At 36.9% G+C, this 454243-nt stretch overlaps 4 protein-coding genes and 2 pseudogenes across 17 annotated transcripts in view; 1 reads left to right on the top strand and 5 right to left on the bottom strand.

Annotated features, from left to right (window-relative positions):
• Positions 1-17316, bottom strand: part of LHX9 (LIM homeobox 9) — a 22874-nt gene extending 5558 nt beyond the window's left edge. The window contains exons 1-6 of one of the 5 annotated variants that reach the window (XM_003944141.4): positions 17221-17316; positions 11767-11885; positions 9579-9781; positions 8105-8460; positions 2065-2267; positions 1-903 (exon numbers count right to left, since the gene is read on the bottom strand). The exon at positions 1-903 is cut by the window's left edge and continues 5558 nt beyond it. In XM_003944141.4, coding sequence (XP_003944190.1) covers positions 646-903; positions 2065-2267; positions 8105-8460; positions 9579-9781; positions 11767-11885; positions 17221-17248 — 1167 coding nt within the window. In that variant the 5' untranslated portion in view covers positions 17249-17316 and the 3' untranslated portion in view covers positions 1-645. Of the gene's footprint in view, positions 904-2064; positions 2268-6866; positions 6871-8102; positions 8461-9578; positions 9782-11766; positions 12403-13008; positions 13678-17220 lie in introns of those variants that run through there. The other 4 variants (XM_074385746.1, XM_010332010.3, XM_039466400.2 and 1 more) reach the window with 4 other exon arrangements.
• Positions 17317-22395: 5079 nt separating this feature from the next.
• Positions 22396-27320, bottom strand: C14H1orf53 (chromosome 14 C1orf53 homolog). Its single transcript, XM_039466507.2, has 3 exons — positions 27002-27320; positions 23955-24056; positions 22396-22672 (listed from the first exon to the last, which is right to left on the bottom strand). The coding sequence occupies exons 1-3, from the start codon at positions 27263-27265 to the stop codon at positions 22601-22603; spliced, it is 438 nt and encodes a 145-aa protein (XP_039322441.1). The 5' UTR covers positions 27266-27320; the 3' UTR covers positions 22396-22600.
• Positions 27321-134966: 107646 nt separating this feature from the next.
• LOC141581163 (keratin, type II cytoskeletal 8 pseudogene) lies at positions 134967-137182 on the bottom strand (annotated as a pseudogene).
• A 42715-nt stretch (positions 137183-179897) lies between these two features.
• On the top strand, positions 179898-441462 carry DENND1B (DENN domain containing 1B). Of its 9 annotated transcripts, none has more exons than XM_074385082.1 (23): positions 179931-180043; positions 183065-183129; positions 235192-235235; positions 272822-272871; positions 275165-275284; positions 289510-289579; positions 295928-296008; positions 301097-301156; positions 302431-302484; positions 305328-305438; positions 324814-324914; positions 330614-330659; positions 335694-335795; positions 347819-347944; positions 368600-368701; positions 394210-394300; positions 400642-400730; positions 401434-401502; positions 405966-406022; positions 406897-407004; positions 432862-432941; positions 433866-434082; positions 434842-441462. In XM_074385082.1, the coding sequence occupies exons 1-23, from the start codon at positions 180003-180005 to the stop codon at positions 435352-435354; spliced, it is 2397 nt and encodes a 798-aa protein (XP_074241183.1). In that variant the 5' UTR covers positions 179931-180002; the 3' UTR covers positions 435355-441462. The 9 variants fall into 9 exon arrangements, with proteins under 9 accessions (XP_074241190.1, XP_074241183.1, XP_074241186.1 ...); XM_074385084.1 differs by having other exon boundaries at positions 179935-180043; positions 400690-400730; XM_074385083.1 differs by lacking the exon at positions 179931-180043 and adding an exon at positions 180571-180679.
• Positions 214835-215335, bottom strand: LOC120362728 (large ribosomal subunit protein eL24-like; annotated as a pseudogene).
• LOC120360080 (tropomyosin alpha-3 chain-like) lies at positions 356203-357282 on the bottom strand. 2 transcript variants are annotated; one of them, XM_074385091.1, is made up of 2 exons: positions 357111-357259; positions 356203-356976 (listed from the first exon to the last, which is right to left on the bottom strand). In XM_074385091.1, exons 1-2 carry the CDS (start codon positions 357176-357178, stop codon positions 356496-356498), a joined length of 549 nt encoding a protein of 182 aa, XP_074241192.1. In that variant the 5' UTR covers positions 357179-357259; the 3' UTR covers positions 356203-356495. The 2 variants fall into 2 exon arrangements, with proteins under 2 accessions (XP_074241192.1, XP_039322177.1); XM_039466243.2 differs by having other exon boundaries at positions 356203-357282.
• Positions 441463-454243: the final 12781 nt, after the last annotated feature.

Consider the following 454243-nt stretch of genomic DNA (forward strand, 5'->3'; position numbering starts at 1 on the left):
AACAACCAAGTAAAAAGTTTTTTGAGTTCCACATCCCGAAGAGAAGGAAAGGTCACATTCCTGTAATAGATCTCCCACCTAATTTATCATTACTATTTAAAACGTCTGTATTCCTCACTTAAATTAACAGTTTTGGTAAGAAATAAAAATACCCAAAACAAGTTTTCAGTTTTAAAATTTTAAAAATATAATGTTTTCAAAATTCCATAATCACAGGTACAATTGCAAGATTTAAAAATTAACTATTTAATTATCTGGTTCTTTATTAACCTAATCATTTAACTGGGAATATGATTATTTGCCCATAATAATACCACTCTTTTTTTTTTCTTCGAGATTCTGGAAATAAGTAACATATAATTTTAAGAGGCACTTATTAGAATTATCCAAAAACTCTCCTTACCAACTGAAAGACCTAATTAATTTTTTAAAAAATCCAAATACACTTCATAGACAAAATATATTCACTTAAAGGAGACGATACTGTAAACTCATTTGCCAAGTGGCTGCAGATGCTACACACCAAGCTGCTATTTTTATTCCCCAAATATCTTGTGGGTTAGAAGAAAAAAAAAAGTCTCGTAAATAATAAAATAATAATAATAATAAAAAGAAGAGGAAGAATTAAAAAAAAAAAAACCAATGTTAGAAAAGGTTCGTTAAGGTAGTTTGTGAGGGGCTTCCGGATTCGTGGCTGTCCATGTTAGAGGTCACGGCTGTCACTACAGTGATAGTGGGATTGGTCAGGTCTGTTAAAGTGGTCGCAGTGCCGGGTGGGGTGAGAGCTCCGCTGTCTGCTGAGGGGGGGGCCGGAAGCGACGTGCCATCAGCCTTATCAGCACCCCCATTCTCCTGCCGCAAAAGGTTCCTTCTGAATTTGGCTCGTGCGTTTTGGAACCAAACCTGCAAACCAATCCCAATGGATTTCTTTACCGATGTTCATTTTTATATTCCTTTTCTTTCTCTCTCACTTTTCCTTTTTTTTTTTCTTTTCTTTTTTTTTTTTTTTTTTTTTTTTTTTGTGATATATGTCTCTCCTTTTAAATATAATTGTGATTTTTTCGGGGAGGAGAGGGGCTTTTTTTTTTTTTTCCTTTCTTTTAAAACAGAGGTATTCAAGTAACACTACGGATTTATTCTCTCTCAACTGCACTTATTCCGCCCTCTGGCATTAACAGGTGCCACTTGGAACAACTGATGCTTACGTGGGTATACCATGGAAATGAACACATGGTGATCGAGCGGGGGAAATGCAGCGTGATTCCTCAAGTGTTCTATTTGAGAAGGGGAGGAAGCTGGGCCATTGAAACTATGGCAAAGTAAGAATCACTCATATGAAATGAACACCCCAGAAACAGACTTCAAGCCACTCGTGAGCCTAACACATGGTGAATATTCTTCACATAGGAAGGGCCACAGACCTCAAACAGCCTGAAACTATTTAGCAGAATTTCATATGCCTGCTATTTGTCACCAAGAAGTGAGAGAAGATCACAGGTACAGCGACCTATTATAATTTCATTAGTTATATGTTCTTACCCTGATAAGTTTAGGAAATCAATCGGACAGCAGAACTAACCCCCAGTATTTTGTTTTTAATTATGCTTGCTCCAATTGGTTGCTGAAACACTAACCATATTTTTGGCTTTTCAGAAGTGGAAAAAAGGATCCACCTGAAGCTGGAAGGTGAGTGAGGCTGCCAAAAATTCGCTGAGTTAAGACAGCACCAACAGGTCTCTCTCAAGTCTGTGCACTGAGCATAATATTAATGGAAATCCATAGAGCCACAGCCCGTGCAAATAACATCACTTGCATTTGCACAGCAGTGAGACAAGCCGGTCTGCCTTTGGAGGGCCCACGTCCACATATGCAGAGAGAATGTGGCTGTATTTAAAAAGACCCTGGGTCGCTGGGCACCCTCCAAGAAGCCCTTGCAAAAATCTCAGTACATCCTCTAGGGAGATAGGTAAGATCAACTGGTAAGAAGCAATATAGGGAAGAGCACTATTTTCACTGGCAAGGGAAAGGGAAATGTATGCACAGTCAATGATGGACGTGTCTTACCTGCAAAACTCTTTTGGTCAGGCCTGTTTTCTGGGCAAGCTGCTTGAGGTCCTTGGCATCTGGGTTGTGGTTGATGGCAAAGTAGGATTTCATGGTCCGGAGCTGGTGGTGCTTGAAGGAGGTTCGCATGCGCTTGGTCTTCTGCGAGGGTGGATAAGGCTGCTGGTCCCGGTCCAAGTGGTCTGCCTCATTCTCATTACAACCTGTTGCAGTAACAGTGAACAAAACAACTGCTCAATGGAAATTCTTGCCTTCGCTGACATGATGGCAGGCTGTACGACAGTGCTGTGGTAATAAAGGAGCAGTGTAAAAGGCTGTCAACCCAATTATGAATCGTATCTAAACAAAAAGAAAGAAGATAATTGCTAAAGTAAGCCAAACTCATCTGTTAATGTAGATCCAACCAAAGTTCATGGAATAGAAAAATATTAATGCAATCTTCTCTTTGGCTTAATGGTGGCTAGAAGAATTTGAGAATATGAACAAACCCTAAGCAGTAAAGTGGGAGTGAGAGAGACCTACGAGAGAGGAAGAAACCCTTTCCTGACACAGTCATGAGAAACAGCTCCCCACTGCCCACACTCACAGTGCTTTAAGACTCTACCTTTTTTCTGTATTTCTGGAATGAGACACGCTGTCCGAAGGTATTGTATTTTTGTCATGAGGAGTAAAGAAAAAAGTATTTGTACTTTCTCAAGTCTGAAAGTTTCTGAGAGCCCAACAACTAGGGAAGCATCTAGGTCAGTTCTAGCGGTCAGCCTTTTCTCGTATTGCTGGAGCTCTCTCAGTCGGGAAAAATGGGGAGAGAAGCTAGAACTTTAAAACTTGTGAATTTCTTATGTAAACATAAGAATATTATTTGTTCCACCTTTTAGCTATGACTGGTTAACACAGGGCTATACCAGAAAGAAAATATTTTTCCCCTGGAGTGATTTTAATAAATATTTCTGAAAGAAAATGAGCCCAGACTTCTCTGCACATGGTTCATGCCTGAAGCGCTCCCCACAGCTCACAGTTGAGAGACACTGGAGGTGCTTATTTCTAGGCTCAGATCTCAGTCCCTTTTCCTCCAGATGTATGTGAGTAGGCTGTGAGCTGTGCCCCTGGCTGGCCTGGCAGAGAGAGGGCGGCATTTTCTCTCCTCTTACAAAGACTTGCTCAGCACCCAGGGCAAAACAAGCCAGTCTTTGAAACCAGCCAAAAAGTCATTATCCCCAGGATGGAAAGCTACATATTTAAAGGGTCATTGCCAAGAATCTACTGGCTCTGCATAGGAAACACAATTGCAAAATGAAAACGTTTTTGTGAAATATTTACTGATTCAGCCACTTCACAAATTAAAGAGCATGGCAGTTTTTTTTTTTCCTTTAAACCCTTCCTTCAGATAGTTATCTGATATAAATTTAGATCTGATCATCCTGTCTTGTACTACTTTATAATAAAAAATGCAAAACCATCCTAATCAGGTCATTCCAGGGAGAAAGAAACCTGAATCTTAAAAATGGGAGGCATCCCTTAATATGAGCTCTTCCAATCGGCTTAACAAAGTGTTGTCTGACTGCTAGATAGAGTTAGAATTACTTTTTAAAAAATATTCAGCAAATCAGCATATTTACAGAAATACGTAAGTTTTATAATCATCAACCAAGAGGTCAGCCACATATAAAACTCACTTAACAAGATATTCTTAATGTAAAAAGACTAGGCACAAACAAATGTGTCCTTTGTATTTCCATAAGACGAATAAGCAGGAGGACACACTTGGCAAAAGAACAGGTGAGTTCATTGAGGGAAATGACTATACCATGTTCACCTTTGGATTGATACCCTGAGTCAAACACAGGGGCAGGAGCTCAAGAAGCATTCAATCAAGATGGTGGGTGCTCTGTTCATCAGTAAAATTACAGGTGAGTATTAATGCAAAATTAAATCAACTTGAAGTGGAATCCAAGTCAGATACACACATTCGAATGTGAAACACAGGCTCCTTAAACTCCACCAGTAAGAGTACCATATATCGAGGGACAACAGAAAGAGTATGCATTACATTTTATCCGATTTTGGCCCAGTGGGGATATGTCAAGTTCAAATATTCCACAGAATTGCACTTTCAATACCCTCAAATGGATGAAACAGCATCTCTATGACCTACTATAAAACTATACTTGTCTCCAGTAAACTGAGCTATATTTCATAACCAGATTATAAATATACCCACAAAAAATAGTCAAAGAGACACACATTAGTCATTGGAGGGTTCTTCAAGTAAGATTTCTTTTCTATCATATAATCTTCCCTGAACAACATGTAATCTTCCCTGAACAACACATCAAATTGAATTTTACACTTGGGACAGAAGCCTTGGTGTTTAAATAATCCCCTTAGCCATCTTTCCCCCCACTCCATACCAGGGTAATATATAAAAATAAATATGATTCCCAACTGCCTTTATAATCATTAATTCTTAAAATGAAGTTTACGAAAAATAGTTGTAGTAAGATTTGATGAAATTGCTTCCCTGAATACGCATTCTATATCCCTTATTGCTGATTAAAACTCAGCAGAGAACTTTAGTGTGTTAAATACAGTTGTAGCCTCTGATTCCACATAAAATACACAATCCAATGTGTGAGGAGATAGTTCGTTGGGTCTTTATTAAACAGATATTACTGTATGTGATTTTCCTGTGACTTATCTCATCTTACGCAACTTAATAGAGAACCGTACTTCTTCTACAGAGTAACAGTGCATTATCTGATATCATTTATGTTTAACTACACATGTATTATGTAAACTTACAAATGACCATGTGTCTCCAAGGCCTGTTTCTAAAGCCATAGTGAGCTCCCCGAATTATGAGATGAAATGATAACTCTTAAAACTGTCTTAAATATCTGCCTGTAAGTTCACATCTAGTATTGTAAAGTTAACGAGAAGGTCTAAGTATGTTATCTCCAGTCACTTATGCAGTGGTCAGCCACCCTCAAGTTAGCGTCCGCTGTGACGGCATGTAACCTTCTGAGAATTAACTGATTCCTGGAAGACCACTAGGGGTCAGTGCCAGGCTAATTTAACCACCGGGAGCCTTCAAAGTTTGGATAGGAAGAAAGGACCTAAGGAAAGGATATTTTAAGAAGCGGCAAAAGTTTAATCTCTCAATTAATGTTTAAATTACACACATAAGAGCTTCCTATCCTAAACTAAATCTTCTTCTCATCCCTGGAGGGCTTTATTTCAAGCTAGTGTTTCAGGTAAACTTCCCTCGTCTCTTTCCAAAATATCTGCCTGATTAACTTGCACAGAGAGATAAATGGAACTAGGGATATTCTCATTAAAAGGCATCTGCCCTACGTCAAGCGTTAGCTGGTCTTTGCCAAGTTTCACAACTTCTCTGAGATTCTTTGAATCACAAACATGTTTTCTGCACATTTTTAAAACATATCATTGTGTAAATTATACTTGGTTTAGTATCAACCATACCCTTTATGAGACTTGTTTACATTTAATGAGAGATGGCAGATAAAATCCAAAGAAGGCTAAAATAATGAGTTAAAACCCGATTAATTTTATTTTTTGCATTTTAGCATATGTTTAATTTGCCGAAGGATTTCTTTCCTTAGTTCTGTAGCAAAGTGGCATTAGATTCACAAGCACTGTTTTAAATGATGGGCTGATTTCTGGTCAGGCATCTTCAAACTAATTCCCATTGATAATTTTAACCTGATCTTTAAAATATATATACTATTTACTAGTATCTCTGGGAAAAGTACAGAAAGGATGGAGTAGCTGTTAACTAAGAGGCATCCAGTTTGTAGTGGTGGGAGGTACAAAGTTGGATTAAGGGAGCCTCAGCAATGTTTCCCTCCTTTGGGAGCAAGACAAAAGCAACCTTCTCTTCAACTTGTAGCAGCATTAATTTGCAAACTGAAGACCTAAGTGGCTCAGAAGGAGACTTGTATTCTTCTTAAAAATACATTTGTACTCTCTAGTTATTTTCAGAGAAGTAAAAGAATCTAAATTCTACTGTTCTTAAAGCTCCTTGGATCTAACATGAAGTAAGATCCAAGGTGAAATCAAATTTAGCTAATTAGATTAAATAAACAATCAATAAGTCAGGCTTGCACACTGTTGGGCTAGAAATCCTCACCCTTCTGGATTTTATCTGGGCTGAGAGAGCCCTTCTTTCACAAAACTCCATCCATAGTTGTACATGAGTGGCTCTCTCTCTCTCTCTCTGTCTCTCTCTCTCATTAGGGCCTTGGTGAGTGGCTTGAGATTCCAATGTCATCTTCTATTAATAAAGAACAATTAGTGCCCTGCCTGCCCTGCCCTGGGGACCACGCATCAAAGAAGATGAAGTAAGCCTACTGGGCAAAGTGGCCCCTAACCAAATCTCCTGTCCCAGCACAGCAGGGGCCAGTGTGAGGGCACGGCCACTACCAAGGGTTGGCAAAACCCAAGGCTTTGCCTGCTGCCCTTGCACAGACTGACCGATCCCATGAGATTTGCAGTGAGTCGGCAGGTCCTTTTCCTTCCGTCCAGCGACCCTGGCTTGCACCCCCTAGGGACAAGGGCTGCTGCACAGCGTTCCCCATTGCTCCCCGCAAGGCCACCCGCTGTGCTTGCCCGCGAAGAATTCTCCTCTTCAGTTAGATCAGGCAGTAGAGAACCCCAGGAGAGAACCTAAGGGAGGTCTGAGGAAGCGGCCGCTCATCCTGTGTGGGTTCCCCTGAAAACTCCAAACTCAGAGCAGGACTCCTAGCTCCAAACCCACACTGGCTGTGTGATCTTGGGCCAATCACTTAACTGGCTGGGCACTGTGCTTTACCACCGCCTAGCAACGTCAGGCATCATACCAGGCCCTGGGAACTGAAGAAAAAAACAGGCAGGATCCCGTGCTCTGGGGTGCCCATGTTTGGTATCCGGAGCGTTTGCGGTAATCGAGTGGGGTTGCCGTAATAGTCCTCAAGGTCCCTTCCAACACAATGGGTTCCCCCGTCCTGAGTTTCAGGCTGCTGAGATTCTCAGCCAGGTCTGGACCAGGGCACTGAAAGTCCTTAGGGCTCCCGAAAAGTTAGCCAGGGCTTTCTGAAACCTCTTTTCCAGTGACTGGGACTCAAGAAGAGCTTCTCTTCTGCTCAGAGTTAGATTACCATCTGTAGGGCCGATCACCATCCTCACCTAGAGAATGGGAAGTGGGGACAGGCCACCAAGAGTGGGAAACTGGTGCATGTGAGAGATTGACACATGATACGTGTTTTCCCCAAAGCAAGGAAGAATGTGTTCTTGACTTGTTTTTAACGAAGAGAGAGGTGGTTGAGTATAGATGAATGGCCTGAGATACCATTAAGCCTCCTCAGGGGGCCTGACCCGAAGGTTCTTTCAGTTTGCCAGGGATCTGGATGTCTGGATGGTCTATCGCACTGGGAATAAGACGGCTGGATGAATATCCTGACTTAGGAAAGAGACAGACCAGCTCAGCTGTGGAGAGTGATTCCCACCCCTACAGCGGCCTTTTGCCAAGATCAGGGATTACGTTTTTCAACACTCTTGCCAACTGTGTTCCTGATTAACTTTGGGCTGGTGACCACAGCCTCTGACCCTTCTAGACAGACTGGGGTTGGGCTCTGAGGATATTTTTTTCCTTCAGTATTTAGGAAACCTCCTCCAGGATCTATAATTTGGCCTCCACAAAGGAATTGCCCTGGGGCTGTTTTGCTCCAACTGGGAGCCAGAAACTAATGGGCTCATTAACTAATGGGCAACAAGGATTTGGCTCTGTCTGTCTGGGGGAAGTCACTACAGCCCCGTGGTTATGAATGTGTTTTTTTGCCACCACCTAAATAAAGTGCTGCCTCTCCTTCCCTTCCCCCTCCTTCTCCCTCTCTCCCTTCAGCCTGAGAGCAAGCTGTAGTGAGAACAGAGGCGTTGGGCAGAGCACCCTCTTGCAGCAAGCCCTTGGACGGGGAAGGAACTCTACGAGTTTTCCTCAGGGAAACTGAGGCCGGGACTGAGCTAGGGGTGAGGGTAGGGGGCACACCTGAGTTGTAATTAACGATGTCCACTCCCAGCGCTGGGCTCTTCCGCTTCCGGGGCCGCCCCTTCTGCACGGTGCCCGTGCCGTTGAAGTAAGGCAGGGCCAGGCCGCCGCTCTTGGCCGCCAGCTCCGTGTAGCTCAGCTGCGGTGGGTACTCTCCTTGCAAGAGGGTCTCGAAGTGGGCGCGGCAGTACACGAGGCTGTCCTTCATGCCGAAATGGTCGCCCGTGGTCAGAGTCTTGTTGCAGGTGGAGCAGGTGAAGCAGCTCAGGTGGTACACAGAGTCTCGCGCGCGCATGACCATCTCCGAGGCGGAAATGCCAAGGTGGCAGCGGGCACATCTCTGCACAGAGAACCTTCTGGAAGGAAACAGTTGAGTCAGGGCGCCAGTTGAAGCAAGGCAGAGCCATCTCCCACCCGCGACGCCTGGGCTTTGTCTGCAGTGGCCTGAGACTGAGACCTGAGAGGGTTCCAGGAGGGCAGGACAGTGGGCATTAATTTCATTTGCTCATCGACATTTTCCAATGAACCAAGACAAAGGATCCTGACATGAAAGTCAGAAGAATCGGGCAACTAAGCTTTAGTTTTCTTCTCTATAAAGTGAAAATTTAAAAATTAAAAATTAAAAGCAAACCAGCACTGGCTAACTCATAGCACTAGAACAGTAAATTGCCATGCCAAATGAAAACAGTTACTCAATTACAAAATATTCTGTGAATGAAGGAAGATATAATTATTCCTGGATGTGCGAGTGTGCGGGAAAACATGCGGACACAGTTCCGGAAAATGACAATTTTGTAGAGTTAAGGTTATTATTTTTTAACCACTTCTCTTGCTTGGGCTGAGAGCGGAGCTAAGTCACCTGCACGTAGTTCTGTCTTTCTCAATCCAGAAACATAACTGAGAAGAATCAATAAAGACGCCTGCCGCTGAGTTTTCTCTGCAATCTGGCGGACATGGTTGTAACTCGCGATAAAAGGAACTCGGAACTGAGTGGCTTGGGTTTTGCCAATGGCATGTAATCCTTGTCATAGTCATTTACAAAGTCTCCTGCCACCTGCAAAAAGCTAATTCTCTGTTGCTGCTTCCCGGGCCACTAGTTCAGTTTCAAGGCGCAGAACTTGCCCAATTCGTAGCAAGCGGAAAACAAAAACCCCTTCAAGTCTCGGTGGACGGAGACCATGTCAATTTACTCTTCCCCAGATTTCCCCAAGTTCTGCCAGCCAAGCTGAGAAGTGATGGGAGAGCGTGGTATTCACTGATAACGCGCTGGACCTTGAATGTCCCTCCCACCCGTCCTTACCGCCGGTCAGGGAGAGTGCAGCTTGAAGGCATGTGCAGTGGGTTTCCCTGGTCTCCGAAATGATAACCGCCCCGGAATGGGGCAAAAGGTGGGGGACGGAGAGGGGATTTCAGGCTCAGACAGATGGACCCGCCAGGTGTACTCGGGCATAAGAAGCGGGGTTTAGGGGAATACCTGTAGTAATCCTCCTTGCAGTAAATGCTACCGTCCTTGGCAAAGCAGGTCAGCTCGGACTCAAGGGCCAGCTTACATTCACAGCACTTCAGGCATCTCAGATGCCACTGTTTGTCCACAGCCAGCAGGTAGTACCTGTCCGAGATCTTGCCCCCGCAGCCGGCGCACAGAGCGGGCTTCTCCGGGCTGAGCGGGGGCATGCCCTGCAAAGCAAGCACACCGCAAGGCTGAGAAGGGCCGGCGGTGTCGCCGCAGGACGCGGGGTTCTCCCCCAGGCAGAGCGATCCCAGGGCGTGCACTGAGCGCGGCAGGGGCCAGGGGCCACTGCACAAAGGCAGACGTCGGGAGGGGGGAAACATTTGTCATTTCTCCCTTTGCGGCTTGCTCGCTTTCTTCCGAGTCTGCCTGAACCGGTGTTCGCGTCCTCCCGGGACTATTAACCTCAAGACATCTCGGCCATCCCGAGCCTCGCTTAAAACGGACTGGGAGAATTTTTACTGGTGATAGTTTCCTAATTCAAATAATTACTCGGGCGTAAGAAGTGGGGTTTAGGGGAGTACCTGTAGTAATCCTCCTTGCAGTAAATGCTAAAAACTGTGGCTTTCGACGCACACAAAATAAACAACCGAAATGATTGCGCAGGGAAAGGAAATCTGAACCAGCACAGGTTATTTTTAAACAAACAATATTATAATTCGATTTCTCTAAATTCTTACAAGCAGCATTGAAATCAAAAGCAAAAGGAAGATTATTGGACCTGTGCTCATAACTTGGTCGAGATTGTTTTGATTGAGATATATTTGTCAGACTCTGATGCTCCCTAATTTTCAGGGCTATTGGCCCCGTTCCCAATAAGGGTGTGAAGTGGCTGTTCCCAAAGAGGGTCCGTTGTCCAGTCCCCTCTGTACAGCCCCCTCCTTCCCTAGCAGCAGCAGCGTCCTGAGACCTTTGTCTTGAAAATCTGTTTAGTGCCCAAGTTAAGCTTCCCTCCTGGGTCCCCACTGACCCGACCGAGGACTGTAAGCCCCACCCTGAGGACCCCAGAGCCCCTGCAAAATTTGGGTTTGGGTTTATTTGTTTTTAAACGTGATGACCAGAAAAAGGGGAAAGAAGTTAACCTCCGGACACTTCCCTCAAGACCAGCAGAAATGGGTTGAACTTCCCCCACGAAATTTCAGAGGGCCTGCAAAAGTAAAGTTTAGCCCCTTACTCCGACCAGGGGCGCCGGCACTGAATGAGGGTCACAAATATAGACACCTTCACCAGTTGGGCTACCTGGCCGGACCCAAAGTCCCGCTGAGAGGCTAGAGCAGTCTCCTGATTAGTTTCGGCTACAAGTCTTGGTGTGGCACCAAAGGACCTACACAGCTATGTTTTACTGAAATCATTTCCGGAGACTTCTGTAGTTTCCCCCGCTCCCGTTAGTAACCTGGTAAGGGAAGCAGTTCGATAAGTAATCGGTTTTCTTTATTAAAAGGACATGACTTAATCATTACGGATAGTAGAAACAGTGGTAGTTGAGTAGCCTGAGTTTCTACTGGGCGGGCTCCTCCGTAAGTTTTATTTGATTTCCCCCTAGACATGACACCCGCCCGGCCCCGGCGCTAAACGTACTGCTGTCTCCATAGAGGGACTGAGTCTGGATGCCAGAACCCATGAAAATCTCTCGGTTAGGGTCGCCAGCCCCGAGCTTCTGGAGAACTAGGAGCGACTCAGTGGCGTCTGAACCTACTCCAAAGGTCCGGTCATCGGGCCCAGAGGCTAAGGCCACCTGGGCTTCTGCTTGGCTCGAACGCCGCGGCAGCGCGCAGTCGTCCTACCGCTTGCGCCCGGCTTGCCCTCGGAGCTGCGGATCCTCGCCGGGGAGACGCCCGCCCCGGAATCGAGGAACCTCGAGGTCTGTAGAAGAGAACGCCCCCACCGCCCACTCCTCCTCCCAGCTCCTCTCCCTGCTCTTTCGGAATCGGCTGCGACAGAGGATAGCCAGCTAGTACAGACATTTCAATTCGGAAACAGGGACCGCTTCTTGGCCCTGCAGACTTAAGTGGACGGGAGAAAATCCACCCGCCAACCTCAAGCAGATGTCTCTGCGACCCGCCGCCCCGACCTCCACCGGCCAGGCAGTCGGCTTGGCTTAACCGAGGGCGCAGGGGTGCCGGGCTCCCGCCGCGGCGGAGCCCTTCCTTACCGCGTCGCGGCCGTTGAGCTGGGCGCCTTTGGCCAGACGGGCCTCAGTCTTGGATCTGCGCTCCATCTCCTCCATGATGCCTTGGATGTGGCCTCCGGAGATCCCGTGGAAGAGCATGGCTGGGGGGCGAAAAGGACACGAGTTGTCTTCTGCTCGGCACCCCACTATTTCCATATACACACGCCTGGGGCTCTCAGCTCATCCGAGTGAAGGAGGCTAGGGACCCGAGAGGGCTGCGCTGTGGGAGCGCAGAGACGCTCGGGGACGGAGGGAAAGAGGGAGAGAGAGGAGGAGAAAGACCGAGTGGAAATCCGTCTGCTCGGGGGGCCGGGGAAGAAGCAAAAAGAAGTGGAAATTGGGGGAGGGGGGAAGTTCAGCAGCTCCCTGAAGGAGAGATGTGCAGAAAACAAACAAACACGGGCGGAGGGGAAAAGGCGTAGAAGGCAAATCTTACTGCTCTGAGAGATCGAGTTACTAATGGGAAACAACTGCAGCGGGTGGGGGGGGGGGGGGAGAAAACAAAATCTGGTGAAGAAAGAAAATAGTTTTGAACACAAAGAAAGAAAAAGAAGTGCTGTTTTCAGTGTTCCCTGGATGCTTGCAAGTTCCCAGTGCCTGTAGGTTGGGTTGGGGACTGCTCCTGCCTGAGCTGCGTCCAATTTGTTAAGAGACTAAAGCCAGCCCATTTTTGATAATTTAGTAGGAGGAGTTCTCTCCCCGGAGCTGCCACGGATTTTTATTCAGACAACAAAGACCTGTCATACTCCTCTCAACCCCCTGGTGATGGGCAAGCAGGACAAACATTACAAAGGGGTGGGGGGATGGAGAGAGAGCAGGGAGGCAGGAGGAGGGGGCATTTACCTACACACACACACACACACACACACACGCACACACACACATCCTTCCAAGAGTTCCCAGAAGTCATGTTTTAAAGGGGAAAAGGAGCTCTTCTTGTCCCCACCCTGGTGCGGGAGGCCTAGAACCCGCCTATTTGATCCGAGTTCAAGATCAGACCTTGGCTCGGGACACGCAGAATATCAACTCCACACTTTGGGTTTCCTCCTTGTGGACTTTTTCATCCCCAGCCTACAGGAGTGTCACCCGAAATACGTAAATACTGAGCTGAAATGTAAGCACTTTACTAAAGTGGAAATAATGCTGGTTCCTCTCCTCCCCATCCCATCTTCCTCGACCCACTTTTTAAAAGCAGCTGTCTGGCAATTCATCCCTTTGGCTCACCTTCTTGAGGGCCCGAGACCCTACTAGGTGCTGGCTTCTTCCAAAGTGAAAAGGTCGTTTGGAGCATCTCCATTTCTCAGGGTTACTTTTGGCAAAACAATTTTCTTCGAGAAAATCAGAGTATCAGAATGTCGAGGGCAGAGCACGGACCTGTACACATAGGTATGCAGCTGCGTCTTGGGGTAGGGCGGCTTATTCTCTTCCCTGGTTCAGGTTGGAAGGAAAGCTGCCGGAGACTAATGTCTCATTTGAAACTTGCCAATGTGGGCAGCGGCTTGGGGACTCCCGGGAGCTTGGCGCCTGCCCTCGCGGGACTGGGCGCTGGCCCCATCGCATGCTGCTCCCACTGCCCTGGCAGGACAGGGGACCTGTAAAACTGGGCGTACCCGCACACTCTGAAGGGTGTGAAAGGGGCTCTTTGCCGTGGAGGAGGGGAAGGTGAGAAGTGACAAGCAGAATGGCAGACCTGCTCCTCACAAGAGGTGGGATTGTTCTGTCGCCCTCTGTTCCCGGGAGCGGCGGCCCCTCCCCGGCCCCATTAAAAAGTGTCCACAATACTCTGATATTGTCGATTCATTCAAACGGCCGGAGGCCCCCTGGGGGTCCGAAGCGCAGCGCGGCGGCAGGAACGACGCGGCTTCACCCGGAGAGGAGGACGCGCGGGCCGCTGCCGGCTCCCTTCGTGCCCGCCGTCCGCCTGCGTTCGCCGCTGCCCCCCGCCGCCTTTCCCGGGACTGCGGTGCCTGCGTCCTGGCACATCCTAGAAACCTCAGAGGGGCCGCCGGGCCGCACACCCGCTTCCCTCTGCCCGGGGGAGCCCGACAGGGAACTGTGGCCAAAGCTAGAAAGACGACGGGAGAGAAGCCAGGGAGAGAGGGAGAGAGGGAGGGAGGGAAGAAAAAAGGAAGGGAGAAGATGAGGAAAAGGGGAAGGAAGGAAGGCAGGGGTAAAGCGAGGGAGGGAACGACCCCAGTGCGGCAGCCTGACTTCCTGTCCCAAAGCGCTGCCTTCTGAGCTGCTGGAGTGGCCTCTTCCGTGAAACTCAAGACTCCACTGCTTCCCCTCCTTTTTTCTCAGGGTCAAAAATAATGTTATTTGCAGACTGGACGCAGTTTAGGTCCTCCGGGTGCCAGAATGCAGCTCATAAAGCACAATTTCACACAAAAATGAAGCCAATCAAGTGAACTAAGCTGGAGACATCCCCCTCCTCCTTACTTTGGCAGCTATACCTGACAGCAGGGCTGCTATTTACTGTAAGTAATGTAATTAGCCCCTTTGGATGGGAATCAATGAGCTTTTCAAACCCACGTGCACACAAGAAGGGCCCCGAGGAGGGGCTGGGGGCAGCAGTCCTTTCAGAGACAGCAGGTCCTCTCACAAAGGGGCAGATTGCCTTCACTCAAGTCAGAGGCTAAACTGACTCAGAGCTGGAGGAGGAGAGGGAGAAAGAGGAGGAGGAGGAGGAGGAGGAGGAGGAGGAGGAGGAGGAGGAGGAGGAAGAGGAGGAGGAGTCTCTGAGAAGTCCCCTCAGTCAATTCACCCAAGGAAGCTTCAGTCAAAAAGTTAAATACAGGACCTCAACCTGCTTTGTCTAACTGCTTCGTGCTAAACCCTCTCCCAATCCCAAAATGGGGGTGTTTGAAATTAGGTTTGGTTCTTGTTGCATGTTGGCCTGCTCAGCAAAATCAGCAACAAAGAACGCAAGAATACCACTGCTTCCTTGCAAGAGATAAAACTTTGGAGACGGCATGCAGGGAAAGTTAAACACCACCAGGAAAAAGCCAGAACTTAACAGTCTCCAGGGAAGCCAAACACGGAAGTCCTGTAAGCCCTCCAGTCACCCATTCATTCTTCTATTCCACACATATTCGTTAATCATCTAGGTACAGGAAAGGCAGAACACCTTCTGCAATCAGTCTCCAAGTTGAAGCCTGCTCTTATAAAACCCAAGTTATAAGTTCCTGTATCCAGTGGCATTTGCTGCTTCCCGTAAAGAAGCAGACTGCCAGGATTCTTCCTTCTCAGTGAATGCAGGAAATCTGGAGAAAGCTGGGGGTGGGGCGGGGGCCCGCTGGAGTTTGGGAGGTCCTTGTTAGCTCTGCGGAAATAGGTCCCGGTGGCTCCAGCCCTGCCTCCTCCCATAGCTCCAAAGGAGGAAGTCCATGAAGATTGGGAAGGAATGCCCTCAAATTGGGTGTGCGACCCAGGGTGTTCTGTTCTTTTTGTTTTCGAGCCCCCAAGAGAGACTGCCTAAGAGCTCCCTCCACTCCTCATTCTCAAAGGACTTTAAATAAGCGCTTTAAATAAGGAGAGCATCTTTGTAGCTCTACCTCCTTTCACCTCTCCAGCAGAGGGGCTGAGGCTGGCGGCTGGGGACAAAACAAACGTGTTCCTCCTTCTCCCAATTCTAGGCTGAATGGTCCGCAAGTGTTCTATAATAATTTGGGAGTTCACTTTTTCAGTTCCTAGGGCTGAGCCCCTGGCTCACTCGATGGGACAGGTGCATGTGGCTCGCGCCTGCCTGCCTCGGGGATAGGATCTCAAGTCTCCTCTGAATTCAAAGCTCTACCAGGAATCCCGCCACCAGCACTGCCTTCCCTCACAACCGAGCACAGGCAGTCCACTAAGCTTTCTTTCCTTTCTATTCCGACATCGTCCATCCCGCTACTGTTGCCGCTTTTAGGAAAGTGGAGAGCGGGACTCTAGCGGAGCATAGTAGTTGGAACTGGGAGTTCGGAATCCTAGAAGCTCTATGAAGGTCAAGAAGACCGCAGCGTCCTTGACCCGGGCTCAAGCCAGTCCACATGGGCAAAGAACCCGAGCCCAGTAGAACTCCTCAGCGGAGAGGAAAGGGAAGGTAAACCCGCGGGACAGTTAGGGTTGAGAAAGGAAGCGACCCAACAAATGTGCATCTTTTGAGAGCAAAGGTGACTTAAGGTCTTTTTCTTCCTGAATTTTAGAGGCCATGATTCTGTGCCTGTAGTTTGCCCTGTAAAGAAGCTGGCATCACTTTTCCTCCAGACCCGGTTAAGCTAGTTAAGGAGCCCCTTTGGTCTGAAAGGTGCAGCTCTTAAAACAGTATCCAGCTTCTGGCACTGTCCTGAGCACCCCAAGGCCCAGTGAAAAGCCAGTGTCATCCTGAGGCTGGGAACCACGCGTTCAGCGCCCTGTCAGCTGGCCCTGGATGCCCGAGCTGCGCTGGATGGAAGGTGAGCGGATGACCAGGACGCGCTGGGGCCTTTCTCTTGGCAGTGGAGACCGCGATTCTCTATGTGCAAAACTTCCCCCTACACTGAGGTTGGCAGGTTCATACCGGGGCTGCTACACGGGTGTACTTCTGATCCAGTACTACTCCAGGGAGTCTCCCGCAAGACAAATGGGAGTGAACCAAGCAGAGCTGGGACAGGGGAGCTCGGCTGCCTGGAAAGGGGGACCCAAGGTCACGCTCCAGTTGCGAATCCTTGCCAGCCTTTCGCTGGGCGCTACTCCCCGACCAAGGCCCTGCTCTTTTGCGCGTTTCTCTGCCTACCCTCACCCTTTGCTACTAAAGAGCCTCTCTCCAGCTTTTGCTTCCTTCGAACCTCTGTCCTCTGTAGCCCCTGGGTTCTTCTCCAAAGGGGCCGCCGCCAAGTCTAGAATACCAGGCTTCTGAAATCTGATGCCCTTTTACCTGAGATGTGTTGCACCGCCTGCCCTTCTCTCCCCAGAAATGAAGGGAGAAGTCCCTCACGGTGCCCGCTGAGATCAGACGCAGAAACGGCTGCGCTGGGTCAGGACTGAACAACAACAACAACAAAATGTGGGTGAAGCCAGTTTCCAGTGAAGCCCTACACGGGCGAGAAACGGTGTCTTCTCGCCCCCCTGTTCCATTCCTTCCAAGAAAAAGACATGTCCCTTGCGCCACTGACTGCTGGAGGATCAGTGGAACCAGCATCTCCGCCTGGCGCCCAGACCCTGATCCTGAGGAAAGTCAAAGGCAGTCAAAGAGAAAGACAAAATGAGGGAGACGAAGGTTTGAGGAATCCCATCAGGAGACTCTGAAAGAGAATGGGTATTTTTAAGCCTACGAAGCGCGGTTTAATTTTTAGGACAAACGCACACTCCTTTTCCTTCCACCCAACGAAGGCGCGCACACACGCACACACACTCACATGATATACGCACAGGCCCAAGGGGCAGAGAACATCAGAAGGAACCTGCCGCGTAACTCACCTGCCTCTAGAGTGGTACCGTTCAGCATTCTTAGAGGAAAAGGACTGGATCACGCCGTAATGGTGGTTGCACTGGCAGAGAAAAGCCGAGCGTCAGCCCGGCGGTACGGCCAGGCTTTCCCAAGCACCTCCCAGCCGGTGGGGCGCGTCCAAACCGCTCCTCCCGCGGAGACCTCAGGTAGGGACGCGGCTTGGAGCCAAGCCGGCCCTTCCTCGGGTAGGCTCCCAAGACGTCCCTGGAACTCCCGGCCGTCCGAGCGCGCTCCGAGGGCAGAAAGCTGCTCGGACTAAAACATCTTCATCAGGGTCTTACCTTGAGGTCCGATGTCAGACGTTTCCTGCACAGGAACTCGGTTCTCGGCGAGGAAAGGCGGGAGGCGGCGGCCAGAGGTGCGGGCCAGTCCCCGCGTCTCGCTGAGTGTCCCTCTGTTAATCTAAATAAATAAATAAAGCGTTGGATGAAAATTAATTTCTCCCTCCTCTCTCCCCGCCACCCTGTTGGAATTGATCTGATTCCCTCACCTCTGACCCTCAGCTCTCTCCACCTGTCTTTTATTTTCTGTTTATGCTTCCAGATAGGGGGTGGGGGGGAGAGGAAAGGGTGGGCAGAGGGCACAGACGCGGGCCGGTGCCCAGAGAAACGCTCTGAGGCTGCGTTCAGCCCTTCCAGACTCTCAATAATCAGAGGAGGTGTTAATGGAGGACTCTGCGGTAACTGAACCTCGTAAAGCCCAGAGCGTCCAGCGGCTGGGGCGCAGCGGGGGGGGCTGGAGTCCAGCGGAGCGCCCTGGGCTCCCGGCCCCACAGCCGGCCTTTGCCTCCCTGCAGTTTGTACCTAAAAGATGCTGCCGCCAGCTGGTGCCTGCATAGACGGTGAATGGGCGGTAGCTCCTGCAGGGAAACTAGGCTAAGCCATTGATTGTTCACCCACCGCGTCCCCGCCTTCCCCTCCCGGTCCCTCCCTCACTCTCCGCGGTCCCGGGCTGGGTGTCAGGAACCCAGCACTCTGGGGAGTATTCTGCACTCAAGGTCGGCGTTTGCGACCGGGTCAAGAGAGCCTGGGCATCTCTTCCTCCCAGGCCCCGGCCAGGGGATGGGGGTGGTGATTAAGCTTCAGGGAGAAAACCCGCACTTGGACCCTGGCAGGCAAGGGATCGAGGGGAAGCAGCCAGACCTGGGACGGGGCGGAGGCCTCTTTACCTGGTCTCAGGTTCCCGAGGGGCTGCGTTGCCCCGGGCGCAGTCAGGCCGCGGGAAAGTGGTGGGAGAGCCGGGAAGCTGGGCCTCGGGCCAATTATTTACCCATTCCCCCACCCGGTGCGCCCCTCACTGTTGGAGATGGGGAGGCGGGGGATTACAGCAAGGCTCCCGCGCCGGTGGGGAGGAGAGTATGAGCAGTGAGATTGGCTGCTCCAGGATGCTGGTCCGGGTGATGGTGCCGCCCTCCCTACCCGCCCCTCCTCCACGTGCCACCATAGCTACTCCTTGGCGATGCGTGGAGTGGGTCCAGGGCGCAGTGGGCGGGGGTGGGGGACACCCGCTTGCCTCCCAGCCGCTTGAGAAAACTGCGTGGGATTGGGGCTGCACGTGGGGCACATGCGGGTGGACGCCGCCTCCACACCTGCCCCACAAGCTCCACCATACAGTTTAGGGTCTGTAAGGAACAGATTAGGTGCTGCGAACCCGAGCTCCCTGGCTTTCTCTTTTCATCCCAAATCCCGGAATGTAGCTCGGACTAGATCTCTCTTCCTACCTAAACACTTGGCTTCGCTAACTAGTTCCACCAGCCAGTCAGTCCCAACAGTTTACCTTTTAAGCTCCCCCGCCCTTGACTTTCCTCTTTCCGCCCCGTCCTCCTTAGCTCTTTCTTCTGGAATCTCCCCTATCTCGGTCAGGTTTCGCAGCCAAAAAGGGACAGTCCTCCCGGGTTCATCTTCTATGCTCATCAGCGAGGCCATCTGATGGATGGATGGCGATAGCCACCCGAAAACGCTTGGGTGCTTTCAACTCATCCCTGTCCAAACCAACCGGATTTAACCTCTTTGCGGTCACATACCGTTTTAGGTATTTGGTAACGACATGCATTCTACACACACACACACACACACACACACACACACACACGCACACACACGCAGACGCACACACACTGAAGTGCGCACTGAAGCTCCTGCTAGGAGGATGTGGTCGTTAAGGATCTCCCAATTCCTTCAGAGTTCATGATTCCTTGGTTAACACTCTCTTTTATGCCTGTGGTGCCAGGAAGGAGAGCTGTGAATCTGTGCATTTTGTGTCATGAGCCCAGCCTCGAAGCTGTTTGTGGGTACAGAGGCCAATCCAGTGCCCTGGGTACCCCAGCACACGTCAGAGCATTCAGAGGTCCAGGGTACACTGGACATTCCAGGGACATCTCAGTCTCTGGCTAAAGATAGCTGCGGGTTCTTCCATAACCTTTTTCTCAGAAATCAGTCTCTTCACAGAGGCTCACAAAAAGGATGTAGACTTTCTCTGCCCTCCATACCCCACTTAAATACCTGACTTTTTTAATAGAGAGGAGGGGGTCGTTTTGGCATCCAGGATTACTTCTTAATTTTGCAGAGTAGTGAAAAAATAGCACCGAGTTTTCACTTCTCCTCCATAGACATCCAATCCACAAACTCAAGGCATGACTTGAGTGTTAGAAAAGATGAAATGGCAGGTGTCAGCTAGGAGTGGGGGGTGATTTTCCTTTTGCACTAGCCAGGGGCTGTGTGATCTCAAAGTGCTCATAGGAAGACAACATGCCAATTGCCATTTGTCTGGTAGTGAGCTCTCTTCCCCAGCCTTGTCTGAAGATAAATCTAAGATCTGCAGATTTCTGACAGTGGAACCGTGTGTGCGGAACAGATTTTACCAATGTCTTTGGAGAACGGGTGCTGCGCTGGAACAAAGACCCACTCCAGGCCCAGAGAGCGCCTCCACTTCTCAGGGCACTGTTTCAAACACACCCTGTTTGGGAGCCTTAAGTTTTACTTGAAAAAGTAAAAGCCCTTCTCTTCCCTGCTCTCTATAAACAGTGGGGGCAGTGCTGCTTCTTGAAGAGAGATGAGTGTGCATCGTGACCCACCTGCCACGAGAACCACTGCTACAGAAATCCGTCTTCACACCTCGCCCTGGCACAAGATCCCCCCGTTTCTGTTGGATCGTTTCAAATAAGAAACAAACTAAAAGTCCATTTCAATTTTCCTTGATTTATTACACTCTGGGGCAGAAGAAGTCTCCAGAAACCTTGAAAGTCGAGCAGCACCAGAGTTGATTTAAACTCTAAAGTCTCTAAGCAAGTCTCTATTTCTTGGCATCCACATGTTTGTATACACACGCCTAGTAAGAAACCTGAATTTTACTTTACAACGTGCGAATACAATATAGCTTAAAGCTCTTGCAGCGAGACCCATTTATGTGGCCATATTGTATTTAATGTGGGAGTACCCGCCCCGCTGCCACCCCTAACGTGTTGTTCACATTCATCCCTCTAGAACTACAGCAACCTCAGCCCTCCTTCTGGCTCCAGGAGCAGGGAAGAATATGAGCATCTTTCTTCCCTAGTCCCTGCCGCAGCCTCCCAGCGGCTCCTTTGCTGTTGTTACCCTCAAGGCTTGAAGCTCTGCAAGGAAGAATTGCTGAGAAGAATTACAAACGTCCCACCTAAGGGTCCTTCGTGACGAACACCCTTTCTTTTTTGGCCAGTTTCCTGCTACAGGAAGTGCACTGGGAGGAGGAAAGAGCTGCCTGGAGGAAGGAGGCAGGAGACATCTTTCCACCTGCTAAGGGGCTTTCTCAGAACAATCTTTTCAAAATGAACTCAGACCCCTTTTCAAAATGAACTTCCTTTCTTTGTTCCCCTATTCTCCAGAAAAAATGGCATTTTAGAATCTTCTCTTCTGAGAGGCTGCTGAAGAAACACTATGACCCCACATCGAAAATGGCCTTGTTAATATTCAAATCGAGAAAGAAACGTGGACCTAGCTGGTTGCTTCTTGACCAAAAAATGGAAAGGAAGCCAGCTCCCGGGAATCCCTACACCTTTCTGGAAAACTGCTTCTATGATCACAATGCTGATCACCTCTCCTGCTCCTCTCAAAGCAATGTCCAGATAGGACAGCACCAGTCCGCAGACACCACTCTTTTACATCACGCTGTAACCCCGCAGGGCTCAGGAGCAGTGTTACTTAGGGCACCACAGGGAGACCACCAGCAAAAGTGGACTGAAGAAGCCAACAATTTGGGGAGACATTTTAATAGTTGACATTTTTAAAAAAAGACATAATCAAGAGGAAAATTAGAACCTTACTGGGCTTCTTTTCACTTGTTTCACCATTAAGAATGGCTTTTATTTTAAATTGAATGTGGGAGAAGGTACCAAAACCTTTGTTTGCTTAAGATTCCTAAAACTCTTATTTGGGCCACAGGCAGAACCTGAGGCAGACCCCTGAGATGTCCAAGGACTTTTCAGATCCCATTGAGGGAAGGCTGGGAGTCAGCTCTGAGCAAAGCCAGTCTTCCAAGTGGGTAGCAGCCTCTTTTTTCTGAGCAGCTGCATCTGGTTAGGAAAGGGCTTCCTGGGGGCTGCTGTCCTCATAGGAAGCAGAGAAGGTGTAGAAAGAAGCTCCTGTAAGCTCCTGGCTCAGGTTAGAGACTGATGCCCAGGGGGCATCACCGCAGTGAATGAAATAAGTGTACGGCTAATAAAATGTTCAAAGATAGATTTTCCTAGGAAGTGCCAAAAGAAATACAAGAGGAAAGGGTGGGGCGGGGGGGGGGAAGAAAAAATGGTCTAAGTGACACATCTTCGGCGGCCTGACCCTCAAGTCAAAATGATTTAAAGTTTTTATTGAAAGAACAGATGGAAGATGAGAGCATTTCTTGATGCAGGATGGCACTTCTTGAGCACTCATATGCTGCTCAATATATTATATCAATCTCAGTATAGCTCAAGATATAAATAAAATGAAGAATGTACTAAAACTGTTCTATTTGCCAGCAACCTCCTTGGATTGCTAACACTGATGAGAAAACAGTAGGAGAACTGAGGCTAAGAAAAACCAAGAGCTACTAATGTGACCCAGTTGCTACTATTTATTTAATAGAACAGTCATTATTTTCTTTCTTCAACATATGTGTCTGATAATGAAGCAAAAAGAAAAGAAAATAACTATCAACGTGGCATTTCAGAAACACACAAACATTTGTTAGCTTTTTCATTTTATTGATGTTCTTTTAATAAATGTAATCAGGAATATACCATTGTTCAAGTACTAATAACATAGCAATTCTGAACCAGGGCTTTATTTTTTTTTTATAACAAAATACAAGTACATTTAGAGAACAGAGATGAAATTGTTGTCAAATATAAAAATATGAATTGAACTGCTTCTTTTTAGATGGGTCTTTAACATTGACTTGACCATATGGACACTGCAGAAGAAATAAAACAAGTTATTATTAAATTATCTAATAATCATCTTGAAAAAGCACATTTCTCATGGTGACAGAAAGAGACTGTTAACAATTTTATATAGGCCATTTGATCTATCAGGTCCTGCAGACTAAGAGAAGAATATTGGCAACCATGGGCAAATGGTCCTAATTAGGGTCGAGGAAACATTTCCTAAATTCATCCTTCCAACTTTAAGAATTTTAGTATCAAAAATCCACTTTCAGAAAAACTTCAAGTCCTTGATTTACAAAAAAACTCTTATGTATTTGATTAGAAACAGTTAAGGTCACAGGAACATACATAAAATGGAAGGTTTAAGGTTTAATCCTGGCTATAGCTAATACATGCATTTAGTGTCTATTCTTTCATTGTAGAGTGAGCCAGTTAAAGGAAATTACACCTTTTGCACCAAAACATACAAAGTGTTCTGTAAACAGAGGTTGTTATCTATTTATAATCTTGATCCTATAACAATTTACCTCAGTACTATGCCTTTAAGAACTATAATGAAGAAGCAATTCCCACTTAAGCTTTGCTTGTACTAGGGAAAGAGAAATTAGTTTATCTTCATTAGTGAAATAGAGAGGTATCCATTGAAATAAACATTTTAGGAAACACACAGGCACTACATGTGGGATGATTGAGTTTCACAGTTATTTCAAACACAAACTGGAAAAGAACCACAGAAAGAACCAGAAAGAGAGAGGGAGAGAGAGAGAGAGAGAGAGAGAGAGAGAGAGAGAGAGAGAGAGAGAGAAGGAAGAGAGGAAAGAAGGAAGAAGGGAAGGAGGAGGAAGGGAAAGGGAAGGAGGGAAGGAAGGACAGAAGAAAAAAATCGTTATCTGAAGGAAACCTACCTCTTAATGCTGGGTGAGTTTCTATTTATTCAACTAATAAAGAAGAGGGATATAGTTTAAAACATTCTAGATTTCTTTTCCTGCCCTCTTTGTACTTGCCTAATGAAAACAACTTATTTGAAACCACATGAAAAGTTTTATTGTAATAAAGAGCTCCCATGAATTTCAAATCACAGCATTTCAAGGAACTGATGCTCACAGTGAAACACAGCAACATTCCATTAACTTTAAAGATCCTACACTGGGTACTAAGGACTTCATTGTCATTGGCTAAAGTAGCTTGTGAAAAGTGCACTCCAGGTCTATTTGGCTTTTTTATTTGACTTGTTGTTCAAATAATAAGTATTTATGAAGTTACAGAAGCACCGCAAACTGCTGCTGTAATGCGAGAATTGCTACTCACATGTCTGCAGGCAGAGCCACAACATTCACCTCTTTGCAAGTGGGCAATCTGTGTAAGCACCAAATAGCCAGTAGCTGGATCCACATAGTTTAGCTGGCCAGCCTGAAGTGCAATAAAATGAAACAATTCATTAATCTCAATATTCATCATATCTCCTCACCATAATGTCTACTCATAAAATACTGCAGAAAAATTTTAAACAATATTAAACTTCTTCCCAGCAGTTTTAGTGGCACTTGCAATTAAAGACCAAATGCACTCCAGCATTATACACAATCCAACTTTATGTGACATAAGGAGAAAATATACAGTTCGAGAAAAATGAGAAGTTGATGGAAAAACAAGAACTCCTCTGTACCTAATAACTATGTAGCCACTGCTCTGATATTTTTCATTTGGTTTCTAGGTAACAAGCTTAATAACAGGTGATTTAAATGATTTTAAGAGCTTAAGAGGCTGAAAATGAACTTTCACTCAGAAGTTGCAGTTGGAATTTCAGTACTTAAAATATGTGGATAATGATTTAAACTTACAGAAAAGGTGCTAATCAAAACCAACAGTCCTTATAGAAAAGTATTACCTTTGCCATTATTGAACACTTTCTTTACCTTCATGTGTTACTCCATTGCACATTTTATACTATTTTTCCTTGTGTTATTAGTTGTATTTTTAAGTGAAAAAAAGTATTGTTTTAACATATTAACACTCACTACTTTCATAAGTTTGATTAAAAGAAACTTATTGTACTATTTCAAACGTCAAGGAAGCATATTCTATCTACATTCAAACATGACTTTAAAAGGTGTCTCAAGTACTTTGTGGGAAGGGAAAAGTAAATAACATAACATTTTCTGTGGATTTGGGTCATTTGGGTTCTATTACTTAGCCTTGGGTTTTTGTAGAGGAACTTTCCCACGGACTTTTTACATAACCCTTTTACCATGCAGTAACTGAATGCATCAGTCTTGTACAGAGCCTTTTTCTTTAAAATACACATGAAACTTGCATGTCTTCTGACAAACGCATTTTTGTATGAACCACCAACAACTTCTTCAGTGTCTAACTTACTGGCTGAATATCTTATTCTGGTTGAGGTTTTAACCCAGTATGTTTCATGAATAAAGTGTGTAACGAAAGGGCAGGTGCAGTCGAAGTCTAGTCTCACTCTAAGGTATTCCAGCAAACCTAGAGCAGGGCAGGGCAACAGAAATCCAAGCAAGTCCCAAGGCTGGTCTGAGAGCGACTTCCCAAATCCAGGAGGACCACAGAAGCAGATTACATGAAATCGGGAGCTCTCAGCACTACCTTAGAATGACCGATTGTCAGGACCTCACTTCTTTATTTATTTACAAAGCTCGTGTTTGGAGACTTGAACGAAAAACAAGGAAACACTAGAAACTCCGTAGCAAGCTTCTTTTCACTTTTCATAGCGTCTGGGAGTCTTCTGAGGGCAATTACCTGGCAACCTGGAAGCCAAACGCATTGCCGCTGCGCATGCGCCTGGTCTGCAGCTCTCCATGTTGATGGAGCACCTCTGAGCCTGCTGGCAGCCCACACAGACTTAATCTGTCCTCAGTGAATGAGCCTCACGTGACGGTGGCCACGGACAAAGAGGAGGCAAGGGTGCTAACAGTTAGACTGGAGAGCAGGATGTTCAGCGAAGCGCGTTGGCACCGGGAGAAACCTAAGAGAGCTATCTGCCTCGAGGCTGGAAGAAGGACCATTGTGAGGGGGCTCTGATTTGTCAAAAGAGAGCAACAGCTTGTTATTTATTGGACTTAACTTATGGTCTCCTGGATAGTCATTTAACCTGTGATACTGACACTGATGAAACAAGTGTGGATTTTCCGAGTGAGAAAAAGGTCCTTTCCTTCCCTGGGCTGACTGAAAGTTTCTTCACATGCCACTGGTGTTTGCTCTAAAGAGAATAAAACTTTTCTTTAATATCCACCATATCTACGTGGTGCAGTGTGGGAACACATCACATACGTTATGTTTAAAAGGGGAGCATAAACAAGAACAATCCAAAGCTGCCAGTCGCTTCCTGATGAGTCTTTCTTTAGTTTCCACACTTGAATGGGTCAGACCGACAGTGGATTCTCGGGGCCTACTAACTGTCATTATTTAAGTAAGTCAGTTTTAGGCAGCCTCCGAGATTTTCTTCTCTACGCCTTTGGCTCAAGTCATACCATGTCATACCAGTCCCATCAAGGGCTGGGCGCACACACAGCTGATTAAATGGGTTCATTTCACACTGCTTTTCTGTCTTTATGAAGTCAGTTTCTCTTTTTCTCACGGTTTCTTTTGTAAAGGTAATAACATAAAATGTTGCCTTTAAACTCACGCAGACAGTGTTAGAAGGCATAAAGGGAGACCAGTTTAGATGCCGGCACTAACAAGCCATTGTCAAGTCCGCAAAACACGGGAGAACAGCCCAAGTGAGCAGGAAGAATGCGAACACCACATTGTAGTGTCCTCCGCTCCGACGAGAAGGCAGTGGAAACATTAAAACGAACGTGTCAGTGTGTTATTTTTTAATCATAAAAATCGCTGGATGGCTCGGTGTCCAGCTGACAACGCAGAAGAAAACAGGGCACACTTCTGCAGTGACTTTCCGGCCCCCACCTTGCCATGGGTTCCTCAACACCCCCCTCCGCAACACACACACACACACACACACACACAGTGGCGGCGGGTCCCACAGCTCGGACGCCGTTCGGAAAACAGATCGCTCATCCCGCAGAGAGACAGGGTCAATCACCCCTCGGTCTGGAACGCGAACCGCGGCAGCTTTTCCCGCGAAAAGGCCGGGAGTGGGAGCCTGCGTGCGCGCGCGCGTCGGAGGCCGAGGCGGGACCGCGCGAGCGCCCGGCAACCTCGCCCTGAGCCGCGCGGCCTGCCGGTCTGGAGAGGCCCGCGCTGCGCAGGCGCGGAGGGGCGGGGCGCGGCGGGGCGGGCAGGAGCGGCTTACCGCGAGGGGCGGGGCGGGCAGGAGGGGCTCACCGCGCAGGCGCGGCGGACGGGCGGGGCGGGCAGGAGGGGCTCACCGCGCAGGCGGCCGCGTGCAGCTCCGCGATTCGCCGCTCCGCCGCGGTTAACTCTTCGCTCCCCGAAGGCCTCGCCGCGGCGTCCGGCCTGCCCTGCCTGTCGGGCGCGGAGCCGCCGCCGTTCCCCTCGTGAGCCGGGCCGAGGGTTAAGCTGAGCTGCTGTCGGAACCCACCGGGGACCCGGGGAGGTGCTGGCGGCGGGGCGGCGGGAGGTCGCCCCCGGAGCGCGGGACCCGCCAGCGCCCGGATCTGCCTGCCCGCCATGGCGGCCGCCGGCCTTGGGAGGCGGAGCACCGGGCGCTGGGGCCCGGAGGGGCGACCGAGGCGGGCCGGGGCGCCGCGAGCCGATCTCGGGCCGCGCGTGGCCGGCGCTGCGTGGGCTCAGGTCGCGCTGCCGGGACCGCTGGTGGAGGCCCACGGACGGGCCTTCTGCCTCCGCCACCGGGCCCGCTGCGGAAATGAAACGGGCTTGTAAGGCGGACAACGAGGTTCTGCGGAGCTGCCGGGACGGGGAAGGGCCTGCTGTTCCCCGTCTTTGGACTTAAATTCTAATTCTGAGCTTTTTTTTTTTTTTTTAAATCCACCCCCAAGGGCTGAAAGGTGGACATTGTTTCTCATGTAAAACTGGACTTGGGATCATTCAGTATAGCCCCGAGGTTTGTTAATAACCACCTTGGGCCTATCCAGAAAAAGCTGAGTGTTTCCAGGTAGTACTCGACCGGAATAAAGGTGGAAGCGGAGCCTTCGTGGCTTCTTTGGCCCACCCTAGAATAAGGGCACACTGAGTAAGAAAACGTGTTGTGTTCATGTTCCTCAATATTTACAAAATCCAAACTAAAACTGTATTTCCTTTCTGATGGATGAAAGTTATCTTGATGTTGTCACAGAATTGAATTTGAGAAAATTATCGCAAGCCCAGGACGTAATCTCAAGTGTTAGGATTAAATTAACACCACCTCCTCTTCCTACCCCCAGTCTGGGTTTCAGGTAAAGGAGGGTACCAATTTTGTTAGTGCCCCTCAATATTGAAGAACTGAGGCAGGAATTGATCTTTGAGAACAAAAGTAGACTCTTCAGTTGTGCAGGAGAAAGATGCTAAGCCACTATAGGCCATCACTAGACGTTTTTTGGCTTCTGTGTTTATCATGTAACACTGTAATCAGATTTTCATTGTCTTAAATCTTAATAGGAGCTGATCGAAACAACCCTCTTGGTTCAGTACAAATCTCAGTGAGTTAATAAGTTGGAATTCCAAATTCTTTGTGTTGGAATAAAAAACTAGGATTTGGAGACTGGTCAGTAATCTGAGGAGAGTTTAAAATCTGGAAAGCGAAGGAGGGACTCTAGGGAAAGCTGTGGAAGAGTGGGACCAAACTCGAGATCACCAAAAATGAACAACTGATATTTCTCACATTCACCATAAGTCAGGTCCTCCTACCAAGAAAAACCAGAAATTGATTTATTGCATTGTCTTTAAAATTGAGGATCAGGATCCACTAATAGGCCATGATATGGATTCAAAGGGTAGGGACAGCATTTTACAAGAATGAAATAGACTAGACCAGATTTAAATAGAAAGTAAATATCTAGGAAGAGTACATATTGTTACATGAAACTTCTTTTAATGATGATAAGAGGGTGGAAGTGACTCTAAAGGGCTTGAACTACAGAGACCTTCTTGGTAACAGAGTAATTCTGTATCTTGACCATTATGGTTACACAAATATACGTGTGATACATTGTTTTATGTCAAAACAATGTCAAGCTATACATACATTGTTTAATGTCAGATTCCTGGTTTTTATGTCAAGCTATATACATTGTTTTAATGTCGAATTCCTGGTTTGCATATTATACTGTAATTATGTAAAGCGTAAGCACTGGGAGAAACTGGGTGAAGTAAAATATAGTACCATATCTGCAACTGCTTATGAATCTATAATTATGTCAAAATTTAAAAACAGTAATTTTATTTAATTTTTTTTTTGAAAGAGAGTCTTAGTCTGTCACCCACTGGAGTGCAGTGGTGCAGTCGTTGCTCACTGCAATCTCTTAACTCCTGATTTCAAGTCATCCTCCTACCCCCAGTCTCTTGAGTAGCTGGAACTACAGGTGTGTGCCACCACACTTTTCTAATTTTTTATTATTTGTAGACACAGGGTCTCCCAGTGTTGTGCAGGCTGCTCTTGAACTCCTAGGTTCAAGGGATCCTCCCACCTCAGCTTCCCAAAGTGCTGTGTTCACAGCTGTGAGCCACCATGACTGGCCTAAAAACAGCAATTTTAAAGAGATGTAAAAGTGAATTTCAGATTATTTGGTAAGGCAGACTACAGAATTAACCAAAACCTTTTTTTTTTTTTTTTAATATATCTTACATTCCCAGTATTGTTTAGATGTTGAATAGATTACCTGCCCCCTTCAATTTTCATTTGATCTTCATACTTTAGAGTCAGTGTCATTTCTCACCAAGTAACTTTCATTCATTATGTCTCTGTTTTAGAAACCCTCCTCAGGGCTTGACCCTTAGCTTATTGTATCATGTGTTCATTTCTCAGATTCTCTGCTCAAAGTAGACAAAATTATATGAAAGTGGAGGCACTAATTCCCACCTTAGAGTGGTGCATACAGTTTGAATTTTATTTGCAAAGTATTTACATTTAGATTTGCTCTAGAAAGAGTCATTTTTGTGCCACAATTCTGTTTGTAATATGTTATATTTGATATATTTTGTAACATTTATCATATCATTTGGGATATTTGTGTTAATATTAAACATGCTTGTTATGTCAGAGGTTGGGGAGATGAGAGAAATGCATTCCCTTATATTTCATTGATACTAATTTTTAAATGGGTATGTTAGGACTCTCTAGGTTGCATGATGTAGATTACACAACTCAGTCTGGTTATAATAAAAGGCATGTGTTTGCTCATATAACCATGAAGCATGACTTGATTCCGGAGTCACCAGGGCTTGGTTTTCATTTTTCTGCTTAGCCTCTTCAATGCTAATTCTCTTTTCAGGCAGGCATTTTTCTCATTGAGGAAATACAGCTGCAGACAGCTCCCATGTTTTCATCCTCTCTGGTCCTTTTCCAAATTAAAAAAAAAAAGTCATGAAGCTCCAGGATAAGAAAAGCCTTTTTTCCCTTCTGAAAGTCCTGTCAGCCATATCTGTATCATGCGCCCATTTTAGAACCAGTCTTTGAGTTTAGGTCATACTTAAGCCATTCAGGGCCTATCCCTGGATCTGCCTGTGGGCAACAAACCCAAACCTGTTGCTGAAAATGACCCCTGAATTAATGCTGGGAGGACAACACAAAAAAGGCCACTGCAGTGTGACTTTAAAAAGCAAAATGCTAGCAGCCCACCCAGTCCTTTTGAATACCTAGTATTTAAATGTTCATCTTTAAAATTTTTTATGTTCCTCTGTCCCCTCGAAAAGCCTTCCTTTGATTTCTCACAATTATTTGTGCTATTTTAACTTCTTATAATTTCTTTACATTGTTTTCCCAACAGATCAAAAATAATAGGGGGCATGTCATTTTCATCTTTTTATCTCCACAACCCATCATGTACTTCTGCAGAAAGTATTATGGCACATGGTGAATAATGAATAATGAATTTTTGAATGGATAAATGAGTCAGCAGTTATTTATTTCTCAAATACATATTCCTAATTACTGAACCAAAAAAAATCACGAAATTGTAATACTAAATTTCTAAACATAGTATTGCATATTTGAAAATGTGTATTATTGCAAATATTTTTTAAAACTAAGTGAAAAGAGATACTAATTCTGAAATCTTAATAATTTTATTATTAAAGTGAGCTATTTTACCGCTAAACAAGACAGATGCATATATTAACTGATCTGATCTAAGCCCTTGAAATGCTACCTTTAATTGACTTTAAGTGTTCCCCTTTTAATGAATTATGAATGTATTGAGCTGATTGTGGACAAATTACTGCTGGATCCACAGAGCTACCAACAGACTTCTTGTCCATGTACTTCTTGTTTTGCACATTTCCATCTGGACACTGATTATGTATTTAGTGTTTTCCAAATAGCCAAATGGTGTGTCAGGACATGTCATGCTCCATGTCGAGCGCATTTTCACTATCAACTCTTATGATTGAGAGCAAATGTTACATGCCCCTAAGGTTGCCTATAGGGAATCTTTGTTTCATTTAATCGGACATCCAATAGCAAACTTTGTTTCACAGAGCTGGTTGTAGAAAATTCTTTTGGGAATTATAACCATGTCTATTTGCAAGCCCAGCAAATCTCTGCTGACTTCACAGTGGATGCTACTCCATCAGTGTTGCATTGCCTAAAGCACTGCTGCATTTGACTCTCATCTTTCCATTTTGTTTTTGTTATCTTGGACAAGTGTAGATGAGCTATGTAATATGAAGTTTGTTTTTTTTTTTTTTTTTTTTTTTTTTGAGAAGGTGTCTCGCTGTTGCCCAGGTTGGAGTGCAATGACGTGATCTCAGCTCACTGCAACCTCCTCCTCCCAGGTTCAAGCGACTCTCCTGCCTCAGCCTCCTGAGTAGCTGAGATTACAGGCTACTGTGGCCTGCACCATGCCTGGCTAATTTTTGTATTTTTAGTAGAGATGGGGTTTTACCATGTTGGTCAGGCTGGTCTTGAACTCCTGACCTTGTGATCCGCCCATCTTGGCTTCCCAAAGTGTTGGGATTACAGGCATGAGGCGCCACGCCCAGCCAGTCATTCTTTAATGAATGGTAGTCTGGCTTCTACCTGCACTGCCAACTTAAAGTATTGCTAAATCCAGTGCACTTACACAGTACTTCCCTAACTAAACTCCATGTACTTTTAAGGTGGTCAGTTGTCTGACCCTCAAAGCTATGCTCTTGACTTCTTGGACCCCAAAGTCTTAAAATTTGCTTTTTTAAAATACTATTATTTGTCTGACTTTATTTAAAGAACCCTTCTTCCTCCTCTTCATCCTTAAATGTTGATTTTCTTCAGAGTTCTTCAGCAATCCTCAGCCCACTCGTCTTGCTGTATAACACTTCCCCAAGTGCTTTTTTCCGTGCTTGTTTTTTCATTCTATTATGCTGTAGTAATGATTCTTCATCAGGTTCAAAACTTGTGAGAGCAACATACCTATCTAGCCATCTGCCTGCTAGTCATAGATGTTTAAAATTACCCCAAACTTACCATGTCCAAAACAGACTTAATCATCATTACCTTTGAAATCTTACTTTCTCATTTATTTTCCATTTTAAAGGCATGGTTGTCCAATCATCTAATTCAGAGATCTTGGAGTAATTCTACACTTTTTTCACATCTCCCCATTCAGACCATCACTACTGCCAGTTTTGTCTGTAAAGTCTCAAATTGTCTCTAATTTGTCAAAAAGTCTCAAGTTGGGCCTTTCCTTTGCTTCTCTCATTGTTCATCATCTTTATCATTAGCATTTCTTTCCCCTGACTACAACTATAGCAGAATAGTTCGTTAACGTAAATAATATATCAGGAGGGCTTACTGTGTATCACATCACTCTGATAAGTGCTGGAGATTTATTATTCATACTTGCACATACTGTGTAGTCTGACAAAAAAGACCCCATCCTCATCTCTACCTCAGTCTTCATGCTCATGTCCTTGATGAAGTTATGCCTGTATTTAAAGCTTCAGCCTACGTATCACCTTCTCTAGTAAGCTTTTCCTGGCCTGCTCACTCTGTTCCTTGTCTCCTTCTTTCCCCAGTCTTCTCTGCAGGCTGGGCTAGGCTTGCCACCCCAAGGCTCCCATAATGTCCAAAGCATGACTCTACAACTCTACTTTGTACTTTCCTATTGTATAATTTTATGTTTGTGAGTTTTTACTCCCAGACTGAGGCTTTTAAGGATAAAGATTGTCTTAAAAATCTGTATCTCCAATAGCACAAGTATATAGAAAATGCTAAAAAAAAAAAAAAAAAAAAATTGCTTGTTTTAATGAATAGATGAATGAATAATGGCAGCAAAAACCTACACATGAATGGCATTGCAAAGAAATTATACAAATATATTTTTCCCTAATATTTTATGCTTATGAAGCAGTATTGGCTTTTGCCAATACATCAGTTCTCGGGCTATTGTTTATGAGACACAATATACTAAAATAACAACTGTGATTTTATTTGGCAATCCATTTAGTAAATTCCCCCCAAACAGTCATTGAATTAATGGTAAGTGCAGTGTATGAGCTGCATTCCAAATGAAGTAAGTATATGTTGACAGTGAAGTGTAGCCTTGTTAACCCTGAACAATCATTTCCATTATAAACTACATGCACACAATCACCGTCACATAAAATATCCAGACTAATTACTTCTAGCCCTTGTGTTACGCAAGTATTAGAAATGAAACCTACTCTTATGTATATTCAGTATAACAGTGAAATATCCAGGAACATTGTTAGGAAAAAAAAGAATGTTTACATTATTAAGATAAATGGATTAGTGTCTTGCTTTTAAAATTGCACAGGCAGCCACTGTTTCATAGGATTTCCCACATACCAACACATTTGTAACAGATCTTGGTTAAGGCTGTAAATACAACATACAAATCAGAGCGTTGTGTTCTGCACTCTTGTTGCTGCCTGAGGGAGAAAACCATGTCCACTGTTCCATGACTGGAATGAAAGGCACACTGAGTTTTAGGTCAAATATCTACGACATTGACATGTATGACTAGTCTACTGAGTATGATACATGTTAATATCTTCCCAGTGGTGGGCACGAGTGATATGCCTCAGTGATCAACACAGCACACACAACCCCTTTAGGTTTTCTACAGGTGTAAAACATTCATCTTTGAAATCCTGTGGAATGTGATTCTTCAACGTGCAGTTAAATGGTACTATTGCTGTGTGAGTTTTCTTCTTTGTGTAATTCTATAAGAATGTCATTAACATCAGTGGCTCCATCTGATGATATTTTTGATGACATACCAGACACCATTGTTATGAGCTAAACCTGTTTGTTTTACATTATTGGACCAATAAAAGCAGAAAAAGCAAAGTTTCATGGCTGACTGAGTGCTGCAAAATGTAAGTGCTATGCCCACATTGTGATTTCTGAAATGGTCAGTGATACACTTGTAACATAATTGTATAATTCATATAAAATCTAAGTTTTATGATAGGAGCATGTATATTCTGCCTGTCATCTTATTCCACTGTGAAGAACAGTGGCTGACCCATAATTCACTGAATAAGTTCTTGAGTAGTAGCATGACATGCTGAAAGAGCATTGTCTTTGAAGGCATGAAGACGTGAATTGAATCTTAACCTATTCACGTTCTAATTCTGTGACATTTAGATTATTTAAACTAAACCTGGGTTTCCTCCTCTGTAGAATGTGAATAATATCTCAAAGCTGAATTATTGTGAAGGTTAAATGACATGGTATATATAAAGCATCTGTCATGGTGCCTAGCACATAGTGGGAGCTCATAAATATTAGCTGTTGTTATTTCTGAAACCACTTTTGTGCTTTTAGCATTTTGGTATGTTAGCCTTCAGCTGTGTCATAGTTCAGTTGCCTGTTTTACCATCAGTCCTTAATGGGATGAGGCTTAGGTTGTTTGAATGATTACTATTTTTTTTATAAATGACAAAAGCTTGATATATATCTATATAGTCAAACAGATTTTTCCATTAAAAGCTTTGTACAGTGAGCTAAAATTATATTTTAAGATTCCAGAATTCATGTGTCCAAAGCATATTGACTGTAAGAATGTAAATAACTTACTCATTGAGTAGCCTTAAATAGTTATGGACAGTAAGTGATAAAGGTATGCAGAATAGGGAGATATCTTTGTTAAGTTTCTTGGTGAGAAAAATTTTATGACAGAAGAATTTGAAGTGAGTATTAAAGAATGTTTATAATTTTGTTAGGAGCTGTGACTGAGCACCTTATTTTAGGTAAGAAAAAGATTTGAAGAGAGCTTTTGTGGGTGATAATAGGATGTTTTTGGTTACACATGACAGCAAAAGGCAACTCTCTTTGCATAACATGAGAACATTGATCGTGTCACGAAACAAGAAATCCAGAGATGGTGCTACAGGGTAGCCTGGCTCAACAGCAAGGACCTAAGTTCTTTGTCTTTCAGCCTTGGCATTCTGAGTGAGTCCACTTGATACTCTGACTGCTTGCCTTAGAATGACAGCCTAGTTTGCTGCAGTTTCAGGCATCATATCCAGACATGGCAATGTCCAGTTGATATGGTTTGGATGTTTTGTCCCCTCCAAATCTCATGTTGAAATGTGACCTCCAGTGTTGGAGTTGGGCCTAATGGTAAGTGTTCGGGTTGTGGGGGCAGATTCCTCACAAATGACTTCAAGCTGTCCTCGAAGCAGTGAGTGAGTTCTTACTCTGTGAGTTCACACAAGATCTGGTTGTTTAAAAGAGCCTGGCACCTCTTCCCTTTCCCTCTTGTGTGTGCTCTTTCTCTCCTCTCCTCTCCGCTCTCTTGCTCTCAACATGTGATATGCTGGCTCTCCCTTTGCCCTCTACCGTGATTGGAAGCTTCCTGAAGCCTCACCGGGTTTCTTGTACACCCTGCAGAACTGTGAGCCAAAGTAAACCTCTTCTCGTTATGCATTACCCAGCCTCAGGTAGTCCTTTATAGACGGACTGTCACACCAGTGAAAGAGGAAGGATGAGTTTTCTTGTGCCTCTTACATTTTATTATGGATATGCAAACACACATACAAATATAAAGAGAATATAACCAATAGCCATATTCCTGTTACACAGTTGAAAACGTTAAAAACACAGTTGTAACTCCCTGTGCATGCATACAACTCCAAGCGTATTTCTCTTCTCCACATTCTGAATTTATCCTGGTGTGCTATGGCTTTAATATGTGTTCCTCCAAAATTTAAATGTTGAAATCTAATCAACGACACGATGGTATTAGAAGGTAGGGCCTCTGGGAGTTGACTAGGTCATGAGTGCTCCACCCTCATGAATGGGACTAATGTCCTTACAAAAAGACTGGAGGGAAGTAGCTAGGTTCCTTTACCTTTCCCTCTCTTCTTCCTTATGAAGACACTGTTCATTCCTTTTTTCCTGCTTTGCACCCATGTGAGGGTGCAGCAAGAGGCACCATCTTGGAAACAGCAGCCTTCACCAGATCCTGAATCTGCTGCCACATTGATCTTCGACTTACCAGTCTCGAGAACTGTGAAAAATACGTTTCTGTTATTTATAAATTACCCAGTATCAAATATTTTGTTGTAGCAGAAACAGACCAAGGTACCATACATGCCTTTCACTACATGTATATGTATTCCTCAGCAATATAATATTGCTTTTTATGTTGTTCAGTTTTATGTAAATGATTTCATACAGCTATATAACTTTATAAAACTTGATTTTTCAGTTAAATTTGCAAGATGCATCTGTTAATTCATGTAGCTTTTGCACATGTATAGGATGATATTTTGTAAATATAGCTAAAAGTGTTCAACAATAATAAGGAAATGTAAGTCAAAACTATAATGAGATATTACCTTATACCTTAATAAGTATGGTTATTATCCAAAAATAATAAAATGAAAATAATAAGTGTTGGCAAGGATGTGGAGGAAAGGAAACCCTAATATACACTGTCAATGAGAATGTGAATTGGTAAGACACTATGGGAAACCAATATGAAGACTTCTTAAAACATTAATAATAGGACCACAGTATGATCCAGCAATCCCACTTCCCATTATTTATCCAAAGGAATTGAGATCATGATCTTGAAGAGATATCCATATTTATTGCATCATTATTCAGAACAATCAAGACATAGAAGCAACTTCAATGTTCATCAGAAGATGAATGGGAAAGGAAAACGATGTGCTATTTACATACAGTGGAGTACTACTCAGCCATAAGAAAGAAGTCCTGCAATGTGGGACAACATGGATGAACCTGGGGGACATTATGCTAAGTGAAATAAGCCAACCACAGAAGGACAAATAATGTGATATATAACATTATATGAGAAATCCAAAGTAGTCAAATGCATAGAAGCGGAGATAGTAGTTGACAGAGATTTGGGGGAGGGAAAAACAGAGAGGTATTAGTCAAAGGGTACAATGTTCCAGTTACACAAAATGAGTAAGTCCTAGTGATATATTGTACAGCATAGTTAACAATAATGTGTACTGAAAAATTGCAAAAGATTATATCTTAATGTTCTCACCGCAAAAAAAAACTTGAGGTGATGGATATGCTAATTAGCATTGGGATGACGTCCCATTGTACACCATTAATATAAGCTTCTGTCATTTCTACCTTGATAAAGCTGCAAGGAGGAAAAAGTTTATTTTTTACTCATGCAAAATCCACTGTTGATGTTTCTCATCAGTCAGCTCCCCCGGACACTTCTCCATTAAGTAGTAATCCAAGAAATCAGGTGCCTTTTATTTTTTCTGCAATTTTTTTTTTTCTTTTTTGAAATGGAGTTTCACTCTTGTTGCCCAGGAGAGAGTGCAACGGGAGGATCTCGGCTCACCGCGACCTCTGCATCCTGGGTGCAAGTGATTCTCCTGTCTCAGGCCCCCTAGTAGTTGGGATTACAGACATGCGCCACCACATCCAGCTAATTTTGTATTTTTTAATAGAGTCGGGGTTTCTCCATGTTGGTCAGGCTGGTCTTGAACTCCTGATCTCAGGTGATCCGTCCACCTCAGCCTCCCAAAGTGCTGGGATTACAGATTTGAGCTACCGTGCCCAGCTGCTGCAATTATTTTTAAGATATATCCTTTAAGTTTGCTGAAAGATACATAATCTACTCAGCCTGGAAGTGAGTTTACTCCATTGACCATTCATATTCCCTCATTCCCTTATTCTCCAACTCTACTTTCCATTCCTGACTTATCACTATTATCCTTTGCTCTTTATACCTTTCCTTAACACAGGAAACCTTTTATGTCCCTTCTCCAATAACTCCTAACACAATGAGCTATAACAGCCTTAAGGAATAGAGACACATCTACCCGGCTCCTGTTGCAATATTTAGATTAAATCCTTATATATGGTTAAGATGCCCTAATAAACATTTAGATAGTCTTACATAATTTTTGAACTACATTCAGAAACTGTAATTTTCACATTCTTTTAAGATAAGAATTAAATATATAATCATCTCTTTGACAAATGAGAGAACTGGTCTTTATCATACTATCAAATGTATTTATTGAAGGGAACCAAATCCTTGCTTTTTTTCTCCCCTAACTTATCCTATATACAGCTGAATCACCAAATTCCATGTATTCATCTCCATAATTTGTCTCCCTTCCTTCGAGATCCTATAGCAATTTAACATGGTTTAGGTCATTATCATTTCATGCCTAAGTTACTGCAAAACTTCCTAAATTATAATTATTGCCTCTAGTCTCTTCCCTCTCTAATTCATTCTCAACACTATTTTCAAAATAGTACACACGTTTTTATTGTCATTTTCTGGTTCCAAAATCCTCAATATCACAACTGTTCATGTAGGATAAACTATTAACTAATTACCTAGGCATTCATGGTACTCCTGCACCTTGACACTTGAAATACCTTTTCAGTCTTATGTTCTGCTGCCTTCTAATTCGAACACATGGTTCTAGTCAGACTAATCTGCCCAGTCTCCCCTAAATTATCCATGTTGCAGACATGCTATTTTTGTCTCCCCTAAAGCTATTTCCCCCCCAATTCCCCAATTTTGTTTCATTGTCCATCACTTTCCCATATGTCCCTAAGGTAAATCCTGACTAGTCTTAATTAAATTTTGGAAACCACACTTTTCTTGCCATCGATTGATTTATGCAAGTAAGTGGCCAATGACACATGAGAGGAAATTCTGCAAGGAAACTACCAGGAAAGATTTTCTTATGGGAATTTTGGTTTCCAAGAATATGGCATAGTAGATATCCTTAAAATGGAAAAATAAAACTGTATTTTAAAAATGTATAGCTGAGCCTACATAAAGTAGAGAACATTTAGGCACTGAAAACTAAGCTGAACATCAGAGAAGTAATTTGTCTCTGGCACTACTGTTGCCCTGGAGAAATTTGTCAGTCTTGGCAACCATGATGATTGGATTTTTGGGACTGAATGGAGTAAGGAGTAAAAGCCTTGGCCTGTGCCAGGTGGGTAGTTTAAGCCAAGATCCCCTTGTAAAATTGGAACATTCAAAGAGCTATACCCTTAGTTAGGTCAGGACTAGGGTGAAGGCAGTAAGGAACTTACCTTAGTCACAGCCCTGCCCTTAGTGAGTGGATGGACTATCAACCGAAGCTACCTGCCAGTTGTGGGTCACGGCAGAATACTTGATCTCTGTCTAAGCTCCCCTGAAAATTTATGAAGAGGTCCACTCACACATGAGTTTGAGATTAGAGTTATATTTCCTAAGTAAAATTCACATCACTAACATCCTATCCAGTAAAATCCAATAACAAGAACTTGTCTTAGGTCGGTAAAATCCCTGGTTGCTTGAGAGAAGCAAAAAGAGAGAAATAAATTATCTCTAGAGAATTTACAAAAAATAAACCTCAATCCTTGATAAGGTTCCTGCAGAAAAAACCCTGCTGAACGTAATTCCACAGCCCAAAATTACAAAACACGTGAGGAATTCAGGCATCATGTAAACACAAATAACAACATAATTTGACAACCAAAACTTCCAAAAATGAAATTGCTGATGTTAAGAGAAAAACATTCAACAAATTAAACAGAGTTTCGATAAGCAAAGAACAATTTACGAATCAGGCAGACCACAGAACCAGAACAAGCTCGGATAAACTCCAAGGCTGCCACATGGTTGGATCACATTTATGGAGGGAAAAAAAAAAATTGCACACAGAAAAGAGAAGTAAGATATAGAAACAGCTGGATTGGTTACAGGTAAGTGTTTACCTTATATGAATCTTATATAAGTTTACGTTATATGATTTGAACAGTTGGCTCCCTATGGTTGACTAAATTTTAGCTACTGTGATTGGCCGATACTCCAGTACTTGAAGAGTAGGTTACGTTCTGCTTACACATCAAGTTTTGTTACAGTTTATTATATATGCAGAAACCTTTAGAGCAAACTCAAAATATGTAAAGAAGCAGCCTTAGGACAAACTTAACAGTGGATGTAAAATATAAAATAATGCTTTAAATTTGTAAGGAAATAAGAGTCAGAATTGAAACATGAGAAAGAAACAGAATAAAAGATTTTAAAAGCCAGATAGATTTAAACAACAACTAAATGAAAATTCATCAATTAAAACAAGGATAGCTAACATTAAAAACTCAGTGAGTGGGTTGGAGAGCAGGTTCAGCACAAGTGAAACAATTAGTTAATTAGGTTTAGAGAAACAGGGAGTGGTGGCTTGTGCCTATAATCTTAGCTACTCAGGAGGTTAAGGTGAGAAGATTGCTTGAGCCCAGGAATTTGAGACCAACCTGAGCAACATAGTGAGACATCATCTCTAAATTAATTAATTAATTAATTAATTAATTTGAATTAATCAAGAATTAGAAAAAATATTCATATAGAAAGAAATTCAGAATGAGGCACAGAGAGAGCAAGAAATATGAGGTTTTAAATGGAGTAAAGAGACACAGAAGATAAAATTAGGTCTATAATATGTCTAATTGGAATTCCAAAAGGCGATAAGAGAGAATAGGAAACAGCAGCAAGAATTTTGTTCTGTAATGGCCAGGCATTTTGTTCTGTAATGGCCAGTGCTCATGCCTATAATCCCAGCACTTTGGGAGGCCGAGGCCAGTGGATCACTTTAGGACAGGAGTTCAAGACCAGTCAACATGGTGAAACCCTGTCTCTAGTAAAAAAAAAAAAATAATAAAAAAACTAAAAAATTAGCCAGGCATGGTGGCACATACCTGTAATCCCAGCTACTAGGGAGGCTGAGGCACAATAATTGCTTAAACCCAGGAGGTGGAGGTTCCAGTGAGCCAAGATTGTGCCACTGCACTTCAGCCTGGGCAACAGAGTAAGACTCTGTCTCAAAAAAAAAAAAAAAAAAAAAGAATTTTAGTTTGTAACTGTACAGGCACTTATGAACAATGTAGTGAATGTTCAGAACATTAAAATAACGAGAAGATCCTTTTTAAAAAGCCAGAGAGAAAAGGCAAATTATGTGCTCAGGAATTACAATTAGACTAACGGCAGACTTGAAAGTAGCAACAACAGAAACCAGAAGGCAATAATGGCTACTGTTTTTTAAGCCCTGTGATAAAACCTGTCAACCTGGGATTCAATATCAAGGTAAACTACTGTTGGAGAATAGGGGCAAAAAATATATTTCAGACAATAGCTGAAAATATTGATAGCAAAGGAACTCTTCAACGATGTGCTGCAGAAAGGACTGATGTGTGAAGGGAAGGCATGCAGTGATCATTGTAAACTTGTGAGTAAAGCTAAACAAAGGCTGATTATTCGAAATTATGATCCTAATGTATAATTTATGGGATTTAAAAAGCACTATCAAATAAAGCTAAAATAATGGTCAACGTAGAATGTAGACAACATGGACTTGGAGAAATGGACAAATAGTCATTGGGACATAGCATACGCCTCACAAACAAGACACACAAATGTATGGAAACTTGATGTAATGCAGTGGTGCCATTGAAGATGAGTGGGAAATATGTAGACTCTTTAATCAACAACCCTAGCCTATTTAGATAAGTATGTTAAAAAAAAAATAAGATGTCTAGTTCACACTATATGTAAACCCAGCTTCTGCTGAATAAAATACTTCAAAGTGAAAAGTAAAACTTTAAATTTTCCAAGACAATGTATGAGATTACTTTATGACTTTTGAGCTAGGGGAAATTTTTTTCAAACAAGATATAAAAAGCACAACATATAAAGAAAATGGTAAATATATTTCACTAAATTAAAATTAAACTTCTGTTCTTCAAAATACACCCTAAAAGTAAAGAGGTAGGCCCCAAACTGGGAGAAAATATTTGTAGCATATATAACAGACAAAAGATTATTTTCCAGAAATATAATAAATTCATACACACCAGTAAGAACAACACAAATTAATAAAATGTCAAAAGACATGAACGCTATTTTAAGAAAACATAAATGTCTAATAAAAGTATGAAAACATGCTCAGACTAAATTCCTTAGGACAATTCAAATTAATACCACAGTTAGTTGTTTTATACCCAACGGACTGTAAAAAACAAAAAAAGTCTAAGACTATTGAATATTGTCTAAAGAATGGAACAAAGAAAACAGTTATACTCTATGGGTAGGAGTATAAGTTGGTACAAATATTTTGGAAAACAATTTGAAACTCTAATAAGTCGAAGAAGTGCATATCTTGAACTCCTAACCTAAGGTGATCTGCCCACCTTGACCTCCAAAGTGCTTGGATTACAGGCATGAGCCACCATGCCCAGCCTAGAAATACATATCTTATAACAAATAATTTCACTTTTGACAGTATATCTGCTGTGATCTGAATGTACATGTTTTCCCCAAATTCATATGTGATAGAATTAAACATACGGCATTTGGGAAGTGATTAGGTCATGAGGGCTCCACCTTCATGAATGATATTAGTGCTCCTATGTAAAAGGTTTGAGAACTGCCCTTCCACTATGTGAGGACATGTAGAATACACCATCTATGAACCAGAGTGCCCTCACCAGACACTGAATTTGCTGGTGCCTTGATCTTGGAACTTGCCAGCCTCCATAATTGTCATCAATACATTTCTGTTGTTTATACATTACCCAGTCAAAAGCATTTTGTTATAACACCTAGAGGAGCCTAAGACAGTATCATAAATGTGTCTCTGCAGACTTGTAAAAGATTGTTCTTAATAGTATAGTTTGTAAACAAAAAACTGTAGACCATGAAAATGTCATCCAGCAATGTGATTCTGGACAGCAATGAAAACAAATTAACTGCAACTATGCAAATCAACATAAAAGAATCTCACAGAGAGGGATCAAAGATGGCCGATTAGGAGCAGCTCAGGATTGCAGCTCCTAGTGAAAGGGCAGAGGGTGAGTGGATGCTGTATTTCCAGATGGATTTTTATTGCCCACAGACCAGGAGATTCCCAGGCCGAGGAGACCCACGGGTCACCAGCGCAGCTGGTTTGGTCGGTGTGGCTGGCACCCTGGTGCGGCAGTTCTCTGTACAAAATTCATGGGTCTGGGCGCCATTTTAGCTGGTGATTGGACCTCCGGGAAGGCAGAGTCACCCATTCATCTGATTTAAAAGGTGACTGAAACAGGGAGCCAGGCCAAGAAATTCCCAGGCAAAAAAGCACCACAAATCTCAGCGCCACTGTTTCAGCCGGCACAGTGGGTCACTGCATGGGAAATCACACAGATCCTGGTGCCTTTTCAACAGACGATTGGAATGCCTCGGAGACAGTCAACCATTCAACTGAAAAAAAAAAAGCTCTGAGGCAGGGAGCCAGGTGATCAGGCTCAGCTGGTCCCACCCCCACAAAAAAACAGCAATCAGAAATACTCTGGATTGGGAGTTTCACAGCAAACACAGCTGAACTCAGGACGGTCCAGCTCTGTGGGGGAAGGGCGTTCACCATTACCTAGGTACTCCACCACTATGGGGGTAGTTTGCCATTGCCGAGGCAGCCTGCCATTACAGATAGTCTGCCATTATAGAGGTGGGCCGCCATTGCCAAGGCAGTAGTAACCACACTTGTATAAACAGGCCTGCAGGGAAGTTCACACAGCAGCTGGGCAGAGCCCATAGCAGCTCAGTAAATCCTCTGCAGGCAGACAGTGACTAGGCTGCCTACCTGGGCAGGGCAGCCCTGCAAAAAGCCAGCAGAACAACAGAAACTCATAAATAAAGTCCTAACTCCCAGGGACAGAGCACCTGGGAAAAAAAGGGGGGGTGGTATATAAGTTCTGCTGCAGCAGACATAAATATACTTGCCCAACAGCTCTGAATGAACAGCAGAGCTCACAGCTCAGCACTTGAGCTCCTATAAAGGACAGACTGTCTCATCAAGCAACTCCCTGACCCCTGTATATCCAAAGAGTCACCTCATAAAGGAGAGCTTAGACTGACATCTGGCAGATATCCTTCTGGGACAAAGATAGCAGAAGAAGAAACTGGTAGCAACCCATACTGTTCTGCAACTGCTGCAGGTGATCCCCAGGCAAGCAGGGCCTGGAGTGGACCTCAGCAGTACTACAGTAGAGGGGCTAGACTGTTAGAAGGAAAACTAACAAACAGAAAGAAATAACTTCATCATCAACAAACTGGACATCCACTAAGAGACCCAATCTTAAAGTCAACGACTACAAAGATGACAAGTGGATAAATCCACAAAGATGGGAAGAAACCAGCACAAAAAGGATGAAAACACATGAAACCAGAATGCCTCTCCTCCTACAAGGGATCCCAACTCCTCACCAGCAAGGGAACAAAGCTGGATGGGGAATGAATGTGATGAATTGACAGAATCAGGCTTCAGAAGATGGGTAATAAGAAAATTCTGTGAGCTAAAAGAGCATGTTCTAACCCAATGCAAAGAAACTAAGAACATTGAGAGAAGATCCGACGAAATGCTAATGAGAATAAACAACTTAGAGAGGAATATAAGTGAATTGATGGAGCTGAAAAACACAACATGAGAACTTCACAAAGCATACACAAGTTTCAACAGCCAAATTGACCAAGCAGAAGGAAGGATATCAGAGGCTCAAGATCAACTCAATGAAATAAAATGAGAAGGCAAGATTAGAGAAAAAAAGGTAAAAAGGAATGAACAAAGTCTCCAAGAAGTATGGGACTATGTGAAAAGACCTAATCTACATTAGATAGGTGTACCTGAATGTGACGAAGAGAATGAATCCAAGCTGGAAAATACTCTTCAGGATATTACCCAGGAAAACTTCCCCAACCTAGCAAGACACACCAATATTCAAGTCCAGGAAATACAGAGAACACCACAAAGATATTCCTCAAGAAGAGCAACCCCAAGGCACATAATCATCAGATTCACCAGGGTTGAAATGAAGGAAAAAATGCAAAGGGCAGCCAGAGAGAAAGGTTGGGTTACCCACAAAGGGAAGCCCATTAGACTCACAGCAGATCTCTCAGCAGAAACCCTACAAGCCAGAAGAGAGTGGGGGCCAATATTCAACATCCTTAAAGAAAAGAACTTTTTTTTTTTAAATTTAACCCAGAACTTCATATCCAGCCAAACTAAGCTTCATGAGTGAAGGAAAAATAAGATCTTTTGCAAACAAGCAAGTACTCAGAGATTTCGTCACCGCCAAACCTGTTCTATAAGAACTCCTGAAAGAGGCTCTAAACATATAAAGGAACAACCAGTACCAGCCACTCCAAAACATACCAAATGGTAAAAAGCATCAACACAATGAATAAACTTCATTAACTAATGGGCAAAACAGCCAGCTAGCATCAAAATGGCAGGATCAAATTCACACATAACAATATTAACCCTAAATGTAAATGGGCTAATTGCCCCGATCAAAAGACACAGACTGGCAAATTGGATAAAAAGTCAAAACCCATTGGTGTGCTGTATCCAGGAAACCCATCCCACATGCAAGGATACACAAAGACACAAAATAAAGGGATGGAGGAATATTTACCAAGCAAATGGAGAGTTAAAAAAAAAAAAGCAGGAGTTGCAATTCTCGTCTCTGATAAAATAGACTTTAAAGCAACAAAGATCAAAAGAGGCAAAGAAGGACATTACATAATGGTAAAAGGATCAATGCAACAAGAAGAGCTAACTATCCTAAATATATATGCACCCAATACAGGAGCACCCAGATACATAAGGCAAGTTCTTAATGACTTAATTACAAGTTCTTAATTACAAAGAGACTTAGCTTCCCACACAATAATAGTGGGAGACTTTAACACCCCATTGTCAATATTAGACAGATCAACGAGACAGAAAATTAACAAGGATATCCAGGACTTGAAGTCAGATCTGGACCAAGAAAACCTAATAGACATTTGCAGAACTCTCTACCCCAAATCCTCAGAATATACATTCTTCTCAGCACCACATCACACCTACTCTAAAATTGACCATGTAATTATAAGTACATCATTCCTCAGCAAGGAAAATGTGGCACATATACACCATGGAATACTATGCAGCCATAAAAAACGATGAGTTTGTGTTCTTTGTAGGGACATGGATGAATCTGGAAACCATCATTCTCAGCAAACTGGCACAAAAACAGAAAATCAAACACCACATGTTCTCACTCATAGGCGGGTGCTGAACAATGAGAACACATGGACACAGGGAGGGGAGCATCACACACTGGGGTCTGTTGGGGGGAAATAGGGGAGGGACAGCTGGGGGGTGGGGAGTTTGGGGAGAGATAGTATGGGGAGAAATGCCAGATATAGGTGATGGGGAGGAAGGCAGCAAATCACACTGCCATGTGTATACCTAAGCAACAATCTTGCATATTCTTCACATGTACCCCAAAACCTAAAATGCAATAAACAAATAAAAATAATAATAAAAAAGAATCTCACAAACATAATATTGATGAAAAAGCTTTGAAGAATATTTACATGCAAAGCCATTTATATAAAATTCAAAAAACCTGCAAACATCAATATTATTTACCTATGAACATATGTTTCAAAAATTATAAAGAAAAACAGGCACATTCATGGTATGACAATCCTTGGTTAATAGTCTATATTCCTCAATCACTGGTGTTCAGAAAATTGGTAAGATACAACACAGCATGATTTTACAACTGTCTCTTTAAGCAATGATATGGTTTGGTTCTGTGTCCCCACCCAAATTTCATCTTGAATTGTAATCCCCAGTGTTGAGAGGGACCTGGTAGAAGGTGACTTAATCATGGGGGCAGATTTTCTCCTTCCTGTTCTCCTGATAGTGAATTCTCATGAGATCTGGTTGCTTGAAAGAGTGTAGTAGCACTTCCTGCTTTGTGCTCTCTCTCTCTGATTCTCTCTCTCTCTCTCTCTCTTGCTCGCTCGCTCTACCACCATGGTAAGATTTGCTTGTTTCCTCCTCACCTTCTGCCATGATTTTAAGTTTCCTGAGGCTTCCCAGCCATGCTTCCTTAATAGCTTGCTGAACTGTAGGTCAATTAAACCTCTTTCTTAATAAATTACCCAGTCTCAGGTAGTTCTTTATAGCAGTGTGAGAACAGATTAATACAAGCACTTTGAAAGCCAGTTTATCCAATTATTAAACGTTTTTTATCCTTAAAAAAATTCTGGTTTATTTGACTAATTATTTCTGTTCTGCTATTTTTATTACTCTGTTTTTCCAACAATTAGTGGGTTATTTAAATTATGACAAGTTTTAAAATACACATATATATAGGATAATCCAATTTTTAAATAAAGCACACACACATAGATATATACAAATATATATGCATGCATATATATGCATGCATATATATTCTTTTATGAAGAAGATTAGCTGAGTTTTCACAGGGTAAATGGGATTATACAAATTCATTATGTTATCCTTGTGATTATATTTTCTGATACTGCCTTTGTAATAAATATTAGTCAAAGAAATTAGAAGAGGATCTTACAACTGAGCATTAGGTTGTTCCAACTAAATATTGCTGGCCCATAGCACTTAACGATTAAATATGTTGAGTGAAGTTTTTTCAAATCAATCCCTCTTTGGTTACATGATTTTTTTCCCATTAAGGATACTTTGGTAACCACTTTGGTGGAATAATTTCAAAATCATTGTCTTATGACATGTTTTTGGACTGCTACATATAAATACAGAAATATATCTTTAGAATGTAATATGTATTAATTAAAAATTAGAATAAATTTTTATTTGGTCAGTAAGTACTCAGCCTCTTATTTAAACTGCTACCTAAATATTTATTCTGGTTGAGTTGTTTGAGGTACGTAAATATTTATTCTGGTTGAGTTGTTTGAGGTACATAGTATCTACTCACCCAATTTCTTGTTTCCCTAAAGAAAAGGGAAAATTTATGAGCTGTTCTTAGTTATGTAGACGTTTCACTAGTACTATTTTTTATAATTTTTTAATGTTTCAGTGCTCTCTTAAATGAAGTTTTATATTTGAGTCTCCAAAAACTCTTACAAAATTAGATTCATTAAATGCTAAGTTACCCCTCTTTGATGCCCCAGAGAATTGTTATTATAGAGAAATTAAATGAGTGATAATAATTATAGCTGTCATTTATTTTGATGTGTGTTAAATGTAAGAAGTCTTCCTAATTACTTAATGTAGGGCCATAAAATATGCTGCTCAAATCTCCAGCTGCAAAGAGCATAATTGACTGATGAACCCAGCTGCTGTCCCTTTTGATAAATATGGAGACTAAGACTCTCCTAGAAATGACAGCACCACTGGGGCAGTAAGGCAGGCCCATTTGGCCAAGATGTGGGACTTGTTTCAGGGCCTGCCTGAACCTTTCTTGGAAATGCACTGCAGTCTGATGCTTTTCTTACCCAAGCCTCCCTCCTTTTCTCTCTCCTTCCACAGGTGTCAGACCTACCTGTGGTCTTAAAGCTCTCCCTGCCTTCTCCTGCTGTCTCTTCCAAAAAGTATCTTGCATGCCCAGTGTTGTCTTAGCATCTGCTTCTTGGTAGGTCCAATCTAGCACAAGCAGTAATGAGCATGGTCTGAGAAAACAAAAAGTAAGATGGAGATTTTTGACTGGCCCACTCATTACCAGGAACAAAGAGAATGTCATCCTAGTTGGTAGGCGGGTGGCACAAGAGTAGACCTTGGCATAATATGGGGGCCTAATTTATTTATTTATTTATTTATTTATTTATTTATTTATTTATTTATTTTTTGAGAGGGAGTTTCGCTCTTGTTACCCAGGCTGGAGTGCAATGGTGCAATCTCGGCTCACCGCAACCTCCGCCTCCTGGGTTCAGGCAATTCTCCTGCCTCAGCCTCCTGAGTAGCTGGGATTACAGGCACGCGCCACCATGCCCAGCTAATTATTTGTATTTTTAGTAGAGACGGGCTTTCACCATTTTGACCAGGATGCTCTCGATCTCTTGACCTCGTGATCCACCCACCTTGGCTTCCCAAAGTGCTGGGATTACAGGCATGAGCCACTGCGCCCAGCCCGGGGCCCTAGGAAAACATCTAATAGATGGGAATATCTTTCAAGTGTCATGATTCAGGTATTTGAGATATGGTGGGGAAATGCCTACATATAGCAGAGTTGGCGGATTACAGCTAAACTGAATTAGTTCCCTGCAGAAAAAAAAGAGAGAGAGAGAGAGAGAGAGAGAGAGAGAGAGAGAGAGAGAGAAATTGAAGGCAATTAACAATTAATCAAGGGTTAGGTTTGAGGGCCTTAAGGACTCTAGGGTAGCTTTAAAAAGACCATTATCTTCTGCAGTGGAAGAGCAGACACAGCTGAGCAATGGACTATATAGATCTGATAGAAAGTGTTTGGATGCTCAGCCTAGACAGGTTTGGTATACTGAAGTCAGTACTCCAGTTGGGGAAACCTGGAACCTTGAAACATGGGAATGAAATGCCCAAATTTCAATACCTGGAGTACTCTGAAACTTCAAAGCTTGCAAGAGGTGACCCATCCTTTCCTGATAATAGCTGGCAATTCCCCTGTGCTGGAAATTGCCTTAGAAACCTCCCCTCCACAAGGCAACTAGTGTCTGTCAGGAGCTGCCCCTACCTCTTTTCCTGGCTTCCAGGCTGATATCTAGGGTTAAGTCCCAGCATAATCCAGCTGATGACAGCCTAATAAGAGAAGAAAGAGAAAACCCACCAAGGAAGTGCAAGAATTATTAATACTATGTACCTGGAGAAGTCAGATGAGAATCTCTGAGACTGAATATTCATGGCTAGAAAATAAAACTAGAATAATTTTTTGACTTAGAGAATTTTTCTTAGGATTTAATACCCTATCAAGGGTGACAGGATGTTATAAACTCATTGCTAGAGTGGCTTTTATTTATTTATTTATTGAAACAGAGCCTTGCTCTTTCACCCAGGCTGGAGAGCAGTGGTACAATCTCGGCTCACTGCAACCTCCCGCTCCCAGGTTCAAGCAATTCTCTTGCCTGAGCCTCCCGAGTAGCTGAGATTACAGGCATGCTCCACCACACTTGGCTAATTTTTGTATTTTTAGTAAGGATGGGGTTTTGCTATGTTGACCAGGCTGGTCCTGAACTCCTGACCACAAGTGATCTGCCTGCCTGGGGTTCCCAAAATGCTGAGATTACAGGCATGAGCCACTGTGCCCAGCCTAGAGTGGCTTTTAGAAAGCTGAAGAGGGTGAGGGACAACACTGATTGGAGTGGAAATGTGCAAGATGGCCTCAGAGAAGGTAGGGGAAGGAATAAAGATACTGAGAATGCATAGATTTTGTGAGGCCAGAAGACTCGTAAGAGAAATATGTTCTCTGGAATGGCCCAGAGAACGAACTATTTACTAAGGCCATTTTAGGAATGCAGTGGTTAAAGAGTTGCCAACATCGTCAGTAGTGGCTCTCTTCTAAAAGCCAGAGAGAAGGGACAGTAGTAAATTGAGCTTGCTGAAATCCAAGGGGATGATGGAGCTTTGATGTAACAGCTGATGGTGCTTAAGCACCAGGGACCAAGAAGCCAGAATTACCATAATGTCTGGCTAAGTTAAGGGAGCAGCCAAAAGCGTTTGAACCCCAGGAAGTTACAGAGATGATTAATGGAGCATAGCATTCCTAGGGGCAAGACAGGTGGCCGGCAAAGCTGCCACTTAACATCTACAAACAACCGAAAGTGTCAAGAGTGGGGGAATATGATGCTAAGGATGGCTACCCAATGAATATGCCCAATCTCTTGCTCAGTTACCTGAGCCAATTTTCAAATCCAGAACTCATTAACTGAAAAGATTGCCAGGTTCCTAAAAAGGGCCATGTGAAATCATGTCAAGAACATCCTGTAATGATTCCCTCAACTCCTTCTGTAGAAAGGAGTTGAGGGAATCGTTTTCATGAGTGAATGTATGTTAGGTAGAGATGAATCCCTAAGTATTTTGAGATCGACTAGATACAGAATCTGAGCTTATTTTGGTACTTAGAGAGCTGAGGCATCTATGAGAATGCATCTCTCAGGTCTCTGCCTGTTAGCCCTAGCTGCTGTGGTCTGAAATCCATCACCACATTCATGCTGAGGCTGCACTCCTTCCCTTATGATGAATGAGCATGGCTGGGATACACATGCAGGCTTACTCTTGGGAAGTGTGGGATTCCTCCGACCAGCAGCTTTGGGCTTGAATACCCTCGTACAGTCTTGCTGAATTTTACTTAGAATTGCAATGCTAAGTACTTTCACCCAACCTTCTTGTCCTCTGTCCTTCAATTGGTGTCAGAACTGCATCAAGGTTTGATAGCCCTCCCAGTCTCTTCTGGCTGACTCCCCACGGGATTTCCCCTCTGAAGACATTTCTTGCATGTTCAACCCTATCTTGCTTTCCGCTTCTTGAATGACTTGGACCAACACAGTGGTCCCTGTTTGAGTGGGAATTGCAGGAGCTAAGTAACAAATGAAGCTCTAGATAAGTCTGACTCGTAATAGGTCTTGTCCACTGTGGACACACAATGGGTCTGCATATCCATCCAGTGGTCACATGCCCAGGCCCTGAATGTCTTACCAGTATTGTTATATTTGGTGATTGTAGTAACCCAAGCATTGGGTCCTTATCCTATGGCAGGCGTCCCCAAACTACGGCCCGTGGGCCGCATGAGGCCCCCTGAGGCCATTTTTCCGGCACCCCCGCCACACTTCAGGAAGGGGCACCTCTTTCATTGGTGGTCAGTGAGAGGAGCACAGTATGTGGCAGCCCTCCAATGGTCTGAGGGACAGTGAACTGGCCCCCTGTGTAAAAAGTTTGGGGACGCCTGTCCTATGGTATAATAGCAATTACAGTGGTGGAGGCCAAGTGGAAACCTCAGCAACTACCCGCCTCTCTACCAAGATAATTGTCCAAAAACCTTGTTGCATCCTAAGGTTCATGATGGAGATTTTTGTCACAACTGAAGACCTAAAAGATGCAGGGCTGACTTTCCATGTCATATCAGCAGTCTGGCTCCTGTAGAAACTAAAGAATAGCTATAGACTACTGCAGACTTAACAGGACTCATTGTATTGCTATGCCAGATGTGTACCAAGGATTGAACAGATTAATGTGGTCTCAGGTACACAGTATGAGGCCATTGAAATGGAGAATTCATTGCCTTTCATTCTGGTTAGAAAAGAGCAGGGGTCAAAAAACTATAGCCTGTTAGCCAAATTCAGCCAGCTGTCTCTTTTTGTAAATAAAGTGCTAATGGAACACAGCCATGATCATTTGCTTACCTATTGTCTGTTTGCTTTCACACTACAATTTCAGAATTGAGTAGTTACAACAGAGACCATATGTGAAGCCATAAATATTTACTACCTGTCCCATTACAGAAAATTTTGCTGACTTTTGAAAAAGAGAACACAAAACAGTTTGAATTCACGTGGACTAGAAAACACTATTCACTACAGTTTGGGGCACAAAATGCTCTGTCAGCTCTTCTGCCCTGTGTCATAATATAGTCCAAAGAGATCAGGGCAGCCTAAACATCCTATAGAAAATCACTCTGGTCCATTACATTGGTTACATCATGCTGGTGGGACACAGTGAGCAGGGGTTGGGTAATACAATGGAGAATTTTGTAAGACGCAGGCATTCTAGTGGGCGGGATATAAATCCTATGAAGATCTGACAATCCAGTGAAGTTTTTAGGAAACTAAATGAAATTGTCGTATCTTGAATCTTTTACCACAAAGAGAGAATAGGCAATAATTGATCAGCTTCTCTGGGTTTTGGAGGCAACATACTCCACATGTAACATTACCTGTCCAGGTGACACGTTGATTTATGTGGAAGACTGCTATCTTTGAGTGGAGCCCAGAGCATAAAAAAATTCCACAGCAAATTTAAACTGCAATGCAAGCAACCTTACCATTTGGACCATGCAATCCAGCAAACTCTATGGTGTCAGTGGTGGGAAAAGATACCATATTGTGCTAATGGAAAGCCCCGGGGGGGAGAATCATAACAGAGGACTCTGGAACAAGAAAGCACCCACAGCAGAGTATGATCCATTTTTTTTTTCTTACTTTAAGTTCTGGGATAAATGTGCAGAATGTGCAGGTTTGTTATATAGGTGTACACGTGTCATGGTGGTTTGCTGCACCCATCAATCCGTCATGTACATTAGGTATTTCTCCCAATGCTATCCCTCCCCTAGCTCCCCACCTCTTGACAGGCCCTGGTGTGTGATGTTCCCCTCCCTATGTCCATGTGTTCTCATTGTTCAGCTCCCACTTATGAGTGAGAGCATGCAGTGTTTGGTTTTCTGTTCTCGTATTGATTTGCTGAGAATGATGGTTTCCAGCTTCATCCATGTCCCTGCAAGGACACGAATTCATCCTTTTTATGGTTGCATAGTATTCCATGGTGTATATGTGCTACATTTTCTTTATCCAGTCTATCACTGATGGGCATTTGGTTTGGTTCCAAGTCTTTGTTATTGTGAACAGTGCTGCAATGAACATATGTGTAAACATGTGTACATGTGTCTTTATAGTAGAATGATTTATAATCCTTTAGGTATATATCCAGTAATGGGACTGCTGGCTCAAAAGGATCTAGTTCTAGATCCTTGAGGAATTGCCACACTGTCTTCCACAATGGATGAACTAATTTACACTCCCACCAACCGTGTAAAAGCACTCCTGTTTCTCCATGTCCCCTCCAGCATTTGTTTGCTGACTTTTTAATGGTCACCATTCTAACTGGTAAGAGATAATATTTTAATGTGGTTTTGAATTACATTTCTCTAATGACCAGTTATAATGACCTTTTGTTCATGTTTGTTGGCCACATAAATGTCTTCTTTTGAGAAGTGTCTGTTCATATCCTTCACCCACTTTTTGATGGGGTTGTTTTTCTCTTGTAAATTTTTATAAGTTCTTTGTAGATTCTGGATATTAGCCCTTTGTCAGATAGATTGCAAAAATTTTCTCCCGTTCTGTAGGTTGCCTGTTCACTCTGATGATGGTTTCTTTTGCTACACAAAAGCTCTTTAGTTTAATTAGATCCAATTTGTCAGTTTGGCTTTTTTTTTTTTTTTTTTTTTTTTTTGCCATTGCTTTTTGGTGTTTTAGTCATAAAGTCTTTGTCCATGCCTATGTCCTGAATGGTATCGCCTAGGTTTTCTTCTAGAGTTTTTATGGTTTTAAGTCTATGTCTAAGTCTTTAATTCATCTTGAGTTAATTTTTTTATAAGGTGTAATGAAAGAATTCTGTTTCAGCTTTCTGCATATGGCAGCCAGTTTTCCCAACACCATTTATTAAGCAGGGAATCCTTTTCCCATTGCTTGTTTTTGTCAGGTTTGTCAGAGATCAGATGGTTGCAGACGTGTGGTGTTGCTTTTGAGGCCTCTGTTCTGTTTCATTGGTCTATATCTCTGTTTTGGTACCATGGCTGTGCTGTTTTGATTACTGTAGCCTTGTAGTATAGTTTGAAGTCAGGTAGCATGATGCCACCAGCATTGTTCTTTTTGCTTAGGATTGTCTTGGCTATGCAGGCTGTTTTCTGGTTCCGTATAAAATTTAAAGTAGTTTTTTCCAATTCTGTGAACAAAGTCAATGGTAGCTTGATGGGAATAGCATTGGATCCATAAATTACTTTGGGCAGTATGGCCATTTTCACAATATTGATCCTTACTAACCACGAGCAAAGGATGTTTTTCCATCTGTTTGTGTCCTCTCTTATTTCCTTGAGCAGTGGTTTATAGTTCTGCTTGAGCAGGTCCTTCATATCCCTTGTAAGTTGCATTCCCAGGTATTTTATTCTCTTTGTAACAATTGTGAATAGGAATTCACTCATGATTTGGCTCTCTGTTTGTCTGTTATTGATGTATAGGAATGCTTGTGACATTTGCACATTGATTTTGTATCCTAAGGGTTTGCTGAAGTTGCTTATCAGCTTAAGGAAATTCGTGGCTGAGACTATGGGGTTTTCTAAATATACAATATCATCTGCAAACAGAGATAATTTGACTTCCTCTTTTTCTATTTGAATATGCTTTATTTCTTTTTCTTGCCTGATTGCCATGGTCAGAATTTCCTATGCTATGTTGAATAGGAGTGGTGAGAGAGGGCATCCTTATCTTGTGCCAGTTTTCAAAGGTATTGCTTCCAGTTTTTGCCCATTCAGCATGATATTGGCTCTGGTTTTGTCATAAATAGCTCTCATTGAGATTTGTTCCACTATCTAGTTACTGATAGTTTTTAGCATGCAAGCTGTTGAATTTTATTGAAGGCCTTTTCTGTATCTATGGAGATTATCATATGGTTTTTATCATTCATTCTGTTTATGTGATGGATTACATTGACTGATTTGCATATATTGAGCCAGCCTTGCATCCCAGGGATGAAGCCATCTTCATGGTGGATAAGCTTTTAGATGTGCTTCTGGATTTGGTTTGCCAGTATTTTATTGACCATTTTTGCATCTATGTTCATCAAATATATTAGCCTAAAGTTCTTTTTTTGTTATGTCACTGCCAGGTTTTGGTATCAGGATGATGCTGGCCTCATAAAATGCGTTAGCGAAGATTTCCTCCTTTTCTGTTGTTTAGAATAGTTTCAGAAGAAGTGGTACCAGCTTTTCTTTGTAACTCTGCTAGAATTTAGCTGTGAATCCATCTGGACTTGGACTTTTTTTGTTGGTAGGCTATTAATTGCTCGATTTCAGAACTTATTGGTCTATTCAGGGGTTTAACTTCCTCCTGGGTCAGTCTTGGAAGGGTGTATGTGTCCAGGAATTTATCCATTTCTTCTAGATTTTCTAGTGTATTTGTGTAGAGGTGTTTATAGCATTCTCTGATGGTAGTTTGTATTTCTGTGACATTGGAGGTGATATCCCCTTTATCATTTTTTATTGGGTCTATTTTATTCTTCTCTCTTTCTTCTTAGTCTGGCTAGTGGTCTATCTATTGTGTTGATTTAAGAAAAAAAAAAACTGGCTCCTGGATTCATTTATTTTTTTGAAGGGTTTTTGATGTCTCTATCTCCTTCAGTTCTGCTCTGATCTTAATTATTTCTTGTCTTCTGCTAGCATTTGAATTTTTGCTTCTCTAGTTCTTTTATATATATATATACTTTAAGTTCTGGGGTACATGTGCAGATCTTGCAGAATTGTTACATAGGTATACAGGTGCCATGGTGGTTTGCTGCCTCCATCCCTCCATCACCTACATTAGGTATTTCTCCTGTTATTCCTCCCTAATCTCCTCACCCTCTGCTACCCCTCTCCTAGCCTGCCACCCCCAAAAGACCCCCATGTGTGATGTTCCCCTCCCTGTGTCCATGTATCCTCATTGTTCAACATCAACTTATGAGTGACAACATGCAGTGTTTGGTTTTCTATTCTTGTATTAGTTTGCTGAGAATGATGGTTTCCAGATTCATCCATGTCCCTGCAAAGGACATGGACTCATCCTTTTTATGGCTGCATGGTATTCCACGGTGTATATGTGCCACATTTCCTTTGTCCAGTCTATCCTTGATGGGTATTTGAGTTGGTTTGAATTCTTTGCTATTGTAAACAGTGCCACAGGGAACATATGAGTGCATTTGTCTTTATAATAGAACAGTTTATAATCCTTTGGGTATATATCCAGTAATATATACCCAAAGGATTGCTGGGCCAAATGCTATTTCTAGTTCTCGATCCTTGAGGAATTGCCACACTGTCTTCCACAATGGTTGCACTAATTTACACTCCCATCAACAGTTTAAAAGTGTTCCTATTTATCCACATCCTCTCCAGCATCTGTTGTCTCCAGATTTTTTTTTTTATTATCGCCATTCTAACTGGCATAAGATGGTATCTTAATGTGGTTTTGATTTGCATTTCTCTAATGACCAGTGACAATGAGCATTTTTTCATATGTTTGTTGACTGCTTAAATATCTTCTTTTGAAAAGTACCTGTTCATATCCTTCACCCACTTTTTGATGGAGTTTTTTTTTTTTTCTTGTAAATTTATTTTAGTTCTTTGTAGATTCTGGATATTAGCCCTTTGTCAGATGGGTACCTTGCAAAAATGTTTTCCCATTCTGTTGATTGTCATTTCACTCTAATGATTGTTTATTCTGCTATACAGAAGTTATTAAGTTTAATTAGAACCCATTTGTCTATTTTGGCTTCTGTTGCCATTGTTTTTGGTGTTTTAGTCATGAAGTCCTTGCCTATGCCTATGTCCTGAATGGTATTGCCTAGGTTTTCTTTTAGGTTTTTTATGGTGTTAGGTCTTATGTTTAAATCTGTAATTGACCTGGAGTTAATTTCTGTATAAAGTGTAAGAAAGGGGTCCAGTTTCGGCTTTCTGCACATGGTTAGCCAGTCTTCCCTACACTATTAAACAGGGAATCCTTTCCCCATTGCTTGTTTTTGTCAGATTTGTCAAAGATCAGATGGTTGTAGATGTGCAGTGCTGCCTCCAAGGCCTCTGTTCTGTTCCATTGGTCTATATCTCTGTTTTGATTACTGTAGACTTGTAGTATAGTTTGAAGTCAGGTAGCGTGATGCCTTCAGCTTTGTTCTTTTTGCTTAGGATTGTCTTGACTGTGTGGGCTCTTTTTTAGTTCCATGTGAAGTTTAAGGTGGTTGTTTTTCCAGTTCTGTGAAGAAGGTCAATGGTAGCTCGATGGGGATAGCATTGAATCTATAAATTACTTTGAGCAGTATGGCCATTTTGACAATATTGATTCTCCTAACTATGAGTCTGGAATGTTTTTCCATCTGTTTGTGGCTTCTCTTATTTCCTAGAGAAATAAGGTTTGTAGTTCTCCTTGAAGAGGTCCTTCACGTCCTTTGTTACTTGTATTCCTTGGTATTTTATTCTCTTTGTAGCAGTTATGAATGGGAATTCATTCATGATTTAGCTCTCTGCCTGTTATTTGTGTATAGGAATGCTTGTGATTTTTGCACGTTGATTTTGCATCCTGAGAGTTTGCTGAAGTTGCTTATCATCTTAAGGAGATTTTGGGCTGAGACGATGGGGTCTTCTAAATATACACTCATGTCATCTGCAAATAGAGAAAATGTGACTTCCTCTTTTCCTAATCGAATAGTCTTTATTTCTTTTTCTTGCCTGACTGCTGTGGCTAAAACATCTAATAGTATGTGAAATAGGAATGGTGAGAGAGGGTGCCCTTGTCTAGTGCCAGTTTTGAAAGGGAATGCTTTCTTTTTATTTCCATTCAGTTTGATATTGGTTGTGGGTTTGTCATAAGTAGCTTTTATTATTTTGAGACATGTTCCATCAATACCTAGTTTATTAAGGGTTTTTAGCAGAAAGAGCTGGTGAATTTTGTTGAAGGCCTTCTCTGCATCTATTGAGATAATCACGTGGTTTTTGTCTTTGGTTTTGTTTATGTGTTGGATTACATTGATAGATTTGCATGTGTGGAACCAGTCTTGAATCCCCGGGATCAAGCCTACTTGATTGTGGTGGATAAGCTTTTTGATGTACTGTTGCATTTAGTTTGCCAGTATTTTATTGAAGATTTTTGCATCAATGTTCATCACAGATATTGGCCTGAAATTTTCTTTTTTAGTTGTGTCTCTGCCAGGTTTTGGTATCAGGATTATGTTGGTCTCATAAAATGAGTTAGGGAGGAGTCCCTCTTTTTGTATTGTTTGGAATAGTTTCAGAAGGAATGGTACCAGCTCTTCTTTGCATGTCTGGTAGAATTCAACTGTGAACCCGTCTAGACCTGGACTTTTTTTGATTGATAGGCTATTAATTGCTACCTCAACTTCTGACCTTGTTATTGGTCTGTTCAGGGATTCAGCTTCTTCCTGCTTTAGTCTTAGGAGGATGTTAGTGTTCAGAAATTTATCCATTTCTTCTTTTCCAAATCTTCAGATTTACTGGTTTATGTGCATAGAGTTGTTTGCATTAATCTCTGATTAATGTGTTTCTGTGGAATCGGTGTTGATACCCGCTTTATCATTTTTTATTGCATCTATTTGATTCTTCTCTCTTTTTTTATTAGTCTGGATAGCAATGTATCTGTTTAGTTCTTTTCAAAACACCAGCTCCTGGATTTATTGATTTTTTGAAGGTTTCTTTGTGTCTCTATCTCTTTCAATTCTGCTCTAATGTTAGTTATTTCTTGTCTTCTGCTAGCTTTTGAATTTGTTTGATCTTGCTCCTCTAGTTATTTTAATTGTGATGATAGGGTGTTGATTTTAGATCTTTCCTCACTTCTCATGTGGGCATTTAGTGCTATAAATTTCCCTCTAGACACCACACTAAGTGTGTCCCACAGATTCTAGTATGTTGTGCCTTATTTCTCATTTGTTTCAAGGAACATCTTTATTTCTGCCTTCATTATTTGCCTAGTCATTCAGGAGCAGGTTGTTCAGTTTCCATATAGTTGTGTGGTTTTGAGTGTTTTGCATTTGCTGAGGAGTGGTTTACTTCCAATTATGTGATCAATTTTAGAGTAAGTGTGATGAGATGCTGAGAAGAATGTATATTCTGTGGGTTTGGGGTGGAGAATAATGTAGATATCTATTAGGTCCACTTGGTCCAGATCTGAGTTCAAATCCTGGATATCCTTGTTAATTTTCTGTCTTGTTGATCTAATATTGACAGTGAAGTGTAAAGTCTCCCACTATTATTATGTGGGAGTCTAAGTCTCTTTGTAAGTCATTAAGAACTTGCTTTATGTATCTGGGTGCTCCTGTATTGGGTACATATGTATTTCAGATCATTAGATCTTCTTTTTGCACTGAACACTTTACCATTATATAATGGTCCTGTCTCTTTTGATCTTTGTTGATTTAAAGTCTGTTTTATCAGAGACTAGGATTGCAACCCCTGCTTATTTTATTTTTATTTTTATTTTTTATTTTTGCTATTTGCTGGGTAAATATTCTTTCAACCATTTATTTTGAGCCTATGTGTGTCTTTAGGCCCATGAGACTGGTCTCCTGAATACAGCACACCAAATGGTCTTGACTCTATCTAGTTTGCATCAAAGAATTAAATCATTTATTTATTGCACATGATAATAGATAATACAGAAGCTTCATTCCCATGCATAATTTTTTTCTAGTACCATTATTAAATTTAGATATATTGCATAGGATGTGCCAACAATCATTTTTATGACCAATAATTCCATGACTTTGTTTGGGCAATCCTTTTTAATGGTGAACTTCAGGTCACAACAGTAACTATCAGTTCAACTACACCAAGGTTTCTGAAGACAATGGCTTCTCCACCCAAGCAGGTTGTATATAAGTTCCAAATAGAACGTGGCATCACCCTGAAGGAATTCTAACTTCACACTGTTGGGGAAATTTACCAAGATGGCTTCAGAGTAGACTAATGTTACACAGCACATTAAAAACGAAAAAGACATTTATTCAGCATCATGATCAGACTATTACATTTAGCAATCAACAGCATGGGTGCAAAAAAGAGAAATCTACATTAAAACCCTTCGTTGGAATGCTTTACACTTTCCACAGAACAGAAACTAAAATAACCGATTATACAATTAGCCACAAATACAGTCCTTGAGATATTTGCCCATGCACGAGTATTTGTCTAAATCATGTCTCCTCTGTAGCACTAGGCCCTGCCACCACTGTGCTTGGCTGAATTCACAAATATGTTGTAACCTGTAGCTTCCCTGTCACTTCTCTGGCTCTCCTTTTCTAAGCTTTGTTTCCTATTTAAAATCTCCGGCTACTGCCATAGCTACTACTGCTACTGGAACCACCACAGCCACGTTGGTTTCATGGTTTGGCAAAGTGTTGGCAGCCACCACCATAGGGACCAGAGCTTCTGCCTCCAAAGTTTCCTCCCTTCATATAGCCATCCCCATTGCCACCATATCCACCACAACCACAGCTGACGCCAAAGCTGTCATGACTTTGTTTCCTCCATGACCAAAGTTGTCATTCCCACCAAAACCACCTCCACAAACACCACCAAAGTTTCCAGAAACACTCTGACCTCTTTGGCTGGATGAAGCACTAGCCATCTCTTGCTTTGATAGGGCTTTCCTAACTTCACAGTTGTGGCCATTCACAGTATGGTATTTCTGAATGACAGTCTTATCCACGGAGTCATGGTCATCAAAGGTTACAAAAGCAAAGCCCCTTTTCTTGCCACTGCCTCAGCCAGTCATGATTTCAGTCACTTCAGTTTTTCCATACTGTTCAAAATAATCTTGTAGGTGATGTTCTTCGGTGTCTTCTTTAATGCTACCAATAAATATTTATTTCACAGTTAAATAGGCACCTGGTCTTTGAGAACCTTCTCTTGAGACAGCTCTCTTTGTTTCTAAAACTCTTTTATCCACTTTGTGTGGCCTTGCATCATGGCTGCATACACCTCCTCCACAGTGGCGTATGTGATGAACCCAAAGCCCCTGGAAGGCATAGTGTTTGGATCTCTCATTACTACACAGTCCGTAAGCAATCCTCATTGCTCAAAATGGCTCCTCAGGCTTTCATTGATTGTTTCAAAGCTCAGATCTCCAGTGAAGAGCTTCCTCAGCTGCTCAGGCTCTTTAGGAGCCTCTGACTTAGACATGATTGCAAGGAGAAGAGAGACTTTAATGATGCTTCTTCGGCAGCATCCACAGGCAGAAAGGAACCGTCTATGTCTTTTAATTGGGGCATTAACAATTCAACTACACCAAGGTTTCTGAAGACAACGGCTTCTCAACCCAAGCAGGTTGTATATAAATTCCAAATAGAAACTGGCATCACCCTGAAGGAATTCTAACTTCACATGTGTAATGTTATGGGTAAATTTAAGGTTAAGGTTGTGATGTGTAAACTGGATCCTGTCATTATGATGCTAGCTGCTTTTTTTGCCCATTAGTTGATGCAGTTTCTTTACAGTGTCAATGATCTTTACAATTTGGTGTTTTTGCAGTTGCTGGTACTGGTTGTTCCTTTCCATATCTACTGCTTTCTTCAAGAGCTTTTGTAAGGCAGGTCTGGTGGTGACAAAATCTCTCTGCATTTGCTTGTCTATAAAGGAGTTTATTTCTCCTTCGCTTATGAAGATTAGTTAGGCTGGATATGAATTTCTGGGTTGAAAATTTTTTCTTTAGGAATGTTGAATATTGGCCCCTACTCTTTTCTGGCTTGTAGGGCTTCTGCTGACGGATCTGCTGTTAATCTAATGGACTTCCCTTTGTGGGTAACCTGACCCTTCTCTCTGGCTGCCCTTTAACATTTTCTCTTTCATTTCAACCTTGGTAGATCTGATGATTATGTGTCTTGGGGTTGCTCTTCTTGAGGAATATCTTTGTGGTGTTCTCTGTATTTCCTGAATTTGTGTGTTGGCCTGTCTTGCTAGATTGCGGAAGTACTCCTGGATAATATTGTTTTCCAACTTGGTTCCATTCTCCCCTTCACTTTCAGGTGCACCAAATCAAATGTAGATTAGTTCTTTTCACATAGTCCCATATTTCTTGGAGGCTTTGTTCATTTCTTTTCACTCTTTTTTCTCTAATCTTGTCTTCTGACTTTACTTCATTGAGTTGACCTTCAATCTCTGATATCCTTTCTTCCGCTTGATTGATTTGACTATTGATACTTGTATATGCTTCATGAAGTTCTCATGCTGTGTTTTTCAGCTCATTTAGGTCATTTATATTCTTCTCTAAACTAGTTATTCTGGTTAGTATTTTGTCTAACCTTTTTTCAACCTTAGCTTCTTTGCAATGGGTTAGAACATGCTCCTTTAGCTTGGAGGAGTTTGTTATTACCCATCTTCTGAAGCCCACTTCTGTTAATTCGTCAAACTTATTCTCTGTCCAGTTTTGTTCCCTTGCTGCTGAGGAGTTGTGATCCTTTGGAGGAGAGGAGGCATTCTGACTTTTGGAGTTTTCAGCCTTTTTTGTGCTGGTTTCTCCCCATCTTTGTGGAGTTGTCTGCCTTTGGTCTTTGATGTTGGTGACCTTCAGATGGGATCTCTGAGTGGACGTCCATTTTGTTGATGGTGATATTATTACTTTCTGTTTGTTAGTTTTCCTTCTAACAGTCAGACCCCTCAGCTACAGGTTTGCTGGAATTTGCTGGGGGTCCTCTCCAGACCCTGTTTGCCTGAATATCACCAGCAGTGGCTGCAGAACAGCAAAAATTGCTGCCTCTTCCTTCCTCTGGAAGCCAGCCAGAGATCTCCTAATGAGGTGTCTGTAAGCCCCTATTGGGAAGTATCTCACAAACAGGATACAAGGGGGTCAGGGACCCACTTGAGGATACAGAGTTTCCCTTGTCAGAGCTTGAATGTTGTGCTGGGAGATCCACTGTTCCTTTCAGAGCTGTCAGACAGGGATGTTTAAGTCTCCTGAACCTGCGCCCATGGTCACCCCTTCCCCCGGGTGCTTTCCCCCAGGGAGATAGAGGTTTTATATATAAGTCCCTGACTGGGGCTGCTGCCTTTTATTCAGAGATGGCCTGCCCAGAGAAGAGGAATCTAGAGAGGCAGTCTGGCTACAGCGGTCTTGCTGAGCTGCAGTGGGCTCCACCCTGTTCACACTTCCCAGCTGCTTTGTTTACACTGTGATGGTAAAACCACCTACTCAACATTCAGCAATGGTGGATGTCCCTCTCCCACCAAACTTAAGTGTCCCAGGTCAACCTCAGCCTGCTATGCTGGGAACAAAAATTTCAAGCCAGTGTATCATAGCTTGATGGGCTCCATGGCGGTGGGACCCACCGAGCCAGACCACTTGGCTCCCTGGTTTCAGCCCCCTTTCCAGGGGAATAAATGCTTCTGTTTCACTGGTGTTCCAGGTGCCACTGGGGTTTGGAAAACAAAAATAATAACTCCTGCTGCTAGCTCAGCGTCTACCCAAATGGCCGCTCAGTTTTGTGCTTGAAACCCAGGGCCCCGGTGGCATAGGCACCAGAGGGAGTCTCCTGGCTGTTAAAACCATGGGAAAAATGCAGTTATCTGGGCCAGAATGCACTGTTCTTCTCTCACAGTTTCCCTTGGCTAGGGAAGGGAAATCCTCCAACTCCTTGTGCTTCCCAGGTGAGGCAATGCCCCAGCTTGCTTTGGCTCATCCTCTGTGGTCTACACCCACTGTCTAACCAGTCCCAGTGGGATAAACCAGGTGTAAGGCTGGTTGCCTCGCCAGGAGTTCAGACACACCCATCTCCCTCCCCGCTTGAAAATTTACATTATCAGAATATGTCAATCATCTAGCTCCGCCTTGGAAATCCCCTCTGTACTTGGCACCTAACCATACCCTTGGAAATCCCCTCTGCACTCAGCACTTAGCCCGCTCACCGGAAGTCCCACCTACCTACCAATAGCAGCTCACCCCATCCACATCCTGTTTCTCCAAATTCAATCGAATGCCTTCACTCCCTATGAACCCCCACTCCTGAGAGGAATCAGGCGCGACTTCCCTGGCCCCTCTCCCCGGGACCACAGAACGTCACCCGGGAGCAGAACAAATTGGCATCTAATTTTCTTGTGCTGGCCTCAGTTTCCTCGTTTTTAACTCGGCAATAAACCTACAGAGAATAAACTTTACACCAGGTACCTCAGTTCAAAATGCTGAAATCATCACCTGCCTTCTGTGTCGATCTCACTGGGAGCTTTAGATCGGAGCACTTCCTATTCAGCAGTTGTAAGTGATCTGCTTTTTGTAAAACAGATCTCAACTTGTTACTGGACTCACAGAGAAGAAATACTTGACCATGGAGCTCAAAAGTTCCATACATCTAGAATACCACATTATGATCTGGTCTAGACCCACCAAGTAATGGAGTCAGATAGAAATGATACATTGGGATCAAACTTGAACAGGACCTAGACACAAGTAAGCTGCATGAGCAGTGTTACAGTCTGAATATTTTTGTCCCTCCAAAATGTATATATTAAAGTTTACTACCAATGTGATGGTATTAGGAGCTGGGGCCTTTGGGAGGCAATTAAGTCATGAACGCAAAGCCCTCATGAATGGGATTAGTGCCCTTAGAAGTAGAGATACAAGAGCTTGCTCTCTCTTCTTTCCATCATGTGAAGACGAAAAGACAACTGCCACCTGCAAACCACAAAATGGGCCCTCACTAGATAATGATTCTGCTGGCAGCTGCATCTTGGACCTCTCAGCCTTCAGAACTGTAAGAAATAAAGGTTTGTTTAGGCCACTGGGTTTATGGTATGTTACAGCAGCCTGAACTAAGACAAAAGGTATCAGACCCCATGTTATCCACAACACCTGCACTAGTGTGTCCCTTCCTCAGCTTGTCTATGGTCATAGAGGGGGTTTCACAGGACCAGCTGAAAGAGGAGAAGAGGCATAAGCTTGGTTTACAGATAGGTCAGTTACTAAGTGAGTGTAAACTGAAAATGGATGCTAACTGCATCACAGATGTATCTCAGGGGTAACCTTGAAAGACAGTGAAGATGAAAAATCCTCCTAATGGGTGAAGCTGTAAGGACTGCACTTGATTATTGATTTTCCACGACAGAAGAAGTGGCCTCATCCATTGCCTATAAGATATATAAAGATTCATGGGCAATGGCCCTTGACCTGGGCATTTAGTCAGGAGTCAGAAAAAAAGAAAGGAAGGTTGAAGACAAGGAGATCTATGTTACAGGTGACGGACATATGAGAATAGGCAGAGTGCAGTGATTTTTGTTAACATCCACTATAGAGCACTCACTATAGAACAGACACCAAGCAACCTAGTAGACAAAATGACATAGTTGGTGAAATCGATATAGCGAATACACATATATGAAGTGATGATGTTGGCAAAGAAGGGGACTATGTATAGACCCAGCAGGATGGACTACCACTTACAAGACTGATCTAGTTACTGCTGCCTCTGAATGTTCAACCTGTCAGCAACTGAGACTAGCATGAGCTCCTGATATGGCAGTACCCCTCAAGGACACCAGCTGGTTCCTTGGTGGCATGTCAAATATACTGTGCTACTTTCATGTTTGTAGGATCAGTTGTGTGTCTTCACAGGGATGTATTACATCATTCTAACTTGCTTTGCTGCACTCAGACTCAGCCAGCACCATAATCCAGGGGCCTGCAGAATCCCTGATCCATAGGCCTGGAATCCCGTGCAACATAGCATCTGACTAAAGGACTCACTTCACAGTAAAAGAGGTGTGGGAAAGAGCAATGGTTAGGGCAGGCTGAGGACCTGCAGTCTGCCTGGTACAATTGCCACCAAATTTAGACTTCTGCTTGCCATTAAACATCATGGAAGATCTGCAGAGTGAACAGCAGTGGACGCTGCGATGCCACCAGTGCCAGAAGAAAGAGCCAAAGGCCCACATCTAGAGCATGAAGAACTTCGTCCTCAGGAGCGACAAGAAGAAAAGAAAGCAGTTGCTCCTAGATGTGGCCACGATGGAGCAGAAGCACCAGCAGGAGCTAGGGAAGTTCCAAGACAATAGCAACCTTGACTCTGTCACTGAAGATCTAGCCAAGATGGATCTGGAAAACCAGCCTCCCCGTCTCTTCGTCTCTTCCAGGGAGAATGTGAGAAAGAAGGGTGGTCCTGGAGAGGGAGCCCAGGAGAGGATCTTCCAGGTCGAGATGCAGCACTTGGCCAGCTTCATGTGTGAGGAGGAGAAGCTCGCTGTCTTCCTGGGTGCCAGGAATCGAGATGAAGGTATCCCAGCAACCGCCATGCATGACCAGCTGCTGTCCTCGGTATCCGCAGACAGCCTGCAGGGGCCGCACGGCTAACTACACGCAGAGGCACACTGACTGCTTGCAGCCCGACTTCAGTGACCCCAGAAACTTCGATGCCTATGGTCGCAATGACTTTGTGAGCTACTGTGAGGACACCCTGCTCAGCGTGGTGAGGAAGCGGCGGGGCTGAGGGCCCTGTCGCACGTCCTGCAGTCCGCCATGGAGGAGGTGGCTGGGCTGAGGGCCCTGTCGCACGTCCTGCAGTCCGCCATGGAGGAGGCGGTGGGGCTGAGGGCCCTGTCGCACGTCCTGCAGTCCGCCATGGAGGAGGCGGTGGGGCTGAGGGCCCTGTCACACGTCCTGCAGTCCGCCATGGAGGAGGAGTCAGGGGCTGAGGGCCCTGTCGAACGTCCTGCAGTCCGCCATGGAGGAGGAGTCAGGGGCTGAGGGCCCTGTCACACGTCCTGCAGTCCGCCATTGAGGATGAGTCAGGGGCTGAGGGCCTGGTCACACGTCCTGCAGTCCGCCATTGAGGATGAGTCAGGGGCTGAGGGCCCTGTCACACGTCCTGCAGTCCGCCATTGAGGATGAGTCAGGGGCTGAGGGCCCTGTCGCACGTCCTGCAGTCCGCCATTGAGGATGAGTCAGGGGCTGAGGGCCTGGTCACATGTCCTGCAGTCCGCCATTGAGGATGAGTCAGGGGTTGAGGGCCCTGTCACACGTCCTGCAGTCCGCCATTGAGGATGAGTCAGGGGCTGAGGGCCCTGTCGCACGTCCTGCAGTCTGCCATGGAGGAGGAATCAGGGGCTGAGGGCCCTGTCGAACGTCCTGCAGTCCACCATGGAGGAGGAGTCAGGGGCTGAGGGCTTGGTCGCACGTCCTGCAGTCCGCCATGGAGGAGGCAGCGGGGCTGAGGGCCCTGTCACACTTCTGGCAGTCTGCCATTGAGGCGATCCAGGTCGACTCGCTCGTCGTCGTTGTCATCAGGGAGGAGTCCGCCAAGAAGTCACTCACCCTGGTCCACCTGCCCCAAGCCTGCAACCCCAGGGAGTACCACAGCTCCGCGAAGTCGCTTGAGGCCGGGGGCGTCAGGGTGCGACTCCGTGCCTCTTCCAGGCCAGACAACGCCGAAAACCTCCCGCCTTGCTGTCGCGCCTGCTGTCGTCATCTCCTGTTGTCATCCCCGCTGCGGCTGCTGTCGTCATCTCCTGTCGTCATCTCTGCCGCAGTGTCTCCTCAGGAGGCCCCGTCTCCCCTCCCCCCCCACAACACCGCCTCTCCGGTCCATCCAACCTCCGCTCCGCAGACTCGCCCGTTGCTTTGCTCCGAGTTTTCCTTTTACTCAAAATGGCCTCCGCCCCGTGCTCCCCCACCCCCCACCTTCCTGCCTTGCCATTCTACCTACTCATTCCTTGGTGACATTTCCAGGGAAACACGTGCCTTGTACTACCTGAGGGACCGAAGTTGGGTAAGCTCTAACCTCTTGCTCTAACCTCCAAGGTCTTTACCTCCCTTACCGGCTGAGAATTGGCCATGTTGCGAATAACGCAGGGATACAAATAGAAATTTTAGGTTTCACGTATTTCGGGAAAAGTAAATTTCATAGACTAGCTCGGAGTCCTCGGATTTCCTATGAATATATTGGATTACTCATATAAAATTAGAGTTTATGTGATGGAAATGCTTTGTGAATGCCTTTTGTTGCGTTTTTGAAACATAATTGTCATGGTTTGCTTTTTACTTAAATGGGCTACTCAGGAGATGCCTCGAGTTGTGAACAAGGGCACCATTAGTACTTTGTTTTGTTCTTTTATCAAAACTTGTGTGGTTCCAAATTAATTTCTGTTGCTCAGATGTTTGCTAAATTCTAAATAACAGCATTTGTTAAACTTGTAGATGTGTTTATAGAGTAAATTGACGTAAACTGATAGGCTAGATAAGGCTTAACATGTGAAAGATCTGAACTTAATTTCCTATATTAAAGGTAGGAAGGGATATGACTTTATTCAAATAGTTGATTCATTTCATTATCTCTACAACTGGCATAAAGCAAAAAGAGAAACATGAATATGTAGTTTAAGTTACTTTAAGGGGTGAAGATCTGAATCCAGTAAGTTTCCGTTATTCTTAGATATATAAAAAGGCTATGACTTTATTCAAGTAGCTAACCTACCTTGTTATCAACTGGTATGGAGTGTGAAAGATATGAATGTAGTAACTTACCTTATTTCTTGGAGATAGAAAAGTATCTAAAAAGATTTTTAGAAATATTAAAGTATTATTCTATTTTGTTCTGTCAACAACTGACATGAGGCGAAAAAGTGAACAACATACTTTTGTCATTTGAGACTTGTTAATATCTTGAATTTTCCAAAAGAATTTAAAAGTGAAGTGATTTGCAGCAAACAATTTCTGAAAAATTTAATCTTTGCTTTCTGTAATTTGGTGAGGTTGCTTAATTTTGGAAATTCTTTTTACATTCCAAATGTTCTAAAGTAAAATATATACATTAAAAAGATTTTTAACATGCAGTTTCTTTAAAAAGGAAAAGCAGTTAAAAAAAGAAAAAGAGGGGTGAGAGTGGGACCATAACTAAAGGTCCCACTTGTTCTGTCACTCGTCTCATCCATTCCTCCTTCCTTCGCTCTCCTTTCACTCATGTTAAACCAGCTTTTCCTTTCTCCAGTGAATCTCTTACATGTCTCACTCCATCTTGGTAGCTGCTTCTAGGGGCAACTTGAAATAATGTACTTCCATACTTATAAAATACTTCAAGTTATACCTCAAAATCCACAGCATACTTTACAAAATACCTCAAGCTCATAGCACAGATGAAGAGATGATTGTTTATCTTTAAAAATTTTTACTCCCAAAGCCATGTATATATATATGCCATTTGTGTATATATATATATATATATATTACACATATTATATATTAGTACACACACACACACATACACACACACACACATACACACACACACACACACACACACACACCCCTGGGGATTAGATTTAAAGAGCTTCAGTGACTTGCCTGATGTCACCCAACTGGTAGTAGAAAGCCTTAATGAACCTCAGATCTTTTCCCAACATTCTTAATGAACATTTAAAAGGGCTTCTTAATAAGATTACTGCATGTTTGTCATCAGAAACTTAGAAGACCACAAGGCAGTGAGCCGATATATGTAAAATGGTAAAATAAAAAACCCTGTAAACCAATAATCCTGTTTGGCAAAAATTGTCCTTCAAAAGCAGTGGCTCATGCCTGTAATCCCCTCACTTTGGGAGGTCGAGTCTGGTGTATACTTGAGGTCCGGAGTTCAAGACCAGTCTGACCAACATGGTGAAACCCCATCTCTACTAAAATACAATAAAAAAAAAATATATATATATATATATATATATATATATAGTTGGGCATGTTGGCATGCGACTGTAATCTCAGCTGCTCAGGAGGCTAAGGCAAGAGAATCACTTGAACCCTGGAGGTGGAAGTTGCAGTGAGTCAAGATCATGGCACTGCACTCCAGCCTGGGCAACAGAGTGAGACTCTGTCTCAAAAACAAAAACTACAAACAAACAAACAAAAAAATCTCTGAGAACTGCCCTACAAGGAATGCTAAAGTGAGTCCTGCAAGTTGAAATAAAGGATACTAGACAGTAACTTGATGTCATAAGAAAAAATAAACATCTCAGTAAGGGTAAATATATGGACAATTATAAAAGCTATTATTATTATAACAATGGTGTGTAACTCTACTTTTTCACATAATTTAAAAGATAAATACCATTTTTACAATTTAATAATCTAAAACCTAGTATTGTAACTTTGGTTTGTAACTCTACTTTTTTTCCTACATAATTTAAGAGACTAATTCATTTGAAAAATTATTAGATTAAGGTTTTTTGACACACAGTGTAGAAAGATGTAATTTCATGATATCTGTCCCTGAAAAGAGTAGGGACAGAACTATTAAAGCAGCACAGTTTTTATAGTTATTGAAATTATGTTTGTATAAATTCAAATTAGAGTGTTACAGTGTTAGGCTATTAAATATATTCGTAGTAAACAAAAATAATTCATAGTAAAAAAGAAATATGAAAGAATGCACACAAAAAGAAATGAGAAGAAAACTTTAAAGCTGCACTGTAAAACATCAACTAAACAAAAAAGAGGACAGTAATGGAGGAATAATGAGGAATGCACAAATGAAGATAATAAAGCTATGAGGCATATAGAAAAGAAATAGCAAAATGTCAAAGGTAATCCCCTTCTTATCAGAAATTAAATGTAAACTGATTAAACTGTCCAGTCAAAAGACAGATATTGGAGAATGGATTTTAAAAAACATGAGCAAAGTATATGCTGACTATAAGAGACTCAGTTTAGATCCAAATGCACAAATAGGTAGAAATTGAAGTAATGGAAAAGGATATTTTCTTTTCATACGCCATGCCACTAGTAACTAAGAAAGATTAAGGATAACTATGCTAATATCAGACAAAATAGACTTTAAATCCAAAAAAAAAATTACAGAAACAAAGGACATCATTAATAAATGAAAGTTTCAATACAGCAAAAGATTTATTTGCAAACATTTTTGTACCTAATAACAGACCATCAAAATATGAAGAAAAAATTGACAAAATAGAAAGGAGAAATAGACCATTCTGCAATAATAGCTGGATATTTCAATACCCTATTTTCAGAATTGGTAGAACACCCTGACAGAAGGCCAGGCACAGTGGCTCATGCCTGTAATCCCAGCACTTTGGGAGGCTAAGGTGGGTGGATCACTTGAGGTCAGGAGTTTAAGACCAGCCTGGCCAACATGGAGAAACCCCATCTCCACTAAAACATATAAAAATCAGCCTGGCCTGGTTTAGGAGAAACCCCGTCTCTACTAAAAAATATAAACATTAGCCTGGCATTCCTGTAATCCCATCTACCTGGGAGGCTGAGGTAGAGAATCACTAGAACTGGGGAGGCAGAGGCTGCAGTGAGCCGAGATTGCACCACTGCACTCCAGGCGGGAGACGGAGTAAGACACCATTTCGGAAAAAAAAAAAAAAAAAAAAAAAAAAAAAAAAAAAAAAAAAAGAACACCTGACAGAACATAAGTAAAGAAACATAGGATTCAAACAACACAATAATCCAACTAGATCTAACACATGTATAGAACACTGTATTCACAGAATACATAGTCTGCTGAAGTGCATATGGGATATTTTTCAAGTTAGACCACATGAGACAAATTAAGTCTCAATAGATTTAAAAAGATATATATCATACAAAGTATCTTCTCTGACCTCAACAGCACAAAATTAGAAATCAATAATGAAAGATAAACCATAAAACTTATGAATTTGAATTTGTAGAAATTAAACAAAATGTTCTTAACTGCTGGATCAAAGAAGAAATTAAAAGAGAAATACAAAATATTAAGAGACAAATGAGAATAAAAATAACCTGCAAAAACTTATAAGACACAGTGAAAACAATGCTAAGGAGAAAAAATTATAGCTATAAATGCTTACATTAAAAAACAAGAAATATCTCAAATCAACAACCTAACTTTACAATTTAAGGAATGAGAAAAAGAACAAAGTAAACCCAAAGCCAGCAGAAGAAAGGAAATAATAAAGATTAGAGCAGAGTTAAATGAAATAGAGAATAGAAAAATTATAGAGAAATCAATGAAATCAAAAGTTTGTTCTTTGAAAAGATCAACCAAATTGACAAATCTTTAGCTAGTAATCAAGAGAGATTAAGGGTGACTATCTTAATATCAGACAAAATAGACTAAGAAAAAAGAAGACTGAAATTACTAAAATGAGAAATGAAAGTGGAACTGTTACTACCAACTCCACAGAAACCGAAAGAATTATAAGAAGAGAATACTATTAGCAATTATATGCCAACAAACTGAAAAGCCTGTAAAGTAGACATATTAGTAGAAATACAAACCTTATCACCACTAAGCCACAAAGAAGTAAAAAAAAATCTGAATAGACCTATAACTAGTTAGGAGATTATGTCAGTAATCAAATATTGCTCAACAAAGAAAAATCCTGAACCTGATGGCTTCAATGGTAAACTTTACCAAACATTTAAAGAAGGACTAATACCAATCATTCTCAAATGTTTCCCAAAAAAATGAAGAGAAAGAAACACTAACACATTTTGTGAGGCCAGCATTGGCCTGATACCAAAAGCAGAAAATTACATTACAATAAAACTATAGATCAATATTCCTTGTGAGTATTGATACAAAAATCTTCAATAAAATACTAGCAAACCAAATTCAGCAACATGTTAAGAGGATTATTTATCATGACCAAGTGAGATTTATTCCTGGAATGCAAGAATGGCTTAAAATATGAAAATTGATCAAAGTATTAGACCACATTAACAGAATGAAAGGAAACAAACCTGATCATCTCAATTGATGCAAAAAATTATTTGACAAAAATCAACTCTTTTGTGACAAAAGCACTCAAAAAACTAGAAATGTAAAAAAGCTACCTCAAAATGATAAAGTCACTTAGAAAACATCCACAGCAAATATCGCATTTAATGATAAAACAATGAAAGCTTTCCTCTAAAAGCAGGAAGTAGACAAGGATGCTTACTTTCACCACTTCTGTTCAACATGATATTGTGAAAGTCCTAGCCAGAGCAATTAGATAAGAAAAAAAGAAATAAAAGGCATCCAAATGGAAAAGAAGTAAAATGATCTCTGTTTGGAAATAATATGATCTTATATGTAGAAGACAAAAAAATCCACAAAAATATTAGAATTAATTAAGACATTCAGCAAAATAACAGGATACAAGGTAAACATACAACAGTTGCATTTCTGTACACTAACAATGAAAAATCTGAAAAAAAAAAAAAGGTAAGAAAACATTTCCAGTTACAATAGCACTTAAAAGAATAAAGACACTTAGGAATTAACTAAGGATAAGGAGGTTGTACACTGAAAACTATAAAAACTTTCTAAAATAAATTAAAGAAAGTATAAATAAGTGGAAAGCATAAATAAATTTGAAGATTTAATATTGTTCAGATGTCAATACTACCTAAAGTGATTTACAGATTTAATGCAATGTTTATCAATATCCTAATGACTTATTTTTTGCAGAAATAGAAAAACGCATTCTGAAATTCATATGGAATCTCAAGTGACCCCAAATAGCCAAAACAATCTTGCAAAAAAAGGATAAAGAATATATCCTGATTTACCAGTGGAATAGAATAGACAGTTCCAAAACATTCCTTGCGTATATGGTCAAATGCTTTTAGAAAAGGGTGTCAAGACCACTCAACAGAGAAAAGACAGTCTTTTTAAACGAGTGGTGCTGGGAAAACTGGATATATCCACATGCAAAAGAATGAAGCTGGATCCTTACGTAACATCATATATAAAAGTTAATTCAGAATGGATCCATGAACTAATAATGTAAGACCTAAGAGTTTTATACTCTTAGAAAACACAGGGAAAATTTTCACAACATTGGATTTGGCAATTATGTCTTGGATATGACACAAAGGCACAGGGAACAACAATAACAAAAAGACAAATTGCAAAGCCGAGGTGGGTGGATCACCTGAGGTCAGGATTTCAAGACCAGCCTGGCCAATATGGTGAAACCCCATCTCTACTAAAAATACAAAGAAAATTAGCAGGGCACAGTGGTGCACACCTGTAATCCCAGCTACTCAGGAGGCTGAGGCAGGAGAATCGCTTGAACTCAGGAGGCTGAGGTTGCAGTGAGCAGAGACTGTGTCACTGCATTCCAGCCTGGGCAACAGAATGAAACTCTGTCTCAAAAAGAAAAAAAAGAAAAATTGAACTTAATAGCCAGGTGTGGTGCTCATGCCTGTAATGCCAGCACTTTTGGAGGCCAAATTGCAAGGATCACTTAAGCCCAGGAATTCAAGACTAGCCTGGGCAACATGGCAACATGGCAGGCTCCCATCTTGGTATAAAAAAAAAACTGAACTTCATCAAAATGTAAAAATTTTGTGCATAGACAGTAGCAGCAGAGTAAAAAGACAACCAAAAGGAAAAATATGTACAAATCATCTATTTTATAAGAGATTAATATCCAGAATATATAGAGAACTCCTAAAACTCAACAACCAAAGAACCCAAGCAATTCATTTCCAAAACGAGCAAAGAACTTAAATAGACATTTCTACAAACTAGGTATATAAATGGCCAATAAGCCCATGAAGAGATGCTCAGCATCACAAATCATTAGAGAAATACATGCTAACATCGTAAGGAAATACCACCTCATACCTACTAGGATGGCTGATATAAAAACGAACAAAAAATAATAAGTGTTTGTGAGGATGTGAATAAATTGGAACTCTTACGCTTTATTGGTAGAAATGTAACATGGTACAGCTGCTTTGGAAAACAGTATGGTTGCTTCTCAAGAATTTAAAAATAGAATTATCATATGGTTTAGCAAATTTCACTTCTTGATTTATACTCAATTGAAAGCAGGAACTTGAAGAGATAATTGTATACTCATGTCGATAGCAGCATTATTCACAATAGCCAATGGTAAAAACAACCATCCATGGACTGATGAATAAACAAAATGTGGTATTAGCATGCAGTGGAATATTATTTAATCCTAAAGAAGAAATAAATTCTGACATGATACAATATGGATGAACCTTGAAGACATTATGCTAAGTGAAATAAGCCATTCACACGAGGACAAATATTGTGATTTCACTTACGTTAGCTACCTAGAGTAGTCAAATTTATACAGGCAGAAAGTAGCATGGTAGTTGGCAAGGCCTGGGTGGACAGGGAATGGGAAGTTATTGTTTAATGAGTATAGAATTTTGTAAAATGAAAAGTTCTGGAGATGGATGATGATGATATTTGCACAACAATGTGAATGTACTTAATGCCACTGAACCGTACACTTAAAAATGGTTATGAAAATTTTTACGTTATGAATATTTCCCACAAAAATAACTTTAAAAAAACCCTATTGTTCTAAAACAATGTTTTTTTCCTAGAGAAAGTACTTACTAGTTCAAAACAATGTATGTGTCAGTTCTCTGTTATCATATAACCTTTTATTTTCAGTGGAAGAAAATATGTTGGAAATATTTATTCCTCCTAGTTTCCTCCTCTCCCCAAATAATAAATGATAAGAGGGTGGTGTAATCTCATCTTTTCTACCTTGGTGATCTAATTTTGGTTTAAGCACATGTATTAGTAGGTGTACTTTTTGTCTGTTTTTAGATTCCATTTGAAAGAAACCATTTCTCTGCTTCACTAGTACACTCTGGCTACATTCTTTTGGCCTATTCTTTGTTGGGTGAGACTCTCCAAAATTAATGCCTACTCTTTATTGATTGCCTACCTGCGGCAGACATTTTGCAAACGTTATTTTTAACTTCTTGAATAACCTTCGAATTGACTATTATTACCCCATTTTTTCAGATTGTAAGTAGTAAGCACAGGATTTGAATGTGGGTCTAGCTCTAAAACCTTGAAAAGGTTTACCAAAAAGTTAAAACAAAAGCCAAAGTTAGATAGATACTCAGTCACCCCATCCATTCTCTTTCAGCTACAGGAAAGTGATCTCTATTTAATACATATGAGTTTCTGTTTGCAAAATGGGCATCAAATCTTAATAGTTTTATAAGTGCCTGAAGAAATGGTTTGTACCAGATGATCTTTAAGGATTTATGACATATATATCTTAAATAGGTTGTATAGATTATAAATAGATTGTGTGGATTGACAGATTTTCACAAACTGAACACACCTGTTTAACCAGTACCTAGATCAAGAAACAAAGCATGACCAATAGCTTCCAGACTCTTTTATGCCCCTCGCTGCTATATCTCCACTTTCAATAGCAATTGATTATTTACACCTAAATGTTATCTATTTACAATTATGGACATTTAGTTTCCAGTTTTGCTATTATGAATAATGTTGTTATAGACATTCTTGTTCATGTCTTTTGGTGACACACACACATTTCTGCTGAGTACAAAGCTATGAGTAGAAATAATTGCTGTATCACACTATATGCATATGTTCAGCTGGTATGGTTTGGCTCTGGGTCCCCACCCAAATCTCATCTTAAATTGTAGCTTCCATAATTCCCATCTATTATGGGTGGGAACCAGTGGGAGATCATTTAAATCATGGAGGTGGTTCCCCCATATTGTTCTCTTGGTAATGAATAAGTCTCATGAGATCTGATGGTTTTATCAGGGGTTTCCGCTTTTGCATCTTCGTCATTTTTCTCTTGCTGCCACCATGTCAAAGTGCCTTTTGCCTCCCACCATGATTCTGAGGCCTCCCCAGCCATGTGGAACTATAAACCCACTGAAACCTCTTTTTCTTCTCAGTCTTGGGTATGTCTTTATCAGCAGCATGAACACGAACTAATACAGTAAATTGGTACCAGTAGGGTGGGGCATTGCTGAAAAGATACCTGAAAATGTGGAAGTGACTTTGGAACTGGGTAATGGGCGGAGGTTGGAACAGTTTCAAGGACTCAGAAGAAGACAGGAAAATGTGGGAAAGTTTGAAACCTCCTAGAGATTTGTTGAATGGCTTTGACAAAAATGCTGATAATGATATAGACAATGAAATTCAGGCTGAGGTGCTCTCAGATGGAGAGGAGGAACTTCTTGGGAACTGGAGCAAAGGTGAGCCTTGTTATGTTCTAGCAGAGATTGGCAACGTTTTGCCCCTTCCCTGGAGATTTGTGGAACGTCAAACTTAAGAGAGATGATTTAAGGTATCTGGCAGAAGAAATTTCTAAGCAGCAAAGCATTCAAGATCTGACTTGAGTGCTGCTAAAGGCATTCAGTTTTAAAAGGGAAACAGAGCATGAAAGTTTGGGAATTTGCAGCTTGATGATATGATAGAAAAGAAAATCCCATTTTCTGAGAAGTAATTCAAACCTGCTGCAGAATTTGCATAAGTAACAAGAAGCCCAATGTTAATCCCCAAGGCAATGGGGAAAATGTCTTCAGAGTATGTCAGAAGTCATCATGGCAGCCCCTCCCATCACAGGCCTGGAGCCCTGGGAGGAAAAAGTGGTTTCATGGGCGAGGCCCAGTGTCCCTGAGCTGGGAACTTGGTGCCCTGTGTCCTAGCTGCTCCAGCCATGGCTAAAAGGGTTTATCATAGAGCTTGGGTCATGGCTTCAGAGGGTGGAAGCCCCAAGCCTTGGCAGCTTCAACATGGTGTTGAGCCTATGGGTACACAGAAATCAAGAATTGAGGTTTGGGAACCTCCACCTACATTTCAGAAGATGTATAGAAATGCCCGGATGCCCAGGCAGAAGTTTGCTGCAGGGCGGGGCTCTCATGGAGAACTTCTGCTAGGGCAGTGCAGAAGGAGAAGAGAAATGTGGGGTCAGAGCCCCCACATAGACTCCCTACAGGGACACTGCCTAGTAGAGCTGTGAGAAGAGGGCCATCATCCTCCAGACCCCAGAATGGTAGATCCACTGACAGCTTGCACTGTTTGCCTGGAGATTCAGCAGATACTCAATGCCAGCCTGTGAGAGCAGCCAAGAGGGAGGCTGTGCCCTGCAGTGCCACTGGGTCAGTGCTGCCCAAGACCATGGATACCTACCTCTTTCATTAGCATGACCTGGATAGAAGACATGGAGTCAAAGGAGATTCATTTTGGAGCTTTAAAATTTGCCCTGCAGGCTTTTGGACTTGCATGGGCCCTGTGAGCCCTTTGTTTTGGCCAATTTCTCCCATTTGGAATGGCTGTATTTACCCAATACCTGTACCTCCATTGTATCTAGGAAGGAACTAGCTTGCTTTTGATTTTACAGGCTCATAAGCAGAAGGAACTTGCCTTATCTCAGATGAGACTTTGGATTGTGGACTTTTGGGTTAATGCTAAAATGAGTTAAGACTTTGGGGGACTGTTGGGAAGTCATGATTGGTTTTGAGATGTGAGGACATGAAATTTAGGGGGGCCAAAGTTGGAATGATATGGTTTGGTTCTGTGTCTCTATCCAAATCTCATCTTGAATTGTACTCCCATAATTCCCACATATTGTGCGATGGACCCAGTGGGAGATAATTAGAATCATGGGGATGGTTTCCCCCATATTGTTCTCATGTTAGTAAGACTCATAAGATCTGATGGTTTTATCAGGGGGTTCTGCTTTTGCATCTTCCTCATTTTTGTCTTGCTGCCGCCATATAAGAAATGCCTTTTGCCTCCCGCCGTGATTCTTAGGTCTCTCCAGCCACATGGAACTGTAAGTCCAATTAAACATCTTTTTCTTCCCAGTTATCAGCAACATGAAAATGAACTAATACATCAGCTTTTGTAAATATGGCAAGTTTTCCAAAGTATACATTAAAATGTTTTATAAAGCCTCAGGTAAAATACTGTCAACCAATAGAAGAATAGGTAAAAGACTTGACAAAAAGGAAGCCAAGTAATAAGAATAGCACAACTTTTGAAAATGTTAAGTCATTTTAACCCTAACTTTGTTGCAGAGAGGAAAAAAAATTATTCTGTAAGTATATTTAAAATGTTTGTTTCAAACTGGCTAATTCTTTATTATATATTCTATCAAAAAATTATTTAAAATTTATGAAATAAATAGATACACCAATGGTTATGTTTTATCTGTAGTATAATGGTTCAGAAATTGAAAATACATATATTATATTTCATTAAAGTCCATATTTTAAAAAAGCTTATCTACTTCACTTAAATTTAGAAAACAGAATTATTTTAAAATCTCCAAAGTGATAGTATCCTAAATTGTCTTCAATTTATTCAACTAATAATTAATAATCAAGTTCAAAGCAAACCAATAAAAAGGATATTCAGATAGATTTAACAATTATCTTAACAGTCCACTACTTAGTAAAACCAAATTTTCATAAATATTATTAAATTTTTTTACAAATTACAGATAAATGGAATACACAAACAAAAACTTTTTTTTTTTTTTTTTTTAGTTTTTAGTTTTTTTTATTTTATTTTATTTTATTTTATTTTATTTTATTTTAGGTTTCGGGGTACATGTGATGAACATGCAAGATTGTTGCATAGGTACACACATGGCAGTGTGGTTTGCTGCTTTCTGTCCCCTCACCTGTATCTGTCATTTCTCCCCATGCTATCTCTTCCCACTTCCCCACCCCCCGCCCCTCCCCCATTTCCCCTCAGCGGACCCCAGTGTGTAGTGCTCCCCTCCCTGTGTCCTTGTGTTCTCATTGTTCAGCACCCGCCTATGAGTGAGAATATACGGTGTTTGATTTTCTGCTCTTGTGTCAGTTTGCTGAGAATGATGGTTTCCAGGTTCATCCATGTCCCTACAAAGGACGTGAACTCATCGTTTTTGATGGCTGCGTAATATTCCATGGTGTATATGTACCACATTTTCCCTATCCAGTCTATCATCGTTGGACATTTGGGTTGGTTCCAGGTCTTTGCTATTGTAAACAGTGCTGCAATGCACATTCGTGTGCACGTGTCCTTGTAGTAGAATGATTTATAATCCTTTGGATATATACCCAGTAATGGGATTGCTGGGTCAAATGGGATTTCTATTTTTAGGTCCTTGAGGAATCGCCACACTGTCTTCCACAATGGTTGAACTAATTTACATTCCCACCAACAGTGTAGAAGTGTTCCTATTTCTCCACATCCTCTCCAGCATCTGTTGTTTCCCGATTTTTTAATGATCGCCATTCTAACTGGTGTGAGATGGTATCTCAATGTGGTTTTGATTTGCATTTCTCTGATGACCAGTGATGATGAGCATTTTTTCATATGTTTGTTGGCCTCCTGTATGTCTTCTTTTGTAAAGTACCTGTTCATGTCCTTTGCCCATTTTTGAATGGGCTTGTTTGTTTTTTTCTTGTAGATCTGCTTTAGTTCTTTGTAAATTCTGGATATCAGCCCCTTGTCAGATGGGTAGGCTGCAAAAATTTTTTCCCATTCTGTTGGTTGCCGATTCACTCTACTGACTGTTTCTTTTGCCGTGCAGAAGCTGTGGAGTTTGATTAGTTCCCATTTGTCTATTTTGGCTTTTGTTGCCATTGCTTTTGGCATTTTGGTCATGAAGTCCTTGCCTACACCTATGTCCTGAATGGTTTTGCCTAGATTTTCCTCTAAGGTTTTTATGGTGTTAGGTCTGATGTTTAAGTCTTTAATCCATCTGGAGTTAATTTTGGTGTAAGGTGTCAGGAAGGGGTCCTGTTTCTGCTTTCTGCACATGGCTAGCCAGTTTTCCCAACACCATTTATTAAACAGGGAGTCCTTTCCCCATTGCTTGTTTTTGTCAGGTTTGTCGAAGATCAGATGGTTGTGGGTATGTTGTTTTTCCTGTGAGGCCTCTGTTCTGTTCCATTGGTCTATATCTCTGTTTCGGTACCAGTACCATGCTGTTTTGATTACTGTAGCCTTGTAGTATAGTTTGAAGTCCGGTAGTGTGATGCCTCCTGCTTTGTTCTTTTTGCTCAGAATTGACTTGGCTATGCGGGCTCTCTTTTGGTTCCATATGAAGTTTAAGGTGTTTTTTTCCAGTTCTGTGAAGAAGGTCATTGGTAGCTTGATGGGAATAGCGTTGAATCTGTAAATTACTTTGGGCAGTATGGCCATTTTCACAATGTTGATTCTTCCTAACCATGAACATGGAATGTTTATCCATCTGTTTGTATCCTCTCTTATTTCATTGAGCAATGGCTTGTAGTTCTCCTTGAAGAGGTCCTTTACGTTCCTTGTTAGTTGTATTCCTAGGTACTTTATTCTCTTTGTAGCAATTGTGAATGGCAGTTCGTTCTTGATTTGGCTCTCTTGAAGTCTATTACTGGTGTCTAGGAATGCTTGTGATTTTTGCACGTTGATTTTGTATCCTGAGACTTTGCTGAAGTTGTTTATCAGTTTCAGGAGATTTTGGGCTGAGATGATGGGGTCTTCCAGATATACAATCATGTCATCTGCAAATAGAGACAATTTGATTTCCTCCTTTCCAATTTGAATAGCCTTTATTTCTTTTTCTTGCCTGATTGCTCTGGCTAGAACTTCCAGTACTATATTGAATAGGAGTGGTGAGAGAGGGCATCCTTGTCTAGTGCCAGATTTCAAAGGGAATGCTTCCAGTTTTTGCCCATTCAGTATGATATTTGCTGTTGGTTTGTCGTAAATAGCTTTTATTGTTTTGAGATATGTTCCATCAATACCTAGTTTATTGAGGGTTTTTAGCATAAAGGGTTGTTGAATTTTGTCAAAAGCCTTCTCTGCGTCAATTGAGATAATCATGTGGTTTTTATCTTTGGTTCTGTTTATGTGGTGAATTACGTTTATGGACTTGCGTATGTTGAACCAGCCTTGCATCCCCGGGATGAATCCTACTTGATCATGGTGGATGAGCTTTTTGATATGCTGTTGCAATCGGTTTGCCAGTATTTTATTGAAGATTTTTGCATCTATGTTCATCATGGATATTGGCCTGAAATTTTCTTTTCTTGTTGAGTCTCTGCCGGGTTTTGGTATCAGGATGATGTTTGTCTCGTAAAATGATTTGGGAAGGATTCCCTCTTTTTGGATTGTCTGGAATAGTTTCAGAAGGAATGGTATCAGCTCCTCTTTGTATGTCTGGTAGAATTCCGCTGTGAACCCATCTGGACCTGGGCTTTTTTTGGGTGGTAGGCTCTTTATTGCTGCCTCGACTTCAGACCATGTTATTGGTCTATTCAGGGTTTCGGCTTCTTCCAGGTTTAGGCTTGGGAGGGTGCAGGTGTCCAGGAATTTATCCATTTCTTCCAGGTTTACTAATTTATGTGCATAGAGTTGTTTGTAATAATCTCTGATGATGGTTTGGATTTCTGTGGAATCTGTGGTGATATCCCCTTTATCGTTTTTTATTGCATCAATTTGGTTATTCTCTCTTTTCTTTTTTATTAATCTGGCTAGTGGTCTGTCTATTTTGTTGATCTTTTCAAAAAACCAGCTCCTGGATTTATTGATTTTTTGAAGAGTTTTTTGTGTCTCTATTTCCTTCAGTTCTGCTCTGATCTTAGATATTTCCTGTCTTCTGCTAGGTTTTGAGTTTTTTTGATCTTGCTCCTCTAGCTCTTTCAATTTTGATGATAGGGTGTCAATTTTCGACCTCTCCTTTCTTCTCATGTGGGCACTCATTGCTATATATTTTCCTCTAGAGACTGCTTTAAATGTGTCCCAGAGATTCTGGTATGTTGTGTCTTCGTTCTCATTGGTTTCGAAGAACATCTTTATTTCTGCCTTCATTTCATTGTTTATCCAGTCAACATTCAAGAGCAAGTTGTTCAGTTTCCATGAAGCTGTGTGATTCTGAGTTAGTTTCTGCATTCTGAGTTCTAACTCGATTGCACTGTGGTCTGAGAGACTGTTTGTTATGATTTCTGTTCTTTTGCATTTGCTCAGGAGTGATTTACTGCCAATTATGTGGTCAATTTTAGAGTAGGTGTGATGTGGTGCTGAGAAGAATGTATATTCTGTGGATTTGGGGTGGAGAGTTCTGTAAATGTCTATTAGGTTTGCTTGTTCCAGGTCTGAGTTCAGGTCCTGGATATCCTTGTTGATTTTCTGTCTGGATGATCTGTCTAATATTGACAGTGGGGTGTTAAAGTCTGCCACTATTATTGTGTGGGAGTCTAAGTCTCTTTGTAGGTCATTGAGAACTTGCCTTATTTATCTGGGTGCTCCTGTATTGGGTGCATATATATTTAGGATCGTTAGCTCTTCTTGTTGCAGTGATCCTTTTACCATTATGTAATGTCCTTCTTTGTCTCTTTTGATCTTTGTTGCTTTAAAGTCTATTTTATCAGAGATGAGAGTTGCAACTCCTGCCTTTTTTTGCTCTCCATTTGCTTGGTAGATATTCCTCCATCCCTTTATTTTGAGCCTTTGTGTATCCTTGCATGTAAGATGGGTTTCCTGGATACAGCACACTGATGGGTTTTGGCTTTTTATCCAGTTTGCCAGTCTGTGTCTTTTGATTGGGGCATTTAGTCCATTGACATTAAGGGATAGTATTGTTATGTGTGATTTTGATACTGTCATTTTGATGCTACCTGGCTGTTTTGTTGGTTAGTTGATGCAGATTCTTGATTGTGTCGATGCTCTTTTACCATTTGGTGTGTTTTTGGAGTGCCTGGTACTGGTTGTTCCTTTATAAGTGTAGAGCCTCTTTCAGGAGTTCTTGTAGAGCAGGTTTGGTGGTGATGAAATCTCTGAGCGCTTGCTTGTTCACAAAGGATTTTATTTTTCCTTCGCTTATGAAGCTTAGTTTGGCTGGATAGGAGATTCTGGGTTGAAAGTTCTTTTCTTTAAGGATGTTGAATATTGGCCCCCAATCTCTTCTGGCTTATAGGGTTTCTCCTGAGAGATCTGCAGTGAGTCTAATGGGCTTCCCTTTGTGGGTAACCCGACCTTTCTCTCTGGCTGCCCTTAGCATTTTCTCTTTCATTTCAACCTTGGTGAATCTGACGATTATGTGCCTTGGGGTTGCTCTTCTTGCGGAATATCTTTGTGGTGTTCTCTGTATTTCCTGGATTTGAATATTGGTCTGCCTTGCTAGGTTGGGGAAGTTTTCCCGGATAATATCCTGAAGAGTATTTTCCAGCTTGGATTCATTCTCTTCATCACATTCAGGTACACCTATCAGACGTAGATTAGGTCTTTTCACATAGTCCCACATTTCTTGAAGATTTTGTTCATTCCTTTTTGCGCTTTTTTCTCTGTTCTTGCCTTCTCTTTTTATTTCATTGAGTTGATCTTCGACCTCTGATATCCTTTCTTCTGCTTGGTCAATTCGGCTGTTGAAGCTTGTGCATGCTTCACGAAGTTCTCGCGTTGCATTTTTCAGCTCCATCAATTCACTTATACTCCTCTCTATGCTGTCCATTCTCGTCAGCAGTTCGTCCAATCTTTTTTCAAGGTTCCTATTTTCTTTGCGTGCGGTTAGAACATGTTCTTTTAGCTCGCTGTAGTTTCTTACTACCCACCTTCTGAAGTCTGATTCTGTCATTTCATCACTCTCCTTCTCCATCCAGTCTGGTTCCCTTGCTGGTGAGGAGTTGTGATCCCTTTTAGGGGGAGAGGTGTTCTGGTTTCGGGAGTTTTCATCCTTTTTACGCTGGTTTCTTCCCATTTTTGTGGGTTTATCCACCTGTTGTCTGTCTCTGTCCCAGGGAGTTGGAGCTTTATGAGTTTCCGTTGCACTACTGCCTTTTTTTGATTTTTCTTTCAGGTCTGACCCGCCCAGCTAGCAGCACGCCTAGCCACTGCCTGCCCGCAGGGGCTTTGCTGAGCTGCTGTGGGCTCTGCCCAGCTGCCCTGAGCTCTTCCCTGTAGTCCTTTTTATATGGGAGTAGTTAGAACTGTCTCGGCAACGGTGGCCCCGCCTCTGTTATGGCGGACTCTCTCTGTTGTGGGAGGTTGCCTCGGCAACGGCAGCCTGCCTCCGTAGCGGTGGAGAGTCTCAGTAATGGCGGAAGCCCCTCCCCCACCGAGCCGGGCCGTCCAGGTTCAGCTGTGCTTGGTTTGAAGGGCTCAACCCAGAGGGTTTCCAATTACTGTTTTTGTTTTCGTTGTTGTTGGGGGTGGAGGGGTGGGACCAACCGAGCCTGATCACCTGGCTCCCTGACTCCGAGTCTTTTCTTTTAAGTTGAACGACCCCGCGTTCCGGTCTCTTGTTGAAAAGGCGCCGGGATCTCCCGTACTGCGACTCACGGAGTCGGCTCGGCCTGCGGCGCCGGCTCCTAGCGGATTTTTTGCCTAGGAATCTCCTGGCCTGACTCGCTATTTCAGATGAATGGCCCACTCTGCCGTCTCAGGGCTCTGCTCGTCAGCTAAGAGGGCTCCCAGACCAGTGGTTTTTGTACGGAGAACCGCAGCAACAGGGAGTGGTCACAGCAGCCGCGCGGGCGGAATCAGCCCCACAGGGGCCAAAACAGCCACACCGGCTGGGACTGCGACACTGGCGACCCCTCTGCCTGGGTATCTCCTGGTCTGTGGGCAATAAGAGTTCGTCTGTAAATGCGGCGTTCACTCACCCTCTGCACCTTCACTGGGAGCTGAAGTCCTGAGCTGTTCTTAGGCGGCCATCTTCCACAAACAAAAACTTTTAATCACCTAACAAAGCTCCTCCTTCTTTTTAGTTTTTATTTAGTGTTTGGAGGGAGTATTTAGTGTTTAGTTCAAAATTATTGCAATGCAAGACTGCAATAAAAGTTAGGCTGTTATCTTGAATGTAAAGAAGCGATGATGAATGCACTGAAAAATAAGCAGTAAAAAAAAAAAATGCAAGGCAGTTGCAGGAATAAAGCTCCGTGAGCTCTTGACCTCACATATGTACAAATTAATTTACCCAAATAAAAGAGCTATAATGTTAATGTGGCTTGGAAAATTTTTCAGAAAAATGCCAATTTTATTCTCTTTTCTGAAAGTGCAAAGGATAGAGAAAAAAAGTGAGAAGAAAAATTCTGTGACGAAAGATATTATAAATGGAAAATACAATCTAAATCTCAGGTATTTTAACAGCAAAAAGCATGTGTTAGAGAGAGAGAAAGAGAGAGAGACAGAGAGAGAGAGAGAGAGACAGAGAAAGAGAGAGAGAGACTTTACGTTAGTAAGGTCAGCCTTACATTAGTATATTCTTGCTGAATCTTTGACTGACCTACCAGATGTTCATCACAGGCACACTTTACTTCTATTATGCCATCTGGTTTTGTTTGTTTTCTATTTGAATTTCTACTGAATCCATTCTCTTGTGATAAATGTGGAAATTTTGGTTGTTTTAATTTTATTATTGTGCCCTCCATTATCTTTGAATTCCTGTAACTGGAACATTATTAAACTTGTCTCTTAAAAACGCCGTACTCTCATTTGTCATTGCACTCCTAAAGGACCTTAACCTTTTGGTATTTGAGGTATTCTTGGAAGTCCTTTTAGGAACATGGATTTCGCTGATGGATTTGACTGGGACTTTGAAAATACAATGGTTTTATGTTAATCTTGCCTATTAATGTTTTATGTCTTAAGGCTGGAGACTTGGTTCCTCTTCCTGAAATTTTAAGCTCTGTTTCCTATAAAGACTCATAGCTAGCTTGACTTGGGATCTGCAATAAGTAAGAGATTTGGTCACTTAACCTTTTCTCTCTCTTGCCATTGGGTGGATTCTATGAACTGGTCTTTCTTAGGCTTCCATTAAACACACTCTTGATTCTAGAACTAAAGACAAATAGATAATCTCATAACTATTTGCAAATATTGGTAGTATTTTCATATGTAAAAGATTTAAAGAGAATTCTTGGAAACCAGCACAGTAGAAGTAAGAGCAATGAAACAAAGCTACAGGAAGAAATGTTCAGCTTTGTATAAAGCAAGTGTTAGCACTCTGCCTCTGGGAGGCAGTAGGGTGTAGGGTAGAGGTTGAGTATGGCTTCCCGTTGACTTCAAATCCAGTACACCACTCGGTATTTGTGTGATCTGTGCCTTGGTTTATTCTGTGAAATAGGTATAATAGTAAATCCTCCCCCATTGGGTTTTTGTGAGGATTAAATGAGATACTTCCTGCCGGGCACTTACAATTGTGTCTGGTACAGAATAAACGTTCAATAAAAGTTAGCTTTATTATTATGGAATAGGCTCTCTGCTTTTATGTGTTCTCCATCATTAGAGGAATTTAAGCAGAGGTGAAATAATAAATTGGTAGAGATTTTATAGTTAAGATTCAAGCATTGGATAGCTCCTTCAACCCCTCAGATTTGTGTTTCTATTTTTTTTTTTTTTTTTGTTTCCAGTGAATATCAAGGTATCTTTCATATTGACAATGGTGGTATTAACCTATATAACATGCTTTTTTCCTGGTAGTTCAATTTCAATGATACAGTCTCCTGTAGGCAATCTGGGACCTCAGAGGACGGCAAAGAAAACCACTGCTTAAGTCCAGTCTACACGCTGACCTCATGAAGCAAACCAACGATAGATGCCAGAGACCTAAACAGATAGACTGTGAATTCAGTTTGAGGAAGACACTGCAGAACAGGTCTTTTGATAATTTACAATCTTTCCTATCTGATGGCAAAAATTTAAAAGGGCTATAATAGTCATTGTTGGTAAGACATAAATGGAAAAATGGACTCTGTACTATATTGTTAGTGGGACCATACACCACAAACATTTTGGAAAGAAATCTGTCAATGTCTGTTATAATTTAAAATATATATTCTCTTTGACCTGCCAACTCCACTTTTAAATATATATATATGCATACATAGACACACAGACACGTGCGCGCGCGCACACACACACACACACACACACACACATATTTAAGGCCACATTAAGATACCTCTATTGTGGCATTAATTATGGTAGTAAAAATAAGGAAACAATATAATTGTCTATCAATAGTCCCAATATTTAAATGCAGTAAGCTCTTTTGGAATATTATTAAGTGACTTTTAAAAAATGGTTGATATTTCTATCTGTTGACATGAGAGGTCCATGATGTACTGTTAAGTGAGTAAAGCAAGTCCCAGCATAATATTTACAGTATATTTGATGTTTGAAACAGCGAACAAACAAAAACTTCAAACTGCCTTTGCATGCTTTGATATGTGGAGGAGAGGTGAGGGTGGTCACCAGGTCACTGAGCTTGGTTAGCTCAGTGTTGGGGCTAAGGGGGAATCAGTGTTTCCTATATATGTTTTTGCATTGTTTTACATGCAATAAATGAAACTTTTTGGAGTGAAAAACTAGAAGGAAATAATTTTAATTAAAGAACTTAATAATTACAAAAATGTACCTGCTACAATACATGCACAGTAGGAGCATGCATTTCGCTGATGGATTTGACTGGGACTTTGAAGCTGTAATGGTGTTATGTTCATCTTTGCTGTTAATGTTTTATGTCTTAAGGCTGGAGACTTGGTTCCTTCTGAAATTTCTGGCACAATACAAATTTCTTGAGAAAAATAATCCCACTCTCCCTTCTTCTCCTTATTATTTATCCCTTTTTCCTCTGTCTCCTCCATCACTTTCTTCCTTATTCTTTTTTATTCCCACTTCACGTCAAAAAAAAAAGTATTTTTGCAAAAATGGAAAGACATTACAAGTCAAAATGTTTAATAAGACTGAAACTGATAGAAAAAACAGTTCATTTTTTCCCTTTTTCACCTCAAACACTAAAAAATATTTTGTAAAAGAACTATTTTTAACCAGAGTACAGCTCCTCCGACTCATACAGGGTAAAGTTCTGCCATTTCTAGTGACATAGAGCTCCCTAGACCATGCTGTTCAGAAAGAACACAAAAACCAAATGCCTCCTTCCTTCCTTCCTTCTTTCCCTCCCTCCCTCCCTCCCTCCTTCCTTCCTTCCTTTTTGATAAATAGTAGGAGCAGCAGCAGTATTTCTTCTTATGATAAGCAATAATGACATGTGCTCTAAAAGAAAACTAGAATATTGACTCTGACTTTATGTGGACAAGTGCAAAAAAGAATAAAATATATTAATTAATTGAAACTCATTAAAAAGAGGCAAATATAACCAAGATTTTTTTCATGTAGTAGTAACAACTATTATTAAACATTTGTATAGATAAACTAATTGAAATTTATCTTCCTAAAATAGTATATCTTTAAAGTTTTAAAAAATTATGTAAATTCTGTAGTTGAACAAATTATGTCATTGCTGAAGTATTTGATTTGTGGGTGAACTCTTTCTATGGTTCCTATTGTCTTCCATTACTTTTCATTTCTTTTCTTTTTGCACTGGAGTCTCACTCTGTCACACAGGCTGGAGTGCAGTGGCAGGACCTCAGCTCACGGCAGCCTCTGCCTCCCAGGTTCAAATGATTCTCCTGCCTCAGCCTCATGAGTAGCTGGGACTCCAGGCACATGCCACCACACACTGCTAATTTTTGTATTTTTAGTAGAAATTGAGTTTTGCCGTGTTAACCAGGCTGATCTCAAACTCCTGACCTCAAGTGGTCCACCCACCTTGACCTCCCAAATTGCTGGGATTACAGGTGTGAGCCTCTGCTCCTGGCCATGTCTTCCATTACTTTTCTGAGTTCTATTTTTGTTCGTTTTTTAACTACCTTAAAATTTTTACTGTAGAAATGTAAAAGCATACAGAAAAAATGTAATGAATCCCCATGTATCCTTCACCCAGCTTCAACATTTATGTATTCATAGCAATTCTTGTTTCATCTTCAAGCCCACCTGTCCTCCAAACATATTTTGTAGCAGATACCAAACACCATAAATGTTTCAGTACTTATGCCTACAAGATATGAACTCTTTTAAAACATAATCACAATACTATAAGTGTAGCTAAACAAAGAAGGATATTTTCTTAATATCAACACGTAGATACTGTTAAAATTCCTAATTGTCTCTTAAATGGCATAATTTTTATAGTGTTTAATGTATAAATTTCTCCTTAGTACACTGTTTTCCCCTTTGAAATTTATTTGTTGAAGAAACTGAGTTGTGTTTACTTTTTGTAAATTGGAAATTGACTCTAGAGACTGACCAGATTTTGATTGTTTGTTTTTTCTTGCCAAGACACTTTATAGATACTGTATTTTATTAAAAGGCACAAAATATTTGACTGGCTCTCTTTTTGTGATGTTATTGACTGTTAATGCTTAGTATCCACTTCCATTAATTTATCACAAAATAATGATATTCTAATTGTAACCTTTGTTCTTTATTAGCTGAAATATCTCTCTAGAGAGAAAAATTCCACTTATCTATCATTTAGTTACTCAGTGTTACAGTTCATATAAAGAAAGCAGGATAAATGTTCGATTGTATCCCTTTATTTACCAGTTTTTTAATGAATTTGTTCCCTAGAATCATCCAACAGTGATTTATTAGGTTTTTAAGTTTTTTTTTTTTTAATCACTACACACTTAATGGGTGTAAACATATTTTTGTTATATTTCAAGCCATTGCAGCTATTATTCTTTTCTTTTTCTTTTCGGTTTTTTTTTTTTTTTTTTTTTTTTTTTGAGATGGAGTTTCACTCTTGTTGCCCAGGCTGGAGTACAATGGCACAATCTTGGCTCACTGCAACCTCCACCTCCCAAGTTCAAGCGATTCTCCTGCCTCAGCCTCCAGGGTAACTGGGATTACAGGCATCCGCCACAATGCTCAGCTAATTTTTTTGTATTTTTAGTATTGATGGGGTTTCACCATGTTGAACATGGTCTCAAACTCCTGACCTCAGGTGATCCACCCACCTTGGCCTCCCAAAGTGCTGGGATTACAGGCATGAGCCACCGCTCCCAGCCTGCAGGTATTATTCCTAATGATGCTGTTCTTGGTCAGTGTTCTAAATGGTATGAGTCCTGTTCACATGATCTTAGTAAGCTTTGATGGTTTCTTTGCTATTTGGTATGACAAGATGTCCCACACTCATTTTGTACTTTTTCTATCTTTGAACTAGCTGGATTAGTTCATTTTCACACTGCTGATAAAGACATATTCAAGACCGGGTAATTTATAAAGAAAATGACGTTTAATGGACTCTCAGTTTCGCATGGCTGGGGAGGCCACATGATCATTGTGGAAAGCAAAAGGCACATCTTACATGGCAGCAGACAAGAGAGAAATGAGAACCAAGTGAAAGGGGTTTGCCCTTATGAAACCATCAGATCTTGTGAGACTTATTCAGTACCATGAGGATAGTACGGGGAAAACCACTCCCATGATTCAATTATTTCCCGCCAGATCTCTCCGACAAAACTTGGGAATTATGGGAGCTACAATTCAAGATGAGGTTAGGGTGGGGACACAGCCAAACCATATCACTGGCCAAGGCTCTTTTTAGTGTCTTTTTTTTTTCTTTTTTTAAGTGGGTTTTTAGTTCTATTAGAGTGACAACTTTTAGGCCTTTTCAGTGAACACAGTAGGGATTATTTTTTCAAATGAAATATATTATGAGCTCATATATATATATATATATATATATATATATAAAATTTTTTTTAGATGGAGTGTTGCCCTGTCACCCAGGCTGGAGTGCAATGGCGTCATCTCAGCTCACTGAAACCTCCGCCTCCTGGTTTCAAGCCATTCTCCTGCCTCAGCCTCCCTGAGTACCTGGGATTACAGGTGCACGCCACCATGCCTGGCTAATTTTTTGTGTCTTTAGTAGAGGCAGGCTTTCACCATGTTGGCCAGGCTGATCTCGAACTCCTGACCTCATGATCCACCCTCCTTGACCTCCCAAAGTGCTGGGATTACAGGCGTAAGCCACTGTGCCCAGCTCATATTTATATTTTCAATTCAGAGTCTAGGCTGTCTTACATCTGTAGTGCTTCTATTTCACATCAATATATCATTTATACTGCTGATAATCCCAATTCTCAAGGCCATGAAGGACAATATAATTAGACTATGTCATACTTGCTTATTTGCCATGTTCTCAATGTACACACAGACATCTCGGAATAACAGTGCTAACCCCACTAGCAATGATAAAACTATTGAAAACAGTTAATTTTTCTGTTTTTTACAGTTTTACTTTTTGCCGTGCTAGTTGGTATGTAATGGTATCTCGGTTTTGTCACTCCATCTTTAGTCCTCTCTATGCAATTTAACTTTTTTTCTCTGGTTACTTTTAGGATTTTCCAATTATCACTAGGTTTTGGCCATTTAACTATGATTTCTTGATGTGGTTTTCCTCATATTTTTTTTTTCTGTTTGGGGTTCATTAAGCCTCTTGGATCTATAGATTTGTATTTTTCACCAAATTTGGGAATATTTTTGCCATATTTTTCTGTTTACCTGACTCCTCCTTCTTAGACTTCAATTACGTTCTGTTAGACTACTTGATGTTGATTCATAAGTTATTAACGTGCTACTGATTTTTTTCCATCATTTGTCTTTCTCTATGTCACTTAATTAATTAATTTACTTATTTATTTATTTATTATATTTGAGACGGAGCCTCACTCTCTGTCACCCAGGCTGGAGTCCAGTGGCACAATTTTAGTTTACTACAACTTCTGCCTCCCTGGTTCAAGCGATTTTCCTGCCTCAGCTTCTCAAGTAGCTGGGACTACAGGTGCCCATCACCACACCCAGATAATTTTTGTATTTTTGGTAGAGACAGGGTTTCACCATGTTGGCCAGGCTGGTGTCGAATTCCTGACCTCAGGTGTTACACCCACCTCGGCCTCCCAAAATGCTGGGATTACAGGCATGAGCCATGGCGCTGGGCCACTGTGGGTTATTTTAGATGTTCGATTGCTTTGTTTTCAAGTTCACTAATCTTTCCTTCTGCTATACCTAACCTGTTGTTAATCCCATTCAGTATATTTTTCATTTCAGATATTAACATATTTTTTAATCTCTAGAATTTCAAATTTAGGCTTTTTAATATTCAAATTTCTTTCCTTCAAAGATAATGTTTTATCTTCCTGGATATATGGAGTATATTTATAATAATTTTCTTAAAAAACATTTATTCTCTGATGATTCCATTATCTCTGTCATTCGGGATCTGTTTCTATTTGACAGTTTTTTTCCCCCTGTCCTGGTTAGGATTTACACTTTCCTGCTTCTATTGCAAATTTTTCATTGGATTCCACACATTGTAGTTGCTACTGTATTTTGCTGAATTTCCTTAGATATTTTTAAGTTTTGTTCTAGGATGCTGCTAAATTACTTAGAATCTGTTTCACCCTTTAAGTCTTGTTTCCAAACTTTGTTAGGGCAGGTCCAGAACAGCTGTTCCTCAGAGGACTTAATGCGATTCCGCCTCAGAGGTCATAACCTTCCAAGGAGTCTACTCAATTTCCTATTTAATCAGGGGAATTGGCAATCTCCCCTCAGATTGATGAGAGCATGAAAAATTCCTATCCCTTGGATCTTTAGGGAAGAGTCCACCTGTTCCCTTCCGTTGATCCTTTCTCAAGCTTTACATTGTTTCCTCCACAGTCTCCACGTGCAGATCAATTCTCCGTCATAGACTAAAGCAGACTCCTGGACCTGTACAGATCTCTGGAGCCCATTTTTGTGTGTGTGTGCAGTTTTCTTCCTGAAATTACACCTAAAAATCTAGCTGGTTTGCCTTTCTTAACTCTGAATTCTGTCTTTTCAATGCAGCACTACTGTCAGGGTCTGTTTGGGGGCCTCTTCTCACTGCTATAGCCTGAAAGCTCTCTTTTTAAACAATAAACTGGGGTAATTGTGAGGGGCTTTTTCCTTTTGCTTCTCTCTCTCTCTTTTTTTTTTTTTTTAAAGATTATTGTTCTATACTGCTTGTCATCTAATGTTTCATGTAATATTATCTAGTTTTCCAGTTGTTTAACTTTGAAGTCAAAATTAAAATGCCATGAATTTTTAACACTGAAAGTTGAAGAAGACCTTCTATGGTTTTCTCTGGCTTCTGTCTATACAGCTTCATATCACATTATCTCTAGCATTTCTTTCTCTTAATAACCAGGATTAATCATCCAAGCCAGTAATAAAGATCGGCTCACGTTTGTTCTATTTGCTTAAAGGCATGAAGAATCTGAAATATCTAAGTGCTAATCTTGGATTCCAGTGTAATAGTACCATTTTTGTGTACCTAGAGGAAGCATTTCTTCCCTCAGTGTTGAACTTTCAAAAAGGATAGATCCTAGATTAACTGTAACAGAAAGTATGTCACTTACAGACCTCTAGTTCTTCGCATGGAGGCTCCAACTAGGTTCCCAGCTTAGACCACCACTGCAGATGCTAGGACTGGACCCAGAGAAGTCCCAGGAGGAAAGGTGATTACTCAAGGAAAGAAAAGCATAGGTATTTGCCTAAGGCTATCTCTCCTTCAAGGCAAAGGGGACAAGATAAACCATTAAAAGGTTGTCTTCGTATTCTCCTACACATACTTTTTAAAGGGTCAACCCTGGATTGGGCTGTAAAGTGTCAGCTTTGAATTTCTGTCTGGTGCCAGTAAATTATGTAATAATACCTGTAAATAAGGCTTGAACTTTTCCCCTTCTGGTCAATTAATAATAAGAAACTCCCCATGAGTCATAAATAGAGATTGAAGGACGGTGGCAGAGCAAAATACATAGGCAAGTTGGGAATGAAAATGAGTTGTTAATGCAATTTACTTGTGTTTTCAGAGTCTTCTTTATCTGGACCCATATATCTCACTTCCAATAATGTAATGCCATTGAGTATGTCTAACTCTATGACAAGGAAGTCAAATAACCCGTTTTTTATAGCAATGGTGTCATGGTGCCGCCTGGTGTTCCAAAGTCAGACTTTCTTTTTTTTTGTTATTTTTATTTCTGAACCTAACATAAACATACCAAAGTCAGACTTCATTCTCTGCCAGAGACCAATCAAGTGAAGAGCTGTTTCTGAAAAGAGGACTGTTATCGCTAAAATACATGGCTTTGCTTTAAGACCTTGGGAGCCAACACTAGATTTTTCCCCTCCAGATTTGCCAAAAGTGCCACAACTGATCATAGACATTTGAGTATTATTAAAGCTTCATTGTAATTGCATTACATTTTTGTTCAGTTTACACTTGTGCTGGGATCCATTAAAAGTATTCACTCTTGGACGGGCATGGTGGCTCATACTTGTAATCCCAGCAGCCTGGTAGGGCAAAGCAGGCAGATCATTTGAGGCCAAAAGTTTGAGACCAGCCTGACCAACATGGCAAAACCCTGTCTCTACTAAAAATGTAAAACTTAGCTGGTGTGATAGCATGCACCTGTAATCCCAGCTACTCCAGAGGCTGAGGCAGGAGAATGGCTTGATTCGGAGTTGGAGGTTGCAATGAGCCAAGATTCTGCCACTGCACTCTAACCTGGGCAACAGAGCCAGACTCTGTTTCAAAAAAAGTATTCATTCTTTTGGCAAATCTGACAAATGGATATAAACGATATGTTTAAATATTATATTAGTTACCTCCAAAATCAAAAGATATTTACCAAGCCGTATGCCTTTTTTTTATAGTAGGCAGTAAGAAGGTATAAGAACTTTCCCTTTCCTTTGAAGAAGGTATCTTGGCATGCTCAATTTCGCTGGGTCTTCAGAAATTTTATGGAAGCGGCAGATCCTTGTATTTTAGTGGAATTGGTGTCCTACGCTCTGGTACATAAGAATTTTATCAAGGCATCATGCATATCTGCCACTACGTTGGCATCAGTGTAAGGGACCAGCATGAGCTCCTGTGAAATGATAATACAATGTTTCCATGAGCTCAATTGTGGCATAGAACCAGTGAGCCGTCACCACTCTGGAACAAGATGGAAAAGGTACACTGCTCTCCTTCGTGGCAAAAGAAACTTGCGTGTTTTTGATTAGCATAGAATAAAAGTCCTTACTGCATCAAGAGCTGCATGTCATGTGCCAGTGGTACCAGTTTTCTCCAGAAAAAAGGTATATCTGCAGTAGTTTCTATAACTGGAGCCACAAATTAATGAAAACAATTATTTATAAATCATAGAAAACATTTAATGTGATAGTATTTTTTAGACAATTGAATACTTAAATGTTTATTTCTTGACTGCTTTTTTTCTGGTACATATATTCAATAATTTGCAAATTTTAAGAGTAAATCACATGTGATACAAATTAATAATATTTGAATTTAATATGCAGAAAATAAATACAGTCTAGGATTGTTTTATCTGATTCATATTTCTGTGTGATTCTAGAAGGCCATTATGAATGGCAGCTTTTTAATATCTGCTTTGAAATAATAAGCGTGTGTTTAAAAATGTATCCCTAATAATATCAGTGTTTTTGCTCATATATTTGCTTTCTGATTTGTTATTTAACATTAATCAAAGATTTAAAGTTTTATCAAGCAGATAATGAACTTTATTCATTTTAAGAAACACTATGGTTTTAAGGAGGAGCCCATTTATTTATTCGTTCGGTAATAAACAAGTGTGGTTATTTATCTAGACTTTTAACATAATGTGATTACTTACAACAGAATGTGTTTCTCTGCTCTGAAAGATGAATATAATCATTTACTTGTGCTGTTTCTTGTGAAAATACATTTTAATCTGGTAATATTTTATGATCTAACACTGTGACTGCTTTTACTATATTAGAAGATTCCTAACTAGATACAATTTAATTATTAAACAGTAAATAATTCTCATTTTCTTGTGTGTCTAATTCTCTTGTTTTCAATTACAACTCCTGGTCATAAAAATGCAAATTTAATATGTAAATTAAATTCACTTCAGTAAATATATTCATAGCAGCTTTAGGTAAAAATAAAACTACCTTTCAGCTAATGCCAAAATGTAAATCATGCCACTTTATAAAATATGCATTTTTTTTTTCAGGAAAAAAACCCGAAACATAAAAACTGTAACTGTAATTTCTTTCAAGATTGTTACATTTATCAACAAAAAGGGCATGGATTGAAAATTTAGATGAATCACAATACATAGAAATTTATGGTTTCAATGATCTTTTTTTAATTTGTTTGTTTGTTTTTGAGACAGAGTCTCCTCTGTTGCCCAGGCTGGAGTGCAGTGGTGCTATCTCAGCTCACTGCAGCCTTTGCTCCGCTGGGTCCAAGTGATTTTGGTTCATCAACCTCTCAGATAGCTGGGATTACCCATGTGCCACCATGCCTAGCTAATTTTTTTTTTTTTTTAATTTTCAGTAGAGATGGGGTTTTGCCATGTTAGCCAGGTTGGTCTTGAACTCCTGGCCTCAAGTTATCTGCCTGCCTTGGCCTCCCAAAGTGCTGGGACTACAGGTATGAGCTACCATGACTAGCCTTCAGTGACTTTTCGGACACATAAAATATTGAGCTATTGCAAGGATGTAAGCCATGGCTAAATAAGCATTATTATATACCTAGCGTGCAAAAGTTCTGTAAAATGCTAAGTATGAAAGCTCTGAGGCTGCTGACAAGAATATCAAGATGAATTATTTAACAAACATTTAACAAACATTTAACAAACATTTATTGAATGCCTACTAAGTACCAAATTTGGGTTAGACACTAAGGATTAAAGGTAAAAAAGAAAGTCATAAACTCTATTCTTGAAGAGCTTACTTTCATACCTAGGGAGAAAGGCATATAACCAATATTTAGAATTCAGTGTGCAGTAGTAGAGATTTTTAAATGTTGAGGATAGACTCTCAGATTTGCATGGAGAAGTGGTAAAGGCTTCATAAAGAATGTGAATTTTGAGCACTGGGAGATATAAAATATGGTAAATGTACTGTATTTTGGTATTCAGAAAGTTGTTTATATAAGATATTAAGAACATAGCATAGTTAACTCTATCTATTATCTGTTGCTGCCTAACAAATCACCCCAAAGCCAGTGGCTTAAGACAAAAATACTTTATTATTGTAGGTAATGCATCTGTCAAGACTGTTTGAATTCCCACAGAAAGTTAATTAGTCAGTTCTCTATTCTTACCTTGCAGCCTTATGCTATAGTTACAAACCATTAAGTGTAGTTAGTGGTTTCCTTCTGTAGCTAGCAGCTGGGTAAACTATTGTTCACAAGACAAGCTGGACTGCCACCTAGTTTTGAAAATAAAGTTTTATTGGGCTATAACCATGTTCATTTATTTACTTCTTATATATGGCTGCTTTTGTGCCACAGCATTAGAGCTGAGTAGTTACAATACAGATTGATGGTTTGCAAAGCTGAAAACCACAGCCACCACCGCCTAACTGTGGACTAGAGTTGTCCAATAGAACTTTCTGTGATATTAATGTGGCTATAAAGCACTTGAAATGTGGTTACTGTGACTGAGAAACTGAATTTTAAAGTTTACTTAATTTTAGTTAATTTAAGTTTAGATTGCTACATGAGACAAATGGCTACATATTGGACAGCCTCGTTCTAGACAGTAAGTTCCCTGAAGCCAGTAACCAACTTTTGATTATCTTTTTTAGCCCATGATATTCCATCATGCCCAGTATATAGCTTTATACTTAGCAGACTCAGTTGTTGTCTCAACAGATACTTACTGAATTAAATTTATCATGGTTGTTTTTACTTATTTTGGTCAAACTTTGTGAAATACTAAAGTATTTTTCTTGAGATGATTAGTGTTTGACTCAGTTCAAATGCCCAGTGACTTCCTGAAAATGTCTCCAAATGTTCTAGCCTATAGGAATTTTTCTCTGAAGGAGCAGCCATCTTCAAGGGTGTAATCTGCAGCATAAAGAATTCAACTTAGGGTAATGGCCTCCAGCTGCATCCATGTTGCTGCAATGGACGTGATTTTTTCTTTTTCATGGCTGTGTAGTAGTCCATGGTGTATATGGAATTATACACTATTACCTTGTGTTAGACACTAAGGATTAAATTAAATAGACACAATTATACACTATTACCTACCACATTTTCTTTATGCAGTCAATTATCCTAAGCAAATTAACACAGGGACAGAAAAACAATCCCACATGTTCTCGCTTATAAATGGTCACTAAACATTGGGTATTCATGGACATAAAGATGGGACCAGTAGACACTGGGGACTACTAGAGGGAGAAGGGAAGAAAGGGGGCAAGGGCTAGAACACTGTTGGGTACTATGCTCTCTTACCTGGGTGACTGGATCATTCATACACCAAACCTAAGCATCACACATGTAACCAACATCCTTGTAACAAACCTGCTATTGTACCCCCTGAATCTACCATAAAAGTTGATATTTTTTAAAAAAGAATTTAAGTGCCCAGCTTTGGCCATTATCTCAAATGCTGGGCAAAGCCCTGCCACTGCAGAGCAGCCCTGGGAGGGAAAGTGATTCCTCAGGGAAAGAGAAGCTCACCTGGGATCACAAGGCCTATAGCTCTTGATGACTCGTCCTGACTTTCCACACAGTCACTTAGCCCAATGCTGAAGTCAGCCTCAGGAGGGCTGAAGGAACACTTCAAGAACTATAGTTCCCTTTTCTCAAAGACTTAGTTGGGGGCCTGGCTTATCCATGCTATTTCTCTGTTACCTCAAGGTAAATTTATGTCTAGGATTTTACCACCCTGCTCTACCACTGTGTCTTGGAAGGAGCCTGTCTGTTTTTTTCACAAGTCTTGTTGACTTTGAATATCAGAGAATAAAAATTGGCATACAGATCACTCCTTCTCCGTGGTATCTAATGGAAGTTGGTTCTTTTTTTTTTTTTTTTTTTTTTTTTTTTTTTTTTTTGAGACGGAGTTTCGCTCCTTACCCAGGCTGGAGTGCAATGGCGATCTCGGCTCACCGCAACCTCCGCCTCCTGGGTTCAGGCAACTCTCCTGCCTCCACCTCCCGAGAAGCTGGGACTACAGGCATGCGCCACCATGCCCAGCTAATTTTTGTATTTTTAGTAGAGACGGAGTTTCACCGTGTTGACCAGGATGGTCTCGATCTCTCGATCTCGTGATCCACCCGTCTCGGCCTCCCAGAGTGCTGGGATTACAGGCTTGAGCCACCGCACCCGGCCGGAAGTTGGTTCTTTATGTGCCAGGAAGAAGGGCAACCTTGTTAAATAAAAGGTCCTGTTATATTTTCCCAAAGCAGGTGCCTTCTTGTCTTACATTTGCATAACTAAATAGTACGACTTGAAGACTAGCAGAAAAGTGAAGTCAGCTTGGAGGCAACACTTTTTTGTTGTTATTTTGTAAGACAGATGCTTTAATGAGCAAAATTTATGTGCTTCCACTTATAGACTGATAGAAGGGAGGAAAGAAGAAAGAATGAAGGAAAGAAGAAAGGAAAAAAGAAAAAATTTAAAATGCTTTGATAGATATGTTTATGTAGTTTTTTCATTTTGTAGTATATCCAATGTTTCCTCAGTCCTTTATTGGTGACCCTTTAACTTTTCCACCACTTTCACTAATATAAATAACTGCAATTTCACATATATCCTTGTGTAGCTGATAGAGTTTTTCTAAAGGATACATTGAGAGAATGTACAATTTATAATTTGATAGGTTGACAAATTGCCTTCCAAAAATGTTTGCCACATAAAAATCTGTATTTCTGTTTTCTCTTGGAAAATTGAAAGTTTGGCCATTCTGGGCCTAAACTGCTACTAGGTAACAATGTGCAACAGTTGAACATGAGTTTCAGGCTTTTGACTGGTCTAATTCACTATTGCACCAAGTTCACTGTTGAGCCCACCGTCCATACTGCCTGTTTCTTTCATTTAAGATACCTCCCTAGTTCATGAGCTCTTGAGTTTGCAACTCCTGCCTTACCACATAGCACACAAACAGTGAGTTCCCAATAAGTGGTTGTTTCCGGAATAACCAGAAAAAAAAAAAAAAAAAAAAAAAAAAAAAGATTGCTCAACTCCTTTGTAGTTTTAAAAGCTAGCGAAATAAATGGGTAAAATCTAAAGAGGATTTTGAAAGCCGGACTGTTTATTAGTAGTAGGGCGGGAGCTATGATTCAGGCATCATAAGATAATTTACTCTGCCACCAACTTGCTACTGCATAAATGTTGACGTGAGGTTTCTTCTCTGATATGATCTGAGGAATCAAGAGAGCTGAGTATAATAGACTCATTTGCATAAGAAGTAAACCACTATGGTTATTAGTTCAAAGTCAAAGCTCTTATTTTTCAAATATTATTTTATTTATTTATTCACTTTAAGTTCAGAGGTTCAGGTGCAGGTTTGTTACATAGGTAAACTTGTAACATGGGGGTCTGCCTTACAGATTATTTCAATACTCAGGTATTAAGCCTAGTACCCATCAGTTACTTCTCCTGATCCTCTCCTTCCTCCCACCCTCCAGCCTCTGAAAGGGCCCATTGTGTGTTGTTCCCCTCTAAGTGTCATCTTTTAGCTCCTAAGTGAGAACATGTAGTATTCAGTTTTCTGTTTCAGTGTTTGTTAAGGATAATAGCCTCCAGGCTCCATCTGTGTCCCTGCAAAGGAAATGATCCTATTCTTTTTATGGCTGCATAATATTCCATGGTGTACATGTACCTCATTTTCCTTATCCAGTTCTACCATTGATGAGCATTTAGGTTGATTTCATGTCTTTGCTATCATGAATAGTGTTGAAATGAACATACACATGTGTGTGTCTTTATAATAGAATGATTTATATTCCTTTGGGTATACACCCAGGAATGGGATTGCAGGGTCAGATGGTATTTCTGTATTCAGGTCTTTGAGGAATTGCCACACTGCTTTCCACAATGGTTGAACTAATTTACACTTCCACCAACAGTATATAAGTGTTCCATTTTCTCCGCAACCTCACCAACATCTGTTTTTTTTTACTTTTTAGTAATAGCCATTCTGACTGTTGTGAGATGGTATCTTATTGTGGTTTTTATTTGCATTTCTCTAATAATCTGTGATGTTGCAGAGCCTTTTTTTAAAAAAAAAAAGAAAATTAATTCAATTTATTTGAAAATATAGTTATTTTAGTGATGATGTAAATAGATCTATGTCAAACAAATAAATGAGATAGGAAGTAAGAAGTTCTTTTTCTCTCTAACTTACCTACAAGTGGGCCAGGTATGAAATTATTTGTTACTTGTTAAAATATTGAACTACATCTTTACCTAAAGTGCAATGCTAGGCCATCTGGCAAAAGCCTTTTTAGCCCATAAATAGTTAGCTGTAATACAACTTCCAATTTTTGAGAGCCTGTCTGGTCTTCAGTCGTTCTCAACATGTGTATGAATGAGAGTGGAGGTAAGGAGAGGTTTGGAGTGTCTGAAAAGTGGGTTCTTTCTAATAGACAATGCTAATGGTAACATTTTATAGAGGACTGAGAAGAATGAGAACATTAGGGGTAGGCCTATAAAGGGGATGCAGAACAGGGTGTGGGATCAAGTCTCTAGTGGTGTAGGTGGGAGAGCTGCAAGGTTTTCTATGTGTAGCAGCCAGGCTTTACTGAGCTCTACCTTCAAGTATAAATTTAGCTAAAAGGAGTACAGCTAGCTCCTAACCTCCAGTTGCAGTGCCGTCAGGACACATCTTAGCTTTGGGGCTGAGGAAATGCTCTTCCTGGGCAGCTTCCAACCAGTAACTGAGCGCTAAAGAGATAATGAGAACTTGCCGTTTTCTCCAAGGCAATATTTTCTCCAAGCTCTCCATTGGGTTGCTGGAGACTTAACCAGACCTGCCTTCTGGTTTGAGCCAAATTCTTCCTTCTCCCTTTCCTTTTACATGAGCATCATGCTCTGAAGGCTTTCCCTGCCCAATTCTTCAGCCTCCTCTTTTTAATCTTTCACTGGTGTTATTTCCCAATGAATTACAGGCTCTCCTAACCCTATGCCAGTATCTGCTTCCTAGAGGACCCAATATAGTGTCAACTCTATGTAAAATCACTACTCCATGAACAGTTAGCCCTTGAACAACATGGGGTTGAACTGCACAGGTCCACATATACTTGGATTTTCTTCCATCTCTCTCACCCCAACTCAACATGAAAACAAGGATTAAGACCTCTGTGATGATCCACTTCCATTTAATAAACAGTAAATACGTTTTCACTTCCTCATGATTTTCTTAATAATATGTTTTTCTTGGCCGGGCGTGGTGGCTCAAGCTTGTAATCCCAGCACTTTGGGAGGCCGAGGCGAGTGGATCACGAGGTCAAGAGATCGAGACCATCCTGGTCAACATGGTGAAACCCAGTCTCTACTAAAAATACAAAAAAAAATTAGCTGGGCGTGGTGGCTCGTGCCTGTAATCCCAGCTACTCAGGAGGCTGAGGCAGGAGAATTGCCTGAACCTAGGAGGCGGAGTTTGTGGTGAGCCGAGATCGCGCCATTGCACTCCAGCCTGGGTAACAAGAGCGAAACTCGGTCTCAAAAAAAAAAAAAAAAAAAAAAAAACAACTATGTTTTTCTTCTAGCTTACTTCATTATAAGAATACGGTATATAATACATATTATAAAATATGTGTTAACTGCCCATATTATTGGTAAGGCTTCTGTTCAACAGTAGGCTATTAGTAGTTAAGTTTTCAGGAGTCAAATTTATACACCAATTTTTGACAATGCAAGGGTTGGTACTGTAGTTGTTCAAGGGTAAAGTACATATATATTTAAAGATTCACTAAGAGCATCTGATGCAAATACTACAAAGTATAAGAGATTAAATTAATTGTGTACAAATGCTATGAGAATTTTTTACAGCATTAATTATATACCTCTAATTATGCTTAACATTGCTTAATTTTTTAATGGAAGAAAAAATAAGTTTGTGTACTTTCAATTTTTACTGTCCTTTGAGAGGGACCATTTGTATAATGTTTTCTCGTATCATTTTCTCAAACAAAATATTTTCGATGTGTTGAAATGCCTGATTTCTGAAGTTGTGCAAGAGATTTTTGTGCATCTCTTTTCCCCTGACATTGTAGTATCTGCTGAAAAGAGAACTGTATAGATTTTGGATTCATAGTCTTCTGTCTTTTAGAATTTATGAACCCAACATCTCTATAATTATCATTGGATTTGAATCCCTAAGATACTGTTTAAATTTTTTCCCTCTTCCCGCTTACGAGTTTTATAATTCTTCACTGAAAATCTTAAACATTTTATATCACTGGCTTGTCGATAAGGAAATAAAGAATTAATTCAAAGGAAAACACAGTAAATACAAAAACAAGTCTAAAAGCAAACCTCAGAAGTATAATTTTAATGTTTACATTTATGTTTTCCATATTTATGTTCACTGCAAGTAACCATATGCACCTTTAAGTAATGTATATAAACAAGCAAACACAGAACTGATTTATGTATTTATTTACTTATACTGAAAGATTCTCTGGATATAGCTTAGGTGCAGAGAGCGCGGGAAACAAATCATGAATCTAACCTGAGTGGTGCCCCTTAAAGATACTTCTCTTTCATTTTGCCCTAGGCAGCAAGCAAATTGTCAGAAATTTATCAAATTTTTCACTAAAAGACAAGATGATGCTCTGTAGAAGATAACTTGATAAAATCTTTACTCTTTAGGTTCAAGTAATTTCTCCAGTGTTAATGTTTTTATAAGATTTTTTTAAGTAAGGATAATTAAAGCCTTTGTTTTAAAAGGCATCTTCAAGTAATTACATATTTTCTGTCAGTAGGCATTGTTTGGTCTTTTTTTTAAAATGTGCTCATGATTGCACTATTCTTATCAGCATGCTGTTTTACTTATTTGATGAATGGTGCATGTTTAATGTGTTTAATAATACTTTTTAATGCCATATCAAACTTCTGTCATCTCTTGGGTCTTCAAGTGCAGTTTTTATATGTACATGTTTGTCTGTGTGTTTTAAACTATTCCGACACACTTCAAATGAGAACAGATAAAAAATAGTGTATTAGTTAAAGAAGAGTATTGTCCCTGCAGAAACCTTCCATTAAATCATTGATTATTTATTGGTAGTAGTCTTTGAATTAGACGATCTATATATGCACGTTAGGTTCCTAGAGGTTCCCTGACAAAGTACCACATCCTGGGTGGCTTTAAACAACAGAAATTTATTGTCTCACAGTTCCAGGGTTTAGAAGCCCAAAGTCCAGGTGTCAGCAGGTGTGGTTCCTTCAGAAGTTCCTGAAAGAGATCAGTCCATGTCCCTTTTCCAGCTTCTAGTCGTTGTATGAAATCCTTGATGGTCCTTGGCTTGCAGATGCACCCTTCTGCCTCTTCCTTCACACAGTATTTTCCCTTGTGCCTATCTCTTCTATTTCTTATATTTTCTCATTTGTTTTCAAACCTGTCATTTCTTTCACTACACATCTTTCTTCTCATGATGAAGGGAATTATTATGACTCGTAATTGTCTCATATTTAATCCTGGAACCATTAATATTTGTTGCTAGTATGTGAAATACAACCTCTTCACTAAAACCATTGCAATATGAAAATATTTTAAATATTCTGAACCTTTACATCAAAGTGTTCATCATCTGACACCCAAACTCTCTTCCAAATCTCTCTCAATGGCTGATCAGAATTTCTCAATCTATTAATTAAACAGTTAAGTTTTGTCATTTTCAGTTCCCTTATTCTAAAGTATTCCAAAGTCACTTAAGTTTTAAGTTAAATGTCATGTCATATTATAAGCATGGCTCTTCTGTTGACATAGGAGCTTGGTATGTACTCACAAAGACATGGAAGACCAGATGTGCAGTGAAGAAAACACAGGCTTTAGACAGAACATGGATTCAAACCCTTGTTTTGCTACTATTACATTTTTAATCTTGGCTTTATCTGTAAAATAGTGCTATTCATTTGGAGGATTAAATGACAAAAGCTAATGCTTATGTAGCATTTATTATATGATAAACATTGTTCTAAGTGCGTTACATATATTAACTTTATTATCCCCATATTAAAGAAAGGAAAGTGAGACATGAGAAAGTTTGGTAGCTTTCCCAAGTCAATTAACTAGTAATGACGCAGATGGAATTTGAACACAAGCATTCTGTTTCTCCGCACTCTGAATAACTCCACATTGCCTCTCCAGTGAATCATTTATCACAGAGGAGCCTGATCCAGTAGCCTATGTACCTTTTGAGTTTTCACCTGGAGATGCATTCAGGCACCTCTGTATATCTGCAGATTAATGGAAAATTCTTTGTTTTTACTAGAAAACTAGATTAAGGAGGTTATAAAGATTCTAAGCTCAGAAAGAAACTTTTTACGTTAAAAAAAAAAGTTAAGCATAATGTCTTCGGAAGGCTGTTCTCTGCCTCTGACCAGTACTGTTTTCTTTTTAATTAATTTAATGTGGAAGATGCTTGACTTATTCTCTTTATAAATAGGTACAAAGGAGAATATCTTATAGTCTTTAATATGTTCTAATGAATATGAGAGTATGTGTGGCATAGGGAATGTTTAAATCACTCTTTAGAGTTTGAAACTATTCAGCAACAATTAAGTGGCCTGATAACACTTCAGAGTAACATATCAGATGTTTTAATGTTCTGTTCTCATCCTAGATGGCTGGACAGACTTAGAATATGTGACTAATTTATAGAAAACTTATGATGGGGGTCCATTATTGTCAACTCAAACACCTAAATTATAAACACTGCAGAAAACATACCAGAACATGAAAATACCCTCTTCACATACACAAGAGCAAGGCCTGTTGTGTTCTAGGGACCAAACACTGTTTTTGATGAACTAATCTTGTAACTGACATTCACCGGGGAGCAAAGTGTAAATAATTTGAAGGTAAGTTTAACTGAAAGAGACAGTCAAGCTACTCAGCTAGAACTACGGCTTTTTTGTTTAGGTAGATGCAAAGGGTTAATTTCTGGTTCATAGCACTAGATAGTGGTGGTTCTCTATCTGAGGAGGGGCTGGGGGAATCTGGTAGGAAGATAAATCAAAAGTGTCTGGTGTATATGAGCAACAGGCTTTGGGAAGCCCTCATTTCACTCCTGATAACATATCTGTCTCCCTGCACTGAGGCTGGATCATGCTATTTAAAATATAGTCAGAGTATATTTTATGTTTATGATACTATAGAGTTATTTATACAAATTTAAATCTTTTAAAAATTAAATTATGTAATATTTCAAACTCACCAAATATACAAAAAGTAAAATGACATCCACTTAGATATGATACATGTTAAACCACTTGGTGGTAATAGATTGTTTCCATTTTTCTTGCTTGCATTCAGTTTTCTTCCTCTAAAAAAAAACTTATTAATGTGACATTTCAAACATATAAAAGAAGAAACAACAATCCTGTTTGATCTATATACATATCCACTTCTCCATCTCCTGGTATTATTTGGTAGCAAGTTGTAGACATAATTATTACTTCATCCATACATATTTTAACATCAATCTTTAAAATAAAAGGATTAATTTAAAAATAATCATCTAAATAATAGTAATTCTTTAATATCCTTGAGTATTCACTCAGTATTCTAACATTCCTGTTTTTTTCATAATTTGTAAGTTTGAATCAAACTTAAGAACCAAACTGAAGTTCGTACATTGCGATTAGTTGACAGATTGCTTAGCTCTCTAATTTGTACACTCCAAATTTTGCCGATTGCACCCACGTAGCTCCATTTACGCTTTCTTTTGTCCCATTTTTAAGTAAATTGGGGGTTGAATCTAGACCTTTATGTGGATATAAGCTTTCTTTTTAAAGCGAAAATATTTCATAGATACCTTGTATACTTTATTGGGGCATATAATGTTGATTTTGTCTTTCTCTTATTACTACTAAGATCATCTGAGCATTTTCTCTTCTATCATCTTCTCTTTAAAGAAGTAAAATGCTATAGATACCATTAAAGTCCTATTGCACCATCTTTCCCTCCCTAGAGGTAAATACTATGCTGAAATTTGTAAGTTTTGTGTTCATACATGTTTTTACATCTGAGCTGTATATGCAGATGTTTATAAACTAAATTTAAACTGTGTTCACAGTCAGATACTATGGTTCACTTCTGTAATCCCAGCACTTTGGGAGGCCCAGAGAGGAGGATCACTTGAGCCCAGGAGTTTGAGACCAGCCTGAGTAACATAGTGAGACTCTGTCTCAAAAAAGTTAAAATTAAAAAGTTAGCTAGGTGTGATGATGCATACCTGTAGTCCCAGCTACTCGAGAGTCTGAGGTAGGAGGATCACTTGAGCCTGGGAGGTTGAGGCTGCAGAGAGCCAAGATCATGCCACAGCACTCCTGCTGGGTAGCAGGACAAGATTCTGTCTAAAAAACAAGAAGTGTCTTTATATTTAAAATTTTTACACATTTGGTATCACACTGCATGAAGACATTTACAACTTTCTTTTGGGTTTGAGCTATGTCAGTGTATTAGAATATAATTCATCTTTTAAAACTATAGTTTAATATTGCATTATATGAATGAATCTCACTTTATTTTATCAATATCTTTACTTATGGACAAGTACGTCAGTTTCACTTTCTCCTATTATCAATATTGCAATGAATATTCTTGTCCTTGAGTCCTCGTGCAGATGGGTTCAAGTTACTCCAGGGTAGGCACTTAAAAGGGAAATTTCTGAGTTGCAATGGTGTGCTGAAGTTAATTCACGCTGTCTCATGGGAGTCTATTAAGTTGTCAGAATTCTGTAAGGTGGTTATTAAAAATAAAAATTATTAAAAATTAAAGTATATAAACATAATTATGTAAATTATACTACAAACAAAAGTAATAAATACCTAAACTTTATCACTTGCTAATGATTTTACTCCAATTTACTCTGTTCTTGTCGTACATACTACAACTCTCTGTGCTCTTGGGGTTATGTGCATCTATTGTAAATCTGCAGAGAGGAAATACTATTTAACAGCCTGCTACCGCTCATCTCTTCATAACTCTGAGCCGAGTGGCATCACATTGGTAACTTGAAATTAGCATGATGGGGGTATTTACACCACAGTAATTGAACACTACTATAATACAAATCAGGGCTTAATGTACTGTTTTGTTGGTGGTGTAGATTTGAGAAAGTGAGGGGGAAATGTTAACAATGCAGATTAATTTTTAAAATATATCATGCCACGTTGGGCATGATGGCTCGCCTCTGTAATCGCAGCACTCTGGGCTCCAAGGCAGATGGATCACTTGAAGCCAGGAATTCAAGACCAGACTCAGCACAAAGGCAAGACCCCATCTCTGCAAAATAACATAAAATAAAATGTGTTGGGTGTGGTCACAGGCCTGTTGTCCTGGCTACTCCAAAGGCTGAGGTGGGAGAATCACTTGAACTCAGGAATTTGAGGCTGCAATAAGCTGTGATCGTGCCACTTCACTCCAATCTAGTTGACAGAGCAAGGCCTTGTCTCAAAAAAATAAAATGTATTTCATGTCTATAGCCCTTACGTCGATTGCAAATAGCATTAAAAAATTGAGGATATATTCTTCCAATATTTGATTAAAGATAACAAAGGACAATGCATTTTTAAAAAATTATTTTACTGTAGAGATGGGGTCTCATCCTGTTGCCCAGGTTAGTTGGTCTTGAACTCTCACATTTTTCTTTTTTTTTTTTTTTCTCTCTCTCTCTCTCTTTTTATGAGACAAGGTCTTACTCTGTCACCCAGGCTGGAGTACAGTGGCATGAACATGACTCACTCCGTCCCTACTTCTTAGGCTCAAGGGATCCTCCCACCTCAGCAATGCCCATCTATCCCCAAAGTAGCTGAGAAGACAGGCACGTGCTACCATGCCTGGCTATTTTTTCAGATTTTTGTAGAGATGGGGCTTCACCATGTTGCCTAGGCTGGTCTCAAACTCCTGATCTCAAGCCATTTCCCCAGCTTGGTCTCCCAAAGTGCTAGGATTATAAGCATGAGCCCCTGCACCCAGCCCACACCTTTCTTCTGAAAGAAAATGTAAGAAGGTATCTATGTGGCCAACAAAGAGGCATCACCCAAATCCATTTTCAAGAAAGGTCTCATTGGCCATTTGCAAGGAATGTGGAAAGCTGTCAGCCTCTAGCTGTTAGCTTTGTTGGGATGTACCTCTGCTTTTAGCTCACATTCATGCTGTTCTTGTGGAGGCCACCAGACAATGAGTGAGCTAGATGGTAGTCAACGTTCAAGCCATTTCCACCCAACACAGGATTCCTTAGATGCAATCTTTGGTATGGAGTATCTTTTGGGCTCGTAGAAACTGTGTCCAATCTTCCTTCGATTTGGTAACCCAGTTGCTCTCTCTTTTTCATTCTTAGATGTTAAGCCCCAATAAGACTTTTGCACACCTGACTTCATCTCAGGGTCTGTTTCCTGGAGAACCCCACCTTCACCAATCTTTATGACTGTGAGTTAGAACAGGATGTTTTCCTTTATTATTTAAAAAGTTCTATGACATGAGTCCATTGCATTTTTGTTGGAATTGCTGATTAAGATCATGTTATAGTAGGGACTGCATACAATTCCACTGAGTTTGCAATTTTGAACACTGAATTCAGACTCAGTTCTAAAAGCAATTATTTGCTGAAATATTAGGTGCAGTTGTCACGGCTGGGTGCAGTGACTCAAGCCTGTAATCCCAGCACTTTGGGAGGCTGAGGCATGTGGTTCGCTTGAGTCGAGGAGTTTGAGACTAGCTGGGCAACATGATGAGACCCCATCTCTACAAAACATACAAAAAATTAGCTGGTCATGGTGGCACGTGTCTGTGGTCCTAGCTACATGGGGCTGAGGTAAGAGAAGTGCCTGAGCTGGGGAGATCAGGGCTGTAGTAAGCCATGATGGCCTCACTGCACTCCAGCCTGGGGGGTAGAGTGAACCCCTGCCTCCAAAAGAAAAGAAAAGAAGAAAGAAAGGGAAGGGGAGGGGAGGGAGGAAGAAAGAGGAAAAGAAAGAAATGGGAAGAAAAGAAAGGAACTAAGTTGGCTTTGGTTGGTAAAATTATGGCTGAAATTTTTGTTTACTTATCTATATTTTATCGTTGATCTATAATCAACTTATTCTGCTTTTATGTTTTATGTGAAAAAGTATGTTTCTTTAGGATGGGTGTTTATTGCAATGGCTAGGAACTTGAACATTAATTCTACCTAATTCAACAAACATCTGTTGAGAACTCACAAGTTGCCAGGTATCATTCTAAAACAGCAAGAAATTCAAATACAAGTAAAATTATCCTTGCTATTAAGAATCTTACAAACTAGAATCAAGGCAGAGATACTTTGTAGGAGTGTTTTGACCAAGTGATTGAATTCTATCGTATTCAATTTGATCAAATTAGCTTTGCTAAAAAACATTTTATTTTCAGTTTTAGCTGGTAACACCATTACATCTAGAAAATGACCGTCTCTAGATTTACTTAAGGGGAGAAATCATTCCTTATTAGTGACAGAATCTTTCTGACATTACTTCAAAATGGCGGTAGGAAGTGACTGTTATGTGAGTGGAAAAATTTCTTCCAGTACTTAGCTAGTTAGCTGGGACACCCCTATCTACATCAGCCATGTCCGCGTTCATTCGCCTAGGGCAGCATCTAAGTGTTGTTGCATCTATAAACAGAAAGGCCGTGCAAATATGCGTGGAGTGCTTTTCTCTTTATACCACACACGTTACTGTTCTGAAATCCCTTTCCTGATCTCCGATAATAAGCCCTCTCCTCCCCTCTCTGTAGTGGCAAGAAGATGAGTGCCATATGTTTAGAAACAGGAATAGGAATGAACATTGCAGCATTTGGCAATAAAATAAGGCGCAGTTTTTAAAAAGCAGTTTAGATTAATATTGAATGAAGAATGTGTAGGAATGAAAACGAAACAGTTGTGTTCTAAAGCTTTAAAATAAGCTGACCAAAAATCCCTTATGACAGGGAGAAATATGTGTCTGATGAGGTCAGTGGCACTAGACTAAACTCAGTGATAGTGATGATTTAGAATCTGGCATTGCAAAGTTTTTAGTTCTGTGTGTAAATTGTTAACACCCCCACATCCCCTGGATCTGAATTAGAAAAGATACTCTAACTCATCTCAGTCAACCTTCAAAGGAAAGCTAATCAGAAGAGGGGCTGGAGGAGAGGAGAGACGACTAGTTTTATATCTAACCTGTCAGGGCAGTAGTCTCTGAATTTAGTCTCTCCAAACAGAAAAGATGGCTTATTGTTTTCCTTGTGGACCTATCACATGTCTGGCAGTGTCCCAAAAACTCAATTTATTCCCTAGGGTCTTAGAACCAGAAAAAGACAAAGGAGAGACTTCTCATGGTCACTCAGAGGAAATGGAATGAAAATCTTGTGCAGCTGTAGTTAAAAAGAAAAACCTCGAAAACTAAGAAATCCTCTATGCAATTTATGTGTTTGGGCTATGTTCGAATTTAAAGTGGAGATGCCTGAGAAGAGACAATAATAAAATATCTTATAGAGAGTTTAGTTTAGTAGTGTTTACATAGTTGAAACTCTTTATGGCCAGATATTTGGGAAAGAAAAAAGAATGCGTGGAAAGTCATGAGTTCCTGGTAGCTTTCTACAGTGTATATGGCCACAAACATGCTGTGGCCATATACACACACTTAGGCCTACTGTCACACACTTAGGCTATAAATCTAAGAGATCAGGCCTTGAAACCCCTGACAAGCCAAGGGACTGCCCTTTACACATTTCTTCACACTATCTTCACTTCCTTTATGTTTTCTTCTTTATAAACACAAGTACATGAGGTTTATTTGAAATTCCAATTTATTACAAGTTCACCCTTTAATGGGGCCCTTCCTCCTTGAAGATAATAAACATAACAAACAATTCAGGTGTCACTGAAGTGAGAACACAGGATTCTCACTATGAACAAGAACAGACTGTCTCCTAAGCCACTTAAGCCATGGCGCCTCTGAAATTGGCTGTATTGGGATCCCTCACTTAGCAAAACTAGTACATTTCATCTATTTTAATATTTGTTCACATTTTTATTCACCTGAAATGAAATTTACCTTGATGGCTCATCATAATTTAGTTGGCAATATTTCCTTTTGTTCTTGGTGGGACACAAAATAATAGTTCATTTTATAACAGATTAGGAAAAATAACAATATTAATGACAAAAATATCAGCTGCATTTTTGAGAACTTTCTTTGTACTAGTCACTGTGCTAAGTACTTTATAATTAGTATCTTAACTAAAGTAATCGTCAGAAAAATGTATGAGGATCAGTGTCACCTCAAGTATTAGAAAACAGAGACCTGGAGACTTTAACTTACAAGAAACAAGGCCTTTCAGAACCAAGGTCTGTCTGAATCTAAATGCTGTTCTCTTTCCGCTATGTTACATTGCTTCTCAAATTAACCACAGCTGCCTCGTTTTACCCAGTTCCAATAATAACAACAGCAACAATAGCAATGATGTAATAGCAGCAAACACTTATATGGCACTTACGTGGCACACAATGTTTATGTATGTCTAAATTCATTTACTACAACACACCTATAAGATCAGTATCATTATTATCCTTATTTCACGAAAGAGGAAACAGGCGCAGAGGTGTTGCCCAAGGGCACACAGCTAGTCAGTGGTGGAGCCAGCCTTGACCCAGGCAGGCAGTGCGGCTCCAGAGTCTTGAGCAACCCCTACTAGAATCAGCAACCTTCACTAGGGACCTCTCCTACATAAGGGCTCATGGCCCCGTGTCCACAGGCTTTGAACACTTCATTTATTTGTTTTTAGGCAGCAGAACAATTTCTATCTCAGTTTATTATTTTTTCCTCATGTTCTATATGCCTCAATATAAAATAGGCTTTTTGTAGGTTGCAAAAAAAGTGGATCTAAGTCTCTTCCTTTGGGCAATTCTATTGAAATACCAAGAGGTAGACACATAAAACAATTAAATAATAGGGTAAAAAGGAATGGAATTCACATATTTAGTACATAATATGAGCTAGGCATTTTGCCCGTTACACATAGAATCCTCATAATAATCTATTCCTGTTCTCATTTTATAGATAAAGATGCTGGGCAAAGTGGGTGGTGTGAAATAATGTGAAGAAGGTCACGTGGGTAAGGACAGAACATATACTTCAACTACATCTGTCTGGTGCCCAAGCTGATACACAGTGGAGAGCTAACATGTGTGTGGACGATAAAGAGAAGAATCAGAAGAAAGAGAAATCTGAGTTGGAATCCAGTATGGGTCCCAGTAGCGGCATCTGAGTGGGTCTTGAGGACGGGGATGGCACACTAGGAAGCTGTAGAATCTACCGGGAAAAGCATGAACGTAGGAGTAGCATGCTGTATGTGAAGGACCGTGGCCCTGAAAGGGTGAAAGTATTTTGCAGAAGTGGGAGGTAAGCTTGGTAATCATTTGATTTCATAGTGCTAGGCTTTAGAAGAACACATAGGAAGTTTGAACCTGATTAGGAGTCATTGCGAGCCATTATAAGTCCCTGAGAATTGTCTGAAGGACAATGTCATAATTAGTGAAATGAAGTGATTATTTTGTGAACAGGAGACAGAACACATCCATTAAACTACAACTAGATTAATGGAAATTCTGTGGTTAAAATTTGAAATCTGGCAAATGATAAAGAATATTCAGGCAGACTTTTGCCACAAATCTGCTGCTTAAAATAAAAATAGTCATAGACCCTCAAAATAATACCCAGGCAATTGAAAAAGCCAGCATGTGATTTACAATATGCGACTGAATTTGAAGAGCTTTGAAAGGAGGTTTCCTTAAACCTCATGAACACAATGATTTAAAGCATGGAGTGGAGCCACCAGTGTGGGCTGAAGTAAGAAAGGTTATTGCAAAAACAGCTTGTCTTCTCTTGTATGGAAAAAAAAAAAAAAAAAAAAAAAAAAACAGAAGCAGGGAGGATGTGTACTCAATCAGCATGTCTAAATGACTGTATCACCCTAAAAAATGCAGGTCAACACCGGGCTTTTCAAAGTGAAGATGGATTTCTCCTCCCTTCCTCTTCCCTCCTCCACATGCTCAAGACCCTATACCAACATCCTTTGTGATCACTACAGGATTGAATTGGTGATGAGCTGGAACTGAACTTTGGAACGGAACACTGTGAAATCAACACACCAGCTGGGGCAGAAAGTCCAAGAGACATAAATTTCTTGGAAAATGACCCTATATTTTGGCAATCATTGCTAAGAATGAGAATACTTCAGAATCTTAACCCAGAACAAAGTAGAAGGCTTTGCCCCACAAACTCCTCTACAGTATCTTTTACTATAATGTTTATCCCTGACTCACACTTGCAGGAAAAATGATGCGTATTCCTGAATGACTTTGAAGGATTTTATACTATAAAACAATTTCAGACTTTATCGTGTGCTATAAATGACTTTGAAGGATTTTATACTATAAAACAATTTCAGACTTTATCATGTGCTATAAAACTTTAAATTCTTTTTCACTATATTTTCTTTTGAAAAATGTTATAAATGTATTTCTGTGAAATGCTTTAAAATAAAAACACATAATAAATTTAGATAATCTACTAATGTTTATAGTTTAAACATTTCCATTTTCAGATGTTAAACTTGGTGTACCAAGTCAGGCTAACCTAGAACCTCCTGTAATTAGGACCCACAGTAGAAAAGAGACAAATTACAAGTGAAATACTTTTGGCATTTTCCTGATTGATTTCTTTGGGCAGTGTACAGTAGGGAACCTGACAAATTCCACTTTATTCCATAGTAAGTAGCGTGTGCAAGTCCAAAGGTCTTTTTCTGCAGAAATAATATTCTTTAAAAGTCTGGAAAAGGCCAGGTGTAATGACTAAAGCCTGTAATTCCAGTGCCTTGGGAGGCTGAGGCAGCAGGATCGCCTGACTCCAGGAGTTTTACACCATCCTAAGCAACAAAGTGAGACCCCGTCCCTCTACAAAACATAAAATTAGCTGGGTGGTGTTTGCCTATAGTCCCAGCTACTCAGGAGGCTGAGGTGGGAGAATCATTTAGCCCAGGAGTTTGAAGTTTCAGTGAGCTATGCTCATACCACTGCACTCAAGCCTGGATAAATGAATACATAAATATATAAATATAATAAATAACAGTCTACATGGGACTTGTGACCTGGAGTCTGGGGAGTCAGAGAGAATAAAGCACCCACTGTGCTGCTTTGTTAAGCCAGGGATGCCATCTTTCACCTCCATGCTCCTTCTTGTATTCTCTCAATTAATCTCCGAAAAGTGAGTGATAAATGGAAGTGAAAAGAACTCGAGAGTGACAACTCCTCTTGGAGTAAAGCTCTGAGTTCTAGACACAGTTCTGCCATTTAACAGTACGGTCTTGAACAGTTTAACCTCTGAGCTTCAGTTTTTGGTTTTTTGTTTTTGTCAACTCATTAATTCAAGCAATATTTACTGCATGCCCTGAGTTAGGCACTGAAGTTACAGAAAGGAGAAATTTACACACAGATTGTGTCTTTGTAAAGCTTATAACCTGTGGAGGGAAATAGATACTAAACAAACAATTACATTAATAATGAGTTGGTTATGGTTTTGATGAGGCCAAGAAGGGACAGTACAGTAGAGATTGATACCTCGTAACAGAGGATCCTAAGCTTGCTTTTGTGGGTTTTAAATGACAAAACGTGCCTGACCCATAGGAGGTTCAACAAATGCTACCTGAATCCGAAAGTATGCTATTTGACTGATAGAAAACCTCACAATACAAAAAACAAAAGGTAAAACCCAATGTATTAGTCCATTTTCATGCTGCTGAAAAAGAAGTTTAATGGACTCACAGTTCCACATAGCTGGGGAGGCCTCACAATCATGGCAGAAGGCAAAAGTCACATCTTACATGGTGGCAGACAAGAAGGAAGGAGAGCCAAAGAAAAAGGCTTGTCTACCTTTATAAAAACATCAGATTTCATGAGACTTATTCATTACCAAGAGAATAATATGGGGAAAACCGCCCCCATGATTCACCAGGTCCCTCCCACAACACATGGGAATTGTGGGAGCTACAGTTCAAGATGAGATTTGGGTATGGACACAACCAAACCATATCACCCCAGGACCAAAGTTCTCTGATTGCTATTTTAGTTCGTTTGCTGCTCAGAAAACTGATAGCAGTCTTCTCATTCAGGGAACTGACAGAAGAAAAGTGAAGAATTTCATGTAGCATATGCTTTACCTTGAGAAGAGGGAGAAAATACTTCAAGGACTCAAATTTAGCATATCTCTTAGGTATAAATAAATCTTAAGGAATTCATGTAAATGGCTTTTTTGTTTTCTCTCTCGCTCTCTGTCTCTCTCTCTCTCCGTGTGTGTGTGTGTGTGTGTGTGTGTGTGTGTGTGTGTGTGTTTCCACCCATACTGCTTTGGTGTCTTACCCAAAACAGAAGTCCTTTGACAAGTGATTTTATTTTCCTTAGAAAGAAGCTTAAAATGTATAGCAATGACTCAAAGGCCATTGGGTAAGATATTTAATTGAAATAAATTTAATTCAATTTTGTGCATTTTACCACATTTCTATGTGTGAAAAAAGAAATAGAAGGAATCTGACCTGATACTTGAATGGAACCTTGTTCTACCAGCATTCATCAAATGGAATGATTCTTCTGCTGCAAGGCAAAGTACAGCTAAAAATGGAATATTATAGCCCCAAGAGGCAACCCAGGAAGCATCATAATGGCTCACCTGATGAACTCTAAATCTGAATTGTACGAGGAAAAATATTGCTTTCAGTAATGCAGTGGTTCTGTTTTTTTTTATATCATTGCTTGAGATATTTAGGGTATCTTGTGTTATTGTGGCCATCTTTAAGATCAAGAAACAAAACAAAAGAAAGAAGGAAGTTACCTCCTCAGGGAAATGTTATTAGTCAGAAGTAAGACCAGAAGTACATTTCTCTGACTCACAGGATTCAGCTTCAGGAGTCAGTGACCTGATGAGGGGAAATGGCAACATAAAGAGGGGGATGGGAAGAAAAATGAAGTCCATAGAGAAGGAGTGGAGAAAGAAGTTGAAGAAGAGAGATTTTAAAAGGATTACTTCTTCCATATTAATTTAGAGAGGCTGGGAACAATTTTATAGAAATTTTAATGAAAGTTACAATATCTGGGAAAGTTTTTCGTTGTTTCTTTTCTTTATTCTTCTTCCTTTTTTTTCTTTCTTTCTTTTTTTTTTTTTTTTTTTTTTTTTTTTGAAACAGGGTCTTGGCCAAGCGCGGTGGCTCACACCTGTTATCCCAGCACTTCGGGAAACCAAGACAGGTGGATCACAAGGTCAGAAATTCGAGACCAACCTGGCCAATATGGTGAAACCCCATCTCTACTAAAAATACAAAATTAGCCGGGTGTGGTGGTGGGCGCCTGTAGTCCCAGCTACTCAGGAAGCTGAGGTAGGAGAATCGCTTGAACCCGGGAGGTGGAGGTGGCAGTGATGGCTCCACTGCACTCCAGCCTGGGTGACAGAGCGAGACTCTTATCTCAAAAAAATAATAATAAAAATAAAAATAAAATAAAAAGAAAGAAAGAAAAAGAGATAGAGGAAAAAAAGAAACATTCTCACTCCTGTTGGCCTAGGCTGGAATGCAGTGGCAGCATAGCTCACTGCAGCATTGACTCCCTGGGCTCAAGTGATGCTCCCACCACAGTGCCTGTGAGTAACTGGGACTATAGGGTGAGCCACCATGACTAGCTAATTTTTGTATTTTTAGTAGAGAAGGGGTTTTGCCATGTTGCCCAGGCTGATCTCAAACTCCTCCACCTACCTCAGCCTCCCAAAGTACTGGGTTTACAGGGAAGAGCCACCGTGCCCAGCCCTGATTGTTTCTTTGACTGTTTTTGAATGAAAATCCCAAAACACTGATAAGTTAAATGTTCAGAAGATCAAAATTTGGAAGGATAACATGATTTTTTTAAGTGAAAGCAAGTTTATTAAGAAAGGAAAGGACTAAAGAATGGCTACTCCATAAACAGGGCAGCAAGATAGCATGATTTTAAAAATGTTACAGATTGGAAAATTGGGCCAAAATAAGTAATATAAAATGTAGGGCTGAGAAATTAAAATTTAACATTTAGATTCTTGTCTAAGGACACAAATCCCACCTACCCTAGCTTTGTCCAGAGCCCACGATGATGTCATCCATAGGCTCTGTTTACTCTTTGTCCGGAGCCCACGATGGTGCCATCCATAGGCTCTGTTTAGTCCTTGTCCAGAGCCCACGATGGTGTCATCCACAGGCTCTGTTTAGTCCTTGTCCAGAGCCCACGATGGTGTCATCCACAGGCTCTGTTTAGTCCTTGTCCAGAGCCCACGATGGTGTCATCCACAGGCTCTGTTTACTCTTTGTCCAGAGCCCACGATGGTGCCATCCACAGGCTCTGTTTAGTCCTTGTCCAGGGCCCACGATGGTGCCATCCACAGGCTCTGTTTACTCCTTGTCCAGAGCCCACGATGGTGCCATCCACAGGCTCTGTTTAGTCCTTGTCCAGGGCCCACGATTGTGCCATCCACAGGCTCTGTTTAGTCCTTGTCCAGGGCCCACGATGATGTCATCCACAGGCTCTGTTTATTCCTTGTCCAGGGCCCACGATGGTGCCATCCACAGGCTCTGTTTAGTCCTTGTCCAGGGCCCACGATGGTGCCATCCACAGGCTCTGTTTAGTCCTTGTCCAGGGCCCACGATGATGTCATCCACAGGCTCTGTTTACTCCTTGTCCAGGGCCCACGATGGTGTCATCCACAGGCTCTGTTTACTCCTTGTCCAGAGCCCACGATGGTGTCATCCACAGGCTCTGTTTACTCCTTGTCCAGAGCCCACGATGGTGTCATCCACAGGCTCTGTTTACTCCTTGTCCAGAGCCCACGATGGTGTCATCCACAGGCTCTGTTTACTCCTTGTCCAGAGCCCACGATGGTGCCATCCACAGGCTCTGTTTAGTCCTTGACCAGAGCCCACGATGGTGTCATCCACAGGCTCTGTTTACTCCATGTCCAGAGCCCACGATGCTGTCATCCACAGGCTCTGTTTACTCTTTGTCCAGAGCCCATGATGGTGTCATCCATAGGCTCTGTTTACTCTTTGCCCAGAGCACACGATGATGTCATCCATAGGCTCTGTTTACTCCTTGCCGACAATGAAAAGCGGTCTTATCAGTGTATTTGTACCTCCATCCTGCACCTGAAATTAGCATGGATCAAATGTGCCATAGAAGATGCCGCACTGTAATCCTTAAGAGTGTGGACTTTGTCATCAAAATAACTTTTCTTTGGATTATGCATCCTGCTGTATGATCTTGAGAAAATCACCTAATCTTTCTAAGTTTCAGTTCCTTCATTTAGAAAATGTGATTCATGATAGTAACTAACCCAGAGGGTTGCTGTGACAAGTAAATGAAGTAACACATAACCCAATAGTTAAAAGCAGACTTTGGAGCCAAAATGCCTGAGTTTGAATTCTACTTCTGCTAACTGTTGTCCATTTGATTTTAGGTAAGTTGATTATCTTCTTTATGTCTCAGTTTCCTCATCTACAATACAGGGGTAATACACACTGTCTACCCCATAGATTGGAGGGGGATTAAATTAAGTAAAACACTTAGAATGGTACCTGGCATATAGAAAGCACCCAATAAGTGATTATGATTATTATTATATAATTAATCAATATATATTAGCTACTATCATATGTCTTTATTTTTAATATTATTACCACTATATTCATTTTCTCCTGAGCAACAGAGGAAGAACTGACCTTAAACCTCTCTATAAAATGGCTATTTTATGTGTCAAATTTCAATAACTCCTTCCCTTATTTTTGATTTAAACTCAGATCTCTTCTGGTCTAGTAGTCTCACTGTGAACCACAATTATTCTCTCAGTTTGACCAGAATTCAGTTTCCCTCATCCCAGTACTAGATGGTAATTTCAGAATCCTCCAACTATGGATTGGCCCTCACACTAATGAAGACAGATTTCTATGGGATGATGACTCTGGGACCATCCCATTCCTTCTTTCCAAGGAAGAGAAGATGACAAGAATCTTCTCTTCCTTGGAAAGCCACCCATTGTAGTTTTTAGATATCTCTGCTAGTCTGGATCAAAATTAACTATCAGAAACCTTTAAATTTTATGAGTTAGAATTCTTCACCACTCTCAGGACCAGGTTGTGGGAATACTTCGTTGGCGATGGATGAGTTCTTCTAGTTCACCAGCCTCAACTTGTGACGGGCATCACTAATACACAACTAATTTATACTGACCTAAGAAAAGGTTAGTGTATGGAGAGGAGAACATCTTTAAAAATCCAATATATGAATTCTCATTTTTAAAATACTGGGCATCAGTTTGATTAGCAGGAATTATTAAGAGTAATTATAGTTCTTTTTTTTTTTTAATTTATCCTGTAAGTTCTGGGACACATATGTAGAACATGCAGGTTTGTTGGTGGTTTGTCACAACCATCAACCTGTCATCTACAATAAGTATTTCTTCTAATGCTATCCCTCCCCTAACCACCTACTCCCTGACAGGCCTCAGTGTGTAATGTTCCCTTCCCTGTGTCCATGTGTTCTCATTGTTCAACTTCCACTTATGAGTGAGAACATGCAGTGCTTATTTTTCTGTTCCTATGTTTCCTGAGAATGATAGTTTCCAGCTCCATCCATGTTCCTGCAAAGAACATGAACTCATCCTTTTTTATGGTTGCATAGTATTCCATGTTGTCTATGTGCCACATTTTCTTTATCCAGTCTATTATTGATGGTCATTTGAGTTGGTTCCAAGTCTTTGCTATTGTGAACACAATAAACATAGGTGTGCATGTGTCTTTATAGTAGAATGATTTATAAACCTTTGGTTATATACCCAGTGATGGGATTGCTGCGTCAAATGATGTTTCTGGTTCAAGATCCTTGAGGAATCGCCACAGTGTATTCCACAATGGTTGAACTAATTTACACTCCCACCAACAGTGTAAAAGAGTTCCTATTTCTCCACATCCTCTCCAGCATCTGTTGTTTCCTGAGTTTAAAAAGTCAGGAAATCACCATTCTAACTGGTGTGAGATGGTATCTCATTGTGGTTTTGATTTGCATTTCTCTAATGATCAGTGATGATGAGCTTTTTTTCATGTTTTTTGGCCACATAAATGTCTTCTTTTAAGTGTCTGTTCATATACTTCGCCCACTTTTTGATGGGGTTGTTTGTGTTTTGCTTGTAAATTTGTTTAAGTTATTTGTTAGAGTCTGGATATTAGCCCTTTGTCAGATGGATAGATTGCAAAAATTTTCTCCCATTCTGTAGTTTGTCTGTTCACTCTGATGATAATTTCTTTTGCTGTACAGAAGCTCTTTAGTTTAATTAGATCCCATTTGTCAATTTTGGCTTTTGTTGTCATTACTTTTGGTGGTTTTAGTCCTGAAGTCTTTGCGGATGCCTATGTCCTGAATGGTATTGCCTAGGTTTTCTTCTAGGATTTTTTTGGTTTTAGGTCTATGTTTAAATCTTTAATCCATCTTGAGTTAATTTTTGTATAAGGTACAAGGAAGAGGTTCAGTTTCAGCTTTCTGCATATGGCTAGCCAGTTTTCCCAACACCATTTATTAAACATTTATTAAATGAGGAATCCTTTCCTCATTACTTGCTTTTGTCAGGTTTGTCAAAGATCGGATGGTTGTAGATGTGTGGCATTGCCTAAGAGGCCTCTGTTCTGTTCCATTGGTCTATATCTCTGTTTTGGTAACAAAAACAATACCATGCTGTTTTTGTTACTGTAGCCTTGTACTATACTTTGAAGTCAGGTAGCGTGTTGCCTCCAGCTTTGTCTTTTTGCTTAGGATTGTCTTGGCTATGCAGGCTCTTTTTTGGTTCCATATAAAATTTAAACTAGTTTTTTCTAATTCTGTGAAGAAAGTCAATGGTTACTTGATGGAGATGGCGATGAATCTCTAAATTACTTTGGGCAGTGTGACTATTTTCACGATATTGATTCTTCCTAACCATGAGCATGGAATGTTTTTCCATCTGTTTGTGTCCTCTCTTATTTCCTTGAGCAGTGGTTTTTAGTTCTCCTTGAAGAGGTCCATCACATCCCTTGCTAGTTGTGTTCCTACTTATTTTATTCTCTTTAGAGCAATTGTGAATGGGAGTTCACTCAAGATTTGGCTGTTTGTCTATTATTGGTGTATAGGAATGCTTGTGATTTTTGCACATTAATTTTGTATCCTGAGACTTTGTTGAAGTTGCTTATCAGCTTAAGGAGATTTTGAGCTGTGATGATAGGGTCTTCCAAATATACAATCATGTCATCTCCAAATAGAGACACTTTGACTTCCTCTTTTCCTAATTGAATACCCTTTATTTCTTTTTCTTGCCTGATTGCCCTGGCCAAAACTTCCAATACTATGTTGAATAGAGGTGGTGAGAGAGGGCATCCTAGTCTAGTGCCAGATTTCAAAAGGAATGCTTCCAGTTTTTTTTTTTTTTTTTCCCATTCAGTATGATATAGGCTGTGGGTTTGTCATAAATAGCTTTTGTTATTTTGAGATATGTTCCATCAATACCTAGTTTATTGAGAGATTTTAGCATAAAGTGCTGTTGAATTTTGTGAAAGGCCTTCTCTGCATCTATTGAGATTATCATGTGGTGTTTGTCTTTGGTTTTGTTTATGTGATGGATTACATTTATAGATTTCATTATTTACCCAATAGTCATTCAGGAGCAGGTTGTTTAGTTTCCATGTAGTTGTGGAGTTTTGAGTGAGTTTCTTAATCCTGAGTTGTAATTTAATTGCACTGTGGTCTGAGAGACTATGATTTCCATTCTTTTGCATTTGCTGAGGAGTGTTTTGCTTCCAATTGTGTGGTCAATTTTAGAATAAGTGCGATGTGCTGCTAAGAAGAATGTATATTCTGTTGATTTGGGATCGAGAATTCTGTATATGTCCATTAGGTTTGCTTGGTCCAGAGCTGAGTTCCAGTCCTGAATATCCTTGTTAATTATTTGCTCAATAAATAGACTATCAAATCCTTTTGGATATTGTTGTCTAAAAACTGTTTGCTTGGTTTTGCTGAACTAATACTAATATTACAATTGTTAATATCTGCATCAGATCAAGAGAACCTTATTTTCCAATTTTATTTGCTAATATTCAAAAATATTAGCAAATATTTCTTAGACTTTTTATAAATGCCCTGTATGGGAATTTCAGTGGCAGCCTTATTTATGACAACTATGAAACCGTGAGTGCTAACTTGCTTATTTTTCTTGGTACACTGTACATAACTTGAACATCTAAAAACAGCATTAAAAAATCTTAGCAATAACGTGGCATTAAGTTTTACAACTTGAAAGAAGACTCTATTTGTGTTTATTTATATTTTAAGAAAAATAAAAGTGGCTGGGCATGGTGGCTCATGCCTGTAATCCCAACACTTTGGGAGGCCGAGGCGGGTGGATTACCTGAGGTCAGGAGTTCAAGACCAGCCTGGCCAACATAGTGAAACCCTATCTCTACTAAAAATATAAAAATTAGCCCAGCTTGGTGGCAGGTACCTGTAATCCCAGCTACTGAGGAGGCTGAGGCAGGAGAATTGCTTGAACCAGAGAGGTAGAGGTTGCAGTGGGCTGGAATCACACCATTGCCCTCTGGCCTGGGCAACAAGAGCAAGACTTTGTCTCAAAAATCAAAACAAAAAAAAAAAAAAGAAAAGAAAAAATAAGAGCAATACTTTTTACATTATTAAACTGTATTGAAATAAAACGCAGCTACAGAGCAATGCATCAATCATAGGTGTACATCTCTGCAACCTTTCTGAAGTGAACACATCCAGTTTACCTGCATCCTGATTAAGAAATAGGATATTATTAGAACTTCAGTAGTTCCCGCTATGCCACCTTATAATCACTACTTCCTACTAAGGATAATCACCCTTTTGAATAATTTCCCAGTTTTTGAACTATTTAATTTCTTGTGTTTGGATTCTTTTACTCAACCTTATGTTTCTAAGATGCATTCATAATATTATGTGTAGATTTGGGTATTTTTCATTGCTACATAAGATTCCCATATATGAATATGCCACAACTTATTTATTTGTCAATTGTTCTTGGGAATTCAGATAGCTTCTAGTTTGGAGGTATTTGAGCAATGCTGCTCTAAACATTGGAGTTCATAATTTTGATGAACATAACATATATAATGTGTTGGCTATATATCTAGGAGTAGAATGGTTATGTCATAGAGCATGTGTAATTTTATGGTATAATCTGTTTTTAAAACTATGTTGGGATCCTACTAATTATCCGACAAATGTAAAATTAAGTGTTTTTCAAATGTACAGTGTTTAATAAAAACGTACTGTATTTCATTTAAGAATATGAATATACCTATGGTGGGAAAATAATATCTCCCCCATCTTCCCTTAGGTGTCCACGTCCTAACCCCTGGAATTTGTAAATGTGTTACCTTGCATGGCAAAAGAGACTTTGCAGATGTGATTAAATTGTCTTGCAAATGGGAGGTTATCCTGGATTAGCCAGGTGGGGATAATCTAATTAAAAGAGTCCTTATAATAGGCAGCAGGAACATCAGGGACAGAGAAGGAGATGCAATGACAGAAAAGCAGAGGTCACACAGACAGAGAAAGAGGTTAGAAGATTCTACACCAATGGCTTTGAAGGCAGAGAAAGGGGCCATGAGCCAAGGAATTTGGGTGGCCTCTAGAAGCTGGAAAAGAAAGGGAACAGCTTCTTCCTGTAAGGGTCATCAGCAAGGGAACATAATCTCCCCAAGAGCCTCCAGAAGACACATAGCCTTGCAAATCTTGATTTTGGCCCTATAAACTCATTTCAGATTTCTGACCTCCAGAACTATGAGATAACACATTTGTGTTGTTTTAAGCCACTGAGTTTGTGGTAATGCGTTACAGCAGCCATAGGAAATAAAACAATATCAAACGTGATCCTTTAATAATCAGCTATTTTAAGCTCTACTTAAATGTTTATTTCTTAATGAAATCCCTATTTCATTTTAATATATAGTTCTTTTTATTTCATTTATTTATTTATTTTGAGACGGAGTTCTGCTCTTGTTACCCAGGCTGGAGTGCAATGGTGCGATCTCGGCTCACCGCAACCTCTGACTCCCAGGTTCAAGCAATTCTCCTGCCTCAGCCTCCTGAGTAGCTGGGACTACAGGCGTGCGCCACCATGCCTGGCTAATTTTTGTATTTTTTTAAGTAGAGATGGGGTTTCACCATGTTGACCAGTATGGTCTCGATCTCTTGACCTCATGATCCACCGACCTCGGCCTCCCAAAGTGCTGGGATTACAAGCATGAGCCACCATGCCCGGCCAATATATAGTTCTTTTTAACACTAATGATAACTTATTTTTAATAATGAATAAACATAGGTTAATTTCAACTAAATACTTTTATTTGTTTATTTATTTATTATGTATTTTTTGAGATGGAGTCTTACTCTGTCACTTAGGCTGCAGTGCAGTAGCCTGATCTCGGCTCACTGCGGCCTCCACCTACTGGGTTCAAGCAATTCTCCTACCTCAGCCTTCCAAGTAGCTGGGATTATAGGTATAAGCCACCACACCTGGCTATTTCAAGTAAATACTTTTGAAAGCTACTTTGAAACTATTACATTTATTTTAGTGATACCATATTTATTTTTTAGCTTTTCTTCCATAGTGCTATTTTCCCACTTACTCATTTTTCTTTCTTTCTTTTTTTTTTTTTTTTTTTTTTTTCTTTTTTGGCACCTGTCATTTTTTTAACCTCTCTGTAGTTCAGTTTATATTCCAAGACCACATTTTCCTGGGAGTAGCAAACGTTTGTCACTCCCAACATCAGATACAGAAGAGTGGCGTTTTGTGCTGAAATTCAGGAAGGCAGTAATTCTTGGGCCTCTTTTAGATATATTTCTAAAATATGGTTTAGTAAGTGAATTGGTGGGCATAGAACACAGAGAATTTTAGATTAAAAAAATCATTGTATTATTAACTTCTTTGATCTCCATTTTAATTAAACTTGTTTTTGATCTAAATTTGGACAACATTAATTTGATTAGCCAAGTCGAGAGAAGGAAAAGACAAGAAAAATAAACACAGAACCTATTAATATTCTTTATCTTCACCTAATCTCCCTAAATGTTTTCATCTATCTTCTGGCACCTTTTCCTTTTCACAAGAATCTAGCCCCTCCTTAACCCAGCAAAGAAATAATTAACACATGGATAAAGACTCAATATAAAGAAAAGCATGATAATTAACTGTAAGTCCAGGAAATTTTTGGTTGCCAACATGTATTTCTGGAAATTAGAATATTGCCACAGCCCCCAAGGCTAAATCCCAAACCCCAAGGCAGCAGCATGGTAGCATCTGGGTGGGGATTATCTGATTCTAGGGTTTTATGTTAAAATAAATCTCAGGGAAATCAGATCCTCTTTAGGGATTCTGAGGCACTGTGTAAGTTGCAACGAAGACTCAAATGGCAAAATTTTTTAAAATTACAGATACTGCGTGTTTTTTTGGTACAGATTAGAGAGGAAATACTTTTAACTCTGTCTTAAAGTAGAAAGTTGGCCATTATGGTATTGTGAGTTCTATATATAATGTATCAGCTGTAAAGATGAGTCATGAAATTGGAAAACATCATATAAAAGATGAATTAGAGAGGGATTATATCTATGTGTGTATGTGTATATCTGTGTGTGTATATAAGTATATACGTATGTATGTGTGTATATCTATGTGTGTGTGTAAAAAATTTTGTTTTGTAAAAGGATTCCTAGAAAGTAACTGATACATTTAACATATGATTCTTACATAATTGGTGAATAACATTTTTTAATCTTCTTTCTTGTTTCTCTCCCTCCTGGGTCTGCAGTCTTATCTTGTTAAGAACTGGTCAGAAGTGAACTGTGCAATTAATTCAGTGCTGTGCACTAGTCAGAGTTCTTAGCCCTGAGAGAGGCCGCTGCATATCCCTTTGCTGAACTGGTAGTCTTGGTCAGAAGAGAGGATATTGTGTCAGGGTTAATGACTAGAAAGAAAATGTATGACTTCAGGGAAGCCTAAGTAGGTTACTAGCGCTGGGAGAGAAACGGAGAACACCAGGAAAAGAAATTCTTGAATATTTACTTTCTTCGAATCACAGAAATAAGGTGAGCCAAGTACCCAAATAGATTCAGGTTTTAGTAAAGGTTGAGTTAAAAATATTGCATTCCTAGTTGCCTTTCCAGAGGCCTCTTCCCCATGCTAAGGACATTAAAATAAAGAAGATATATGCAAACTAAGCAAACAGTAATTATAAGTGAGCAACGCATGGTCTAGTTAAGGGAGGTTAGTCTGGGTGGTGTTGGTGCTACAGACAGAGATTAAATCATGAAGAAAAGAAGTGAAGTTACAGGTTAAAAAGGTAAAATAAAGCCTGCATGCTCAAGTGCCTATGGGATGTTGGAGACTCTGGCTAAGCGTAGATAATAAATTCTGAGATTCAATATGAATATATTGTGCCTGGTTCGGTCATCTCTATCTCTGCTTGGAAGTAACCCTGGTCTAGGAAGTTGTAGGTCCTCATTCTCTTCAAAGTCCGTGCAATTCAGCTGGGGATCACAGAAATGGCCTCAGCCTGTTCTAAGTCCCAGATGATCATTCTAAGAATTCCAAACCCGAATAAGAATAGGAAGGACGTTAATTCTCTGCATTTCACTGGCCTCTCCCCACAGACTGGGGTGAGCCTAATCATTAAAGAAACAATCCCCAAAATAGACTCCTCTCTGAACCCTAATTGGCGGATCTGGACTTTTCCCTTATCTTTCCTCCTCACTGTACCTCATTTGGAATGAATTACTGCTAAACCTGTGAATGTAAAATTGTGTATGTACCACTGTCTATGTACGATGGACCAAGGATTCCTCTTCACTGATTTATGTCCTATTGTACTTATATGATATTACCCTTTTATATTAGGCCTTTTCTATGTTTAAGAGGCTGTGACTTTTAGAACGTATCTGCCATTATGAACTGAGATCTTCTGTCATCTTAAATAGTGTACCTCTGTATGGTAATTTGGGAATGTGGAAAATGTTAACTTTGTGACAGAAAAGAGGAAAACAAGAAATTATACTTGATAATTTTTTAACCTTTTAACTGAATTATTACTTATATACTGTAAAGTATATAAATATTAAGAAAAGAGTTTAATATATTCTCACATATATATACACTCAAGTAACCACCACTTGGATCTAGATTAGAACATTTCCATCACTCAAAAAGGTTCCCTTATTCCTCCGCCCAGTGAATACTCTCTCTACAGACAATGACTATTAGTATTTCTATCACTGTAGATTAAATTTCCCTATTCTTCAGGTTTGTTTGAATAGAATCATACAGAATATACTCTTGTGACTACATCCTTTTGCTCAATATTATTTCTACGAGATTCATCCATGTTGTTGCCTATAGCAAGGGTACATTCTTTATGTTGCTGAGTAGTATTCTGTTATATGAATATATTCAAATTTATTTATATAAGTTTCTATGGATGGACGTTTGGTGTCAGGTTTTGGCTCTTATGTATGGAGTTGCTATGAACATTCTCGTATATGTCTTTTGGTGGATATATATACTCCTCTCTCTTGGGTGTACACCTAGAATTGGAATTTTTCATATTGTGAGGTATTGTGCATGCTACACTTCCATAAATACTGCCAAAGATCTTTTCCAGGTGGTTGTACCATGTTACATTTCCACTCAAAATGTGGAAGAGTTCCAGTTGTTCTGAATCCTTGCCAACACTTGGTATTATCAATCTTTTTATAATTTTAGTCTTATGAAAAATATACTGTAAGAATTTTTTTTTGTTTTAATTCGTATTACCCTGCTGACTAATAATGTTGAGCACTTTTTATTGAGTTGCTTTTTTATTGCTTAGTAGATTTTTAAACATTTTGAATATGAGCCATCTGTAAGATAGCAAAATATATATGTTGGGTATATGTCAGATGAAGATATATATATATGTTAGCCATTGTGGTTTTTGTTTTGTTTTGTTTTGTTTTGAGAGAGAGAGAGTCTCACTCTGTTGCCACGGCTGGAGTTTAATGGCACAATCTCAGCATACTGCAACCTCTGCCTCCCAGGTTCAAGTGATTCTTATGCCTCAATCTCCCGAGTAGCTGGGATTACAGGCACCTGCCACCACACTAGGCCAATTTTTGTATTTTTAGTAGAGACAGTGTTTCACCATGTTGCCCAGGCTGGTCTTGAACTCCTGACCTCAGATGATCCACCACTTCAGCCTCCCAAAGTGCTGGGATTATAGGCATGAGCCACTGAACCCAGCCTGTTAGCCATATTTTTTTAAATGTAGACTAGCTATAGCTATGTCAAATATCTATATATCAGAGAATATACACACACATACATACTTTTCTCCAAGCTGTACCTTTACTTTTTAATCTCTTTTAATGAAAATTTTTTTAGTTTTAATAAAATCTTTTTTTTGACATTTTAAAAAAATTATTTTATACTCAGGGGTATCTCTGTGGGTTTGTTATACAGATATATTGTGTAATACTGGGGTTCAGGCTTCTGTTGAACCCATCATCTAAATAGTGAACATAGCACCCAATAGGTAGTTTTTCTTTTCTTTTTTTTTTTTTATTGCATTTTAGGTTTTGGGGTACATGTGAAGAACATGCAAGATTGTTGCATAGATACACACATGGCAGTGTGGTTTGCTGCCCTCCATCCCCTCGCCTGTATCTGTCATTTCTCCCCATGCTATCTCTTTCCACCTCCCCACGCCCGTCCCTCCCCCATTTCCCCCCAATGCACCCCAGTGTGTAGTGCTCCCCTCCCTGTATCCATGTGTTCTCATTGTTCAACACCCACCTATGAGTGAGAACATGCGGTGTTTGATTTTTCTGCTCTTGTGTCAGTTTGCTGAGAATTATGGTTTCCAGGTTCATCCATGTCCCTACAAAGGATGTGAACTCATCGTTTTTGATGGCTGCGTAATATTCCATGGTGTATATGTACCACATTTTCCCTATCCAGTCTATCATCGTTGGGCATTTGGGTTGGTTCCAGGTCTTTGCTATTGTAAACAGTGCTGCAATGAACATTCGTGTGCGTGTGTCCTTATAGTAGAATGATTTATAATCCTTTGGATATATACCCGGTAATGGGATTGCTGGGTCAAATGGGATTTCTATTTTTAGGTCATTGAGGAATCGTCACACTGTCTTCCACAGTGGTTGAATTAATTTACATTCCCACCAACAGTGTAAAAGTGTTCCTATTTCTCCACATCCTCTCCAGCATCTGTTGTCTCCAGATTTTTTAATGATCGCCATTCTAACTGGTGTGAGATGGTATCTCAATGTGGTTTTGATTTGCATTTCTCTAATGACCAGTGATGATGAGCATTTTTTCATATGTTTGTTGGCCTCCTGTATGTCTTCTTTTGTAAACTATCTGTTCATATCCTTCACCCATTTTTGAATGGGCTTCTTTGTTTTTTTCTTGTAGATCTGTTTTAGTTCTTTGTAAATTCTGGATATCAGCCCGTTGTCAGATGGGTAGACTGCAAAAATTTTTTCCCATTCTGTTGGTTGCCGATTCACTCTACTGACTGTTTCTTTTGCCGTGCAGAAGCTGTGGAGTTTAATTAGGTCCCATTTGTCTATTTTGGCTTTTGTTGCCATTGCTTTTGGCGTTTTGGTCATGAAGTCCTTGCCTACGCCTATGTCCCGAATGGTTTTGCCTAGATTTTCTTCTAGGGTTTTTATGGTGTTAGGTCTGATGTTTGAGTCTTTAATCCATCCGGAGTTAACTTTGGTGTAAGGTGTCAGGAAGGGGTCCTGTTTCTGCTTTCTGCACATGGCTAGCCAGTTTTCCCAACACCATTTATTAAACAGGGAATCCTTTCCCCATTGCTTGTTTTTGTCAGATTGTCAAAGATCGGATGGTTGTGGGTATGTTGTATTTCCTCTGAGGCTTCTGTTCTGTTCCATTGGTCTATATCTCTGTTTTGGTACCAGTACCATGCTGTTTTGATTACTGTAGCCTTGTAGTATAGTTTGAAGACCGGTAGTGTGATGCCTCCTGCTTTGTTCTTTTTGCTTAGAATTGACTTGGCTATGCGGGCTCTCTTTTGGCTCCATATGAAGTTTAAGGTGTTTTTTTCCAGTTCTGTAAAGAAGGTCATTGGTAGCTTGATGGGAATAGCGTTGAATTTGTAAATTACTTTGGGTAGTATGGCCATTTTCATGATGTTGATTCTTCCGAACCATGAACATGGAATGTTTATCCATCTGTTTGTGTCCGCTCTTATTTTGTTGAGCAGTGGCTTGTAGTTCTCCTTGAAGAGGTCCTTTACGTTCCTTGTTAGTTGTATTCCTCGGTATTTTATTCTCTTTGTAGCAATTGTGAATGGCAGTTCGTTCTTGATTTGGCTCTCTTTAAGTCTGTTACTGGTGTATAGGAATGCTTGTGATTTTTGCACGTTGATTTTGTATCCTGAGACTTTGCTGAAGTTGTTTATCAGTTTCAGGAGATTTTGGGCTGAGATAATGGGATCTTCTAGATATACAATCATGTCATCTGCAAATAGAGACAATTTGATTTCCTCCTTTCCAATTTGAATACCCTTTATTTCTTTTTCTTGCCTGATTGCTCTGGCTAGAACTTCCAGTACTATATTGAATAGGAGTGGTGAGAGAGGGCGTCCTTGTCTAGTGCCAGATTTCAAAGGGAGTGCTTCCAGTTTTTGCCCATTCAGTATGATATTGGCTGTTGGTTTGTCGTAAATAGCTTTTATTGTTTTGAGATACGTTCCGTCAATACCTAGTTTATTGAGGGTTTTTAGCATAAAGGGCTGTTGAATTTTGTCAAAGGCCTTCTCTGCATCAATTGAGATAATCATGTGGTTTTTGTCTTTGGTTCTGTTTATGTGGTGAATTATGTTTATGGACTTGCATATGTTGAACCAGCCTTGCATCCCCGGGATGAATCCTACTTGATCATGGTGGATGATCTTTTTTATATGCTGTTGCAATCGGTTTGCCGGTATTTTATTGAAGATTTTTGCATCTATGTTCATCATGGATTTTGGCCTGAAATTTTCTTTTCTTGTTGAGTCTCTGCCAGGTTTTGGTATCAGGATGATATTTGTCTCATAAAATGATTTGGGAAGGATTCCCTCTTTTTGGATTGTCTGGAATCGTTTCAGAAAGAATGGTATTGGCTCCTCTTTGTATGTCTGGTAGAATTCAGCTGTGAACCCATCCGGACCTGGGCTTTTTTGGGGTGGTAGGCTCTTTATTGCTGCCTCGACTTCAGACCCTGTTATTGGTCTATTCAGGGTTTCAGCTTCTTCTGCATTTAGGCTTGGGAGGATGCAGGTGTCCAGGAATTTATCCATTTCTGCCAGGTTTGCTAGTTTATGTGTATAGAGTTGTTTGTAATAATCTCTGATGATGGTTTGGATTTCTGTGGAATCTGTGGTGATATCCCCTTTATCGTTTTTTATTGCATCAATTTGGTTATTCTCTCTTTTCTTTTTTATTAATCTGGCTAGTGGTCTGTCTATTTTGTTGCTCTTTTCGAAAAACCAGCTCCTGGATTTATTGACTTTTTGAAGAGTTTTTTGTGTCTCTATTTCCTTCAGTTCTGTTCTGATCTTAGTTATTTCCTGTCTTCTGCTAGGTTTTGAGTTTTTTTGATCTTGCTCCTCTAGCTCTTTCAATTTTGATGATAGGGTGTCAATTTTAGATCTTTCCTTTCTTCTCATGTGGGCACTCATTGCTATATATTTTCCTCTAGAGACTGCTTTAAATGTGTCCCAGAGATTCTGGTATGTTGTGTCTTCGTTCTCATTGGTTTCGAAGAACATCTTTATTTCTGCCTTCATTTCATTGTTTATCCAGTCAACATTCAAGAGCAAGTTGTTCAGTTTCCATGAAGCTGTGCGGTTCTGAGTTAGTTTCTGCATTCTGAGTTCTAACTCGATTGCACTGTGGTCTGAGAGACTGTTTGTTATGATTTCCGTTCTTTTGCATTTGCTGAGGTGTGATTTATTACCAATTATGTGGTCAATTTTAGAGTAGGTGTGATGTGGTGCTGAGAAGAATGTATATTCTGTGGATTTGGGGTGGAGAGTTCTGTAAATGTCTATAAGGTTTGCTTGTTCCAGATCTGAGTTCAGGTCCTGGCTATCCTTGTTGATTTTCTGTCTGGTTGATCTGTCTAATATTGACAATGGGGTGTTAAAGTCTCCCACTATTATTGTGTGGGAGTCTAAGTCTCTTTGTAAGTCATTAAGAACTTGCCTTATGTGTCTGGGTGCTCCTGTATTGGGTGCGTATATATTTAGGATCATTAGCTCATCTTGTTGCATTGATCCTTTTACCATTATGTAATGTTCTTCTTTGTCTCTTTTGATCTTTGTTGCTTTAAAATCTATTTTATCAGAGATGAGAATTGCAACTCCTGCTTTTTTTTGCTCTCCATTTGCTTGGTAGATCTTCCTCCATCCCTTTATTTTGAGCCTTTGTGTATCCTTGCATGTAAGATGGATTTCCTGGATACAGCACACTGATGGGTTTTGGCTTTTTATCCAATTTGCCAGTCTGTGTCTTTTGATTGGGGCATTTAGTCCATTTACATTTAGGGATAGTATTGTTATGTGTGAATTTGATACTGTCATTTTGATGCTACCTGTCTGTTTTGTTGGTTAGTTGCTGCAGATTCTTGATTGTGTTGATGCTCTTTTACCATTTGGTGTGTTTTTTGAGTGGCTGGTACTGGTTGTTCCTTTATATGTGTAGAGCCTCTTTCAGGAGTTCTTGTAGAGCAGGTTTGGTGGTGATGAAATCTCTGATCTCGTCAGTCAGTCCTTCCAGGCGAGACTCCAGCTCTACCTTGTTCATGTAAGCTTCATCCACATCCTTCTTGATGAGGACAAATTCATTCTCCATCTCTGTACGCTTACTGATCTCTTCCTCATACTTGTTCTTGAAGTCCTCCACCAACCCCTGCATGTTGCCAAGCTCCGCCTCCAGCTTCAGCTTCTCCTGGCCCAGAGTCTCCAGCTACCTCCTCAGGTAGTTGATGTAGCTCTCAAACATGTTGTCCATGTTGCTTCTAGCCATTTTCTGCTGCTGCAGGAGACTCCACTTGGTCTCTAACATCTTGTTCTGCTGCGCCAGGAACCGCACCTTGTCGATGAAGGAAGCAAACTTGTTGTTGAGGCTCTTGATCTGCTCCTTGTCCTGGGTATGCACAGCCTGGATGTTGGGGACCACGTCCAGCTTAATGGAGTTCAGCAGGCTCTGGGTGATGGCGACGGCGGTGATGCCTCCCATGCCTACGCTGCTGGCCCCAGCATAGCCTGCACCCAGGACACTGTGGAAGCCAGTGCTGCTCACTCGGGAGAAGCTCGAGGAGCTCGAGCGGGCACTGGGCCCACTCGTTCAATAAAATCTCTTGATCCCAGGAGTTTGAGACCAGCCTGGGCAACATAGCAAGACCCCATCTCTATAAACAACAACAACAACCAGAAAATGCTGTTTACTTAACTTGCATAAATGTATTAATCGGAATACAAATATATGACAATTTGATCCCTACTTTCACCTAATTAACAAATACATGAACAAGCTTTGGTTTTACATGTGGAAATTTAACTTCTTCCCTTTTTTGCCTTAAGTTCATATTTACGTTTTATCATAATGTAATATATTTTTAAGCTTTAAAATCTTTATTGAACACTGTATTATACTTCTATTCAACAAAAATGTGCGTAAATTCATGTTTTCAACCTGAATATGAATATTTTCAAATATTTATTTGATATTAAAATTTTATATAAACTGCCTCATGCATTAGACATAGTGTTAAGCTTTTTTCTGGACTGAATGTTGACTAGCACAAAAGGATTAAAATGAAATATAAGTACTTGCTATGAATGATAATATTAATATTTAAATGTGAATGTTTTAATTCAAGTTTAAAAATAAATATGTTATTAAATGAGTAAATTTTTAATGGAAATGCAACTTTTAATAAAATTAATAGGCTTTAAAGATAGTGTATATCTCTGTGGATAACTAGAACTTTTTGCTAAAGAGAAACAGAATTCAATCTGAACTTGACATAGTTTCAACCTGAAGAAGTTTTATAGATGGAAGTGCTGAAATATTCATTGCCTGTGCAAATAAATAGATGGAAAAGGAAATTTTGTTGTAGCAATGGCAGTCAATTCTTTGATGGTCTTTCAATTTAAATGTCAAAATGAAAAACTGATAATTTAAGATTATTTTAATAAATGTATTATATATTTGAAAGTTGCTAAGAGATTTCAAGTATTCTTACCACAAACAAATATGTGAGGCAATGCATGTGTGAATTATAATAGCTTCATTTCACCATTCCACAATGCATTCATACTTCAAACATAATGTTATATACCATAAATATATACAATTGTTGTCAATTTAAAAATAAAATTATTTTAATAATATATCAGCTAACAAGTGTATTGGATTTTATTTTTTCAATTTTGCCCTTTTAAGAGCAGTGAACTGGAAAACGTTTTATGTACAAGGTGATTTATTGCTAGTTATCAGAGTCAGTTTTCTATTTTTGAAATATATACCAAATAGTTGTTTCCCAAAATTAGAAAAATACTATTGTACTATGGTAGAAAAATACTATTGTACTGTTAATAGTACTACTGTACTATTAATAGTACTGTACTATTAATACTATTGTACTATTAATAGTACTATTGTACTATTAAATGTACTAGTTACCCATTTATTTAGAGGCACATTGCTTATTTTTATATACTAAGAAAAGTTTGAGAAAATAAAAATGTTTAATTTCATGAAACTTGTGCGGTTTTTGTTTAATATAATAAAATGTATCTTATTACAAAGTGTTACAGCTCCATATTTGCCTTATTCAGTTTATCAAAAGTGTTTTTATGTGACCTAACTGGCAAAGCTAGATCTTTCTTTTGTGGGTACATCGTAGGCTTATATGTTTATGGGGTACGTGAGATATTTTGATACATGCATGCAATTCATAAGGGTACATAAAAGCATGCAATCACATTAGGGTAAATGGAGTATCTGTCACCTCAAGCTATCACATCATTCAAAATGAACAATCCAATGATGTTCACGTAGTTATTTTTCAATGTACAATATATTATTGTTGGCTGCAGTCACCCTGCTGTGCTGTAACATGCTCAGTCCCATTCATTCTATCTAACTGTATTTTGGACCCACTAACCATTCCCACTCCCCCTACCTCCTATTTCCCTTCTCAGCCCCTGGCAACTATCATTCTACCCTCTGTCTCATGAATTCAATAGTTCTAATTTTTAGCTACCACGTATAAATAAGAACATATGAAGTTTATCTTTCTGTGCCTGGCCTATTTATCTTATTATTATGTCCTCCAGTTCCATCCATGTTGCTGCAGATGACAGGATCTCATTCTTTTCTGTGGCTGAAGTGTTCCAATGTGTCTAAGTACCGCATTTTCTTTATCCATTAAATTTGGTGTTCCATAGCGTTTCGTACTTGAATCTTGGTATCTTTCTCTAGGTTTAAGAAGTTCTCTGTTATCCCTATCAATAAACTTTCTGACCTGATCTCTCTTTCTACCTCATCTTTTAAGGACAAGAAGGCTTAGAGATGCCCTTTTGAGACTATTTTCTAGATCTTGAAGTAGGTGCGCTTCATTCTTTTTTATTCTGTTTTCTTTTGTTTCCTCTGATTGTACTTTCAAATAGCCTGTTTAAACTCACTAATTCTTTCTTCTGCTTGATGACTTTTGCTAAGAGACTCTTCATATTTCTTCAGTATTTCAGTTGCATTGTTCAGCTCCAGAATTTCTGCTTGATTCTATTTAATTACTTCAGTCTGTTTGTTAAATTTATCTGATAGGATTCTGAATTTCTTCTCTTCTGTTTAATTTTGTTGGGATTCCTCAAAACAACTATTTTGAATTCTCTGTTTGAAAAGTCACGTATTACTGTCTCTCTAGGACTGGCCACTGTGCCTTATTTAGTTTCTGTGGTGAGTTCATGTTTTCCTGATGGTCTTCATGCTTGTTTGCTGGTATCTGGGCATTAAAGAGTTAGGTATTTATTGTAGTCTTCACAGTCCGGGCTTGTTGTATCCGTCCTTCTTGCGGAGGCTTTCCAGATATCCCAAGGGACTTAGATGCTGTGATCTAAGTCTTTAATCACTGCATCCATATCTGCATTAGCAGGAACCCAAAGCCTAGTCATACTGTGGCTCTTGCAGACTTACAGAGGTACACCTTGGTAGTCTCGGGTAAGATCTGGGAGAATTTCCTTGATTACCAAGCAGAGACTCATTCTCTTCCTTTACTTTCCTCCAAACAAATGGAGTCTCTCTCTGTGCTGAGCTTCCTGGAGCTGAGGGAGGGGTGACACAAGCACCCCTGTGGCTACCACCACTGGGACCATACTGGGTTAGACCCAAAGTCAGCAAAGCACTGGGTCCTGTCCAAGGCACATGGTGACCACTGCCTGGCTACCACCAATGTTCAGTCAACGTCGAAGACCTCTACTATCAGCAGGCAGTGAATCCAGCCAGGCTTCCGTTCTTTCCTTGAGGGTGGTGAGATTCCCCTGGCCCTAAGCAGATCCGGAGATGCTGTCTGGGAGTCAGGGCCTACAGTTCAGAACCACAGGAATTTACCTGGTGCTCTATTCTAGTACAGTTGAGCTGGCACCCAAGACTCAGCACACAGCTCTTTCTCCTCCTCTCTTCCCTTTCCTTAAGCAGAGGAGTCTCTCCCCATGGGCACCACTGCCCTAGGCCCACAGCAGGTACCGCCTGGCTACCGTGATGTGGACTGAAGGCCAAGGGCTCTTCAGTCAGCTCTGGGGAATGCTGCCAGGCCCGGGTCTCTCCCTTCAGGGCACAGGGTTCCCCTCTGGCCTAGGGCAGGTCCAGAAATGCCATCCAGGAGCCAAGGCTGGATGGCAACCCCAGGAGCTAGACTGGTGCTCTACTTCATGTGGCCAAGCTGAAAGACAGTCTCCCTTATTCTTTTTTTGTTTTGTTTTGTTTGTGTGTGTGTGTGTGTGTGTGTGTTTTTTTTTTTTTTAAGATAGGGTTTCACCATGATGGCCAGGCTGGTCTTGAACTCCTGACCTCAGGTGATCCACCCACCTCGGCCTCCCAAAGTGCTAGGATTACTGGCGTGAGCCACCGCGCCTGGCAAGTCTCCCTTATTCTTCCCCTTCCTTTCCTCAAGCAAATGGAGTCTCTCCCTGTAGCCACAATAGGTGGGAACATGGTGAGTCACACCTAAAGCCAGCACTGCTCTGAGTTTCATCCAAGGCCCACGGTGAGTACTGCCCGGCCACGACTCCTGATTATACAGGACCCTGGGGCTCTTTATTTATTAGGTGGTGAATCCTGCCAGGACTGGGTCCTTCCCTTCAAGGCAAAGGTTTCCCTTCTGGCCGTGGATGTGTCAACAAATGTTGCCAGGAGCTAGGTCCTGGAATGGGGGCCTCAGGACTCTGCCTGGTGCCCTGTTCCACTGTGGCTAAGCTGGTATCAGAGTTGCAAGAGAAAGCTCTCTTTCCTCTCCCTTTTCCTCTCCTCAACAGGAGGAAGGACTCTCCACTGGAGTTGTGACCTGTATTGCCTGGACTTGGGAGAGGGGTGATGCAAGCACTCCTTTCGCCACCCAGGCTAGGTCACGTGCTCCCCTCCCTCAGGTCCACTGGCTGTGAGTCCAGCACAGCGTCAGGACTTGTCTGAGACCTGTAGTCCTTGAGGCCTAGACTGGCTTTCAGTTTATTTAGGATCCCAGAGCACTTTCCTCCACGGTGGCAGGAGTTGCTGGAACTTAGGTTTTGATGGTGGGGATGGTCGAATCATCCCTGGCTACGGCTGGTCTAAATGCTCCCGCCACAGGCTGTGGCTAAGTTCTGTCCTATGATACTTTCCGGTGCGACAGAGTAGCATTGAGTTCCAATGTAAAGTCTCACGATCACTACGCTGTCCATCTCTGCAAAGCACAGATTCTCTCTTTGTGCCATGCAGCCACTGCTAGGGGATGGGGGAGAGCTGGTGTAGACAATTCCAGACTGCCTTTCCAACCCTCTTCAGTGCCTTCTTCCTTAATATTGATGTTAACACAGGAACTGTGATTGCTCACTTGATTTTTGATTCTTATGAAGGCGCTTTTTTGTGTGGATAGTCATTCAATTTGGTGTTCCTGCAGTGGGGAATGATTGCTGGAGGCTTCTATTGGGCCATCTTGCTTTACCTCCATCTCTGAAGCTTTGCCTCCCAAAGCCAGATCTTAGAGCCAAATACGTCATAAAAGTGTCTACCTATATTTTTCAAGTAAATGTGTAGTATGAATTTCAATGCACTTCATAAAAAATACTCAGGAATACATTGCTAAACATGTTTTATAAGTATGTTATTAAAGCTGTCAAGATTAAAATGTGTATTTAACGTAGTTTATTGGCTGGGCATGGAGGCTCAAGCTTCTAATTCCAGTACTTTGGAAGGCCAAGGCAGAAGGATTGCTTGAGGCCAGAGTTTGGAACTAGTCAACCTGGTGAGACCCTGCCTCTACAAAAACAAACATAATTTATCAATTTTGTAGATTACTAAAGCAATAAATAAAAATGCCCCTTCTCATTACTTAGGTAGTTATAATATAATATGAACCATAGTTAAAATTTTTTATTAATTTATGAAAAGTAAAATAAAATATATCATTTCTTTAGTTAGTTTGTGTGGGTATGCATGTATATAGTATATCATGCTTCAATGTTTGATTTCTTGGAATAATTAGATGAAAATTAGATATAAAAATCAAGGATAACTCCATTATTTTATCTGGATATTATAATCAAACATTTCTTAAGTATTTTATGGAAGAGGAACTATTTATATATTGTCAAAACTTACAAGTCCAGCTATAATATTATTTTATTTTTCTGTTAATATGACATAGAAGATAATAAACATTTCATAAAATGAGAATTGTCTATAAACAAAATAAATATTTCCTAATATAATTTGTAAAGGTTTCAATATCCAATTGAATGACACACCATGATAAAATATTTATCTTTCTGTTTTATCTATAGTATCTTGACATTTTTGATAGTCCCATGTTTTAAGCAGTGACCACACATTAAACATGTATTTATTTCAATAATGAAGGAATCAGAATATGGGCAAGCTGGTTTAAAGGAATACAGGATAGACTGGAGAACATACAGTCAATGCAAGGAAAATAACGCTAAAATAAGAATGCAGAATTTCAGTGCAAAGTTGGTTAAATGATCTGCAGGCAATAAAACTGTAATTTGGGAGTTATCATTCTGCCTGGAACAAGTTATTTTCTCTTTTTTTGAGATGGAGTCTCACTCTGTTGCCCAGGCCGGAGTGCAGTGGTGCGATCTCAGCTCAGTGCAACCTCCATCTCCCAGGTTTAAGCAACTCTCCCACCTCAGTCTCCTAAGCAGCTGGGATTACAGCTGCATGCCACCATGCCTAGCTAATTGTTGTATTTTTAGTACAGATGGGGTTTCACCGCATTGACCAGGCTGGTCTCAAATTCCTGACCTCAACTGACCTGTCAGCCTCTACATCTCAAAGTGTGCAGATTACAAGCATGAGCCACTGTGCCTGAACCAACACAAGTTATTTTCATCTCTGCTAACCAAAAGTTATCTGTATCAATGTTCTACAAATTAACATTTAACTTCACCTAATTTGAGCCATAAACATTAGTGAGTTGCAAGCCAAATGTGCATTCATGGCTGGGTGTGGTGGCTTACGTCTGTAATTCCAACATTTTGGGAGGTCAAGGCCAGAGGATCACTCGAGGCCAGGAGTTCAAGACCAGGTTAGGCAACATAGCGAGAACCCTGCCTCTTTTATAAAAAGATAAAAATATTTAAAAAAAAAAAAAATTAAAGGTACATTTCCTGAGAGAATTAGACATTCTTTATGTTGGTCTGTAAGACAATGTTCCAGAATTAGTTTTGAAAATGCGTAATTATCATTTTGCCTTATTTTCATACGTAGATACATTTTCTTAACACGGGAAATATTTCTGCTATATTTAAAAGAGTTATCATGAACCTACAGTCCAACTGTTCAAAAATATTTTACTTTTCAAGTAATGACATTCTAACTGTTTTTTTCAAGTAGCTGTGCAATATGGATGCATGTCAATAATGACCAAAAAGAATTATCTTTCATGTTAAATCCAGGAAGAGGCAAAGTTATACAATGAAAATTGTTATCACCTTAACCATCCATGCTTCCATATATTTAAATTAATAATATCCCAACATAGTCCAAAATACCCTGTTTCTAACAGGCTTCATATTTAAAGAAATAAATGTAAGAATGGAAAAGGCAAGAAGCTCCGGAGATTTACGGGTCTTTCTCATTAAGAAATGCTCTCCCTTTATTTGGAGCCCAAGAAGTTTTATATATCCTTGTAAAATATCTTTTTTTTCAGATTTTGGATAAGTAAAATACAGTACTAGCCTTTCAGAACGAGAGGCTTATTTTCAAGCCGAACATTTTAGAAATGTGTAATATGAAAGTTGAAAATCTGGAAATTGATTCTTTTCCACTTATACCTGCCTGTATACCTCTTGGAAAGCATTTGTGTGTGGGAACACATGTGTGTTCTTTAACCTTCATTAGAGAAATTCTGCATTAAAACATGTTAATCATTAATAATTTGAGCCACTTAATAACTTCGGTCAGTTATCAGAGTCTGAATGGGTTTATGGTGTGCTGGATAGCTTCCATTTGCCCCTTGTTACCTCTCATCACCTTTCACCTTGCTGCTTATCTGGGAAGCTAAACTTTAATGGATTAAATCAATAGAGGCCTCTGCCCTCTGCCTAGCAGTAGGGTTTAGTCCCTGGGAATCCCTGGCAGGAGACTAGAGAATGAGGAGAGGGTCTCAATAACCCTGCCTTTTCTCCTGAGGAGCTCCCTTGAGCTGGCTATGTCCCTCTTCTAAGGGTCACTGCTCTGCTCAATCTCATTTTCTCTCCCGGGTTTTGGTAATCTCTGCCTTCAGCCTTTTGGCCCTAGAGGTGGGCTAGTTCTGCCGCTGGTTGTCCAGGTTCTTTTGTGGCTTTCCAACACCGCCCACACCTTCTGAATTAGTCCCCCTGTGAATCAACCCTCCTTGAATTTGATCCCAATTTGAGAGTGCCATCTGCTTCCTGTTTGAGACCCCCAACTGATAATTTAGAGATTTAGAGATTACTGGCTATGCCCAAATTCCCTCAGGAGAGTAACTGCAAACATGTTTTGGAGCCAAGATGGATGAGAGCTACAGAGGCACAGGGCCATTCTGTTGGTCTCCTGTTTCATCATCCACTGCAACACCGGAATGAACAAGCATAAGAATTATCTAAATCTGAAAGACTGCTGGGTATTGTGGTGGCCTCGCTGGATGGGCAGCCTACACAGTATCCCTCAGGGTCATGGCAGACTCTGAAGCGATGAGAAAGACCACAGAAGGGCCACGCGGTCTAGAAGGAGATTCTTGACAATAGGGTAGACATGTTGAATTTTACTGAAGCTTAGGGAAAATAAAAGAAATAACAGCAGAGGAAGAAACAGTAAATCTATTGCTTATTGTACTGGGACATAAAGGTTTGAAGGAAACAATAACCAAACAGACAAAAGGTCCCTTAGCTATGACTTTCCCATGCTTAAGAGACACAGAAGTTCAAACACCATTTCTCGTGTTCTAACACCAAAGAAGCTGATCAGTTTATCTAGAATTATCCTGAAGATAGTCTCAGTTTCTAACTTGTGTTTTATGTCCCTGTGCCCCTCCAGGGGGGTTGTTTCCTTTAAATTCTGTGCAAAGTTTTTACTTGCCTTTGGAGAATTCATAACTGCATACTTACCGGTGTTTGTCATTATCCCAGGATCTAGCCTCTTTTGTCTTACAGTTAATATCCCTAAACCTGGGTATTCAGGGTTTTTTTTAGTTGGTTTGTTTGTTTGTTTTTGTTTTTGAGACAGAGTCTTGCTCTGTAGCCCAATCCAGAGCGCAGTGGTGCAATCTCGGCTCACTGCCACGTCTGCCTCCCAGGGTCAAGCGATTCCCCTGCCAAAGCCTCCTGAAGAGCTGGGATTACAGGGGGGCACCACCACACCCAGCTAATTTTTGTGTTTTTAGTAGAGACAGGTTTCGCCATGTTGGCTAGGCTGGTCTCAAACTCCTGACCTCAAGTGATCCGCGGGCCTTGGCCTCTCATAGTGTTGGGATTACTGGTGTGAGCCACCACGCCCAGCCGGTATTCAGTTTAATAACTTCATCAGACCAGTCCAGGATAGGCGTTGGCCCTCCAAATATCATCAAAAAGCCAAAGTGGAGAAGTGCATTTGAAATACTCTCTCCCTTTAAGTCATGAGGCTGAATGCAGTCAGTGCCAGCCAAATAGTAATCTCTGAGTCATGACAGATGTTATGCGAAGATACAGACTTCTTAGATCCTTAAGGAGAAAGAAAATCACTTTCCTAACTTCTTCCTTTGCAAGGCTCTCTACCCCGCCTTCCACAGAGTTAGCTTTTACCTTACTATGCAAAATGTTTAATTACTCATGTTCAGTGGAGTTAACCTTCCACATTATTATGCAGAATGCTTTAAGTTATTCATTTTCCTCCTTTCCCAAATGCCACCACTATCCCTTTCTACATTGTGACCTCTAGTTCTAATAGGATTGAGAACAACGATCATTATAGTGATAGTCATCTCAATAGCTACTTCCTTAGCGGCACTTAAAAAAAAATGGCCAAGGGCCGGGCGTGGTGGCTTATGCCTGTAATCCAAGCACTTTGGAGGCCAAGGCGGGTGGATCACCTGAGGTCGGGAGTTCAAGACCAGTCTGACCAACATGGTGAAACCCCGTCTTGAAAAAATAAAATAAAGAGAAGAAAAAAATGGCCAAAACTCTGACCTTCAAGCTTTTAAAGTCCTATGGTAGCAGCCTTACAATGAAAAACAGCAGTCAGGACCTGTCCATTCTTCCCCACTCCCTCTTCCCATTCCACTTAGCACCTTCGTTTCTTTTTTTTTTTTTTTCAGCTCTTTTATCTTATACATTTCCATAATTTTAAAAAGTATGCTTTAGGCCGGGCGCGGTGGCTCAAGCCTGTAATCCCAGCACTTTGGGAGGCCGAGGCGGGTGGATCACAAGGTCAAGAGATCGAGACCATCCTGGTCAACATGGTGAAACCCCGTCTCTACTAACAATACAAAAAATTAGCTGGGCATGGTGGCACGTGCCTGTAATCCCAGCTACTCAGGAGGCTGAGGCAGGAGAATTGCCTGAACCCAGGAGGCGGAGGTTGCGGTGAGCCGAGATCGCGCCATTGTACTCCAGCCTGGGTAATGAGAGCGAAACTCCGTCTCAAAAAAAAAAAAAAAAAAAAAAAAAAAAAAGTATGCTTAGTCTGCAATTTCTGGATTTTAGCTTTTTTGATATACTGATTGAGGATGCTGTGATAAGCTGTACCTTTAGGAATAAAACGACTTTTCTCCCTAGCTGTTGTGAGTGCTTCTGTCAGACAACCAAAGTTTTCAGGTGTCAATCCACTGAAGAGAAATGCCTTTGCCAATGCCACAACCTCTTTCCAGGGAGGCCTAAATTCAATGGAGATGTATATATATATAGACAGGAGCATAAATGACTAGTCCCCTTGCCCTAACTTGGGACAAACAACTTTGAGGAACTATTCAGCATCACAGTTCCCTGGAGAACTAGCAGAGGCCTTCTTTGAGACTCTGCTACAGCCCAAATGCTCCTTCTGCCCAATTCTGCTTTTTTTCTCCTTCCAAAGAACATTCCTCAATAAACTTCTAGCATGATGTCACCATCTCAGAATCTGCTTTTGGGAAATTCAACAAGGGAATTACCCACTGACTTTCTGCTATGGTAGATAAGGATTTTTCTATTTTGCACAGCGCTTCTCTATCTTCTGCCTCTATCACAGCTTCCCCTCATTTCACCTTCTTCATGTAGTGATAGTGACATTTGTAGATAAATCAACATGCAATATAATCACATATAATATAGCTGAGTCATATAGTTTACTCTATATTTTGTTTCACATATTTGTTACTTGTTGCAAACAGTTGCCTCATATTTTTATTTCCTTAGTTTTGGTACCAATTATCTCATTCCAATATTAGAACTAATTATCCTCTAAATATGTTCATAAATGTTAACTATACTCCATCAGTTTTATATTTGTCTTAGAGACATTACTCTTAGACACCTCTGTACTGCTCTATTCTGGTCTTTTTCTATGTCTTCTGACCACTATTATCTTGGTGTTTCTGTCCTCTGTCCTTCTGCAAATTCCCTTTACATTTTTCCTAAGTTGTATTCATTGTTTCCTGAGTCTCATATCTTCGTCTTTTTAGGTTTCATTGGGACACATTCTCTAACAGCTTTCTTGAAAAGAGAGAATGGGAGGTAAATTTTAAGAGCTTGTATTTCTAAAAATGTCTTTATTCTATTCTCATACTTGGCTAATAGTTCGGTTGGGTATAGAATTTTAAAGGTGTTGTTCCATTATCTTCCAACTGCCAGAGATTCTGGTAGAAGCATTGTGTCTTTTTTTAATAGAGATGAGGTCTTGCTTTGTTGCCCAGGCTAGTCTTGAACTCCTGGGCTTAAGGAGTCGTCCCACCTTGGTCTTCCAAAGTGCTGGGATTACAGGCGTGAGCCACCACGTCCGAACATGGCTGCTAGTGTTTTGGGAAAAGGGAGCCAGAGACTACAACATTTAGTATGTCAACTTTTACTAATTCTCATTTTAAGTCTGGGGTGTCTCCCCTCTTACTTTATAAATCGCCACCACATTAGCTCTCTCAGATGTACTTGAAAGCCTATGGTTTGACTGCTCTGGAGAGTAAATGCATCTTCTGAAAGGAAGTCATATTTGTCTCATTGCACGAGGTAGGAGAGATCAGGGTTAAAATTGCACTTACTTTAAAAGGCTCTCAGGTCCTCTTCGTTTCAGTTTCATCCACAGCCCTGTTTTCTGAAGTACCCACTACCTCCAATTTCTTTGTCTTTCCACAAATCTGGAATGGGAACTGGTCTTCATCTTTTGGACGTAGATTCTTAAATTTCAGCTTTCTTTTGGGTGGCTAAGTCAATTCTCTTTTCTGTTTTAAGAGTTCATTTTTTGTATGCTGGCATATATTATATTTTCTGATTTGTGTGTATGTTCACCATTTTTCCTATTTGCAATCCTTATAGCAGGATTTGAGGAGGGAGTGGAGAAATGATTTTGTTCTTCATATTTAAGTAACAGTCCCTCTTATGTCTCCCTCTTTTTTTTCATTTTAAATGACAGTCTGAGGGACAGTATGTGAGTCTCATTCTTTTAGCTCCATGGACATTATAAAGAGTATTTTTTTTTTTTTTCATTTAAAAGATGTGGACACTGAGACTTCATGAACAGCTTAGTCATATGGTACAATTCAGTATGAGCTATTACCCAAGAAGACCCAGAGGTAAGAAAATACAGGATAGGAGGAGAGCATGATACTTAACATTCTTTGAGTGATTCAAATAAGTGCATAGAACATGAGGACACAGAAATAGGAAGGGCAAGATTTGGCCTTTAACCAGGCTACGGGACAGAAGAAATAAAACATAAATAAGCATGTCACAAAGATTTGTTTTTTCTCCTTTTCAGTGATTCTCCCTCAATGCCTATCTGAATGCTGGATAAAAAAAATGAAGTTAAATAAGCGAATGCATTCTTGCTGCTATTTCAGTATATGTCAATTTTGAATTTAGGATTTATAACTTGCTTACTTCAAAAGGGTAGAAGTAGTTTAATATATTAAATAATACAAAATGAACCATGGGCTGAATATCATCTACTTGTACCTCCAGATGACTTCTCCAATCTTCTTTACTCTGCTGTCTGCTCTGGGAGACTGACTTAGATAAGTTTTTTGTTGTTGTTTGAAACGAAGTTCCACTCTTGTTGCCCAGGCTGGAGTGCAATGGCACAATCTCAGCTCACTGCAACCTCCGCCTCCCAGGTTCAAGCAATTATGCCTCAGCCTCCCAAGTAGCTAGGATTACAGGCATGCATCACCAAGCCCTGCTAATTTTGTATTTTTAGTAGAGACGAGGTTTCACCAAGTTGGTCAGGCTGGTCTCAAACTCCTGATCTCAGGTGATCCACACACTTTGGCCTCCCAAAGTGCTCAGATTATAGGTATGAGCCACCGTACCTGGCCTAGATTAGTTCTTATACCAGCTGGTTTCTTGTTGGATCCAACCTGAAGAAACCTGCAACAGGAGATCCAAGGGAGGAGGGGGAATGAACAAGGCACTTTTTCCTCCGACTCCCTCCTCGCAGTATCTTCTCCAGCTGCCTTCCTCCCTCACCAAAGGAGACTGCTCCTTCTCAAGTTTCCCCACCTACATGACACTCTCCTTGTAGCCTACTCTCTCCTTCTTACCATGCAACTAGGGTCTCCTTTTGCTTTCTAATTTTGTTGGGAAATACAGCTGGGACTACATCTGAACTTTCACACAGGATGTAAAATGTTGACACTCTGAATGGTTGTAAACAACTTGGGCTGTGTGCATTCAGGACTGATGTACCACAGGGTGGAAAGAGGACTGATTTTTCTTGGGCTTTTACTTGGCACTGAGTCCATGACTCAGGGAGTCAAGTTACCAATATGTGAATTTAGTGAGTGTTTTAATGACTCTTCTTTCACAGCCTCATGCCTAAAACTAAATGGTCATGCTTCTAATTTGTTGGCATTGGCTGAATACTTATTTTGCAGATTGATCATTGTGACCGGACTAAAAGAAGAAACAGAAGCTTCTATTCTTGAGGATGTATAGCATTCCATTGAGGAAGTCTTTCCACCTGTTTCTACATACACCACCTTCTCAAGGGCTAAGAGGGGAGACTGAATCCACATTAATTTACATAAAATACATCATGTAGTCTGAGATTCTAAGACAATAATGAAGCGAATCTGTGAAACCAGGCAAAGCCTTGTTAGAAACGTTAGCCTGTAACACAGGATCACAAAAAGGTAGGGTTCCAGGCAGTTTAAGTGAGATCAAAGGTAAAATTTTTAGGGACTCACAAGTTATTTAAGTCAATTTTCAGAGTAAGCCTGTGCCATAAAAATATTGTCAAATTTCCTTTCTGGGCTATTCTATATCATAGCTGTTTTATTTAAATTAAATTTACTTTAAAAACTCTATGAAATACTTGGTAATTATCAAACTCTAAAAACAAAAACATTTAGGAGAAAAAAGCATTAAAATAGATTATTTTCAGTCTAGAAATTATACATTGAGTCACTGATAGAAATATTGATTTTTAGGGGGGATATTTTAAAGAATCACTGATAGGAATACACCAGATATATGGTATATTTATTTTTGCATGGTTAACTTACCTGATGAAAGGATAGAAGGCTGTATTTGTCCCATCAATTTGTGAATATAAAACACGATGGACTAGTTACCTAGAGATTGTTCACTAGAATATATCAGGTGAAGGTTTTGAATGTAGATACCCAGCACTGCAGGTAACAGGTGTGCTGGAAATGTGTTAATTGGTGGCCCTGCTAGTGTAAATGCATGGTGAGAGATTGTAATTATTGTACGGCTCATGTGGTAAAGCAGAGGGAATATAGGCTTACCTGCAACTGCAAAGATTCTGACAGAGTGAAATGCTTGAAGAAAACGTAAGTTTTTGGTACACTTGTTATCAAAGGAAGAGTAAGCTTTTTGTGTGTGCCTAAAGAACAAAGCACTATTTATGTGAAAGCAAAAGCTGATTGCTGTTGGTCATATTGGTCAGAATTTTGTTGAGGAATGTGTCAGTTAAGTGGATTTTTTAACATCAGAGTTTAGGTACTCTATCTATAAACTCATGATCATGCGTGAGAAACCCTGAGGGAGTAGCTGCTGCAAAGCCCAGAAGATGTTGTGACAAAAGCCCAAATTTCATCAACAACACCCTGAGACCAAAGGGAACAGCAGGGGAAACCCCCACCACTTAACATAGAAAGTGCTCCTAACAGCTCCACCTCTACGTTTGCCACATCTGCTGCAAAATACTTGTCAGGCTGAAAGACGAGGTACCAGTAAGAGCAGCACCAACATGATCTACAACTGGCAGAGTTCACAACTCATTGCTCTGTGGAAATACAGAAGACACATTTATCAAACGAAATTCAACTGCTTTCTAACAACAAATACTAGGGTTATGCAGTTCAGTTATTATGGTTGTTAAATGCCTAGAAGCTAGGAACATAAGTACTCAAAAACAGTACTCAAAAAGAGATGAATGAATGAAATGCTAAGTAGGTTTGGTAAAATTTGGGGGAAAGGAGAAGCAGAAGAGTCAGAAAGGTACAGAACCTTATATTTGATAAGGATAATTAGTCTGACGCCTTTGTGAGAAATCCCTAAACTTTAATTGACTGATATATCTTTATTGTTTGCTTAGGAAATCTCCTTTTCTCCCCATCTTGAAAGTATTAGAACAATAAAATAATTAAACATTCATAGTCTAAGCTATTTCAATTTTATGGATTAACATTTTGTACAGAAAAATTCATATTGAGTTAATATTTATATTCATTCTTCATTTTAGCTTTTAGCTTTTAAATTCATTCCAGCATAATTTTATGCATAGAGCTGAATGGGTTTTCTTTATCAAACTCCTATGGAAACAAAGTTTTACAAATAAATCCCATCCTGAAAACAGTAAAATCTAGAGTCTCAAAAGTTTCAGAATAACAGCAACAGCTGTGCTAAATCCCTGTTGACTTCAGTGGGTATGGTACCAGTTTCAAGAGGCTGAAGAAGAAACCTAGATCCAGCAAAGGAGACATGGGGTTTTACTGGGGGGTTACATACAGGGAAGAGAGTCCAGTAACGGCAGGCTTGGCAGTACAGCAACCTCTTGCAAAAGGTGTGGTTTAAGTAGCATTTTCACTCAACACTTTCCCTAACAACTTCCACCTGGCAGCCTTTATGTAATGTAAAATTCAGGGTCTCAAGCATCTGCATGGCCAGTGTTCTATCAGGAAATGGGGGGTGAAGGGCTGTGTGGCTCCTCATAGTTAAGGAATGGATCTGTGGGTTTGCCACTTCTGGATTCTCTTAGCTCAGAACTCCAAACATACATTCAGGTGCATCTGCCATACAGGGTCATTCTCAGGGTGTGTGTAAGTCAAATTATCACTGTCAGGTGTGTCTATCACATAACAGTTTCTCATTCTTCCCTTTTTTGCCTGGAGGTTGTCACACTATTGTATTAATCAATCAGTAAACATCTACTGAATATCAAATGGCCCCCAAAGAGGGGAGACACACACAAAATAGATGTCATGGTCCCTGCTCCTAAGGTATTGATAGCTGGAAGTGCTTACATTATTGTACATATAATCAAGCAAGGAGCTGTTAAACACGGAACTGCTGAAAACTGGCTAAAAGTGCCATGGGAACACAAAAGAGAGACATACTACGGTTGACTGAAACTTGTGGGAGGAGATTTTATGGAAGAGAGAAGACCTGAGACGGACCCAGAAGGAAGGGGTAGGAGGGAGAGTTCGGGTCATACAAATGGAGTAGGTCAGCAGGAACACAGGCATGGGAGCTGGAAGAAAAATAATGCTGAAGCCTGCTTCTTACTTCCCCCATTGGAAGCCAAAGTGAGGTGTGACTTTCACAGCAAGTAAAGACTGTAAGTACCGGGCTATTACTACATGAGGAGAAATGCTGCTTCAGTAGATAGACAGGTGGTATTATTGTTCGGCGACTGATGTGAGTCTTTATGTTTTCTGCTTGCAACAGGTGTGCTGAAGATACTTAATTGAGTGATTAAAGAAGCTCATGGAGAGCAGCTGTCTATGTTGTGTGTATAAAAATGGTCAAGAATTGTGCTCATTAGATTTTAAACATTTAAGGAATTAATTTCTTTATTTTTACTGCAGTTTGACTTGTTTACCTAGTCTAACCATGCTACTTCTACTGAGATTTGCATTTGAAGCCCATCTCTCTAACTTTGGGAAAGTTACCTTGCTGAATCCTATCTGTGTGAGAGGGAAGAAAACCTGGACTCACTTGATGATTGTGAGTATGAAATGAAAAATATAAATGAAACATGTAGTAAATCTCTTGTACATAGCTGGCGCTCAAAATATTGTTCCCTTTTTCTGTTTTCCTTTTTCTCTATTCAAGTAATAGGCAACTAACTATACCTGAGAAGACTAACTTCTTATACAAACTTGTAACACTTTTTGGAGTAAAACGGAACACTACCAAAAATTGCTTTGGGTCACAGAAGTAAATTGAGACTGACCCTATGTTTTTTATGAAAAGAGAAAGAAAAGGAAATTTAAAAACATGTTAAACTACAAATTATTTAATGAAAGCTTGCATTGTAAGACATTCCATGAGATTCTTCACATTATCTTGAAGTTAAACTCTCACTGCAACATGTTTGACAGCTGTCACTAAAAGTAACAATGCACACAATATTAAATATGAACTGTAACTCCTGTATTGTCATGATGATCACATTTTTATCATATACTTTCTGTTCCCCCCGGCTTTATTAAGGTATAATTGATAAATAACAATGGTATGTATTTAGGATGTATAACATATATTGATATACGCATATATTGTAAAATGATCACCACAGTCAAGCTAATTTACGTATTCATCATCTCACACAAAATACCTTTGGGTTTTATTTTTGTATGTCTCTTTGTGTGCGACAAGAACATTAAAGATATAGTCTCCTAGCAAATTTCAAGTATGCAACACAATATCATTAACTATAGTTACCATGCTCAGTGCACCAGATCTCCAGAAATTATTCATCATACATAACTGAATCTTTGCCACCTTTAATTAACATGAGCCCATTTCCCCCATTCTCCAAACCCTTGGGAATCCCTTATTCTTTGCTTGAACATATGAGTGAGATCATGCAGTATTTGTCTTTCTGTGTCTGGCTTATTTCACTTAGCATAACATCTTCCAGTTTCATCCGTATTGTTGCAAAAGGCAAGATTTTCTTGTTTTTAAGGCTAAATGATATTCGTGTGTGTGTGTGTGTGTGTGTGTGTGTGTGTGTGTGTGTGTATCTATATCTATGTTTCACGTTTTCTTTATGGATGGACATTCAGGTTGTTTCCACATTTTAGTTGCTGTGAATAATGCTGCAATGAATACAAAACTACATACATCTCTTGAACATACTAATTTCATTTCTTTTTGATATATATTTAGTGGTACAATTAATTGCTGAATCATATTGTAGCTGTATTTTTTATTTTTTGAGGAACCTCCACACCGTTTTTCATAAAGTCTGTACCAATTTAGATTCTCACCAACAGTGTACAAGGCTTCTCTTTTCTCTGCATCCCCCCCAACATTTGTTATTTCTCGTCTTTTTGGTGATAGCCATTCTAACAAGGTGTGAGATGATATATCTCATTGTGGTTTTGATTTGTAGTTCCCTGATTACTAGTGATGTTGCGTACTTTCTCACATACTTGTTAACCATTTGTATTTCATCTTTAGATAAATGTCTATTGAGGTACTTTGCCCATTTTAAAATTCAGGTTACTTGTTTTCTTACTATTGTGTTGCTTGAGTTCCTTATGTATTTTGGATACTGATGTGTAATTACATGTATGGCTTGCAAAGATTTTCTCCCATTTCAGAGCCATCTCTTCATTCTATTGAGTCTTTCGTTTGGTGTTCAATGGCTTTTAGGACGATAATCCCATTTATTTATTTTTGCTTTTGTTGCCTATACTTTTGGGTTCTATCCAAAAGTCATTGCTTACATTAATATCAAGATGCCTTTTTTTCTCTATATCTTCTTCCTGTAGTTTTTCTGTTTCAGGTATTATATTTTAAATCTTCAATCCATTTTGAATTGAATTTTGTATACAATGTGAGATAAGGCCCAATTTCTTCATTCTTATACGTGTAAGTATCCAGTTTTTTCAACACCAATTATTGAAGAGGGTATCCTTTCCCTACTGAGTGTTCTTGACAGCTTTGTTGAAAATCAGGATCAATTTATAGGCTCTCTATCCAGTTTCATTTGTCTATACAGCTGATTTTATGCAAGCACTATACTATTTCCATTGCTATAACTTAGTAGTATATTTTGAAATCAGGTGGTGTAATGTCTCCAGCTTTGTTTTTCTTGCTCAGGATTGCTTTGATTATTTGGAATCTATTGTGATTCCATATGAATTTTAGAATTTTTTTTATTTCTGTAAAAAATGTCACTGAAATTTTAATAGAAATTGCATCAAATCTGTAAATTGCTCTGGATAGCATATATTTTAACAGCGTTATTCTTTGAATTTAAAATATGGAACATCTTTCCCTTTATTTGTGATTTCTTCAATTTATTAGCATTTTATAGTATTCAATGCACAGATGTCTTACTTCCTTGAATACATTTACTTGTAGGTTTAAAAAATGGTACTGCTATTGTATATGGGATAGTTTTCTCATTTTCTTTTTCAGATAGTTTATTGTTAGTGTATAGAAAGGCCACTGATTTTTGCATGCTACTTCGCTAAATTTGTTTCTTAGTTCTACCGTTTTTTGGTACCTACTATGATCTGAATATTTCCCCCAAATCGTATGTTGAAACTTAATTGCCAGTGTGATAATAGTAAGAGATGGGCCTTTAGGAGATTATTAGGTCATAAGAGTAAAGCTCTCATAAAGGGAATTAGTGGCTTTATAAGCGTTTAAAGGGGACATCCTAGTCTTTTTTAATTTTCTACCTACTTCCATGTGAGGACACAACAGCAAAATGTTATCTTAGAGGCAAAGGGCAAGTCTTCACCAGGTTCCTAATCTTTTGATACCATATCATGGACTCTCCAGCCTCCAGAACTAAAAGAAATAAATTTCTATCATTTATCAATTACCCAGTTTGTTATATTTTGTTATAGCAGCAGGGAAAGATGAGATGGTGGAGTCTTTAAAGTCCTCCACATATAAGATTATGTCAGTGGCAAACAGAGTCAATTTTACTTCTGTTCTGATTTGGGTACCTTTTATTTCTTTTCTGCCTAATGGCTCTGCCTAGGACTTACAGCACTGTATTAAACAGAAGTGACAAAAGTGGACGTGCTTGTCTGGTTCCTGATCTTAGAGAAAAAGCTTTCAGGTTTCCAACATTGAATATGACGGTAGCTATGGGCTTGTCACATATGGTATTTATTATGTTGAGGTGCAATTCTCCTATACCTAATTTGTTGAGAGTTTTTTTTTTTTTTAATCACAAAAGGATGTTGGATTTAGTCAAATGCTTCCCCCCATCTATTTAGATAATAATATGATTTTTGTCCTTCATTGTGTTAATGTCCTATATCACATTTACTGATTTATGTATCACACTTGCATCCTGGGGATGAATCCCACTTGATCATGCTGTATGATACTTATAATGTACTGTTGAAATTGTTTTGCTAGTATTTTGTTGAGTGGCTTTTAGGACATTTTTTGCATCAATGTTCATCACGAACATTGGACTATAATTTTATTTTCTTAAAATGTCCAAAGTCTGGCTTTAGTATCAGAATAAATTCTGGTTTCATAAAATGAGTTTAAAATTATTCTCTTTTCCTTAATTTTTTGGAAGAGTTTAAGAATTATTGACATTTTTTAATTGTTTGGTAGAATTCACAGGTAGAGCCATTAGGAGATTTTTTTATTATAAATTTATTATCTTTACTTGTTGATCTGTTTAGACTTTATGTATCTTTGTGATTCAGTCTTGGTAGGTTCTAAGATTTTAGGAATTTATCTATCTCATCTAGCTTATCCGATTTGGGGGCATATAATTATTCATAGTGGTCTCTTACTGTTATAGGATTCTTGGGGTGTTGCTTCACCAGCCAGGAACCTCTGTGAGCAGTGGTGCCTTTGCCCAAGCTTTGATCGGCCCCCAAACGGGCTCGTTCTGCCATCTTGGCCTGGCAGGCTAGACTCAGCTTGTGCTACTGGCCTGGATCCCATGCCTGCCAAGGCTGAGCCAGGCATGGAGCAGCAAGGGGTGTGTAAATGAGCGTGGGGTCTGGTCACTGCACACAGTCAGGCATTCTGGCTGTGGCAGTGTGGGCAGCTCCAGGCAGCAGGATGGGCTCTGGCTCCCTGTGAGGCTGCGGCAGGACCAGGCATACCACAAGCACCTTCCGTAGCTGACACTGAAGAATGCAATGATGCCCGGAAGCTTGGAGACACCAAGAACTACAGAGCTCTAAAGAGGGTGTCACAGCCCTGGCTCAGGGAGCTCCTAGATCTGGGCTCCTCAGAGGGCTGCAGCTCTTCTCTCCTTCTCATCATCTGCAACAAGGCGAGGAGCGGCATGTTTCAGCCCTGTTTGTGTTACAACTCTTTTAGCTCTGCCATTCGGCAGGTCCAAAGTTCTTATCCTGTGTCCAGGAGGAATGAGGTGCATAGGCAAGTAGAGAGTCAGCAAGATGAAGAGGAGCTTTATTGAGCAATAGAACAGCTCAGAGGAGACCTGCAGTGGGCAGCTCCTCTCCATAGCCAAGGTGTCCCAGTGAGTGTACGGCTCTCAGCGGAGAGGGCATCTCCTCTACAGGCAGGTCATCCCGTCGTCCCTTCATCTCTCGGCAGAAAGGAGAACCCTGGGGTGGATAGCTCCTCTCTGCCGCTGGTTGTCCTGTTGTCCCTTCAAGTCTGGCTGAATCCAGGGCTTTTATGGGCCTCTGAGGGGAGAAAGTATGTGCTGATTGGTCCATGGGTGGCCGTAAGTGGACCCAGAAAAAAGCAACACAAGTTCCCACTCTGGTCCATGGGACTGCCAGCCCAGCCCCCAGGCTACAGATCATTTCTGCGTGAGGCTTCACTGGAGACTCACTCCTTTCTGCCCAGGAGCCCGTCTGCCTCCTGCTACCATTCATGGCACCCAGGCTATTCATGCCAAGGGGTGCCTGCAGGCCAGTGTTGAGCTGCTTTCAGGACACCCGGCCTCACTCCCGTGCTCACTGGTGCCCGAAGTCTGGAGGGGGTCGAGGCAGTAGAGGGTCGGCCTGTCAGCACTGTCCCAATTATGCACACACCCAGGCTGGCTATAACAGCACCCGGCTCAGCCATAACCTTGCTCTGAAATCAGAGCAGGCACTGGGAGTGGGGAGAAGCTAGGCAGGGGAGCAGACACCTCCAAGCCGGCAGGGGAAAGGGAAAGTTCTCCCGGGCCCAGGAGAAATGTCTGGGTTCGCAGCTGCAACTTAGGCAGCTGCAGCTGTGCCTAGGAAGGTGGGGCTTCTGCTTGCTTGCAGCTCTGCAGGCTCGGTGGAGTGGCCCAACTCAACCTCAGGGCCCCTCCATGCCTGACCATGCTGCTCCCCCACTAGTGGGCAACTCAGCCTGGTCCCATTGCAGCAGCTCACTCGCTGGTGGGCAACTTGGTCCAGGCCCATCGCAGTGACTCCCAGGGTGACCGGCTCCATAGGTCTCGCCGAGGCAGGCTCCAGGGACTGCTCGCCTCCTCTCCACATTTTCCCCGCAGTGGCAGCAGGCAAGGTGAAGGTGGCATGGTGGCCCTGTCCAGCTCCACACAAATGAACCCGACGCTCTCAGGGCCAGCCCACGAGTCCCTGCCGCACCTTCAGCCAGATGCTCACAGGCTCCTAAGATGACACAGGGAGTGAGGTTGAGGCTGTTGCAGAAGCTTCAGGACCGGGAGCAGGTTCTGCCCAGCCCTGCAAGGGTGGGGGTGGCATGGCTGGCTGTCTTGGGGACCTGGGGGACAGGGTTAACACTGCCACCACTCTGCTCCTGTCCCCACCTTCTGTGCCTCCCTGCTGCAGCCAACATAATGCCAGCACTCTGGACAGCCCACCACTGCCATCATTATGATCCTTTGCATTTCTGTGGTATTAGTTGTATATCTCCTCTTTCATTCATAATTTTATTTACTTGAGTCTCTTTTCTCTTTTTTTTTTTTTTTTGGTAAAATTATTCTAGCTAACATTTGTCAATTTAATCTTTCCAAACAGTGACTCAGTTTTATGTATATTTCCTATTGTTTTTTAGTCTCTATTCCTTCGATTTATGCTCTGATCTTCATTATTTCCTTTCTTCTACGAACTTTGGGAATCACTTGTTCTTTTTCTTGTGATGTAATGCTAGGCTGTTTATTTCAAATCTTTCTTTTTCATCATGTGGGTGTTTATTGCTATAAACTTCTATCTTAGAACTGCTTTTGCTGCGTCCTGTAAGTTTTAATATGCTATGCTCCTTTTCCTTTGTTTCACCATTTTTTAAATTTCTTTTTACCCCATGGTAGGGCTTTCAGGCTGGCATCAACTCTGTACTCGCCTGGGACAGAGTTCCCAGAGGGAGGAGCAGGCCACCATCTTTGCGGTCCCACAGCCCTCGTCACTCTTGCTTCAGACTCTGGAGGGTACACGGTGATTAGGAACTGGCATGGACCCCCAGCACAGCACAGCCACCCAGGGGAAAAGTGGCTAGACTGTTCCTAGAGGTCCCTATCCCACTTGTCACTGGATGGGAGTGGGACTCCAGCACGGCTACCCTGCCCCCACCTGAATACTGCAGCTGGAGTTGGCTTTGCGTTTCTCTGAAGAGGAAATCCTGGGGCGTCAATCCACAACCCATCTGCCATCGCCGCTGGGGTAGGGACAAAGGGCCTGGTTGATACGCTGGCACCTCCAGCCACCACATGAAGAGGAGTCCAATCTCTCTTCCCTGTGAGTCCCCGCCCCCAACTCTTCACCAGGCAGGGCCCCCAGCTTAGGACTGCAGGTGAATCACGTCGCACATAGCTGGGCACACTCACTGGAAGTGGCTCTCAGTTTCCCTGGGGACGGGCTCTGAGAGGCAACCAAAAGCCCCTCCCCCACAGCCACAGCAGTGGGTGTGCGCCTGCTGCCCTTGGTCTGGGGAATCAGCAATGAGCCCGAGGGCTTTACCTGCATCGGCAGCATGCCACAGTGACCACGCGGAGAGGAATCCAGTCTCTTCCCTGTGAGCCCTCAACCTGCCACGCCTCAACAACTGGAGTCCCCAGCTCCGGTCAGCAGCTCAGCTGAACATTCCGAGCACCAGCAGGTCTGCGTGTCTCTGAAGTGGAGCTCCCAGAAGCCCCTCTGCCAGGACCAGTGTAGTGGTACTGCCCTTGCCGCCCTCAGACTGGGGAAGGAACAAAGACCCTGAGTACTTTAACCACACCTCCAGCAAGCCGCAGTTGCTCTAAGGAGAAGAGGCCAGCCTGTCTCCCTGAGTCCTACCCACCCCCCTGCTCATCGCCAGGCAGGACTCTCCTGATTTGGGCTCATGGCACAACTGCCCCATCCCAGACCAGCTGCACTGATGGATTGCAGGTCTGCGTCTCTCTGGAGTGGAGCCCAAAGAGACAAGTGAAAGACCCTCTGCCACAATCACTTCTAAGTTTCCTTCATCTGCTGCTTGCAAGCTGGGAGGGAACATAAAACCTGAGATCAGACATAGATGAACCTGGAAACCATCATTCTCAGCAAACTGACGCAAGAGCAGAAAATCAAACACCGCATGTTCTCACTCACAGGCGGGTGTTGAACAATGAGAACACATGGACACAGGGAGGGGAGCACTACACACTGGGGTATGTTGGGGGGAAATGGGGAGGGACAGTGGGGAATGGGGAGTTGGGGAGAGATAGCATGGGGAGAAATGCCACATATAGGTGATGGGGAAGAAGGCAGCAAATCACACTGCCATGTGTGTACCTATGCAACAATCTTGCATGTTCTTCACATGTACCCCAAAACCTAAAATGCAATAAAATAAATAAATAAAAAAAAAACCTGAGATCACCCCAGAACTGCAGTATGCAACCTTGGAGTGCTAAGCCAAGATCTGCAGCCAGCACTCAAGTGGGAGAGGAACAACAATTTCGGAGTATTGAGACAGAGCATGGCTGCAATCATGAGAAAATACAGAGGAGACATGTGACTGAGCAAGAGCCTATCTACTGGCCATTATGCTTAAGTGTCACCTACTGGATTACAGCCCCAAACATCAACACCAAAAATACTTTGCTCAGGAGGATGGAGGCAGCAAACCACATTGCCATGTATGTACCTGTGCAACAATCCTGCATGATCTGCACATGACCCTAGAACCTAAAGTACAGTAAAAATAAAACCAAAAAAAAAAAAAAAAAAAAAAAAAAAAAAAAAAAAAAAAAAAAAACCTTTGCTAATATAACCTCCCTGTTAAACCAAGGACAATAATTCAGCTACAAATAAAGATCCAGCACAAAGCCTAGGCTCTCTGAAAACATCCAGAAAAGAAGGTCTACTGACTCTGCTCAATTTACACCATAAAGTAACATCAGCCTACACAGATGAGAAAGAACCAGTGCAAGAATTCTGGCAACTCAGAAAGCCAGAGGGTCTTCTTTCCGCCAAATGATTGCACTAGTTCCCCAGTAGATGTTCTTAACTGGGTTGAAATGAATGAAATGACAGAAACAGAATTCAAAATATGGATAGGAACAAAGATCATCGAGATTCAGGAGAATGATGAAACCCAACCCAAGGAATCTAAGAATCACAATAAGAGCATGCAGGAGCTGATATACAATATAACCATCATAAAAAAAAAATGAAACTGACCTGATAGAGCTGAAAAATACACTATACAAATTTCACAGTTTAATCACTAATATTAACAACAGAATATATCAAGCAAGGGAAAGCATCTCAGAGCATGAAGACTGACTCTCTGAAATAACTCAGTCAGACAGAAATTTTAAGAAAATGAATAAAAAGGAACAAACAAAATCTCCAAGAAATATGGAATTATGGAAAGAGACCAAATATATAACTTACTGGCATCCCTGAAAAAGATGGGGAGAAAGGAAGCAACTTAAAACACATTTCAGGATGTCATCCGTGAATACTTCCCCAACCTTGCTACAGAGGTCTACAGTCGAATTCAGGAAATGCAGAGAACACATGCAAAATGTTAACAAAAAGACCATCCCCAAGACATACAATCATCAGATCCTCCAAGGTCCAAATGAAAGAAAAAAATGTTAAAGGAAGCTAAAGAGAAGGGACAAGTCACCTACAAAGGGAACACCATTAGGCTGACAGTGGATCTTTCAGCAGAGACCCTACAACCCAGAAGAGATTGGGGACCTATAGTCAGCCTTGCTAAGGAAAAAAAAATTCCAACCAAGAATTTCATATCCAGCCAAACTAAACTTCATAAGTGGAGGAGAAATAAGATTCTTTTCAGACCAGCAAATGCTGAGGGAATTCATTACCATGAGACAGGTCTTAAAGAAGAAGTCCTGAAAAGAACACTAAATATGGAAAGGAAAGACTGTTACTAGCAACTACAAAAACACAGGTATACAGAGCACTGACACTCTAAGGCAACCATACAAACAAAGCTGCATAATAACTAGCTAACAACATGATGTCAGAATTGAGCCCACACATATTAACAGTAATCTTGAATGCGAATGGGCTAAATGCCCCAATTAAAAGACATGGAGTGATGGGCACATGTTCTTAGGCTCTCCTGAGGGCTGTTTCACAGGAAAAAAAAAAAAAAAAGCATAGAGTGGCAAGCTGGATAAAGAACCAGGACCCAGTGATATGCTGTCTTTCTTCAAGAGACTCATCTCACATGTTAGGGTCAAAATAAAGGGATGGAGAAAAATCTATCAAGCAAATGGAAAACAGAAAAAGGCAGGGGTTGCAATCCAAATTTCAGACTTTAAATCATGACCGATCAAAAAAGACAAGTGGTAAAGAGTTCAATTCAGCAAGAAGACCTAACTGTCCTAAATATATGCACCCAATACAAAAGAACCTGGATTCATAAAGCAGGCTCTTAGAGACCTATGAAGAAACTTAGATTCCTAAGCAATAATAGTGGGAGATTTCAATGTCCCACTGACAGTATTAGACAGATCATTTAGTCAGAAAATTAACCAAAATATTCGGGACTCAACCCTTGACCAGATGGACCTAAAAGACACTTACAGATCTCTCCACCTCAAACCAACAGAATATAATTTCTCCTCATTGCCAAATGGCATATACTCTAAATATCAATCACACAATCAGACATAAAACAGTATTCATCAAATTTAAAAAAATCAAAATTATACCAACCACACTCTTGGACCATGGCAAAAAACAGAAATCAATACTGAGAAAATCACTCTAAACCATACAATTGCATAGAAACTAAACAACCTGCACTGGAGTGACTTTTAGATAAATAGTGAAATTAAGGCAGAAATCAAGAAATTCTTGGAAACTAATGAGAGCGAAGATACAACATACCAGAATCTCTGGACACAGCTGAGGCAGTGTTTGGAGGAAAGCCTATAGCACTAAATTCTGACATCCAAAAGTTATAAAGATCTCAAATTAACAACTAAACATCAAAACTAGAACAACTAGAGAAGCAAGAGCAAACCAAACCCAAAGCTAGCAGAAGACAAGAAATAACTGAAAGCAAAACTGAATTGAAGGAAATTAAGCCATAAAAAATCATACAAAATATAAATAAATCCAGGATTTGCTTTTTTGAAAAAATTAATAAGATAGACCAGTAACTAGACTAATAAAGAAAAAAAAAACAGAGAAGATTCAAATAGAAATGACAAAGAGGACGTTACTACCAACCCCACAGAAATACAAATAACTGTCAGGGCCTAGTATAAAAACCTCTGTGCACACAAACTAGAAAATCTAGAAGAAATAAATAAATTCTTGGACACATACAACCTCTAAAGACTGAACCAGGAAGAAATTGAATTCCCAAATAGACCAATAAAATGTTCCAAAATAGAATCAGTAATAAAACACATACCAACCAATAAAAGTTCAGGACCAGATGAATTCACAGCTGAATTCTACCAGATAGATAAAGAAGAGCTGGTATCATTCCTGCTGAAACTGTTCCAAAAAATTGAGGAGGGGAGACTTCATTCCAACCTATGCTACAAGCCCAGCATCATCCTGATACCAAAACCAGGCAGAAAAGCAACAACAAAAAAGAAAATGTCAGTCCAATATCCTTGATAAACAATGATGCAAAAATTCTCAACAAAATATGAACAAATGGAATCCAGCAGCATATCAAAAGTGAACCCACCATGATCAAGTACGTTTTACCCCTGGGATGAGTCACATTTATTGTTTTGTGTATATTGAACCAACCTTTCAATGGAGGTTGCAGTGCAATCTTGGCTCACTGCAACCTCCATTGAAAGGTTGGTTCAGTATCCACAAAACAATAAATGTGACTCATCACACAGAGCTAAAGACAAAAACCACATGGGTATCTCAATAGATGTAGAAAAGGCTTTTTATAAAATACAACATCCATTAATGATAAAAATCCTCAACAAGCTAGGCATTGAAAAAATATACTTCAAAATAATAGGAACCATCTATGACAAACCCATAGCCAACATCATACTGACTGGACAATAGCTGGAAGCATTCATCTTGAAAACTGGCATAATACGAGGATGCCCAGTGTCACCACTCCTGTTCAACATGGTATTGCAGGTCCTGGCCAGAGCAGTCAGACAAGAGAAAGAAATAAAAACATCCAAATAAGAAGAGAGGAATTCAAAATTATCCCTGTTTGTAGACTACATGATTCTATATCTAGAAATCCCGATAGCCTCTGCACAAAATTTCCTTGAGCAATAAACAAGTTCAACAACGTTTCAGAGTTCAAAATCAATGTACAAAAATTAGTACCATTTTTAACACTAACAACAACCAAGCTGACAGCCAAATCCGGAATGCAAGTCCATTCACAGCTGCCACAAAAAAAAAAAAAAAAAAAAAAAAAAATCTGGAAATACTGTTAACATGGAGGTGACATATTTCTACAATGAGAATTACAAAACACTACTCAAAAAAATTAGTGATGACACAAACAAATGGAAAAACATTTTATGCTTGTGGATAGGAAATGGTCACACCATCCAAAGCAATTTACAGATTCAATACTATTCCCATCAAACTACCAATGACATTCTTGGTGGAATTAGAAAAAAAAAAAACTTTAAAAAATTTATATGAAATGAAAAAAGAGCTCAAATAGCCAAGGCAATCCTAAACAAAAATAACAAAGCTGAAGGCATCATGCTACCTGACTTCAAATAATATTACAGGTCTATAGTAATCAAAACAACATGGTACTACTACAAAAATAGACACATGGGCCAATGGAACAGAATAGACAGCCCAGAAATAAGGCTGCGTACCTACAAATGTGATCTTTAATAAAGCTGACAAAAACAAGCAAGGAAAAGAACTCTGTATTCAATAATTGGTGCTGGGATAACTGGCTAGCCATATGCAAGAGATTGAAACTTGACCCTTTCCTTACACCATATACGGAAATCAACTTCAGATAGATTAAATACTCAAATGTAAAATGTAAAACTATAAAAACCCTGGATTATAACCTAGGAAATACCACTCTGGACATAGGTATAGGCAAAGATTTCATAATGAGGATGCCAAAAGTAATTGCAACGAAAACAAAAATTGACAAATAGGATCTAATTAAAGCTAATTAAACTAAAGAGCTTCTGCACAGCAAAAGAAACTATCAAGAGTAAATAGACAACCTACAGAATGGAAGAAAATGTTTACTATTCAGAATCTATAAGGAAATATCTACTATCCAGAATTTATAAGGAACTTAAACAAATTTAGAAGCAAAAAAATAACCCCATAAAAAGTGAACAAAGAACATGAACAGACACTTTTCTCTCTTGGTCTCTCTCTCTCTCTCTGTCTCTCTTTCTCTCTCTCTTTGGACACAGGGTCTTTCTCTATCTCCCAGGCTGGAGTACAGTTGTACAATCTTGGCTCACCGCAACCTCCCCCACCTGGCTTCAAGCCATCCTCCCATCTCAGCCTCCAGAGAAGCTGAGATCACAGGTGCATGTCACCATACCGAGCTAATTTTTTTTATTTTTGGTGGAGATGGAGTTTTGCCATGTTGCCCAGGCTCATCTCAAACTTCTGAGATCAAATGATCCACCTGCCTTAGCCCCTGAAAATTCTGGGATTGTAGGTGTAAGCCACTGTGCCTGGCTAACAGATACTTTTCTTTCTTTTTTTTTTAATTGCATTTTAGGCTTTGGGGTACATGTGAAGAACATGCAAGATTGTTGCATAGCTACACACATGGCAGTGTGGTTTGCTGCCTTCCTTCCCCTCACCTGTATCTGTCATTTCTCCCCATGCTATTTCTTCCCACCCCCCAACCCCACGTACCTCCCCCATTTTCCCCCAATGGACCCTAGTGTGTACTGCTCCCCTGTGTCCATGTGTTCTCATTGTTCAACACCCGCCTATGAGTGAGAACATGCGGTGGTTGAGTTTCTACTCTTGTGTCAGTTTGCTGAGAATGATGGTTTCCAGGTTCATCCATGTCCCTACAAAAGACGTGAACTCATCGTTTTTGATGGCTGCGTAATATTCCATGGTGTATATGTACCACATTTTCCCTATCCAGTCTATCATCGTTGGGCATTTGGGTTGGTTCCAGGTCTTTGCTATTGTAAACAGTGCTGCAATGAACATTCGTGTGCATGTGTCCTTATAGTAGAATGATTTGTAATCCTTTGGATATATACCCAGTAATGGGATTGCTGGGTCAAATGGGATTTCTATTTTTAGGTCATGGAGGAATCGCCACACTGTCTTCCACAATGGTTGAATTAATTTACATTCCCACCAACAGTGTAAAAGTGTTCCTATTTCTCCACATCCTCTCCAGCATCTGTTGTCTCCAGATTTTTTAATGATCACCATTCTAACTGGCATGAGATAGTATCTCAATGTGGTTTTGATTTGCATTTCTCTAATGACCAGTGATGATGAGCATTTTTTCATATGTTTGTTGGCCTCCTGTATGTCTTCTTTTGTAAAGTGTCTGTTCATATCCTTTGCCCATTTTTGAATGGGCTTCTTTGTTTTTTTCTTGTAGATCTGTTTTAGTTCTTTGTAAATTCTGGATATCAGCCCGTTGTCAGATGGGTAGACTGCAAAAAATTTTTCCCATTCTGTTGGTTGCCGATTCACCCTACTGTTTCTTTTGTCGTGCAGAAGCTGTGGGGTTTGATTAGGTCCCATTTGTCTATTTTGGCTTTTGTTGCCATTGCTTTTGGCATTTTGATCATCCTAATGCCAAAACCCAGCAGAGACTCAACAAGAAAAGAAAATTTCAGGCCAATATCCATGATGAACATAGATGCAAAAATCTTCAATAAAATACTGGCAAATCGATTGCAACAGCATATCAAAAAGCTCATCCACCAAGATCAAGTAGGATTCATCCCGGGGATGCAAGGCTCGTTCAACAGACGCAAGTCCATAAACGTAATTCACCACATAAACAGAACCAAAGACAAAAAACACATGATTATCTCAATTGAAGCAGAGAAGGCCTTTGACAAAATTCAACAACCCTTTATGCTAAAAACCCTCAATAAACTAGGTATTGACGGAACGTATCTCAAAACAATAAAAGCTATTTATGACAAACCAACAGCAAATATCATACTGAATGGGCAAAAACTGGAAGCATTCCCTTTGAAATCTGGCACTAGACAAGGATGCCCTCTCTCACCACTCCTATTTAATATAGTACTGGAAGTTCTAGCCAGAGCAATCAGGCAAGAAAAAGAAATAAAGGGTATTCAAATTGGAAAGGAGGAAATCAAATTGTCTCTATTTGCAGATGACATGATTGTATATCTGGAAGACCCCATTGTCTCAGCCCAAAATCTCCTGAAACTGATAAACAACTTCAGCAAAGTCTCAGGATACAAAATCAACGTGCAAAAATCACAAGCATTCCTATACACCAGTAACAGACTTAAAGAGAGCCAAATCAAGAACGAACTGTCATTCACAATTGCTATGAAGAGAATAAAATACCTAGGAATACAACTAACAAGGAACATAAAGGACCTCTTCAAGGAGAAATACAAGCCACTGCTCAACAAAATAAGAGAGGACACAAACAGATGGAGAAACATTCCATGTTCATGGTTAGGAAGAATCAACATCGTGACAATGGCCATACTGCCCAAAGTAATTTACAAATTCAACGCTATTCCTATCAAGCTACCAATGACCTTCTTTACAGAACTGGAAAAAAACACCTTAAACTTCATATGGAGCCAAAAGAGAGCCCGCATAGCCAAGTCAATTCTAAGCAAAAAGAAAAAAGCAGGAGGCATCACACTACTGGACTTCAAACTACACTACAATGCTGCAGTAATCAAAACAGCATGGTTGTGGCCGGGCGCAGTGGCTCAAGCCTGTAATCCCAGCACTTTGGGAGGCCGAGATGGGTGGATCATGAGGTCGAGAGATCGAGACCATCCTGGTCAACATGGTGAAACCCCGTCTCTACTAAAAATACAAAAAATTAGCTGGGCATGGTGGCATGTGCCTGTAATCCCAGCTACTCAGGAGGCTGAGGCAGGAGAACTGCCTGAACCCAGGAGGCGGAGGTTGCGGTGAGCCGAGATCGGGCCATTGCACTCCAGCCTGGGTAACAAGAGCGAAACTCCGTCTCAAAAAAAAAAAAAAAAAACCAGCATGGTACTGGTACCAAAACAGAGATATAGACCAATGGAACAGAACAGAGGCCTCAGAGGAAATACAACATACCCACAACCATCTGATCTTCGACAAACCTGACAAAAACAAGCAATGGGGAAAGGATTCCCTGTTTAATAAATGGTGTTGGGAAAACTGGCTAGCCATGTGCAGAAAGCAGAAACAGGACCCCTTCCTGACACCTTACACCAAAATTAACTCCAGATGGATTAAAGACTTAAACATCAGACCTAACACCATAAAAGCCTTAGAAGAAAATCTAGGCAAAACCATTCAGGACATAGGCATAGGCAAGGACTTCATGAACAGATACTTTTTAAAAGAAGACATACCTGTGGCCAAGAAGCATATGAAAAAATGTTTAACATCACTAATTATTAGAGAAGTGCAAATCAAAACCACAGCAAGATACCATGTCACAGTAGTCAAAATGGCTATTATGAAAAAGTAGGAGAACAATTACAGATGCTGGCATGATTACCGAGAAAAGAGAATGCTTACGAACTGCTGATGGGAGTGTATATTAGTTCAGCCATTGTGGACAACAGTGTGGCAAATCCTCAAAAAACTTAAAACAGAATTACCATTCTACCCAGCAATTCCACTACTGGGTATGTACCCAAAAGCATATAAGTTGTTCTATTATTAAATACACATGCATGCATATGTTCATTGCAGCACTACTCACAACAGGAAAGACGTGGAATCAACCTAACTAACCATCAACAGTAGATTGTATAAAGAAAATATGTTACAAATACACCATGGAATACTGCACAGTCATAGAAAAGAATGAGATCATGTCCTTTGCAGCAACATGGGTGGAGCTGGAGGCCCTTATCCTAAGCAAACTGACACAGGAAGAGAAAACCAAATACCTCACACTCTTACTTGTAAGTGGGAGCAAAACAACAAGAACACATGGACCCTAATAGGGGAACAGCAGACACTGGGGACTACTTGAGGGAAGAGGGTTGGAGGAGGGAGAAGATCAGGGAAAACACCTGTTGGGTACTATGCTAATTACCTGTGAAATGCAATTTACTGATACAACAAACCTGCCTTCTGTCATGATGATTTGAGTTTCATCTATGCTGGCTTTAGTATTCGGTAGCATTTAATTTTGTTTTCAAACTTACCACTTGAACTTAATTCTGTGTTTGCCAAGCAAACTAAGTGGAGGATCTAAATGGAAGGTCTCAGCTCAAGAAGCTTCTCTCCTGTCCTACAAATTAGCACATGCTTGAATCTGACCGGACAGCCCAGGGCAGAGTGAGTCAATGATGGCTAATCTACCCTGTGCTTCTTGTAGGAACTGTTTATAACCAGAGGTACCCATTACGGTGTGTGTCTGGTTGGGGGGACTTCAACCCTTAGTCTCTGGACTAAAGGCCTGATTTCAGGATATGTTGGGGTGCTCTGACAAGTCATTTTAGTAATTCTATAGATCCTGTTCAAACTTTATGAAGCTGCCAAGCAGCCCCTGGCTCCCATAACCCCTGAGTGCCCCTGAATTAGTGCCACAGAATGTGAGGCAATCAGAGAGAATCTTAATGCCTCCGTGGTGACTGCAAGGACCCTGCTTTCCTCTTCTTTTGGTTGAATTTATGCATGCTTTTCTTGCTATGTGTTTTAAGCTGTTTAGTACAGATTACCAAAATAATGGGGCTCTACCTTTCACTTTTTCAGGTTCTCCTTGGGGCAGTGAATCATTAAAGAAAGTTTAGGAAAGATAATAAAGTCTGAAAATTTCGTCTCTCTTTTTTATAACTGAAGTCTGGAAAGACTTGGCAATCAATGGGCTCCCAGTGTACCAGTGAGCCAAAAGCATGCCTTGAAGACTTGAGCTGTCTTCCTACAGTGCCTGGAAATTATAACGCTAATAGCTGAGGTTCATAGGATGAAAGATGCAGAGTGATTTCCTTGAGGGATGACTGTCTAGGACACATCTTTACTTTGGTGTCTGATAGGCATCTCAACCTTTTAATGCTTAAAATAGAACTTCTGGTTCCTTTCTCACTCCATACCTGCACAATATTCATACCTCTATTTCTTACCAAATGGCCCAAATGCTAATAGTCACCTTCCTCTACCCACATTCAATCTGTTGGTAATTCCTGTGGGTATATTCCTACATGTATTTGAAATCTGACTACTTCTTATCATTTTCAGTGCAACTGTAATCCAGAACATTCTTATTTCTCCTGAATTACAGCAGCAGCCTCATAAGCCTCCTACTTTGCCCATGCTTATTTCTTTCTAGTAGCTTCCTATAACAAGTAGAATGAAATAGAGTCTTCACCATGGCTTGCAAAAACTCTTCACAATCTAGCCTCTGCCTACCTCTCCGACCTTATCTCCTACCACCCTTACCAGTCACCCTGGCTTTCCTTAAATGTACCAAGCTTGTTTCAGCCTCAGGAACTTGGATTAACCTGTTCCCTTTTCCAGGAAGCCTTATTCCCTGAATTCTTACACAACTGTTGTCTTCTCATCATTCCAGATGGAGTTCAATATCTTCGTCTTAGAGAGACCTGCCTCGTCTATCCTAGCTGAAACAGTCTTCTGCCCATTACTTTATCTCATTATTCTGTTTCTTTTTGTCTTAGCACTCATTGCTATCAGAAATTTTATTACTTATATGTTTACATGTTTATATTTGGTCTTTATTGACTAGACTATAATCTTCATGAGGGCAGAAACTGTATGGTCTCTAGTGATAAAAATAATACTGGCTTAGGGAAAGAAGCTGAACTTTACCAAAGAGCGGTATTAGTTTTTATAACCATGTAGATATTGTGTATCAACTAATCCTTGGCTTTGGGAGCCAAGACACATATAGTCATCTGGGAGCGGTGAAGGCATGCAGGAAAAATGCAAGACAGCTGAAAACAAAAGGAAGCTATCTTTGAAGGCTTTGTTCATTAAAAGAAAGAGGACAAGATCTGGATGGGTCAAGGGCAACTTATACAGCATAGCCTAGAACCAGCAGCGGCAACTTGGAGAAGTAGAAAACGCAATGTCCGGGTGTGGTGGCTCACGCCTGTAATCTAAGCACTTTGGAGGCCAAGGTGGGAGGATCACCTGAGTTCGGGAGTTCAAGACCAGCCTGACCAACATGGTGAAACCCAGTCTTAAAAAAAGAAATAAAAAAGGAAAACCACAATGGAAAAACCAAAAAATATAAGATTTAAACACTGATTCAGGGCAAGTGATTGAACGCATCATAAAATAGTGCCAAATCACAACCACCTGGCAGCTGATTCTAGCATCCATTTCAGTAATATACATCGTGGTTATGTACATAGCTTACCTTCATTGGCATTTTTTCCCCTGTAGGCCCCCACGCTCCATTAAAAAACAAACCCTATTACATATACAGTTTTTACACAAGGGTTAAAAACCATATGTTAAATGAAGTATCATACCACAAATTACAATAAAATGAATATAAAATGCAAAAGAATCAATAGATTCATAGAACCATAATTAACAGAATCATAACAGATTTATTTTTAATTTTTGTAAATGTCCATGGAGAATTATATTTTTGTTTTAGTTTTTTATTTTCATCTTTAATAACCATGAAATCCAGTTTTTAGACAGCTTTTGTCTAAAAGATGGAGTTTGTCTATAGACTAATTTCATTAAGAAAATTTCTTTCAACTTCAGCTTTCATTATCTGTAAAATGAGAGAGTAACAACAAGTAATAAAAAAAACTAAATATCTCTTTCAGTTTCTTACATAAATGCCTTTTTGTTGTTGTTGTTGGGACAGGGTCTTGCTTGTTTGCCCAGGCTGGAGTGTAGTGGCATGATCTCATCTCTCTGCAGCCTCTGCTTCCCAGGTTCAAGCGATTCTCCTGCCACATCCTCCAGAGTAGCTGGGACAACAGGCCCATGCCACTGTGCCCAGCTAAATTTTGTATTTTTAGTAGAGACAGGATTTCACTATGTTGGCCAGGCTGGTCTTGAACTCCTGACCTCAAGTGATCGGCCCATCTCAGCTTCCGGAAGTGCTGGGATTGCAGACATGAGCCACCGTGCCCAGTCCATAAATGCGTTTTTAAAAAATCCTTCAACTTGCACAAATAACCCTTAAAGAAAGGTGTGACTACACAAGTGTTTCGTGTGGCTTATAATTCATATTTAAAGATATCAACAAGTTATCACCTTGACTTAGGATTAGTTAAAAAAAAAAAAGGATATTAACAAGGGAGATGCCATATTATAATAAATGCTTTTGAATTGAAATACAGACTCACGTGAGCTTTGCTCACTTTTGTTTTGAGAGAAAGTAAGAGTGAGTAAGGAGAGATGCATGTGTGCTGTATGAAGAAAATGGCTTTTCTAAATGGCTCAGTAGTATTATGTAGGCTGACTTGTATTTCCTGGTGCCTCTGGCAGACATGGGAAAGTGCATTCTTCCACACAGGCTTTCTTGGAGTAAAATGTCCCTGGAGAGTTAGCTTCCTGCTTCATCATTTATAGTACCTGTTTGACCTACTAATCTATACCTCACAGAACTATTGAGAGGCCTAGCTAGTAAAAATGGTCATAAGGCACTTGGCAAAATCACAACAACTATAAAAATGAATAAATGCAAATGTGGTAAGGCTTGTATTTCTGGTATGTCCATCCAGGAAGTCTTTGTGCATGAAATGATATAGTGACTCAAATGTTAAATTTTTTTTTTATGCCTTCACAAACAGAGTAGTTAAGCCAGCTGTTTTGCTGGAGTGAGTTGTTTCCAACTCAATAGTAGGCCACTTGATTTAAAACCTTCCTACTAATTCTAATGTTAGGCCTCTCCTCATGAATTCCTGTATACATTATGTAATAATCACTACCTGCTTATTTAAAGAGGAAGTACAACATGTTTGTGTTAAAAATCATATAGGCATATAAATGGGTTGTAATCAATGGCTGTACCTACATCATCACAGAATCAGAATTAGTAGCACCTATTTGGTGGTTTTATTAAGTAACCATAAGGAGAACACAGTATAATTACTATGCATAGTACACATACTGATGTGTATGATCAGTATGTGTTATATGATCCTGATCCACAGCTCAGTCCAAGAGAGAAAGGAAGGGAAGGCCCAGGAAACAGCTGTGTAGCAGGCAGAAAGAAGACACTCCACACTAATGCAGGAATTTTATTAAGTCACATGCGGATGGTCAGGCTATATCATGGCTCCAAAATCCTTCCTCCCATTACAGCCAAGCACAGCTGTCCTAATTGGCAGTCTCAGGAAGAAGGGAAGAAACTACTGGAATTGTTCACAGTGAATGAAGAAAGTCAGGTGAGACAGCATCCTTTTTACAGAGGAAACACATAAGTTCTCACCAAGCTAAGACCTTGATCAGCTTCACAGAGCTACCATTCTGCTGTTCCTTCCTTCCCAGAGAAGATTACAAGCGAAAATGTTCTTACCAGACCATTTTTTTTGGAAAGTCTTACTTGCCTAAGACTTGGGTCTGTGCCATCAGAAACAACAGCAGAAAGAAAGATGTTGTCCATGGTTTTGAAGCCCAGAAGAACTCAGTCCTTGTTTATTTCTATCTTGTAATTTGCAATAGTAAGATATCGGGAGAAGTTGTCATCTTTTCTGGAGTTTTAAATCTCCGTTTATCATTCATAGGAACTTTGGCTGTGGAATTATACCGTTTGACCTGGTATTTGACTGAATTCTATTTGCTGGAATGTTGCATTTTTTCCCTTCTAGAATCCATCACATACAAATGCATGTAATATTTGCCTAGTTATTTTCTCCATATTTTAGGAAAGCAGAACTTGGCACATGGCAATTTGTTTCGATAATCTCTCTACATTAGGATTAGGGTTGCTTATAAGGGTTGCTAATTTTGCTGAACTGTTAGCATCATGTGAGATGATCATGTATATTTCCTTTCAGTAAATTCTAATGACATTGCTCATTGGGTGTGATTACTCATTCTTCTGAGAGTATTACATGGGTGTGAGCAGAGCTGCCGTAAAAGGAAGATTGTATTTATGTGGAGCATCTTGTGGGTGGGGTTAGGAAATTCTTTCCCATGCAATGGCACAGGGTTACACAAACACAGCACTCTTTCTTGAAGTCCAAGAGAGAATCCTCAAAGAATCTCTGAAGAAAATTTAACTCCCTTGATTCCCATCTGTTGGTGACACTCTGCCTCAACTATTCTTTGTTCTGAACTCCGAGGACAGTTTTAAGTTTACAATGTCTGACAGATTGAGAAACAAAGATAAGGGAGAACAAACAGAAACTGGTCAGAGGTAAGAAAAATTATTTATAATTTTTGGCAAATCACCTGAAAAAGGTGGAAGAAGATCTTTTGCTGTGTTGTATTATTTTTGAGAATTTTACTGTCTTTTCTTACGAAAAGTTTAACAGCAAGAGAAACAAATATCATTTACTCCTTGAATTTTAGAAATATTTGGATATGTTCAGATTTGGTAGTAAAGATGTCAAAATTTATCAGGGTTCTTTTGTATACAAACTGGAAGACAACATTTTTATTAAATTGGCTTTTAAATCAACATAGAATTCTAACTCTATAGGCTATGAGGTGTAAATCAACTTAGAAAGGCATACTTTCAGGGAAGATATTGGTCCCAAATCCTCACCTCCATCTTCTCTTTATTTTAAAAGTATTTCATATGTCTTGTTGAGGGAGATTTTACCTTCAGATTCAAATTCATGATATTGCTGCTAAGTATAAAAAGGACAATATACCAGGAGAATGTTGTCCCTAGCAACACTATCTCAGTCAATATTAACAGGCAGGTCCAGATGAAATAATTTAAAGATAGTTCCTAAGGTCTTCCATAAATTTGACTTGTTAAATGCTTTATAACTTTTCTAATAAATGGAGGTGGTTATACTATTAATAAAGTTCACCTAAGTATAGTAATAAGAGGTTGCACAGCGTTAGAATCCAGGAAAGAAATGCCTGACTGGAATACATGTTGACTACAACTCATGAGATGGTTACCTCAAAAAATTCATTTCTAAGTTAATTGTTTGGAACTCAAAATCTTGATATATATTGGTGAGGTTCATGAGTCTAGTTAAGTTATATTGAACCTGAGCATTATTAACAGTATTATTTTTAACATACCATTCTGGAGTTTATATTAATGTTTATTATTTCACATTCAGAAGGGAAAGGAACTGTGAACTTTAGTAGTCCTGGGTATCGGTAACTCTTCACTCTGTCTAAGGCATATTACTGCATGGGTTCAGTGAATAAGTGGCTGGGGGTTGGGAAACCAGAGGTTACCTTTCCAGTTGCTGTAGTACACTGGAAAGCAGGGCAGTTGGCTCCCTAAAAGCCCTGATCTTGGGTTTCTCTATACCATTAATGTATAAGTCAGGGACTTTTTGGATGGGACTTGAGAAAGGTAGATGTTATTAGGTGGACAAAAAGTTGCAATCCGTCCATTTTACATGATATCATAGTCAGAACCAAGTAATCATTCATTATAGTCTGATCAAAACTTTCACGAAAATCAACTAAAAATTCAGAATTCAGTGTTTTAAAAAGTTTACAATGCATTAAAGAGCAGGCAATCAAGTGGGAGAATATTTAGGGGTGGGGTATGGGGAACAAATAAAAGTAGCCACAAGGAGCCACCTTTCATCTTTAGTGATTTTCCTAAACTAGATGAAGTTGAGCATCTGTTATCATGATCTTGTTGGACTTGAGACCCTTCCTCATTTGGGAAATCCAATAGGATACTCTTCATAAAGCTGACACCCAAAGGTATTCAAGGAAAATGGTCTCTAACAATGGAGCAGACTTAAGGGAAAAAAGCTTCCCAGAGGATTCATAGCTACAAGCCAGATCTCACATGAATGGTCTGAAGAATTTCAAGCTGAGAATTTAGTGTTAAGTGGTTCTGAATTGCTAGTGACCTCAGGCATCTCCCATCAGTAAATGAATATCTTCTCCAGAGAACTCATTTTCACTTCAGCTCTCACTCAAATTCTATATATAAAGTTCCAAGGATCACATAACATAAAAACAAATCACATACCCACAAGAAAGCAAGGGACCGTAAGTAAGAACAAGGAGGAAAAAAATCAGATAGTACCACAGATGCTTCAGATATTAAAATTTTTAGAAATATAAAGTATGTATATTAAATATTTTAAATAAATTAAACAAAGGCTGAAAATCTGAGTTAAGAGAATATAGATTTAGAAAATAACCAAACAGAACTTTAGAAATAAAAATAATATAAATATAAAACTAAATGGATGACTTTAACAGAAAATGAGACAAAGCTGAAGAAAGAATTAGTGAACAAGAGAATATTTTTCAAATTATCCAGAATACAGCCTAGAGATATAAGGAGAGAGATACTATGAAAGAGATGTTTGACAAACATGGATTGTAGAATAATATGTGTATTACCAGAATCTGAGAAAGAATGGAAAGAAAGGAGTTCAGAATTTTCCAGAACTGATGAAAGTCACCAAGCCAGAGTCAAGAAAATCAAAGAAACCAAGAAAAACGGATGAATAGAAGTCTACACCTAGATACTTCACAGTGAAACTACAGTAAACTAAAGACAAAAAGAAAAATCATAAATGCAGTCAGAGAGAAAAAAAAACAAACAGATGACATTTCAAGATTACTTTCAAAGTTCCAGTTGTTACTAAGGAAACTAGAAGACAGTGTAATGATGTTGATAATATGCAGAAGGAATTAATAGTAAACTTTGAACTCTTCATCAGTGAAAATATGTTTCAAGAATGAGAGAGAAACAAATGCATTCTAATTCAAACAAAAAGGGAAAGAATTTTTGGCAGAAGGAAAGTGATCTTAGATGGAAAATCTAAGATGAAAATATAAAAGAAGAGCAAAATAAATGCAAAGTTCTGAGTAAATCTAAACAAACATGGACTGTATAAAACAACATTCATAATGTATTTTTGAAGGTGATTTTAGTTTTGAAAGAGGTTTTAAGAGGTCCTTGTATTGTTTGAGAGAGGGTGGATATAGTTATAAACTCTGGCTTTATTAAGTTAAAATGTTCTTATTAAAATTTCTAGGATAACTCCTAAAGAATAGAAATAGAGTAAATAACTTCAAAACTATGAGTTGGGGGCAGAAATGGAAGCATATATAATAATCCTAAAGAATGCAAAAGTGAAAGAAAAACAGACTGGGGAAATAAATGGGAAGTACAAAAGTAGATGGCAGAAATAGATTTAAATTTATCAGCATTTCTCTCTCTCTCTCTCTCTCTCTTTTTTTTTTTTTTTTTTTTTTTTTTGAGACAGTGTCTCACTCTGTCAACCAGGCTGGTGTGTAGTAGCATGATCTTGGCTCACTGCAACCTCTGTCTCCTAGGTTCAAGTGATTCTGAAGCCTCAGCCTCTTGAGTAGCTGGGACTATAGGCGTGTACCACCCATCATACCCAGCTAATTTTTGTATTTTTAGTAGAGTCAGGGTTTCACCGTGTTGGCCATGCTAAGTCCTGTCCTGGCCTCAATTAATCCACCCGCCTTAGCCTCCCAAAGTGATGGGATTACAGGCGTGAGCCACTGCACCCAGCCTAAATTTATCAACAATTTTAATACGGTCAAATTATCTGAAAGCTTGATGTAAGAGCCAAAGATGATGAGACTAGATTAAAAATCAAGATTAAAGAAATTTTAGGTACATTTGAAACATGACGGTTTAGAAAGTTTGAATGTAAAAGGATGAAAAGAGATAGGCTAACATCAGGCAAATACTATTCAGAAGAAAACTGTTTAGACTCTAAGGCAAAAGTATGATTGGAGGTAAAGAAAGTAACAACATAATGATAAATGGTTTTATTTACCAGGAAGACATAGAAATTATAAACTGTTACGTATTAGCATACATAACACAGCCCCAAACTGTGTAAGGCAGAACCTGAAAGAACTATAAGATGAAATAGAAAAATCTACCATCCTGTTAAAATATTTAAACTCATCTCTCGCATTAACTGAATTATGTCAAGCAGATGTAAATTGATGTCAACAACGTAAGCATATTTGTTCATGGACATATATTTAGCACACTGTACCCAAAGCTGCAGAATATATATTCTTTACCAACCATATACAACATTTAAGTCTCAAAACATTAAAAAAATTAATAACTTAAATACTATGTTCTTTGACAGGTATGGTCCTGAAAACTGTTAAAATCATCAAGTAGGAAATAAGATTGCTGAAGCATGATCTTGGGAAGATTTAAGACTAATTTGAAGGTTTGCCCTATGCACACTTCTCTATCAGTTATATGGGAAGTTCTATATGAAATGAGTATTACTAAAGTTATACCACTGATTTCATTAAACCTATTACCAAAATAAGTGTATACTATTTTTTTCTAATTTTTAAAGACTTCATACATGTAAATCATGTACACCTATTTTCTATCTCTTTTGCTTCAGTAATATCAGAACAGATAAATCTCTTCATTATGGTCAGCCTAAAAGCTGGCTTAAAAAGATTTGCTTAGGGATGTGAATGTGTAGTATTTCTCTTGATATACTTAACATAATAAAACAAATAACGATTTTATATTATGCAAGGGTATGATTGTCATTTAAAAAAAAAACAATGAATGAGGTTAACAATTGTATTACTATCTCCTCACTCTAAATAAAAAAGTTCTCAACACGTTCACCCCAAGTAGGGTTCCTTTCTTTGGAAATAATTAATTAAAATGAAAGGAGAAGTTTGAGAAATTCAGTAACACTTGGGGCAGAAGTGGCTTTTAGTTCACAGAATTTTTTTTCAAGGCTTTGCAGGATGGTCACTTAGGGAGAAAAATCTTTACTTGGGAAAAGAAAACTTATGTAGTAGAGTTTGTCTAACTGTGAAACTGAAATTCATAGAATAATTTCTGAAAAGATGATACAAATTTGTAGCACCGTTTTTACTGGAACATCACACTGGTCACGTGATATACAAGTAATAATTCCCATTTTACAAATGTAGGAAGCGAGAAACTGAAGTGTCTCACCCCAAGTCAAGCTATGGCGACACTTTATGATAAACACTTTTTTTTTTTTTTTGTTTCCCAGTTACGGCCCGTCCTCATTTTTGACTAATAGACCCATGGCTATACAATATTTCTCTTTTTGTTGACCAGATAGTACCCAATTTTGTCAAGAAAGTTTAAGGTTGTATAACTGACTGTAATTTCAGGTTCTCTAACTTTTTTAATTCTTGAGACTCCTTTTCTGACTTTTATGTCTCATGACTCACACAACATTCATACCACATTTGGTTTCCTCTCATCATCTTAACTTCTGCATGAATAAAGTCTGAAGTAACCACCTTTTGGAAGAAACACTGTGGCTATGTGTTGAGGATGGCAGTGTGAGTTGGCAGAAGACCTTCTCCGGAAGAGCTCTGTGTGTGAGCCTGGCCTTCCGCAACCATTTGAATGCCCATCATAAGACTTTTTCTACCTGCCTTCTCAGTAGATCCTAAATATGAGACAGCAGAGTAGGGGACAGGCAGTATGAGGGAGAACTAAATAATCAGTCTCAGATACAGCCGGTCTGAACTCCAGCTTTGCCATTACTCCCTGATTTCTTCATCTGTAACATGCTGATGAAGGTACGTCTCACACAGCTATGGCGGGTACTGGTGAGAGTGCGCATCATCTGCTTCACATGTGCTTTAGGGCTGAGTCCATCAGCCCTCCCAGGCATATTCAGTGGTGCCCTCTCTGAACTCGCCTGCGCTGCCAGTCTATGCGGCCTGCGACTGTGTGCATGTGTTCAAAAGTTAGTCCGGTTCCTAACTGCGGTCCGTGGTATGGGAATGTCAGCCTGCCGCACGTGCAGGCCAGTGGGGCACGATCATCTGGCGACTTGACAGGGCTATTTAGCAGGTGCACATGTGTGAACATTCCCGAATCCGGAGGGGGTGGCTCTGGATTTCAGAGCGCTGTACCCAGGCCGCAGCTGGAGAGACGCGAGAGCCAGGGGCATCAACCCGAGCTCTGAATTTGCAGTACGAAATGAAAGGAGCCCAAGTCCTCGTGCATGTGGTGTGGAAAACACCGCCATTCGAGGCCGTTTTCCAGGTACTTTGCCGTGTGGGGGTGGCAGCCCCGACGCCCTAGAGCCTGGACTGGACCCAGAAAGGAAGCCGGCCGGTTCAGGCCGAGGACGCAGGGGGCACCTTGCTTTCCGGCCTGGCGGCGAGGCGGTCCGCGGGCCGCCTGGCATTCAGCAGCGCCCCCGCGCACCCCCGCGCACCCCCGCGCACCCCCGCGCACCCCCGCGCACCCGCTGCCGCCCAGCCCCCCGCGCACCCCCTGCCGCCCGGCCCCCCGGCCCCGCCCCCGCCGCAGCCTCGGGCCCGCCGGCCGCGCCGCCCAGGTGAAGCCGCCGCCCGCGTCCCCGCGCGCCGCTTCCCCCTCCCGGCGACTTCCTGAGCTGCAGAAGGTGCAGGAGCCGCCGGAACTGAGGCCTCGGCGTGGGTGGCGGCGGGGGCGGGGGCGGGGGCGGGGGCGGGGGCGGCGGCGACGCGGCCGCTGTCACAGAGGCTCCGGCGGGTGGGGTGGGAGGCGGGGAGGCGCCGGGGGCGCAGCCGACATGGGCCCGCCGCCGCCGCTGCCGTGAGCCGCCTTCCTCCCGGCGGGGCCGCCGGCGTGCGCGGGGGCTGCGGGCTTCCAGGCCGGCCCGCACCGACATGCGACCATGGACCGCAGGACCAGGTGAGTCGGGGCCCGGGCGCGGGGGCGGGCGTCCCTCGGCGGGGCCTCCCGGGCCGGCTCGGCTCCTTCCCGCTCCGCGCCCGGCCGGCGTCCCGGCCCCCAAGCCTCCGGCCGGCGCTAGGCCGCAAAGCCTGCCCGCCCCGCGCCTCTCCTCCGCCGCCGCCGCCGCCGGGGCTTTCTCTGCCGCCCGAGGGTGACAGACAGAGGCGACTCCCTGGGGCTGCTGCGCGCGGTGTCCGGGACGGAGGCACCGCCGAGGTGAGGCGGCGACTGGGATCCGAGGGCTCGCCTGCCGTTCGGATAACCGGTGTTTCCTTAAGTGTATTTATCGGTTTTGTCTTGGATGTCTTCTTATGATTCTGCTTACAGAATTAAATGGGTCTCTGGCATTTATGCAGGAACTGCATATGCGTGATACCCTTGCAAAATGGTACCCAATTAGAGGATATTTTTATGTGTCCCAAAGTATTTATCGGCGACTATTTATTTTGCTTTAGGAGATTATGCAGAAAGCAGTTTTGATAACCGTAGTGGTTTTGTTTCTAGGTATCTTAGAGGCATGAGTTTTATATTTTTCTTCTGAAACTTACTTTGGAAAGAATTCTTTCTTTCTTCGCTTGTCCACCCTTCACTACCTCCTCCTCACAAAGTTTAAAATAATATCATGTATATTTGTATTACTGGGAAGGGCCGTTTGAATTCCACAGAAATAAAACTGAGTCAATATTTAACTTTTACATCTAAGAGGGGTTCTAAAGAATATTAGGGAAAGAGGGAAATTATGTAACAGAATTATTTTCTTCAGTGTGATTGACATAATGGTGGGCAGGGTAAGTGAGTAAAAATAGTATGCTTCTTGACATTAATTGTTTTAAGAGGGAGGAAGTCATCTGAGTCCAGATTATTCCCATTGAAGCAAGTTATTAGTGGGAAGACTGAGAAAATGATATTTGCAAGTTAATTTATATGTCTTGTCACTTCCTATGTTTCCAGATTCATGCTTGTAAGAAAAGCTTTTAAAAGAAGAAATGTTTTAAAAGTCAGAGCTGGCACTCATTTCCTGAAGGAAGTATATATTAAATACAGCCAATATACAACGGCACTAAGGTCTTGTTAGTAGGAATAACAGATATTAACATATTGGCGGTTGTGGTATCAGACTTAATCTGTTACCTTCTGATGGAACGAGAGATTTAAAAAACGTTATGAAAAAAAGTGTCTCATTGGATTTCAGTTCACATTTTGAAGTTTAACCAATGTTGCTTTGAAATTTTGCTAATGTGGCAAGTTAGTAAAAAGAGTAACTTCTGAATGAAGCAAAGCAAGCTTAGAGTTTATAGTGGGAAAATCTGACACGGAATCAGATGGCCAGTTTTCCCAAAGATAATTAATTTTAAAAAAGGCTTTTTATTTTGTTAGCCTTAGAGCTACAAATAGTTTGCTATTTGCTACTTTAAATATGCTTAAGTACAGTAAATACATCTCAAGAAAAGTATAGGCAAAGTGTCACATTGATGGAGCATTATAAATGTTTTACGGTGATCTAGAACTTGGCAGGTGGAACCATGCCATCATTTACACCTACATTGCAAGTCCTTGGAAGAGAGCTTGAGAACCTGTGTCAAACTCTGTTGGCAGGGTATAACGACACTTAGAGACACTCTGGCTTTTAAATTTGATCCAATAAGATAAAATCAATGCTTTGCATTTCTGTAGCACTTAGTACTTTATGAAGTACTTGCATATATGTTGTTTGATTTTAATCCTCACTGTTATTCTGTGAAGTAGACAAGGCATCTCATAGGTGAGGGAAAACAATGCTTTGCCCCAAGTTTCAGAGGTTAAATGCTTTGCCTCGAGTTGCTGAATTCCTAGGTCTCAGCTCTTTTAAGTTGCTCAATTAAGAAAACACTTTCACTGTTATTTCTGCTATATTCTAGTAATATAGTCACATAAAATATATTGAGACAAAAACAAGATTAATTTTATAATTGAGAAAATACAAGTTTTGGCTGGGCGCGGTGGCTCACGCCTGTAATCCCAGCACTTTGGGAGGCCGAGGCGGGTGGATCACAAGGTCAGGAGATCAAGACCATCTTGCCCAACATGGTGAAACCCCTTTTCTACTAAAATACAAACAATTAGCAAGGTGTGGTGGCATGTGCCTGTTCTCCCAGTTTCTCGGGAGGCTGAGGCAAGGGAATCGCTTGAACCTGGGAAGTGAAGGTTGCAGTGAGCTGAGATCTTGCCACTGCACTCCAGCCTGTTGATAGAGCAAGACTCTGTCTCAAAAAAATAAAAAAGAAAAGAAAAGAAAATACAAGTTTCATAGAGATGGATATTATTTGTCATAGGAAATAAATTTAACAAACTCTTTTCTTTCAGGGCAAATCCAGACAGAACCTTTGACTTGGTGTTGAAAGTGAAATGTCATGCCTCTGAAAATGAAGGTATGTGTCTTCTGTGTTCTGTTAATTCCTTTTTTTATTTTGACAGGGTCTCATTCTGTTGCTCAGGCTGTGCAGTGGCATAGTCATGGCTCACTGCAACCTCTGCCTCCTGGGCTCAGGTGATCCTCCCACCTCAGCCTCCCGAGTAGCTGGGGCCACCAATGCACGCCACCACACCAGCTAATTTTTATAAGTTTTTTGTATAGATGGGGTTTCACCATGTTGCCCAGGCTGGTCTTAAACTCCTGAGCTCAAGTGATCCACCCACCTTGCCCTCCCAAAGTGTTGGGGTTACAGGCCTGAGCCACTGTGCCTGGCCTGTTCTGTTAATTCTTGAAATAATTGATTCGATCTGTCAAAGCAAGTGTTAATATTGTCAACTGCTGGATCATGATAGTAATAGGAAAATAATACTACTAAATGTGTATTCTGCATTGAGTGTCTCAAGTTGCTGGTAATAAAATAGGTGTTAAGTCTTTGCCCTGGGGTTGTAGAAATCATGAATGTTATCTGTGCAGCTTGAATTCAGGTGTGTGTTAAGCTCATATAACTTACAACTCAACTTCAGCATTTGTTTATAAAGTTATCATTAGTTTTGTTGAACGGGCATGTCTTTTTCTTTCATTTATATTTGGAAATTCATTGTCTTTTTTTAAAACATGAGTGCACTTTCTTCTGCTAGTACCCATGGAAGCTACACCAGTTCCCTTCTGATGTTTCTGGAATGCAGAAGGCAGACTGAGTAGCCCCTTCTGTTGGATTTATCCAATAGCACAGTACTTTTGGAGGGAGGTAAACAGTAGTGTGACATTACTTGGAAGGGTTTCAGCTGTCAGTCCTGTACAATTTCCTGAAAAGATGAGAGGACAGTACTTTAATATCATGATTTTCATCGTTTCCCCCAACTTTTGTCATATTTGTTATTGTGCGTGTGTGTGATAGGGGGCAGGGGTAGCAGACAAGAATAAGGAATATCTTTTCTTGCCTATTTTCTTTTAATGTGTTCTTGCATGGTATGTCTTTCTAGATACTTAACAGCGTATGTCTTTACTTACTGTGTACTTGGACCCTGGATAGCATGATGATTAGGCGTCGGGGTTTTGTGGAGACAGGTTGGCCTTCCTGAAGCCTTGGTGGAAAGTCTGCTGACACTTTTAGCTTCAGAAACTATCCAGCAATTATATACTCATAAGCAATTTGGAGCTGCACACCTTAAAATAGAGAAGCCCAACCCAGTTGTGGTGAAATGGGCATGACTAATTTTAGTAGGAAGTCACACATTCTTGGCTCCACCAGCCCCACCTACTGTACTCCTGGTCTATTTGAACTACAGCTGTGGTCAGGTTTGTCCGTTGGCAAGCAGTAATCCTAGGTTTTAGGGAGCCTTTTCTGGTTGATGAAGTTATCTTTTATTGCCCTATACCTGGTAAAGTTTGTCCATTTGCATTATTTTGAGGCCCAACCAGGTTCTCTTTGAAGATTGGATATATTAGGTAGATGGATACTCAAATGGATACATTACTTTTTTCAGCTCCAATTTAATTCTATTCTGTAGTGTATTTGTGATATGAGTTAATCTTAAAAATACCTACCACAACGTTAACTAAGGTGTATGAAGTAATGCTCATCTGATATTGCTTGTAAAGGTGTGGCACAGTGGCTCACAGCTGTAATTTCAGCACTTTGGAAGGCTGCAGTGGATGGATCATTTGAGGCCAGGAGTTCGAGACCAGCCCAACCAACATGGTGAAACCCCATCTCTACTAAAAATACAAAAATTAGCCAGGCATGGTGTTGCATGCCTGTAATCCCAGTTATGGGGGAGGCTGAGGCACAGGAATTGTTTGCAGAGGTTGCAGTGAGCTGAGATAGTGTCACTGCACTCCAGCCTGGGTGAGAGTGAGACTCTCTCTCAAAAAATGTACACACACACACACACACACACACACACACACACACACACACGCAGAGCTTATAAAATAGGCTGATTTTATTTGGAAAGCGTGAGTTCTCTAATTTTAAATGCATATTGATGTGATCTTGTTAAAATATCAGTCTGCCTTATATAACACCTAATCTATGCATGTATCAGAGAGATTGTCCTTTTTTATAAAGACTTCTGAGTGGTTTCCTCCCTTCTTCCTCTTTTTGCTTTTTTCCACTTTCCATGAACTAGTTATTCCATTTGTATCTTCTACTTCTGCCCTACTTTAATATTATACCTTCTTGTCTTTTTGCTGTTATTTGTGTAAATCACTACTTTTTAGAAGCATCTTCATTTGTGTTTTAACAGTTTATATCTAGCCTGGTAAAGATGTAACTATGATTAATGGTTAAAGTAAATAATGTTGGCTTCTCTGTAGGTTGCAAATAATTTCTTCCATTTGGCTAATTGGCAGAAAATTCTAAAGATATTTTAAAAAACTAAGCTCAGCCATGTAAGAGGCAGTAAGCTTTCTTCTTTTATTATGACTTAAATAGTATGAATATGGCTGATACTTTAGGATATAACAAGTTATGGTGTTTTTTGCCCCTAAAAAGCAATAACTGTAGTCAATAACTATAATAAAATAACTATAAATAATATAAGAGGGCTATAAAAATACATTTCTATACCAAATTGAAAGATTTGTGTTTCTGTAATATTTTAGCAATGATCTACTTTGTAGCTAAATCTTAAATAGAAAAATATATGAAAATTATTTAAAAAGTTATTGAAGTCCTGCTGTTTCACTGTTAGTACCTATTTGTTTTAATGACGCTCTGTTATGTGCATTATCAGCTTCTTTAAGGGAGAATAATTTTTTTTTTTTTTTTTTTTTTTGCTAACTTTAAATGAGAATGGGTGAAATTCTTACCTAGTAATAGACTTGGAAAATAAAACATATAACTTAGGATGCTTTGGAGCACAAACATAAGACTGGCTTAAATAAGAAACTAGAGAAACTTGATACGGTTCATACAAGAAGAATCAAACATCCAGGTGCTTTCCGCTTCTCATCTCTGTCACTCACAGTAATGGTGTCATTGGAGGGCTTAGATTCCTTGTGGTTATAAGACTGTCAGTGAAAGTTGGAACTCTGCTTTTTTGTTTGTGACTCTGGGGGTGACAGACACTGGCTTTACATGTCTCTATTTAGAGTCAGAAAGTTTCTTTTTTCCAAATTTTCTAGACAATTTTTCCTTAGATCCCGGTAGCCTAAGTTAGCATGGGCCTGACTATTACTGAAATTATCATTGGTGGTGTAGAGGTGGAGGGGTGGCTGGCAAGACCATCATGGTTGATTTACTTAAAAATTGGCAATGCATAGATGTTGAGAAATAACATGCCTTTGTAAAAGAACTCTCAGAATATTTGTTTTTTGATGACTATTTGATCAAATAGAAAATAAATTTAGAGTAAATTTGGTTTATACTAAGATTGGTGATATTATATTAAGGTATTTGGCATGCTTCTCTTGTTCATTTTTAATAGATAAGTCTAAATGCTTTCATTTATCCTGAATAACTTAGATAAGTATCTTTAGAGACAAGTTGTTAAGTTTTAGTTAGCAGGGTGAAATGACATTAGCTTTTAAAATATAACTTGATAAAGCTAGCTCTGGTAATATTGTGATCTCCACCTGATCTATTGCTATTTGGACTTGTTTCAGAGGCATTACATTGATTTTTTTTTTTTTTTGAGAACAACACATTTCAGAACATTCTGGAAAATAGCCTGTTTGTTTCATATGGAGCACTCTACAAACCTAAAAATTGCTGTGAGGGGGTTGGTAGTGTTTCCCTATAGTGTCGCCTGCGTGTTAGTAGAATTTATTCAGGTGGTGTCTGACAGACTGGTTGTGGTATTTTCTTTAATGGAAGTTTCCCTGGCAGAACAACCTCCCAGTAACTTCTGTTCCAGGTGTCCAAGAGTGAAGTGCCAAAATTTAGATCTTAATGCTCTTCCTGGTAGATCTCCAAGATAATTGCTAGTGTTATTCTTTTTTGTTGTTGTCTGTCTTCCTTCCAGGCAGGGAAATACAGCCAGCAGGGATGGCCTCTCCTCACTTCTGTTAACAGAAATGCATTGTTACCATACTGTCTCCACTTTCCCCAAAGTGACTTAAGATTTCAGGGAAATGAAAAGTAACTTTTCATCAATAAAAGACTGGGGATGCCTCTAAACATTTCTTTTCTGGGCAGTGGCCTTGGTACTCTAGCTTTCTCTTTTTTATTTTGTTGATAGCTTATTTCAAGTAATAATAGCAGCAGTAGTAATAGTAGTAGTAGTAGTCGTAGTAGTAGTAATAGTAGCAGTAGGAGGAGGAGGAGGAGGAAGAGGAGGAGGAGGAGGAAGAGGCGGAGGAGGAAGAGCAGCAGCTAATAAGTCATACTTATTCTGTGCTGGGCACAATTCTGGGTATTTTTCATGTACTAACTATTTAAGCCTCACAAAAATCTTATGATACAGGAAATGTTTATTTCCATTTGGCACATGAAGAAATTGAAGAACAGAGAAATTATGAAGCTTGTCCAGGGTAGTCTTTCCAGAGTCCATATTTTAACTACTGCTCTGTTGCCTCCCATTGCATAGTGATTTCACGTGTATAGGCAGTTTTATCAAGTGAGGAAATATTGGAATATAAACTGTATGTGGTAAAAGCAGTTTTTTCGAAATGGGAATACAGTGTGTTCCCTAAAATTAATGAATCTAATATAATTCCACCCAAAACAATTACTGAGTTTTTTCCTTGTGGTTACAGACCCTAACTCAGCCGATCTTCCTCCCTATCACTTCTCTTTTTTAGGATTTGCATTTTCATATTTAGTGACTCTCTGATCTGACAGTTCTGGTTATTTAATAGTAGTTTTAAAACATCTTTATCAAGTCTTGTTTTCTTTATTCCTGTTCTCTAAAACAGTTTCTCTTAGGAATAAATTTTTCTTTGCTACCAGCTTTCTACTTTGATCAGCCTATTCAACCCAGTATCAAATTATCAATTTTTTTAATCTGCAACTTATATGAACAGTTTAACTACCTTTCACTTTTTTGTTAATTAGAACCTTAAGCCAAAGAATTCTTGGAATCCTCCATGCCATGCATAAGAAAGGTATTTCTAAACTTAGTTTTTGCATATAATAACTTTTTTTCTGCAGTGATACTATCTACGCTAGAATCTACAACATTTTGCTTCTGCTTGGTATTTTAGCACTTACTGTATTCTTATATATATGTTTAATATGGTCATTTATAGACATACTTATGTGTCTAAATGTATGTTTGACCTGCTTTAGGTAAGTTCTTAATGAACCACAACTTATTAATTTGTATTTATAAGAAAAAACAGCTGACCATGTTTAATGAATGTTTGCAGAATAAATAAAAGAAATTGGGGCTGGGTGCAGTGGCTCATACCTATGATTCCAGCACTTTGGGAGACTGAGATGGGTGGATCACTTGAGGTCAGGAGTTTGAGACTAGCTTGGCCAACATGTGAAACTGTCTCTACTAAAAATACAAAAATTAGCCGGATGTGGTGGCGTGTGCCTGTAGTCTCATCTACTTGAGAGGCTGAGGCCATTGAATAAATAAATGTTGATTAAATTAATCTGAAGAGAGCTGCTTGTAGAAATGATCTTAATTGAGTGCTGATATGTCAGTAGCAGGGGCATTAAAAATAGAAGTCCGTAAATGTCTTGGAATGGGCTGTTTTGGAATACCCCATCCTCAAGCTGTTTTCATTCAGTACTCATATTTCCTTTCCTCTCCTCATATCAAAAGAGTTATAAGACCAGTTGCTATATATAATGTTTGTGAATTTACCTTGAAACCCGTCTATAACCATTCATACATACCAAAACCCAACAAAACTTGGTAACGTTTAGAAAGTAGAACCTTGCTGAATCATAGAGATAATGAAGTAGTTTAGGAGGTATTATTTTTGCCATTTTGTCTAAGGTGACCTCTTGGTTTTTAATGTTCATGATTTCCACTGTTAAATGTGATAGGCTGCTGGCTTCCACTGCAGATTTCACAGTGGTGTGCTTTAAGACTGTTTTGTTTGGTGACTGCTGTGTTGCCACAGTGCAAGTTTGTTTAGGTTTTTTCTTATAACCTTGTTTTCTTGATTTTCAAGATGATATGTTCCTGATGTGCTTTTGATGATATTCTCTCATTTTGAGATTTTTCTTAGGCTCAGATAATACATTCTTTTCTTTTTCTCTAAATTTTCATGTTTTATTTGCAAGTTAGACAATAATTTACTGTTTACAGTATACATTTTTTTTTTTTTTTTGAGACAGAGTCTCGTTCTGTAGCCCAGGCTGGAGTGCAGTGGCGCAGTCTTGGCTCACTGCAGCCTCCATCTCCCAAGTTCAAGTATTTCTTCTGCCTCAGCCTCCCAAGTAGCTGGGATTACAGGCACACACCACCATGCCCAGCTAATTTTTTATACTTTTAGTAGAGGTGGGGTTTTGCCATATTGACCAGGCTGGTCTTGAACTCCTGACCTTATGATCTGCCTGCCTCAGACTCCCAAAGTGCTGGGATTACAGGCGTCAGCCACCGTGCCAGGCCACAGTATGCATTTTAACGTGTTTATACAATACTAGCATTAGACATTTTTAGAGTGCTTTACGCAGACGGCCATGGTATTTTATATAACAATGAGAATATCACATTTAAGATCTTTGATTTTTAATCATTTTCAAAATAATCCTTCTTCCCTGGAAATAAGCTTAATGTTTAACATTGAAAAACTTTTCCCACTTTAAAACTCTTGATGTATTTCAAGTAGTAATTTAATTTTATCTGTAGAAAGTAATGTCTTGCTTCACATTTCTGTTGTAGGTCAGTCATTGGCCTTGTGGGGGAACTTATATCTGATTAATTAACAATAAGGTGTGAACAACTGATAGCCTTATTTTATTTTTATTTTTTATTATGTATTTTTAAGGAAATATTTTAATTTTAAAGAAAACCTTGTAAACTCAAATCAATTAAAAAGATGCAGTTTGCTATAATGGAAAGATCTGTTAACTAAGGGTCAAATGTAGCTTTAACTGCCAACTTCTAGTTATGTTTTACCGTTTTTCCACCATGTATATCGATACTCTTTTGATTAACAACTTTAGTAAGTGTGTTAGTATATTTAGTCAGAGTATTTATTCAGCAAATTTCATAAGGACTTGTTTTTGTTGTTTAAAGTTCCCAGTTAATGAACTAAAGCTATAATGTCATGGTTACAGAACCTTATTTTTCAATTTATTTTCTCTGATTAGGTTACCAGTTAGATGTTCTACAGAAATAGTAATAAAAACTACTTATTTGGTATTTATATCAGAAAATGTGCCAAGAGCCTACATATTCCATTTATCTTGACTTCAACTATAAGATTTACAGACTGTTACTCTTTTCAAAACATAAGGAAATTAAGGCTCAGAAAGGTTCAGCAACTTGCCCAAAGCACACAGACTTAGCAGTTAAGACTAGGATTTGAAACCATCTTTATGGTAGTAAAGCTGAACTCTTAACAATTACGCTGTGGTACTGTTAGAACAATCATATTTTTCTAATAGCAGTGAAATCATCTGCAGCAAATTTAGAAAGCCACTCGTTTTAGAAAATCCCTGACCGATTCTAGGGTTGACCAGAATTGTTATGATATTATGTTAATTATTAACAGACATCAGAAGAAGAGCTTAAACACCATAGGAAGTATTTAGCCCTCTCATTCATTCAGTGAGTATTTCTGAGTGCCAGTGATGTGTCATGCACAGATGAAATGTAACTGAGATGGCATTCTTGAAGGGGAAGTATCAATTTTAAGTCACGAAGGTGGCACCTAACTCAGCTCAGTGCTTAGGGTGCAGGTGGGGGAACAGTAGAGGACTGGGAAGATCTGGGGGGTAGTTGTGAGGTAATGGAGGGAGACACAAGTGGGTGTCAGGTGGTTATCTTTTTCTAAAGTTAATTGGAGTTTTACTTCATATTCAAAATCTTGTGTGAATAATTAAGAGTAAAGAATATATTGCTTTTGGTATAAATGGTTGCATCTGATGAAGAAGATAAAGAATCTCTCTGCTACAGTGTAACTTGCCTTCTCAGGGGATTGTTGGGGTTAATTTTGTTTACTCAGAGCCTAAAACAGTGTCTGACCCACAGTATGTGCTCAGTAAATATTTGTGGAATTGTTAAACTGATGCAGGTACTGAGATGGCTTTTAAAGAAAAGGAATAGAAATTGTATAGGGTATTATAGTTTTAATAATTGTTGTTAAATTTCTTTCTTTTTTAAAAAGCATAATTACATTATTAAACAGGTAAAATTTGTGGAAGTGAAGCTTTAGAAATAAATATATATAAAAAGAAGTGACGTAATTATAGCTCACTGCAGCCTCAAACTGGGGTCAAGGGATCCTTTCGCCTCAGTCTCCTGAGTAGCCAGTAAGACCAGGCATATGTTACCATGCCTGGCTAATTTTTACATTTTTTGTACAGATGGGGATCTCACTCTGTTGTGGAGGCTGGTCTTGAGCTCCTGGCCTCAAGTAATCTTCCTACCTTGGCCTCCCAAAGTGCTGGGATAACAGGCATGAGCCACCATCCTCAGCCAGGAGATTCTTTACAAGGTGGTGATTTTATCTTTTTTCCAGAAGAGGAACTGTTGGGTCCTACAGTAGTTCAGCAGAAGATGCATAAAGAAAATGTGATGTGTATACATATATGCAATGGAATATTATTCAGCCTTAAAAAGGGGGAGATACTGCCATCTGATACAACATGAATGGGCCCAGTGTATATTTTGCTAAATGAAATACATCAGACCCAGGAAGAACACATTGCATGATCTCACTTATATGTAGAATATGTATTTTTAAATGCTCATATACACAGAGATAGAGAATGTAATAGTGGTTACCATGGGTGGGGTGGGGATAGAGGAAATGAGGCAATGCAGGTCAAAGATAAAAAATAGCAGATACATAGGATGAACAAGTCTAGAGATCCAGTGTACAATATGAGGACCAAAGTTAATAAAATTGTATTATATTATGGATTTTTGTTAAATAAATGGATTTTAGCTGCTCCTGTCACAAAGAGGTAACTATGTGCGATGATAGATGTGTTAATTGGCTTCATTGTAGGAACCATTTTACTATCTGTATGTATTTCATCATGTTGTGCATCTTAAATAAACACGACACAGTTTTTTTTTTAAAAGTTGCTGAGTAATAACCCTTTTTGTATCTGTCTTGTGGAAGTTACAGTCTGTCTTTAGCTAGGTCTTTATTGCCCTGATTTATGTTGTTTACTGGATTTCAGGATTTTAAGGGCAATCACCTTTTTGTATCTCTTGCAGACTTTGGGAAGATAGCTTACAGGAGACTGGTGTTCAATGATTACTTGCTAAGTTATACTGCTATTAAAGTGAAATTAGTACAAGATTGTTCTCATTTTCAATACCTATTGAAGATTTCTTAAATCTTAAAACAAATTTGAACATAAAGGACTTTGAAAGCTTGCAGATTTTTATCATCATAAGCAATGGGCACTTTATTTAAAACTTTTTTTTTTAATAGAGCTGTTGAAAAACCACAAACTGTAACTTTGTAGGCAGAACGCTAAAGATCAGATAGAACCTTTTCCTTTTTCAGTTCCTTCTTAATTATCACTTGAATCTGAAAAAAAAGCACACAACAACCATTTTGGTACATCTGATAGTCTTCTGCGGATATATATGATTCTAGAAATTACTCATTTAAAAAGTAATTTTATCTTGGTTTGGTAGCAGAAATGCACCAGCATGAGGGTGTGTTTAGTATTCAAATTTTCTATTAATTAGCATTAATACTAATTAGTTCTTTAAAATGTTATCACCTAGTTATAAAAACTTAGATGACTTTATTTTCTTAAGATTGTCATCAAATTAATTATGTTATTTGAAATTAACTTATCCGTTTATACAGAAAACATGGTTCAAATGAAACCCAAGTAAGTTCAAATGTGTTTTAATATACTGGAACAGCATATGTCCTCAAGGTCTACACATTAAAATTATAGGTGCTCTTAAACTTGTATGGAAGTGGTTCCGAAAGGATTATTTTTTTTTTCAAGATTCCAGTGTATTTTAGATATATTTGGAAAAGGAAGTAATATATTTAAAAATATTTTTAAGATCTTCATCATTTTGCTCATATATAAATTAAAAGAGAATTTTCTGTTTAATAATTATATGCAGTTAATGAAATTAATTTATTTGGTTTTTAGAAAATAATATCTTTAATTTTTTTTTTTATTACTTCAAGACTTGAGAACTAAGTTGTGAAGTCTTAGTTTTACTATGAAATATGTGATTTTGTTGATGAATACCTGCAGAATAATTACAGTAAGGAGCAGCACAATTTCATCAAGATTATGTGTTGGTTCTGTTCGCTATGTACAGGTTTAAACATGTTAGGAAACAATAAGCTGAGAACTGTTATGTACAGAAATACTAGCTTCCAACTTTTAATGGTTACTATAGTGTTTGTTAGGACATTGAATGTATACCCTAAGCAGTGGAAACACTGAAATTAAATGCTAGTTGAAAGGTAAAATTTTAATTTGTAAATATTTGCCTCATTTTAGCTTGATAGTTGAAGACATACATGAATCCATAGTAAAATGTTTAACATATATCATGTTCTAAATTTGCCTTTCATAAAGCTGATATAAGTGTTTAAAATTCGTTATAAAGCCCATTACTAAACCCATTTACTAATAATTTACTTGGAGGATTATACAATCTTTCGGTAATTTTTTTTTGAGACAAGGTCTTACTCTGTTGCCCAGGCTGGAGTACAGTGGCATGATCTTGGCTCACTGCAACTTCCATCTCTTGGGCTCAACATGATCTTCCCACCTCAGCCTCCCAAGTAGCTGGGGCTACAGGTGCATGCCACCATGCCCAGCTACTTTTTGTAGAGATTGGGTTTTGCCATTTTGCCCAGACTGGTCTTGAACCCTGAACTCAAGCGATCTACCTACCTCAGCCTCCCAAAGTGCTGAGTTTACAGGTGTGAGCCATTGTGTCTGGCTGGTAATTTTTTGATTAATTTCCCTTAGTAATTTTCCAGATTAACAATGACCATTTTGTTTATAAATGGATATGGAAAGAAGGAGAGGAGATGGCATTCATATCGAATTTTCTACCCTCAACTTTGCACCACTTACTGCTACTTTCTTATGAGACACTCAAAATATTGATCAGAGTATTAGAAATGTTTGAAGTCACTCAGCACTTCTGAAATGCCTTCCAAATCATCAAGGTTAGAATTGCCTTCTAATCATCCTGTACATTTTAAGATGGCTTACACTTTAGATTTTCAGGGTATCTTAATTCTTCAAAAATGTGTAATTCACATTGTGTTTAATATATGTGACAGACTAAACAGAATTTAAATTTATTTTAAAACAATTTTAAGTATGATTAAAGTTGATCTTTTTAAGATATGGCTGAAATAAATCGGTGAAAGCACAAAAATTATATATTGCTATTAAGGGATTTGTCAATCTCATTCTTAATTAAAGGAGTTAAAACTTAATTTAAAACCTGGGTTTGAGGAAAGCAGATCGAAGGTGCTTTTGCCTGGTTTATGGGGAAGAAATGAATAAGCTGGTTCTCTCCAAAAGGTGTCTTCCTCCCACGTGCTTATTTTTAACTCAGAAGGATGCAAGTATTGAATCTTCTGCAAATAAGGGGGAGAACAAAGGACCTGTCTTCTGCTTGTGGGATCTGTAACCAGAAACTTGGCCCAAAGAAGGCCTGCTGGTTCTTTGCACCACCTCATGCCACGTGCACGAAGGTGTTGCAGATACTTTCGTTTTAGAATTTGCATTTTTGCCTTGTTTCACTTTTATCTTCAATGTATTTAGTGTTTATTTTTTTCATTCATTAGATATTTAATATTTATATTACTTTGAAATGTTTTAGCTTCTTTAGTTTTTAATTTTACTTTTAATTGCATTTTGCTTTTCATTATTTTATATTCATTTCTTTTATTTGGTTTTTAAAATTGTTTATTTTTTAGAGAAGTATTTAAGACTAGGTACGGTGGCTCATGCCTGATTAACTCTAATTATGGGTTCTGATAATTATTACACATAAGTATCTAATGGGAACACTTTGGGAGGTTGAGGTGGGCTGATCATTTGAGACTAAGAGTTCAAGACCAGCTGGGACAATATGTGAAATTGTATCTCCACCAAAAAATACAAAGGTTAGCTGGGTGTGGTGGCATGCACCTGTAGTCCCCAGCTACTTTGGAGACCGAGGGAGGAGAATTGCTTGAACCTGGGAGGTAAAGGTAGCAGATTACGCCACTGCATTCCAGCCTGGGTGACAGAGTGAGACTCCATGTCAACCAAAAAAAAAAAAAAAAAAAAAAAAAAAAAAAAAAAAATTATTTAATGAAGTACTCTCTATTGTTTGGGAAAAGCGCTTTTCCTTCTTCCAATTAATGTGCCCTTTGAAATGTTTTACTTCTTCTAGTGAAGAGACAAGGAGAGAGAATATCATAAGCTATAAGAGACACATTGTAATAAAACTAATACTTTGATGGACTGTGAATAGGTAATTAAATCATGTTTCAAGGTGAACAGGAGTAACGGGTTTGAAATCATGATTTTCTAAAAACCTAAACTCTGGAATCCTCTTACAGAGAAGACAAATATTTCGCCTGATATGCATCATGGTGGAATGAGAAAATACTGGACCGAGAGTTGAAATCTAGGTCTTGGTACTGGCTTCATCACTTGTTAGATGTCTGACTTTGATCAAGTCCTTTAAATTCTATTACTTTCATTATTCACATTTGTAAAATATTTGCACTACATTGTTACAATATTCAAATACATGATAGCATGAAAATGCTTCATAAATTGTGCCATGTAGATGTAAAGTTATACTTGATTTCAATCGTGTTGTGGTTGTTAGCTGTATGAAAAAGGTATGATCACTTCAACAGAAATTGTCAGTGAAAAGCTTTACTATTTTGATGCATGTGATCAATCTGGAAGATAGGAATGCTAAAGAAAGATCACATAGTAACTTCCAAGTTCCCTCTTTAATATTGCAGAAGTGTCAGGAACAAGGAGGATGGAAAACACGAACATATTTTGTGCTGTGATTGGTTAATTTCACTTTGAAAAGGCTATTTAGCAGATAATAAGTTTGTAATACTGAATCTGACAGCATCCATATAAAGATTTGGTGAGGTCTAGAGATGTCAAACAGGAGTTGAAAATTACAATGTGACTTTTCTTTAGCACTCCTTTCTTCCAAATTTTTCACGTGTACAACTTCAGCAACAAAGTGGAAATTCCATATATGTATAAGTGTTCAAGCTTCTAAGGGTTAATATTGATAAGCTAGAAAGTTGTTAGAATAGAAACAACACTGGGCTTATATTTTTGAAGGAGTGATGATGAGCTAAGATTAAGGATAATGTCATACAAGTGTAGGGTTCTCAAAGGAAATATTAGTTGAGAAGTATGGTGCAGTTGGTTGTGAGGTCTGTGTAAACAGATATTAAGCATTGCAACTTGAGAATGTTTGAAAAAATACAGCAAATTCAAGCTGTCTCAGTAATGACATCATTCTCATTATTTTAATTCCTATATAACTTTCTCGAGTGAGTGCTAAATGTAAGTCTAGAAATTATCCTTGAAGCAAGATTCTGTCATTGATATAAATCTCCTTTTTATAGGTAATTTAATAAAGCTGATGAAGTTTGTATTTTGTCAAATTTATGTAAGACCATTTTGTAGATTTCTGAGTTCTCAATAACTGTATTTCTTAATTTTGTTTATATTATGACACATAGAAAATGACAATATTTGTATGGTACTTCTGGGCAAATGGACTTTATGCAATGATAGGAGATAAATGGCCTGGGGTCTCCTATCGATATGTTCTTATTTCTTCTTACCCATTAGAGAGGCTCAGGCTGGGATGTTCTCTCTATGATTTTGTTGGTGAGACCGACTTTTTCGTCACTGCTTTTGTTCACTGCTGTTTTATGCTACTAGGTAGGATGGCATAACTTTAGAGTTAGATTGGAGTTAGAAATTGGGTTGGATTTCCAGTTGAACTGCTCTGAGCCTGTTTCTTTGTCTTAAAATGAGAACAGTTATGATCTGCCTTCTCTTTAGTCTGTAAAGCTGTGATGGTCAATACAGATAATAAAGTATATGAACATGCTTTTAAATAGATGGTTATTTTTAATATAATTTAGGCAAACTGCAGGCACATCTCTTTTGTAACTTGCAAGAAGAAATAGATTCTTTTGTTTTATATACATATGTGTGTCTGTGTGTGTGTATATATATATATAGTGTATATATAAAAATATATTTAACATATAATGAGATAGTGTCACAGTATATCAGTGACACTGACTGCAAAGGGCCTCTGACTGCAAAGCTAGGAGAGAGAATTGCAAGATTTAACAGTGATAATAAAAATTAAGGATTATGAGAGATGTATTACACGTATGCAAATATTTTTTTTCCCTTTCAGGCTAAGGTGTTTTCTTTAATGATTAACTCTAATTATGTGTTCTGATAATTATTACACATAGTATCTAACGTTCATCTGTTCTAATGAATTTTTTTAAAAGGGATAATGAATAAAATTTATTATTAGTTTATTGTTAGTGACCCATGCTTTTCTGAAAATCTGGCTATTCATGCCGTTGCTTTCCCTAAATAATAAATCTAATTGTTTAATGGAAGCATATTCTTATTTTATTTTATTATTTATTTATTTATTTTGAGATGGAGACTCACTCTGTCACCCAATCTTGAGTGCAGTACTGTGATTTTGGTTCACTGCAACCTCTGCCTCCTGGGTTCAAAGCACTTCTCCTGCCTCAGCCTCCTGAGTAGCTGGAATTACAGGCACATGCCACCACACCTGGCTAATTTTTGTATTTTTAGTAGAGATGAGGTTTTGCTATGTTGACCAGGCTGATCTTGAACTTCTGACCTCAAGTGATACACCCGTCTTGTCCTCCCAGAGTGCTGGGATTACAGGTGTGAGCCACCATGCCCAGCCTAATGGAAGCAATTCTAGTTGTTGGAAAAAACATCTAGGAACAGTGTCTGGCTTGGTAGACTAAAATCCACAGAGGAGCAGGTAAATATATTAATTAATTCTATCAGTTAACTAATCAAAATAATCTGTTTCTTAATTCTTCCTTCCTAGACTCTATGTGTTGGATAATTCTTAGCACTCTTAATGAAGAACTAGTCTGATGCCATTGGTGAAAAAGATGTTTTGGTTTTATTATACATGATATATATCTCCTTATACTTTTAAACTTACAGGTTTTTTATTATCTACATGACCACTTTATAGCCACTGATATGGTTTGACTGTGTGTTCCCACCCAAATTATGGGAGCTCATCCTGTAGCTCCCATAATTTCCACATGTCGTGAGAGGGACCCGGTGGGAGATGATTACACCCCGGAGCATGTCTTTCCTGTGCTGTTCTCGTGATGGTAAATGGGTCTCATGAGATCTGATGATTTTAAAAACGGAAATTTCTCTGCACAAGCTCTCTCTTCGCCTGCCGCCGTCCACAGATGTGACTTGCTCTTCCTTGCCTTCCGCCATGGTTGTGGGGCCTCCCTAGCCATGTGGAACTCTAAGTCCAATAAACCTCTTTCTCTTGTAAATTGCACAGTCTAGGGTGTGTCTTTGTCAGCAGTGTGAAAACAGACTAATATAAATACTTCTTCATTTATTTGATTTTTTTTTTTTTTTTTTTTTTTGAGACAGAGTTTCCCTCTTGTGACTCAGGCTGGAGTGCAATGGCGCAATCTCCGCTCACCACAACCTCTGCCTCCTGGGTTCAGGCAATTCTCCTGCCTCAGCCTCCTGAGTAGCTGGGATTACAGGCACGCGCCACCATGCCCAGCTAATTTTTTTTTGTATTTTTAGTAGAGACGGGGTTTCACCATGTTGACCAGGATGGTTTCGATTTCTTGACCTCGTGATCCACCCGCCTCAGCCTCCCAAAGTGCTGGGATTACAGGCTTGAGCCACCGCGCCCGGCTATTTGATTTTTTTAAAAATGGAAATTCTTGTTAGTTTAAACTCATTTTCTTTCCTCACTGTCTGCATATCTTTCTTCACATATTTTATCTTTACTAGTTTTCTTCCCATTTTTAAAAATCTGATTTTTTTCTTTTGTTTTGGCATCCTGTACCATTGTACTTTTATTCTGTTTGGCAGTATACTACTCTTAAGGGTATACTACCAATATTAATAATTTAGATACTTCTCCTAATAATTTAGAAAGTATTTTGAGAAAGTATTTTTTATATGAATTATGTATTTGATTCTCATACCCATCTCTTGATAGGATGTATACTCGTATTTCTGTTTTACATTTGAGGAAACTCAAGCACAGAAAAGCGAAGTGACCAGCCTGATACATAACTGGCAGATTTGAACTAAGATTTCAACTCTAAAACCCATACTTTTTCCAGTTAACTTCAATTTTATGTCAGATAAATATAGTAATTTGACAGACTGATTACAGATTCAAGTGAATGATTTCTTTAGGTAGAATGAAATTTTGCTACGAGAAATTGGAAGTTGGAGTAGCTAAACACTGTCAGTATGTGTGTCTATGTATGTATACCTAGGTATGTGTATGAGTGTAAATGCCTTTATGTTTTATCAAAAAGCTCAAGGCCTGTTGCAAAAAATTCAAATAGAGGAAGGAAATAGCATGAAGAGACTAGAAATCATTCTAAATTTCATCACTCAGAGAATATAATGGGTAATATTTTGTTGAACAGTATGTTCCACATCTCTATATGAATATGTATGCATTAATATGCATTTTTCCATAAACTGGTTCATCTGTTCATGATATCCTATTATCTGACCTCTGACCTTACCAATTGATAATTTGTTATGAACAACTTCCTGTGTCTGAAAATAGAGATCTACTTTATCAGGTTTTTTTTTTTTTTTTTTTTTTTTTTTTTTTTTTTTTTTTTAGACAAGCTCACTGTTGCCCAGGCTGTAGTGCAGTGGCACAATCTTGGCTTACTGCAATCTCCGGCTTCTGTGTTCAAGCAATTCTTCTGCCTCAGCCTCCTGAGTAGCTGGGACTACAGGTCTGTGCCACCACACCCAGCTATTTTTTTTTTTTTTTTTTTTAATATTTTTAGTTGAGACGGAGTTTCACCGTGTTGGCTGGGATGGTCTCCATCTCCTGACCTCAGCCTCCTAAAGTGCTGGGATTACAGGTGTGAGCCATCGTGACTGGTCTGTTTTTTTTTTTCTTTTGAGACAGAATCTCGCTTTGTTACCCAGGCTGGAGTGCGGTAGTGTGATCTCGGCTTACTGCAGCCTTTGCCTCCTGGGTTCAAATGGTTCTCACGCATTAGCCACCTGAGTAAGTGTGATTGTAGGCATTCACTACTACACCTGGCTAACTTTTTGTCATGTTGCCCAGGCTGGAACTCCTGGCCTCAAGTGATCCACCTGCCTCGGCCCCACAAAGTGCTGGGATAACAGGTTAGAGCCACGGTGCCCAGCCTACTTCATCAGTTTCAATAGTTACCTGGAATTTTATTGTATGGGCTGACTGTATAAATGAGATAAATATAAAGATAAATATATCTCATTTATACTTGTATTATTATTTACTTCAAATAAATTCTTAAGAGTGTCATTGTTGGACTTTAACTTTTGATATGTATTGGCAGGTTGTCTTTCCAAAAAGTTATATATTCTTACTAATAGTTAGCATCTGTATACCATAGTTCTCAACAATACTAGGTATTAACCCTCTTTTAAAAAAATTAACAATGTGCTTTATTTAATTCAGTATATCTAAAGCAATTTTAATAGGCAGTCAATATTGAAATGTTATTAAAATAATTTACAGTTTTTTATACTTAGTCTTTGAAGTCCTATATGTATTTAAAAAATAGACTTTATTTTTTAAAGCAGTTTTAGATTCATAGCAAACATTGCATGTAAAGAATTTTCCCATATATCCCTTGTCCTGACATATATACAGCTTTCCTCAAAATCAGCAGCTCCACCAGAGTGATAAATTCATTACAAGCAGTGAATCTACACTGACACATAATTATCACCCAAAGCCATAGTTTAGGGTTTACTCATCGTGTTGTATATTATGTGGGTTTGACAAAAGTATATAACACCTATCCCCCGTTATAGTATCATACAGAGTAATGTTATTGCTCTATCCGCTGTGCTTCACCTTTTCATGCCTTCTTTCCTCCAACTCTTCATCTTTTTACTGTCTCTACAGTTTGTCTTTTCCAGAGATATTTCCCTTTTTTTAATTTTTGAAAACATTTGTGCCTATCTTGCTTTTTTATATTTAGACTAAATAGAAAAGTTGGCCAGTATTTCATGTTGACATTAATCTTTCTTTGGTGCATTTTATATTTGTGTCTTTTGCACATTTGATAAATGCTTTCATTTTATCTGTAGCAAACAGTTATTTATCAAATATTGATATTTTTCCAATTTAACATTACCTTTTTATGTTCTTTATTCAGAAGTTTAAATTTTTTCTAGTCAAATTAGTCTTTGAAAAAAATTTCTATTTTTTATGTTTTTGCCAAAGAGCTACTAAACTCAGGAAAGAAATCAGAGGTTAGTGTTTTCAATGTATTTCTGATAAAATTGCTTATCACATCTTCAGTGTATGTAGAAACTTAATTTAGTTGAATTATACTGATATTATTATCTAAATATTTGATAGAATTGAACGATGAGGTTACCTAGGCCCAAAGGTTTCTTTGTGGGAAGGATTTTAATTATGAATTCAATTTCTTTATCAGATAAGTGGTTCATCAGACTTTTAGATTCTGCTTGTGTTAGTTTTGATAATTATCAAGGAATTTGAAATTTAAACAAAATTCAGGAATTTTATTTAATTGTGAAAGGTATTGACACAAACCATTCATAATATTTTTAAGTTTTATAAGATCTGCAGTGATAAATTCCCATTTCTTCAAATATTAATAACTTATATATTCTCTCTTTTTTTATTAGTCTAAGTAGTTTATCAATTTCGTTGATATTTTCAGAGAACCAATTTAGTATTTTGTTGATTTCTCATTTCTGTATTTTCTGTTTTCATTGATTTCTGTTGTTACATTTATTATTATTATTTTCCTCTTCTTCATTATTATTTTTATTTTTTATTTTTAAGGTGGAGTATCTCTCTGTTTCCCAGGCTGGAGTGTAGCGGTGTGATCTTGTCTCATTGCAACCTCTGCCTTCCGGGTTCAAGCGATTCTCCTGCTTCAGCCTTCTGAGTAGCTGGGATTACAGGCGCATGCCACTATGCCTGGCTAATTTTTGTATTTTTAGTAGAGACAAGGTTTCACCATGTTGGCCAGGCTGTTCTTGATCTCCTGACCTTAAGTGATCCACCTGCCTTGGCCTCCCAAAGTGCTGGGATTACAGGCATGAGCCTCTGCACCTGGCTGACGTTTATTATTTTCTTCCACATTGGATTTTATTTCTTCTAGCTTCTTAATGTGGAAGTTTAGTGTATTAATTTTTAAACCTTTTTTTCTAATATCATAAATGGGTAAACTGACTTTTAAGCAATGTTTTAGCTGTGTCCTACAAATTTGGATATACTGAGTTTTCATTGTTATGTAGTTGCAGTTGAAAATATTTTCTAGTTTTGCTTGTGACTTCTTTCTTCATGGGGTGCCTTAATATCCAGATGCTTGAGATTCTTTTTGATGCATTTTTATTATTGATTTTTAATTTAATTTATGTTAGAGAACATATTCTGTATGACTTTAATCCTTGGAAATGTAAGATTTGTTTTATGGCCCACGAGATAGTCTATCTTGGTGGAAATTCAGTGTACCCTTATATAGAATGTATATTCTGCAGTTATTGGATGTATTGTATAAATGCCAGTTAGATAAAGTTGATTGGTAGTGCTTTTCACACTTTTTATGTCTTTAGTTACTTTTTTTGATCTGTTTCTTTCACTTACTGGGGGAAGAGTGTTAAAATTTCCAATTATAATTGTGGGTTTCTTGGTTTCCTTGTTTAGTGCTATCAGTTTTTGCTTCATGCATTTTGAAGCTCTGTTGCAATAAGCATACACATTTACAACTATTACGTCTTCTTTATGAACTAATCCTTTTAACATAGGAAATTTAACACATTTCTATGTTTCTGACAGAGAAATTTCCTATGTTAAAAGGGTTAGTTCAAAAGTTTTCTCTTTAATGTGGTTTTCAGAAATTTAGTGGTAATGCTTTTTGTTTTTAAGTTTACTTTTTTGTGAATAGAACTGCTCTGCCTTCCTCATGATTAGTGTTTGCATGCAATTCTTTTTCCATTCTTTTTTTCTAAATTGTCTATGTCTAAACTATGTCTATATCTTTATCTCTTTTTATTTCTCTTTCTCTCTCTCTCTCTGTCTCTATCTATCTTGGTTTGCTTTTCTATCCAGTTTGACAATCATTGCCTTTAATTAGAATGTTTGATACATTTGTATTCAGTGTAAAATGGTTAGGTGTAAATTTATTATTTGTTTTATAGTTGTACTTTTGGTTTTTGTTTTGATTGTTGTTGCCTTTTTGCTTCCTTCTCATCTTCTTCTAGATTAATGTATTTTTCTTTTTTTAGTATTTTGTGCTTTCATCTTCTCTTGGCTTTGCCTTTAGTAGCTCTAAGGATTACATTGTACTACATGATTATATGATCATATCTATTGTGATTATATCTACAGTGGATTAAAATTATACCACTGTAAGTTTAAGAACCTTCCAAGAGTTTACTTACATTTTAGTCCTTTCTTTCCTTTGTGTTATTACTGTTATAGACTATTTTTTCTATATAAAAGAAAATCCTGGCCAGGCATGGTGGCTCACGCCTATAGTCTCAGCACTTTAGAAAGTGGGAGGATTGCTTGAGACCAGGTGTTCGAGACCAGCCTGGCCAACATAGGGAGACCTCATCTCAACGAAACATAAAAAAATTAGCCGAGCATGGTGGTGTGCACCTGCAGTCCCAGCTACTCAGGAGGCTGAGGTGAAAGGACCCAGGAGCTCAAGGTTGCAGTTAGCTGTGATGGTGCTACTGCACTCCACCCTGGGCAACAGAGCAAGATCCTGTCTCAAAAAAACAATCTTCACTATAAGTTGAAATTGCTAAATAAGAGAATCCCCATAATAAATTATTATTTTTGTTTAGACAGTTAATTCCTTTTTAAAGAGCTTAAGAAATGAAAAATAATCATATGTACCTACCTATTTACTATTGGTACTCTTCCTTTATGTAGATTTGAAGTATGATCTGGCATCATTTTCTTTTAGCCTGGAAAACTGTTAATATTAATTGTACATCAAGTCTGCTGGTGACACATTCTCTCAGGTTTTATCTGAAAATGTCTTTATTGTATCTTAATTTTTAAAGGATAATTTACTTGGGAATGAATTTCTAGTTTTTTCTTTCAACATTTTAATAATGTTCTGTTGTCTTCTGGTTTGCATAGTTTTTGATGATACTTAAGTAGAAGTTTTTAATAATTATTCATCTATATGGTAATGTATCTTTTTTCCCTTTCTCTGCTTTTAAGGTTTTCTCTTTTTATTGTAGTTTTCAAAAATTTGGTTGTTAACGTGCCTAGGTTTAGTTTCCTTTATATTTACCCTGCTTGGGGCTTTTTGAGCTTCTTGGATCTATAAATTTATATATGTGAACCTATATATATTCAGAAAAGTTTTGAACATTGTTTTCTTGAAACCGTTTTTCTGTTCCCTCTCCTTTATTCTTTTTCCTTTGGGGACATAGTTTATGTGTGTTCGACTGATATTGTTTCATGAGTCACAGAGACTCTCTTTTATTTTTCTCAATAGTTTTTCTTTCTGTGCCTCAGTTTGTACAGTTTCAATATTTCCTAGTGTATCACTCTGATATTGACACTTCTTCTTCCTTCTTCAACATTTAAAGGTCTTTGTGATTGTACCACTTGGGTAATCTAGGATATGCCTCTTATTTTAAGATCAGCTGATTGGCAACCTTAACTGCAGCTGTAGTCTTAACTCTCCTTTGTCACATTATGTAATATAGTCACAGGTTCTAGGCATTTGGATATAGATATCTTTGAGGGGCCACTGTTCTGCCTACTGCATAACTCTTTTTTAAAATTCTTCTTTGGTAACTCTAATATCTGTTTCATTTTGAATTTTTTTTCTGTGTACTTTTCATACCACCACCTCACTCCACCCCTGCTTCCCCAACGTTTTATTGGTTCTTTTCATGTCTGATGATTTTTTGTTACATCTGAGTATTTTGGATATCATATTATTGACAGTTTAAAATTTATCTTTTTTTTTTAGTAAGTATTGAATTTTGTTTTGGTGGGCAATCAATTTTTTGGAGGACCAATTTGATCTTTTCAGGGTTTGTTTTTAATCTTTGGGTGGGTCTAGAGTATTTTACCTCTAAGGCTGCAGTAGCCTTACTTCTGAGGTGTGTGTCAACAAATGTGTACAGTTTGAGATTTTATTCTATTTAAGTGCTAACTGGTTACGCTCTTACGGTTTCATTGATGCTGTCAGAAGACATGAGTTTCCATGATCAGGGACAGAGGAAATGATGAATAATGTGAATCATAAATAATATGATTGTGACATATTATTTATGGCACAAGTTACATGAGCATTAATAAATTGTGTCAGTTTTTCTTGCCCTTAAATCACAGGAGTGGGGTGTGAATGAACCCCGATGATTGCCGCAAATGCAGTTGATTGTGTTATAGAAGAGGAACCCTGAAACTCAAGTATCATATAGTTTGCAGTAAGCATGCCTGCTTTTTGTTGTTGGAGGGAGATACTTCAGACAAATCTTGTTTTATTACACTTTGCTTTATTGTGCAGCAAGTTATGCAGAAGATTTAGCTAAGATCATTGATGAAGGAGGCTACATTAAACAACTGATTTTCAGTGTACATGAAACAGCCTTATATTAAAAGAAGATGCCATGTAAGGCTTTCCGAGCTAGACAAAAGTCAGTGCTTGCCTTCTGAGTTTCACAGGACAGGCTGACTCTTGTTATGAGCTAATGTAGCTAGTGACGTGAAGTTGAATGCAGTGCTCATTTATAAATTCAGAAATCCCAGGGCCTGTACAAATTTTGCTAAATCTACTCTGCCTGGCTCTGTAAATGGAGTAACAAAGCCTGGATGGTAGCACGTCTGTTTATAGCATGGCTTATTGAATATTCTAGGGCTGCTGCTGAGACCTACTGCTCAGAAAAAAAGATTTCTATTAAAATACTTTTGCTCGTTGACAATGTAACCTGTTCATCCAAGAGCTCTGATGGAGCTACACAAGAAGACGAAGGTTTTAATGCTTGCTAACACAGCATCCATTCACAGCCTATGGATCAAAGAGTAATTTTGACTTTCAAGTTTTATATCATTAAGTCTAAATGTAAGAAATATATTTTGAAAGGCTATAGATGCCCTAGATAGTGATTCCTCTGATGGATCTGGACAAAGTAAATTAAAAATCTCTTTGGTGAATGGAAAGGATTCACCATTGTAGATGTCATTAAGAGTATTTCGTGATTCATGGGAGGAGGTCATAATAGGAACATAACAGAATTTTGGAACAAATTGATTCCAACCTTTGTGAATGACCTTGAGAGGTTCAAAACTTCAGTGGAGTAAGTAACTGAAGATGTGGTGGATATAACAAGAGGACTAGAATTAGAAGTGAATCCTGAATATGTGACTGACTTGCTGCTATCTTATGATAAAACTTGACTGGATGAAAAGTTGCTTCTTATGGATGAGCAAAGAATGTGGTTTCTTAAGATGGAATCTACTGGTGAAGATGCTCTGAACATTGTTGAGATGACAACCAAGGGGTGAGAATATTACGTGAACTTATATGATAAAGCAGGGAAGGGTTTTTGAGAGGATTGACTCCATTTTTTTTCTGGGAGGGGGTCTTGCTATGTTGCCCAGGCTTGCTTTGAACTCCTGGGCTCAAGTAGTCCTCCTACTTCAGCCTCCCTAGTAGCTAGGACTTCAGGCATGCACTACTGTAACCAGCTTAGATTGACTCTAATTTTGAAAGATGTTCTACTGCGGATAAAATGCTGTCAAACTACATCTTATGATACAAAGAAATCTTTTGTGGAAGGAGGAATCAATTGTCTTATTTTAAGAAATTTTCACAGCCACCCTAGCCTTCAACAACTACCTTAGTGATCAGTTAGCAGCCATCAACATGGAGGGAGACCCTCCACCAACAAAAAGATTTTGACTTGCTGAAGGCTCAGAAGATTGTTAGCATTTGTTAAAGCAATAACGTATTTTTAAATTAAAGTTTGTACATTTTTAAAGAAATAATGCTATTGTACACTTAATAGACTAGAGTATAGTGTGAACATAACTTTTATATGCACTAGGAAACCAAAAAATTTGTGTGACTTGCTTTATTGTGATACTCATTTTATTGAGGTGATCCAGAAGTGAACCTGCAATATCTCCAAGGTGTATCTGTGTTTCTGTTTTCCAAGGCTGTAAGGTAATGTGCTCTCTGCTTGGGATGGAGACTATTTTCTAAGGGTGTTTGCTTTTATCTTGTTAATATCATGTTAATAGTTTTTAAAACTTTGTTAATTATGACTTCCCCTATTAATCAGTCATCCTGGAAAAGGTAGTCTGGAATAAAACCCAGTCATTAGCCCTGCTCTGAAAAAGTGAAGATAAGTGGGAGACTGCAGGAATTGTCTCCTGACAGTGTGACCTTTCTGAGGTGTCTCAGCTGAATTCCTCACATGTCCATGATTTTATCTGCTTGTCCTCTCGGTACTATGTGACCACCAGAATTTCCATTCAGCTATTTGCTGCCAGGCGTTGGCAAGAGTGTCACCCTGCACATGTGCAACCTAGTGTTTGGCCAAAGACTTAATTATGACCCTTATACAGATTTCTGAAGCTCCTTGTATTTGTTATTTTCTTCCACAAATTTTGCTATACCTCTCAACTTTATTCTCTTCTGCTGCTGTTCAGCAAGACTGTGGTTCTTTGTGTGCCACAGTTCTGAAAGTGCCTCCAGACAGAAAGCCAGGGAGATTGTAGTGCTCATTTTGTGTAATTTCTTTTTCCCAGAGAGATCACAGACCTGCTTTTCCTATTGCTCCACTTTAAAAAATATTTGTTTCAAATATTTTGTACGTTTTACTTTATTTTGCATTATTATGGTGGGCCAGCTAGTTTGTGCCTATTACTGCCTCATGGCCAAAAGTGAAGTCTCCTATCACTTTAATATACATTATTTATTTATGAATGTATAGTATTATGCCAGCTAGACTGCAAGATTGCTAAAGTCAGAGATATTATCTTTTCCTCTTTTTAGAATTCTTTAGAGAATTATATAAGTAGGTACTCAATAAATGTTCCACAAAACATGCAGTATGAGACTGAAGTATAAAAATTCTGTCCCTTGATATTATTGTTATGATCAAAATTAAGATGTTATATGCAGATTAGTTTGTATTTACCTCTATGTAAACATATGCCTACAGTTGATAACATAGAACTTTTTATGAACTGAGTTTTTTGAAAGAAAAAATGACTAGAGAAATTAGATTGCTATATTAGATGGTATCAACTAAGACTTGAAATAGTGCCATTGTATTATATTTAATATTTCTCATCGTAATGTAAATTTGTGTATTAATTTACAGATTGAAAGGGATTTTACATATGCTATTTTAAATTAATTTTGATTTTCTCAACAACTCTCTATGTTAGGTTCAATAGCCATCTTCATTTTATTGACCGAATTAAAGCTCAGTGAAGTCCTTTCATACTTAAGGTTCCAGAGTTATAAAGTGGAAGAGCTGAAACTGCAAATTGAATCTCTAAATGAAGTTTAATGTTCTTTCTGCCTTTCTGCATACAGTAGGTGTGGGTTGCCAAATTTATTTTAGTTTTTCTGTTTGTTTGTTTTTGAATATATGTAGTTTATGCCCATTTTATTCATTCTGTGTATAGGATTTTGAAACTGCAATTTTTAAATTATTTATCTGGTGAGATTGCATAGATATTAGTGTTGTAAGTTTTCTGCCTACTAAATGTTTGAAACTCCTTTTAAAAGTTTTTTTAAATAGTAAATCTTTACTAGAGGCATAAAAGGTATGTTTTCGTGTTACTTTATAATTAATTTAAATTGTCAGTTTGATAATTAGGTTCAAACGATTGTGCAGAAATGTGTTAAAGATTGTGTATTGACATTCTCACATTAGTCTTGTTCTACTTTGAAGTTTAATATTCTAACATTAGAATTTTAAAAGTATTTTAATAGCTTAAAACTGCTTTAATGATTATTTGCCCTATTAGTATGTATAAATAAGGATGGCATCATTGTAAACACTTTATACCCTTACTTGGGTAATATATCCTTGGTTGGGCTGAGTTGGAAGTGATGATCTTTGGGCTATGCAGTTGAATTAATTGGTTACTCTATCTTGGGATATGTTGGAAGTACTACTGTTTCAGTGAGAGGACTCTGGCAGGAGATGTTATTTTTTTTTTTTACCAGCAGTGGTGTTTGATCTTGCTTTGAAGGAAACATGCTCTATCAACAGAGGATAATGATTTACTTGCCTTATCCTTTCTCTTTGTGGCCTTGAGAAATTCCAGAAAACAGAGTCGTTTTGTTAGAACGACTTCATATAAAAGTCTTATAAAGTCGTTAGAACGACTTTCATATGGTCTTCATATAAAAAGATTTGAGCACTTTTCTTATCAAAATACAGAAGGATTTTTATCTTTTGATCCACTGGTGGATTTACTTATCAACATAGGTATTAGCTTTGCTTCTCACTCCTTACCTCAAAATTGTAGGACAGAAATTTGGAAGTCAGGAAAGCAAGTGAATGTGACAAAGGCTTATTTATCTTGCAAAAGTGCTATATAGGTATAGTCTTTTCTTCAGCTTGTCTTTCATACCATTGATATACTGGACTTTAAGAGAACTTCTGAATGAAGGGGGCATTTTAGTTCTTCCTAAACCAATAACTAGTTATATGATCTTGCATAAATCATTTTCCCATTTTTGACTCAAGTTCCTTCAGTTAAACAAAAGCTATAGACTATCTGAAAGCCTCTTATAATTTAAACATTCTGTCATTTTAATTGTATTATTGTTTAGTTCTTCAACTAGATTATCAGCTCACTGAAGCAAGGATTTCATCTTCCTTTTGCTAGTTCTCACAATATATTTTGTAGCAATTAGATGTAATAATAGAAATTTGTCTACAACCTCAATTTTCAAATCTTGACTTTCTGAGACTTAGTCGTCCCCATATAGGGATGTACTGCTCATAATTCCTTTTTACTCATCCCTCTGCTGTTTCAGATCATTCAAATAAAAGACTTTCCGGAATCTGCATGGCTCCTTTTAACTGGCTCAAATCCCCTTGCTTACATTTCTGGCCTCATCCTCTCCCACTTTTCTCCCTTGTTCTCAGCTACACTGGCTTCTTGCTATCCCTGGAACAACATCATGTGTGCTCCTTCAAGGGTTTGCACTTTTGTTTATTTCTAATACACTTTCCCAAGATATCTGCACAATAATTTCTTTATCCTTTTCAAGTTTTTGCTCATTGTCAATGAGTCTCACTGTAAACAACTTAACAGAATTAAAATTACATGCTTCCTTTTGCACTCATAATTAGGTTGTATGCCTTCCCAGCCCCAAATCAAACAAGCTCAGGGCTATCGTGATTGTCTTTACTTATGCAAAATTATATTTTATGGTACAAAAATTTTTATAGGGTAGCTGGAAGGAACTATTAAGAATATCTTAGCACATTACATAAATTAATTTAGAAGAAAAGGTCTGATTTCTTAGAAGTTGGTGGAAGCATTTTAAGACTCAATTATATTTTATTAAGATGAATTCATTTGCTTATTTTCTGTCTGTATATCTTCTTTGGTGAAATGTCTGTTCAGCTCTTTCTCTTACATTTTCTTTATTGGGTTGGTTTCTTATTACTGAGTTTTGAAAGATTTTAATATATCGAGGATACAATGATTTCGTTGGATTTCATCGGTATCTTGTCTTTTCATGCTTTTAACTAACATTGTTTTTCACAGAGAATAGTCATTACTTTTGATCAGTTTATCAGTTTTGTATTTATTTTCATTTACAGTTCATTTAGATTTTCATTTCCTTTTGATTTCTTCTTTGACTGTTGGGTTATTTAGAAGTATGTTATTTAGGTTACAAATATTTGGGGATTTTCATGTGATATTTCTGTCACATTTTGCTAATATAATTCCAGAGAATATTGTAGTATGACTTGAATCCTTTTAAATCAATAATAGGACTTGCTTCGTGGTGCAGTATATGGTTTCTCCTCCTAAAAAGTCCCCTATACACACTGAAGGTTTTTGTTTTAGATTACAGTTATTTGGAAACAGTTTGAACATTTGAGGCTTGCTTTTAAGCTTTGGTAGATGAAACCAGAGTCACCTTCAGTCTAGTGCTCATTTTTCCCACTGCTAATGTATTACCCTCTGAGTACTGTACACAATACTCTGTTGATGATGAGCTTTTCCCACTCTGGGTGATGTGAACGTCAGCTGATCCTGGGATTTTTCCCCATTTTTTTTTTTTTTGGGTGGTTCTTTCCTCAGTGTTGGATAGTTTCCTCATATGTGTGCACTTATCATCAGTCCACTAAAGTCTTGGTGGACGTTGGTGGTGAACCTTCCGCAGCTCTCCACAGCCCTGTTCCTGTGAAGCTGCTTCTCCTGTTCTCTTTGTGGACTCCAGATGATTTGGGCTTCCAACCTCATCTGAGGGAGACCACCGGGCACTGCCTGGGTTTCTCCCACTTCATGCCGCATACTGGAAACTCCAGATAATAGGACCAATTGTAAGGCTTGCCTTATTTGTTTTATCTCTGTCAGGGATCACTGTCCTGCATTTACTGATGTCTGAAAATTGTTTAATGTATTTTTTTGGATTTTTAGTTTTAAAGAGGGAGAGAGCAAATACAGTTTGTACTTTCTCTTGGCTGGAAGCAGATTTCCTTTTTATGGATGTAAAAGTGCTCCTTTAACATTCTATGTCTATGGTTAGAGGAAAAGCTATGGTAATTAAGTACATGGGTAAGTAATTTTTGTGAATATAGTTACCATGGAAGTTCTGAGGTTCTTCTGTCATCTTTCTGCCAAAAAGTGATTCTGTTTCAGCGTCTTCCATGTTTTGTTTCCTAGTTCATAACCCAAGTCTTCTATGAATTAGAAACTGGCCCAGATTAGGTCGTGAGTTTGACTTATTCAGCTCTAGCCTGAGGTCACATTCACCGATTGTGAATGCACGTACTAAAAACCCACCCTGAGGATAGGATATAGCTCCCAGAAAAGAGGGAATTGTTGTGACTTGGCCATCATTCTGTATGTGGATTTAATGTTATTTTTTGGCTTTGAAAGGAAAATATTTCTATGTCTAAATGAGAAAAGTAGCACCTTAAATACAAAATTCATCATTGTTTCTAAATAGTTTGCCATGAAAGCTTCTCCAATTATAATATTAGATACTCCCTTTTGTCCTGTTACATAACAGAAGGTACTCATGGATGCTAATTCATACTGGATCAGTGCAGAGAGGAGAAGAAATCTAATAAACAGGTGTCAGAGAAACCTGTATAAATACAGTTGAAGGGGAAAGTAAATAGGGAAAATAAATTATAGGACATTAGGACGTAATCAAAACTTCCTGGAAGAAAATGCGTTGGGTTATCTGCTTTCCAGGTAAGATATCTATCTTGCCCTTTCCTTTCTAATGCAATTTTAGAATAATACTGGAAATTTTGTCTTAGAAGTAAGTAATGCTTTATTTCCTCAAGGTGATTGGAAAACACAGTTCTGCCAGACCAAAGAGAGATTTGTAACTCAACAGGAAGCTATAGCTTTACTTGTTTTTCTTTTTTGAAGCATAATTCTAAGTATTTATTTTTAAATTTACCAGTTTTTACCTAATTAGAATCTAGAGGCTTCCCTACTTTTAGTAAATTAGATTCTGGTTACCTATGTGAATGTTTTTCTTGTCTGGTTAAGAAAAGGCCCCAAAATGAATAAGGATCATTACTGCATTCTCGCTGTAAGGATTAAGTAGGAGAACTTCCTATAAAACTTAGTAAAACAAGTCTAATAGAATGCATAAATATCCTTGTTTTCCGGAGCCTGTGGAGTCTTGTCACACTTGCAAGATGGAATGTTTAATGTTGCTAGATGGATGTCCACGAGTGTTTAAAAAGAGCTGCTATTCACTGTTTGTCAGTATGTGTTTTAGAGCTATAGATGATTTATTGAGAAATCAGGTTTCTGGGACATACTTTGATTATTTTAAGGATGGAAATAAGAGTGTAATCTACATGTTGGAAAAAGTTTCCCAGGTGATTGTTATGCATCTGAAAGTTTGAAGCGGTTGTCCCAAGGAATAGGGCTATGGTGGTGCTTGGATTCAACCACTTTACCATGGGGCAGATGCCTTCCCCACTATTCCGTTGGAGATATTGCAGTCAGGTTTATTGGTGTGCTGCCTTATAACTGATTGTAGGAAAGGAGCAGTGTCTCTTATGTACCCTATGTGTGCAATTGGAAGAACTAGGGTAGAGTTAGAAGTGGATGAGGGCTTATGGTAGATGATAGTATCATGTGATAAAAAAGATGAAGGATGATTTAGACTCAGAATAGGCCTTTTTATGTGCAATTAGGCAGTCTTGGGTGATTTTCAAGAGTGATAGCATCAGATTTTTGATGTCTTGCATAAATGCTAGTATTGGGAAATCTCCTTTATGAAGTAGTCTCACAAAGACATTCGAAAGAATAGATGCTTGGGTGTGTCCTCAGCAGTCACAAATAAAGAGGAAGCTGTTTTCAGAATGAGTGGTATAACAAAAACATGGTTAGCAGTCCTAACAGAAAGGCAAGGAAGATCCATAGAGCCTTGGAGCTAATGAGTAGCCTTTCCAGTACAACAGGAATAGAGTTTGGGCATTTGTAAAGAAAGGTTTCAGTAACAAATTTATCACAGATTATCTCAGGGATGATTTTTGTGATATACGTAGAATTTATCATTTTAATTTAAAATATAAGAGGCTGGACATGGTGGCTCATAACTAATCCTAGTGCTTTGTGAGGCCAAGGTGTGAAGAGTGCTTCAGGCTGGGAGTTCAAGACCAGTGTGGACAATATAGTGAGACCCTGTCTGTACAAATTATTATTGTTATTTTAATTAGCTGGGTGTGGTGGCATACACCTGTGGTCTTAGCTATTTGGGAGGCTGAGGCAGCCTCAACTGAGGGTTTAGTAAGCTATGGTTGTGCCTCTGTACTCCAGCCTGTGCAAGAGAGCACGATCCTGTCTCAGACAGACAGATAGATAGATAGATAGACAGACAGTTTGGGCAAATCATTTAATGTTAAATGTCTAAATGAGTAGATCTTATGTTCTCGCTGACTCAAAATATTTGCTACTCAAACTCAACAAGTTTTCATCTGCAGCTTAAAATTGAGCTTGAAATCAAAAGAGTGAGTTGTCTGGCAGTATTCCAATCTATACTTTCTTCTTCTTCTTTTTAAAATAGTCCGATCTTTATTTAAAAATCTAATCTGCCAGCTTAGCGTTTTCCACCAGCTCGGGAGCCGAAACTTGCACAGGCTTCACAATCATTTGCTTAGCTGCTGTCTTTGGAAGTGACTTAGCAGCAGCCATTGCAGTCTTTTTAGATACCTGCTTATCGTTTTTTGCTTCCTTAGAAGCCCTGATAGATGCTTGACCCTTTCTAACTTCAGGTTTCTGATTTCTCTTGGCCATGGTATTAGCAAGAGAGGTGCCAGTAATGGCCCTCTGGAATTTGACTGCTCCGCGGGTTCTTTTCTTTTGAACTTCTTCAGACTGTCCCTTTTTATGCTTCCTTCTGTAGAGGACAGTCCGGTTTATCTGCTGAGGATTCCCTTGGAAAGGAACGCTGACTCGCATTTTGCATTAAGAAACTGGAAAACCTTCCCTTCGGTCCTGGCGTAGCACCTCCGTGTCCAGGAATCTTGTACCCGCTGAAACCGCACAGCTCGACCTTCATGGCGGCGGCTCCACGGGAGGAGAAAAGATGGCCCCAGCCTATATTTTCGAATAATGCCCTTTGAAATTCACGAAAGTCTAAGAATGCTTTGTAAATTGAATGTTTCATAGTTCACATTAAAGTGAACATAAACTGTTAAGTAAAACTTTAGATCACTTCTTCTAACAAAGGAAAGTGACGGAGAACCCAAGAGAAGTAGCTTCAAAGTAGTTTTATTTTATTTTATTTTTTTAAACACTGATTACTCTCATGTCTTGGACTTTTAAATTTTATTTAGTTTAATTGCCAAAAGCTGAGGTGTTTTATACCCTTTCTGTGAAGCTGAGTAGCATTCTGAGGAAATAAAACTACTCGAAGCAGAGGTGTTTTGTAGAACATACAGTAGAATAAAGCCATTCTGCCTCCAATATTTGGGTGGATGTACTTGGTTCTGTAATCATTTTACAGATTACATAATTCATTGATATAAAAAATACTTAATGGTAGACATGATGGACCTATTCAATATTGGTTTTTACACCATTCTGTTAACTTTCGTGTTATTCATATGTCATATAGATTTAACCAAATCTGTTTTTTATAATTGCATATCAGTGTTATATTAAATGTTCTTTTAAATTTTGTTAAATTTTCTGTCCTTTTTTTTTCTGCAGAAGTAGGAATGAAATATTTAACATTTTCTGCCAGATCTCACTTACTCACTGTGTTCCAGAGTCTTCAATTTAAATGTTTGCCAGGCTTAGATTTTCATGTGTCTTATTAAAAGAGCAAGAAAATACTCCTCCATGCCAGACATCTGCTATGGATAAACATTGATTTTTTTGCCCCCTCTTAAGAATAAATGTATTTCTTTTGTTAAGTTTGTTGTAGGTTAAAAAAGAAAGTACATTTATGTTTCTCCTAAAATTTGAGGAATCAATTTATATTGCTGTATGGAGTATGTAAAAATGATTTGTTCTTTAATTCTGAATCCTATATACAATAGTGACACCCTTATCTTTCATTAATTGCTATCCATTTGTAAGGTTTTTAGCTATTCTGATTATTCTGTAAAGTTTATTTTTTAAATTACTAATGTATTGCAGTAAATTTTGAAAGAAGGAAAAAGATTATTCTTTTTGTACCAATAACACAAAACATCTATTTTTGTGCATTCCTTTTTAGATTTCAATATGAGCTTATTAAATGTGGTTATAATCATATATAGTTTTCACTTAATAACTTTCAATAACAGTTGTTGCTGTTGGTGTAAATTATAAGATGATATTTCAAAAACTGCAACAGTCCCCAAAACCTCTTGTAAATATTTATGAACTCACCCATAACTTAATGTACTTGAGAGAATCATCTTTTATTGCTATCATATGACCAAATTTAAATTTATCTAATGTATTTAACTTTTTACAGGTTAAAAAAAATTTACAAACACTTTTTATCAGAATGGTTTGGTTTATGTACTCTGGTTTTCATTTCTAAACTTTAATCAATTATTGACTTTTTAGTTTACTATTTCTCTTTTGCTCAATATTTTACGACTTATTCAGGAATATGAAAAGATGACAGTTTTATTTTGACTTCTGCATTTTGATTGGGTCCTTCAGTGACAAATACAGTAGCAGAATTTCTATGATAAATCTTTAATGTAAAAACTGCAAGTAACATATAATTTCTTATTTTTTTGAATGTATCTCTTAGTTGCACAGATTTTTAAATGTAAGAGCTTAGAGTGTCATAAATAAGCCTGTGTATTATTTTAAGAGCACGTATAGAGGAAGGGGTTGTATGTTGGTAAAATACATTTACTGACCCATGTGTGAATTGGTGACCAAGATTGTTAAAGCATTGAGTTCTAAAAGTTTTTCTCTTATCTTTATGTTCAACAATAGAAAGTTTTACCGTATGGTCAAATAACATCTTCATCAGGTTCTCAACAGGATACCTTAGTTAATTTTCAGCTGAGTGCTTGACAGGATTTTCTCTTTGGCTAGCTGGTTGGATGAGAGTCTAGACACTGAGAGGCCAGGCTTTCGTGGGGCCTCACAATATCATTATTGTGCAAGTTGAGTAGGAGCAGCTTCCTCTGATGTAGGGGCTCCATGCCCAAACAACGAAGACAAAGACAGAGCTTTTGTTCTCAAAGAGAAGAGCTAATCCGACTGCTGCACACTGTGAAAAACCTTTTATGAGAGAGGAAAAAAAAACTTTCCTGGAAGGTGAAGGGTTAGCAGTTTAACCTCTGACCGTAAAATAAGCTGGTAAGGGGGAAAAAGTACTGGGTAAGGTAGAAAAATAACAGGAGAAACATTCACCGAGGTCTGTATGCTGTGTTTATGAAAATAGGTTAATCAAATAACTGTCAGGGTGGATACTTGAGTTCTCATAATACATGCATATTTCTGGATGTGTTTTTTCTTTACTTATTCTTAAACATAGGTGTTTAAACTTCTTAATATCGAAGACCATACTATAAAGGCAGGAAACCGTAAATGTCTAATATTTGCTCTTTTACTTCTGTCAAGTTATGAATATTTATTTTCCATTGTGTGAGTGCAAAATTTTGATCCTTTTTCTTCATTGTTTTTTCTCCCAAATTTCCTTATTTAATATGATCACATATGTCTATAGAAATGGACAAGTAGAATGCTACATATCTGCAGTACATAATTAAGACTTTCTCCCATTTGGTCTTTGGCATTTTGGTACTTATTCTCTTGGTACACAGGTCTGGTGGTCAGTGTTGTTATGCAGCTCCTTGGAGGAGATGGTTGCAATCCTAGTGTAAAAAGAATTTGGAGACTTCTGTCTGATCTTATATTGGTATTATCAATACCGGGAATGTAGTTATTTAGAAGTCGATTTAGAAGTGACGGAAGTTAAGTTGCTGATAACTCTGTCATTTGCCTGCTTTTTCTACTGACCTGAACTAATTGCATTTCCTTCTCTTGTCAGTCAGATACCAATCTTGAGCAATAATTAAGGTTTTATGCATTTGGGCTTCTTGCTTGGATATTAATGTGTGTATCTTATTCCTGAGAATAACTGTAAAAATGGGGAAGCAGCAGCTTATATTGGATTGTTTGAGTCATATTCTAAGGTTGTTTGCCGTGGTGCTTTTTAACTAATGTTTTAGTTAAACATTTTAACTTAATGTTTCTTCTGTTATTCTGATTGCCTTTGGTAACAATACACATTTCTTCCTGTAGTGACCCAGTTTTCTCTTTTACCATGACAGAAAATGAGAAAAGGAGATAGAGGAGGTAAGAGAGAGGAGAGATTGTGCTGGCGATTGAGTGATAATGAGGTTAGGGTGAAGAGATAGGATAGAAAATAGAAGTTAAGAGTGAATTGAAGAAAAGATGAATATGTGAAACACATAGGTGGGCAAGTTAGGTAGAAATGGGTGGTGAGCTGTTATGCAGCACTCTTAAGTTTTGACTAGTTACTTGACTATAAATATAAAAATTTTGGCTGGGCTCGGTGGCTCACATCTGTAATCCCAGCACTTTTGGAGGCTGAGGCAAGCAGATCATGAGGTCAGGAGATCAAGACCATCCTGGCCAACGTGGAGAAACCTCATCTCTACTAAAATACAAAAAATAATTAGCCGAGTGTGGTGGTTTGAACCTGTAGTCCCAGCAACTTGGGAGGCTGAGGCAGAGAAATTGCTGGAATCCAGGAGGCGGTGGCTGCAGTGAGCTAAGATCGTGCCACTGCACTTCAGCCTGTGACAGAGTGAGACTCTGTCAAAAAAAAATTTTTTTTTTTCTTAAGGAATTACTCTCTAAGACAGAAGTATAGAAGGATGTCATTTTAAAACAAGTGACCAGACTTGGGAAGGTCCTGGTTGAGGGGAGGTAAATTTATATGAAGAGAAAGAACCAATAATAACCTACCATTTTGCTTAATGCATTATCTCCATTCACTATGGTCAAATTTCTGCATCAGTATCTCAGCATTTTTTCCATCTTTCCTTACAACAGTGAATATAGTGATAGCTAGGCTTTCTATGTGTTAGACTCTATTCTGAGCTCTCTCTCTATATATTATATATATATGCACACACATATGTGTATCTGTATCATCTCCACTCATCCTATCAGCATCTCTCAAGGTGGGTACTGCTGTTATCACTACTTTACATTGGAGAAGAGTGATGCACAGCATGCTGTGTAACTTGAGAATGATCATGTATAGCAAGCCTGTCCAACCTGTGGCCTGTCCAACCTGTGGCCTGCAGGATGCATGTGGCACAGACAGCTTTCAATGTGACCAAAAAAATCTGTAAACTTTCGTAAAGCATTTTAAAAGTTTTGCTAATTTTTTAAGCTCATTAGTTTATTTTACATGTATCTCGAGATGATTCTCCTCCTTCTAGTGTGGCCCAGGGAAGCCAAAAGACTGGACACGCTGATGTATAGTGAGTGATTGACAGTGCATGGCATGTCTATATGAAGTTTGACTTCAGAATCCAGCCACTGCTATGCCATGAATTCTTAGAATTCACTGAAGATATAATTGTATACTCCTGAAAGTTTTAAACTTCAAATGATTATCCCCCAACTCTTTTATTGTTTTGCTTCCTTAGTACTTTTCGTAGGGCAACCTAAATGGGAATTAATTGCCCACTTTCCTAGAGAATAACCTGGTATTAGAATATACAACCAAATGTAAGTATATTTTTGGTCTGAGGTCATGAATTTCAAATTTATTCTTTTTCTTTCAGTTTGTGTTCCTACTATAGCTTCTTAGTTAATAATTATTTTTCTAAATGTTTGATTCTGTTTGTTCTTCCAAGGACGTAATTATTCTCTTTATGAGTTCTTTACTAGTCTATTTTAATGCTTTTGACTATCTCATTTTGTCATCATCTCTTAAAATTTGTGATGTAAATACTTTCAAGAAGTTACCAGAAAGATTTCAGTTGTTCTATATGTTGAATCGTGAAGTTGTCATATGGTAATATCCGTATTATAGGCTCTGGTAAGTTAATTTTTAAAGTGATCAACCTATTCTAAGATTGTATTTTCTTTTGATAGTGTGACTGTAAAATTCAGACATTTCAAAAACATAAAATAATATACGTATATAATGTATATATGTATCAATTCTGATTAAACAACTTGTATCTGACGTTTTTTTTATAAATGTTCTTAAGTTCAGGGAAACAGGTTTAATAATGTCCATGTTCATTTTCTTTTGAAATGTTAACCTTAGAATCTGCAAATCAGGATAAATTCTCCTTCATTTAGTGAGGCACATTAAAAAAAAATTAGCTAAACAGAAACTATTTCCAGTCTAAAAGCCACCATAACAGATTAAAAAAATTCAAGTAGCCCCTTACTTTAAATATGTGATTAACCTTAAAGATTTTTTTTCTTTTCTAATTTAAGTTCCTATGTGATAATACTGAGATAAAAAATAATGGCCCCCCTGACACACTTTATTTGGCTCACATGGTATTTATGAAATGTTTAATTATTTTTCCCAACTAGAAAATTAGGTGATTTTTTTTTTCATAAAATTTCTGGCTTTTCTTAAACAGTCAAAAGTATCTGTCAAGACTGGGCCCACATTTCACATGGCTAGAGCGGAATAATCGTTGCTTTCTTGAGAAGGGGAACAGGATCTGTTTTTTTTTACTGTGTGTCCTTCCGTAGTCTGTCTTCTATAGGCTCACTCTGCTCGTTTATATTACCTGTATATCCTAAAGGCTTTGAAATCTCCCCTTTGTCTTTCTACCTGTAAAAAAGGAATATATTTGGGTAATAAATAAATAATTATACCTTGACTTTTTCTCAGGTTTTAAAGAAAATCTTAATTGAAAAACAAGTTTCATACTTTATTTAAACATTATTTTACCCTTTTTAAAAATTCTTTGTGCTATACCTTTGGTTCTCAAAGTGTAGTCTGGGGGACTGTGGCAGTTCCCTGGAGTACTTGAGGAGTGTGAGGTCAGAACCTTTTTCACAGTAGTGACATGTTATTAGCCTTTTTCGCTCCCATTTCTCACAGGTGTATGGTAGACTTTTGTTAGGCTTCAGGACGTGATGAAGTTATGTTTGATGAATAATGAAATGTGTGCTTAGGGATTTTTGTGCTTTACTTATTTCTAAGTTTTGATTTTTAATACATAAATGTCATTACTGTAACTCACATGAATAAAAGTTGTTTGATAACCTCAGTGATATTTAAGAGAATAAATCAGTTCTGAGACCAAAGAGCTGAAGCGGTACTGTGCTGTATGTTATGGGGCTCACTAAAAACACATCAGTGGCGAATGTCCAAGGTAATTTGTGTAATTACTATTTATTCTGTATGATTACTATTTAATTGCCTATTTTTTTCTTGAAGTATGGGGCTTTCTTAGTTAGTAATGGCTTTACCCTGCTGATTTGCTTATCTTTAGTGAAAATATGTAGTGAAAATAAGGGCAGATCACTTGACTCTCTTTGGTGTTAACAATTATTTGATTTATTATATTACCTTTAAATCAGAATTGATCAGGTTTATGTTAGAGTAAGCTAGCTACTTCTTAAAATAAGCACATTAAAATAAGCAAGTTAAGTTTATGACATTTACTGTGAAAAATTGATATGATAGGGATTAATTTTATTTGCATTATATCATTATATATATATTGAATGGAAGGAATGAAAAATATATTCAGTAAAAAAACTGAAAAAGCTACCTTTTTAAAGTATACATTAAAATTTGAAACATGATCCTGCTTTCAGGAGCTTCGTTTAAATGAGGAGACAAATAAAATGGTTAAGTAGCAATGGTTATCGCCTGGAAGCGGGAAAGTCTATGTGGCTGCACTGTTTGGGGAAGGCCTCATAGCATAGATCAGGAATAATGCATAGATTTTAGAGAGACAGAGAAAAGTGAAGATAGGATTTCAAAAGGGGAATACAGGATATGTTGGAGTCTAAGTAAATTCTTGGCATTGGGACTACATTTTATTTATGTGAAAAGACACCTGGATTGAGCAGAAAATTTGCACTGGAGTTGGTGGGAAATACATTTAGATAGGTAGGATGAAATTAGGTAGGAAATGCAGAATTTTATAACACTGGTTTTAATATATGAAGTTATTTATTATGTTAAATTTGAATATTGTATATGAGGCATTAAGTATTGATACAGTTTGATGAGTTAGGTTTTTGTTAAGCAGTGGTAAGCCACTGAACATTTTTCTTTGAAGAGAGGAATAATAAAAACTCTTAAGATTAAATTAGTGGCACTGCGTTGAGAAGAGCTGAGTGGAAAGGAGAATAATTAGGCAATAAGAATTTAGAGTAAGATGGATATGGAAGAGGAGGAATGGATGCGAGCTACATTTTGAAGAAAGAACTAATATGATTAGGCAGCTGATTAGATACAGAGGATGAAGAAGGCATGTTAAAGCTTATCCTGAAATTTTTAGCATTGGTGCCTGGGTTTCATAAGTAAAGTGAGATGGATATGATGCTATGTTGGACACTACTTAAGGGGATGGTGTAATTAGTCATTGGGAAAATCGATTTGAGATAAAGACTTTTTGCTTCATTTATGCTATGAATATCTGTAAAAACACTTAGTTTTAGATATCACATTATATGTTATCTTCTTTTTTTTAGTCCAGTTTAAAACAATATTTGATACTTGAAAAATGGCGGACGGTTTTAAAAGGCTTGAGAAAAATTTCTTTACAGAAAGATTTGCAGCAGTGGTTTTCAATCAGAATTGTGTATTAGAATCACCTGGGGAGTTTGTAAAACATTGTAGATGTGGCTACTATGGTATTGGGTGGGGTGAAGGGTCACCAAATTTAAATGATCTTCCTTAGGTAATCTAATGATCTAATGAACAGAAAGTGTTGAGAACCACTGTGTAAATATAGAGGAAATAATTTGTGGACAATGGGAAATATAATTTCAGTAAAAGTTTTTGAGTTTTTAAAAAATTACATATAAGGGCGATCCATTTTTTTCCTTTCAGCTCTTTAACAAGAGAGAAAAGAGTTAAATATCTTCTGAGAGATGTAGATGGACATTGGGAAGAACTTTCAACCATTAGTTTATTGTTGGACACTTTAGGAGGGAACCTGGGAGATTTGGAGCACTCCCTGTATATGTGTAGAATATAAAAGGATGTGCCTTTTTTTTTGTTTTTTTTAAGTGAAACATAAAGGAACTTTCCATGTAGGGAGAGGAAACAGGGTCTCTTGTGACCCTTCTTACCTCTGATCTATAACATATGGGCAGTTTTGTATAATCTCACATAACAAATTATCCTTGTGAACTTGTGTTTGCTCTTGAATTCTTACTTACAAGTAGAATCCAGTCCCATTGGTCTCAAAACCAGATCACTGTTTTCTATTTGAAATACATAGCAAAGTATTTTTAATATAATTCCCAGTAACTTGATAATTATATGTTTTAAGAAAAATGGGTGAAAATTACTGTAGGACTTAATTATTAGTAAGCATGTTCAGACTAATAGTTTTCTGCCCCTTCAAGGAAGTGATTCTTCTTGCCAATATCACAGTGTTGTTTTTACCAGTCATAATACTGACCTCAAAGGTTAATGATATTTACCCATTATTAGTTTAAAGAAATTCTGGATACCATCAGGGAAGATTTTAGAAATAAAACAACATATTTAATTAGAAACAGAATAAAATATTCACATCTCTACTTTCATTTGCTTTTCATACCACATCAGGAGAGACCTGAGAACTAAAATGTAGCATCTAGGTTGTGCTCATTTTGTTTTATAGTTTTACGTTAACAAGTTTCTTAATTTTTATTGTGGACATTTGAAAGGTGTTGCCCACAAGTCCTTAGGTTTTTCTAACATGAAGGAAAAGAAGACATCATATTGGTATTTAGACTCAATTTTTTCCAGCTTGATAACCTCTGTCTGAGTACCTTCTGGGTCTCAGTCCCTTTTTGAGGTATTCATTCTCTTTTAATATTTCCGTGGCCCTCCAGGGGTATCTCATAAGTGCTGAGGAATTGCTTATCACCTCAACTGCTATGCTTCATGCCTTTGTTCTTAATGTCTCACTGCAGTTATTTCCACATCACTTGGCAATCGTTTGTCTTGCCCTTGTTTTAGTACACTCCTGAGGATTATGCTTCTGACACTGTTGGGTGCTGACAGTGATATTCACTCTCATCTTAGACCACTCTTTGAAGTATATCCTATTTCGTTACTGCTGCCCTTGGCTCCTGAACTGCCATTCATGATGATGTTGCTATCTTTGCATTTTTAACATCATATGATCCTTCACAGCCTGGATTGTGGTTCTGCAAAGTGAATAGGAGGGCTCTTCCTCATCTCATTTAGTTTTTCCTTTCCTCTGGAGTACTTACCTCCAGTACTTTCCTTTCCAGAGTACTTACCTGCCAGCAACATCACTGGGTCCAAGTCAGGTTCATAAAACACCCACTATAATCTACTGGGAGAGGTTCTGTTGGACTTTCTGACCCTTATTGCCCTTGCCATGAATTCTGTCTCCAGAGGGTGGATCATCTTGTAAATCTTACGTTATTTGCCTCCTTCCCTGACATTTTACCACAAATTGTCTATCTATCTATCTATCTGAATTCCAATCCATATATGTTTATATGAATGGCATAAGTTCTTTTCCTAAGAGGTTCATTTTAAATATTATCTGTAGCCTCATAACTCAGTTTGTTATATGATTACCTTTCAGTTTATACTCAACACAGAGCCAGGGTGATCCTGTTAAAATATTTTCAGAGCATGTCTCCTCTCTTCTCAAATGCTTCTGTGGCTCTCTTTCCCAGAGTGGCTTCAAATGCTTCTGTGGCTCTCTTTCCCAGGTTTCTTTTTATCAGTTGTAAGGCCCTTTATGTTCTGCTTGTTCCCTCTTAACTCTCTGACCTCATCTTGTCTCATTATTTTCACGTATCACTCTTTTAGAGAGATTTTGTTTATAGGAACAAATACAACTTTTTTTTTTCAAAGCTATAGTCTTTTTAAGGGTTATATAGTATTTCATAGAATAATAATGGTATAATCATTTTCATATTGATGGACATACAGGTTATCTTTCAAAACTTTGCTAATTATAAACAGTGCTTCAGTAAACATTGTATATATATATATATATATATATATATATATATATATGCCTGATACATGAAATATGTAATTTTTTGCCCTTGATAAAAAAGGAGAATTTTTCTGTTACAATCTCGTCAGCTGCTCCTGTAGTGAAGGTCTATTCTTGGTAAATCTTTCAGTTTTGTCTTTTTGAAAATATATTTATTTTCCCTACATTCCTGTTTGCATAGTTCTCAGGTTTTTGAATATATTATTCCACTGTCTTCTGTCTTCCATTGCTACTATTGAGAAGTCTGCTGTCGATATAATAATGTATACATTTTTCCACTTATCTGTTTTTTCTCTAGGATGCTTTGAAAGGTATCCATTACTTTTTTGCCTTTGCAATTACATTGTGATGCCTTTAGTTGTGTCTTCCTTGAGAACTTGCTTGGGTTTGTTGTCATTTCCAAATCTAGAGATTGTCTTTCATCAGTTTTGGAAAAATCAGCCTTTATTTCTTCTATTATTTTCTTCCCTCCTCTGTTCTGCATACTCTGTTCTCTTTGGTCTGATCTTTTAGAAATCTAAACAGATTTATGTCATTCTGGTCTCCATTTTTCCTTAACCTCTTCTATTTTTCTCATTTATTTTGTCTCTTTATGGCTCAATCTGTTTAATATCATTTGTGTTTGAGTTGGTTCACTATTTCTCTCTTCAGTTTTATAAGGTGTGCTGTTTATTCTATTCATTGAGCTTTTACTTTCATAGATTGTTTTTTAAAGTTCTAGCTTTCAAAATTTGCTTGTTCATGTTTCAAATTATTATCTCACTGTATAACATTTTAAATATCCTTATAATATATGCTTTTTCAGATTATTTTAATATCTGAAGCCTGTGAGGGAGGAAAAAAGCAAAATTAGTATCTTAATTCCATTCTTAGTTTCCGATGGTTATAAACAGGTGTGTAGATTTTCTGTAGTGATTTCAAATTACAAATTTATGTTAGGCAGGACCTGAGTTGAGTGTCTCTTCTTTGAGAGGGCATTGTACTTTTCTTTTTTCATGTGCCTGAGGTGTCATCTCTCTGGGGTGACAGGATCCATTCCTAGGCTTTGTAGAGACAAAGATAAATAAGAGTTATTGGATTTACTGTAAATTTCTTAGTGAATTTATTATTTTTGTTAGAATCTTAAGTTTATTCTACATTTACTTTTATTCTAACTTAAAAGTATCCTGAAAGAAAGGTCATGCATGGTTTAATTTGGTTCTTTAATATTTTGTTTTATTGTATTTTTTATTTTAAAATAATTTAAAAATATTTTTAGTAGTTATTCTTAATGTAGCTTACACATGTTTTTATGTTAGTGAATTTTAAGTCATTTTTATAGTTACTATGATTCTATTCATGAATTTTAAGCTTATTCCCAAGTCATTGAAACTGTGTCTGTTATGTCTAGGAGTGTTAGATGTCTATTATACTTCAGACTATCTTCATATCAAACAATAAGCTTTGAAGCATTTGCACTTTTACGCAAAATTATTTTTTGGTGTAATGTGAACATTATTTTAAATATCATAAATAAAGCTGTTTTATGAGCAGTTCAGTTAATTTTACATTCTGAAGTTTCACATTAAGACGATGCTTCTTGAAAATGTTTTACTTCAAAGAGTTAATATAATGAGTGTTGTGAATAAAAATACATGTCTTCCTTTCATTTAACCATACACTTGTAGAAAGAATTCTAACAAACAACAGTCTCATGCTAACTTAAAACATGGCATCTTCTTTCCTCCTTACGGGAATCATAATAAAAGCTATTGCTTTGGGATATGATCTTAAAGCAGCTTTAAGATCATAGCTGACTCAAAGGTATATTACGTTCTGTATGACAGATCATCTTTCTAAAAGCAACCTATTAACTTTTTTCCCTGTGTTCTTATAAAAACTTTTGTGATGGCTTTTAATGATTAGTATCTGAAACAGTCAAAACATTGATTCTCAGTTGTAAGTTCCTTGTCATAGATTAATCAAGGTTGAACATCTGTGGTTCAGCATTTCTTTCCCTTTTTTGTTGCTGATTTTTTTTTTTTTTTAACTCTTATGAAGGGCCCTTGGGACAGATGGCCCCTCACTGTTGATGGTTCGATTACCATGATCACCCACAGCTTCAGAGGAGTGCGAAGAAAAGAAATTGCTTTCTTTGTCAAGGTGTTTTCAATTCAATTCTCACCCATTAGCCTTGTTTGGTTAAGTTTGGAATTATTCTATCAGGTGATTGATGAGGGTTTTCATTTTATTATAATAGGCCTTGTTTAAAAGGCATGAATGTAGCAAAATGATATATCTAACATGCTATGAGTTACATTTTCTTAAGATTCTTTGAAATTCCATTTTCCTTAGTTAGAATTTGCTAATACTTGCTCAAAAAAGAGCTTCTTTAAGTTGTGATGCTGATTTTACATCTTTCTAAAAATATTTAGAAATGTTAGAATTATCCATTATTATTAGAATGAAGATATTTGCAATGGATCATTACATTAGATTTTATTTCCACCCTTGCTTATGTGCATTTTTAGGATTTTTAGGATGGTGAACAAATGGACGTATTTCCAAAATTGCTTACTTTTGATTTTAATGTATACATTATGTAAAACAACAAATAGAAGTGTGATCTCTATTTTTGCAAGTGATTATAAAGTAAAAGATCTTGAAATAATGTTTTCATTTCTGTGAGGTTTTTGTGTGTGTAAATCCTACTTATATGATTAAATGAAGAATTATTTTAATTTCAGATTGAGAAGATACTGATTTGGGTAGTGTTAGTGATCAGTATTATTTTCTAGGTTTCCTCACGTACAAACTTCCAAGTATTATTCAAACAAAGTCTGTAAGTTTTAGGCCACTGTTTTACAAAATACTTAAATATTTGGCTTGCTGAGAATGTCTTCCTATAGATAAGAAACTTTTTAGGCTGATGAATGTTCTTTAAATTGGTATCTAATGAATGAACAGTAAAATCAAAATGTAGCAAATTGCAGCAGCATATTTTAGAAAAGATGTTATATAGGAAGCAAGGATACCTGGATTCTGGTCCAGACACGGGATATAGTGTAACTTCGGGTGATTAAAAAAAAAGTATTTCATATCCTTTCTCATTCAGAAAATACTAAGTTTCTATCCATATATAGTGAACCTTTTCTTGAAAATACCAAATAAGTAAATAAAAGAGACCTTATTATTTTTTAAAATATTTTTGCATTGTAAGCACAGCAAGAAAAATTTTCTCACATGTCTGAGTTGGAAAAGTACAAAAGACATCTATCTTGTTTAGGTGTGGACTACAATATGTATGTAGACAGCGTATAAAGATAGAGGGAATAAGAGGCAGTGTATCTTGAGTACGCGTGACTATTATTCTCCGTAATTGTTCCTTAGATTGTATGGTTCCAGTGTCACAAAACACTCAATTTTGAAATAAATTTTTTTTCATTGGGATATGGAAATAGAATTATAGAATCAGTAGTATTTATTAGCACAGAAAGGGTTTTAAAAACCTTTTGGTGATTTTTTCTTGCTAAAATTATTTTCTGCTCTGCCATAGTTGATGTTTCTTTCTAGCCCCATTAAGATATATTTGTTGTCATATCAAGTACATATGTAATAAGGGAAAATCTGGATTATTTGTTGTCATATTTTAAAGAATATTTATAATGAACAAATATTAAATTTTTTAACATGTGATACATAATGGTAATCATTGTAAGAGATACGTAGTCCGTGCTGTTAGTTCTCAAAGTGTGATCCTGAGACCCGTAGCATGAATATCACATGAGAGCTTGTTAGGAATGCAGTTTCTCAGACCCACCTCAGAAGAGTGGGACCCAGTAACCTGTTTGTCTAGACATTTTTGTTAAAGTTTGAGAGCTACTGAATTAGATCTTCAAAAAAGATGCCGAAATTAAATGTTATTTATATGTTAACTTCAAAATAATTTATATAAACATCTGCTTATATATGTTTTATGAAGATTAGATGTAGTCCCAGTTTAAGACTTTTTAGCAACGAGTTTCTTTTTATTTTCACTGTTGCTTATAGTCTTAAAGTTTGTAATGCAGTCTATCGTACTTTTCTTTTTTGAATGGATTAGTGAAGCTTTTTATTACGGCTTTGTCAGAATGAGTGATATCTTTCTGTCAGTGCTGTATATATTTGTTTTGCAGGAGTCTGTGCCAAGGAAAAATGGCAAAGTGTTAGTCTTCTGGATCTCTGGCTTCCCCAAAGTCATTTGTGGCCCTAAATGATTGACTGAATTGCTTCCTTAAATCCGTGTGTGTGTGTGTGTGTGTGTGTGTGTGTGTGTGTGTGTGTGTGTGGTCAAGCTGAATATAAAATTACAATAAGTTTGAGTGTGTTAGTTCACACCTGTAAGTCTAGCACTTTGGGAGGCTAAGGTGGTAGGATCACCTGAGCTCGCAAGTTCAAGACCAGCTAGGACAACATAACGAGACCCCATCTCTACAAAAAAAGAAAAAATTAGTTGGGTATGGTGGTGCATGCCTGTAGTACCAGCTGCTTGGGAGAGTAAGATGGAAGGATTGCTTGAGGCCAGGAGAGTGAGGCTGCGGTGAGCCATGGTCATGACACTGTACTCTAACCCTGGGTGACAGAGTAAGATAGTGTCTCAAAAAAAATTACAATAATTAATGAGTTTGAAAATTATTTTGGCAGATGTAATAAAAATATAGTTTTAACTATAATTATTAAATTACTTATCAAACTTTTTCAAAAATAGCACATCAAAAAGATATTTATATAGTACACTTGGATAAACAGATGAGACTCTTTTAAGATCAACCCAGAGAGTCTGAGAGAAAAAGAGAGAAGGAAACTGATTTGCTATTTTTCAAAACCTGCTTCTTACCATAGACAGAAAGTATTGTGTTATTCATAAGTAGAAAACCCAGAACTTCAGCTATGTGATTTCATAATTCTACATGTACTTTCATTTATTTACGTCATCTTACTTCTCAGTCCAACAGTCTTCAGATATGTGTAGTAGGTCTTTATCTGAAAATATGCTATTTTAAAATACATTTGCATGGTTTGGTATAACATAAAATACTAATGGACATTTTAGAAACTATGACTTTCTTTTTATTCATTTTAGATACATAATTCAGATCTGTAGTCACTCTTTTAGATTATCTTCCCATCCACGTGACTGGGATGAACCTCACCCTGACAGAATCCACCAATTGGGCAAAATCCCATTTTGCTGCCATTAAATGCGATATTGGATATCTACCTATATTGAGAACTCAACTTTGCCTTAAACAGTTATTTCATACCTCCTTCTTAAAGCTTCAACAGCTTTTGTGTGTGTGTTTTAGCAGAAAGCCTTGCTTTAGAGAGCTTCTTATTACATAGAAGAATCTTTGCAGTTTTTTCACAAAACTCATATCTTTGCACTACAAATTTACTTGGCTTTATGTCTTTTTCTCCTCTTTTTCTGTAACAGTGGAAAACATACTTCAACCTCTGTTTTAGGCTCCTCTTACTGTCTTGATCTGAATTACAACTCTTCCTGCCTTCTCAGGGATCTTGTGTTCCTTGTTTGCTAGCTCATTAATTCCCATAGCCTTTTAAACATGTTCAAGTCTACACTAGTCAAAAGAAAAAAACTAATCTCTCCCATTTAATCTTTCTATCTACTTTCCTCTGCTTTGTGTATCCTTTCTTAAGTAATTGCCTCTGTATGTACTGCCTGTCTTTCCTCATCCTCACTCATTCTTAAGTTGGTCCCCTTCTTCCTACCCTTTCACTGAGACTCCTCTTACGGTGGCGTTATGTCTTTAAACATAGTTGCCATTCTTTAGTCATCATCTCTCAGTGTGTTGCAGCATTTGTTGGAGGATTTCCCTTAGACACACCCTCTTCCCTTGACTTTCATAGCATCACAGACACTAGCTGCATTCTTCCTTTCTGGTGGTTCTTTCTCACTTGGTTTATACCACTGTCTGCTTCAGTGGCTTCACTTGCTAATCCAGCTTTATCCCTAGAGATTCTCTGACATTCTAGATATATGTTAGATGTTTTTTCAGTTCCTAAAAGGTATTCTGCTTTCTTTTAACCTTCAAGATGTCATACATACTGGTTCTTCACTCTAGAAAGTCCTCCCTGCCCACTTTATAGGCCAGATTATCCTTAGCTTGTCTAACTTGTGTCAGTTTATGTCCTTTGCTTTTGAAGTCCATTAGTGACTCTCTAAATTAGATTTCCTTATTGTGTGCTCCTGCAACCCCCTTCCTTTTAGTGTAATAAAAATGCATTAAGTTTTATTTTTAGATGCTCCTCTTTTCTGTAAGTGGTAGACCCTGTTTTGTTTAGTTCACCATTATATGTCCACAGGTGAAAGAATAAAAATCATACATTACCAAAAAAATTACACATTTTCTTTAATGATTTTTGCTTATTTATATTCAGAAAACATGATTAGTTCATTAAGAACTTTTTTATTTTATTTTTTAACATTTTTAAGCCAATGAATTTTCGAGTTCAAATGTTCCTGCAGGATACCTCACTTAAAAGAATATTTTGCACAATAACGAAATCGCTCTTTGATGTTTCTTTCCGTGAGTGTTGTAGGGCATTGTAAGGCAGGGACTTTTCCTCTTGCTTTAGCATTGCATAGGTTTTTGAATGAAATAAATTGAACTTAAGTTAAAAGTGCAACAAAAATGTGTGAATTATTGGAAATTATTTAAAATATGTGGTCCTCACATCTCAACTAAGAAAACTGTAACCTCTGATATTAACTAGCCACATGAGTAAATCACACTCTTCATTGTTTTGATCTCAGTTTCTTCATACATATTCTTCTGCAGTGTGGGTATATCAGGCACTGAAACCCATAATCAAGCAAAATACTAGTATTATACATTCTACTTTTCCAAAAGTATGTAGTCTCTGAACTGCGATTTTACAAATGCATTAATTTGAAGATACTGTATATTTAGTCATCTTTGAATTGCAAAGAATTAAGGAAATCTTATCTTTTTGTACAAACTGGAATTTTTTTCTTGCTTTTTTGGTAGTATAGTAAGATCACACTGGTATTCTAAGTTATTTAAATTTTTCAGTTAAGGACCAGGAAATGTGAAATATTTTATTGGGAAAGAAAATATTACTGACTTTGTCTTACTTTACATTTTAAAAAAGCCTTAATAGTGAATTTGGAATCCTTATATTGATGACGTGCAATCATACTGTAAATATTCACCTTCTAAAGTTACTGATTTAATAAAAATTCATATTTTTTCTTACTACACTGTAACATTATCTCTTATTAAACTAAAAGATTATATTTATGTCAAAATCAAATATTTTTCATTTCATATTTATTTGGTGTCTAGATTGTTGGCAGTAAGTTTTTTTTTAATTTTTAAGTTAAGATACGGAGTCTCCTTTGATTTACTAGTAGACATTGTAAAAAAAGAGAAACACAGTGTATATCAGTCATAACTGGCAACGGTGATTCCCACTAGCAGTTCTCATCCTTTCACCCATAAAATCAGCATAAAGTTGACCTAACATTGCCAGATCAGATCGAGTATCTGGAAAGTAATCCTCAGGGAACAGAAAATTCAGTCTTTGTGCATAAAGTTGTTGAATCGGATTATTTTTTTCAGAGCCCTTTTGTTTCTTCCTTTGCAGTACTTCTGAAAAGTTGCTACAAAGATGTGTCAGATGTGGTCTAAATCTAATCACATAGTAACTAAGTTAATCCGTTTCAAAATATGGATGCACATGATTATAATAATTTTTTGAGCCCTGAATGGTGAAATTCATTTAATGAAAAGAACTGGGATGTTTTCTACTTTGTGATTGAACCAATAGATGCAGTTTTGTGTACTTATTTGTTCTCCTTCTGAAAAAGCAGAGTATACAGAAAAAAAAAATGGTATTGAGGAAAAGTCAGGCAGCAAAACATGTTTAGATAAATTTTACAAGCAGCAAGGGCAAACTCTAAGCTATACAATAACATAAATATCCTTATTTAAGACATAGTTGTAAGAAAGTTGTCACAAATATTTTCTCAGATAGTGATTACAAAGTTGAGGTTACTTGAAAAGGATATTTTAAATATTCACATTGAAACCTTTTAGTTTCATTATTCACGAGAAAGAACTGTTCTGTATTTCTGCATGAGGATTTGTTTATGTAGCCATTAGTAATTGTATTACTTCATGAAGATAAAAACTTTCATTTAATATTTTATGAAAATTCTGTCATGCACTTTTATGAGATTTGAATCTTAGCTCCTACCATGTTACTAAAACTGCCATATAAAGATATGTCTGTTTTTTTCTAACTGGGAACATAATTATCCACAAGACATTGATGTTTGAGTGTCTTTAGGTGATGTGTAATGCATCCCACATTCGTTTTAGAAATGTATACATTTTGTTTTATGTGAGTATATAATCATTGAATATGATCTTCATAAATTGGTAATGCATTATTCTTATATAAGATATTTTAAACTATTGACTTTTACTATTTGTATCGAAACTTTTTAGTCCTTAATAAGTAAAAAGTTTAATTGTAGAAAGCTTACTTTTATATATATATATATATTTAAAATACCTGAAAAACATTTTGTGGAACTTAAGTGTAAATACAAGAGGAGCCAACTCATGCTAAAAATGTTGCTAGACATTTGTTGAGTTTTAAAAGTTTTGAAATATATATTTAGATTGTGTTTTTAAGAAAGTAGTATGGAATAGTGCAAATAATGGAATCAAGCTGTAAATTTTCACTGATTCATATATGAAATGTTATCTTTGATTCACAAGTCCTTTTACTTCGAGTGGAGTTCAAACCTATCATATGGGTGGTACTTGTTACTCATATTAGTCTTATCTTGGCCTTTCAAGTGTGTGTGTGTGTGTGTGTGTGTGTGTGTGTGTGTTTTCACCAGAAGAAATAAAATACATTATGCACTATCCCTTTAAAACACATTTGAAATATTCAGAAGTTTGTTTTTGACAGAATTAAAAATAAATATATGACTAAATATTTATTAGTGCTTACTAAACTAAGATCTTAGCATTTTATTGTGCTAAGTAGATGAGAAATACTTTGAAAGACAAAGAAAATGAAAAACTGGTGTGAATATTTATAAAACAATACTGATTTATATATATGAATTACTAGATATAACATGTTAGAAAAATTTCTGTGAAATGCCCTGCAAATATCAATTATATTTTAAATGAGCTGCTTTATATCTACTTACCAACTTATCTATTACTGCAAATATGAGATTTAAACACTGATATACGGGCAAATATTACAGTTTTGTAAATCTTACTTGGAATTTTAAATGGATATTTAAGGTGTATTTTGGTCTAGTCCTGAGGGCTATAATGTATTTTATTACATATTTGCTACATTTATATTTTTCTTTTCAAATTAAAACAGTATTTTAAAAATGTAGTTAAAATAGAAAATTCAAAGTTTAGAATCTTAAAAACCTAAGATATGTAAATAAAAAGTGAGTTGCTAAAAGAAATGCAGTAATGATTTTGAATAACCTGACCAAGTTATTAATGTCATTTATTTCTATTGCAAAGGTCATTAAATTTAAAAAATCAAAATATTTAATTATAGAAGTGAATGTCATCAACTATAAATGTTTAAAGAAAAATTTAAATGTTGTAATTAAAGTAGCTTTGATAATTTTAAGAGTGCTTAACCGAGACTGTTTCTTTAAATGTGTTCTTTTGCTGCTGTTTAATTTTACATGTCAATTATTTACAGATCCTGTGGTATTGTGGAAATTCCCAGAGGACTTTGGAGACCAGGTTGGTATCACGTAATTTTTTAAAAATTTAAAGTTGAAGTATTATGATTATTGCCACTATTACTGCTACTGTTGCTAGTGTAACTACTAGTGAACATGTATTGCTAAAATTATTTTCTCTTGATCAACTGTGAGAAAAAAAATGCATGTGTGCAGAATGTATTGAAGAATCTTTTAAAGGTACCAAGTAGATGAGTGATGAAGAAGCCCTTATTGAAACTCCTAGGGACTAGATGTTCAAACTTTCCATCATATTTTATACTTATTTATCTATAGAATATATATTTGAAAGCATCAAAAATAATAAAAAAATTGACAGTATGAAATCTTTGTTGAAAATACTCTTATTATTTTTGTGTACTTAGAAATAAGTGTAACTGCCATAAATATGTGATCATTTCTCTTTGTCACAGTAATTTACATATAGAAGTTGAGTTATCAATATTTTCTTATTTTAAAATAGTTCTTACATATAGCTTTACTTTTTAAAAAAAAATATGGCATGCAAGCCTACTGGATGAGTTTATTTCATTTGCATTTTATATTATAGTCTTCTGTGGTTCCTTAAATATTTAGTATGACCAAAATGATGAAGTAGTTTTACATGATATATGTAAATAGAAAAATTATTTAAACTTTAGGTTATAGAGTTATCATTTTGATGTTGCTTTATATAATACATGATTAGCAATACAAATTTAAGAACTTTTAGCCAAATTTTTTTGTTTTTTAAAAAATTGACACATAATTGTACATATTTATGGGTACACTGTGATATTCCAATACATATATACGATACGTACTGATTAAATAAAGGTATTCAGTATATCCGTCACCTCAAACATTTATCATTTCTCTGCCGTGGAAACATTCAAAATCTGCTCTTCTAGCTATTTGAAAATATGTGATAAATTCTTGTTGATTATAATCACCCTAAAGTGTTAGGGAACAGTAGAACACCATTTCTCCTATTTAGCTCTTTGTTAACCAACCTCTGGCTGTCAGCCCCAAAGCCTTGCCTACCCTTCTCAGCCTCTAGTAACCATTATTCTACTTTCTACTTCTGTGAGACCAGTTTTTTAAGCTTCCAATATGAGTGAGAGCATGAGCCATCTGACTTTCTGTGCCTGACTTGCTTTACTTAACATAATGTTCTCCAAGACCATCCATGTTGCCTTGAATGAAAGGATTTTGTTCTTTTTTTATGGCTGAATAGTATTCCATTTTGTATGTATACCATATTTTTAAATCCATTCATTTGTTTATGGACACTTAGGTTGATTCCATATTTTGGCTCTTATGAATAGTGCTGCAATAAACATGTATCTCTTTGACATACTGATTTTTTTTCCTTTGGATATATACTCAGTAGTGGATTGCTGAATCATCTGATAGTTCTGTTTTCAGTTTTTTGAGGAACCTTCATACTATTTTTTATATAATGGCTATACTAATTTACATTACCACCAGCAGTGTATGAGTTCCCCTTTCTTTGCATCCTTGCCAGCATTTGTTAGTTTTTGTCTCTCTGATAAAAGCTATTCTGACTGGGGTGAGATGATGTCTCGCTGTGGTTTTGACTTGCATTTCCCTGGTAATTAGCGATGTTGAGCATTGTTTGATGTACCTATTGGCCATTTGTATGTCTTCTTTTGAGAGATGTCTATTCAGCTCATTTGCCCATTTTAAAATTGTGTTATTTATGTTTTTGCTGTTGTTTGAGTTCCTTGTATATTCTGGATCTTAATAATTTGTCAGATGATTAGTTTACATATACATTCTCCCATTCTGTTGGTTGTCTTTTTGCTCCACTGGTTGTTTCTTTTGCTGTGCTGAAACTTTTTAGTTTGCTATAATACCATTTGTCTATTTTTTGCTTCTGTTGCCTGTGCTTTTAAGGTTTTTCTTCAAGAAATCTTTGCCTAACACAATATCCTGAAGTGTTTCCCCTAAGTTTTCTCCTAGTAGCTTCACATATGCCATGTCTTATAGTATACAAATTTAAGTTTTGATAGAAATAAGTACTTTTTTGCTGGATACTTGATGAGCAGGGTCCTTTCTTATGTCTTCAAATAAATGGAAGAAGACAATCTTGTCACTGTTTTTCTTTTTCTTTTTTTTTGAGACAGGGTCTTGCTTTGTTGCCAGGCGCCAGGCTGGAGTGTGGTGGTGAGATCTTGGCTCACCACAACCTTTAAAGAACTCCCTACAGTGAAGACATGACTTGGGAATAAGAAGTTTTGAGTTTGTTCTAAAGTAGCTTGTAGCTTGTAGTTTAAGATTAGAGTCTTGCTCACTCATTTTGCCATTCTGAAATACTGTTTTTTTTTTCAGTCTTCTTTTTTTCAGCTGTTTTGTCTGTTGACCCAATTATAAACCTCCTATTCCTGTTCAGATCTTTTTTATTTCTTTTAAATTTTTATCTTTTACTTTTTGAATTGCCCCTGAGCATTTTTAGGGGTTCTGAATACTCCTAACTTTGGGTTCACATAAGAGTGATAATGTACTTGTCAGGTCCAGCTTGTAATTTTTTTTATTTGGGGCTTAATCGTTGTTCTGTTACCAAAATTTGTGAGATGAATGAAACATGAGTAAGCCTCATATGTTTAGTGAAATACAGAAGTACTTAACCATGTAAAGGTGATGAACATTCATAACTTTCAGGATTCTGGTTTACCACAGCTCTTACAGACTTCTTGGAGGTTAGAGCTGAAAGGAACTTTAGGTTCATTTTGTGTATCTACTTCATTACATCTAAAGAAATCAAGCTTTCCATGGGAATCTAATCAAGGGCCTTGAAGATTGGTTTTGCTATATACTTTTTAGTGAATTTATTTAATTCTGCAGATGACACAACTAGTCTGCGTATATTTCTTAACCCTTTTCCCTTTTACTGCTTTTCTCTACCAACTACCTGCTCCTTAACTAGCCTTTTCTCTGGATTTCAGGCTACCTCAGTAATTATAACCTTAAAAAGCTTTTTATTTCACTCTTACCATGCACTGGGCAGTGTACTAGGTGATTTATATGCGTACTTCATTTTATTTTCAAATCCTTCCAGGACTAGTGGGAGATAGTATCATCCCTGAACTGAGTCTTAAGTAAGAAACATACCTGAGGTCACAGTGCTTGTAAGAGGCAGAGCTAAGATTTGAAGACATGTTTTTTGGACTCAAAAGCATATACTCTTATATTTTAAGCTTCATTGTTTTTTTGCTTGGAATGTTGTCTCAAACTTTCCTCACTTATTTTAGCTCCCTTAGAAAAGATTGTTGTGAAATTTTTCTCTTGGTATCTTTATAATTTAAAAGCAGTATGTAATTTAGTCCAAATAAATAGTGTCAATCCCTTTACCTCTTTGGTTCTATCACATGGAGTTGCTGGTCCACGTAGGCACTGGTTTATTGTATGTTTCTTGGAGTGTGCTTTCCTTCTTTTGGCAATTGAGGAACCAGTGGGGCAACTGATATGGCATTTTAGGAACTTTGATTAATTTTTTTTTCCTTTTTTGATACAGTGGAAGGTTTTGTAGAGGAGAATATTAGATAAAAATATAAAAGTAAATTAGCTGGGGTTTGGCACCATTTGCCTTGCTAAAGAGTGAGTTCTTCAGATGGGAGAGATTTCAGTATGGATTGGTTGTGGTAGAAACCAGAGGCATGGAAATTAGTTTGGTAGCTGTTTTAGTAGTTCAGTGAAAAGTAAGAAGGATCTGAAATAGTCAGTTACATTAGGAATGGAAAAGAGTATAAATGTAAGGGAAAAAAGAGATTGCATGAAAAAAGTTGATTGATTGATTGATTGATTGATTGAGACAGTGTCTCACTCTGTTGTCCAGGCTGGAGTGTAGTAGTGCCATCACCACTGGCTCCTAGACTGAAGCTACCCTCCCACTTCAACCTCAAGTAATCCTCCCACACCTGTCACCCCAGTGGCTAGGACTGCAGACATGCTCCACCACTTCTGACTAATGTTTTTTATTTTTCGTAGAGATGGGGTCTCACTGTGTTTCCCAGGCTGGTCTCGTCTCAAGTGATTTTTCCACCTTGGTCTCCCATAGTCCTGGGATTACAGGCTTGAGTCTGGCCAAAAAGTTTATTTTTGAGGGACTGGGGAGAGAGTAGAGAAGACTAAAGAGAGGATCAGTTTGATTTTTATCATTTCAAGAAATGTTGAACAATATTCTATGTGAGTGATGTGAGGACACATTGGGGATTTGAAAAGAATGGAGAATGTTTGCAACCTAAGAAAATAAAAATATGTAAATATTCAAATTTAAGAATCGCTGCAGAGGTAGGAATAAACTTTTTTATTGTAGGCAAAAAAATTAATCAGTACATTAAGGAAGCAGACCCATCAAAATTGACTGAAGTTGATTTTAACGATGTTCATAGCTTCTTTTCTGAGTCTGATATTATCGAACAAGACAAAAATCACATTTTGGTCCATTGTGTGTTCATGTTGAAGACCAAATGCTTTGAGACATCTCAGAGGTCTGCAAAATCAAAATGATGACTATGAAAAGTAAAACCATCACCATTTATGGTGTTTGTGTTAACATCCACCAGATTCACGATTGCTATTTTGTAGATCCATACCTCTTAAAAAATTTATTAACTTTAATTTCTAATGTAATACATTTCAGTAGTTACACATGAATAACGCTCTCCAGGGTCCTTAATAAGTCCCAGTAAGGAAAAGGAGTATAAGGGTGTTTTTTCTTTTCTTTTTTTATAAAAGCAAAGCTGAAGTGGGCAGAGTGCTGTGGCTCACACCTGTAATTGCAGCGCTTTGGAAGCCGAGGCAGGCAGATCACTTGAGATCAGGAGCTTGAGACCAACCTGGACAACTGGCAAAACCCTGTCTCTACTGAAAACAAAAAAATTAGCCGAGCCTGGTGGTGCAGGCCTGTAGTCCCAGCTACTTGAGAGACTGAGGCAGGAGAATTGTTTGAACCAGGGAGGTGGAGGTTGCAGTGAGCCAAGATACTGCCACTGCATTCCAGCCTGGGTGAGAGTGAGACCCTGTCTCAAAACAAAAAACAAAACAAAAAAACCAAAACCAAAACAAAACAAAAAAGCAAAGCTGAAGTGAACTGCTGATCTAGGGCAAAGCAAATCTTTTCCTTTAAAAAACAATAGTATATACTCAGTTGTTTCTTTGACACTGTTGCCCCTAGTGTAGTCTTAAACACTCATAGTATTATAACTTTTAATCTACGTAACTAACATTTTGCAGGGAAAAACAACAGCAGCAACAACACTGGAGGGATAGAAAATTGAGAACTTTCAATCATACACAAGCATTTTAACAGAGTACCAGAGCTCATGAATACCAGTTTTCTGTACCTGCCCACATCTCTTACATTTTTGTAAAATAGGAAAAATGAATATATTTGTTAATAAAACTCAAAGGTATTGCCTTTTTATAGCATACAAAAATAAGAAAAAGCATATATACAAATATGCTTAGTAATTAATGTTTTAGTATTCCGAGGAATTATCTACTGATTAAGTCAATATAATATCAGTTTCACTTTTTGACTCCCTAAAGATTTTGGAAATTCTATTCAAGTAAATATACTACAAAGTACAATCACTGCTGACATAAAGTTTTCCAGAATAGTGATTAAGTTTGGTTAAAAGGAAATTTACATTTTATATAACCTTAACATGTCATAGTTGGTTATTAGTTCAGTAACCTGTATACGTTTGGGAAAAACATACCCAAGTAAAATAAAATGTGTACTTGCTCTGTCCTTAGCATTATTAAATCAGAGGAGACATGGCTATTTTTGTTAAGCCAAAGTTATAAAACTTGAGATTTACCTTAATAATGTGAATTGAATTCTCTAAGAATTATTTTGAAAGTCTAGCTCATTTGAAATATGAGCAGTTCAACTTCTTTATTTTATAGGTGTTTTGGGAATCTTCGATTTATGTACATTTCTCTCTATAAGTTAGTCAGAACAGAGTGTCTTTAATTTATGAGGCTTTATAATCTACTTTATTGATACTCTCCAGAGATAGGGAAACATTTCATACTAACACAACAAGAGCAAAGGTCTTTCTAAAGTATAGACATACAGTCTCACAGGCATCAACATTTTTGGTAATATTTTTAGTTATACTGTGCATAATGAACACATAAAATAGATATGTAGGAAATTTGAAAGAATTATAAAAGTCATGCTATATTTTCAAGGCATTTTAAGTTATGTCCTTGATTGTTACTCTTAAATCAGAGATAAAAAATGTTGCCAAATATTAAACAAATGAACTTACCCTAGGCAATTAGCATGTAGCTGTAGCTGTCTTAAGATTTAAAATTACTCATAGAGTACTTTGAAAGGTGCTTGTCTGACATAATAAAACTGTAGAGAAGAAGATGTGGTTCTTGCCTTCCAGAAGTCTGTTAGGAGAAGGAAGATTGGACTGGAAATCAGGTGCTAACTGCTCTTTTACTTCTTCTTTCTTCTTCCTTTTCCCCCCTCCTCTTCTTTTCTTTTCTTTTTTTTTTTTTTTTAATTTCTTCCAAAAAAACAACCAAAAAAATCAGGATACAAGCACAGAATCGGCTGTTACATAGGTATACATGTGCCAGGGTGGTTTGCTGCACATAGTCACCCATCGTCTAAGTTTTCTCTACTCACCCCTGCCCCCAAAAGGCCCTAGTGTGTGTTATCCCCTTCTCTATGTCCAATTATTCTCATTGTTCAACTCCCACTTATAAGTGAGAAAATTTGGTGTTTGATTTTTTTGTTCCTGTGTTAGTTTGCTGAGGATGATGACTTCCAGCTTCATCCATGTCCCTGCAAAGGACATGATCTCATTCCTTTTTATGGCAGCATAGTATTCCATGACATATATGTACCACATTTTCTTTATCCAGTCTATCATTGATGGCCATTTAGGTTGGTTCCATGTCTTTGCTATTGTAAATAGTTCTGCAACAAACATATGTGTACATTTGTCTTTATAGCAGAATGATTTATATTCCTTTGGGTATATACCCAGTAATGGGATTGCTAGTCAAATGGTTATTTCTAGTTCTAGATCCTTGAGGAATCTCTTCTACAGTGGTTGGACTAGTTTACATTCCCACCAATAGTGTAAAAGCATTCCTATTTCTCCACAGCTTCACCAGCATCTATTGTTTCCTGACTTTTTAATAATTACCATTCTGACTGTTGTGAGATAGTATCTCATTGTGGTTTTGATTTACATTTCTCTGATGATCAGTGATGTTGAGCGTTTCCTTATATGTTTGTTGGCTGCGTAAATGTCTTCTTTTGAGAAGTGCTTCTTGATATCTTTTGCCTACTTTTTGATGGGGTTGTTTGTTTTTTCTTGTAAATTTGTTTAAGTTCCTTATAAATTCTGGATATTACACCTTTGCCAGAAGGGAAGATGGCAAAATTCTTCTCCCATTCTGTAGGTTGCCTGTTCACTCTGATGATAGTTTCTTTTGCAGTTAGTTTAATTAGATTCCATTTGTTAGTTTTGGCATTTGTTGCAATTGCTTTTGGTGTTTTTGTCGTGAAGTCTTTGGTCATGTCTATGTCCTGAATGGTATTGCCTAGGTTTTCTTCAAGGGTTTTTATGGTTTTGGGTTTTACATTTAAGTCTTTACTCCATCTTGAGTTAATTATTGCATAAGCTGTAAGGCAGGAGTCCATTTTCAGTTTTCTGCATATGGCTAGCTAGTTTTCCCAGCACCATTTGCTTAATAGGAGATCCTTTCCCCATTGCTTGTTTTTGTCAGGTTTGGTGAAGATCAGATGGTTATAGATGTGTGGTATTGTTTCTGAGGTCTCTGTTCTGTTCCATTGGTGTATATGTTTGTTTTGTTACTAGTACTATGCTGTTTTGGTTACTGTAGCCTTGTAGTTTGAAGTCAGGTAGCATGAAGCGTCCAGCTTTGTTCTTTTTGCTTAGGATTGTCTTGGCTATATGGGGTCTTCTTTGATTCCATATGAAATTTAAAATAGTTTTTTTCTAATTCTGTGAAGAATGTCAATGGTAGTTTGATGGGAATGGCATTGATTCTATAAATTACTTTGGACAGTATGGTCATTTTCATAATATTGATTCTTCCTATCCATGAGGGTAGAATGTTTTTCCATTTGTGTTCTCTCTTATTTCCTTGAGCAGTGGTTTCTATTTCTCCTTCAAGAGATCCTTCACGTCTCTTGTTAGCTGTATTCCTAAGTATTTTATTCTTTTTGTAGTGATTGTGAATGGGAGTTCATTCATGATTTATTTGGCTCTCTGTCTATTGTTGGTTTAAAGGAATGCTTGTGATTTTTGCACATTGATTTTGTATCCTGAGATGTTGTTGAAGTTCCTTATCAGTTTAAAGAGTTTTGGGGCTGAAATGATGGGGTTTTCTGAATATAAAATCATATTATCTGCAAATAGTCTCAATGTGACTTCATCTCTTCCTATTTGATGCCCATTGTTTCTTTTTCTTGCTTGATTGCCCTGGCCAGAACTTCCACTACTATGTTGAATAGGAGTAGTGAGACAGGGCATCCTTGTCTTGTACTGGTTTTCAAAGGGAATGCTTCCAGCTTTTGCCCATTGAATGCTATTGACTGTAGGTTTATAATAAATAGCTCTTATTATTTTGAGATATGGTCCATCAATATCTAGTTTGCTGAGTGTTTTTAACCTGAAGGGATGTTAAATTTTATCAGAGGTCTTTTCTGCATCTATTGAAATAATCATGTGGTTTTTGTCTTTGGCTCTGTTTATGTGATGGATTACATTTATTGATTTGCATATGTTGAACCAGCCTTACATCCCAGGGATGAAGCCAGCTTGATCATGATGGATACGTTTTTATGATGTGCTGCTGGATTTGGTTTGCCAGTATTTTATTGAGGATTTTCCCATCTGTGTTCATCAGGGATATTGGCCTGAAGTTTCTTTTTTTTGTTGTGTCTCTTCCTGGTTTTGGTATCAGGATGATGCTGGCTTCATAAAATGAATTAGGGAGGAGTCCCTCCTTTTCAGTTATTTGGTATAGTTTCAGAAGGAATGGTAGCAGCTCCTCCTTGTACTTCTCATAGAATGAAGCTGTCAATCAATCTGGTCCTGGACTTTTTCTGGTTGGTAGGCTATTACTGCCTCAATTTCAGAACTTGTTATAGGTCTATTCAGGGATTCAACTTCTTCATGGTTTAGTCTTGGGAGGGTGTAGGTGTCCAGGAATTCATCCTTTTCTTCTAGATTTTCTAGTTTATTTACATAGAGGTGTTTATATTGTTCTCTAATGGCAGTTTGTATTTCTGTGAGGTCAATGGTGATATCCCCTTTATCATTTTTATTGTGTCTATTTGATTATTTTCCTTATTAGTCTAGGTAGTGGTTTTATTGTATTTTTTCCAAAAAAACAGCTTGTGAGTTCATTGATGTTTTTGGAGGGTTTGTCATGTCTATCTCCTTTGATTCTTCTCTAAGTTATTTCTTGTCTTCTGCTAGCTTTCTGATTAGTTTGATCTTGCTTCTCTAGCTCTTTTAATTGTGATGTTAGGGTGTCAATTTGAGATCTTTCTAGCTTTCTGATGTGGGCATTCAGTGCTATAAATTTCCCTCTTAACACTGCTTTAGCTGCGTACCAGAGATTATGGTATGTTGTCTCTTGGTTCTCACTGGTTTCAAAGAACTTCTTGATTTCTGCCAAATTTCATTATTTACCCGGGAGTCATTCAGGAACAGGTTGTTCAATTTTCATGTAATTTTGGGATTTTGAGTGAATTTCTTAATCCTGAGTTCTAATTTGATTGCACTGTGGTCTGAGAGACTGTTATGATTTCTGTTCTTTTGCATTTACTGAGCAATATTTTACTTCCAATTATGTGGTTGATTTTGGAATAAGTGCCATGTGGCACTGAGAAGAATATATTTTCCATTGATTTAGGGTAGAGAGTTCTGTAGACAACTAACAGGTCCACGTGATCCAGAGCTGAGTTCAAGTCCTGATATTCTTACTAATTTTCTGTCTCATTGATCTGTCTAATACTGATGGTGGGATGCTAATGTCTCCCGTTATTGTATGGGAGTCTAAGTCTCTTTGTAGGCCTCTAAGAACTTGTTTTATGAATCTGGGTGCTCCTATATTGGTTGCATATATATTCAGAATAGTTAACTCTTCTTGTTGAATTGTTCCCTTTACCATTATGTAATGCCCTCCTTTGTCTTTTTTGATCTTTGTTAATTTAAAGTCTATTTTGTCAGCAACTAGGACTGCAATCCTTGTTGTTTTTTTTTCCATTTGCTTGGCAAATTTTTCTCCATCCCTTTATTTTGAGTCTATGTGTGTCTGTGCATGTGAGATGGTCTTCTAAACTCAGCATGCCAGTGGGTCTTGACTATTCAATTTGTGTCCTGGCTCTACTTATAATTTGAGTGCATGACTGAGATTCATGAAGAGATGCTGGGGCAGGAAGTGATCTTTAAGCCTTATTTTTTTTTATGACTGAGCTTTGTCCTTTAGTTTGTCATGTTCTTAGGGAGAGAGTGGAGGACACTGACGTATAGTTTGGATAATTGAGTATGATACCCTATTGTAGTGGAAAGACAGAATTAATTCATGATTTGAAGTTGAGGTAGAGTGATAGAGACTTAAAATGTTACTTATTTTATTTAACTGAAGACTTACATAACTTTTTGATAATTTAGATGTGAATTTGAATGCTAACCCTGCCAGTTGTATGGTTTTTGCCATCAAAAAGTATTCCCTGCTGTTAGTGACGTGAAAGTTCACAGGATTCATTGTAGGAGTTAAGGTCTGTCTGAAGCACTGGGGTAGGTTTTCAGCGAATAAGGGGGCATGGTCAGACTTCTTTCACACACTGTCCCCTGCCTTCTTAGGTTTTGTTTCTTTTTATTTTGTGGAATTTCTGTTTTTACTTTTCTTTTCTTTTCTGTTCTGTTTCCTCTTTTGTGTGGTCTGGTTCTATTTATTCTTAAAACTGAGTTTGAAAATTAACCCTTTTTTGAAGGCTTTCCTGAACCTGCAAGGCAAGCTGTCTGTACTTCCATAGCTTCTTATATAAATCTCTAATTGTAAACTATATTTTCTTTTTTTTTTTAATGTCTCTATCTCTCCTAGGCTGTATGTATGTTTCTTGAAGGAAAAGGGACAGAACTTCTCATTTTTCAATCTCCACATCTAGTAGAATGGCTGGAACATGATAAGATATGAATAAGTGTTTTTGAACGGCTAGTTGAATGAGTGATGAGTCAGAAGAAGTTGAATAAATTCATGGTAACTTACCTTAATCTTCTGGGAAAAATAATAGGCAAGGTAATCTAAGAAGGATGGATTTAAGAATGATGTTTTACCTTAAATTTGGAAAGGTTTTGAACTGGTGTTATAACACATACCATAGGAATTTATAAATGTCTGAATGAAATGATGTAACGTAGCAGAGGGGTTGGGTATCATGAAGATTTAATAGGTCCTTGACTGTTTGCGATAGTGCCTGACTTGTCTGTTCCCTCCCCTGCCCCTAATTTCTGTAGGAGGTAAAATTAAATTTCAATATATACTGACCTAGTATGTGCTTCCTCGATAAATAATAAAAATGCATTAAGAAATCCTTTTAGGAAAGTGCGTATGTTTCATGATTATTTTAAATTATAACAATAATAAAAATTTCATTAATTAAATCTTGGTAGAAATTATCTGGAAACAGTTTAAACTATAACTGTAAGAATGAATAATAGGAAGAAATTATGTATTATACAAAAATAGAAGAGAATTTTAAATTTTACCCTTTAGCTGCATCTTCGTAGTAATGACTACAGGCAGCCAGATAGTTAGCTGACACTAAATCCGGTATACTCACTACATACAATTTTTTTTTTATATTCAATAATAACTATTTGGTCATTATTAAATTAACTAGCAGCCAGCTAGTTAGCTGACACTAAATCCAATATACTCAACACTATATGCAGTTTTCTTTTTATATTCAATAATGACCCAGTAGTCATGCAGGTAGGATTTAAGGTCTGCATGGTTTAGGAAGAATGCCTGGTTTATTATTAAATAATTTTTTTATACATTCATGATTGAAACATTTTTGTATTGGTTTAAAACATATTTGATAGGAATGATTAAAGTTTTTCATGATTTGAAATTGAGATACATTGAGTATTCTATAATTTTACTTCTTGTATCATCATCAAAGAAGATCTAAATTATGCAGAAATAATTTATTAAATTCTAATAATTTCAAAATAAATATTTAAATGTTTGAGGATTTCTGAGAATTGGATTTCTTTTTGCTGATTTGGGCTTGATTCTGCCGTTTTTAACTACCAGTCATTACATCAGACAGAAAAGAATTTAGTTGCATTCTATATCAACTATTGTGTTTCCAAATGTAAAGAATGAAATATCGTGAAACAATGTTTGATGTATGACAGTAAATTCCCTATGACTATTATATATAAACTCATCTTTCTGTCCCTATTAATATTATATATAAACTTGTATTTCTAAAACAAATTGATTTCTTAGTGTTTAATTAAATAAAAATTTATAAATTTTGTAGCAATTATGGGTAAATGTAAGAGAATTATAATTATATTATGGCTGATTACTTGGTTTCATATTCCAAAAATTTTATTTGTCATGTATTTTGGTAATGCTAAAATGGCAATTATTTCTTATTAGCTTTTTTGTAGATACATACAGTATTGTCCTTTTGGTGTGTTCTTATGACTAAAAAAAGATGAATGAGAATGAAACACTGTAAGGGGCAAATGTGGCAAAATATATAAATCTAAAATCATCATAAATGTGTCTTTGTATCTATCCGTCTTTACATAGACAAGACTTTATTTCTTTTGCAGGTGCAGTTTAGGAAGCTCAAGGCAAAACATAATCACATTCTTCTTTTACTTGCATGTTTGTTTTATATTTTCTACTGTTAAAATTTTAAAATTTTATTGCAAATAGAGGAACTAATTTGGAAAAACATAGGGATATTTTATGAATTTTGCTTTATAGTTGAAGCATTTGCGGAATATTTGATCTAGTGAACTCCCATTGAAAAGAATATTTTTGCATACATTTTAGATAATAAAATTGTATTTGAAAATCCGTGTACAAATGACCTTATTTTTCTGTTGAAGGGTGAACAGATTTTTACTTTAATGAGATCTTAGAGGTGAAGTTTTTATATCTATTTTTATGGCAGTGAAATTTATATTCTAACTATGTAAATGACTCAAGCCAGACCTAGAAGGTCTGGTATATGCAGTAACCTATAGAAATTAAATAATAGTAAATGATTCTGATTGAAAGAAATAAAAGTTGTTTTCCAAAAGGTTACTTTTTATTAAGCTGTAAACATTTGTCAAAAGTAGAATTGGAATTTAGTTCTATAAAGAGTTCTGAATCTTTGAGAGAAATAGAGTGGAGAAATTATTTTTTCAAGGTTACATAACATAGGCTGATAAATTCGAAGCAATTCTCCCAAAGTCAGGAGAAAAAACATAAATGTAACATGACATGAAATTCTCTCTGCCAGTTCAAAGTTTTGCATTTCAAATTTTTCTTTATCTTTAATTTAAAAAGAAGTTAAAGTTAGTTAACTCTGAAGTGAAACAAAAGATGGAAACAACAAGAGTAACATTTAAAAGGTTACTTGATAGAATATAAAGTATTGCAAAATTGGCATAAAGTCATAAAATATGTTACTTTGAAATACTTTTGCTTATTATTACTATCTATTGCTTTAAAAATGACTTTTAGGGGAATTTTTCTAATCTTTTTTTTTTTTTTTTTTTTTAAGAATAGGCTGAGTGGGGCTTGTGGGTTATAAAATGAATTGCCACCTCACCTTTCTGTTTGATGTGATTTCTATTTTTTCCTTTCCCCTTTCACATTATTAATAGATAAAATATTTAAAGGAAGTATTGCCAAGTTGCTTATTGATATTTAAAATTTAAGCCTGAAATACACTTTGGGAGAAGAAGTAGATATGAAGGCATTTCATTATTAAAATTTTTAAGTTTAAAAATATTGCATATTAGCTAAAAATACTGAACTTGATCAACATATGTTACCAGCTAGCCTCTTCTCCACCCGTTCTTTTGTTATCTTGTTATTGTTACAAGGCTTAATGACAGTTGTAGGCCATAGTTCTGGATGTGGGGGTTATTCTACCCTGGGGAGAAGAGGAGGAAGCAGCAGTGTGGATTATGGAAATATGGACTGATCTAAAAAGAGACCTCTTGTAAAAGAATGGAGCTCAAAGAAAAGCTAGGAGAAACTGATGAAAAGATGGAATATGATGTGAAAATGATCATTTGAAATCCTTCATTCCCAGCTGCCATGTTTCGGAGAAAAGGAATGCATTTGTATATTAAGAGAGAGCTAAAAGAGTCCAGATGAATAGTATTACTTATTAGGTATGTTTTCATTTTGATTCAGATAAATTATGTGCATTTTAATAGACCTTTGCATATTTAGACCTTTTAAATCTTAAAGGCATAATGTTAGGTATGATTAGAAATATTTTAAATAGTATACAATATTTGCTTAATCTTTATGTACATTTAAATGAACCTAATTTCAAAAATTAACTTCTTGATTGTTCTATTTACATATTTTAACTAATTGTCATGGTGAATGTTTTATTTAAAATAACGAATTATTTTGATACTGTGTAACAATTATTTAAATAGTCATGTGTTTACTTATGTTTATTTTTCTAGATAAGTGACAGTATTGCAGCTTATCTTGGTGAATTAGTACTAAGTGGTAACATACAGCTATGTCCTTAGCCTGTTTGACCAGACAGCAATGCAATCTAGTGGTCATTTTTGTAAAATGCAGACACAGAGTCCATGTGGTTTTAACCAGTTTTATTGATGTGTTCATAGAGGAAAGGTTGTTCCCTGATTCTAAAGTTTGCAAAAAGTTAGGAAAATGCATGAAAATGTAAAAATAAGGCATATGGTAAGAGGATCATATTTTGAGGGAAGATGATGTTTTTAACTTTGGAAATGCCAAGTGTTCTAATAGAATGTCTTCTAAGTAGAAGGAAACCTCAGACTGGACTTCAGGAGAGGAGGATGATTTGAGTACCAGTCAAAGTTTAGCGGAAGAGAACAATCTCCAAGAACAACTGCTTTTATGGGCTCCAATCTATGTCTTTAAATCCATACTGAAAAATATAATTTGATAATCATACCCTATGACCCTTATAAATATTTCGGTTTTTAAGAGGTAGACAATATCACTAACTTCCTCCTTTTGATATAACCAGCTGGGATTGTTAACTGTATTAATCTGAATTTTTTACATGATTTTGTGTGGAGTTATTATTTATGGGATATGGTATGTTAAGGAGGAAGATTAACATCAGATAACTTCAAGTTGAGCCGTAGGGAATGGAAGAAGTAATAAAATATTAAATTAAGCCAATAACATGTTCAAATAACTGCTAATTTAATGTGGCTAGAGTGTGGGATATATGGAGCTTGATATTGAGTCTACAAAGGTAGTTGTGTCAGATTATAAAGAATTTTGTATACTTTGATAATTTCTTTGGCATTGACTAATAGGAAATAACCATAGTGGTACATATTTCGGAGGTTTCCACATCACGTCTATATTTTAAAGTGGTAACTTTAGATTTAAATGCTTTGAATTGGATAAAAGGAGTCTGTTGGAGACACGGAGACTAGTAGGAAGACTATCGTAATTGTTTAGTAGAACTGTTGAGAACCTGAACTAGGGGAAAGGTCAAAGAGAAAGTGGGAAAGGGAATGGATTTGAGATTTTTTTTCTTTCTTTTTTTTATTGTGGAGGCACAGATACATGACACCTACTTTATAAACAAATAGTTAAGTTTACAGTACAGTATTTTAAACTAGAAGCACAGTGTTGTACATGAGACCTCTGGAACTTACTCATGTTACGTAACTGAATTTTGTACCTGTTGAACAGCAACTTGGCCATTTCTCCCTACTCACAGACCCTGGCTAGCAACCACCATCCTACTTTCTGTTTCTTTGAGTTTGACTATTTTTGATGTCTCATTTAAGTGGAATCATGCAGTATTTTGTCTTTCTGAGACTGGCTTATCTGGCTTATTTCACTTAGCATAATGTTCTCCAGATTCATTCATGTGGCAAATGACAGGATTTTTTTTTTTTCTTTTTTCTAAGGCTGAGTAATTTTCCACTGTGTGTATATAACACAGTTTCACTATCCATTCATCTATTGGTAGACATTTAGGGTATTTCCACATCTTCGCCATTCTGAGCAATGCTGCAGAGAACATGGAAAAGCAAATATCCCTTTAAGATCTTGATTTCAGTTATTTTGGGTAAATACCCAGAAGTAGGATTGCTGGATCATGTGGTAGTTCTATTTTTAATTTTTGGGGAAACTGTTTTCCATAGCTGCTATACCATTTGATATTCTCACCAACAGTGTACAAGGGTGCCAGTTTTTCTACATCCTCTCCAATGCTTATCTTTGTTTATTTGTTTGTTGATAATGGGCATTCTCACAGGTGTGAAATGATATCCCACTGTGATTTGCATTTCCTTGATAATTAGTAATGTTGAGTCTATTTTTATATAACTCTCAGCCATTCGTTTGACTTCTTTGGAGAAATGTCTAAGTCCTTCAATCAATTTTTGATCAGGTTACATTATTGGAGTTCTTTACATTCCTTGGTAACCCCTTATCATATGTATGGTTTGCAAATATTTTCTTAGATGTTATAGGTTTCCTTTCACTCTTTAGATTGTCTTCTTTTCAGTACAGAAGATTTTTAGTTTGATGTAATTCCACTTGTCTGTTTCTGCCTTAGTTGCTTGTGCATGTGTTTATAAACATCCATATCATATATCCATAATTGGTATTGTAGCCAAGAAATTATTGCCAAGAACAATGTCATGAAAGTTTTTCCCTGTTCGTGAATGATTTTCCGTTTCCGTCTAAGAGTTTAACACTTTTCATGTCTTATGTTTAACTCTATTTTTTTAAACTAAAAAGTATTTTAATGGGTTTCAAAATTCTTTTTTTTATTGCATTTTAGGTTTTGGGGTACATGTGAAGAACATGCAAGATTGTTGCATAAGTACACACATGGCAGTGTGAGTTACTGCCTTCCTCCCTTTCACCTTTATCTCTCATTTCTCCCCATGCTATCTCTCCCCAACTCCCCACCCCGCGCTGTCCCTCCCCTATTTCCCCCAGACAGACCCTAGTGTGTGATGCTCCCCTCCCTGTGTCCATGTGTTCTCATTGTTCAACATCATTTGGTCATGAAGTCCTTGCCTACGCCTATGTCCTGAATGGTTTTGCCTAGGTTTTCTTCTAGGGTTTTTATGGTGTTAGGTCTTATGTTTAAGTCTTTAATCCATCTGGAGTTAATTTTAGTGTAAGTTGTCAGGAAGGGGTCCAGTTTCTGCTTTCTGCACATGGCTAGCCAGTTTTCCCAACACTATTTATTAAACAGGGAATCCTTTCCCCATTGCTTGTTTTTGTCAGGTTTGTCAAAGATCAGATGGTTGTAGATATGTTGTGTCGCCTCCGAGGCCTCTGTTCTGTTCCATTGGTCTATATCTCTGTTTTGATACCAGTACCATGCTGTTTTGGTTACTGTAGCCTTGTGGTATAGTTTGAAGTCTGGTAGTGTGATGCCTCCCGCTTTGTTCTTTTTGCCAAGAATTGACTTGGCTATGTGGGCTCTCTTTTGGTTCCATATGACGTTTAAGGTGTTTTTTTCCAGTTCTGTGAAGAAGGTAATTGGTAGCCTGATGGGGATAGCATTGAATCTGTAAAATACTTTGGGCAGTTTGGCCATTGTCATAATATTGATTCTTCCTAACCACGAACATGGAATGTTTCTCCATCTGTTTGTGTCCGCTCTTATTTTGTTGAGCAGTGGCTTGTAGTTCTCCTTGAAGAGGTCCTTTACGTTCCTTGTTAATTGTATTCCTAGGTATTTTATTGCAATTGTGAATGGCAATTTGTTCTTGATTTGGCTCTCTTTAAGTCTGTTATTGGTGTATAGGAATGCTTGTGATGCACATTGATTTTGTATCCTGAGACTTTGCTGAAGTTGCCTATCAGTTTCAGGAGATTTTGGGCTGAGACGATGGGGTCTTCTAGACATGCAGTCATGTCATCTGCAAATAGAGAAAATTTGACTTCCTCCTTTCCTATCTGAATACCCTTTATTTCTTTAACTTGCCTGATTGCTCTGGCTAGAACTTCCAGTACTATATTGAATAGGAGTGGTGAGAAAGGGCATCCTTGTCTAGTGCCAGATTTCAAAGGGAATGCTTCCAGTTTTTGCCCATTCAGTATGATGTTGACTGTTGGTTTGTTGTAAATAGCTTTTATTATTTTGAGATACGTTCCGTCAATAACAAGTTTATTGAGGGTTTTCAGCATAAAGGGCTATTGAATTTTGTCAGAGGCCTTCTCTGGATCAATTGAGATAATCGTGGTTTTTGTCATTGCTTCTGTTTATGTGATGAATTACGTTTATAGACTTACGTATGTTGAACCGGCCTTTCATCCCAGGGATGAATCCTACTTGATCATGGTGGATAAGCTTTTTGATGTGCTGCTGCATTCTTTTTGCCAGTATTTTATTGAAGATTTTTGCATCCATGTTCATCATGAATATTGACCTGAAGTTTTCTTTTCTTGCTGAGTCTCTGCCGGGTTTTGGTATCAGGATGATGTTGGTCTCATAAAATGATTTGGGAAGGATTCCTGCCTTTTGGATCGTTTGGAATAGTTTCAGAAGGAATCGTACCAGCTCCTCTTTGTATGTCTCGTAGAATTCGGCTGTGAACCCATCTGGACCTGGGCTTTTGTTGGGTGGTAGGCCCTTAATTGCTGCCTCCACTTAAGACCTTGTTATTGGTCTATTCATGGTTTCTGCTTCCTGGTTTAGGCTTGGGAGGATGCAAGTGTCTAAGAATTTATCCATTTCTTCCAGGTTTACTAGTTTATGTGCATAGAGTTGTTTGTAATAATCTCTGATGATGGTTTGTATTTCTGGGGAATCTGTGGTGATATCCCCTTTATCGTTTTTTTTATTGCATATATTTGATTATTCTCTCTTTTCTTTTTTGTTAATCTGGCTAGTGGTCTGTCTATTTTGTTAATCTTTTAAAAAAGGAGCTCCTGGATTTATTGATTTCCTTTCTTCTGCTTGGCAAATTCGGCTGTTGAAACTTGCGTATGTTTTGCAAGTTTTCGTGTTGTGTTTTTCAGCTTCATCAATTCACTTATATTCCTCTCTAAGTTGTCCATACTCGTTAGCATTTCATCAAATCTTTTTTTCAGGGTTCTTAGTTTCTTTGCATTGGGTTAGAATATGTTCTTTTAGCTCACAGAAATTTCTTATTACCCACCTTCTGAAGCCTGATTCTGTCATTTCATCACACTCATTCTCCATCCAGCCTCGTTTCCTTGCTTTTGAGGAGTTTTGATTCCTTGTAGGTGGAGAGGCATTCTGGTTTCGTGTGCTTTCATCCTTTTTCACTGGTTTCTTCCCATCTTTGTGGATTTATCCACCTGTTGTCTTTTAAGTTGTTGACTTTCAGATTGTGTCTCTGAGTGGACATCCAGTTTTTTGATGATGAAGTTATTTTCTTCTGTTTCTTAGTTTTCCTTCTGACAGTCTGGCCCCTCTGCTGTAGGACACCAAGGTACACTCCAGGCCCTGCTTGCCTGGGGATCACCTGCAGTGGCTGCAGAACAGTAAGGGTTGCTGCCAGTTTCTTCTTCTGCTGTCTTTGTCCCAGAAGGATACCTGCCAGATGTCAGTCTGAGCTCTCCTTTATGAGGTGACTCTTTGGATATACAGCAGTCAGGGAGCTGCTTGAGGAGACAGTCTGTCCTTTATAGGAGCTCAAGTGCAGAGCTGTGATCTCCAGTGTTCATTTAGAGCTGCTGGGCAGGTACATTTAAGTCTGCTGCAGCAGAACTCATAAACCCCTTTTTTTTCCCCCCAGGTGCTCTGTCCCAGGTAGTTAGAGCTTTATTTATGAGTTTGTGTTGTGCTGCTGCCTTTTTATTGGGGCTCCCCTGCCCAGTGAAGAGGAAGCCTAGTCATTGTCTGCCTGCAGAGGCTTTGCTGAGCTGCTGTGGGCTCCGCCCAGCTGCTGTGTGAACTTCCCTGCAGTCCTGTTTATATGGGTGTAGTTAGAACTGCCTCGGCAAAGCCAGCTCTGTATTGGCGGACTCTCTCTGTAGGGGCGGGTTGCCTCTGCAACGGTGGGCTGCCTTAACAATGGCAAACTACCTCCGTAGTGGTGGAGTGCCTCGGTAATGGTGGACACTCCTCCCCCACAGAGCTGGACTGACCCGGGTTCGGCTGTGCTTGCTGTGAAACTCTCAACCCAGAGCATTTCCAATTGCTGTTTCTTTGTGGGGGTGGGATCAGCCAAGCCTGATCACCTGACTCCCTGCCTCAGAGCCTTTAAAAAATTTTAGTTGAATGGTCGGCTCTCTCCCAGGTGTTCCAGTCACCTGTTGAAAAGGCACTGGGATCTGTGTGATTTCCCATGTGGCGACCCACTGTGCCGGCTGAAACAGTGGTGCTGATATTCGCGGCGTTTTTTTGCCCAGGAACTTCCTGGCCTGGCTCCCTGTTTCAGTCCCCTTTTTAATCAGATGAATGGGCAACTGCCTTTCCGAGCTCCAGTCGCCAGCTAAAATGGTTACTGGCCGGTGTATATTGTATGGAGAACTGCTGCCCTGGGGCGCCAGCAAGGCAGCTGCGCCAGCCAAACGAGCCATGCTGGTGACCTGTGGGGTTCCTCCACCTGGGAATCTCCTGGTCTGTGGGCAATAAAAATCCTTCTGGAAATGTGGCGTCCACTCACCCTCTGCACTTTCACTGGGAGCTACAATCCTGAGCTGCTCCTAATCGGCCATTTTCCGATCGTCCCCAGGTTTCAAAATTCTATGACAGATTTCTTTGCTTAACTTATTTTCAGTAAGAAGTAATTATTTTAAAAACTGACAACTTAAAAACTCCCATACAAAAAACCCAAAAATGTTCCATAAAATGTTCTCCTTTCTTTCCAAAGCTTTTGTAATGCATTGCTATCATTAACCAGTCTTTTACTATTAAACTTAAATTGCCTTTTCAGACAAATACTTCTGGGACTGTTCTTCAACTTGAATAAAACTAAGGTGCAGGTATTAGGGATAATATTCATTTAGCCTCCTGAACTTTCCGTGAAGACTTTCTGACCTTCCCAACTCTAGCAGCCCCCTTGTCCACTGCTTTGAAGACACCCACTGCAACTGTCTCATATTATGAACAGTAACATGACCCAGAGGAGGATGGTCAGAAGAGCTTTTAACACTCCAGGAACCATGTAACAATGGCAGCATCACTAGATTTCAAGAGTTTAGAGCCATCTCCCAGTTTCTTAGAGCCATCTCACACTCTTACCAGAGTGGCAATCAGTCTTTTCCTTCAAGCTCAGCAAACTTGCAAGCAACATAAGCTGTGTGATAGTGTAGTACAGGAGGATAACCAGAACCGATCTGGCCTGGATGGTTCAAGATAATCATGTGAGCAGTGCTTCCTAGCTGCTTCCATTGGTGAGTCATTTTTACTGTCACCAGCAATACTGCCATGACAATTATCTTTGACAGACACATTCTTGACATTGAAGCCCACATTGTCTTTAGGAAGAGCTTCACTCAAAGCTTTTTGGTGCATTTCAGCAGACTCTACTTCAATTATAATGTTGACTGATGCAAAAGTAGACCCCATGCTGGGCTTGAGCATAGAAGTATTTACTCAGCCCAAAGGGAAAGCACCAATATCACCAATTTGTAGACATCGAGCAGGGGCAGACACAAGAGCCAGTCAATTGAGTCAGTTTGGTGGTAGGATGCAATCCAAAGCTTTAAGCAGCATGTTTCCACTAGTATTGCTATCTTTACAGGTGACTTTTCATCTCTTGAGCCAAGGTATGTTAGCACTTGACTCCAACATATTGTCACCATTCTAATCAGAAATTGGCACAAATGCTACTGTGGCAGGTGTGTTGCCAATTTTCTTAATATAGGTGCTGATTTCCTTAAAGATTTCCTCATATCTCTTCTGGCTATAGAGTGAGTCAGTTGAATCAATTTTGTTAACATAAACAGTTGGTTGTCTTACAATCAGTGTGGAAGCCAGAAGGGGTATGCTCATGAGTCTCCTCATTCTTGGAGATATCAAGTTCAGATTCATCAGCACCAGCAGCAACAGTAAGAAGAGCACAGTCAATTTGAGATGGCTATGGTTTGTCTCTGTGTCCCCACCCAGACTGCATCTTGAATTGTAGTCCCTATAATTCCCACATGTTGTGGGAGGTTATCTGGTGGGAGATAATTAACTCGTGGAGTATTCTTCCCCATACTGTTCTTGTAGTAGTGAGATTTGATGGTTTTATAACAGGTTCCCATTTCACTTTATTCTCTTTCTCTCCTTGCCTGCTGCCATGTAAGATGTGACTTTGTTCTTCCCTCACCTTCTAGCATGATTATGAGACCTCCCAGCCATGTGGGACTGCGAGTCCATTAAACCTCCCTTTCTTCATACATTACCCAGTCATGGGTATGTGTCTATCAGCAGTGTGAAAATGGACTGATACAATAAATGTTCCTGTAATAAACATGATTACATGTTTCTGTGTCCTGGGGTATCAATGATAGTCACATAGGGGCATCAGTGATAGTCACATAGTAGTATTTGGTGGTCTGAAATTTCCACTTGGAGATACAAGTGGTGAAACCATGCTCAGGCTCAGCTTTCAATTTACCCAAGACCCAGGCATGCTTGAAGAACCCCTTTCTCATCTCACTAGTCTGTCCTCACATTTTTTTGTGGTTCTGTGATCAGTCCCACCACATTTATAGATTGGATGGCCAGTAGTAATGGACTTAAATGAATCTACATGTCTAGTGATGATGATGTTGATATGAGTCATTTTCTTTCCCATTTTGGCTTTCATTTAGGAGTGGTTTTTATAGCACCCTTATCCTGGTGGCAAACCCATTGCCTTTAAAAAGCTGCTTAGGCCTTTTGTCCATTTTGAATTGATTTTTTGTGTGTATTGTAAGATAAGGGTCCAATTTCATTCTTTTACATATAGACATCCAGTTTTCCCAACAACATTTGTTGAAGAGACTGTTCTTGCTCATTGTGCATTCTTGGTACATTTGTTGAAAATTTGTTGACCATATTTGCATGGGTTTATTTGTGAACTCTCTATTCTGTTCCATTGGTTATATGTCTTTCTACCAGTACCATAATGTTTTAATTACTGTAGTTTTGTAATACACTTTGAAATAAGGAAATATGTTGCTTCCAGCTTTGTTATTCTTTCTCAAGATTGTTTTGGCTATTTGGGGTCCTTTGTGGTTTCATATTAATTTTAGGTTTTTTTTTTTTTTTTTTTCTGTAAAAAATACCATTAGGAATTTGATAGGAATTGCATTGAATCTGTAGATTACTTTATGTATTATGGCTGTTGTAATGATGTTGAAGTTTTCCAGTTCATGAATATGGGATGTCTTTTTATTTATTTGTGTCTCTTAAAATTTCTTTCATTAGTGTTTTATAGTTTTTCATTTGCAAATCTTTCATTTCCTTGGTCAATTTTATTACTAAAAATGTTATTCTTTTTGATCTTATTGTTAATGGGATTGTTTCCTTAATTTGCTTGTCAGATAGATTGATATTAGTGTCACAAACACAAGTGATTTAGTATGTTGATTTATATATTCTACAACAACATTTTCTGATTTTTTTTAGTAGTTCTAATAGATTTTTGATGCACTCTTTAGGGTTTTCTACATATAAGATTATGTCATCTGTGAACAGAAATAATTTTACTTCTTCTTTTTCAGTTTGGATGCTCATTATTTCTTTTTGTTGCCTAATTGCTCTGGCTGTGACTTCCAGTACTATATTGAATAGGAGTGGCTTTGTTTCTGATCTAAAGAAAGACTTTCAGTTTTTCTCCCTTAAGTATAATGTTAACGGTGAGCTTTTCATATATGGACTTCATTATTTTGAGGTAGTCTCCCCTATTTGTAGTTTGTTGAGATTTTTTATTATGAAAAAGTGTTGAATTTTGCCCAGTGCCTTTTCTGATTCTACTGAGAGATCTTGAAGAAAGTGAAGAGTAAAGGTTACTGAAATTTCTTACCTGCAAGATTAGATAAATGGTGATGCTATTAGTTAAGGGAAAGGAAAAATTTTGAAGAAGATAATTAGGTAAGTCTTAGACATAATGCGTTTTATTTCTTCAAACATTATGGTTAAACTATCAAAGTAACCATTGTTACAAATGAAAAGATAAGCAGATCTGAGGACACATTAGGAACATTGATAATACTTAGAAAAACCTTACCGAATGCTGCCCCACGCACTTAACTCTTGTAAATATATCAAATTCTCACTGCAACACTGTTAAGTAGATATTAGTTATTATCCTGTTTTGTAGATGAGAAAGCTGAGGCAGAGAGGCCATGTCACTCACCCAAGGTTCCACATCTCTTAAGTGGCAGACATTGATTTGAGTCAATGCAGCCTGGCCTCTGCGTTCACATTCTCAACTATTTATACTATTCTGCCTCAGTAATAAAAGATTCCCATTCACTAAGCATTTTTACATGCTAGACATTGTGTTGAACATTATTTGTATTATAGCAGTTATCTTCCATACAGCTCTTTTGTTTCACAGAATAGGAAATTGAAGCAAAGAGAGGAAAAGTTGCATGAATGATTTTACATCGCTGTTAGGTTGTTCGAATGGATTCTGAACCTAGGATTCTGGGAGAGAGCCCAAACTTTTATCAGTTGTGTATAGCAATGAGAGTAGATTCCTCAGGGAAAGATAAGGGCTGAATACAGAGCCCAGAGGGAACACTAATGGAGAAGGCTTATGAAGAGGGAGTTGTAAAGCCGCCAGAAGAAAAATGACAAAGACGGGAGGAGAACTACAAAAAAAAAAAAAAAAAAAAGACATCTAGGAAGATAACTTTTCAGTGGGAGATTATTCTAAAACCTTGGTTTTCTTAGATCAAGGAGCAGAGCAGAGTACTTTCATCTTTGAATCCCAGCTTCATACATAGTAGGTTACTTAATAAACACATGTTAAAGTAATTGAGTAAAGTGTCACACAGTGTAGAAAAGTTAAATATGATAAAGAATGGAAAAAGGCTATTAAATGTAGAAACTAGAGATTACTAGCGGCAGCAGGCTGAAAAGACTCAACAGCAAAATGTGGTAGAGACTTGTTGAGTCTATTATACTTTCACGGAAATTTTCAGTGAAATGAAGAACTATTTTAGTTCTTCTTTTTATCTGATCTAAGGCGAAATCTAACTTCACAGGATTTACCTTAATCTGCTTTTATAAATGTCATTCCTCTTTTATTTTGTCCCTTATTTATGATATATTTTAATAAACTATAAGAGTAAGTAGAAGGTATGATATAATTTAGTCAGGAGAATTATTAACTTTTAACTGAGAAAGCTTATTAAAGAATTTTATTTATAATTTTTCCCTTATTGAGTAAAATCCTCTGTAAGAGACTTAGGAAATTGTGTTTTCTCTTTAAGGTCTCTTGTGCCAAAGCAGACTAGATTGGAGTGATCAAAACTCATTGCTATTTGGTAAGGGCTCTTTGATGGCTTTCTGTTATGTGAAATGAACTGGTGTTCATATTTCACTTTATCATAGAAAGTATTCTACATGAAAAGAACTAAGGACAAAATTGGTGTCTTCACTTAGAATCTTAGCAGGAGGCCAAAGACTACATCAGCAGGAAGTGTAAACTAAATTTTTATTCCAAGAGGTGGGTCTTCTATAATGGATTAGGTAGTATAAGTTTGCAGAATATTAGCTCCCAATATTTCTATTTGGAATTTCAAGAAACACTCAATTAAAAGAAACACCTAGGACTTCAGATTTTAAATTATGGGGCTGATCTGAATGAAGTGGTTTTTACAAGTAATTGATCACTATCAGTTAACATTTCTTTGTTCCTTCTCTACTTCCACTACATCATTTGTCTTGCCTTAAAAAATGAATTCATAAATAACATTAAGGGGCATGTGCATTCTTATAGAAGAAAAATCTTGTGCAATTTTAAATTGACCTAAAAATACAGATAAATAGGAGCTCCTGGATTCTTGATTTGTTTTATTTTGTTTTGTTTTTGAGACAGAGTCTTACTCTGTCACCGAGGCTGGAATGCAGTGGCATGATCTCGGTTCACTGCAACTTTTACCTCCTGAGTTCAAGTGATTCTCCTGCCTTAGCCTCCCAGGTAGCTGGGATTACAGGCAATCGCCACCACGCCCAGCTAATTTTTGTATTTTTTTTTTTTTTTTTTTTTTTTTTGCAGAGATGGAGTTTCACCATGTTGGCCAGGCTGGTCTCGAACTCCTGACCTCAGGTGATCCACCCACCTCGGCCTCCCAAAGTGCTGGGATTACAGACATGAGCCATTGTGCCTGGCCAGATTTTTGACACTTTAGTACAAGCTGTTGACTCAACAAAACCTGAACAGAATGTTATTTTACTTACTAAATACTTAGTTCCTACTTTATTTATTTTTATTTTTTATTTTTGGTGCCGTGACTCGGATATGGTTCCTACTTTAAATTGAAGCAGTTACAAGAAGTCTAACAAAGTTTACTACGTAGAATTGATAAAAGTATAACAACTGACCCCAGCTTGTCTCCCATCCCAGCTCTGTGTCTTTTATCTGACGACCAGGTATGCCGCAAGGTATAGACAGTTTTGTCTTATTTACAGATTCTCAATCCTGAACCAGAAATGAAATACTCTCTCAGCCATATGTTTCTCTATTATTATTAACCTTGCTCTATATTATTCTAGTATTATTTGTTTGTTCTGATATGACTCTTGTTCTCAGTATGACAGATGATTTTCTTCAGATTTTAAATAACGTGCTTTAGATTTAAACGTGGTGTTTTGCTCATCTGTGAGAAAGAATCCGTTTAAGATCTTATTTGTAAGTCTGTTACTTGAAAGAAGTTAAGTATATGTTTTACTGTAAATCTGATATTCTCAGTAGTAACAAATAAGCATAGATATAAGTAGCATTTTTTTGGCCCCAGGGTATAATTTCAAGGGAATAGAAAAATCTATAGCAGGTAAGACTCACATTTGTTATGACATATTGTCTCATCTTTTCTCCTACTGTTATTTCATACCCATCCCTTTATTTTTTCATGTACCAGACTGAACCTTGGTTCTGAGGTATTAATTGTATAATCTTAACTTTTCACATATATGGATAATATACACCATATAAATATCAAGTAGGCATCAGATTTAGGCATCTGCTGATTATATATTGCAATCTTGATGAAAACAATGTAAAAAAATACATAGGGTTGGAGCATAATGGTTTGAAGCTTCAGGCTTTGTTTTCCAATCCTAACTCTATTATTTGCTAGCTGTTTGACTTTGGATGAGCTACTTAGCCTCTCAGTCCCCCCATTTAATTTTTTTCACACATAAAAGGGAATGAAACATGGGTTGCTATAAGGTTAAATGGGATAATGTATGCTAAGTACTTAGGTCAGAACGTGGCACAGAGTAAGCATTTATTTTATCCTCTCTTTATTAGGAAGAGAAAGCAAGCATGCAGACGCTTTTAAATCATATTACTTGAAATGTCTATCAAGGCAAATTGATTCTGCTGGTGCTAAAATGGTATCATTTTACATGAATTCAGATTTTTTTCTTAGCATGAGTAATGTTCCAGGCACTGATTAGGCCCTAGGGCAACTCCGAAGTTGAAGACGCCCTCCAAAACTTTGGAGACATACTTGTTCCAACTGATCTTTCCAGCTGTAACAACTAGAGCTTTCTGATTCAGCACTAACTCCATTGATCTGGTTGCTGACTAAATAATCACATATTGTGATGATAAAATCAGAAGTGGTTTGAACACATTAAAACCTATGTCTTGTACTATGTACTGTATACAACATTTGTACTGTGTCTTGATACAAGTGTTTAGGAAAATAAAGACATCTGTTTTCATTGTAAGAGAAAATTGAGTGATTTCCTATTAGAGAATACTATAATAAAGTTGCTTGATGGGAGTATAAAAATATGAAGAAGGATATTTATCTTTCATAACATTGGCAAATACAACAGCAATATCTCTTACTGCTTTTGTATCTTTTAATCAGTGCCAGTCCCAGGCCGGGTTCTCCCCATGAGCACCAGAAATTTTGTCCAACTACCTCTTGGATGTCTCCAGTTTTACTCCTCTGTATATCTCAGTTTTGTGCCTGTTTCTGCATTCTTGCTGCAGCTATCTTATTTCAGGCCAGCACCATACACTTCACTTACTGTAAAAGCCTTCTATCTGATCCCCCAGCATTTAGTCTTGCCCCTTTTCAGCCTTCTCACACTATAGCCAGAGTGATCTTGCTAAAATAAGTCCAATCATATCCCTTCCTTGCTTTAAACCCTTCAAAGTGTCTTTATTTCTCTTAGGGTAGCCATATGATTTATTGTTCAAACAGACATATTTATTCATTTATTTTTGAGCTATAATTTATATATGGTAAAATGCAGATTTTAAATATACAATGAGGTTAGTTTTGACATATGCATACAACTGTGTAACCCATATTCTTTTCAAGATATAGAGTATTAATCTATCACTCCAGGAAGTTCCCTCCTGCTGCGTCCTGGTTAAACTATTTAATCTCCACTCTGATTCCTCATTCCACTCCTCCTGCTACCCTAGACGACCACTCTCTGATTTCCACTACTGTAAATTATAACTCAGATTCTTTTGAAAGTAAAAGAGAATGTTACTGATAATTATAATGAGAAGATATATGTAAATTGTTACCCGGAGGAATGGTTTCCGTACCCTTTGTATTAAATCCAAAATTTTTAATTGGCCTAAAGGCCTTACATAGTCAGTCCCCTGCTTATTTCTCAAGCCAGATTGTCTTATTACTACCTCAACATTTGTACTTCCTTTTCCACTCCAGACCTTTCTTTGCACATAGGCTTTCCTATGATGGGAGGACCATCCCTACATCCCCTCCACCACTCTTTCCTCATGCAGTAGCCTGGCCAGCTTCTTATTCACTCTTCATTTCTCTGTTTACATATGATTTCTTCATTTGGGACTTTTCACTACTCTCCTAGACCTGCTGCATGTTGGTTTATGTCTGTCTTCCAGAGTGCCTACTATTTTTCAATATTTCCCACCAATGCTCTTATTACTCTATAATGTGATTAGCTGTGATTGCTTATTCTAAAGTATTAAATGTTTGAAGAGTGAATATACATAAAAGTTAGTTATTTGTATAATTTCACATTGATTTTGTAAATAAATGAATTGTACTGATTAGAGTTTATACTTTTTAAGCAGGCTTTGTTAAATTCATTTTTTAAAATTATGCAATTGTAATTTAGTTCCTCCAAACAAAGCTTCCAAATAACTGAATGAACAATCAGTTATGATTGTTCCAAACTTTTCAAATACACCAAGTCTTATAGACTTCTAGGACATTCAAGGCTTAAAGAAATAGTTATGCCACTGATGCCAGAATAGAAGAACTATCTAAAGATATATTTTCAGACACTTTAAAATGTAGGGTCTCTGATTTATTCTCTAAAACTAAAGATATTATTGTTTCTTGAAGCAACTAGATAAACCACAAGATTCCTATCTGGTTTATCACAGGATATGCTGTTTAGGGAAAGTAAGCAGTTTAGGGATAGTTCTGAACTAGGTTCCAGACAGGACCAGAATAAACAAGGTTAATTATAGTTTATTGCTCTGGAACATATTGTATCACTATGTTTCATCTGTTGCACAAAAATCAGCTTTCTAAGGTAAGGCCGGGGCAGTTAATGGAGAATATTTGCGTGACTCTGATTCCAGAAAGATGATGTGAGCATGGACTAGGTGTGAAGACTAAGATAAATAATAAGGATCAATGGTCTCGTGTCTTCAAGACTGAGGAGAAATTTAAAATAGAGATTGACAAAGAAAGATTGTTTCAAAAGTAAAATAGAAAACATAATTCTCTAATACAATGCAATGATAGAAAAAGATGTTTTCTAAGGTTACCTTTAGTAATAATCTTTGTCAAGACAGTTGAAGACAAAGTCTAATTTGAGGTTGTAGATGAGACCAAAAAATACTTCTGTTCCTCAGATTGGCCAGTGCCTTCCCTAGAGTTGGTGATTAATCTTTATTATTGGATTGATGAATAAGTGCATGAATAAAATGATTTGATCAGTATGTCCTCCTTAGATTGGAAATGTCTGTTGATATGACTCTGAAGATATTTTTAATTTAAAAGAAAGCAGCCAATATAGTAGTCCGAAGTAAGCTTCTTGTATGTAATGAAATCATCAGATATGTGTATTGAATAACTTTGCAGTTTTTAACAGTGTTTGCTTCTATCATGTTTGGTTAAATCGAAGTAGTTGCATATGTTCAAATATATATTTGTACATCTGTATCCACATCCATACCTACTTATAAAACACGTGAAGAATTTTCAAAGAGCAGATAAGTTATTCAGTATAATGCTTTTCATCATGTTATATCTCAGTATGTTAAAGTGTTGGCAACAGTCATTAGACACATGTACTGTACTTGGTAAATACCTGTTAAATATAGATGAATTTAAATTCATATAAAGAGTTATTAGAACAGATAGCTAACTAATAAAAGCTAACAGTTGTTGGGAAGGTTAATATGCTTGATATTATCTTTATCATTTTATATGGATTTTTATTTTATTTTCACTTAATCCTCATATAAATTCTTCAAATAAATCCTTGTGTAATCTTATGAGATAACCACTGATTTTTGCGCATTTCCTAGATCAGGAAACTGGGGCACATAGCCCGTAGCTTGCAGAACCAGAATTTGAATGAGTTAAGGACATCATGCAGTTGGCTACCCTGATATGCTGCCTACTGTGTGTGTGCACTTGTGTACATGTGTGTATGCATCTATTTGCTTTTTTTAATCTAAGATTTTATTTTTAACAAAACATATACTTTGAAATGTACATATTTATTGGGTTGCACACATCTATTTTCTAATGATCTAATCTTAAGTATCCCTAGTTTTGAAAATCAGGAATTGTATTTCCTTTACTCTTGATAGCACATAACTGTGGTTTGGAGTCGTGGTAACTAATCATCAGTCAATTGCTGTAAAACTGGTTTCTTTCTAAAACTTGAAGCATTTTCCTACTTAGTCTACTTATCCTGATTTAAATGATTGCTTGATATTCATTTAAAAATATATTAGTATCTAGGAATGCAAGCAAATATTATGGGCAATATTCTATTTTATGATCTATTTCCTTTGCTAGTTAGTATAGGAGTGAATGAAGCAGAGATATATTAGTCTGAAGGGGGTGAGAAGTTATATGGTTATCAGGGAAAAAGAGTGGTAGTCTTCCCAAATATCTTTTTCTTGGATAGAGTTGGGTAATTTCTATTCAAATACCTGCTTAAAAGCTAGTGTTAACCTGGGCATGAAACTTTTTTGAAGAGACAGGGTCTCTGTTACCCAGGCTGGAGTGAAGTAGTTCAATCACCTCCAGGGCTCAAGCAATCCTCCCACCTTGGCCCCCCTAGTAGCTGGGACTACAGGCACATGCTGCCATACGTGGCTAATTTTTTGTGTTTTTTTAAGAAACAGAGTTCACCATGTTGTCTAGGCTGTCCTCAAACTCCTTGGCTCAAGCAATCCACCTGCCTTGGCCTCCCAAAGTGCTGGGATTACAGGTGTGAGCCACCATGCCTGGCTGGGGCATAACTTTGAAGATAGTTTTTAATAGAATTTTTGGAAAAAAAAAACCCTCTGGAAACTCATATTCTTATATATACATTTTTATTTTTTAAAATGCTTCTCTTTTCTTAAACTAATGAGAATAAATGTATTTTCTCTTTAATTTGCCAAGCACACCACTTGTCTTGTAAATATAATATATATAAATATATACATACACAGAATATATAGATACATATATATTTTTATATGATATATAAGTATATAAATACATGGAAAATGTGTGTTTGTATGTATGTATGTGTGTATATATATAATCCTATTGCTTCAGGACCTCCAATGACACTAAAATTACACTGATGCTTAAGTCCTTTATATAAAATGGGACTTTTTTTTGGCATATAACTATGCACATCCTCCCATATAATTTAGATCATCTCTAGATTTTAAAATAATATCTAATATAATATAAATGCTATATTAATAGTTGTTGTGGTATATTATAGGTTTTTATTTGTATTATTTGGATTTTTTCCAAGTATTTTTAATCCACAGTTGGTTGAATCTGCAGATGCATAATTCTCTATTTTTTTTTTTTTTTTTTTTTTTGGTAACGTCACTCTGCACTGCTTTCAATCTAGTCTTTTTTGTTGACATTAGATCAAACGAAAGTGATTACATTGGTTTCATCACCTAAGACTTATGCACATAGAACTGAAATTTTTGAAACTTATGTTTTATAGCACAGTTGTTTTTAAAGCAGAATGTATTTGCTTCCTGGCAGTTATTTTAATATTCTAATAGTAGAAATTTATTTTAAATTCTTGGAAGTGACAAATAGCTTGATCACATTCAACAACCTAAGTAGTTTTAGTGTTGGATTTCACAGACTTAGAGTGCTTTCCCTAATTTAAGGAGGAGGGGTAAAAGAGATTTATTTCTAACTAAAACACTATATAAAAGTAAAATCCAAGAGAAAAATTCCACATTGGGCATAGTTGTCCTGACAGTTCCTTTTTGGCTCTAAGTTTAAAAATATATTCTCCAGGGGACATGGATGAAGCTGGAAACCATCATTCTCAGCAAACTAACACAGGAACAGAAAACCAAATACTGCATGTTCTCACTCATAAGTGGGGGTAGAACACGTCTTAAAAAATAAAAGATAGAGAAGCTATGTCTGTAATTGGACAAATTAGTATAGTCATCTCTATAAAATGCACCTTGACTTAATCACCCTGTTAATATAGATTTGTTTCCCTTGAAAATTTAAATATCTCACAGTAACCTTGAGAGCTTGCTATGGTGTTCTGGAACGTCTAAGTGGTGTTTGGGAATCTCAGTTCTGTGCCATGCAATGAAACCTGCTTTAAATAGCTCAGTTTATTTATTTATTTATTGTTAAGTTTATTACTCTCTTGTGTAAAGCACAAATAAATTGAATGAATATGTAGTATTAGGTAATTCTCACTTATTTGGGAGATAATATTCCAAATTAAGTAATCATCTTTTTAGAAATTGGTGGCCTTTGTGAAAAGTTAGATTAAAATGGACAAGTAGCCTGTTTAATTGTACAAAATGATTCTGAAAGTGTTATTCACATGAATAAAATTATAGATATTTAAAAATCATCCTCATATGATATTGTGTAATATTTTTATTGAGAACTTTAAATGTAATTATTTGATATCATTATAAGGATTCTCAAAATATGATACTTCATTTATTTTTCTCTGTAATTACATGGATCATGGTTATTGGAAGATGAATGGATTGAATTCAGACTTTTACTCTAACTAGTCTAAGGCTAAACTGAACACAGACAACCATTTCCCTTGCCAGGGATTAGTTTAGGAGTGGCTTATGGCCCTGTGGCTAATTAAATGTAATGGGAAAGTCAGGGATCAGACTTCTGGGAAAAGTTTCCTCAGTGATAAAAAGACTGACAGAAAGAGAGGCTTCTTTCACGGAACACTGCTGTATCTTCATGGGATGTGCTGAACTCTGGAAGCTCATTTTGTGATCATGAGTAGAGATAGCTGAGGAAAAAGCTAACAAATTTAGCCCAGCAGGACAAGAGAGAAGACTCTTGAGTCCATGAGGTAGATGCTGAATTAAACAGATCCTGAACAAGTCAACCATGTCAATTCTTGCTATGAGAGTATAACTTTTTCTTATATACATTAAGTACCCTTAAGTGATATACTCTTTAATTATAGGTGCGATTCAAACTGAAGTTAAGATTCAGGATCTTTGTGGGTTTACAACGTAGGCAGTCAAATTTGTGTTTTGAAAAATACTCCCAAGTGATTCTAACACCTTCTCATCTTCTTTCTAATCCTTTCCACTCTCCATTGAAAACCTCTGGAGCAAGATAGTTATGAAATTGAATGAAAGGACTTGGTGAGTGATTAATTATATGTGGGGGTCAGGGAAAAGGAGGGGTCTAGGTAACTACCGTGTTTCTGATTTGGGTAGGTAGGTAGGTGGTGCTGCCAGTTTAGGTGTTAAGGACCATAACTAAAATAACAACTTCAGTTTTGTACATTCTTCATTAGAGGTGTCTGGGAACATTTGGAAAGTGATACCAGAAAGTAGTTAGAGCCATAATCCTGGAGAAATAACTAAACTATGAAACTAAGAGATTTCCTAGTTGTAGTTGAAACTATGGGTGTAGATAGGATTGCTTACAGATATGTCTTACTGAGTAGGGAAGAGAAGAAACTATGGAATTTTAGAGAACACCAGAATTTCAGTATAGAGTGGAGGACAAAATGGTTGAAAAGGAGGAAAAGCAATTATTGATATAAACAATAACACATCTCATTTTATCTTACATTTTTCTCAGATATTCAAAGACCTTTGTTCTAAGAAGAAATTCTAAGAACTTTGATCAAGATGTAAACTTTTGATTTTTTAAAAAGGAAATTCTTTCTTAAATGCTTGTTTTCCTTTTCAGTTGATCAATTTATAGTGCTAAATGGTAACCTGATGGGATAAATAATTAATATACCACTATAATACTGGCAATTGGCTCTCTTTTCTCTTACAAGATCAATTTCATTGTAATGCTTATTGCTAGAGATACATTGGCATGGAACCAAAAAACCCCCAACATATGAATTTTCATCAGTCCTTGTTTTCAGTCATTAATATGGTCATAGATGTGCTGTTGTAGGACATATACAGAAATATGTATTATTGCATCTTTCATTTTGCTATCCATTATTGTGTATTCTATTCCATCCATTCTTTTTGTTTGTTATTCCTATTTTTTTTTTATCATTTTACATGTGTTGGCCAATATAATCTTTTGGCATACAAATAAAATATTTTGGAGAATTAGGAGGATTCTGAAATCCAAATAATTTTTCTTGGCTAAGGAATATTCTTTAAAAGCAAAAGTCTGCAGAAAAAGGAGAAATTGATAACTTCTGGAGAGTATTGACTTAAAACTTTCATGTAATCTGTGGATGCTAACCTAGAATTTTGTGTGTGCGTTTGTATATATGTCATATTAAAAATACTGCATAGTGAAAATACCAGTCTTTGTAAACACTTTTGTAATAAATGCAGAAGTAGAATTTTCAATTAATACTATTGGTAAAAGGATCCATAAAAGCTATTTGCATGCATTTTATGCCTCCCTCCAAGCCTCTCTTTTTTCTTTTTACACTTCAGTTTCAGTAGCACCTGTAATTAAGGAAGAAAACCAAGCCCTGGGAGCTAGGTAGGACTTCCAGCTATTGATCTGTGTAAACCCAGTTTATACTGTCAGGGGAGAAACAGTCAACTGCTGAGCTGCTTTGTCACTGACATAAGCTGAGAGAGGATTTTTTTTTTGTCTATACTGTTTATACACTAGACTATAGACCTGCTGGCTGGTTGAATTTTAAAGAGTGCGGAGGTTTAAAGACTTGTCCCCTGAGGGATGCTTCTGCCAGTTGGGAAGCGAGCTGAGGCTGTTTTGCAGAAGTGTGTGCATGTGTGTTGCTTGTGGAAGAAGGGAGGGGGAGGACGTGAAAGATTGGGCAACTAACTGGGAAGCATTCTTCGTAAATTTGAGTCTTAAAATTAATGTGAAATGTATTACTGATTTGTGTATTTAGAGGCAGACATTGCATTTTGAATATATATTCTTTATTGTTAGAGAAATTATGTGGACAGTTTTATAGGAGTTCTGAGTGGTGTTCACATGTATGGTAAAAATGGTGAATGGTTTCCCTTTATAAAGCACAAGATAAGGATTAAGCAATGGTCAAATGAAAATGAACTGATCTCATTTGCCATGAACTGTTTTTCAGTTTGTGGAATTTAACTTATTGCAAGTTTAGTAACCCTTTTTAACTACATTTAACAAAATATTGTCAGTAGTGAAACAGTTGGCTTTCTCTTACTATGGAGTCTGTGCTCATACTTTTAAAGGTACACGATTATAAGTAATTCAGGGTATCCTGCCCTAGGAGAAGATTTTTTTTTTTTTTTAAACAAGATTCTTTTCTTTCTGCTTGTATACGTTAAGGCACTTGAAGCTTTCTTAGGTATTAGTATTGAAATTTTATAATGCTTTATTTTTAGTTGACACTTTATTGCAGTCTACCTTTTTAAAAGAATGCAAGAAATTCTACTTTAAAACACCCAATGCTATATTTACATATGGAGTTTAAATATTCAGATATTGATAATTTCTGTAGACCTTTGTTTTAGTGGCAAAGAGGTGGTAGGGAAAATATTGTTCAGTGAGGATGGCTGCTGTGTTAGGATGTTTTCTCTTTTTTCTTTTTAATAGGAAATATCCTTATAAAATTCTTTGTCTTGGAAAATTGCCTGACTTTGAAGTTGTATAATGTTGTCTTCAAGTTTAAAGTTTAACTTTTGAATAAGACTTAATTTTGTTATTTTTCAAATATATCAAAATAGATTTTTAGCTGATAATTATTTGTATGTTATAGTTGTTAATGGGTGTGGTTTCTAAAAGATATTTAAATTATTATTAATGACTAAAATAATTAAAGGTTTTGAAATCATTCAGATTATTTTTTGTTTTATTAAAGCATTGATTTTCATATTAGGCAATTCTTAAAGTACACAGAATAGAAGCTGTATTTTTGAAAGCTTGTTTTTAGATACATTATTTCTCTAAGAGTGTTAAGATAAAACTTAATATCAAGAGTTGAATCATGTAAATATGTTTCTTTGGCTATAGAAAGTCTTTCTCTCTCTCTTTTTTTTTTTTTTTTTAAACTGTTTGACTATGGTACATGTAGAGTTGTTATACCTCTCGGTAATTCATTCTGCTGCCAACTTCATTCCCTTTTCTCTGCCTGCATTTTAATTGAAACAACATTTATATTTTTGAGCCAGGATCTGTCAGAAGTCCCTATGGCTAGACTGTGGTACAAGTAGCAGCAGACGTAGCTTACCCATATGGTGCGGTGCTTCTTGTAAAATCCATATGGCCTCGTTGAAGGGAATCCCAGCGGGGATGTGAAGGGTGTTAATACCCTTCAGGCCAGGCCTTTCCCCCCCGGGGTTTCTGTGGCATTGTCAGTGCAATCTGCCAAAGCACAAGCTTAATTCCTTTTTAATAATCAATTATTTTAGTCTAGGAACCTGCGCTATTTTTCTTAAGGACAAAGAAAGTAACTTTTTTTTCCTAGAAAATATCTCAAAAAAGTTTTAACTTCATCTTAAAAAATATTCTAAAACTTACTTGTTTAAAAATTTCCATTTGTAGGAAATACTACAGAGTGTGCCAAAGTTCTGTTTTCCCTTTGACGTTGAAAGGTACAGTATAAGTATCATTTAAATAAATTTAGCTAATTTTAGTACATACTTTAAAATGATTAAATGCACTTTTTTATAAAATAAAATGTACCTTCTCTTTACTGCTTCTCACAAAAATACTAGAGATTGAAAAGAGATTGAAAATTAATTAATATGTGGAAGAGGAAGGCTTTTAAAATCACATCTTTTATTTTCTCTACTATGACCAGTTAAGACAAGTCTGAAAACACTATTGCCAGTAGGTTCTATGTTTTGCCTTTGTTCTCTATTCTTCAGGTAGAAATTGTGAGCACCAGTGGAAAAAAATGTTAATATGACTTTGATCAGAGCCTTAGAATTATGTCTTAATGTATGTTTCCTGGTTTCTATCTCACTTCATCCTAATTGAAAAGACCATCTGTGTCATGTAAAACTCATGGCTACTTGTTTCTCAAGAATACCTTCTTAGAATTCATAGAATTATGGAAGGCTATGGGGAAACTCTTCTAGTTTTGAAAATCTTATCTTTATATTTCACTGAACAAATACTGAATGATGACATTGCATACAGTTGAAATTTCATGGAATATATAGCCCTTTGAGCATAACAGCAGATAATTTATTATTTTTCATGTGACTTTTTAGACTCTGTTGTCAGTTTTTTTTTTTTGAGAGTGTGATATGAAGGCTTTTAGAAAGAATATTTTAGGAAAATACCTTGCTAAAGTAAATATTAGTGAGACTTTCTGATTTTACTGTATTCAAGATAAAGCCTTCTGAATGATGGACTAATCAGTACTAATAAGTATTCAGTAGGCTTTATCTTTAAAGCCCTTGCCCCCCAAAAAATGTTACAAATTTAATGTTAATAGTAAGGATAACATAAATGAAGATTTAGGATCCAGCTACAAAAAGGATATTATGAACCTTGGGCACTAGAGGTCACATTTGTCACTAGAGATTGTTGTTTTGTTTTTTAGGTTTATTAAAGTGTAAGAAAACCTGTCTACTTAAAAATGTATTTGTTAAATGTTCAGCATTTGCAATGCAGCATTTTCTTTTTTTTTTTTTTTTTTTTTTTTTGAGACAGAGTTTCGCTCTTGTTACCCAGGCTGGAGTGCAATGGTGCGATCTCGGCTCACCGCAACCTCCGCCTCCTGGGTTCAGGCAATTCTCCTGCCTCAGCCTCCTGAGTAGCTGGGATTACAGGCACGTGCCACCATGCCCAGCTAATTTTTTGTATTTTTGGTAGAGACGGGGTTTCACCATGTTGACCAGGATGGTCTCGATCTCTTGACCTCGTGATCCGCCCGCCTCGGCCTCCCAAAGTGCTGGGATTACAGACTTGAGCCGCCGCACCCGGCTGGCTGCAATGCAACATTTTCTTACAGAACTGTTCATAGCATTGATACTGGATACTGGCAGTAATTTGTTTCCTTCTGCACAATTCCTATGACTATTTCAAAACCAAAGTTTAGGCTTCATGGATATTTTTTCTGGGACAAGGAAGCAAAAGTTCAGTTATGGTTATCTATTGGGAAGATTACAGCCAGTGCTAGGAAATATATTCATATATTTTAAATAGAAATAAAGATTCAATCTAATGTTTTATATTGCCCCTTATACCAAAGTGTGACACATATTATAGTAGCATGATATTTAAGTTGACTAAAATTCTTTATAGCTTACCCAGTAAGCTTTTTTTTTTTTCCTTTGGTAGAAATTATATTCTTACTTTGTACTTGGAAATTTATTCCTCAGTATTATGTTGATACCTCTACAAGAGAATTCTAGAAAAAAAATACCAAGATTATTTTTGTAGGGTACTTTATTGGGTGAGAATGTCAACAGGAGAAGCAATTAAACAGAGTTGGTGGTGGTTGCCATTAGATTCTAAAGCAACATGATTTGCTATCTAAACAATTTTAGGATAATTAGGAAAAAGGCTAGAGTTGAAGAAAAAGACTTAGTCATCATGTCTAGCTTCTTACTTCTACAGTTTCAGTAATATTTTGATAATTTATGAAATATGAGCACTTTTAGTCGTGAAAATTTATGGCAGACTACTTTATGATTTCCTAGTGAGGAATTAATATGTGCTGAACTTTTTGGTCTATGAGATATTGCAACTTATTTTGGTGTTTACCTTATATATTTCACACTTGTTTTAGTTTTAGAACACTGTTCTAGCTTTAAGAACCAGCTGATTAGAAAGATGAAACCAATATCATTTACGGATATACTCTTGCTTTTGTTTTTCTTGAAGAAAATTGTCACACAAGACATATTGTTTCATAACGTTACTGTATTTTAGGGTGTCTCAGAATCAAGTTGGACAGCACTTTACCTTTGTACTGACAGACATTGAAAGTAAGCAGAGATTTGGATTCTGCAGACTCACATCAGGAGGCACGGTTTGCTTATGCATTCTTAGGTGAGTGCTTGTAGTTAAAAAAAATGGATGCAAAGTAGGTAACTGTATCTCTCTTTTGTGCTTTGTTATGGCTTGGGATGAAAAAAAAACTTTTCTTTAAATCCAGGTAAGTTGAAAATAATTTTCCTGACTTTTTGTATACAGAATCAGTCAAGTTTAAAGATTTACCATTAACATAGTGGAACTTTTCCCGAAAGAATCTATGTTTTTAAGATTAGTTTTTATAGAATTATTTTTGGAAACTAAATATAAAGAGATAGATTCAAATAAGATATCAGTTTCACCTATTAAGTGGAATGCAAAAAACAAAAACAGCTAAATTAATGTATGCCTTTTTCTGTCACTGAACCAGAACTTGGATTTTTAAGTGAACTGCCGCTTTAAGACAGGTTGCAAATTGATGGTACTGGTAGAAGTGTTTAGAGGTTTTCGTTTGGCTACTGGGTGTTTTAAACTTTTTAGAGGATGTTAACCTTATGAATTTTTAAGAAGTTTTGTATATAGTCCATATTTCAAATTCCTTTTGAAAAGTGAGGATACTTGCCAATTCTGATCCTACACTCTGCCATGGCAACAATAAGCTGGAAGTAAAGAGCGGATTTTTAGTTGTGTCATGAGTTTGCTAGTTTCCACAGGCCCTACCTGTCCTGCTTAATTGCCTACATTGTCTGCCTTTATTCAGTAGGTAGTTGAGAGTATGTCTCTTGCTTGTGGATTTGGGAACTGAGTTGCTGGCTATTAGGAAGAAAGGGTTCTAAAAGTTAGCATCCTTGTAATATATCCCGATGAATCAGAAATCCAAATGTAGTCTATAAAAATAGGAATCTATGCTATTATTATAATATGGATATTGGTCAAGCTAGATTTCTTAAAAATGCTTGTAGGAAAAGAAAAAACAATTTGTGAATTGTCATATTACAAAGAAAACTGGTATAAAATTAGTCTTCCTGTTCATTTGCTATTAATATTTAGCTACATTTATATCACTCAGTGATAAGTTGTTAATTTACTTAGAACATTCCTTAGAGCTGGAGAGTTTTTTTTCAGTCTTTATTAAAAATTAAGTACTTAACTGCTTTATAAGTAATAGAATTGTAACTGTACCCCCATTCTCTCTTAGCACAACCTTTTCATCTGTGTAGCAATTGTACTTAACACTTTATCCAAAAGAATGTCATGCCTGAAACTGTAGGTTAATTTTTCGGACTTGGAGCAGGTTGATTGGGCAGTGGGAGTGGAGATGACAGTGGGCAGTGGCGGGGAGAGTTCCTTTTACCATTATTTCATCTGGAAGTTCAAAAGCTACAGTTTAAAGGGAGCATAACTTTATACACTGTGCCCTAGATGGATTTGCCCGAATGGAAAGACCAAAGCTGTATATGCTTTCTTATTTTTCTCAATGAAGTTTTGAAACTTTTCATTAAAAAAATTCAGTTTTACAGGAAAGTTTTAATGGTACAGTGATCTTTTATACAAACATTACCTAGATTCATCAGTTTTTAGCATGCACTTCCCTTTCTCCCCTTCTCCCCCACTCTCTGTTTCTCTCTCAATACACACACATACACCCACACCCACACAACACACACGCCCACCCCCCACACAACCTCCCTACACACACCCACACACACACACCCCACACACACACACCCCACACACATACCACACACACCATACACATACACCCCCCACACACATGCACAATCCCCCTACACACACCCGCACACACACACCACACACACTATACACATACACCCCCCATACACACGCAATCCCCCTACACACAGCCATCCCCCCCACCCCCCCCACCCCCCCCACACCACACACACACACACACACACAAACACACACCCATTATTGATTTTGTGCACCCATTTGAGAGTACATTATAAACATCATTTTCAGGTAAGATTTGAGTCTGATTTTGTAGCTTACCTTACTGCCTCCAAACTGACCTCCTGATACTTATAACTTAAAAGTCTGAGCCTTTTGTTTTGAACTCATAAAATACTCTGAATACATTGAACTTATTAATCATTCACAAATGATTATTGAATGTTTAGAATAGTTTCTATAAATTTCTGTTTAAATTAAGAATTTAAAATTCTAGGAGTTTCTGTTTAAATTAAGGGAAGCCATCATTACTTGAAAATATTTATACAAAATATGAAATAATAACTGTGAAATGACTGAAGGATTAATATAATGTTCATATTGGCAATTCAATTGTTATTAATTTATAGGAAACAAAATCTAAAACAAATACAATAATCAAATTATTTTAATCTGTGATTCTAAACTTGTATCTATAGACGAACACCTGAATGTTTTGGTATCCTCTTTGAAGTCGGAATAGTTTTTACCTGCAGAAAATATGATTATATTATATAAACATAACGATAACCAAAAGTAAAAAATCATGTATACCAATAAGGAGACCCTTTTACAATAAGCATTATTGAATATTTTATCTTTTATTTAAAATAATTTTTTCTTTTATATTTATTGTCATTTGACAGTGCTTTTGGTAGATAAGAAATAGGAGGTGTCAAAGCTTTATGAAAAAATCATAGAGGAAAATCTTAAATTTAGAAAATCTTAAATTTAGAAAAATCATAGAGGAAAATATTAAATCTTAAATTTAGAAAAAATCTTATTTTCCTAATAAATTGGAAAAATATTGCCATTTTAAGATTTTAATGGCATATCTCAATATTTTCCCTGAAAGACAGTATGTGAAGGGATTCTTTGAGAAGAGCTGATTAAGAGAATAACCAGTAAATTAGATAACTATTTAATTTTAATAGTTAATGGAGGAATCAGTTACCATGGAATTCAGCATCTTATTCTAAAAATTGGAAAATTATAGTTAGGTAAATGTCTATTTGTAAGCTATAATCAGTGTGTCTCCTGGAAAGGAATTTTGACAGATTTCTGTAAGTGCAGTAGTAACTGGAATTATGGTGCTTTTGGTCCCAGTTTATCCACCTGGTTTAATGGTCCTTCACCATTTTTAACTTTCTAATTGTTGAAAGGATGGATAAAACTCTAAATGTCAACTGGAAGAAAAAAATTACTGTGGCAGTGAGAGCCTACATGGAATCCCTAAAATATTTGTGTATTTGAGCACATAATGATGAAAATGCTTGTATGGTGACAAGTATAATAAGAAAATTTAAAATGCAAATAATAAACCAGTGGAAATATATTTACAACCACTATAAGAAAGGGCTAATAGCCAAAACACACACTAAGCCCTACAAGTTAATAAGAAAAATAACGTGATAGAAAAATAAGTAAAGCATCTGATAACTTACTTACAGAGGAAATATAAATAACGTATGTAGCTATGAATGATGCTCAGCCTTACTGAGGGTAAAGAAATGAGCCCATTAAGATTGGCAGAGTTGAAAAAAATTTTAAATAACCATGTGCTGTCTGAAGTATTATAAAATGGTATAAGCTTTTGAAGGAAAATTTAATAAATCTATTAGAATAATAAAATCTCATATTTATTCTCTCAGTAATTTCAGTTCTAGGAATTTAAATCCCAGGATTATTTCTAACAGTGAGCAGGAAAGTGTGAACAGAGGTATTTATTACAACATGGTTTATAGCATGAAAAAATGCTAATTAGCTAGATTTAGTCATTCCACGATGTATATATAATTGAAAACATAATATTTTCAAGTATACACAATAAGTACATAAAATTTTATCTGTCAATTTAAAGAAATAACCAAAAATAAATTTAGGCTGGGCGCAGTGGCTCATGCCTGTAATCCCAGCACTTTGGGAGGCCGAGGTGGGTGGATCATGACGTCAAGAGATGGAGACCATCCTGGCCAACATGGTGAAATCTTGTCTCTACTAAAAATACAAAAATTAGCTGAGCATGGTGGCTCACGCCTTTAATCTCAGCTACTCAGGAGGCTGAGGTAGGAGAATCACTTGGACCCAGGAGGTGGAGGTTACAGTGAGCCAGGGTCACACCACTGCACACCAGCCTGGCAACAGAGCGAAACTCAATCTCAAAAAATAAAATAAAATAAAATAAAAGTAATGACAACATGAATGCCTCTTAATAGGAATTGATTAGGTATATTATGGTACATTTTCTAGCCTCCTCTCTGTCCCACAACCCCTTCCTTTCTCTCCCACTAGAATGTTATCTCCATGAGGGCAGGGATTTTTGTCTTTTGTTTACTTATGTATTTGCAGTGTCTACAATAGTGCCTAGCACATAATTCTTAATAGATTTAATAGATAATTATTGAATAAGTAAATGTATGATTAATACAACAATTTTTTTTTGCTATTAGAAAAAATATACACACATATGCACTCTGACTTAGAGAAATGTTTATAATCTATTGTAACTTGATGAAAATTTCAAAGTAATGTTTATAGTATGTTCTTATGTTTGTAGAGAACGTTATACATGTATGTAAATGTATATGTATTTTTAAGAAATAGCTAACACATAAATATTTAGGCATTAATATATGAGTGTATGTACTTATAAAAAAGTCTAAAGGGATATACGCTCTATTTTTTTTTACTTTTTATGCTTCAGCATTTATCTACTTCTAACATAAGCAAAAATCATTTCAATTTTTTCCTGCTCTAAAACTTTGAGATGTTATTCTATAGCTAATAAACTATAAATATGGAACTATAGGTACTATATTAAAAATTAGTAAGTTGTTTTTTTTTTTTTTTTTGAGAAGGAGTTTTGCTCTTTGTTGCTGAGGCTGCAGTGCAATGGAATGATCTTGGCTCAGCACAACGCCCGCCTCCTGGGTTCAAGCGATTCTCCTGCCTAATTACAGGCATGCCCTACCACACCCGGCCAATTTTGTATTTATAGTAGAGATGGGGTTTCTCCATGTTGGTCAGGCTGGTCTCGAACTCCCCACCTCAGGTGATCCACCCGTCTCAGCCTCCCAAAGTACTGGGGTTACAGGCGAGAGCCACTGCACCCAACCAGCTAGATCATTTTTTGCCAGGTCAAATATGTGTGTGTTTGCAGGATGGGAAATTATCTTATTAGTATGATTTAGTATAGGTACTCTATACCAGTCAGGTAATCATGGTGATGTAACAAAATTAAGAATGGGAATGAAACAGTTTTATTCTGTGTCCTTGAAAATTGGAATTTAAAGAAAAAAAATATTGCTGATGGGGTGGCTTTACAATCTTCCAGCCAGATATTGATGTTTCTTTGTAATTTCAACATAAAATGTGCCAGATAGGAATGATTTGTAAGACGGTTGGAGAAATTCTATTACATTTAAAATTTATTTTTTTTTCTCCTCCTCTAACAGTAGTTATTTAATTTTACTGTACCCTTAAGAGGTGGTTGAAAAACGTCGGGTTTTTTTTTTTTTTTTTTTTTTTTTTTTTAGGCAGAGTCTTACCTGTCGCCCAGGCTGGAGTGCAATAGTATAATCTCGGCTCACTGCAACCTCCACCTCCCAGGTTCCAGATATTCTCCTACCTCAGCCTCCTGAGTAGCTGGGACTACAGGTGCGCACCACTGCACCCAGCTAATTTTTGTATTTTTAGTAGAGACAGGGTTTCACCATCATGTTGGCCGGAGTGATCTTGAACTCCTGACCTCACGATCCACTTGTCTCAGCCTCTCAAAGTGCTGCGATTACAGGCATGAGCCACTGTGCCTGGCCTAGTTTGTCTTATTTCACTATGAAACCAAGACTTAGAGTAACTAATAATTTTAGGAGGAAAAGGAAGGTAGGATTATCTAATGAACTATTCATACAGTGGTTTAGGGTAGTCAGGTCTCTTAATTTACAAGCCTGCTTCCTTTATAACAGACTGCGCTGCTTCCAGAGTATATGAGAGAAGATCAACTATGCTCATTTTCTGAGTTATTTGTGGGTAGCTGGCCACGGCCTTATTGTTTGCAGTCAGTTTTGTAGGAGTGATCTGGCATTTAGAATTCATGTGCTCAATAGGGCCAAAATTTATTGAGAAGTATGACAAAATACTTGCATAAGCAAGACATAGGCATATGCTTTTACTCATATTTTCTGATAACAAAAATAACTTAATTTTGCTATAGAAAAATTGGAGGATCCAGAGAAGTTTAAAAGATAAAAGTCACTTATATTTGTGAACACATAATCGTTGCTTATGTTTTGATATTCAGTTCTAGTTTTATTTTTAAAAGATTTGCTAAGATACATTTACAAATTTTTCTGTAGAATGTCAAAGTAAATGATTAACTATAGTCTTTATTCACAGTTTATAAAATAAATGAATGCAGCTAAAGCAGTTCATCAGTGGCTTTCCTTTTATCCTCCATAAGTACCTAGAATTTTTACACATACAATCTGACAATTGTTCATTTCTGTTTTTTCTTTGCTTATAAGTTGAGATTTCATGCAAAAATATATCCCTTCTAATTATAGGTTATGTTTAATAACTTTCTTGTATCTTTACCTGAAATGTGTCATGACTTTTGGATATTAAAAAATTTTAATACCTTCTCCTTGCAGCTGTCTTTTGTGCAAAGTTGGTGCCTTTATATTGAAGCTTACTCCATTTGTAGGTATTTTATTGTGAGATAATAATGGCTTTATTATCCAGAGTTCATTGTCAGTAGGAAAGGATTAAGATTCTTGGATAGAAATTAATTGATGTTTTTCCTATTGTCCTTCGAATATCCTAAACAGTAATTTTTTTCTATTGTGATAAAATATACTTCATAAAAATCTTCTCATTTGTGAGTTATTTTCTACTGTTTGAATTTGTCTTTTTAACTAAAAATTGTAAAAGAAAAATATTTATGAATGTCTTTTGAGTTTTTGTTGATGTTGAGCAGTTTAAAATATTTTAGGTCCTTATAAAAGCATAGACATAATTAAAATGCCATACATTTAAGAAGCTTTAAGATACTTTAATGCAAAGTAAAATAAAACAGTGTAAATTGATAGAATATTTTTGTTAGAAATAGCATAAAATAATTTTGTTTGAATTTCCTGACTAGCAGAGACTCTTTTAGGTTAAAGATGTTGATCCTAATGATGCCAAGTGGAAATTAATTAACAGCAGCATCATTTAGTGTTTGTTTACCATAGCCAGTGGTCTGCTTAGTGACGTATATACATTATTAAAATAAAAAACAAACCAAAAACCATTCTAGTCCTTAGAGTTCTAAGCTAGAAAAGTTGTATATAATGGCGTTCGAGCCCCTTTTATCTTGTAGGACTTGAAATTACTGTAATCTAGATTTACCTCAGAGTTCTGATTGAGAAAATGGCACATCATGCTATATAAACAAACCATGTGTCCCTTTTCTCCTGGATTTATGTTGTTACAAGCTTTGAAAATTAGTCTGTTTATTTGATTTCTACTTATTTTGTTCACCTTTTAGAAAAAAATATTAGAATTTAGGCCAATTTAATATAAAAGTTGATGTTTAATTTTGAGCACTGTTCTCTTCTTTAGTTCTTTCGATGATATGTCTATTCTAGTTTTAACAAGATTTCATAAATATCCTGAGATATTACTAATTTAAATCTGTCAGTTGTTCATATTTAGAATAGTTTTATATGCTAGCAAAAATGCAAGAAATAACTTTTTAACCTAATTTGATTAACATAATTTTACAACTATAAAATTGTCGCCAAGGGTTCAAAATTAAATACTCCAATAAGGAAGACAGATTTATGTTTAGGGCCTTTGTAGTTACCCTTCCCCCCTTTAACTCATGCCAAACTTGAAGCTTTCACACTCTTCCTTTGGGCAAATCCCTTAGAAGCAGAATGTTTCAATTTTACACATTTTGTGTCAATTTTCCAGACAGAAAAACAGCCTCTAGACATTAGACGTTTTCCTACGGAAAGGCAGTTTCCTTAGTTTTATTTGATTACTATAAGTTAGGTTCCTGCTGATCACTTAGACTTTAGTGGTTACCTGACTGTTTGACAAAAAACATTTCCTTTCCATTATTTAACCTTTGACTTTTGAATGTAAACGTTTTATCAGCTCTATGGTGGAAGTAGAAGTGTGGGGGAAGTCTTCTTTCTACCACAAAATGGGCTCATGACTTTATGTATCTTTCTCTCTTTTGCCTTATGTCTTTACAGAAAATTAAGGAAATGATCTGACAATTAAATTTTAACTCATCTCCTGTACTTTGTTTTAAAATAATTACTTCTAATGTTTTACATTTATATATGTTGGCAAGACTATGAGAGTCACAGTTATTCTTTGTTTAAAGAAGTTACGTGTTCAGTTTTAAAAATTCAAGTAAAATGTCTTACTCATTTATTACAATATGCTGAGTATTTTTTTTTTTAACTTCCTGGGATTTTTGTGGTCTGTTGTAAGAAAACAGATTTTGACTGTCATTGGGACTATAAAGTTTAGTGAAAACCATTTTAACATTTTACCTTATTGATAATCAGTTTAAAATTAGTTGCTTTGAACATATATTGTTTGAAAATTACCTACGAAACCTCAAAATAAAGACATGAAAATAACATTTTCTACCCTAGCCACATAAGCTTGTATAACTTACAGTATTTTTTATGTGTGTGTGCGTGTGTATGTTTCAAAAGTTTTGGACATAATTTTCTTTTAAAAAAAGGATGTTTTTTGCAATATATTTAGACTTAAAGTATACATAGAGTTTAGTTCAAATTGGAATTACTGGACTACTTTGTGTACTCTGGATCATTTTCTTGTCGGATAAGAAAGTGGGTAGTAAGTAGGATTTCCTGTTGAGAAGTTGATTCTTATCTGAGTTGTGAATTCAGTTACCTATGTGGACCAGGTAGGGGACTCAAACGAGAGAAACCTGCTAAGTGCCTAACAATAGGGAGTTGGGCTAAGTATGGTGATCTGAATAGTACATACCATATTCGAAGGCAGAAGCTGTAACTCAGTTCTAGGCATTTGTTGCATAGTGAAAAATGTATGGCCAGTGCTACCAGTTCTTTTCATTTTTTTGAGAGGAACAAGAAGTCCAGATTTTTACAGTGAATTATCTCAGATTTGGAAGTTGGCAACTTATTTAATTAAACAACACAGTATTGACCAAACAAAATATGCCCTTGGGCTAGATGCAGTCTGCAAATAGCCAGTTTGCACTCTCTGTTGTAGATGTTGTTTATTTACATCAGAAAATCTCCTTGCTTTCTTGATATTTCTGGGAGCGTGGCTGTGTTATAGAGTAGTTCCACTTTTATAAGTGATATTTTTATTAAAAAATATGAATGATATGTATGTACTCTTTAAAAGGAGAAAGTTATCACTGAGAGCCAGTACATGTTTGCAAAGAGAGCATTGTTTATAACTAGGCTTGGTTTATTACGGTGATAGTACCTACTGATCTAGAAGGGAGTGCTGTAGTTGAAATTTGAGTCCCTTCTAATATTTCACAGACAAATTGGGTATAGAGAGAAGTGTTGGTTAGATGATACAATTGTGTCTTTTGATTAGGTTAAAATCTCACAGAGTGTTGATAAATTGTGTTATTTTGGGAGGCATCTTGAACACATTTGCTGGCCATATCCTTTTCAAAATTTTTATTCACAGTGATGATAAATTTTTATTCACAGAAGCAATACCAAATTTAAAATTGGAAGGATTTAACAAAATGTAAATTAAAAGAATCACATTAAATAGATCGCTATTTGTTGGAAAATTTGCCCACATAAACAAACTGTAATTTAAAAGTCATAAAGGTAGTGCTCTGAATGTTAAATAAACATGAATTTTGGAAGACAGAATTTGCTTCAGTGCATAGAACTTATAGGTAGGCTAATTTAAGATTACAACAGAATGATTTTTGTCTCCGTTTATTTAGCTGCTTGAAATGCCTGGTCATTGAACATGTTTATTCAGAGGCTCACTATATAGAAATACACGCCAACATAGGGTGATAGGCTGTCTGTGGTGGACTCCTGAGCATATATTATTCAGTCAGGTTGATTAGGGATCTAATCCCAAGATTGCCATTCCATAGCTTTGTGACCCTAGATAAGTTGCTTTATCTTAGTTTAGTCAAGTATGTATCAAAGCATTAGTGTAAGAATTAAACAAGATAATACATGTAAGTACCTAGCATACTGGTACTTACTCCTTAAGTAACTTTACTTCCTGCACTTCCAATTTTTTAACACATAAATTCTATGATTCTTAGATTCTGTTCTCAGCCCCCAGATGGACATACAACTAACTAGTGAGTTATACTTTCCCAGGAAATAATAAAGCATTTTGAGGCCTTAGATGACTATGAGAAATATCCCATAAGGGTAAACCTTATTTCTAAATAGTGTTAGTTTAATTTATAGATTAAGTCATAGCCTGGTAGCAGGATGAAATTCAATAAAGCTTATTATTCTTGGACATGTAAAAAACAGTAATAATTATGTAGATACCAAAATGTCTAGCACTGTTTAAATTTTTTAAGTAACCTGAATATGGATATATTAATCAATTATTTATTCAAAGACAAGGAAATAATCTTACAGATAAATGATGTTTATTTGTATAAATTAGCTTCTTAATGAAAAATTTGATTCTGATATGCCTTTGCAATTTGAAAGGAAACTGAAAGGGGAAGATAACCAGTGAAAAACAGTAATATAAACTTCAGAAAGCCAGAACATTGAAATAAATGTTGAGGATTTTGGTCTGGAAAGAAAAAAACATTATCTTATTTTCTAATAACATAATTATTACACACACACACACACACACACACACACACACACATACATGTATGTATTTTGTTTTTATAGTAGACCAGGAAAGAAAAATTGTTACCAAAGATTTTACTTTATTTAAATGAGGTAAAAATGGCAGTGTAACCATTAACAGGTAGGCATGCAGCCACCAACAACAGATACATTTTGCTTTATCTAAAGCTCCTTGAGAGTTAGAATCGAAACAGACCAACACCTTTCTTTGAATAGATTAGGTCTCATCTGAATTTTTAGGCCTGAACTACATGACACATTGAAATTGTCTGGAAATAGCAATTTCTTCAGGCTATTAAAAATTAAAATTTGAGTTTGAAATGACTACAAATGAAATAAATTATGCTCTAAACTAAAGATTATATGTCTTGTTAGAAGGTTTGCCATGAATATTATTTCTTTGAGTTATAGCGAATGCAGAAACGATGCTGTGCTGATTTGTATTATATTTAGTTAGTAATATGACAGTATTAGTAATTTGCGAGGTTTTTAGTTTTTTGTAAGTAGAGGATATACGTAGTAGAATAGCCATCTAAGAACTAGGGCTTCAAGAGTTGAATAATTTAAATAGGAAAATTGAGATTGCCAATAGTAATTTCTAACTTTCAGATTCCCCAAAGCTATCACAGATATGTCTCATACCTATCCAGATTTTTCCAGGCTTCCGTGCAAAGTTGCCAGTGTGTTTACTGTAAGCACCCTGTTCTGGCATCTCCCTCCTAGAGCCTTCATTACTCTGTCAGTCTGGACTGCTTGCTCTAGAGGCCTTTGCACAACTCTTACCCTAGGACTTCACTCTTCCTCCATGATCCTAGATTTCTTGCCTCCTACATCCATGTATTCCTTTTTTTCAACTCCTGTATTTTGTTTTAGCCATTCTTTAGGATGTCTTAGGAGGTGAAGTTTTGAGTCGTTGCCTGACTGAAAATGCCATTAATCTGTCCTCACACTTTATTGATTGTTTGTCTGGACACAGAAGTCTTGAGTGCAAAGAATTTAACCTCTGTATTTTGAAGGCATTATCTTCTAACTTCCAGTATTACTGCTGAGAGGCTCGATGACATTTTTAAACTTGATCCCTTTGTTTGTTACTTGTTTTTTGTCTCTTTGGAGACCCTTAGGCACTCTTTTATCCCTTGTTTTGGAATTTTACAGTGATACTCTGGTTTGGCACATTTTTTATGCTGTTCATTCACTCATTCTTTCAGTCTAGAGACTCATATCTGAAGTTCTGGGAAAATTTCCAGTAATTCTTTAAAATGAAACTTTTATTCATTTATTTCCTCTATTTTTTCTTTGTAGAATGACTATAGCTTTATAATAGTTGACATTGATGGTCTAATAGTTTAATATTTTTTCTCCTATTATTTGTTTATATTCTAGTTTCTGGGGGATTTTTCTGGAGTTACCATCTAAACTTTCCATTAACTTTAATTTTTTTTAGCCTTTAGAATTTCGTAAAGCTCTTTTTTCCTGTCTGAAATTTTCTTTTTTTACTTTTTAAAAAAGTTTAGTTTTGTTTATTAGCTTCCTGCTCTTAATTCAGCTACTAAACTTAAATGTAAGTTTTGGAGTTCTCTTCAGCTGTTTGTACTGTCTATATTTACTTGTAGTTCCTTTTTTTTTTTTTTTTTGAGACGGAGTTTCGGTCTTGATACCCAGGCTGGAGTGCAATGGCGCGGTCTCGGCTCACCGCAACCTCCGCCTCCTGGGTTCAGGCAATTCTCCTGCCTCAGCCTCCTGAGTAGCTGGGATTACAGGCACGCACCATCATGCCCAGCTAATTTTTTGTATTTTTAGTAGAGACGCGGTTTCACCATGGTGACCAGGATGGTCTCGATCTCTTGACCTCGTGATCCACCCGCCTCAGCCTCCCAAAGTGCTGGGATTACAGGCTTGAGCCACCGCGCCCGGCTTACTTGGAGTTTCTTTTATGTTGTTCAATATAAACATGATTTTATGTTTGTATTTCCTCAAATATCTGGTGGTTGGCTGTTAATTTATATTCAAAAGGAAGGTATTAAACTGAATTGGAAACATTGCATGTATAGTGTTGGGTTTCATTCCAAGAAAATAGGACTTAAAGGGTTTTTTTTCTCTGAGATATTGTTAAGTCAGTGCTTCCGAACTCTGTGCAGAGCACATCTGCTTGTCCTTTTCCCTTCTAATGGCATTTGGGTTTTCTTTCCTCTCTTTTGCTGTTACCTCTCTGTTTACCATATTTACGAAGTCATCCACCTGCATTGCTATTTTTTCCCTCAGTTTGCTTGTGTTCATTAACTTATACCCTTTTTATTCGTGTATTGTCATTTTTATGTTATTTCTAGAGGACACAGAGATATATGCACACAGCCAATATGTTTGATTTAACCAGAAGTTGGGTAGATATTTTAAAATATCATGGGAATTTTCATATTATTACTTAGCATTTGTAATTATTTTTAAATAACTCTATAATATTCTGCTGAGTAAAGATAGTGTAGTTTACCTAACTTCTTTTATTACTGCTTTCAGTTTCTGATTCGAAAGACATCATTCATAGTCACTAACAAATCAGACATTATATCAAAAAAATCTTGTTAGAATGCTGTTTTTTTATGTTCTACTTATTGATTTTAAAATTTTATGTTTTGTGCATGTACTCTTAATCTGTGTACAGTTACATAGTAAAAGCAACAACAGTATTTTCTCTTTAAAAGTAGCATTTTGTACTAATGCTTTGAAGAAAAGTAATGAGTATTTGTTAATTGATAATCAGCAACAGTGTATTTTGTGATTTCCTCTTTTCTACATGAAAAATGTACAGTTTACCATTAAAATCTTTAGACATTTTAAAATATACTAATATTTTAATTTTTAAGACGGAATATAGATTTTGTTTTATTTGATTTTTAGATTTAGTATTTAGCTATCAAAGATTATACTTTTATCTAGCACAATGAATTAAAATAAATTTTGAATTATATTTGGTATTGATATGTAAGTCATTTACAATTTTTAAAATTTTTAGATAGTCTTTCTGATATTTGTATTGTTATTTTGAAATTTGCCATCATTCTTAAACATCTTTTCTGAAGAATTTATTAAAAACGTAGTTCTGTTGTATTATATACTCCAGTAACATTTTAAAAGGAATTTTGAAATCTTTTGTTTTAAAAGCTTTTTAAAATTCATTTTTATGTGATTTTTTTACAATGGTTAATTTTTATTTTATGCATGCTTTTATTGAATACCATGACAATAATTTTATATATTGCTGATATAAAATAGAAGTATGTAATGGACAGCTTTTTAAATAGAACTCTAGATTCTGATATGTTTTATGAAAACTTATAATAAATAATATGTAAAACTTCACTGAAAAAGTAAAGAAAATATATATAGTTCTTTTTTGACTTCCAGGATTAATATGTTTGAATTAAAATAAATTGTTTATATTGTCTGCTTGTTTTGAATTTTGTGTCTATAAATTTTTAAATAATTCTTTTGCAGTTACCTTCCCTGGTTTGAAGTGTATTACAAGCTTCTAAATACTCTTGCAGATTACTTGGCTAAGGAACTGGTAAGCTATTTTTTCCCCATTTTTAAATTGTGATAAAATAGCATAACATCAAACTTAACATATGAACCATTTTTAAGTGTATAGTTTTGTGACATTAAGTACATTAATGTTGGTCTGCAACCATCAGTACCATACATCTTTTGTTACCTTGCCAGTTTAAAACTCTGTCTATACGCATTAAACAATATCTACTCATTTCTCCCCAACCCCACCATCCCTGGCAATCAGCATAGTATCATGTGTATGAATCTGACTACTCTATGTATCTCATGTAATTGGACTCACAAAGTTATCTGTCCTTATTTGCTAAGTGACTGGCTTGTTTCATTTCGCATAATGTCTTCAAGATTCATCCATGTTGTAGCATGTGTCAGAATTTTTTTAAGACTGAATATGAATACACCACAGTTTGTTCATTCTTTTATCTGTCAATAGACACTGGGGGGTGCTTCCTCTACTTTTTGGGTATTGTGAATAATGCAGCTGTGAAGATGTTTGTACAAGTGATGTTCCAGCCTTTGGGTTCAATCCTTTTGGGTATATACCTAAAAGTGGAATTACTGGGTAGTATGATAATTCCGTGTTTCATTTTTTGAGGAATCAAGAGAACGTTATTCACAGTGGCCACACTATTTTGTATTTCCTTCAGTAACTTACAAGGCTCCCATTTCCCTCACGATCTTGCCAATACTTGTTCTTTTTTCTTTTTTGGATAATGTGTGTGCAAAGTGTTGTATCATTGTCATTTTAATTTGCATTTCCTTAATGAATAGTGCTATTGGATATTTACTTTCCATTTGTATGTCTTCTTTAGAAAAGGTCTTTAATTGTGCAGACAGAAAATTTACCCAGTGTAAATGCTCTGGGAACACAGCAAGCTAATTCAACCTCATTCAACCTGGAGAGTCAGGAAAAGTCTCTAGAGAAAAATTTGTTGGAACTTTTCTATCTCTGTGTCTCTAACAGCAAATAGGTATTGAGTCAAAAGTTGTAGAAGGTCTGTTCATGTCCTTTGCTCATTTTAAAATCATGTTGTGTTTTTTGTTGTTGAATTGTAGGAGTTCTTCATATATTCAAATATTCATTTCTTATTAGATGATCTGTGAGTATTCTATTCCAATGCATGGTTTGCCTGCCTTTTTACTATTTTGATAGTATTGTTTGATGCACAAAAGTTTTATGAAGTCCAATTTATCTACTTTTTCTTTTGTTGCCTGTGCTTTTGGTATCATATCCAAGAAATCTTACCAAATCCAGTGTTTTAAAGTTTTCTTCAAAGAATTTTATAGTTTTAGCTCTCAATAGAAGTCTTTATGCTTTTTTTTTTTTTTTCTTAAAAAATAGAAACAAAAGCTGAAGTTTGCTTTGGAATGAACAAACTTCTCTCAGATAATAATTTTTAATTTTTCCCTTGATTATTAGTTCACTTTTTAAAAAAATTGTTTTGGAGACAGGGTCTTGTTCTGTTGCCCAGAGCTGAAGTGCAGTTTTGTAATCATCACTCACTGCAGCCTCAACCTCCTAGGCTCAAGTGATCCGCTCACCTCAGTGTCTCAAGTAGCTGGAACTATGGGCATGTGCCACCACAACTAGCTAATTTTGAAATTTTATGCACAGACAGAATCTCACTGTGCTGCCTAGGCTGGTCTCAAATTCTTGGCCTCACAGAATCTTCCTGCCTCTGCCTCACATCTACCAAGCCTGGCCATACTTTGAGGTTTTTAACAAAAGTTAATTTACTAAGATATTAGCTATGCTATTTGACACAGCTCAATTGAAATAAAATGCATTTTTAAAATTCTTTGTAATTTTCTCACTTAGGGTGTACTTTCTATTCTCTAGTTAGCTGTTTAAATTCTTATTTGGTTCCTCTCACTCATGACATTGTGTTTTTCTTGGCTGCCCTGACATTGTCTCTTTGTTTTACTTATGAGCTCAGCTTCTTTCTGGACCTTTTTCCTCCATCGACACCCAACATTTTGGTGTTACTTATGTTATATTCTTGGTTCTCTTTTTTCTAGATACCATTTATGGGCATTTCAGACACACTGTTTGTCTACATACCACTCTTTTCATGGTGAACTTTTTCGAAACTGATTATTCCACTGCTTATAATCTCTCCACAGTCTCCTCTTTTTCTTAGAATAAAATTTAAACTGTGAGCAGCATGATGTATAATAACTTTGTGGTCTGGCTTCTGACTTTCTCTCTGGATTAGTCTGCTTACACTCATCTGCTGCACATAATGTACTATCTAATTATTTTGAGCCACCTAAATTTCCCAGAACATAACTCTACACAGTTGTCTATCAAGATTACAGACCACTCATTAACTATTAATGTTGGAATACTTATCTTTTAAGAGTTAGTGTACTCTTTCAAAACCTAATTTCAGCACAAGTACTTCTCTAGAGACGTTTCCTGACTTTCCAGGTTGAGTTAGGGGATGCATTCTGTGGGTTTCTAGAGCATTTATACTGGGTTGTATGTAATTCTGTGTCTGCACATCTAAAGTAATAATTGAGAGTTGGAAATCTTCTATTGCTGTATCTTCCATAGCAAAAGGTATTGAGTCAAAGGTGTAGAATAAGTAAAAAATACATTAGAAAGTTTCTAATAGTCAGTTTTTAGATCTTCATTTTATAGTAGAAGAAACTAATATCCAGATATTGTGACTTTTTTATTCACTAGATTCTGTATGCCAGTGTTTTAAAGGCAATCATAGTCAAATTGTTGATGGAATTTTTAAAAATGGGATATAGTAAGACAATGTCATTTTTCTCACCGTAAGTTTTTCCATAGAAAAAGCTTATTTTCAGCTTTTCAGTATACAATCATTTATTTCTTTACATGTTTTAAAAGTTCTGTTGACTGAATTTGGAGCAAAATATCCTCCTAGGCATAGTATTTTGAGGTTTTTGTTTGTTTGTTTGTTTTAGACAGAATCTTGCTCTGTTGCCCAGGCTGGAGTGCAGTGGCATGATCTCTACTCATTGCAACCTCCACTTCCCGGGTTCAAGTGATTCTCCAGAGTAGCTGGTATTACAGGCACGCACCACCGTGCCTGGCTAAATTTGTGTGTGTGTGTGTGTGTGTGTGTGTGTGTGTGTGTGTGTGTGTGTGTTTAGTAGACATAGTGTTTCACCATATTGGTCAGGCTGGTCTAAGGCTCCTGACCTTGTGATCTGCCCACCTCAGCCTCCCAAAGTGTTGGGATTACAGGCATGAGCACCACACCCAGCCTGTATTCTGAGTTTTCATTTAATTTTTTAAAATTATATTGTCTTGGTAATACAGTTTGGTTAAAATAGTATAGACATTTCTGTCTGCGCAGTTAAGTGAAACAAGTACTATGCTAACATGGATACAGACTGTATTTGAAAATAAGCTTGTAAGAATAAAAATTAATGGTTTTGATAAACCAGCTGACATCTTTCATTTTCATAAGTGGTGGTGGTCTCAAGTACAAGTGAGTGTGGTCACCTTAGAATTAAAATGTTTATGAATGTTCCCAGGTAACTTAATGTAGTATTGGTAGTACAAATGTAACTGAACTTTTGGCAGTGTGGTTTGATTGAATCCTAAAATCCTGGATTTAAGTTTTTTTCTTTTTTTTTTCTTTCTTGTCTTTTTTCTTTTTAATGAGATTGAGTCTTGCTCTGTGGCTTACTGCAACCTCCGCCTCCCCAGGTCAAGTGATTCTTCTTCCTCAGCCTCCTGAGTAGCTGGGACTACAGGTGTGTGCCACCATGCCCAGCTAATTTTTGTATTTTTGGTACAAACAGGGTTTCACCATATTGACTAGGCTGGTCTCAAACTCCTGACCTCGTGATCCTCCTACCTCAGCCTCCCCAAGTGCTGGGATTACAGTCATGAGCCACCATACCAGGCATAAGTTGTATTTTTTATTTATGCTTTTTTTTTTTTTTTTTTTTTTTTGAAACAGAGTCTTGCTCTGTTGTCGAGGCTGGTGTGCAGTGACAAGATCTTAGCTCACTGCAACCTCCACCTCCCGGGTTCAAGTGATTCTCCTGCCTCAGCCTACAGAGTAGCTAGGATTACAGGTGTGCACCACCACGCCCAGCTAATTTTTGTATTTTTAGTAGAGATGGGGTGTCGTCATGTTGGCCAAGCCAGTCTTGAACTCCCTTGTGACTCTGATTAAAGTACAGTGTCTATAAGTCAGGTAACTAGTTCTGTTACTTGGAAAGTAAGAGAGATATTATTTATATAAATAGAATTTAAAGGTGTTATTAATAAATTAAGGTACCCTTTACTCTTCTAGTGAACAGTTTTCTAATTTGTCAACCAAATTTATTATAATATAATTGCAAGTGTTAAGGTTTGTCAAAAGTCTAGTTGTTAATATGTATGTGTTTGTGCAAGTCAGTATTTTTCTCTCTATATTTGACAGCTTAATTCTTTGAAATATATATTAACATCATTTTACAGTTGAATAATTTTATGTTGAAGCTATAAGTCATTCACTTGCCTAAGAAAATAACTGGAGATACAGCTATTTATTTTTTGCAATGAAAAGTCAAAATCAGAATTCTGGTTAAATTATTCTTGATAATTTCTTACTTTTTGTTTTTGTGAATGTACATGTGGCATTCACATTAATTATATTAGTTGTCTAAATTTTGGATACTTTTCCTGTATTTTGTAACTTTTAGTAACTGTTACTGATAAATTATTACTATTTCCTTATTGTATATTATTTTATTTTTCTTGAAACCATCAGTAATCCTGGAATACATAAAATAGCTATAAGCAAATTCATATAATTTTGGCTTTCTGAGAAAAGGAAATAGGGAGGCTTCATTTGTGTTCCTTATTTGAGGAAGAAGTATTATAAGTTTATAGCATTAGTTAAACTAGAAGTAGATTTGTAATTGTACTTTTTTCTGTTCATTTCTAATTCAGTGCGATAGGTTATTTAAATAACTTTTACAATTCAAGTTACCCGTACCTGATCAATGTTAAGACAGTGCAAAGGATTTTTGAAAGCTAGTCTAAAAATTTTTCTGCCTGTAGGAATTTTGTATAAACAGAGTATCAATATGATCCACAATTTTCCAGGTTACACTTCATTGTTTAAAAGTTTAAGAAGTAAATTGTTTATTTTGCAGTCATTCTAAAATGTAATTCTAAAACATAACTGTCTGAGTCTCTTATACAAAGGGGATTCGTATCATCTGCAATATTCCCTGGTATACTTCATTGTATAAATCAGGCGTCCCCAAACTTTTTACACAGGGGGCCAGTTCACTGTCCCTCAGACTGTTGGAGGGCTGCCACATACTATGCTCCTCTCACTGACCACCAATGAAAGAGGTGCCCCTTCCTGAAGTGCGGCGGGGGGCCGGATAAATGGTCTCAGGGGGCCGCATGCAGCCCATGGGCTGTAGTTTGGGGACGCCTGGTATAAATGGTCAAGAGATAAATTGTTTATAGTCCTTTTTAGGTCATTCTGAAGAGTATTTCAAATAAGTAGTTTTAAATGAATACTTTTGAAAGTAGTTACAGAGATCTAATTTATTAAATGTTGATGTAAGTGGATAGACAAGGCATAAGAAATATCGTGAGAAGTCTATGTCTCATATCCAAACTTAATAAAATTGCCAACTTCTCTGAACAATTGCTTTTTCATTTGATTTATTTCCTCCAACATGAAAATAGAGAATAAATATGTTTATAAAAATAGTTGTATATTTATTACTAGATTTGTAGCATATGATGCAGAAAAATTGAGGTTGCACATCAAGGCACAGTATTATTATGCAAATTCTGTGAAGTAGATTTGTTGTATGTTTTATTTAATCCCATTTATTGTGGGTCAAGTATTGATAAGTAGCAATGTAGAAAAGAAATATTTGGCAATTATTTCCTCTACATTGCATTTTTAGTATAATAATCTTGTTTAAATTGTTTCTATTCCTTAAAAATTGATTTAGCATTTTAAAATGGAAATGGAAAACGAGAGTACTCTGTGATCTGATAAAAAGTTATATCTCTGTTTTTATTCAATCCAATTGTTCTTATTGGATTTAATCATTTAGATAATTTCCTTTTATGATATTTGTATAATATATAATAACTGTTTCAAATACACATTTACACTAAGTACAAGTATTGACATTATTCTTCTGGATAAAGAGATTTAAATATGTTTTCATATTTACTAGACTCAAATATTTTAATTTCAGTTATTTCAAATGTTTCTGTTGAAAACATGTAAAATATGTCTAATATGAAAAGCTACAGTGGACTGTTTTATTAAGTAGTTTTAATTGACGTTGCTTGGTATACGTCTTATTTATAAAATGTGCATTTTCTTTTCCCTAGGAAAATGATTTGAATGAAACTCTCAAATCGCTATATAACCACCCAGTACCAAAAGCAAATACTCCTGTCAACTTGAGCGTGGTAAGTATTCAATCAGTAATTGTTTTTTGGAGTCATAGTTATGTCTCAATTTTGTTACAAACACATGAACCTTCAGGTAATTCTTTGCTAAGTTATCTCTACTTCCAGGAATACTTCATTGCTAGTATTAACGTGACAGTTTAACATGCTCTAACAATCATAACTTGATATATCAGGTGTGTATTTTTATAATTTTATTGAATTATTGAATTAAAAAAATTATTATAAACTAAAAGAAACCAAATCTATGAGGATATTTTGGTTGTAAGAAACACTGATTTTTAGGTGAAATCTGTGCATAGTAAAGGAATACACACACATGCTTAATAACCCTCCTAAAATGAAAACAATACTTAGTAAGAACAGAAAATGACATATAACATATCACTGTATGATAAAAGTTCTGGGTGAAAAGTTTTGTCTTTTTTCTTATACATCAATGTATCTATTCATATAATCACAAAATACTGGAAATATGATTGAATTGCTGTTTGTCAAAACAGCAAGCCTATGATGGGATAGATTATTTATTGTACTATTGAAACTTTTAATGAACTGTGCCATCTATATCTAAAAACACTCATGTTTTGGGAATTTTTGTAAATATTCAAAGTTCAGGATTATAAAATATGGCTGCTTTTATTTTCTTCATGAATTTGGCATACTGGATGCACTATTAAAATTTATATTTATTTTCTTCTAAAATAATAAGCTTTACCTAATAAAGAAGAAAAAATATAATGTTGCAAGAGAAAAGATAACTCAAAATATCTATAATAACAGGTCTTTTGTGTTTTGGTGAGATAGGGAAGTTGTTATATTTTTTTAGATAATTTTCTTTTTTAAAAATTAATCAACTCATGTATAATAGGTCTTTTGTGTTTTTGTAAGATAGAGAAGTTGTTATATTTTCTTTGGTAATAATTTTCTTCTTTTTCTAAAATTAATTTTTAATTTTTTCCTTAAGTTATTGGGATACTGGTGGTATTTGGTTACATGAATAAGTTCTTTAGTGGTGATTTGTGATATTTTGGTGTACCCATCACCCGAGCAGTATACACTGCACCATATATGTAGTCCTTTATCCCTCACCACCTCCCACTCTTCCCCACAACTCCCCAAAGTCCATTCTGTCATTCTTAGGCCTTTATTTCTTCATACCTTAGCTGCCACAGATCAGTGAGAACATGATGTTTGGTTTTCCATTCCTAAGTTACTTTACTTAGAATAAAAGTCTCCAATCTCATTCAGGTTGCTGCAAATGCTGTTAATTCATTCCATTTTACAGCTGAGTAGTATTCCATCGTGTATACATATATACCACAGTTTCTTTATCCACTTGTTGATTGCCAGGCATTTGGGTTGGTTCCACAATTTTGCATTTGTGAATTATGCTGCTATAAACTTGTGCAGAAATATCTTTTTCATATAATGACGCTTTTCCTCTTGATAGATACTCAGTATTGGGATTGCTACCATCAAATGGTAGTTGTACTTTCAGTTCATTAAGGACTCTCCACAGTTTTCCATAGTGGCTGTACTAGTTGACATTCCCACCAGCAGTGCGGAGGTGTTTTCTGATCACTGCATCCACGCCAACATCTAATACCGTTGTGGATGCAGTGATCAGCTGATCAGCTTAATATTTGTTTAGTAGATGTGTGAGGATCATATTTTGGGATAACTACATGTATAAGAAGATTTAAACATTGAAAAATTATGTTTTATTTCTGTTTATTAAATAATATGGTGGCTGATGTTTACAAAAGTATTTTGATTTTTTTCATTATGGCCATCTTTGCAAAAGTAAGGTGATACTGCATTGTGGTTTTGATTTGCATTTCCCTGATTCAGTAGTGATGTTGAGCATTTTTTCATGTTTGTCGGCTATTTGTATATCTTCTTTTGAGAATTGTCTATTCATGTCCTTAGCTCACTTTTTGATGGGATTTTTTTTTTCTTACTGATTTGTTTGAGTTCATCGTAGATTCTGGATAGTAGTTTTTTTTGTCAGATGGATAGACTGAAGATTTTCTCCCACTCTGAGTTGTCTGTTTGCTGACTATACCTTTTGCCATGCAAAAATGCTTTAGTTTAATTAAGTGTCAACTATTTATCTTTGTTTTTATTGCATTTGCTTTTGGTTTCTTGGTCATGAAATCCCTGCCTAAGCCAATGTCTAGAAGAGTTTTTCCAGTGTCATCTTCTAGAATTTTTATACTTTCTTATCGTAGATTTAAGTTCTTAATCCATCTTGCATTGATTTTTATATAAGGTGAGAGATGAGGATCCAAATTTCATTCTCCTGTATGTGGCTAGCCAATTATCCCAGCACCGTTTCCTGAAAAGGGTGTCATTTCTCCACTTTATGTTTTTTTTTGCTTTGTTGAAGATCAGTTGGCTGTAAGTATCTGGATTTATTTCTTTGTTCTCTATTCTGTTCTGTTGGTCCATGCGTCTTGCCCAGATTTCATCCTGTGATTTCACGTAATAGTAATGTTCTCTTACGTTATTCCATTCTTTAACCACTACTGTTAGTAGTAGACTAAGGTGGTTAGCATCTTAGTTCTGGTGCTTAGTATTTCCAAGAGTTCTTAGTCTAGAGCAGGCGTCCCCAAACTTTTTACACAGGGGGCCAGTTCACTGTCCCTCAGACCGTTGGAGGGCCGCCACATACTGTGCTCCTCTCACTGACCACCAATGAAAGAGGTGTCCCTTCCTGAAGTGCGGCGAGGGGCCGGATAAATGGCCTCAGGGGGCTGCAGTTTGGGGATGCCTGGTCTAGAGTCTCTCCTTCCAGTTCTTTCCACAAAAGACTGTCAGGGCAGACTTACTTAAAACTATATAAAGTCCCAGCTGAAAACTTTTTGTAGTTCCCCATTTTCTATAGAATTTGTTCAGACTTTGGCTAGACTTTCAGGACCATCCATTTCTTAGATTCAATTGAATTTTTTATTTTCTTCCTCTATTCTGATCACAGTTTTGTTCAGCTTCTTGAATGAGCATCATTCCTTTAGGACAAAAGTCACTTTGTTGATCGTATGTTGTTAGTCTAGAACTTGCTCAATCTTCACCTTCGTGAAGCCTCTTGTCATACAACTTATTGCAGTGTTTTTTCTTTCCAGCGTTCTTCTCTGCCGCTTTATGTCTGCATCTCCTTTTGTTGCACACTGCAGAAGTGGAAACGTTTAATAGTCATTTGGAGACTGGTTGATAAAAAGCTAAGGATAACCTGGAATTTTTAACCCAAATTTGGGAGTCAACAGTAGACATAGTTGTGGCTATTTAAACGGTAAAATATTGAAGAGCATAGAGCAGAGGCTAAGTTCTAATTGCCCAAATAGGCTATAGGGAAAAAGAAAGGAGATCCAGTGAAAGAATTGGGGGAAAGGGCAGTTAAGGAGAAACTTAGACTTATAGGTCATTGAAGCCAAAAATATGCAAGGTTTATGGTTAGTGGAAATGCAATAGGAAGGCCAAGGGAAGGGTCAAGGGTAGTAAAGAAGAGCCTGGGATTTTCCAAATAAAGGTCATTTTTCTTTGAAAGTGTTATATTTATAAGGTGATCCTAGCACTGTTAAAGAGTCAAGGAAAATAAAGGTGCTAAGACAATGGAGGTGGCATTGAGAAATACAAAAATATGTTCTCCCTTTAAATTTGAGTATCATTATTTGCTCAGGGGTAAATAAATATCTTACAAAAAAATACATCTCCAAAATACCAGATATTGAAACATTTCATCTTCATTAATAAGAACCGTAAATTAATGATTTCTAGGTCTTTTTTACTTAGGATTAGAAGATTTTGGTTTAAGTCACAGTCACTAAATGTGTACTGTTAGTCAAGAAAATTAATCTCTTTAGATGATCCTTTTTTTCCATTTAAGAAATTGAGCATGTCAACTTTTGAGAAAGTTGTTTTAGTAATCAACTTTCTCAAACCAAATACATAAAATTATATATCTGGATCTATCATGAAGAGCTATTCAGGTGTTGGGTGGTAGTAAATTGAAGTTTCATCTCATCTGGAGAAAATGTATTCTTCTGAAATAGCTGAATGGTAGCTGAAATAATCTTGTCAAAGGAATTTGATTGACTATGTTCTATTCCTATGTATATAGGAATTTGATTGACTGTCTTCTATTCCTTAATCGTTATTTCCATAATTAAGAATTCTTTTATGCACTTGAATTAATAGTCTGTGATAGTTTTTCAAGTCTTATACCTATTCTAAAGTTATAATATCTTTTTTTTTTGAGACGGGGTTTCACTTTTGTTGCCCAGGCTAGAAAGCAGTGTCGTGATCTCAGCTCACTGCAACCTCCGCCTCTTGGTTTCAAGCGATTCTCCTGCCTCAGCCTCCCAAGTAGCTGGGATTACAGGTGCCTGCCACCACGCCTGGCTAGTTTTGTATTTTTAGTAGAAATGGGGTTTCACCGTGTTGGTCAAGCTGGTCTTTAACTCCTGACCTCAGGCAATTGCCCTTTTTGGCCTCCCAAAGTGCTGGGATTACAGGCATGAGCCACTGTGCCTAGCTAAGTCATAATATCTTAAGTGTTGATAAAATCAGCTGTTACATTTGTTTACCATGAATAATTAGTTATATTTGATTTTAGTAACAGACTCCTAATGTAATGTATCTGGTGTAATGCTGTTAAATAAGGGGCAAATTTGGGACTAGGACACTTATCTTCAGCTACTAGAGGAGATTTTAGTTTTATGATGACAGATTAAAATTGATGATTATGGAAAAGGTTTTGTTCCTGTACAAGTGGATAATGGCCACTAAAATCACATATTTTTATAAAAAGTTAATGTCTAATGAAAATACTTTTTTTGAAATATTTCAAAATCATTAAATATCCACAGCATTCTCTACTCTTGTAATATGAAAATACTTTAATTAGAATTTTTCTAGCATAAAATTAGCAAATCAGCATTTAAAATAATATTTATAATTACTGTTATTCAAGTATTTTTTAGTGGCTAATGTGGCTACATGGGTTTTGTCTTAATTACACAGCGAATTGTTGTGTAAGCTTCTCCCATGAAAGTAAAATATTCATTTTTTTCTCTCATGTGTTGTAAGAACCAAGAGATATTTATTGCCTGTGAGCAAGTTCTGAAAGATCAGCCCTCTCTAGTACCGGTGAGTTAAAAGGACATTGGCTTCTAAAAATCGCTATTAAATAGGAAAAAATAATCATTTATTTCACTATGCCTTTAAGATTCACTCCAGCCCTTTGGGAAGTGGTAAATTTGACTCTTTTAAGAAAATTAATCATTGGAATATATAATATTTTCTGTTTATACTATCTTGTAAAGCATAGTTTTATGAAATACAGTACTATTAAAAACCATTCCAAATAAAACTAGCTTATAGATACCAAAATCTATGCATATTCTCCATTTTTAGTAGTAGTAGTTCTAAAGTATATTCACAGCATGAGATTTGTCACATTTTTTGGCCCCAAGATCACAGAAGATCTTGTGATTTTTCTCCTGTTTTCTTCCATCCTGGAAAATTATACATTATGACTAGCCTTGTTCTGACTAGTTCAACTATGCTCAAATATTGGCTAGAGTGTTTCTTTTCTAATGGTTAATAATATGATAGTATTAAATATGTCCTTATGTGATTAAGATATTTAAATAATTTTGAAGATGAATATGAACAGAAAATAAAACATTTTTTGGTGATTAAGTTGCACGTTGATTCTGGGTGGTAAATTTGGGAATATTTTTGGTAACGGGAAAGCATATATACACAATATACTCTTAAGTATTGTGATGAACTGTTGTACTTCTTTGAACATTATAGAAGCTGATTATTTGGTGGATGTGTGAAGATCGTATTTGGGGATCACTACATGTTTAAGCAGTTTTAAGCATTGAAAAATTATATTTTATTGCTATTTGCTAAATAATAGGGTGGGTGATGTTTACAAAAAACACTTGTGACTTACCATAGAAATTAAGATTTTGATATATTTGGTTAGCAAGCTTTAATTTTTCCAATCTACCTCAACTAAATGTATTTTAATAATATATATTTTCTATGTGTGTAGATGTGTGTGTGTATATATAGTGTATATATATGTGTATATATATGTATATGTACAAAATCAACCTTTCAATAATGTACTCTTTTTTGCCTTAACACTTTTCCCTAGCCTTATCTTAATTTTAAGGTCAAATATTTTTAACCAATTCTTAACTTTTTGCATGGTAATGTAATTGTTAAATCTCATATAAATCTGCTAACTCATTTAAGAATCTTTCAGATTCAACAAATACTGAATTTCAGTCCATGGCATTTATTAATTCTCTCAATATATTTTTTCTGATTTTCATTACAAATTATATGTAATAATACCAAGTTTTAATTATCTTTTTCATATGTGATTTGTTTGTACTGATTAGCATTCCTACTTCATCACCCCTGATGTAACTGGACTCCCAACAATACCTGAGAGTGTAAGTTTTCTATTTTCTGTTTTAATTATTCTTATATTATTAATTTTATTTAATTTGGTCTCACTGTTTATCCATTTTTGTATAGAGAAATAGAATACATTATAATTATCTGTGTTTATGATAAATAATGAAGAAATAAGGAATATTGATGTTATTTTCTTTTCTTCTTTATGTACCTGCCCCCTTTACCTTCTTCTTAATATCTGGTTGTAGATAAGGAAACTCAAGGACAGTAATAGGAGGAAAACAATTTCTGTCACTTGTAATAGTTAGATAGGATCACATATATTCAATTAGGTTCTCAGGTTCTCTGTATCTGATAGAAGAGATACCTCAGGAGATGGCTTCTACTGTGGAGAAGAATACTAGCAATGGGAAATAACTTCACACAAATTGTTACTTTAGTGAAATTAACATAGTATTTTATATTCCTTGTATATAATGCTTCAAATCTTATATGTCCTGTTCTTAATTTCCTGACTTTAAAGTAATACATACCTTGCAAGGTTTGATGGGTATTATAATAAATTATAAAATTTGCTAAAATTTGCATTTTATTTAGAGTCCTAATGGTAGCCATACTAGAAATGTTTTCAGTTTTTAATAGTTATTACAAGTTTATATTTTGTAGAAAAATTTACATAGATAAGTGGAAGTAACAAATATGCTTTTATGATTTTGAATAACTGTGAAAATGAAATATTTCATTATGTAATTTTTCTTCAGCTTCCCTTGGAAAGTTAAAATGAATTGGTAGGAATAATTCAATTAAAACTAAAGGAAAAATCAACAGGAAAAAATATTTCAATATATACTTATTATTTACTTTGGAATTCTAGTGTTTTTCCAAATGTTTTCAAACCCACTTGAATGTTTGGTTTCTAAAAGCATGTGGGTAGTGAAGGAAGTCCAAGAATACAATTATAAATTTTCTGGTATCAAACCAAGACTATCAATGGTGTTTTCAGTACAGATGGATCCAGAAAAGCCTGATGAAAAGCCTTTGTATCAAATTGCTCTTATGGGCCTGAGATAGATGATCAAAGCTCTCAGGTTACACAACAGATCCTAAAGTCTTGACTGCTGTACATTTTGGGCCAGGTACTTCTGGTTATGTTTTCTTTAAGGCTGACTGACCATGCCTTGACTTACATGACCCTGTTACTTCACTTCAGACTTTCATAGTCAAAGTTGCTCACATCTACTCTCTCCTGTTTACCTTTCTCTTATATTTACTAACCAACAACTAACAGCTTGATTTAACAAATGTCACATTTTTAAAAAGATGATTACTTTGAAGGTTTCAAAGAAACAAACTCTCAAATGAAAAACTGCCACTGAGAATATATATTTTTACACGTCTACTAACATGTTTTATTTTGCAAAAAGTCCTGTTTAGAGAAAAGAAAGCAAAAGCATAAGAGTAAGGCAGCACTCCATGCTGAGAAATAATTCCCCATCTAAGAATTACCTTTCTTTTAGATTATAAGAAATATGCTAATGTTGAATGACATGAATTTTTATATGGAGAGCTGAAATGGAAGATGAGAAAACAGGAAATAAACCTCTTCCCACCAAATTCAACACCACCCCCTGATAGTTACAGGTTTTATTTATGTGCTCTGTCATGATTACCAATTTGTGATGGTAAAGTTTCTACCTTTTGGAAATTGAGGAACTAATTGGATTTCTTAATTTCTTGCCCAACTAAAAGTTTTGGCCTGCAAGGCATAGTCCACCTGATACTGCAGTTTTTGTTTGTTATATCTTATCCAGACCCTTAATTAGTTTGTTGCTTTCTGATGTGCTAAATTTCATTACAGAAAATTAAAAATAAATAGTAAGAAGGGAGAAGATCAAAAATTCAAAGTTAATGTAGCTTATCCCACTTTTATTCTCATGTAGGAGATAAGAGTGCTAAATTAAGGACTCAATCATCAAATTATATTTGACTCTAGTGGTACAAAGCAAGCCTGACTTGAAGTAGAAACAAGTGAATTTCCTTAATAAAGTACCAAAGAGCTGTCTTATAAAATCGCATCATCCTTTGGGTGCCTTGTGCATGCTACATAATATCAGGTAATGACTGTGCCTCCATAGTGAATGGCAAGCACGAAAAGACTCAGATGTATTGTTTGGGCCACTGGTTTCTGAAGCATCAGTGTGTATAAGAATAACCAGAAGTGTTTATTTAAAAAGCAGATTCTTGGCCAGGTGTGGTGACTCACGCCTGTAATCCCAGCACTTTCAGAGGCCAAGGTGGGTAGATCATCTGAGGTCAGGAGTTTGAGACCAGCCTGGTCAACATGGTGAAATCCTGTCTCTACTAAAATACAAAAATTAGCTGGATGTGGTGGTGTGCACCTGTAATCCTAGCTACTCTGGTGGCTGAGGCATGGAAATCGCTTGAACCCAGGAGACGGAGGTTGCCATGAGCCAAGATTGCACTACTGCACTCCAGCCTGGGTGACCAAAAAAAAAAAAAAAAAAAAAAGCAGATTCTTGGGAACCTACTCGGAAGATGACAATCAGCAGGTCTAGGTTGGGGCCCAAGAAATTAGCTGCTTTTCAAATTCTTAGGGGGTAGGGAAGTTGGGAAATCTGTGAACTGATCATCCTCTGAAAACACTTTTCTTGAGTAGGGATATATTTCAGCAAATAATAGAACATTATGTGCTTCATGTGGCAGCAGACTAGTATTACACTTAATTATTTTAATGAATACCATTTTAAATAATAATAGCTTTTGAACTTTAAGACTTTCTAAATGTTAAATGTCTAAAATGTTTTCCTTCACTTTCACCATGAACTGTAACTTACACAATTATTTTTCACTTGCACAGAGAAATCTTACAGAGTATTTTGTTGCTGTGGATGTGAACAACATGCTGCAGCTGTACGCCAGCATGCTGCACGAGAGACGCATCCTGATCACCTCGAGCAAATTAAGCACTGTAAGTACTTCACACTTCTTTTAAATAGCGTGTATTGAGTGTTTCACAAAAAGGCCTAAAAACCTCTGCAGATTTAGAAATGTGCTATGTGTACTTATGAGACAATATCTACATACTTTTTTGATATATGGTTTTAATCTGGCTCTTGAAGTACAAAAGTCTGATTTATAGGAAGCCTTCTCAGATGCATTAAGTCAGGTTAATTATTTTTTTTCTTATCGGGGGAGGAGAGTTTTTTTTTTCTTTTTAGTTCTCCAGAGTTCATTTTAGTGCCTTCTTCCATATAAAGAATTCTTAAGAGCTATTATGAGATTTTTATTATTCACTTGTGGCTTTTTCCATTGGAGCCACTTGAAAGAAATCAAGGGGCCATGATAATAGCTGCTATCCTAACCTGGTAATAGGTAGATTCATCTTTGTTGCCAAGTAGTGGTTTGGGAGTAGATTCTATAATAGTTTGATTTAGAGCAGCTCTTCAGACTGATAATAACTTAAAAGTCAAAGTGGCATTTTTTTTTTTTTAATAAATCACAGGTTTTATGACATTCACTAAAATGTTCTTTTGGAAGGTCTTTATTAATATGATAAAGGCAGTGAGAAGAGAAAGATTTTTCTTGGGTCATAGGAAAATATTCAAAAGTATTTTGCTAGATTTTATACTTTTTTTCTCATTTAAGCCTTAAACATTTAATATTTTCAACTTAAAAATTTTAAATACAAATTTAAACACAGTTTCAAGTAATCTGATTTACTTATTTAGTAAAAACCATTCAATGCATGAATTTTCTTCACAAATTTGATTAATTGATAAAAAATAAAACCATATTTATAATGTTTTCTTCTCCTATAGTAGAAATAACAACCTTATTCTGTATTTTAGCATTTAAGGTAGAAGGAGTTTCAGGATTTCTGTGGGTTATCTGTTTAGCATTTAACAGTGAGAAAGGTATTTTCAGAGAGCTTAAAAGACTACCTCAAGGCCAAACAGCTAGTTAGAGACAAATAATGTGAAATTGAGTCTTCTGATTCTAATTTTTGGGTTATATCCATTACTGTACAATTGAAAATATATCAGTAATACATACAATTGTACATACAGTTTTTATGAATTTATAATTTACACATCTCAAAAATATAATTTTGAGATTTTGAATTGTAATTTGATAGGCTCACCCCTAAAAATTGGAAATGCACTTTACATATTGAAAAATACATGCATTTAAGAAAGGGTGGCAAAATGATGCAGTATATCAGAGAATAAGTACTAGTTAATGACAAGTAATTTTTTTCTTACATGTTTTAGAGATGTCAAGAAATTCAGTTTGACTTATTTGATTTTTTAATTTGCCTTTCTGCAATTTTTAACTTACTATTGAAGTAAAACCATTTTTCTTCTTACCCCTGCCTCTCCTTCTCATTTTTTAAACATGATTTTTTTAAGATTAAAAATGGTATTTTTAAATGGATATTGTCCTCAAGATTAAAAAGATTGTATAAATTGTCTTATAGGCCTTGGAATTAATTCTTATCAGGATTAATTTAAGTAACAAATATTTATTAGGCACATACTATGTGCCAAACACTTTCTGGACATGAAGCATATTTGACCGGCATGAAACAGATTATAAACAAAAGAGCAAATAAATAGCTATTACTTATTAGCTAGGGTTACATAATGGGTAAAGTGAGTATGTGTACAGGGTAGAAAGTGATGGACAGGTTTCCATTTTATGTAAAGAAGGCCTCTCCAATGAGGTAGTATTTTGTTTGTTTGTGTGTTTGAGACAGAGTCTTGCCCTGTTGCCCAGGCTGGTCTAGAACTCTTGGTCTCAAAGGATCCTCTTGCCTTGGCTTTCCAAGTAGCTGGGACTACAAGCTCGTGCTGCTATGCCCAACTCGGTGAGGTAGTATTTGAGCAGAGATCTAAAGAAAGTGAGGCAATAAGCTATGTGAGTGAAGCATAAGCTGCTCTATTAGTGCATTAGAAATAAATCTGAATATATGTTTTTTGAAACAAATTTTGAAAAATATTGGCATTTTATTTGTTTTGATGTATATCCACCTCTTAATAACCAAGTAACCTGTCTCTGACTCACTTTCTTTGAGTGTAGAGTAGGAGCAATAGAAGGCTTCATGTCATAGGGTTGCTGTAAAGATTGAGGAAATACATATATATGAAGTATTTTGAATTGTATCTGCATAGAATACATGTTTAGTGATTATAAGCTATAATTTTATAATAGTCTACATTTAATTTTATAATAGTCTACATCAGCAGTTAGAGTAAATATTAACATTACTGTCTTTTAACTTAGTATTTGGCTTAAAAAACAAATTGTTATAAAGGCTTAGTATTTTTGGGGAGGTTGTTTTCTATGTTTGATGTCAATTTACTATCAACTGTTTATGACAGTTCATGAAAACTCGATGGTGATGTCACCTCTAAGTTACCAACTCTGTTTTGGTTCACTCTCTGGGACAGTTGGGCTGATAAAAGAAACATAATTAAGGTTCTCTTTCATGACCTTACCCTTCTTTTGTGGAGGAAGCTGCTTTACTTGAATCTGTCTTGAGTAATTCTTGTATATATACAGTATATAAAATATATCTGCTATAAATTCCATGCATGGTGACATTTAAGGTCAAGGACTAGTTTCTTAACATAAATTAAAAGTAAACTATTTTTTAAAAAGAGTTTAATAATGTCTCTGAAACATCCAAAGAAAGAATGGTTATCAATGAATTTACTTGCTTTTAAGCTTTTTACACACTTACATTTTTATGTATCATGGAGACTATAATGTAATTAATGTTAGAAATTGTGTTTTATCCATTTTTAATTTTTTAAGTATACAGCCAAAATTTTAATAAAGAATACATGTAAGTTAAAGCGGCATAACATTCATAATTCTATTGTAGTTTCAGAAATTTTGTTTGTGTCAGTTACTTTTTGACAATCATAATTTTTCATAATTATAGTAGAATGATATTTATAAACCTTACAGCTTGCTGTAGGTTTTAGTGGTGATACTCCCGTTAGAGCATCAGCTAGCTTGAGGGTCCTTTTCTTTAGGTGCTATTTGAAGGTAAAAATGATACTTTATTGCTGGGCGAGGTGACTCATGCCTGTAATCCCAGCACTTTGGGAGGCCGAGGTGGATGGATCACCTGAGGTCAGGAGTTCAAGAATAGCCTGGCCAACATGGTGAAACTCTGTCTCTTCTCTTCGAGACCAGCCTGGCCAACATAGTAAAATTCTGTCTCTACTAAAAATATAAAAATTAGCCGGGCGTGGTGACACACGCCCATATTCCCAGCTACTCGGGAGAGGCTGAGGCAGGAGAATTGCTTGAATCCAGGAGGTGCAGGTTGCAGTGAGCTGAGATGGCGCCGCTACACTCCAGCCTGGTTGACCGAGCGTGACTCCATTGGAAAAAAAAAATTGTAACCTTTAAAAGATAAACTTTAAATTATAAGATGCATAAGCACAGATATCAAGAATATTGTTATATTTTCAACATTCTAATGGGTTTTCTTCCCATAAAGTGTGGTATTGTATTAGTATCGGTTATTATATTTTTGCATGTTTGAGTTTAATGACTTGAGACATAATCAGATTTGTTTTTATTCTGTTGATTTTTGCATTATTCTGTTGGTTTATACATGGTCAAGTACACAGGGAAATGTTTCTGGTGATCCTGAGCAAGAATATTGATTTTATCCATGCTGTAGGCAGGCCATAGATGCTTAAGCCCCAAGTGAATCTGGGTAGACTAGCAGAACATCGTATCAGAGTCTTGTGTATTCAAAGCAAAGGCATATATCATGATATTACAAGGGTGTATCAGTTGACTTATTGCTGTTTTGTGACCATAGGTAGGGAAGATTGCTGTTTAAAGCCATGTCATTGGTTCTCAAATCAGCCAGGCATGAAGCCTTGTCATATGCCTCTATAATTGTACCTCACCAGACTTTCTCTAACTAGTCAGCTGGGGCTGTGCATTTTGTCTCAAACACCCGGCTGGCCAGCATCTGACAGGAGCTTTCTCATCATCCTGTCAGTAATATGTTAACTAGAGTGTATCTTTGTGGCCTGTAGAAGCAGGTGGAAGGGATGTTTCTTTTAAAAGCAGATGTCTAAATGTTAGTTATTATTTTGACCGTTTTTTAGTTAATAAATATCACCCTCAGAAAGTCTATAAGCATATTAGTTACAGAGACTTGATTATGTAGTACATGCTATTTTTGGAATATTTAGTGCAAGCAGTATGTTGTGAGTGCTGGACTTACGTTAATAAACTGTAGTTCTCTCTTTGTTACAGTTGCCCCCAGGCATTTGCGCATATGCTTTTCTCTCCTTCTCTCATTAATTCCATCAAGGGTATGTGTAAAAGGAAATCTTTCGATCTCTGGAAAATCAGCTATTAAATGTAGATTTTATAGGTTTAGTCAGAATGAAAGGGAGTCCAGAGGATTTTCGCCTCTTCATCTGGATTATACATATTCTTGATTTGTCTTGTAGTGGTGCCACCTGTGTCAGCATTTAGTCTGAAACCCGAAGTGCAGAGACTCTTTCTGGAGATGAAGAATTGAACGGTTGGTGAGAAAACAAAGATTATGTAGGCTTGCTTCCTAGTTAAGGTTATTCAAGTGCATTTTTGACCCTCATGTTTTTAAAGCTGCAGCGAAGTGGTTTGGTTAAAAACTGTTATCATGATCTCTCAGAGAAAGAATCCAGAAGCAAGTTTTAGATTTTTAATTCTTCCCCAAACCCATAAACAACCCGTCATGTCATCTGAAACTGTAAATAATTCTACTTAGCAGTTTGTTATTTGGCATGTGCATTCTGAACATTGTACTTTTATTCGGTGCGAAGTGAATATGACTGGAGTGGGGAAACGGTACTGCTGAGGTCATCGGGAGACTGTATTGGAAGGGTTGTGCCAATGTTATCTGAAGGAGACTCTTGTGTTACAGGAAAACTAGAGGCATTTGTATCTTCCAACTCCTGTAGTGGTAATGGCTCTGCTTTTCAAGAAATAAACACATATTTCTGCCTTTATGATTTAGTCCATTTGTGTTCTAAAAGTAAATAATTGACTTATAATTCACAGAATTTGTAATATAACAATTATGAAATTATCAGAGAATTGCATTAAGTTGTCATTTCCCTAGGTTCTATAAGCTTTGTTCCTACAACTCTGATATCCACAAAAATTGCCTTGGATGATTTGGGTTTACCAAGTATTTTTTTTTCTTTTTTCCTGTCTTTATGGCCTATAGGCAGTGTTAATGTTAGTATTTTTTATATGGAACAATGAGTTTTCTGCTGATATTGGTAATCAACACTAAATAAAAGGAAAAATGTATGTATTGGTTTTGTTTATTTAGTAAAACTGTTGAGGGTAGTGTGTTTATTTTAAAACGTACCTTCTATATTTGTTTTTATATACTATACTTTTTTTTTTTTCATTTTGCCATTAGGCAAGTTTTTCTCTTCCAGTGAGCTTTCTTATAATGCAGTTTAACTCACTGTGGATATCCCATTCAGTATTTCCAAAATGGAACTCACCATCTTGTCCCCATAATCTCTTTCTCCTATGATATAGGGTTAATTTGGTGAATTACCCTTCCTTCTCATCCGTTTTCATCACCTATATCCTGTAGGTTCTACCTCCTTAATCGTTTCTTTTCTGATTCCTGTTCTCCATTTCACTGTCTTAGTTCAGCAGTTATTACTTCCCACAGATATTATTTTCAGATCGTATATACCGAATTCACTTACATGAAATGATGATGATGTTAGTAATAGTTATAACCAATATATATTATTGGGCATGCTTTGAGCTACTTTACTGAGAAATTTATTGAAACTAATTCATTTAATTATTATGTATTATGTGGTAGATACAGTTGTTATCCACAATAGATAGATAAAAATGTAGATTTTGAAATTGAGAGGGAGTATGTTACCCAAGGCCTTAGTACTAAGAATTGACTTAACCAATTCTGTATGACTCCAAAGTATATGTTTGCAACCTTTAAGCAATTTCCCCTTTTACAATGGCCATCGTATAAAACCAAATGTATCCTTCCATTCAGCCCCCATGAAGTATCTCTTCCCTTAAGGAGCTTCAGTTTGTTATTTGAATTACTTACAGTGAAGCGATTTTTTTCCTTGTCTTTGCAAGTCTAGTCGATTGTCCCCAGATGTCATATTTATAGTTTTCTCCCATATTGAATACCACTTTTAGGGCTAGCCCTTATCTTCTGTTTGGATGTCACATTTTCTCATCTTTTCAATTCATTATACATGTGATTACTCAATCCTTTGGAATAAAAAAACATTTATTGGTTAGTCATTGCCTTTAAACTGCTAAGTCTGGTAAAACACTATCCATTATCTGACCCTAAACTTTTCTTTCTAAGTTTTTCAATTACTTATAGTCCGCACAGATCTCTAGACAGTGAGGTTATCAAGGCAGCTTTTTGTGGTTGTTGTTTAATCTGGTTCAGTCAGTCACTACAATGTATTTGTCTCTTAGGACAGTGAAGGTAGGTATCCATAGTAGCTTTTAACAATAATTTTCAGAGTGAATACATGAAATTGCACTTTTTGCTCTTCCTCATATGTGTTTTTAAGTCTCCCACCTGTGCTGCTGCTTTTCAAAATCTGGTTTCCTTTTCAGAAGGTTTAGTTTTTATGGGTAACCAGTGTAACGTCTTTCATCTCTGAACTACCATAGCGTTTACCACATACCCTTCTCAAATTTTAATTATTAGGGAATCTGTCAAGCTCTCCGGTATTAGACATCAATCTCTTTAAAAAAATGAAAACGTACCTGGGATGGTAGCTCATGCCTATAGTCCCAGCACTTTGGGAGGCTGAGGTGAGAGGATTGCTTGATCCCAGGAGTTTGAGAATAGCCTGGGCAGTGTAGTGTGGTGTCACATGCCTGTAATCCCAGATGCTCAGGAGGCTTAGGTGGAAGGTTTGCTTGAGCCCAGGAGTTCAGTGCTGTAGTGATCCATGATCACACCACTATATTCCAGCCTGGCAACGGAACGAGACCCTGTCTCAAAAAATAAAATAAAATAAATGAAATGTTAAAAACCATGGGTTGTGTGTGTTTGTGTGTGTTCATGTATGTATTGAAGAATAAATTTAATCATTTAAATTGTATCAGAAATGTTTATAAAATAAAATATTAATTATATTGTAGTGTAAAATATAAAGTGTTCATCTGTAATGAAAATACCAGAGTAGAAACTGTGTCTTTGTCAAGTAGAAATGTATCTCTTGATTTATCTCTTTGATGTTTGTCTCTTTAAATAATAAAAGTTTCTTTGTAAATCCTGAAGTTTCCAAGTTAGGTGCTATTTTCTCTTTTCTTTTCTTTTCTTTTCTTTTATCTTTCTTCTTCCTTTCCCCTCCCTTCTCTCTCCCTTCCCCCTTCCCTCTCTTCCCTTCCCCTCCCCTCCCCTCCCTCCCCTCCCCCTCTCCCTCCTCTCCCATCCCCCTTCCCCCTTCTCCCTTCCCCCTTCTCTTCCTTTTTTTTTTTTTTTTTTTGACACAGAGTTGCACTGTGTTGCCAAGGTGTTGGAGTGTAGTGGTGTGATCTTAGCGCATTGCAGCCTCTGCCCATGATCTCAAGTGCCCTCCCATACCTCAGCCTCCCAAGTAGCTGAGACTATAGGCATGCCCCCACTGTGCCCAGCTATTTTTTTTTTTTGTAGAGATGGGATTTCACCATGTGGCCCAGGCTCCTCTCCAACTCCGGGCTCAAGCAGTACTCCTGCCTCAGCCTCCCAAAGTTGCTGGGATCACAGGCATGAGCTACTGTGCCCAACCTAGGCACTAATTTCTATGTAGGTTTTGTCTTTAAAAGAAGATTTTTGTTTAGCTATTTTGTACTGGAGAATTTTTTTTTAAAGTCTATGTCAAAATTCTAATGCCCTGGGGAAAACTTTATTAATACATCTTAAACCATTTTCAGCTTTATGAATTTGTATTGCAATTATGACTCCTATTCAGCCTTCACAGGAACTTGGTTTGATATTGTTTGGTCTTCATATAGTCCTAAATAGAAAGTTTATTACTTTCTTTCTATGAAAAAATGTTCATTTGTTCATTCATTGAATCATTCCTCATTTAAGGAATGCTTAACTCATGCCAGGCAGTGTTCTGCAGGTAAGATGATAAAGTCACAGCCTTTGTATCAGTCTGGGTGTGACCAGGAAAGTTTAATATAAAGAATTTAAAAACTATAACATGGGATTAGAATAACAAGGCATGGGCTACTAAGAAGTGAAGAGAATGCTAAAGAATATAGAAATAATACCAAATATAAAGCAGCTGATAGTCTTAGGGCTGAGATAGAGCACCCAGGGAAGGAGCCCCATCTGGGTATGAGATCCAGACCCCAATGGAAAGGGCACAGCTGTGGCTCATTGGATGGCAGAGAAGTTGCTGTGGTGCCCCACTGGCAGAATTTTCTGGAATCCTGCCCTTTGGGGTACCTGGCTGCCTGCAGAGAAATGCCATTCTTTAGAACTTGCTGGAAAGCCATATGAAAGGTACTGGGGAAGCTGTTTTCTGAGAGATGCCTCACTGGCAGCAGACTCATACCTCCTAAGGTGAAGCTATTCACTAGGATTTTGTTACTGGTGTCACTCCCTTAAAAAACTGACAAAGGGAAGCTGCTGGCCACTTGGTACTGTTGGAAATTGTACACTCCAATAATCCGGTGCAGGAGATGCCTCCTGTGCTGCAGAGACCAGGCACTGGAAAGGCTTCAAGTGCTGCAGGAGCCAGAGGTGCGTTGCTGTAATGTCGGGGAGTGCCGAGGAGCCAGGCCCTTTAGAAACTGCCCGCTGTGTGGGAACTTGGTGGACACCTGTGCTGCAGGAAACGGGCCCTAGGGAAGCTGCATGTGCAGTAGGAGCCAGCCCTTGCTGAGCCATAGGCTTTGTGGGAGCCTGCAGAGTATCTCACTGGAACCAGGAACAAGTCCTTTCTTTTTTGCATTGTCTCTTTAGTGCCCTCTCCTAACAAAGTTCGACGTCATGCCAATTGCTAAAAGGAAAACTATCCAGAATCCAGGTCCATTTTCACAGATTAGGCAGTGAGGGGCAGATTTGGGCAATAAGTTGATAATTGGTATAGTCCACCCCTTGGGATATTCAGCCTCATTTGCACCCTTCTACACACATTTGAATTCCTGTACAATAAAACAAATCTATATTTATACCTAATAACATAGAACTATTATTTTTACAAATGTAGACATTCTCACTCTTTCCTCCAAAGGAAAAGCCCTTGTTTATTTAACTGGTCAAGAGGCCGTAATTGTTATGTATGGCTTCCTTCTGTTACCCATTTCTTATTTCTGTCCCTCTCAGCTAGAACTTCACCTGAATAGGATCTTTATCTGGTAAAATGACCCATTTTCAAAGAGTCTCAATCCTCAAAGGTTCTGTTGTGTTTGGTTGTTGTAGTTTTTCATTAACTTATATTTTAGGCATGCAAGTCAAAGAGGCCCCATAGAGAACCCTCTCGTTTGAGACACATTTCTCTTTGCCTGTATTGTGTAGAAGCACCTCAGGTCCCCTTTGGTTATTGAGAAGAATCACTCCAGCCAGTAGATTAACTTCCTCTTTTTCAGCCTGTTGATTCAGTGGTATATGGCACTCCAATGAGCCAAGTGGCATCTTAAAATTCAAGTAGAAGCATTCTCCCGTTAAATAGGAAGGAGTTAAAAATAGTTAACCACCTGAGAAGGAAACAAATGCCTTTATTTTGAAAGAAATATTTGTCGTGGGTAGAGTTTCCAAAGATAAGGTATATAAGTATTGATTCATTTTTGCATTGCTAAATGCTATTATTTGCCGGGTACTAAGTCCTGGGAATTTCAAAGTTACTGATTTGTGATTCCAGAGCAGTATCAGTGAGTCAAGGATGTTATTCTATAGCAATGTCAGTGAGTCAGGGACATTCAATATGATAAAATTTCTAACATGGGAAATATTAGGAGGTAAAGTGGTAGACTACAGAGTTGACTTCAATATAATACCTCATTCTGGAAAGGAATTTGTATCATATCTAGGAAATATATGTTTAATATGTTACTATTTGTGTGTGTGTATAGAGAGAGTGGGAGAGAGAGCAATCATACTACAGTTGGGGATATAAACAAACAGTGGCCAGATTGTGAAGAGTCACATTTGCTAATTTAAGAGATTTGGCTTTATCCAACAGATTGTGGGGAAGCAAATGAGGTACATGACATGACAAGTTTTGTTTTGGAGAAGATAACACTGGTGGCCTTATAAAAGAAGAAATGGAGTAGGGAAAATCCAACTGACAAGAGACCAGTTAAAAGACTGTTACAGTAATAAAAGGAAGAGGTGATTAGCTCCTGAACTAGGACAGTGACCTTAAGAGGGAGGTGAGGTTGGGTTTTTATAAACATTTGCAAGGAAAAGTCTGTTGCCTGTGGTATCAGTTTGAGAGTAGGTTAAAAAAAAAAAAAAAGGGAGCGTGTAGAATGACACAAACAGGACAAGTCTTTAGCAAGTGTTTCTTTAGTATCTGCTTTATAAGGGGACAGTTCTTGATATCATTTACTAACAGCAAATTTTCACTTGATAGGTATGTGTATGCAGATACACACGTATACATACATATATTAACATATATGATATGGATGCTAAATATACACACATGTTAAACATACATAAGATAAAGGTATATGTAGTAATGTTAACATTAAAATACATCATGTATATGTATAATTATTCTTAATTACAGATTATATTTGTTAAGTCTACAGGTTTGAAATTTACTTTGTCGTTTTTCTGCCATGATGATTGTCTCTTTTTCAGTTGCTGGTGGTTTGTGATCAGTTTTATTTTGTTCTGGGTGAGAGATATTTTAAATTATGGTTTCCAATGTGACTAATAAAGAGTAGCTTCAATCAGATTTTATTTACTCTTTATTTGGAATATTGTCTGAAAATATGGTAGTAATATATTTATATGAATAATATCTTCTAAAATTAGAGATTTGTGTTTTAGTCCTAAGTACTCAACAGTAGATCAGCCATCTTCGTATAAGCCATTTAATTTCTTTCACCTTGAAACTGCTTGTCTAAAAAAATGAAGAAATTGAACAATTGAACAAGAGTGAGCTCTAAGATCCTTTCTAGTTGTTAAATACAATGATTCTTATATTGTATAATTTATTTTTTTAATGATTGCCAAATTATGTAATTTTTGTATAAACCATATGAATATCCTAACTCTTAGTCTTCTAGAATGTAGAGTTTTGATATTTGTGAAGAGAAAATATAGACAGATTTGAGGAGTACTGTAGTGTTATACTCTTGAAATTTGGTGGAAAAGTAGATTTCCTACTCTAGGAAAAGAAAAACTGCTATTGAATTGAGTTTGAGAATTAGAAAGCAATAAATTTAGTGAGAGGGAAATGTCATGTAGCTGAAGAGATGTATTTGAGGGTATAGACATTTATGTTTAATGGGATAGCACAGAAATCCAAAGATTTGTGAAGAGGTGAGTACAACAGCAATGGTGGTGCATAGAGGGGAACTAGAATGTAAGTTCCTTGAGAGCCCAGGTTTTTGTCTGTTTTGTTCATTACTGTATTCTCACTGCTAATAATATTGTCTGGCACATGTTTGGCGTCCCACTTACTAGCTTAGTAATCTTGGGCAATTGGCTTAATTTTGCCTCAATGTTCTCAATTATAAAATGAAAGAAAGAATGAATACCTGAAGGAAGCAAGCACGAAAAATGTAGAGTCATTTAGCTAGGAAGAGCTAATAAACCAATGATTAAATGTGAGATGATTAGAACTTTTGTAGGACTTGGGTATGATGGAAATAGCTTAGAATAAACTTTTAGCAGTGAAATATCAGAATTTACCATCTATTATGGTCTGAATGTGTCTCCCCAAATTTATATTTTTGGAATTTAAACCCTAATATGATAGTATTAAGAGATAGGGCCTTTAGGAAGTAATGAAATCATGAGCCCTCATGAATGCGACTAGTAACTTTATCAGAGAGGTACAAGGGAGCTGTTCAGTCCCTTCTGTCATGTGAGGATTCAGTAGCAAGGTGCCATGTATGGAGAGGAGAGCAAGCCTTTATTAGACACTGACTATGCTGATACCCTGATCTTGGATTTCTTAGCTTCCAGAATGGTGAGAAATAAATTTCTATTAATAATAAGTTACCTACTCTAAGGTATTTTGTTATAGTATCCCAAAGAGGCTAAGGTATCATCCTAAGAGAATAAAGGAAGAAAATAAAGTATAAAAAAGTTTAGGTTTATTGGAAACCACCAAACTGTCTTCCACAGTGGCTGTACCATTTTGCATTCCCACCATGAGAATTTCTGTTCCACATCCTCATCAACATTTGCTGTCAGTGTCCTGGATTTTGGCCATTCTGATAGGTGTGTAGTAGTATCTCCTTGTTGTTTTAATTTACCTTTCCTTGATGACCTCTGATTTGGAGCATCTTTTCATATGCTTATTTTTCATTTGTATGTCTTTGTGTTGGTGAGGCATCTGTTACAGTCTTTGACCCATTTCTTAATTGGGTTATTTTCTTATTATTGAATTTTAAGAGTTTTGTATAGTTTGGATTAACAGTCTCTTGTCAGATATTCCTTCTGCAAATATTTCCTCTTAGTCTGTGGCTTCTTTTTTAATTTTCTTGACAGCGTTTTTCACCGAACAGAAATTTTAAATTTAATGAAATCCAGCTTATCAATTAAGTGTTTTATGGTTTATGACTGGTGTTGTCTCTAAAAGTCATTGCCAAGCCCTAGATCATGTAAATTTTCTCCTGTATTATCCTCTAGGGCTCTTACGGTTTTGCATTTTACATTTAGGTCTGTGATTCATTTTGAGTAAATTTTCATAAAGAGCGTAAGTTCTGTATCTAGATTCATTTTTTTGGCACGTGGATGTTCAGTTGTTCCAGCACCATTTTTTGCAAAGACTGTCTTTTATTCGTTGTATTGTCTTTGCTTCTTTGTCAAAGATTAGTTGATTATATTTATGTGGGTCTATTTGTGGGCACTCTATTCTGTACCATTGATCTAATTGTATATTCTTTTATAAATGCTACACTGTCTTATTATAGCTCGGTAGTAAGTTCTGAAGTCAGATAGTGTCAGTCCTCCAACTTTGTTCTTTCAGAATTGTGTTGATTATTCTGGGTCTCTTGCTTCTCCATATAAACTTGAGAATCAGCTTCTTGTTTTCTGCAAAATAACTTGCTGGGATTTTGATTGGGACTGTAATCTACAGATCAAGTTGGAAGGACTGACATCTTGACAGTACTGAGTCTTCCTATTCATGAACATGGAGTATCTCTCCATTTATTTAGTTCTTCGATTTCTTTCATCAGAATTTTTAGTTTTCTTTATATAGATTATATAAATATTTTGTTAGATTTATACCTAAATATTTAACAGAGCATTTTTATAGTATTATATGATGGATACATGTCACATGTACAACACCAAATGTGTAAACTGTAATGTAAATTAGGGACTCAGGTGACAATGTTATGTCAATATAGGTTCATCAGCTGTAACAGTGTATATGTGGGGAGGTATGTTGATGATGGAGGAAACTCTGCATGTGTCAGGGAAGGGAAAATATGGGACATTTCTGTACTCATTGCTCAGTTTTGCTATGAACCTGAAACTATTCTAAAAAATCTATTTTAAAAGATGTACAAAATATTGTTTTTGCGTTAGGTGAAATTGCTATTCCCCAAACATTTTTAAAATAACTCTCAACCTGAGAGTTTTTCTCAAGTGAGACTATTTTGTAGTTGAGATAATGTTTTCAAATACCCTGCCACTACCTTTTTTGGTCTAAACTTTAAAATGTGAATATAAATTAAATGTATTTAAGCAGATGTTTTCTTTATGGTTTTCGCCATTTTTTAAAAGTTTTATGAGGAATTTATTGCATTCCCATCTGCAGCAATTTATTCTGTACTTACAGTTATTTATAGTGCTTAAATTTCTAAATTAAGTATTGATTCAGTTACAAACAAACAGATGAAGTCTCTAATACATGTTTCTTGGATTTTATCAATAAATATTTTCTCAGGGAATATAAATCTGCCCTTCAGTAACTCATATAACCCTAGTAGTAACTCATATAATTCTAGTTGAAGTGTAGGATTTCTACTAAAGAATGAGGCACCATCTAAATAGGTGATACAGAGGCTAGAATATTGTGAGAAGCAATGTGTCTATATGATACCTTCACCTGTAAGGTGTGCTGGTTTTGATAGTGCTATTATTTATAGTAGTGATTATACTAGATGGACTGTTTTTCTGCTGTGTCCATGGGCATCTGATAAATATCCCTTTCTCCCCTCTCAAAATACATGCCTATTTAATTGTGTAAAACAATTCTAGTTTTATTAATAGACTGATACCTTCTAGTAAATATGGTTTAAGAAGAAGGAACAAATCAGATTTTGTATCACAAAGCAAGACAACATTGGTTGGGCTTCAAACTTAGGTGTACTCACAGATACAAGTTGAGATGATAACCTTGGAGAAATTTTATCAATGATCTTATCCTTTTAACATTTTCTGAAAGAGTCTATTCTATTAGTTTCCTGCTGAGACAGGCTGTGTTGCCTGAGGAAAGTTTTGTAAATCAGATCTCTGTCTAGCATAGATTTCTCATACAAAGGTCAGTGGTTCTTGTTTGACTGTTTGGTCCAAAGATGCATTCTCTATTATACAATTAGTATAAAGCACAGTATTTCCAGTCAGTAGATGTTATTCAAAGCCTCATAATGATGGGAATTTAAAATCTTTTAAATGGAACGCAGTTTGAAATAGAGATTACTATACTTTGGATCCAGCCTGCCTCCATTTGTATCCTGGCTTTGCTGTTTACAGGCTTATGATCATGGGCAATTGCGTTGAACTTTGTCTTAGTGTCTTAATCTGTTAAATAGATATAATGATAATAGTACTTCATGAGGTTGCTGTGAGGATTAGATATGAGTACTTGGAGTACTCATAACAGTTCCTGGCACATGGTAAGCATTATATAAACATTCATTGTTGCTCTTATTTTCAATGGCAGTGTCTATATTTGGACCTGGTGACTTGGGACCAGAAGTTTCAAGTGCCGTTTTTCTGTGACTAAGTTAACTATTGCTGACCTTACTGTTAGTTTTCTCTGTCTGGTTTCAAAGGGCATTAGTTCTTGTCCCTCTCATGATGCCCATATATGCTTATGTTGTAATTGGAGTCCATAGTAAATCAGTATTCCCAATGTTTTTATTTTGTATTAATCAGCTCTTTGGAACTGCATTAGTTTAATATATTGGATATGCTGAAAATATATGTGCATTTTAAATATTCATATGCCACATAAAGATAAGAATTTTTTTTCCATAAACTTTTATTTGGTAAATTCATTTTTCTCTGAAAAATTTTTAACAGTGTATTACTCCGTTTCAGGGTATAATGCCAGAGTTATGTTTGAACTGAAACATGGAAATTCTTTCCCTTACCCTTTTTTCTACTTTTGTGAAGAGAACTGTGGTTTTAAAGAAGCAACCTGTCTCTAACCAGATTATGTGATCTTGGGTAATAGCCCAAAGAAAAATTATCTGATATTTCATTTTTCTTTAAGCTTAAAGATTTCATATATCATAAATCACTTTAAATTAATAAAATTCTTCTTATGTGGCTTATTAAATTGCTCTCATTTCTTTGTGGTACTTTATTTGCAAACCAAACTTCTAAAATATCTAGTTTATTTTCCTTTAACTTATATATTCTCAAAATGTTCCAGTTAAATAATATATGATGATAGCACTGTCTTCAGAGGTGTGTAAAAATCTCACCCAGAATAACACTCAGAGTCTTTGCCATGTCCTAGAAGGCTCTCTCCGTCATTGACTCTTTCTCTGTCTGACCTCATCTTCTGCCGTTCTCCCGCTTTCTCCAGTCTAATCTCACTGGCCTCCCCATTGCTCTGTGAAGATGCCCAGCACGTTCCCACTTAGGACTTCTGAATGCCTTGTTTAATTTACCTGGAATGCTCTTCTTCCCAAATCCAGGAGTTTGCTTTCTCCCTTCAGTTAGGTTTCAGTTCATATGTCACCACATTAGAGTTCTTCTGTAATCCTCTTATCTAAAATAGCCCCACCCCCACCATTCCCCCTTCAGGTTTCTTGATAGACCTAATCTCTGACTGACATGTTGATGTTCCTTGTTTATTGCTTGCTTTTCCACTAACACGTAAGCTCTGTAGAAACAGGGACTTTGTTCTGTTTAGTGCTGTGTCCCTGTTGCCTCATAGGAATTTCGATTCCGTATAGCAAGCACTCAAAATTTTTGTTGAATTAAGAAAATAAATTATTATAATATTTCAGTTGCATAATTGTCTTGGGCTTTAAAGCACTTAGATATTACCTTTAGATATATTTTGAAAATAGGTCTGAATTATAGTCCAGTCATAATATCCCTTTAGCCACCAGGATAGAAGAAATCTCAGTACATGAGAATAGAGAAAAGATAGAATTGATCTGATTTAAGAATAAAGAATATTTGATTTATGAGAGAAAAATGCTTACAGATTATCTAGCATAGAGTTCTTATTTTAAAGATTGGAAAACTGAGACCTGGTTATATTAGCAGGTGTGCCAGAGGTCACATGGCTTGTTGGTAGCAAAGCCCTAATTTTTAGTCTATAACGTACTTGTTATGATTTTATACAATTTACAAATGAATGTGTTAAATTTTCTAGTAAATTTGTTTTATTCCATTTACTTGCAACTTTGCTATCTTTTCTAAAAGAATATCCCATAATAGTATTTTCTCATTTTTTTTAAAGTTACACAACTCTTGCATGCTACTAGGTGAATATAGGGGGTCATCACTGGGATGCTTCTGTCTTCTTTGGAAATATCCATTTTGGAGTCTCATGGTTAACAGAACAAATACTTGCCAAAGCAGATTTCTTATAATTCCACTTAAACGTGACATGTTTGCTGTATTACCTTTAGTAATTCATTCTGGTTGCTTAGTTCCAGAGCTGTAGTTGGGGAGGAGTTTTACATTTTTTCCTCTCCTTGTCACCTATCTCCCACATCCAGAAAGTTGCCAAGTCCTATAGAGCTTCTTTCTCTCCTGGTAGATCTTTATTAGCAGGCACAACCCTCTGCCAGATGCTGGCCATTGCAGAAATGTTGTGACTGTGCATATAATTACAGAAATCATTCTCTAGGAAATTAGTCAAATTCATCAGATAATGTTGAATTTTCTTAGTGAATAACTCATAAAACTTCATTTAAGGATGCCCAGCAAGGAGGTAGGGGAAGTATTTACATAGCGTTTAGTACAGAGCTTTGGACTTTGGGTATGCCCAGTGAAATAAATTGCCCAGTAAAAAAAATGCCCAGTGAAATAAAGTGAGTTATTCAACATAACACCTCACTTTAAGAATGTATCTTTTTCTCTTGCTACAGTTTTTATTTACTCAGTAACAACAACAAAAAAGAACACTTTTTCTTTTTTTTGTTGTTTTTAAAGCTTTAAATGAGCTGTTTAAAAAGTCATCTGTGTGCAGATTGAGAAATTGAGTAATTAGCTGCTTTTCAAAGCTACATAAGCTCTTTTACCCCATCAGATTAAAAAAAAAAAGGGGGGGGGGAGTGGGTGGAAAGAGTTAATACAGCTTTAAAGAGGCCTAATTTACAACTAAGGAGTACCTGAGAGCTCTTGGAGAATTTGACACAATGAGTTAGATCAACCCCATTTTCATTTCCCCCAGCTGCTGTTTGTAACATAAATAAATCCATGATCTATAGTTGTTAAGTAGAAGTATTTGAATGCCTCCTAGTGGCATTTTGTAGGCTGTAATTAAAGAATTTAAAAAGTAATATTTATTGAGGAAATACTATGATAACCTATTAAAGCTTGTAAGTTAGTAAAATCCTTTAATGGTAACCTCCTAAGTGAAGTCAAAATACATTGTTTGCCATATAAAACTGATTAAAAACCTGACTGGAAAAATATGAATCATATGGCAAAGTTGAATATACTTTGAATAAAAATTTTGGTTTTTGTTCAAACTGAATTATTTTAACTGACTTTTTATGTAATGTATAACTATTTTGCATTTAAACATAGACAAATGTGGCTATTAATAGGATTTGGATTGCTTTGTATACATTTATTTTTTAAAATTGTGATTATCGTGTAGTTTATTTCAGTTTCTTTGTATAATAATAGAGATAATGGTTTATAGAAAGTCTGGTTCATTTTCAGATTTTTTTAAAAAAATTCTGATCTTCATGTTGAATAAAATTACTTAATTGATAATCTTGAAATACGGACTATAGCAAAACTTTAAAATGATTAAGAATGATGATTTAATTGTTGCTTTATACATAAAAATGGCTTTACATCTACAGAAATATAATTGAAAATGGAAAGAAAGTCACATTAAAAAAAATTCTGATGAGGGTCAGAAGAAGGGAGAAAAAGTGATATCCTTTTCTTAAGCACTAAAAAATGTTTAATTAACTGCTTACCAAAACAAAACAATTAAAATGGCGGTTACCTTTAAAATAGCAACAATGTAATTACAGCTGTTGTGATATAAAGCTAGGAAACAAAATGTTAATCTGGAATGAACAGTTTAAATATGAAATTATGATATACTTGGCTTCCTGTAGTACAGCTGTCAAGCTTGGGCAGTTCGCTGGTCAATAGTGACATTCTATGTGTCAGTGAACAGAGTCTCTTGATACCATAACCCGCAGTTCACACATTACTGAAGCTCCAACTGTCGAACATTCAAGTCCCCTGATATTATTGCAGCTTCCAGACTCTCCTGACTGGCTCATGTTTCATTCTTTGGCAATTTGCCCTAATGATATCCCTTAGGAGCTTTCAGCCTCTCTTCCTTTCCATATTTAATCATGTTATGTTAATCTGAATGATGCACAAACTATGCTGTACAAATTGTAATTTCCTACAGTTTTTCTCAGATATTCACCTAAGTTTTCAGTTTTACTTATGTTCTAAGTTTTCAATCCCAAGCTCTGTATTTTCAGATGATTATAACTATCTACATGATTCCTAAGAAGCTACTTTTGCTGTTCATATATGCTTCAGAGGGGCCTCTGAGACATAAGACTTTTAACATGTAGAATTGCTAAAGACAATGTGATTTATGTCATTATGTAAATTGTTCTGTGATTACCATTCATCACTGATACATTGAACATTCCTTTTTGTTTGGAGGGTCAGCAGCGACTTATTTTTATTATCCTTTTACACATTTTAGTTAACTGCCTGTATCCATGGATCAGCTGCTCTCCTATACCCAATGTACTGGCAACACATATACATCCCAGTGCTTCCTCCACACCTGCTGGACTACTGCTGGTAAGCTGGCTTTTGCCAGGCTCCTTTACATTTAGGTTTCATGATTAGAAATCTGTTTCTTTGTTAATTAGGTAAATTTGGGGATATATTTAAAAGAAATCATGGAAACTTATATATTAATAAATAGTAAAGAGGACTTTTATGAAGGACGGAATAATTCTGTAGAAAGGTACCACAAATTTATACTTAGCAAACATGAAGTTCTTTAGGTTTTGTGAATTTCTTCTGCAGTCATTTAGATAACTCAATGCAAAATAGAAGAAAAGAACAGTTTCAAGTTGTGTTTAGGAAAACTGTACAGAAGTTATGCTACCAGTTAGAGAACCCAATATCCTCGTGTCAGAATTTGTCTGGCAAGTCTGCTAGATACCACATTGTCTCTGTCAGGGGACATTCTTGTTACCTTTACTTCACAACACACTTCTTCACCCCTCTTTTTTTCCCCGTAATGGCACACCAAATACCAAGAACTGACAAACGGTTTGTCTCTAACACAAGAATTCTTGTTTTGGATTTAAGTCAAAGTCTCACCCTTGAGCTACCATGAAAAGCAGTGCTGAAAAGTATTTGGAGCAATTCTGAAAAGCTTCCTAGTGTTAGACACAATTCCCAAGACCCACCCAATAACCAGGCCTCTAGAACCTCCTTGTTCTCTTTGCCTGGAAGAGTCTGCATACTTACGAGGCTAAACAAGGATTAGACTCCTAAATGGCAGCTTCTGGGCCTTCCTCGAGACTAGGGGGAAAATATGTTATCTTCATTGCATAATCATCTTCTGCAGGTGTAGCCTAATTCTTAAGAAATGTGATGGAATTTTTCCTCTAAACCATTGTGCACACACATAGAAGGAAACAATTTAGACCTTAATGTGTTTGCTTGTATAATAGCTAATGTTACTAAAACACAGCACTTTTAGAATCAGTGCATTCATTTAACTTTCTTATTTCATAAAAGACAGAAAATATTAAGGATTAAAAATGATTTCAGTTCATACATAGAGGGTTTCTTTTAATTTTTTATGACTAACCCTCTTCAGAACAAGTGATTGTAGTGGCAACACATGTACTTGGCCACATATTGATTGTATTAGTATATTGATGTGTTTCCACAGCTTGGTAGTATTATTAGTACTGATAACGCTGTGAAGTAGGTGCCCACTGACCTACCACTGCTGTTACGCTATTTGAGAACTAGAAAGGAGAAACAGTTTGTCAGGAAACTATGGGAATATAGTTTATATTGTTAAGTGTCACACACACAAGTCTAAGAATAAAGTTAAATCTGTAAGTAGGCCCTCTGTCATTCATTTTAGAGTTTTTCTTTGACCAACATACCTACAAGATTTTGGCATTCCTTAGAGGGAGGGTATCTCATATATTTGTGTTGACATATGCAATAGATCTTTGTATATACTATTCAGTAATTAAACTTTATTTAAAAATATATTTTACAGCAGTATTTGGAAATAATATAAGATTTTACATAATGTATCTTTAGAATTACATTATATATATATATATATATATATATATATATATATATTAGTACCATCTTAATTTTCCTATTAAAATAACCTCTTAAGAGGTAAAGCATGTTTAATTAAGCTCAATGATCTGTAATGAATTATACATTTAAGACTTCTAACAGTGTTATTTAGGAACTATCCTGTGACACAGGCAATTCTGTACTAATTTTTTCGAGAGCTTTTCTGATAGTTTCTACCCCTCCCATCATATTCAGTGAGGGAAGCTTGTTTCTTATTTCAGGCCCTGGAATTTTCTTTCTGGTTTCTAATGTCTGAAATAGCCTTTGGGTTGAGTTCTAACAGTTTCCATGCCAAAAACCTCCCTGCTTCAAAGAGTAAATCAGTAATATTCAAACAAGAAGTTCTCTGAAACTTCCTGCAGCTTACGGTCACAAAGGCAGGCTCAGCTTCCATCATAGGAACTGAGTAGTAGAATTATTTTTTAAAGAATAGCCATCTAAAACTCTGGCTCTCTTCTGTTGTCGGAAAACTTGGTAAACTAAGCTGTGTCCTAGGGTAAATGGTTTTCTTCCATTTCCATCCTTGAGGTTAAAATCATACTGATCTACTTGTAAAAGGCAAAAAAATTACAAGATCATCCCTTCAATCTCATAGAACTTGATTAAATAATTTTTATATTCCAGTTCAAAAATAGTATCATGAAGATTTGATAAGAAAAGATACTTGCTAGCTCTTTGGCGTGATTGGAACTTTCTGAATCCTGAGGTAATCCTACCTCCATGAAGTATTTCTGTTTTTGCAACTGGTAGCTCTGCTGTGGATTGAACTGTGGAGAGCCATAATGCCATCTTGTGACCATGCATGAATATCGCATCTTGGTCCATCAATAAAGCATTGCTACTTTGTTGATTCATTCATCCATTCATTTGTTCATTAAACGTTTAACGACCATCTATTAATATTTGACAAGCTGTGACTATGCAGTGTAATGAATAAGACTTAGTTTCTGTCCTTGTAGGATTCACAGAGAGCAAGAAATACACACATACTTAGATGTGCACACATGCACACACACATAGCACAGTGTAATACTGCAATACTGTGAGTATTACAGCATAGGCATACAAAAGACTATGGATGGCAACACATAGGAAGAAGTAGCCTACACTCTCCTGTAGGTTAGGGAAGGCCCCTGAGAGGAAATGACACCATCTACATTTTCCCCTAATCAGCCAATGTAAGAGGACTTTGATGTGGCAAGTCTCTGATGTTGCAAGGCACTATTAACCTATCTGAGTCGATAAACACATAGCAGGTAGTGTGACTCTAGGACTAGTGAAATTATAATTATCTATTATTTGTTCATGGAGTGGCTGAGTCACTTTTTAGGCTTTATGACTTTTTTATGAAAGGAGCAGATTTAGCTTCTAAGAGATAGGTTTTTTAAAAAAACAAATGGTAAATTATATTCTTTAGACTACCCCCAATAGGCCGCTCTTATAGTCTATGTCATAAATGGTCTCTTTGTAAGAAAACCTGAAAAGAAAAAAAAAAAAAAAAAAGCTATTCTTAAGTACAGATGAATTGCTGCTAAAAAGAAGCAGCAATCATAATGGAGGCATCTGTATTCCATCTTTGCAAAATAACTTCATTGACAGAAAGGATATAGGACAGTTTTGCACATAGAGGACAAAACATCTATGTTGCCAAGAATCTCTTCTTGAATTCTTGAATTGTTAATGCTCTAATCTAATTAGGAAATTTAAACTAGGGTTGCAAAGTTACTTTTCATGAGATTTTGGTGATTTCATAGTAGGATGTACACAATCCAGTTTTGTGAGAAAGAAACAACTATTCACTCTATATTCTGCAAAGTGTAATTATTTTAGGAAATTAGTCACTAGATTAATAATGTTTACAGTTCTAACATCTGTATGTTTCAGATTTTGTGAGAAATTGTTAAGAAGAGAACATGGGGAGATAACCAGTGATCCCATTTTAAAAGTTTCAAGTTACTATATGATTAAATTTTGCATACAAGCTTTTTAATTGATATTTTTATGCCAGCTTAACAATTTTTATAAATGTGTTTTTTATACTTTTAAAGAGAAGTAATATCTTTCATAAAGTTTAAAAAATGTTTTCCTACATGTATTTGCTAGTATTTTGGTAGATTATTTAGCAGACTGCTTCTGATTTTATGAAACTCTGACCTACCCATTTATCCCACAAACATTTGTAAAATTGACTTAGTAATTATTGTTTTTAGAAGCCTTAACTGTTTTAAAACTCTTTTCCTAAAATGTGCTTTGAAATTTCAGGGAGCATGGGCTTTTCTGTATTCTAAATCTTGTGAGTAGGATAACCTAACGTGAGGCGAATTGGAAGTTTACACAATGACTTCAATAATTTTATGCTATTTTTGGGGGGCAGGGCTTGACATATTTAAGGTCAAGGGAGTTGCCTAACTTGATTTTGTAAAAGTTATCGAAACCTGGTTGTGGACTTATAGTTGTTAGTGATATGCATTTTATGTCTTCTTTTCTGGAGTCCCAGAAGGAATTCCAGGGGTAAGAACCTGAACTAGGGAAATAGTGGAACAGGACACATTCGTTCCTTCTGTTTCCTTTTGAAAGTAGAAAATCTGTTAGGTCTTAAGGATATCAAGACCTGTAAATAGTTCTCAACATTCAGCCAAGTGAAATACCCAGAGTATCAGATCAATTCCATATGGTCTCTTGCATTCAAATTAAAAAATAAAAAAATAGGAAGGGGCAAAGCTACAAAGGGCAAAGACAACTGGGAATTAGAATCTAGTACAATAATAAGTAATGAACTAGAATATACAGGCTAACGAGGAGTAAAATAAGAACTTTAACACTTAGTTTGTAAATTCTGGATATATAGATTAGTGGTTAGCTATCTTTAAATAAATCTGGAACTTTTTAAGGTTACTTTGAAATCTCTGGGTCTGTCAGGGTGCCTATGTAATCTATTGATGGTTCTCAGTAGCAAAGAGAACACAGAAATTTGGACAGCTCTGTTCTAATAATGACAATGATGTCTAGAAAATTATGCAAATCCTTTGAGAAAGAGGATTGTCTGTTTGCATTAACAAAAAAGGTGTATGATAATAGAGCACAAAGATGTCTATAAAAGAATTGCCAAAAATGTTTTATTTTAAAATATTTATTAACATATCTGCCATTGCCTTCATAGATATCTGTCAATTCTCATGTTTTTCTATTAGATAATATTTTAGGTTTGAAATGTCAAGTTGAATTAATTTTCTTCTTGTATTTCATGAGTTGTTTCTGAAATAACAGCAATTCTTATTTTATGTATTAAATTTGATTTTTATACATAATTTAAAATATTAATTTTTTTGCAAGAGTATAAAATCCATAGGGAATATATTCTGTTTATATTGTCTGTTATTGTTCCCAAGTTTCTACCCTAAGGCCTGGCACCTGCTGTACTACAAATATCATGTGTTGAATTAATTAATTCAAGATTATTCTCTTGAGTATTTTTAATTTTATTAAAATTATTAATGAAAGTGAAAGTTGGATAAATATGAATTTATAAAATTAAATAAGTAAAAGACAATATACATGAGGGGAAAGATAGCATAGTAGGTGAGGAAATTGATTACTTGTGTACATCCAGTTCCAGAACAGTGCCTGACAAACAGTAAGTCTTAATAAATATTTGTAGACTGACTGACCCAAATATTTGGTGACATAGGAGGTATAAATCAGTGAAGATATATATTAACAGTATCATAGAAAGAAGAATTTAATTGAATCAAGAAAAAGATGTGCTAAAGGAATGTAAATAAATTTGATGATTATTTAGGATATATTTGCTATGAGGTGTATGGAAAAGATTCAATTCAGATTATGGCCTAGACCTTGATATTCTTTTTAAGTTAAAAAAAACAACGAACAAACTTTTTAGGCATTACAACTCTTGATTAAATTATAAATGATTTTATGATTTTTATAAAAAGCAACCTTAATTGTAAATATATTAGTGGACTCCAAGATTAAATTTGAGCTTTTTATATTGAATAATTTTGAATATCTATAATGTGTTATGCTGGAACTGAGCATTTAATACATTTAATTTTTAATCATTTTGAATTACTTATACTGTTGTTTCAGTTTTAATGAACTATATGAATCTATGCATATATATATTTTTAATTTAGTGCCCCAATGCCATACCTGATTGGAATACACTCCAGCCTCATAGAGGTGAGTATCTTTCAGACATGAGATAGTGATAAAATTAACTCATAATATAATAGTTAAAACAGTTTTGTTTTGAAGGAATATCAATGGAATAGGACAAAGAAGTGACTAGTTTCATATTTACAGTATGCATATCATTTTTAAAAAGACAACATTGAAATAATTTCATTTAAATTAATATAATAAATGGCCATTATCAATAGCATGAATTCCATAAAAGTAGTTTCTGTTTGGTAGAAGCCATATGGTGAGTTTTAATTACTAAAACTTCAGTCCTTGATCAAATGCCTTTTTTTAAAATGGCAACTTGTGATCATTTATATCTCTTTTTCAGACCTACATTTTGAAAGTCAAAATTTATATACTTAAGAGTCATGAAGTACAATTTTTTGTTTTGCAGACTTCATTATGTTCCTACTTATCAATATATATCTTTTTAAATGTGGCTTTAACATATTAATCATGGAATTTAGAATATAGCCTTAAGTTTTAATTTTCAGTTCTGTTGGGGGATATAATATTTAGTAATTTTTTTTCCACTATTACTACATCATTTTAAAATGATTTTTGTCACTTAACTCATTCCTATACCGAAAGACCTTGAACTATAAACACCTTGAACTTGAAATCAGTGAGATTTCCAGGAAGGTCTTCTTATAGGATTACCATCTAACAAAATAAGCAAAAGGCTCGAATTAAAACAAAAACTTGAGTCAATTGAATGGTATAATTATGCTGGATGATTTCAACTTTATTTGGATAAGTTTATCTTTTTTTTTGCTGGTTGTACGGATTTTACTTTAACCCAGTTTCTACTGAGTAACCTAAATGAGTTAGCTTTGGTTTTCTTCTTAGTTGCCATCACTGTATACACTACATCAGTCCTTACTTTGATCAAAGATGAGTCTGTTGATGTATTTTAAAACTCCTGAGAATCATTGAGAGAGAGAGTAATGCCCTTTTAGGAGGCCCAGGTTATGGAATCCGACTTGTCCTCTAGCTTTGTCCTTTTTTTCTCATCACAAAATACCAGGGCAACATTTTGTATTTTGTTTCACCAATACCAAAAAAGTATTTAAATGAGTATCTTTAATAAGTTTGTTTGTAATACTGAAGTCTGAGTTGGATAACTTTATGACTCCTTATTTTTTATTCATTTTTAGAAAACTTGTTCTTACATGCCAAGGTACTTCCAGTGAAAGGATAAATTATATAAAATAAAACATGAATGAATAGATACTTAATTTGTTTTTAGATTGTGGAATATATGCCTGGCATTTTATTTATCAGTAATTTGACTTTATTTAAAATCTAACGTTGGTCGGATTCTTTTCTAAAAAGTGTCATCAAATTTGATTTTTATATTAGTGTATACTTCTCTCTTCTTAATGAATCTAATAGGATACATAATTTTTGTAATTATTTATTTATAGCGATGAAAAACATTTAAAGTTATTGGTTACCTGTTGATGTTATAGTTTTTTTATTTTTCGCATAAGAATTCTACATCAACTTTTAAAGCAAATGATTCAGCTTTTCCAAAATACTGTATAAAAGGGTTTATATTTTAAACATTCAATTAAATTTATCAGGTATTCTTGGACACCTTTCTTAAGTAGCAAATTTAAAAATTATTTGCTCCTTAAAATGTTGTCTCAAAGAATAATCCATTCTAAGTTTAAATTGGCTCTTTTTGTTAAATGAGAATATTTGAAGCCATGATTAGACTGGTTGATATCTCTTTATTTTTTATACTCTGGACTTAATCTAAGTGTCTTAATAGCCTTATTTTAATTGGTTTAATAGTGAATGAGAAAGGCTGGGTGTAGTGGCTCATGCCTGTAATCCCAGCTCTTGGGAGGCTGAGGTGGGCGGACCACAAGGTCAGGAGTTTGAAAGCAGCCTGACTAATATGGTGAAATCTCATCTATACTAAAAATGCAAAAATTAGCCGGGTGTGGTGGCACACGCCTGTAATATCAGCTACTCAGGAGGCTTAGGCAGGAGAATTGCTTGAACCCAGGAGGCGGAGGTTGTAGTCAGCTGAGATCTCACCACTGCACTACAGCCTGGGTGACAGAGCGAGACTCTGTCTGGAAATAAAAAAAAAAAATAGTGAATAAGGAGCTATACTGGGACTTTGGGAATTCTTTTAAAACAATTGGATACCATTCAGCAACTTTCTTGTTAATCTATTACAAGATTATGTAAATTCTGCAAATTTCATTCTTGTTTTGTCACGATTAGGCAGATTTTTTTCACTAAAATTTCTATCTTCTCTGCTTTTAATTTTACCAAAATGATCTTATAATTAAAATATTGATCCAGCTATTTACATATTTAATATGTAAGACTGAACTGAGTATATTTTTGCAGTCTGCTTGGCAGTTACAACCAGTTTTTTCTTAGGGAATAATTAAAATATTTTCTTATTCCCTCTCTCATGGTCAAGACAGTTGTAACACATTTTATTGTTTTATTAGGTTGGTGCAAAATTAATTGCAGTTTTTGCTATTTTTTTTTCCCCAATGGCAAAAACCGCAATTAATTTTGCACGAACCTAACCACTTCTAAACATAGTTGGTTTAAGACATGAAATTAATATCTCTTGACATCTTTCTTTCAATTGTTTTAGTGGAATTATAGATAAAGGATGGCCAGAATCTTTTTAAAATACAAATTTCCTTCTAAAATAAAGGCAAAAGACATTTTGTTCTCCCTCAAAACTAGACTTTGAGGATGAACTCAAGGCAGACTAAGGTCTGCAGGTCATTAGGAATAAATTAGTGGAGCCTACAAATGTGAGGATTATCTTATTTGTTTTAATATACAATGGATTCTAAATGAAGTGTTGATCCAGTTTCATAAGATCACATAATTGCTACCACTATGTCATTTCTTTGTGTTAGCGTGCCTAAGTATGTTTGTAGCCACATTGTATGGAAAAGTTAAATATAGAGGATGTGAGAAACAACTAACTTGACCACCTTATGGTGGTTCTTAGTCAGCGTTCAGTCTGTGTCTAATATTATTTTCTTATTTTTGAAGAAAAAGACATTTTTTTGTCTTTTCTTAATTTTGTATCTCATAACTTTATGAGGTATATAACAGTGAAACAGAGAAAGAGGTACCAATTTATATATATGACTTCCATGCCTATTTAGAAAAAAAATAACTGAAGTCTAATTAGGAGAGAAAAGAATAGATAATATATTGATACTAATCCAAATTTAAAAAAATTGTTACACTCTGTTTTTTTCCTTTTTTGCTAATGTATTAATAGAATTGTTTTCACTTTGGGGGCTCTCAGTTTATTAATTTGAAATGAAAATATTTTTCTATTTTTTGAGTGGTCCCTTGAATAAAATTTAATATTGAGCAATGACCAGATTTTTAAAACTAAGAGCAATTTTGGAAAAAGTGTACATGCCATAGTAGTACCAGTTTCCTTGTTCTGAGTCTAGTTCTGAGCCTCACAAAACCTTTTGGGGGCACATAGCTTTATCTTAAATTATTTATAGACTAATTCATTTTACCCCTTAACAAATATATCAGGTTTATTGGATTATCTTTATAGTTTCTTTCATGAAATGACAACTTAAAGTTGAAGATGAAAATCAAAATTATGACTTCTGTTCATACAAATGTGATTAATATAATTTATGTTTTGCTTATAAAGTAGGTTATTGTAGTTTTAGTTATTTTATAGGTAACTACACGTTTATATACATAAAGCTTTTTATATATATGTATGCATGTGAAAAGAAAAGGAAATGAGTGTATTTGTAAATATTTCTACAGTAGTATCAATAGTATTACTATAAGCAATTCTCTGCTAATATCTTAGAAGTGGCTATCTTTTAAGTCTTACTTAATAATAAACAAGACAGATTTTTAGAATCATGTGTCCTCACTGTAGACATGATGCCTTTCTTAACATGTGGAATTTCTGCCTTAGACTACCATTGCCTTAGCAAGTTTAACATTCTAATATGCAGAGATTCGAAATTGTAAATGGATCAGATAATTTTTAATTATGACCAACTTAAAATAATCCATTTGGCCAATTTGAAATATACGGTAATAATCAGGTTTGAAGTAATAATTTTCAAAAATGACTTATTGTAGACCATCACCTAAAAAATACCATATTAAAATTAATTATTAACCTATTGCTAGTTGACTTATACAATCATGGAATTGAGAGTTCATGAATATATTTCATTAATGAGCACTTATCATTAAGGAATAATACTATTTGTTACCATTTAAATAAGACTAGTAAAATTATATGAATTGTTTAGGTATGCCTATTAATTTAAGTAGGAAAAATGAACCATATTTTCTTTAAAGATGAAAAACATGATAAAATTCTTATTTACTATTATTTGTAGACATAGATAATTTGACTTTTGATTAAACTTTCAAACAAATCTGACGAGTCAAGATAGTCTAATAGGCTATTAAATTTGATGCCTTCTATTGAAATTCATGTGAGAAATGTTACTAACAATAAATTCCATATTACTATCGTGTTATTTTCTCTTATTAAGCTTTCAATCCTCATCAACATATACCTATTGATATGGCATATAGATAAAAAATTTAAATTATAGTTTAATGCTGTAGTCATAGTTATTGGTTTATGTTATCCCTGCAATATGATTTATGCTAAAAATAGATATAGAGCTGGCCACAAATTCCTGTATCATGGGACTGAAATTAAACGGATACATTTTAAAGAATATAGTTTGTTTGCAGTTTGATATAATTGTGGCTAATTTATAATAAATTTTGTTGTACTTACATTTAATATAAGATAACCAAATATTAAATTTTAAGCATTTTTACTAAATCTTTTTGAATGGGTTGTAGTCACACTTTCTCAGAAGGCAAAGTTGTTTGTATCCTTTTATAATACAGGATTTTCCTTTTCCAAAGCCTAATGCATTAAGATAATATTTTCTGTTTCCAAGCTCATCATAATTTTGTAATGTAAATGTACTAATGTGTGTGTGTGTGTGTGTTTTTTAACAGAGAGTGAAAAATAAATCATTGGAAGATGTGGTTATGTTAAATGTTGATACAAACACATTAGAATCACCATTTAGTGACTTGAACAACCTACCAAGTGATGTGGTAAGTCTGTAGGATATGTGGTGGTGAACATGTATGTTTTCTCCTGGACCTCTGAATTGCTAAGTTATTTTTTGCACTTTTAACATCTGAAATAAAAGGGTTGGGTATTTGCATGGGGTGTGAGAGGAATAAATGTAGATTCTATATTTAATATTTTCACCTTTTAGCAGTTGAGATTTTGAATGGAATATCATATTCCTTATTGTAAAAGTAGGATCATAATTAAAAAAGCTAGATGCATTCATTAGGCAGAGTTTCTTTAAACATAAGTCTCTTTATCTCATCTTAATCATTATATTACAAAGTAGGCATTTCTGTCTGCCTAGTGGCGTGTCTTGCAAAAGAATGAGAGAGGTTTTGAAGGCAAGAAGAAGAAGGGGGCCAATTATCGGCTTTTGCTTCCCTGCCACCTGCCAGCGCTTTTCCTTTTAATTAATGATCTGATGTTACTGGTCAATATAATAAGAAATGCTTGTACAGTTGGGGTCAGAAAATTCTGGCTTTGATCTTCCTCAACTTTCTGAAACATTTATTTGTTTTCTCTAAATTATTTCAGTTTTATTTTAATCTTTTCTATCCTGCTGAGGGCCACAAGAATGAAAACCTACACTGTGTGTCATTTGCTTGGGCAGAGCAAAGACTGCTTACTTAGAATTCTATTTGTAAATTAAACTGCAAACCCAGTTTGTCATAAAAGACATCTGATCCTTTTGAAATGATGAAAACTGTCTTTTGTCTGTAAAGGCTGATAAATTAAGTGCCAGTTCTCTCCTGGTCTTTGATCTTGCGGAGTGTTGTATGTGTGTGCGTGTGTCTGCAGCTTATAATGGGACATATTCTGTATGTCATGTTAAATAGTCTCCAAAAGTGCATTATTTTTGGCCTTCATATTTCTTAGTACAGTCCAAAAGTGCATTATTTTTGGCCTTCATATTTCTTAGTACAGGACAAAAATGCAAACTAGTACTGTCTCTGTATATATTTTAATGGCTACTTAAAAATATTTTTATAACATAGTTCTAAGTTAAAATAACTTTTTTTTTTTTTTAAAAAAAGCATTTATCCATTATATGGATATTAAAAAATTGGGAATAAAAATATCTTCAGAGTATATTTTTCTGTAATATTGAACTACTTTGAAATCCATAATTAAGGAGTTTGAGAAAGTGAATATAAAAATCCTAAACTCAAAAATACAATAATACCAGCCTTGATTGTCCTTCTGTCTAATGATAGGAAAAATATGATTTTAAAATCAAAATCAGATTATTTATGCCCATAATAACCTAAAATACTTGCTGAACTTGAGGCACATTAAAATTGAACTACTTTACCTTACTGTAGTAAAACTTATGCTATGAATGTACAAATCTGAACCTAGGCCAGTGAACAATTACATCTTTTCAGCTCATTGTAACTGGATTACGTCATTGTAAAATTTTTGCAAAAATAAAATCACAAATTTCATTTAAAAATCAATCAAAGTATTATTCACTGAATAGAGAAATAATTATGAGAATAGAATCCCAACTTTTAAGAATGCTTTCCTTATGTACATGTACTTCCTACTGTTAATGCCCTAAGGAGAAAGATTGTTTGTTAGAAAGAGAAGAACAAAAAGAGAAAGAAATTTAGCTTTTCTCTACAAGATATTAAAATTTTTATAGGCAGCTTCAATCATAGATGATTATTGAGAAAAATAATCTGTGAAAAAACAAAATAAAAAGAGAAAAATAATCTGTGAAATTTTTTTTTTGATGGGTGATTCTTTTTTAAATTGAAAATTACTACTTTCCTAGTAGAATTAGTTTGATGATTAAAACATTTATTTAAATATATGGAGAAGTTAAATAATATTCACACATGTAAAGGTCTAAATATATCAAATGACAGAAGGGACCATCTTGTTATTTACTTACAAACAACAATATAAATGTAAATGAAATATTTAAAAATACAGATAAAAAGTTACAATGAAAGGTGGTGTAGATTGATGAAATATATGTTTGAAATTAAAGGACACGGACTTACAGAGAAATTTAAAGAATGGACAAATAAAAACAGCTCCGAGGTAGAGTTTGGACCATTTACTGAAAGTATGAGATGTTTAGAGTTACAATAATTTTTAAAAACTATTTTAGGTGATTTTTAGAACCCATTTCTAATGAATTTAGCTATTTCATCAATTTTATAAAATTATCTCTTACAATTTTGGAGAAAAAAGGATGAAGCATCATAATTTTTAGAAGCTACCCTGCCTCCACTAGACAGGACAGTTGTAAATGTTTTAAATGAGATATGTTAAAATCACAAATGATCTTACTAAAATTTTTTGTGTGTAATTTAAATTGATAAAATATACTTGAAACCTAAAAAATGTTACTATTAGTTTTGTTTATTTAATAGGTTAACTGAGATTTAAATGGGGGGGCCTCTTAAAATCATTCACTAAAGCATTTAAATTATGCTTACAGGCTAGCTGACTTTCTATGCATGTGCACTCTATTATTGTGTCAGATTGACCAGTGGTCTTGGCTGTTCAAAGGTCAGTGGTCACAGTTGTCCTGAATTACTAGTTCTTTTTTCCTGTGGACCCTCTGCTGTGTTGCATGCTGTAATCTTCTTAATGGCTTCATTCCAATATTCACACATAATATTTTAGATTTATTGACTGTTAGAAATACTACCATGCCAGTAGCAGTTCCGCTACTCTTAAGGTATTTAAAATTGGAAAAATAAATCAGGGCAAAGCTTTCAGGATTCCTTTGTTTTCGTTAAGGGAGGGGGGAAAACCTCTTTTCCTGTCTCCTGACAAGAACACTTGTTTTTCGATTTCATCATTTCACTATAGATTTGGATCATTAAAAGAAAAAAACAAATATTTTATTGGGAGTGATTTTGACAATATTGATTATTACATGGAATAACTTTTAAAGGCAGTAGATCCAATAAGATATGCTCTTGTAGTTTTTGTCTATGAATATATTTTGACTTTTTTTTTTAGTGGCTGTGCCAGATAGACACCTTCAAACATCTGCAGTGTAGTTTGAATGTTTTGAAATAAAAAAAGTAAATGTTAGGACTCAGCCAAAGTTGGTGTTATTGTGGTATGTTTTTAAGGGTGAAAAAAAGAACCAATTGAATTAAATATAATGTTTGAAATCTCAAATGAATTGATTTTAATTTATGAAAATGCAGTATTAAAACCTCCTATTCCAAATACATATATAATTTAGTTTTAATTACATAATAATTTAAAATTGTTTCTGAGATATTCCTGCTCCTTTTAATTTTTATCATCATTAACATTTTAAAAATCAATTTGGAGGTTGTTACTATTTCAAATATAAATAGGATTACCCTCTTACTAGGAAATCAAGCTAATAATTAGAAATAGAAGATTTAGGAATTCTCTTCTCATATGAATATTAAATTAAACAATTATAAATTCTCATTGATGAAAGCACATTAGAATTGACGTCTGAAAAAGTTACATGTATCAGAATATTCATTACAACAGGCAAGTTTTTTGACCAGTATTGCTTAACTATCTCTAATAATTTAAACTCATTAGATTGTAAGAATAGTAACAATGTCGATAGATCAATATGCTATTCCTATTTTAGATAAGAAAATCAAGGCACAGAAAGTATACTGCTAATTTTATATCTCGAGATTTAGTTCGTAGAGGATGATCCTCAGGCCTGTGTCCCAAAGAGTTGATCGTTGTCCCTTTCATATAAATGTGATATACAATGTAATGAATAACTCATTTAAAATATAGAAGCTTATTTGCCATTTAATCTTGTTAAAGAAATACCAGTTTGATCCATTTGATTTAAATTGGGATTTTCAGCACTGTTTTTAAAACTTCATTTTCATCTTGAATGTAATACTATTGGAAATAATTTTCTGTTTTCTACTATAAGGGTATAGAGAAAATATGGTACACTTAAGAGTTATTGTACAAGTCACTGTAGACCACTGTATGTTATATTATAGCTATATTTGGTATGAAGCATATTTAATTACAAAAACATTAAAAAGACCTTATAATGATGCTATCTAAAATATATATATTATAGTGAAGCTTTTAGGAATCATAAGAAAGAGGGCATTAAATGGTTTTATTGTGGAAAAAAAAAAAAGGAAAGACACAAATTGCTCTGAGTCACCAAAAATTAAAAGCATACAAGAACTAGAGAAAACCTTTAAAACTCTGCTATCAAACAAGATTTTTGAATATCTACATTCAAGTGAATTTATTCATTTGAGGATAAGTTGTAAAGAATTAGTTTTTTCAGAGAATTTTATAATAAACTTTGCAGAAAAATATTAAATTATATAAGCAAATTAAACTTAAAACTACACAGATTGTCAATGGATATGTTTAATTCATTGAATATTTTCTATAATCAAACGTGAAGGTTTAACATGTTAAATTGTCATAATATATGTTATAAAGAAAAAAAAGGCCCCAGAGAATATTATATTAGTTCCAGGTTTGCCACAGTTCTGCTATAATCCTTATAATGTTTAATGGTAAATGAAGTCCCTAACAAATTTCTAGAGTGGTCAGGTTAGAAAGATTCATTCAGCTTCTAGAGTAATTTGGAGAGCATTTATTACTTCAGGAGAAAAATATTGCTTTTAGTTTGCCCTTGGAAAAGTATAGTCATACTTTTTCTTCTCTCAATCCCCAATTGTTAGAATTCAGGCATCTAGTTGTACCTTGTTGCCACCACACAGCCTCGGTGCAGTGCTTTGTAAATAGGCATTCAATAAGTGATTGCCGAAAGGAAATAGAATTGCACTTCTTTTATCTTTTGTAATAGAAGCTTGCTTTTAAATTCTCTGTTTACAGTTACCTCCTAGAACATTTTATGAGGATATTTCCATTTGACTTTAATAATAATGAAAATGAGAAATCTGGAAGCATATGTAAAACACACTTTTTAAACTATGAGTATAACCTTTTATTTCCTGTATTTGGAAAAAGAGACCATGTTGTGATGGCAATCATTGTGCTTCTGCATACTCAGCTGAATGTCTGGGGAAACTCAGCTATTCTTTTAAATAGTTATTTTCAGAAACGTAGTCATTTACAAAGTAGTTTTTTGTTTTTAGGTAAACTATTATAGATTTTGCTGTTCTCCCAACTGTTTTCTTGGTGTATATTTTAAAAATATAAACCTTAAATGTAAAACAAAGAAAACAAAAGCAAAACCCCAAAACTTTAACTGTGCTTCTAAACATTTAAAAGATTGTTGTTCATTTCTCTCAATTGAATAAGAGAATCTGGCTTTCCTACAGCAATGATCCGGACTTTGGTAATCTCCCCCTTTATGTGTCTGTACTTTTGCCATTCTAAAGTTGATTTATTATTTGTTACTTTTAGTGATTTTAAGTGCTCAATGAAGTTCCTTGGCTTTCTTGTGGCTTTTCATTTCCAACTAAATTACCTAGCCTTTCTTTTAATGTCTCCCTCCCTCCCACCATGTATTATCTTAATAGCATGCTTCTTTCTCTTGTTATTGCAGATATTTTTTCCTGAAAAAGGTAAACCTTGATTTGGGCTTTTAAAATTATTTCCAATTTATTTCTAGTCCTTTAAATTCTTGATTTTTCCACATTCAAGCAACTTTTTTGTGTGTAATATTGTGAGCACTGTCACAATAGCGGTACCCAAACCTTGCTGATATCATAATGACCTGGTGACCTTTTAAATGAATTATGTTTCTGAGCACTATCACAGATACTTTGATTGAGTCAACTAGAGGAATGAATGTAGAATTGTGCCCAAAGCAGGTTGTTAGGTTTGTTCATGTATTCATTTATTCAGCTGGCATCTGTCAAGTATCTGCTGTGTATACACATTGTGCCAAGAACTGGGTATCTAGTGGTGAACAATCAAACATATACCATAATTTCTTAGAGTTTATAGTGTGTTAACATTCATCTAGTATTATAAATGGAGACAAATGTTATAAAGGAACAAGGTGCAGTTGGAGAGAATTACAGTGGGATCCTAATTTAGATTAAGGGTGAGATAGGTAAAGTCTGGGCCTTTTCTAGCTCAGTGATGCAGGAAAAAAGCCACGTGTGCCTCGTGGTGCAGCAAGGAATTATCTTATGTGGTAGTGCATAAATTATTGGAGGCTCACGTGTTCTTTTCCAGCTTAATAATAAAGGCTGCAAGCCTGAGGTTTAATTTTTCATATGACCTGGCAGGAACCTGATACTGTGCCAGTTGCACGAAGGATGGGATTTCAGGTGCACCAGTATGAGAAACTATGGAAGCAGTTAGGAGCTTGGTCTATATTCTTATCTCATATCTCTCATATATCCTTTATACTGTTTGTTTTTTTTTTAGGTGGTATATTAATTAGGGTACAAGCTAAGCTGCTGTAGCAGAGGGACCTAAATACCTATTCTTAGATCAAAATAGAAATTCTCTATTATGTAACAATTGAGAGGTAAATTTTCCGGAGATGGGGGGCAACTCTGCCATCTTCAGTGCATAGCATCCAACTCCAGGTTTCAGTTAGCTGTCCTGTGCCTTTTGTCTGCTTTGCCCCAGAATAAAGAGGGGAATTCAGAGAGGGGTATTCATATCCCTTTTAGGAACAGCCTGGAAGTGTCATGTTCCTCAACTCACATTCCATTTGTCTGAACCCAGCACTATGGACACACCAAGTCCCTAGGGATGTTAGAAAATAGCTGAGTTAACCTAGCTTTGTTAAATATGCACCAGTCCAAACTTAAGATTTCCATTACCAAAGAAGGGAGCGTAGATGTTTGTGGACTGAAAGCCATCTCTCCTATAAGTAAACTGATATGGAAATAATTTTAGCCAAGCTGAGATGCCTTTCTTACTAGTTTGTACACTCAGATCAGCCTTTTGTGGTCCAACCAATCTCAGTGTATCAGGAACATCTTGCTGCAGAATTGGCCTGAATGTTGATGAGTATGAGTAAGCCAAGTGGGAGGAGGAAGAAGATGGGAGGAGAGAGAACATATATAAAGGTTTTGCTATGGGGAAAAGGTTGGTTAATTCAAGACTGATAGCTGTAGTGAGATGAACAAAAGAATTATGCAAAATGAATCAGTAGAGATAGGCAGGGGCGATCATAAAAAATGTGTAGTTCTTGTTGAAGACCTTTGGATTTTATTGGAAATTTATTGAAGACTTTTAGCATAGAAATAGTGTGATACACTTCAAGTTAAAAAAAAAAATCACATTGGGTTCTGGGTCCTGGATCACCAGGTATAAGAAACAAAGCAGGAAGATCAATTTGGAGACCATTTGTAGTGGTTGAGGTAAAAGATATTAGTTGCTTGAACCTGATGATGGCAGTGATTTAGAGAAAAGTAGACAGATTTGAAATCTGTGGCAGAGGTAGAACTGATGTATTTAGTGTGGGAGATGAGAAAGGGTCAAGTGTTGGGGAGGACCTGCAGTGTACTTTTTGAGCAGCTTGATGAGTGGAAGTGATGCTGGCATGACATGGAGCCTGAGGTGGAGATAAGAGCAATTTTGGTTGTCTTAATTTTAATTTTAAGGTCCCTCTAAAAGGAAAATAGTTGAAGATGATGCCATATTAGTATTTGACAGGTACTTTAAACATCCAAAGACGCAATGTAATGATAGGCTCTGTAGGTAAGTATATCATACGCTTTTCATTTAATAAAAGGTTACTATTTTAATCCTCAAATAGAGGTTTGTTAGAAAATTATTAAGAGAGGAGTTAATTTTGTTTCTTAATAAACTGAACTTTAGAAAGGCTAAAGAAGTGTAGGGATTTTATCTAATTCATGTGATAACTATAACATGATTCGTGGGAGAATAAAAGGTTTTAACTTTATAACCTTGTTCTACAGCAGATGATTATCTGACACTTTAACTTTTCTAAATGTATGTAGTTTCTAGAGAACAGTTTAGTTATCTTGGGAGTGTTTTAGGTTGTGTAGATTACCTAAATATTATTTTGGAACACTTACTTTTATCTTCTCTCCTTTACCCTGATCTTTCCCTTTGTGATCATTAAACGTAAAATAAAAATTTCTAAATATAGCAGTTAATGTATTTTACTGAAAAGACACATCTAGAAATCACATCTAAAAGTTAAGTAAAATAAGAAATCTGCCACTTCTCAGAAAAACTCAGTCCCCTCATATGCTCTGCCTTCCTGGCTTACTCTCCTTTGGTATAATTACTTCATTATTCAAGACTGTGTGCACATGACTTGCATTCTTTCAATGTGTACCTGTTTGCTATGTTTACTCATGTAATTCTGTCTTTTATTCATAGTCACTTTAGTGCTAAGAGGGTAAAAGAGGAGAATTGGTGATAATATTATTCATGCTACAGTGAATTCCCACTGTGCTAAAATCAGGGTTAAAATTCTGCCCATGGATGGCTGCTTGGAGGCCTGAATTCTCACCCAAAGGAATTTAAAACATTTGATAAGAGCAATGAAATGATGCTTATTTCTGAATTTTCATTGTTTAACTCTTTGTGATCTATCCTAATACTAGATTAGACTTAAAAAATGTATTTACAGAGTGTAAAGTCTCTAAAGACAATAAGATAAAATGTCCTTTGTGAAGTAATCTGTAGATATTAGAGGCTGAGGCTAGTTTACTTTCTTAAGAATAAAAAGAGAAAACACTTGATACTTTTTCAATATTAATAGGATTATGTGATAATAGCCATATGACTAAGGTTCCAAATGCTTTTCTGAATTCAGAGTTATGTGTGAGTATAAGCCTTAGGATTTCATGGGAAGATGTATGTTTATTTCATAACCAAATTTAGAAGTTTGGAAATTAAAGCAGAAAATACTCTTTCCTAGACCAGATATTGAAAAAGTGCAGGACAGACACAGTCATTTTTATAGATAAAAACTGCTAAAAGTTAATTAGCACTGCAAAGGGCATTGGTAGCAGGTGATAGTTTACTCCAGTGATGTAAAGGCCAGACACACAGCAAGGTTGATGCAGTCGTTTTACATTATACTAATATTCTTGTATCTAAAACTGATTTTAAAACAAATTTTACAGACTATTTTTAAGCATGCATTTGCACATGTAGAAACACTTAGCTGCCCTTCTGGTCTCTGAAGAACAGGAACAACCTCAGTTGTACTGACAATTGAAGCTCACTAGAGTAGGTCAAGGAAAAATTCTTTTTGTATGGTTTGCAAAAGTTGAAATAATTTAGAAGGAGGCAAAGGAGAAATGTAACTGTATTTCTTGCCAGGCAATTTTAGTTTAAAATCTATGTGAAATTACATAGTATATTCATGTGGAATAACGCTGTCCAAAAAAAAAAAAAAGTGAGCCGCATGTATGATTGTGTTTTCTTGTAGCCACATTAAATAATAGAAGAAATAGGTGAAATTAATTTTAATGGTATATTTTATTTAAACCTATATACAAATATTATTGCTTCCAAATATAATCAATATAAATTATATGTTTATATTATATTTTTATAAAAATTACATTTTTTACTCTTATGGCAAATCTCAATTGAGACAAGTCAAATATCAAGTACGTTTATAACTGATGGCTGCCTTATTGGCCGGCGTAGTTCTAGTACAAGTACTTTTTTTTCTTATTTTCTACACATCCACAGGGATCTCAGGAGCTGTCATTGACTAGTTTTGGAAGTGAAGACTGCGTATTTATGATTTGATTCAGGATGGCTTGTGGCAGCGGCAGTGTGTTTAATACTTCTGTGTAACTCAAGCAGCAATTATGCAGTCAAGGATTTGGTATAATGAAGGTTGAGGAATGGCTTGACTTGCCTGTATTCTTAGTGAGCATACGTGTTGTGATTGTCCTGAGAACATTGTGTTCTTGATTTGTGGAGAATTGAGTTGTGAATTTCCTATTTTATTTAAAAAATACACTAATTTTCTTTTGCAGAGATGTAAGATGCATTTTATTTTATTTTTATTTTCTAAAGTAAAAATCTTTTAAAACCAACTATTTGTGTATAATAATACTTTAAAAAGACGGGCATCATATTTCTTATGTCATAATCTTTTTGGGGGGTAGATACAGTAATTAAATATATATGTTGATATTCACTCCCATTGTTATTTTATTGAAGGCATTTGAAACTTAAAAATAGCATTAAAAGTTTTAGAATAAAGGCATTAATTTATTTTGGTAATTATTATTGTTTGAATATGTGGGTTACCTAAATATGCATTTATTGGGGTTAGATTTTAATAATAAAAACCTTTCTTAAATGAATACTGGTTTATGCACTTTGTGGGCTAAATGAAATTAGGCTCTCAACTTTTATCTGAATCTATGGAGCTTGGATGTAAATTGAAAAGATCACAGCTTTGGGGAGAAGACCTATACTGCAAAGGCCTTTCTGCATAGATTATGAACATAACTCAATAATTTTTTCAAAACTGTGGTTATAATTGGACCCAATGGGGATCTGTTTCTTTGATCAGATCACAGTAACTGTGACTTTACACTGGAAAATGTCACTACTGTGAAGGTTTATCACCTGTAGAGCTGGTCTTTTCTCTGATGCTGTGTTCATTTCTCATTAGCATTATTCAAAGTTTAGTTGTTAATTAGGTTGACACTTCAATTACAATCGTCTACAAGCAAAGTCAGGGCTACTTGCATAAAGAAGTAAAAATTTCCCTTCTTGCATATATATATATATATATGTGTGTGTGTATATGTATATGCATGTGTATGTATGTGTGTATATCTATGTATGCACATACGTACATAAAAAGGAGAAATGACAGTATTTTGTTATATGATAGCTTAATAAGGGTAAGAATATGCTCTGTTAAGTGAGCATTCTAACCAAAATTTGTCTTACCAGTTTTTTTCTAAATAAAACAGAATTGTTATACAACTTAACATGTTTCCATTTTAAGCATTGATGAATATATATGAGAACCAATATTTTTAAATGTACAGAATATAGTTTTCTGTTTTGTATGAAAGGAATTGATACAGTGAATTGGATGCATAGGAACGTTTTATATTTCCTCCTCCTTAAAAAAATAAGAGTTTATATCAGGAGTATGATCTCATTTAAAATTCTGTTCATAAATGATAAGCATTGTCTAAAATTTATAGCACTTGAAATTAAAAGATAGAAAATGTATGAAAAATTACAACAAACTTAAATACTTTTTTAAATTATGCAGATTTCTAAATACGTTTTTCTTTGATTTAGGAACATTAGTGTTTTAATCTGATTACTGATTCATGAGGCAATGATATTGAACTCAAATCACGTGGTAGTGGAAAAAACTGGACAGAACTGTGTTTAGATCCTAGCTTTGCCACTTACTGGCCACACAGTAAGGGCAAATGAATTCACATCTTTGTTCCTCCATTTCTTCATTCACTAATGGGAATATGAATGCTTTTCTTAGAAGATTGTTGTGAAGATTAAATGAGACAATGTATAAAATTTGCATAAAATTCTCCACTCATGGTATAATTTCAGTAATTTTATCTCCTCTTCCCTCTTTTTTATCTCATAATGACAAAAACTATTCAACAAATGACTGGAAAATTACATATGCAAATGAGACTTCCAAAAATAAAATTCAATGGTAGGTGGTTCTGGAGGACCTGTAACAAATAACCTTACATAGCAAAAACGGATGAAACCCAACCTGCTTCATCTCAAAACAAGTAGACACATGTCATAATTGCTAAAAATCTGCAGAAAAGTGGCTCACAAACAGTTTATTGTAAAATAATTAAAGCTTATTTATGTCAAGAGGCCTTGGGAAAAAAAGAGAGCATAAACCAATTTGCATTAGCACGTTACTCTCTTCTCCTGCTTTCAGTTCAATTAACAGATCAGCAGGTGCTCTCTGCAGTTAAAAAGATAAGCTATCAGGGAGGAGGATGAATTTTTGGCTGACCTGCAGACACTGTGGTTTGCCTGCTGATTGGGTTCCTACCTCGCTGTACCAATTTCTGAGGTGTTAATTTAACTGTTCCTCTCTGTCATGCAGGTCTCGGCCTTGAAAAATAAACTGAAGAAGCAGTCTACAGCAACGGGTGATGGAGTAGCTAGGGCCTTTCTTAGAGCACAGGCTGCTTTGTTTGGATCCTACAGAGATGCACTGAGATACAAACCTGTAAGCGTTTTGTTTCATCACTGTTTTAATTTGCTGTTTTATGGTTGTTTGGAATGAGACAGAAGAAAGAGACATCATTTTAATATCGTACCTTGAGAAAGTGTCATGGAAGTCTTTTAAGATCCCAAATAATGTTTTGAAACAAACATTTCCTCTCCAATTTTTGACTTTTTATTTTTAGTTCTGTTTAGTACTCTTTTATGAATATTTCCCAGTCTTTGTGTCACCTTATTAATGTTCTAGAAGTAGCTTACCCCTTAAGTAATTAACCCCTTAACTAATTAATGAATTGTATTAATGTATTTTAAAACACTTACCTGATCTTGTTAAGATCATTAAGAAATTCATAAGGCAATTGGGCTTATTAGATTAATGAGTTTAGAAATGACAGGTACAAAGTGATATTTAAGAAAAATAGAACTTGAAGGTTTTACAGTATTTGGAAATTTGTTGTCTTCCTAATTCATGGCACTTTGCTAAGGTGGGCTTATCTCTTTAGCATATCTTAGCTCATTTTCTCATTCTTTCTGTTTTAGTACACTATTAATTATAGCCAAGTTTTTTGGAGAGTCCAAAAAGGTGCAAGTCAAAATACATTTGTTGCTCTCTCTGAGTTGTTGGTTAGAGTATGTTAGGCTGATTTTACAGAAATTATTACGCCATTCTTCCTTCACTGGCTGAATACATTGTGAGAAATAAAAACATTGATTTAGTAATAAGACCTGCTATTGAATAGGAATCTGTTACTAAGCTGCGTAACTTTGACCCATTTCCTTCGTTTGTCTAGATTTTGATCTTTATATTTGTAAAATGAGAATTCTTATACCTTCCTTCTCTATCTTTCAGGGTGGTATAAAACTCAATTGTAAACTGTGAAGCAGTAAACAAACGTGAATGGGTTATATCTTTTCTAAATTGACTTCTGAATTAGTGGTTCCCACTCAGGTGGTCCGTGTAGCTCTAAAAGGCTATCAAATTATTGGAAGGAGTCTTTAAATGCATGGGCAGATCAGCTGCTGTTTCTGTATGTGTGTTTGTCTAGTTTACATGCTAATCTTCTTGAGATATGTGTATGTTTTTAAAGCATTATAAAATTCATAGTACTATTCAAAGTGAGATACGTATGTATCTCACATCAGGGAGTTTTAAAACGTTGTTCATAGTTACAAGGGTCTCATTCTTTAAAAGACTGGAAACCAATAATGTATTCTATAGTAGAGCATATTTATATTTGAATTGTTCGACATCAAATAAAACATAAAAATGCGTTTGAAACACAAAATAGTGATTAATTCTGGTTAAGTCAAATTTCTAAAATAGGGATTGATTTCAAGTTTACAGTACAGGAATGAAAGTTAAAAGTATCACTGAATTTTGACATAATTAAATACATATTCATCTTTATAAATAAACTTTTTATTTTTAACTTAAAGTTTGTTAAGGACTTCAGATTTGAAGAAAGGAGCAAATTGAAGTGAGGAGAACATTTTCCTAAATGATTTAAACTATCAGTGTGTTGGGTGCTGAGTGAAATTAACAAAATATTCCATATGTAGTATTAGTAACTGTAGATTTTATTGTTTAGTTTTTTCACCCTTTAAGCTTCATTGAGCAGATAGGAGTGTAAGATTTCAGTGATTAACCTTTTTAAATAAAAGTCTTAAAAGCCAGATTGATAGTATCTGTGAAAAATGTTTAATTTTGTCAGAGTATCTTTCTTATTTATTGATCACATTTTGTTACAGATTTATTTGTTTGATTGTCTGTATTTTATTCTTTTTACATTTGTTATTTTCTTTTCATTTCTGCTGCTAGTTCTTTTTAGGAGCTGAGGGATAGTATTTTCATTTTGTATGCCTTTACATTTCTTCTGACTCTATCTTTGAATGAAAGCTTCCTTTTTAATGTATACTGAATGCATTTAGATTATTTTTCATTTATTAGTTTCACAAGAAATAGTTTATAAGGAAAATGATTGATTTCTTTTTTTGTGCATAAACTATGCTTTTTCAACCATTACCTTCATAAATTACTCTGTACCATAATATATGAAAAGAATATTAATTTTTTGTTTTATAATGCTTCTTGGTCATTGGTATAATAGGCCAATGTCTTCTCTCTGCACTTAGCCATTTTTTAAATAGCAACCAAAATATATTTTAAATCAGCCAAATATATTTTTCTTGTTATTAAAAAAAAGGGCTAAGTGCCAAGAGAAATTTCAAAAACATATTTAAGGTGTATTCTGTAGCTATTACAGTACAATTGGAAAGGGAAAGATTACTAAGTAGGTGTTAATGATGTGAATGATTTTACTAGACATTACTTTTTAAATTTTTATGATTGTTTACACACATAAAAATAAAACATTATTTCCCATACTTTTAACAGAATTAAACCTATAGGTTAGACCAATGACTGACCAGTCTCAGAAGCCATTTCTTCACCTGGCATTCAAGGCCCTTACCATGGGCAAGCGGTCTGTTTTCCCTTTTTCCTAAACTTTGACCTCAGTTCAGAGAATTCTGCCTGTGGCTTCAGATGTCTCAAGCTTCTCAGGCTCCCACACATCTACTTATAATGTTCTTTCTTCTTGGCAATGCTTTTAATCCTCACTTTTAATAACCATCTAGTTCCTTCATGATCCTGGAAGCTGTAGTTTGTACTGACCCCGTCTTTCTATGAATTAATTATACTTATTTTACTTAACACATTTCTTCGCCCTTTTTCACATATTATTTGTTATGTCACATTGTTATTTTGACTGATATTTATAATTTTTGATCACTATGAAAACATTAACTGATCATCGAGCACCCATTGGATGCCAGGCATTGATAGGCCCATTGGGTAAGTGGTTTCGTTGAATTTTTACAAGCCTTCAAAATACTACCCTTTATATTTTAAAGATGAGGAAAATGATACTCATAGAATTTAAGTAATCTTACTGTTTAGCTAGTGAACAGTGGAGCTTAGATTTGAATCTGTTCTCTTCACAGTCCCTTTCTTGCCCCAGTATGACATATTTTTGTTCCTCCTTGCCTTAGTTATCATATGATATACTTCTCAAGATATGTTTCCTAAATGTACATTACTTATAAATGAAGATACATGAAAGGCATTCAGTATTCACTAATGGAAAAATAGAAAGTCTTCAGAATTTTCTTAATGGAAATGGTTGGTACAGGCATCTCATAATGGGTATATAAATTGGGGAAGTGATTTGATTTTTATTCTATTTCCATTTATGGTTTTGTTTACCTGGAGTAACTCATACTATTCAAAACGGCTTCATCCTTTTCCCTCCAGTCTTCTAATTCTTTTCTTCCCTTCTTTGTCTTAATATTCTACACATCAGGACTGAATATATTATATGGAAAGGGAGTTTTGATTTGTCTGTTTTTCTTTCTCTGTAGAAAATCATCTAAAGTAAAAGTCAATGGCCAGATAGGTCATTGTATAAGAATATACTTCTTATTCTGTTTATTTAGATGCATTATAGATATATAATTTGTGTACAGCTATAATAGACCCTCTCTGAAGCTTCTGGACCAAAAAATAAATAATATTAAGCATGTGTCCCCCCTACCCCAGGAGCTTATAGTAATATAGGCCGATATAGTCATTTCTTCTCTAGCAGTAGTAAACAAGATGAATCAGAAAATAATAAAAGAAAATTATGCTTCTAAATCTATGGGAAACAAGAAACCTGGGAGATAACTATTGAATATGTGCATTTTTCTAGAGAGAGTATTCATATCTTTCACCATTTTCTCAAAAATGAACAAAACCAAAAAGAGTTAGGATTCACTCCATAGAGTCAGCAGAACCAGTCATAAATGACCTTTCAATCTGGAGAGTTTCAGCTTTATCTTACAATTAATGCACAGTTTTTATAATTATTTATTATTTATCATGGGAATGCAGTGCTTAGCATTGTGTAGTGGAAAGATCACGTTTATGATGTTATTCATGTTAGATCGAAGTTGAGCAAGACCAGAGGCAGGGAGACAAGTGTGGCTATCATAGTCTTACTGAAGAGAGAGCAAGAAAGGACCTTTGTGAATATCCTAAAGGCTCAAATCTCAAAGACCTTAGGAAGGAAGACAGGAACAATGGATGACCATTAGGAGAAAAATACCCTCCAAGATGATTTGCATATTCCTATACAAAACTAAATACATAGGCTAAATACTGCCAAAAAGTAACTTATTTTATAAATTAAGTAGTTAGAATGTCTAAGCTGGCAAACAAATATGTTGTTACTTACAGTGCCTAATCCACACTCTCTAAATGTTACACTGGCGTGATGTGCAAAAAAATTGTACCTACTCTTAATTACAGAGAAAAATATAAACCTCCTTACTTAAAGTTTTTGGAAATTTAAATAAAGTAATGAATATTTTACTCTTTTTTTGGATTTTGGCCAACAGCAAGTTAGCTACTTTTGGAGAGCTGAAAAATGTGAGATAAAACTAATGTATTGCCGGGCGCAGTGGCTCAGCCTGTAATTCCAGCACTTTGGCAGGCCAAGGTGGGTGGATCACAAGGTCAAGAGATCGAGACTGTCCTGGTCAACATGGTGAAACCCTGTCTCTACTAAAAATACAAAAAATTAACTGGGCATGGTGGCGCGTGCCTGTAATCCTAGCTACTTAGGAGGCTGCGGCAGGAGAATTGCCTGAACCCAGGAGGTGAAGGTTGTGGTGAGCCAAGATCGCGCCATTGCAGTCCAGCCTGGGTAATGAGAGCAAAACTCTGTCTCAAAAAAGAAAAAAAAAAAACTAATGTATTAAGTGAACTAAAGAAAACTGATAAGAGCACAAGACTCTGGAACCATACTTCCTGGATTCATCCTCATTCTGTGACAAACTAGTTGTATGACTTTGGGCAAATTAATCTATTAGGGCTTTGGTGTTCGCATTTGTTAAGAACATTAATGATGCTTCTTGGGTTGGCATGTAGTAAATGCTGTTTATGTTGCTATTATTAAAAATAAAATATTAGAGTCAGCAGATTTATTAAGGAATATCCCTTTAGCATAACTACAATGCATCTTTCCAGAAAGGAAAACATTGCCTTAAACATGACAATAGTTTTTTTTCACTGTTCCAAAACACATTTTGTTTTCATTTTTAAAATATATATATCCCTCTGTGTGTGTGTGTGTGTGTGTGTGTGTGTGTGTGTGTGTGTATAACACATATATTTTTTATATATTGCATTTGAGGTTTTGGGGTACATGTGAAGGACATGCAAGATTATTGCAATAGATACACACATGGTAGTGTGATTTGCTGCCTTCCTCCCCATCACCTGTGCCTAGCATTTCCCCAAATGCTGTCTCTCCCCAAATCCCCACCCGCTGCTGGCACGCCCCTATTTCCCCCCAGACTCCTCTATTTTCTGGACAGACTCCAGTATGTGATGCTCCTCTCCCTGTGTCCATGTGTTCTCATTGTTCAACACCCACCTATGAGTGAGAACATGTGGTGTTTGATTTTCTGTTCTTGTGTCAGTTTGCTGAGAATGATGGTTTCCAGGTTCATCCATGTCCCTACAAAGGATACAAACTCATTGTTTTTGATGGCTGCATAATATTCCATGGTGAATATGTGCCACATTTTCCCTGTCCAGTCTATCATCGACGGGCATTTGGGTTGGTTCCAGGTCTTTGCTATTGTAAACAGTGCTGCAATGAACATTCATGTGCACGTGTCCTTATAGTAGAACGATTTATAATCCTTTGGCTATATACCTAGTAACGGGATTGCTGGGTCAAGTGGAATTTCTATTTCTAGGTCCTTGGGGAATCGCCACACTGTCTTCCACAATGGTTGAACTAATTTACACTCCCACCAACTGGTGTAAAAGTGTTCCTATTTCTCCACGTTCTTTCCAGCATCTGTTATCTCCATATTTTTTAATGATCACCATTCTAACTGGTGTGTGATGGTATCTCAATGTAGTTTTGATTTGCATTCCTCTAATGACCAGTGATGATGAGCATTTTTTTTATATGTTTGTTGACCTCATATATGTTTTTTTTTGTAGAGTGTCTGTTAATATCCTTTGCCCACATTTGAATGGGCTTGTTTTTTTCTTGTAATCTGTTTTAATTCTTTGTAGATTCTGGATATCAGCCCTTTGTCAGATAGGTAGACTGCAAAAATTTTTTCCCATTCTGTTGGTTGCTGATTCACTCTAATGACTATTTCTTTTGCTGTGCAGAAGCTGTGGAGTTTGATTAGGTCTGATTTGTCCATTTTGGCTTTTGTTGCCAATGCTTTTGGTGCTTTGGCCATGGAGTCCTTGCCTACGCCTATGTCCTGAATGGTTTTGCCTAGATTTTCTTCCAGGGTTTTTATGGTGTTAGGTCTTATGTTTAAGTCTTTAATCCATCTGGAGTTAATTTTAATGTAAGGTGTCAGGGAGGGGTCCAGTTTCTGCTTTCTGCACATGGCTAGCCGGTTTTCCCAACACCATTTATTAAACAGGGACTCCTTTTCCCATTGCTTGCTTTTGTCAGGTTTGTCAAAGATCAGATGGTTGTAGATGTGTGGTGTTGCCTCCGAGGCCTCTGTTCTGTTCCATTGGTCTATATCTCTGTTTTGGTACCAGTACCATGCTGCTTTGATTTCTGTAGCCTTGTAGTATAGTTTGAAGTCCAGTAGTGTAATGCTTCCCGCTTTGTTCTTTTTGCTTAGAATTGACTTGGCTCTGTGGGCTCTCTATTAGTTCCATATGAATTTTAAGGTGGTTTTTTCCAGTTCTGTGAAGAAGGTCATTGGTAGCTTGATGGGGATAGTGTTGAATCTGTAAATTACTTTGGGCGGTATGGCCATTTTTACGATACTGATTCTTCCTAACCATGAACATGGAATGTTTTTCCATCTGTTTGTGTCCTCTCTCAAATTGTTGAGCAGTGGATTTTAGTTCTCCTTGAAGAAGTCCTTTACGTTCCTTGTTAGTTGTATTCCTAGGTATTTTATTCTCTTTGTAGTAATTGTGAATGGCAGTTCATTCTTGATTTGGCTCTCTTTAAGTCTGTTATTGGTGTATAGGAATGCTTGTAAATTTTGCACATTGATTTTGTTTCCTGAGACTTTGCTGAAGTTGTTTATCACTTTCAGGAGATTTGGGGCTGAGACAATGGGATCTTCTAGATATACAATCATGTCATCTGTAAATAGAGACAATTTGACTTCCTCCTTTCCTATTTGAATACCTTTTATTTCTTTTTCTTGCCTGATTGCTCTGGCTAGAACTTCTTTTTTTTTTTTTTTTTTGGAGGGACTGGTTCTTTATTTCAAAAAGACACTTGTCAATATTCAGTATCAAAACAGTTACACTATTGATTTCTCTTTCTCCCAATCGGCCCAAAGAGACCACATAAAAGGAGAGTACATTTTAAGCCAATAAGCTGCAGGATGTATACCTAGCAGACCTCCTAGAAACCTTACCAGAAAATGGGGACCGGGTAGGGAAACTTTAAAAGATCAGCAAACTGCCAGCCCACGGACTGCAGAGGCTATCACAGCCAGATGGGGTGGCCAGGGTGCCACAAATCCAAAGAAGCAGTTTCAAAATAATACAAAATTTTAAAAGTTTTGTACATAAGCTATTCAAGATTTCTCCAGCACTGACTGATACAAAGCACAGTGAGATGGCACTTTTAGAGACAGCAGCTTCAAACCCAGAGAAGGGTAATGAGATGAGTTTCATATGGCTAAATCAGTGGCAAAAACATAATCTTTTTTCTTTCTTTCAAGGAGGCAGGAAAGCAATTAAGTGGTCATCTCAACATAAAGGGGCATATGATCCATTCTGTAAGCAGTTGGGAGGGAGTAGAGATGGGACAAAAATTTGGTCTCAGAGATCTTACCATCTTAATTTGGTCACTTGTAATGGAAAAAATAGAAATAATGTTGTCCAAAGAGATCTTAAAAGCTGAAAACTTGAACAGCACATTTTTGTTGTTGTTGTTGTTGTTTGGCTAACTCCTCCTGGAATCACCTTTCTGGTTTAGCTGGTACTTTGTACAGAGCAATGAGGTTTCCCACAGTGGAGTCTTTCCCTAGGCTCTGTTTGGCTCTTAGTAAGGCAGGACTATACCTTTTCCTCTTCTCTATGGAGAGGGCAATATGCATTAAGCTGAAAAGTCACCTTCCAAAAGTGAGAAAGGGATTAGCTTGCTGCTTCAGGGCGTGGAATTATTTGGAATGTTTTACAAATGGTTGCTACAAAACAACAAAAAAGGTAATTACAAAATGTGTTTATCACGACATGCTTTTAAAGACATTATGCATTGTGCTCACATTCCCTTAAACGTTGTTTCCAAAGGTGCTCAGCCTCTAGCCCAGCTGGAATCTCCAGGAAGAGGCAGAGACAGTTTGGCGAATAAGACACAGGGGAGGAGGGGGCAGCGAAAGGAGAAAGCAGCCTTCCAGTTAAAGATCAGCCCTCAGTTAAAAGTCAGCTTCAGGCAGGCTGGCCTCAGGCGGAGTCAGGATCAGAGGGAGAAGCAGCAGCAGGGTGGGACTGGGGCGTTCTACATCTCATTCAGGTCAAGCAGAGTCTGGTCCAGCATCCTTTGTGTACAGAGGTGCTCCTCTTTGGTGCATATCAGTTTATCTTCCAAGTCATCAATTGTCTTTTCCAGCTTGGCTACCGATCTCTCAGCAAACTCAGCATGGGTCTCTGCCTCCTTGAGTTTATCAGTAAGAATCTTGATCTCTTCCTCATATTTGTCTTCTTTTTGAGAGTACTTTTCTTCAGCAGCACTCAGACACTTCAGGTTCTGGTCCATCAGTCTGATCTGCTCATCCATCTCTTGGCAACGGGACTCTGCCAGCTCAGCTCGTTCCTCTGTGCGTTCCAAGTCTCCTTCAATGATCACCAACTTACGATCCACCTCTTCATATTTCCTATCTGCCTCTTCTGCAATGTGCTTAGCTTCTTTGAGTTGGATTTCCTGGAGTTCCATCTTCTCTTCATCTTTTAAGGCCCGGTTTTCAATAACCTTCATACCTCTCTCGCTCTCATCAGCAGCTTTTTCAGCTTCTTCCAGCTTTTGCAGGGCAGTGGCCAGGCGCTCCTGAGCACGGTCCAGCTCCTCTTCAACCAGCTGGATCCTATGGTTCAAGGAAGCCGCCTCAGCCTCGGCCTGTTCCCGGGCCCGCCTTTCTCCCTCAACTTCTCGCTGGAGGCGCTTAGCTCGCTCCTCTGCATCATCTGCCTGCTGCTGCAGAACCTGGATCTTGCGCTTCACCGCCTCGATGGTGGTGATCCCAGCCATGGTGCCCACCCAGCTACTGCTCGTGCTCTGGCTCCTGCCTCCTCCGCGCGGCTATAGAACTTCTAATACTATGTTGAATAGGAGTGGTGAGAGAGGGCTTCCTTGTCTAGTGCCAGATTTCAAAGGGAATCCCAGTTTTTACCCATTCAGTATGATATTGGCTATTGGTTTGTTGTAAATAGCTTTTATTATTTTGAGCTACGTTCAGTCAATACCTAGTTTATTGAGGGTTTTTAGCATAAAGGGCTATTGAATTTTGTCAAAGGCCTTCTCTGCATTAATTGAGATAATCATGTGGTTTTTGTCTTTAGTTCTGTTTATGTGGTGAATTACGTTTACAGACTTGTGTACGTTGAACCAGCCTCGCATCCCTGGGATGAAGCCTACTTAATCATGCTGGATAAGCTTTTTGATGTGCTGTTGCAATCGGCTTGCCAGTATTTTATTGAAGATTTTTGCATCTATGTTCATCATGGATATTGGCCTGAAGTTTTCTTTTCTTGCTGAGTCTCTGCTGGGTTTTGGTATCAGGATGATGTTGGGCTCATAAAATTATTTGGGAAGGATTCCCTCTTTTTGGATTGTTTGGAATAGTTTCAGAAGGAATGGTACCAGCTGCTCTTTGTATGTCTGGTAGAATTCGGCTGTGAACCCATCTGGACCTGGGCTTTTGTTGGGTGGGCTTTTGTTGGGTGGTAGGCTCTTAATTGCTGCCTCCACTTAAGACCTTGTTATTGGTCTATTCAGGGTTTCAACTTCTTCCTGGTTTAGGCTTGGGAGGATGCAAGTGTCCAGGAATTTATCCATTTCTTCCAGGTTTACTAGTTTACATGCATAGAGTTGTTTGTAATAATCTCTGATGATGGTTTGTATTTCTGTGGAATCTGTGGTGATATCCCCTTTATTGTTTTTTATTGCATATATTTGATTATTCTCTCTTTTCTTTTTTATTAATCTGGCTAGTGGTCTATTTTGTTGATCTTTTCAAAAAACCAGCTCCTGAATTTATTGATTTTTTTGGAGGGTTTTTTGCTGTCTCTATCTCCTTCAGTTCTGCTCTGATCTTAGTTATTTCTTGTCTTCTGCCAGGTTTTGAGTTTTTTTGATCTTGTTCCTCTAGCTCTTTCAATTTTGATGATAGGGTGTCAATTTTAGATCTCTCCTTGCTTCTCATGTGGGCATTTATTGCTGTATATTTTCCTCTAGAGACTGCTATAAATGTATCCCGGAGATTCTGGTATGTTGTGTCTTCATTCTCGTTGGTTTCGAAGAGCATCTTTATTTCTGCCTTCATTTCATTGTTTATCCAGTCAACATTCAAGAGCCAGTTGTTCAGTTTCCATGAAGCTGCGCAGTTCTGAGTTAGTTTCTGAATTCTGAATTCTAACGTGATTGCACTGTGTTCTGAGAGACTGTTTGTTATGATTTCCATTGTTTTGCATTTGCTGAGGGGGTATTTATGTCCAATTATGTGGTCAGTTTTAGAGTAGGTGTCATGTGATGCTGAGAAGAATGTATATGCTGTGGATTTGGGTTGGAGAGTTCTGTAAATGTCTATTGGGTGCCTGGTCAAGGTCTGAGTTCAAGTCCTGGATATCCTTGTTAATTTTCTATCTTGTTGATCTGTCTAATATTGACAATGGGGTGTTAAAGTCTCCCACTATTATTGCGTGGGAGTCTAAGTCTCTTTGTAAGTCATTAAGAATTTGCCTTATGTATCTGGGTGCTCCTGTATTGGGTGCATATATATTGAGAATCGTTAGCTCTTTTTGTTGCATTGATCCTTTTACCATTATGTAATGTCCTTCTTTGTCTCTTTTGATCTTTGTTGGTTTAAAGTCTATTTTATCAGAGACGAGAATTTTAAGTCCTGCTTTTTCTTTTGCTCTCCATTTGTTTGGTTAATCTTCCTCCATCCCTTTATTTTAAGCCTTTGTGTATCCTTGCATGTGAGATGGGTTTCCTGGATACAACACACCAATGGCTTTTGGCTTTTTATCCAATGTGCCAGTCTGTGTCTTTTGACTGGGGCATTTAGCCCATTTACATTTAGGGTTAATATTGTTATATGTGTATTTGATCCTGCCATTTTATGCTAGCTGGCTGTTTTGCCCGTTAGTTGATGCAGTTTCTTCATTGTGTTGATGCTCTTTACCATTTGGTGTGTTTTTGGAGTGGCTGGTACTGGTTGTTCCTTTCTATGTTTAGTGCCTCTTTCAGGAGCTCTTGTAAAGCAGGCCTGGTGGTGATGAAATCTCTGAGTACTTGCTTCTTTGCAAAGGATCTTATTTTTCCCCTTCACTTAGGAAACTTAGTTTGGCTGGATACGAAATTCTGGGTTGAAAGTTCTTTTCTTTAAGGATGTTGAATATTGGCCCCCACTCTCTTCTGGCTTGTAGGGTTTCTGCTGAGAGATCTGCTGTGAGTCTGATGGGCTTCCTTTTGTGGGTAACCCAACCTTTCTCTCTGGCTGCCCTTAGCATTTTCTCCTTCATTTCAACCCTGGTGAATCTGACGATTATATGCCTTGGGGTTGCTCTTCTTGAGGAATATCTTTGTGGTGTTCTCTGTGTTTCCTGGACTTTAATATTGGCCTGCCTTGCTAGGTTGGGGAAGTTTTCCTGGATAATATCCTGAAGAGTATTTTCCAGCTTGGATTCATTCTCTCCGTCACATTCAGGTACACTTATCAAACATAGATTAGGTCTTTTCACATTATCCCATATTTCATGGAGACTTTGTTCATTCCTTTTACCCTTTTTTCTCTAATCTTGCCTTCTCATTTTATTTCATTGAGTTGATCTTCGACCTCTGATATCCTTTCTTCTGCTTGGTCAATTCGGCTATTGAAACTTGTGTATGTTTTGCAAGTTTTCGTGTTGTGTTTTTCAGCTTCATCAATTCACTTATATTCCTCTCTAAGTTGTTTATTCTTATTAGCATTTCGTCAACACTTTTTTCAAGTTTCTTAGTTTCTTTGCATTGGGTTAGAACATGTTTTTTTAGCTCACAGAAGTTTCTTATTACCCACCTTCTAAAGCCTGATTCTGTCAATTCATCACACTCTCTCCATCCAGCCTTGTTCCCTTGCTGTTGAGGAGTTGGGATCCCTTGTAGGAGGAGAGATGTTCTGGTTTCAGGTGTTTTCATCCTTTTTGCACTGATATCCTCCCATCTTTGTGGATTTATCTACCTGTCGTCTTTGTAGTTGTTGACTTTCAGATTGGGTCTCTGAGTGTACATCCCGTTTGTTGATGATGAAGTTATTTCTTTCTGTTTCTTAGTTTTCCTTCTAATAGTCTGGCCTCTCTGCTGTAGGACTGCTGAGGTCCACTTCAGGCCCTGCTTGCCTGGGGATCACCTGCAGTGGCTGCAGAACAGTAAGAGTTGCTGCCAGTTTCTTCTGCTATCTTTGTCCCAGAAGGATATCCACCATATGTCAGTCTGAGCTCTCCTTTATGAGGTGGCTCTTTGGATCTATGGGGGTCAGGGAGCTGCTTGAGGAGACAGTCTGTCCTTTACAGGAGCTCAAGTGCTGAGCTATGAGTTCCGTTGTTCTGAGCTGCTAGGCAGGTATGTTTAAGTCTGCTGCAGCAGAACTCATAACCCTCCCCCCCCACTCCTTTTTGCTTTTTTCCCCAGGTGCTCTGTCCCTGAGAGTTAGGGCTTTATTTATGAATTTCTTTTATGCTGCTGGCTTTTTTCAGGGCTGCCCTGCCCAGCGAGGAGGCAGCCTAGTCACTGTCTGCCTGCAGAGGCTTTGCTGAGCTGCTGTGGGCTTCGCCCAGCTGCCATGTGAACTTCCCTGCAGTCCTGTTTATACAGGTGTAGTTAGAACTGCCGCAGCAATGGTGGCCCACATCTATAATGGCAGACTCTCTCTGTAATGGCGGGCTGCCTCGGCAACGGTGGGCTGCCTCAGCAATGGCAAACTACCTCCGTAGTGGTGGAGTGCCTCGGTAATGGCAGATGCCCCTTCCCCACAGAGCTGGACCATCCTGGGTTCAGCTGTGCTTGCTGTGAAACTCTCAATCCAGAGGATTTCTGATTGCTGTTTCTTTGTAGGCATGGGACCAGCTGAGCCTCATCACCTGGCTCCCTGCCTCAGAGACCTTTTGTTGTTGTTGTTGTTGAACAGTCCACTGTCTACCAGGTGTTCCCATCGCCTGTTGAAAAGGCACCAGGATCTGTGTGATTTCCCGTGTGGCGACCCACTGCACCTGCCCCGGCTGAAACAGCCACACTGAGATTCGTGGCGCTTTATTGCCCAGGAATTTCCTGGCCTGGCTCCCTGTTTCAGTCCTCTTTTTAATCAGTTGAATGGGCACCTCTGTCTGCCAGGAGCTCCAATCACCAGCTAAAATGGTGCCCAGACCTGTGTATTTTATATGGAGACCCGCTGGCAAAACAGCTGCGCCAGCCACACCAGCCAGACAGCCAAACTGGCCAAACCAGCTGTGCTGGCGACCCGTGGTGCTCTTCCGCCTGGGAATCTCCTGGTCTGTGGGCAATAAAAATCCATCTGGAAATGTGGCATCCACTCATCCTCCATGCTTTCACTGGGAGCAGCAATCCTGAGGTGTTCCTAATCAGCCATCCTGGATCCCTCTGACATGACAGTACTTTTAAATGATTGTATTAAATAACTAAGAAAGTATCTTCCTTGGAAAGGATCTCTGTGTTACCACTTGTGTCCCAAGCAATTACAAATAAGTCAGATTTTTGAGTTAACAGCTAAGGCTGAAGAAATGTTTGAGTTAAAATATTATTTCATATATTCAGAGACATACTTGATTATCCTACCTGAGAACCCAGAAGTAACGCTCAAGTTTCTTCCCTTTAATGCTTAACGTGCTGTCACGTCTTGCCTAGGCCGCCTTCAGCCACCCTGCCAATGGATAAAAAATCGCTTACTTTAAAAATAAAGATTGGTTAGTAATCTGGGCCTCAGTTTGACAGGTTGGAGGAGTTGTCTTTCAACTCTTTTGATTACTTTCTTTAAAACATTATCAGTAAGTAATGTTATATTTAATGATTAAGCTTAAGCAACTTAAACAGAGGGATGGCATCCATAATTTAAAAGGCCATTCACTAAATCTTTGTCTTAACATTTCCATTTAAGAAATTCGTAATTGTCAACTTGTTAAAGAGTTTTAAAAATCCAAGTTGAAAAGTACTATGTACTCACTCCTCACAGTTTTATGGTTACGAAAACTTTCTACATATCCTTTCATGTCATTTCCCTTGTTTAAGTATAGATAGATCTGTTTATTTGAGAGATGGTTGCTACCAAAGACATAGTTGGTGTGCATCTGGCTTTCTAATGGATAAAAGTTGTTTTATGGCACTTTCTTTCTGTTCATTTCAAATAGGAAGATAATTTTGCTTAATTGCTTCAGCAATAGCATATGGTTTCTGCTCAAGTACTATGGAACAGATAGAACTAGGGACTTGGGTAGTAAGTGTTCCATTTATGTATCACTGATATATTTTATGAGAATGGAGAGTGTTTTTCTCATTGTCTTAAGTTATGGGGAAGAAAAATGTATTTTTTAATAGTATGTACAAAGTTAATGCACAATCTATTAATTTTTTCTAAGTGTTTAAATTTACACAAAAAGTTAGAAACAGCAGTATTTAATTTAGAAAAATTAGTTTCTTTTTCTGTCTTAACTTACCGAATCATAGGTCAATAGAACATTAGTAGATTGCTGTAGTTTTTTTTTTTTTTTTTTTTTTTTTTTTTAGGACAGATCCAGCAACATGAGGATAAAATCGTAAAATAATATGTACAAATAGAATATTTTGATGCTGATGATTAAACTTTATAGTTTGACTGTGAGGTTCTTTTTCATTGACTTCTAGCTAACATGTCAACAATGGAAGAAAATTATTGTTTCCATGGTTAATATACTCTGAGGTAGACTTGCTGCACCTTACATAATAATAACATTGGGACATGTAGAAGAAAATGCTGTATAACCTGAAAATCATTTATCATTATTTCTTGTGAGATTCTGTAAATATGTGAACATTCCCATGAGGTATCTGACAGCTGTCTTTCAGAGATTTTAAATTTTAAATAGCCATCAATATGCAGACATTTTTGCTTAGTTTGTTTATTCTTCTTATGTAGTGGTGACATTACATTTAGTCCAGGTGCATGAAGGAACTGAATAGGTATAATGTAGATGTTTTGGATTATATTTCACATCTTTTACATTGTCATTCTTTCTGATGCACTAATTTTCTTTCATAGTGAACTATTGCTAAGTCATACATATCCTGATAGTATAAGAGCTAATCTCTGTTTTAAGTATTTTCTTGTTCTTACAAAGTTTTCTACTCCAGGGTATAGTATAGAACTTGAAAGACACTCATTCTTAAAAACAGACAAACAAACAAACAAACAAATAAAAACATTACACCACTAGTGATCATCGCTCTGAAGTTGAATATAATACTAGGGTAGAAAAACAGCTCTACTTCATCCGTATCTTACTTGAGGCTTAATTATTCTGTATAAATAATTCACATAGTAACTAGCAGATTTTTACTTAACACTGAAAATGCAGGATACTGGGTTGGGTGCTGCAGAGCAGGGGTCCTCAGTCCCCGTTAGGAACCAGGCCAAATGGCAGGAGGTGAGTGGCAGGCGAGGGAATGAAGCCTCATCTGTATTTGCAGCCACTCACCACGGCTCACATTACTGCCTGAGCTCCACCTGCTGTCTCATAGGAGCAAAAACCCTATTGTGAACTATGTAGGAGAGGGCTCTAGGTTGCATGCTCCTTATGAGAATCTAATGCCTGATGATCTGTCACTGTCTCCCATTACCCACAGATAAGATCATCTAATTGTAGGAAAACAAGCTCAGGGTTCCCATTGATTGATTCTGTATTATAGTGAGTTGTATAATTATTTTATTATATATTACAATATAATAATAGAAATAAAGTACACAGTAGATGTAATGTGCTTGAATCATCCCACAACCATTCCCCACTCCCCTGGTCTGTGGAAAAGTCATCTTCCACAAAACCCATCCCTGGTACCAAAAAGTTTGGGGATGCTGCCATAGGGAATGAAAAGATGAACAAGAATTTAGTCCCAGACCTCCAGAGTTCACAGATAAGATATATAAAAATAACATTGAATGTAAGGCAGAAAATTAGTCCCTAAGAAAATCTGTTTCTCTTTTCTGTAATATGAACTTTATTCTGACTCTAGTTCAGATTATGTTTTTCTGATTTCTGTTGATGTTCCTTTGTTGGACTTCCCATCAAAATGACGACTTTTGATTCCTTTCTTTTGGCCCCATCACTGTTTTATGGAAGAAAATATTCCATTGTTTTTCTGTCTTGTCAGAATTATCTGATAAAAAGATTTTCTTTTGCATTGTTTTATATTTCTACCTGATTACTTTGTGACTCTGCAGAATCATATGTTTATTTACTTCTCTGTGAATGAATATTACAATAGTTAAAAAAATAAATTATAGATAGGTGTTTCTCAATTGCATAAGTCCTTTTCTGTAAGTAGAGTGATCAGCTCAACTTAAATACTCAACATTATCTTCATGTGTTTCTCAAACATCTTGGCAGGGCATCAACAATACCCACTACTTGTTGGTGCCCCTTTGTGAAAAATTGCCCTTGGCTAAATGGGGGTGCCTCACCAGGAAGACTGTGTTCATACTTTATCTTTTTAACCTCTCACCATTGGAAAAGACCACTTCTTATAAGGAATATAAGAAGCTGGCCTCTCTGCCTCAAAGTGGGTTCAACTCTGTGGCACAGTTGGTACTTTCCCAAGGGATTTGGGGAAGCTGATCTCCAGTTGAGACCATATTCTTGCTTGACATTTTTCTCTGCCCTATGTTGTTTTTCTTAATACCTTTCTCCTAAGAGTGATTTGTGAAAATCAATTGAACAGGAACTCCCTGTCTCGGACTCCAATAGGAACACTACTTAAAACATTTTATAAAAAATAAAAATCGATTTTATAAACTTCTCCTTAAATGTGGTTTTCTTTCTATATTTCCAGTCTCTAATACGTAATATCATTTTATGGCTCTTAATCCAGAAATCTGGAAGTCACCTTTGACCTCTGCTTGTTGCTGTATATCAGTGGTTCTCAAACTTTTTGTACTCTGGATGTCTTTATACTCTTAAAAATTATCAAAAAGCCTTCATTTATTTGGGTTATATGTCTAAATATTGACCTTACTGGAAATTAAAACTGAAAAAAATAAACATTTTCTTTTAAAGGCAATATTAACTAATTATATATGAATATAAAAAATTTTTAGGAAAAATTGCTATATTCCTAAAAAAATTTAGTCTGAACATTATCATTGTTTTACATTTTTTTCAGATCTCTTTAATATCTTAATACAAGTCAGCTGGATTCTGATATTCAATTCTGTATTCAGTCTATTGCAATATTGCCAACCATGTAGCTTTGGCAAACACTGCTGGATCTCAGGAGAAAATGAGAGCAGAGTGGGAATAATGACTTACATTATTATGAAAATGCTTTTAATGTTGCAGACTCTGTGAAAAAGTCTGTTCTTGGATAACACTTTGAGAAACATCACTGCATATCAGTCGACAAATTAGTCCTATTGATTTTGCCATGAAATGTTTAACAATGTAGTTAATGACATGAGCTTCAAATATTCATAAACTTGGTTAAAATCCTAGGCAGAATTTTTCTCATGTCATTCAATTCAACTTTAATTTTAAAGAACTCGTGCTAAGGAGTCATTTATTAACATAATCTGTTTCATAGCATATGCCCTAAGTATGACAATAATTCAGGTTTCCAACGATGGCAGTAATTGAGGTTCCTGGGTATTAATACATACAACTTTAGAACATTATTAATAAAGACTTATTTTTTTCCTTGAAAGAAAATTCAAATGTGTCAGTGCTTTGTCTTTGGTTATAAGAAATTCTTGGTAAACAAACCATGTCAATCAAATTGAAGGTTTAGTTGAAAGTTTTTCCATGATTTGTGTCATCGCAAGTGGATGGACAGCAAATCTGAGCTGTTTCTTTACTTGTTCTATGGAAAGATTGAAAGTACTCAAAGCTTAATGAGGACATAATTCTTCCAACCTAATTCACACAGGCTAATAATTAAGTTATGACCAACTCTTGAGAAAGCATAGATAGACTTTAGTCTCATCCATTTCTTCTTGCCTTGAAATACATCTTTACATATTTAAGGAAAAAAATCTATCACATAAAAACTAAAGTTACTATTAGTCCTGGTTATTTTGTAATAGCAGTGATGTCAGAACTGCCATTAGAAGCAATTACTTTTATTTATTTTTAAAATTGTCCTTATTTTTGCAAAGATGATATGTCATATGGATTAAGGCTTAGCTCATTTGCTATTTTATTTTTAGAATTCAATCATAAAACATTTATTGGGCTCCCAGTGTAGTTAGGTATGATGCTCCTACTGCTAGAGATAAGAAAACAATAGACCTTTGTCTTTAACAGGCTTGCCTGTTGTAGATTTTCTTCCTTTGGTACATTTGTGATCATACAAGATATGTTTATGTAAATAAGTCCAGTTTAAAAAGTGTGTATTTTTAAAATCATCTGTAGCTCTTTATGATTGGCAATAATAGCCTGAGTATGGTGGCTTATGCCTATAATCCCAGCATTTTGAGTGGCCGAGGTGGGCAGATCACTTGAACCCAGGAATTTGAGACCAACCTGGGCGACATAGTGAAACCCAGTCTCTACAAAAAAGTACAAAATAGTAGCCGGGCATGGTGGCATGTGCCTGTAATCCCAGCTACTTGGGAGGCTGAGGTGGGAGGATCACCTGAGCCCAGGAGGTCAAGGCTGCAGTGAGCTGTGAATGAACCACTGTAATCTAGCTTGGGTGTCAGAGTGATATCCTCTCTGACCCTGCCCCCCCTGAAAAAAATTGGCCAGTATCTGTATAAAAATGTGTAATGACATTTTTATTGTGGATCATTGGCTGGTAGTTCGTGGTGGGTGACACCACTTAACAGTTTATCAAATTGTCTTCTTTAATAATTTGTTTGAGTTTTATTTTTTTTTTCTATAGCAATGCTATCCAAGAAAACTTTTTATACTAACGGAAATGTTCTTTCTGTGCTGTTCAATGTAGTAGCCACTAACCACATGTGACTATTGAGTGGTTCATATGTGGCTAGTATGACTGAGGAACGAAGTTTTGATATAATCTTACTAAATTTACATTTACATAGTTACATGTGACTAGTGTCTACTGAATGTGACGATACAGTTCTGTAGTGTATTAACTATCAGAAAATGGCAATAGTTGAATTACATAGATAGTTACTTTATTTATACAGGAACCTATTTTCAGAATTTTACTTATAGATACCTGTAGTGAAGACATTGAGTCTTCCTTAAGATTAAATTAGAATTGTTATTTTTTTCAAAGTTCTGTTAGAACTGTTTCCTATGAAAAATGTATTTTTTTCCTTTTTCATATGACAAATATTGCTATAAGGTGCATTGTAATGAATGAATCATTTTTATTCATCTCTGTTTTCATTTTTATCTTAAAGTTTAGTCAGTTATCATCCTATGTGTTGAATGGGCAAGGGGGCTGTTCAAGCTGATGAGGGAAGTAGGAGGTGGTAGGGATTAGCCATTGAGTGATGATTTTCATATGTGCAAAGGAATAAGTAGGAAAAAAATGGAATCAATAGAACTTGAGATTTAAGTCCTTGCTGATTTGGAGGAGCATTTGGTAGAGCTACCACAAGACACTTGCAAAGATGTGATTACTTAGCACAAAGGATTAATGAAAACAGGTGCCAAGTAGGACTTATCCTAGAAAGCATCCAGTGTGAGTTGTTTAGCAATCATGAAGGGAAGGGGATTGTAAAATTTTTTTCATGAATTAAAAAGCAAGTTAATTAGAGCACAACAACTGAGTGTGAATGTGAAAAATCATGCAGCAGTTTTATAGTAACAATGTTTTCTAATCAGGATGCAATGAAATTATTGGATATTTTGAGGTATGTCTGGTATGTTTAGTATTCATAATTCAACCTGATGACATCAAATCTTTATTTTTAGGGGATTTACTCTTACTTGAGGGAATAAAATTGAGCAATTTTAAGAGTCCATGGGTTCCTGGATTAGAAAGGTATAGTACAGGCTTATTAGTAGAGGAATATTTCTAGTAGCCTGAAATCTAACTATTCTGTTTAAGGAAGGGGCTGTTGATTCTGTACCTTATACTTTCTCTGTCACTCTCCCCGTACCTATTTAAAGACACTAGTTCTCTCTGACTGACCTTTTATTGATGCCCTCAAAATCTTTATTTCTATCTAGGGTGAGCCCATCACTTTCTGTGAGGAGAGTTTTGTAAAGCACCGCTCAAGCATGATGAAACAGTTCCTGGAAACTGCAGTTAACCTCCAGCTTTTTAAACAGGTAAGAGTGGACATCCACGTGTTTCTTTTCTAACAGAACATTGTCAGTTTTACACGTTTGTATTGCTATAAAACTGTACAACCCTGAGTAACATCCTTTCTAGAATTTCAGGAAATTTTTCTTTCTTTTGTAACTCGGTAGCGAGTTATGACAAAACACTCTAGGAATATTATGTAATAACTTTGTTATTAAAACATTTCTCATCAAATGTTGCTGAGCTTAATGTCTCATTGAAGAAGGATATACATTCACAGAAGAAGAGACTAGTTTTATTTATATAAGGCATCCTAGAAGAAGTTATTTTTGTATGGTGGATCAATATGGTAAACAAACTATTTTTTATAGGAGTATTCCAATGTAATACAGTTGATAAAATAATTCAGAAAATGAATATTTAACCTTTTAAGCTTTGTAAGACTTTTTAATACTCATAAATTCAGAATTAAAAATAAGACTCATAGTTATGCTGTTTGTCCTGATTTTTGGTTCAGAAAATATAATTGCTGTTTCAAAAAAGCTGTAGCTTGACATCAGATGTCAGAAATTTTGGGTGCACTGGTTCTGTCATCCCATTTTATTATAATAGCAACTCTCTTAAACTGTGTCGTCTTACTTAGTTTCTGTATACAAAATTTGAATTAAGATCCTAACACTTGCTTTTCTTATTCCACATGACAATTTTAAGTATAAAGTTTGCTATGTGAATTAAGCATTTAATGTAGACCTACTGTGTGTCATAAACTGTGCTCAGGGCCAGGATACAAAAACGAATAAAAACTCAGTAATGCCCTTGAGAAGCTGACAATCGTAACATATTTTTTTGAACTGTTAGAAGCGACGACATATAACTCAAAACAACCTTCAAATTAGGTTAGTAAAGAAATCAGCATGACAACAATTAATGCTACTACTTCTGAGGAAATTTTAAAAAATAATCTGAGATTAGAAAATACTCTGGAGCAGGGGAGATACCTGTCTTCCAGTAAGTGAAGTTTTATATTAAGGAAAGGGTTAAAGTTATCCTAAACACAAACCTAAGGGCATGAATTTCAGGATCAGAGATGTCTTGTCAATTTCCAAAAAATGGGGTGGGCTGCTTTCGGAGCTTTTTGTCCCTAGAAGTCTCCAAGCATAGACTGAATTAATCCCCAGGGTTGAAAGGAAGATAAGTGATAGTGCTTTATAAATACTGAAGTATAGCACAGTGCAGTCCCAAGCTGGTCATGTAGTGCATGCTTGTTGAGTAAAATGTCGGTACCTTGTTGTCTTTTTCTCTATCAAGAAGAGCCACTATATTCCACTATCAAAACTGAGTTGTGAAGATTAGATTATATGAGGGTCAAGGATTGAATGGGTAGGTAGAATATCTAACTTACTTTCCCTTGATCATGAGCTTCTCTGCATCTAGATCCTTACCATATTAAATGTTTTATTAAAAAGTCAATAAAACAATATTTTTTGTTTTTTGCATTGTTACAGAAGCATTTACTTTTTAGGAGTCACATATAGTTGGGTTACATCTTGACTATATCACAGAATATCTATTTTTCATTAGTATATATTGCTTTTTCTTTAAAATGGAAATATTACCACCTACCTCACAGGATTATAATAAGGTTTATGTGAATTAATACTGGTACACTCTCAGCACAGTACACGGTGCTTTGTTGATGCTCAGCAAATCTTAATGTCTGCCTCATTCTTAGAGAAATTACATTAATTAAATACGTATCTGTGTAGGACTTTTTAAAAATACAATTTGGTCAAGAAGGTTAAATGTAAAATATGAAAATAGTCAACCGAAGAACTAATTGTGTGGACAATGCAGTTTTTCCTGCACAAATTGGCTGTCGTCTAGTCCTTTTCAAACAGCTCTTTAAACAGCTGTGTACTCATCACTCTTAAAAAAGTGATACTTGAAGATAGTCCTGAAAGGATTGAAAAGATTCTTGTTGACAGAGTTTCACAAACTTCTAAAAGAAGAGTCAATTGGTAAAAAACCAACACAGATAAATCCTCAAAGACACTACTGATATGGCTGAAAAATATATAAAAATATTTATTAGCTACAAAAGATTTATGACTATGGCTTTGTGATCCATTACAGGTCTAGAATTATTCAGGTTATCTCTTAGCACAGCTTATACTTCAAATGTGAGAGGACTTTGACTCAGGAGAGCAGCATATAGTTTTAAGGAAGGAGTTAAAGTGAAGTTTTGTCTCTGATAATATGGCAGGGTAGGATCCATAGATAACCTACATGCTGCAATTTAAAACATAATATTTAAAGAACTCCTTATGTCAAAGCCTAGTGCTCACTTTGCAAGATAAGAAGTGTAATAGGAGACCCAGTTCCCATACTGCTGAGAAGAAGTAGTGTTCAAGTAAACTGGAAATAAAGGTGCTGCTTTTCTCAGTTTCCTGGAGATCTGCAGGGAAGCTTGCACATCCAAAGTGTTAGTGCTGGGTAGAGGGAAGGGAAAAGTGCTGCATAGAAGTAACCACATGTCAGCCTGCACAGGAATTTGCAACCTGAATTCATATTTTCTGATTTTGTCTGACGAAACTCAAACCCAAATTTAAAGTGATCCTAAATGTTAGTGCCCCTAGATCTCAAGAAGAAACAAACTCTTGAGGAAATCACGTACAGCCAGGCATCAAAGAATTCTTTCAGCTAAAATCCAAAAGGAAATTTTATTGTTAAAAATGATTAAAAATACAAGAAAACAACTCATAAATGAAAGCTAGCAGAAACAACAAACAAAATGACTTGAAAATACTTTAAATATTGGAATTATCAGAAATAGAATACAAAATAGCCATGTTTTACAGGTTGAAACAAGAAACAAGCTTTAAAATGTTCAGGGAAGGAAAACTTAAAATGAGTGCAAAGCCAGTTTCAAAAAGGTAGCAAATAAACTTCTGTTAAGGAAGTATGTAATAATTGAAATTAAAGAAGTTGATGGGTGTAACCGCAGATCAGATCTAAATGAAGAGAGATTTGCTAAGCTGAAGATATATTTGAAAAAGAAGTTGTACAGCATATGGTATGGAAAGACAGAGAAATAGAAAATATAGGAAGTTGATAGACATAGAGGGTAGAGTAAGAATGTCTTAAAATTCATATCATCAGTTCTAATAGGTGAAGACAGAAAACGGAGCAGAGACAGTAGTTGAAAGCATACTGCCAGAACCAATGAAAATATACCACTTTATAAATTTATGAAGTCTTAACATCCAAATTGAATAAACAAAAAAGAATCTATGCCCACACACAGTGTATATTCAGCTATGAAACAGTAAAGAAAGGTTTTTTTGTTTTGTTTTGTTTTTTGCAACTGCAGTAAATTTTTAAAAATAGAGAAAAAAGATTACCTTCAAAGGAGCAACGTATTGACAACTTCACATCAGCAACAATGGAATCTAGAAGATACTGGCATGATATCTTAAATGTCTTGAGAAAAAATACCTAGAATTCTCTGCCAAACAAAGCACCTTTTAATTATGAGTGACATGAGGACATTTACCAACAGAAACCAAGTTTCCCCCTCCCCACCCCAGCTTGTATTGGTTTTATTGATGTATCCACTTGGCTAGGCTATCATCCCCAATTATTCCATCAAACAATAATTTAGGTTTTGCTATGAAGGGATTTTACAGATAAAATTAAAACTCCTAATTATTTGACTATAAATAAAGAAGATTATTCTAGATAATTTGATTGGTGGACCTATCTGAATCAGTTGGAAAGCCTTAAAAACAGGACTAACCAGCCTGGGCAGCATGGTGAAACCCCCAGCTACAAAAAAATACAAAAAATTAGCTGTATATGGTGGTGCACACCTGTAATCCCAGCTACAGGGAGGCCAATATGGATCACCTGAGCCTAGGAGGTTGCGGCTGCAGTGAGCTGAGTGTGCCTGCCACTGCACTTCAGCCTGGGCAACAGAGTAAGACCCTGTATCAGAACAAAAAAGCAAACAACAACAACAACAGCAACAAAACAGGAATAAGATTTCCTTCAGAGAGAGAAGAATTCTACTTGTGGATGACTACTTGGGCCTTAGTTCAAGACTGCCCATGATTTTCCTTTACTGACAGCCTGTCCTGTGAGTTTCAGACTTGCTTAGAATCATATAAGCCAATTCCTTCTCATAAATCTCATGTGTGTATACGTATATGTAGAATCTCCAACTGGTTTTTCTTCTCCGGTTGAACCCAGGCTGATACATCAACAGCAAAAAGAAATCCTTAGGCAAGTACCTCAGGGAGAAAATTTTCTCAAATGAAAGATCCAAGCTGGAAGGTCTGAGATACAAGAAGTAAGGAAGAGCAAAATAAGTGTTAAATATATGGATTAAATTGAAACAGTATTGACTGTATAACACAGTCAAATTATTTCATATCTTTAAGACTCAAATGTCTCCAAATTCCGAAAAGTTCTCGTTTTGAATATTGCAAAAGGGAAATGCTCCTTAATTTATTGTGTAAGGCTAACATAGTCCTGCTTCCAAAGCCTAAGACAGTGTGGGAAGAGAGCATTATAGGCCAGTCTCACTGTCTCACAGGAAAAAATTTAGACAAAATATTTGCAACTCATTCTAGCAATGTGTAAAAAGGATACTACTTCATGATTAGTAGCATTTATCCCAGAAAGGAAATAGCACGTGAAAACCTGTCAATATAATTGAATATGTTAACTGATTACGGAAGAAAACTTATTAGATCATCTCAACGGGTGCCACAAATTGTATACAATTAATAGCTATTCATGATAAAAACTAGAAAAAAAAAAGCATGATGAAAGAGATTTTCAGCAAACATCATACTGAATCTTCAAACACTAAAAATTTCCCTCTGAGAAAGATGTCAGCTCTTCTTTTTTTTTGAGATGGAGTCTCACTCTGTTGCCCAGGCTGGAGTGCAGTGGTGCAATCTCCACTTACTGCAACCTCCACCTCCCAGGTTTTAGCAATTCTTCTGCCTCAGTCTCCTGAGTAGCTGGGACTACAGGCGCATGCCATGATGTCAGCTCTTCTTATTGGAGCTCCTAGCATATACAGTTTAGTAAAAAAAAAAACTAAAAACCAAAAAAAAAAAAAAAACTATAAAGATTTAGAAACAAAGACACCAAACTAACATTTTGGTCATCAAAAGAAGTATATTTGCAATACATATAAATCACTCAAGGATTTAGAATCTACAGTATAAAAAACAAACTACCACATGCCAGCAAAAAACATATGATCCAATGTAATTTAATTGTTCAAAAGATTTGAATAGGCATATGCACATGAAGAAACTTACATCACTAACAGTGATCAGCAAGATACTCAGCCTTACTTGTAATCAGAGAATGTCAAATAAAAAACAATGAAATCGTACTTCACATTCACCAGACTGCTGAAGTTTTAAAAACCTGAAAATCCCAAATTTGGGCAAGAACATGGAGCAAGGGACAAAGATTTAACTCTTTGCTGGAGTGTAAATTTGCACAAGTTAACACTTTGATACTACTCTTTTATTTTTAGCATATGAATTTCCTGTGACCCAGAAATTGCACTCTGAAATGTGCACCAAAAGTCATTTACCAAAATTGCTCATAAAAGCAAAGCTGGGAAGTAATCTTAGCTATCCATCAGTGTTAAAATAAATAGATTGTTATATCCATACAATTGAACACTATACATCAGGGAAATGAATTCATTACAGCAAAACTGAAAATGAATGAATCAAAAGGAGAAAGTTACTGAAGAAAATACGTGATGAGGCATTTTATGTAATGTTCAAAAGCAAGAAAAGCTAAATGATATATTGTTTAGGTGAACATGTTTATGTGATAAAACCATAAAGGAAGGCAAATCTTGACCGTTTTATAAAACGTTCTGTAAATATAACCACTATTCTTTGTAAGCTATTTAAAATAAATTTTAAAGTCTTTTAAATTAATCATACTGTGATTATGATCCTTAAGGAAAATAAAAAAGCAAAGATAGGATTGTGGGCTCCTCCATAGAAAGGGAGGGGCACAAAGGGAGGGACCTTTCAAGGAAGGTCAGTGTTCTCCTGGTTTACTTATCATTTTTAAAATATTTCAACTGTATAATTTTTGTTGTATTTTTTGAAAGTTTTAATTGACAATAATTGTGTACGTTTATGGGTTACAATGTGATATTTTGATACACATACACATTGTAGAATGATTATATCAAGCTAATTAACATCTCTGTCACGTCAAATAGTTTTTTAGAGTGTTGAGAACGTTTATAATCTACTCTTTTAGTCTAAGTGCAGTGACTCATGCCTGTAATCCCAGCACTTTGGGAAGCTGATGGGGGTGGATCACCTGAGGTTAGGAGTTCGAGACCAGCCTGGCCAACATGCTGAAACTCCATCTCTAATAAAAATACAAAAATTAGCAAGGCAAGGTGGCACATGCCTGTAATTCCAGCTACATGTGAGGCTGAAGCAGGAGAATATCTTGAACCCGGGAGGCAGAGGTTGCAATGAGCCGAGATTGTGCCAGTGCACTCCAGCCTGGGTGACAAAGCAAGAGTCTGTCAAAAAAAAAAAAATCTTCTCTTTTAGCAATTTTGAAATGTACAGTACAATAGTATTAATTATGGTCACTACCATGCAGTAGATCTCAAAAACCTATTACTCTTGTCTAACTGAAACTTTGTATCCTTTGAGCAAAATCTTCCCCTCTTAAGCTACCAACTATCTGTGCTTTATTATTATTATTTAAATTGTTAATATTTAATGAAAGTATTGTATGAAAACATATATATTTTTAATGTTTATACATCATTCAGTAGTAGGCTGTATTTTCATTTGACAGTTGACATCTTAACTTCCTTTGGTCTTAGTTTCTGCATCTGTAACATGAGTTAGAGTAAAAGATCACTGAGTTTGAGATACCTCTCATCTCTAACTTTCCATGATACTTTAAAATAAACATAGCTTAGATGGATGATAGTGGGTTCCATGTATGTGAATTTCTCTTTAGATAATGGATTTGGAAGGAATCCCAGAAACAGCTCCTTAAATCCACAACTCTGACATCACCATCTTTCTTTAGCTACCAGCTTTACAAAGAAAGATTTAAGCCATTATTTTCAGGTCGCTTACTTTTATCTCATACTAATAGAAAGAAGGAAATTATTTTCTTCTGTACATTGCTTGTTATTAAGGACCCCAGAACTGAAGTTTTTTGCTCGTTTTACCATTCATTTGCCATGGCTAAGGATCATGACAAAACCAAACCTTTCCCCCAAAACCTTTCCTACCTTTAATATAGTAATATAAATGTGTATTTCTCAAACTTTTCTATCCCCATGGCAGAAGAGAATACATATTTTTAACAAATATGAGGGAGTGGTTATATGAGCCCACTGATAAGCTCATTTTAGGAAGCATTCTGCATTTTTCCAAAATTTTATATACATTGTATATTCTGTACCACAATGTAGCTACAGTAAGTGGCTGTAATAGTTCAAATGTCAATCCTTACGTCAGTCATTTTATAGATTTAGAGCTTTGTTCATGTCTGAGTTATAGAATTTATCCCATTATTGTAATTTTTTTATATTGACTTTCACCTCTCTAAAGTCTTCCCTAAGTGTCCCTCCAGCTCACTAAGTCTGTACTCCTTTTTTCTGTGCCTATATTACTTTAAACACATTTTATTTATTCATGTACTCTCACTGAATTTAGTGTGTCAATCCTAGAGCCTCATTTAGAACTGCAAACTTATGGGATATCCATGAATATTGGCTCTTTTAACTGGTAATCTAGATTATTGTTAGGAAATTTATACAATAGTGAAGGAACTCAAGTATATTAAAATAGGTAATTCAAATAATTCTCCTTGTCCAAATTCTAACTCTATTAGGGAGGAAAATAAGGAAGATTCAAATTGGAAACATCTTTTTAAGTGTTCCCCCAAAACCTTGTCTGTCTTCTGTTGAGTAATAAAAATGTGTATTTCTCAAACTTTTCTATCCAACAGATGCCCCCCATGGCAGAAGAAAATACATATTTTTAAAGAGTATGAGGGGTTGGCTGTAGATGCCCACTGACAAGCACATTTTCAGAAGCATTCTGCTTTTTTTTGCAAAACATTTATACACGTTGTACATTCTATACCACAACATAGCAGTGTTTATTTTAAAGTGAAAACATTTTAAATACTGGTTGTATTACTCTCTTCTTACCTTCATATTAAAATAAAATTAAGATTTCAGTTAAATATGCCATATTCATTCTTTGGCTTTGAGTTCTTGGTCACACCATTGAGTGTCACTAATGGCATGTCTGTTCCCCTGTTAAGAGTATTGGCTTAGAATCTGATAGATACGGGTTTTTATCCTGGTCCTGCCACTTTCTTAGAGTATCACACTCTGTAAGATACTTGGTCGCTCTCTGGACTTCAAATCCTTGCCCAATCTCCTATTCTAATGCAATATGCAATCACATCGAATGTTCCTTTGTACATGTATTTCACCAGCTGCACTATCCCCTAACAAGAGTTGGCCTGTCCTTTGAAGCCTTGAAGCCAGGCATTAACTTCTTCTTTCTCACTCTGAATGCCCTGGATGATATCTTCTTCCAATAGAAAGTTGTTTCATCTTCACTGGGAAATGTGTTGTTCAGTCTAGCCACTTTCATTGATGACCTTTGCTAGATCTTTTGGATAACGTGCTACAACTTCTACTGCTTTACCATCCACTTTTATCTGTACAGATGGCTTCTTTCCTTAAACCTCATGAACCGATGTCTGCTAGCTTCATAATTTTCTCCTACAGCATTGTCACATCTCTTTTCACAGAATTGAAGAGAGTTAGGACCTTGCTCTGGATTAGGCTTTGGCCTAGGGGAGTGTCGTGGCTGGTTTGATATTTCCATCAGGGCCACTCTGACGTTCTCCATCTCAGCAGTAAGGCTGTTTCATCTTGTCATTCATGTGTACACTGCAGTAGCACTTTGCATTTCCTTCAAGAATTTTTCCTTTGCATCCACAACTTATCTTAACTGCCTGGTGCAAGTGGCCAGGCTTTCAGGCTGTCTCAGTTTTTGACATGTCTTCCTCACAAGCTTCATCATTTTTAGCTTTTTTACTTGGATGCATACAGGTCATTGTAAGGTTATTAATTAGGGATTAGGAAAGCCTGAGGAGAGTGAGAGAAATGGAGAACGGCCAGTCAGTGGAGCAGTCAGGACACAGAGCATTTATCAATTAAGCCTGCAGACTTACGTGGGGTGGTTCCTGGTACCCTAAAGCAATCACAGTAGTAACATCAGAGATCACTGATCACAGATCACCATAACAACTGTAATCATATAATATAATCATATAATTATAATCACATAATTATAATGAAAAAGCTTGAAATATTCTAAGAGTTACCAAAATATGACACAGGGATACAAAGTAAGCAGATGCTGTTGGAAAAATGGCACAATTGGCTTGCTAAATGGAGGGTTGCCATAAACCTTCAAGTTGTATAAGCTGTCTTTGAAGTGCAGTGAAGTGAAGTTCAATAAAGTGGGATGTGTCTGTATCCATTATATAATAAGCAGTGTTTTATATGAGATACGTCAGAGAAAAGAGAACAATTTCTGCCTTTTTGAAGCTTTTATTTCTAAGCAAATTATAATTTAATAAACAATGTAGATCTTCAAAGGTCAGAAGTACTATGGAAAAGTAAATAGAACAGGATATGTTAAATGGGGACTACCAGAGGTGAGGGTAGGATATAATTTAAAATAATATAGTCAATGTAGATTTCCTGGAATATGTGTCATTTCAGCAGTATCCTGTGAGGTGTCCAAAAGTGGAAACAGAGAGAAAGAAGATTTAGAAGGCTATTGCTATCATCTAGGTGAGAAACTGATGGCAGTGTGGAACTGTTGATGGACGATATGATGAGATTTGGTCAGAATATGGGTTTATTTTATAAATACAGCCAATGGGTATTCTCAAGGATTTCATGTAAAGGTGAGAGAAAGCAGAGTCATGAATGATTCCATGTTGTCTTATCTGAGAAGCTGGAAGGAAGTACTTGTCTCAATTAAAATTGAGATGGGGAAGATTGTGGGCAGATGATGATTTTGGCAAGAACAGGAGTTGATTTTCACACATATTAAATCAAGATGTCTATTAGAGATGCAAGCAGGATATTGGTTAGGCAAGTGGATGGATAAAGGAGGAGAGGAGAAAACTGGAGTGGAGATAGAAATTTCAGAGTATTCAGCATATAGATAGTATTTAAAGCCATCCGCCTGTGGATTAGGTGAGATTACCAAAGGAATAAGTAGTAATAGAAATAAGAAAGTAGCATAAGAGGGCAGTAGCAATGGAGACCATGAAAGAGTGGATGACTGATTAGGTGGGACAGAAATCAGAAGAGTATATTAGCAGCCAACAAGAATACCAAAGAGGGAGGGATCAACACTGCCAAATGTTCGTGACAGGCCAGTTAAAACAAGGACCTGGAATTGATTACTGGATTTAATAACCATGGATATATGATGACTTTAGCAAGAGCAATTTTGCTGAAGTGGTGAGGTAGAAATTGTGACTGAAGCAGGAAAGGAGAGGACATGGACACAAAGTACTGAAGCTCTTTTGAATTTTACTGTTAAGAATACAAAAGTGGGGTCAAGAGAAGAAATAACACGTTTGTATGCTGTTGGGAAGATCTAGAAAGAAAACTATTTATTCAGAAGAGAGAAGGAAAAGTTGTTAGAGAAGTTAGCCTTTTCAAGGAGCACAATTTATTCATAACAGAAGAAAAGGCAGTATGTGAGCACAGATGGAGGAGGTAGGTAAATGTGTGACTTTGAACTTGTAGAATTTTCTTTTAATTACTTCAGTTTTCTCTTCTTTGATGAAATTAGGAAGCAATATCATAAACTGAGAAAGAATAGGGAAGGTCGTTAAATGTTTAAGGAGAAAGAAGATAGGACATTGTGAAGTGGATAGGGAGAGTGAATGAAATGACCGCAAAGTAAAATAAAATTGCTTGCTGTTCAAATCCTATTGGAGGTTGAAGTTTATAAATTTAAGGTGAGAATAATCATTATGGCTGGGGAGATTTTCTCCTGATATTTAGAGCCTCTCACAGGCCTACTGGATATGTGCCTCTTCTACTTCAGTGTAGGTATTTACTCTAGCTATTCCCTCTGCCTGGAATCCTCTTCCGCCATTAAACCTCCTCATAGCTTTCAAGACTTGGCTTAAATGCTGTTTTCACGAGACCTACCCTGACCACACTATTTAAAATGGAAAGTTACTTGCCCCAGATTTCCTAACTTCCCTTATGCAAGTCTATCTTATTCTCTAACACTCATCACCTTCTCACATACTGTATACATCATTTATTATTTCTTATTTCATGCTATAACTCTTCTCCTATCTCTACCAGATGTTTAAGCATTACAAGGGCTTGGATTTTTGCCTGCTTCATTCATTCCTGTATTTCAGGTATCTAGAAAACTGCTCGGAATATAGCATACATTCAGTTATTCACTGAATAATATAATTAGTTGATCCTTTTGGCCTGGTGATCATAAAGTTCAGCAGACTAAATTATTTAATGTCAATTGAGATATCCTTGAAAGTAGTATTGTTGTCTTATTACTGTTATTTTAGGTTATTAGTTCTTTTTTTTTTTTTTTTTTTTTGAGACGGAGTCTCGCTCTTGTTACCCAGGCTGGAGTGCAATGGCCCGATCTTGGCTCACCGCAACCTCCGCCTCCTGGGTTCAGGCAATTCTCCTGCCTCAGCCTCCTGAGTAGCTGGGATTACAGGCACACGCTACCATGCCCAGCTGATTTTTTGTATTTTCAGTAGAGACGGGGTTTCACCATGTTGACCGGGATGGTCTCGAACTCTCGACCTCGTGATCCACCCGCCTCGACCTCCCAAAGTGCTGGGATTACAGGCTTGAGCCACCGCGCCCGGCTAGGTTATTAGTTCTAATAATACATTGCACTGAATGGGCTCTTAATAATCTTTATAATATTTTCCTGCTCATCATACCACAGTAATCTAATTTAGTATACTGGAGTCTGATATTTGTCACCTAATGGCATAAAAATAACAATTTATTTCTATTCTTTTACATACTTAATTTTCTTGTTTTGAGCTGACCTACCTTGCTTATTCCAACTTGTTATAGACAGTTTGTGTTTATATATAGCTACTAACTGAATGCCTTGCATTTAGCAGGTGTCTGTAAATATCTGTTGATGTAATTTGTTATAACACTTCAGTATAGGTTTCACTAACCTATCAAGGTTTACTGAACATTTATAAGAAGAAATATGTAAATTAGACTACTTATGAAATTTTTAGCCCAGAGCATTATATAGAAAGGCAAATTTTAAAGATTCATAAGAAATTAATATATTTTTGAAAGCAGTTTTTTACTATATTTAGATTTTTTCCTTAAATTACTGATTGATTTTTAAAACTATTTTTCTCCAGCTCTCAAGACTTTCTTAGTTATCTCTTATCTGTGTACCTAAGAAGGATTTCTAATGTGAGATAAATTTCTGAGCTATGGTAATATCTCCTCCAGGCTGGAGAAGGAATTTGGGTGTGTAGGTTTGTTTATTGTGTTGCTTCAGCACTTCTGCAGCTTTGCTTCAGTAACCGGACTGTTTTTTGTTAGCACAAAAAACAACACTGAATCTTGCTACTGCCTCAGCTTGGCAGAGAACTGTACCACCGCCCCATCTCCCTACCAGAATCTTTTTTGTAAGTTTTTTTAAAAAACAGAAAATCAAATATTTCTTTTAAAATGATATTACAATCCTGAAAATCAATTATTGTAATAGAGTTTTGATGGATTGATTGCAATTAAGTATTTATATAACATATGTCTCAACCAATAAGGGAATTAGAACACTGATAATAGCATAAATTATATTAGGGTTTCTAGATTAAATGCTGGAAATACGCTGACTGGTAAATAATTAAAGAATTATCTCTTAGAGGACATAAACATTCCTACCAGTTTACTAGCAAATATATTAAAGTATAATCTGTGACTTTGATCAAAACATATTCTTTATGTTTTTTGGAAAGAACCTTCTTTGGAGTCTATTTTTTATTTTACATATTTGAAACATTAATTTTATATTTAATTGTATTTTTAAAAATAAATTTGAATAGTGAATGTTAATTTTAATTTAACAATATTATTGAAGTATGTTTAAAGCAACAGATAATTTCTTTAAATTGACTCAATGTCCTATTAGGTGGCTATTTGAAGTGAACAACACTTTTAAAAACCTTAGGGACATCAATATCGAAAAGAAGAGCCAGAAGCAGTTTTCTGTTTGGAAATATTTATCTTGTAACCTGTCAGTTCTTTAAGATATGTCATAAGCAAGGTTTAAAGGAAACCTGCAAACCTTATTGCCCTCACCCTGAAAGGCATTCCTACAATATAATGGACTGGACTAATTAATGATTTTTATATATCATTTTGATGTAAGGGAACCCTGATTGAAAACTTGGGGGTGGCCTCTGGTGTTATATAACATGTATACTGGCTTTTGTCCATTGTTCCTGGCTCATAACTCCTAAAATCCGTGACATCTCCAAAAGCAAAAAAGACCATGTCATAATGTTTAAAAAAATCTGGTTATTGGCAGTTGTTGATGATTTAGAGGGAATAACATCATTGATCTTGAGAATGACAGATATTATTATTTAAATCAATGTTATATATTTATAATTTATAATAAAACTATGGAATATGTACTATGGGATACTGTCTATGAATTTATGTTATTTGTGTTTTGATATGATTAACATGTTTAGATCTAGATTTTTTCTTTTGAAATAAGAATAATACTAAGATTTACATAAAAGAATCATCTTAAAGCAAATTCTTATATTCTTTTAAAAATCGACTTGCAACCTAACTTTGTTATACCTGTGTCATTTTTGTTATTAATAATGTTGTCATTACTTATAACAAACAAATTCTTTCAAAACTTATGTCTTCCAATTACCTACAGATATTTGTTTACTGAATGATATAAGTAACTATTTATCAGGCAACATGTGATAGCACATTATAGAGTCATAGCTTTTTCAACAGAGATGATTTTTTTATTAGTTCAAAATTATTTCTCTGCATCAGTAACTGAAAATATTCTTTTTTTGAGACAGAATTTCGCTCGTTACCCAGGCTGGAGTGCAATGGCGCGATCTCGGCTCACCGCAACCTCCGCCTCCTGGGTTCAGGCAATTCTCCTGCCTTAGCCTCCTGAGTAGCTGGGATTACAGGCATGCGCCACCATGCCCAGCTAATTTTTTGTATTTTTAGTAGAGACGGGGTTTCACCATGTTGACCAGGATGGTCTCGATCTCTTGACCTCGTGATCCACCCACCTTGGCCTCCCAAAGTGCTGGGATTACAGGCGTGAGCCACTGTGCCTGGCTAAAGATATTCTTATGTCTTTAATTACTATGAAATACTCCAGAGTAATTAAAGTGGTATAACTATGAACCAACTCTACTTGGGGGGAAAATAGCTGTTACTGAATAATAATAGAAAAATGTGTTTGAAAAACTGTTAATTTCAGCATTCTTCTCCATTAATAACACTTTTCAGTTTTTCCTGGGCATCTATTCATATGCATCTATATATAATATGTTTATGTATATGCATTAAGTCAATCTTTTATTATAAGAACAAACATTTTCATTCACTGTGTGCATTGGTGTCTGTCACTGACAGGATTGTTTGCAAAGTCAGTGATAACGTGTAATTTTACTGAGTGATTAATTTCTGTTGGCTCAAATTACTAGGTTTGTAACACAAAGTAGTTACTCATACTAAAAAATGCATAATCAGTAGATAGTTTTGGGATTTATTGCTTTTTAGACTTGAACTGTTCCACTTATTTTTAGAATGGATGGATGATTTCCAGTAAACACAGAAATGAAAACCTTTTAGCAAGTCTTCTAGTCTTCATCTTTAAGAGCAAATTAAGTCCTTTAAAAGGATGTCTTAGTTTGTTATACTTGTCAGTAATGTACTTTCACTTAATCATTTTGCTTTGACTTTATTTTTTTCAAAAAATGATGCCTAGTCTTTTTTTTGATACCTAGTCTTATCAAATTAGATCACTTTGATTTATAATACTGTGTTAAAAATGTGTGCAAGTCAAATTTTGCATGCATTTTAAACCATCTTATTTAAAAATTACCATTATATATAGCAAAGACACCAACATTATAAGCTCCTAGCTTGATCTCAAGATAGAATGAAATGAATTTATTCTATACATTATAATTATTTAACTTTAAAATTAGGTAAAAGTATATGAGCTTCAGCATTGTTGAAGTGTATTTGAGTCTTTCTACAACGTTTATTCAGTTCAAACTTTATGGCAGGCAATTCGCGAGTTACTGAAGATGCATACATGAGAAAGACAGTGTTCCTTCCCTCGGGAAGCTCATAAAAATTTGACAGAGATAGAAAAGGTGGTGGTACTTGGGAAAGTAGACTTTATTGTTTGGCATTTATTAGGTGTACACAATGCAGACACTTCATATTATTTTAGTTAGCTCTCCTAATACCCCATAAGGCATTTTTATTACTCCCATTTTACAGGAGGAGAAATAGTCTTAGAGGTGACAAGTGGCCCAAGATCATAAAGCTAGTAAGTGACAGAGTTGTGATGCAGGCCTTTTTATGTTCCACACTCCATGTTAATTTATAGTATAGGAAACTTTTTGTATACCAAGCATAATGAAGATGTGAAAATCGGTTATGTATGGTCCTTGTCCTCAAATACTTCCAAGTTTTGTGAGAGCAACTCATGCTCTAAAAAATTCTAAGATTCCATTCTTTTAGACTGTTTATTTAAACCTATCTTACCACAGTGTACTCAAAAGCGATAGATGATGATAAAAAGATGATTAAACCACATTTTTTACATTAATAGTTGTTTTCATTCACTCATTCATGCATGCATGCATTCATTCATTCTTTTAGATTCAGAGGTACACACGTGGGTTTGTTACATGGGTAAGTTGCATGAGACTGAGGTTTGGGCTTCTAATAATCCTGTATCCCAGATAGTGAACATAGTAACCAATAGGTAGTTTTTCAACCTTTGCCCCTCTCCAACCTTTCCCCACTTTTGGAATCTCCAGTGTTTATTGTTCCCATCTTTGTGTCCATGTATATCCAATGCTTACTTCCCACTTTCTTTTTTTTTAATCTTAATTCTGTTTCAGTTTACTGGTTTTTTTTTTTTTAATTGTACTTTAAGTTCGGGGGTACATGTGCCTGATTGTTGCATAGGTACACAGATGCCATGGTGGTTTGCTGTCTCCATCCCCCCGTCACCTACATCAGGCATTTCTCCCAGTGTTAAACCTCCCCAACCTTCCCACCCCTCCCGCTGCTGTCCCTCCCCTAGCCCCCTACCCCCTTAGAGACCCCAGTGTGTGATTTTCCCCTCCTGTGCCCATGTGTTCTCACTATTCAGTACCCACCTATGAGTGAGAACATGCAGTGTTTGGTTTTCTGTTCTTGTGTCAGTTTGCTGAGAATGATGGTTTCCAGATTCATCCACGTCCCTAAAAAAGACATGAGCTCATCATTTTTTATGGCTGTATAGTATTCCATGGTGTATATGTGCCACATTTTCTTTGTCCAGTCTATCACTGATGGGCATTTGGGTTGGTTCCAGGTCTTTGCTGTTGTAAAGTTCTGCAATGAACATACATATGCATGTGTCTTTATAATAGAATGATTTATACTCCTTTGGGTATATGCTCAGTAATGGGATTGCTGGGTCAAATGGAATTTCTTTGTCTAGATCCTTGAGGAATCTCCACACTGTCTTCCACAATGGTGGAACTAATTTACACTCCCACCAACAGTGTAAAAGTGTTCCTATTTCTCCATATCCTCTCCAGCATCTGTTGTCTCCAGATTTTTTAATGATCACCATTCTAACTGGCGTGAGATGGTATCTCAGTGTGGTTTGCATTTCTCCAGTGATCAGTGATGATGAACTTTTTTTCATATGTTTGTTGGTCTCATAAATGTCTTTTTTGGAGAAGTGTCTGTTCATATTCTTTGCCCACTTTTGAATGGGTTGGTTGGTTTGTTTTCTTGTAAATCTGCTTTAGTTCTTTGTAGATTCTGCAAATTCGCCCTTTGTCAGATAGGTAGATTGCAAAACCTTTTTCCCATTCTATTGGTTGCCAGTTCACTCTAATGATTGTTTGTTTTGCAGAAACTCTTAATTTTAATTAGATCCCATTTGTCTATTTTGGCTTTTGTTGTCACCGCTTTTGGTGTTTTAGTCATGAAGTCCTTGCCTATGCCTATATCCTGAATGGTATTGCCTAGGTTTTCTTCTAGGATTTTTATGGTGTTGGGTTTTATGTTTAAATCTTTAATCCATCTGGAGTTAATTTTAGTGTAAAGTGTAAAGAAGGGGTCCAGTTTCAGCTTTCTGCACATGGCCAGGCAGTTTTCCCAATACCACTTATTAATCAGGAATTCCTTTCCTCATTGCTTGCTTTTGTCAGATATGTCAAAGATCAGATGGTTGTAGATGTATCATGTTGCTTCCAAGGCCTCTGTTATGTTCCACTGGTCTTTATCTCTGTTTTGGTACCAGTACCATGCTGTTTTGATTACTGTAGACTTGTAGTATAGTTTGACGTCAGGTAGTGTGATGCCTCCAGCTTTGTTCTTTTTACTTAGGATTGTCTTGGCTATGCAGGCTCTCTTTGGGTTCCATATGAAGTTTAAAGTGGTTTTTTTCCAGTTCTGTGAAGAAGGTCTATGGTAGCTTGATGGGGATAGTGTTGAATCTATAAATAACTTCGGGCATTATGGCCATTTTCATGATACTGATTCTTCCTAACCATTAGCATGGAATGTTTTTCCATCTGTTTGTGTCCTCTCTTATTTCCTTGAGCAGTGGTTCGTAGTGCTCCTTGAAGAGAACCTTAACATCCTTTGTTAGTTGTATTCCTAGGTATTTTATTCTCTTTGTAGCAATTGTGAATGGGAGTTTACTCATGATTTGGCTCTCTGTTTTTCTGTTATTGGTGTATAGAAATGCTTGTGATTTCTGCACATTGATTTTGTATCCTGAGACTTGACTGAAGTTGCTTATCAGCTTAAGGAGATTTGGGGCTAAGACAATAAAGTCTTCTAAATAAATCATGTCATCTGCAAATAGAGACAATTTGACTTCCTCTTTTCCTAATTAAACACTTTTTTTTTCTTTTCTTGTCTGATAGCTCCAGTTAGAACTTCCAATGCTGTATTGAATAGGAGTGGTAAGAGAGGGTATCCTTGTCTAGTGCCAGTTTTCAAAGGGAATGCTTCCACTTTTTGCCAGTTCAGTATGATATTGGCTGTGGGTTTGTCATTAATAGCTTTTGTTATTTCGAGATATGTTTCATTGATACCTAGTTTATTGAGGGCTTCTAGCATAAAGGGTTGTTGAATTTTGTCAGAGGCCTTCTCTGCATCTGTTGAGATAATCATGTGGTTTTTGTCTTTGGTTCTGTTTACGTGATGGATTACGTTTATAGATTTGCTTATGTTGAACCAGCCTTGCATCCCCAGGATGAAGCCTACTTGATCGTGGTGTATAAGCTTTTTGATGTGCTGTTGCATTTGGTTTGCCAGTATTTTATTGAAGATTTTTGCATCTATGTTCATTATGGATATAGGCCCAAAGTTTTCTTTTTTGACTGTGTCTCTGCCAGATTTTGGTATCAGGATAATGTTGGTCTCATAAAATGAGTCAGGGAGGATTCCCTCTTTTTGTATTGTTTGGAATAGTTTCAGAAGAAATGGTCCCAGCTCCTCTTTGTATATCTGGTAGAATTCAACTGTGAAACTGTCTGGACCTGGACTTTTTTTGGTTGGTAGGCTATTCATTGCTGCCTCAACTTCAGCCCTTGTTATTGATCTTTTCATGGTTTCAACTTCTTCCAGGTTTAGGCTTGGTTGAGTGTAAGTGTCCAGGAATTTATCCATTTCTTCCATACTTACTGATTTATGTGCATAGGGTTGTTTGTAGTAATCTCTGATGGTAGTTGGTATTCCTGTGGAATTGGTGGTGATAATCCCCTTTATTCTTTTTTATTGTATTTATTCGATTCTTCTGTGTGTTTTTGTTTTGTTTTGTTTTGTTTTGTTTTGTTTGTTTGTTTTTATTAGTCTGGCTATTTTTTTGTCTTTTCAAAAAACCAGCTGCTGGAGTTCTTGATTTTTTGAAGTGTTGTGTCTCTATCTCCTTCAGTTCTGCTCTGATCTTAGTTATTTCTTGTCTTCTGCTAGCTTTTGAGATTTTTTTTTTTTATCTTGCTTCTCTAGCTCTTTCAATTTTGATGATAGGGTGTCAATTTGAGATTTTTTCCTCACTTCTCATGTGGGCATTTAGTGCTGTAAATTTCCTTCTAGAAACTGCTTTAAATGTATCCCAGAGATTCTGGTATGTTGTGTCTTTGTTCTCATTGGTTTTGAAGAACATCTTTATTTCTGCCTTCATTTCATTGTTTATGAACATTGTTTATCATTCAGGAGCAAGTTATTCAGTTTCCACGTAGTTGTGCAGGTTTGAGTGAGTTTCTTAATCCTCAGTTCTAGTTTGATTACACTGTGGTCTAAGAGAACATTGGTTATGATTTCCTTTCTTTTGCATTTGCCGAGGAGTGATTTACTTCCAATTATGTGGACAGTTTTAAAGTGAGTGTGATGTGGTGCTGAAAAAAAAAATGTATATTCTGTGGATTTGGGGTGTAGAGTTCTGTAGATGTCTATTAGGTCTGCTTGGTCCAGATCTGCTTTCAAGTCCTGGATATCTTTGTTGATTTTCTATCTTGTTGATTTGTCTGATATTGACAGTGGAGTGTTGGAAGTCTTCCATTATTATTGTGTGGGAGTCTAAGTCTCTTTGTAGGTCATCAAGAACTTGCTTTATGTATCTAGGTGCTCCTGTGTTGGGTGCATATATAGTTAGCTCTTCTTGTTGCATTGATCCTTTTACCATTATGTAATGCCCTTCTTTGTCTCTTTTGATCTTTGTTAGTTTAAAGTCTATTTTATCAGAGACTAGGATTGCAATCCCTGCTTTTTTTTTTTTTTTTTCTCTCCATTTGCTCGGTAAATCTTCCTCCATACCTTTATTTTGAGTCTGTGTGTGTCTTTGCATGTGAGATGGGTCTCCTGAAGACAGTACAGTACACTAATGAGTCTTGGATTTTTATTCAGTTTGCCAGTCTTTGTCTTTGGACTGGGGCATTTAGACCATTTATATTTAATGTTAATATTGTTATGTGTGAATTTGATCCTGCCATTTTGTTAGTGGCTGGTTGGTTTGCCCATTAGTTGATGCAGTTTCTTTATCACATAATTGGTCTTTACCATTTGTTAAGTTTTTACAGTGGCTGATACTGGTTGTTCCTTTCCATGTTTAATACTTCCTTCATGATCTCTTATAAGGCAGGTCTGGCGGCAATGAAATCTCTCAGCATTTGCTTGTCCATAAAGGATTTTATTTCTCCTTCACTTATGAAGCTTAGTTTGGCTGGATGTGAAATTCTGGGTTGAAAGTTCTTTTCTTTATGGATGTTGAATATTGGCTCCCACTCTCTTCTGGCTTGTAGGGTTTCCACCAAGAGATTTGCTATGAGTCTGTTGGACTTCCCTTTGTGGATGACCCAACCTTTCTCTCTGACTGCCCTTAGCATTTTTTCCTTTATTTCAACCCTGGTGAATCTGATGACTATGTGCCTTGGGTTGCTCTTCTTGAGGAATATCTTTGTGGTGTTCTTTGTATTCCCTGGATTGGAATGTTGGCCTGCCTTGCCAGGTTGGGGAAGTTCTCCTGGATAATATCCTGAAGAGTGTTATCCAGGTTGGATTCATTCTCCCCATCACATTCAGGTACACCGATGAAGCGTAGATTAGGTCTTTTCACATAATCCCTTTCTTGGAGGCTTTGTTTATTTCTTTTCACTCTTTTTTCTCTAATCTTGCCTTCTTGTTTTATTTCATTGAGTTGATCTTCAATCTCTGATATAGTTTCTTCTGCTTGATCGATTGAGCTATTTAAACTTGTGTATGCTTTGCGAAGTTCTCCTGCTGTGTTTTTCAGCTCCATCAAGTCAATTTGTCTTCTCTAAGCTGGTTATTCTAGTTAGCACGTCTTCTTACCATTTTTCAAGGTTTTTAGTTTCTTTGCATTGGGTTAGAACATGTTCCTTTAGCTCAGAAAAGTTTGTTATTACCCATCTTCTGAAGCCTACTTCTGTCAGTTCTCAAACTATTTCTCCATTCTGTTTTGTTCCCTTGCTGGTGAGAAGTTTTGATCCCTTGCAGGAGGAGAGGCATTGTGGTCTTTGTTGATTTCATCCTTCTTGCGCTGGTTTCTTCCTATCTTTGTGGGTTTATCTACCTTTGATCTTTGAAGTTGGTGATTTTGGATGGGGTCTCTGAGTGGACATTTTTTTCTGTCAATGTTGATGCTATTTGTTTTTTGTTTTTTGGGTTTTTTTTAGTTTTCCTTCTAACAGTCAGGCCCCTCTGCTGTAGGACTGATAGAGGTCCACTCTAGCCCTTACTTGCCTGGAAATGACCCACGAGGGGTGTAAAGCAGTGAGGATTGCTGCCTGATCTTTCCTCAGGTAACTTCATCCCAGATAGTTGCTTGCCACGTGTCAGCTTTAGCTCTTATGTATAAGGCATTTTTTTTGTTATTCAGGGGTCAGGGAACCACTTGAGGAGGCAGTCTGTCCCTTGTCTGCCTGCAGAGGCGCTGCTGGGCTGCCTCAGACTCAGCCCTACTGCTCTGTAGGCTTCCTCTGGCCTTTCTCATCTCACACAGGTGAGATTAGACCCGCCTTTGCAATGGTGGATGCCCTTCCTCCCACCAAGCTCGATCTTCTGAGTGGAGCTTGGACTGATGTGCTGGCTGTGAAAATCTCAAGCAAGAGTACATCAGTTTGCTGGTCTTTCTGAGGATGGGACCTGCCAAGCCATATCACCTGTCTCTCTGTTTTCGTCTCTCCCTCTTCCTAGGGGGCGGGTAGAGTCATCCCACAGGCACTCTCAGAGCTGGTCAAAATTTCCACCCAGATCTGTGCTGACAACTTGCGGCACCAGGCCAGCCGGAGCTGTTGCTCAGATCTGTGTTGGTAACTCATGGTGCTTTTCAGCCTGTCAGCATTCTCCTGGACTGTGGGTTGCAATGGCCATGGGAGATGCACAGTATCTGAATTGGAGTTCTGAGGGTGTAAAGCCCCCTATTCTCCATCCATTTGCACCTCCCTGGTGGGGTAGCGCCCTGCCCTGCCTCAGTTCGCCCTCCTTGGGCTACACGCACTGTCCAGGCAGTCCCATTGAAATGAACCTGGTACCTCGGTTAGAAATGCAGATATCACTTACTTTCTGTGTTTCTCTCACTGGGAACTGCGCTCCGGAGCTGTTCCTATTCAGCCATCTTGGCGGAAGTCTATCTACTTCCCACATTTAAGTGAAAACTTGCAATATTTGGTTTTATTTCTGTATGAATTTGCTTAAGATAATGGCCTCCAGCATAATTTATCAGCTGCAAAGGAGATTTCATTCTTTTTTATGACTGCACAGTATTCCATGGTATATATGTACCATATTTTCCTTAATCAGTCAGCTGTTAAAACACACCTGGATTGAATCCATGTCTTTGTTACGTGAATAGTGCTGTAGTAAGCATACAAATGCAGCTGTCTTTTTGGTAAACTGATTTATTTTCCTTTGGCTATATACCCAATAAGGGAATTACTGGATCAAATGGTAATTCTAATTTTAGTTCTTTGAAAAATTTCCAAACCGCTTTTCACAGGACCTGAGCTATTTGGCACTCTCTCAGTGTATAAGTGTTCCCTTTCTCCACAAACTCGTTAGCATCTGTTACATTTTGACTTTTTAATAATAGTCATTCTGACTGTTGTGAGGTGGTGTCTTTTGTGGTTTTGATTTGCATCTCTCTGATGGTTACTGATGTTGAGCATTCTTTCATATGTTTGTTGACCACTTATATCTTCTTTTGAGAAGTGTCTGTTCATGTCCTTTGTCTAATTTTTAATGGAGTGATTTGTTTTCTTCCTGCTAGTTTAAGGTTCTTATAGAGTCTGGATATTGGTCCTTTGTGGGATGCGTATTTTGCCAGCGTTTTGTCCCATCTTGTAGGTTGTCTGTTCACTCTGTTGATAGTGTCTTTTGCTGTGCAGCAGCTCTTTAGTTTAACTGAGCCTCAATGTTCAATTTTTGGTTTTGTTACATTTACTTTTGAAGACTTAATTATAAGTTAGTTGCCTAGGGAAATGTCTAGAAGGGTATTTCCTAGATTTTCTTCTAGGAAGAAAGCTTTTCTTTTAGTTTGAGGTTTTACATTTAAGTCTTTAATTCACCTTGAATTTATTTATTTATTTTTTGTCTGGAGATATAAGAGTCCAGTTTCATTCTTCTGCATATGGTTAGCTAGTTTTCCTGGCACATATATTGCATAGGGTGTCTTTCTCCATTATTTATTTTGTCAATTTTGTTAAAGAACAATTGGTTGTAGATGTGTACCTTTGTTTCAGGGATCTTTATTCTGTTCCATTGATCTTTATAAACCACATCTTGAACAGGGCTCTATTTATTCATTTTTTATTCTTTCTTATTTTTTTTCTGTAAGATTATTTACTCAAAGTCTTACAACTGGTGCAACTTACTGCTATTATCTTTTTTTTCTTTTTTGAAATGGAGTCTTGCTCTGTCACTGGGCTGGAGTGCAGTGTGAAATCTCCATTCACTGCAACCTCCGCCTCCTGGGTTCAAGCGATTCTTCTGCCTCAGCCTCCTGAGTAGCTGGGACTATAGGCACGCACCCAGCTTTTTTTTTTTTTTTTTTTTTTTTTTTTGTATTTTTCAGTAGAGACGAGATTTCACCATGTTGTCCAGGATGGTCTCGATTTCTTGACCTCACCATCCACCACCCCATCCCACCCCCACCCCCACCACCTCAGCCTCCCAAGTGAGCCACCATGCCCGGCCTATTAATTATCTTAAATTGCTGCCTGAGGAATATTGTATTGTTCTATACAACTCGTCTCAATTAGTTTTGTTCATTAACCATTCAAATAGAAAACCAGGAAAAAATATGAGATTTGTCTTTTAAGGCCAGCTACTTTATTTTAGTTCAGGTAAAATTTAAATTTCTAGAGTAAAAATTATGGTCAGGATTAGTTTTTGGATGAAACCGAACATTTTAATCCTCAAATTTTCAAGTCCTCCTTGCAAAAGGCATATAAATCTTGCTTATGTTATCCCCTGCCTCTTAAGCAAGGGAGGCTTAAAGATACTTCATCATCATTATGGATGGAGTAAACCACAACATATCAAATTCTAAGTGCTACAAATCACAACAGGTAACCCAGTGCTAGTAATACGTGTGTGTGTGTGTGTGTGTGTGTGTGTGTGTGTATGACATTATTGATTTTTAACTTGGGTTGGTCATATAAAAATACCCAAAATACTTCTCAAATGCAGTATTAATACTGCGAGAGTCTGATACACTGTGTATGTTCGAACAGGTAAGGAATGGAGCAGAACAGGCAACAGAAGATAGTCTCCAGGGTATCTGGATTTCTGCATTTTGAAAAAGATCTTTGGGTGCTTTTGATAGTTTCAGTCTCCCACGCCTCCCACCTCTTTTTTAAGAACATAGAAAAATATTGCCTAAAATAACCTCATGCATGTCAAGTCAACATGCATTTACCTCAACTGTATTTAAGTTAACAATCCTAATTCTTATTTAGTGAGCATGCATGCCAGGAACTATGAAAGTTGTGTTGATTTTATTGTAAATGGTTAAAATTATTTGGTGCTCTATTATGCCTTAGAACATAATAGTTTAGACAAGTAGTGTTTTATTTTACTGAATGAAGTTAAGAAGCTGAAAAGCAGTGATGTCGAACATCTCAGGGATACCTACTGTGTCACATTTCCTCCGTCAATCTAATTTGTTGTTTGCAGCAACACCATGAGGTGTTTTCCTTCTGAGAAAACAGGGCTGGCCGGACAGGACACAGCCCCATGGGTAAATGGCTTGGCAGGGCAACAGTATCTTTGTACAAACCCCTCTGCAGAGGCTGTGCATTGAGCAACCTATCCAGAGCCTATGATCTTTACTACTGCACTTTGCAGTTTTTTTGCTAATAAGTTAGAATTAGAGTCTTTGCTGTACATTTGCGATTTAATTAAAAAGCTGCTGTTTACTGAGCACCTGTTCTTTCCGTTGTTTGAGAATTTCCATGTGTGTTTATGTGTGTATATACACCATGTAATTTATACAAGTCTGCTATTAATGTTTTTGATGTAAGTAAAATTTTAATCTTATAAAATAGATGTCAAATTAACATTTTATTTGGTGACATTTGATACATTTTATTTGACACTTTTAAATTTTAGTTTATCGATGGTCGACTGGCAAAACTAAACACAGGAAGGGGTTTCTCTGACGTATTTGAAGAAGAGATCACTTCAGGTGGCTTTTGTGGAGGTAAAGACTAGTTATAATATGATTATTCATTTTCTAAATAACAATTATCTCAGTTTTTGCACTTGTGTCTGATAAAATCTATTTCATTAACAATTATTTTCTCCTAAATATGTAATATCTTAAATGCATTTTATCATCTTATAAAAGTTATGATACTAGCTTACTTTGCCTGATATCTGTTACTCAAGGCATTCAGTTGGCCTCATGAATTGGTAGCTGTTGGCCTGAGTAATCTTGTAACATTGCTGGAAATTGGTAATACAGAAATCCAGTCAACTCACATCTTCCTGCCTTTCCTTCTGAATAGTAGTGTTCTCTGCTGGAAAACTGCTAATGATGGTTATTACTGAGTATGAATTAAAGAACTGAAGTTATGATTGATGACACAATCCAAAAAGAAAGATCTGAACACCAAAATTCTTTCTACGTATTTAAGTAACTGTATTATTGTGCAGATGTCTTTCCCTTTTTTACCTTATACATCACCACAGCAGGAAAGTTTCCAATTTACCATTCCATAAATATAATTAATCCTTCTAATGTAAATGTCCAAATAATGTTATAATTATCGAGGCAATGCAGAATTGACAAACTGAGATTTCTGCACAGTTGTTGCCGTACATAGTCTTGACTTGCAGAGCATTTTGCTTGAGTACTGGAAGTGTCCTGTTCATTCATTGAGTATTTGCTGAGTGCTTACAATGTACTAGGCACTGCTCTAAATACTAGGTGAACTAAATAAACAAAAATCCATGTAGCCTATATCTTAGTGTGTTAATTTTTGACCTGGTATAACAGCAATTTTTTAAACTTCTTTATATATTTGTTTTGAGAAAAACATTTTCAGTCTTGTATAAATAGTTGCTGGAATTGAGAAATGAAACATGAAAAGACGACAAGTAATAGGTATTCATCTATACATTTCACAGAATTTAACTTTATTCTTAAGATTCATGTTTTCCATTAAAATATAGAAACCATTGAGATAATTGGTTCATTAAAGGAGGTACAAATGAACTCAGTAGTTGTGGATCTTTATCTGATGTAAGTATTTCATTTCACTGAAAGCGTTTAGCTTGGGGAAAAGTTAGTTTGCTTGACTCAGCAAGTAAGCTGACTGTGGAATCATTCAGCTCCTTGCTTCCCTCAGTTCATGGGTAAAAATTTAGCTTCAATGGAACTTTTGTGTTAAAATAACACTTTTTTACTTCTCAGCTCAGACAAGCAAAATATTGTCAGCTCATGGACAAGTTGCTTGAGGCATCTATTCAGTATTTACATAACTGCTGTCTCATTATCTTTATGACCCGTGGGGCTAGTAGCTTTTATAGAATTGAAGATGACATTTTGTGACAATAAGGGACTAGAACTATGATCCTTTTGTACAGTTAAATTCTGTAGTCTTAACCATTGGTCCAGGTACCTCTGTAAGAGAGTAGACAGGTGGCTTTTCTGGTGGGAAGGCTCACTAAAATTTTTCATTGAAAAGCCTTACTGTTTAAAAAAGTTGAGGAAAATATGATTACCGATTAGTATCTAACTTAGAAACTGCTGCATTTTTAATACAACTTAATGCCCACTACTTTGTTGTTCTTTATTAAAATGAAAAGGGTTTGAGCTCTTATTTTAATTTGAGAGAGCCAATACTTATCTAAAAGGAAAGCCTAATTTGACAAATACTAATTCTAGTGAGTACAGCAAGAAAGTTCCTTAGAAATTTATGCCTATCAAGCATATTTTAAAATTATTCTATTTTATGTTATTTTAGAGATACACAGACTTCTTTTGTAGATGAAAATAAAGCAAAATATATTAGGATTTGAAATAAAAAGATGACTAGTATAATAAAAATTGGTAGTGTTCTATTAATTAGAAGATATCCATCTATCTAGGGTGTGTGTGTGTGTGTGTGTGTGTGTGTGTGTTTCCAAAATTGTTCCTAGAGGTCAGTTCTAAACATTTGTCTTTCATGCTACCCTTGTGAGAAAAAAGAACATATCAATGTCTTGAAATTAACCTGTTCTTCAAAGAAGTAAACTGATCTAACTTTGTTTCTCTCATAATAGTAGTAATACATTGCTAATATTTATTGAACACTAATATGTGACAGAAACTCTCCCAAGAGCTCTACAAATATTATCTCATTTAATCCTCACAACACCCTAGGAGATACTTTCATTACCGCAGCTCAACAATTCACTCAAGGTCACACAGCTAGTAGTGGCCAGAGTCTCACTTCCACATGTGTGGAATTCACAGTGGCTTCGAAGACCTTGCTTTAATGATAATGGTATGTTGCTTCTTAATAACAAATTTTCTTAATGCAAAAATATTCAGTAAACAGGAGTAGTAGTTAACCCCTTCCTACTCTGATTGAATCAAAGCAAAATTCTTATCTCTTCTGAATTTCTTATAGATTTATTACACATAAAGTCCTAGAAAGACCACTGTGGTAGAAATTAACATTAAAACTAAGAAAAAATTATGTTTCTTTAAGCAAACATAATTAGGAAATTTCAGAGAAACATCTATTTTATCCTCTTTATATATCATTGCAGTAGTAGTTTATATATTATTTTTGTTGTTAATGCCCATGGTTATGATAAAATGAATATGAGTATGATGGAGCTTTATAATTATTGTGGCTCTGATTAAGAATATATAGTGTAGTGCAAACAGATAAGAAACATCTAGATTCACATTTGACTCTAAACTGTATGGTTAAATAATCTGTGAATGCATGCATTTTTTTCAAAACCTGTGTCTGCCCTGTGAGCCCTCATCAGGACTATGAAGGAAATCCATGTCACACCGTATTCCTTTATGAGACCCTTGCAAAACCTTCGACCTTAACTTAAAAGGAAATTTTTAACTTAACTTAAAAAGAATGTGTGAAGGGAAGAATAGCCATGGAGTTTAAAAGGTAATAAAAGAGGACAGGAGTAGAACAAAGGATGCATTTAAGTAAACACAGTATTGGTATGTGAAGAAGCAGCTAAGGAATACTGAGTAGTTACGAACATATTCTTTCTTTAAATAATTGTTTTCATTTAAGATGAAACTAGTTTTTAAATTTACATCAACTTAACTTTTGAAAGGAGAAATATTTTCAGATTGATTTTATGCGGAGCGTGGTTTACTCTCCATCACTAGCATGTGTTTCTTCCTTAGTTTACACACGTAATCTGATGAGTCTTTTATTTGTTCTTGTATTTATTTTTCCATTCTTAATTAGTTTTACTGACTAAGGTATCAAAGGAATTTGAAGAAGTGGTAGGTAAAATCAATTTTAGTGTCATTTTCCTGTTCCTGTTGAACAATTTAAACCAATTTACATTTTGAGATAAATAAGTACAAATTACTAGAATTTAAGCAAGTACATTTGAAGAGAAAGTCTTGGTATAAGTGAGAAATAGATATTTTGTCCTTTGTTGTGAGAAAATCAGTTGTTGCATTAATAAAAATAATGTTAAGATTCTGTTCAGTAACGCTTGTTATTACCATAATCCAGTTATTTTGAAAGAAGGATTCAGAGGGATTTCTTTAGTATTCAAATTAATTTTTAGAAGAACAACAGCTTTTTTCTAACATTACTAAAGAATAATGTGCCTTTCTTATAAATTTTGTGAAAATAAGAACCTTAAATCATAAAAGCACTAAAATTTAAAGGCACAATTAGCCCTTAAAACTTTTAAAATTGAAATCTACCTAAATTGTACCATGTCTCCCTATCATTTAAGCAAGGGACTTCTTGTTTGCCCCTATACTATAAAATTTTAGATTATTACTGGCAATTTTCTCTATTACCCTTCTTTTTCGGATATTAGCTTTGAGCAGCCCCTTTCACTTTCAGATATAATTGCTTTGGGTGTGATACAGCAGAAAATTCTGCATATCTTACGTTTTAATCATATTTTTTTTTAGCCGTCTTAGAGGTAGTTTTTCAGAGTTGAAGGAATAGTGAACCAGGAATTAAAATCCTAGATTCTTACTCTTTTTCAGTTGCTAGCCTTAAGAACATGAATGAATAATATGTCATCTGAGAACCTCAGTTTTCTATTTTACCAAATTATTTATAGTAATAACAATCATTTATGCTATTTCTTCAATATGCTGTGTACCATACTAAACATTGTTTAATCGTTATCTTTCATCCTCACAATAATCCTGAAGGGTAGTGACTATTATGCTTATTTGATGAATGAAGAAACTGAGGCTCAGCCAAGTTAAGGACCTCATCCCAAATAATATCCTTTACAAGGATAGAGTAGTTCTGAATGCCATAGGTCCACTGGACTCAAAAGCTCACTTCTTTCTTATTGAACTGAACTGCTTATGACACTACTTGTTTGCCTATTTTACAGTAGAAAACTACAGTTCAAATAATGTAGATAAAAACATTCAATGACTTCTACAGGGCTGAAAATTAGCTTTCTTATTCCCCAGAGATCTAAATAAGACCCTAACCTTCCTACAATGGTTGGAAACTTTTATGATAGCCAGTTTCTTTGTGGTTCAGAGGTTTAGATAAATTGTCTTCTGGATTAACAAGTGTTACAGAGTGCTAAACTGGTGTTTGTTCTGGTTTCTTACATTCATTTGGGAAAACAATTAAAATAAAACACTTTACAGAATACTATGAATAATAGCCAAATCTTAAATATATGATTTCCACTCAACCTATAGAGAAGTATTTTAATACAGAAATAAACATATATGAACAACTGGATAAAGAGAGATCTGCGGTTTATTTTGTTGTTTAAAACCATCTCCTTAAGAAATAAATTGGTAGAATAACTTGGAATGTTTTATTATTTTGCAAGGAAATATACTTTTAAAAGTTTGGTCAAGCTAAATACCACCTGAACCTCATACCTTTTAAACAGTGCAGTTTACTTTTACTAATGTTATTTTAGGTAGTTACATTTTGCTTTTGTTATTTCAAAAGATGAGAAAAAAAAAATTTGTCTCCATATTTCATCCTCTGGAAAAGATGCAATGCAGTGTTCTGAGCAGTCAGAGATGTTTTTCAGAATAAAAATTGTTTCTCGACATTTATTTTAAATTAGGGTAAGATTTTAAATATAGAAGTGAATCCAGAGCTGGACAGTTCTTCCCTGATGTTGATTAGGGTGCAAAGATAACAGTAGAAAGAAATTTTGGAGTTGAGATCATTTTGTCTCTATTTTGTAAGAGAAAGGTGATAACATCTTTTAAAATCCACAGCAACAGGCTAGAGGAGAACACTATGTTTTAGGGATTCTTTGTACTGGATAGTGTCTGAGTAGCCATTGGGACTTTTTTTTTTTTTTTTTTTAAGAGATGGGGTCTTGCCCTGTCTCCCAGGCTGGAGTACAGTGGCATAATCATAGCACACTGCAACTTTGAACTTCTAGGCTCAACCAGTGTCCCAGCCACAGTCTTTCAAGTAGCTGGCACTATGGGTGGGAGCCACCATACCAGGGCTGGGATTTTGTTTTTTATTGTGACTTTTTACCCCTGTGACTTAGGGAGTATTTAAGCTTTTAAACAAGAAGGTGGTTGAATTTTGAAATCTAACTGAAATCACTTGATGGGAAAGATTAGCTAAGTTGTTGTATCTGTATTTCTTTTTTTACCTTCTGATATTGTCTTATTGACAAAATTGTTTATCAGTTTGGAACCAGATATGTTGATTACCAGATTTTATTAGAACTACTTTGGCTAGCGCTTGAGCTTTTTAATAATCATGACAATCTGTAGCCTAAAAGCTGCATTTGCTTCACATGTCCTTGCATAATATTTTTCTAACTTACAGATTTACAACTAGAGAATATTTTCAAAACTAAAACTGCAAGCTTACATTAAAATAAAGTTAGCTACTAATCTCTGTTAATATTTAGCAGTTGTAGAAGAATGGTTTTTGTTGCCAAGGTTGTTTGCACTTCTAAGTTTTCTTCTAGTTTTTTAAAAGTACAAGAATAATATTTCTGTATGTACAGGAAATATTATTTTAAAATAAACATAATTGTGTAAAGGATGCAAAGTTTACAAAACAACATAGACATAAAACATGGAAAATCAGTTTAAAAAGTTTAAATTTTGGATTTCAGAAGAGAGACTGGTTATATTTTCTTCTCTGAGGCTAATATGAAAGTGGAAGAAATTGAATACCATTAGCTTCATATATGGATGAAAAAAAGTGATCATTATTTCTGAAACTGCTAATTATTCCTAAGAATTAGAACTATTTGTTAGTTCTTATGATGCCATTTTTTATTGCTTCTTTTACAACATTGCATATAAAATTTGCCTACTAAACATTGTGCAAATACTAGTCCTTGATAAATTTTGGTTTACAGATTTATTTTTGATGAACATTCCTGGCATCTCATTTTTATATATTCCAGGAAGCCCAAGGTCATATCAACAATGGGTACATACAGTCAAGGTAATCATAAGCTTTCACATGTTATTCTTTCACTCTAATATGAATGGAGAAATGTTCAGCAAAAGTATGCTGTTTATCCTTATGATGTTTATTTGAAATATTTGAAGTGTTTGTATATTTTGTTACATTTTAAATATTCTTATTTTATGTTTATAGTTTGTTGAAACTCATAACTATAATTTTTAAATGAAAACTCTTGGTCCAAAGATAAATAGCTGGTTTTGAAAAGCCAGATTTTACTGTCATCTTTTATTATTTCCTAGAAGAAGAAATTAGGTGGGTTAGTAGGATTTGATGGCAATTTTATAATTTCTGGTAACATAGTTTTGCTAATATGATTTTTAAATATGAAACTTTCTCCCATAGATGGAGACTTTTTTTGCCCAATATTAAAACAGCTGATAAACTAGTATTTCTTTCTTACTAAGCTTTTAAATATATTCAGATTGCTCATGTTTACCTAAATTTAAAATGATTTTTTAAATGATGTACAATATCAACTAAAGAACAAAGTGGAAAGTGTACCTTTTGTTTAAAACTATTATAGTACATAGAAACTTGAAAACACTGAACATGAAATAATTTGCATAGGACTTTAAGTTGTCAGTAAAGCTCTTTTTTTATGCCACTTATTATAATGCTTTGTTTTCAGGACATTTTGGCCAAAAGTTTTTGGAAATATGTTTCTGTATTTCTTTTGCAGAAAGGAGGTGCACTGTTCAACACAGCAATGACCAAAGCAACCCCTGCTGTACGGACAGCGTATAAATTTGTAAGTTTTTTTGATATTAAAAAATTATATTCATAAAATTATATAACATTTTCCTAGATGATAGACATGTAAATTCTGAATATTTTCTATTTTTCTTTTAAATAAACCTAAAAAAATAGGATTAATATTGACTAAAACAAATTCAGTTGTTAAAATTATAACATTGCATACAGAGGGTAGTTTCCTTTATATAATCTAAAAAGGGTTCTTACTTTATTTCAAAGCTATCAGCAAAGTTGTGCAGCAAATTGAAACAGTTCATGATAGAGTACCATTTTGTAAAGTGTCATTATTTCATTTAACAAAATTTTAAATTCTTGTTGTCTACTTGTGGCTCAAGTAGGAAAAAAAAAAAGAAAGAAAAATATAGCAAGACCTTTTCCCTCAAAGATGCATTGACTCTCTGTTAACATTCTTCAGTGAGTAAGGCAAGCTTTTTCAACCCATGGCCTGCCTCAGCCTCCTGAGTACCTGGGATTACAGGCACCTGCCACCACGTCCTGCTAATTTTTGTATTTTTAAAAGAGATGGGATTTCACCATGTTGGTCAGGTTGATCTCTAATTCCTGACCTTAAGTGATCTGCCCACCTTGGCCTCTCAAGGTGCTGGGATTATAGGCATGAGCCACTGCACCTGACCCCAACACAAATTCTTAAACTTTCTTAACACATTATGAGATTTTTCTTGCATTATTATTATTATTATTATTATTTCTGCTGCTGCTGCTGCTTCTGCTGCTGCTGCTTCTTCCTCCTCTTCCTCTTCTTCCTCCTCCTTCTCATCCTCTTCCTCCTCCTCTTCTTGTTCTTCTTCCTCTTCCTCCTCCTCCTCCTCTTCTTCTTCTTCCTCCTCCTCCTCCTCCTCTTCCTCTTCCTCTTCCTCTTCTCCTTTTTTCTTTAGCTCATCAGCTTTTGTTAGTGTTAGTGTTTTTATTCGTGGCCCAAGACAATTCTTCTTCCTCTGATGTGGCCCGAGAAAGCCAAAAGATTGAACACCCCTGCACTAAGGCTTATAGAAAATAATGATGGGAATATTAGCAAGAATAATAAAGTTAACAATATATGTTAAAGTAAAAAATAACAACTCTTTAATATGACAATTAAGATCCTTCAAAACCCGACGCTTCATGTCTAGTTCCTTTTCCCCCTGCTCCACAGGACCTTCCATATCTCTGAAGATACTTAGTTACTCCTCATTTCATAAATATAAGATATTCTCCTCTGCCCTTCAATTCTTGCTCAAGCCATTCCTATTAATGGAATGTCAATTTCTTGGCCTTTATCCACCTAGTAAACACCAGTTCATTGTATAGGACTTAGTTCAGGCATGATTTCCCTGAAAAAATTCTTCTCATCTCTACACAAAAAAAGTTTATATACATATTTTTGTATCTGTAGGACTTCTGTTTCAACACTTGTTTTGTCTGTGTATGTTTCTCTCTTAGTACTAGCCTAGTAACTTCTCAAAAGAGAAGCTAGTGGGTTATGGTCAATAAATTTTTTAAAATTCGATAGGTCATGTATTGTATATTTCTAAAAATATTTAAGGCAACAGTTTTGATTTTGTAAGAATTTGTCTTCAAAAGCTTTTCTCAGTAAATTAATTGATGTGACTGAATTAATAATAAAATGGTATATTTTAATAAAAGTTCAGAACTTCTGTTGTTTCTTGGCTTAAAATTGTGATATAAATGTGGCCACCTTTTCTGTTTAAAAATTCCATTCAAATATTAAATTTTATAGTAGGAAAGCTGATCTATAGAGTTTAAAAAATACAGCTCCCAAATTATAATCATTTGAAACCTAACCACAAAGCCAAAGTAAGACAAGGTAAACCTCAGCCTCTGCCTTTTGTTTGGTTGTTCTGTGGCTTTGCTAGGAAACCTCTCTGGTGGTTTAAGTGCAGTTTTTGAAGAGGTTTTTTTCACAAATGAAATAGCACACAACTACCATTTGAAAAACAAAGTAATGTTGATCCTTGTTTCTCACATTCATTTAAGATTCTAAAAATGGTTTCACAGTCAATAGCTCTTCATTTTCTCCTAGAGCAGGCAGTTCAGGGTTTTTTCAGGCTTAGGGAAGTTGTATTGTTGTGCCAAATATGTGTCTTGTCTTAATTTCACTCGTATTTTTCACAAAAGCACAGCAATGAAGCAAACTTGTTTAAAACTTTATTCATTATTTAAAAATTTATCCTTCTAATCAGTGGAGTATTTTATTTTAACCTTTCTCTGCAAGGAAGTAAAATGTTTTCAAATTAGAAATTCTACTCTTTCAGCCACGTGTGGTGGCTCACACCTGTAATCCCAACACTTTGGGAGGCCGAGGCAGGTGGATCACTTGAGGTCAGGAGTTCAAGACCAACCTGGCCAATATGGTTCAACTCTACCTCTACTGAAAATACAAAAATTAGCCAGATTTGGTGGTGTGCACCTGTGGTCCCAGCTACTTGGGAAACTGAGGCAGGAGAATTGCTAGAGCCTGGGAGGTAGAAGTTGCAGTGAACCAAGGTCACTCCACTGCACTCCAGCCTGGGTGACAAAGCAAGACTGTGTCTCAAAAAAAAAAAAAAAAAAGAATTCTACTCTGGAGGCTTACTCCCTAAAGTAATTTCAAATGAATAAGGTCTTTAGAATATCCCTAATCACTTTTATTATTTATCTTGTGATCATATCATCTTTGAATCAAGAGGTTTGGGACAGGTAAGTGAGTTGTTTTGTGACCTTTGTAGTTGTATCTAAAACTGATATTTCCAGACTGCTCATTTTCTGAAATCTATACTCTGAAATTCCTTCTTTGACAACAAATTGTTATGAATAAAACTCCCACTTTCTGTGTGTGGTATGACATAATTTATTCACCTTGGTTTTCTGTAGACAGTAAATTTTTCAAAAGTGGAAATCATGTTTTTATCTCATTCATTCAACAAATTATTTGACTGCCTATCATGGACTAGTCCTTTTACTCATTGGAGTTAGAGCAGAGCATGAAGGTACAGTAAGAGATACTGTCCCTACTTTTGTATTTGTCTTCCTATCACTTTGCTCTGCACTTTGAACATACTACAGAAATACTGAATATGTGTTTGTCAAAGCAAATAATGATTCTGTCCTGTTCTTATAACATTTTTATACTACTTTTATGGTTAAAAAATTTTCCTATGCTTTTCATACATATGTTTTTCTATGCTGATAGGAGCCATAAAGAAAACTAGAGTTACCATACATACTTTTATAAATTTAAGAATAACAGCAAAGTGGAATTCATATTTTATTTGGCTAAAAGGCTTTCAAGTCATCTTTCTTGTTAGGTCTGCATTTTAAATTATTAGCCAAAGCCATTTGCTTGGAGCATTTCTGTGAAGAGTACTTGCGTATTGTTAAGCTTCAAATCGGTAAATTGAAAAGGATAGAGAGAACCTATATCCCATCTTCCAGGTAATCTGAAGGAAGTCAAAGAAGGACATAGAGCAATAATTATTTAAATGAACCAGTGCACTATGAAATTATGGAATCATGGAAGAGACTGACACTAGTAGCTTCAACTCTGTATACTAAAGAGCATCTGAAAACATCAGTGTAATCAAGTGGTTTAGAGGATAGTTAAGTAAACTAGATTATAGTCTCCCTGAGTCACTTTCCTTATTTTGTAATGTTATCATAGTAGTACTAATCTTATGGAACTATAGTAATAACTACATAAGATAATGCATACTAAGCACCCAGCACACAGTCACATATTTGGGAAACAAAATAAATATGAATTCCTTTTCTCTTCTTTTTCACCTTGGCTACTGTGAGTAGGAATTTCTGATGGAACAAAGGCTAAGGCTTTTATGAAAGCCCCCAGTTGTCTTTAGTTAAGTTATACCCCTCAGGAGTCACAGCAGGATGTGAGAAACTCAAATGCTGGGGAAAGATTCCCAGTGAAACATGAAGATAGCTTTAAATTGTTAGATGACCTTGAATTTTTGCCAGAAAAACTATGTATGAAATACCATTCCATTAAGATGCCTCTGCTAATAAAATTCTGTCTGCCTAAAAGAGCACCTAATAAAGCTTTGTAAAATTGCCAGAGTTTCGTGAAGTTCAAACATCTGCCCAAATAACTTGCTGCTGGGATGTGCTTTCTCTGTTCCTCCAGTTTGTTACAGTTTTAACATTAGTAATCTGGTTTATTCCCTTTGTGTTCTTGAGAGTTTAGGAAGCAAAACAGGCTAAATGCTAGCCTTTGTATGATACTCGTATACAAAGAAGAGACTAATGGTTTTAGTAACTGATTTAAGTGTAATAATATAGTAAGTGGTATGTGTATTCCTGAAAATAGAGTGTTAGATTATAATCTGTTCTTTTTCTAAATCATATGAATAGTTAGTAATTGTCATTAAATGTGATCTTGTATACTTGTTCTTGAAAAGGTAATAGAACCATGCTGAGCTAGGCACATTTATTATCATTTTCTAGGCAAAAAATCATGCAAAGCTGGGACTAAAGGAAGTGAAGAGTAAGCTAAAACACAAGGTACATCACGTTCACTTTTTTTCTGTTTTACCTAGATTCTTGTACTAGTTTGAAGTTTATATATTATAAATTAGAAATTTATGTTTTTAATGACTTTTGAAATATGCTTAGCCCTTTATTCCAGACTGTGTTTTTATAACAAGCCCTCTGGCAACTATCTGTCCTTCTATATGCGTCCACTAAATAATCTCTTTACTGTTTGCATATTTTATCACAGATCATGGAAGTCTTACAAGATGCTTTAACAAGATGTATGCTTTCATAAAGTTGATTGCCTTGATACCACAATTGAAGTTCTTGCTTTATGCATATTTTTTTAAAGATATCTTTGTGTAGAACTAATTGAGGAATACCATCATTTGTTTTGATAGTCTCATTCCAATAGTAGTTACTTTAAAATGAAGAATGTTCTTAATTTACAAAAGATTATGTATGTATTTAAGCTGTGAACATTGCAGCTATGTAAATGTATATGTGTATGTTGATTTTAATATATATCTTCACAGATTTCATTATCAGTTGTTATGTTTTGAATTTTCACCTTTGGAGAATACATACTATTAAAACTTTCAGTGTAGTGTTAGCAAATTATCTTTATATAAATTTTATTCAAATTAAAGTGATCAGAGATTTTTAAATTAATTTTTACTAAATTAAGTTTATTTATATTAATATAAATTATAATTAATTTTTATTAAATTAAACTTAATTTGGATTATAGAAAAATGCATTTTCTTCCTAAATAGATTCTTTATACTTAAAGCTGAAGTGTTATTTTGCTACTTGTATGTGTATCAGATACTTTATTAATATAATAACTTAGCAATAAAAGGAGTATTTTACAGTAATTGCATGTATATTTTTTCATGTGTAGGAAAACGAAGAAGATTATGGGACCTGTTCTAGTTCTGTACAATATACACCAGTTTACAAATTACACAATGAAAAGGGAGGAAACTCAGAAAAGCATAAGCTTGCTCAGGTAAGTAAGATTATTTACCCTTCATTCCTCCACAATCTCAACTTACATAATTCCAATAAATTATTTAGGAAAAATTTGGACCCATTTATTTTTTTCTTATAAGAAAACCTGCACTATTGGTCAAGGGGAGGAGTAGGTGGAATCTGGGATGGCTACAAGGGGATCGAGAGTCAGATGCTTCAGATATCAGTGTCTACATGCTTTGTTAGCCCATGCCCTCATAGATCTCACAGTCCAGTGAGAGGAAAGACAATTAAATGTGTGATTCTCATAGAGTGTGGATAGCTTGATGATAAGCTGGAAATCATAGGTTTCCTTTAGTACTAAAATAAAATCAATCTTATACATGGGTATTTGGCCATTAAAATAGTGTATAGAAATTAAAATCTGAACTACTATCAGTATATCTTTTTCTAAAGTTAGATATTTTATTTGCTATAGATATTTAAAGCTTCTTTTTATATGCTGATGCTACTTAAAATATTGTTTCAAGTGACAGTGTTTAGAATCATAGCTATAAATGTTTCTGGGTTTTTTTTTCATAAGTACATTTATGAAGGCTCTAACTAAACAGAATTGGTATATACCAAATCGTATCTTAAGTGGCTTTAGAAAACTGGCTTCAAAAAAGAATTCTTGAGTGGACTATAGCTACAAAATTACAGAGCTAGAAGTGGCTGCAAAGCTTCATTTATTGCAGTTGCCAAGGTTTGCAGATGAGAAAGTTGATAGCTAGCAAGGTCACACCACTTGCCATAAGTCTCGTAACTGGTCAGTGGCAGAAGGAGGCAAAAACCCATCTCTGATGCTCAGTTAGCTTTCCTGGATAGCCAGGCCCCCCAGAAATATACGTGGCCATAAAGTGCTTCTGTGGGTCTTTGTCTTTGAGTCTATTTTGTGCTGCTCTACCAGAATACCTGAGTCAGGGTAATTTGTAGAGAATAGACATTTATTTTTCACAGTTCTGGAGGCTGGGAGGTCCAAGATCAAGGCACTGGCACCTCATGAGGCCCTTTTTGCTGTGGCCTCCCAGAGTGGAAGGCAGAAAGGCAAGAGAGATGAGGGGACCAAACTCACCCATTTATGACGGCACTTATCCCACACAAGAGGGTGGAACCCTCATGGCCTAATCATCTCTTAAAGATCCCACTTCTTAATACCATGATAATGGCAATTAAACTTCAACATGAGATTGTGAGGGGACAAAATTTAAGCCATAACAGTCTTCAAGGATGGGAAAGGATAGTGAAGCTGTACTGAAACTCTAGACCTTTGTTAAAAAAAAAAAATCCCATGAATTCAATCATTCATCAACACTATATGCAGACAGACACTTTTCCGGGTGCCATGTATATATAAAAGGAAAACATAAAAATTATCTGCCTTCATGGGACTATTTTTATAACATATTAAATAAGTACTTTCCTTCTGATTTATTCATTTATTAAACTGATATTTTTATATTAGAATTGCTTAATTACAGCATACTGATAGTCAATGCTGATTGTCTCTTCTAAAATAAGCCCTTCAGTAAAATGATTATTCCAGAAGTCAGAAACCTTTTCTTGTTACTGCTGTTAAGAACATTTATTAATGTGTGAACTAATGATAGATTGGCTATTGGTTTTCTGGGTTTTTTTTCCCTGCCACTAATATGCTCAATTCTTGTCTATTTTCAAGCTTTAACATCTCAAATACTGTTGTAAAGTGTTTACCTGCTTTATACTGGAGTATTTAGGTTATCTTTACCATGGTGAATAGATTTTCTGTGAAAAAGAATATGAGATCTTTGTTACCTACAGGATACTTTAGGATTAAAAAAAATATTTATATTTGAGGAAGATTTTCTAAATATCAATTCAAGTTACGATGACTATTAGCTCCTCATATTTTAATTAATTTATTTTTTAATTATAAGTTGACAGTTTATAAATTTATAGGGTCTAAAGCAATGTTTTGATTCATGAATATAATGTGAAATAATTAAATAAAGCTAGTTAACATATCCATCACCTCAAATATTTAACATTTTTTGTGGCAAGAACGTTTGAAATTTGCTCTCGGGACTTCTGCCAAGATGGCTGAATAGGAACAGCTCTGGAGTGCAATTCCCAGTGAGAGAGATGCAGAAGGCGAACAATCTCCACATTTCCAACTGAGGTACCAGGTTCATTTCAATGGGACTGGTTGGACAGTGAGTGTAGCCCAAGGAGGGTGAGCCAAGGCAGGGTAGGGCACTACCCCACCTGGAAAGTGCACCTGACCAGAGGATTGGGGACTTTACCCCCTTGGCCCTGCAGTTCAGATACTGTGTTTCTCCCATGGATGTTGCAACCCACAGTCCAGGAGAATGCCACCGGGCTGAAAAGCATGCCTAGTTACCAACAAAATCTAAGCAACAGCTCCAGCCAGCCTGGTGCTGCAAGTTGGCAGCACAAAACTGGGCAGAAGTATCAACTAGCTCAAGAGCTCCTTTGGGAGGGTTGTACTTACCCCTAAGAAAGAGGGAGAGCTGAAAACAGGGAGACAGATGATACAGCTTGGCAGGTCCCACCCCCAACAAAGATGAGCAAACTGAAGCCCTCTTGCTTGAGAGTTGTGCAGCCAACACATCAGTTCAAGCTCAATCCAGGATGATTAAGCTCCGTAGGGGGAAAGGCATCCGCCATTGTGAAGGCAGATCTAATCTCACCTGTGTAAACAAAAGCCAGAGGAAGCCTACACAGCAGCTGGGCTGAGTCAGAGGCAGCCCAGCAATGCTTCTGCAGGCAGACAAAGGATAGACTGCCTCCTCATGTGGATCCCTGACCCCTGAGTAACAAGAAAAAAATGCCTCTTACAACAGAGGGTCCTGTTAGAAGGTTAAAAAAAAAAAAAAAAAAAAGAAATAGCTTCAACATCAACAGAAAGGACATCCATTCAGACCCCATCGGAAATCACCAACTTCAAAGGTCAAAGGTAGATAAACCCACAAAGATGGGAAGAAACCAGTGCAAAAAGGATGAAATCATCAGTGACCAGAATGCCTCTCCTCCTCCACGGGATCACAAATCCTCACCAGCAAGGGAACACAACAGGATGGAGAATGAGTTTGACAAATGGACAGAAGCAGGCTTCAGAAGGTGGGTAATCACAAACTTCTCTGAGCTAAAGGAACATGTTCTAACCCAATGCAAAGAAACTAAAACCTTGAAAAAAGGTTAGACGAAATGCTAACTAGAATAACCAGCTTAGAGAAGAACATAAACAACTTGATGAAGTTGAAAAACAGCACAAGAACTTCGGGAAGCATATACAAGTTTCAGTAGCCAAATCAATCAAGCAGAAGAAAGGATATCAGAGATTGAAGATCAACTCAATGAAATAAAATGAGAAGGCAATATTAGAGAAAAAAGAGTGAAAAGAAATAAAGCCTCCAAGAAAGGGATTATGTGAAAAGACCTAGTCTGTGCTTTATCAGTGTACCTGAAATTTGCTCTCATAGCAATTTTGAAATGTACAATACTTTATTATTAATTATATTCATCATGGTGTGCAGTAGAACTAAAAAAATAATTTTATGCCTTCCTTTAACAAGGCATAGCACTTTGATGATAATGTAATTATAAAATACATTACTGATTTCTGGTTTTGTTTTCTGTTAACTTCTAGAAACAATTTCTTTTTTTATTATGTACATCAAGGTGTATAACATGATGTTTTGATATACGTAATAAAATGATTACTATACTCAAGCAAATTAACACATTTGTCATCTCACAGTTACCTGGTTTTTCTTCAAAGTAAGAACACCTAAAACCTATTCTCCTAGCAATTTTCTAGTATTGACATTGTATTAACTATAGTCCTTACACTGTAGATTCTGATAAAGAAAATTGTATTGGGTATGGAAAACCTTACAGAATAATGGGTTGCATTCAGTGTATACTTATACTGAATCTTGAGGGCTACTATGTATCATCATTAATTCAGTTATCTGTATTCATTAGTTAGCATTTTATGGTTTACAGTAGATACGACAGCAATGATAGCTATAACAGGAATTAGGAGTAGGGCTTATTATGTTAAGAATTCTAACGTGATTTTCCTACCCACTGTATAGGAATTTGTTAAACCTACATTTAGAATTGTAATGCAAATGTTGATAGTATCTGAATAATAATCTTTACGTTTGACGTGATAAATATCTGAGTTTCAGGAAATGTGTATACCCAGTATATATGTTTCTTTTTATTTTTTATGCATCCCGTTATATAAATAGGTAAATATATCTGTGTGTTGTATATATCTTAATAGCAAAAATTTTAGGAGTTCAGATGCCCATTTTTCGCCTACTGATACCTATTATGATATAAATATTTTGCTTGCATTTTTTAATATGTTTGAAATTTGATTTTTTAGTTTTAGAGTCACGTAGGTATTTAACAAAGAGGTGAATTTTTGGCCCTCTGACAATTGTTTTCTCCTACATTTCACCCTTAATATTTTTTTTCCAAGGCTTCCAGAGTCCATGCCGTCTTATATTACTAATGTTACTTTGAATGGATATTGAGTTGTTACTGCTTTGAAATGATAGCCAATTGGTGGCCAACAGTTTATTTATAAAAGCAGAACAGAATACGTTTACATTGAAATTATTGTCAAATCCTTGATTTTAATTATTTAGTTTTAATAGTATTAGGAAACTCACAAATGAAATACAACAATATCAAGCCATTTATTATAAGGATATGGGCATTCCTTAGGACATCTAATTACAAGAATATGTCTAGGCCTCTAGTAAAATTAGAACTAGGAAATGGAAAAAGTAATCAGGGAAGAATATCAGCTCCTCTCCCTACCTTACTCCTCTCTCTCTCTCTCTTTCTCTCCCCCCTCCCCCTCCCTCCCTCCCTCCCTCCCTCCCTCCCTCCCTCCTATCTCTCCCTCTCTCCTCTCTCTCCTTTTTCTTTTTCCTCTTCTTTTCTCCATCTTCCTCCCTCTCCCCTCCCCTGTTCCTTCATTTCTCTCCCCCTCTCCCACTCCCCCTTTAAAGCTTGGCCTGTTCTTTCTGCTTATATGTTCATTGTCCACTCTGTAGACTGGCTTTCTCTGCTTCTCTGTGCCCTTGGCACAGATCTTATAGCCCTTCAGTTGAAGCAGCTACTAGAAATGGATAATAATTCTAGAATCCAGTTTCTTAAGGAAGAATGCAGTCAGCTCATTTGGACCAGGGATTAATCCTAGGTTCAATAAACTCCAGACAGAGAGGCAAGGAGAGTACCATGTTACCAAGGACCCAGGGAGGGCAGTAGGGGTGAGTGGGTGAAGCCTCTCTCAGAGAAGGGGGTTTTAAGGGCTGTGACAATATCTCACAACGTGTCTACTGTTTCTAATTGCCTCACAGTATTTTGCTTTCTAAGGTTTCATTTATTGGCAGTCAATGTGGTCTAAACATATTAAATGAAAAATTCCAGAAATAAACAATTCATAAGCTTTAGATTGCATGCTGTTCTGAGTATTATTATTTTTTTCATTATCAGTTATTGTTGTTAGTTTCTTACTGTGCCTCATTTATAAATTAAACCTCAGTTTGTTTAGGGTTCAGTACTAACTGCACTTTCAGGCACCCAGTGGGGGTCTTGGAACATATCCCCATTGGTAAAGGGGACCGGCTATAATGCTATTTGCCAAAAAATCATATTTGTGAAATAACAAAAACAGATCTGCATTTTTAAGTGCCTAGAGGCTGGATCTTCGTACCACAGATCTGGAGTTTGATAAGTTTGAGGTCAGCCTACCCTAATGGATTGCTGTTGCCTTAATTCTCTCCTGAGAACTTAGCCACTTCTACCAACACAAACGGCTACAAATGGAAATGAACTTAGGGTACTGTATCTGCATATTGGGCCAGGAAATCAGAAGGCGTCAGCCACAGTCTGCCTCCTTTTCTTTGCAGTTTGTTGTTGCAGAAGCTTCTTTGGTTCCCTCCTTTGGAGACAATCCAGCCCCATTGATTTAATTGAAATATGATACAGTATGTTATGGAAGAGGCAGAAAGTTGATGCTAGAGCTTTGGGCATACTGTCGTATGATGATTACCAAATCCATGAATTAGCTTACCCCTAACTCTCCACGTGTAATAATATTGGGATCTGAGCATATTAAGATTTTTGGCTAAATATGTAAATATTTCTAGAAATATTTGGATGTGGTTAAAGGCAAAATCTGGTTATTAATAGGTACATCAGAGAAACTAATGTGTATTCATTTATATTCTACCTGTTTCCAAAAATGCTTTCAGATATCACAAAGAACGATAGAAAGACTGAACTGTAGTAAAATTAGGTAAGTTTTAAGGCAGAGGAAATGGTAAGTGTAGTAAGAAGCTGTTAAGGCCTATTCCCTTGTTTAACAGCCAAAATGAAGAGAGAAACTCAGCTACATGATTCATAATCCACAAAGTTTTGGTTTTTAAAAGTTTCTTGTGAATTACTCAATCATTCCAAAGAAACAAGGCAGATGTTTCAGATCCACAAATCTTTTCAGTGTCACAAGAGCTCACTTTCTGGTGGAGGTACCTAGCAGAGGCAAGGATTTGTGTTTTGGAAGACAGCAATTTGGTTTTTTTCAATTGGTCTCTTCTGTGCAGTTTCTGTTATTTGAAATGCTCAGTCTCATTAATACCTCTCTCAAAGACAGCTTAGTTTAGTAGCTGTTGAACCTTATTTTAAAAAGTGAAAACAAGTACAAATGGAAATAAACTTAAAATACACTCTTTTCTTCCTAGTGTAAGGCTCATTGAACTAGAAGAGTAGCATCACTGTCATTTTAGAACTAGCTCAAGTATCCAGATTCTCTTAAAAGATTTGTTACGTGGTGAATTTAATTGCCTAAAAGCAAATTTCTGCAGGGATCTATATGATTTTATAATCTGGATGATTTTCATGTTCTTACTACTATTTTTCAAACTACAATTTTTAGAGTTGAAATAATAAAAGCATCCACTAGGGCAGCATCAGAAGACCTGGGGAAGATAGACAGTTTTAAGACAAGTGAGGCTGTCTGTGTATGTTTGTACTTACGTGATTCATTTGAAACTTCCAACAATCTAGTCAGGGCAAGTATTATTATCCCCATTTTTCAGATTTAGAAACAAAGAAACAGAGATTAATAAAGGTGCCCAAAGTTCTACAAGTAATAGATAGCAGAGTAGGAATTCAAAAGCAGACTGACCGATTCTAGAACTTAGATACCTAACCACTATTATCATGCCTTTGTGTTGGATGGAGTGATTGTGAAAGAGGGATAGTCAGAAATAAGGATATGGAGTTTAGAGCCAGACAGATCTTAACTTTGAAAAAGGTACTAAGGTTTAACATTGAGCAAAACAAAATATCCCAAAGCCTTAATTTCTACATTTGTAAAATAATAATAATACAAGTTATTTTCCTAGGATGCTGAAGGCATTATAGATAATGTATATACACTACCACATAATAGCTACTTGATAATCAGTAGCTATTCATTTATGCTTATTGTATCATATATCTTGAGCTCCAGGTCTCTGTAGCAATGGCACTATCTGACTTCTGTCTTGGTAGTTATTGTCCAGCATCACTAAGAATCTCTCTAGTTACCAAAGTAGTTAAATTATCCATCTTCATTCTAAGTAGGGATGACCATAGATTCCACTTTATGACTTGAATAGAAATATAAAACTTACTGTATCAATAAATCTCTTAAAAGTTTATGAGACCTTGAATATGTCATTTTATCGTGAGTAAAATTGAGTATAGTCTTGACTCATCCCATTCCTAGTCCCTTTGATTGTTCATTTCAGAAGTGGATCTCAATTGTCTAAAGAACTTTCCATTTCCAGTTTCCAGCTGGACTTGTCAGTGAGAGACTTTATTTTCTTCTGTTTTTCAAAAGATAAAAATGGGATTATGATTATTTGAATTCCCATAATATATTTTAAAGTAAAACATTTTAAAGTTTTATAATCTGTGTGCTGTAGAAAAGAACACAGTTCCAAGCCTGTGTTTTAAGCCTGTGTTTCATTATTTAGCTTATCTTTGGAAGACTTTGTGAATCTATAGTCCACCTCCAACAAATAGTAATTTGTGTGCTGGTCTGCTAATTAGTCTGGTTATTTCCCGTTTTGTTGATGAGGCTTAAATAAATGTCAAGGGCACAGCCATGAAGATCTCCCAATTAGGCTACACATTTGTAAAACCCAACCCTTTTCCCTTTTGTGTAAAGATGACAGTTCCAACAGTAGCCCCAGCCTAACAGGACTCCAGGGAAAGGATCCTCCTCTGGTTTTATTGAAAACAGGGCCAGTGGGTCCATTGAGAATACTGCCACTGGTCATGGTGCAGAACTGTCTTAATCCTATGTGCTTACCTTCTTTCATCAGTTTTATTTTAGAATAGAATACTGGAGGGTTAGTGAACAATATAAGATACCATAAGTCTGTAATCTGAAATTATGTTTAAAAGTATTTTATTGTAAACATTTATTAGCATTTTCTTTGCTAAGAATAAGAAATTTCTTTATATAATATGTAAAATTTATATATCTGAGATATTGCTCCATCTTAGCCATGCGTGGCTTAGTCTATAAGTTACAATGTGTATGTTTCTGTGTCTTCGTGAGACTCAACAGACACCTCAGCTATACTAGTGAACAGGCGTGAGAGCTTATCTGTATTACAAGTCAACATTAACAGATGGATGGCCCTAAGCAAGGCAAAATCACCACAACAAAACCTAGGGAAAGTGAGGGACTGAAGCTTTTTGTTATTAAGCCCTGTTAAAACCCTGGCAAGCGGACACACACACACACACACACACACACACACACACCCCACTTTTAACTATTTAATGTCTAGGACAAATAGCAGTCTTTTTAGATTTTCAACCTCTCCAGTTAATTATGTAAAAGCAGCATGAGAAAAATTAGTGGAAAGTTATTTTTCATTTGCACTGTGATACAAAGCAGTATGCCTGTTTATAAATACTCACACTTGGAATGTAGTAAAGACTTTTACCCAAATATAGTGTTTACAAATAGAAATATGTTTAATTAGTCATAATTTATACTAATAGACCAAGCACTATTAAATTGGTTGATGTTTGTTTTACTTTTTAAATATAGTCACATATAGGCTAATAGTTTGAGATATAGTTATCTTTTGAATGCACAAATAAGAATGCTTTAACCGTAAAATACGATCTATGTCATTTTATATTTTTATCCATTATGCAAGGTGATACCACACTTAAAAATGAAACTTTATGTCTTTTTGAATCTTTATGTATTTAATGGTTTATAAAACATCCTAATAGATTTGTGGACATAGCACAATGGCTATGAGTTCATTTTATAGTTGATGAGTAACATACTTTCATATTTTAAAATATGCTCACAAGTCATATATACTTTTTTGCATGCAGAGACTTGCAAGTAAAACATTTCAAAGCCATGTTTTGATTGAACAGGAACTTAAGCGAAATCTCAGTATGTTAGCATCTTTTTTAAAAATACAAGCAATCAAATAATTTATTTTTGTATATAATGTCATATTTTAAAATGCTGTAGATGAAATTTTCTGTGAAACTTAAAAGATGATGTTTTAGGTTCTCTTAAATTACTTAGTTCCTAAGCATAAAAGATGGGATGTCCACACCTAGTAGGGTGTAGTTTATACTATTGTATTTCTGAAACACTTTCCTTCATAGGACTTCATCGGACTTTAGGAATAAAATGAATGTAATTAAATACACAGTTTCTTGTTCAGGTGATATAATAGATTTCTGAAAACTGTGTACTTGTTGGAATATTTGGAAAAAGACCATCCATTGAATAGTTTGCTTTACTGGTCAAGAAAGGAATGGTGTACTCAGTGTTTATAGAGGAAAGTAACTATTTTTGACCAAGAAAAAAAGAGATCGTAAATCAAAAAGAGAAAGATAATTGTTACCTGGGGTGGGGGTGGGGCAGAAAATTCAAAAGAATACTTTACTTTGTAAAAATAAATGTTTACAAAATAATTGAGCCAAATTATGATAAGCAAGATAATCTTTATTTTTATCACTGTTTAATTTGGCTGAGTATTGAGAACACTACTATTATCAAGCTGAAATGTTAAAGTAATAAGAATTATAAAACTTCAAGCGATAAACTCTTTTGAAATATGTGAATGTTCTTCTTTTAACACATGCCCATAAAAAATACCGCCTAAATGAAAACACATTTTAGCAGTCTGCGTCCCAAGGATATATGTAGTCTAATTATATTAATTCTAATGTCAATAATTTATAAAATTGATTTTCTGAGTTCACTTCACTTTGAAAAATATGTGTTCCATATTGTTAATTTGAAGGAAAGTTATTTTTCTCTTTTGTTTCTCTGTTGAAAGAATACTAATTTCCAAAATGTCAAATTTGATTATAAGTAAATGTTTAAAATCAGTTATGGATTACAAGGGTGCCCTCTAATGGTCATTATATAGTACTTTCCTTAAAAGAAGATAGTTACACAAAAAATTCATAGCGCCTTTCAGAGTAGTGTGTCTTTTAGAAACACAACAGAATACACACTGAGACATTTATATTCTCCTAAGATTATTCAAGAACATAATTCTATCAAAGAAATAATTCAAAACCAACTCCTGCTTTCAATAACTTGCTTGGACTCCATTTTTAAAATGTTTAGTTTTGCTGAACAAAATACCTAGTGTATTAATAACTTATAATGGAAGATAATCTTTTTTATGTGAACATGTTCAGTATGTATTTTGAGATATTTTAAAGTTGACATGTATCTTAATGTTATAATTTTACTCTTCAAGTTTGTTGCCAGAAATGACTGTCATTTATAAACATGTCATTATAAACATTTAGAAACATAAACAAAGGAACTCAGTTTCTCCATTTAGTAAATCTAATGACTGCTACCATTCTAGACTTTACATCAGGAATCACATCACTACTATGTTTTCCTTACTATTTTCTGTCCTAGTTGACTTTGTTTTTCCCAATTACCTTTTTTGTTTGTAAGGGGTGTTGATTAGATCAACAGTTCTTTGTTCCAAAAGGGCCTACTTTTTGTAGACAAATTACTGATTTTTTCCATGAATCTTAAGATAAAGAAATGCTGATTTTCTTCTGGTTTTGAATATAGAACTGCTTTTAAAGTTTGTCAGAGATCAAGGCTGGTGTTGTTGAAAGGAAAAACCAGTCTTTTCTTTGTAGGGGCTACTGCTGCTGCCTATCAGTATCCCCCGAGAGAGGAATTTTCCGAAACGTCAATAGATCTGTAACTATGGGAGTATAATGGGAATCTTATAATTTGAGCTGGATTTGTATCTGCTACACATTGTTATATTTCCTAACATGTATATAACGTAAAGCACTAGAATAATACGTAAATAAGTTGGCTTGCGCTCCCACACTAATTACAGAATAGGACTACTATGTTTTTCATTCTTCTCTCAAGTTCTTTATGGTTTTTCTGACATTTGAATATAATACCGGTTATTTCACAGATCTGTTCTCTTTTTGCCTTTATTAGTGTCTGACATTTATAGTAAATGCTTTTGAAAACTAGTATTATTTGATTCTGAGACCAAAATATAATTGCAATTTCTGTTAAGATCTTTGATTCATTTAACACCAGAAGCATTTTAAGACTCTGTCTACTTATGTATGATTTCACACTTACACACACATTTATGCTCATTATATATTAATAGGGTAAATCTGAGAAATAAAATGCAGCTTTAATTATTTTAGTAACAAATATTTTAATCCTTATATACTTTTTGAAAACATAATTTACTAAGGTGATTGAAAGTAATATGGTTCTTTTCAGCAGTACTGACATCTAAATTATTTATCCTAGCTAGAAAAGTCATCTTTACATTAGTTAGTGAGAGAAACTGAATTCTGTCTTATTGAAAATACAGTAGACTTGTCATGTATTAAGAAGCCTTTTTAAATGTTGAAATATTGAAACTCTGTCAACAAAAGTGAAAGTGCAAATAGCTTACCATTGATCAAAGGGTTACATAACTGACTTTATTTTGTTTTGAGAATACTATTTAATAGTCTTGTAAAACTTGTATTTGCACTGATCAATAATCTCTTGTTCCTGAAAAGTTACTGCAGGGTCTTTGGTAGGATTTGCATTTTCAGATATTAAAGATAAAAAAAAATAGAACAATGTATTTTAAAAATTTATAATTGACATAATTACTTGGCATATGAACTGTCTTTAAAAGTTGGCTAAAAGTATTAACAGTTCACAACCATATTACATATAAACCCAGGTGAATAATGAGGCCTGCTGTGAATACAGGCCTTCCTTCCACCTGTTAACACACTTTAGTGAGAGACAGTCTTTTAGAATGCCTGGTAGAGTGTTGCCGTTGGATGGGTATTTATGTAGTTTTTGATTAACAATGGGGATATGAATTCTAAACTACTGTGTTTTGGGGATCTTTTAGATAGAAACTAAACTTCCTAATCTGTATTCAGTAAAAGCACTCTGGAAAGGGGCAGTTCTGATTTCTCATTCTCTCTCTCTGAAATCCTATATGCAGATTTCTTTAGTCAAATTCTAGAATAGACTCCAACTTAGCAATAATAAGCATTCATTTAATGTGAACAGAATGGGCATACCATCATGGAGAGTCTATCTAGTTCAATTCAACACAGTCAGTACCTACTGTGTGCTTGTTTACAGCTTTCGAGATTGCATACCTCTTCTGAACACCCATTTTGTGCTAAGCCTGCTGACCTAGAGTTTTCAAGATCACTTAACTCCTCTTAACTTACTAAGGACCATTATTTACAAATTTGGAAAGACTTTACGTGGTTGATGTTTGTTTTCACTCTTCCTTTTTACATCTAACCATGACCCTCATCATTTAATAGAAAGATCCCCTGTGGGAATGTAAAGATTACAGGCTTTGTAGTATAACAGATCAGGACCAGAACAGCACTGCCACTTGAATGGTATGTGAACTAGAATAACTTTCCTAACTTCTCTACGTCTCTTAGCCCTTAGATCTATAAAATATTGATAATTATGTCCACTTCCATAGAGTTATTGTGAAGATTAAAATTAGAGTAGTGACAGAATTTGTTCTTCCAGTAGTCGCCAGAAGTTTCATCAATATTAGTAATATTGTTCACATCCTGTCAACTTTAACAACAACTTACCACAAACAATTAATGGATGCCAACTGTGTGCTGGGAGCAGAGTGAATTAGACTGGTTGCTAGTGTCCCTCAGTTCTTGGATGCTCTGTTTTTTGTTTTTTTTGTTTTGGGGATTTTTTGTTTGTTTGATTTTTCCTGCTCTCTTTTTGCTTTGTGTTTCAGTTTGGGTAATTTCTATTGACCTGTCTTAAAGTTCACAAGATATTGCCTCAGTCTTCCAATGGGCCCATCAGAAGAATTCTTATGTTTTATCTTTACATCATTTAAAATTTTTTTATCTCTTGACTCTTTTTTAAAAAAAATAGATTACATTTCTCTGCTATCATTCCATATATTCATGCATGTTGCCCATCTTTATTTTTCTTGCTGTTTCATGTCTCGTAATTCTAATTTGGACACTGGGCCCCATGTATAGAAAGAATTAAATAGTATTTACACCCAGAAATGGGTAGAAAGAGTTAGATAGTATTTACACCTAGAAATTGGCAGGCTCTTCTGTAATTGTATTTGTATAAGAGGCTGAGTTCATCGGAAAATGAACTGGATTTTGATTTTGTTAGTACCATTACGTGCAATGGGCTGCTATTATCTTGTACTAAAAGTGGAATACTTCTACAGGAAGTACTGGAATGCTTTCTCAGTGTTCTTGCTTCACTCTGAGCGATCAGCAGTCCTGGTACTCCTGAGCTCTGTAAGGGTTTTTTCTCAATGTTTTTGCCCCTCCACAGCAGTTAACATCTGTGACTAGTTAGTTGATCCTAGCCTTATATGTTTTCTATGCTTGTCTCAGGTGGGCCACCCACCCCTGTGCCTTAGGAGTGGGGCTTTCTCAGCATCCTTCTACTTTGTTTTCATGGCAGAGAAACTTCTTTTTATGCGTGATTGTTTTTAGGTGGCGGAGGCTCTTCTGCCCTGCTCAGTGGTAGTAGACCTCTGCTTGGTTTCAGTCTAGGATTCTGTGCTTAAGAAGGTTTCCTATTCTTCCCTAGGGCAAAGAAAGCTTTTACTTTTATATTTCCCCCAGCAGTCTTGGGAGGCAGTGAGTTTGTCAGCAGTTTAAGGCGTTTGTTTTATATAAATGAATGTCCTCAAAAGTCGGTGGGACTTCGTGCCTGTTCTTGTGTAGCCTGTCACCTCCTGCAGCCTGAACCACTAAGGGGGGTGCTTCTCAGTCTCCTGTACTGCCCCCAATTTTTCTTATGAGCACCAGGTAGTAGAGTTACCTGAATTGGAAATGAAATTACAGGAATTTATATGTGGAAAACAGATTGCATGTGCAAACTCCCTCTGTCTTGGAGATTCCCAGCTGTTCTAAACTTAGAACATGTTAGCCTATAGTTGGCCTTTAAGACCTTATTAACATTTTGGCAGATTTTTTTCTTACTTGTTTATATGGCAGCTACCTCTTTCCTTGTGCTTTGCCAAGAGTGAAATTGATCCTGTCTTTCATCTCTCCTTGAGGAGCTTGTAATATATGAAATTCAGTTTACTTGGTTGACTTGCAACTCAGGTCTCATAGGTTCAAGAAAAATTATAATGATTTTCTAAAAAAGATTGTTCACCTTTTTCATATTGTTAGGATGGGAGTCATGTTCTCTTGCAGATTTTGCATTCTAAGTGGAAGTGGAAGTTATATTAGAAGCAAAACGAATGAAAAGATATGATTCTTAGTCTCAAGAATTTGGTAAGAGAGAGACATACTTAAATTGAAGCCCTTCTTTTATAATGGAGAATATATCAGGTGGCAGTTGAGTGGTAGAGAATAAAGTGAACAAAACTGACAAAGAATCTGAAATCGCTGTGGACTGGGAGAATTTGTAAGGGGTCCTTTGATGTGTTAGGGCCACATCAGAATCTTCCCTAGTGACCTAGTCTCACATAACAGTCACTAGCTCTCAAGGAATGTAATTCTGATGCTTGTAAAAAATTTCGTGTCCTTAGCCTAGTAATAACAGCACTTCATCCACTGAATTCGTCAGACTTCACCAAATGCGTATCTCGTTAATCTTCCAGTTTACCTTTTTGCCCTGGGTCTGTTTTCAGCATCTTTGGCAAAGTATGTTCAGCTCTTGTCTCTTCCTCGTGACGTTTCACCTACCTTGAACATTACCACTCTCATTCTGTAACTGCCGCCTGCCCTTAAAAATGAGGTTTAAGGCTTGCCATTTTTAGAACTAGCTTTTCTTAGGTTAGTTCTTGGACATTCAGTCTGGGTCTCTCTGGACTCATTTATCTAGCATAGTTATGATGAAAACAGTTCTGCTCATGAGTCAGATCACTTGGGTTGGGGTCACACTCTGTCTCTTGCAATTTACCTCATCTTGCCCCAGTCACTTTGCTCTGTTCATCTTTTGGTTTCCTAAGATGTAAAATAGGGAAAATGTTCATCAACTCTGTTGTATAGAAGATATTTAAATGAAATAAAGTACAGTACATAAACAGCTAACACACTGAAGCAAGTCAATCATGGGTAAATCTTTTAATTCTATACTTTAGTTATTACCTGTACAAATTAGAACACATCTTTTTAAAGCTCATTTCAAATTGTAAACTGCCATGCATTTTAAGGTGTCACCATTATAATTCTATATTATACTTTAATTTATTCACATATTATTTCATGCAGGCATTTTTTCTTAGGCTGCAAAATACTAAGTTCGGGGATTTGCTGTAGACTTTAGATAAAACAAGGTAATGCTTCTGGATCTCAGTTGCCTCAACTCTAAAATGGAGGCCCGTACAGATTGTACCTACTTTCAAAACATTTGTGTATTGCAACCGTCTTAATTTTATGTCTAAAAAGTTATGTTTTCTCATTCATCTGCCTATATCCCTTATCCCTGCCCCTCCCAACCCTCAGGATTTAAATTTACCCAGTGTTGTGCCTTATTAACATTTGTCTGCCATCTGGTGATCAGAATGGTAACTGCAAGGTTCACAGGCTCCCCGGTGCAGCGGGAGAGTGATTTTCATCATTCCACTTTATGAGGTGCTTTCTGGAAACCATTGAAGTGAAAAGAGAGATTATTTTGCTTACTGTAACTAAACTCAACCTATTTCTTGAGGTCTCCTCATACATTAAGTTCTGTGGTTTTGTGTCTTCGTTCTTCTATCTCTGTCACTTTCTGTGTACATTTTCGTATTTTTTTTCTTTCATATAAAATACTTTTCCTTCTTGGCTTTGCCAGTATATATTCTTTCACTCAGTGTCTACCTGTAGGGTCAGTGTCTCTAGTAGAATATCTCCCCTAGGAAGTTGTATTCCCTGCGGGTAGCCTTTCTTTTACATTAACTTAGTAACTTTTCACATTCTTAGCAAGCATCCCTTGTTATATGAATGTTCATTTCATGAGTTTTTCCATATATTAGATGTGTACTTGACATATTACATTTTGAGGGGAGCAAAACTTTTACATTATATGTGTTTAGGCCCTAGGAGCAATCTAATTGAGGTTGTATGATATCCAATTCGCCATTTTATTCCTAATTCTTTGTGTCAGAATGATCTAAAACTTCAGTTATTTTTTTCTCTCATGATATGTTTTACATGCAAAAAATGTACCCTTGTTTTGTGTAGTACTGCCTTTCAAGAGTTGCTAATTTGCACAGCCTCAACATGGCTAGTGAAATGACCAGTGTTAATTGGATAGCTACACCAGGTCTGTTCAGTTCAGAAACTTCTATACCTTCTTATTTGGTTACAGAAGTTACCAATGTTTGTCGTATGTAGTTACAGTTATATTATTAGTCAGCTAACTGAACATATTTTTTTCATGATTAGGAACATGAACAGTTTGACACTAATTATCAGTATTAGTGGTCATTTGTGTAAGATTTTCACCTACGATCAAAAAGTTTATCAATTATGTTTATGCAATGAGGAATAAAGTTTTTATTTGTAACTGCTCTATATATGTAGTATTTTGGCATTTTACCTTGTATTTTTTAAGCGTCTTGACAAAAGAGAGCATCTTTTTCATTCGTTTTATTATGCTTCACAGCGTGGAAGGCAGTAGTATGCATGTAAAGTGCTTAGTGGATGTTGAAGTGAAGAGACGCTGAAAACTGAAAGAAAAATGAGATACAGCTGCTACCTTAACTTTCAGAGAATGCACAGTAGCAGCTTTCAGTAGGTTTTCAATAAATATTTGTTGATTAAATGGCTTTCTATGGCTCTTCGTTATCAGGACCTGTAAGTTCAGAGTATGTCCCTTGCCTACTTGCCCCTACTAAGTTCTCACCTCCCAGACTTTCCTGCTAAATCTCTGATCTTCCCCACCTTCTTATTGTGATCCCCCTTGCATCTAAATTTCTAGGCTTTTGCCTTCTTAAGGTATGTCTGCCATCTAGTGATTAAGAGCATAACTGCAAGGCTCATTGGGCCCCTTAAAAAATCCTGTGTACCAACATAATCTCCAATCCACAATGCACCATTACCTTTCATCCCTTAATATTTGCCCTGATTTTCCCACCACTGGACATTTGCACATATTGCTACATCTTCCGTCATCTACTAACTGTCTTTCAGAGAAAGACTTCCCTTGACCTCCCACACTAGATCAACTTCTGAAGGACTTTCGTAGCAATCATAGTTTATTACAAATTAACTGAAGTCATAATTTTTATGCTTAATTGCATGACTGTTCAATTTAATTCATGTCTCATTTATTAGACTATAATATCCATGAGGACAAGGAGCCTCTTAGTCATCACTGTACCCTAGCATGCAGTTCAATGCCTGGCACAAAGCAGGCATTTCTTTAATCTTTGTTGAGTGAATGAATCCAATACCCTTCTGTGCCTCATGGACACTAAAAATGTTTATGTCAATTAACTAGTATAGTACTTGATTATACTTTTCTTATCAGTTGATTAATAAATTCTCAGCAGAAACTACTGTGTATAAAGATATTCATTTATTCAGAAAACATTTCTGCCTACCCTAAAGAAAATTTTACAATAAAAATACACTTATAACTTACATTTTATTTAGCCCATTAATGGGAAACCAATAAGGTGGTATAAAGGACAATCTGAAAAACAGGAACAGTCTAGAGTACTGAAACGTATCTGCTAAAAGATACAAAACCACACTATCCACAATGTAATAATTACATCTTCCCTGAACGAAATTTACTTGCATCTCTATGGCCAAGAAGCATTTGCAGTACTAGGAGTTTTTCACAAATTAATTTCTATCTTCACAGAGCTATAAAATTAAAACCATGAATGGTGCAGCCCTGTATGTATCAGAAAATCCTGGAAAGAATGCTAGACAGCACTCAGCATTCCAGTGGGAGGACAGCAATAATTTTTTTGTCCATTTCAAAGTCTTTCACAATTTTCCTGACAGTCTCCCCACTTGTGTTCATAATAATCTCTACGATTATTCATAGTCACATAAAGAAGGCTGTTCTTACTAGATTTGGTCTGATTATTTATATTGGGGCAACCAGAAAGTTAATTGAGTTTGCTCTGTCTAGAGCCATGCAGTATTGCCTAGTTAAGGCTCCAGAATGTACTTATGTATGTAAATTTTCATCAGAAACCTCAGATTGATTTTATGTTGTCTCTGCTATTTGCTACTTTGAAGCTAAGCAACTAAGCCCAAGAAACCTTGCCACCATATGGTTTACCTGAAATATCTGTAAATTAGGGTGAGTTCCTCTTGAGATTCTCCAAATTCGCTAAGATTCCTGGTTTTCTAGAAAAGGCCCTTCCTTAACCCAGTAAGGTTGGACTTTCTCAGGCAAGCACCATGTAACTTTTCCTGGGAGAGTTTTGTAGGCATTGACTCCATAAATACAACAGCCTGTTTGTTCCATTATAGCGGATTTCATTACTGCCACTTTAGTTAAGGCCTTGGTTGTACAATTTGTCCAATTATATCCTGGCAAGATAGTTAAAGACAATGAAGGACGCAGAGCACTACAGAACCCAATGACCCCCACAGGACCTTCTAGACAGCATTCATAACTCCACTGATCAGACACCTCATAATCGTTTTGCTCCTTTCAGGGTCTTTCGCAGTTTTCCTGGAACTAGAGTGTACCACACAATGTGCTAGATTCTGAGGACATGAGAGAGAAGTCAGCAAGGGAAGGGGCCTGCCCTCAAAAGCCTGCTGTATGACTGGAGAGAGAATTTAATGTTGTGTAAACTGGTGAGCAAGGAAGTGTTTCCTGAAAGATAACTCTTGAGCCAAGGTTTGAAGGACAACTAAAAAAAAAGGAGCGGGGTGGGGGGGACGCTGCAGGGAAGAGCCAGGAAGAAAGAAGGTAGCATAGCAGCCCATGTGTAAGACAGAGGCAGAAAACACTGAGCAGTATACAGGAAAAGGAGGTGGTTTGGTAGTGCGGAGCAAGCATCTCTATGGCAGGTGAAGCCTTCAGAGAGGCTGCCTTAGCCAGATCCCTCTGTGCAAGGCAAGGAGTATGAGCCTTATCCTGAAAACTGCAAGGGGCTTTTGAAGGATTTATTTAAATAGGGGTATAGCATGATTAGGTTTGCCTTTTAAAAAGATCAATCTGTTGGCAATTTACAGACTGTAGTGTTCTACAAGGCAGGATAATAGAGACTCAGTATGGGGTAGGCAGTTACTACATAGTTTTGAATGAGAATAGATGTGTATAGACAAAGACAGTGCAAAGAGGACAAATGTAAGAGAAGAGCTTTTCTTGTAGAGAAATAATCATATGCAAAGGTCCTGTGCTAGGACAATTCAGGACAAATATAAGGGGTTGAAGAAGGGCATGGTGATACCTTTGGGTTAGAACAAAGGTTCCTAGGGGGCATACCTTGAACTTGTAGGACCTAATGAATGAAGGGCAAGCAAATGTCATTTATGCTTTTTATTTTTTTTTCAGCAGCAAATAGTTATTGAGAACCTACTGAAAGCTGCTATTCTGTACTGCCCCAAAGTAAGGCAGAAGCCACATCTGATTATTTTCTGAATTTCCAGCATCTCTTTAATCCACAAACATACAGTAAGCACATACTGCATTCTTGCTACTGTCTTCCATGCTAGGAAGGCATATAATGGAGTGCAAAGGGCACAAAGAAGTAGGAAATTTGAATCCCACTTACAGAGAGCTCAGAGTGTAGTGGTGCAGGCAGACACATGAGCAGATAACACAATGAGATTAATAGTACATTTGCCAAATGTTTACCAAATATGTGGCCATACAGAGGAACACTGACTAGATAAAGAGAAAGCTTTCCAGAGGCTACATTTGTGCTGGATGTTGAAGGATAAGTCAAATGTTTCCAGGTAAAGAAGAACAGGAGGAGAAACTTGACAAAGGGTACCTTTTATACAATGGAATGTCAGTGAATTCTGTTTGGAAACTGCAGATTATTTGATTTGGCGTAAGTGGTGGGTGGTAGCCAGCTGGATGGGGAAAGGAAATCAAAACAAAAAGATAGATCTTGGCCATATTTAGATAGGTGTTTCCTTCATGACAAGAAGTTTGACCTTTATTTTGAAGGAAATTAATGCTTTTTATCAATCGAGGAAATAAAATGATCCGATACAGGATTGTAAAAAGAAATATTGAGTTATGCCTTGACAAATGGATATTTAGGTTTTAAAAATAAAAATTGTATGGTAATTCGAAGGATGGAAAAACATCCTCTTAAATGATTTTAGTTGTATTTTTTATTTAATCTATATTGTGAGGTATTTCGAGGGCTGAAAAGCTTGCATCTCATTTGGCTGAAACAGCATGTGTACATTTTTATGTGGGTACTATTTCTCTAAATAAGATGGTACTTAAGTATATTTATTAATCTCCAGGTTAGAATTGATTACTAGTGCCGATATACATTAAACAAATAACAGAAAAAAAGGATTTTGCCTGAGATTATAAAAATCAGTGTGATACCAAAGACTAAAATGTGTAGGGTATAGCTTTTTTTTTTGTTTTCTGTGACTTTATTAAATATAACAACTTTATTTCTTAAAATATTAATAATGTTTAAAAATATCAGAACTTCCAAAGTCTGGGTTTTACACGTAGAAAAAGCTATTTTCTAACTATGAACACTCAGAAAATGTTATTTTTGTCTATTACCGCTTCCTAAAAGTCAGAGGTAGCAAAAAACAGTATCATAATCTTGTCTCTTGTAACAAAATATTAAGGAAAGCTAGTTATTATTAGAAATCTGATCAAGGAAAAAAGTCTTTTCTCCTTTTCTTAAAAATTTGTGCAGAAACTGCACGTTAAAAAATACAGAAAAGAAAAGCATTAAATATTGGCAGCAGGCAGAGAAGCAATGGGAGGCTGACCCGTGACTCAGACTGATTTTCTAGGTGCATGTCCTCTGTCTTATCGTCTAGCAAAGCTTTGAAAAAAATTTTAGGCTTTTTTTCTGGAAATTAAATTACTTTTTCTTTCCTTAGGTATTTTATTATGTTAACTGTATATGGCTCAATCTCTTAATCTATTTCATTATCACTATTTTCAAAAAAGCATCTGTTCACAAATGTAGGCCGTATGACTTAGTGAACATTTCAGAAAGTTCTAGATCATGTTTTATGATGAAAATGGTTTTGACTCTTGGAAAATTTCTCATTGTGCACATACTACTGTGAGATTTCTATCCAGATCTGAAATAGAATATATTTCTCTGAATATATACAACATATAAGACTCATTCTATTGGCAGCTGCATCTGTTTATTATCTTTACAGTTAGAAAAAATAGAGGGGAGGGAGACATGTACACCCTTCCTCAAAGCTATATCCAATTGTGTTAAAAGAATGGATATATATTTTATTTTTATTGTGTAGGTTGAGATTATTTTTCTCTTCATAGTCATGTATATTTCAGGGTCTACCTATTTCATATGCATTTTTGGACAATGATATGTCTGTGATTTGTTAATCTGGATGAAGATGTGTTGTTACTAGCTACATATTCGTGCCCTTAAGAATACATGATGTGTTTTTCTGCAGTCTAAACGTATTTACTATCATTTCCCCACAAAACATCTTTACTTTAAAAATTGTGACCAAGTCTTTTTGCCCTGTGTTGTATGTTCTGAACATGAGGAAGACTGTCCTTTATTTCCCCTGAAAGCACTGTACTTCAGAGTGGCTATCCACCAGAACACCAACAGCTGCTGAGATTGTAGGGACTCAGATTATCTCTACTGCCCTTCTTCTCTATCTTAAATGTTGATTACATTATTATTATTTTTCTTCTTAATTTTTTTTCTTTTTTTGGGGACCTTAACAAAATTATGTAGAAGTCGTCAAGTAATTGACATATTCTACCACGTGTTTGGACGTGATTTCTTACGTATAAATTGTAGTTCCTAATGCAGGTTGATATATAGTCAATGACTATTACTTAGAAGAAGTTTATTTCATATATGTAAATAATTTTTAAATGCATGTGCAATAAGTATAGATAACACAAAGCTTAACAGCCAAGGAAATGAAAACAGCATATTAATCAGTTTTACTTCTGTTTCTAATTTTACATCTAGTATTAAACCTCATTATAAGATACACTGTTTAACATCCATATATAGAAATTGATAGAATCCTTGTCTAACTAGGAAATATGAAACTAATTTAAATGTACCTGTGAAGCTTATATCAAGACTTAGATGTTTGTGGAAAAAGCAGTAGCTTCATAAAAAAGTTGGACTTTAAAAACTAGAGAATCTGTGTTATATGCAGACAGCTACAGATTATAAAGGTAACTTTTGTGGAAGAAAATGAACAAGGGACTTGAAACACAACAGGGCAAGACATAAGTTCTGTTTTCTGGTTCCTAGTTTTGATAAAGTGTGTGTCCTTGGGCAAATTATGTACTTCTCTGGGAATACCTCCAGATTTACTGTGGGATCCATTAGACTTAGAGCTGTTCAGTGTCAAAGACTTGACTTAATTTAACTTTATATTCCCTGTGTATGTGAGAGTGTTTTGCAAAGTACTCTACAAGTGTGAACACTGTTAAGTATGTATTCTCTCAGCTCCCTGTATTAGTTCTTAAGTAGTAGTCATTTTAATTGATAGCAATAGAAAGTCTCAGCTTTCTCATAGACTTTGTTTGTTTCAGTTTGTTTCCTTTGTAAACAAAAAGTTAAATGCAGGACCTGCTAGCTGGCATAAAGCCAAGAATGTACAGCGCTCTTCGTAATAATGGCTTGTCTTCAGAAACAAAGGATTGTATCATATTTTGTGAGTTTTGGAGGGAGTGGGTGAAATATGTTTTTCCCACAGAAATATTGCTGTGAGTGGTGGCTTTGTTCCTAGGCTACTCTGTGTATTTCTGTTTAACTCATGTACCTTAAACTTATAGTGGTGAGGAGATAGTCCCTAGTTATAGACACTTATAGGCCCAGATATATTTTTAATCACTGAATTTGTGAGAGCCTCACTGCATGTTTCAAGTAGGGGTTATAAGAACATATTTTGCTACTTATCCTTCCTTTCTGCCACTCATAAGCAGTGGCATAGAGAGGGTGGAGTAGGAATCAGTCCTATGGGTTCCAGAAATTTGCTTACTCTGTGGCTGCAATAAAAGAAGACAGTTCTCTAGATTGGGAACTCAAAGTCAGAAGGCAGAAAGTTATTCCTCTCTGGTGTCATGGTTGAAGTCTCCAAATTCAAGTTTACTGTTGTTCATTCAAAAGGATGGCTTACAGCCATGACCACCCATAGCACCCAGACTCTAACCTTTAAATGCCATTTCCCATCTAAAGAAACCAGGATTTAAAAAAAAAAAAAAGAAAGAAAGAAATGACTGATTCCAGGTTTGATGCAGAAAAATTCTGAGTTGAAATGAGACATCTTATTGTGCCAAAAGCATGAGGCTTACTAAACACTTCTATGTCAAAGGACACAGCAATCAACTTGAAAGGGCTACCACTGGTAACAGAACGAAGTCATTAAAAAAAAAACTTTGTTTTGAAATTTCAAACATATATAGAGGAAAGAGAAGCGTATAAAATCCTTGGGAGCCTTTTATGTAGCTTTCACCGATTATCAACTCATGGCCAATCTTACTTCACTCCCAGCCCCACCTATGCTGTCTCTCCACCATTAAGTTATTTTGAAATAAATACCCAAAAGCATATCATTTAATCTAGGAATATTTCAAGATATATGAGAATATTTCAAGATCCTGTCCCAGTTTATCAAGTTAATTGGGTAAAAGATAAGGATGATTTTAAAAACATAATCATGGTACATTTCAAAGATGGAACAATTTGAACATTAAGAAGAGGAATTGTAGTGGATTGAACAACATCGAATATCTACTAATAATGGTAATTTTAAAAACCTTCATGACTTGCCTTTAGAAATTGTTAGGACACTAACTAGCTTATCACTCTGAAAACTGTTAAATAAAAGGAAAGAAATCAAGGATTTGTCCTGTCTTTCCTGTACATTGTATTTTGGAATAGTCAAATAGTTGATAAGGTAAAGCTCTTCTTTGTAGAATGCCAGCAAATAAATATAGAAGGAATGCTCTAGACAAGCATCATTATTTAGCCCCTAATGAAACAGTGGATTTAGCCAGTGGTTATCATGGAATGCTGAAACCTTCAAGTCAAAAGTTGATTAGAAAATGTGTAATGGTTGGCTCAACAAATCATATCTGACATCATTAATCAATCTTAGTACCACCAAAAATGAGATATTAAAACATTTTATGTGCCTACACCTGTGATACAGTAAAAATGTACATATCAATAACCATGTAATATTATTGCCCAAAACAAAGGAAGATGAAAAAGAAACAGGCTAAGCTTCCAGTTGTAGCTACCGATTTATAGGAAATGAGGACAGGGTATAGGAGAGGGAAGGTTGAACTGAGTCCCCTGAAAGAGACTTGAGAAACACATCAAATACGATACTAACGTTGTTGGGATTCTGATCCAAAGAAGCGAACTAAAAAATCTGGGGAGCAATATTTGGCCTGAGTAATATAAGATATTCAAGAACAATTATTAGTTTTCTAAGTATGATAATGATATTTTGGTTATGTTAAAAAAAATGTTTAAAATACATAGTGAAGTTCTTCAGGTGAATCAATAGGGTGCCTGGGATTTGCTTCAAAAAGCGATTCAAAGTGTGACGCCCAGATTCAGCAGTACTGACCTCACCTAAGAGCTTGTTAGAACTGCAGAAATTCAGGCCCAGAAACACTATAGAACCAGAATCCACACTTTTACATTTTTATACATCCCTAAGAGGTGTGTACGCACATAAAGATTTGAGAAGCACAGCTTTAAAATACTTGGGGTAGAGAAGAGTGTGGCTCAGGGATAAAAGAAACAAATTGGTAAATACTGATAATTGTTGAAACTGTGTAATGGGTGCATGGGGGTATGATAAGTCAAGTATTTCTAAATCAGGGCCTGAAAGACTGTGTGACTGTGCATGTGTATTCAATCAGTGATTTGTGTTTTTATTGGTGTTTTTTATTTGTAAGTGTTGAGACAAATATTTCTTATCGCCTCCCTTTCTTCCTGTCCCAGTTTGTCAGGTTATTGGGTAATATTCAAAAACCCTGAATGCATATTTCTTGCAAACTTATTTCTTATCAAATCATGTTGTTTCTTTGAAAATTGCTCAGCATAATTTTTTAAACTGCCAATGCCAATTTATTGTCAATCTGTCTCTCCAGGCACGCTTAAAAAGGCCTCTTAAGAGCCTTGATGGTGCTCTATATGATGATGATGATGATGACATTGAAAGAACAAGCAAGTAAGTAATGGATGTTGGTGTCCTGTGAGGCCGTATGGCTTAACAGCAGAAGTTTTTAGTTATAAAGGGTATTTTGAGGAATATGCGCTCCTAGAGCTCAGATGTTGTTCTTATACAGTGTTCTTCAGCAAAAGGACCCAGTGCTACTTGGAATGTTGTGGTGGATATCTTGGGACAGGAACTAAGATGGATCTCAAATATCTTGTTCTTGGAAAACAATAATGTCTACAGAGATACCTGGGATAGTATTAGGGGAAGTAGAAGTCCATCTAAATTAGGCTCTTACTCATTCTGAAGAGAGGAAGTTCAAATATCAGGAACAATGATAATAGTCAATAGAAAGAAATGGAATTGAGGGCACAGGAGACTTAAACCTATGGTGATATCAGAAGATGAAAATTTATTAAAAAGCATTAAAAAATAATTTTAATATAAGGGAAATAATAGATGTTTAGCTTTTTACAGTTGGTGTATGTCAGTGGCAAAACGAACATTCTTTTTTCTTCATTAAATATACTTCTCTGTAAAGGAATATGCATTCTCTAAAATAAGTGAATAGGGAAACCATATTAAATCTTGCAAGTGAATTTAGGCTATAGCAAACTTTCCAAGTAATTCAGTCTAATATTCCTAAGTAAAGGTTCCAAATTCCACAGAATTAAACTGTGAAAAGCCCTACTTCTACTTTCAGTTTTATAAGATACCATCAACTTTTTGTTTATTTGTTCTTAATGCATGTACAAAGTATTTCTGTATTTGAATTGGTGTATACATCACTATAAAGAATTTGGTCATGAACCAAATTGATTTTGTTGTTAACTCTCTCATTAAGTCTCTCATTAATGTAATGTAATTGGTGAGAGATTACTTACATGCAGCAAATATGGTTCTTTACCTACTACTGCATGTTTTATTTTTCTTCAGGTTATCTTCTGAAGACGGTGAAGAAGCTTCTGCTTATCTTTATGAAAGTGATGACTCTGTTGAAACAAGAGTGAAGACTCCATACTCAGGTGAAATGGACTTACTGGGAGAGATCCTTGATACACTGAGCACACACAGCTCAGATCAGGGGAAGCTGGCAGCTGCAAAGAGCTTGGATTTCTTTAGATCAATGGATGACATTGATTACAAACCTACGGTTAGTTGATTTTTTGTCTTATAAAATTAAAAGGAAATATTCTTGCTTTTGCTGTGATTACTGGATCTTGTAATCTTTGTTGGTAGAAGCATTTAACGTATAAATAGGTAAGGGTCAAAACTTTTAAAATATAAAATTTAATCACTAAAAATTATTTCTATTAATAAAATTCTAGTATTTTCCCTTTTATTTATCTAGTTCTGGTGTTTATTGTCGTTAATTGAAATTATTTTGTCAAGCAATAATGTTACTTTACAATCCAATTTTATACTTGTCTCTGGGGAATTTTTAAAATGTGAAATGTTTTCACTTTTTCCCCATATTTCCTGAGTTAAAAAAAAAAAAAACTGTACTAAATGTATTCATTCAAATCGTCTTTTTCTATTTCATTACTTTAAAAATAAGGGGATTTTATTTTTTAACATGATTTTATGCAAATTCAACTGAATGCTTTAGAAACAGCAGAAATAGAATGAGTAATGACAGTCCTGTTCTGATTGTGACTTCAGAACTTGGCATTAATTATATAATCTAGTTTGAATTTGATAGGTGACAGCTGCTAGGCAATGGAAACTGAAGTCCATTCCATTTCGTCCCTGTTAATAGAGCCATTTGGAAATGTTTAAAATTAACTCTCAAGGCTATATTTTCTCTGGGAGGCACTTAACACTATTAACATGTATTTCAAAATGGGAAAAAAATACACTAAATTAAGGCTTATTCAAAGTTTTCTGAATTTCTTGTTTCTTCATTTTTCAGAATAAATCTAATGCTCCTAGTGAGAATAATCTGGCTCTCCTCTGTGGGGGTTCTGGTGACCAAGCGGAGTGGAATCTTGGGCAGGATGATAGTGCTCTCCATGGCAAACACCTCCCTCCATCTCCCAGGAAGCGGGTTTCCTCTAGTGGTTTGACAGATTCTCTATTTATTCTGCAAGAGGAAAACAGTGACAAGCACCTCAGTGCTGACAATGTGAGTGACCCTACTTCAGGATTGGATCTCCACCTGACTTCCCCTGACGTTTCCCAGACTGATAAAGGAAAAACAGAAAAGAGGGAAACATTAAGCCAGATTTCAGATGATCTGCTTATACCTAGTCTTGGGCGGCATTCATCGACTTCTGTTCCCTGGGAGAAAGAAGGGAAAGAAGCCAAAGAGACTTCAGAGGCTATTGGCCTGCTCCATGAAGTGGTGTCATTATGTCATATGACTTCTGACTTCCAACAGAGCTTGAACATTTCAGACAAAAACACAAATGGAAACCAAACTTAAATCTTGCATCCAAGCTTCTACGGAAACATTTTGAGATTCAATGCAATTGAATAAACAGAATTATTTGTAGGAATGGCAACTCTTACTATTTAATTTTTTTTTTTTTTTTTTTTTTGCATTTGGAACATTTTCCTCACTTGTTCGTTTCAAGGATATATGAAATGCATTGATTTTTAAATATAAAGCAAATTCTACTGTGCTTTTAAATCAGGTACTAGTTTGTATGTATGTTAAAAGTATGTATTGAACATAAGATTTCCCAGTGTTTGGTGCTTAATGCCATTCATTCATTTTATTTAAATTAACTTTGCATATATAACCCATGCACAGAACCAGTAGCTACTATACTAATCTGGTTGAGCATGAACGGATCACGATATCAAAACCTATCAAAACTAGCCTGAAACTGATGAAACATTAACCCACTAATTGCCTTAATCTTAAAGCTGTATTAAGCATACTTAAATAATGTATGAAAGTATGTGTAACGTTTGAAGGATAAGTTATTAGTGTTCTGCAGAGCAATAATGCCTTCTTCTGTTCATCAAATCAAGGTCAAAATTCATCTTTTCAAGATTAAAAAGCTCTCTTATGGGAATACTTAATTTGCTTATATAAAGCACTATAGCCATGTTTTCCAAAAAGTATAAAAATATACATTCACCTTTCATTCAGTGAAATATATGAAGTACTGAATTACAATGTGAAGTTAATGACTTCTGTTTACAAATGAGATACTTTAAAAAGTTTTCACAGTCTCTTAGGGGTCCACCCAAGAAAGCCAAATGCAACCAAAACTGGCCTGACCAAAAAAAAAAAAAAAAATCCTTTTTTAATTAATAACCTCTATCAAAATGCTTTATGGTATCATCTGAAATTCACTTTTTAATATCATTGACTTTATAGTTTAGAAGTTTTAGATTTACAAAAAAATTGCAAAGAGAGTACAGAGAGCTCCCATCTATCCCTGTTATTATTAACATCTTACGTTACTATGGTACATTTGCCCCGATTAATGAACCAGTGTTGATAGTCCATACTTTATTCAGATTTTCTTAGTTTTCTCTTAGTATTCATTTTCCACTTCAAGATCCTATTCAGAATCCCACGTTATATTGAGTTGGAATGTCTCCTTAGGCTCCTCTTGGCTGTGACAGTTTCTTAGAGTTGCCTTATTTTTGATGACCTTGACAGCTTTGAAGAGTACTGTCAGATAAATTGTAGACTGCTCCTCTCTTGGAGTTTGCTGAATTTTTTTTTTTTTTTTTTTCATGATTAGACTGGGATTATGGGTTTTGGGGAGATGGTCACAGAAGTAAAGTGCCATTTTCATCTGGTCAGATCTAGGGTACATAGTGTCAACATGATTTGTGAATGCTGACACAGACCTTGATAACCAGGCCGAGGTAGTATTTGTGATTCTAAACTTATTCCTGCCCTTCCCATGCTGTCGTTTTTGGAAGGAAGTCACTACATGCAGGAGTGAGGAGTCATAATTTCCCTTCTTTAGTGCAGAGAAGTGTCTACATAAATTATTTTTAATTCTTCTGTGTAGAAAATTTGTTTCTTTTTTCTCAGATTCACTGTTGAGCTTCGGAATTCATCTGAGAAAAAATCATGTACAGATTACTTCATGATAGACAGATAAACAGTTATAATCAGGGGAAGACAGCAGTGATAGTAAGGTTAAATTGTTATTAGCATTTTCAGTGTATCCACACTAGACATCCCCAATCATCATTTTTTTTTTTACGTTTAAGACTATATGTTCAAGAAATCATTAAAGAACCCCAATAAGATGACATTCTAAATATTTATTGAAAGAATATAATTTCAGTTAAAATCCTAGAAGAGGGTTTGAAATAATTTAAAGAAAATTATTTAAATTTTTATAAATAATTTTTAAGTAGTTTTTAAATTATTTAAAAATTATTTAAAATTATTTTTTAAATTATTTTAAATGATTAAAAATTATTTAAAAATAATTTAAATAATGGCCAAGGTCTTTTAAAACCTACATTTCAAAATCTAAATGAATATATGTTATTTGGTACACTTATTCATTATGACTATATAAGAAGACAAGTCTTGTTTCCCTTTATGGACTCTGTATACATTAAGGAAAACAGTGTTTAATCCCTATTTTTTAATACAGAAGACTCAAGGTTCTTGTCAAATTTTGCCTTTATAAGCTTATTACAAAATTCCAATTTACTGAAGTTTATAATGGAAGAAGTCCATATATCAAAAGAGCTGATTTAAATCAGAAGGAAAGGAGAAAAGGAGAAATTACTCTGGTTGTTAATCCACTTGGCAAATATTCCTTCATGATTTGTGAAAAGAATGTAAATCAGCCTTTTAATACGAATTTTGAAATGAGGTATGGTATTTTTTTTTTCAGAACTCAGAAGAATAACTGTTGAGTATAGCATAGGGGCAAATCTGGTTTTTAGGCCATTTGCTTAATCAACAACGTGGTTTCAGAAATCTAAATTTTGTTCTACTTTTCAGCCACCTTTCAAGGTGTTTGGTTACAATACTCTTGTTTTGGGGATATTTAGCCACTCCTAAGTAAGATAATTGTCTCAAGGTATTTAAAAGTGATTTGTGAGGGCCGGCCGTGGTGGCTCAAGCCTGTAATCCCAGCACTTTGGGAGGCCGAGGCGGGTGGATCACGAGGTCGAGAGATCGAGACCATCCTGGTCAACATGGTGAAACCCCGTCTCTACTAAAAACACAAAAAAGTAGCTGGGCATGGTGGCGCTTGCCTGTAATCCCAGCTAGTCAGGAGGCTGAGGTAGGAGAATTGCTTGAACCCAGGAGGCGGAGGTTGCGGTGAGCCGAGATCGCGCCATTGCACTCCAGCCTGGGTAACAAGAGCGAAACTCCGTCTCAAAAAAAAAAAAAAGTGATTTGTGCCTTATTTTAATGGAACATTAGCTGTTTTATTCTGTGTTAAAAACAAAAAACATCCAGAAGAATACTAACAAGTATTTGTGTTTCAAACCAGTAAAATTTTGACTATTCAAAGTCTGCTCTTAAAATGGAACTTCCTAGTATTATGGTGGATATAGTGAGAATAAAGTGAAATTGGGGTGAGTTCTGAAATAAACAAGAATTGTTATCTTATATTCTACAGTGCCCATATTTTCTATGGTAACTAAACCAAATATTTGTAAGCTCATCTGCTGTTTGAAATTATTTTTCAAAGAAGCAACACCTGTTAATACAACAGAATTGTATAAACTAAAAAGACTTTTGGCCTTGGTTCATAGTCTTTATCTGGCCTATAGTGGAGTCATGGTTCTTTCAGAATCCCACTCTCACTTTTATCTTTTTACCCTTAGATATTGCATCCGTGGTATTTCAGGGGTATAGAGAAATAGTATATGAATATAGCAGCTATTTTTTTTAAGCGAAAATATTATTAAGTGGTATATTTTGATGATTACCTACTTTAATGTGTCTTAGAAAGGCACCAAAATATAGCATGATTATTTTTTCAGTCAATTAAAATTAGTTAATAACATGTTCATTTAAAACCTATTCATTGACTTTTCATACCAGTTATATGCAGAATACTTGTAGCTGAGGATGTGAGAAAATAAAATAACTGACATAGTCACTGCTCTGAAGGAACAAATTAAAAGGAAAAGGAATTGCAAATTTTTATTAAAATAATAATAATAATGCGCTTTGCCTGGAAGTTATTAGCTGAGATTCTAACACACATACACAAAGGTTTAAAAAAAAAATCTAGCTGCTTAATTTAAAGCATGCTCTAAGTATGAACCCTAGTATCATTTCTAATTTTATTAACTTTCTCAATCGTTATGCTAAATATTATGCTGCTAAGATACCCACATTTAAAGGGCAGATTCAGATACTCTTTTAGAAGCTGAGTGTCTTATTATTAATTTTATTAACAGACAAAAAGGCAGCACAGGGCTCTCTATAACGGAATGATGCTCCTTTTCAATATTTAGAGACACTGTACTCAGTTTAGGAGTAACTGAAGGCGTGGATGCATGTTAATGGGAATCCAATTTTTACTATTTTTATATGAATAACAGCGTTCTGTAGAAACAGTCCCTCCCTTTTAAATAAAAACTGTGACTGCTATTACTAGTGCTATTCTATGCTAATATCCTAACAATAGGATTCAGGAATTCTAATGAATTAGTTCTTTCTTAATTAAGGTGAGCAAGTAGATTTCCTGATCAAGAGAACACTGTGAATGTCTCAGTCGATAGACCTTCATTCTCTTGTAGAAAATTTGGATTTTTCAGGAAAAGATTCATTATTTTCATGGATAAATTTTCTTAAACAAATTCTGTTTTCTTTGGCATAAAAGACCCTGAATCTTAAGATATTTGTAAATCAGAATATTTAAGAATGTAAAATGAATCCAAAATCTAGTTTCCTCCAAAGTACTTCTTAATTTAGGAAATAGTTTTTACAAACCCTATGTCAGTACTAATGTCTCTTTCCTGGGTCAAGCCCAGTAATATTGTTAGTGTATGTTTCTTAAACCTTATTTAAGAGGCAGACTGGTTTTGGGCAAGCCAGTTAACATGATTTGAGGGAGAAATAAGGAGTTATGTACATTTAGACAGAAGAATATTTTATTTTGAAAATAATAGGATTTTGTGCAATATTTTTTTCTTCCATAACTTAGTTCATATAAATATGTGCATCCGGTTTTCTGGCAGATGCCTTAAGGTCATGTTTTTCAGTATTTGAGTAAATCTGTATGTAGCAATGTTCTTACTGATTTTAGGAAAAATATATTCTTTATATTGTTGCCAGAAGAAATGTTTTTGTTTATTTAAAATTATTATGGATATTGTGTTATTGTATCATAACTAACTGCCTCAGCAACAATAAATATGCAATAAGAAAATCCTGTACCTTAGATTAGTATTGATAATACTGTTACTTTAAAAGAAATATATACGGTACAAATTGCTGATTCTACATGTGTACATTTAACAGATATTCACTTCTGCACCACCTAAATCAAAATGGCATTTGTATGGTGAGTCCACATATGTAGATTGTATTATCCTTTGTGATGAATCTTTGATAAGATTTATAAAGGGCATTGCCAATACTTTCTGACTGTGTAAATTAAGTTAATTTTTTTGTATGATATACAGTTTGTTTAACCTTAGAGCTTCTATAGATTTCTACTTTTATTATACTTGAATGAGGCAGAAAAGCACTGTGGAAAATCTGTAGCTCTGGATGCAATATGCAAACATACCAAAAAATATATAAATAAATAAAGAAGGTACTGAAGAGCAATGTTAACAGAACACTTTATATCAAGAATGCTATGTTTTGTTTTTTTTTTTCAAGCCTCATTTGAGTTGAAGTTATATAATCTTTTATTTTAAAATGTTGGAAAGTTACAAATGATTACCTCTTTGATGTGATGAACCTATAAATCTATTCATGTCTGTGTTATTTCATTTCTCAAATGTGAGCCTTGTTGAAGTCCATAATCAAATCTACCTTTAGTTGATTTTATGATGTTTAGGACAAAGCAAAATTTAAAAACTGTGCATGTTAAATGCATCACAGGTCAAGTCACCATCCTTCAGACTGTAACTTCCATAAGGTTCTTTTGAGAACCATTTAATAATCATATTTGGAAAACTGGATTTCTTGAGTCTGTTGCAATTTAGTACTTATAGCAGTGCCTAAAACAGCAACAAATATGAACTGCATGAGTCCTAGAACTTAAGATGCATAACGCTTTCTTATGTAAAAGCCACAGGAGGGATTCAAAACTGAACTTTTCCAAAGTGTATTTCTCTTGCTTTAGATGAAGAACTATTTAAAAGGACTGAAAAGCCTGAGCTTTTTGCTCATCTTGGTAGCAGATATCTGTAAAAACCTACCCAGAATTGTGATTTACTTCATTGTTCTTGCATCCTTGAGGCTACAGTGTAAATCATCTCCAGACTTGACTACTGTTGTGAAGATGTATATGAAAGCATCGCTTTGGGAATTTTTTTTAAAATATGCAAATAAAAATAATAAACAACATTACCATAAAGCCCCCTACAATGCAGTTCTAAAATAAAATTGGTCACAATCAAACTTGTATGGTGATGACTCTTCTTTTATAATTGCCCAATTATCCCCCAACGGGGTTCTAGCTGGACTGCTGTTAAAAACCCTAATACCTCTGTCTCTGAGCTTCGTAACTGCTGCAGTGTAAATTGAGGCCTGCATCTTTTCTGACAGGTCTACCTGAGAGGTATACTTCGTTTTATTCTTTTATGTATAGTCAACAGATTTTATTAGGCTCTAAAGTCATACGAGAATTGTTAAGTACTTAAAATGTCATGAAGATTATGAGTAAGACTATCCAAATCAAACAAGTGTGTTTATTGACCCCATTTAAGGTTTAAGGACAGAGAAGAAATGTAGTCAAGTGTGCATGAACAATGCTCCAGGGACCAGAAAGACAAACTGCTCATCCAGGGGCTCTGATCATTTCACCTAAAGCAAAGGTCAAATTCCCATTGAAATAAGCACATTTCCCTTTGGATGCAGAATTTCTGGGAATAATATTCTCAGTCTTTCTTATTTATATAGAAGAAGCAAAAGCCTGACAATAAGAAAAGAAATATTATCCCTGCAAGCCTAGGGTTTAGCTATTTTTTGTTGATTTTGATTGTTAAAACTTTGCCTGCTACCTTCACAGGGATTATTAGTCTCATTACCTCTCATTGTCTCTGGATGAGAGGTCTGGTCACATCTGCATTTTATAGATGCAGAAACAAAAAACTCAGCTTGTGTTTACATAAAATATTATACTTATAATATTATTATGGTAGTGGGTCTGGGAATTCCCTTTCCTAGAAATAACAATGAATTATGGGACATAAACAATTTTGTACATATATGGAAATATCACATTAATTGCACAAAAATAACACAGTATATTGTGGAAGGTTCCAGATGGATAAGAATTCCCCAGATTCTGCCATTGATTTGGCCTTGTTACTTTATGCCCCCAAAGCATTATTTCTCTAAAATAAGTGTCTTCTTAGAATGAATTACTTAATATTTATTGAAAAAATTCTATGTATGTAGCAGCTGCAATATAGTTTGAAGGACAGAACATGTTTCTAAGTATCTAATTTAGTTTGAATTCATGGTGGTTTGATGTGTACACTGCTTCAGTTTGGATTTGTGTCCCTGCCCAAGTCTCATGTTGAATTGTAATCCTCAATTACAATCTTCTCCAAGTGTTGGGAATAGATTGGTTCATGGGGGTGGATTTCCCCCTTGCTGTTCTTGTGATAATGAGGGAGTTTTCATGAGATTTGGTTGTTTAAAAGTGTATAGCACCTCCCTCTTCTCTCTCTCCCTCCTTTTGGTCATGTCAGACAAGTCTACTTCCCCTTGCCTTCTGCCATGACTGTAGGTTTCCTGAGGCCTCCCCAGCCATGCTTACTGTACAGCCTGCAGAGCAGGTGAGGCAGTTAACCTTTTTTCCTTATAAATTACCCAGCCTCAGGTAGTTCTTCATAGCAATGTGAAAACAGTCTAATATAACAACCACAAAATATAGCTATAGAATCTTAGATTTTTATCTCTTCCAGAGGCTCCCAAGCCGAGTCTTTCATTAGATTTACCTGGAGAGCTTTATTTAAACACACACACACACACACACACACACACACACACACACACACACACACACACCAAATGCCTGGGTCATCCTCCTAGAGATTCTGGAGTAGGTACTTAATTAGTATTTTGCAGAGGTGAAGAAACTGAGATAGAAGAAGGATAAATGAAATCCTTACTGTCCCATGCAGCAAATGACTAAGCGGGGATTTGAACCCCACAGCTGGGCGTTAGCCCCTTTGCTATTAGACAGAAGTACAGGATGGAACTCAAATGGCGTGACTAACACGAATTCCCTACACAACTTCCGTTTCTATCTCAACTTTCTCCTACAAGTATCAGACAATCCTTTTTTTACGGAATATTCTATGCAAGTTTCTTATTTTATTTTTTTTTTTTTATCTTGAGTACAGAATTTTCTAAATCTTTTTGGGAGCTTGCATTAATGTTCAGTTTCTTTTTCCCTCCCTCCCTTCTTCTCTCCCTTCCTTCCTTCCACCTACCTTCCTTCTCTTTCTCTCTCTCTTCCTCTCCCTTTCTTTTCTTCTTCACATTTACCAGTTTAGTCTGTAATCCCATCTCAAATAATCTGTCTTATACATACGTGGTTTCTGCAGTATCTCCTCTTTCTTTCTCTTCCTGTTGATTGTATTTCTGTGTGTTAGTTGGTAGAGTGCAGAGTTCTACCTGGATTATACATGATAACTATAGGAACATGCTTGAGGACATACAAAGGCATAACTTGTTAATTTTTTTCATATGGAGCCATTATTGACATTAAAACCGCTGAGAACATCTAAATATCTCTTGCAGAATATCCACATATGTCATCTACAAAGTTATTTTTCTCATGTTAAAGAACAGCACTTAAACTACTTGTTCTTCAGTTTTGTTACTTTATAATCAACCTACTTTAAATATGGAGTGTATTTCAGATTTATGATGTTTTTTAGTAACACCATTTAAACATTAATTTAAAATAATGTATTTAAAATATACAAATTCCTTTTTTAAGTCCAGTTCTAATTTAGATTAATTTTAAGAGATCTATCATCTATTTCTAGATATATATCCATTAGATATCTATCATGAATATGTACATATATTTATCTCTTATGAATATATATCTAGATAAATATCACACATGTAAATACACATACATAACATTCATGTAGTATATTATTCTATTTTCTCCAAAATTAATAATTAAAGTACACTTTTGAAGAAGCACTAAGTTTTCTGAGATTTGATAAACGTCCAAATTGGATACAACCCATTAGGCATAATTCCCAACTTGTGAAACAGATGTTAGGGAGAAATGCTCTGATCTCTATATATATAGAGATGAGAGCATTATATATATATATATATATATATATATATATATGTATGTATATACATATGTGTGTATATATATATATATATATAATGCTCTCAACAAGCATATATATATGCTTGTTGACAAACTGTTAGAAAATCATTTGGATTTCTAAAATTAAAATTGATTAAAACTTGAATTTGTTATCTTTTAAAAATCTACCAGAAAATGTACCCAATATTTCTCATCAATAATTATAGATAAGACATGGGTGCTTATAAACATTAATTATAAATAAGATGGGTGCTCATACACATATTTTGGGCAGAGGATACTTTTATATAAAAATAAGGGAATACTTTTGGGGATTGTCATGGATATCAAAATTAATTTTTAATATGCAATTATAAGGTGAACTAAATTAAAAGTCCTTGGGTATTTTGATTTCAAGATTTTTATGGGATTATTAAGCTGCTTTCCTGACACTCTCAAATACTGTTTTATGTGAAGATTCTTTTTCTTTCAAGGTGCCACTTTCATATTTTTTCAAATTAGCTTTATTAAAATGTAATTTACATTTATCACAATTCACCCATTTCAAAACTAGAATTCAGTGAATTCTGACAAATACGTAGTCATGCAACCACCACCACAGCAGGACTCAGAACACTCCCTGGCCCTCGTAAGTGGCTTTGTGCTGTTTCGCGGCTGCGTCTCCTCTCAGTCCTAATCCCAGGCTATCACTGATATGCTTTTACTATAGTTTCGCCTTTTCAAGAATTTTACATTAATGACTTTTTTCGCTTAGCATAGTGATATTATCAATGATTTTAATTTCAGCCATTCTGGTTTGTGTGTAGTAGTATCTCATTTGGGTTTTAATTTTTATTTTTCTTATGACCGAAGATTGTGAGACTTTTTTCATGTGCTTGTTGGCAATTCACAGATCTTCTTTGGAGAAGAGTATATTCGACTATTTTGTGCATTTTGTATTGAGCTGTTTCTCTTATTACTAACTTGTAAAAATTTGGATTTTTAAAAATATATATTCTGGATAAAAGTCCCTGATCCATGTTATACAAATCTTTTCTCTAGTTTGTTGCTTGCCTTTTCATCTTCTTAATAGTGTTTTTACAAAAAGGATTTTAATTTAAGAATGTCTATCAGTTTTATTTTCATCATTTATGCTTTCTGTTTTGTAAAAAAATTGTTACCTATCCAGAATGTCACTTGACTTTTGAATGTTAATGTAACCTCGTGCTCTTAGGATCAATTGAACTTAATCATGGTGTATTATTTTTAAAAATATATTGCCGGATTCAATTTCCTGGTATATTGTTAAGAATTTAGGTGTCTGCTTTCATGAGAAATATCGGTGTATAATTGTCTTTAGTGCCTTTACAACTTTAGCATCAGAGCTAACCTAGATCTCATAGAATGAGTTGGAAAATTTTTCTCCCCTTTTAGTTTTTGAACTATTTTGTGTAGAATTAGTATTATTTTTCCATTAAGTGTTAGGGATAGCTCAACAGTGAAGCCATCTGGGCATGGAGTTTTCTTTAAGGGAAACTTTTGAGCTATGAAAAGTTTCTTAGCAAATATAGGACTCTTCTGCTCATCTCTTTACTTTCAGGTAAGCTTTGATAATTCATATTTATAAAGAAATTTGTCTAATTTAAATTTTAAAATTTATTTGCATTAAGTTGTTAAAAATATGATCTCACTATTCTTTTAATATCTGTTGGGCCTGTGACTGTCTTCCCTCTTTTATTTTGATATTAATTTGAGTCTACCTTTGAGTTTCATTGATTTTCTCCATTTTTAAATCAGTGTCTTGATCACTTATTATTTTGCTTTATTGAGGTAAAATTTACTTAGCATATAAAACTAACCAAGTTAGAGTGTGCAATTCAGTGGTATTTAGTACATTGGGGGGTGCTGTACAAACATCACCTCTATTTGGTTCCAAAATATTTTCATCACCCCCCCAAAAACACTTTGTATTCACTAAGCAGCCCCTATCACTTACTCCCCTAGGGGCTTATCATTTTGCTTTTCTTGCTTCTGGTTATTTTAGGTTTAGTATTTTCTTTTTCTTTTGTCTTGAGGAGATATTGATATTTAATCTTTCTTCTTTTGCCAGTTGAAAATACTTTATATGTTCTTTTAAAATTTCTTCTTTGACTTATGGTTTATTTAGAAATGTGTTGTTTACTTTCCTATCGTTTGGAGATTTTTTCAAATGTCTTATTAATTTGTTAATTCAATAAGATTATAAAAGAATATAATATGCATGATTTAAATCTTTTTAAATGTATTAAGGCTTGTTTTATGGTGAATATTTGTGTGCATTTGAAAAAGTATATATCCTTTTGTGTTCTATAAATAATGATGTCTGTTTGACTGATAATGTTGTTCAAGTCATTTTTATCATTTTTATTTTTTTGTCTACATATTCTATCATCAGTTGAGAGCAGTGTTGAAATTTCCAACTAAAATTTTCTGTTTCTCCTTTGAGCTCTATCAGTTTTTACTTTATAAATCTCAAAGTTCTGTTATTAAGCCTGTTCACACCTTTGATTTTATCCTCATTGATAAATATTCCTGTTTATCACTATGAAATTTTCATATTTATCCTAGGTAATATTCCTTGTTTTAAAAATACTTTCTTCTAATTTAATTACAGCCAGCGCCACTCCTATTCTGATTGTGTTTGCATGGCATATGATTTTCTGCCTTTTTACATTCAAGCAATTTGTGTCATTATATTTAAAGAAGGTTTTTTTCGTATACAGAATTTCACTGAGTTTTTCTTTTTTGTCCAACCCGATGACCTTTGCTTTCACTTGCATTGTTTAGATCTTTCACATTTTATGTAATTATCGACAAGCATTGGAATAAATTCACCATGCTTCTATTTGTTTTGTATTTCTCCCATTTATTATTTATTTATTTTCCCTATCTTCTGCCTCTTTTGGATTCATTGAATGATTCTGATGATTACACGTGGTCATCACTATGGCTTCCATTATATCGTTCTTTAAAATCTTATTCAGTGTTTGCTCTCAGGTTTAAAACACGTCATTAACTTATCATGATTTACCTTTAAAAATAGATCACTTCATATACAGTGTAAAAACCTGATAGTGACACACATCCAGTTCTCTATTCTGTACTTGGTAATATCTTGTAAATTTTAAAATACATTGTTTTTTTGAAAATTGAAACAGTTACCTTTAAAGATAGTAATAAACGAGAAGACTGTCTTTCATCTTAACCCACACAATTACCATTTCTAGCACTCTGTACCCTTTCTATAGATGTGTATTTGCATATGCATCATTTCTCTTTATGCCTGAAGAACATTCTTTACTGTCTCTTGTAGTGCAAATTTGCTGGTAATAAATTCCATTTCTGTTATTCTGAAAAATTATTTTTTGCATTTATTTTTAATTTTTTTTTACAGGTTAATTTTTTTTCTTTCAGTGCTTTAATAATTTCATTCTATAGTCTTCTGGCCTGCATAGATTCTAACAAGAAGTCTGCTGTAATTCATACCTTTGTTCCTTATAAATAGTGTCTTTCTCTTTGGCTACTTTTCAGTTTCTCATGATCATTGATTAACCATATCCAGTATATTTTTTAATGTCATATGTTATACTTTTTTCTCCTGAAACTCTGTGTGTGTGTGTGTGTGTGCACATGTGTGTGCACGTTTCTTCAATGTATTTTCTCATTATATCATCTTCAAAGATTTATAATAGCTGTTTTATGGTCCTGGTCTGAAAACTCTCTCATCTCTGTTACTTATGGGCCTGTTTCTATTGATTTTTAAATTTTGGTTATGGGGCATATTTTCCTGCTTTCTTCTATGTCTAGTAAGTCTTGATGGGGTGCCAAACATTCTGGGATGTCAAATTTCATTGTATTGCTTTAAATAGTCTTGACATTTTATTCTGGGATGCAGTTAAATTCCTTACAAATGAGATTGACCCTTTAAAAGCTTGCTTTCAGCTTTATTACTATAGGTCTAGAGTGGCCTTTATTGTGAAGCTAGCTTAGGCCTTCTACTGAGTCAGTGCCTGCTGGAAAACCCTTCTTAGTGCTCCCATGTTAGGAGGTCTTTCCCCTCAGATGAAAAACATAAACTCTCTGACATCTGAAAATTGTTCTGTTTACTCTTGTCTCATAAGTCTCTATGACCTAGAGAAGTTTCTTCATACATGTTTGCAGATCAATGGGACCTCTCTGTAGATGTCTGTAACTCTCCTCTCTCTACACTTCTGCTACACATATTCTAGCTGCTATGGCCTCTTCAAATACAATCTCTGTCTCTTCAGCTCAGTAAGAATACCAGGCTTTGATAGGGTCCCCCTCACATTGTTGTAGCCTGATAACTGCTGCTTCTAGGTGGTAAGCTCATGCAGCTGTAGAGCTTACTTTACTCATTTCTCTTTTCTCACGGATCAAAGTCCTTGCTTTCTGTTGTCTCACATCAGAAACCAATGTTTTATATATTCTATCTGAATTTCTTGTTGTTTATAGTAATAGGGCAATCAGCATGACAATTAGTCTTTTGTGAGTGGACTCTGACATAGTTTTGATGTTTGTCCCCTCAACATCTTATGTTGAAAAGTGATCCCCAATGTTGAAGATGGAGCCTAGCGGGAGGTGATCAGGTCACGAGGGCGAGTCCCCTATAAGTAGCTTGGTGCCCTCTCCATGGTGATGTGTGAGTTCTCTTCTGTGAGTTCATATGTGATCTAGTTGTTAAACAGAGTCTGGGACTTCCTCCCCTCTTCCTTTTGTGCTCCCTCTTTGCCTTCCGTTATGACTGAAAACTTCCCGGGGCCCTCACCTGAAGCACATGCTGGTACCATGCCTCCTGTACTCCCCCAGAACCATGAGCCAAATAAATCTCTTCTCTTTATAAATTACTCAGCCTCAGGTATTTCTTTATAGTAGTGCAGAATGAGCTAATACAGTATCAGAAATTTCTCTCAGTTTGAAAAGAAGGTTTCATTCTTAAATTTTCTGCTAAAAATGTATTCCTTGTAGTTTATCCTTGAGATTCAGTCTAGTTATAAACATTCCATTTCCTTGTGACTTTAGGAAGGCTAATACACATGTCAAAATTTTTGCTCCCTGACCTTCTTCTCTCCCACCCCATACAGATTCCATACAAACTATATTCATAAACTCGCCAGTAAATCATGCCTTTTTTTTTCTTTTAGCATGGAAGAATCTAATGACTTTCAACATCAGGTCAAGAGTGTTAGATAAAATTTACCAGAAATATTTAAAGTATTTGCTATGTCTCCTAAAATGAGTAATTGAGGCTTGGAAACAAAGGCAAATCGGTGAGCTAAAAAGGTGGCAGGTGGTAAGTATGGGTATAGTTCCTATGAGTTAATATTAAGTTAATATCCCCAAGGACTCAGCAGATACAGCATTTGATCTTCAAGAAGTGTGAAGGAGAAATTAAGACTTCTGTGTCAAGACCTTTGTGGAATGCCTAGTCTATTAAGGTGAGACTAGAAACATTCCAATCTCTGACCCAGAAAAATAACAAAGAAATGTTTTGTCTGCCTAGGGATCTGGATGGAAAAATAAACCTAGAAACAAACAAAAACCATTTTTGTATAAAAAAATCAAACGAGTATTTGCTTCATGTGGTTTTGTAGTAGATTATATTCTGTTTATTATGCACCTAGCATAGTACTCCCAGCTAATAAATTATAATAAAACAGTCCACAACAAGAGGCAACTCTGAATCCCCCATAGAAATAAAAGTTACTCTGCAGGTGCACCTTGAAATTCAGAGCCCGCTGGACCACCACAGCAGATAGCTCCCACTGAAGAGGATTCTTAAAAATAAATCACATGATAAAGTGTTGCCCCTTGAAAACTACAAAAAATAGGGCAACTTGGATTGACTACGCAATAAACATATTTAAAGACTGAAGAAAAATATTGGCATTATTTAGACGAAATGGAATTCAAAAAGGCAGTGTAGATAAGCAAGCAGTTTTCACTGGTTACAAGATTCTGATGGTTATTTTGTTTAATGATGCTAAAGATAGGACCCTTACACCTTCTGGCTTATAAAGTTTCTGTTGAGAAATTTGCTGTTAGTCTAATAAGTTTGCCTTTATAAATTACTTGATGCTTTTGTCTCACAGCTCCAAAGATCCTACTCTCTATCTTTATTCTAGATAGCCTGATGACTATGTGCCTTGGTGGTGATCTTTTGAATTTCCCAGGAGTTCTTTGAGCTTCCTGTATTTGGATGTCTAGATCTCCAGCAAGGCCAGGGACGTTTTTCTCGATTCTTCTCTCAGATGCATTTTCCAAACTTTTAGACTTCTCTTCTCCCTCAGGAACATGAGTTCTTAGGGAACTGCCATTTTACACGATCCCATATTTCCTGGAGATTTTGTTAATTTTTTTCTTTTTCTTTGTCTGATTATGTTAATTTGAAAGCCTTGACTTCAAGCTCTGACATTATTTCTTCTATTTGTTCTATTCTGTTGCTGAAACTTTCCCCTGTGTTTTGTTTTCCCCTGTGTGTCTTGCATTTCCAGAAGTTCCAATTTTTATTTATTTATGATAACTATTTCTCTGGAAAATTTTTCATTCATATCCTGGATTGCTTTTTAAATTTCTCTAAGTTCATTTTCACCTTTCTCTGGTATCTCCTTGAGTAGCCTAATAGTCGACCTTCTGAATTCTTTATCTGGCACTTCAGAGATTTCTTCTTCTTCGTTTGTATCCATTGCTGGAGATCCATCTTTGGGGAATGTTATAGAATCTTGTTTTGTCATATTACCAGAATTACTTTTCTGGTTCTTTCTCATTTGGGTAGACTATTTCTACTCATTGTTCTTGAATTTATTCTTTTATTTGACTGAGTTTAAAAAAAAATTCTATTTTTTCCCTCTTAAGGATCTGACTTTAGTGTGTATAGTTTATTTCAGCCTAATTTGATTCTTGGTGCTTTTAGGGGTGAAGACTATATATGAGTTCCTTAGTTATATGTAGTCTTTGTGCACTGGCCTTTTCTGATCCCAGGTGTAGTAATTATGTACTTAGTGTGTGGGTGAATTCACTGTCTCCTATGGAGTTGGAAATGGCAGGGGTCTCCTGAAGTTTATTTCATTCTCTCATGGTTTACACTTTTTTATTTATTTAATTTCCCTCCACTATTTTATTTACCAAGTTAATAATTAAAGCTTCAAGCCAACAGGGGAGGTATCCCTTAGTAGGCACTGCTTATAGGTAAGGCAGGTGGGTAGATGTAATACCCAATGGTGGGCAGAGGTCCCAGCCTTGATCAAGGTGGCTGGGGGAGCTCTCAATTAGATATGCTGAGGTTTTATGAGGGCAAAGGGTAGGAGCTAACTCAGCTTCCCTGCCAGGCCAGCAGGAAAGCTATCCACCTCATAGTATCATTCCTGCCACAGTGCACTGGGTATTCAGATCAGACAGGCACCTCTTTTCATCTGTAGGAAAGTTGATACTCTAAGTAGGGAGGGATTGTGACTCTGCCTCTTGTGCAGGCCTGAATCTGGGGAATGCTCCTCCTGTGGGGGTATAATTAACTTGAATTGTTCCAGGAAGGGGGTCTATAAGTGCATCCACCCTGCATTCCCAAGTGAGAAGTCCCAGATGTGTCTGCAGTGGTCTTCCAGGGGGGAACAAAGACCCCTTCTCCAAGACCCTTCACGATCACAGAGGCTGCCTGCCTGTTGGGGTAGAGGTCTGGACTTTCCCTACTGCTCCCACTGCTGTACTTGTGTCTCTGCTGTAAGAAACTTCCAACCAGCAGAAAGATCTGGGACTCAAGTCCTGCTCTTCGGATGTTTTTCTCCCACAGGGTATTCCCTTCATGTGGTGTTCTCCCGCTTAGCCTAGGAATGGGCCTTCTTGAGAGCCAGGCTGTAGTGATTGTCATTGCTCTTCTGGGTCTAGCTACCCAGTGCAACCACCAGACTCCATGCTGGTGCTTGGGAAGGTCTGCAAAGGATCCAGTGACAGGACTTGTCTGCACGTCTCCCAGCAGTGAATACCAGCATCTGCTCTGATGGCATTGCAGGGGAGTGACATAGACTCTCTGAGACTCCTTGGTTGTAGACAGGCTTAGTGAGCTGGCTCTCTCAAATGCTGGTTATATCAGCAGTGAAATTGTCACAGAGATGCAGGACCTCTGGTTAGTCAGAGTATTTCAGACAGTGGTGTTAGCTGAGATCACGCAGCTGTTTTCTCCTTCCTGGGCACAGCGTTATTCCGTCGAGAGGTACTGTAAATGTCTGAGTTTGATGGCCTTTGGCCAGAAGGTTGCACTTGCAAGAGAGTACTAGCTGCAGTAGTAGCAGTGGCATTTGAGCTTGCCCTAAGTTGTCCAGGGGAAGTATTCTGGTTTCTCAGGCAATGGTGGGGCCACAAAGCTCCCCAGAGTTTGTGTCCTTTGTCTTAAACTACTGGGCCAAGTGGAGAAATACTGCCAGTTATGTGCAAGGTTAGGTGGGTCTGAGCTCAGACTTTTCTTGGGCAGGGCCTGCCACAGCCATTGTGGAGGGGGATGGTTCTTAGGCTGCTGGGGTAGTGTTCCAAAGGGGATATATGTACTTTTTTAAGATCAGATTTGTGTGTCCGAGATATGTTTGAATGATTCAAAAATGTGTGTCTTGCACAATCTTATGTGAGATAAGCAAGTGCTAAAAGCCTTCAAGGTCTGGGCATCTTTGAAACTGCCAGCAAAATATCTTTGCTGACACCAGTTTCAAAGAACCTCGTCAAGGTTAAAGGAGGGACTGACTCTAAAGACAGCATCAGATTGCTGTAGTATTTCATTTAACCTCAGTGATCTGATACGTGATAGAAGGTGAGAGGTGCAGAAGTTAGAAGAGATGCCCAGAGGTCACAAGCTAGCTTAGTTTGCATCCTAGTTTTAGATGGAAAAGGGAGTAAGAAAATGATTAAGACATGAAGTTTACACTCAAAACAGAAAAATCTATGTTGAAAAATAAATAGTACTGAGAAAGAAAATGTTAGGTCATACTTCCTCTTCACAAGTCGCAAAGGGCAATTATGCTGAAATAAGAGAAAGTGATCTGGGTCACCTGACACTGATCCAGAGAAAACAGCTGCAGCTGCCCGAGGATGTGTATCCTAAGAGGGCAGGGCTTTTGTTGCTAGATAGATTTTCACTGTCCACATTCCTTTCTCGGGTTCTAATTAGAGTTAAGTGTGCTTACCCATCTGGTAGAATACTGTGCTAGCCAGGTTCTTGTCTGTGTGTCCTGAGATTGGACCGTCCTTAGGAACAGGTGGAGAGCTTGGCTTGAATTCTCAAGGGAGTAGGGAATGTTCTTGGAAAGGGTGATCTGGAATGGAGACCACCCATCTGCCTGTGAGATGTGAGTGTGACGGTAGCAGTGGCCTAGTCTCCTGCTAAACTCAGGGTTGCAGGAGCAGTATTAGCCTACAATTGCTCCCTGGTGATTAAGAAGGGGCAGCTCTGAGATCCAGGTTGGGTGAAGGGAGCCGTGCTGAGCTGTGCGGCTGCTACTGGCTTAGGAGAGTTGATAGAACGCAGGAGGACGTCCTCACCACTGTTGTCTGGCAGCGGCCTCTGAAAGTCCAGCTGATGAGAATAGGAGTGGCCGATGGAAACCGCTGCAGGCCACCATCACAGCCTGGATGACTTACCGGTACTACCATTCCTGACAAGAACAGGTATTTACAGAAGTCAACTCATCATAGGGCACTAAAGAGACTTCAATATTTAAAAACTTTCATTTTTCTCCAACATGTGTCACCCTTGAGAGGGAAGAGGGCAGTGCCCTGTATCTAATTGTCATGAAAGGGGAGAGTCGAGGTTGTTAATGGATATTTTGGAATACTATGCAGCCATAAAAA

This window comes from Saimiri boliviensis, chromosome 14 (assembly GCF_048565385.1).
Source record: "Saimiri boliviensis isolate mSaiBol1 chromosome 14, mSaiBol1.pri, whole genome shotgun sequence".
Taxonomy (NCBI): Eukaryota; Metazoa; Chordata; class Mammalia; order Primates; family Cebidae; genus Saimiri; species Saimiri boliviensis.

Bases quoted from the DNA above. Each gene is read 5' to 3' on its own strand.
- DENND1B (XM_074385082.1), top strand. From the start codon at position 180,003: ATGTGGTGTGGAAAACACCGCCATTCGAGGCCGTTTTCCAG. The intron at 401,503-405,965 runs GTAAGTTTTTTT...ATCATTTTCTAG, and splicing joins TACGGACAGCGTATAAATTT to GCAAAAAATCATGCAAAGCT. The intron at 407,005-432,861 runs GTAAGTAAGATT...CTGTCTCTCCAG, and splicing joins AAAAGCATAAGCTTGCTCAG to GCACGCTTAAAAAGGCCTCT.
- C14H1orf53 (XM_039466507.2), bottom strand. From the start codon at position 27,265: ATGGCGGGCAGGCAGATCCGGGCGCTGGCGGGTCCCGCGCTCCGGGGG. The intron at 24,057-27,001 runs GTGAGCCCCTCC...ATTGCACTTCAG, and splicing joins TGCACGCGGCCGCCTGCGCG to GCTGGCCAGCTAAACTATGT. The intron at 22,673-23,954 runs GTGAGTAGCAAT...TTTCTTCTGCAG, and splicing joins GTGGCTCTGCCTGCAGACAT to TGTCCATATGGTCAAGTCAA.
- LOC120360080 (XM_039466243.2), bottom strand. From the start codon at position 357,242: ATGGCTGGGATCACCACCATCGAGGCGGTGAAGCGCAAGATCCAGGTT.